This window comes from Zootermopsis nevadensis, unplaced genomic scaffold (assembly GCF_977971745.1).
Source record: "Zootermopsis nevadensis isolate Lab colony 2312 unplaced genomic scaffold, Znev_1.0 Znev_ptg000025l, whole genome shotgun sequence".
Lineage (NCBI taxonomy): Eukaryota > Metazoa > Arthropoda > Insecta > Blattodea > Termopsidae > Zootermopsis > Zootermopsis nevadensis.
In genome coordinates, this window is record NW_028259157.1 from 5,978,683 (window position 1) to 6,477,202 (window position 498,520).

General features: G+C 37.5%; 14 protein-coding genes and 4 long non-coding RNA genes across 46 annotated transcripts; 11 read left to right on the top strand and 7 right to left on the bottom strand.

Moving 5' to 3' along the window:
- Window positions 1-6,875: 6,875 nt before the first annotated feature.
- On the bottom strand, window positions 6,876-53,051 carry alphaCOP (coatomer subunit alpha). Of its 5 annotated transcripts, none has more exons than XM_022062021.2 (19): window positions 52,757-53,051; window positions 27,607-27,754; window positions 27,000-27,267; window positions 23,209-23,432; window positions 22,833-23,072; window positions 22,443-22,588; window positions 22,112-22,313; window positions 21,041-21,180; window positions 19,992-20,216; window positions 19,304-19,466; window positions 17,813-18,046; window positions 17,209-17,394; window positions 15,864-16,040; window positions 15,259-15,442; window positions 12,778-12,983; window positions 11,300-11,494; window positions 10,442-10,595; window positions 9,509-9,759; window positions 6,876-8,279 (listed from the first exon to the last, which is right to left on the bottom strand). In XM_022062021.2, the coding sequence occupies exons 1-19, from the start codon at window positions 52,834-52,836 to the stop codon at window positions 8,043-8,045; spliced, it is 3,660 nt and encodes a 1,219-aa protein (XP_021917713.1). In that variant the 5' UTR covers window positions 52,837-53,051; the 3' UTR covers window positions 6,876-8,042. The 5 variants fall into 5 exon arrangements, with proteins under 5 accessions (XP_021917713.1, XP_021917711.1, XP_087212005.1 ...); XM_022062019.2 differs by having other exon boundaries at window positions 26,979-27,267; XM_087355879.1 differs by lacking the exon at window positions 52,757-53,051 and adding an exon at window positions 52,030-52,154.
- On the top strand, window positions 37,006-46,171 carry LOC110828885 (uncharacterized). Its single transcript, XM_022062023.2, has 2 exons — window positions 37,006-37,130; window positions 43,110-46,171. The coding sequence occupies exons 1-2, from the start codon at window positions 37,113-37,115 to the stop codon at window positions 43,995-43,997; spliced, it is 906 nt and encodes a 301-aa protein (XP_021917715.1). The 5' UTR covers window positions 37,006-37,112; the 3' UTR covers window positions 43,998-46,171.
- LOC110828887 (uncharacterized) lies at window positions 52,218-53,819 on the top strand. The gene is made up of 2 exons (XR_002542794.2): window positions 52,218-52,546; window positions 53,049-53,819. It is a non-coding gene; the product is annotated as an uncharacterized LOC110828887 (long non-coding RNA).
- Window positions 53,820-54,076: 257 nt separating this feature from the next.
- On the bottom strand, window positions 54,077-58,591 carry LOC110828886 (N-alpha-acetyltransferase 10). Of its 2 annotated transcripts, none has more exons than XM_022062025.2 (5): window positions 58,414-58,591; window positions 56,677-56,812; window positions 55,906-55,989; window positions 55,489-55,629; window positions 54,077-55,382 (listed from the first exon to the last, which is right to left on the bottom strand). In XM_022062025.2, exons 1-5 carry the CDS (start codon window positions 58,421-58,423, stop codon window positions 55,214-55,216), a joined length of 540 nt encoding a protein of 179 aa, XP_021917717.1. In that variant the 5' UTR covers window positions 58,424-58,591; the 3' UTR covers window positions 54,077-55,213. The 2 variants fall into 2 exon arrangements, with proteins under 2 accessions (XP_021917717.1, XP_021917716.1); XM_022062024.2 differs by having other exon boundaries at window positions 56,677-56,816.
- A 931-nt stretch (window positions 58,592-59,522) lies between these two features.
- Window positions 59,523-78,400, bottom strand: caly (ubiquitin carboxyl-terminal hydrolase calypso). The gene is made up of 11 exons (XM_022062062.2): window positions 78,157-78,400; window positions 77,481-77,695; window positions 75,254-75,379; window positions 74,631-74,832; window positions 73,415-73,586; window positions 72,704-73,096; window positions 70,779-70,972; window positions 65,702-65,851; window positions 64,582-64,922; window positions 63,388-63,536; window positions 59,523-62,634 (listed from the first exon to the last, which is right to left on the bottom strand). The coding sequence occupies exons 1-11, from the start codon at window positions 78,212-78,214 to the stop codon at window positions 62,556-62,558; spliced, it is 2,079 nt and encodes a 692-aa protein (XP_021917754.1). The 5' UTR covers window positions 78,215-78,400; the 3' UTR covers window positions 59,523-62,555.
- Window positions 65,850-70,450, top strand: LOC147872631 (uncharacterized). The gene is made up of 4 exons (XM_087355880.1): window positions 65,850-66,928; window positions 67,994-68,118; window positions 68,699-69,001; window positions 69,288-70,450. Exons 1-4 carry the CDS (start codon window positions 66,847-66,849, stop codon window positions 69,843-69,845), a joined length of 1,068 nt encoding a protein of 355 aa, XP_087212006.1. The 5' UTR covers window positions 65,850-66,846; the 3' UTR covers window positions 69,846-70,450.
- A 437-nt stretch (window positions 78,401-78,837) lies between the features above and the next one.
- LOC110828905 (uncharacterized) lies at window positions 78,838-80,652 on the top strand. The gene is made up of 2 exons (XR_002542797.2): window positions 78,838-79,063; window positions 80,292-80,652. It is a non-coding gene; the product is annotated as an uncharacterized LOC110828905 (long non-coding RNA).
- On the bottom strand, window positions 80,646-115,668 carry LOC110828902 (secreted frizzled-related protein 2-like). The gene is made up of 4 exons (XM_022062064.2): window positions 115,025-115,668; window positions 88,683-88,757; window positions 83,763-84,007; window positions 80,646-82,991 (listed from the first exon to the last, which is right to left on the bottom strand). The coding sequence occupies exons 1-4, from the start codon at window positions 115,515-115,517 to the stop codon at window positions 82,764-82,766; spliced, it is 1,041 nt and encodes a 346-aa protein (XP_021917756.1). The 5' UTR covers window positions 115,518-115,668; the 3' UTR covers window positions 80,646-82,763.
- Window positions 115,669-128,927: 13,259 nt separating this feature from the next.
- LOC110828903 (E3 ubiquitin-protein ligase SIAH1A) lies at window positions 128,928-137,617 on the bottom strand. Of its 4 annotated transcripts, none has more exons than XM_022062068.2 (7): window positions 137,521-137,617; window positions 137,093-137,209; window positions 135,829-135,922; window positions 132,938-133,182; window positions 132,463-132,702; window positions 131,523-131,715; window positions 128,928-130,283 (listed from the first exon to the last, which is right to left on the bottom strand). In XM_022062068.2, exons 4-7 carry the CDS (start codon window positions 133,170-133,172, stop codon window positions 130,106-130,108), a joined length of 846 nt encoding a protein of 281 aa, XP_021917760.1. In that variant the 5' UTR covers window positions 133,173-133,182; window positions 135,829-135,922; window positions 137,093-137,209; window positions 137,521-137,617; the 3' UTR covers window positions 128,928-130,105. The 4 variants fall into 4 exon arrangements, with proteins under 4 accessions (XP_021917760.1, XP_021917759.1, XP_021917758.1 ...); XM_022062067.2 differs by having other exon boundaries at window positions 137,474-137,544; XM_022062066.1 differs by having other exon boundaries at window positions 137,396-137,525.
- A 922-nt stretch (window positions 137,618-138,539) lies between these two features.
- Window positions 138,540-221,629, top strand: LOC147872632 (uncharacterized). Its single transcript, XR_015537113.1, has 4 exons — window positions 138,540-138,624; window positions 145,259-145,347; window positions 210,203-210,301; window positions 221,533-221,629. It is a non-coding gene; the product is annotated as an uncharacterized LOC147872632 (long non-coding RNA).
- Window positions 140,207-208,892, bottom strand: mdu (mitotic spindle positioning protein meduse). 3 transcript variants are annotated; one of them, XM_087356062.1, is made up of 14 exons: window positions 208,800-208,892; window positions 204,366-204,631; window positions 199,544-201,645; window positions 159,766-160,504; window positions 157,603-157,803; window positions 151,923-151,982; window positions 150,148-150,231; window positions 148,890-149,016; window positions 147,713-147,883; window positions 146,129-146,539; window positions 145,838-145,965; window positions 144,477-144,675; window positions 143,677-143,798; window positions 140,207-143,421 (listed from the first exon to the last, which is right to left on the bottom strand). In XM_087356062.1, the coding sequence occupies exons 1-13, from the start codon at window positions 208,875-208,877 to the stop codon at window positions 143,718-143,720; spliced, it is 4,647 nt and encodes a 1,548-aa protein (XP_087212188.1). In that variant the 5' UTR covers window positions 208,878-208,892; the 3' UTR covers window positions 140,207-143,421; window positions 143,677-143,717. The 3 variants fall into 3 exon arrangements, with proteins under 3 accessions (XP_087212188.1, XP_087212189.1, XP_087212190.1); XM_087356063.1 differs by lacking the exon at window positions 150,148-150,231; XM_087356064.1 differs by lacking the exons at window positions 150,148-150,231; window positions 151,923-151,982.
- Window positions 221,630-224,104: 2,475 nt separating the features above from the next.
- Window positions 224,105-333,236, top strand: CaMKI (Calcium/calmodulin-dependent protein kinase I). Of its 4 annotated transcripts, XM_022062048.2 has the most exons (12): window positions 224,106-224,235; window positions 224,333-224,522; window positions 258,171-258,305; window positions 285,387-285,449; window positions 304,480-304,554; window positions 309,520-309,658; window positions 309,999-310,122; window positions 312,780-312,920; window positions 313,984-314,110; window positions 315,446-315,533; window positions 321,486-321,618; window positions 332,593-333,236. In XM_022062048.2, exons 2-12 carry the CDS (start codon window positions 224,419-224,421, stop codon window positions 332,655-332,657), a joined length of 1,194 nt encoding a protein of 397 aa, XP_021917740.1. In that variant the 5' UTR covers window positions 224,106-224,235; window positions 224,333-224,418; the 3' UTR covers window positions 332,658-333,236. The 4 variants fall into 4 exon arrangements, with proteins under 4 accessions (XP_021917742.1, XP_021917740.1, XP_087212015.1 ...); XM_087355889.1 differs by lacking the exon at window positions 224,333-224,522; XM_022062050.2 differs by lacking the exon at window positions 285,387-285,449 and having other exon boundaries at window positions 224,105-224,522.
- A 6,397-nt stretch (window positions 333,237-339,633) lies between these two features.
- LOC110828899 (nicolin-1) lies at window positions 339,634-348,155 on the top strand. Of its 8 annotated transcripts, none has more exons than XM_022062055.2 (6): window positions 339,634-341,769; window positions 342,109-342,328; window positions 342,728-343,015; window positions 345,045-345,215; window positions 345,374-345,472; window positions 345,556-348,155. In XM_022062055.2, coding segments are annotated over exons 1-6 (822 nt in total). In that variant the 5' UTR covers window positions 339,634-341,767; the 3' UTR covers window positions 345,598-348,155. The 8 variants fall into 8 exon arrangements, with proteins under 8 accessions (XP_021917747.1, XP_087212016.1, XP_021917748.1 ...); XM_087355890.1 differs by having other exon boundaries at window positions 345,374-345,430; XM_022062056.2 differs by having other exon boundaries at window positions 345,377-345,472.
- On the bottom strand, window positions 346,394-366,581 carry LOC110828898 (uncharacterized). The gene is made up of 3 exons (XM_022062053.2): window positions 366,389-366,581; window positions 357,773-358,502; window positions 346,394-352,012 (listed from the first exon to the last, which is right to left on the bottom strand). Exons 2-3 carry the CDS (start codon window positions 358,460-358,462, stop codon window positions 351,809-351,811), a joined length of 894 nt encoding a protein of 297 aa, XP_021917745.1. The 5' UTR covers window positions 358,463-358,502; window positions 366,389-366,581; the 3' UTR covers window positions 346,394-351,808.
- LOC110828900 (uncharacterized) lies at window positions 353,488-438,761 on the top strand. Its single transcript, XR_015537084.1, has 4 exons — window positions 353,488-353,716; window positions 374,155-374,292; window positions 404,468-404,610; window positions 436,963-438,761. It is a non-coding gene; the product is annotated as an uncharacterized LOC110828900 (long non-coding RNA).
- A 4,180-nt stretch (window positions 438,762-442,941) lies between these two features.
- Window positions 442,942-454,635, top strand: sud1 (Prolyl 3-hydroxylase sud1). 3 transcript variants are annotated; one of them, XM_022062080.2, is made up of 10 exons: window positions 442,942-443,235; window positions 443,909-444,205; window positions 445,267-445,383; window positions 446,631-446,722; window positions 447,877-448,005; window positions 448,346-448,542; window positions 449,530-449,660; window positions 451,133-451,320; window positions 451,740-451,949; window positions 452,995-454,635. In XM_022062080.2, exons 1-9 carry the CDS (start codon window positions 443,022-443,024, stop codon window positions 451,917-451,919), a joined length of 1,545 nt encoding a protein of 514 aa, XP_021917772.1. In that variant the 5' UTR covers window positions 442,942-443,021; the 3' UTR covers window positions 451,920-451,949; window positions 452,995-454,635. The 3 variants fall into 3 exon arrangements, with proteins under 3 accessions (XP_021917772.1, XP_087211756.1, XP_087211757.1); XM_087355630.1 differs by having other exon boundaries at window positions 451,740-454,635; XM_087355631.1 differs by lacking the exon at window positions 442,942-443,235 and adding an exon at window positions 443,411-443,582 and having other exon boundaries at window positions 451,740-454,635.
- A 1,231-nt stretch (window positions 454,636-455,866) lies between these two features.
- Window positions 455,867-470,481, top strand: Pdhb (Pyruvate dehydrogenase E1 beta subunit). The gene is made up of 8 exons (XM_022062084.2): window positions 455,867-456,020; window positions 456,110-456,172; window positions 461,496-461,702; window positions 463,200-463,307; window positions 464,820-464,927; window positions 466,094-466,274; window positions 467,108-467,341; window positions 468,599-470,481. Exons 1-8 carry the CDS (start codon window positions 455,883-455,885, stop codon window positions 468,748-468,750), a joined length of 1,191 nt encoding a protein of 396 aa, XP_021917776.1. The 5' UTR covers window positions 455,867-455,882; the 3' UTR covers window positions 468,751-470,481.
- Window positions 470,482-471,833: 1,352 nt separating this feature from the next.
- Taf3 (TBP-associated factor 3) lies at window positions 471,834-495,792 on the top strand. Of its 7 annotated transcripts, none has more exons than XM_022062076.2 (10): window positions 471,834-472,224; window positions 474,486-474,728; window positions 474,948-475,098; window positions 475,917-477,525; window positions 478,857-479,090; window positions 479,736-479,860; window positions 480,152-480,288; window positions 489,285-489,460; window positions 490,717-490,817; window positions 492,165-495,792. In XM_022062076.2, exons 1-10 carry the CDS (start codon window positions 472,059-472,061, stop codon window positions 492,292-492,294), a joined length of 3,072 nt encoding a protein of 1,023 aa, XP_021917768.1. In that variant the 5' UTR covers window positions 471,834-472,058; the 3' UTR covers window positions 492,295-495,792. The 7 variants fall into 7 exon arrangements, 6 of the variants coding, with proteins under 6 accessions (XP_021917768.1, XP_021917769.1, XP_021917770.1 ...); XM_022062077.2 differs by having other exon boundaries at window positions 489,336-489,460; XR_015537027.1 differs by lacking the exon at window positions 489,285-489,460 and having other exon boundaries at window positions 471,836-472,224; window positions 492,165-492,283.
- Window positions 495,793-498,520: the final 2,728 nt, after the last annotated feature.

Below are 498,520 nucleotides of genomic sequence, written 5' to 3' on the forward strand. Positions count from 1 at the left end.
ATGGGACCCGAATGGTTAAGCGTAACAGTAGGAGCAAGTTATGAATTCAAAACTCCCACAGGAAAAAGAACATATAATTTCTGGAGACAAGCAATGATTTCTTTATTTTCTTCCAAAAGATTTATATTGGTACTGTGATATTTCAGGTTCTCACTCGGCGGTGAGCATGAACATTATTTAGTAAACCGACGTTTCGGGAACAAACTCTGTCCCCTGGCAGGCGACTTCCGAGGATCCAGTCACATCAGAACCCTCAAGATGGGGACAGATTTTTTCCCGAAACGTCGGTTTACTACGGTAACCAGTTAACGCGGCTGATTGCCCGAGAAGATTTTATTGATGAACATTATTGTCTTTAGGGATCTAGCGTAGTACAGTCTCGTATAAATTAACCGACGGTAGTTATTAAACAGGTACGTTCCTTGGTGTCTTTTCAAACGGCACACAGGTAAAGGCCTTTACTCTCTACACTCAAAACGAAACTATCACTTCAAGTGAATATTGTAATATTGAAATGGACCACGCAATATACCTCATTCAATTTTAATAAACGTTTTCTTCAAATAATATATACAATCTGCCATCGGTAATTGAAAACACGTTGGAATTTAATATGTTGGATACAGATAAGGTGAAGCTCAAATTTAATTTTCGTCTATGTGTTAAAATGTCAGCATCAAACTTGACAGATTGTTAATAAAGTAATTAAGTTATGATTTTGTATGCAACTAGGAAGGGGTACGTTGTAAATTAATAAAAGATGTAAAAATGTTCATCTAAAATTTAAAAAATAAGGAAATCTTTGCAAATTTTGTGAGTTCGTCGTCAGTGTTAAAAATATCGGAATAATTAGACTGACTTTGGAAAAGGCAAAGCAGACTTATTACGATATTTATTGTTTTTATATCATCAACGCTGAAGACGGAGACAACACGCTCCTTCCAAACATCGGTTACGATCTACAAGTCTACAAGGTGTCACAAGCTAGAATACCACAATCCATACGAAAGCATAATTTAGACTTTGTTTGAGTATAGGTCAGATGAGACAAGGGTAGCAGTGAATCAACGAATGTATTTTATGGCAAAAATCAAAACAGAATAATCACTTAGCGATGGATTTTAAAAGAGAACTGAAGAGTCTCTACATGTATTTATGTGTGATACTGAAAATCGTGTAGCACGAATAAGTAAACTGATAAATTCAAACTTATGGTTTAGTTTGGTAAGCCTGAAGGCAAAAGATCCCTGGCGGAAAACTAAACCGTAGGTGGAAATATAATATTACAATTTACATCACAGAAATAGGGTGTGAGAATCTGGATAAACTTTTCTGCCTCAGAATAGCGACCAATGATATCCTAGTGTAGGCACGGTAATGTAAATTCCAAATTCCATAAAAGACAAAGTTTCTTGACCCCCCCGAGCAACTATCAGCTTCTCGAAATACACTGCACTACGGACCTAGTTTGCTTATATGTTCATCACATACTTATTGCATGTCACAAGTTCTTCTTCCTTTTTTCCTAACCTTGGGTTTACTGTGTCTTTCTTCCTCGGCTTCGTTTTACTTTGTTGCCTAATATGTTAAACAGCGTCGAATGGCAGAAACATTGTAGGTTATAAATTATAATGAATGTGGAAGGAAGTGGTCAGCATTCTAATCGAGAGGCTGAGAAAACTACTAATAATTTCTGTCATGGCAACCGGTGTCCGTGCAATGGATAGGATGCGAGACGACCTTCCGGACAAAATCGAGGACACTTACCACTGAACCCAAACTATAGGTAAAATAGACGAGAAAGCAACCAACTGATCAATAAGGTTGAAATTTCTACAGCAAAGACCTCTATCCCCTTTAACCTGCTCCTATCAGATCTGCTGGTCACGATTTAATACTCTCTGTGCGTAATCTCAGAGCCAGACACACGATGAGATGAGAATGCGATGATGGAATACGATAACAAACACCACATACAAACAGCCATGCACTGAATGGGGCTCAAACCCGCAGTTACAAAACGCCCTCATCAACATGCTGTACGTACGAACCGTTGTATCAACAAGTCTCTTTCGTTTCCTGCGTGTACTCTGGTTTTCATTCTGTAATGGCACGGATTTTAGCATTGAAACAACCCTCGTCGTTTATCTACGAGTGCAGATATGTACCCTTACAGAGCCCATTATTTGCTTTTAGACTCAAATTTTTATTAGATTTTTCAAAAGCGGTTCGTCTTATGAAATGATGTACAACGTTAAATATTTAGGTCTATCTATGAACCAGTTCTCTGGTGGTATAACCCAGAGGTTCAACACAGCTAAATTCAAAGCCCGCCACTGCACGCGATTCAGGACCTTATTCTATCCGTCTCCCATCTTCATGACGTATGTCCCTATTATTCGCCTTAATATTATCCTCAGATATCTTTCTTCGCGTTTCCATTAAAATAGCTCTAAGCATTTTTATCTCCCCACCCGAACAACATGCACAGATCACCGCAAATTTCCTTACGTCACTGTCAAAACAATGCTATTTGAAAACGGCCTATATAAATCACTAGACTCGTTACAGAATTCCTAAAGTCCACCATCCCTCTTAGACCCATATACATAGCTATTTTCCTGAGCACTTTGTTTCCAAACACTTGTAAGTTATGTTCTTTCCTAAAGCAAAAGATCACGTTTTACAACGCAATCCGAAATTTGAACAGCTGATACATTGTTTCGATTTTAAATTTATCTAAAATCTTAAATATAATTTCGATTCTAAAGTGTTCTGGCATTGGTATATTACAATGTGGATTACAGAGATTTTAGACTATGTTCATCGCCCTGAAGATGGTGGTAGCAAGGACCTCTGAAACGTCGGTAAACTTCTACCAGACTGTAGGGCGCAAAACCCACTAGACGGCCATCTTCAGGATTAGAATTTATGTTAAAGCCTACTCTTTTCTCTTGTTTATAAACCATATTTTGACTTGGAGAACGTGATCATATGCAAAGTTCATATCCACACATCAAAGAAAACGCATCTACACGAGATAGAAACAACACAATCAATTTACAGTGGCTGGAACTCCTGAATATCTGACAGAACTGGAAGACGGGTTGGTGAAGTGAAAAGGTACAATCCAGTGCCAAATTAAAATGTACCAAGAAGAAATTTATGACTTCGCTTTTCTTAATAGTTCCACCCTGTGCTCCATGAAAATGAAAGACGCGCAATTTATTCTTTGAAACGAGACTACGAGACTACTGTGAGGGAAATCTCGCATTTCCTGCAAACTTTATAACGCAGGACAATATAATGCGGCATAGGCTATTGTTCATTTTGCTATGGCGACTCAAAATAAATGATGGGACGAGTTGTTTTGACTACCAGTATAACCTCATATAAATCCCTTTTGATAGTTTTTAAAATATGTGTTGTTAAAAAATTATACGATGTATAAGAGCAGTATTTTAAACATAAATTTAACACATTTCGACAGACACACGGCTCAGAGTACAGAAAAATATTGTTATTCATTTAAGAAAAGTCAAAAAACTGTTAAGTCTTAACACAGAGCAGGTGGTAAATTCCCAACATGCTGTTCACATTTTCATATGTACGTGTCACAAAATAAACTCTGCAGTTCAGAAAGCTTACTTTAATAAACTAAGGAACAATTTAAGGAATAACATGATTTTCAGATAAGGCCACCATAAAAAACTCTTTGCCTGAAATGTTTCTTAGTGTCTTCCTAATTTGTTTAGCTGTGACTAAAAGATTTCACGTGAAGTGGTAGTCCATGTTTCTTCAAGATCCACTGTTGCTGATAAATTTGAATCAAATTTCATTAATGGCATGCCTAATGACGGACAGACACGGTGACGCTAGTAGTTGCTCAAGCATTCTTTCAAAGAATATGAAACCACAAAGGGTATGGATGCAACCCAAGAATTACATATTTAGTACATAAATCACATAAAACTTGACTCTGCTGCTAAAAAAAAAGCTTTAACAGGCCTGTATCAGAATCTGAAAGGTTTGTTCGAATATTTATGTCTGGGTGTTATCAGTTAATTCATAAAGAATTAATTTCATTGCTGAGTTTCTAAGAATCTGAATGCCCATGGATGTTAAAATCTTAGAAATTATGTCCCCGGTTGTAATACTAGAACGTTGCAGAAAACGGGCAGTTTACACTAATACGCAAAATACATGTGAAATTATTGACATCATCTTATTTCAGCGTTTCAGCTGGCTAACTCTGAGCCAACGAGAGAAAAAAAAAAAAAAAAAAAAAAAAAAAAAAAAAAAAAAAAAAACAATAGATGGCAATGTGAGGCGGGCACGATTTCTACAGGCACAAATACCACATAAATCGGGTAGGACTGCATTTATTTATCAGCTTCGTATATTATTAAATCTGATTAGTTTTATATTAGGTACTGTCCGCGTTCTCTGCATAAAGGAAACGAACGCGTAGCGGGCATTGTTCAGCAGGGAGACCCACAGAGACGTTTGGATATTGAATGTGTTGGGTGGAACCCACAAATAAATCGTTCTTTCGTTCCAGGCACGTGTGTCGTTTCTCTAAATAGAATTCAGAGCAGTAACCATGCATCATAACAATAACAGAGTAAGCTCGATGCAAAGGCTCAATTACCTCGAAAACTCCACAGGCCAGTTAATTTCAAACAGAAAATTAAGAATAGTGATTTACGTCTGGGAACTGAAGTTTAACTCAGTTCATGTGATTCTTACTATAAAATGCAATATCTGTATCATGAAAGTCAAAATGGAGAAACATTAAGCCTACACACACATCTATTTTTATATCTAATCAAATTAGCAACAAATACTAAGGGTTATAAATGACAATACTGTTCAAATATATTAAAAATATGAAGCAAAATTAAAATATGACGTGACGACTACAATCGCACTATGTGCACTGCAATACCAAATTTAATCAAAATCCGTCGAGTTTCGTTGCTTAAACATAAATACAAATAAACATGATCTTCAGTTTTGCAGTTGAAGACTGTCTTCTTTGTTGTTCAGTAAAAGTTTGCCGACGTTTCTGTCGTGCTTGCATCATCAGGATGGATTCAACTAACGTGTAAAAATATCAGTCTTATATTGTAAATAAACATTTCGGACACCGAACTACTGGCAATAAAATATACAAAATAAACGGAACAAGCAATTTTATTACGTGTTATATTACTATTCTCTTCTAGAAAACAAAAGTACAGAAACTTTAGTCACGTACGTCTACCATAACAAAGTCACACAGCTTTTGTTTTTGAATATAGTTCCAGTCGGCCCGCCCAGATATCGCCACCATACGGCTAGAGCTCTTCACGATTCTTGGTTTTCATTCTTCAACATTTCACTGTCCATCCTCTACAAAAACATGTTTTCGTTCAATGTGGCCATCATCATTTTCAATTCCCAGCTTTCTTGTCATTGTATTGGGTATCGTATTTTCTCTACCCGGTGTAAAAATAGTGCCGAACAAGAAAAACTAAGAATCAACATAACGCGCCGGACGCTACGCTACGCTACAGACTCTTCAAGATGCCAATACATAAACAATAACTTCCGCAAAACAATAAGGCGAAAATAAAAGTACAGAAATTCGAATCACATACTTCATACATAACCTAGCCACACAACTTTTGTTTTCGAATCTAGTTCCAGTCGATATCGCCACCATACAACAAAAGCTCCTCAGGATGCCATCCATAAACAATAATTTCCATAAATCTAACAAAGTGAAAATAAAAATACAGAAACTCGAATCACATAATTTAAACATAACAAAGCCATACATCCTTTGTTTCTTTAAACTAATTCCAGTCGCTTACTAAAATCTCGCTACCGTACCAGGTAGATTTTTTATGAGCTCCATAAATAATGATTTCCTAAAATTTAATAAAGTAAAAAAAAATAATTATTCTAGTCATATACTTACCACGCAACCAAACCACACGTAAGCTGTTTTATAATGTAGTTCCAGGCGATACACCCAGACGTCGCCACCATACGGCTAGCGCTCTTCAGGATGCCAACCCACAAACAATAATTTCCTCCAACTTTATAAAAAGAATAGATTAACTTAAAAAGACCATTAGTTTGTTCAGTTAAAAAGTATCAAAGAATATGCCGACTCATAACATCTTAAAGCATGACATATTGTGGCCAGCTACTCCCTCCAGAGTCTGCAGTGTGAAAGCTGACCTCAGCTTCAGTCTTTTCTTAATTGATCTGCACATCGTTTTCCTAAGTGCATTTTCTGATTTATTTATTTATTTGAGTTTCCAGATACGAAGAACTTTGTCAGTGTTGGCTTATGTCATTTAACATATCAAATAGCACAAGGCTCATTGGGTCCCCCTGTAAAGTAATTTATCTGTTTGATTTCAGTTGTTCATCTACCATTTTGTATTTATATTCTGATATATTCCTCAGTCTGTGCATAGAGGATACCATTATTTCAATACTTTATTTTTACCTTACTTCAAGTTGTGTCTTAAAAGCAAGAAAGTATGTCAGTCTTTTCTTTGAACCATTTAATATGATTATAATTTTCTTTGGTTTGAATCCAAATCCTCGTAAATCATAGTGGGTGTGCATCAAATTTTATTTTTAATACTCAAAAATTCTGCATTTGTCTTTTGGGGGACTGAATATTGGTGTAGTACTCAGTATCAAGACATTTTGACTTAAGATAAGATTTCTGTACATTTAATAACAAACTGTAATAATAGCACTGAAATACAGTTTATTCTGTTGTTTCACCTCATTGGTCCGTGTTGCTGCGTGTTTAATTGGTGCTACCTTGATATTTTAAGCAACTGGGGAGATTTTAATAACGCAGGAACTTCAGGACATTGTACTATTTATTATGATCCAAATACATTCTACAAATTAGAACTGCACACATACAGTTCACTTACTGATATACCGGGTCTACAATTTATGAGGCTGCGGTCAGCCTGCGCTCTGTTGATGTGGGCGGGTGTTGTGCGTTCTTCCGGTGGATGACTGGTGAATCAGTTTCAGTGCTGCTAGTAACAGCGAACTACCACTATTTCTCGTCACTAATACTTGTTATTACATTAATTGTTCTTAACTTAAACCACAAAAGATGTTCAAGCGACTTCCTTGTGCTTGCAGGCAACTTCACGTCTCGTTAACATGTTTCGAAATACTCGACGAAGCTCTTCTTGGGAAATTGCCGAAATCAATTGTCGAATATTTTCTTTAAGTGCTTCTGCAGTGTGCGGATAAATTGTAAACGTTATGTAAATTTTATACTTAGACCCTTTTTCCAAGAAATGACCGATGAAGAAAAGACTTATGATTTCTTCATGCAAGACAGTGCTGCAGCTCACACAGCTGATCAGTCAATGTTAGCATTAAAAGAAGTGCTTGGTGAACAAGTTATTGATCAGTGGCCTCCGCGTTCCCCAGACTTAAACCCGTGCGATTTTTACCTGTGGGGCATGCTGAAGAACCAAGTTTATGTAAACAATCCACACACTGCAGAAGTACTTAAAGAAAATATTCGGCAATTTCCCAAGAAGAGCTTCGTCGAGAATTTCGAAACATGTTAACGAGATTTGAAGTTGCCTGCAAGCACAAGTAAGTCACTTTGAACATCTTCTGTGATTTAAGGTAAGAACAATTAATGTAATAACATGTATTAGTGACAAGACATATTCGTAGTTCGCTGTTACTAGCGGCACTGAAACTGATTCGCCGGTCACCCACCAGAAGAACGCGCACAACTCCCCGCCCACATCAACAGAGTGCCGGCAGACCACGCAATGCAAGCACGACCGCAGCCTCATAAATTGTAGACCCAGTACTAATTCTCATACTTTCCACCTTCTTCATTCTTTTATATTTATTCACAGGAAGTTTATTAATTATAATCACAGAAATTAAATTTAATTATCTAAAATACACCAAATGCGTAAACTCATCAATTGTCAGACATCATTTATGTTGATGTAGCGTCAGCAAATACTAATGATTACATAGGACTAGCGAAACTGAAGCGGGCTAATACGCAGTCCGACCGTGTCCTTGCCGACTTCTGCTACCATACATATTGCACACACTGTTCCCTTGAACTGAGGCATATAACTTGCCCCACACAACGGGCATTTCTCCTCTGCCTTCCCACGATAGATGGGACGATACGTCCGGCCACAAAGTGAAAATGGGTTGTGCTCATCGTACTGCAGTTGGTGTTCATCTACAGGATTTTTATCACAGGCCTGGAATTAGAGTGAAAGAAAGTTAACTTTGCCAGCACATATCTCAATGTGAGAATGATAAATACAATCTGAATATTTATCTGCTTGAAGACGGCTACCTTTTGGGATGTTGAGCCAGGTAACCTGGTGGATATTAATTTATGTTTCAAATGTTGATAAACTTCTATCAGACTACATGGCGCAACAACCCAGAAGACAACAATCTTTGTCTTTTACAAATACAGGTAGCCCTCGTTTTACGCCGGGGATGCGTTCCTGGACAAACCGGCATAAATTTAAACTCTTTTATAATGTCAATCGATGGGAAGTCAATGACATGTGTTCTCAGCACCCAAACATTGATGAGTAATATAATGGCATTACATTTAAAGCTCTGAAATAACGTAAATAAAATATATTTTATACACTTGCAAACGACAATTCGTTGGTCCCCGCGATTGACTGCGATTCTTTCACGTGATTGATGTGTACAGTCATCTCTGCTGTTATGCGATAGTTGCATTCATGTAAGACGCTGACCTCTAGAAAAATAACCCTGGTACCTCCGCAGAGATTAAATTAGTCCTTTGAAAGTCTAAAGCGCCAGGAATTAAATTGCATAAGAGCAAACTCACATATGCAAAAATTCGCATTTCACAAACAGATTTTACCGATTCATCGATCTCATTAGAGCAAATTTGCGTTAACGAAACATACGTAATTGCAGAGATGACTGTATTTATAATTTTTATTCAAAATCAGCGATGTAAGAATTACGTTTTAGTATAAGAATCAGTACGAGATACATTGTAAATCGTTATAAATAATAGTAAAATATATTTTTGCACTTTTTGACTTGCTGGTTTCAAAATTGGCATTATTCTGAATCAGGGTAAATCGAGGCTACCTGTATATTTTAAAATTACTCACAAATGATACATGACTGTGACATAACATACGCAGTTAAACACCGGCTTTTAGCCAAATCCTAAATCAGTCCATGGTATATTTGTGGATAAATTAGCACTGTGACAGATATTTCAGTTGAATACTTCAGTGTTTCCTCAGCTAATCATCTTTCCATCAATGATGTATACTAATAAGCCAGCATGTTATCACAACCTCAGTCCTCACTTTGGGGCTTCACCTTGGACTGGCACATCTCTGGATTCAGAGTAATAAACTTAACTTTTAACTACGAATGGTATTTTTGGCAAAAATAGCCAAAACAATACGAACAACAGTCTTACCTGCAGCATTTTCTTAGCGTGCTGCACCACATCTTGGCGAGGACCTTGTTCTAATAAACGCCGCGCAAATGACGCTGCAGTCTTGTAGTTATTCAGTTTGTAGAAGAGGTTCATTGCTGTGCGGAGAGTAAGGATCTGATGGACTGGCTGAAGGTTGCAATGTGTAAAATATGCTGCCATCTCACACAAGCGTTTCTGATCCTCTAAAGTGGCTTTGGGCAATTCCTTTCTCGCTGTCTCCATTTTTAGTCCTAGAATCACATTCACAAACACACACACAAAACAAAATGTTAATTAATAAATCAGACTGCAAAACAATATTCCCACCTTCTTACATCTGCAAGCACTGATGCAAAGGACATATAATACATTAAGTCAGACAGTTAAGTCCCCACTTAATGGTACCTGCACCTTGTCGTGGTGGTGGGGCTTGAGTACCTCAGTGATCCCAAGAGCTATGCTGGCGGTAGCATAGCTACTGGTAGGGCCTCCCTAGCCAGATTGGTCGAGGGGGAGAGGTCAGACTAAGACAGGTGCCCTGGTCCTCCAAGTTGGGGATTGGTCACAAGGCCAACAACCTTGCACCGTAAAAAGGAAGATGCTTCAAAACCTCAATCAAAGCCTCCAACAGAATAGGACCGAATAGAAGAGGAGAACTGAGGAAGCCATGGACCGAATACGAAGCGGAGAGCCATAGAAGAAGAACTAAGAAACCTCAGTGGGTCTCTGAGGCAAGATTTAAACCAGGGACCTTCAGAACATGAAGCAGGAATGCTATATAACACAATACATACAATACACTGCACTACAACATTCAGCACAGATCATATGTTTGTACGTTTATATTTCCAACTTTTGAATTGCTAATGCATAGTTTGCAGTTAATGGCAACAAAAACTATACTAGTCTCCATGCAAACAGCATGTACCATACCTAGAATGTATTCTCTGCAGATATGAAGTAGATGCTGTGCCTCTGTGACCTCTTGGCGAGTCTCTACAACCAGAAGCGGAATGCTCAGGACCAGTACATGAAACTTCTCGATAGCCTCGCTGAATTTTCCACCCGTCGTCAACTGGTAACAAACCTGTGGCAACAAGAAACTATACAATACGTGTTAACTCAGTACTTACCGGAATGTGTCTAAAAATTAATCAGGTAGTTGGTGTTTTACAGTTGGAACAAAATTCTATTTGACTGATAAATATTAAAATGTGTTGTAATACCAAGCCAACAACAGTTACTGCTACTATAAAACACTACTATTAATGATAATGTAATGATCTGACAACACAGTACGTCAAATGTTAATGGTAAAGAAGAAGATGTCCCAGTGCCCAAGCACCATACAATAAAAGCAGATTCATGTAATTTGTTATAGAAGTTAGTCCTAGATAAATGTTACATGGTTAGCTTTACCTCCAGGGTACTCGTCTTCAGACATCAGGCACCCTAATGAAGTATGGGGAAAAAAAACTACAGGGAAAACAGGTGTTATGCTTAATAAAGACAGGCCAAAGAAAAGGACAGGAACACAGGGAGGAGAAAAAGACTGAAATGTAAGATTAGAGGTTTTCACATTGGTGAGTATGAAGATTTCTGTCCTCTGGGTTGATGCGCTGTGTAAACTGGTAGATGTTTACCCTGATGATGGAGGCAGTATGACCTCTGAAACGTTGGTTAACATTGACCAGACTACACAGCACAACAACCCAGAAGACAAAAATCTTAAGACTGAAATGAGTGATGCATATATTCTGAGATGGGTTAAAATGTCATTATGATATGTACCTGCAACTTTTGAATCAGGTCTGCCAGCTTGATACCAATGGCTGGTTTTCCACCTTTAGGACCTGCGTCCTTCCAGTTACGATGTGGGTAGCCATACAATGGTGACAGGGATGGGAGAGCTGTGTAAGAAGTATGTGAACTAGAAAATATACTGAGGAAAAGTGTATGGTATGGCCTGAAATCCACCACGCCAACCTAAAAAAAAGGGGGGTTACAATATTATTTATTTAATAATAAGTGCCCAACGTTATATCATCACTAATTTAACAGCAGCTTACATTATATGTTTCTTTTACATCATTAAAGCTATGTTCAAATGTCCACAGAATAGAGCACATGTCATGAAGCTCCCATGTCACTTGCCATTATCAAGAATTGTTATTATGAAGGTGAAAAGATGAGAGTTGCAGAGTTCTGACTACCCACCACATAAGTAACTAAGAAAATAAATAAGTAGTCCTATGTTCTAGAGAACTAGCCTAAGTCTATGGAGCAAAGTCTTCCTGACAAGCTCGTCGTCACTCAGTCCTGAAATGGAATGCAAAGTTTCTTTGCCATAATGACAAAGGCCTGCTTTTAGAGAATACATTCCTTATTCTTCATATATCTACCACTGAAACTTCAGCAAGTAAATGTTAATAAAACATTTTATATGTGGTGATAAGATCAACGGCTCACCATGCTCTAGAACAGTTTATGAGAATGGAAAGGTATACAGGCATGTTCTTGCAAATTCTGAATAAAAGTTTGTAAGTTATATTAGACAACTTCTGTTTCCACCTTTTTAAGTCACGTGGTCTTAATATCTTCTTTAAATACCGTAAATCAATATCAACATATCGCAACATGCATTAGCTCTGTGGTGCTCCCTGGGCTAGTAGGCAATGGGGTCACAGGATTCTGGTCAAGTTAACAGCTTCTATTCATGCAACTGTCATATTAATATTTCCAATTATACAAAGAATTACTACATCAAGGTTTTGTATTTTCTGAAAATTTATAACCATACATCACTAGATTGCCCTATTGCAAGTGACACTAGTGTCAGTCCCACCTCACAAATTTGTCTACCGTGTTGGTATTACTGACTGTAGGAAATTTAAAAGTATGGTTTTAGGGAAGTCCCCAATGGCATTACGGCCATACCAAATTTCATCCATATCTATCCAGTGGTTCTGAAGTTGATTCACGTGGACAGATAAACATGACTAATCCCTATACATGTTCATTTTATGCATATCTTTCGAAGAAAGCATAATCAGCTTCAGTTGTAGCATTCCAAGTGTAATCTGGAGTACCTATTTTAGATATGATTAAACAGACTCATGCTTTGCTTCTTATGTATCTCAGTTTAAAAACCAGAATGGGTTACACCTTTCCTATATGTAGCTTAAATGCACAGGATGAATAACGTTCAACTTTCAGATGTATTCACTGTGAAGCTGGTGTACAGAAAGGCACGCTACTAAAATTATTACCTGTTCATGTAGCAATCTGAATGCAGACTCAAATGACCCGGCTAGGATATGATCAACAGGAAGCTGTGAATTGTTCACCCACACCTGCAGTTGTGACAGTCCCTTTGTTGGTGGCACGAAGTAACCATCATCTGCTCCTGCTACAGCTGTGCTCTCCAGCTCAGGAGGCAACACCAGATCCTCATCACCCACATCCCAGCCACTGCCTGCAGCAAAATGTTTTAACTAACTAACTAACTAACTAACTAGATGGCTTACCAACCCAAAGGTTCATCACCGAATTAACCAAAGCTCTCCACCGGACCCTGTCCTGGGCCAACAAAATCCAGTCTCCTTCAACTCCTATCTCCCATAGATCCCGCCTGCCATTATCCTCCCATTTATGTGTAGGTCTCCCCAGCGATCTCTTCCCTTCAGGTTTCCCAACCAGTACCCAGTGCACACCTCTTGTCACATCCATGTGCGCTACATGCCCCGACCATCTCATTCTTCTTGACTTAATCACCCTGACAATACTGGGGGAGGAGTACAGATTTTTAAGCTCATCATTATGCAGTTTTCTCCACGCCCCATCGTCTTCCCTCTTAGGCCCAAATATCCTCCTCAACATCCTATTCTCAAACACCTGCAATCTGTGTTCCTCCCTCTGAGTGAGAGACCATGTTTCACACCCATACAAAACAACAGGCAAGATTATTGTTTTGTATACTTTAATTTTCAGGTTCTTAGAAATCAGATGGGAAGACAAAATATTTTGAACTGAGAAGTAGCAAGCATTTCCAGAATTTAATCTCCTCCTAACTTCCTCATGAGTGTCATTTTGATTTGTTATTGTTGTTCCCAGATATTTGAACTTTGTAACCCTTTCAAAGGACTTATTAGCTACCCTAAGATAATTTTGCCCGCCTGTCTTCTGATGACGAGATACTAACATGTACTTAGTTTTTTCTGAATTTACTTCTAGCCCCACCTGTCTACTAGCCTCTAGTAAAACTTCTGCGTTCCTCTTTATTGTATTCATATCGTCCCCCAATAAATTAACATCATCAGCATATGCCAATAGCTGATGTGTCCCATTCAATTGCAAACCCTCCTGCCTACCTTGGACCTTCCTGATGGCGTATTCTAGCGCAAAGTTAAAGTGCAAGGGAGACAAAGCATCTCCTTGTTTTAGACCGTTCTTGATGAAGAATGTCTCAGATACTTATTTACCTACTCGAATTTTGCTACAGGTTTCATTTAAGCACATTTTTATTAGACTCACTATCTTCTTTGGTATACCAAATTCAATAGGAATATTAGATAACACTTCTCTCTTCACAGAGTCATAGGCTTTTTTGAAATCTATAAATAATTGATGTACGGTCCCACCGAACTCCCATTTTTTCTCTAGTATCTGACGAATGCAAAAGATCTGATCAATCGTTGATCTGTTTCGTCTGAACCCACACTGATGATCCCCAATAATTTAATTTGCATATGGGGTTAATCTTGCCAAAAGAATGTTTGATAGAATTCTGTATGAGGTTGATAGCAGCGAAACTCCTAGGTAATTACCACAGTCAGTCTTGTCCCCCTTCTTATGAATAGGAATAATTATGGATTCCTTCCATTGTTGTGGCATCTCTTCCTTATCCCAAATTAACTGAATAAGCTTATGGATCCTCATATGTAACCCTTTGCCACCTGCTTTAATTAATTCTGCTGGAATCTGATCAATACCTGGAGATTTATAACTTTTCAACTTCCCAATGGCTAGTTCCACTTCATCTAAGCTAGGTTCTGGCACCAACAGTTCAGCTGTATGTATTTTAATCTGTCTAATATCACCAGTCTCATGAACATTTAAGAGCTCACTAAAGAAATTTTTCCACCTATTCACAATTTTTATTGGATCTGCAAGCAAATTGCCACTATCATCCTTTACCAAATTGGTCTGGGGTTGATATCCTTTCTTAAAGTTATTAATGCTTCTGTACAGGTCTCTGATATTTTTTTCCTTATTATTTATCTCAAGTTCAGCAATTTTGCCCTTCAGATATTCCCTTTTCTTATTCCTAAAGGTTCTACTAGCCTCACATCTCACATTGCATAGATTATCCGCATTTGTTTTGTTTGGGTCCTGCAACCATTGAAATTATGTTCGCTTCCTTTGATCTATTAATTTGGAACATTCTTCATCAAACTACGGTTTATTTGCAGCAAAATGTTTTACATATAATAAAATAACATAAACTCATAATGGTATAACTGCTCCATCTGGTGTAAAAGAAATTCAGTACCAATAGTCAGAATTAGCCAAATTATAGTTTCCAAGTTTTATAATAATTTGTTTAACACATTGACAGATTTGAATAAATACTGCAGCTCAGCAACACACTAACCAATCAAAATAATTGTTCCTTCTTTTACATTTTCTAGTCTCCTAACTTCAAAATGTGTGTAAGATATATGTAAATGTAGTATATTAGTAACTTTTACCTTCTGGATCACCAGATGCACCAAGTTCACGTTCCTCATCTGCACCAAGACCGTCTTCATCTAGCCCCAGTTCGGCGTCAACTCCCCAGCCTTCTGTAGTGGTGTCCTCAGCGGAATCTGGAGCCAGTACACTGCTCACCACACCGCTCTTTCCTCGTGTCATGGCTGCACCCTCAAAGAATCCCTGAGAGTTTCAAAATCACTGTTTAATATGACATGTGTTACAACACACCCGCCCGCTCGGCTAATTTATAGTTGACACATTCCAACAGGCACAAAGTCAATGTTGCAAAGTCCTTCTTAAGCGGCCCATCTATGTACGAGTCTGACTTGCAAGTCTGGCTCGGCGAGCTTGACTCGTGAGCCGGGCTCGGATATATTTCACCACACATGCATAGCAGACTCGGCTCATGACACCCCATCCACAAACGAGTTTGGCTCAATGGAACCCAAGCCAAGCCGGACTCGCAAGCCAGACTCGTACGTGGATGGGCCGCTTTACAAAGCTAACAGTACACTCAGCTAGTCAAGAATTTCCCTGCCTTTGTGGAAACCAAACGATCATTACTGTGTTCACAAGAGCCTGCTGTATGAAAACTATATACCTTAGATACTGTGAGAAGAGGCCAGTTTGTCTCTGCCTGCATTACTGGTACAGGGGGTTTTAGAAGCTTTGCATTTGGCCGTATTGGTGGAACATTATTTTCGTTTATGGGAGACTGTGATTCCACGAGTCCGTGCACCTCTGCGGTCAAGTAACTGAGCGAGTGCTGATCACAGTTCTGAAACAAAAATAAAAAGCAATTTCGGATTCATTAGTATTGTCATCTGATTTTTTTTTCGTATCCAGTACACACCATTCAGCATGGTGTGCATTGCTGGTTAGCAGGATTCACGACCCATCAGTACATGAGTTCGACTGGGACAGCGACATTTAACGCTCCTGCTGTGACCCCCTTTTTGCAAGATGATGATGAAAGTGGAGTAATTGTTGGGATGCCACAGAGAAACTCGGGAAACCCTGGAGGAAAACTCCGTGATGCCTGGACCACAGCCTTGCCCAACACAAGTTGTAAATCTGAGCACCGCCGGGAATCGAACCCGGGACCCCAGTATTACAAGCCCAGCATTCTAACCGCTAGACCACCGTGGCAGTTTTGTCATCTGATATAAATGTGGAACAACCACAAATATCATATGTGCACACACACACACACATACTCATTTTCATATATTTTAACACCTGCTGCCCGATGTTATTCGGAAAATATTCCAATATTATCAATATTCTATGTAATATTACTCTGTTCATAGTAGTCTTCTGGGCTGTAACATCATGTGGGTATTTGGAGGAACATACTGGCTCCATATTTAGCCCTGAACATGGAGTCAGTATACTTCTCCAAAACACTGGCATCTACTGATGAGTCTCCACAGCACTAAAACCCATAAGAATATCATGACAACACTGTTAAAATAAACCACAAAACTGTAAATAAATGAAACAAATATATAATGAAAATGAAAGGATCCAACTAGTACCCAAGTGTCAAGAGAACTTTCTTGACATTTCTACATTATACAGAAATCATAGCAGGCAATCAGAACTTATTTTTCACCCAATGGAAACATGAACCAATGATATGCTATTATCGAAATAAAAACAACAATTTATGTGTGACATATTGTCATCTAAAGATTCAATTTAATGTTATTTTCACTACGACCATTAATACTCAGGTCTTTTAGTGGTTTTCAAATTAAAATGTTATGTTTCCCATTTTCCCAGTGTTTGCTTATTTTTCTTTACTAACCCCAAGAAAAGTGTGAAGGCTCCAACTGATGAAGCTCCTCATGTAATGTCTTGCAAGTACTGCATAGCCATGGGCCACAAATTAATTTTCCAAGTTATATTCTGACTCGGTGCAATCATCAAACTGATCAACTCACCTTGAGAATTTTTACTCTCTCATGGACATTACCCAGGAACAAGGCTCCCTGATACTGGCCAGATATATCCTTTCTTATTTCTGCGATCTTCATCATCTTTCGCAGCTTATCAAGATTGCCCGTAATGAGGTACAAGAATGAGAGTTTGTCAAAGTTCTTAGTTCGCTGGTAGCACATTTCTACAACCTATGGAAAAGGAATGCAGAATTTACAAAATGTGGCAAAAAATATGTAAGACATTAAGAGTTAAACATGAACAAGGTGAAATTAAAAATTCTATATACATTAAACTAGTCCCAATGCTAAATCACTCTCAACATTACATACAAGTAGTTCCAGCTTGACAACAGAAAGGATTATACCCTGGCTCAATGAACATCCAGAATCCTGCAAGCCTGTCATTCCAGCCAAAATGTTAAAACTGATTTACCTCTCAATACTTCTGAATTAATGTGTTTATTATGGCTGGTGATACCTATTCTGAGCTTTAAGTAAATACTGTTGTCTCACATACAATCTCCCTCAACATCACAAAAGTTGTTAAAATAAATCACATTACAGTTTATTGAGTAAATGATTAATGAAGAGGGAAAATGAAACTTACTTGATGATTTCCTTGCATGAGGGCAGCCTGTCCTAGCCTTTCCCAACATGCTTTGTCATCAAGGGCTCTTGCAGCTTCCAGAGCAACTTCAATGTTTCCACACTCAAGAGCAAGACTGAATCGGGTCTTTTCTTCTTTCACGAAATGTAAAGCCACTTCTGGATATCCCTTCTGCTGCAGGTACGCAATGATGGACTGTCCCACCAGACGAGCATTGCGTACCATATGAAGCACCTGAAAATAATAAACATTAACAATTCTATAAAATCTTCTCAGGCAATCAGCCGCGTTACCTGTTTACCGCAGTAAACTGACATTTTGGGAACAAACTATGTCCCCATCTTCAGGGTTCTGATGATGTCGGTTTACTACGGTAACCAGCTAACGCGGTTGATTGCCCGAGAAGATTTTATTAATTGTACTCGCCGCGAAAGTCTCAAAGCCTATACAGTGAAACCTCTATCCATCGTTCCCGGAACTATCGTTTTCCCGGATGCATCGTCCGTTTTGTTCGGTCCCGAATACATCCCATATAAAATAATGTTACATTTGTGTCGCCCAACCAGCACAGATTCTTTTGGAATGAGGGGTCAGCGGTGCAGGGGTGATAGTTGGAGTGAATGGCGGTGCCCATTGTCAGAAATTTTACGATTTTAATTTGGGTGCACTCATATTTCGTTCCAGCGATGCCAGATGGCATGTGCAGTGTGAATTTCTTCACAAATGCTTTTATTATAAGTACAAAGGAAAGGCGAGCGAAACTTTTTCATTCTTGTGGTTCATATCGTGTCTTCTACAGCTACGTTTCGTTGAGTTCGGCAGTAATAGTACTTCCATTTTTCCTGTTATAGTCCGCGAAGGTTGAGGGAGCGGAGAGGAAGAGGGAGAAACGACGAATGCGAGCCCGAACTTTGCCGAGTTTTGCCGAAGCACACGCTGCATTGGCAAAAGTGAAGTCGTTCTTTTATGCGCATAATATTAGTGAACGTGACGAAGAAAACATTTTGAACGTGGAAAGGGCTCTGTTTGGCCTAAAACGTAAAGTTTCGACAAACCAGTTGTCCATTAAAGACTTTTTTGGTAAAAAGAAGTAACTTTGAAAGAGAAACATTGTTTTTTTTTTTTTTTAAATTTTTAATGCTTTCCTGCATCTATCGTTTTCCCGCATTCATCGTTTTTATTTCCCACCCCCGCCGAAAACGATGCATCGAGGTTTCACTGTATTAACAATTCTGTTTCAGCTATAATCACATATCACTAGGCAAGGAAAGCAAGTTAACTTACTTATATGCATTAGCATGTAAATAAAGATTACTAACACAGGGATCATTTGCTTGTCTGCTAACATCCTCTCTTTATACATAACTTTCATACTTTACATCTGAGTATTTTAATTTGCAATTTTACTATAAGAGAGGTGAAGAGAAAATATTACGACTAAAAATGGACCTTCCTAAATTCCCCTTCAAATAACCATATTCATAAACTTACTTGATCATATTTACGATTAATAAGCGCCAACTTGAACTTGAATTCTGTAGGATCAATATTAAGAATGCGTGGCTTGCACTCACGGTCCAGACAAAAAACCTGGTTGCCCTTCACACGAGTGATGTAAATTGGAAGGTCCAGTGTGCGAATTATTCCATGATCCCTGTAAACAAATATGAAGACATCATGAATCTATTCCTACATGGAATTTACAAACTTACAAACAAGTGGTGGGGTGTATGCTGCATTGTGAAACATTGTCTTCTACCTAACGAACACATGCAGAAGTCCAATGGTTTGCACATGAATCAATACCATTCAAATGAATAATGGCAGAAGACGGTGCATGCCGTATGAATTTCTATGTCTACGTTCTCTTTTTCTTTCTCATTTTAACAGTCATCACCAGCAGACATCATGGAACTACTCCACTCAAAATTGCACTTCATGAGACAGCAGGCAATATGCAACTGCACATTCAGTGTGATTGGCTGTCACAAAATTTCCAAGACCAATGTCTTTTGAACTTACATTTTTTAAAATCTGATTGGAACTTCAGAGAAAATTAATTAAAAAACTTTGATGCAACTTATAAATAAAAATTTATGTTTTTCTATTAAAAAACAGGTGCACCTTACATATACACTAGCTTATAATTTCACAAATACAATAAGAAACACATACTTACCCATTGGAGATAGCATATTTGATGTGATTGCTTGTAGTGTAAATAAACACTCCACTATCATCCCAAGCTCCGGACTTCACGCGTGTATTCTCATGAATTGAGCAGAGTGATTCAAGCCGACGATTGCAGATGTTAACAGTATGTTTAGCCAACAGAGCCACGTGAGTCATGTCAGATGACCACACAACATATCGACATTTGGAAATCTTCACCTGTGCCAGAGTTCTAAACAAAGACATGATTTAATAGAATGACTGACACTGCCAATAGCAGTACTTGGATCCACTAGCAGGTACAATATATGAAAACATGAGATGACTAGAATACTTTAATTTCAGTTCTAAACAACACTGACAAACTTTCATATACAATGAAACCTCAATATAATGTACCCAGAAAAAGCTGTGGATTCGGATATACCACGGCTTTCATTGTGTCCGCATTACAATTGCACATGTTTTACGTCATGCTTGTGATGTGGGTAGTGAAGCTGTCCCCTGACATCCAGATTAAATCAAGGTTCCACTGTATGTGTGAACTCTTGTCAGTTAAACCTTGTTATTGTGATTAGTAAATCCAGAAAATGTTAGTTTGTCATTGCCTTGCTTCAGTCGTATACATTGATTGTTAATAGCCTTATGAAGTTAATACATTCTGGCTAGGAAGTGCAGTAAAATAGATTCTTCACTACATGGTTTTTAATATTATATAACCATGACATTAATAACTGTCAGACTGATGCTGTTCTGTGAGCTGCAGGTGTTACTGAATGACGTTACACAAAATACTAAGAAAAGTTGTATTATAGAATGGTTACTAATCATATTCCCACTTTATAAAACCAGAACGATACCAATTTATCTCATTTTGATATCACAACTTAGGAAGGCTAGTCCTGGAATTGAACTTGGACTGCAATGTCACAGCACTCAACTCATAATAAGAATGCAGAATATGGAAACTGGAAGACACCTACAAAAATACAGATAATTTAAGATATGTTCCAGATGTAAAATGGGTACATAAAACAATGAAACAGTGTAACTCACCTCTTCTGCTGAACATCAAACAAGGTTACACCATCAGAATCTCTCAGCAGCAACATTCCAGTTCCAGCATAGAAAATTTCATCACAGTTTGGAGTCTGAACTTTCTTAGTCACCTCATTTTTCAGATTTTTTATCATCAACTGAAAATGTGAATAAATAATATATTATCAGTATTTAAACATGTATCTCAAATTCTCGTATTTGGCAACAGTATATTTTTGTGGTTATACTTTCAATAAATACAATATAATGTTTCATATTTTATGAACAATGAAGCTTTAATAACTCATAATGCTTAACTGAGAACAAGAATGACTTTATCTTTTATATATCAAATTTCTAATAAAAAAAGATGAAAAGTGTATGAAGTGTAAAGTACACACAATTTTCAAATTTGTTTCTTATGATTTTGCATATCTTTGTGGCATCAATTTTGTTTATTATATAGTAGATAAAATCTACTGTTGCAAAGGCAATAAGTCACATCACAGATAGAACAATGCCTGAAGACAGGAACAACTTTTCCTTGTATTTTGTCAAGCATCATCCTATCAAAAGCATGTTTAAAATAAAAGTTATATACCTTAATGATGTCTGTCATGTAGTAACTTACTAAATGATGATACATTTTTTCACAAAATTAATACATACATACATACATCTTTATTGCATTCCATGGATCCATAAGATAGTCAGATGACATTAGGATATGTAAAAAGTCATAATAATAATACATTACATATTATAAAGTACAATTCATTCTATTATACAAATTTCACATAATACAAAGGATTCACCTAAATTAATGATAAGTTACGAATAAATCTACCCATTACATAAAGAAGATAAATTATCGCTTATTTGTAAACAATAGAGATATTCATCCAAGTTTAATGCAAAGAAGGGATTGAATTAATCCAATATGGACCAAAATTAAATTCCACTGATAACTTTTGGTACAAACGGCCAACATCAAACCTCAGTAAAATCCAGTACGTAGTCTTAGAGAAGTAATATTCCAACCCATTATGCAATTCTGTGCAATAAAAATGCATAAACTATATATCATACCGAGTGTGTGCGGTCCAGAACTGCAAAGCGATTCCTTGCTACCCATATGGCAGTGACACCTGATGCACGCTTGCTTTCTGGGGATTCAGGATTCTGACTATCTGAATCCTTGGGAATGCTATACAAGTCATATGCACTGTTCTCCACATTGCTGGTTCTTATACACAGCAGAACAGAATTCTCTGCTGGATTGTATGACATGCTGCAACATACACAATTCATTATTGCTAAGATATTTCAAAACAGTCTTCATAATGTCAATTATTATTAATAATGCAGCCCTTAATCAATTTTTATTATGACATGACATAATTATGAAATATATTAATACCTGTGCACAGGAGTGCGTCCACCACCTCTAAGCTGCATCACAGCTGTATCTTTGGATGTGGTAAAATCTAGTTTGCGGAGGAATCGATCTTTCACATAGTACAGTATGTTTCCATGCACGGCATAAGCTGGACGTTCCCTCTCCAACTGTGTAAAAAATGCATCTCTTATAAATGTAACTTAATAATAATTAAATAATTCCATGTAAAAGACTCTTCAATACTAAAGTACTACTTCCACCTAAGAATTTCATATGGCTGTAACTGACAAGTAAATAATACAAAATATCAAAGGTAAATAAAGCTTCCTGCTGACAGAGATATATTTAAAAGTCAACTCTGTTCACACAAGTATTTGCTGATTTACTGATCATAATGTTTTAAATACTAACCTTGAAAATGATCATACCAGAATCATGGCCAGCAGCAAAGAGATTGAGAGATGGGTGGGCAGCCAAAACCCAGAAACGTTCATGTTCTCTTCTGAACGTATGTAGACAAGTACGTTTGGTCATGTCCCACACACGAATGCTCTTGTCCTCAGAGTTGGAGAGAATGAGCTCTTGACGGGGGTGAAATAGGACACATGAAACATTGTTATAATGACCACGACAAGTGTCCACTTCCCATGCCTGCAATGTTAAAATACATGTATGTTGAGTAAAATATGGCTTATCATTTCCACCAAAGAAATAATTATTATTCAATTTTGGTAAGAAATATGTAAAAATACCAAAAACATGGTATTGTACTAGCTTCAGTCCTTACTTTTGCTTCATTCATTCTCCACAGCTTTAACTGCCTGTCATCTGCGCCTGAGACGATCAGAGGAAGTGTGGGGTGGAAACAGGCCCAGTTCACTCCCCTGTCATGACCCTCCAAGACATGTTTCACAACAGCATCTGCTTGTCCAAACAAGTCTGTTGCTCCAGGATTCTTGAGGTGATCATCTAACCCTCCCGGTCCTGGTGCCACATTCTTCTTCCGAAGGCCTATAATATGGCCACAAGTCTGTCATAACACTCTGAACCACATTCCTACCATCTTCTTGGTACTGCATAGATTTTACATTAGTTCATAGTGTTTTCATCTACACAGTTTAGCTGAAACTATGCATCACTATGGCATTAAGTAAGAACTATGCAAAAAGGGATGTGAAAGTACCATGAATGGCATGTTTTAATGGTTTTTATGAACAGAACTTATTATTATTATTATTATTATTATTATAATAAGAGAATTAACTTACAGCCAGCACTGTACATGCAAAAATCTGACTACAATGGTCTTACTAATTGAAAATATATAAAAGCATTCTAAATTCTTCAGTTTGTTAAAAAGCATTCTTACCAAGAACACATTTTTTCCATAAACTAAATAAATAAAATAAATACAGGTCTTTATTTCTCAAAACAATTATGAAAAAATATTCTGTTATATTCCATAACCAAATTTAATGGTGCAATTCACACGTGTCAGAAGAAGTCCCTCACCCCTTATATCATGCATCATATTCCTATGTACAAACAACAGCTTCTTAAACAAAATAATCAACTTTATATACATGAGAAATCTAGTATGTACAGTACCAGAGCTATGCCCATGTTATTTCACTTAAGAAATATTTCTAGTACACAATACACAGATACACAATTTTATCTGTATTTAAATATTCACTTAACATACATGCCATATTAGAATACTAAATAGTTAAAACAAAATGCATACAGCTCGTGGTATGATTTAAAAGAGATGGAGATGCAGATACAATAAAATCACTTAAAAATAATGTCAATGCCCTTTGAACACCAGAGGTACATTTAAACTTTGCTACATTATATGAAAGCATGAGATACTTAATATTCTTAGGAACTTTATGTTGTACTAATCAAACTACATTACGTCAAAGCAAAGTTATTTTATCTCAAGTCTGGGGTTATCAAAGCAGCGAGTATGTCAACTGTGGTCTGGTTTTCATGCCATGTGATCTTTGTAGGTGGTTGTACCAATGGTTTTGAGGAATGTACCACCTCCATTTTCAGAGTGAAGTTCCAAAACACTGATAACCATTTATAACAGTACATGGCATTGCAACCCAGACAACAAGTAACCAAGCAATTTCAATTATATTTTGTCCAATATTTTCTTACAAGTACAGCAGAGTTTCAGTCTAAAAGAAAGTCCACAAATCTTATCAGTAACATTGTTAAATAACAAATTATTATTATTGTTGTTGTTGCTGTTATAGATGAGACAAGATGTAGAAGAGAATGGGGAAGTTGTAGGGGGAGGGAGGGAGGATGGAACAAAGAGAGAGAAGCAACAGCAGTAACAACAACAACAACATATTTATCTATAGACAGACTTCCCTATTAAAAATGTGTTAGTTTCATTTACAGCAAAAGTACCAAGTTCGACTAATATTCATTATGAATAAAGAAGTCAGGTATGCTTGAGCAAGCAGTTGTTTCAAAAGACACCAGCCACACTACATTCATCAGATCAATGAAGTATGTTGTATTCCAAAATTAAGTTTAATTTACCAAACTCATTACATTTGTAATTTTACTAATATTAACTTTCCCTCAAATCCATCTAATATTACCTTCATGTTTCCTTTGCCTTCCAAATGATTGTTTCTATGGGGTCTCCCCAGAAAAATTCTGTATCCATTCCAAAGAATGACTAACCTACTATACATAATCACTAGCAAAAGAACAATTAACAAGATCTTGAATTATTCATCATCCCAAATCAAGTACACCAGAATGAAGTAGGGAATATAATTTTCATTTGTCCAAAGTAAACACATTTTTGTTACCTTGCACACTAAGTTACAAACTTGATTTTCAACAGAATCTCTTCTTCCTTTTGTCCCTCAAAAACACATCTGCAGTCAAGATATATGTACAATCAGAAAATCACAGTGCTGATGCATTTTTAACCCCAAAGAACAAAGAGGTTAACTGCATTTCCATAATTATTTTAATTTCTGTAGATGAGAATGGTAAATTTTAATTTTTCAGTAGATACAAGTAGTTTATACCTAACATTCTGAGTTCAAATAAATTCATGGTCTTCTTAGGAACTATGTACCAATAATAATAAAGATAAAGATTAAGAAAACGTTAGTGCAAGCAGTACCAAAGTCCCAAAACATTTATAAACAGTCTCTGAAGTGAACATTGCTTAATAATTCACTTATATACAGGAGAACTTCTATATATTAAAAACTATAAATCTGATATTGTATTATGGTGAGCTGCAACAGTTCACAGAATTTTCTAAATACATTTTTTCCTGTGTTATGTACCTCTTCACCTTAACGTTTATTTACTGCAAATACAAATATGTTGTTCCAAAGCTTATCACACTACAGATGTCACTGCATGGACTCAAAAATAATTTTGTATTGTATTTCATTAAATATTCATCATATCAAAATCTATTTTGAACTACTAATTTTAATGAGCTGTAACTATATGATTTGTCACTGATGAACAGATCAATACATATTAGGATAAAGTGATTTTACCAATTTCTGCTCATCAACATTCACACTGAATAAGTTGCCAAACTGCATTGTGGTGATATCATCAGCATGACTGCTACGATATCAAATTCAGTTGAAAGCCTTATGTAAACATTAATTTTTGTATGCTGCATACCTGTAAATTACAATAAATCCCAAACAGCCAGGTAAATAAATAAATATACTAACCCAGAACAATATAAAGAAGCATATACCAACACTAAAGCAACATTAACAAACTGTGAGTTATTTACATTTGGTGATACAACCCAAGTGCAATAGAACCCTCTTGATAAACATTTTAAGGGACTAGATATGAAAATATTCATAAGAGAAACCTACTGAATGCCAAAATAAAGAATATTAAAGTCTTAAATTAATTTTTAAAATTTCAAATAGAATATTGGCATAAAAACTAATGAAACTAACCCTGTAATTTACTTTAAGAACTAAAACTAAACACACCATAAATGGCAGCAAAACTTAAAAGCAATAAAATATTCTGTTTCATTTGTACATACAACAGCAAGAACACAGTTTCAATAATGTCACTAGATACCAATTTGAAAAAGGTGATCTATCGAAACATACAAGTTAAAACATCGCATAATCTCATGATTAATGCATGAAGGTCAGAATTATAAATGCATCAAAACTGAGTTCCATAATTTTAGTTGTTTTAACAGAAAAGTATAATAAGTATATATAACATTTTAAGATGGAATTACAAGACGTCCATGGCTTGCTCGAAAATACTGTCCCAACCAGATAAAACCATGAAAAACTCAAGTCAGGACAGTCAGTAACTTTTGAGACACAAATCAGATACTTCCTGAATATAAGTCTACGGCAATGCCATTTCACCACTCTGCTAGGCTGGACTTCTTAAGAGAGTTCTATTGTAATTTATGTACAACCTTCTCCTCTGTTATTACAGCTCATCCTTTGAATCCCTATTTATGCCCATGCAAAATGTTTCAAAGCAACTGCTTGCTCATGCCCGTACCTTCCAGATTGTTGGCTATACCTGAAATGTCCCACACTCGCACAGTTTGATCGAGCGAGGCGGACACAACGATATCATCAGTGGGATGGAACTGGGCACACATTACATAGTGGTTATGTCCAGTAAGTACACAGATGCATGTACGGCTCTGCCAGTTCCAGATACGGATTGTCTGGTCATCTGACGCACTCAAGATCCATGGATATTCATGATGAAACATTGTAGTGCGAATGTAATCCAAATGACCGAGCAACGTAAAGATGCATCGTCTCTGTTTGTAATTCCACACCTGAGAAAGTATTTTTATACAAAAGTTTAAATTAGTCATGTGTGTGCAAAACCCTGTTAGTAAGCGAAATGGGGAAACATACAAATTGTAATTAGGACTCAATACTAATTCTGAAGGATGTAATGAAAAGATTCAAGCTTTCTCAGGTTCAAGGTACGGGTGGTAGTATGTAGAGGGAGCACTGTACTGGCGTTAATGCAGGACATAAGTTTATAGTTGAAACTGCATACATTTGAGCATGGTCCAAAAGAGTGTGTAAGCATATACTTCACAGACTTCTCTCATACTTCAGAGTATATCACACACACTACAGAAAAGTGTTTATCTTTTAATACAAACCTTGATCTTATAATCATCTCCTCCTGACACAAAAAGTGGCTGCTGACTGTGGAAGCAGATTCCACGAACTGGACCATCATGTTCATCAAACTTGTCCAGCAGTGTACACATTCTGTAGTCCCACAGCTGAATCACTCCATTGTGTAGGCTGTGGACAAAACCATAAAATTAAATGTAGGAAGGCAATGTAATAATCCTTATTCAACTTCTCTTCCCTTAAAATACTGGACTCCTTTTCACAATTGTCTTATTGTATACGCATATGGGCAATGCAGAAAGATTATTGTGAACGCAGAAGAGCGGTTAATTACATCTTTAAAATTAAAGCAACTCTATCTGACTTTCAACTAACATCCAAATTACCTAAAATAGAGATAGAGGCTTTGTGACAGGCCGATCCCTCGTCCAAGGAGTCCTACTGAATGTCTATAGATCAAGCCAATGAAAAGTTGGGACCCGCAGTGCCCAGGCACTTGAAGAACGGGTCGTTCCCAGTATCCCAGTACTTCATATCATGAAAAGATGGAATAAATCATTCATTCATTTTAAGGCCTTGCTTTCTTTGTAACAGCAGTGACTTCACTGTCTTAGGGCTTCTATTCTAGAAGACAGTTCCCACATTTACGGTTGTGTAACTTCAATCGGGAATTATAAATGGTAATTTGCTACACAGTCCCCAAGTGAATTTGATATGCCTGATAGAAGAGTAAAGAACATTCAAGCAAAGCAACTGAACCAGAGAGCAAGGACAGTGAGAATTTATGCAGCTATTGATGAATAACACAAGGGACAATACAGCTGAAAATGTTTATTTCTGTATATGCAGCATGGACCTTTCAGAACAAGCATTTCAAATCCTGGTTCACAAAATACATAAACACTGAGATGAACCATTTAAAGAAATAGTGATAAAGATCAAAGACATTACAAAACAGGCCTGAAAAGACTCAGTGATATTATCAACTTTCTGAACCATTGTTAAATGTGTATAAATACGCCTGAATTCAAAATGTCCCCAAATACTTGGACCCATGTCACCGCACACCAACTGAGAATCACTGCAATGGAGGTAAGCCAATGTTCCTATATATCACAATACACATGTGATGGATTTGTTTTTTAGTTTATTTCATAATTCTTTCACAACCACAGCGTCAAGCAGGAGAACAACTTCAAATGACAGGATGGAATAATGTGAAAGGAGATGCCTGTGGCCTGTTTTAAGGTATTAACCCACAATGCAAAGGGACTAAAGAAAAAACTCAAAATAGTTGGCCTCCAAGCTGAGACCCAAACCCAGGAACTTTCAGATGCAAAGAAGAATCACCTGGTCATGACATTCTTCCTCATTCAGACATGTAGTATCTTTTGAAAGTGAGCAGGAAAAAGAATGATTACACTTGCAACTTTACCTTCATACACAGGTTCATTACCGAAATGAGGAGAAAATCTTGTCCGAACAAGACCACTGAGCACAACTTGAAATTACAGCACAAAAAATTATTTATTGAGCAAATGTAATTACAATTATCATGGCCTAATGCTACAACAGAAAGTACTACAATGAGGCCTCATTAATGAAATCATGATCAGGAAGCCAACGCCCTCTTTCACTCCATTATCAACAGAAATTAAAATTAGAAATCTAAGGAAGGAAACAATAAAAACTATCACTTCCATTATATTACTGGGATACTGGGAACGACCCGTTCTTCAAGTACCCGAGCACTGCGGGTCCCAACTTGCTCGTTGGCTTGATCTATAGACATTCGGTAGGACTCCTTGGACGAGGGATCGGCCCATCACAAGGCCTCTACCTGTACACAGGACAGCACAACACACAAAACGCGGACAAACATCCATGGTTTGAGTTGGATTCGAACCCGCGGTCCCAGCGACCAAGCGCCACAAGGCCCACGCCTCAGACCGTGCAGCCACTGCGGACCCCCCATTATATTACACCATAAAATAACAAGTCTACCATACATTTAATTTCACAAATGGAAAGAAAATATTAGCTCTTGATTCGTTTTTATTTAATGATCACATTAGAGTCCCATTATATAGGTTAGGCAGTGTCACATGGTAAGACAATCTGCGAGAGTGATGGATTGTAGAGAATACAGAAAAGGTTATCATATCCAATTTTAAGATCCTATCCCAACACATTCCTGGGAAATAAAGAATCAAAAAAAAGGTCGTCTCAAGCGCAAGATACCAAATTAAAGAAAAATTGTTACAATTTGACCATAACTATTTATATTATTTGTAATGGCTTTCAGTCATACCTAGGATACAAATAAAGTCCTATGATATATATATATTTATATATATATATATATATATAAACATTTTTATTATATTAGGCCTACCTGTATTCAGAAATATTTACTAGTTTAAATCAACAGTCTGTTTCTAGTTTGTTCTAAATAACGTTAAAAGATACCCAATTCTACAGTAGTAGATCCTGAAGGTCTGATAATGCTAATAGCTGATACTGAGCCAGAAACAGCCACTTTTGACACCCAAAAGGTCTCTCTGTCTGTGACCAATTTCAATGTTATACTTTTACCTGTTTCTCAATCATCCAAAACGAAGCCCGTCTTACGGAACATCAAAGACAAAGCAAGACAGCAAAAACAGAAAAAAGATGTTAAGGCCATCTAAACCCATCACTAGCTAAAAAGTAGTCTGCGAAGGAATTTGATCCTGGTCCTATGTAAGGCACAACACATCCTGTACGTCTAGACGAAAACAGCTGTAGAATACAGGACATTAAGAGAATGGAATGTCGTCCGACTTGAATTGGGAAGTCCGTTCTTTAAAAGTCGTCATGTCACATTCTCACCAGTTCCCTTCATGCTGATTTTTTTTAAAATCATTTTACCAACATTTCACAAATAAGATAAAACGTCAAAGTAATCATGTGCTGTACTCAGCCTCAGTATCTTACTTTCTTTATTTCAGACGTGACAATTACCAACCAATTCACCAACCAACAAGAAAAGTTTAATTAAACTCGCCCTCTCTCCTTCCGCTGATCAGATTAAATAAAATAATAATGCAATTTGCTTGGTCACCAGTTCTAAACCAACATTTGTATCCCAATAACAATCAGAATACACTGACACTTGCAATTTCCCGTTTACGAAATCGCGGATTTTTTTTTTTTTTTTTTTTTTGGGGGGGGGGGGGGGTACAAGCGCTCGGACTTTCAACCTGTGTCGTTTCTTGTACGAACGAGCTCACGATGCAACTACCTCACAAGTCAACACTAACGGAAAACCAGTTCGCCTTGACCACAGGCGCTCCACATTTTTAACTGTTCTCAAGGATTACTTCTTTATTTCTTCGCCTTGCCCAACTCTTCGTCTTTCGTTGGGGTTGACTGCGAGGGCGAAATTACAGTGTTACTTATAATGGCGTCTGGACACACAGAGATAAACTATTATGTGAAAGATGGGAGATATAGTATTAGTTTTATATAAGTTACCCATTGAAAGACCAAGAACTTAACATGTTCAAGAACTACAGAACACAGAAAACATCTGCGTAAACCCGAGGAACGAAACTTTTGTCGTTGGGAGGTCAGTTGCGTTTTCACTCTTAGCACTATTTTACTTCTTAGCTATCTGTAAGCCTGGAGCGGTTCAACCTGGTCCTCCACAAAGTATGCAGCTCACATACGCGGACAGTTACATCAAGGTCTGTAAATTTGCTAAACCTGAACCATAATTTAATGGAATGTCTGTGGTGGGGGGAATGAGGAGACTCCAGACAGCATTTAAATCAGGAAAACACAATTCGTCTTTCCGACCAGTCGATTAATTCTTTAATAAACTTTAACTTAAAATACGAATGACTTCATTACATTATCGTTTCAGCATATTTTTTTTTAAAGATAAGTCCAACTATCACGCCATGAAGGTGTATACGGACGCGGAGATATCGTTCCACGCATTCTTGCAATCGACAGCAAATTTACGCTCCAGCAGCTTTCCCACAAGGAAAGAGCCTCGGGTGCCCACCGGACACGAGAATGAGTTGACCCAAACGTCAGTCTGGACAGGCACGAGAAGATAAAAATTCCATCCCTGCAGGGAATCGAAAGTCTGTCGCCCTGCCCGCAGCTAATCACATTACCGACTGCACTCATTAAAACTATATTTAAATAAAAAGTATACGCAATCTCAGTGCTGGCGGCCTGTGCATTTGCGTAAAGGTTAGTCCAAATGTCCACAGAAATCGTATATTGCTTAAGTACACACTGAGCACCTTGAAACAACTTTTTTCTATCGCCAGACTTAGAATTATACGTTTCTTAACCCATTCTTTCACAACAAATAAACGTAGCTGGCCATTAAATCGAGACAAAACAAACAGGAAATAAGGATGAAAGATTCTTTGGCAAAATACAGGACTAAGCCAGAGCACAAACATAACACAGAATTTTGTATGAAAGTGTATTACAGCACATCACAGATCTTACGCCTACACCCCACACTTTGAAGACAACATTTGTGTCAGGATCATATATAATAAATCGGTACCATTCGTATTTAATTTAAAAACGCTAATTCAACTACAAAGTTTATTAGCGTCTACTAACGATCTTTGTGAATCGGAGAATGTAGCAACAAGATTAACTCTTGACATATTTTCGGAACGGTCCTCCGGGATCACATTGGAGCTACGGAGAAAAATCACTTCATCTTGGTGAAATTCGAACCTAACACTTGGGAATTAAAATAAAAGAGACCCATAGAATCATTTCTCACTTACGGCGGCGTTAAATAATCACGCTTATACTATTTCATTTATTTAGTGACGCTTTCTCAACTGTATATGATACACAGACTGAAACTGTCTTCTTTGTATAATGAATTCCATTTTTCTATATAACAGAGGATGAGATGATGCCCCACCCATTTTCATTATGAAACTTCTGGTGGGCGAGATTTTTACAGTTCTTACAGCGACGAGTATGACGATAACTCTTCTGGGATCGCCCTACGATGACAGCGGCAATCGTCGGCAAACTTCTACCAGACTACACGGCGTAACATGGCATAATTCAGTTACATTTTTACCTCTATGTCGTTCCCAAACGCAGAAGCTTTACTTCCAATAACTGCGATGTTAACAGCAATCTATGAGTTTGGATAATTTATCACTAAAGGGCTAAGAAATATTTACAATGTTTTGGGATACAGGTGGCAAACACGAGATGAAGACCATGCTTAAACGTGAACAAAAGTAGTGCGTTCATCTAGAATTGTTTTCAAAGTACATCTGAAATTATTTTTCTGAAAAACGCCCCATATGTTGACAGTACAGTGAGTTTAGAAACAATTAGTTTTAGGTTGTATAACAGACCTTTCATTAACTTTCTGTAACTTGAAGAATCATCAATACGAGTTCCGACAAACAGCCTGCCCATAAAAATTCTGCAGTCCCCATTCCCCTCGTCACTTTATAGCAACAAGCAGGTCATAGGTACATTACTGTATCACTGTTCTAGTTACATGATTTATTTGAAGGTAATTAACAAGACTTGTAACACACGTTACACCAATTACGCTCAGGAGTTTGGTGTTAATTTGATAAACCTTTCATCACAAGTAATATCAAAAGGGTAAGCAGAACAAATTTCTCTCACCGAGGAAAAGTAATGTCGGACACAATGGGTTCAGGACACGATGTTAATCTAGATTATAAATTATGCAACAAGAGACATTTAGGTTAATTCTTCCAATTCCCTGCACCCAAATACGAGGAAATGCTAATACCTAAAGGGCTGGGCTCTAGTTAATGACAAGTTACGTAAATCCCAAAAAAGAAACCATACGAAACAAAAAGGTTAAACCACCAAATTGTATAGTATCCATTGTGTAAAACAAATGCCTTAGGATGGCATTTAGAACCCACTACCTAACTTCATTAATATGTTCTTGTGTATGCCCTATAGGACAACACGCTGGGCCCACACAGGGATTGCTACGAAAGAAAATTACATGCAAGAGCTATGAAATAAGTTGAATTGGTAAATGTGTAGGGAAAGTGTAAAATATTGGCCTGGAGACAAAATAAAGCAGGTTTTATGCATTTCCAGAAACAAATCTCCAACTGAAACCATACTTAATAAAACAGACCATTCCACTGACAGTAAAATAAGACTGAAATTGGTGTATGTAGGAGGATTGATTAATGTCGAAGAAAACAGGTCACGGTAAAGCGCGATCAGATACCTTGGGCGTTCGGACTTCGAAACTTTTTTCAGTTTAAACTTATGTTTTTAGCCTCTTTCCTTCTTTAAGGATAGAAATAGGGCTTACTAAATGTATACGGTCTCCCTTTAAACATCTGATCCAACTGACGAATTTTCACAAGACACGATACAAACGAAGCCACCGAGAAGTTAGAAACGAGAAAATTCTGGCTTATGTTTAGGTTATCAGAACAAAAACCCCTCGCTTCGCTACTCCGTTTTTACGATTCTGTATAAACTGCCGAGAACAGTGAATCATGAATCGGGAAGGACGTCAGAGGAGGAGCTCATGTCCATTTACGGCAAAAAATCAACATGTACCTCAAAGACAAAAACAAATGGGATGAAAGGAAGATTCGTGTGTGTGTGTGTGGGGGGGGGGGGGGTGCACAGCCAAATATATGACGTTCGTAACGTAAACTGCTTGACATTTTTGTACTAGAATGTACATTCCAGGTGGGGAAAGGGCGCTAAACGATCTTCAGGTCCATGGGAACGGCTACAATGGGGGGGGGGGGGAAACAACCCCGTGATACAGCTACCAGTTTTTCGATGCTAGGTGTGGCAACATACCTCGAGGAGACAGGACTCGCGGGCTGGTTGTACATCTGCACCACCAAATGGCGACACACTAATCACCGATACCACAGCCTGGGCGGAGGCCTACACTATTATGAAATCGATTCGGATAAGCTGCAGAATTAATTTGATTTTACATTGGTAGCACTGATCACATTCGGAAAACTTGTTTTCTTCCAACTTCCACTTCAATCCTATTGGTACGCAGAGCGGAAATTCACAATTCTTATTTTTCCCCATTTCCCAAAATACAGTAAACACTTTCCCTTCCAATACCTTTTAAAAAAGACTGCTTATTTTCGAAACCTGGTATCAATTCTCGGGGAGCTAACAGCTGACTAACCCAAAAATTCGATGTTTTATTAATTACAGTGTTCACAACTAAAATAAAAACAGTGAAATTACATACAGCCACATTTTTATTCCTTACTAGCCCCTAAATTAAGGGAATGACATACACTGAGGACATTCGATAACGAAGTGGAGAGGGAAATGTGTGGACGAAACAGTACGAAGTAACAGCTAGTCAGAAACATTTAAATAACGAGCTTCAAAATGTAAAGACTACTATCCACCAAACATCGTTACGGCGACAAAATACAAAAGGATGAAACGGGCAGGAAGTATAACACGGATGACAGAAATATGAGAGTCACACAAAGTTTTTGTCGAGAAATCTCAAGAAATACCTAGGAGCATGTGGAAGATGAATATCAAAATTGATGTTAGAGGAAGACGGTGGGAACGGCGGGAATGGACCAAGCTAGTCAGGGTAAGGTAATATGGCGGGTTTCTGTGAACAGTTTCTTGACCTGCAGAGTATACCAAACAGTCAGCTTTTCAAGCAAGATTCGGTATGAAGTTCCTACGCAAAACACGACTTCCGTCCGACATGACAACACTTTCCCGTTCCAGTTACGCTTGGCAGTGGCTGTAAGAGACCAGATATAAATCACTCTTCGTGAGTTGGACTTGCTTGCAGCTCCGCCCTTTAAACAACATTCAGGTGATCCAGGTGTTATTCAAAGAGAACCACACTAAGAAGGAAAAATGGCGCAACACAATGGGGTGGCTACTAACACAGAGTGTCTATATTGTCAAACTTTCTAAAATGTGATACCGAATGTCTTTCGACAGATGCTTCGCTTTTGAACACCTCGGACATAAAATACTTACTATTCGATTTGATCTCACACGTCTAACCCAGTGGAATGAACGATAACACGGTAATAACCGTCCATTTTATACACACAGTCCAATGGGTAGAGAATGAAGTAATCAGTTACAGACCAAACTACCGAGGTTCGATTCCCTCTTCGCTGCCGAGTCCATCCAGCCAATGGCTACTGTGACATCTTCACGTAGGGTTAAAACAGGCAAAGCATGACCTAACCATGTCAATCTAGTTCCCAGGTTAAGAATGAGTGGAGGTTTCCTTAACTTCCATGTTCCTTCGTGGCATGATGACTACACACACATAACAACTTTTACAGTCTACAGACAATATCTGACCTCCTCCGGTGGAGTACACTTAGTGATACGATCCTCATGAAACGCAGGAGATCTCAACATTTAAAATGGGGTGACATTCTCTTCCTACAGACTCGTCGGCTGCCAGGTTATATATGAAGGGAATTTACTTTTTTTTTTATTCACTAACCAAGCCAATAAATTTATCTCACAGATTTGTTGATTTGCCATTTTATTAACCACACCTTCGACACTGAATTTAAACGCAATTAATACAGGATTAGAAGCGTCACACAAAACACATCGAAAGACAGCTAAACTAACGGGCAGAGGCAATATTCGAAACGTCGCTTGTATTTTCTTTATGCAAAGGGCAACGTGAGAAATGAAATACTCCAGCGCTTGGTTACATTAATCAGATCACAGGCATTAACACAGATCTTTTTAAATTACTCACAAAACATTAATTATCAGGAGATTGCATTATGCTGTTTCACCTGCAGGGGTTACACAACGTCAAATGATACGGGAGCGCTGAGTAGGTAAGGTTTCGAAGGCGGGGGTCGAAACTTATTTCTATGAATTACACCGGTCGACATAAAACCGGCAAGACATTTTTACGTTATTTAAAGACGCTTGTTCATCTGTACAAATTATGATCTATTTCGTGTTCAATGGTAGGATAAATGCGAATGACAAATTAGAGTTCATGTGTATCTTTTCACCAGAATTTTCCGAAGCCAGTCAACATGTCAAACCGGGATTTCCTGAACACAAACCTGAAGTGCTAACCATTTGACCACGACGTTGGGTGGCCGAGATTCGAACAGGGAACTCACGCCACACCAACCTATTCAACCTGCGGAAAGATCAAAGCAAGTCCATAAAAACGTCTTGTATTTCGCAAAGTAACGCCCACAAATAGGAATAACCGCTCTGTAGGAAGATCGGAAGCCATGGGCTGTTCCAGATACAGGTCATCAATTACAGGGAAAAGACGGTTTAGGTGGGGGTATGTCATGACGCCCCTCCAAACATATAAGCCCCGGGAATATGATTTCTTCTTACAGTTGTTATGATTACACGGTGACGGCTCATTCTTACTATCGACTACCCCAGTGATCGAGTGAGGGTGTTGTATCGATATTTTTGTGTGGATTTTAACTGTCAACAAATACTCCGTATCAACATGGGAGTCTTTAGTTTTGTAAGTACCACAATTTAACTAAATGTTTCTTAAGCAGTGGGCAGAGGAATGTTGATTTTCAGTGGTGTACCTAACTACACGCCACGGTGGTTAGAACGCTGGCCTTGTAATCCCGGGGTCTCGGGTTCGATTCCCGGCGGTGTCCGAATTTATAACTTGTGTTGGGCAAGGCCGTGGTCTAGGCAACACGGAGTTTTCCTCCGGGGGCTTCCCCGGTTTCTCCGTGGCATCCCAACAATTACTCTATTCACACACAGAAGAAGGCAATGGCAAACCACTTCTGGATCATCTGCCAAGAACGTATATGAACAGGTCCCAGTCCGAGAAAAGGATGGAAGGATCCTGTTCATATGGAACTGTCGTCAGACAGAACACTAAATAATAAAATACCTAACTACACAATAAACAGCAAATAGGCATATAAAGAAAAGTGCAAGACGAATAGTTTCATAATTTATACCTGATCTTCGCCTGATATTGTTAATATGATTAAATGGAGGAGGATGAGATGGGCAGAACATGTTGCACGTATGGGGAATTGATAAATGATTTATTATGTCAGCCCGAAAATCTCAATAAGGAGATCGCTTTCGAGACCCAGACGTAGATGTGATAATATTCTAAAGAACCTTAGAGGAATGAGATGTGAGGCTTTCAACCGAATTAAAGTGGCTCAGGATATGGCTGATGGCGTTTCTGGGGACACGCCAATAAACCTTCGGAATACATAAAACCATGGAATTTATGGACCAGCTGAGTGACTATAAATGTTTTATCAAGAACTCTACACCATGTAATTGTGTGGTTTGTTGGTCAGTTTAAAATTATGGCTTTGGCAGGAAATTCTGAAAATCTCAGTTCCGACTAGACGTGTCGTATAACCATTCATAATAATATTATTTTAAATATGTCCAACATATTTGTCACTTTAGAATAGAATCATTGCATTTCCGAACGACGTCAAGCGGAGAAACATCGACTTAGTTTACATGAATTCCATTTCGCTGCAAAATCACGGCATAATAAAAAAAATTACCGCATCTTTTTATTGCATGTTATCTTTGTACCTACGGATGCAATAAAAATATTCAAAGCCTTTATTACTTTCAAATTCACTTTTTAATCAAGTCGAAAAAACAAAAGTCATAAACCAATCCGATAAGTGACAAAATCAGCTGAGATGAAGTTCCTAAGATCAGCAGATATAACCTACACGGGAAATGGTTAAGTCGGAACAAATAATTGGTACGAACAATATCAAGGCTGGGGGAAGAAACATTATCCATGCTACTGCTGTTACAAATAAAGAACTGCGGACATAAGAAAAAGGCAAACAAGATTCTTTTTAAGACGGAATAGACCAATAGTAGTACGACAATACGGCGTCACAACCCAAACGACTAAGATCGACAAAGTATTACAAAACCGATTACATTAAACTAATCGAAATCGAAGTGTATGCGTTTCGAAACTATGAATCTGCACTTCGTTTAAACTCCTTGTCTATAAAACACAAAACCCTTCCTTCAGACACACAATAGCTGAAATACAAGACTGGCATTCGTCTTCGATCTACGTGACATTTCACATGCAACCAATGTAAGCCTCACTAAACAATCAACAGGAAGTCTCTTCATTTGTTACCGAAACGACAGCGTTAACCCTTGTTACTCACTCAGTCGTTAAATTATAAAATTATACATCAACACAAAGGTAAAAGCCTCAATGCCCAGACACTTAAGAGCGAACAGAATATATATCTTACGTACACTGACTGTTATAGTATAAATTCTGGTAATTCCTAATATATGAACTTTCTTTTAACTGTCAATGTTATTGAACGATAAAAAATTACGAAATGGTCGGCAGTGACAGAAGAACGAGTGGCAACTGAATCTTACACATGGTTTAAACAAATGTCGGGCACGTTAAACAAGTTTCCTAACCTAAAACAATAAAAAGTGTCACCAGGTGTTCAGTTATTATCAAAATCCAAACCAGATCCCCAACTGGCATTTAATCCGCAAGCCCTTTACCAGCAAACTGTCAAACTGTGAAGTACAATAAAGTTCCAGACAATAACTGTGAATGATTACGAAACCAGATTGGACGCCGTACGTCTGTTCTGCTAATAATGGGTTTAGAGACGCTTCAACACGGTTATTTACGCCTCTTCTCTGTGTATTATGTGACAAGGCACATTGTTGCAAATTGAAAACACATTTGAAGACGGTCTTCCACGCAAAATATTCCAAAATAAGCCGTAGTACTGAAGCAAAAGTAGTTTTATCACAAACCGTTGATTCTAATATTACAGAGAATTGCTGAATAATATGTGAGTCTCTTTGCAGTAACAGGCCTAATTTACTAGAATTTTAATAAATTTCAATACAGTTACATCATTGCGGCCCACGATTATGAATGTGGCCCCAGGTCTGTAAAGGTTGAGACCCCGGGCGTTTGTCTAGGTGCCATATGGCCCCTTTCAAATCCCCGCTGAATAACTTCGAGTGTAACAGATTTTTATTAAAGTCGTTAAATTACAAATGACAGAGATATCGATAATCGATCTAACCGACACTCTCATGCATGTTTTGTCAGTGCTCTAATCGATTCTGCCACCATACGAGTTAAGGTACAATGTAGATCACCGCTCCAAGATCTCTAAATGACTCTCCTTCAACATTATACTAACACTATTCATTTCTAAGAATGTTACCGCACTTCAGGGCGGATTAGCGATGTAGCAGGTTTATCCACACGCTACGAATGAAGCAATGAAGTTGCTTAACTATCGTAAAAAAACAAGTTGCAGCATATTTGTAATATTACGTTTTTAACATTTAGTACTGCTCTAGTTTTATTTTAAAAATTTCCTACCTTGTCAAAGTGTTCACTTTCATACGTCCTCGTCCCATCAAATTCTGTGCCGTAACCTAGCTTATAAAGCAGGCTTGAAAATGAATCGAAATCTCAACAGAGTTCAAAAGCTACTTAAGATATTCTGTGTTCATTTTTCTGCTGATCAAACAACACATAACAGCGGCGTTTATGACAGCGCTTGATCACAAATTGGCATTTCGGTGCCTCAACACACGAACAATAAAAGCCACATTAGCCTAATATTTGTATAAAAATTACAGTTTCCTCAGATTATATCCAGAATGACGCAAGGCAGAACTAGGACGAAGCAATTGAGGCAAGAGACACATTCTCACTTTTAAAATGAAATATGTCTCCAAACCCAAGAGACATTCACACAGACCTATTCAGAAAATTGTTTAAGAATAAATTTAAAAACTAGTCATTGTGTTTAAACTACGCGTCATGTGGGCGTACATGAGAAATGGGGTTAAGCACTGTGCATTCTAAACTTTACACTGAACACACACGAGTTATCAGTGTACAATACATAAAGATGGCTATCGTCTGGGTTACTCAGCCGTGTAGTCTGGTAGTTTACCGACGTTTCAGAGATGCTTGCTGCCTTCATCACGGCGATCTGTGTCCACTCGTCGGTGGGTGATGGAAGCAGTACGTAAGTCTGAAACGTCGGCTGTCCAGCCAGTAGCCCAATCACTACACTGACTCAGCTATTCCGATCCCCTGTTAAAAGGTTACAAGTATGGAGTCCGTACAATGAAAGGCATCTTCGGTCACCAATGGCCTACGACGACAACGACGGCCCTGTTTATCTCGATGCTAGGTATCGACATAAAGAGGGGTAAAATCAGAATACAACACAGATCGTTTCTATATTTCGAACAATCGATATTATAATACGAATAAATATTATTTATTTTGTTCAGAAATGTATCCAGCGTCTGTCTTGAAATTTCTTAAAACCTTAAAAATAACTTGTAAAGGTTTTCAGATTTTTAAGACAAAAAGAACAGACGACGGATAAATTACGAAAGAAACCACTAAATACATTCAGAGAAGAACAACTATATTCCAACAGACACCCACGATCTGTTTCTGCATTTCAAATAAGCAGAAAATAAGAAGAAAAGAAGTCGCCTTCCGTAAATATTTGCATAGTTTCCGCGAATGGTCGGCCAAATGCTCAAAGGTACTGACATAAAGCTGCCTCGTTATCAGTAAATTTGACATATTTACATCAGCAAGTTGTGGCCCTGTATGGGGGTGGGTGAGGACCACATTGTTGGGCAACAATTCTGGGCGTGTCCAAAGGGTGTGGCATACGGACCAGATTCACAAACCGGACTCTGACAGTTCTCCTGGCCTTGACCAAACAGGCAATTTTGTCTGGTGGAACCCGTTAATGACTATGGAAGGTCGTTCTTGACGGTCTGGGGCTTTTTTGTAGTGACATTTACAGCACCAATTGACCCTTTTTATTTAAATCATCATGGATAATGGTGAGGTTGATCATGCTTCAACGACCTCTCTTCGTTGCTATGGGAATACAATTACTGCTTCACGCAAACCAGATCAAAAGAACTTTGCTTTCCCTGTGGCCACTCCACAAGCTTTTATGCCAGCGATTTTCAACCCGCGTATATTTTTCTATAATAGTGTCTCACCCTGCACGACGAAAAATAGATATAATGATACCAGAAAACATTTCTCAGTTAACATCGTCAGTATTTGGCAGAACAGTTTCCCATGAGCAACCCACACCTTGAAGAAGTCAACTTTTTAAACCCCAGTGATGACTATGTGTACCACCTGCTTTAACAATCAGTGTTTCCTATTATTCTCAGATTAAACAGCCATTATTTTCATAAACAACATTAAACAACATTAATGTAATAGAGATGTATTGTGTTTTCTTTGAGATACAGACTAATTATTTAAATGTTATTTTGATGAGCTCCTGCTTCATAAAGGTGCAATCATGAACTAGGATCAGCACTTGGAGAGACGCGAATTCCACGAACTGAAAATGAACCTGACACTGGAAGATTACTCAAGCAAAGGAGTGTTAAATATCTTACTAATAACTGGTTATGTTGAGGATAATTACTGACTAAAAGCCTGTGTTAATAGCATTTTAACACACTATTTATATTTACTTATTTATAACCTTGCGACCAGCGAGTCGGCAGGTAATGGTATATGTGGCCCCAGGCCTGGAAAAAGTAGAGAATTGAAGTCTCAGGCGGAACTCGTTTGGATGTTAGACTTTTATTTTTGAAATAAGTCATAATGCGCATAAATGGAAACTAATATAATTCCTAGCGATCAAAATAAATTGGTCAACGACAAAATTACCTGAATAAGCCTAACGCATTATACCGTTTCCATGCTACAAATACAAGATGTCTCACGAGAAGTCATACACAGTTCTAGATTTTGTTAACATTTATACGTACGTTCCGTCAAAATTCAACAAAATAAACTATAAGCCTACATTATCATAAAAGCATATTGGTACAAGTCTGTGAATTGTGGTCTAAAATATTGTGAAGCTGTGTAATCCTGTAGGTAAATATCGACGTTTCGGAGGTACTTATCGCACCCACATTCAGGATAAAATTCAGTCAAACTAGGTATGTGTGTGGATTATACAGACAGAAGGCAGCCAATGGATGTGACATTTCTCTGAAACTACGGTAAAAACTTCCGAGTGCCAATTTTGACGTGCTTCAATTGTCACCTGGATCACACAAAAACCCCACCAAACTCTAAGCTGCTTAAATTTTCATAGTAACGATGAATAGTAAAGGGTTGTGATGAATTCTTCTCAAGCTACCAGCCATGTCAGGCGGTTTAATGGAGAAAACACCGACGTTTCAAGAACCAACTTCGTCCTCGTCCTCAGGGTACACCCGACACGGCTGGTATCCTGAGAATTCATTATATTTAATCGCCATAAAAGCTTCAGATCATTGTATGGTAAAGAGTTGTTAGCCCTAGACTCAATCCCTAAGAGATTAAATGAAATTTAACCCAAGTCAGGCATTCTATTTATTCTAAGAATGAAATGTAACATGCGTACTTTTCTGTTGGCAGGAATTGCTGTGTGCAACACTTCTGGTACCAACGTGGGCTGTATTTCCTGGCTACTTTGGTTATCCTGCAGCTACTGGGCCATTTTATCCAAGTGTGATTCCTCAATCATACCAAGCACCACCCCTTTTTACATACACAGTATACACAGCACCAGAAACTGTTGCTGCTACTCCAGCACCTTTGGCAAGAAACATATACACCTCTCCAGATGATACCTACAGTGGCTACTCCTACCAGACTGAATATGAGGGAGGAGGAAAAAGTGAAGTGGTATTTGTGACAGGTCCACAGGCCAACCAACTTCTGCAAAAATCCATAAAACTTTTCCAAAGAATCCTACCACCTGAGGTAGAACAACCTACTGGTCGATCGTTAAATTCAAATGCTACAAACAATTCTACAACAGCACCATCTATTAATACCTCTACCTCAAATGAGCCCATCTCTTCCCACTATCATATTCAACTCTATCCTGCTCATACATCCCCTTTCATAGGACAAGACCTTCCACTTCAAAACCTTATTTCTTCCTTTGGATACAGTATAACCAATGAAATTGCCAATTCTGTCAAGGATGCCTCTGAGAATGCTGAGGAAGCACAAGAAAGCATGATTCATGGTGACACTGTAATATCACCACCTCCTGATTCATCAGCTGGAGAATCCCAGAATGCCACAAGTGCACCACAAACTACACCACAATCTACTTCTGAAGGAACTTCAACTACCACCACTACCACTACGACAACTACCACGCCTGCTCCTACTACTTCGAACCCAGAATCATCCACAAGCAATGAAATAACAGCTGAAGAAACAAATGAAATATCAGATTTAAATACAACCACCTTAGCATCTGATGAGATAATGGAAACAACCAGCGCTTGAACACACTCCCCAATAAAACTGAATATGGAACATGAAAAAAAAACCCATTAAATTGTATGTCATTAGGAAAGATGTAGGTTCTCCATGACACCACACATTTCTGCTCCGAATGGAATGTCATGAGAATTTAAATAAAATTCCTGTCTACATCATTTAAGATTAGTAGAAAACAGAACTACAATATTTCTTTCCTAAGGATTAATGATTAAAACTTTCAATACTTTAATTAACACACTAAAGGCTTTCAGAAATGTATTAATGTTATAAACTTAAAACATATGTAAGTTGTATAATTTTTTTACTAGTAGCACTGAGAGGCAGGCATGCTACTACTGCTTTAATATTTGTCATTAAAAATTAAGAAATATAACCAAGTACATCCTACATAAATACGTACTTGTTTATTAAAGAAACATTTCTCACAATAACTGAAATCTTAACAACAACATAGTTGAGCTTTCAGGTTCTCAGAGCAGTGAGTATGAAGATGGCTGTCTTTTGGGTTGATGCACTGTGTAGTCTGGTGCAATTTTACCGACGTTTCAAACGTGCTTACAGACTCCATCATCAGTGAGGCACATTTAAAACATCAGTCAACTTCTACATGAGTACACAGCACAACAAACCAGAAGACAGCCATCTTCAACAACACAGTTCCTTTCAGTCTTTTTTAAAGCACTGACTAATTACTATTTACTTGTAAGACAAGACGAGACGCGTTCTTGAATTTGTAACGCTTTTTTTAAAATCAAATTCAATATCTAGCCTTTTGACTGTCTTGCAGAGGTTAAGATAGAAATGAAGTCCTACATGTCTCCAAATATTGTGAGACTCAAGATGAATAAAAACTAAAAACAAATAGGGAACTAACATCTGTTTAAAACTTTGCACATGTGTATGCATATATGAATGTATTACTTGTTTCACTCAGTTTCATTTCTGTCTGATTCTTAAGTGTCTGAATTATAAATTGAACGTATTCCAAAATATTTACTTGTATTTCAATATTCATTTTAAAATCAGTTGAACTAGAATGCGCCTTGAGTCAGTTCAACAACAGGGGAATAAATTAACGGCATCAGACATGAGATAATCATTCAGACATCAGAAGTAGCCTGTCTATAAAATGTGTGTTCATATCCCTTTGAATGGTTTACAATATAAAACATGTACAACTCTAAAATGTCTCAAAATGCCATAAAATGTATGATGCACCCCAAATTCAGAAATTTTTAAATGCAAAGAGAAAAGTGTCTTATAATTTAAGAAATACACTATTTACTTCTTACTTTGTTTTCCTTTCTTGCTTTTTCTATCTTTTATTCATTCTTTCTTCCTGCCACATTTATTTTTCTGTAAATTTAAATACATCTGGAACGGTAACATTACAACACAACATGGACTTCATCTCTATAAATGACCATTTTTATTCTGAACATATTCTCAAAGACCTGGAATCTGGATGCTTCCAGGTCCTTGTAACAGCCCTGCAGTTCCAAGTAGTTTTTCATATCTTGCTATGTACATCCTTCCTGAATGACTATTCTAGCAATAAAGTTTCTTCTTTTACAAAGAAGCAAGTGAAACCAATATATTTTTTGGTGTCCAATGTGGGGCTATGCACTATGTAGATAATGCAATACAAATCTCTGCACACATACTGGGTACAAAAAACTGTGTATTTAAAACATAGTAAAAAATTTTAGGGTATGACAGTCTTGAATACAAGTGTGATTTAACACCTGTCAGACTTTATCCCTGTAAATAAAGGATACTACAGATATTGTAAGAACCTCTGTAAACTAGTGTCATCCTTTACAAATAATAATCTCTCATAAATTTGCAGATACAAGAATAACATTATTAATAAAATTATGTAAGTTATATCTTAATTGTCTCAAAAATACATTACAGAAATACAATTTGGACATATCAGGTGAAGGCATAATTATTTTCAGATTGCTGTAAGTTTCTTGTCAAGAGAAAAACACAGTTACAATGATGGAACTCCAGTTCTCTATAAAACTGCTGGCTTGAGTTCAATGAATGCTAAATGTTAAAAATATATAAAGAAAATAATGTAATTCAGAACCAGAACATAAATATGGTTCAGATATCAAACACACTTACATATTTAGTTTTGTGTTAAAGCAAAATAAAAATATTAAAATATGTCTAAGTCTACCTATACTGTTATGTCCCTTGAAACTGGTATTTCTGGCCAAAGAATTTGCCTTATATGTTGAAGATGACTGTCTTCTGGTAAGGTGCACCATGTAGCCTGTTAGAAACGGACCAACATTTCAGATATGCTCACTGCCTCTGAAACGTTGATCTGTTTCTAAGAAATGGTACAACATCCCAGAAGACAGTAATCTTCACACTCACTCCTATGACAACCTGAAATCTACCAATCACATCATATTTATGCAGTATTAAAGCTTTTAGCAATGTCAATTAATTTTCGATGATGTGGCTTTGTAATACTAGATTGTTGCAGAGCAAATATATCAGAACACTTTTCTGAAGCTCTCACAAAATAACATAACTGAAATGAATGAGGATTAATTTTATCCTTCAGGTTTCTTTACTATCTTCTCACACCACAACTAATTCACTTAATGTGTATCTCCTATGTTGAATAGTTTTGTGATATTACCTTTGTACAAAAGTTCCTATTGAGCACTTGATAGTTAACTCCTTTATTCTTCCCAGACACCCACACCAAATCTTAATGGTGGCACCAGCCATATTGGTTAATTGAATTTCTGCTTTCCTTCAGGCAACCTCAAAATAGACCATAATTTTCCTCTCCCTCCAGGAAAATGCTGGGATAGTAACTTAAATTAAGCCACACCTGCTTCTTTCCCTATCATATCTAACTTATCATTCATTAATCGTCCTATTATTCGATGCTATACACTCCAAGCTACTGAGTGCCATAAAATGAATCACACAATAAATATAAGTCATTCTGAAGTCACCATTCATGAACACCCTGCCATTTCTTCATCTGATGCTATGTAAACCATGCAACTGACACAATGTCATTAAATAAATAATGAGAAACTATAAATTCTTCATTTGCATAAATATCCAACACTGGAAGTTTACACACTCACACACACAAAAATACACATACATAGCCCTCAAAGAATGTAAGTAACAACAGAAGGGTACACAATAAATCATTAGGAATATGTGGTAAATCTTCTTTCTTCTGCAAGGAATTAAACACTGGTTATTTTCTCTGTAACTATTTACTTTACTGACAGAGCTAACATGTCTCATAAGAATGGTTGCAAAAAATAAATTTAATTTTCTTCAGCTGTTTAAATTATGTTAATCGCTCATTATAAAACACACACAAAATTATGTTTGAATCTGTATTATACAGTAGTAAATGCTTATAGTACACACACCTTTATGTAGATGGCAGTCAATGTTTGAAACACCAGGTATGCCATCTATAAGCAACTTTGTAAACTGCTGTAAATGTACAATCTGGTAAGATTTTTGCAATACTATCACCACACTACAGAAAAGTGCCAACTAACTAACTAACTAGATGGCTTACCAAACCCGAAGGTTCATCACCGAATTAACCAAAGCCCTCCATCGGACCCTGTCCTGGGCCAACAAAATCCAATCGCCTTCAACTCCTATCTCCCATAGATCAGGCCTGATATTATCCTCCCATCTACGTGTAGGTCTCCCCAGGGTCTTTTCTATTCAGGCTTCCCAACCAATACCCGGTGCACACCTCTTGTCCTATCCATACGCGCTACATGCCCCGCCCATCTCATTCTTCTCAACTTAATCACCCTGATAATATTGGGGGAGGAGTACAGATTTTTAAGCTCACCAGTTTTCTCCATGCCCCATCGTCTTCTCTCTTAGGCCCACATATCCTCCTCAACACCCTATTCTCAAACACCTGCAATCTGTGTTCCTCCCTCTGAGTGAGAGACCATGTTTCGCACCCATAGAAAAGTGCCAACTACTCGCAATACGTACATCTTCAGCAAAACATGCTAAAATCATTACCCTCAAAAAATTATCTGAAATGTTCTTTGCCTTCCCAATGCACAATATAATTTGACACATGGTTACCAACAGCATCCTTTAAAAATCTTGAATGAGGAACTACTTTGAAGGCTTTTCACTGTTTTCCTGTCCCTTAAGATGAATTCCAGGAAAATTCCTTCAAATGGGCCAAACCCACTTCCTTCTATATAGAATAGAATTTACTTATATTTCATAGATCCTTCATAGGTTCAATCAAAGGATGTTGAACATGTCATAGCACAAATACAAAACTTGTTTCTAATACAAATATAAATTACACAGTCATGACGGTAATTTACAGTAAACTATAGTATTATTATTATTATTATTATTATTCAGTGTTCTGTCTTACGACAGGTCCATTGCTCTGCCCAAAACGAGCTCTCCAGTTTTCCCTATTCTCAGCTTCTTGTTTTAATTCCTGGAACTTCATCTTCTTTCCTTGTTTAAGATCGTCGGTTAGCTGTGTCAGTCTTCTTCCCAGTCCTCGCTTTCCTTCAACCTGGCCTTCGGTGATATCACTCAGTAATCCATTCCTTCTCATAGTATGTCCCAGCCAGTTACGTAGCTTTCCTTCGTGTAATCGCCTGCAGAATATTTCTTTGCTCGTTGACTCTCCTCAATACTTCTTCGTTGGTCACTCGATCCGTCCACCTGATCTTCTCTATTCTTCTCCAACACCACATTTCAAAACTCTCCAGGTATTTCTGTTCCTTCTTCCTGAGTGTCCAAGTCTCTGCTCCATATAGCGCGACACTCCATACGTAACACTTCACTAGTTTCTTCTTCATCTCCAAGCCCAACTTGCTAGTGAGAAGTATCCTCTTCTTGACGAAAGGTGCCTTGGCCATGGCTATCCTTGCTTTTACTTCCTTGGTGCACAGAGCGTCCGTCGTGATTATGCTTCCCAAGTACTTGAAATGCTCCACATTCTCCAGCTGTTGGTTTCCAATTACAACGTTCAATGGTTCTGCTCTCAGTGCTATCCTCATTACCTTTGATTTTTCAATGTTGATTTCCATTCCATACTCTCTACCTGTTTCCACTAACTTGTCCATCATGTTCTGTAATTCCTCCTCTTCCTTCGCCAATACTACTAAGTCGTCTGCATACTTTACAGTCGTTATCACTCTTCCTCCAATTTTGAAGTCTCCTGTTCCCTCCAGAGCTTCCTTGGCAAGCCATTCCCCATATAGGTTAAAAAGAATTGGTGATAAGTGTCTTACACCTCTACCTATCTCAACGCTGTTGGTGTCTCCTGAGTCCAGTCTCACTTTGACTTTTTGCTGCATGTACAGGTTTTCGATTAGTCTTCTATCTCTCCAATCAATTCCAATTCTCTGTAGGATCCTCATTAATTTCTTCCATTTTACTCGATCGAAAGCCTTCTTCCAGTCGATGAAGCAGGCACATACTTCTTCCTTGACATCGAGAACTCTCTCTGAAATTATTCTCATAACTCTGATGGCATCTCTAGTTCCTCTTCCTCTCCTGAATCCAAATTGGTCGTCTCCCATCACTTCCTCTATCTTCTTTTCTAGTCTTTTAGTCAGTATTCTAGTCATTATCTTCGCCGCATGTGAGATTAGGCTTATGGTCCTGTAATCACCGCATTTCTTGGAATTATTTTTCTTCTGTAATGGAATCATTGTTACTTCCAGAAAGTCCTTGGGCCACTCACCGGAGGTGTATATCTTGTTAGCGAGTCTAGTAAGAACCTTCACTCCTTTCTCTCCAAGTTCTTTCAATAAGTCCGATGGGATTTCATCATCTCCCATAGCTTTTCTTCTTCTCATATCCTTTATGGCCCTCTCTACCTCGCTCTTCAGTATTACAGCAAAATAATTACATAAAACAGCAAAATCACTATTGCTTATGTACATTTATAAGAGCTGAGAATTTCTGGTTGAGATAAATTCTTCTATGGGGGACTGAGATTGGAGACACTCTTTTAGTGTTAGCTTAAATTTTTTTATATCACGATTCTGACTTTTTATAGTGGAGGGGGAAGATTACTGAATAGCTTAATTCCAGTACAGAAAACACCTTTCTGATATTTACTGAGTTTAGTGTTTGGCACACAAAAGTTGTATCTGTAATTTGTACTTATATTGTGAATATGTGAGTTTGTTTGAACTATTTTAAGTTGACCAATACAAATGATAATAATGAGAGCAAGAATTCACGGGATAGTGGAAGAATATTAAATTTCTTAAACATTCCTTTAGTGCCTGCCATCATTCTAATATTCTTTTTGAATATAAAATACTTTTTTGCTGTCAGTTGAGTTTCCCCAGAAAATAATTCCATATGACATGAATGAATGGAAGTAAGCTTTGGGACCTTTGTTGTTTCTTTTATACATAAATGATTTACCCAGTATAATAACTAAATTTGCTACACCTATAATTTTTGCTGATGATACTAGCATCCTATTTTCTCATTCTAATACAAACGACTTTAATAAACACATTCATGCAATATTTGAAAATATAAATAGATGGTTTAGAATGAACAGATTATCACTAAACTTTAATAAGACACATTATATTAATTTTAAAATTAAGAGAAAAATGTCAGATACTGTTACAATAAGTTATAATAATAAATTCATTAATAATATCTTCTGTACTAAATTCTTGGGAATTATGATTGATGGTGCATTAACTTGGAAGAATCATATTGATCTACTTATTAAAAAATTGAGCAAGGCTTGCTATGTAATTAGAAATATGAAACCATATATGTCTATTTCAGTACTAAAGACAATTTATTATGCTTTCTTTCATTCCTTAATGAGCTATGGCATCATTTTCTGGGGAAATTCATCTAGTAGTCACACTATTTTTCTCCTTCAGAAAAAGGCAATTAGAACAATGATGGGATGTAGCAATAGAGTATCGTGTAGAAATATATTCAAAGAATTAGATATCTTACCGTTGGCATCACAATATATATTTTCTTTATTATTGTTTGTATTACAAAACAAAACTCTTTTTCCATCAAACATTGACTCTCATACTATTGATACTAGACAGAGAGAAAATTTGTATCTACCCCAAGCCAATTTAACTATTTATCAGAAAGGAGTTCACTATGCGGGTATAAAGATATTTAATAAATTACCCACAGAGGTTAAGAATACCTCAAATAATTTTAAAAAGTTCAAGGTTGCATTAAGGCATTTCTTAATTACTCACTCGTTTTACACTGTGGATGAGTACTTAATTGGATAACTATTGTAATAAAAATACTAATTATATTGTCTTGAATTTAGTACGCTGCTTGTCTAGATGTAATTTTTTTAATGTATGTATTTTACGTTTTTATACTTGAGTTTGTGACGTGTTCTATATCCACTATTGGATTCTTGGAACTTGTAAATAAATAAAAAAAAAAGCAATATAGACTACTTTCTTCCTTCTTGATGTTCAAGATCATGTTAACCTCTTAATTTGAAACAACATACCCTTGCATTGAAACAGCATGAACAAACAGCATTCATTTAAGGAAAAGTTGTTTCTCTGCCATGTTAGAGTGACCACCTTTTCTCTCTTACCTTGTACTGCAAATATTAGATGATAAATAAGGATATGAGACAAGGCAGAGCAAGTGTTTAGTAAACATCCGACTTCTTACCATTATTATCTCCAACGCATTTAATAGTTTTAAAAAATGATCAATGATTTTTGTTATAGAAGATTATAGTTATGACCAACTGGCGGAATCATATTTTATTGAAAAAGCTCTACAGGTATCTTTCCTACTTAAGTATTAATTTAATACTGCATATCTTGGCTCGCTGAGCAGTTACCATTATATTCTACAAGACCAGGCTCCATGGAGTTAGTTCGAAATGGTATGAAATATGGTTTGCAATCCAATGCACCAAAATTGCATTTTCGTAAATTAGAAAGGTGCCAACAAATGACAGAACAGAATAAAATAGAACTTAGTACCATACCTTGCCAGAACCCATGGACGTTTAGGGTGAAATGACAGTCCTATCACACTAGCTAACTTCATTTCAAATTTGGTTAACATGGTCCCAAAATTAAATGCACACAATTAAAGCATGTGAATTTTGCACAATGTAATGTAATAATTATTATATAAGATAAGTACTTGTGATATTATAAAACGTTTTTTACCAGCACAAAATTATCTACTCTACGACGCACTTCTTCTACAAGCGATTCACAGCTCAGCTCTTTCCGTAATAACGAAAGCAGGTTGTTGACGGCAGTAATGAAACACAACAATGCCGAGTAAACAGATGACGTTTACGCAAGCTGACCATTGTTGTCGGTCCATATTTACACATTGTTGGCATGGATCTTACACTTTCTCCTTTCACTTTTTTGCCGAATGATCCTTCCGTATAGACGTATTTACATCAAAAATGATCAATGATTGTTGTTATAGAAGATTATAGTTATGACCAAGTGACGGAATCATATTTTATTGAAAAAGCTCTACAGGTATCTTTCCTACTTAAGTATTAATTTAATACTGCAAATCTGGGCTCGCTGAGCAGTTACCATTAGATTCTACAAGACCAGGCTCCATGGAGTTAGTTCGAAATAGTATGAAATATGGTATGCAATCCAATGCACCGAAATTGCATTTTCGTAAATTAGAATGGTGCCAACAAATGACAGAACAGAATAAAATAGAACTTAGTACCATACCTTGCCAGAACCCATGGACGTTTAGGGTGAAATGACAGTCCTTTCACACGGGCCGACTTCGTTTCAAATTTGGTTAACATGGTCCCAAAATTAAATGCACACAGTTAAAGCGCGTGAATTTTACACAAACTAATACACTCCACATCAAACCACTGTCCACGTCAACCGACTTTCACTTGTTTATAGACAAATACTACCAACACGATAAATATCTCTACCATAAAATTGAGCTTAAATGTTTGTCGCTGTGAAGTGTACAACACAAAAGTGTAAAATTCAATTTAATTTTCAGGAGACATTTTGATTAATGAAAACAATATTGTACACCTATAGTTATATGCTCAAGTCATCTAGAAAACTAAAGAAAGCATATTGTGAACACAGATAATACAACATATTGTGATGGTTCAACGAAGATAGCGGCAATAATTCCTCTGGAATTTCACGATAGCTGTACAGCGTTAGAACCTGTAAAATGTATGACACTCTATGGCGGAAGTCTGCGTCTATATAATCGTTGTGATCACGACCCAGGAAAATAAAGTCGACGTTACTTTAATGGGCCGCCTTTTCAATCTGTGACATCCAGTTACCATGGACTGGATGTGTTCGTTGCAAGCGAGGAATTGTTATCTGATGCAGTAATTGTTCATCTGTGGTTATCTCTTGTGGTATGGAACTGATATGCAGGGCATCTATTAACAATGGAGTAGTAACGTGAACAAATACACGTTAGCCACGAAGAATATCACAAATTACGTTGAACCTCCTTCGGAATCAGTCGGGGTGTAGTTCATGTGATGTCGGTAATTTTTGGCAATTTGGACTGATTATGTGAGTACGTAGAGTTCAAATCTCACGAGTACGCTTGTGCTATGACAGGCAGCATTGGTGTACAAAAGAAACAATTAGTCTTATTGTGTAACCTTGAACAAAAATGTAATTAAATTTGCTTACAGTAGGATGTGATCTCAGAAATGTTATTCTTTAACACAATTGTATTCTAATTTGACAAACTGTATATATCTCTAAATATAATAACAAAAACTGCACTCATCAGGAATATTGCTTTCTTGCAATGTACTATTGAAACATCATTGCTACTGCCTACAATTCATGTCAACATTACCTCACTACTGCCTTTTTTTTTAAAAAAAAACTGCAATCATTCCTGCAGTATATCAACATAATTCAAGTGTACATATTATCACCATAAGTTAGAGGAAGACACACTGTTCTAACTGCCTCCTTATATAAACAGTTCCAAGGTGGAGCAGCTTTATATTTGTTTAAATACCACAGATCAATAAATATGATGTATTATAAACATCACAAATTCAAACAATTTTATTTCATGTAACACATGTCCAATGAAGTATGCACGTGACAGCTTCACAAACTTCTGATTTGTTAACACATGAAAAGCTGCATAGGATACAGTCTTAAGTAACAAGAAAAAAACATTTCATTATATTACAATAGTTAGGAAAGAAAAATGTATAGACCATAAAATAATTTGCCACAGAAAGTAATTAAATCTGAGCAAATTATTGAAATGCACACACATTACAAAGCTTGCATAGATCTAAAAGTGACAAGGCAGCACACAACAGTGTTGAGTCTTTCATGGCCAGACTGTACATAGAGCTCCCCTTTGTCTTCTCTTGTACCAATGAAAAAATGTCCTCAACAAAATATGCACTCCTTACTCAGGTTGTAGTATTATATATCACAATTCCAAGGAAAGCTAAATTGTGTCTCCTAGTTAATGGAACATTAAGTTTAATCATCTACTTCATAACAATAATATGAACACGCATGAGTATTTGATGAAGCATGTGATTCTCAACTTTTAATAATGTTATACACACAATGTTATGTAGACAACCTATGCTCCTGATAGAGTGATGGACTTCATAAATAATAAAAATACAGATGGAATGGGTTATAACAGTGATGCACAACCAGTGTGCCATGGAGGTCATATAAGGGCGTCACGAAATTTTCACCTCATTATAATTATAACCATATGAGATAAATAATTGTTAACCTTGTTTTCTGCTCTGTCTCAGTCTTCATTTTCTTTATTATGATCAGGGTGACTGAAGACAGACAAGATCTACCAAATGGAATTGGAAAGCAACACAACCACTTTGCAGCAAAACATGTATACCTCCCCTTTACTTTTGTTGCCACTGTATGTATTTTTCTGCAATCTACACATATAAATAAGTATGTTTAAGTTTAAATGTTTACACATAGTTAATAAATTATTTCAAATAATGAACATTTTTTGGTTGGGGTCAAGTTATAATAAGTTGTCACACCCAATCAATGCCATAAACCATGTACCTCCCCCCATGATATGCAAAATGGGGTTGGTGTGCCGCCATGACTCTTCGACAGTATTTAGTGTGCCGTAAATGTAGAAAGGTTGCGTAACACCGGGTTATAAGACTAATCTTTCTTATCTTTTTTGTCAACTTCATGAGCTGAAGACTTTATTTCATGACAGCTGCTGGAATCTGGTCTTGCAATGTTCTGAGATGCAAAGGAAACCAAATCTCTCTTCATAGCATAGGCATCCTCTCCATCAGCATAGTACTTGGGTTCAATTTCTGAGATGCTGAAACAAAATTACTTATAAGATTTCACCATACTTCTTACCATATGTCAAGAAAGATCATATGCTCTGCAATTATTTTAATTATGGGAAATTCTTTAATACTTACGTGAATTTTAATGTGTTTGTATATAAATTCAGTGCTGCCCTGTTGCTCTTGCGTACATGAAGAGATACATACTTTGCATTGAAGCATTCTACCATTGATCTAGAAGCTTGATCCATCAGTTTTTGAGCTAAACCCAATCTCCTGCAGAAATTAAATGTATCATCAATGAATGAACCTATTTAATGATCTTTGGAGAGTAACACCAGACCTAAATTGAGCAAGCCACAGAAAATACTGCATGTTTAATTGTGGAGTCTCCACTGTAGTGAGGCAGATGATCACATACATAATGCTAGTATGCTGCTATGCAAATAAATGTGTGCAGGAATGCAGTATTTTGTAAATGGCACAAACTTAAGAATAACTTTCTTAAATGGAGTGAGTGACAAGATAACTAGGGACATATTTTTTATTTACCTATGGGAGCGTTTCACGGCAAGAGATGTAATGTGCCCATGAGGGTCATCTTCACTATCTTCTTCCATTTTAGCTAAAACATATCTGAAACAAAGTATGTGTCACCTCATAAAAGAACAATAAAATTAACATTTGTTGTACAGGAATAGGTAATTTAAACCCCTGTATTGTGGGCCTGCAGACCAGACTTTCAACTCTCAAGTTAATGTTTTAGTAGTACTCCAATGTATGGCTACATGACCTTGAGTATGCTGTGACCCACAGCTGATAAAAGTTAATATGTGCATCTGACAAGCGATTTCATCATACCAAAACTGACAAATGTAATTTGTGAATAGTTTTTATTACAGAAGATTCTCATCTCACTGACATTAAAGACTGTACACGCAGATGGAATAAAAAGACAAATACAAACCAACTTGTCATCATGGCATGTTACCGATGGAAGAAACAGCCTCTAATACAGAGGGTACTTGCGAATATACTGAATAAGCAGTCACATAAAGCCACAAAAGGATGGTCCTTCAACTTAGGTTTGGCAAGGGATTGTTAACCGCTCATAAAAAATTACAACACACATACCTTTATACTTGCCCCTGTAGCACACCTTCATGGCACAGAGACTTCTCTACCAATCTTTACATTCCCAAACTGACACACAGATTTTCTTACAGACAGACTGTAAACCATACTTCAAGATGGGCCAAACCAAGAGTATGAGTTTGAAGAAACATATATTGGTACTGAAAAATCAACAGCAATAATTCTTACCCAACTATATTTCCCCTCTCATCTTCAGCCACATAACTCAACTGTGGCCAAGAGAGACCATGATAGAAGTAATATTTCATCTGGTAGTTTTCTGGCAAGCAGAGCAAATTGCAATGCTGCATATTCATTAAATCTTCTGGCTACAAAAAAGGTATCACAAATGACAACAAACAGACATTAACTTTCATATGTACAGGAGAAACTCTTGGTTCACCAGTCCCCTAAATATTTTATTCCATGAAGTGCCTTAACATTTCACTACAAAATAAAAAATATATAGCACACTTAGTGTACAATCATTTTATATTTATCATCTACAAGTTTTCACTTGTTGCAGACTACTTCTTCTTCTTATAGCGTTATAACCCTGTGTGGGTCTTAGCTTGTTTGATGAATTTTTTCCATTCTGTCCTATCATTCACAATTCTTCTCCATCCCCTTACTCCCATCGTCCTCACATCCTCCTCCACGTCGTCTATCCATCGTTTCCGTGGTCTCCCTCTCATCCTTCTTCCCATCGGTCTCCATTCCATCACTCTTCTAGTTACCCTGTTTCCTTCCATTCTTGCAACATGGCCAAGCCAGGCTAACCTTTTGCTTTTGATTAGCCTCACGATATCTGCTCCCTGTATGATACAATCTAGTTCATGATTCATCCTAATTCTCCAGGAGCCATCACTATTCTGTATTGGACCATAGATTTTCCGCAATATTTTGCGTTCAAATATTCTAAGTTGTTGCTTATCAAAGCTAGTTAATGTCCAGGCTTCACATCCATATGTGACTACTGGTCTTATCAGAACTTTATAGATTCTCAGTTTAAGTCCCCTCCCCAGTATTTTAGACTTCATTAAATTCTGATAGGCATAGTAACACCTATTACCATTCACAATACGTGCTTTAATTTCATTAGTTACTGAATTTATAGTATTAATCTGTGAACCCAGGTAATTAAAATTCTGCACATGTTCAAAATTATAATGTCCTATTCTCAATTTATTTGTGACATTTCTTGCTGCTCTTGTAACTTTCATATATTTTGTTTTCGATTCATTTATTTTTAGCCCCCTTAATTCTGTTTCTTCTATCAATTTTAATACTGTTTGTTGCAGACTACTAGATGAGTGTTTTGTTGAGGAGTTATCCACATTATGTTAAGTTAATCAAGTTGTGATTACACAAAGCAGGGACATATATGATTAACTTGTTGGTTAGTTATAACCATCTAAGGTGTAGACTGATTACAAATGAATTTCTAAATGGACACAAAATTTTAAGCACACTGTTAAAGGAAATGGTTCATTATAGATGAGCAACTGTAAGTGAATTCTCAATTCTATCACACTTCATCCATAATGCTCCTACATATGAGTAACCTGATTATCTAACGATGCGTGTAAGATCAGACCGGCATAGTCATAATAATTAGAACGCGATATCCGATACATGCTATGTAAAGGTAAGTTTGAGTGGCTTGCATTAGACGTACAACAGTAGTTAAATATGTTATGCGCGTATCTTGTTCCGCAGTTACATTCGAAGTAACTCATTATCTCTAAGAGTACGCGCAAAATAATAGGAATCATCAAATTTGTCAGTCGAACAACTGCTCTATAAAGCACTCATACAATGTTGAGGTTAGGGAGACTTCTAACTTGCAATTAAGGTATGCCTTATTTTCTCCATATTAAATAAAGGTGACATATCATTTAGAACCCCTAGTCACATCACACATACCCTTGCACATCTGATATTCATTTCCTAGAAGTGTTACAAAATTATTTCGTTCAACAAATAATTTTACACAAGCATCACAGCCAAACCGGCATTAAAGCTAGTTAGCATGAAACTTAGGTTAGTATAATACTTGTATAGCATAATCTGTGCTTCACCACAACGTTGGTTACCGTGATCAACATAAATATTGTTGGCAGCTTGGAAGTAATATGGCGACATAAAATTTCTCTTTCCATACTATAGCGCCAATATTTACATATCTTGAAATTTACCACAGAAACTTTTTGTTACATATGACGAACGCATGACATTTCTATGCTAGCACCTAATTTTTCTGTATTTAGTTAAAACATAGCTCAACAAATGCAATTAACGACGTCCACGATAGCTATCTTCTTGGTTGTTCTGCCGTGTAGTCTGGTATAAGTTTACCAACGTTTCAGAGGACTATACTGCCTCCATCATCAGGGCGAAGAAGAATATACAGTTTTTCACATATTTCTAATAGTCATTGTCAAACTAATTTTGCAGTTGTCAAATTGTTCACTGAATATGCTGTCTTCACATAATTAACTAATGCTTACATGCCAGCAGAACTTGCTAAGGCTGTCTGATAAGTGATTTGTATACTTCACTGACTTTTTTTTTCTGTCATTCTTTCATAGCACTGCAGCAATGACGATTTAAAGAACTGAATGTTCTAAAGAGTTCTAAACTAAAAAGTTGGAGAAACAGTTCTGATTTTTCAGAAAACTATGCCTTCATCTTACAAGATAAAGATCAGGGTGTTCATTGTCACAATGCCTAGGAAATTAATCAAACAAAAAATATTCATAAATCACAATGCCTATAAATACATACAATATCATCATTCACCCACATTCAAGTTCTCTGCACTGCCACATTGTCAGTGAGTTCACCCACCCATTTCCATATTAGTTGAGTGCAAATACAACTGTCCCTTGACAGAAATGTATCCACCTAACTAAAAGGACAACTGACAATGATTCTCTTAAAATCAGCGTCTCATTTACTATATGAATATGATGCTAGACACAGTCCACTTGACTGGAACATGCAGTGAAAACAACCAGCACAAAACTCTGAAGTGTATTGAGAAATTAAATTTATTTTGCAATCAGTTATTATTTCACACATTTTATTTTATATTAATCTATGTAAATGTTCTGAAGAATACAATGAGGGAATATAATGAAAAACTGATAACTATGAATAAATTTAGTTATCTACATACACTCTAGATAAATACATTTGGAAATTTACTATTCATTTTAAAAATGTATCCATATACATTAACATTCCTATACACAAAAGAAGCACAATTTACTACACAGCATTGCCTGTTAACCCAGCATGATTCTGTAAGCTAAGAGATGGATCTATACAGTTTTCCACCTGACTAAGAATGCCTCAAAGATATAATTTTCCACAAGTAACTTTCAAACTACACCAAAAATTATCATCTCAAGAGGAGTTCTGTAACTGCCCATCTTCTGCTCAATAAGGAGCTCCTCATTCAATGATGGATAAAGAGTTTTAGACATCTGCTTATAAAGCACCACAGTAATATTAACATTTACTTCATTAAATTAAAATACAGTTTTTGTAAGTACACCAGCTTAGTTTAATTAAGATATGTACAGCACATAACAAAAATATGGAGATGTCATGTACATCTGAGAGCTACCACTGCATGGAGCATAGACATTGTGACCAAGAGGTGTTTTCTTTTTCTCCCTTTATATAATTTTAATAACTGTATGAACCAAGAACCAAATACTGAATGTGACGAGAATGTTCTTTCTCAGATAAATTCTAGCCATTACACTTCAGAAGAAAATTACATAATCAGGAAACAAATATTTAATGAGACTGTAGTCTGTGAAATGCTCTTCTTTTCTTCTCTCATTTCTGCAAAACACACTTTCCATTTATTAGAAATAATTTACTTTTCATTCTGTATTCTAGCTCCAGTTCAGGCAGGTTTCACTGTACAAAAATAATGACATTTCATTCAAGTATATTCAAAGGTAAAGCTAATGGCAGGGAATATGACGATGGTGATAGAATTAAAAATGAGATAAACTTTCTAGAAACTGGATTTAGTGTCTGATACTGTAATATCAATCAGAATAAACACCTACTGTGGCCTGGCAATTTAAGTGGTTATTTTTTTTAATTTTCAAATAAGTTATATAATAGAATACTATTTATAATTATTACTAGTGGCTCTACAGTTCACGAAGGACCTTCGTCTCCTCACACATGGGAGGTTTCTTAAATTTTTTAAACATACATAGGACACCATGGTTATGTACAAATACCAGTAAAAGAAATTAAACAACATTCACCACAAGAAGATTTCATACATAATTAAACAACCTAATAATCATGGCTGGTAACAAGCCCCATCATCAGGGCATCTGGGATACAGACAGTTAAGCACCTCTGAAACAATGGCTAATTTCTATGAGATTACAAGATGCAACAACCTAGACATTGTCACCTTCATATTTACTGCTATGGGAACCTGAAATCTCACATACCTGCAGACAATTCATTTATGTTTTCCCAAATTATGTGCCAAAATGGTGATATTTTAGGCATATATTTTTATACTTCAATGTGGGGATGACCAGACAGTGTGGTTAAGTTGAGTAGGCCCCCTCCACTCTCTTTAGGAAGAAGTAACACAAGGTCTGACAGACCTACTTCACTGTCTTATGGTTTTCTCCCCACATCGGCCCTGACGATGGAGACAGTGGGTCTTTGAAACATCTATTTTTAATTCAATATAGATTCAGATGAACACTTGAGAAAGTTTTAGTACATTTATTCATTGCAAAAGGTTTAGATCTTAAAAACAGTACATGCCACAGAACGAACAATAACAAAGTGAGATTTCAGTATTCTGAGATTTTTATTTTTGTTTGCTGGTTCTTTTCAGCATAACTATGTATAATTATTTTTAATTTTTATGAACATAAATAAAACCAATGAGGAGGCTAGGGCTCGACTTTGGGCTGTTACGCCATAGTAGTAGTAGTAGTAAATAAAACCAATATAAATAAGTGTTAGAAGTCAATAAACTCTTTAAAAAAGGTACTACTTTCCTCACAAATCATTGACATTGATCATATATAATTCACAGTCAGCAAGATCTAAAAGTAATTAATAAATCTAAAAGTAAATAAATGTGATGAAGAAAAGAACTCTGCAAGAACCTGGTATACTTTTTAAACTTGAAAATATCAATCACACTTCTGGAAAAAAAGACCATTTGCTCTTTTACTTAATATTTATTACTATAGCTAACATTTGGGTGCTCTGAAAATCAAGAACCTTATCTCTTGACACCACCTGATTTGTAATTTTAGTAGATCAATCAACAAGTATTAAATTATAAGTAGAAATGTATAACAACGTACTTGATATTCATGTACTCACATGTCCTCCTGTTATAAAATTACAGTAAGGCTAATTTATTCAGAACATTTTGGTTACTTTTCACATAGCAAGAGTGTTCAAAGACACATTTTGAAAACAGTATTAATCAAATTATACATAATACTTCATTAAATGTAACATATGTTTCATCTTCAGCTTATTTCTTTTCAGTGCAACCAATTCATATTGGCTGGAGGAAATACTAAAAATAAGGCATTATCTGTCATTACATAATTTCAAATTCTCAAATGATGTAACAAAACATGGAAAGAAGCTTCTCTTTGAAGTATCAATTTTTGGGTCAACTTCCATATCCAAATAATTACTTCTCTCAGTATGAAGTGAGGAACAGGAATGGGAAAAATATAAAACTGAACAAATGTGGTGGCTTGTTAACTAACTTCCGAGGTCAGAACAATGGAGACTGCACCTTGATGAATAGAAAAATAAAGAATGAATATAACATTTAAAGCCATCTGACACATTTTTCACAGAACTATGAAAATGTTACCTTCTCAATGGGAACTAAATACAGAGCTGTTTCTTAAGTCAAATGGAACAAACTGAGAAGTTACATACAAGAATCAATAAGAATAGATCAATCAGGTGAATTCATGAATGCTCCTCTTGGGTGATGCAAGACATGTGACGCAATCATAATGGATGTAGTAAAATTATTTTCGCTTCCTGTATTTGGTGCGACCACGACGGCGGCGTGAAGGATTAGGTCTTGGTTCAGGCTTTTTTGTTGGTCTAAATACAGAAAAAAATGAAATAAAAAATATACTTATTTTGTTCAAATTGTAAATTGTGCAAAAACCATCATAAACTTCAAGACTAACAGAATAAATGAGTCCAAGAAACTTACTGAATGGACAAGCAAGTTTATTTATAATCAATATTTAAACACCTGTACAACCAATTTTTCTGATATCAGGTAAGTTGGATAGTTGAGGTAAGCCACTTTTCATTCATTAATAGTAATTTAACCTGTAAAGCTAACAAAGTGTGATTCTGTATGGGCATTCCAGTTCACAACAATTCTGTTCGTCTTATGTACCATCATTTGTTATGAATGATGGAATGTAAGAAATACAAGCAGTTTCCCCTACTGGGCCAATATCAATAGCTGTTGCAACACATACACACTTTCTCTGTAATAAACATTATAATCACAATTACATTTCTGAAAAGAAATGAGATGCATTACTTTCATATCACCCTTAGTCACTTCTTTAAAAACTATACAAGCACTTGTTCCTTGTTCTACAGTCTGGATAGATGAAATGTACGGTATTTAATAATGCTGTAGTAACTGCAGAGCTTATACAGCATAAAATTGTGCACAACCATGTTTGATAAAAATGAGAGGAAGCCTTGGCCCAATTCCAGCATTAACCTAGAGTGACTGAAAAGGAAACAACAACCAGCCAAGACCCCAAAATAAATACCAGAAACACTGCTGGTTTTGCTTACTCGCTAAGTACCAATGTCTTAATTACAAACCTTTGTACTCTGGGGACAGGAAGTCCTGGTTTCTTGTGCTGTACAAGATGTTGCTGCACCAGGTCTGCCAACTTGCCCTGTTGCGCCAGCATAGACAGGAATGTGCAAATAAACTCATCATAATTGTGCGTTCTTCGGCAGTCATCAATCTGTTGGAATGAAATAAAGAATACATCCACCGCACTTACTGCTCATGGATTACTGTTCTGGGATTGTGTGTAGATGGTTACAGGACCAAATCCTATTATAGTAAGAACTATTCTGTTGCCTTCAATTGTAAATATGTTATAGATTATTGTTGTTGTTGTTATTACATTGAAGGACCCATTAATTCATACACAATCTTCCATTTGTCCAAGACTCTTTAAGATTTACTTTATATATTTGGTTCTCTTTGTGTGTTGTTGGCAGTTCTTATTGATTTTTACTGTATTATTTGCATTTACATTTTAATTACACTTTGTCCTTTTTTCATCACCTCTTGTAAATGGCATTTCTGAAGTCCTCAAGAACTTAAATAAATTAACTGCATTGAATTAAATTACTGGGAAGAACATGTCACTAAAGTAAAGATTCTGTCTACATTAAATTTGTCAGGTATAACTAAAAAGTTTAATACCATCACCATGTTTGTATAAACACTAATTCATGCAAACTTATGTTAAATGTGTACATGGCTCACCACGTCATTTAATAATTTACAAAAAATTACCTTAACAAACTTTATGGTTTACAGCCTGGTGTGTATTTAAGCTAATATAAAAGTATAGGAGAATAACCATTTACACAACTTTTATTCTACAGCAATTAATAAATGCTGAAGAATAAAAGTTATGTTGACAGTTATTCTCGCATACTTTTAATTATCTTAACAAAAGTTTCACATTTTTAAAACACTCATTATCATACATCATTTTAAGACCATATATTATGTGGCACTAGGGTTCATCCTCAAAATAGCAGGTACTTACCTGCTATTTTGTTATTATACATTATAATAAATTAAGAAGCCAAGAGGTTAGGGTGACCTCCAATGGCACAATATTCATACAAATAGTTGTGAAACTTGGTTAATTAATTCATAAAATGAAAGAGGGATGAAAAAACACAGGCACCAATGTGATTTCATAAGCATACCTTCTCTCATTAAGAAATTAAAGTACACCAACAAAATTAATATTCTAGCCATCTCACCTTATATTTTTTACGTTTGTCATTTTCATCCCGCAAATTAACTTCACAGACACTGATCTCATTTTCAAGATTCTTCAACAGGGCCAACAAATCTTTTGGAGCAAATGTGTGAGGCTCAAAGAGTTCTGGATATTTTGAACACAGTTTGGTGTCCACCTTTTTATGACTTGTGACAGCAGAGCCTGTGTCAACTGAAATTGGACTTGACGCCTGCTCCTGAGTTTTTTCTGCCTCCTTCTCCCATATGCGTTGTCCACCTTCCAGGCACACTTTCTTTGTTGCATTTATAACATCTGTACACACACGTTTGCAGTTGGCATTCAAACCAGTCATGCTGCGCCCTATAATAAGAGTTATTAAAGAACAGATACGTGAAGTTATTGCTACTTTTATAGAAATAATATGCTTCAAATATAATTGTATTATGACTATAAGAGCAATGTTTTTACAGTACAACTCAAATGTATTTTTTGAAAACTGGCTGGCACATTGATTCAGCTGTATTGATTTATGTGACTGTAAACACATTGCTGGGACTTGTGTTTCTATAGTGAGAGCAAAATGATTATTTCAATGAAGAGACAAGGATGAGTTGAGATGAGATTCCCTGCAGGAATGAGAAATGGTATATAAATTTTGGTCAGAAACCTGTTGGATGACATCAGCACATAACTAATTCCATGGAGCAGAGTCCTTCTTCAAAAGCTCAGCTAGTCAGGAATTCCCTGCCTTTTATGGGACCAAAAGGTTCATTACTGTGGTCACAACAGACTGCTACAAGTCCCTATCCTGAGAAAAATAAATCTAATCCACATTCCCCATCCCTATTTACTTAAAATCCATTTCAATATTACTCTCCCATTTACACCTATTTCTTCCAAGTGATCCCTTTCCCTCAGACTTTATAGGACATAAGCATAAATGGAAGGATAATATTAAGTTAGATAATTAAAAAATATGGTGTGAACAGAAATGGTTCATGACAGGGTCCAAAGAGTGAAATGTTCCACAAAGGCAGGTAATTTCTTGACCAGCTAAATAATTATTGGGTTTTCAACCCAGTACCTTCAAATTAGTGAAGAGATAATGAAGGGTTGCAAAACATGCTTTCTCTTCTCACCTGTCGGTGACTCAGCCTTATCCTCAACATGGCCTGTCCCTGTGTTTGTGCCTGCAGCAGCTGACCCTGCTCCTGCCATGCGGATGACAACTAACTTCTTGAAGTCCTTGCTCGATGTGGGGCTACTCTGTCCAGAATTCCAACCCCAACCTGAAATAATACAAATTCCTGCAATATGGAACTGATGTTATGCCCAAACAAACAAGGCATGAAGACACATGAGACGTGTATGTAAAACTGCAAGAACATTAAACCTCAGCACCAAATGGAGTAACCAGCTTTCAGGCCTGGAAAAGAGCTCTCAGCACCCACTGGATATTAGGCTGGACAACCCTAATGCCATTCTAGGTGGTGGTGGTGAAGATGAACATTCCAACACAAAGCCTGCTACTGGTCTCTATACTAAGCCAGATGAATCCAGTTCACATTCTCAGATCCTATACAGTAGCTTTAAAATCCATATTAATATTATCTTCCATCTATGCCTAGTTTTTGTATACTTTATTACTTTTAAACTGGTGCTATTTCCTTACTTAAAATTGCTGAAAGATGATTCTTCTAATGTTTAAAGACCCCCAAATTTAAATAATTTAATATCTAAAACAGAATAAGTACACTAAATGCAACCCCATCAAATCTGCCAGTCAACTACAGGAAATATACAATCAAAAGTGCTTCAACCTATATATAAAGCACAGATATTTACAGTTATTTTCTAACTAGTTTCTCATCTTTCTTAAAACTTCATTGTGGTGTTCTGTGTACATGAAACTCTCTTACAATAATATGTACAAAAATTGAATTCATTTCTTTAATATTAGTGTACTGCATTAACAGCCAGAAGGCCAATTACAGATGCAACACCTTTAACTTAAGGAATCATTATCATAACAGTTCCTGATATAAAATCACCTGTTCTATAGACTTGAATATTATGAAGTTCAAATTGAATTCTGTAAGTCTGTAACATGTCTATTCTAGCATATGATTTTTGGCACAGCTGTCTTAATTTTTAAAGTAAACATTAGTCAATTAGGTTTCCATAACAGTTACTTGAGTACAGTTAAGTGTTAAGTTGTGTTCACTACTTCAAATACAGGCCAGTTTCACACAGACTGTTGAGAGGAAACAGTGAGTCTACAGTTATGAAATTAGACTGGTACTATGTTTACCACATAATCATGGGAAGCATACTTTCCACTTCCACTTTTTGGAAATCAGCTCTAGGTAAGTTTTAATCTTAAACCAGTGTTGAATCTTGATAAAACCTTATTTCAAAGGCAATATGGCTGTATTTCATCATTCTAACAATCTCAAAGTAAGCAAAATAAACACCAACAGCATGTGTTTGGAAACATGAATTAAGCAGTAAAAAACCCTCTTTATAAACTAGACCAATGTCAAACACCACCTCATAGGTTGGTAAAAAAATTATAATTTCTTTGTAAGTACTTGAGGTTCTCATGGTGTTGTAGTATGAAGATGGCTGTCTTCTGGGTTGTAGCCTCCATTATCAGGGTGACCACCCTAATGATGGAGGCTGGAAGGACCTCTGTAACATTCATAAACTTCTACCAGACTACACAGTGCTACAACTCAGAAGACAGCCATATTAATTTCTACAGAAGTCCTACAGAAAATGAATATACATTGCACACAGTTAATCACAAAACAGGCCTGTTCCAATTTATTCAAAAATTTTAAAAACGAATTTTCTCTCAAATATCTGTTAGATAAAAGTGCAGCCTGCACCCAGATAAATTCAAAACATTCTATAGTACTGACAGTTACATACATAACACTCAAGTATTTATTCTTTTTCGGCACTGAAGTCTAATAGATGCTTTGCCACCTTCAACCACAAAGGTTATATAAACACTATTTGGTCAGTGTTAGCACTAAGTAGACTGTGAATCAGTCCCTTGCAAAGATTCTGTTATTGTGTGTTAACACTGAAATTATGGACAGACATCCATGCATTAGGTCATATTTGAACCTGCCAAATTGGCTTAGCCTGTGTGCCAACAGAATCAATTTAACAAGCTTCTCTCTTTGAGATTTAAGATTCTCACAGTGGTGAAGACTTCCAAGGTGGTCTTCTGAGTTATGACGTAATGTAGACTGCACTGCCACCAGCTTCAGCTCTGACGACATGCAGATGGAGGCAGTATGTTACTCCAAAACGTTGGTACCCACCTACAAGTCCACACAGAATAATACTCCAGAAGACCATTATGGACAGGGCTCTACTTATGTAAAATATAACAGCATCTTTTGTAAAATAATTTACAGGAAGTCCTTGTCCTGAACCACGAAGGGCAGACCTCACAGACAGCAGTCACTTTTACTACTGTATTAACCTACCATTCCCTTATATGGGTCATGTCTGGATTTCGGCTTCCTGCAACTATGGCTTGGTAAGACTGAGCTTCTAAGGGTCATAAAACCCCCAACTATGTCTTTCAATGGGATGAAAACATTTTTATAAGAGAATAATCTGATGTCTGACTCCTACAGCTTGTTTGTGGCTTACTTAATGATGCTATCAGTAGCTCAGACTATACAGCATCAGCATGACTTAGAAATAATGAATTGGAAAGGGTACAGAAGAAACAATCATGGGCTAATTTAAGGTGACAATCTCTGGGCTGAAATTTTAACCCAAGATCTCCCAAAACTAGAGTTCTAACCACTGGACCTCAACACTCAGACTCTGATTCCTCTATTTCGGTAAAAAACTTGATAATATAAAATATTCTTGTTCATCAAGGAATGCATCCTAAAACATGCACAAACTTAGAATAGATATGCAGAAACAGCTCAGTTTCTATTTTATCATTATCCCATTTATGTTTAATATTGTAGACTCTTTTGATGTTTTATACATGAGATTCTTAAGTTGAACAGCACAGTAACAATTACAAGTATTCAAAGTTCTAATTAAACTGTAACCAAAAACATCACATCTACCACAAATTCTATTCCTCTTATTTTCAGGTTTTTCAGCCTCTTCTGAAAATGTGTGTAATATCACAAGAAATGCCTTGCTGTAATGACAAAATAAACACAGGAAACTCTGGCAAAGGTATTTTTGAAGGGAAAAATATCGAAACTCCAAACACAGCTCCCGCTGCTGCTGCAGTCCTTACTTTCTTGCATAACTCCGCAAATGTATATTATCAAACTTTACGTACAACAACCAGTACAAACACTGATGCCACTCTTCAACCGTCAATCAAATCTCCGTACGACCACAGCATGAACAACCAGATTATTTTGCCAGAAGTGACTGCATATCAGGTAAAATTTATATATCTCTCTATGTAAGGTTTGTAAGCACATGCTGCTCACACTGTTGAAACCATCAACAACATAAAATCTATCTTCCAACATCCAGCATACAATCCTGACAGATGTTCACATTTGTGGGTTGCTAAAGGATCATGTTAAGGTTAGGAAAAAACCTGTTGCAACCTTCAGGGTTGTTGAGCTGTGTAGTCTGGTAGAAGTTTATTGGCATTTTGTGTTAACTTTTACCATAATACGTGGCACAACAACCCAGAACCTGTACTCTCATCTGTTGCAGGAAGTTCACAAGAAACCAGTTACCACTATCACTCCACTGATAAGAACAAGCCAAAAACAACACATCAGCACAAAGGAAAACTCCTCCCCAAGTACCAATAAATTTTCAACAGGTCTTCTACAACCCCAACGGAGCCCTGGACTGAATATACCATGTACAACTGGTTTAAGATTACCCAACCTTACAGACTGCACAAGATACTACACGTGCAACTCCACATCTGGCACACTGCTTTCTTACTCCTGTCCATCACAAATGGCCTTCAATGCGCACAAACATGTCTGTGAAGTAACTGTTTACAAAGGGTGTAAAGAACAAATGATAAGTAACAGTTACCTTATCACACAACCTCCTGAATTTATTAGCCCTGTTACTACGCCAAATCCTACCTTATGCTTTCAACCTGGAAAAATCCCTGACCCAGAATCCAGCCACCATTATTTTATCTGCAATCATCATAGTGACACACTTGTACAGTACAGAATGACCTGCCCAAACACTCTACACTTCTGTGCAAGAGAGAACGCATGCAAGAAGCAAAATGACTGTTCTTACTAACAGCACAATTCCTTCATCCCTGTAACACACTTCTACACAGATGCATGAATACCAACAGTTTTAAACTAAAATTTAAATTCTGCTGTAAATTTGGCTGCAATATTTCATTACATTTCATATTATTGCCATTACAGCAGTACTGTTGAAGCACAAGTAAGTCACAGTTACCTAAAACATTCTGAACCCAGATGTGTTTCCATACACTTAACAATAGTTTATGAAGTGCAGTAATACCAATGAGAGCTTATTCAGGCCTGTTTTGTCCTCTTACCAACCTGTGCTGCTGCTTCTTTGTTATGTGAGATTAGAAGTTTTCACAGCAGTGAATAACATTCAGAAGAATGCATCACCTCCATCTTTAGGGTATTAAAACTGTTGCCGCCTTGACATTACAATTTATGTTATCAAATACTTCATCTTCTTTCAATTATTCATTTCATAGTTTACAATTCAAGTGGCATTCTTATTTCTTTACATTTGTAACAAACCACATTTTTTAGAACAGCAATTTTTAAATAGTATTTTGTTCAGATCAAACATAGATATAATTACAAATTCTGTAGTTGAAACTAAACATGAAAATAAATCACTGACTTTTATAACTATTAATATAGCATTAGTAGCCTCACCCAATAGACGGAAGCATAAGAAATGAAAGTATAAAGTAAAAAGTTATTTTTAGAAGTTTTTGTTTTATAATGAGACTGAATATACACAAGACTCCTTCTTCTTCTATGGCTCTCCGGTCCATATTCGGTCCATGGCCTCCTCAATTATCCTCTTCCATTCGGTCCTCTGTTAGGTCCGTCTGTCCGAGGCTTTGATTGAGGTTTTGAAACATCTTCCTTTTTATGGTGCAAGGTTGTTAGCCTTGCGACCAACCCCCAACCTGGAGAAACACAAGACTTAGCAGTAAAAAGAAAGACTACAAACCTTGAGTTGGAGAATTAAATGCAGAGCCAACTTCTGATGACGTATCAGTGCTAGAACTGCTAGGAGCTGGTGATGTTTGGATAGTGAGTGGAGTGGAGTAGTCAGGAGGGCACAGCATTGTGCCACTTGCTGTTGTTGCTGCAGCAACTGCTGATGTTGATTTGTCTTGCAGACCCTCCACGTGTGTATTTAAACTGTAAGACATGCACATAAAATGAGTTCCCTCTAACAGCATACAGTAGATTAGAAAATTCGAAGAGAATTTCAGATATTAATTAATTGTATAATGCAGGGTCTTCCTTGAAAAGCTGACAGTTACTAAACTGAACAAGAAATCTGCTACTTTTATGGAACCTAAAGATTCATTACTACGTTCACAAAAGCATGCCACTCTGGATCTTATACTGAGCCAGTTCAATCCAGTTCACACCTTCACTTCCTGTTACTGTAAGGTCCATTTTTATATCAGCCTATCAAAGCTGAAATCTCCCAATTAGTCTCTTACCTTCAGGATTTCTGATCAAACAGTTACATGCATTTTTCACTTTCTTCAACTGCACTATCAGAACACTGTAGTCTCCAAAGGTAAAATGTTACTATAAAATACTGTAAAATTCTACTATATTCTGGCAATGATAAAAAAATATGATGCTGACAAAAAATGTGTGTGGTGCTTTCAAAATTATATGCATTACAACCTTCACTCGCCTATAACAAACTGCCACAAGACAGGTAACATTACAGCTGAAATGCAGACAACCAAATGAATGGAACACACTAAAGCAGTGGTCCCCAATCATTTCGTGCCTACGGGCACATTTGAGAGTTTATGAGATCGTGGCGGGCACCAACCAATTAACAAAGCCAAATTTTCTTTTCTCTGGACAAATAAGATATGGACACCAAATAATACACAAAACAACATGATGTTTAATGATACAAGAAACCGTGCAATCAAAAATACATAGTTTTATAAGTACAATTATTATTACTCAAGTGGGAAGTTAGTGTGATGTTTGGCACTGCATTTCATCGGCCAGTTTTTGAAATTTGGGAGTGTAGGATGATGTTGCTGCTCGCAAACAATTGTCAAGATGGGCGTCAGTAAGTCGAGATCTGTGCTTTGATTTTATAATGTTCATGGTTGAACGGCCTTCATTAATCAGTATAACCTCTTTCCGTAACAATATGGGCACCCAAAAAAAGCCTTGGCGGGCGCCGTGTTGGGGACCACTGCACTAAAGCATCATTTGCAAATGTCCCTGACCATAACTAAATCAAACTAAGAAGCATTTGCAAATCCAAACACAATTCTCATGCAAATAATATCCTATTAATCCACAAATTAAAAATGCAATATCAATTCATCCAAAAAATGAAATCATGACAGGTAATGGTCTAAAATGATCACAAATGTAGAAATCTGTTTTTTGCCAAGATGCAGGATTTTGTTCTACAGAGGTTTATCCTACACTCCCACCACACTCATGGTATGGTGAAAGACACTCTACTATCCAATGCAGCAAACACATTATTTATTTTGTTACCATGACAGTTAACTACAACAGGCAGTTGCTTTAACTGGATATCCCAATTTACAGGTCTATACTTCAGCAATCAGGTCTACATATACAGTATCAAATTACATACCAATATTGCAACCCAAGAAGCCTATATGGTATTTATGTAACATGAAGATATGGATCTTACAAAGATTATTTGTGTGAATATATAAAGCAATATACACCAATGCAGACAAATGTCAGTGTTTGGAGTGTTTTGCTTGCAAAGTTATTGTCTTATTTTTACCACAGCCATTACCGACAAAATTAACTATATTTCTCGTTACGTCCCTTATATTACATAAAGGTACTTACTACAACTAACAGTATTTAGAAATATAAAGTTTGCTAACTGCACATCACCTGTTCTCTGCTTTGGCTAATGAACTGTTGTTAGGGTCCGTCGATGCTATAAGTGGAATCTTAGCATAATTGTGAGTTTCCAGAATTGGATGTGGTGTTAGGTATGAATCTGAATCACTGAGAGAGCAATCTTTGTTCTTTCCTTCCAAGTTAATGGATGCAGAATTCTTTGGGCTGTTTCCTTCGGGAACTGACGGATGCGTTCCATTCAACTTAATTTTCTCACTTTCCCCATTCTTCTGAAGGTCTTTCTTTACATTTTCACAGACAGAACTAGCACTGACACCTTCCAATTCTTTTTTCTCATCACCAGTTTCCATCTCATCTTTGCCGTTCGTCAGTTCTGGATGAGTTAGCTTTACCAGCTGCTGCAGGGCTTCCAGCACTATTTGTCTGTAAACAATAAACACATTAATGTAAAATGGCTTCCTTATCAAGCAACTAAAACAGTTACAGAATAATGAACAACAAGTTTCATAAACAAGTAGCTCCTGAGGACAACCTGTAAATAGCCAAACCACATGCAGTAATAATCAGCAACACAAAGCATAATTAGTAACTGTAACAAATGACTGGTTTAATGATGAAAAAAGTAAATGATAAAACAGCTAAAACAATAATCTAAAGAAAGAGATAAAATTACTGAAAACAACTTTGGTACACAGAATTTGACTCGTAAGAATAGTCTATGTATTATGGAATCAAATTTACCTATTAGTTTTTAACATCTTCAGTTTGTGGGTCAATGCGAGTCTTTTATCTGGAACAACAGCCATCAGATTGAATCGAATATCATGATATGGTTCTCCAGTTGCAATCCCCAGCCTGTCTTTAATTACACGACGGAACTTCTCAGTCCAGTCTTCCTTATCACCCCAAGGTCCTGTAATTCAGAACAATAGCTGCAGAGAACAACAGTATACACACACTTAGAAATTCATAAACAAATTTATATTTGAAGACTTCTGTCTTCTGGGTTGTTGTTCAGAGGTCATACTGCCTCCGTCATCAGGACGATGATGGAGGCAGTATGACCTCTGAAACGTTGGTTAACATCGACCAGACTACATAGCGCAACAACCCAGAAATCTTCATACTCGCCACTGTGAAAACCTCAAATCTTACAAATTTATATTTAAGTTCAAACTAAGTCTGTAATAAAATAATGACGTAATAATACAAATTTCACAAATGAAAACATCACCACCCTATGAAGTTTTCTCCAGTGATGGCCATCATATAATTGCCTTCTCAATTCTCTGTCCTCAATAAACACTCATACTGAGCCTGTGCCCCGACTTCACAGCTTCTTTTCTGTATATCTTTATTATTATATCTCTTCACATTGCCTCTAGACTCTCCAGTGGTCAATCATTCAATATTAGTTCCAAAGAACTCAAATGATCTTATCATCATCCATGCATAATATATGTATACAACAATATATCCTTGATTTGACAAACAAAACGTTAATAATAAATACTCAACATTTTCATGACAAGTTTCTGCATTTGAAACACATTTTTGCATAAGTATGTTATTCTTTTAAAATTCTGTTGATCTGACATGTTGCTTGTGAGGTCACCTTGTGCTCCGTACTACCTGAAATCCCAAATTTCATACTACACTGCCAACTGTTAAACCCTGGCAGAAAAATCCAAAGGTTCAAAACCTCCATTACCAAAGCTAGCCATATGATACGATCCTGGGTCAGTTCCACCTGCCACTACTTCTCATCACCTATTTCACTAAATATTCAACTTAATGTTATTCTTTCATTTAGTGCTCGTATGTCCCAAGTGGCCATTTCCCCATCAAAATTCTGAATTAATTTCTTTCTCTTTAATCCTATCTACATGTCCAACCCACTACAGCCTCCTATCCTAATAATACTAAATAAAATACTTGGCAAACAAAGTGTGCTTACCATGGTCCATAGGAAAAGGTTTCAAGCCATCAAGTTCAAACAGTCTACCACGAATGGGTACATAGCTGACAAAGTGGAAGGCTTCACCTGTATAACGTCCTGTACTCACACCCGTTGACTTATCAAGACGACGCTTTGCTTGAGGCATTGCATGAGAATTGTGAGCTTTAGCTAGCTCTGGCGTGTTCCCTATGGCCCATCCCTGTAAAGACAAAGCAACAGCTAAAGAAATGACATCAATATTTAGAACTGGATTTATTTATTTCAGATTGGTGGGGTCTTGCAGTATAATTTCAAAACAAATGCTTAAATAAACATCTAATTTTACAACACAATAGGTCTCTGTATGGGAATTAAAGTTAGCAAAATTAAAACCTCTTGGCTTGACTTCACAAACTGCATGATAACTTTTCTGCACTGTAACAGTGTTTCTTTTGACTTCTATCTATGCAAACACTTAATGTAAAATTATTATCTTTCACCTGACCAGAGTGACAAATTTACAACGACCAGAATTTAATCTTTGAACATAAATTTAAGCCAGGCTTCCTACTTACTTCATGTTCTCATGGTTTTCTAAAGATATGAAATGTTTAACCTAAGTAATGCTGCCAAAAGTATACCTTGTTCTCAGGGCACATGCCAGATGTGTGAGCTTTGAGACGACTCAACGTGGCACCAAGATGAATATTAGAACAGTTCAGAAGCACAGAGAGCAAGGCATGTGTTGCACAGCTGTTGGGAACCATCTGTAAAATAAAACATATCATTACTGAGCCACATGCAACTATCACTGTCACACATGAACACTTTGGTTCCTGGAGAGTTCCATGTTTCACAAGACCAGATTTATTAAAGCTGTAATTTATGGAAAAATTGAATTTGAGAATTCAATCAGTAGTTAAATACTTAACTAAATGGACAACTGTATTAGTCATGTACTTCCCCCCATTAGGTTCTTCCAAATGAGGAGGGAAAAACCCATTATACATTATACGAGGGTCGCTCATTAAGTAATGCCCCACATTTTTTTCCTCAGAATATATTTATTCAAGATGGCTGAAATTTAGTGACAATATAAATCAATGTTTCCTTTACACATACTATTTTTCCACATAGTACCCATCAACTTGTACGGTTTTATGCCAGCATGGAACAAGTGCATGCATGCCTTGCCGGTACCAGCTCTTGTCCTGTGCACGTAGCCATGTCCTCACTGCTTGAATCACGCTCTCGTCATCTTCAAACCTTGTTCCGCGGATAGCATCTTTAAGTGGCCCAAAGAGATGGAAGTCGGAGGGTGGATGGGGCAGCACCGTCCAACTCAATTTGGTGATTTCTTCCCTGGTTCTCAGACTTGTGTGAGGGCGTGCATTGTCGTGCAGGAGCAAAATTTCTGCTGGATGCTTGTGAGGCCGAACTCGTCGGAAACGCTTCTTGAGGGTTTCAGGGTCCTGATGTACGCATCTGAATTGATGGTCGCACCTCTTGGCATCACATCCACAAGAATGACCCCATCACTGTCCCAAAAGACAGTCACCATGACTTTTCCGGTGGAGGGAGTTGTCTTGAATTTCTTCTTTCTCAGTGATTGAGGATGATGCCAATCCATTGACTGCCTTTTTGTCTCCGGCTCAAAGTGGTGTATCCAGGTTTCATCACCTGTAATGATCCCTCAGCATCAAAACGCTCCAACAATTCAGAAGAAATTGTTTTCCTTTGAATCCTGTGGTCTGCTGTGAGACTTCGTGGAACCCATCTTGTGCACACCTTTGAATATGCGAGAGCCCGGATAATTGCAATTACACTTCCATTGCTGACTGAAAGCTGTTGGGCCAATTGTCGAGTTGTGATGCGCCGATCCTCACGAATAATGGCATCCGCGCGGTTCAACATGTCTGGAGTGGTGGCTGTGGCAGGACGCCCAGAGAGCGGCAGATCACGGTGCTCCTATCAACTGCACAGCTTCCATACACAGCACACAAACGTTTATGAATGTTCACCACAGTTTCTTTTTCAGCAACAAAGAATTCAATTACAGCTCGTTGCTTGTAACGAGAGTCGTTCACAGACGCCATTTTAACAGTTCACTACAGCTCCGCCATCGGTTGGAATCATTTGAAACTCCATACACGAACGCGAGAAACATCAAATCTCAAGCGTGTAAAAGTACACTTTTCTATCTTCATTATTGGCTGAGAAAAAAATGTGGGGCATTATTTAATGAGCGACCCTCATACAACAGCCACATCTGTACCTTTCCTAGAATTCTTGATAAAAAACACAATAAATAATCAATCGACTTGGAATTCAGTACAGAGAGTGACTCAGAACTCTAATACAATACTTAAGAAGGTTGTTGGGAAGACCATTTAGAGCAGAAAATGTAAATAAAGCTTTTTCTGATTTGCCACCATTTTCAAGTTATAACATTTGTATGTTGATGTCACACATTACTTTGCATTACTTTAACAAATATGCAAACAAACTATGCAAGACTACCTGGGGAAGTACAATTTACTTTACACTCTGCTTTGGTACGCAACTTGTTAAAGATGTTCTATTTTTGACAAATATTTTGCATTCATATACCATATGTAACAATCTAAAAATGTTTTTGCTGCTTGTAAATTTCATTGAAGGCAATAAAATTGTTGACAATAAATTTGTGGTTGTTCAGAAATGTAATACAATTATGTTGCACTTACAGCAAATAGCAACTTACTTTATGAAATTTCACTTTACAAACTCTTTCTGTGGAAGTAAATATTAGTAAGGGTGGTGACTGCCTGAAGAGCATTTTCTTAAACTTTATATAACAACAGTATTAATATACAATTTCAAAGTTACCTGCTGAGCAAAAAATATATTATTGACAACATCTTCATCCTTGACAAAACTTTCACTTTGGTCTACAACCTTCCTTCGAGAACGTCTTTCTTCAATCCAACGAAACAAAAAAATAAATCCATACACTGGACCTTCAATAGACTTCTGGAGATCATAAATTTCTTCCACCTGCACACCTTTTACTCCAAAATCTTCTAAAAGCAATGTAAATAACCCTGAAAAAAATAAAAAAAACTCAGTTATTTTTTAAAACAAAACTTAACATCCTAACAAATTCTAACTCCCTGGTACTGTGGAACCCAAAATTCTAATACTGCAGAAACAAAAATTGGGAACTGGAGCCTATTTTGTGTGATGTGCATAAAATCTCTACCACACCAATTTCTTTAGAGGCACTTCACTACCATTCAACCATTGTAAATAATGCTATTGAAAGCAGCATTTTTCTAGAACTGGCATTTTATTTGGTGCTTTCTCATTAAATGTCAAATAAGAGTTAACGGTATCATGTCATTACGTAATAAAAACGACTTATCATAAATACACTGAGCAACATAGTCTTCTCATCGAAAAAATAACCGCTCTCATTAAGTAAAACTGAAAATGATTATGCTTGAATTATTAATTCGGGAATCTAATGTCAAAATCGTTAAAATACACAAATATTACGATGTACCTGGATCACTTTCCAGCTCGAGCCATCCTTCTGTCAATCTGTTGATATCAACTGGCATCCCGATTATCTTCACACCAATTACGTAGGACACTTGTATCCAAGTAAATATGTTGCCATAAATATCTCAATGTCACTGTCACATATATTCCTAGAAAAGAAAGTTTATTACAAACATCTTACTTTCCTTCTCTTGTTCCACGTTTATCCATCAGATGTCGTTTCAATGCCATGTTCATAATGTAGAATGCTCGATTAATCGATACAGCATAGATTTGCATGTGCAATGTGTATTAATTTATGCATCTCTCAATCAGATATAGCTAAGAAAGCGAACTGCATGCCACAAATTCATCTTCAATTTCCAGCAATTTATGGTACGCGAATTGTCATTATTACTAACTCATACTATCAAATAAATATTTGATTCGATAGTACTATACAATATTTCCGATTATTTATTCAACAAATGTTCTAATCGATAGCATTCGATCACACTATCGATTATTACCGAATATTGATTAATTGACCTTATCGATACTCGAAAATTTAATGTTACGAATATTTATTCGATAATATTATCGATACTCGATATTTGAATATATGTCGATTACTTCTCCGATACACATTTACTCGATTACACATTTTATCTATCGATTATTAATTCGATTAATATTATCGATACTTGGTATTTTGATATTACTTAATATTTATTCTATAGTATTATCGATACTCGATATTTGAAAACAATCAAATATTTATTCGATTTCTGTCTTCTGGGTTGTTGCGCTGTGTAGTCTGGTCGATGTCAACCAACGTGTCAGAGGTCATACTGCCTCCGTCATCAGGGTGATGAATATTCATACTCACCGCTGTGAAAACCTCAAATCTTACAAATGATTATTAGATGGTATTATCAATAACCTGATAACCGAATATGTATGTCTTTCGTTTTCAATGGGTCATTAATTCGAATTCGAGTGAATTTTGTTGGCAGAATTCAGTCCATTGAACTTGGAAATTGTTTCATTTTTGTGTACATTCCAAAAACTTTCTGTAGTCATCTAGTGCCTCTTCAACTTTCCTTTCTATTCTTCTGTATATTATTCTAGTTAATAATTTTTATGCATGAGATATCAAGCTAATTGTGCAGTAGTTCTCACATTTGTCTGCGCTTGCTTTCTTAGAAGGTGTGAAGATAATGCTCTTTTGGAAGTCTGATGGTATTTCTCCAGACTCATAGATTTTGGACACCAGATTGAATAACCTTCTAGTTTCTTCATCCCCCATAGGATGTGTTTATAACTCTGTAGTCCCCTGACCAGGAATCTTGTTCGTCTTTCCATTTTACCTCACTTATCCCCATTAAATCCAATTTCAACTTATTCATTTCTTTCTTTAAATTTTCCAGCTTCCCAACCCTATTCAAACTCCTAACATTCCATGCTCCGACTCGGATAATGTTAGTTTTATCCATTTTGCTATCCCTTTTGATGGCCTCCTTCTGAGTAGTCCCACCCTGGAGATCCGAACGGCGGACTATTTTACCTCCATAACATTTTACCCAGGAGGGAGCCATTAAAGGACCACATGTTATGAGGATACCCTTTGGGTCTTTAATGCAGTGATTTCGCATTGCCTTCTGCATCTTCATGCCGTTGATCATTCCTGATTTCTCCGCCTTTAGGGGCAGTTTCCTTCCCCAAGGTCAAGAGGGTGCCCTGGACCTCTACCCACTCCTCTGCCCTCTTAACAAGAGGCCGTTAGCAGGTAAAGGGGGACTCCTTATTCCAGGAGTCATTCGGTTGTTTATTTGTATAAACTTTGTACTATAAAAGAATATAAGTACGTGAGTAATATCAAATCCTTATTATTTTTCTAAATATAAGCACCCCTTCATTACCAGAATTCCACACGAGTTTAAATTGTGCACAACTTTAGCGTATGGCTTCTCAGATATTAAAAATAAAGTTGTTTGGGAAATAGCCTATAATTTTAGTTGTTATATTTTATAAATTGTAAATTATCTGTTGTTTGCTTGTCACATACCTACCTGGCCCACATTTTCCATTTGATGAGGTTGGTCAAAATTATTACTCAATGGTTCAAACAACTCACTCAATATTTTAACTTAACAGGTGCTGACAGTAGATTGGTGAAGAAAAAGTATGAATAATGGATTGGAAAGGATATGGGAGACAAAGCAGTTGTGGCCTAATGGAAGGTACTATCCTGACATCTGCCTGGAAGGACTGAGGGAAATATGGAAAACCTCAGTCAGGAAAGCTGGTCTCAGGGCCAAAATTTGGACCCAGGAAGCTCCAAGACATGAAGTAATGATCACATAGTTTTGACATTTGGTTCAGTGATCATGAGTTTTAACAATAACAATAGAAACTCAAATTAAATTGCATTAGAATTTTTCCAGAACTGCTGGTTATCATGTCCATAGTATGTGTAAGGATATGTCCACCAAATAAAAAAATAATGCATAAACTGTTTTTGCTTTATGTTATATATATGTATATGATTATGAATATTAAATTCATAAATATGTACAAAGTAAGTCAAAAAGAATACATTTATGTACATCACAAATTAAAATTACTTATTTACAAAACCACCATTGTGATTTTTATGATCAGAAATTTGGAGGTGAGTACCTCGTTTCAGACAGCAACCTATGGAATAGGAATTGCAATTAATTCCTGTTCCTGATGGTTGGAGCTATGTGTTAATGAATGTTATTTTCTGTACATAAACAGGGATTCCAAACCTGACATTTTGCCCTTCAAATATATCAAATTTATGTTAAAAACAATGACTCATTTAAAGTTTCAAATACAATATCACATTTAAATTCAAGGTACTGCAGTTCATTATTTAAATCTAACAGGTTACCAATATTTGAATTCAAACATCAAAAATAAAATTTTGACATGAATTCAAATCTTGATTAGATTACTGCAGTTAAAATCATTCTATTATTAAAATGTAAACACAATAAAGCTGTTCTAATTTAAGGCAATGAATACAACACACAATGACACATCTTGACACACTTTAACAACTTACACATGGCTACCTACCAGTTAAACTTTTACATTTATTATGTATGCATTATTCAGCACAATGCAGCAAATGTTACTGTGGATACTCCAACTGTGCCACATTTAAGTTAAGGGAAATGCTATAATATATTATAAAATATTTTATAACATTGGTTTTGTCTCCAGGTTGTGTGTATTGTTCCTAGGAAACAAGTGAAATAAGCAGTCAACAAAATAACACATACTGAAGCTACTTAGTATTTTAAAGCTTCAATAGTTCTTAAACTTGCAAAAATATACTTGTAATATACATCTATAGATGAATTTATATTGCTGAAAAGCCATCCTTTATCCATCCAGGCAGCAGAAAACAAAGCCTGGAAGTACCGTTCTAATGTTGGATGCTGGCAACACTGCAATATTCTGGACATTGAGAGCATCTTACAACCGGTCCAACATAAAATGATGCCATCACGACTATGTGACAAGTTGTTATGTGTGTACTAGTGCCCTTATAAAGAGAGTAAAATTCATCACATTGTGAAACAGAGCAGTTGTATTTTTCAAAATGATTACTTATTTATATAAATTATTTTTAAATGTACTCAATATCCAACAAACTGCTTCATATTATTTTTCATAGGTAAATATCACATTACTCTTCAGTCAAATTAACATGCAGTAGATACATGCACTCATGTATATCCCTTTGCCAAGCCTAACACTAGAACACAGCACACACGTCACCTACTGCACTTTATGAATGAAAACGCAGCATATGAAGAGCATTAATGTCAATATGCTGTTAACTTGAATAGTGCACAAAGGGCTAAACTACATGAAAATAAAAGTACAGTATATGTTCAGCACTGCAAGCATTTTAAATTAAATAATTAATCAGTTACAACCATCCTACATCATAAATACAACTGTATTTAATGATGTAGACTGTTGACCAGGAAAAGTCATCATACACTGTTATCTATGAGATATTTTCTGATGACTGCCCATCTAGGCAAGTGTGTAAAACTACTTCTGAGATGAAGTCACCCATTGGGTGGATTCAATTACTTCTCCAAATGATATTTTTATCATGAGTATGTTGGTTGGCAGAAATGACCTACGGTTTAACCTTTATCAAAAAGTAACACAGATCTATCCAAAAAAAATTTATCTTTGTCAGAGGTGAAGACTTCAGTCTGTGAGCATAAAAATTCACACACAGACCTGACTGGGGATGGAACCCAAAACCTTCTAAATGACAGACCAGTGTCTCACTCTTAAGAATGCCAGGTTCCCATTCATATTCAATTATGGCACCAATATTTAATAATTTCATCCAACTTTTAATAACAGAAATACTTATTATGCATATTACTGTGAAATGATTTCAGTGCCTTTCAAGTGTACAGCTAATACAGTAGTAACTGGTTTGTCTAGGATAAGGTATCCCAATCAAATTTCAACCCATTCATCCTTCATCATAATTAGGCTTTGTTTTGTACCAGTTGTAATGTAACCAGGATTCACCCAAACATATGCTACCAGTCTTGATGAAGGCTAGGGTGATGATGTGGGCGTGTGTTTCGTTGTCTTCTTGTGTCGTCCTTTGGTTCTACCACGCTTCCTTCTCCCAGTGGCATTTGCATTTCCACCACCATTTGTATTACCTGCTGCATTCCCATTGTTGCTGCCTCCGCCAAATGCATCTCCAATTACTGAATGTGATACCAATTTTGGATCTGAACAATTCAGCTTCTTAAACATCCTTACAGCTTTCCTGAAGGGCTAAAATTAATAAAACAGAACTATGTATTAGTAAACAAAAGGCACTTATTTAAGTAGATGGTATTTATCTTGCCGTGATTTTGTGATGCCAGGATCAGTGCCTTTCAAATCTCCAGTTTCATGACCAAATAGAAAATACGTATATACTGATGTATGTAACTGAAAATAAATACCAGTAACAAAATGTTGCTTAAAAAACTGTGAATACAAACTATAAATATATAAACAGATCAGACTGAATTTTACATGTTTCATAAGTTGACACTAAGAAAATTAGAACAGTGGTAGTGGTGACCTCAGAAAAATAAATTTTTTCTTTCTGGTATTGGCCAATTCCCAAACCTTGCGACAGGCCACATACTGTGAGGGCCAAAGGTTTCCAACAGCTGCTTTAGAGGTATGCTGGTGTGATAAGTGGTTCCCATTTTGTATTGTATTTAAAAAAAATTGAATAATTTTATTTGAGCTTTGATTTGTATCTTATGGTCTTTAAATAATGTATTGTTGATGGTTATGGAATGAATACTAAAATAAACTGAACATATCTAATGTAACAAAACCAGGAAGAAACTTTGCTGGAATGCAGATGTAGGATCTGTACCATAATCTGTTTTAGGCTTACATAATATATGCATTTGTTTTCCTTCAATCTGCAAGGAAGTGAATTAGGTGAAATACACAGTTTGGATCCAGCTACTGTACCTGATTGACATAATTTATGTTATGTGCTTATGAAGTTACTAACTAGCATTTACTAGCATATGTACATACTTTGGAACTTTTCCCCCATGGCATTATGAAGGTGGGAACAAGTTTTGCATCACCACGTATGCGCCCCATGATGAGGTAAACTTCTCGACTATTACGTGTCTTCTCTTCGCAGCAGGCATCAGATGATTCCAAGAGCAGAACTGGATGAGGCAACTGTTTTGACAGTTCACTGCTTCCCTTCAGAACTTTTGCCTTTTTACACTTCAGCATCATCTTCCTAGCTCGTCGTATTTTTGTCTTCACAGCTACACACAAAATGAGATCCTTCAGTTTACATTATTTCATGAAATTGTCATTTAATAAAAAAATGGCATATCCACTGGTTATAAGAATGTAGACACCAGTAAAGGGAGAAGATAAATTTTACAATGAAGATGTCCTTGTGTTTAATTAAACACTACATCATGAAGCTGTAAAAGGAATTACGAGAAAGCCACACATATTCTTTACCTTAGCACTGTACAGAGGTGAGTGGTGAGCTTCACAGTCCTTTGTACCTGTAAAAAGGTATGCAGTATCCATTGGATAAGAGAGTGGTTGGACCCCAGAGTTGGTCTAGATTTGGTGGCAAAAAAAAAATTCCTGCCTCTGCTTGTAATTGAATCCCAATTCTCTAGCCCATAGCCAGTCACTATACTGCCTGAGCTATCATAGGTTATAAACTTTTAAGTTGTCCCTGTGCTTAGCACCATAAATAAAATATACTCTTTGGGGATAACCTGAAGTAGGAATTTTCAATCAGATTTATATTATTCACATTATAATTACCCTAATTTGCGCTTATGAACCACTAATCTATCAGATACATATGGAAATAAGTAAATTTGTCCACGTTTCATTGCCGTGACATGAAGACATGAGGTACTGGAGGTATAGCTCCATGCATTCTTAATTGGCTGACATTAGTTATAAAATCCACAGTAAAGAGATAGTTTGGAAAGGATTGAGGGGGGAATGGAAAGATAATTAGGAACAGAGTGAACCTAATCTATTGTAGAAAAAAAATATAAAGTTTAAACATGAATTTTCTATATGAGAAGCCTTGCAATAGACAAAGGGTTCATACTTTAAGAATTTGTTCTGAAATTTAACCCAAAGGGTTGGTTACGTGAAGGTTGAAGAATACTCTTCTAGGGGAAATTAGTCTAGAATGACAGACCTGTACTATCTACAATTGTATTTATTGATTGGTTTTAAGTGTCACGCCGTTAGGTTGGTCACATTTGCTCCAGCTCCAGTGAAAGATGGCGTTTTGTAAGAGCGCGGTTTTCAAGCTTTGTGTGCAAAAGTGCTATTTTCTGGTGTTCCTCTTAAGATTTCACGGCCATAGTTTTGTCCAGCATCAAAGCCTAAGATTTGTGACAATTTCATTGAAGCAGATATTCTATGAAGACTGAAAATCTAGTCATGATACTAATTGCTTCGATCGGTGTTTAGAAGATGACGTGGAAAACAAGTGCAGCCAAGTTCGGATTAAAGAACAGCAGGTATTTATATTTACTTGTTAATGCTCGATTTTTTTAACTCGCATACTTCATTATGAAGTTAGCGTTCATTGTAGTTGTAACTCGATTATCTGAATGTGTTTTCCTTTATTACTAACAGGAAGGTGCTGTTTTTATTGTGTTAAATTTCTGGTTTATGTTTAGTTCCTTATATGTTGCTTATGATAAAATCACGTTCTGTAACGTTTAATATTAGTTCATCAGAAAAGTTTTGTATGTCGTGACGTTTCAAACCAGTGTCCCCTCCTGGTGCCTATAATTATCTAATTTTCCTTATGGACTGTGCTATTTCAACATGCCACGTATAGGTGGCAGCACATCACCTACGTTAAATACCAGTTGATTTGCTTGTAACAGATGGCGCGAGCGGCATGATTAAGTGCAGAAATGAGATTCCTTTGCTGCGATATGAAAGTGAAAGTTTTTCAGGATGTTGTATAGTCTGGTAGAATATTACCGATGTTTAAAAGGTTCTTACTGTCTGAAAAGTCGGTGAACTTCTACCAGACTATAGGGCGTAATATCCCCTACAAAAGTCATCTTCAGGTATAAAAAGTTTTCGTATCTTTTCGACTATCATACGTTTCACCGGCGCAAAAATTCGAATTTCGAATACATAATCAGCCTGGTTCTGCACACAAATTAATAATATAGTCTCTGCATAGTGTAACTTAAATGCCTGGTATGAACATACGGGTGAGTTCTATACACCATATTAAAATGGGTCTGGAAAACCTTTCCCAGTTACAACTCTTTGGCAGCGGTAACCAGGGAGTAAGACTGCATTTTGATGTCACAGTCACATGACAGGGTCACGTAAATATTTTGGCGATATACTTCAGTATCAGCAGCTATTCGTGATTCAGTTTATAACGTCAAATTCAACTTATCTGCCCTCTATCTATCTACATCTTTCTGCTACTTGCTATAAATTTGATTTATTTTATTATTTGTATCCAATGGGAACGTTTAAAACTCTACTGACAAACACCGGAAACAGTATAACAGTATCTGCGTTGAAAATCAAAACAATTCCTTCTGAGCATTTCAGGACAATAAATGTGTATCTGCTCCAAGAAATGACGGACATGCACCTACAAATGACAATAATACAATGATCAGAAGATCACGAAATACATTAACAACAACAAGTACCCCTAATATATTAGCCAATGTCCGTCACGCTCGACTGAACAATACGGAAGAATTGAAAATAAGTTCTCTGACGGCGACGACTCTGATAGCAAGAAATGTAACCTAGACTATGGTGGGGTATGAGTTTGGCGGTTGTCTGGAGCTGTAGCCAGGCGGTCGGTTTTGTACTGGATTTTTTGGCGGGTGATTTGTAGTAGCAATGAAGTTGTCTTCACGTTTGATTTACTTTAAAAAAATTGTAGTACTATCTGCAAATAAGTATTACAATAAATTGTATTACTGTTCAGTACAAGAATGAATCCTACCCGTAAATTTTAACGGTTCATATTCTATGCATTATAATAAAAGGCGTGAAGAATAATGCAGTATGAAAACATATTATCCGATACCTAGGGTTTGCCCACTACCAACACAATTTATAATAACGTTACATAGTTTTTTGTGTGGTCAGATATGCTATGAACCGAATTTAAAGTTGCGCCATTTGAAAATGATGAGACACATAATGTAATCACTGCGTCCAAAAGGCAGAAAGAATTAATGGAGACAGTTTCGCGCATTCTGTACCTCGGCACTAAATAGATAAGGGTGGTGAGCCTCACGCTGTGGCCGTCTTGGTTCAAAGAGAAGAGGGCCCACTACCGACTGAATACTCGCACTAAGTAAAATAAGTTAAAACTCATGTGCGATCAGTGGAGCTTCAAACACGATAGATAACATGGACGTAGCGGGATTAAATCCACGGAACCGGAGTGGTGCCAAATCGTTAAGAACCGGTTCGGTTGGACTGGTGAAAGGTGGGGGTGGGGGGTACATTATTTAAACGTCATTCTGTCATGTAACACAGACTCAAGTAAATACGTGTATATAAAATACAGAATGGTTTATCTCAATCAACAAAACTCTTGTTTAGTTATTCTCTGAAGCCTCTCCAAGAAAATTTTGTACCTTAAAATAGACTGACTGATTTCTTTCTCAGCTTTACTTATTAAACAAACACAGATCATCCTACCATTTGACATTGCATAACCTAGGAAAATGAAAACAAGTTAGGAAGTGTTACGCATTCTGCAACAATTCTGGCATGTTCGCTCTGTTATTGCCACTATATTTTCAATTCGTGGGTGCTTCCTTTCAAGTATCTTAAGCAGTCATAGGACGCTGTTTGTTCAGCAAAGGCATGATCTATGATCTTCGACCTTTTCTAATGATGCTAGTGACGTAAGAGTTGTGTGCGGTGAACTGCATTTGAGTGGCGTGTGACGGTCTGGCTGTTTTATGATGTTATTACGGGGGATTCCCCATATTTTTGGTTGGCCAGGCCGTCTGGCACCTGTCTGACTCTGAATTCCAAGTAACTTCCGCATGAAGTAACGACTGAGGGTCTTCCTTCAAATTGTGCGTTATTATTTTTGATACAAAGGCATGACGAAACTAACAGACGCATTTTTGCAACTACGTTGCCAACACTCATAAAAGTATCATTAAAGATACCAGAATGTTTTGAACGTACAGGTTACTGTGTTTGATAGTCATACAGGCCTTTTTAACTAGGTAAGATTAGTGATACTTTCTTCAGACGGAACTGATAATATTCATACGTTGACATTTTGTATTGATTCTAACTGAAGACTTTTAACGAATAAGTTATTGTGTGTTACCATTTATCATTAACAGTTAATCGACCATTTACTGGGTACAATAGCAGAATATCAAACTAACAGAAGCAATTTCTCACTAGAAATTGCGAATACTTTGTTAGTAAATTTAAAAGTATGTTATAATTTAAAATGTAAATACAGATAAACTTTCTTCGTGGCGACTCGTATATAGTTACCTGCGTCAAGATTATTTATAGATTTAAAATTAAAATTCATAAGACAGTCGTTTGGTGTACGTCGATTATGAACTGTACAAAAAAGCAACAGCTGATTTGACCTGGATTAATATAAACATCAGATGCAGATAGCCTGTTTTCCCTCTAGATGGAACCAAAATTAATTTCAGCAAATCCCCTACTCCTGCACTCAAAATTATACAGGAAGTCATGTTAATATTCATTATTTTCGCACCTTCCTCACATCCCAGAAGACCATCATGGACAAGTCTGGTGTTAGATAATTAATACTAGGTGTGTGGATAGCCTTATTCTTTTACGACTTTATTCTCACGATTCGCAACAACCAAATTTGTAGCTTGGAAATACAAACACATTTATAATAATACAGACTTACATCCTACAAATCTATGAAATACTCACCAAAATCTGCCCTGCAGAAGTTGTCTAGTATGTTTTCGTACGTCTCCACTGGGTTACAAGCGAGACACCGTTCGTCTGGAAAAAGAAATACATCTTTATATTTATGGTTCCACAGTGATTTCCGATATATGAACAGAATTAAGGTGGTGTGTGAATGTAGCTAACGTGTTTGCTGTCATGATTATTGGGATATTATTTTATGTTTTAATTTTCCGCCAATGCCATTCATAAAGATTGAAACTTAAGTTCAAACGTTTTCTTCGTTTGTGACAGTAAGTGGTTGCTCTACTTCCCACACTTAATTACCAATAAGATTTTAATTTGAAAAATATTTATTATTTTATACTATGCTGTATCCAGTTTTCTTTTTGTAAGAACGGTCTGTCCTCAAAAGGATTAAGATGCTATATCAGTTCAAGTACATCGAAATCTGAGCAGTTCAGGAGATAAGACCTGTTACGGACAGACCGACAGACATGACCTATCCAATCTGCTTTCCTATTATGCACTTTATTTCTAGATATGTAAATCTACACCGTCACGTAATGTACACAAAAGCAGGTAATTAAGTTATATGTTAATTTATAGAGGCCGAGTTAGCCAGTCAGAAAACGACTCGGATATGAATTGGAAGTTGGGGTTTGTTTTTCCAGGGTCTGTAGCTGAAATATCTTTGCAAAATGATCTGACGATCGAATAATTGTAATACAAGTCATAATTTATCACTTTCAGGTCTAAAAATAAACACAATCCACAAAATAATTCATTATATGCATGAAACGAAAAATATTGTGATTTTCAGGATATGCGTCATGTTTGGTGAAATTCGAAGAGTGTAACGGTTGTTGCTTTATGAAGACTGTCGAAATCCGTGCTGTCGTCAAAAGAGGCCCTTTAACGAATACTACAACGTTTTTGGTATTACGTACATTCTGAATTGAATCAAACTATGTGAGCTTTGCAGTAGAATACAGTGTCGTTAAATGAAAGCCTAAGCTGGATGTACTCCTGCTGACGGCTCGAAAAGGGACGACCGTGTAGACCTGACGGACGTTAGAGCATAGGACTGACCTGGGTCGTGACCTTCCAAACTGGATTCTGGTCTTCAAGAAAGGGGCACGAGACTTTTAATGATTGAGGTGGCGTGAACCGGAAATTGATGAACACCGCATTGGACGCTGAGTTTCCCCTTTTTTCATGCCAGTCCCTGCATAAGAGGCATATGGTTCAAATCAAATCGGCGAACCTAACATCTTCCTCACATAAATACGAGAATAATCCGCGCTACGGTGACAGAAGACATGGGAATTGCGAATTTGGGGTGGGATGTGTTGCTAATCGACGATAGCGCAAACAGCGAACAGCAGTACAGAGCTTCGTTTCGGTTTCGGAATACGGAGATGATAACTGGCTGCAGTAACTATGTACAGACCTGATACTTCCTTCAGCGTTTAGTATCTAGGCACTACGCACACAAAATATTTGTGTGATCATTGTTTGGTTCACAAATTATAAGTATTAGTATTTATAAAGAGACAATGGCATGAATTTACCACGTATTATTAGAGGGATAAGATCAAGGGAGCTATTAGGTTTACAGTCCGTCTACACAACAATAAACATTAAGAGTATAATCAAAAATTGTGTCGACTGAGTGTCAATCTAACGTTCAACACCCAACAGAGTGCATCCCTTAAAACACAAGGAAGCTACACCTTCACATCCCCATACGGTGATCAATAAATAGGTCTGCTAAGAACGACTTTGCAGTTGTAATAATCATCGTCATTGTAAACAGGGATGCAAAGTTTTGTCTTGAAGATGATAACTGAATTTTTAGATGAGTTTCGTGATTTAAGGTGTTAATTGGAATATCGAATTCAAATTTAGTTTGAACTGTTTTGAGTTTTTTCTTTCTTTTCAGTCTTATCGATTTATTTCGCGAAGGTTTATCAACTGTATAGTTCATGACAATCGTCAGAACCTAGTAGTGTATTTGGAAGGAGGTAGAAGAAATATGTCATGGCCTATTCTAAGGTTCGTGTTGGAGAATTTGTTTGAGGGGGGTAAGAAAACCAGTTTTCGAGATTTTAACGACGGACTTCCAAAATATATGTATAAGTGTCTATGCACGATGACTGACAGAACTCATATAAACAGCAAACACTACTAGTCCCTGTCCGGTGCCAGCTCAATCTAACGCACGTTCTTTGTTTCTTTCTCTGTCAATCCATTCTTTCTTTGTTCCCCCGTCTTGTTCTCTTTCCTTTCTAATGACAAGGCAAATGCATGTTTCCTTGAATCTCCGCTTGTTTGTATATACAAGATCCTTTGTTTATGGAGCCGTATCGCACTGTTATTCCAAAGTAAACTGTTCTTCCTCGTGTCACAATAATTAATTGATGATGTGCTGAAGTAAAAGAAGGCTACATACACAGAACATTCGTGTACTATTCTCTATTCCTCTCTTTCTCTGTGCTTCAAGCAGACACGACAAAAAATATCCAAAAGAAACTCAAATAATTCAGCAGCTTGTAATTTGTACAAAAAATATCCCTCGATTTTTTTTCTCAGCCGATTTCAAAATTATTAAATCCTTAATTTGTCAGTAACCACCAATGAATGAACTTACTTTTGAATAAACACTGTCTACTACGATACTTCGATGCGTATTACCCAGCTTGGTAACTCTGAACAGAGCACAGCAAAATAAAGTGATCTTGGTTTCACCCATTACATGTGCAATAATCTGACGTCGTTTCAGCACTCTGCTAAACAGTTTGTTAACGTCAAGTCCATGACGTTTTATAAGTGTCATGACCGTATCTGCTGAAATTGAAAGTCCACAGAAACTTTTCAAAATAAATCCTACTGTCATTAAGGCGTAAAAATAGTTCTATCGGGCCAGTTAACATGTCCAGTCCATTTTTTTTAAATCCACTGTTTCATTTTACATTCTAAAACAGCACAGAAGCTCTCATAAGTGACAGTTTTAAAGAAAAGGCATGAATTATTAAGCAATTTTCTAGTTATTAATTATTCCATTTCTCTTTGGCCCAAATTATCTTTAACACTTTCTTTTCTAACAGATACGCCTATATCGAAAAATGTATACGTTAAATTTGCCCCCGTTATTGACTGTCATAAGCGTTTACGATGCGTGAAGTTACACATAGTCGCTCGTCACCCTCGGCATTACAGGGCAGCGAGAGGTCGCTATACGCCCTGACCGCAGGTGGTTCAGGGAAAACACTCTTTAACACGCTAGATTTACTGATTGATCGTAGGTGTATTTTTAAAAATCTTAAAATGTTAGGATGGATTGTAAAGTTGAATGAATGTTTAAGACAACAATTGCAGCCTATTTTAATGTATTTTAGAGACTGAGGAGAACTACGAAAAGCCTCGGAGACAACAGCTTGTTTCCGGGTCGAAATTCAGATCCCTGACTTCCGAAATTCAAAATATCAGCCTTAATAAACTCAACCGCGACGTACAATTTCGACAAGAGAAGGATATCAATGCTCCACTTTGAATCTTATCCCGGATGTCCATCTAGCTTTACCAAGTCAACATATCTGTCAAATACGTATCACTATAAATCACTGTTATTCACTAATTTATAAAAAGTTGTAATACGATAGAGCTATTATTAAAATATAAAGCTGCAAGCACGTTTAGGGTGTTCCGATTACAAATGCATAAACTACGTTAATTTTAAGTAACTATCCTGAGACTGAAGTTCTTACTGCAGTGAAAATGCCGATGATATATTTCTCCGAAATTTTACTAACCACTCACAAGACCACACAGCGTCGCAAACCAGAAGATAACCATCCACAAGTGTACTACCTGTCCTTGGCAAAAGCGATCATTTATGGATGCGACAGTCTCGAAATTCGATCTGTGGACCTTCCGAACTCGAGACAAACATGCTGACCTTGAGCTATCAAGCCGAGTACTGGATTTGAAACTGACAGTCATACTATCTATACAATGTACAGCCGTTTCTAAGTCCAGATAAACCTGTTTAAAGCGACCAGTGACTGCTCTCAACAAAACGTGTGTTTACTTAAACATTTCTACAGGCCCGACACCTTATAAAAAAGACCGATTAGAATGAATGAGATTTCAGGTTATCACGGCGACGAATATGAAGATGGCTGTCTTTTGGGATGTTGCCCCGTGTCATTTGATACTGACTGATGTTTCAAAGGTGTTTACTGCCTCTATCGTCAAGGCGGTCAATATCTACCAATCAGAAGTTTCGGCGCAACATCCCAGAAGACAGCCATCTTCAGGTTGGAATGAATTTAAACACACAATAAGTTTCGGTGAATTTACAATTACACACAAATTAACTATCGTCAAGGGGGTTTCGCCGAAAATTGCCATTTGTGTACTTAACAAATGACATGAATTGCCATTTGTGTACTTAACAAATGACATGAAGCTTTCGGGGGTTGTATGTGTTTCCATTTACAGACACAAGGTGGTCCGGTAGATTAAAGAAGTATTTAACGAGGGTTGGCAGGCACCATAGAGTAGGAGCCAATTTCTTCTACCTTCCCTGTCCAGCTAATGGGCAGGACAGTGTTTAAAAAAAATACTATATGGCGATATCAGATCAAGATCACAACGCTTCAGAACAGGATATTTCTATATGATGTGAAGCTTTCACAGCGGCTTTCATTAATAAAGTCTTCTCGGGCTATCAGTCGTGCTACTAGCCACACAGTCAACAGCCTTGAAAATGAGGACAGAAATGGTCCTCGAAACGTCGGCGATTGGTCACCAACTGACACGGCTGATAGCCCGAGAAGACTTTATTAAGGATAGTGCTACTTTCTTCTTCCGTCGGGCCAATATATATTTTTTTAAAATCTAATAGTCAGTTTTCATCATTATTAACAATTCTTATTCATCAATAACAAACTTCATAGTGTATGTATGCTCAAATATATATTTTATTGAAATGTGCACAAATTACTTTCGAGTTGTAGCACCTTGTATGGGACACAGATTTATCTACGATATATGGAAAACTTACATTTTACTGTAGCATATGTGACAGTTCGCGTAAAGCAGAATACGAGATAAGTTTCTTTAAATCCTTTCGAGCTCGTAGTAACTAATAACACATAAACAAATTTCCGGTCCTGATTACAGGTGGTTTCGGGCTTGTTGTAGCCGTGGGCCGCCACTTTAGAACCACAAAACTGAAACAACTGTTGGGTATCCGTTCAGTCCTTTAAACACTGAGACGACGCTAAAAGAAAAGCGAAACGCATGAACGCTCTAGTTATCTGTACGCAATTATTTCCATTTTCCCGCAGTAGCTTTAATTTTTCAGTCGACGCCAGCTTCTAAAACTGGGGAAACCAAGGAAACAATTCACTCCCTTTGGGTGCAACAGGAAAATGGAAACACAAGTTCAATTAGGACTTACTATTTTGAATCAAAACTTGGCTGAATTCTCATTCATTTCTTCATTTCTCTCGCGTGTTCACCGTTTCGTTTCAAAATAATAGGCCTACAAGAACTAATTTTTTTAAGTGAATCTTCCAATTGTTTACAATGAAATTATTACTAATAAAAAGAAATTAAACGTAATCAATTGTTATTTTATCATTTTAAGATAGCAAAAATTTCACTATTACATCACGTCATCAGTTGTAGCCCTGTGTGGGCCTCTAAGTACTTGTGGATACAAATGTTTGGAAGGAACAATTACATCCAAGTCCTGAAGACGGAGGTAATATATTCCCCCGAAACGTCGGTATCTGCCTTCAAGTCCACATAGCGTTACTAACCAGAAGACTAACATCGACGTCTTCGTTGCCGTGAGAACCTCGAATCTCATATTTGCATTCCTTGTATGTTGTAGATTGTCATCATATTTCGTTCCTGTTCGTCTTGCCTACGTCACACTGCAGTTGTGACGACGTTTTTACACGCTGTTACTACTTCCCTTTTTGAAACACGATGCGTTAACAATTCATCATGTGAATTAATTATGTTCAGCCATAAAGGCACGCTGGAAGCTAGCTGTTGTACTTGAGCAGTGCTTACACACATACAGACCCAGACTGCATTTATACGTGCCTGTTTTAACATTTGGGTGGTTTATTATTGTTAAAAACAAATTCAAAATGATATACATTCATATACTTATCACGTTACATGCTAGAAAAGTGTCCGCCAAGAATGACGGGAACATTTGAAACAGTATCTGCCTAAAACACATTTTTTGAATAATGTAAGAAAACAGCATGTAAAAGTATAAAATAATTACTTAATCTTTGCTTAATTAAATAATTAATACGATTTAATCTCAAATACGATTTTATTTCTAGGCTATCGTAACTGCCCTGCCTTGTACAGAAATGCATGTGCTCTACATAGTAGGCCATGGATAAATAATCGCCAAACAAAACCCGCCTATTGTATAGAGACATGCAGTTGGAAAAACTCGACGTATTCAGGATTTATTTCGCGAGATTAGAGATTGTTTTAAGTTACATAAAGTGACTGGCTACGTATTGGATGACCGGCTTTCAATTTCCTCTAAGGACATAGTGTTTTGACACAATATATTTGCACATACAAGTATGTTATCATATGAAGGCAACCACAGTACTAATGTTTTCCCTACCTGCGCCAGCTCATTAGCTTGAGCTTCAATATTAATGTATTAATTAGGAAGATGTAGTGGAATGGGGGACGAAGTAGAGCAGGATGACGCGTAGCATCTTTACCAAGGTATTTCGTGGTTCTTCCCAGTCAATCCAAGCGAGAAAATAATAGCATGTCTTGAAATAGACGACGGCAGCTTAATTTAGAATTCTTGCCCAAAAAATATCTTATAATTTCACTCTACGACATATAGGCCAAACTTCCGCAGTTGAAACGGCGTCTTTACATAGTCTGAGATTCAATCTATCGGTTACAAAGCTAGAAATTTCCATGGAGCTTTCAGTGAGATATGTTTACAGCGTGGTTCATCTAGTTCTTTTGATTGGTCGACTTGCACAGCTCAATGATGTATTCCAGGACCGGAGAAAACAAGATTAATGTGTTTATCTGGCAGAGATAGAACAGCGGTACTGGATGTTTAGGAGAAAGTTAGAAGTTTATTTGAATGAATTTTATGAGTGTTATTAGCGACAGGCAATACATTACCAGCAGTAGGGGAATTTAAGATGTTGTTTCCCAGTCATTATTAGGACCAATGTAAAACCTGCATTTTATACTAAATGTATGGGCTATCACGATTTACGTGTGTACTTTTTTTAGAGTCAAAATAAATATCGTTGTTCGTTTCAAAGATTCAATACCAAACATAAAATAGAATGCCAGTCTGATTAGCCTACACCTAGTGTTGCTACCGCATTACAAATTAGCTCGTGTGTTGTGTTCGTATAATTGATCACAGAGAATTAAGATTTATGACATGGGGGGTGTGTCAAATACACGAGTTTCGCGAAAATTTGTCGATTAGTGTTTACAGTACTGATGTCAAAAGTTGAATCAGGGTAACGGAGAGATGAAGGTCTCCTATGGAGTTCCGATAAACAAGTGACCATTAAGAACACCGAAAAATAATCTATTCCCTTGATTAAACGAATAAAATTTCCTTATTACGATATGTGAAAGGATTTGTATTGATGCATTAAATTCTCCATCTCCATCTGCATTGAACCGCAAAATGATTTGTCAGACTCATTAAATAGGCACCGGTAGGTTTAATAAACGACGCTTACCAGTTTATAGAAGTAAAAAAAACTAATATTCTGATTGAATGTATTTCTGTAGATCTATTCTGTTTAATGTCCGTGAACGAAATCGCGTTTTACAGAATATAAATTGTATTCTCTGGCAGTGAACCGCACCCCATTTTATGCCCTCTATGAGGCTACGCCTCAGCAGCTGCCCCAACAACTCTTTCCTAGACACATAACCTATAACTAAGTTTAGTCGATTTTTATTTTATGATTCTTATTGTCTGCCTACGTTTTCCTATTCTTGAGGACATGTGTATACAACTGACATGAAGAAATTCAGCCAGACGAAGGACACTTAAGTAATCCACTTGCACCTCGTGAATATTAAAGCAGTGGTCCTGAAAGCCCCGGTTGCACGAAAGAATTGTTGCGAAACCTGTTTATAAATGCCAGAGACATGACTGAGAAGGAGACGTAGAAGTGGTTGTTGGATCAATCCGTTCATGCATGAATATTCGCAGAGGTCTGGATAATTTCAAGTGGCAACGTCGATTTTGGGCCCACATATTTAGGGATGTACAAGTGCTGATAACTTTCAGGATTCCAGGACGGTGTAGAGATAAATGTAATGATGGAACCCATATAAATAAGCACATCGCGTCCTAAGTTGCGAGGAAGATTATAAGGACGAAAGCCAGTTACGTCAGACTTGAACATTAATGGATGATTTTTTTTTGGGGGGGGGGGGGGGGTTGGACTTCATAGAAAATATTGTATGGCAAACTGTTCTTTGTGCGAAAGGTTATAGCACTGCTTACAGGTTTACTTTAATTCTGGTTTTATTGGCGGCTTGTAACGAAATCTGTTACATTCATCGTAAAAATGGGTACTATATTTTAGAATGAATAATTAATTTCAATAACATACTAAAAGTAGTCCATAATGATGACGTTATGTCGAAACCACTAGATTTTTAAAGGTTTCAGAGATACGAGATGCGAATATATATATATATATATATATATATATATATATATATATATTCAGAGATACGAGTGAGGCGCAGAATTCAAACTGCATTTCAGCCAATTAAAATGTCGAGATAAGTAGATAAAAGGATTAGACAGAAGGTACTGGCGGGGTTTGTGGATATGTCAAAAGAAGTGGTGTGATGATTTGAGTCGACAAATTAATAAGGACCACTGTACGAATATGATTCCAGCATATTTGACTGACGTTCAAACGCTGTGACGGAAGTGGATGTGTCTCCTTTAACGATTTCCAAACGCCCAAATACTCACTGACTCACCACTGGTGATGAAATGCAATCTTCCATGCACCCTAGACACCAAGCTTCAGAGTCGCCTATTTCAATTTCCTGATTCGCCTAAAACCCGAGGAAACTGGTTCCAATGAACTGTTTCAGTGTTTGTTCCTGAGGACCAAAATGAGTCATCTATTTGAAAGATATGACACATCTGAGGGGCGCAGTTTGCAAATAAAGGCCAAGCCCTAAGTCATGTCGCTGAATTCGTCACAAAGACAAGGCATCAGAATGTATTTTTTTTTCGTCAACACATCTGGTCTAGCTTTGGTGTCCACCTCCTAAACAGTTGATACCTGGGACACGTCAAAGCGGCCGGAGGGTGAAGCTATCCATTCAGGTCCATCTAGTGACAATGTTAGAAACGCACGGAGCCTTGCCTTACGTAGCACACATGCCACATGGAATTTTGCTTAGACACAACCTCAGTCTTGCCTTGATTGCTATATCTGTAAACAATTACCGGCCTTCGCACCTTCCTGTGGCAATGCCTACACATAACAAGCGTAAAATATCACGTGTCTCTACAAGAAATTGAATAATGTTTAAAGAGTGATTGTTTGAAACCGAGTTTCTGCAAAAAAGAAGCTTCTTGTTTGGAAGGTTAGGGGTTCGAATCTCAGTCCAGAAACCGGCATTTCGAATAAGGTATTCGTGGTTTCCCCAGTTCCTCGATTAAAATGTTGGGACAATACATCAAAACAGGTCACAGTCGCTTCATTGAACATCCCTGCCTCTCATTACTCAATCGTTCAAATATATATATATCAACTGGATACAACATACCGTACGCAAATGAAAACGACTATTTAATTAACAGATAATCTGTAAATAATTATTCAAAAAAAGTTAATTTAAACTGCAAATTCGAAAGAGCATGAACACTGACACACATTTTTTCTACATATTCAACGCTAGATAACAAGTGAGCATGAGTCAATTGTCCAGTTCCTTCTTTATCCGATGAAACATGTAAATGAACTTGAATACGTGTCGAGAATAAAGAAAGGGGCGGGGGAGGGTAAACAGCGAACACTAAGCCTAAACACGACGCCATGGAGGCGTGTAAATATGGCTGCCAGCCTTCAATACGGGCAATGGAAAAGAGAGCACGAATCAGCTGGTGTCAGTAAAGGGACAGTTAAGTAATGTACAAAATATTTTTACCCAGGGCTAATTTTAGAAAGTTTTCATTTGTGGGTTTGTAGACAATGCATAAATTTTCTTTCCTATATTTTTTAAAAAAAAATAATACTTGCATTTTCGAACTGAGAAAATTGTTTATTTTTAATTAAAATATGGATATTTCTCTAATAATGTTCAGCTAGAATGCTGTACTAAAAATAAGAGTATACAGATTTTCCAAACGGATTCGTTGTGATCTTTCATCTGTCACTGGTATTTATGTCAATTTATTGGCAATAAGAGTGTATCACAAAGCCAATAAGCAAAGATACTACTCTGCACAAATACTAATCACTTTCCTTGCATTTCGTTAACTGTGCATCACACCAAATTCTAAACACTTTCTCGAACATAACTTCATTCTCTCGAAGTCTCTACCACATCTAATATTAAGCAAAATGAGAAATAAAGAGTGTAAACTCTTGAGTTTGCTGTTTATGCTTTTAAGTAAATGCGTTGACGGGGGTCCTGCCTCGACCTCGGGCGGGACCCTGGAGCAACTGCGCCCTGGTTAATCCGGTTTTGTCCTTACTGCTTGTAAAGTACATAAAACAAAAGGAACAGAAGCCCTGGGATGGCTGAAATAAAGAGTACTAAGAGAATCTCGTATCTCTGTTAAGTTTCTTAGAAATGGTAGTTCGTGACACATGCATTCACGTGGCCCCTCATGTCAATACCACTCGGAAGAACGGGTTAAAGCTGGCATACACACTTTACAGTCCGTCCAGGACATTCCTATTCTACTGAGATGTAAAGTGGCTGATTATACAGGATGATCGAAAAGTCACGAAACACACGTTCTAGTTGTCAAAAAAAGATCACATTAAAATCAGGAAACAAAAAGCAATGTTGCATTGTGTGTTGGAAATGTCCGCCGAGTTCAGAGATGCAAGCATTCTCCACTCTTTTCCTCCTATCTGATGCAAAACCGGCGAAGAGTTTCTGCAAAGACGGAAACGGTTCACCAGACGAGATACTGTCGATTTGTTTGACACATAAACTGTATCTTGAAACTCATTCTGGCAAGTAAGAACGAGATGCCAGGTGGAGTTCGACAATGAACTCTGGTTTCACATGTGAAAAAAGACATCCTAGCACTTCGACTCTGAAGACAACTGTCGTCGGACTGGCGCGAGCAGGTTACAGCGTGACGTGACGTACGTGGGCATTGTGTGTTTCTTAATCAAATCGGATTTTATTGATTTAATGTGCGTTGAGTGACTTTTTCGACTACTTAAAAGGTTTTCTTATGAAAAGCAAAATTTGTTATATAACGATTGAAATAAATATAGCATTTTGTTTAAGAAAACTTTTGTATAGGAGCCACTTGCAAGACTGGAAATAGGTGGCCGATGGTAGGTTAGTCAACGAACACGGGTTATTTACCGTATAATAACGTAATGGACTTTTGGGTTCCATAAAGGTAAGGAATTTCTTGGCCAGTTGAATAACATTCACCATTTCTAACAGTGTCCTGTAAAATGGACGGGGTGGTTATATGACTGTCTCTTAGTGGTTTCATTGATGTATTTGTCTAAAAATTGTCAGAATTTCCTGTAGTTGTAAGTTGTAAAATAATTTACAGCCCAGGCCTGAAATGGGTTGTTCTATTGACGATGTAGCTACTGTAAGGTTTCTTACCGATTTAAGAAATTCTTTACATTTTTGTTATTATATTGCTTACTGGCATTCTCTACCTATGCATAATAACTCTTTACACCAAATACTTTACCCACGGAGTGTATTTATGGGTATTGTATGATTCGCAGAATAAACAGTATTATTTCCGTAACCAGCATTAACCAATTGATAACAAATGGATTTTTTATTGTTATGTAGGTGAACTTCTGCTTCGAAAGGTTAAGCAGTTTTTTTAAAAAATAGCAATAAGTGCTTTCTGTTTTGAAATGAGAAGTGGAGCACCTTGCTTCTTTTCCAGAATCAGCAAATGACATTTCCTCGTTCTATTTTTCAAGCACAAACAGCAGTCGAATGCCTTTACTGTACTGTATGTAGTTTGTACTCCGATTAGCGATTTTTGCTTGTGTCTTCCCAAGCACACCAGTCCTAGTATTAAAAAAAGACGATGCATGAAGCACTTTATTGAACTTTTGGATTTAAAAATAAAACTGTTAAATGTGCTAGTTTCTTAGCATTATTAGTATGAATTCAATATGTTAATAAACTGTGCAAAGGTTATGCACTATGAGTTTTAAACGGTTTAAAATTATATTCTCATAAAAGTAGACTAAAACCACCAAATCACATTACTTCGAAATGTTTCTCATTATCAATTCTGGTTCAATTGCTTTGTGAGCAATTAAAAAATAATAAAAAACACAACTGTTCTTCAATATGAAGATTAGTTGGTCAATATTTTTTGAAGAAATAATCGCTGTTTATTATAAGAGCCACAAGGTACCGATAAATACAAACTGCAGAGTTATTGATTGTTACAGCAGGTGGTACGCATAGTTACCACTCGGCTTTAAAAGGTTACTAGGAAATAGTCCCTAAGAAACACGATGTGACGTTTGAAAAGGAAAATACGAAACTTGGTTCATTAAATAATATGATCCAGCACATAAGATAAAATACCAGATCTCTCAAATCCAAGAATCTGCATGTGGCTGCACGTTCCTTTATGCAAATTAGTCAGTTATGGAGATACAGTGACTGGATATCCCAAGCCAAGACTTTGCAATTCACATTTCTCTGACCACTACATAATAGCGTGCTATTAAGCAAGTGATACCAGCATTCGCCAGCCTGATTTACATAAACTACATTTCATCTACCGTACTAACAACTTCTATACAGACGATATACAAATCCACATCAGCACACGAGCTGTCCAACTGGACCCCACCTTCATTAGAATCAATAACTGTCTCGAATTTATTAACGTTTTATATATTGCACATGGCTGAGTTGCTTCAGAAATAGAACTTGTTCGATTTGCCATCTCGACAAATAAAGGGCAAAGGTAACAGAACATTTTTATATTAAGTTCTTTTAAAATGAACCTGTACATGTCACCCGAAAGAAAGAAATATCAATACGTTAATCTCAACAGGGGGTATAAACCAAATCCCCGAATATCAGAGGCTCGCGACCTTTTCAGACCTGGGGCCAGATTCGTCATTTTCTAATCGAATCGCGGTCCGTTGTGTTATAAAAGATAGCAATGTATTGATATTCGTGAAAATGTATGTAAATCTCACAAACTCACTACTGAAAATAGGTTTACACACTACTCAGACACTGTCTTTATCGAAATCAGAAATTTTATAGATATTTACCATTGATTTTGCTTGATTAATTTTTCAATATCAGGTTTAATTTCAGTTTCTACGATTCGCATACGTCCCTTCAAGTGTTTAATAGTAAGACATATCGCCCTGATTATGGAGGTAGCAAGTACCTCTGAAATATTGGTAAACTTCTACCAAACTACACGGATCTTTAGTCATTAAGTTGGACAGTTTCTCACGGCAACAGACGGTCCTACTGTCAAATACTGACGTCATTAACAAAGTGTACTTTCTAATATCAGGCAACTATTTCTCTCCATACACTTGACGTGATAACAAATTTGCGTTGGCCGCACGAAAATTATCGGAGGGCCGCGGATAGAGAATACCTGGTGTACACGATCAAAATATGAGAAATTTATCTTTTTGATAACGTATTTACCAATTGCAGGTTCCGCATTGCAGAAATACAAGAAGCGCTGTCCTAACCAAACTTACCTAAAAATGAATCGTGTGCGAATGATTGTGAGCGAGGGAGAGAGGACGAAGTTGTCGTAGCCTGATTAAATGTTCTGTCCCGACATTTAGTGTCTTGGGGTTCGACGGTTCTTAGGACCTAAGAGGAATGAATTGACAGCGACAAGAGGCAGAAGAGAACTGAATAATGAAAATGAACATTAGTGAAATAGGAGGAAGGATGTGGGCTGAATGCATGCGATTCAGGATCTGTTGGATGGCTCTTGTGAAATGGCAATGAACCTCCTTGTTCCATAAAAAACAGGGAATTTCGTATTTATTTTAGCGCCCCTACGCATCTGAAGGAAGACTCTATCCCATGGAGTTAGTATCCTGGCATTTTCAAGGACGAACTGAGGAAATAACTAACAACTGAACTGTGTGGCATTAGTTAAAAGAGACCTCTCGTAATTATCCATACATTAGTCTGCAGGCTCTGAGTAAAACCACAAGTCAGTACAGCAAGTAGCTCGACCAAGATCCAAACCAGGTACTTCTTGAATGAAAGCCAGCATGTTGATTATTCTCTTCCCGATGTGTGAGATTTCAATTATTTGTATAAAATGTAATAATCGTCATGAACGGTGAAATGGGACGAAATTGGTTGCGTCCTTCTTCAATGAAGGATCCCGGTTCGTCCCTCAACCGTTTCAACTCAAGTAAGGTTATAAAGGCTTACCACATTACATACCAAATCACGAATTGTAAAGTGTAAAGTTGTGTGCCCATAAACCTGTGTACATACATAATCTATGCTTGTACTATTCTTCACAATTCACTGCGCATTTCAATTACGTTTTCTTACATTTATTATAGTTCATAAAACTTGGCAGATTAGCAACACTTCGGAAAGAAGAAATAACGAGCATAACAGACAGATAAATTATTAAAATTGAAACTGTCTATTCTCTAAAGACGCGGTATGTGACAACTGTAAAAAAACATTAAAAATATCGAGGCAGAGACCATTTAAGGAACAGCAGCTCATGTCTGTGATATGAGAAACAATGACATTAATGTTTATTGAGTCTATTGGCTCTTGCGATTTATAGAGTTGGACGTGACTCCTTGATCTTATCTGCCGGTTTCTGATAATATTTATGTTCACCTTTTGCTCTATCCATTTTGTATTCTTTTATTACTCGAGAGAAAGATTGGTAGAACAAATCTCACTTCAGTTATCATATTCCGATAATTATTGTTAAATGTGTATAAAACATTTGAAATCAAAAATCCGGTGTAGCGAACCACCGGACTGAACGACCGAGGTTAAATCCCTGACAGGGGCAAAGTATTTTTCTTCTAGCTTCCGCATCCAGACCGGTTCGGGGAGTACAGGGGGCCCTTTCACTGGCGATTGAGCGCAACAGGGGAGTGACGCTGACCACTCACCCCTATCTAATGCCGAGTTCAAGAATAAATAGGAGCTACTCTCCCCTCAAGCACCTCCATGGCGTGTAGCATTACATTTTTACTTTACTTTACCCTACCTCTCAAATACAAGTCACAAGCTCTGTTCCTAGAATAAACCTGCTCGGTAATTAGTATGCATGAAAGCAGTGCCACAGTAGGTTATAACAGCACTTGATAGCTAGCGTTAAAAAAGGGCTGGCAACGTTACAACCAGATGTAATGCAGCTAAACCGGAGGTCTATGTCTTAATTGCACTTCGGATAATTTAACGGCTCCATTTCAACTGCAGACGTTACAATGCGCCATACGATCGGGAATTGCGAACAAGTAAGTGCATGGAAGGAGATAATCGTAAATTGTTTGAAGACGTTGTTTGTTCTTTCCATCAACGTCATGCAAAGTTTTTACAAGATGCTGAATGAGATGGGATGACAATAGTGAAAATTAAGAAAAGTAACAGAGGCTGTTTATTTTTCACAGCAACGGATGTCAGTATGAAAATATGGCGTTTCTATATGTTCTACTTCCGTATTAGAATAGTCCAGATTATTCAAGGATTGCCAACGCGTGGAAAACGAAACACGCAAAGACCAGCAGCTCCAGTTAGTGTTGTAAAATTCGGGTTGATGAACTCATAAATAATAACGGAATAAGTAGCCTCATTGTCATAATAGACTGGGACTAAGTAAAATCCGTCCACGATAGGTGTCCACACAAAGGCGATGCTACTTCAAATTTCAGTGGGTATCCATCAGAGAAAAGGGTATAATAAATAACATCTTGAATCGTATCGTAACACGCAATGAGATGAGGATGACGGCTCCATCACTTTACTTCCGAAAGCAAACTTTCTAGTATCAAGCGGAGTCTCCTCCACTGAGAAAGTTCAAGAGCGTGCATCAGCAAACATGGTGATGGCTATCGTGTTCTGTGATGCTAAAGATGTTTGTTATTCGTGAGGATTTCCCGGAATAGTGTCTTTCAATTAATGCTGGTTACTGGAGCAGACAGTTAAAAAAACCTCGGTGAAACGAGCTCTAGGGACGACGACCAGATCTCCTACTTACAAATATTTTCTCCACAGCAACGTCCGTCCACACATTCAAATCTGACTGTACACATTTCGCTGAACTGCGGAGAGGATTTTTTTCCTAAGTCGTGATTTCTCACCGTGTGACTTCCAGCTGAGCTGCTTACAGAAGAATACTTATGTAACTTAAGAAATTCATGGCGAATAACTACAAATGCAGTAAAGGAACACCATGCTGGACACTGTTTGGGGTCGATGTGATACACGACGTTTCGGGAGTTGGCTGTACTTCATTGGCGTTTTTTATATTATTAGTGGCAACAGTGAGGATCAAATCCAGGACCTATCGAATTCTAAGTTAGTACGCTAATCACTGGACCAACGGTGTGGCCACCATTGATACAAAACTTTAGAGAATCACCAATTGCACTAGGAGAGTGGGGTTTATATCAACCAAAAGATTCATTTTTCAGAACTAGAATTTGAAAACATCCACAATATTGGAAGAAGAATTTTTTAAGGACGGAAAAGTAGCTGAAAAAGTGAACGCAGTATTATTGTGCTGTATTAATTGTTCTATTCATTTTAACAATGACTATCAAACACAGCTACGTACTGATGGGCAGCATACAGGTCTGTTTATTATTACGACAGAAAGGAGCTACTCATGTAGAACACTGAACTCAAAACTAATTGACCAATAAAGACATATTGAAAAAATAAAGTTCAGAAGTGTAACGAATTTAAAATGTTACAAATTGTTGTTGTTTTATTATATCGCGTGTTTCGTAAAGGTTAGAGATTTGGTACTTCGTTTAGAAGGAAGAACAAAGTAAATGTTCCTGAAATGAAGGCAGGAATATCATGACTTAAAACGATTTAAGTAACAGAAACAAATTAACTGTGAGAACTTCAAAAATGTAAAGATGACTATCTTCTGAGATGTTGCACCGAGTGGTCTGGTAGCTAAACATCGTTTCAGAGGTATTTGATACGACCATCATCAGGGCGACGAGTGATGACGGAGGCAGTAAGCACCCTTGAAACGTCGGTAGATTTCTACCAGACTACATGACACAACATCCCAGAAAACAATCATCTTCTAGCTTTACCTTACCGCCACATGTAAATCATAATGACGCGGTGCTTATTCAAAGGCACATTTAATTGACAAAGACGTAATGGAATAAAAATACAAGATTTGTAGCCAGTCTCTCTTTCTACTAATAGCATGTTAATACATTAGAAACCGTTTTACTGCATTTAAGAATGCTGTAAATTAATCGAGGCTCATACTAACATTCTTAAATTATAAAAACCTGGAACGCCAAGCAGTCAGGAAGTCTTATTGACAGAAAAACTCGGCACTCTTTCGTTCATTTTAAACAGCCTGTACGTTCTGCTAAGGCTGTTTCAGCATTTCGCTTTCAGTACCTGTGAACTTCACAACAATAATAAAAAAAGAAACCCGTCGCAATTTCCCATCCCTTCCTCCGCCGCCCCAACGACGCTATTGTATCTTCTATCCATCCTTTTATAATTTATAACGTTGCAGCTGTCCGATTTTGAAAATAAATCTCCGTTGACGTCAGGGACGTTGCAATGCGTCTCTTGAAGATTTCTGTCTCCTGGGTTGTTGCGCCGTATAGTATGGTATATATGTTTACCAACGTTTCAGAGGTCATACTGCCTCCGTCATCAGGGCGAGTCACTAACGTGTGTAAAATGTTCTGAAGTACTTAAATTCAGCGTTTTGGAAATCCGTTCCAGCCAATTCCGATTCCGTAACCAAGAAATGGAGGCAGGCAGCCGCGTCCAGCGACTGCTGAATCCAAGTGCACTTAAGTACGGTGCCTTAATTATTCAAATTCTGGTATAATAATTGAGTGCAACTCAGTAAACTGAAACCATGGACAGAGGTCGGCATTCCTTGCGTTTGTATTAACCCCAATAGAGCCAAGACTCAAACTCGCTCACAGAATGCTGCCTCATGTTGAACTGACTGAGGAAATAATGTATGTGTTGTGGCATTCATCATTCAACACTGCTCGAAAGTGCTTCTCTGGAATTGTTCCTGCCTGCGCCAGCTTTCTGTCTGCCTAGTAAAGGCGTTTCTACAGAATTTATAAATGTTCTAGAGGAGAGGATTTAGAGATCCACATATAATTCTGAAGCCATAACTATGATTGAAAGTATAGTCATTTCAGATAACGAAGTAAGTATCTAAGAGTAGATTGAGAAGTTTAAACACTGTTAATATCAACTCGCAACTCTACCGTTACTGAACCAGTTTCATCCACCTTTCACCCTCACAACCTGTTTCTGTAATATCCATATTAATGCTATGTTCCCATCTCCTTCTAGAGTCTTCCAGAAAGCTTTTCCCACCAGAATTGTGTTATCTGTAACAGATCACAGCATCCAAAAATTTACTATCCTTACAATACTAGGTGATCTGTATAAATAAGGAAGTTTCACGTTTGTACGCTAATTGCCCATTTGAATTATTTCTCTTAGGACTATGTCTAAATATTTGCCTAAGTTATTTTGGTTTCAAACACATGTAGTTGATGTTATCTCCTCAAAGTAAGATTTATGTTTAGCCCTCATGTCCAGATAGGATCTAGGACCCAGCCTCTAACCCAGTAGGCACCGAGGGTAAACTGGCTGAAGACTGAACCTGTCCTCTCACCTCTACAGTGTGTACGTTTATAATGCTCGCAACTTTACATGTCTTCCTGACGTGGTTCTTAGGTACATGAAAAACGCATTAGAATGTTATTTCTAAGCATATTCCTAAATGTACAGACACCACTGTGATAATATCTACCTTTAACTACGGATATATGAAATTTCATATCGATACCGGAGAGGATCATATCGATATAGAATAATTTTACCAGTTTAAAAAAATTGTATTTCCTCTAGCACCTAATTAACTTCAATATGGAACATTATATTTTGCCACTGTTGAAATTACAAATCGTTGTTCATAAATTCACATTCTGTAAAGTTCCAGTACTAATTAAAGCGCTGTGTTTAGGTATCAGTGATATGATCAGATGAAGTTTCGTGATTGGCTGTTGACATTTTACGAAGAAAATACCGTCTGCAAAGTTTCCTACAATATTCTGCAAAGGTTAGGTCAAGTTTAAACTTTTAGTCTATAATTTTCTTCTTAATAAATAGTAAAAGTATCAAGCTACGCTAAGTTTACAATACGATACAAAAATTCTGATAGTTATTTAGGTTGGTATAAAACTGTTTTACCACACATCTTAGCTGTTTATCTTGTACGAGCATTTCATGAACATTTTATCGGTTCCAGTGCTTACTTTATATATTTTAGCGCTTTCTGGGTAGAACCTAGACTTCATTCGTCGAACGTGGTCTTCCGGCTTATAGTCTTTCTTGCAGGTGGTTACCAAAGTTTCGGCGTCACGTATACGTCGCTACCCTTCCCAAACGTTAACCACCTACAAGACCAAACTTGATATCTCAGTTACTATAAATCTTTTTTTGTTTATGGTTGAACAAAATTATATCTTGCATTGCCTAGCATCTAATAGGCTAATTAATACTTTCAACACGACAACCGAGAATGCGCGCAATTCTCATCGACTTCGCGAGGAAGTGACGTCTTCAAATGCTTCCTTCACATTTTTAACTTGCTTTAACATATTACCCCAGGCTTCTCCCTATCTTACTCCGTTTGACGTTTCTTTCCGAACAGCAGACATATGATGTTGGTTCTATACATTTCACTATTTTCAAAGCTAATGCCACAAATATCGAGACTTTAGTTACAACAAACCTGGCTCTGACAAACTGATTATTTTCTTTGAACATGCTGTGTAATGCATTTTATCAGAGACCGACGTCTGTTTATCTGCCAGTTCTCCGTGAGTGAGCATCATCATCAAGTCTTTCTTCGAAGCATCCTCGATTCGACTGTGTGAATTAGACAAAACTTGACAGTAGTTAATTTGCCCTAGCTTCTCCTAGGTTGGGTAAATAAGTGGTAGACACACAGGTTCTATTCTGCGCTTACGGTTTTAGACTGCCCGAACAATGGGATCGCGGGTTCGAATCCTGCTCGGGGCATGGATGCATTTGTATGTTTTCTGTTTTATCGTATGTAGGTAGAGGACTTTCGATGGCCGATCCACATACTCCTACCAAGTATGTAAAAGGTTTACATTCAGAATTAATTTTGATTCGGAACAATCCAGTGGATCTTATCGTGAAAGATGAAAAACAAAACTGCTCAATGACTAAAAATCATACAGGCCCACCTAATAAGAAAGGTAGAAAGATTCAACAGCTTCTGAGAGCAGGGGTTAGTCACTGCAGACGAGCCAACCTAGAAGTCTCTAGTTTACCCATATGTTACGTTGGTTCTCCGACTCTGTGCTATTAGAAATCCACACCTCGAAGGTGTGTCACAGGTTCCAACATAGAACAAAGTTATACAATGCAGTTCCTGAGTATACTGATCAAGATAAGAAAGGAATGTGTCAAATGGTCAGTTAGAAAATAGCTTGGAGACAGACGTCATCCTTCTCCTAAACCTATGGAAAGAATACTGGTGTTTCCAAATCAGTGAAGCCACACACGATTTATGCTGTGATGCTTAGGTAAAAGGATGATTTGGCCTTTATCTTAACCCTCTAGAGCCGAAGCTTTTCTAAATAATACGTATTTAAGAATTCAGTCCGTACCGCAAAGAAATCACGACTTCTCGTCATTACAAAAATCAACTTCTCAAAGCTGGTTACAATGAGAATCATATCCACAAAAACAAAATGAAGAGTTACTGACTGTTGAAGCAGGCGGTGTCATTTGGTGTTAAACGGTATTCACTCGTTGATTCATAAAGCGTTACTGATAACGAACATAAACTACAACAGGCTCATTCTTATGTGTCTTATTGTTTTGTGTCTTATTGTAGGTCACTGCCACCGGGTAAAAACCTATTTGCAGTCAATAATAAATAATAATTCCTACATCAATCACCGCCATCCGTGAATCTCAAGTATTCGCGGTTTGAAATTTGTATCCAGTTTTTATAATCGCGGTATTTTGGCTTTATGTTTGTGTACACACGGAACAAATCGGTAGATTCTGCACTAAGACAACCATATTTTTTAGGCCTAAACGATGTTTCGGGAGTCGGCTCTACTCCCGTCTTTGGGAAATTTGTGTCATGTACTAGTAAAACTTAGAGTTTTCACATTTTTAATATTAGTAACTATTGCTTGAATCGAAACAGGGACCTCTTCAGTATTAGTAGCCTACGGTGGAAAAAAAGTACTTGTTTAAGAAATCTGTTATTGCAGTGATAGTAATTCACTTTAAGACGGGAGTAGAACCAATTCCCGAAACGTCGTGTGTGTCAAATATACCTCAAACAATGATCAATGCCCAACATAAATACAGTATAATGAATCTACAATTGTTATGGGCCATTAGAGAACTTTGTAGCCAACCTTAGTTTTAACTTATTTATGAAGAGGCTCTCTGTAGGCTCCATTCACTCCCTGCTAATCGCTCTTACCATATCAAGCCAACATCGACGCAGATACAATTCGCATTAACTGGAACACGTCCCTGTGACAGCAAGATGGCATCCGTCATCATGGCCTGTCTTTCTGAGATACGTGATACGCGGTGTCTTTGACATGACAATAAGTTTTGTCAGAAAATTGTATTAATATAACAAGGAACTTCGTAATCAAATCAAGGAGGGTAACATGGACGAGACGTGTGGTCCACATGAGGGAGATGAAAATTGCGTACAAAATTTTCTGCGGTAAACCTGAAGAGAAGAGTCCACCAGAAAGACTTAGGCGTAGATGGGAGGGTGGATGCGTAGGTGTGGATTAGATTCATCTGGCTTACGACAGATACCAATGGCGGAACTGCGAACACGACTATGAACCTTTGGGTTCCATAAACGTCGGGAGATTTCTTTGTTAGCTGAACAATTTTCAACGAGTAGTTTGTTAATTATTATCCATCTTGCCATTTGCATTGAGTTTGTAGGAACAAGTAAAATTTCTGGTAATGTCTACGTAACCCTTAATATTACACAAGAGACATGTTAATAGAATTCCTCTTAGTGATCAATAAAGGGAAAAACCTATTATAAACTTTCCCGAATACCAATGAAAGGTCCCACAATAAAGTCAATATTTGTTTTGAGCAAAATGCTAATATACTGTCGTGATCTTTTCTGCGTTCTGCTTACACCAAACGAACTCTCGTACGCAGCGAACCACTAGCAAAGTAATAATATATTAACGAACGTTTTTATTCCGTGGCCACAGTCATCATTTTGTGTTCAAAGCAAATATTTATGTAAGCCCAAAATTTATACACACATCCTAATAAACTACAATACTTTCAAGAATTTTAAAGTAAACGTTCTACCGTCGCGTGGGATACGTCACAAATTCCTTATGTATTCTGCTGATAGTTACAACACATGTGTTACACTCTGGGAAGAAAGGGTTAAGAAAATACTTATAACCACCACACACAGTTAAATACGAAACCACTATAAAATTTTCACTCTGCTCATAACTAACAAAATATTTCACACTTGCGTAGGTATTCCAGTTACCAAATCTTATACACTAACAGCTGTATTATGTTCGGATGGACCAGGTGTTGCTGTACATATTGCCCCTCCTTCTTGCTTTCTTTAATGACGTTCCCTCAATTGTACGTATTAAACAGTCTCACACTTCAAAGGGGAATTTTGAAGAATGTAAAAAAAATTGTCGGTGTCTGTGTTGAGGGACTATTTACTTGGAGGTATTGAAGTAAATCATGAAAACCCTCAATGAGTACACGATATATCCAAGCCGAGAATCGAAACCAGGACCTTCGGATACGAGTCAGGAATGCTGACCATATAATAGCGACTTTCGTGAATAAAATAACAGCTATGAAACGAACAAGAAATTTAGAGAAAACTTTACAGGTAAAATATTAGTGGCGTGGAGTGAAATAAGAGAATACATTTATATTACATAGGCTATACGGGGAGTAATATGAATGAGACAGGCGAGATTAAAAAGCAAGATCAACAGAAAACTCATAGCAAGCTAAAAATGTTATCAGGATGTGAATGTAGGATTTGAGGTTGAGTCTTCTGGGATGCAGCGCCGTGTAGTCTGGTAGAAGTTTATGTCCTACATAGGTGTATGTGTTGTGGACTTCGGCGTTTTAAAACATAGACTGAATCACATAAGCTTTCAAACTGAATAACATTTCCTGAATTTATTTTATTTGAAGTCAGTACTAATAATGTACAGTGCTGAAAGGTAAATAATCAGAAAGAGAGTGAAAATAAAACACGAACGATTGATATGAAACAGATGCAAAGCAGAAGAAACTAAATGAGAGAAGACTAGAAAGGAGACAATCAAATAGGGTTTAAGGTTCATGGATCCTTAACCCTCTAAAGCCTTGTGGTAACTATACGTAACACCTGCTTTAGCAGTCATTAATTCACTTCATTTGTGGGTTTCATATGATTCTCAGAATAAACAGGAATTATTTCCTTTTATAATATCAACAAATTGATCTTTGTAATGGATATGGGTTTTGTTTTCTTTGCGATATGGACGGAATGTATAGCTTAATTATTGTTGAGACAAGCTTTGACTTCAAAGAGTTAAAGCAGTTGTACTCAAGACGATTACAGTGGTTTTTACATGTTGAAACAATGAAAAGAAAACTTGCAAAGAGTCCTGGAATTACAACTGAGATAGTTTACTCAGGTGAAACGTAGAGGAATCGTGAGAAATGAGGTAGAAGGAAACAAAAGTGGGGCGACAGGGAGATTTGAAGGCGTGTTAACCTATCTATTGATTCCTTAGCGAAACGAAGCCAGAGGAAGGTTTGGGCCTCCAGCAGTCTTGAGGGTCTATGAAAGCTACGATCCTGAATTGGTAGATGGAGGCCATTAGGAATTTTCACCGGCGTTTTAGCCGGAGATACTGTAAAATGAAACAAGAAAAACCAGAACAGCCGAGCTAGGAATCCAACCAAGAAGTACTTTAATCTTGTAGCCCGAGTATCGAAAACCTGGAGGTCCGATACCTCCTGCGGATGTTCTGTGTTCTAAATTTACTTACGATTAAGTGTTGCTTATGTGCCTACGTGTTACGTCATAACGGCATAAATGCGTCATGAAGATAAAGTGAACAGATATATAAAACTTGAAAAAAGCCTGATATACTGGAATTTTCCTGGAGGTACTGAAGAAACCCAAGACAATTCTCAGCCAGTACAGCCGTTAGCACGGTCGACATTCGAAGCACGTATCTCCGGAATACAAGTCTGGATCATTAACGCTGCACTAACTTGATCGCTCGCGTTTTAAAAAAGCTCTCATGATCGCTCGTTTGTTTGTTTTTTCTTCGCTTTTAAGATATCTGAATCTGATACGTGACCATGAAAAGCAAAGCTCTGTAACCTGCTTAATGCAGGCGAGCTGAGGGGCAAACTTTATTTCATGCACCTAGTTAGACCTGTTCCCAGCCATGAATAATTTATTGCTTGTGTGGGAGTCTAAGAAAGAAGCTTCTTGTGACTGACACGATGCAAGGCATTCATCACAATTAGACACGCTGCTTCTGCCATTAGCAAAGTTAAATGTTCGTAGCACACTGGCGCAACTCGGGATGCGTGTGGGATCAGAGATATTTTTTCTTCGCTAGATAATTTTTCTTTGTTACAGTGTCATATTTACAGAACACTAGAAATCAAGATATGCAAAGGTATATATAGTCCATCTTTTCCTAAGATGTTTATGTTGGCTGTCTAACAACCAAGCTTGTCGGTCTATTATTTCGTTAATTATTATCCACATAGAAAAAGTGTAAAATAAATGTAGTTTCGTATTTTGTGTCATGTACCAACTGTTTGTATATTGATCCATAAAACCCACAAATAACTACGGTGCCTTCATCAGAATTCCTTCGTGTAAATAAATTGCCTATAACTGAAAAACTATTGAAGATCAAGTGTTGTTTTCACTTTTGGGAATTTGTAAACCACCGACTTAATTAAGCATCCGGCGTGAGACCTCAGTGAACCTGTCCTCCAGGTTGACTCCAGATTTTTTAGGCATGCCAAAATATTCAAAGACGTTTATAGGGCGCCATACGAAACAAGGACACGGGTTTCAAATGACATTATTTGACGACAGCTGCATTTGAATTTCGTTTGCTGAAGGTGTGTGAGCAGCGTGCTATCCAAACATCCCGTCTCACTGAGATAATTATGCTGAACAGACGTGTCTCAGAAAGGTTATTTGTTTATATGGAAGGAAGTGGATGATGCCTAATTTGAGATTCTAGCGAGATATTTGGCAGGAAAACCGGTCTCTGGCCCCAGACTGGAACCCGGGATCTCCCGAATACGAAGCAGAAGTAAAAAGCATTTGGCCTCTACATTCGATACGGTGAGATTAAAACGAAATGTCCACGGATGAATTTTGCCTGACGACAGTTCTTGACTAATAATTAATTGCATATAGTTACGGACACGAAGCATGCAAAATGCCCCTCTTCCTTGAAGTGCCAACAGGCGAGACGTGTCACTTCATTTCACTCTATCACCCCGTTGCTGGAGGAGACAGCTGCCTCTGCATTCAATACCGGTATGTCTAGGGGTGTCCAATCCCTAACCGCTGTCTAGTAGTGATAGAAACTAAAAAGTCTGCGAGCTACTCAGTTCAAAACACCACTGATTCCTACCACCAAACCTTCGATATTCTCTTCTAATTTCCAAATGAATTTGTTGTTACCGTTTTTGAAGCAAAATTCGCGTGTTCATGTTGCCTCAGCTCTTGGGCCCACACAAAACACAAATGTACTCACCGCTTTCAGGGTCGAACTTGGACTGTGGGGCGATGCACATGTCGTTGTCCGGCGGGAACTTGCTGCAATTGAACATTTCCGGCCAGGGGTAGCCATACATCGTCATGCGGCCCTCGCAGCCTTGCTTCACTTTCTCACAGAGGCTCCGACACGGATAAATCGGGCGATCGAGGCAGACGGGACTGAAGAGGGAGCACAGAAACAGCTGGATGTCGGGGTGGCAGCGGATGTTGTTGAGGGCCACCCACGAGCTCGCCTGATGGGAGACTTCTGCCATCGTGTCATGGTCCAGCAGGTTCGGAAGTCGCATCTTATTGTAGCCTATCCCGTGACACAGACTCATGTTGCGTGGAATGTCCACACAGGTAGGCTGCGTGGACCGGGTCCCAGGCATCCCCCACGTCTCGTAGTAGCCTCTGGCTCCCGACATCACCAGGGCGACAAGTAACACGCTGGCTGGAGCCATCGTCCTCCTACGAACGTCGTTTCGCATACGACTACTTGGGTGGATTGCCTGCTTGCCTGCTCGGAGTGGATTGCCTTGAGTTTGGGTCTAGTTACGTCCCCACCAGCGAGCCAGTGCTCTCGCCGCACGAGCATCATTCCACCCTCCACATCGCCGAAACCAACTCTGACTGAGGGGCAAGAGTGATTATCTGACTGTTACTCACTCAATTAGGAGCAGACAGCCTCCCGCACCCCCGCCTCGAACCCACGTGACTCGGAAATGACCAATCACGACCGTGGGTTGTCCACGTGGGGCTACACACCGCCCATGCGCCACCCATCAAAATATCCCAGCTACTTAATTTCCACGTGACATCACTCACTCGACAGGCCAAACGTCATTCGTTTTGTGGGGATAGTCTGCTGCAGAACTCTGCAAATAGAAATTGCTCAACATGTCATTGGTTCCTCCTTCTATCCGCCACGAGCATAAACAAGGTATGAGGGCGCGGAGGTAAAGCTCCACTCATTCCTAACCCCGACACTTGCTGTAGAAGTCTTCAGCTTCACGATCCGTCCGCCTTACATTCGAGGAAGAGCCTCTAGTCTAGTGAGTAGAAGGCTGGGTGGTTCCACGGTCAATGAAAATTAACCAGAACAGTACGTAGGCCTGCTAATGTACCACGATCCAACCGTGGCGACTGAGATTTCTGTGAGATCGGTGAACTTCAGTGTACGTTTAGGGTCTACGAAGTAACTTCTACTCGTAAAGAACATGTTTCAAAATGACCCACTCGTATCCTTCCACGCACACTTCTCCCAAAATACTTTATATTGTGTCCGCAACTGATGATCGAATCACGAACAACAGACCTCAGGTTAATCTGATTCGACTCAGGGGTAGAGAACTTGCCTTACATTAAGGATTGTTCTTGATTTTGAATATCGGCTGTAAACATTGCAGTTAAACTGCTAGGATTTCATGTTTTGGAGAATACATCTCATTTCCTGTGCCCGGAAATCGGACATCCTAGCTGACCGTTTTTCTCGTTTTCCACAGTTTGTCCAGAGAAATATTGTCATAACCATTGCCTTCCGCACCATTCCCAAATCAACATGTAAAATTATGTTCCTAACCGAAGCTGTATTTCTGTAAAGTTCTGTTCACGATAAATTTGTTCCCATACACACCGTAACGCTAAACCCCGTGCCTGATAAGCACCACGCTGTGATGAAGAATCGAACAGCTCTGTCAAAATAGTAACTAGGCAGACTACTTACTAGCTGGACGGCCAGGGTATCGGGGTATACGCCCCCCCTTCCCAGAGACACTGAAATCTGAAGCCCAATCAGCGTATTATTTAGTGAGTTTCAGGGTTAATGTGGCCAGGACATGCAGCTGACTACTCATTTCCATCTACTGCCAACGTTTAGAACTGGTGGAGTTATACCCTGATTATGAAGACAATAAGATACTCTTCACAGTGAGAACTTCAAATCTCATCTTAATCCACATTATTCCTCGTGCACGTTGCTCTTTTAATTTCATAAAATTTTAAAAGCCTAAACACTTCAGGTTATAGGTCTGTATTTTGAAAATACACAATGTGTGGGTCTAACGATTTTAGACAAATAGACTATATGAAAAATATCGAAGTTTTAACAACCAACAGTAGCACGGGTAAATGAGTTTAAAATTTGAATTTTTTGAATTTTTTTTCTTCAATTTGTGCAAATCGCACTGAAAACCAAATGTCGCAGGAAAAAGACCCCCAGATTGAGATAAAGTGTGTGCCTTTTCCCTGCCATTAGGCTTATATGAATCTAACAATATAAGCATTACCAGTCGCTCACCAAACTTCCTACTACCTGCAATAAAGCTCCGAGTAACTTCAATTAAAATGCTGTAACTATTTGTTTGAAGGTGCCGCAAAATATAGAGTGTCCCAAAAAAGTTGTAGACACATTATAATATGGAATATTAACTTGTGTGTGTAAATATCTTTTGGTAACACACTGTAATTCGACAAATGTTTACATTTTTGTATGTGGTCTACGAGTGGACTGTGCTCCCGGGGACTTACTCGTATAGCGCCCACGGTCAAAGCCAGTACCAGCTTCAACAACTTGCTGGGTCTAGTAATGGATGACTAGTGATGTTGCGAGTATTGTAACGGTCTGTTGTACCATCTAAGAAGTCCTGCAGCTCTCTGAGGACACTCATTATCTTAGAATTAATTCTTAGTTGAAAGGCTTAATCCGTGGGAGATGAAAAATCAATACGTTGCAGCTCGTCTATCATTACGGATCCCTCTCTTGGCAATTCACGCGTAAAACTTAATGAAGCCTTCCCCCCCTTCAGAAACCAATTTATGCGTTTGAACGCAAAGTGGAAAGAAGTCACTCACATGACAGTCCTGAAGTAGGCATGAGGTTTGGTATGAGATTCTTGCATAGGAGACACTGAGCAGAGATTAATAACCTATGAGCAGTAAATTATTTTTATTTTATTTAGTGTTCTGTATGACGACAGGTCCATATGAACAGGATCCTTCTATCCTTTTCTCGGACTGGGACCTGTTCATATACGTTCTTGGCAGATGATCCAGAAGTGGTTTGCCATTGCCTTCTTCTGTGTGTGAATGGAGTAATTGTTGGGATGCGACGGAGGAAAACTCCGTGTTGCCTAGACCACGGCCTTGCCCAACACAAGTTATAAATTCAGGCACCGCCGGGAATCGAACCCGAGACCCCAGGATTACAAGGCCAGCGTTCTAATCGCTAGACCACCGTGAGTAAATTATTAAGAACAAATAAACACGTCCATAAATGCTCTAACACTACCGGTGCAAGACTAATTTTGTCTTGAGAATTACTAATAGGTGTTAAATAGGTCCATGTTATTTAAATCAAGTTGTATCAAAACTTGTCGAAGTCACATTCTAAAAGGCCACTTGAAAGCATTCAATCTAAGAAATGGATTCAATAAATGTCATATTTCAGTAATTACAACTTGTTGTCATATTTGCCTGGTTATTGCTTTATTTAATCACACTTTCTCAACTGCATAGGTTGTATAGCGTCAAATGGTAAGATAATTTTCGATTATGAATTGGGAATGATGCAGAAGGAAATGGTTAAAATTCGAACCCAGGGCCTCCCGAATATAAAGCAGGAATGCTAATAACTCTACCACGGCCTTGAGTATTTCTTATTACAGAGGTCTCGTGTTACATATTCTTGACATTTTTCGTGGTTTTCTTCAGTTCTGCATGTAATTACACTGCGTTAAAATAATCCACTTCAGCAAAATATATTAGGCCTTTGTGTGTCTGGAAAGCCACTCTCCCCTTTAAGCTATTCTATTATCCGACAAATACGACATTTTGTATTTGTGAAATGTGCAGTTTGATCTTCCAGTGTTACATGTTTCAACACTTTTATGCCGTCATCAGCACGTATTACGTCGGGTACTACATGTCACATTTTAAATTTAAAAATATGAAGTATTGTTTTTGACGGGTAATAGAATATATATTGCGCAAAATGCAATAAATAATCACTCACCCCTTCGAAGTTCAAAGATGACATCTAAACTCACGGAACGAAGGTCAGTTGATTGTACTCTGGAGGTGCCGAATGTGATTATGTTCCGGCCTATTCATCCCCCGTGAAAGAGGCCACCGTTATCAGTTGGACAGAAGACGGCACCGACCCACAGGAATCGAACCTTGGCCGACCAGTCGCTTGACGACTACATTCTCGATGCACATGGTAGTGGCGTTACACACAGTGAAACTGCTGTGTTGCGTTTCTGTGTAGCTGTACTGTACCTGATGCATCCCCCTCGTGTCGCTTTGCAACACCCTCACTGGGGACGTAATAGGACGGAATCGGCGATAATGCATTTACATCGTTTCTTCAGGAAAAGGGGGGGGGGTGGCTTGGCTTCCAGGGGAGTCTCCCCTGTAATTCCGGGAGTTATTTATTTAGTGTTCTGTCTGACGACAGGTCCATATGAACAGGATCCTTCCATCCTTTTCTCGGACTGGGACCTGTTCATATACGTTCTTGGCAGATGATCCAGAAGTGGTTTGCCATTGCCTTCTTCTGTGTGTGAATGGAGTAATTGTTGGGATGCCACGGAGAAACCGGTGAAGCCCCCGGAGAAAAACTCCGTGTTGCCTAGACCACGGCCTTGCCCAACACAAGTTATAAATTCGGGCACCGCCGGGAATCTAACCCGAGACCCCAGGATTACAAGGCCAGCGTTCTAACCGCTAGACCACCGTGGCTCCATGGCTCCATAATTCCGGGAGTACGGACAACTATTTGTTTTTAGTCTTTTGTCCCGTTATTTTCTTCTTCTTTGTTTCAGTAGTTCTGTGTCGGAAATTTTACTTGGAACTAGCTCATCTTTTTCATCCATAGTTTTAAACTTTCCTTCTTCCGCCCTTCTCTTCCTGTTATTCCATTGCTTTCTTCTCTCATTCTTAGTCATTTTCCTTATAGCCCTACTCTGTCCTTTCTCCCGTACAGCATCCATTCGTCCGTATGAACGAAGTCCATTCTTTTTCATCATTTCTCAGTGATCTCAACGTTACATTGCTTATTATGTTTCTCTGCACCTCTTTGTCTTCCACTTATTCTTAATATATTTTTTTCTGGGTTGATAGGTCCACGAAGTGTACATTGAAGTGAGATGGGCCACTTGGTTGCGCACCGAACTGTCCCGTAAAATGCGTGTCATGCAGGCATCACAAAACGATGTACGACGATAAAAATGCACACGTGGGCCGGACGTCACGGCTGAGTAACAATACATGCCACTTACAGACGTGAACCGTGTTATCAAAGAGTGTCAAACATGCAAACATGCTGCGCTTAGTTAATCATAAAATAAGCGATACGAATCAAACCCACTTGCTGGCTCACAGTGTTGTCCAAACTTCAGGTTTACACTTTATCAGACCATGAAAAAGATCGTATTCAGAATGTCGTTTCGAGGAGTGGGCGAAATTTTTTTGGGCCAAATTAAAGTTGAATTTTTTCGTAACTCTAATTTTTGAAGGAAGCTTCTAAAAAATATATATTCACCCTTTCAAGCCTAGTGTTTACTATATATACCATTTGATTTCTGTTAAGTATTTCCGAATTTTACCCACAGACTGGATTTATGGATTTCATACGATTCTCAGTTTAAATATTGATAATTTCCTTACACAGCTACAACCAATAATGTAACGGCTCTGTTGTGTTTGGCAGAATTTGACCTTAGGTCTCTACGAATGATGTCAGTGACGTCAGAGCTGTCAGGAATAAAAAAAAAAATTGGGGGGGGGGAGGTCCAGCGCCTGTCTGACTGGGTGATGACGTCATCTTGGGAAATTCCCCCACGTAGTTTGAGATTCCTCACTCAATCATTTCCGCGAGATGAAAAGCATGCAGGCCTTCTTATCAAGATTCCGTTATTTCTGTGCGATTTTAATCAACTGGAATGTATCAACAAATTTTAGTAAAAGTCGTGAAAAATTAACAAAAATCGGTTCATCGGCTCTCAAGTTGTTAGTCAGACTGACGGACTGACAGGCATAGAAAAATTACTTTTAGTTATTAACGGCCTATATCTGAAATGCCCTCGTATTGAAGTTGCTGTGAAAATTTACGTTAAAACCTCTTATTTCTGGCACGTCTTTATCTTTATTTAACTCCATGACTTCTTAACATTTACAAATTTTACCAAGGCAAAAAGAATTTATTTATTTATTTAGAACGTGTATTTAATGTACCCACGAAGTTTCGCAGACTCCTTCTGTATCATTCTGTTTCGCCCTATATAAAACAGCTAAAAGAACTGATTGGAATTTGGGATAGGGGATCAACTACGCTCTCTGTATCCTTATTTTTGACATCCCTGTTCATGTGAGATGATGTTTCTGGTACAGTTGGTTCGGAGAAAAATACACCAGTCCTTCGTTGAGCTGAACCTTCACAAACAACGCTGATAAACGCAGACAAATCTCAATACATCTAGCGGGATTCGAAACCGTGATCACAATATTCAGGTATATCAAGTCGTGACTTCCTTACAGGACACCAAACCACTGAGATCACCAGTCTGTTAGCCCGGCTAACAGTTTGAAAAACATTTTAAAAAAAAGTCTTTTGTGTTACTTTCATGGTTCAGTGGCATTCCATACTCTGGAACACAGCAGAACCGATCACCTAAAACGAATCATTAGCCAGCTCCAGCCAGTCAGTAAGGTGCTGTTAGCCAATTAGTTGAGGCTTACACTAGCGCGCGTGTAACAACGCAGAGTAGCCCACCAAAACCCTTAGTCGGCACCCAGAATTAACAAGGTTTTTTATGCCTGTCTGTTTTTCTTTTTAGTTGTGGAACGACAAAATAAATTTCAGCAAAATTAATGCATAAAGTCGTTCCAGTGAGAATTATCTCGACATTGTAATTTTAAACTATAGGCATAATTATTCTCTGAGCATATGTTTATAGATAATTAATTCGGACACAAAACGTTTGATGGGCAATGTAAACACACGTATATCTCAACTGCTAATTCTAGTTCAAGTAAGAATCGAACGAATAAATTTAAAAAGCGATAACTAAATGAACCTTGTGTACACTGTGGCAAAGGCCGGAACTTAAACTATTGACATGAATTTTTTTCAGACATTTCTTAGAAGAAAGTAAAAAAGTCATTTCTGGAATCCTTCATGTTTACCGTACAATCTTTGTAGCAAACAATTAAATTAGTGTTACAAATTAATGTTAAGCGCAACTCTGCATTGTATGGGACAAAAATCCGTAAGAGTAACATTGTAGACATTTGAAAAAAGAAAATTTAAGGGCTCACTTTCTTTTATCAAAGTCACATAATATAAAATAAGAGCTATACAACCATGTTTAAACTTAACTACATGGAAGGGACGAATAATTAAAAACAAACCATGCAGACCAATTTTCATGCCATCACAGTTCACACCATTCACAGACCTAATCCGGTCTTAATCAGGTGGAAATTTAATCACAGGCAGGGCATCTTATTTCTTGTGGATGAAACAGTTTCCTCTTCATTTTGCTTTTACGTCTTTTGCTGTGAGTCGTTTTATTATCATTTCTCCTTGTGTTTTTTTCCTCTTACGGTTTCTTTGTTTTCAGAACACCAGATCTTTTCTGCACGGAGACGACTATAACATTTCAGACAACTTCCATCTTGTTTCGTTTCATTGGTCCAAGACCTTTTAGTAAATGACAAAGAAAATTTTCGTGATATTCGAGTTTTTTCGTCACCCGAGCCATTTGTATTGTACAAATCATTAATGGAATTAGAATTTCTCAGAAGAAAATACAGCTGTCGTTTAGTGGATTAAGGTGACTGCTGTTTTCAGCTTAAAATGAAACTTACTCCATGTTCTCGCTGGCCATATGATTCCCTTGCATTTCTGTTCGATGTGTGGCATGAGAAGGGATGAAATCATAGTCTGTGAAGATGACTGAGTTAATACGTCACATGCTCTAAAAGCGTTTGCTACTTTCTCTAGTATGGAATATCTTCGGTAAGCTTCGCCAGACAACATGGTAAACTGATGATGTTTCTTTCAGCATTTGTCACTATCCATTTGTTGCAATCGTCAGCATTTTAATTGCCTAAAACTGCCCAATTATTAAATTTTATTTTCAGTGCTAAAAAGTCTATTATTATCATCATTATCATGAATCTCTCCTTTCCGAAAAACTCGATTCTCTTCAGGTACCTTCAAATTTCGGTAATCTGTATAATGTGTTATTTATTATCAACATAAAAATATATTACGTGCTGAAAATTACATCAAATACCACAAACGTTCTCGCTACGTGTTCAGTGCTGCCAGTACTATTATCCCATCCTAGTATGTAAAATTACCTAAAAAGGGTCCTTGGCCCCTTCTGCTATACGTGTTAACGCCAATGGTTGGAAAATTATGAAAAATTCAAACTGCACGCTTCGTTATGTGTTGAAAAGTATCTCATTCTTCACTGGAAAGTCTTTTGTAGCTTGTTTAAATACCAAGCTTACCATTTAATGTAAAGTTTACATGACCTGCAGTGTGATACATTATCAGTGATGTTTCTCAAGAAGACGCTCACACTGCAGGTAATTTATCACTCTCCCCACGCTCTAACTGCATCTTTTATCGGGCTGCCAATATTTTGGCATGCATCAGCCAGTAGTGGGTTTATGCAACGCATGTCCGTACTTAACTCGTCGAGCGAACACTGACCGCATCTAATCGTCATTCCTTGAAATATTCTGACACTGTGAGGCTCGGATGTCACCTTCGTAGATATAATAGCTTCGCTGACCAGCATCCTCCTATCTCCAACTCGATATTAGCAGAGTCATCGATGCCAAATGGCCTTAGCAGTTGATAAAATTGTAAATAATTATGTCCATTGGCGTTCCCTATTTTCATATAAAATGTCACCAATTCTCCGGTAGTCAGACTGATGAAGTCATAAATTATTTAATTACTGATTTTGTTTTCACTGCAGAAGTTGTTGCATTGTGTTGATTGAAATAGGATTATGAACGCGAATGGCGAGTATGGATTTCAATGCACAAAACGCTGAAGAAACTCACTGAAAGCCAGACGTGACAGCTGGCAACACTGCCGAGATTCGAACGTGGTACCTCGGAACACAGGTCGTTACCGTTATGCTGCCGTGCTGGATCGCTCTCGCAAATAAAATATTTTATAAGAAAGCATGACTTACAATTAATGGTAGAACAACATCGCGTACGTCCTTATGTAAAAAAGGTTGTAAGGGGCAGCTTCAAAGAAACTGAAATCCGCGATAAAGTTTTCTCCGACGATCAGTTGTGTGGGCACAGAGACCGGAAACAAACTTCCAAACTAAGATGACTAATTTACCAAAAAGACTTCATTAGATTCAGTCGCCGTGAAAACTTAAAATCTTGAAATCTGAACACTGAAATTCGCCCCATGGGCATTAAAGTGAACCTCATATAACAAAATTTTATAAAAACCGTCGAAGAGTTTATTGATGAAGCAAGCTGATTTCCAGTTGAGTCGAAACGACCCTAAGAAACACGGACTGCATTTTCATAGTTTATTGGACCTTTTTCCATTTGCACAGTTTTGTGGTTCTTTAGAGTCCTTATAACCGTTAGACACGATAAGAATTTTTAATGTGAGATGTGAGTTATAAATATGGCTACTCATCCATTTAGCAGTAATCAAGGATGTTTTAACTTGGACCCTTAAAAGTTAATTGCTGGCATTTTATTTTATGATGAACATAACATTAGTCTGTCTGTCTGCATGAATAAATCAGTGTAGGTTGTCATACTTTTTTACCTGATGACGCAAGCATCAGTGAAATATAAGGATGTGATTAACACTGAAACAACAGATTTGCAACTCAACAATATATTTGTCTGCAACAAATGATCATAAAGGCCGATCAGGTATTTATAGGCCTGTAATACGAACGCTACTAAAGATTACAGTTAACCTTTTTACGCTTGTTTACTCACAAATAATAAAGCAAAAAAATTATCAACGTGAACGTTCTTAATGTTCTGTGTAAACCTATCATAGTTCGGGAGGCCGATTTCTCCCACCAGATGTCAGAATTCCGTTTCAGGCTTGTCCATGTCATGTCATATACATGCCTTATGCTCGTTATCGCCAACCGTGATGCGATGTGCACGGATAACCCTGACCAATCAGTACAACATCACACTTGCTTAGGGCTCGCAAAGTAAAGACAAATAATATTTTTCGCTAGGCGATCATATTATCCGTGCACACTTGTTTTGTCTTATTTGATTTAATCCGCTTTGTTCGGTATTGTATCTTGGGACTTGGTTGTTTGGGAGACGGAAATCTAAAATAAAATACTGGAACTGTTCATAGTCCCCAACGCCTTTTTTATATAATAGTGAACTAAATTGCGACGAAAGGTTAAAATTATACATCTCTACACTCCTGTTATATACAAAGAAAATTTCAAGACGTGATAATTCTCTCAAGGAACTGTTAGAGCTAACAGCATTCCCCCATGCAGTCACGATTCAAAACAGTTTACAGTTCCTCAGCGGGTGATTGGACAGAAGACAGACACTGCCCCTTTCAGAGTCGGGCATTCATTTCGAAGAAGGATGCGTATTATGGTCACTTCTACCCCCCCATTCCCCAATTAGCGTCATTTTTCTGTTATACGTAAACTCGTGAAAGATTCTGTTCATTCACACGAAATAATAGAATTTCTAGTTTATGACAATGTTGCACGAAGTGATCATTGCATAATACACATTTTTAATTAGCACCAACTTTGTTTAATTTGTTTAAATCTTGTCAGTCTAATCACAATAAAATTCCTATTAAATATTAAAATATTACTATAATTAACATTTAAATAATTAAAATATATTAAATGATGTTCTCTATCGAAATGTTCGATTTACATTACATCATCACTTTTTTACACGACATGTTTCAGTTCTAAAAGAACCATCTTCAGGTGTATAAAATTATATAAACTTAAATATAATTTCTTAAAAGCAACTTTTAGTCACATGTTTATCAGATTTCAAATGATGTTTTCTTCCAGATTTTATTGTATTTTTAATATCGTATTCGAAGTTGTTCTGTATATGTACGTCGTGCTTAACATGATTTTGTGTGGGTGAACGTTTTGTTGTTGTTTTTGTATCATCCAGAAATGAAGTTGTGGAGGAGTTACGTCCGTCTGGAAGTATTGCCGTGTTTGAACCAACTTATTAGTTCGTTCTTCAGTAGCCTTGTTACTACCTACAATCATGCGCTCCAACAAGATGGATCACTAGATCGAGCAATGAGGCACTGTTGCATACCGATAGGTGATACGTATCGCTCGGCGACGTAGCAGAAAATATGTTGATATCGCTGCCGTTCCAGCGTCAACGCTCCACAATGTAGTATGCGCTATTCCTATAAAAATTATCTGGCACGAATCCCGATTAAAAAGTAAGGTTGTCTCTGGACCTAAGCACCAGGTCGCTTCGAGAAGGTGAATTGAGGGATCAAAACTTACTTTTTGCCTTGTTTACTTGTATGTTAACCGCGTTACTAGAATTTAAAAGCGCCACACACATTCTTAACCTTGGCACTACATAGGGTGAGTGCTCATATTAATTAATGATCCTGTCAGTAGCTGAGATTATATAGCATTAAATGTTAGAGAGTATAGTAAATAATGAATTGGCAAAAATGTAGAAGAATGTGGCCATGGCATAATTTAATATCTTCTTCTTCTTTATTACACCGTTTCCTTTACAGGAGGTTGGCGACATATTATGAACAGGATCCTTCCATCCTTTTCTCGGACTGTGACCTGTTCATATACGTTCTTGGCAGATGATCCAGAAGTGGTTTCCCATTGCCTTCTTCTGTGTGTGAATGGAGTAATTGTTGGGATGCCACGGAGAAACCGGGGAAGCCCCGGAGGAAAAATCCGTGTTGCCTAGACCACGGCCTTGCCCAACACAAAAATTCGGGCATCGAACCCGGGACCCCAGGATTACAAAGCCAGCGTTCTAACCGCTAGACCACCGTGGCGGTCATAATTTAATGTAATATCGTGGTATTTGCCTGGAGAATGAGAATAACTACAAACCTGTCAGAATAGTCAGTCTGTGGTCTGAGAATCGAAACAAGGGCGTAACAAATACCAAGCAGGAGTGCTATTTACTTTACACAGCATTCAGTGAAATTTCAGTAGAATTTTAACCATCATCAATATTCATACTTGGGCTCTACACAAATTGTTAAAAACCCGGAACTTGGACAGAATTACAAGTTCAGTAATTTATTTTTGTTTGTCCCACTATACGCCATGTAGGCGTTTGGGGTGAGTGGAGGTATAGCTCCTCTCTTCCTTGACCTCGGCACTAGATGGGGGTGAGTGGTCAGCATCATGCCCCGACCGGAACAAGTTCAGTAATACATAATATGTAATTTCACATTACCTAAGGATCAATTACAAAATCTCATATTGATTTTAACTTTTCCCATCTGCACATTATCGCTTATTTACAATCAGGCTTGCCACGTCTCACACCGTTAACCCCGGAGTTGAAGTCTAGCTGGCACAGGCCCATAGTACGGAGGTTTAAATCCCCTGTTATGTTACAATAAAGGTTAACAGAGAAATAAGATAAAATATGATATTTGACATATAAATTGAACCTAGCGGTTTATGACCCTTGTATTGTTACATAACTAAATTTTAATTTTTCCATTTGATACTAACCAGTTGCAGTAATACAAAACCTCTATTCTGTTACTGTGTAACAGGCACTTGTGGACAATTTTAATTAACAAAATCGCATTATTTCTAAAATGTACAAAGTGATCACACCAACATGCAGTAAAACAAAATTAAGCTTGGGGTGGTCATTCATCTACTAAACCACCCCACCGAATGACCGTGATCTTCCCCAGTACGCACGCAACATCCTCACTTTGTAGTTTGTAATTACCTGTGGCAATACAAGGAGAATCCTGCTGAAGAATTGAAAAAGTTATAAATTACCAGATAAGTGATGACATCTCCAGTTCTAAACACCTTAGTCTTCCACTTACTTGGATATTTTAGACAAACACGAAGCTACATGACGGCACATTCAAACAGAATTTGTTTCGGAACCAAAAGATTGGTCACTAGAAAAAATGACAAAACCAGGAGAGGAAATGCATGCAATTAAGATTCTACTATTGAAAACGTTATGATGATTATAATTTTTTTGGGTTATCAATCCTAGGATTTGTTTGCAACCCCATTTCAGGGTTTTCTTGCGAAGATACCACGGTGGTTTCGCCTTGCCTTCCGTGGCCAGTCTTTATCCATCAGACTGGAAGAGGAGACGCGGACAAACATCCATGCCTTAGTGGGACTCGAACCCCCAGTCCCAGCAGCCAGGCGCACGAGGTCCACGCCTCAGACCGCATGGCCACTGCAGCCGGCACGATTATCATTCAATATCTTCAGTTTCAAAGCACCAATTCTTGTGAAAGACTGAATACAGATAGCAGCCACTTCAAGAGATTAAACTGATACAAAAATTTCAAGGTCACAGTGAACAGCAAAAGAAACTTCCATTCACAGACCCTTCAAAATTTTAATCCTTAATGACTTAGGACAGCGAGGCAGAGAGAGGATTTGAAGGACAGTGGAAGGATGAAGTGGAATGGCAATTGGGAATCGAAAGACATCAGCCGTGTTAAAGAAACTGACGCGTACGTACACGACTCATTGCGCGGTATCGGACAGTGAGCACAAGACTGTGTCAAGATGTTAAAGAAGAGGAGGTAATGGAAGAGAAGCTGGAGACAAAAGAAAGTGAAAGTGAATGAAAAGTATGGGAAAATGTTATAGAAAAAAGAAATCAAATAAAACTATGTCATCTCCATTCCTATATTGTTCAGAAAAGCATCACTATACAAAAACTGACCTCCTTAATTACTCAGATCTGAAAGGGTCAAGGCTTTAAAACAATTCAATGAACCAGCTGTTCTAATAATACACAAACTATATTAACAATCATTCATCATCACCATACTTTTAAATATAAATGCTGATTCATAAATATACAGCTTAATGAGACAAGGAGAATGATCACATACACGTCTAGAAATTAGAAATTGTTATATTCTCTTCTGTGCAATGCCGTGTTTCTTATGTGCTATCGTATTAATCGTGATCCTCAAATTTTGTGTTCGTAAATTAAAGAAATAATGCTAGAATGGTATGAAATAAATTTTCTGAACTCGCATCAATAAAACAGGCCACGCTAGATCTTTTAAACCATGGAAAGGCGACAAATTAAAAGTGTCCATTAGCACAGAAACTATGAATTCAGTTCATTATTCAATAAGCTTCAGGTTATATGTATGTACAATACACATATATACATTTCTAAACTTGCCAGTCACGTCAGTCAATTTCCACTGCATCCTGTCACCAAAATCCCTGAAAACGGTATAAACTTATCTTCTATCCTTTTTCTAGGAAGAGTTTTCCATTGTTGTCACACCAAAGGGTAAGTCAAATCCACATGAAGAACATATTTACAGACTTGCTAAATTAATTGCTACTTTTAATGAAACCCATGAAAATGCATGAGTTTAACAACAGTAAATACATTCAGAAAAACAAAATCAAACTTGCTACAAAAACTGTGAAGATCTGCAACATAAAACACCAACTGATCACATACTTTTCTGTGTGTCCTGTGTTACAACCATCTGCTTGATATGAGAACTTGTGAGTCATCTTCCATAATTATGCAAAAAGTCAGAAAAAATAAAATTGATGTTGGGTAATATATACCAATCAGCTGTGCCATTAATACTTTTGGCAGTGATCATCATCTCCATAGCACATGAAGATTTCTGTCTTCTGGGTTGTTGCGCTGTGTAGTCTGGTCGATGTTAACCAACGATGGCGATGATGACGGAGGCAGTATGACCTCTGAAACATTGGTTAACATCGACCAGACTACACAGCGCAACAACCCAGAAGACAGAACTCTGCTGAGAAAATCTCAAACCATACATAGCACGTCAGTCTCAGACCATTGAAATGGTCACATTGATACCTAGGTTGCCATTATCTGCAAATAGTTGGGCAATACTGGTGTCGAATACAAGGCAGTCGGAGTTCATGATGGCAGACGAGACTCCTTCGTGGATGGATCTTGGCGTTGCTTCCCACGTCAAACGTCTTCTCTGGCCATTCAGTTCTAATCTGATATGGAAGAAAGTAACGTGTAGTGTACGAAACTAACGCATATTTAAAAATAATATTAAAAAAACCCAAACGAGTTGTTATTTTGAAACCACTTATGCATCCAAAGCATATGCAACTCATTACTTTGGACACAAGTATATCGATGTGAAATTTATTCTCACATTAAAGACTTCTTTCCCATACACTGTATACAATCACCTTCTTCAGATGATGCAATATTATGAAACATACAAACAGAAAATTGGAATCAGGAAAATGTTTCACGCAGGTGAGATCCAACAAATCATAGAGTTCAAAATATTCAATAGGCTCAGTTTTCCAATCAATACTTGATGGTACAAGCGCTTTACAGTCAATATTTTGCACTTGAATTACTGTGCTTGGGCCAGGGTCTGAAGCCAGTCACTTACCTCTTTAGCTCCGGTTACAATGCCATTGTCACTGGCACCAGCATGCTTATTTCACAATCACTATCACTAGAATACCTGATATACTCCCACTGCTACCATCTGAGACAGTGGTCCCCAACCTTTTTGTGCCTACGGCAACATTTGAGAGTTTATGAGATCGTGGCAGGCACCAACCAATTAACAAAGCCAAATTTTCTTTTCTCTGGACAAATAAGATATGGACACCAAATAATACATAAAACAACACGACGTTTAATGATACAAGAAACCGGGCAATCAAAAATACGTAGTTTTATAAGTATAATTATTATTACTCAAGTGGGAAGTTAGTGTGATGTTTGGCACTGCATTTCATCGGCCAGTTTTTGAAATTTGGGAGTGTAGGATGATGTTGCTGCTCGCAAACAATTGTCAAGATGGGCATCAGTAAGTCGAGATCTGTGCTTTGATTTTATAATGTTCATGATTGAACGGCCTTCATTATTCAGTATAACCTCTCTCCGTACCAACGTGGGCACCCAAAAAAAGCCTTGGCGGGCGCCACGTTGATCTAAGACAAACACTATTTCATCATCTAGCACTCTCCTTCTAGCCATCTTCCATTAAAATCAAACAAAAATAAATAAAAAAAATCACAAGAGCTTCTTACAATCTCATAACACAAAAATCCCATCATCTGTTACACTCTGTAGTACTACAAATACTTCCTCTGATATATCCATTTTACACTCAGAAAATTGAGGGCACTAAGCCAAGTACGAGTACAAACGTGTCTGGATATGCCATTATAAATGTAGCAAGTGGCATAAATTCATAAAGTACTTACCTATATGCAAAGTTTTCTGCCTGTTTCCTTGACCCGATGAGCTGTACTATGGCAAAGAACTGTTGGTGTCCATCAAACTTCTCTTGTTTCTCCAGTACCAACATAAAATGGTGGCCAAAACATGACTGCATCATGACCCAGTCCACTGCTCCTGGTAGGTTGATGTCCGTTGCTAAGAATACAATATCCTCACCTGGAATGGCATGGAATTCTATAGGTGAATCCTGTCAAGTCCAATTTGTAGTTTAAAAGCTGTTTTTTAAACAAGCAATTCTGTGAAAAACTTATGCTGCCTTTACCACTATGTTATCGCCCTCGGTGGACTAGTGGTTAGCGTGCTCGCTACTGGACCCAAGGTTCGCAGGTTCAATCCTGGCCAAGGTCGATGGATTTTTAAGGGTGATAAAAATCGGTAGCATGACTTCTTTCGGAGGGGAAGTAAAGCCGGTGGCCCCATGTCATAGATTTACAGCGTGTAAGAGAACCTTACGAGCAAGATACGAGACGTTTCGTAAGCAAAATTCAGCAGCCATTTCTCACCCAAGTCTCCTGATTAACTGCTAGATGGTTCTGGCAGTCAAATCAGGATTGAGTAGAGTCAGTGGGCTGGTCACTCACTACTTCACGACCAAGACCAAGAAACCTCCGATAAGGAGGCGGCGAAAACCCACAACAGGGTTGTAGAGCCGAGAAACAACAACAACCACTATGTTATGTTTGCCACATGTAACCACAAATTTCCTATTATCTACAGGTTTGTAACTGGCAATATGAAAAGAATGCGTAGCTATTTATGATATATCCCCATGCAAAATATAACATGCCTAACTCTATTGCCACCAAACTGAAAAGTACATACAGCTATTGCATATTTGCCACGTGGTTTTACATTCTTCAAAAAAATTACTTCTATAAAATGCGTCATACTCAGCTTGATTACCTTGCAGTGTTGTGATAGACTTGTGGGACATCATGAGGTGAGGCATCACCTGCTCAAGCGAACCTTGCCATTTGCAAGAAGCCCCTGGGCACGGGCAGGAGTATGGCCGGAATTCACACGTTTCTTCATGTTCTCCCTTCTCAGTATGTAGAAGTGACACAGCACAGCCAGATGTTGAATATTTGCAAGGAAACATAACAGTGATCGCAACTTTCTCCATTGCTAAGTTGCGAATATTCCCTGCAAAGGAAACAAATTAGAAATTAAAAGTGCTAAAGACATTACAACTTCATATTCTTGTTATTATACTTAAATCTGCATAGTGAGAAGCTTCGTATTTCATAATCTACAGATCACAAAACCTGAGGAAGGCTAAACGGGGCATGCATGGAAAAGATTAGAAAAGCATAACAAAATTGAGTCAGAATATCTGACAGGGACAGAAGACTTGGTAAACAGCAAAATGTGCACTCACCCAAAGGTCCCCTGCATGTCGGACAACAAGTCAGCTTGGGCCGACAATTGGAGCAAACAAGATGTCCACTCTGACACTGCAATATCGGAGGCAGGACATAATCAAAGCAGACTGGGCATTCAAACAGACTTGCCAGGTCTGCTGAAACAGTTGTTGTGTTGGTCGCCGTGGCTGATGAGCTAGATGTACTAGGAAGTCCTCGACGTTTTGTAGAGAGCACTATCTGGTTACTCATTGTGAGGTCCCTGTAACAAATAAAAAATACCATCAATTCTTTAACTTTGCGCTAGAATACGCCATCAGGAAGGTCCAAGGTAGGCAGGAGGGTTTGCAATTGAACGGGACACATCAGCTATTGGCATATGCTGATGATGTTAATTTATTGGGGGACGATATAAATACAATAAAGAGGAACGCAGAAGTTTTACTAGAGGCTGGTAGACAAGTGGGGCTGGAAGTAAATTCAGAAAAAACTAAGTACATGTTAGTATCTCGTCATCAGAAGACAGGCGGGCAAAATTATCTTAGGGTAGCTAATAAATCCTTTGAAAGGGTTACAAAGTTCAAATATTTGGGAACAACAATAACAAATCAAAATGATACTTGTGAGGAAGTTAGGAGGAGACTAAATTCCGGAAATGCTTGCTACTTCTCAGTCCAAAATATTTTGTCTTCCCGTCTGATTTCTAAGAACCTGAAAATTAAAGTATACAAAACAATAAGCTTGCCTGTTGTTTTGTATGGGTGCGAAACATGGTCTCTCACTCAGAGGGAGGAACACAGATTGCAGGTGTTTGAGAATCGGGTGTTGAGGAGGATATTTGGGCCTAAGAGGGAAGACGATGGGGCGTGGAGAAAACTGCACAATGACGAGCTTAAAAATCTGTACTGCTCCCCCAGTATTGTGAGGGTGATTAAGTCGAGAAGAGTGAGATGGGCGGGACATGTAGCGCGCATGGATGGGACAAGAGGTGTGCACCGGGTACTGGTTGGGAAACCTGAAGGGAAGAGACCGCTGGGGAGACCTAGACGTAGATGGGAGGATAATCTCAGGCGGGATCTATCCGAGATAGGAGTTGAAGGAAACTGGATTTTGTTGGCCCAGGACAGGGTCCGGTGGAGGGCTTTGGTTAATTCGGTGATGAACCTTCGGGTTCGGTAAGCCATCTAGTTAGTTAGTTAGTATCAATTCATTAAACACAGTTTTTGAAGTTCTCACAATGAATGATGTTAATATTGTTCCCCACTTTGGAAGTTCACAGCTGCCATGGATCAAATGATGAAAATAAAGATGCACGTAGTCATGACATTAATACAATAATAAGCTATAAAGAGGCAACCTGAAGGGTGAGCCATTTACTGAGATACCTGACCACAAAATGGTAAAAAATACATTTTAAACTATTTAAAAATGTGACTACTCAGTAACTTGGTCTACATGACCCCACCCCAAGATCATTTTGCTGTTTTACGATACTTTCCTCTCATATAATGTTTTAAATATTTGGTGCCAGTAATTCTTACTGTAAACAGTATCAAAACAGATGCTAGTTTACAGAATGTTTGGATTTTATAAAAGTACTGTTAATACTAAATACAATTTTACTGAAGAATTTAAGAAGCGTGTTAACATTTCTGTTGCATCTGACACATACTGTAGAACAACTTGCAAAGTTTTTTGCTCAACTGATAAGGGTAAAACCAACAGCGTTTAACAATAACATCAAAGTACTACATCCAGAGATTTAGAGACCTATGGTTCAGGGCCACCATGACCAACCATCTCACAGAAGCTGTATGTAACACAATATAAGTGTCTTTTTAAACTCCTGTAAATCATTTGCCAACTTAGAAAGCAACATCTTTCAAGGTTATGCAACTTTCATTATACAATTACTTTGTCCAGATTACATTTTTAATGTGTATACTTAACTTGCAGAGTCAGTGGGCTGGTCATGCACTACTCACAAATGCACACTTCAAACGTGCAAGAATCCTCCTAAGTGGGGAGGTCATGGCCCAAAAACGGGCTGAAGCACCATAGATGATGATAATTAAATTGTAATAAGATGTTGAAAGAAAATATGACAAGTCTTGATATTTCAACAATTCAATATAACACTGTCCAAAGAAATTAAGCTATTAGTCACAATGGGTCTGAGAGATTGAAGCAGGTACACTCACTATGATCACACAGGCAAATGCAAACTAAATGGTGCCCAGTCACAGTTCAAAGACATGGATGATTGAAATGTACTAAAACAATCCTACAGCTACCTATTATTTATTGTAGTAATTAATAGACCATTTGTCTATGAGACCCAATGCGACTACTAACAGGTTAAAATAATCCATCTTCTTCCTCAGCCTTCTGAAACCACCTAACATTATTTTGATCATGCAGATATCAGAATGAAATCTACAATGCTACCACAAAAGGTAATGACTTAAACTGGAAGTTTTCACTAGGGTAAACTACAAAACCTTTTAATGATAAAAATTATTAAACTGGGTGCATCTCTATCTGAATGAAAAAAAAAGAAGTTGCATTCCAAAAAATAAAGAGACTTAAAAAATCAACCATATTAAACAGTTTCTGGCATAGCACATCATTACACCTCCTGCTGTGTACTAAAATATAGTGCATAGGATATTTAATTGATGAAGTCTGATGAAAGAATATGTGATACCGAAACAAATACTTTCCAGAATTTTCAAGCTGAGGCGCCAAAACTGCTACCCCACTTCCTTTGTGGTCTTCTCAGAGACTTTTACACATATACTGACTATATTTGTGATATACAAATAATACCAACTAAGGATGCAAAATCAAAAGCATGAATTCAGAAAATTTGTGAACTCTGCACAGAAGTACAGTTTTCTACACTTACCAGTAGCATGGCACATTTTTTGTGTTCAGAAGGATTAAAATGTGAAAAAGTCTTTCTTCGTCCTATATTCCTTCCTTACCAGTACACTAATCACCTGTAACATTTTAGAAAGACAAAAACAATTAATTTAACACATTTATATTATAGAAACATAACTCAAGTGCAAATAGTTACTGGACTCAACACCCTGCCTACACATACTTCAGGATAACTTACATATTCCAACCGCTTTATAATTAATACTGACTGACAATGCCACAGCATGAACATACTATCCTATAGGCTTCCAGTAATTTCTTTAGCCTGAGTGTTCTTATTAAATCCACTAACTAAAACTAATTAGGATGAAACTTAATGAGTCTGTACCAATATTACATCTGCTGGAAATGTTCTGTTCATGTGTATCACACAAGACAAATTCTGAATGAAATGTGTTATTGTATACTTATAGAAATGGTGATACTTTGAAACATATTTACATTCCCAGCATTATACAGTATATGGTGCTGAAGGAACAACATGAACATGGGAAAATGGATAAAAGTTAAAACAGTTCTAAATCAACACTACTAATATTGTAACTATAAAAATGATCCTATTATTATAAGTGTTCACAATGATGAGACTGTGCCATTACTAAGATCAGGGTAGACTCTGGCTTCTCACCACAGAACCCAGGTTACTTCAATTGAGATTCGTGATAGATGAAGTAGCACTGGGGCTGGTCACAAACATATATTATTGTCATAATGTAACATTATAAAGTGTGAGTTTCACCATATTTGATTGATGTTATGAAAGTCTGTAGATCTAAGGCCCATAAATGTGATGGTCTGAATAGTGCATGTAACCCTGGAACAAGTAAAATAAGCCTGAACCTTGTAAGGAACAAGATGTAAGACTTTTATAATGGGGGGGATTACTAAATAGCTTAATTCCAGCACAGTAAACTCCTTTTTGATATTGACAAAGTTTAGTGTTTGGCACATGAACGTTATGTCCGTATCTTGTACTTATTTTGTGGACAACTAAGTTTGTTTGAAATTCTCTATGTTGTCCACTACAAATTATAATAATGAGAGCAAGAATTCGCTGCCAAGTGGAAGAATATTAAACTTCTTAAATAATTCCCTACAAGAGGCTCTGTTCAACGCATACTAAACTGATCAAAGTGCTTTCATTTCAGTGTAATACTGTCAAACTAAGCCTTCGTTTCTATTCAAAACCACACCTTTAAACCTAAGCTACGAGTCCCATTACTCACCTAACGAACATTATTCTTGTCCTAATACGTCTTTCAACAGCTACAGGCTCGATAATTCATTATATCATTGTCCAATGACTCTTGCTAATCCAACTTCAGTAAACGAATTGTGTTGATCTGATTCACACATCAAAAAACATAAGTTCATATAGTTTTCAGAACACAATAGGCGGTTACTTCATCTAGGAAATTTAAAAACGACAGCATTTAGTTTTAACGACGTACTAATGAATTTTGACAAATGAGAAAGTTTTTCTTGTTACAGTAATTCAGGTTTTACTTCAAATGCAAAATGCAGCTTACATCACTTAACAAAGAATTGGCAATAATTTGCATCATCTCTGCGTTATATTGACAACAGATATTCATACTAAGTCCTACCAAAGGCGTAAACCGAAATGCAACATAACAACATAGCCAGTACATACACAACTACTAATAGTCCTCACAGATGTGAGACACAACCAAAGATGATAGAATAAATGTAGTACTGCAGCACACCATACATGAACACAGATCATCTCTAGTCGCATTCGACTGAGCGGAGACCACAGGTCACCTCCGCTTTTGTAGCCTAGAATCACTTTTGTAGTATACACGAGACAGCATAATTACCACAGATGAAAATAAATCTTGTTACTATTCTGTACCGTGCGTAAAATTCGTGTTGATCATGCTTAGACTCACAGATAATCAGAACGGCGTAATTGATCACAAAGAGTGGCATGCCAAAATAAATGTTTAAGGAGTGCAGGGAATGATAGTTGCATGTTTCCTATGACACAAGATTAAAACTTTATTTATTTGAACAGAAATCAATACATATGCAGAACTTGGTTACATTTCCAATAGATATTACAAAGTGCAACAACCTTCCACCCCCGCAACCCCCAAGTACATGCAAACCTTGTTATGTAGTAGTGACTAATCCAGTTCTGGCAAACGATGTATTGAAACTTTTGGTAGTTTCTTAAACTACCCAATTTAAAAAGAAGCACAGAGTAAATCATGCGGATATTATGTGAGTCGTAGAGTACTTCCACTAAAAGAATGATTACATTTATTGTACTAGGAATACATACAAGCCCCAAGAATTTAATATGGGGAAAACTCGCTGATATCGTGCAATATATGTTCGCGCCATTCACTGTGCTATGCGGATTGAATCGGTATCCCCTGCGTGCATGTTTAAATGTGATGACGTGTAAATATTATTAACTTTATTGCTTTAGATTGGACGTTCTTCAGTGATTTGAAAACCAAAATAATTTATTATATGAAAATCGATTTTATTTTTGTGGCTGAAATTATTGGAAGGCAAGTTTCTTAATTGCAATGGGTTGATAGTCGACGTACTTTGACAGTCGACTCAGTTTGATTGTGATTTTCTTAACTGTATAATAATACTGAAGTGTAGTTTCTGTTAATTACATTTATTAATGGTTGAAGAGTGACATTTCACTTGTGTAATTGTCAGAAGCGAATGTCATGAACTTACGTCACCTTAAGGATCTAGGTGTAACTTATGAAAGGTACGAGTGAACTACTTCATGTTATTATTAATTCATTTTGTACATAAGCATACAACTGAAGCAGCATGATACAATCATAACAATATTTAGTTCCCATTTGTTTATAGGCTACTGAGGATTGCGCAAAACGAATTTCGACATCATTTGGGGGGGGGGGGGTGCGCAGAACGTTGCGTCCGGAGAAACATAAACTCGTTTTTCACATCTCCCAATTTTTTACTGGCAGCTGGGAAGGGACATGTATATGAAAGAACCAGAACACTAATAAAGATTATAATCAATGGGAAAGAATGTGACAGCTAGAAAACCAATAGTTAATCGCCGTTCAAGAATGACGGGAAAATCAAAAGTAGTAAACACAAATAGTCATAAATATTATCTCATAAGGCTCAAAATCTCAGCAGCATTACCATGGCATCAGTTATGACAATACACATACTTATATATCCCATAAAGTCCTAAATCCCTGATGATCAAATAAACACCAGCCAACCAAAGCTGTTACTAACACTTGCCTATTACTACCTTATACTTTATGGTACTGTTTCATTATAGTGGGTAATTTAAATAAATGTTCAAAAAGACAGTAACTATTAACAAATTAATTATTTATATCAAACAGTAAATTAAATTGCTCATTTTAAAAATCAGTTTTTTACCTCACTTCTATTGAACAGCAGGCCTACCACTCAAGAAAAGGTTCTTTCAGTTTCCTTTTGAAGAGGCAGTTGTTTTTAATTTATTTCATTTAAGGAGTTTGTTATATAAGTTACAGACTTCAGTAGGTTCTAGGTTATGTTAATCTGTGGCTGATTATCTGAGTTCTTTGTCATCAGCACAGAAAATATCTAATGATACAGGTGAGTCACCAGTATCAAAATATTGATTCATCTTGCCCTTTCCAATTGTCAAGGGGACCCACGTATTTAGTTGCAACACTACACTGAAGAAGCTGTAGCTTGTCATATACCATATGTAGTAGTTATTATTGTGCTTGATGCACAGGTGGTATGGGTTACACATTTTGCTGGTTAACAAATTTGCAGCACATTCCTGATTATATTGGATAATTTATATACCTACCCTTTCATGAAACGAATGGGATAGTGAGTTTCCCTTTTCACATTTCCACAGTAAACATCTTGCATCTAGGATTACTTAACTATGTAATTTATATTATAAACAAGTATTGTATTTGTGATATGACATGTTCTATAACCTTGGCTTAGGCCTATGAAGGATCTATGGAATGTAAAAATGATAAATTCTATTCTACTTAAAAACTTTCCCTTTGCTTAATTCATATTTATAGTCAACATCTGAGGACAATCAAAATTGCAGACTAAATTTGAGCAATGCTTGCTACCATGCTACTTAGAATCTATCTTCCCTTCTACTATCAATAAATGTAAAGATTAAAATATATAACATTGTGATTTTATCTATTTGTACAATATAATGTTGCTCAGACAGATTCCCAAAACAATACCACTAATTTTCCTGAGTTCTAGTTTTATTATAATTATTGTTTCAAATTTAGAATTTTAAGTAAATAATCCCATTACAATAATGTACAAGTATCATCTGTTGATTTAAGTATCTTTATTAATAACAAAAACTACCTGTGTTATTATATAATAGTGTAACATTACAATTAGTGACACATGTGTATCATTGGCAGTGCACACAAAATACTATTCAGTGGTGCCCATGACTCATATGTGCATCACTGCTATCATTATGAGAATTAAAATATAAATTCTGATGTATTATATTTGATACATACCAAAAATCATTAAGCTGTTTTCCATGCCAAATTCTTGACTAAACGGCCAGGAAAGATGTTAAATATAAATAATTTACTATTTTGTATGGAATTTGACATGCTAACATATGAGGTGTGAAGACCACACCACAATGGGTTACAATTCTGTACCATTTCATTTGCAAAAAAGGCAGACATTCTGATGTGACTAACATAATAAAATGCATATTTAAATTCATAGATATTTTCCTCCCATTTTCTGTACTTTTGAATTGGAGAATAAGTATTACTGAAATTAAATTTCAAAGACATTTTCAGTGCATTATATCTGATAGTGAAAGAATTTGGTCTCTTATTGCTTAACATAGCTGAACACACTCATATACAATGAACAGTTTTACATCCAAATGTTATTATGTAATTTCATTGAACATCCTCTCACCTAACTTGGAATAGAAATTAATGTATGCTCTGGTACTTGTAACTAATTAATACATTTGAAATATCAGTGTAACTAGCCAGCAACTGGAACTGGCAGTGAACTAAAAAATACATAGTAAAGTAATACTACTAATTAATCTGATTACGTTATCAAAATAGGAGAAAAGCTAAAGGTGAACTTCAAATAAATGTTAATCATGTACCAGTTTTTATAACTAGCTGACCTACTGACAGGATAAAGACAGAAAATTTAGTTTTTTTTATATTACATATTGAATTTCAGCTTAATCATTTGCAACAGGACTGCAGTATGGCTTAAAAGTTACTTCTTGGAATATTTTAACAAATCATATGCCTCCAACTAACTTTAAAGTGTATTATGAAATGAATTTTAAAATTTTCTAAGTCTACAGTTTGCCTTTATAGTACACCGAATGGCTACTGTAAATTACCATTTTAGCAGTATATACATTTATCACTTGCGTACCTAAAAAAATTAATTCTATTTGCCAATATATCACAAAGTTATGAACTAACAAAAAACACCAATTACTTAGTAACTGCAGCATTAACTAAACACAATACACACAATTTCATTTTGTATTACTTTGATGAAGTAAAGCTTTTGTTTATTAGCCATTTCAGTCTATGTCTGAAAGGAACATATAATCTTATATATACTGGATAAGAAATTAGTACATCTGTTGCAAGAAAAAACTATTGTAAACACATTTTTAATACATAATGAATTAGGAAAAGAAATATTTTCATTTTATCAATATGAAGGAATGTCTATATTATAATCACAATATTCTATAGACTGCAACAAAATTGTAAGGTCCATAAGTTACCAGAACTCTGAGCACACTGATGGTTCTTACTGAGATATTTTCTCAATTTCTTTCTGGGGATCTGAGGGAAGAATAAACTACCTTGACAGAACAAGACTGGATGTACTACTGAGCACACCACAAGATGGTGTGGGCTGTATGTGATCCATACTGTGCGCATGTGCACAATGCTGTTTTATGATACTATTTCCATCTCATAGACATAGACCCACTTCAAGTCACCCGTGCGATGAATGTATAATAGCCAGCATGATAGAGTGTAGCATAAAGTTTCTCCCAACCTGCCTATCCATTTCTGGTGACTTCTTATGCCACACCTATAATAAGTTGACTGGAAAGAAATGGCATGGAATCTCTTCCTGCAAGAGTATACAGCCATGCTATTATTTTCAAATTATTTGAAACAAATTAATGGGCACAAAATATTATTTTTTTATAGCCATTAATAGGGGGGCTGGCATGGAAAAATGGACTTTCAAACTATAATGGATGCTGCCCCTTTCTTTTATATTTATTTATTATTTTTAAGGTAATGAAGCACCAATTCTCCCCATTCACAACCACAAATTTTTAACAAATTCTTATGCAATTATCCTCCAAATGCCATTTTATTATAATTTCAGCAGTGATACAGACTATAAAATTGTGTTTTGGAGGAAGATTGCAGAAGTATTACACTAAAGTTTAGTTTTACACTTGTAATATTATGTTTATGTCCAGGTGTTCTATCATAGAATAATAAAATAAACTTCACTCACTCTCTCACTTCATGTTGCATTGCAATGTTCTTGATCTTCAATTTTGTAAGTTTACATTAATTTTTTTGTTCTTGGAAACATGATGTTTATTTATATGAGATGTTTTAGAATGTGGATAAGACATTTGACAATATGCAAAGAAAGTGATGTGAATGTAAATAACTCTCTTTGCCAAAGTAATTAAGAAAGACATGGCAAGATAAGGAAAACATACTTAACAGGTTAATGCATAAAAATTCCAGTAATGGCAGAATGAAAGCATCTAGTGCAAGATGAATACACATGCAGTCTAAATACTTATGTTACTTGCATTTGTAAATAAGGCATAGAGAGTGACATAAACTGATAATTAACTTCATTGATAACAAGATGCACCAGATAAGAGTGTTGCATTTGATGCTTTTACATATAAAATTCCCTGCTTAGGAACATGACTTTAACAAAACTCTGAAAACTTTCGTTCTCATTAATATAAACTTAAGTTTTTAAATCATACATTTCTCATTTTCTAAATGAGTGACAAAGGTTTCTATCAAAGTAACAAGTGCATAGCATATCAAAAGTCCAGAAAATACCCAAGAAGTAATATAATTGTACTTTGGTCTTTGTGATAATTTTCACAAATCCAAAGAAAGGCTTCTATCTTGTGTTAATTATCTCATCATAACACAAAAATAAGTTGAACTTCGTAGCACCATACTAGAAGACTGAGGTAAGTTCAATAAGAAAACAGAATACATATGTTACAGCACACTAACATTGTTGCTCGACACACTTCCACTTATTTTTTCCATGTTGTACTTCTGTTTTGGCATAACACATACAGAAAATAATACAGCTTTATGATTCTAAAGCATTTCAGATTAGTAATAAGGCATCATTTTACATAGCTATAAGCCATGTCCATTTCCTTTTTCTAACATTTCACTTAAGACACAATCAGTTTTAACTCTGGTGGAATATTCATCTTTAAGTTGCTGTCCTGAAATAAAAGGAGAAACAATTTTAATCAGAAACAGATAAACAAAATAAATAATAACTTTCAATCCTCTCTGGCCATGAAAATAACAAATAACATATGTCAATAATTAACATTTCCCACTGTTTGTGAAGTTCATGCAAATTTATTTCAAATTTAAGGTTTAGTTGCTTACTACATTAGTTCTGAATGTATACTGTTTGCTAGGCTTTAATGTATATTAGGTGTGTAGTTAAAAGATAACAATATTAAACTGACATTTCAACTGCATTAATGTACTAATCAAACTGCTTGCTTGCTCAATGTTCGATGTTTTGCTGAATCATATTCTCCCACTGGGCAATCAGAGCACTTCGTTTCCGGATGTTCCTGAAGGATGACTGGAAGGGAAATTACAATTATTATTACATTTCATAAGCTTTGGTTATTTTACACTTAAATCTGAGCCTGTCCTGGTTACCAGTATTATGTATTATTTATGTAAGACTTGAGGTTCTCACAGCGCAATAACCCAGAAGATGGATATCTTCATGTATTATTTAGTTTAAGCCTGTGAAAACATTACTGATAATTCTCAGCTGTGTAAAATTATATTTTACAAAATTATTTCTTTTACGATACATTCCAAAGTTACTGCATATAAAACTGTTAATTCAGGCGCACAATGCCAAACCATGCAGACTATGGACATAGGCAATCAGTTGCTTGAATGTTAATCATCACATTGAGAACTAGGTGTCCTTTATTTTGCTCATTACTGTACGTTCTTGCATCTAATAAAGTGGAATGTAGTATGATTATGTCCCCTGGGTTGTAGTGATATGCAGTCTGGTTTACCATTGTTTAAGAGGGTCTTGCTGCCTCCATCATCAGGGTAATGAGTGACACCCTGATGATGGATGTAGCTAGTACCTCTGAAACTTTGGTAAACTTCTATAAGACTACCTGGTGCTACAACTTAGAAGACAGCCATCTTCATACTCTAAACTCAAATTATACTTATGTTGGTGTTGTTTAATATCAAAAGTTTATGCTATTTATATGAAAAGGAGATAAACCTTGTCCAATGATGATTCACTGTCACCATTAAGAGTTGTTTCTGAGTCCAACAAATTAGGATTTGACACAGCACTGCGAAGAGGGGTGTGGTTCTCTACATCTCTGTCTGTTGTGAGGTTCTGCTCCTCCTCATCATCACCATCCCCAAGGCACAGTAAATTGGGTTGAGATCGTGCAAACATTCGAGCACGCTGCAGTCTGTGGAAATCAGAAAATTGTTTTATATAATGTAATATTTGAGATTTTCACAGCGGTGAGTATGAAGATTTCTGTCTTCGGGGTTGATGCGCTGTGTAGTCTGGTCGATATTAACCAACGTTTCAGAGGTCATACTGCCTCCGTCATCAGGGCGATGAGTATGAAGATTTCTGTCTTCTGGGTTGTTGCGCTGTGTAGTCTGGTCGATGTTTACCAACGTTTCAGAGGTCATACTGCCTCCGTCATCTGGCAGTATGACCTCTGAAACGTTGGTGGACATCGACCAGACTACACAGCGCATCAACCCAGAAGACAGAAATCTTCATACTCACCACTGTGAAAATCTCAAATCTTACTTATCTTTGATTCGACGATGACTGAGAGTACAGAACAGTTTCAGAAAATTAATTGTCTTGAGATGATCAGAAGGGCAGTGACAAACATTAATAACTAATATAATCAGCATTTGGAGATACATTAGGAAGGCATGTATGAGTTTTAGAGAGGTTTCATAATCTTAAAAAGGGATGTGGAAACAATTTAACAAAATGCAACAAAACAGCTGTTCTGTTCTTGATTCTAGATACTGAGTACGAGATGTGGTTCCAGTGCTAGCAGGAACAGTGGAACAACTACGCACATGCTGAACAAGCCTACTTTGCAGACTATACTGTAAGTTTTTACAAACTCATTCTCAATATACTTTGATCAAGCCTCAAATGATAATAATTTCTTTGTTACAATATTCAAATTATGTTTAATTTTAAGGCTTCAAAACTAATGTAATCTAGCGTTTAGCATTGGTTCTCAGTAGGTGGCTCTTACAATATGGTGACAACAGAAAAGAGTTTAGGCACCATGTTAAAAAAAATTTCAATGGATCATCAACATGACTGCAAAATATTTCCCACTGGAATTTTCAGCTTGAACTGAATGTATTACAGTACTGTCTCAAGATATTCATGCAGTGACCACAGAAGACAATGAAAAATCTATTAGTGCAACTAATATTCTAACCAAGACAGAACAGGTATCTTCCAGTAATAAGCTGGATGCACCTGTATTGGACCAACCTGCTCAGTAAATATTATATATATTATATAGCATTACAAAATTATAATTTCCTTTTCATTCCTACAACATAAAATCAAATCATATATACCTCAGTTCTTCTTCACGTTTTTGCATCTCTTGTAGTTCCACTTGGATTTTTTCTCCCGCTGAAATATATCCTCGACGAGACATTGTTCGCTGAACATCTCCATTCTCTTTCTCATTGTCTTGTGAATTCTGTTTGATGAAAAAACGATAATACCGTGAGAAACCTGTCAGAATAGCTGCTGATTTCTAGGCTGAAATTTGAATCTCAGACCTCTTGAATGTGAAACAGGAAAGCGGACTAGTTAGCTGTGACATTCGGTTGTGGAACTTCAAACAGTTCATCAATACTCACCTGCTGTTCTTCAAGTGATGTATCTGCAAGTTTGTTGGTTGTAACAGGAGATACTGGTAGTGGCACTGGAGTGGGCGAATTTGATGCAGTAACGAATCCAGAGCTGAGTGTCCCCATCTTTCCTCTAGTTGCCAGAAATCTCTGCATCAATCCCTTTTGACCCAGAGAAGCAGGGAACTTCCGTGGGCTAAGAGTTAGGGTGCTGGGACTCTGAGATATAGTTCGACCAACTGTGCTGTGTCCTCCTGGTGGACTGTTATTCTGTATTTTCTGTACAGAAGTGATGGAGGGGCTGGCCTGACCATTTATCTCATCTACTGATTGCGGAATGTGCGATGTAGAGACGGATTTTAGAAGTTTACGATCTTGCTCCTCAATGGCAAATTCTGCCAAGTCTGTAAATCGTGTTACCTGAAAAGTATGTGTGTAAAATTATCTTAATATTTGCTATAGGCTGCACTGTAACGCCCCATAACTAAACTTCAAATGGAAATTTTCAAGTATGCGTACTTTAAATGTATAATATAATGTTTTAACTTCGTTAGCAGTGACTGATCCTTGTACATAGTGTTTAAGATGAAGATAGCTGTCATATATATATATATATATTAATATTTGTACTCGCATGAGAACTTCAAATCCCTTGGAATCCATATTTGTTATTTTTCTAATGGCTTTTAGAGACTAAAATTCTTCTAGTTGGAGTTTCTCTTTTTATTTTTTCTTGGTAATGGTACCTGCACCTTGTCGTGGTGGTGGGGCTTGAGTATTTCAGTGATCCCAAGAGCTACTGATAGGGCCTCCCAAGCCAGATTGGTCGAGGGGGAGAGGTCAGACTAAGACAGGTACCCTGTTCCTCCAGGTTGGGGGTTGGTCGCAAGGCTAACAACCTTGCACCGTAAAAAGGAAGATGTTTCGAAACCTCAATCAAAGCCTCGGATAGACGGACCTAACAGAGGACCGAATGGAAGAGGAGAATTGAGGAGGCCATGGACCGAATACAGACCGGAGAGCCATAGAAGAAGAAGAAGAAGAAGAAGAAGAAGAAGAAGAAGAAAGAAAGAAAGAAAGAAAGAAAGAAAGAAAGAAAAAGAAAAAAAGGAGAGAGAGAGAAAGAAGAATAAAGAAAAGAAGAAGGAAAGAAAGAAAGAGTTGGAGTTTCTCTTTTTATTTTTTCTTGGTACTTTATGTAATTATATGAAAATGGATCATTTAACAGGTAGAAGAATTATAATTGGTTCACTATTAATTTAATTAATTCAGCATTTTCTCGTAGGTGCATTAGTAAATATACTCTTGCCAATATAAATGGACAATTAGTACTTTACATTTTATTTGTGCAACTGAAAGTATGCCTAGTTTCTCCCATATTTCTTCTGTGCTATGAACACGATCTCTTGTTTACAAGCATCGGATCCTCTCACATGAATATATTTGGTGTTTGAGAAGACGATAAAAATGTCTACCCCATTCTCGTCAGTTAAAGCTATGTCTAGATTTTCAGCGACAGACATTATAAGTTACCATAGAAACAAACTAAAAATATAAGGTATTAGAGACGTAATCTTGTCGAAATAAACATACTTTTGAATCCACTGTGTCCTCAGACATAGTCTGTATTGTGCCTGCTTCACGCAGTTCCTTCTCACGCTCTGTAGCCTCATTTATCTCTTGCTGGATGCGACTTGTTGCTAGGCGATGCTGGACGCTTCGACAGTCATTAGAAAGAGTGTTTCTGCTGTTAATTCTTCGTACCTGAAATAACAGTTTACAGTTTTTAAGTAATCTTTAGTTAATGCACGAAACTACTGCTATAAATAAAGCAACCAGTGTAGCACATTTATGGTTTTTTATCAACTGCCATAAAATGTCAAGGTAATTATGAATGATTGTTAAATAATGACTGAAGTAATTTTTTAAATAATGATTCAATCAGCAGTTGCCTGGAGAGGCTAAGTAAACATATCAATTTTCAAGGGTCCATCCATCGTGTTCTACCTACGCCCATTTTTAGTGAAGCTAGAAGAATAGGAATGAAGATTTTCTTTCCAGAATAGATCATAGAAAATGAGTCGAATTTCTAAAAAAAAAAAAAAAAAAAAAAAAAAAAAAAAAAAAAAAAAAAAAAAAGAATATTTACAGGTATAGAATTACTTCTGAAAAACTGCAAAACGTCTTTTTAAAAATTTATAAAAAATACTGAGATTTATTTTGACGAAACTTTCCAAACCTGAGATTTCGGGTTCTCACGGTGATGATGGTCTCTGGGGATGTAACACTGTGTGGGCTTTTAGATAGGTACTTAAATTATTATTTATGCACCACATTGAAGTACAACCCACAAGACCAAACCTAGATTTATTTTATGAGATGATATTAAAATTCTGCAAATTATAAAAGCATGTTTCTTAGTGTGCATATTTAATTCTTTCTGCTGTTATGCTGATAATGTATAGATTGATAAGAACATTTGACTCACAATAAGATAATTATGAATCGGAAAGCGAGATAAGAATGGAATTTTCTTTTTTGTAAAACATTAAAGATAAAAGAGTCAAGTTGATTACATATGGAATTCATAGCAGCAGTAAGTTTGATATAGAAGATGGCTGTCTTCTGGGTTGTTGCTCCGTTTAGTCCGGTAGATGTTTACCGACGTTTCAGAGGTTCTTGTCTCCATCAGAAGGGCGATGGGCCATGCAGCATAAATGAATTTATGTAATGGAGACAAACACACTTATACCAACACAGATAATCTTACTTCCTGTTTCCCAGCAGCAGGTGAAGTAAGAGAGTTGACTGGAGGAAGGCGTTTCTCTCGACGCAGTTCTTCCTCTCTTTCACGTGTTAAACGAATTTCACGCTCAATAGGAGTTTCCTTTTGGTTCCTTGAAATTAAACATATCAGTAATCTCATTAATGAATTTCTTGACTTGATGAACATATAAACTATTTAGGAAGACATGTAGCGCGCATGGATGGGACAAGAGGTGTGCACCGGGTATTGGTTGGGAAGCCTGAGGGGAAGAGACCGCTGGGGAGACCTAGCGTAGATGGGAGGATAATCTCAGGCGGGATCTATGGGAGATAGGAGTTGAAGGAGACTGGATTTTGTTGGCCCAGGACAGGGTCAGGTGGAGGGTTTTGGTTAATTCGGTGATGAAACTCCGGGTTCGGTAAACCATCTTGTTAGTTATGTTCCTAGTCAAGGTAGAAAGAATTTATGAAGACCAGCACAAAAAGTCTACAGAAAATAATCATATAATGACAACAAATTTTAGTTGTGGTTATGTTCTGTGTGAACTCATGAATGTTACAGATATATAAATGAAGATTACTCATTGTTGGAAAGGCGTACTTTAAAGTTCAGAATAGAACCTTCCAGGATCTTACTAAGGTAGTGCAGCTTTTCGTACATTTCATTTACCCATGACAATTGCAAAATTATAAACTGTCTGAGCTGATAATACATCTTAATGGTGTGATACTTAATATCAGACGAAACTTTACATTTACAAAGCTGATAATGCTTGTGCAGATGTAGTCTTAATATCATTAACATTTGTTTTGGTTTCATTTGTACATTACAATAATGTTTTCACTTTTTGATATGTTGCACAGAGTTTAGAAATAAACTGTCCGCGTCATAATCATAATTAGCATTATCAGGCACTCTTTTTTAAATTTAGCGTCTGGGCCATGAGGATAAGTATATTGTAGTCGAGACATGTTGCTTACCTTGTATCAATTGTGTGCTGACACGTCATAAAATAATTCCAGGAGATGGCTGCCTTATGGGTTGTAGCGCCGCGTAGTCTGGTAGAAGTTTACCGACATTTTAGAGGTTCTTGATCATCGCCCTGATGATGGAAGTAGCAAGGATATGTGAAACGTTGGTAAACTTCTACCAGACTACACGGCGCTACAACCCAGAAGACAGCCATCTTCATATTCGCCGTCGTGAGAACCCGAAATCTTAAGTAATTGCAGGGCTATGAACATGCAAAATGACCACGTACTTTGAAATGTTGGTGTTGCAACTATATGGAGCGTCTGCGTAAAGCCTTTTCCGCACCCTTATCAACCCAGTCTTCGCCACGCAACTGATGGGCCCGTTCAAAGTGACGTCAACGATATATAAGGAAAATAGGCGTGCTTTATATGCAAAATTCCTAACTAGTTTATGTAGGCCTGCAGTTAACTTCAAGGCTATGGTATATTCATATCACGATACAGGGCATCACACTCGCCTTTCTTCATAAAGAATATCCAGACGGTATGCAGACGCATTTACAGTAGACTCCCGATTATCTGGGTTGGTTGTGAAGTATATTTTATTTCCTGGATAATCCACAAAAATGAAAGAAAAACACGCAAATATCACCAAATACGTCAGTCTATTTACAGACGTAAACTACTGTAGTTTTTAAAGATTTAGTAATAACAAAAAGGGTTTTATATAAGATGTAATACAGTTTATACCAACTATTTTTAAAGAAAATTCCAACAGACAGTAATAACATTCTATTGTCGTAAACTTTAAGTTTTAGCAACACCTGATGAATGTTAATACGTTAAATAATATTATTATATTTATTCCATCTTTTAAAACGTTCTAACTTTTACATTTTATACATTAATTTTGGTTCAATCGAGTTAAACCCCGGTTAATCCGCCACTGGATAATCGGGAGTCTACTGTATAAGTAAATGACAATTTACGAAGCAGGTTGGTACAGCACAAGGTACTCTGATCCTCTGCCGGGTTACAGGTTATCGTTCCTAAAGGCGTGGCTTTCCCCAGTTTCTCGAGGTGAATGCTGAGAAAATAATCTCAAAACATACCCGAAACCCCCCTCCGTATCATGAACTATGAGTCCTCACGCATTTAATAGGCATTCTCTGTTATTACACCTTCACATTTATCACAACAGCCAGATACTACACTCATTCATATGCTCGTAGGTTCCACATGCGGACTCTTTCGACAATAATTTACCAACCAAAATTGGGTATGTATTCCCTGTTTCACCCTTTTTATGTTCGTACACATCTCGCTCATGTCAACATCCTAAACTTTGTCACCATAATACTAGGGGAAGTTAACAAACTTAGCTGTTCCTTTCTCACTACAGACCCAAGACTTTCAACAACAAAGCCACTTTTTCTGCACCGATGGTTATCAGTGTTGTAGGTATACACCAGTACCTCAGTTCTTGTGAAACTGAATCCCGTCATATAAGGTGCTGAATGTGGTGGTGGTCGTCCTTGACGTCATTGTAAAGTGGACAACATGAAGTATGTGTATGGTTAAAATCTCAGTACAAGATGTTCCATTTAAAACGCAACGCTCTGAAAAACATGTTTTGATGACATAAATATAGCAAAACGAGTTGTTTCGTCGCGATCATTTGTTATAAAACAGTGTTTCAGCAGACGCTGAAAAATGTCCACCACCTTCTCAAAATTTTGTTATCAGTCGAAGTATTGTTGTCTTATTTTCAAGATACGTGTTCCTAAATGCTTAGCGAAGAGCAGAAAACGACTTCGAAGTGAATCAATGTTCGACTTGACTGTTTTAAATGGTACATTCTGTAGTACGGATGTTGAAATAGATCAGACTTCTTAAATTTCCTTGCGGATAGATGAGGAATTTCGAAATTACCGATTGATAGATTCTACGTCATAACTGTACATAATCGAATCGGTGAGAGATAATTATGACCCCAACCCTATATAGTTTTTGGAATTTCTTTTCAATGTTCTGCTTCTAATTTGTTTCATCAGAGGCTTACCTGACTTCCTCCCGCTGAACGATAGAAGTCTCTGTTGTACTGCTCACGTTTCTGCGACCCCTGAGGACAAGTCAGTAACGATGTACAAAGCCTACACCTCAGTATTCTGTCTCTTTGTTAATGTCCTCGTACCAGGGTTAGTTACAGTAACGTACACCAATCCACATTCTGACACCACAGATTAAATCACGATGGTTAGAAGTAAATAACTGGTTATTATTATTCGGTATTCACCTCCACCCCCCCAAAAAACTTGATTAACATAGAAAATCGTGTGACTGTCTCGCGAATAGTACAGTGGAATATGAAATTATTTTCGTCTTGTAAAGTGAACTTATTCTGTATCTGGCTGGTTCCGATGTTGGAAATTATGTCATCATTATGGAAAAATAGCTTGTAGGAAATCTCGATGGCTTTGCTAATCAAAGAGTAACTAAAAATTCATTATGCACGTTGAATTATTTTTAGAACTACTGCAACATTACGTAAGTACAAACTTCAACTGTCGCACGCATTGCGACTACAGGTATGAACCATCTCAGCAATATTAAACAATAAGATTGCGTGAATGTGTATAAAATACTGCAATAAATTCCAGAATTTTAATCATGCTACCACTTTTAAACTGACGGTCAAGAATGAGGCGGAAATCTGAATTAGTAAACATAGTCATAGATGTAGGATTTGAGGTTTTCACAGCGGTTAGTCTGAAGATTGCTGTCTTCTGGGCTGTTGCGCCGTGGATATCCACCATACTACACGGCGCAACAACCCAGAAGACAGCCATCTTCATAATCATAGATATATCCCAAAATGCCCCAAAAGCAAATTATCATCAAACCAATTAACCAAGCTACCAAAAAATTTTCATTATTACAGATAGCAAACGCGTTTTGGCTCTACTGAGCCACGTGCACCGATAATATTTATTGTAGGTATCATTATATATCATGGAAATGTTGCCACTTAATGTCGACGAAGACTAAAATCATCAGAAAGAAGACATCGAAATTTAAGTGCCTATTTATCGCTCTTCGCGAGTCCATGTTTCGTTTGAAAAGTGATTCTAGAAGGTGAAAAATGCAATCGTCAGAAGATGAGACGCATCTCATTATTTGCCATTTCGTATTTACAAACCAGGCTTAGAAATATTTTTCTGAACAACAAGCTTTATTCTTCAGTAAGATTTAGTATGTTCGGTCTTTGAGGTCATACAAGTATAGATTTGTAACATGTCTTGTAAACACGGCGAAGAAATAAAATACTATAGCAATAAGCCAAAGAATTGATTGCAATAAACAATCTGAGTGCTTGTAATTACTTCTTACATCATATATATATATGTCACGAAAACAGGAAATAAATTATATTTCAGGTTCTCAAGGCGGCAAAGTACGAAGTGGATGTCTTATGTGTCGTTGCACCGTGTAGTCTGGTAGAAGTTTACCGACGTTTCAGAGTTTTTTGCTCACTTTCCCCCCGTGATGATGGTGGCAGCAAGAACTTCTGAAAAGCTGATAAACTTCTACCTGACTACACGGTTCAATAATCCAGAAGACAACAATATAAGTAAAATATACGTTTTAATTAGTAAATGTAACATAAAATCACCTTTCTCGCCTGTATGAAAGCGGATATTTTTCGTGAATTTACAACAGGGAAGTGAGGCTCGTACCAGGCCAAGAAAAAATGTTAATGGTTTCATTTCCTGTGACGTTCTTTGTGTTACACAACAATTAAGTAACGCGATTTCATTATGCACCCTGTACTACATTTTTATCGAGCGGTAACTTTATCACACAATGATCAATCAACATGATAACGAGTTCAATAAAAGTCAATTATGATAAGAGTCTTGCTTTTAACTCCTCGTCTATCATCTGCTTAAAATCAAGAAGATACCGTACTTCTGGGATATGACTACGTGCGAAATGGAGATAAAAGTTTACTGTGCCCTCCTGGCAGGTCTAGTGATGTGCAAAGTCGTGGAAGTATGAGTACAAGTAACGAGAAGTTTAAACAGTAGCGACATGGTACTCTGGGTTAAACCTTTCCATGCCAGTGAATAGACACGGCAGATGGGGACGTTCTGGTCCGATCTGTTTGACGCTTAGACATTGGACTACTACTAAATGTTACTCAAAAAGAAACTACGTAAATATTTGAGATTTGAGGATCTCACGGCGGTGTCCTGACCAAAATGTAACCTGTCAGTTCCCCAATACGAAGCAGTCATAACCACATAAGTGCGACGTTTGATAGGAATTTTCATTTTCTACCGTAAACTCGCAACAAGTTTTCGGACTTCAGAAGCCTATGCAGTGTCTTATTAACCGATCAGTTACAAAAATAGTGTTACTTAAAATAAAATAAAATGTTAGATGTGGCCCAACGTTCAAGAATTTCAGTAAGCTACACCAAGAGCAGATTAGATATTTATTGACAACTTTATACATATTTTACGATACTGCCTGTCCACCGCGAACCGATTTAATAATCACGATTATCAGATAAGACGTATGTGCTTATTTACCTATCTCATGCCTCTTCAAGACAGGCAATTTAAAAGAAAACGAAGATAATTTTTGATCAGTCTGTGTTAAAAGATAAACTTCACAGTAGTTTTAAATCACTGGAACGGAATACAGGCTGTATTTAAACAATAGATATCTCTTGGATTAAATTTCCACGCTGTGTGCAAAAGGAATTTTAAAGGTCACCTGTTAAAAATAGAAAGTTCTGATTTCAGTAACTACAATGGGAAAATAATTGATTTGATTAGTGATATTTTTGTTTTGTTTTGTACAAGTATTCCGTATGGCAGTTCTTGGGAAGTCAGAACTCTTGTATGTGCCTGGCTGGACCTTGGGTTCTTCATGTTTCGGGGCGCTGAGAATGGTCGACTTCAAAACTGTACTGTACCGAAATTTCGCTGCAAAATGGTGCATTAATCACGCATTAGAAAGGAGCTGTAACTTACCATCAGTTTAAAATAGTCATCGAGCGAAACCTTACATTGGACATTTCAAATGATATACTTTCTACTATGTATAGCTTTCTAATTCGTGGGAATTAGAGGAGAAGGCTTATTTGTAGCACAGCATATCAAACGTCCATTTTCAGGCTTCTACTCAAAGTTAGGTAAAACTTTTATTGAGTGTATGAAGAAACTGCTTTTTAAACATATTCAGGTAGTCAATTAAACATAAGTTCTGACCATTCGTTCATATTTGAAATTTAAATTTTGAAAATTAAATTAAACTGTTAAGACCACATAAAGAGCACATAAATAAAATATTCTCCCACCGTTATGATGAATGATCTCACCTTCCTTATTTACTGAGAATGACTTTGTTTCGTATTTGTTTTAGCCATTGCTGACGTGTGTTACCATACGCAATACAATTAAAAAGTGGTCGAAGGTCTCCTACGAGACTGCGACAGGAGCCTTCCACCATTCCGAACATCCTACCTGCTACTATGATGACCTGACGGTACACTTTCCCTCCTATACCTCAAAACTCTTAGTATATACTCGCCGACTATACACGTGTCCTATTGAAAACATTATGTGAGGCCTGCTACCGGAACTGCATTTCGAAATTCTTGGTCGCAGTTCCGTAAAGTGGGCTAGGGGGACTGCCACCACCACCTCTGCTATTAAAGATTTTCCTGTTTAATGACGCACGGCTTGTGGATAGCTGTAACGTCGGTATTTCCCATTCACCTGACTTTAACACTGTTTCGTAAGAAATAACTTGCATATTGAATGGCCTTGCACACGCCGTGACAATGGCACCATTCCTAAACTGAATGTTGAAGGCTCAGTAGATAAAGAAGTGATAACTGAATCGTGTAGTGGTAAAGTACACAGACAGGTGCAGCTAAAATATTATTAGTTACTTAGGTTACCGCGCTTCGCGTTATATAGCTTACGATAGAACCTAAATACCACGGGCTTCTTCGGGCCCACGTCAACTAGCAACAAATTTGGTTTAACTGTACGAACTCGAAATATTACTAAGTTGACTCCAAAGTTATCGGAAAATTTGACGAGGTAAAACCTAAAACTTTTCTCCACAGCTGCTATGAGAAACGCTAATGTACTCTGCCGTTGGAAACTGTACTCGGAAAATACGCTTTGCTGTAAGAGCACAGTTGCTGGGCCATTTGATAGCGGAAGACATAGTACCACAATGAACAAAAATATTTAAAATTGGCTTATTTGTTTGCACAAATTACAATGATTACAGGCTGCAAACACAGCGAAACGTTAAAGCCATAAACATTAAAAATAATAAAATTCATAGGCATAACTAGTTTCTGAAGCAAGTTTAATTTTTTACCGTTATCATCTGAAGTGTTTCCCATCTAGTACCTGAAATTCGGATAATTAAAGATTACGATGCAGACCGAATTTTGTTGAAATGACGCACTAGAATTATGCATTACAAACTTCAGTGTGATGAGAAATTTGCAGGTGCTGAGCGTTCATGTTAGCCCTGCTAACACTTTGAAAAAATAAAAATAAAAAGTCCTCTGTTTCATTTTCGTGGTCCAGTCACTGGAACACAGCAGAACCGACCAGATAAAATGCGTCGTTAATCAGATCCCATCACAGGCGTTGTTATCCACCTCGGTCAGGTCTGCGTTCGGCGTCTGTTTGTGCATACGTAATATAAGAAACACGATACAGTGACTGTTTGAGGGAAGGAAGAGCCACAAGACCTTCCATGCTGAGTTGTTGGCCAAATCTCGACTGCTAACACGTACCTGCTGGTTGTCCGGCTTCTGACGTAGCGCTTCGGAATTTGGCTAGCCCTTTTGAAAAAGTACTGTTACAGCACTACAGTTATGCTAAATTCTATTATTTACTGTTCAGCAAATAATAATAGTAATAATAACAATAGCAGTAGTGGTAGTAATAGTAGCAGCAGCAGCAGCAGCAGCAGCAGCAGCAGTAGTAGTAGTAGTAGTAGCATTAGTAGTAGCATTAGTAGTAGCAGTAGTAGTAGCAGTAGTAGTAGCAGTAGTGGTAGTAACACTCAATTGTTTCATAACATTAATTTTACGGAATATGTGGCATGTAACATCTTCAGAGAGAAACTGCCAAAGCATTCCTAAACAATTCTGTCACATCACATCTGCTGATGCAGAAAACACGTGTGTCATCTGTGCACTAGACTTTTTGTTTTTTTTATAAATAATAAGAAGTATCACTGATGTCCTTTCCAATATGACGAAATCACATTATAATTAGTTCCGCACTGCATTAGAATAATAATGGCTTTGCTCCCGATTAATTTTAGCCGATAAGTTAATACCACCTTATGCAATGAAACTGCACATTCACAGAAAATTAGCTGTTGACGGTGTGTGTTCCAGTTATTATGTTTGGTTTGGTAATGTATATCGTTACATTTCTAAATCTGTCTTAATTTAGTCAGTTACGTGTAATCCCCGCGTGTTCTTTAATTACAGAGCTTCCAGAATCAAAATTTTACTTGTAGACTTAAAATCTTATTTATAGTCACCCGATTATTCACTTACATTTGTACATCGCCTGGCTACGAAAAATAAGAAAGCAACTTTGGATATGTCTCCGCTGAATCTGGCACAACTTGGTTCGACCACACAGTAAACAACATAGATACTGAAAGGTGACGTATGAATGGCTGACCTCATGTAAGTCGGGATTTCGTCGTCATCAGGTTCGTCTAGAGGCTTCACGGTGACTCGACGACGACCCATAATCACGTCGGCGTTGCCGGTGCCCGAGCCAGAACCGGAGCTGTGCCCGGAACTCATGGAATCCATGGACTGTGTCCTCTGGTGCAAGAAAGCTCCGGGGCTTGCCGGAACTTCAGGACTCATCATACGGCTGTGAAAACACATGGCACAATCACTATGTTGATTTTCGTCAATGTTCTGTCATCACTTTTGTTTGTTTCACTGAAATATTTAGCAATGAATGCTGTCCACATTGCTTATTAAGGACCACGCCAATAAGACGTATGGGGGAATAGAGGTATATCTCCGCTTATTTTTGACTAATGCAATGGATGGAAGTGAGGGGTAAGGTTAAATAGAGTGCTATTAAAACAGTTTGATTATTATAAATATAAAGTTCAGGATATCATTAAGCAAATTTCGGTTGTAATGTCTGGACTTCACAGTCTAACGATGGAAATTTATACGTATCGTCGTTAAACTGTGACGTTATATGGCTAACTCCCACTACTTGAATTATTAGTGTCATACTTAGTTATTCACTTGGATCAAAGATCGCTAATGCAGGATATGTTCAGAAAACAACATTGTGGGACACTAACATTCACTTACCTGTCGTAATGTCCGTTATTATGGTGTTCGTCGTCCATGATTTCCACCTTGCAGTGGGTTACCTAGTTTCACACAAACGCGGTCGACACCGACTGACCAACTACAGTCGCCAGCAGCGTTACATTCTCTTATCAGCATTCCGATATCTCAAGATAATGAATTGTATTCCTATACACGAATAAGGGCGTGGCTTATTATATTCAGAACTAATGGATCACAAATATACAGAAACAAACCTACACTGTAAATGCAACAGCATACTGAAACTGTGCTATAATTCCATTGGAATTTTATATCTCTTCTATGTGGATTAAAGTGTGATATCTGTTAGATATTGTATTTTTACATCTAATTTTAAATGTTGAAACGAATGAAAGTGTGGTAAGATCTGCAAACTTGAAAAGAAAATGTTTCGGAGCAGACATATGGCTTACAGTATGGAGTGTGTTAAGAGGCAACCATAAAACGTTGATGAGGAAAGTCGCATCATCATTGGTACAAATCTAATTACGAGTTTAACTATAAAAAATGTTTATTTCTATTATATATACGATTACTGAAGGCTAAGAAGTTTCTAACAACGAGAGCGTTTTGAATGTTATTTATGTTTTGCGTGAACATCTAAATGTTTAAATATGTAGTTTTAAAAAATGCATCCTGCTGCATTTATGATTATGATTATACAGTCTCAATGTTTATTAAAATACCAGTACATGTTTTGACCTTAATAGGTCAATATCAGGTGGTTCTATTTAAGTAATCGAAAATAATAACTAATAGATACGAATGAAAAATTGTTTACATATGAGTCATTGAGACTATAATCATGAAACTTTTTATGCAGACGGACTGTCAACGTAACGTTTTAATTTGTAACTTTTCCCTGTTGATTTTTGGAACACTCTGGTGTCCTACAATATTACTGCACCGCTCTTCGGCTCTTTTTGCCAGTGTTACTTAATTTCATGCTCTACTCAGAGATATTTATGGATGCAAATATTATTATTATTATTATTAAATGGTGGTAGTAGCAGCTGGACCAGTAGTAGTAGTAGTAGTAGCAGCAGTAGAACAGTAATGGTAGAAGAAATGAGTAATAACAGAATAACAGCAGATATACCAGCAGTAGTAACAATAGAAAAGAGAAGCAAAAAAAGTGTGGCTGAAATAAGAAGCTGTAATTAACAATAGAAATATTATCACTAATAATATTAGAGATAGTATTAATAGTGGTAAGAATAGCAGATAACAGTACAATTTTCAGCAGTAGTCCGATATTTGAAACACTATTCTTGAAAGATAATGCATATTTTTTATGTACTGCGGTCTCATAGCATTCAGACTTTCTCCAATGACAAAGTTTTGGAATTAGATTGCAATCTATCTTGAGTTATCTGCTGATAAATTAAAAAATGTGGTCCCGACAGCTCCATCAGAGCCATTGATCTCAAACAGCTCTAATGGTGAAGAACAGAGTAGACTATAAATGACAGCAACATACCTGTTGTTGCCATCCAAACTGAGTTCCTTTTCTTCGCTCCCGTACTCTGAGAAGTTGCCTTCGTCTGTGTTCGGGATGCTGTTAAATCCGTCGTCCGCCTCTTCTTTGTTGAGCCTCTGTCGGAGACGTCGAAGTTCCTCTTCTCGCTCTCGCATTTCTTGCAGTTCGAGGGCGATCTTAGTCTCTGTAGCATTTGGGCTTGCGACTGTGGGCGATGTGGTGCTGACTGAGGGGCTCGACGAACACGTCTCGACCACCTGAGCGGACGGTACAAAAGTAGTAGTGGCATCAGCAGGGGCAGGAGCAGCAGCCCGTAGGCGCGCTTCTTCTCTCTCACGGGCCAAAGCCTCCTCTCTCTCTCGCTGCAAACGTATCTCTACTTCGATAACACTCTCCTCACCAACGCTCTTGTTCAACTTCACAGTTTCAGCTTCCATCAACTTCTTTGCGACAGTTTCGACAATCTTGGGCCCCGAACTTACGAGGTCATACGTTTGGTCTAGGGAATCAAGGGGTTCAGCAGGGGAATGAAGCGAGATCTGAGAACGGGCGTCGTAATACTCTTGCTCAGACACGTCACTGCTTGGTTTCCCGTCATCACCATCACTGCCGAGACTAAGGAGGTCTCTCTTGAACGGTACTCTGGGCTGCTCCGAGGTCGCCGCTGCCATCATTAGTTGTTCCCAGTAACTCTTGGTTTTGTGCTTGTTCTGGATGATGGAGTCGTACACCACCTCTCCTGTGAAAACAGACCACGACCAAATTAGTCTCCAATGTGACAGACATCATCTAAGGTCCAGAAAAGAAGGCGTTACAATGTTGACTCATTTTTTCCTACACACTGCTAATTTCAGTAAGCAAAATATAATCTTCCCCTACACTAAGAAGAAATTAAATATGCCGATTGTAACGCCGTAACTAATTCTAAAATCATATTAAGGTGACATGATAATGAAGATTATAATAATAACAATAATCTAAAGCAGAGGTTCCCAAACTTTTATTCCTTGCGCCCCCCTTAAAAAATTTCATAAATTTCACGCCCCCCCTTCCAGAACATATGCAAACAAACAGATTTGACATAAAATTTAGCTATGAGTATACTTTTTTTATAATTTAGTATATATTATTCAATGCATTTAATTTAAAAAAACTGTAATAAAATACACGCTTAATACCTGGATTAGTGGGATGGTTGTGGTTGCTTCTGTGAACATATTTGCCGTTTATTTTCTAAAACCGCCGATGCTCTACGAGTCTGAATTCTACAGCACTGTAAGACAACTAAACTGCCTCAACCAAGCAAAGGATGTTAAAAATGTTTCTCCATATTTCGTTTAAAAACGTTTTTCATACAAACAACACGCCTCCCCCCCCAGGGGGCGCGCCCCACACTTTGGGAACCTCTGATCTAAAGCAACGTAAGAAGTTTCGCGAATATGCAGCGCCGATATTCGTGCTTAAGCCTCAGAATTCCTCTCAAAGCGCGTCTTCTCCACGGCCGCTGTTTGCGTAATATTACGACGTCACGATCGGAAGTCGGGTATCTTCCGCTGCTAAGACTATAAGATAAAAATACACCTTGCAGTACCGTGCCTTGTCATTATGTTCAAACAATGGTCGCTCCGTCATCAAAGCAGCACACAATATTTTAGAACGAAGTCCTAGGATCAGACAGAAGCCATTCAGTGTTCGCTTTCGTTTTCCATTCGATAAGCTATGGTCTGAAAGTTGAATGCCTACTCTGGCTAGACATTTTCGTGGAACTGTTTTAATAGCCCACGACCACTTCCTGCCACAACGTTAGAACATAATACATATTGCCGCTTCTCTCTTAAGCTCACAGCGATGGTGTCGTTTCTGTTTATTTTATGACAACACCAACAACAGAGTTAAATGACGTGGAACTAGAAATAATCTCATTATGGTGAGTCGCTGGTGGAGGAGATCGTGGTTGTTTTAAGGCGACATGGCGCCGTTTTCCTTGACAACAAGCGAAACGAAATATAGCAGTCAGGATAGCTGGTTTCGCAGTCGAGATTCAAAGTCGAATTAGACGTGCCGTCATTTTTAAGAAGTATCCAGAAACGAAATTTCTTATACCATTGATGCATAGTTTTCTTCCTGGAATGATATGGCATATGACTCTATGCTCGGCATACTTTATATTGCGGTAAGGCCAGCACCTTTGTAGGATTAACCTTTTTAGGTGCGTTCGTAACCTTGCAGTTTCTGTTAAAACCACTCTGTCCACAATTCGAGAACAGTTAAACAGATTCCTAATACATTTGATAATGGAGAATTTTTGGAAAAATGTTGAAATGTTTCAATTATCAATCATATTTGTTACATACATACGTAAATACGTGACATTTTACACGACAGAACAGACCTAAAATCTTTTTTGTCTGAAGACGACATTTAATTTTGTTCACATTGGTATCTTGAAGGGTGAGGGGTCCTCCGTGACGTCATCACCACCTAGACAAACAGCCCACCCATGAATAAGTCATTGATCCCAGGCTATTAGGACGCCATCAGGGCCATTCACGTAGGTCATGGGTCATTTCTTGTGAACGCGCCAGAATTGTTACACTATGCGTATAGTTTCTAACTTGGAATTAAGATTGCTGTAAATCTGTGGCTAGAAATTTGTCACTTGAAACGTATTTGTTAAAACGCCGCATTATGCAGAGTTAAATCCTCATATTTTTGATAAGGTCTATATGTTCTCCTCACAGCCAAGGTCAAAGCTTCTGACTAACAGACAACTATTAGCCATCGAAAGAGAATTTTATTGCACAATGTGAGCAAATTTTCATGAAAACGATAACACAGATCTTTAAAGTTTTTCACACACACCGTGCGAAGAAAGTCTATGAAATAAAAACTGTACATTCTGATCCCGCAAGCTCAACAGATAAATTAGTTGGTTTGATAACACCACGTGAATTAACGCTTGGTTTAGTTTTTCTGAGCAGCAGGCAGAGTATAATGAAACAGATAAAAGAGCATTATCACCCTGCCACATCAATAGTGAAACCACAGATAAAGAGATAGTTCTATCCCATGACACAATTCCTTGCCGTTTATTACTCATATGTCTGGGCGGTTGCCAGAGTGTGCAGGTCCGTGAGATGTAGGCAAGGAAACTGATTCCAGGACGTTTCCTTCTTCCACAGTTCTCAACTTCCTCCAATTTGAGGACCACGTTGTGTAGAAAATAATATACAAGTTCATATTATTAGCGCTTCTAGACCTTTATTTTTAAACGTAGGATTTAATTGAAGATTTCTATCTTCTGGGTTGTTGCGCTGTGTAGTCTGGTAGATGAATCGCCCTGATGACGCAGGTAGTATGACCTCTGAAACGTTGGTAAACATCGACCAGACTACACAGCGCAACAACCCAGAAGACAGAAATCTTCATACTCACCGCTGTGAAAACCTCAAATTATACATAGGATTTAATTGTTTTACATTGGATTAAAACGGATCAGGTTTTGACTGCGCAACAACCCAGAAGACAGCCATCTTCAGACGTCGAATATTATTACTGAAATATTCGCAATTAAAAATCGTGTACAAGGACATACGATAAAGTTATGTTCGAGTTCGCCTAAGGTGTAAAGCAAGCAAAAAAACTGTGATTTACCTAGTGATAATGTAAAATAAAAAAATTGTTTTCAACATAGACGTGGTCTCATCCTCGTCTGGATATACCACCCGCCGTAATGATTCTATTCATGGCAACGTTCGTTGTTCCTGTTATCTTGCAACTTTCAGTTGTCATTGAGCAACTGGTAGGAAGTTCTAAGCTGCATTTAAATTATAAACACCTGTTCCGGCCCAGTCTCTCTTAGAATAAAGTGGAAACGATGTTCCAGTTCACAATGCTTTCAATGAGAGTAGCAGCAGCAGAAACGTTACGTAATTCGGAGGTGCACTAAAGTATAATTACTGTCAGCGAAGCAAAGTTTATGTAGTGAAAGTCTGTAAGATCTGTAACTAGAGCAAATTGTGCTACATTTGCGCCTAAACGTCTGACAGACCGGAAAATATGTCAACTAAATGCTCAAACTGGTGTTCTTTTGGTGTTTTTCCATATTATTTTTATAGTATTTCTTCGAAAATATGTCAAAAGTTTAAGAATAGGGCACAAGACTGCCAGCTTTTTCTGTCCCAATCGTCGTTGTCTATTTAAGTTATAAAAATTGCTTTAACAGTTAACACGAATGAAAGAATATGCGTTCCGGTGTTTACACTTTAGAATTTAATATGTGTTAATATTTCTATATATTATTACAGAACGCTTTTTATAGCTGACATTTTAATTTGAATGTTTTATTTGCCTGTCACTCTTGAATTTTTCTAGTTTCTAAAATGCTGCTGTTCTGGGAGGGTTGAGGAATATAACGCACAACGAACATTAAAAATATTCCGCGTGTCTAACGAAATGTAAAAAGTTTGTGCATATCTAAGTGCATTCACACAACTTTACAAAGATACGTGATATTCTGAACTGAAACGCTAAGATAATTAACTCGGTCTCTTTACTGTATCCGTTTTTGACAAATGCAGTCGCGCCATGCTAGAAGGATTAAGAATACACAACAGCAGACAAGCTTTCGGGCGTGATGCATACCTCGTAGGTGATGTGTTTCTGATAAGTGTTCGTTTATGCCATCCTTAGCTGCTTCACATCTCGCGGATCTTGGAATGGTGAGAAGTAAGAGAGTAGGAAATGGAAGATTCAGGACTAACCGATACATGCCTCTGAGGTCATCTGAGCCAAAGTTCTGTAGTTTAGGAGGTCGCAGGTGTACATTCAGCTCAAGGCAAACACACATTTCTAAGAGCCATGAATCACACCGGTGACTTGACCCTGCAATGTACTCACACTTGTCCTTCAGCGATGCAATTCGAAACAAATCTGGTTCATACAAGAGTCGGCATGATGTAAGAAATTAGTATTCGCAAAGGATTTGCAACACAGATGTCAGGGTCCCTTCCCGCAACTTCTTTTTCTGAAATTTGCTAAGGTCAAGCCACTGATGGCCTCTGACCACTACACTTTTCAAGCAACATTACCGTACAGGTTCTTCCAGGAACAGCCGACGATAATTCAACTGTTTAATAAATTACCTGGCTTTATAAAATCCCCAAGGTCCATAACCTTGGCAAAAGTTCATAACTACACCCTATCCTGAGACATTTGAATCCAGGATTTAAGGTTTTCACGACGATGTGAAAAAAGCTGAGGTATTCTGGCTATGTGTCAAACTTTCGGATGAACACAGAGCCCCTATCTTCAGGACTGAAATCTTCGTACAGTCACTTAGTTACAGCACATGGATATTAGGTGAACAATAAAAACTATGAAGCAATTCAAAATGTAACTTACTCCATTATTCTGATATTTCCTGTTTCGTAGGTCCAAATCCTCTCAAAACTGTTCCGAATATACCCTTAATCTCTGAACTGCAGACTTTGGGGTCATCAGGCCTACTGACATTCTCAAGGTGCAACCTCAAGACTCGTTTTGTTGTACTTAACGATGGCATATCAACTGCAGATGTTTAATGACTAATGAGATATCACTAAGATAAAGTATGGTCCACTGCAAACGACTGGGAAAGGAATGGTTGCGATCCATTTTAAGTTCTTTCCACTTTAAGAAATGAGAATTTGAAGTCGGAATATCCAGCTGGTTCCACGGCCGAGACTTGAATTGGGGCCTTATGTGCAATACCCGAAATTCGATCGCTTGAATTTACCTGGTCTGCAGCTCTGTCCTTTGGCCTTCGATGTGCAACCTGATTGAAACACACCTTGTAAGTTTTTTTAAAAAGCTGAAGATGTTTGACTAGCGTGCCATCCGGTATCCTGCTGCTTCCGGTTGCAAGTTCTGGAAAAAGGGAGGTAGTAGCAGCTTCTAACCGTCAGCTGACACCCGTTTCCGACTAGGTGACTGTCGAGCACACGGTGTTTTACGAGAAAGTTTGGACAATTCAAGTAAAATACATTTATAATTAAAACAGCTATTTTGCGTATTAATAGTATAAACCTAATACAATAATTCCTCATGAGTCATTGTCGGCAGGTTCCACCTGGACCAAGGGAATCCATGTAACAATGTTCGCTTCGAAACATTTTCATACTCTTTTCGCTTCAAATATTATCACCTTAATGTTATTATGACCGTCCGATCCCTCGTCCAAGGAGTCCTACCAAAATGTCCATAGATTAAGCCAACGAAAAGTTGGGACCCGCAGTGCTCAGGCACTTGAAGAACGGGTCGTTCCCAGTAATGTTATTATTTATCAGTTTTCGAGAAAAACTTTTCAATTATTAAATTGTTTTAACTTTTTCAAGCGCCAGGTCACCAATCAAGTACGCAGAAAAGTTAAAACCGCTTGAATATGGTCTAAATGAGCGACAGATGCCAGACATTTACGTTGGGAACCTCTAGATTGAACTCGACTACTCCCTAATATGAGCGAGACACGCCACGCAGCAATGCGAAACACGACAATTCTCTTAACACAATTAGCTGCATTCCGCAAACTACGCTTAGCGTTAAATTCAGGTCAACCGTAACAAATAAGCAATGGTTCTACGGTATTATTGAGTCTTCCTTTCTTTCACGACTAAATCACAATTATATATCACACTTCGTTATAATATATTCAGACCAGAAATCTTTGCGTTCGAGAGATTTCAAAAGTATCAACGAACATCACAGTACAATATAAGTTATTTCTAAGTGAAAAATTACTAGGAATAGAGCCATCGAAAAATTTACTCCTCCACCCATCTGACACTGACGAAAACTTCCAGAATTCCTACCACAACTGAAAAGTGACGGTATGAAGCAGAATTTGCTAATATTTTCTTCATGCCTTCACGTAATAGGCAGCTTAATCCTTTTACCTGTCTCAAAACTACTTTCAACATCTCGTAGTTCTTTCTCTTATTTCTCTACGTTAATATTTATATTTTCATTCTATTTTCGGCCGGTCTTCACCCTTTCTGTTTAGCCTACATTACCTTTCCATCTCATATTTTGCTTTTACCTTACTTTAACGTCTGGTAGGAAATTTTCATTGTCAGGGGATTAGTTTAAGAAATCTAAAACCCTTTCCATGCCACAAAATAAATTATAGAAATGTAGTTTATTATCTGCGATGTCCCCAAAAGCTGTATACACATTCAATGAATTAAATAAATACATTTTAATAAACTAAACCATTACATACGCCAGCATGGGCACTTAGTGAATTAGCGAATCTAGTGTAAGATGTTCAAAATAACCACAGTGGAATAGTTGACAGCGGCGAGCAGCTATCTGACGAGCGGCCACCAAAGTTGCTGCTGTATATGCACTTTTTGGGCCACCTGTATTATTGACCTCAGGTTAAGGTTACACTGCAAGCGCTGTCGAGCGAAATCCAGTTAGCTCGAAACCTCCCGAATTTGAGCCAAGTTAGCAGCTCTGTATGAGAAAGTGCGTATCAGGTATTATAAATGAAATTAGTATACAACTTAACTCCACAAACTTTGACATTTGACAATGTTTTGCTGAAGCAGCTTATTTCTGAAAGCATGCAGTGAGGAAACAGTGTGAATGATGCATTTTTTTAAAAGAAATGTTAACAGTGAATACGGCAAACTTCTTGGACAGTTGACGACCTAGGCGCTAAGTTTCAGGAACAGTTCTGAATGTCTCTCTTAATGGACAGTTACAGACGAAATACAATAGAAAGTACAATAAGAAGCAGTGTAATTTTTGAGAATGTGTTTAAATAGAAATAAGTGTCGCATTAATTAGGATTAAGTGAACTGAAAAAGTCTTTAAATTATTTTATTTTATAATTTACGGAATATATATATCTCAGTAATATGTATATTTTGGAGTCCATGTTGGGGAGTGAAAATGTAAATTTGTCCCGTTCGAGTAAAGAAAAACCATAATTTGAATTACTGGCGACGCCGCGCGATTCGGAAAAAAAAGTCAGCTTCTGCTGTAGCTAATTTCCATCGTACGTAAGGCGTTTGTCACGAATTCGACATCTCTGGGCAACCTGATTTGACACGAAAACGCAGAACTATAATCGCATCCTTAAACTCACACGCCCCGTCTTGAACCAAGCGAAGAATATGGCCTGTAATGTTTGGGTGGCAGTTGAAATAACCTGTCATCGATTTTTTTTACGGAAGACCGCAATTTCGAATGTCGTTATTATTGGGCATAATACGGTTGGCACTGTGCATATCACTGCTGAAGATGGAGGTAGTATGTTCCTCTGAAACGTTAGGATGTACGCACCAGTCCATATCGCGTTACAACTACGAAGACAAACAACGTCAGTTTCTGTCTCTGTTTACTTCTTTTAATTCTGTACTTGGTCACTAATCCTGGGGTCTCGGGTTCGATTCCCGGCGGTGTCCGAATTTATAACTTGTGTTGGGCAAGGCCGTGGTCTAGGCAACACGGAGTTTTCCTCCGGGGGCTTCCCCGGTTTCTCCGTGGCATCCCAACAATTACTCCACTCACACACAGAAGAAGGCAATGGCAAACCACTTCTGGATCATCTGCCAAGAACGTATATGAACAGGTCCCAGTCCGAGAGAAGGATGGAAGGATCCTGTTCATATGGACCTGTCGTCAGACAGAACACTAAATAAATAAATAAATAAAACTTGGTCACTGCACTTCGTCATATCGATTGTTGTGTCTCGATGGAACTATCGCTACATACGTATCTGACTATCCACTTTACCGACATTCGTAACACATAATGCCGGTAACTCTGAGGCACAAATTAGAAAAAGTGTTGAAATTACGTTTTGTTTCCTTTTTCTTCTTCTCCACTGTATTTGTAACTACTCTGAAATCAATGCTCTTCCTTAGAAGGCCACACCTCTCGAAACAATCACATTTCCGGTCGTTGTGTGAAATAACGCGAACTTTATTTTTAAACCTGTAGGTGTATCAAAAGATTCCATGCTGTACTTGTATCGGCGAATGTCTCCAACCGAGTCTTCGTATTTGCTAAGTGCTTCTGGTTTATCCGTGTAATTATGTTATGTAAATACAGTTTCGGAGTGAAGGCAAATGAATACACAAGTCTTTAGAAGTAATTTACAGTATAAAGTCCCAATTGAGAATATAATAGCAGTTTCTTGCACTAATAATGCCTATGAAGGTAACCGCCAATTCTGCAATGGTAAAATTTATAATAGCAATTTTCGCACTTAAACAGTGTTTTATCATTTAAGAATAAGAAAGTAAATAAATTAATAAATGAATGTACAGAGTGTCTAATACGGTATACAGCAACGGTCATCAAAAATGATTATGTTGTGTGAACTCGTCTCAAATCTGGCAGAAATTCAACCTTAAAACATACGAAGAAAAGATAGGAACCGTGATAACTTGAAAACAATTTGGTAACTAATATTCTATCGCTTATGTATACCCATTAGACACTGTGGACATTTTATTTCAAACATTTTTTTGTATACGTTAAAATGGAGAATTATCTGAATTAGTAGATTTCGGTGGGACACGCTGTATATAATAAAACTACAATCTAACGCGAAAAAAGGGAAAAAACTAAAGTGTGCTTGATAAGGGACAAAGGGATATAGGCAGGAGGAGGTAAGAAAGAGACAATGGTAAACAGAAAGAAAGAAAGAAAGAAAGAGGAAAAACTGTTCCTTGCCTGCAGGTAGATACTGGCTTTTTATTACGCTGTCAGTGCAAACAGTGGTTTAGAAACGTTGACTAATTACTGGTGTGATTTATTGCCGTATGTGCTGAAACAAGGGACCAAATTGTAATATTTACGACACCAGCAGAGATGCAAATATTTGTGCAGTCGTTAAAATCGTAGTCAGCACAAATTAAACTTCAACTGTGAAGCAAACGATATATGCTCAATCACTGTTTCATACAGACAGGTTTCGAGCTATCCACGTGAACAATTGTTCATCTGATCTAAACTCAAACTGCTTAAAATCCGGCCTGTCTGTATGTAGGCCCTATACACAACCTGTATAATCCCGCAGACCGATGTGTGTTTGCAAATTTTAACTAATGGAGCACAGTCCTCGTTTAAAAGTTAGTAGTATCACAAGTGTCCATCAAAAGGTCCTATCCTGTGCAACATTAATCATCTTCATGGCCTCGCACACCATTCATTTAAGACCCGTCTTGATATTATCTTACACGCGAAACCTCGTTTCAGAAAACGTATTATGGATACGCGTATGCAATAGATAATGAAATCAATATATTGTACACCATACACATTCAAGATTATTTTAAACTCTTCATGGTGAATTTATTAATGACAAATTATATTTTTCCGGTAACTTCCCTGCATGATCGGGCCCTGTTTTTCGATAAATAAAATCAGGCTCGTATAATGGGTATTAAAGGGAGAAAAAATATTGGCTCACCTCCCTACTCATTTCCGATTTCTACATTTGTGGGTGGTTATTTAACTCTTCATTCTAGACATACTAGTATGAGATAAGTGGCATTCAGTCACTTAGTCACGTGGAAAATAAGACTTTGCTACAAAAAAGATCAACAATTCCTGTAATCCCATAAAATTAGCCTTATCTGCCGAGTTTCTTCGAAAGAATGCTATCACAATCGTATTATTTATCACCTATCTAGATTAGCCACTTGAAAATTAATAACACGTTTCGCAATAAAATTGCCAAGCAGCAGTCTAGTCTTTCATTGGTGATGATGGCGATCTAGGGTTTGGCGCCGTGTAGATTCGTTGACAGATGCAACACCGACGAGTCTACATGGCGCCAAAACCCAGAACATTATCTCTTCATCGGCGTGAAAACCTCAGATCTCACTACTTGTGGTTTAATAAGCATCATTAAATAAGCTGAGAATATTCCCATAGTTTATGTCGTTGAATGCAGGTGGGTGGCGGACTACACTAAGGTTAGACCTGTCAGGTGAATTATTACACAAGAATTAGAACAGGAAGACACTGAAAAACCATGTACATAGAATGGAAGAATACGTGTCTGACGATAGCACGGGATTATACGTTTAGTGGGGAAAATGAAGAGGAAATGGCACACGCAGAAAATAGGATTATCAGATACCATGAAGATAGGTACTTTGAAATCTTGGGCGTTAGAGGGCTTTGTTTTTGAAACAAGTTAAGTAAAATTTTATTTTATTACACATATTGAGACATGAAGCACGCGAATTTCTTTTCTTACTTTATTTAAAGCAGCTGCTCGTTCGTACTGTTCCATTATGACGCGCTCTAAACATGTGCGACAGTCACGCACCATTTTGTTTAATCCTCACAAGCATTTAACCTTTCTACACAGTAACATCTCAAATGATGAGTATCTTAACACTGTCTGACGTAGCGTCATCTCCTTAGAGGGTTGCAGAACACGAAAAGTGAAAAGACGTTCCAGGAAGATTTACGTCCTTTGGAGATGTCTGTGACGGCATTTCCTTTTGGAAAAACACGAAATTAGGTCACAAAAGAAATGAATGTGGAGATTAATCTACGTAAAGAATTTTTTTTCGAATCGACTTCCATTTCTCCCATACCAGAATCCAAAATACAATATCGGGTATAGTAAGTCAGTGTTGACCTTAGGGCCGGTTTACCTTTCGGAATGAACTTCGATAAAATAAGCATTATTTAATGACTTTCAATTGTTTGTCATTATATAGTACTCAAACTTTCTCTGAACACATGAAGTCCCTTGTTTCTGAACCTGTAATAATAGGCTACATCAACACTTCGAGGAAGGATACAAACGTATGAAATGTTTTGTGGAAGATGGCGTGTAATGAGGAAGGTTTTGTAGAGCGAAGCAAAAATATCTACCTGATCTAAGGTTAACAACCTCACGACGCAAAAGAATAAATATTATCCGTACTCATTACTGTCCTTTCTTAAATGGCCCGTGTTGACTACATATAAGTGCAATGAATTTGGCCCAGTTGTCAATTGAAAATGGGGGGGGGGGTTAGATAAAAACAGCTCTAACAGTAAGCGAGAGGTTATTTGCAATTTGTCACCCTTATTAGTGCAAACTTTAAAACAGTTCCCACTCTCTTGCCGCTAACTGTCCCGACACGCAACCCAGCGGCTTCGACTAAATGCCTAATCGAACATTAACACCAGCATTGTGTGGATAAACAGGCCTCAGGTGTTATTAAGTATTCAAATAGTAGCATCCGGTACACTGGGGGTCTTCCCACAATCACAGAAGTGTGCAGTGTGTTAATACGAACTGTCTGTTTCCGTTAGAATCGAATGGAACTGACTGCGCACACAGAACTGAATTATCCGACGACTCATCGGCACATCGAACGTTTTCGAGGATGGAACATTCCTAGAATCAACTTAACCTACATTCAGAACTATTTATTATAATCCGTTTTAACAATGTTACCTTTTTCACCCGACAGTACATGAGGTGATTTTTGTATCGCTTTGCGTTATTTCTGTTAGTTTCTACGCGCTGCGCTACTAGGACCTCAGTATGCTGGAGTCAGTAAATCATTTCTGGTCTAACGACGGAGGCCAGAGTTCACGCCCTGGTCAGTCCATGTGGGACTAGTGGTAGACAAAATAGCAATGGGACAGGCTTTTCTTCGACTCTTTTGGTTCCCCCGTCAATATCATTCCAATGCTTGTAGTACGAAAATAATTTATTGTTTCGATGATGTAAGACGGTTTCTGTGAAAAATTGGGCCTGCAAAGGGCTCATTTCCATCCTCCAGATGATATATGAGCGAATATGGAGAAAAGTGGAATGCACTAATAAGAGAAAACCGAAATATTAAAAAAGAAACCTCTCCCAATGCCTCTTTTTTCACCAGAAATCCCACATGGACGCGAACACGGGCCTCTACTGTGATAAGCCGGTGACTAACTGTCTGAATTATGGCTGGCGAGCGCAATTATACTTCAAGGCTACGTTATTATGCAACAATTTAAAGTGACTGCAAATTAATTTCAGGTCATTTCGAAATCAGGTGGATGAAATACTCTTGAAAGCCTGCTACTTGACATGATTTGAGTTTAAATTACGCTTGTATAACCCGTGCTGAATCTTCCATTTATATGCGTGGAAGAAAGAAATGTCATGATTAAACTAAATGTCAAGAAACAGCTGTTGAACACGTTTGATACGTTGCTGCAGAAACGAGAGTATGGCACGCACTCAACAGCAACCACTTTCAAAACTTGACTTAAAAGGTAACAGAAAAGTCAATGAACAGTACAGAATATTTGTGAACAACGAATTGGTAAGGATATGAAAGCGGCTGTGGTTTATTTTAATCCTTTGTTCTAGCATTTTCCCGCTAAACTGAGAAAATCAATCAGGCCAAATATATCAGCGCAGCCAGCCACCATATTAAGATGTTAGTGGGAAAGTTGATCGTGGTTATCGCGCAATGTATTATTTATTGTTAGAAAAATATTCAAATTTACACACTCTTATTCCGTACGCTAAGAATTTTAGGCATGTGTACAGTGAGCTACTCTGACCTCAACAGCATGAATAAAACGAACTGTGAAGTTCCCAAGTGCTGCTCGTCTACTCTCCTTGCACGATACAAAGAGGGGTCAGAATGAGAGGTCAACATCTGTCTTAACGGAATTAACTCATCCAGGGATAAGAACAATGCATCTTAATCAGTGGGCCATACAAATGTTGAACCTCGGTTAAGGAACGCACTGAAACGAATGTTCATAGAAATGTAACTTGCATGGGAAGGGAAATGAACGTTCAATTTCACATTTTTTCTAGATTGTGTTATGTTCAGGAAATCTGAAGCCTATATTCCCAACAGAGGATCGATAATGACGGCTGTCTTCTGGATGTTGCACGTTTCGTGAACTCTTAGGAATTTATATTCCTGGACCATGCCACCGGCTAGTTAAATAATTATTATCAACACTAATTTATCAAGGATATGGGGGACGCGATACATAAATCATCCGTCTGGGCTGAGATAAATCACAGAACTATGAACTATTAAATTGTCAGTTTCCTCGCCGATATTCCAGCAACCTGGGATCTCTGAACCGGCTCTATTCTTGCATGGCCACCGTTCATCCTGATGTGGGGTTTTCCCCGTTTCCAGACAAATGCCGGGAAAACGTCTCAGAACGGTCACGACCGCTTCATTTCAAATTCTCACCTATTCACCGTCTAAGACACCATAAAATCTTCAAAGATGAAAGAGCGTCCTTATGTAATACTAAGTAAATAGGAAGGAAACGAGTCATTAGCAATGAAGTAACATATCTCGTGTTGTCGCCTTGATTTCTAAATAAATGCTATGTAAAGACGCAATCGCGAAGTTAAAATGAGTGCCAAACACAAGATTACACAAACTGCATATGACGCAAAATGATGACATCCTGTTTGCATTCTGAACCTGCCAAACTAGGTATATGAATGGCATTTTCCTGTTCCAGAAAGTTATTCATGTCCTTTCTTTCTTCTTGTATATCGAACTACCAGCTCTGCGGAAATCTCTTTCTGTATCAGTCGATATTTCTATACTTCGCCTCAAAAGCAGAATTAGGGGTCAGAAGTAGAATATTACTACATTCTTTGATCCATCTTCAACTTCAGACATAGAACTCCCCCCAAATTATAAAAAAATAAATAAATTATTCCAATAGAGCACACAATGCGCTTTAACCATATTATAGTTCTATCGCGGGCTGTTGTAAACGCGGTAACGAACACTCGAGTTCCTTAATAATGCGGGAAATTTATTTACTAGCTGAGGGTATTATTAGCTTCTCAAAAAGTCTTTGCCCCATATAATTAATTAAAATTATATGTTATATTCGGATTAAGTCGTTTTAAATTTAATTTTTGTTTATATCAAGTATCAGAAGTTCATATCAATCTTTAAAATTTAAATATGATTGGGACGTGATGTTGGTCAAATGGAAACAAAACGCATCCCGCTGATAACGTTTAGTGGACTAATGATCTCCCTTGTCAAATAAGACAAAAGTCAAAACCAAGTTGAGAACCTGAGAAGTCTCACAAGCGGAGAGGCATTCAGACTGAAAATGTGCGTATGTGGAGTTCGTATTAACATACGCGCGGACAGAACGTTGGGATAGCACACTGACCTCCGAGTATACAGCAAATCACCTCGAACGTGTGCTGAGGGACCTTACGAACATAAATAGCGTCTTCGGAACGTATACGCGTTAATTACGATCTATTAAACAAATCCACTTTTTTGTTTACACTTGTCTAAATAGTCTCAGACGTAAGAGTAAAAACTTTTATTTTGAATATATATTTTTTTTTGGGGGGGGGCAATTATCCAGGTTATCCAGCCATTTAAATGCAGGGGCTTACCACTACAGATGACCAAGAAAAGTTTATATAAAACAAGAATTCCGTATTAGGATATAATTTAAAATTTACTACTCCTAACATACCTCACAGTATGACAACATATATTATGTATAAAATACAGAAGTTCCATTTCGGCGAATACATATTTCCCACTGCTTTCATTTCGATTTTACATAATTTATAACATATTGCCACAGATTCAAACGGAATTTTAGAAGGTCAGTCGAATTACATATGCATTGTCTGGTCATTTTTCTGGGTTTATTTCGATAAACATATAATGTTTCGAATAGTATTTTAAACAAAGGCGTAGACGACGTTTAAAGGTTTCTGACAATAGTGTAAGAACCACAACATTTCGTTCTGTTCCGTCTTCAGGAGGCCTGTGGAAGGACAAATCCTTGCTATCTAGAGACCCCGGTCGAGCTAGTCTCAGCTGTGGACCAGGGTTCTGAAATCCGCAGTAGAAGAAACTTTCGATACATTGTGATTTTATTCCTAGACAACTTGATTGAGTTCAGAAGAATAATTATACCCAAGAAAAGGTAGTGGTCCCCAGAAAATCCGTATTTATTTTACGAGATGTGCCTGAAACAAAGTGTTAAGGCTCCCTACTTTGAGGACAAACCACACAGTAATATTGATATTTATCTTATTTAATAAATTAGCCCAAAGTACAATTCATCAAATTTTTCAATACAGCATTTTTCTCTGATTTCTTATTAATTTCAGGAATCATAACAGCAGGAGTTCCACAAACCTTCGACAAACTATTAGAGATAATCTGTGAAAGAAACTGCTTTTGAGGAATAACTGAATACAAAATTAAATGTAAAAGAACACATCCAAATAAAAGGTTGTCCCATTTAACCTTCTCGTGGTTATAGACCACTTTACGCCTTAGTTTTCCAAAATTTAATTCCTATGGAGTAACCCCTTTGTTGAAAAATTGACTTTTGAAATTATTACTATAAAATGAACATTGAAAAATACATTGCACTTTATACTATTCGATAACCTTACAAATGATAAAGTAAATGAGTCGACAGGTTTAATTAAATGCACCGTAATGTAACCATCATACCTGTGTTATCAGAGGCCATGTCTAGGATGGACTGTAACTCAAAACACTCAGCAAAGCACTAACAGTAAACATATATCACAGTCACACACATCATCTTGTGTAATATCGGAAACCACTCAAATGCTTCCTTAGTTTAGATTTGATTGGTCTACACGATAATCGATCGACAGATTGAGGAGGAACACCTCCTCACGGTGAAGCACTGACTGCAACTGAGCTGCTTGTGAAAGTACGTCAGTCTGCCAGGCCACTGCCGCTGTGTAGGTAACGTAACTGTTCTTGCAGCATTAGCACGCAGAGGATGGATATCTTATTTGGCTTACCTCATGGCGGCATACTTGTTAACAGACTGGGTCTTCAGGCATGAGATGCCAAGAGGATGAACGAAATTGCCCTTCGCACAGGACACGAGAATCGAGGAAAATCATGTGTCAACTTCCCAGAAATCACCGTTTGCGTAATGTTAGTGAATCGTCTTATTTCACAGGTAATTAATTTGCTGTATTCAGCTCTACATTCTGATAGAGATATGTACAATTCTTAGCCCCACCGTCAGATTAATATTATATATTATTTATTTTAATATTATAAATTGAGACAATATCGTCGAAGGATGAGGAATGAATATTGGAGGTCCGGATGCCGTAAGGATGTAAAGTAAAATCACGTTCAGGAAGAAGATTGGTAATGAATGAATAAGCATGTAATCGGCCAATTTGGAACTCGCAAATAACCTGAAAATGGAGACAGTATGTTTCCCCAAAAGGGTGGTATCTACCTACAGGTTCACACGGCGTTACAGCCCCCAGACGACCGACATGGACATTTTCACCGCCGTGAGAACCTCAAATCTCACAAGAATCAAAGTGCAGATTGCGTTTTAAACTCTCAGGCTAGGGGTGAAGTATTAGAACATTTCTGTGATGTGAAAAAGGGAGAAATTTAGAAAACCTCTTGGCCCATGTGCTCATTCCCGAAATGACCTGCACCCATCGCTGACACCTTACCTCAGGAATTCCATCTCTCCGAACCATAGCAGACCGCCAACCGCCATCTAACTTCATTACTGAGAACGTGGACGGTCATGCATTCACCTTGCGCATCTTGCTTAATAATTAAGAAGACACAGTGCTTCATCCAACATCTGTGGTTATGTAATTTAGGGAGGACTGGAGTCCCGTTGCCTGGGGATCACACCGTCACTTCCGCATAAAGGAAAGGCAATTAACTATTCCTGACTCGCTCAACATGCGGACAATACACCATGCTACAAGATTTTCACACCACTTAAACCGTACCCTGACAACTTTACTGGACTAAACTTAGTCAAAATCTTAACACCAAAAATAGTGTCTCACCGTCAGCGTATAAAATCGAGGCGGCTGCACAACTACTTTCTATAGCTTCTTGTTTTGTTTCGCTGTTAAATGTCCCACTATTCTATTTTTTACTATATAGGTCATGCCTACGATATACCGAAAGCCACATGTCCTTGGATCATAGATTTAGCGAAGTTATATCTACAACGAGCAGGTTGGTGTGACGATAAAACTTTAAACTTGTATTTGGAAGGCACACATTTCGAAGTCTGACAATTACGGGCTGTCAAGACTGGAGCCTTGTCACTTCATTCTTCTCAGGTCCAAATTGTTCTCCAAGCACCCTGTTTTCAGGCACCTTAACACGAGAGACCGAGTTTTACACTCATACAAAACAACAGTCAAAATTTGTTTTGTATATTTTTACCTTTTCGTTTCTATACAGCAGACAGGGAAACAAAAGATTCTGTTCTGCACGGCAGCAAGCATTCTTCGCCTTTAGCCACCTCTTAATTTATTCGTAAAAATTATTAAACCGACAAAGCATCGTTAAATAACTACGGAGACCGTTAATTGAAGTCGTCTCGGAAAATTAACCACGGGCACATAAATCACGTAGTTTGTAAACTGTGGGCGCAGGCCCGAAGCTTTCCGACCCCCTAAGAACGCACATTCTGGTGCGCCACGAATCACCTTTATAGGGAAAGGTAGAGCAGAGTCAAGACCGCTGGAACCTCCTTGACCACTGTGTGCAAGGCGTGCCGGACTTTCCACTTCTCAGAACGTGATTATGAATCAGTCCTGCAGCCAGCCACAACTTGCTCCACAAAATATTCCACAACCCGAGACGTCACAGCTACAGTACAAAAACAACCAACAAAGAAACAACTGTAACTGAGTAAAATCTTACGTACAGAGTACACATAAATCTTTAGAAATGACAGGGGAATACAGTAAATAACGCTGTTTCTAAGACGATGGCTGTCTTCTGGGCTGTAGTGCTGTGTTGTCTGGTATACTTTTTCAGAGGTCCTTGCTGCCTCCATCATCTGAGCGACTGCGCAACAACCCAGAAGCCATCTCCATACTCAACGCCGTGAGAACGTCAAGTCCTAATAACGCTGCTTCCTTTCCAATAGTGACAATTCACTGTTCATCTACGGAAAGAAACAGCAAGGAAGGAGGAAAACGGATAAGGCAATCTAAGCGACAGACGAAAAACGAAAGCACAGATAACCTAAAGAGGAACAAGTGAAAGTGAACACAGACGGAAAGAGAAGAGAGCGCATGTTAAATCGAAAGTTCTGGGTGGGGCTGATTGCACTTATTTTCCTGCAAATATTTTCATTATAAGAAAACATTGGCTGTGAGGTTATGTCAGACAACTGTCAGGTACTACTGGAAGTTTTGCGCAGGTCTAGGTCAGTGACTTGTACGATTATTACTTTATGCGTTAGATTTCTGTGTATACTTTCCAATATAATAGCTTATACTACCTGAAAGTTGTCTAGACATGACGGAAAGTTACGCACAGCAAAAGTGTATTGGAACAGCATCTTGGACATTGTCTGAAGTATATTAGATACACATGACGTTTCGCGAGTTGATTCTACTCAAGCCTCTAGGTGATCGGTGTTTCAGGTGCACATGTTGTGTCTACAGAGAGAAATTTTACATAAAATGTGATAATGAATAGCGAGTAGGTGACGGTTTTAAAAAAATTGGCCGTTGCTTATTTGAAAATAATATCCTGTCATTCGCTTATGGAGACTTAAGAAAACCACAACAGGATGCCCGTCAGAATATTCGGTAAACCTGCCGAGATTCAAACCAGGTTTCGAGTGAGAATTTAGAACGGCGAACACGTTCTTGAAAACGGAGGTTATCGCTTCATTTACTTTTACATGTCAATCAATGAGCAGCCTCATGGTTAGCTCAACAGCCCCTGAGGACCAGTATGCCTGAGGATACTTTCGATTTGCACACTGGGTCAGTTTCTAGACAGATTAATGAAAGTACCTCTGACTCAATTATAGGTTAATCATAGGGAGTTCAAAAATTCTTATTTCAAATGCTTTCAAGCTTGCTGTGGACATACGCTAATGATTACTGAACGACTTTCAGTTGTGACGACAGTAAAACACATTGAAATGCCTATCAGACACCTGTACTGTACCGCGGTGTGTCTAATATTCCAGGCTATTCCATCATCAGCAAAACATAAGTCATGAATAGTTTTCTTAAATTAAGAAATCTGACAACTCCAGATGACAGAGCATATTAGAATATACAACTAAATGTTGTGCTCATCTTCGTGTCAAAATGATGGAAAATATACATGAATTACTGGAGTGTTGAGTTTCAACTAACTTCAAAATTTGTACAAGTCCTTCCACCCGCACGATATGAACACAATATCACAAGGCGTGTCACGAGCGAAGTTGAAAGGAAATAAATGGAACAAAGAAAACAAAAGGGAATATAAAAGAAGAAATAAAGAGAGAAAGTGAGACAAGAAAAAGAAAGACAGAGTAAAAGAAAGAATTTTCTTCTCTCGTGAATAATCGTAGATGCAAAGACTGTAGTTCTTACCTCAAAGAAGACAACGCGTTACCATTACAAAGATCAATTGGTTAGTGCTGTTTGAGGAAAAAAATATTTTTCCCCGATAATCATAAGAAACACACTTGGTGGGCGAAATGCGAAGGTATGATGATGACCTGAGTTTTGGCGCCATGTTGACTCGGTAACTGTTTACGTTTTGGAGAAATACACTGTCTCCATCTTCAGCCCTGCGAAACGTTGGCATTTACCGACGAGGCTACATAGGCCAAACCCCAGAACATAGTCGTCATCATCATCATCACAGCCGTAGAAACCTTAAATGTCACACAATACAGTGTTATTGAATTTTAAAGTAGGTGGTAAACTAGTATCACTAGTTTTTAAAGAGTTAAGTACGGGTTCTTGTGAACACGGTAACGAACCTTCGAGTTCCATAACTAACTAACTAACTGCCTGCCACTTTGGGGATCTCTTGTCAGTACGGGCAGCGAGTTACGTAACTCCAGTATGACCAACAACTTAACTGCCTGAAGATGACCATCTTCTGGGACGTTGCGCCATGTAGTCTGGTTGAAACTGACCGAAGTTTCAGAGGTGTTTACTGCCTCCATCATCAGGGCGATATTAAGCCCTATAGTTGGAGGCAATATGTTTTACCGAAACGTCGTTAACACAAGGCGTTACACCTCAAAAAACCAACACCGACATTTGTTGTATTACGATCAATAATTATGACTAAGCAATCAATTCCATATTGAATCTAGAGACTGCGACTAGCTTAAGATTGCTTTCAAACGGGTCATGTCTGTCACCGGAAAATTCACTGAACCATCGTGTTTAACAACATTAACTTACCTCATTCGGGGCACAAAGTCCTCCGTGGACGACGAACAAAGAACCTAACTGCACCTGCACGCCACACACCCTGCCATCACCCTTTTCAACGAAGAGTTCCTCCAATGAGCAAACACACGCGATACGTAAGCGGTCTCAACACAGAATGACTGCTGTAACGGTGAGAAGGCAGGATACCTGTGCGGCAGGCCTGCATGGCTTCTCCAGCAGAGGTCAATGCTCAACAGCAGTGCAATACAGATACTAGACGCTGTGCGGCAAAGTACACTGGAATACGTCTGACTGATTTCCCGATCAATGTATCTCACCATACCCATGGCAGTTCGTTAACTGAAAGTCTTTCTTTAAATGTTTTATTTTTCTCAGAGCGAGTTAAAACAGGGACCCAAAGGTTCATCACCGTGCTCATAAAATTCTGCCAACGGACGCCATCGCCAGCCAGATGAATCCGTTTACATCCTTACGATCTATTTTTCTTTAACGCGTTTTAATATTTTATGCTGACATCTACACTAAAAGTTTGTTGCTTGTTGAAACAAGAAATTGGGAAAAGCAGATATACAAAAAAGAAAGTGATGTAAATTCGAGAACAGAATATTTGCGTTCTATTTAGAGGTCCCATTACTGTCCGCGCTGCAAAAGAAGTCCATTGGAAGATTGGAATGGAATAACCGGGCGATCTTACTGCGCATGCGCACTCCGCCTATTCCTACTCCAAACACTATTCTCCAGTTGTCTCCAGGAGTGCAGTGCTTCATGTATAAGAATAGTGTAGCAAGATTAGAAGTATTCTCTGTAAAAGAGTACAACGTAGTCGTTCATGTCCACCCCCAGCGAACTTCTGTTGGCGCGCAGACAGTATTAGGTCCAGAATCTAAATCGTAGGGCCTACTTCCATATTAGAGTCAAATGTTAATGTGAAATATTGAGAAATCGCCCTCCGTCGACTCAGAACAAACTAAAATACAACGTAACTATTGTTACACATTCAGATTTTGAGGAAAATTCATAAATCGGAAATGTCTTTGTACACCTCCGCCCCTCCAATGCCTCACGTTCGGATATCTGACTGGTTTATTGTCACTCCAAGGCCTGAGTCAAACATCGTGCGATAGGCCTATACGGGTGAAAGTTGTTGTCTTCTTAAACAGTGGTTGAAGGTGGCCACGTTTACATTTACATGATCTGAAAACAACATTCACGCTCCGATATGTTCATGACGTGCTAAATATGTGAAACTACCTTCACCTTAAACTTCCTTTTAAAGCCACCATTTTGCAATTCGTTCGAACATTACATTCGTATCTGTTCTCGGCATACAAAGGCTGACTCCTGAACAGGGCGCCGTGTACTGTCGTGGTGAAGGACACATTTCACATGAATCAATTACCCTACCCAACTTTACCCTGCACGTGTCTTGTTAACCAAATAACTTTGGTGGATTGTCGGCGAGTCTCAGTCAAATAGTATTAGACCACTCAATCACTAGGATTGCGAATTCCAATCCGCTCTGTGCATGAATATAATTCCACGTCCAAGTTATATTATGTTACGTAGAAGTAGAGGTCCTGCTAAATAGGATTATTTTATAATTAATTCTAAATTGGAGGAGGCCAGAGGACCTAATCCATGAAAGTCTAAACTGAAAACATTATGCCTTGAGGTGTACGTCAGCATTATGTGCACATCGTTTTGGGACTTTCTGTATAACAGCACAGGGGTTAAGGTAACCGGAGCATGAAACCAGCCGCTCGCCACCACCTGGTGCCCAGGTGTGTGCGAAACCTAACGTCATGAAGGGGTGCTTAGATCACACGGTGATGAAACACCCCGCATGGCTTGGTTTGTGTAGCAACACGGATGCGCAAGTCATTTGAGTGTAATGATGACAAAATTAGAAAGCAGATGGCAGTTAAGAGATTACGCTGAAGCCGAATTTTATTAAAACAAAAACGAAACAACATAGGCTCGTGGCGTACATTTAACGTATTAATAGGCTCAATATCTGAAACATTTTTTTTTTCAGTTTAGTTTACTGTAACGAGATATGTCAAACGTAGAAATCGAATATTATTATCCCTCCGGGGTTCGAATCTCGAACTTGAGACAAACTGTCCTGATTGTGGTTCGATGTTATTTTTCTCAGTCCCGCCAAAAAATGCCGAGACAGGCCACAACCTCTTACTTCTATTCTAATTTATTATTTCCAGAATTATATTAGCATCCAACTACATTCAACCAACACATCTGAATAAAGCGTCGTTAAATAATAACTGACACAACATTCAGACCTACGATCTAGTTTTGCGTAGTCAAACGCTGTTTCCCAATAAAATCAGAGTTTAAAAGTCCTAGAGTAGTGCCGGAGAAGACCTGGATAGCTTATGCCTATGTTCTTGGCGCCTAGCACCAGACAGGGACGAGTAGTCAGCGTCACTCCTCCTCGGCCGCGCGTAACCCCAGAGAGAGGACCGCGGTACCGATTGGATAGGAGGTTCGGTGGACTCCAGAGCTGGTCTGGAAAACTGTGGAACGCTATCATAATTGTTTCTTGAACGTCCTTCAGGCGTATTAAAAACAGAGAAAGCTCTTTGTTAGGGAAACGCTGTACATCTCTGCGTTTCTACCAAATTCTTAGTCTTAACTGTTGGACTGTTTGTTTGGGGTACCAGAAAGGTTGAGGAACATCACTGTAGGAAACGATGGAATTTCAAACCGGAGTTGGTTTACTGTGAAGGCTGTGGGTTAGCCACAGTAGACCACCGAAGATGATACTGAGGCGAAGGTGCGCCACCGTGAACTACACAAACAAAAACGGCAGGCTTTTGTTCTGCTACGTTCTTTGACACGCCACTAGCCAGCTGTTGTGTTCTGAAAACCGTTGTGTTCTGACACACTCCATTCTACAAGCTGTTACACATCGGTTACACAGAATCAGCAAAAAGAAACATATTATTTTGTTTCTGTTCAATCACACACTGCTCTCTGCGTTAATGGATGTGTTTAACCACATAACACAATGTCTCTCGACTTTTCCGGCGTAGCTGCATACTAAAGATAGTTTTGTATTTCACGATATACCGAAATGTTCATTACTGCAAAATTGTCTACAGGATATATGCATAAACTCTGATATTGTTCTTCAAGCTTTATAATTTTAATATGCATTAAAGTACATACAAACATTCAACAGACCAGCAATATCTTAGGAACGAGAAATAAAATATGAGAGACGAGTAAAATATGTAGAATGAAAATTATTTTTCAAAAAACTTACCATATGGCAATAAATGTTAATGAAATATGAAAGAGTAACAATTTTAAAACAAAAGACTATAGCACAGTCGATTACAGGACATCAACAGACCAGAACAATACCTCATTGCAATTACCACAATTTTCGAGCAATTGTTAAACATTTCGGAAAGCATATTCGTCAGATTTTTCGCGACACGGCGGTGGTGAAAGTTTTCAGCACAATAACCTAAGAGCATGTTTGGTTCAACACTAACGCTGGCGAGTCCTGAATGAATCTGTCTGGTTCTGCAATCGTGACTCACAATTGTTCGTACTTAAACTCGTCTGCACAAAGAGGGGGGGGGGGGCACACACATACACAGAGAAAACAGTATCTGAACATAAGCAGTATGCCAAAAAATAAATCCCCCCGTCACAATACCAAACCACTGTAATGATACTTTATAATTATTCTTGCATTACTAAATTCCATCGAACCGGATATACCCACCTACAGTATTGTAGCCGTTAGCTGAAAGAGACTGGCATTTGTATGGGGTCATCTTTTCATTGGGCGACTGAGAGCTGTGGACCTCAAAAATAAACTGGCCACAAAGATGTCGTTCGACCCTAGGAACTTTGTCTCGCGATAACAAGAAAAAAACCTGCATTTATTCTTATTGGGATAAACAAATACAATATTGAAGGTTCCGGTCTTCTGGGTTGTTGCGCTGTGTAGTCTGGTCGATATTTACCAACGTTTCAGAGGTCATACTGCCTCCATCATCGCCCTGATGACGGAGACAGTATAACCTCTGAAACGTTGGTAAACATCCACCAGACTACACAGCGCAACAACCCAGAAGACAGAAATCTTCATACTCATCGCCCTGATGACGGAGGCAGTATGACCTCTGAAACGTTGGTAAACATCCACCAGACTACACAGCGCAACAACCCAGAAGACAGAAATCTTCATAATCATCGCCCTGATGACGGAGGCAGTATGACCTCTGAAACGTTGGTTAACATCGACCAGACTACACAGCGCAACAATCCATAAGACAGAAATCTTCATACGCACCGCTGTGAAAACCTCAAATCTTACAAATACAATATTCAATCGGATTTCACAATTAATTTAACATAATGATGTAGCATAATGATCCTTCAAGAAAGGCATTCACAAAAACATGCTAAATAGATTTGAGGTTCTCGTGGGTGTAAGGGTGACGATGTTCTTGTGGGTTTTGACGCTGTTTAGACTTGTTGGTAGACGCTATCTTTTCTGGGAAACACACTGTTTCCACCCAGAACAACAACATTGCCTTCAACACACTAAATGCGTCACCGTTTATCTTAAAACACCATCCTGTAACTTGCTTAAAGACCCAAAGGAAAACAATTAAATATCTTGAAAGCCACTCTCTGATCCGAGAAACGAAAGCGAGACCTCCCGAACATAGAGCAGAAATACTAACAATCCAACCGCGACGATAGGTCTCAGTTTGTAGGGGGGTGGGGGGTGGGTGGGTGGGGGACATAGAAAGCAATATAAAGGATTACGTGACTTAACTTTTCTCTAAAATTTTAGTGTAATCAATCCAAGGATGTTACGAGGTGCTGCGTATGTAGAACGGATGGGAAAACAAACACGCATCGACTGAGAGAGAGGTGTTGGGAGAGAGCGCTCACGAAGGCATCTAGACCGAACCGAGTCGATGTAACGAAGGAATATCGAAAACAGCACATAATGAGTGGGATAATTTTATATTTTTCGGCTATTGTTATTCACGAGAATGAGAAGGGCAGGGTATGTAGTAGGCATAGACGAAATGAGGAATGTATGCAAAAGTCTGTCGGAAAATCTTCAGAGAAACTTGAACTGGGGACCTAGTAATAGATGGAAGGGTAATATTACAACAAAATGAATTTTTAATAAATTGATCACGAATGTATTAAATGTTTTATGATGATGGTCATGAACCTTTCGGTTTCATAACGGAATTTCTTTGGTAAGGTAAATAAATGACAATACAGTTGAAGGGAAACGCCAACACAGGCAGGTGGCCACAGGTAGCATAGGGTTGTAAGGCAAGAGGACAAATAATAAAAGGAATCCCAAGAAGACTTTGGAAATACGTGACAGTCCTTATGTCGCCTAATCATTGAAGCCAACAAGAAGAGATTGAGACACAATCACTTCAATGATGACCCTACACCACATATTGAGTCATACTGCATTATGTAACGACGTTGTTCCAAATGCAGATGTTATAGTCTCAAATGATACAAGAATATGATGAATTATGACAAGATATGGATCTGGAAGTTCAATATCGTGGCCTATTTCAAATTATTCGAGAAACGACGACAATTTTCAGCCAAGACAGGTAGACGGCTGAGAGTCAAACCACTTACCTCCCTAACATAAACCTAGGACGTTACCACTCACCAACCTGCACAGTTGTACTGTGCTGTATTTAACATATATACTGAGTTGGTGTCACCTACCATCCTTATAACCTTTCAGTGTTGATTTACAAAACGCGAAGGACTGTATGAATGAAACATGACAGCACATGCGAGAATAATCATAATTATAACGAGATAAATTAAAGAAGGCTCTCTCCAGCAGCTGAAGGGAATCTTGCTCTACTTGAAACGGTGAACGACCGGACCACTTTCTCTAAATGAATCCTCTGTATCACCGTTTTTATTGCATGCGAAAAGCAATGAAGAGAAATGCGAAGACTGTTCTTAAGAAGTAAATCACCAAATAAACAACAATAAAATACATAAATACATTATATTTCCACATCAGAAGCACGTATGCATTTCTCGCCTCGCGCACCAAATATTAGTTGGCACTCCCTGCTCGTATTCGGGAGATCCTAGGTTGAACTCTCGGCCCGAAGACCGTCTATTCTGATTGATGTTTTTCGTGGATTTCCTCGGTCCCTCCAGGAAAATGATGAGACAGCACCTTTAATTAGGCCACGACCACTTCTTTACATGTCCTTTCAACTCACTATTCAGTATTCATCCTGTGACTCGGGGCTAAATAGTCTGAGCTTCTAAATGCGTCGTTGAATAAACTGCAGTTACTCGCGTTCCTCATCCTGACTACACCCCAGCCTGCTGTATTTTCCTCAGTTTCACCATCTTAACAATACTAGGTGACCTGTGTAATAATCTGAGGCGTTCGTACATGGAATTTAACTGATGCAGCTGAGAAAGTGCTGTTAAATAAAGTAAAATACAAAACAAATATGTCCTTTCCTGTCTTACCGCAGCATGGATAGAGACAAAGCTCGTTTCTCATGGGCCGGTTACCCTCTTGACCTAGCTCCCACGATGTACCGATATTGTTTACTGGAAATTCAAAGTTTCTGTCGCTACTTAAAAGGGGGAGGGGGAGAATGAGAGCAAGTTCCCCACGCCCACGCCAAAGGACGACGTGTTCTCGGCCTCTGTAGAAAGGAACTGCTGCTTATTACAGTTGAGAAATGAAGGCGTGTCCCCTCGTATACTGTCATAATTATTCAGTCTTGACACTACAGCAACGACACAATGTCATCTACCAGCAACATCTTTACCTTCACTAACATCCAATGATGGGGGCGGAATGTTTCCTGTAGGGAGGTCCGTGGCTCTAATCTCGTGAGTACTAGGACGGAGAATTTACGTGCTTATCCTCTGTCCTCCTAAGAAAACAGTGGAATCGTGCCTCAATGACTGCCCACTAACTTGAAGTTTCATAATTCACACAAACATTCTACCTCTCGCTGCTAAACAATGTAATGACCCAAAGATCAATTAACAAATTAATCACCGGAGAAGTGCCTCATGCTCTGAAAACCCCGGGTTTGCATCTCAACTCATAGGCCGAAGTGATTTTCTTCTGTCCCGTAAGGCATTCTGTTTGACTAGGCCTCCTTCGAAATCCTCATAGAATCTGGGTAAATGTTGAAGGAGTAAAGGATAAAACCATTTCATTTGGCGTATTAGATCCTCTGCATAAACACACAAATTGTCTAATGTAAGGAAGTTACGCTGATGGATGGTTTTACCTTCTGATACAAATAAATTACGAAAGCCACAGAATCAGTCATCAAATAAAGGAAAGAAAAACAATTTTAAGTGTATTTGTGAATCTCTTTATATGTTGATGGTGAATGTGTTTGCTAGTTAAACATTAGGAGCTGTGCCTCCAGAGGGCTTTGGCCGTGAGCAGCACCCCGTCGAAGTATCGTTTTTACACGGAATGAACGTAAAAGCTCTTGGTTTTGCGGTTTCCACAGAAGATACTTCGGTTAGACGTTCAACTTCCCTCTCAAGTGGTTGTTCCTTTCTGTAGTTTTGGATTACATATTTTTCTCCAAAGCACACAAAAACGATAACATTTGACCTATTATTAACGGTAAACACGTAACCGGATACAGGCCTATTCGAATGTATATTTTTTGAACACCGGAAAATAGCAGTGCAGAATGTTTTATTCGAAACGCAACCATAACTAGTACACGAGAATCCCTTCACACACAAACGACGAAACCAATGCCAATATTGAATTCTTGCAGCCGTATCCGCTGGTAGGACCGTAATTTAAGCTGTTTTGCCGCTCGATAAACACTTGTCACAGACAAAACTTCCTGTGTCCCGAAAGTTTGTTACCATTCGGTGTACTGATGTCTTATTCTGTACCTTCTTGTCCCTGCCAACTGCTAACTGCTTAACGAAAAGCAGCAAACGATTTCGATATAAAGCTATGTTCGAGAATAAACACAAGTTCTGCTCGTCAATGTACCAAATTCGCACTTACATAGCTTCTGCGCAACTGGCGTGAGCAGCGGCCTAGTAACCAGGGTGACTTTGACTCGAATGTAATGGGGAAAGGGGGGAGAGTTTTACACGGAAACTGAGCTGCTTCTGTTTATTGGGCCACGTGACTGTTGATGGGCTGCGTTAAAATGGCACATTGTGAACAGTCGTGGTAATGTGGTCAATTTTAAGACATTTCCCGTGGTAGTTAATTTTAAAGTAAGCCGGAGTTATATTATAAAATACAATTCGTAACAAATAATTCTGTTGTCATTGTCCTTTGTAGCTATAATCTACTACTCGATTGTTAATTTTGATTCGACAATATATTATATCCTGTGTAGTAGAAATAATTTAGTTAAATACCCTATTCTATCATAATTTAGTATTGGACAAACAGCCACAAAGCGTCGCCAAAGAACCTTAACATTCAAGCCTTAACACAAGAATTATAAACACACTTTTGTGATGACGAGAAGTTGCGAAACTTAAATCCTCCTTACAGGTACTTGAAAAAGGAAAAGCCTAAACTTGACATTCTCTACTTCGTGAGCGAAGACTTTCACAGCGCTTCATCGGTCTCCCAATGAAAAAGAAAAAAACAAAAACAAATTCTGTCCGGTGATCGACCTCAAATACCACTTTCGCAACCCAAATACGTTTAACCCTGACGTCGGAACTGCATATCCTTACTTCACAGCATAAATATACAATTTTACGAGGTCCGCCTGTGCATACTCGGACAAAATCATCCTCATCGCATACGCGACGTCAAGACATCTCAATTCATAACTTTGCTACCGCAAACCATCGCTTTGATCTTCTGTTAAGAAAATGGCTATCCTAATTTTACCGTTTTACTTTTCTCTCCCAGACAAATGCTGATATAATAATTTAAAATATGTCTAACCCGCTTTTTTATACGCCCTTACGAATTTTTAATTCGCATTCATTTTTCCATTAGACAACATACAACTTACGTAGTAGATATTCACTGTTAATGAGCGGTGATTTTTTAAAAAATTAACAGTGCTAATTTAAAGAAGCACAGACCTGCAGTATAAAGGGCCGAAAAAGGGTGCAAAGACCAAGAACTAAACGAAGCTACGCTCTTCGACTTTGAAGGATGCTGACATCCACTCACTGGTAGTAGTAGCTGATGGCTGAGGCTCTGAGGACGACGACTGGCCCAGGGTTGGGGGGGGGGGGGGGAGTGTCTGGTCACTTGGCCTTATTTCTTTGTGACAGACCTTCATTACACATAGCTACAGGTACCGAAGAAAAATTATTATTTCTCTGAATGCATTAACGCCAAAAGTAGTTAATTTAAAGCTTGCAGTTTAGAAAGAGGAGCCAATGCATTCCTTTTAATAAGTAGGCAGCAATATTCACCGTGCCTAGTGCTCGACATTCTACTTATGAACCAGTATTTGAATAAGGCACTCAACCTACTCCTATTGGCCTTAATAACTGACTACCAGTTGTGAAGTATCCATTCTAGTGTAGTTTCTATTAATGGAGACGAAGCAAACAGAAATGAATGTATGCTGAAGTGACCCATTACTTTTCCCTCATGTACAGGAGCAGAGAAAATTATTAAGTTCATAGATGTTAAACTTTTAAGCAAACAGCTACTTTTTCAGCATCAGCATGTCTTCGTATGAATACGGCTGTGTTCTGGGTTGTTGCGCCGTGTAATCTGGTAGAAGTTTACCTAGAGATCGCCCTGATGACGGAGGCAGTATGACCTCTGAAACGTCGGTAAACATCTACCAGACTACACAGCGCAACAACCCAGAAGACAGAAACCTTCATACTCACCGCTGTGAAAACCTCAAGTCTTACACAGGTGACATTTTGTCCACAGTGGTGGTAAAAGTATTAGTAGTAGTATGTGGTGGTGGTGAATTTATCGCTTTTAAATATATTACACTGAATTTCCTTCTAATTTATCCCCTTCATCTTAAAAGTAGGCGAAATATTTTAGTTTTATGCCATGGTTACTCTATTTGTGTCTGTAAAGACATGTGTAATCTAACTTATAATAATAAACACATTAGGCTTATATAACTGTAACAAACCTCTTTTTTAATGTCAGTTCCTACTGACAACTGGTAAAGCTTCATTAAGAGACGTGTATATAATTAACCTTAAGTTGTATTAGGTTCTAGAAAGAAAATTGTTCTAGAAGTACAGACATTAAAAATTAAGCATGTTCGTGCCTCGTCACCAGGCTACAGGCCGAAATCATTACCTATATACATGTAAATGTAGCTAAAAGGCTGCTCAAATGTGGCCAAGTTCAAATATTCGGGTATGCCGGTAACAAATAATAATTGCTTTCACGAGGAAATTAATAACAGATTAAATTCGGGTAATGTTTGCGCAGTTCGGAATGTCTCGGCTTCCCACCTGCCTTCTAAAAACGCAAAAACTATCCAATTTCAACAGTAGTATGATTAGAAATAAATAATATAATACGGTTTATAACATATTTCCACGAAATTCCGCTACAACTTGATAACAGGTACCAGGGAAATTACCCCGATTTCCAAGAAAATCTTCCCGCCGAAATGCTCCATTCCTTTCTTATTTAATCTACCTGATCTACGTGTCGGGAATAAAATAAATACTTAAAATTTTCCATTGTCAGGACTTTTTCCATCGTCTGTTCTTTAAAACTACTACGTTTCGGAGGCTGGTTCTGTCACTGACAGAGACTAGCTCTATCTAAGAGACCCAACAGAGTAGGTACCTCTCACCTGAAGACGAAGACAGAACCAGCCTCCGAAACGTCGTGGTTTTAAAGAAAAGACGATGGAAAAAGTTCTGACAATGAATAATTTTAAGTGTAAACCCTTTAGAATTGAATAAAATAAATAATTTAAGCAACGTTAATAAATTTTCTACTTACTGGATTTACGGTGGGAGCCAGCACCTGATATGTAAATTTCACACCGACTGACGTACGCCATAATAGATCACTAAGCCCGCAATACACAAAGACTTCCATGTACAGCTATGTTAACTCTGAAGACGCAACTACTTGTCTCCTTACTGTATACTGACTATGGAGGGGGTGGGGGGGGAGAGCCCGCAACTTTCATGCTGCTAATCGAACCGTAACCTGCCATGACACCGAAATAAAACACCCATATTTCAAGCTCAGATCTTTAAAACCATGCAAAATTGCAACCCCACTTCAAACATTCACTGCCTATAACGACAACTACAGGTCAGGTGATTTTAATTACGACGTTTACAAACTAATCAACAGGTATAGGCTTAATTTGCTCCCTTCCCCCCAATAGATACTTTTGTCACAAAATTTTAGAACAATTTTCTAGATTTAAAATAATTGTCGAGTTTCAAAATCTCTTTTTTTTAAAAAAACAAACGTACTTCCCGTCTTTCGTACATGATTATTCTAGTGTCATTCTCCACTAATCAAAAAAATGTTGCGATTGACCACAGTAAATTAATTGTCCCAGGTCGAGTAGTACTTGCGCGTCAGTCAAGCAGATCACTGTAATAATAGTGATGTTGAGTCTTGTAACAACACAAGAGGAAAAAACGCCTAAGTACTTCCTGGATTGCTGTATTTACAGTGTCAGCACGTTTCAGATTTTATTTTATTTTACTTAAAGTTATTTTCTCAACTACAGGCTTACATCGAAGAGAGAATTATTGTGAATGGCGAAGGGAAGGACTTGGAAATAGTGTCGTGGCCTATATTAATCCACTGTTCCAGAATTTTCCTTGTGGCACCGAGGAGAATCGTGGGAAATTTCAGTCAAAACAGCTGACATCTGGACTGTGGACTGAACCCAGAACTCCCAAATACCATGCATGATAGTTTACGGATTTCTTTCGTAATTTAACGATGTTTCAGATTGGGAAAATGGTCGTAGTTTATTTGTGGTTCAATTAACGACGTTGTCAGAAGTAACTCAAACTATTGTTATGAAGTCTGATGATGAGATAATTGGTGATTAATGCAATTGGAAGGATGGGGAAAGACGCGGTCGTGGCCTATAGAACAAATCTGTACCATATCCATCAACTTAATACATTTCATTAACATTACTAGCAGAATTTTTGGTTTTATCTTCTCTCAAGCTTAATTGACTATACAGTTTCGTAATTGTATTTGAGTTCGTTATCAGCTTGATACTTATACGTACCCACAGATGACGTCAACGTCTAATTCCACAGCTTCCGAAACAGTTTAATTTTCTCAAAATGGTTAGTAACAGATCTCAGCAGCTTCCTTTGTTTCAACTCGCGACTTTCGGGATTTTGCTGTTTTCTTTACCCTCGCCAAGCTGATTCTCTTTGCCCTAAAGAAATTTTCTGCTCGTATTGCAACAGAGTTGGTGAATGAATTGTGGGTAGCGAGTGCTTGCGACAACACATTTGTACAGTACCGTATAATTTATATTGCTGTGAAGCCACTTACCGATCTAATTACTGAGATATGGCGGGATATGTTCAACTTCATAAACATCAAGTGAATCTGGGCAGAAGAGCGACTATTTATATGCAAGATACATTCTGCTTAGCTTGTGGGAGAAAAATTGCTTGAGTAAATGGTAAATATTCGGTTTCTCACGGCGACGACTGGAGAACATTGTCTTCTGAGATGCTGTGCCGCGTTGTCTGTTAGAAATTGACTGATGTTTCGGAGGCGCTTACTGTCTCCATCATCAGGACGATAATTAATCATCTTCAGTATGCTTGCTGATTAAAATCGCAGCATGAGGATTTGATGTTTTAGATAGAGTTTCGTGTTATTTGCTGATTCTTCCATGTTCGCCATGTACTAATTAACGAATTAAAATAATGCACTGTTCAGCGCGTGTAAATCTGACGATAAGAGCTGCACCACTCAGGTGCACAGTACGCACCACCTCCCAGCAACCTCGTTTCAAACTTTCCTGAGCTGCCATTGTAACTCTCTCCTTCCTTACGATAATGTCGCCGTACTGACCACGATGTTGAGGAGTGGAGGGAATTGTCACGGGGAGTTATAACAGAAATTCTCAATCAGTATTCTTCCCTCAATGTGAGAAACCAAATTTCAGACTCATATAAAACAGCACGAAAAGGTATCGCTTCAAGCGTTTCAAATTATTTCTTTTAAAAACAGATTAGGCGACTTTATATATTAACTCTGCCCGTATCCTATACAAAAATCTAAACATTTAAATACACAAACTTATAATTTTACGTGTTATTTTATGTGGGTGTGATACTTGGTAGTTGCTAAAAACAATACTGAGACTAATATTGTTACGGCTATTGAATCAAGAAGGATACGGTTGGTGAGACATGTAGCACGAACTGGCATAACAAGACGCATACAAAATTTTGTTTGTAAAATCCCCGTGTTTTGAAATATAACTTATAATTGCAAAGAAGACTCTTAAATTTATTTTGTGACCAAAATGACGATTTTTTGAACGCAAATGAAGCTGACACATGTAAAGATGAATGTCTCCTGGGATGTTGCGCCGTGTAGTGTACTCAATTTTGACCGACGGTACAAAGGAGTTTGCTAGATCTAATAACAGACTGCACGGTGCAACATCGCAGGAAGACACCCATCTTCAGACTTGCTCTGTGAGAACGTCAGATCTCACCTGACTCATATACGGCCTGTTCCGCAGACATTTTTAGAGACTTAAATATCTAAGAGTCACTGAAGAGTGGACATTCAATTAATGTTACACAGAACGCCATCTTCACATCACTTTACAGTTTGTGGGAACAATATTGCGTCGGTAGGAATAAGACCATAACGGCGTTGCAACATTCCTCAAGTCACTACTTCTCTCGCTTGCAATATGACCCATTGCTTCCGAAGACCTCAGCATCCAATACGCGGCCTCACATCCCGTGGTTGTACCGTGAAGACGCATAGTGACATGGAACGGAACCACAAGTTTTCTGAGATCTCGGCGGAAGGCCTACAACACAGCAGGTCGGTGTAGCGGTAACGTTTCGGACCTTTTTTTTGTGAATGTACGCGGTTCGAATCTTGGTTGGGTTACGAGCTAACTGACTGTCATGAATGCAGGCTACGACCACTTCCTTACAATGCCTACGTATTTATTATTTATGACTAAATTCCCATCTCACACGATTTTCTGAACCTCTGCAGAGAAATACTTTCATTCGAAGACTCGTCTTACAACCCTTTATTTTGCAGGTAACCTGTGTGAAATGAAAAAGCTTTGGACTTGGTCGTGATTAGCAAGAGACAGAGTGTTGGCCTATTTATTTATTTGATGATGCCCAAGTCTCTCTAACTGTGGCTTTGTCTTTCGATCAAAACTTTGTAAGCTTTTCTCATCTTACGTATTGTGTTGTCCCGTTCATCTCATCATCTATGACATGCGACTCTGATTATAATTCAGTCAAGAGTACAACTATAACTAATATAATTAATCACTCCACTTATTTAAGCCAACACTACGACTCCCGGCGATGCTGACATATATAAGTTATTTACATCGTCACATGGTCAGAGATTTGCACCCAACAACCCGTCTACATTTATAAAATTAGTCATTCCTTATTTATAATGTACGCTGACCATGTAATTAATTGCACATGAAACAATGTACACATATAACTGTCACGAATAATTTACTGATGCTAATTTAGCATTACACTGTATGGACCGGATTTTGAAAACACAAACAGAAACATTCAAAATAGTCATCTACTCGAAACAAACATAAAAAATTAAGAAATATAACGAAGTCAAGGCAGTGAATTTATATATTATAATAGTGATAGTGCATGGGGAGGGGCCTATAAAACAGCGTAATTAAAAAAATATACGTTAAAACAGCTAAAAACGAGGTTCATTGAAAATCTGTGCATTTGCTGGGATTGACGTTCAACAGAACATGACGATTGGTGTACCGTTTGCACACAAGAACCTTGTCTGTCCCAGCACCCCTTCGCCCTTCTGTGATTTTAACATCTTCGGACTTCTTAGGAAGACCCTGAAGTGAAGCAGGCTTATTTTTGATCGGTTTAACCACCAGCAGGCTAAAGAAATTCACGATAAAGCATTCAAACTTGTTAAGTCAAAGCACAGAATGCTTCTCTGGGCCAAACAGACATCCTGTAACATCCTTTGGGCGGATTTCTATTTATTATCTGTCTGTCTGTTGACTATACTCGTTATTGTATCGATGGGATAATTTCTGCCCTCAAAGTGACAGTAAAAAAATATTTAGGGTTCCAAAAAACTCGTAATCGAGCTTCCTGCTATTTCCCCATCCCACGATCATCAGTACGGTAAGATACTGAAGCGCCCTATGGACAACCAGTTCGAAAGTAAAGTGTTGGCAAGTGATATTACAGGTTCTCACGGCGGCAGGTATGACGATGGCTGTCTTCTGGATAGCTGCCATGATCGCCCTGACGATGGAAGCAACAACCACATCTGAAACTTCGGCAAAGTTCAACCACAGTACACGGCGCAACAACCCAGAAGACAGCCATCATCAAAGAATTAGCTACGTCACTAGTTAAAATCTCGACACCGAAACTGGCTAGCCTTCATGGCATTTTCGTGATTTTATTCAATACCTTTAAAAATCGGAGAAAATGTGATTTACTGCATACAGAATAACATTTCACTCAACGTGTAACGAGAACCGCTTCTCAAAAAATCAGTTCTATTCGTCCCACATCTTCCAAAAAAAAAAAAAAAGCTTTATATTCAGTGCACGTTTCATTGAGACTGTAATTCAGCTGTCTTTCGCGTAGTATGAGCTGCCATCTATTTGTGAGAATTTCAAATTAGTGAACTGAAGTTCCCGCACTGGCTACACGTTGGCGCTTCGTAACGTGTGCACGCTGTACATAGCTATGGAGGTATGCATGAGCTCGAGGGCCGGATTCGGCCTAATTCGAACGATAGCAATCTGAATGTATCGGATGTCCTTAGAGCGCAGTCAAATTCATTCATGCATTAAAATAATTTTATATTGTAGACGCAATAGTCAGGGCTTCATTTGGGCTGGAATGAAAGGAAGTCGGTTTTCGGTCGGGTACGGGTGACATTTTTCTCATAAATTTCGGGATCGGGCCAAACGGTCCTCGGGCCGAGTAAAGGTTTAAAATTTTGACCCGTAGAGACTTCTAATTAGCTATTTAACAGGTGTAGAATAGCGGGAAAATTGATACTCTAAATGCATCTTGAAAAGAACGCATGAGGATAATATGTGTATTGCGGTACGAAATACACTTTCCCGGATTGTTTAATAGACGGACTGTAGAGGAAATCAAGAAAAAGAAAGGCACTTGGGAGACGTAATCAGCTGCAACAAGAGGCCTACTATTACAAAAATAAAGCGACATTGTGGCAGACAAATGTCAATGGACAATGAATAGCAGTTACGCAACATTACTTCCAGAGAAAGATCTCGTTTCGGATTTTAATGAAATGAGATCTTAACAACTGAAGCAGCAGAAATGTTTTATGAGGCTGTTGTGAAGTTCCACCGGCGTGGACAGCGAAAGAAACATTTTTTATATAAAATAAAATCAACAAATACAGCAGAAAAAATAAAATTTCAACAGAAAAACTAGTGAGATTCGTTTCGAGCGGATGGATACAACTTGCCCACCGGATGATGAGACAGAACAACCAAATCGACAACTGAGGGCTCAAGAGCATTTTTGAGGATCAAATGAACAGATCCTTGTTTGTTCCTGTTTATCACATTCACACATTGAATTCACGTCCATTCTCTTGAACTGTATGTTTCAGCCCAGTGTGGTCATCATCAGGTTCAAATATATGCTTGAAGTTATTAAACTGGCAGAATATTTTCCCTCCTCCAGATGTCACTTAACAAAAGATGAATTATTTTGATTTAAAAAGCCGAATAATTCTGTTTTGTTTTTAACTGTATTTTATAGAGATTTTTCATTTTAGCGGTTACCTGTAATTGCCTTTTCAGCTGTTGTCCAGCACTTTAATAGACTGAATCGAATAACAGTAATAATAAACACAAAGTAGTGCCAAACAATAAGTATTCTAGATATTTCAGCTAAACAGAAACAAACAATCCTATTATGATACATTCTTAATGCTCAATTGTATGTTAATTGGGGATTACAATCAGTAGGTCGGGCGTATATTAAAGCTAATTTCCCATCTCAGCATCCTACAACTTTCACAACAAGACGAATTTATGAGTGGTTCAAAGTCATTGCCCGGTGATGGGAACAGAATGGTAGTGCGTATCGGAACTAGACCTAGTGGAACCTGTTCGTGTGTCAGCCAGGTAGCACATGCTGAAAGTGGTCTCCAGTCTAAGCTCATGCATCAGTGGCGTAAAGTTCTGCGGATGTTGGGGCGTGAGAAAGACAGGAAGAAAAATAGAAAATATAAGAAAAATAAAACTAGCAAATGAATAAATAGAGAGAGAACAATTAAAGAGAAAAGCAAAGCAAGGGCAAGTAATAAAGTTGGTGAACGGATGTGAAATTTCTTTCACTGTGTACTCATTTCCAAATGGAATATTCTAAAATTATCTGATTTTAAACTCCTTCTTGAGAAGGGTATTAAAATATTTTTATGCAGCCCGCCAGCTTCGTCCCGTAAAAAATCTAAGGGTTCGTAAAAGCGTAAAAATTTATGTAGGGGTCGATATTTTGGAAGAATAAGATGATATTTTTAATATATCCTGCTAAATTCTGTTTCGTAGTGTGCCATCGCAGGGGAACACTAAATAAATATAGTAGCCCTAAGTGTCACTACGTTGTCTAACACTGACTAATCGGAATGGTGCAAGAGTTGTTCCCTTAGACAAGTACAAAAACACGTTTAGACATATCTCATTCAAGTGTCTAACAGGCGTGCTTTACCGTATAAACGATAATGCGACTTATCCTCACTAAACCTGTCTAAGACTTTTGTCTTGTGACTAATCGGTGTGCGTCCAGCCTTAGACTCTGCACTGGCTATCCTGATAGTATAGATCGTAGTTTTCCATAGTCCTTCCACGCTAATGAAGGAATAGCACCTGACAGTAAGCGTATTAATGATTAGGAACAGACGTATGCAAGTAGAGCGAACTCGTTTTATATTTGCCACTGTTTGTCACACTTGTAACAATAACACGGTTCCCTCCCCCACCACAAGTGTCTAAAATATTAGTTCCGGTACAATTGATTATTGGTCAGAAAGGCGGGAAAAGTCCAAGTATAGCGACCAAATATTTACCTACGTAAATGCCAACAAGGACCTTTTTGCCTGCCACCAAAATTCATCATTTCCTGCAATTCTAACAAATGTTTCCATTGCTGAAGATACGTTTCAGTTAACACCGCAACGAACAGCAGTGGGTCTACAGTATAACAACAGGTCCTTGCAGGTAGCACAGAAACTAATGCCAGAATACGTTACTCAATACTGAACAAATTTAATATTAAAATAAATTTGCAGAGCTTACCTTCTGCTGGCAGTTTAGTTGAGAAAATATTCGTGCTTATTTCCGAGTCGACAGGAAGGACGCTGAATTTATTTACGCTGTCGCCTGGATTGTCAGCAGACACGAAGTCCTCGATTGTGGACGAAGGTACTTCCAATGCCTTGTCCTCAACTGATGACATGTCTTCCAGTTCCAGCAAATCGTCAGGCAGTTCTGCAGGATGCTCTCCACTTCTTATCCAGGAGTCGATCCTCTTAGCGCGGACGGTCTGATTATCTATAATACGTCGACGTTCACGCTGAATGTCTTCCAATGAAGCCTCGACGTCGAGAAGGCTGACGTCCGGCAAGTTATCGCGAAGTTTCTGTCTCTCCTCCTCGTATCTCTTCATGATCTGAGCGCCAATGTTTCGAGAAGTCTCATCTTCCACACCAGATGCGCCATCATGTTTCATGGGCTTCACACTTGCTATGGGACAATTCACATAATACTGGGACCCATACGTCATTCTCACTGTCTCCGCAGACCGATCAACTGCACATAAGAATTCTGGCTCTTCAGTACTATTAATTTGGTCTTCCTGCTTTGCTTGGTCCAATTCAGCAGGAGGCACAGTTTTCGTCTCCCACGTGCCATCTTCAGAGATTTCAATGACCGACGCCTCTTCGCCTACAGCGCATTCTACATTCCTGCAATCACATTTAGAAATATCACTGATCTTAGTGTCAGAATCATTTCCTGTATTTTCGTTGTTTCTCACGGTTGAATTCGGCAATTTGTCATTCGAAGAATCAGAAAACTTATTCGATGAAGAAATTCTTATTTCTGAGATCCCATTATCTCCACAGATTATTGCAGAGGTATTATTTTCTGTGTGGTTCTCAGAGCCCTCACACGGCGATAATATTTTATCAATATTAGTACTGATCGCATTGCCTTCGCAGGAAGCTATGCAAATATTGTTTGAGTCGTCTTCGTGGGTAGCAGCTGTGTCTTGAGCATTAATACCATTTGAATGACTTTCACAGAAATTTGTGAAAATATCGACTCTGGAATCGATCACACTATCTTCAGAGCAATTCATGCAACTATTACCTTCCGTGCTTTTTACAGTGTCCCTGCAGGAAGTTGAGTATTTATCAACTTCATTGTCGATTAAATTGTCTCCACAAGAAGCTACGCACTTACCAAACTTAGCATTATCGCTATTATTTTCACAGGTAGCCAAGTTGCTATTGACCTTAGTACTGGTTGTCATATCTCCAGACGAGGCTAAGGAATTATCATCATACATATTTATTGATTCGTCTGCACAGGGATCAACATATTTATCAACATTAATGCCGATAGAACTGTCTTCACACGAGGTTATATAGCTGTCTATCTCGGTGCTGTGCGAATTGTCTCCACAAGATGCTACGTTCTCATTGTTATTAGAATTTTCTTCAGGGCAAACAGCATTACCATCGATTTTTAAATCGATTATATTGCCTTCAGAGGAAGTGTAATTGTTACATTCCTGTTTAGGGCTTGAAGTGAGTTCGCTGGAAGTCTTGCAGTTGACATCCTCATGGCATTTCTTTACATTTTCAGTCCCAGAAAAACCGACCACATTTCTGCTATCGATATCTGTGACACCACTCATTTCGATGCCTGTTCCTTTAGCAGTTTTGAAAGACTTATTCTTCTCCTCATGCAGCATGCTCGAGATGTGTGGTCTGCTCTTTTTGCGTTTAGGTTTCACAACTGTCGAGTAGATCACTTCAAACGGAAGAGAGAAGGGTTCTTCTTCTAGGGCTCCTGTCTCTGGGTCACAGCAGACGTTCTCGTAGTCCTGGAAGCCTTCCGGAGGTTTCACGTTTCGTGTGTCAGGTTCTTCCGTGTTGGCGAGACCTGTATTGAAGATTGCTCCTGGAGGGACCTCGTAAATATGGGGATCTGGACTGATCGTTTCGGTTTCACTTTGGAGCAAACCCAAGAAGATATTTACTGGACTTTGACAAGAAACTTGTTCGTAAATGTGTTCTTTGTCGTCTTCGTTTACAGACACCGTACAATTCTCATACAGTGGCTCCTCAGAATTGGTGTTCTCGTAGATGTGTTTGTCTTCAACATCTTCAGTTCTGAAAATTAAACGACATAAGATCTTATTTAAAATTTGCAGGGACTAACTTTTTACACCTTAGAGAAAATCTATTGTGAACACAGAAGGCGAAGGGGACATTAAACGAGTAATCTGAAGCCCACGTGGAAGCTTTACGATGTTTAATTCGTAAAGACAATAAGAAAAGAAGGCGATTATAAAGTTATTAATATTTAATAGTGACCTTTAACCAACATTAATGTTTCAGATTTTAAGTTCCTACGGTGATGATATTGATGCTCTTCTGGGTCATTAAGCCGTGTGGACTTAGAGATATACCAACGTTTCTGAGAGACATACTATGTCCGTTTTCAGGGCTGAAATTTACGCGGCGTCACAACCCAGATTAACATCTTCAATATTCATTATCTCGCAAAATTGTACAGGAAAAAAAGGTAATGTCATGTGTTCTGGTTAGAGCCCACATAGGGGGAGTCGAAATTCTGGTCCAAATTGGAGGTATTAGCTAAGGACTGTGAGTGCTTTTCCTCAGGCCTTCTAGGATACGACAGTAAGATGTAGGTTCGAGAATATTAATAGAATTACTAACATGATTTAGTATTCCTGTAGAGCTAATAAATGCCAAAACAGTTCAAAATAATTCAAACAGATATTGATAGAATATTTTATACTGATATCTTACAATTAGGACCAACTGTGAACCTTGTCTACAAATGAATTACAAGCTATTCCTACTCTCATTTCATCGTCTAGATATTAGCGTTTAATACTAAATTCATAATAATAATAATATATAAGCAAATCAGGTTGGTTAGCCTCAGGACCTTTCAGCTACAAAGAGGACATGCAATGCATCACACGCGTTGCAGTTTCACGGTGGCTGATCGCAATTACATCGTCCCTTGACGCGATTTTAAACCGGTCACTCAATCTCAGAGAAACGAAAGAACGAGCAAAACGAAAGTGCATGCACAGATTTCAAGTTATAAAATTCATCCATAAAATAATGCAGGTGTGTATTTTACGTGAAAGGCTATGTTTTTACAGTTCAAAAACTAGGTAATAATGTTCAGTAGGTAGCAATGCATATCATTATCTGCGGTCGAGAAATAAGAATCACGTTTCTGCTTACTTGTTTAAATTATTATCATCTGATCGTTGCTTTACGTACTTTCACCCCACGTATCTATTTCAAGAATCCAGGCTGAAACCCGTATTTCCGAGTTGTTGGAAAGTCAGTCAAATGAGCGGGTGTAACTGAAAAACATTATTTAGTACTAGCCTTCTGCATGAAAGCTGCACAGTTATAACTGCAAGGACACAACCATATTCGTTTGCCATGTACATCGGAATATTCAAGTTGATCTGTCTCCTCTTTCAATATTTTGCCTGCTTAATATTGTCCAAGGCTGCTTCCCCGATGTTCACATTTGAAAGTCCACGTCGAAAATACCGTATCTAGTCCTCCGATGTCCAGTGCTAGATACACCGAACTTGACCAATGCTTGGACGTGTGAACCCTTGTAAACCCCATTTTTTATGAGATAAACAACCCCTCCTTATATGGCTCCCTTTAATACTTTGACACCTAATATTTTGGACGTTGAAAAGGCAATTTATCGTTATTTATATACATATGTTTGCTGGTGTTGTATATTTTTATTAGCGTTTTCTTCTTATAGGCTCTTTGCTGTTGACAAACGCTCTAATAAAGAAATTGGAATGAATGGAAAATAGTCGAGTGTACTTAAATATGAGTATGAAATTTGCTGTCTTCCGGGTTGTAGCGCCGTGTAGTCAGACTGTACGGCGCTACAACACAGAAAACAGTTATCTAGGAGATTTAACATTATTAACATCAAAACCTGTCAGTCGAGATGATTCTGAAACAGTTTCGTCTAATTTTCAATTTTAATATCTATTTTACAACTAATAGTTTCAGTCGTATCCCTTCCACTCTCTCTTGGTCTTCAAGACAAACGCTTTCAAGCGGTTTCCTCAAATTAATTCAGTATAAATTCTGCACAGGCTTAATTTAATCTCGATTAATTTTAACTGTTTTTTGTATGGGTGTGAAACCTGGTCGCTCATACTAAGGCAAGAATAAAGGTTGAGGGTGTTTGAGAACAGGGTGCTGAGGAGATTATTTGGACCTATGAGGGATGCAGTGACAAGAGGTTGGATAGACTGGCGTAAGGAATGGATTCATACCTTTTACTCATCATTACCATTGTTATTATTATAATTATCAATATTATTAGCGCGATACAATCAAGGAAGATTAGACTCGCACGTCATATAACGCGCAGGGAGGAGATGAGAAAATGAATATCAGATTTTGGTTGGTTACTTAATACAATTTAAGAAATGTTCGCACAGCCGAACAACCGCAGCGCATTCGGTAGTATTTTGTCTTTGGTCTCTGTGAATGTCAGGGGAATTCGCCATTCGGGAAATATAATAGTAGGGCTTCATGTAATGTGTCTGTTAATGTTGATATCTGATATTAACAAAAAATCGATAATCATAACATAATAATAGTAAACATTTTAGTAAATCTTCCCGTAATAACATTTAATGGAAATCCTTTCAGCCTTCCTCGAATTCTTTTGTGCGTTCAAATAGGGATGCGAACGCTTCTAAAAAGGAAATACCCTCAGAAGTGGGCAAGGGAATATCTATTACTTTATATATTACTGTCTATACGAGTTGATACAGGTCTACTAAAACTACGTTTACCTCTGGTTCTCATACACGGTATCTTGACTTAGTTCCACTAGGTTGCAGTAGATTCTCTCGCTGTCTAGTTCCGATTCTCGAACTGGTTCTCGTGCTCCCACGTTTTGCGCCTCAGGAAACGTCCCCTTGTTGACGACAATGTCGGTGTTGCCACCGAAATCCCAGCACACGTTTTCGGATGCTGCAGTTACGACCAAACTGCTACATGAATCTGCCTCGTCCCACGCAAATTGTTCTCCGGGTTTCTCAAGCACTCCTTCTTCCTTCTAAAACAAAGCGATGTGTGATATTTTAGGTTCAGAAATGAATTCAAGTGTCATATGATAACCCAAGGTTTAGGATACACAGTCACTAAACAGAAATGTAGATAAAACATAGATTAATATACAATTAAATTAGAAAATTTGCTCTCATTTTTTGCCATTTCAGTAATGTATAAAATACAGCTAAAAGTAAAGTTTGTCCCACTATACGCCATGTAGGCGTTTGGGGTGAGTGGAGGTATAGCTCCTCTCTTCCTTGACCTCGGCACTAGATAGGGGTGAGTGGTCAGCATCACGCCCCGGCCGGCTTTACCCCCGGGAAAGGACCCCGGTACCCATTGTAGAGGAGGCTGGGTGGGCCCCAGAGCCGGTCTGGACGCAGACGCTAGAGGAAAAATCCTCTGCCCTCGTTGGGGATCGAACCCCGGTCGTCCAGCCCGTAGCTAGTCACTATACTGACTGAGCTATCCCGGCTCAGCTAAAGAAAATAAAAATAACAAAATTCGTATTATAATTTGGGGCCGTGCCATAGCTCAGTTGGCTTACCGCTGGATTTTCACAGCAGGGATTCGAGTTTATTACCGTGCGGCTTAAAATGACATTTGTGGTGGAGAAACTGGTAATGGAGCAGGAATTTTGGGGTGGTATATCTATTATTTTTTAAAACATAAATACAATTCTTGGACGTATATTCATCAAAATTATTTGCCAGCAATACGGTGTCATAGCCCAAATATTTAATATTAAATGATATTAGAAATCAGGATTAAACTAAATTACTGCTAGTACAAATATATAAAACGTTGATTCCTATAAATTATGTTATATTTTATTGTGTGCACTAATACGAAGTAGACTTTACATGGGGTAGGTATACTTTACAGAAAGTCATATAACCAGTTTCAAAATTCCCGTAAGCGAAATATAGCAGTACATCGTTTTATTCTTTTAACTGTATTCAGGGTATGTGCAGCCTCAACGAAAGAAGTTAAATAGTTTTTAACCAGATGGCATTAAGGATCAATTTTCCTTAACAACGTCAGTAACGAGGACTCATTTTAAACTCGTATAACCCTATATTAGGTGTAACAGTACTGAACTTGAGCTATAATAGGAGTATTTCACAAGGATGTATCTTACGTCCCATATTACAGGCATATATTTTAGGCATTCATTGTGATCTGCCTATACAACAGACCAGTGTTTGTTGGTTAGTGATCCTTTTTTAACATTGCAAGCAATGTAAAAACTCTATTGTACCTCTTCAACTTAATCTTAAAACTAATGTCTTTTTTATAGTGTTAATTGTTTGTTTGCTTATTTTACATTCTTCAACTTAAGGGGAGTAAAATCTTTACCTTCCACGTTCAGCTCAAAAGGATAGACTGACAAGACAAATGCATCTATCTCGTTAGACGCAACGTTGTAACACTTTCCACTACAGTAAGCATAAATCAGTTCCTCGTAATCTCCTTCATTGCGCGTGCCTCAGCGAATCCATTAACTACAAATGTATTTCTCTAGTTTCTAGGTCACTACATTGATGCATTACACCTATTATCTGAAACATCCATTGGATATACGCGAGGGATATCTATAATGACCGTCGCACATGATCTGATAAAACTGAATTTTCTTCTGTAGGAGCCTTTCTTGCCGAAGTAGGAACATGTGTTAACATCACCTACCCTTGCATTTGTATGAATTGGTGAAATTTCTTCTGTATTAACGGGATTTTTATTAAACTTGTAATTTCGAATATTTATTAAGATTTGTCTATCAAATATAATCTGGGTCCAAACCGGCAAGACGGAATACAAAACGAGGTGAAGGAAAAATATTTAAGATGTATCTGTATAAGAACTGTCTACATTACATTTATTCCACATCCATTTACTTTCCACAAAATTGTCGTCAAGATATTTACTTTTAGAAATGCTCTTTTGACTAACCTCTGACTGTCAATATACTGGTATTTATACAGCGACGACAGCAATGGTCGAATCCAGGGCCTTTTGAATACAAGGCTAGCATGCTAACAACTAGAACACCCGGCTGGTCTGTGATCTCTAACTTTCATTTCAAGAGTATTTTAATAAAGTGTATAGTCAACAAAACACACAACTGTGCTGTTATTTGTCTTTATTGTAACTTATGTGCAATAAATTAATATCTCGGTCAACCAGGTGTACAAATCCTCACAGAACGTATGTGGGAAGTGTGTGTACTTGATTAATGCAACACACGGTTTCAATTTAGTTTAAGGCAGTGTTGATCAGGACGAGTTTCTAATATATTTAATGCATATAAATTGGATCCAAGATTGGAAAAGTTCGTAACCTCAGACAACAACGTATGGTGTGTATCAAACGTAATTCAGTATCTGGTTGCTTACACTAAAGTCAACTAAACAATTCATTTAAAATGGTGGCTAAAGGTACGTATTAGAATCTTCAACATTATTTCATCTATTCGAAATTATCTAAAGATGTACACAGGTCTTCGTGTAAACTTTACACTGTAAAGCCTAATTCATTTCATCCTATTTTGAATGAAATTAAGTTTTTATAACTGGGCCTAACTGAAGTGAGGTAAATGTCTTGAGATTTTTCTCGTGTGCAACATGGAAGGGGTTACTTTGAATTTTAGATGTCTGATTGAGCGCTATTTAATGACGTCGTTCAATTTCAGAGATTATATAATGCCGAATTTTGTGGGAAGATGATCATGAATGGTGTATGCGTAAGGATTGGCAAGGAGGGGCCAACGTTTCAGAGGTAGTTACTGGCTCCACTGCTTTGATGTTGGAGTAAACAAGCACCTCTGAAAAGACGGTAAACATCTACCAGATTACACAACACTACAACCCAGAAGACTGGCATCAACATGAAAATAGTTTAAGATGACAAAGAATAGGTTACAATGCTGGGCTTTTGACCTGTATGTTGATGACGGTTGAGATTTCACAACGCTAATAAATAACACACATCGTGGCATTGTTTATGTGTGTGCGTTTCTCATTCATACAGCATTTCAGCGGGCAGTTCAATGTCCTTGTCATCCCCAGATGTGTGTCTAGAGTGCATGAAATTAGACGGGCCAGAGTCGGAGATGCAGTGGCGCTTCTAAAGGTACAATTTGGCTGCACGCGACAGAGACGGGAGACGGACACATCGCAGCTTGTCGCCACACACTTTTGAGGTGACGACAGAGACATGCGGCAAAGTGTTTGTTTTCTTTGTTTTGTTGAGACATACGTGCACATATTCTGTGAAAAATGAGTACAAAAATGCTTCTAAAAAGGTTACTCGAAGAATAAGAAGAAGATGATGTGTTGCTGTGTTATTTGTTGCGAAAGAAACAAAGAAAACCTATGAGTTCAATATTCAAAACCAGACGTAAAGAAGGATCTTTCTGTCGGTGGTCAGTGGTCGGTTTTCTGCTACTAATTCTATCAATTGCTCATCTTGGTCACCAGTAAATTTAATTTCTGCCATTATTTTACTCAACAACACACGTGCTGCCTGAGCCCGTCGCGAGACACTACTGGTCCGAGAGCGGTCTCCTGTGCTTTGTCTCTGTCGCCTGTCTTTGTCTCGCGCTCGTAATTGTACTTCATACGATTGTACAGAGAGCAGACAGGAAGCGACCAGTCTCGGTCTCGTAACTCTGTCGCCTGTCTCGGTCGCTTGTCTCTGTCGCGTGCAGCCAAATTGTACCTAAAGTTATTCCGGGCGTAATAAAATATAGTACAACTATTCCAGACTGTCTGTCATGTCCACTGAATTGTGTTATTCCGTATTACCATGGATATTGACTTTTTAACCTATCGTTATCTACACCCACACCTTAGAAGTCACCATGAAAGAAATTTTGTAGGGTTTATGGGGATATGGATGAAGTCTGACGGTTTCAGACCATGGTGCATTATAATCTGCAAAAATTGTATTTAGGACTTTAGAGTCTATATTTAATTAAAATTACAACGCTTCCGAAGTTGGATATTCTTCCGTCTTCAGATAAAGAGTAAATTTCCGAATCGTTATTTTATTTAAATATAGACGACGGAGTTTTACAGACTGTGGAGAAAGTGAACTGGTCTTCGTCTACAACACATCACATAAATCCTGACAATATTTGAGCGACCGATTTATTTTGTCGTGCATCTTACCTCGAAATTTAATTTCAACTTCTTCTGGAAACGTGGATATCCGAATTTCCAAATAAACTGTTTCTTGATGGCACTCATGATAAAACACAACCGAAACACATGAAGTCGCCACAGCGACTAGAGCTGACTCTCTACATTCACAACTCTCTCCTGTCTCTGTGCCACAAAACAGTGGCGGCTGGTAGGCTGCTAACAAGTTAGTCCTACCCTGTCTATTGCACTTACCAGTCATTAACGATTTATACGGGTCATTTACGTAATGCGCATAAAGGTATTTTGAAATGTTACGACCTCCTCTTTCCAAAGAAACCAAATGTTTAAAAATGATGAATTAGTAATGATGGTACTATGGCGCCTCTTTCCTGAAGTGACCGACAGAAACACGAGAAACCTAAATTTTTACCGGGGTCTCCCGGAGCCATGGAGTTTGGTTCAAGAACATTCTGCACATTTATACCAAAGATAGGTGATGGTGGCATTGCGCTGATGACGGAGGCGGTAATTACCTCTGAAACGTCGGTCAACGTACACGAGACTACACGGCGCAATAGGCAGTCATCGTCAGCCATGATCACATTTTTGCTAAGCATGAATTTTTGTCTCCTAACATCGTGACATTAAGTCCAAAGGAGAAGTGGGAAGAAATGGAAACCTGTCCCCCAAAACCTTATGACTATATTGTGTGATAGGTCTAGTGGTTAGCACATCCGGTTATATTTGTGACGTACCCGGTTAGAATCGTTAACCATAACCCGGGTATTCTGATTGAGCGTCTTCTAAAGCGAATACTGTGGTAGAAGCCTCGTCTCATATAATCGTTCACGATCCAAACTAACATTTCCTTTAAGTCACAGATACGCCGAGTAATGCCTCACCGAATCCTGATATAACGGAATATGAGACAATACTTCTCATCAACTACATTGCCACAATCTTAATTTCTTCAGTTTAAGCTATCCTGTCATATATTTATATTCCTAACAAGAATATAGCAAAACTGTTATACTATTTACAAGTTAAAACACACTTTGTCATAGTGCATGAAACCTAACAATCTTTTATGACAGGAATAATTTTCTCCGTTTAAATTAACACGTTTTACCAAAGTATACAGAAATATTTCTGTTTTTATATTACAATAACTGACTTAATTATCGCTTCTTTGAGTGCCTACATGATCCATATTGCCACATTAAGAAAATGTTCTTTGTTCATGTTTGCTGAACTTCCCTGCTTACTCGATGAGCCATAAAGTACTTCTTAACGTTGTTGTTGTTATTATTATTATTATTATTATTATTATTATTATTATTATCGTCATCATCATAATTAGTGCGATAAACTCGTTACAAACTATGGAGATGCAAAACAAGTGTAACATTAGCCCATGATTTGTTTTGCAGGGGTACCACACGAGCCGCCCCTGGTATCATCCCCACTGCCTCTTCAGCTGTCGAAGAGCGTTCCCTGTTGGACAGAATTCAAGGAAGCAGTGGGTCACGGTAAGGAGGTCATTACTTGGGGCTACAGGTGCGGTGCACATCAAGCCCGGAGCACAAAAACTAGTTTGTTTTCTCTGTCGCATAGTTGCGCTCCAAAAAAGGGCACACATGGTTTAAGCAGAACTTGAATTATCTCTGTTCAAAACGGCAAATAATAAATTACAGGAGATAGCCGAGGTCTTTGGCGCCAGTAATGCAGATCTTCAATGTCGCGAATTCGATTTGTAAGGTTATTTAACAGTGGTCAGTCAATTATAGACTTAGGTTTTCACGGTGGTGAGTCCGAAGTCTTCTGGGTTGCAGCACTGTGTAGTTGGTAGATTATTACTCATAGCCCTGATGACGGAGGCAGCAAAGACATGTGAAACGTCCGCATACTTCTACCAGACTACACGGCGCTACAACATAGAAGGCAGCCATCTTTCAGCTATAGAGTTTACGTAACGTTCAGTGACCGTGAACGGTTTCGAGTTCATATTTATTTGTTGAAACCGACTGTCTTCTGCTATGAGCCGCGTGGTCTACTTGACCGACGTGCTTACTGCCCTGCTTATCGCCCTGATGATGGAGGTAGTAAACACCTCCGAAAAGCAGGGACTTCACCGCGCGACATTCGATAAACACCTTCACACGCATAAAACTTCAGAGAATTTCAAAGTCGGAAGGAAGTATTGTTCCCGTTTTCTACGACAGGCAAACAGCTTTTACTTCAGTACGAGTCAAATTATGTGAGAACTAAGGTGAGAAATGTATGCCCCAATAAGCACGAAAGGATTTGTTTTATTCGAAATAATGAATCAGGTAGCAGAGAATGAAAGTATTATTTCTTCCATTGTCTGTCTTACGAATGTGCTTCAGTTGCAGAGATTACTGTCTAAAGAAAGATAAACGATGAATATGAGAGTTAAGAGGAACTCACAAAGAGGCGTTAGTGACGTGACGGGATGGTTATCTATAAGAGTTTAAATACGCTTTGTCAGCTTAGTTTGTAATATAGCTTTTACCACAGGTGGTTAGTGGGGAAAGTGAAAAGAAACTGTCATAGCAATTCATATGAGGATCAGACTACCACAACGGAGCTGGAAACCTGGTTCAGTAGTATTAAAACTACTATACAGGCGTGTAGGTAATTGGGAGTGGTATTAGTATTATTTTCTCGTCGTTTAACTACGATCCACCAAATGCAAAGTTTATTTGACGTAAAGTCGTGAGATTTAAGAGTAATTACGAACTGGCTTACCGTAGAGCCGGATGGAGGGCTTTTGCAAAGACGGCTTACATAAGAAAGTGCAGTTCTTGACCATCTGAGAAACCATTACTCCTAAACCAATGATTTAAAGTTGAGAAGGATGTGGGCGGAATATTAAAATTGTTCTCTTTAGGATTAATAGTGAAATCAGTGAAGCACGAACACACGAACAGGGAATCGAATCTGCGAGAAAACAACGAAAGCAAATTTCTCACTGCAGAATAAATCGAAAGACGGGTCATTGAGTCCTGCTGATACGGCCACAGACAATGAGGTCAAAAGACCATTGTAATTTAGTAGTGGTTTACGGTTCAACTGATTTTCGGAGTTAAGTGAATATTTCCGAAACGAGGGTAATGTTTAACACTTTCACACGGTTCGATACGCAGAATTCTGTACAACAGATATAAACAACATTGAACACCAGAATAATTACTTAACGGCATTGATTTGTCAGAAGTTTTCCAACGTTTCAGAGGGCCGTGGTGCCTTCATCATCAGAGCGGTGAGTGATCGCCCTGATGATGGAGGCAACAAGACGCAGCGCAACGCAGAAGATAGTCATTTTCGACTTCCCATGATCAACGCGCTACACGTTTCCAAAGTTACTTACTTGATCAGTTAGGTTCGCTACCTTACGAGTAAACGAGTAACGAAAGGTGAAACGGAAAAATATCTTACATATTTCCGGCTGCGATTTAATTTGGGATGTCATGTGTGTAACGACCAATAAATTGCTTTGCCACAAACAGGCCGGGCAACAGAAAACTGCTCTCAGATTGCTCTAGTCTCACTGCTATGACCTTTTCCATAAAGGACACTGGAACATCTTGGTTAATTTTCTAACCTGTAATTAGAGGCATGTGTTGTGGCGTCTTTCTCGCACTGTGGGTAGCTAATGCAACATTCCCACAATTAAGTAAATTTCCGTTAGTATAAGCAGCCTAATTTGTTTTAAATACAACGGTAAAGGAATTCCGCTAGCTATTAGTTTGTGAAAACGTAGAGAATGGACAAGTACCCCACAAGCCCAATGGTATATATATATATATATATATATATATATATATATATATATAAAACACGTGTTTAATAATCAATAATTTTCATTTTTCCTACAAGGCCCAGTGGTACAATCAATTTTCATTTTTCCCAAACTCTATGTGTGGGATTCGTATAAGTTTCAGCGTAAACAGGGATTATTTATTGAAAGAGCGTTAACTAATTTCATATTTGTAATGGTGAAGTTAGGTGTTTTCTTTGTGGTATGGACTGAATGTTTAAATATTCTTTTGCGTAGATTGAATTTCAAAAGCTAAATGGAATTATTATAAATGCATTTGGAAAGAAATTGTCACGTGCAACTATAACGCACAACCTGTAGCTGCAGGCGGAGAAGGTTAGCTCAAGCGGTATCCGATCTATCTCGCTTTCGGGAATTTCGCAGAATTAATATCGGTTCAGACTTCCCAGGGAAAGAACCTTGAAATCAACTACAATATCATGTTTTCCTTCATTTAAGAATTTGCAGCTTTATCATTATCAGATATCCTATACAGACGATACATCATCCCAAAATAACCAACATATCGCTGCTCGAGAATAAGTGTAGTGATATTCTTGTGCTAGTTTATTTAACCACTTTGTGTCAATTTGGATAAAAAAGCTGTCATACATTTATTAGTGAGAAACGACAGATGACGCCGCTTTAACGCCCTAGAACTCTATTCTTGAGGCATCTTGCTGCAGTCGAGTTTGTTAAGTTACTACTGTGATTTTTGTCGTGGTTTTCTGTATTGTCTGAAGACGAATACGGAGACTGTACTCGTCTACATGTGAATCCCTACTCACCATTCATGATAATCTTTTCATGCAAAACAGACTGTATACGGTGCCTGCCTGCAGTTAAAAGAATCTCGTTAATTATGTAAGAATAGTTTATTTTCTTTAGTTTTCTTCACGAACCTTAACTTTCCCACAGGAAATCTGTGAAGCGGCGATGATACTAACCGCAACACAGGGCTGTTAATTTATCATATGCGTTGCACTCAAGGATTTGGAAGAATAACGCTTTTAATAAACGACATGTACATATATTTCTTTCTTGGTCACGTGATTCAGTGTTGGACTTCAACACTGTAAACACTGTGCGATGATATTCGCGTAACTTCATTTGCACAGCACGTTATGATGACATCGGTGGTTTATTTATCTTGGTACTTCTCAACTTCTTATTATCAGTAACAACAGCATAACAACATGGCGGTCACATTAACTCTTGGGATGAGAACATACAATTTACGATAGGGTAATTACTTAGGGAAGTGTAAAATATGAACGTGACGACAATCAGAAATGCTTTAATTTGATGACACTATCCGAAAAATGTTCAAATGTGACTACATCTTCTGGGTCGTTGCGCTTTGTAGTGTGGTACTTTCTTCCTCCATGGTCGCCCTGATAATGGAAGCAGTAAGTACATCTGAAACGTCGGTATACTTCTATCAGACTACGCGGCGCAACGGCCCAGAAGACAGCCATCTTCTTACATATCACTGTGAGGACGTCAAAGTTTACCAAGCATCTTATTAGTGTATTATTTACTGTATTTAGTGAAGTCCCCTATCTGTAGTGTGAAGGAACTTCGCTTTGTTGGCTTTGTTGTTCTTAGAAGTACTTAAATTTAAGTAGTACATGGACATTGCCTTATAATGAACAAATTGCTTGAAACGGTGTTACAAGAACAAAACAACACGGACACTTGACAAGAGCGGATGTTTGCTCAGATCAGAAGTGCAAAAGGAAAAAAAGACCCTTTTCGAGCATCGTGTAATGTAAATTATCAGCAAGGGATCTAGATTTAAGTTCACTTCTCCAGAAAAGAAGTACGACAAGATTAATACACATAACTTAACCTACTCCATGGTGACCAGTCTTTCTCGCTCAGCTAGTCACAAAATGTCCTACTCATACTGAACCCGAGACTCATTACCGCGTTCACAAAAGCCTACCATCATCAGGACGATGATTGAGGCAGCAAGGACCTCTGAAAATTGGTAAAAGTCTACTAGATAACACGGCGTAACAACCCAGAAGACAGCTATCTTCGTACTCGCCACCGTGAGAACCTAATATACTACTTATTACCAAATTTGTCCTAATATTTGCCACATCAGCGTCTACAGATGTCACCAGGCGATGCGGTGTAGTGGTTAGAATTCCTCCTCCGTATTCAGGAGGGGCACCGGCTCGATTTTCGGCTCAGAAGATGTCTATACTGATACTAATGATAGGATAGGTCTTTCAAAAGACCAGTACCGTTACGTCACACATCCATACCAATTCATTATTTGCAGTCACTCTTCCTAAAACACCCTGTAAGCTATATATCTAAGAAAAATTGTACTTAAATAAGTTAAAAAGATTGCATGCCCGACATGTTTATGTAACAAATTAATTTCTCACGCCTAATATTAAGCTGAAAATTGCAATTACAACAAGTCTTCCAATATGGCATATATTTTCCAATTATTTTAGACAATAAACAAATACTTCGTCACCAAACACTGGCGAATAAACGACTACCTCAGTTCTTGATGTGGGTATTTTTGTTGATAAGAATGAAAATATGTACTTTTCTCAAAACTGTTCTTTACTGAAAAAGTAAAATGTGTCGGAAGCTGTGGAAACAATAGGGCAGTTAGTTGTAGGGGCGAAAGGATGTGAACGCCCCACTTTCTGCGCGTTTGCACACCGCACACGGCAGCTATTAAACAGTAAGATGGAAATAGAAAATTATACTGCCTTGCTATTGTTTCGTATTATACAGAGAAACTATCTAAAAAATTACTGGATATTTTTTTGAAAATACTATTCCATACATACTTTTGGGATCACCTGTTGAGAGGCACTAGTGTCCCCTACACACCACACGTTCCTTTGTCTGCCATGTTGTTACAGATTGTGAGGAATTAAAACTTACGAGGTTGTGGCGGTCTGTGAACGCATAACGTCAATTGTATTAAAAGTTGAAAGTGCATATATCATGGCGATCTCTTAAGCCTACAAGAAAATAAAATTAACCAAAAACACGTGGAACTACAAAAGTGAAAACCGTGCTAATAGTTATTTCAAGAAACGAACTGATAATAAAATTAAGTAGAATTTGCTGTTTTTATGGCGGTGAGTCTGAAGATGGTTGTAGCACCGTGTTTGGTAGAATTTCGACGATGTTTCAGAGGCCCTTGCTGCTTCTATCAGCCATCATTTGATGATAAAATATCTTCGTGAAACACGAAGTATTTCATATAGACCAATTTTAATACACTATATAGCAATTTCAACAAAATAATGCTGAAATTTTAAATAATCTTCTGTAGTATTTTTAAAGTGTACCTGTGTATGACCAACTCTTGGTGATCACTAGTACCCTGACAGATTGTGATTATACAATTAATTCTAGGAAATTGAAGTCGTGTACTTCATATGACGGAACAATTTGAATTTCCACGAGAATCAAACAATACATCGTTAAAGGTAAGACTTCGGTTAATCTGATCTACTGATAAGTTACTTCCGTAATGTATATTTTGTAAAGGGCTAAGAAACTTATTTACCAAAGCCGATAAAAATGTTATATAATGTCATCTAATTAATAGAGCATGCCTGTAAATTACAATCCAAATTCTGACCACAATAATCTAAATCTTGGAAGCCATACGGCAAAGACACGCGACATGCTAAATGTCCGCCTCTACGCTTCCACGAAAGTAGAATCAGAACAATTGTTTTCTGAAACAAACATAATTAACAGCAACAATCAAATGCTTGGGACTTTCTCATCACGTGAAAGCACATCGGGTAACAAACAATGCTCCGACCTGAGCAAACAACTGCTGTTTATTTTCGGTAACCTCAATATTTCCGGCGCACAGACGCTGGATTTTAACCGCGGAGATCCTGGTTCGGTCCCGGGTGTCTTCAAGTGAGATTCGTGATGGGCGAAGTGGTACTGAAGCAAGATTTTTCCGAGTTCTTCAGTTTTCTCCTGCTAATCATCATTCTACCGTTGCTCCATACCCATCTACCTCAGGCATACGAGGTCACTGTACCCACAGACTAACATGAAAGAGTCCTAACCTATGGCGGCATTTCGGAACTGAGACGAAGTAATTAGATATAAATACAAATTTGGAACTATGTTTGGATCGAATCTGAAATATACAGTTTTTATTATAACAACTATGTTGTTGTCGCTCGCGAATATAACGTGCCACGCACATTATCCTATGTAGGTCCTAATAGACACCAATCTCATCGCAGACTGAACTCAGCAACTGCATTTTAATCAGGTTTAAATTATTCACTTTCAATACAAAACAGGAGTCTTTAAACGGTTTATGTAATACAATAGATTCCGGTTAGTTGTACCATCGGTTAATCGGGGCAGCCGTTTATTTGGGACAATTCTTAAAGAACAAACCTTTTTAACTCTTTTCGTGGAAATTCGCATAATTGGGACAGCCGCTTAATTGGGCCAAAGTGTTCTAGTCCCGATGTGTCCCAATTAACCGGAATCCACTGTATTATGAAATGTAATATATACTGCAGTCAATTTAAATATAGTATTATTGTAAACCGGGACAGACAATCTCAGTATTAATAAATTAATACAACCACATTTTAGTCTAATCTAAACCTTACTTTTTTCATGTGAACACATAAATAACACCAGATAATCATAATACTTGCATAAATAAATTGTAATGTAACAAAAATTACACACATAGTAGCCCATATCATCACACTGAAATTCATAACAATTATTTTAAATATAAACCAGCCATTTAAATCCAGTTTAATTTAATGTGAATTACGTAATTTCAATATAACGCGTGCGTTGTCGTCACATGACAATGTTATACAACCTATGTTGTCCCTTGGCAAAGTGGTCCAGGCAATCACAGTCAATCTATATAGATCGCTTTCTAAACTTCTAATCGATAACAACTACACACTCACCTATCTCACCACATTGTAATCCATGCAATGTGTGTTAACATGAAGCTTCTTTCACACAACACGTCTCTCGCGTCCACTTCACCTCGACATAGCACAGCGACTGCAGAGTCTGAACTGCATCACGCCACCTGTTGCTGTGTGCTCTCTGTGACCTTGAACTGCTTTGTCGTAACCAAATGTGGTATGGCCCACTGTTTTTAAAAAGTGTTCAGTATCTTCAAAGTAAACTTATGTTTGCTGGTCCATCTGCCGTCAATACAACCCCGTTACAACAAATATTGCTTTCAGAAAGGGACGCGGTGAAACCAGTCCCCGGAAGTTCTAGCTCACGTTTGTCTAGCGGTTCTATGGCGATGGAAGAGGGATTCTTCTGAGATGGTTTCATGCAGCGTCAGGAGCTGAACATTTCTAGAATGATCTGACGTCTATACCAGGATTCACCATTGATCAAAACCCTCTGCATTTAGTACCTTCCTAGTGGTAGAAGTCAAGGATTCAAACCCTGTACTAAACCCGATCGTGAAGCAGTTCCATCATCAAAAGATATCTAAAACTTTATGTAATTTTCCGATTACGTACTCAATTTATCTTCCACGTGGAGAATTTTTCAAGAAGTTCCCCCACCTAAAAGCCACATGCATTTACATCTCCACCAACTGAGCCACAATAACTTCCTTAATCCCACTATCATGAACAACACTAGGTGACATGTACAAGTCACAAAGTTCCTCATTAAGAAATATTCTAAATTTCTTCTACTACATACCTCATAATTCTAAAAATTTTCGTCAGCACTTAGTTTTTAATGTTCTGCCTTCAAAGGAAGATGCAATTTACCACAACCATACAAAATAACTGAAAAATTAGTGTTTCGTGTTCTGGGAAGTAAGAGGACGATGTGTTGACTGCAGAATAACGAGCATTTCCCGAATTTATTCTAGTAATTTAGTAATAAGCTTCGTATTACAGATAGAGATAAAGCTGTCGATGTGCTTCATTGAGCACCACACCATGAAGACTTGGGGGGGGGGGGGTATTAAAAACTCCATGGAGTCTTAACCTCTGCATTTGATGGATGTGTCAGCTCCAGGTTCCAGCCTCGTTACCCCGGTGTCAACTGTGGCACTTTGGCTTATCTTATATTTTAAAAATTACGGAGAATAAACTTCCTATTAACAGTGCATTTTGTTAAATGTCGGTCATATGTCTCATCTGCGGTCCAGTATGACCGCTACACTCAGTAACATTATTTCTCAGGCAACAGATGCGTTATTGCAATATGTCATTCATCACGATGTTGCATATTATCTTTTTTTTAAGTTAACGGTACTTGGTTTCCAATAAAAAAAAGAGTAACCGCTGTTGTTAACCAGCGCAGTGTAATGTGCTTTTATCTACCTAGAAAAACGCTATTGCATACCAATTACATTATCTGAACTTGGTATTTGGAAGACCTTAACCGCGATACGAGAGGCCAAGACTTTTCACTTGGGATTCCGCCATCAGAATCGACGACAAAATGGGAGGTGTTACAGAGATGGATCGTTTATTTTAACCGTCTTAGCGCGGCTAACACGGTTATCATGAACATTCCGCCCCCAGTGTGTACATTCAGCGTAAATACTTGACTGTAATCATGCGTGGCAACTGAGAAAAAAAATCAGGTTTCAAACTGAATGACTGCTATTCGATTCCCGGCAGGGATATTGGGATGTTTCTTTTCACAGTTAAGAAAGATGTGGCAAGATATATAATTATCTGCGCGTGATCCATGCTACATTGGGGCCTGATTCTATTAAGTCTTGTGACACGCATTCCTAGTCCAGTTTTCAAACGTTTCAGTCCTGATATGGACTTGAATGGGCACAAGCAAAGAGTATATATAACACATCCTACGTTCTGCAAGATGTTGCTTATACCCGTTCGGCAAGATTGTGAACCCACGCTACCATCGTCCGCCGCTTCACACACGTCAAAGAAAAAAGAACGTAACAAAATAACGGATGAATAAAATACCGCAGTGTTTTTCAAACAGTGGTCCACTGAGAGTCTGGGTTTCAAACCTAAGGACAAGAGTGTCAAACATTTGTTTGCTACTGTAAGTGAGGTTAAAGTTGTCCTTGTACCTAAGCGTAGGATTATCATAGCGTGTAGAGAATTTTGAGGTAATATTGAATTGTTCTTACTGGCAGTAAATCCATTGCCACTTTACCTCCGAGGACTATACCTTCCACATCTGTTGAACAGACGGCTGTCGGGGCATTTGTCTGGAAGGACTGAGATAAAATACGAACAAATTTCATTCGTTGTGTCGGATTCCAAGACATCCCGAGAGTGAAGTAAAATATATATTATTTAAATCTTGTCCGTCTAATCACAATAAATTCTTATTAAATATTAAAATATTACAATAATTAACATTTAAAATATTTAAAATATTAAATGATGTTCTTTATCGAAATATTCGATTTACATTAGACCATATTTCGATAAAGAACATCATTTAATATTTTAAATATTTTAAATTTTAATTATTGTAATATTTTAATATTTAATAAGAATTTATTGTGATTAGACGGACAAGATTTAAATAATATATATTTATTATATCACAATATGACGCAACTTTACCATCTCGTGAAGTAAAATGTTAATCAATTGTAACATTCGGTAAATGTAGGTAACAGGCATATTGGAAGGGTTATTTTTTAAGTATTTACGTGTTCGACTTCCCGTTGGATAATCTAATATTAATATTTACGTTGTATACTGGCGTTATTGAATATCTCAGATCTTCCAAGCAAATGCTGGAATGTTAATTTAAAGTGTGCTGTAACAGTATTTCTTGAAGCCCATGAACAAGTTCACTGGATGAAAGAATCCAGTGCGTGCATAAAGATGGTTCTACGTAAAACTTTGAAAGTCAGGTGACAATTAGGCTGTATCTTTATTCTGTAAAAAATTTAGTTTTTGTTTTAGGTTTTTCAACGATGATTTTTAAATCAAACAGTTTATAAGGCGTAGATGAAAATCTATCGAATTTGCAGTAAATAAATTTAAATGAATATTCAAGTAGATGCGTAGTCTTACTTTTTCGTATGTTACGTTACATTTCGGAGATGAACACCATGTTAGAAGTGGCCTCAGACACATAACGGTAACCGGGAGCTGTGTCTGTGTCTACCAGCATCCCACGTCGCCATCAGGTTGCAGCGGGCAAAGCGTGTTGCCGACTTTCGAATGGGCACAGGAGGAAATTGTCCTAGAATCATTTTGAAATGCCAGAGAATCAAGTTGGTGTATGAATCAGGATCGCTCTAAGAGGGGTGTGAGATCGCACACCGTGCATGACTCCATTTATAGATTCCGTATTGTTTCTTTATTTAAAGAACATTCTTCTGTGACAATGTTTCAATGGCGAAGAAAAATTTCCGTTGTTTAATGCCACGCACAATAGGATTCGACTGCTCACAGACGTTTTAATTCATCTATATTTGTTTAACGACGCTTTTTAGTAGCTCAGACTATAAGGCATTGATATTCACAGATGGCGACACACATGTTATTCACCGATATCCTCAAACGCAAAACAAATCCAGTTTATAAAGCTAATTTTTAAGCAAGATATCTTAAGGGTTGAGGGTTAAATCTCTGGTGTTAGAACTCGAATGTGCAACACCTAATACAACTCCTCCTCCCCCCACTACTGGATGTAATCTTTATCCATTTCAATCAATACCTCATTATCAGGACCTGTACTTCTTAGGCCCTGCGTTTTATTAAAACAAAATTACGTTTTGAAATTAAATAAACAGTAAAACAAGTTAAATCAACTGCCTGTTATTATTTAGGCAAGTTTAAAACTATTATCATCCCATTTATTTTACATAATATTAGACCAAAAATTAAGTTTTATTAAACAGTCATTTACTAATCTTCTTTCATGGTTGTCTGATTTCAGTACTAGATGGAGGACAAAAGTCAGTTTCATAATCCGACTGCATCCTGCCACAGGACAACGCTGGAATATGCGAGACTAACAAAAGCCTTGCTCTGGACCTGTTGGGGAAAGGGAAAATTCCTTAACCCAACTGCGGATGGAACGCCAATCACTTCAATGACGTAGTCGTTCATTAGGTAAGGCTCCATTGCAGGGGCGAAACGTTAATATTAACCGTGTTAGCCATATTTATCCGGCTAATACTGCGAGCGTAAACCTAAATTAGCTGGCTAACAACACCCGGTTGGCTGGCTGGAGGTGGCTAACGATATATTTTATCTGGTCGGTTCTGCTGTGTTCCAGTGTGTGGATTACCATTGAATCTCGAAAATAAGATAAAATACTTTTTATTTTTCGTTTTTCAAAGTATTTGCCGGGCTGTCACAGCTGATACGGTTGTATTGAAATAAATATTCTGGCCGGTCATTGAACTGTTTTATTGTAGAACAGGTAAAGGGCAAGTTTTCGTTGACTAAACTAAGCAAAGTTGCTCTGTTGGACAGTTCTCTAGCATACTTTGAGCAACACGTGTTTGTCTTCCCTGAAACGAGTGAGATTTAGATACATTACCATTTCGTCATAGCATTAGTTTCTAAATTATGAATTTCCCCTCAATTTTCATAGAATAGATTGCGAATGGATGGACAAGTCGTATCCAGCCCTGACACACATGCAAGCAGGACTAAAACTGAGTTCGTTGTCTGCACTATGCCAGATCAATACGCCCAGCTAGGCGAGGGGTTTTATAGCCAAACAGCTCACAGACTTCTAGAAAACAGTCTGCAATTCACTTGTAAATATTCGATGTTCAATATTAGCTCACTCTCACACGATATAAGATAGTGAAGGGCCGAGGTAAAACATACAGGCATGTGAGTCCCCGTGAACCACCACGCTACAATTTCATGTCCACGAATTAGTCCGTAAAAGAGGAAGAAGGAAACAGAGAAGTGCGAGAAAACAAAACATTCTGGCTACTACCTTTCTGTGGTAAATAAAAGTTTCAACAGGCCTATAGCAGTGACAGGAGACGGATGTATAACGTCATAATATTTAGTTTTTTTTTTAGGACAATTCGGTTTTGTATGATCTTGATTCATAGAGGCGATCTGATGTGAAGTGTACTGAAGTAAACCTTCGTATTACAGACTGGCCTATTTTAATACCCGCAGGTAGGTAAACTAATTGCCGTTAAAATTACTATAAGTCTAAGAACAATGCTTCGGTAACCTTATTTTATTTTGTAACTGTGTGGCGAGTATCAGAGAACTCCAGACAAAGAAGCCCGGAGGTCCTGAATTTCTTTGAAAAGACCTACCTGGTTTACATGGTAGCCTAATTATATCCACACGTTGATGCCTACGGGAATTTTAAACTCACTTAGAATTAAATTCAACATTGGATCGTGAGAACGTCGTATCATGAATGTGAGAAAGAAGAGACTTGAGATATTTTTTGTTCTTGCATTTGGTCTCTCTCATTCTAAAGGTAGAACAGACTGAAGACAGAAAGCTGAATAATGGGAAAGAAACAGGATGGAGAAAATTACACAATGAGAATAATTCATAATTTATGTTAATGACATGTATTGTTATTACAGCGATTGAATCTGGGAAGATCAGATGTGTGGGACATATAGTAAACATGATGAATATGAAAATTGCATAAAACTATTCTGAAAGACTTCGGCGCTAAGGAAGGATACAGCTACGGTACGGTTCACAATCTCGACACGGTTCTATAGTCAAGATGACTGAAGCGAAATCAAACGCCGTGCACACCTAAATTTCAAAACTAACATGTGGCTCTTCTTTGGAATGCTTTTCCTTACATGCACAGTAAGTAAACGTAAACAAAATAAATCTTAAGATAAAATTCTGTAGATATAGTAAAAGAAAAATTCCATCGGTACCTAAGCGCCATGCCGTGAAGGCGTATAGGGACTTGGATGTAATATCCTATTTATTATACACCTTGACTTTGTATGAAAATAAGTGAAAAATTTGATTTGTTTATGACATTTATTCATCTGTTCTCAAAATACACATCCCACACGGCATTCTAGTAATTCTCAGACAATGAGATAGGAGGGTTGTTTGTATTTGAAATATATTTAAGTGCATATCCAAGGAAGCAAACTGATTACAAAAGTATTTTGGTCTAACAGGGATGAAGATAGTGGAATATTTATAACAATATGTAACGTTTTTCCCTACCCACTACTTTCCAATTCAAATCAAAATCTTAACATTTCTGTTATTTCAAATCACGCAGTACTGAAAAGATTTTTGAAGTTTCCCATTTTTATCTCACATTTATTTTGGGATTACTTTTATAACAATTAGCTCGAAATTATCAGCAATTAGTTAATTGATTAATTAATTAATAGAACGTTGAAGAGCGTACACTATTTCTATAGAAATCACTGCTTTCTACCATGAGATGGCAGAGATGTCGGAGTCGTAGTATAAATATTATACATCAGATGGCGTGCGAACACTGTTCAGCTGTTAGTCAGCGCCGTTTCCTTGAACTACCGCGGTAATCCATGAGCTAACTTGTGTCTCCTAGGTCCCTCCGTTTGTTAACGAGTTTGCTGATAGTACGCGTTTGAGGGTACTAGCAGTGAGCATATTTGTATTTGTATGTGCGGCCTAAAACAATGTAAGTCTTTTATTATTCCTTATTTCTTGTTCAGTAGATGCATAAAATCGTTTTCACAACTTGATTAACAGAGTTTTAAAATTCAATATTCTGACAGCCTCGAAACGGACTGGAACGCGTGTTAATCCATAACAAGTACTGTCACTTTCTTGACGTGAATGCAAAAAAGACATTTAGTTCAAGATGCCACTGTTTGGTAAAAAGGATTCCACGAAAAAATCGAAAAAGGATTCAGATAAACAGCCCTCCGTGGAAGACAAATACAACTTGAAGGAGCTGCTTGGAACGTAAGTAAAGTTTATAGTGATGTTTATTAAGTGTGCCCGCCCAGTCATTCTTTGCAGAGAAGTCATGTTCTCTCCCTTAGAAACTCCGTCGTCTTCCGAAGACAATGCATTGTGCAAATTTAGGAACAGTGTATTTTTATTACAAATAACAAGTGTATTGAGGTTGTGGTAGAACAGACTTCTAGAAACCCAATAAAACATTTGTTGCAAACGTTTCTAAAAGAGGATTTGCATCGTATAATTAATATTTTCAGTGTTTCTTAAATTGTGTTTTATACCTTGCCAAGTGAAGTTATTATGCGGTGTTAAAAAAAACTTGTTCTGCCGATTTCATTAGCAGGTGGCGTACTTTTGTATTCTTGTGCCTGCGATACACAAGTTACGCAATTTGTTTTTGTCGTTACAATGATTGGAATAAGACGCAGATATTTTGGCTGACCTGTTGTTTTTGTTAAGTTATTTAATATACAGCTGAAACAAAAATTAATGCGTAATAGACTGTTGCAAATAAACCAAATTGTGTGTTCGTCGCTTGTAATGAAGTGTATGTTTAAACGATTCAGTACCATGAACACAAGCCTGATTGACAAAGAAAATTAAAGAGGAACTCGTTTCCATGTTATTGCAGTATACTTAATTCTTAACCTCGTAGTGTAGTTATTTCATATTTTGTCAGTGATCAATAATGGTGACGTGTAAACATACAGAAATGTTACAAGTTTTAATGTCTTGTCCTGCAAACCCATAATTTTTGGTGCAGAAAACGATGACTGCCTTGCCATAGTTCATTGTGTTTACACGGTTGTAGTCTGTCCTATCGTGTTAAATTGTGCACTAGACATCGGCTGACTGTGGCGTCAAACAATATGAACGGTGTCGCTTGTGTGCCGTAATGGAATTCTGGTGCTAAATTAGAGCATTTTCAAAAAGTAGTAAATTTTAAGTGTGTGTGCATGAAGTTAAATTTATTTATGAAAGAATGAATTAAAACTGGAGAAATAAACTGAGTACAGCTTATGACGAAACAAAACTGTCGGTTTAGAATGATACGTCTTTAGGGTATTTTTCTTTGATTTCAGTAGATTTAAAATGTAAGTGGGATTGGTTTCATGACAAAACAGTAATATGAAATCGTTTACAATGATAGTCCATTCTAATATTTACGCAAAACGAACTTGACTTCGGTTTCTGTCCTTAACAAACTTATTGTAGTAAGTCAGTTTTTGTGGAAAAGTGTACTGAAACATTAAACATATTGATTTCCTACCCTAGCGCAGTTGAGCCAAATGTCGTTGTAATGATCAGATTTGAATTGGTTGGACAGAATGCAAGGCTTAATTAACCCTGCTGACTGCCAGAAATGACATATAATGTGAGAGGCCATTGTTGTGTTCGTGCTGCCACGAGTCCACTCATGTTAAGCCAACGTAACTGTACAACAAAATATCGTAATTAGTTTCTGATTTTACGAAACTCGCCATTTCTTGGGCGATGTTTGAATCTTTACATGAACTTTCGTGTTACTTTTTTCTGTTCACAGAAACCTTGGGGAAATTATATACATACTTTATAATTTGGACAGTAAATTTATCGCAGGAGTAAACTATTATTATATAATATTTGAGAATCTGACGGTTTTGCGGGCGTGGGTGCAGATACGTGGGCCCACTTTCAATAAAAATTTGTGTTGGTTTTCCTGACCTAGGTTCTGAGCTTCTCAGTTCATAATCCATTATTAATTTATTTGTAATTTGTGGCAGTGTTATGTGATGGGTTAATAATAAAGTGTTATTCATCACAGTTCGTGCACCAGTAGGAAAAAACCCCCAGTGATTTTAAGGTAGTCTGAAACAAAACGCAAGAACAGTCCGTCTAGTAGGGCCGAAATTAAGGGTTCTCAATCTTTAACATACCTGGGGTAACATTTGCCCCTTATTATCGACTCGCGGACCGCAAAGTTATAAATGAAGACAATTTACTGAAACGCCATGATAATTTGTGCAAAGAATGATACTTAATTATTACTACAGTTGCAAATAGTAAATTTTCATAGACAAAAATCAGTCATTTTGAAACATTAGACACCGCTTTTGCTTGAGAATGTCGGGTTTAATATCTCTCGTTGCGATTCGCGTACATCTCTCCAGGCGTTCCAAGTGAGACGCGTCCTTGCTCTTGATCTGACGTTCTTAATCGAGCTGAAGGAATTCAAGAGTTATAACGACAGGCTGCAGTAGCAAGGTGACAAAGCGCTTGTTGATAACCCCTGGTTAAAATAGTTGAATACGTTATCGTCTGTCATGAGTTAGGATTGCTTCGCTGGTGATGTGGCTGGCTGCGGGATGCAATAGCCAGGGTACGATGACTGTTGGGCGGGATGTTACCGTACACTCCATGTCCAAATCGGTTGTGGGCGCACCCAGCTGTCTGATGGGTCCCCTCGGGTGTTAGCTCTTTCCGCTTGGGGCAAAAATGAACCTTATTTCCATGTAATGACAATGTTTAGAATGAGATTTCGATATGCCTCCTCGCCCCCGCAGTGCAAAGTGCTGGATAGTTTTATTCGTATTTCGTCCCACGCCGTGCAGCAGCCTTCAGGCACTGTGTTATTTTCATGTGATCTGTTTGTATGTGAAGTAAAACTTCAGATTTGATATTGAAGAAAATGGGTTGAAAAATGCGTTAGAATGATTGACGCTTCAAGGAAAGTCTGTGAACCAGGAACAAGTGTTTTTGTTGTAATTCATTTCGTTTACAGGACGTGTGTTTTCACGTAAAATAAACATTTTTAGTCGCCATCACAACCTTAGATTAATGTCTCACGTGTCTGTGAATGGAATTGATTTTTTTCTGAAAACTTACATCCACAGGTGAGGAAACATCTGTGTAACCGACGAATTTAGCAATTTTATCTCGGTTTTGCGGTGTGGCGGTTATGTTGCATTCGAGGTGTACGTGTCTTGTTCGAATCTCGTCCGAGATGTCGGCTTTACATACAGCATTTTTTCGTTTGCAAATGCTGGAATAGTATGCCAACCGTAAAAGTGGACCAGGTCCGGTTTCTTCCTTCCCCCGTCATTGAAAATGACCTTGAAATAAGCAGCGAATCTAAAACTAAATAACGTCTTTGCAACGAGTCGTGTGCTACTTTGTCGTCTATCTCGCCACTTGGCACTGCACGACTGAATTTGACAGTTGGTAGTGGCAGTGGTAGGTGGTAAGGTGAATTACTGTTAAGGGAGGAACTCCACCGCGGCCTACTTTAAGGTGAGTCAAGGCACGTACGTTGCTGGAATTACAGAGGGAGCTTTGAAATCATGAAGGTCAGTCGTGACGCTAATAAGCAATTTCCGAAGGACCTTGACGTCGCGCCGAGTTCCCGCGGCAGTTTATTTCGCACACAGTTGGGAGAGATGGCCCCTTCGTTGAGACCTGCGTGTGTGTAGTCACAGGGATAAAATCAGTCATGTAGTATGTTTTTTTTAAAAGGAGAAGGCAAGATTGGCCCTGTTGCTTAATTAAGCGCGAGGCTATGTAGACGGATGTGAGATGAAACTCCGCACATCCGTAACGATTGCATTGTATGAAGATGAATGATTAACTCGCGAGGAAAGAATCCCGGTACACATGGGTCTGAAGGCTGGGTGTGCTCCAGAACCGGTCTGGGCGTTTGGCGAAGAGAAATGCACTACGTTGTTGGGAATTGAACCTCTTTCGTCATTCCCGTAGCGTAGTCGTTGTTCTGATGTCAGGGCTAGTAACACCTTGTTCATTCATCTTTACGCATAGTTTCTGATAACATGTATACAAGCGGGTTTTATGCTTTCCGGTCTTTTGATAAAAGTACATTAGTTGATGTTTTATGGAGCATATATTTATTATGAGTGTCCCAATTGATGGATAACTTTATAAAAAAATTAATCACGTAATAAACCTTTAATATCTTAACGCTGAGATCTAATGTCATAGTATGTCATGAGAATAACATTTTTATCGTAGAATATAGCTGTGATATAGTGGCTGTATTTGTTATAATTTATTGAATTTCACATGTTTAATATTAGTAGATTCCGACACGATCAAACGAACGTCTGTCTTTTCCGCCTGTTTCAAAATGTGGTTCCTGACGATAAAACTGAGTTAGTGAATGAGAGGACTTTCTTTGTTACTTGAACACGCGGGTTGAATACCAGAACTACTTTGTCTGTTGCCGAATTGCCGCAGACTGGCGCTGTGAAAGTGATTTAAGGTGATATTTAGCCCTATACGAGTTGCGTGCTGGGAAGTATTGAATTATACATTTTAATAAGAGTTGTTTTCTTTCAAGGATATTTGAAGTGGATTGAGTCCCGAGGTAGCCTTTCAATTTAAAACGTTTTAAAAGTCCGGATGTTTTATTTTAGTGACACCCAATCTGTATACCACGAGAATCGAAATTTATAGCATTTGTTAAATTTGAAATTATTTTGTATTGCACTCCCGATGACGGCTAGAATTCGGGGAGCTGATTTCCCCCCCCCCCCCCCCGCCCAAAAATATTCCTTCCTGGTATCGTGCTTGATCATTTGGCGTCTTTAATGTTTACTTTTTCTCGTTTGTGTGCCATCTGGCCTCTTGTATGTGAAGCTTCGAATTTTAGTTCATGTGTCATTCATTTCTTAAGACCCACCAAAACAATTCTTGCTTTTACCGATTCCGTATTAAAAGTTTAGAGCATTTGTTACTATTTTTTCTTTGATATTACTTTTATCGCGAGGATTATAAATACAGATTACGTCATATTAACTAATTGGATCATACGGTGTTCTTAAATTAAGTGATGCCATCAAGTGCCTTAATTTTTAATATTAAGTGACAAAGGAATTGAAATTGTGTTCAGGATTCAGTCTGATTAAAGTTTTTAAGTACCATGAATGCATGTGTAGGTCTACGTGTTTAGTTATGAGGAGGCTCAGTATGAGTTTTCATTCTGACAGACCACATTAGTGCAGGTTCTCCGTGAGCTGGCTGCAGCTGTCTAAAGATGCTTTTTATCTAATGGTTTCTTCTGTATTCCAGTGTATGGAGTTACCGTTGATCCAGTACAGTAAGGCAGAATAAATACTCCTTACTTTTCCTTTTTCTCGGTGTTAACCGGGCTAACACGGTTATCATGAAAGCCCCTCCCCCTCCCGTAACATTTATAATAACCTAAAGTTGTTAAAAATAACCTCACATATTCGGTCTGTCGCCATGTTTATAACTTTCAATGCGTACAGATCGCTAACACGAAATTTGCGAACATGATGATCTGACCAGAGTAATTAGTTATCCAAGCCAAATGACGTATATATGTGATTTGAAAAATATGTCACCCGCTTGCCTGAGGCGAGTTGATTTTGCAGATTGGCGAGCAGATATTCATAAGCCTGTTTAAACTACTAATAGGCCGAGTATTAACGTAATCTGTTTACGTTTGTCAAATATCTTTGAATCTGTATTATTAAATATGTCCAATAGCAGAAACATAAGGTTAAAATACATATTTAATTTGTTTATTATGCATTACGTTGATTGTATATGATGCTAAACAAATGTTTATAAATGTTGTTACGTGACGCAACGATACGGACTTCACAGGTTTTAAAATGGTATTAGTGTGTGTGCAGTAGGCTTTGACTTCAAGCAGATTGTTGATTCCAAACTTAGTGTGGCCTGATAAGGGAAATTAAAAAAAATATTGTGTTGGCAACAGTTTAGAACAGGGTATTTAGATTAATATTTGGCCCTAAGATCGCAGAAGTGACAGAAGGACGAAGAAAATTTGACAGTGAAGATCCATATATTGTTACGATGATCAAATGAAGAAAGATGAAATGGGCGAGGCACACGGGGATTATAAATGCGTGCTAAATTCTGGTTGGAAAGCGTGTGGGAAAGAGACCATTCGGAGGATCTACTTGTAGATGGGAAGATAATATTAACATTTATCTTAGGAAAACAGATTGATGATTGGACTGGATTTATCTGTCCCAAGATGGTATTGTTGGCGGGCGTTTGTGAACACGGTAATGAGGTAATGAACCTTTGAGTTCCGTAAAAGCTGGGAGATTTATTTACTGGCTCAAAATACTATTGTGTTAGGTTTATAAGGAGGACTCTTTCCCTAGAGTTAAGTAGGTAATTAATTAGGATACACAATTACAAATAAATAAATGGTAAGGCTTTATAGCGGTTGTTGAATTTATGGTTTTACGTAACGAACTTGGAGTAATTTTTAAAGCCCTGTACATATAGACTTGTAGGCATATTTCTGGTCGCTTAGTTTCTTTTTTCTTTCTATTTTTATTCTCCGTTTAGCACAAAACTGTACAGAAACAGAAGTCGCATCTGTGATTATATAAATTTATAAGATTTTGCAAGTGGTGTCTGAACTTCAGAAATTCCCATGACATTCTTAATGGTACTGATGAAAAGTCTGAAATGCTGAGTAGGATTACCAGTATCCTAAAAGAGGGAGTTGTTGCTAGTAAGCCGTCAGCTCTGAATGAAACGGGCAGATGTGAATGGGGAACATCGTTGGAATGATTAAAATCTATACACACTTTCATGAATGAAATAAGGACATATTTTTGGTATGCCCTGTAATTATGTCTTTGTGTTTAATGTCATGGCTAAAGTTCCAGTCTTAATTATCTGGTATAGGCCAAAAGATAATCGAGGCTAATAATGATACAGATCTGTCAACAGTGTCCTTGCCGTGTGTATGTGTTTGTAATTTTGATATTCTTTCAGAAGGAAATTCAAATAGGACTTTCAGTACTGGTATATACCTGAAAACTTAATTTGCTGATCGATAAAGAGATATCGCAAAGTACAACGAAAATATGTTACAAACGAAGAAAAGAAAAGGTACCTACAGAAAGAAACATAGACCAATACGTGAGCATGTCACAGAAGCTAAATCTTGCAACGATGTCTTAACTATAGGCAAAAAATCACTAAAGTGTTTGATTATTTTAATATCTGGAAACGAAAATATCATGAAGGTCCATAATGAGGTTTGTCCCTGATTGAAATAATAATTTATTCTGTAAGTAATACCTTAGGCTTTATTTTAGAAAGCAGTGATTACATTCCATTTCTTCCCCAGTGTCTGTATTCAGCTAAACAGACGTGACTTTGTTGAATATCGCCTTTTCTTTCAAATGAGGGCCACAATATTGCCCTGTAAAGGAAACAGAACTTTTATACTCACTCCAGATTCCTGGCCACTTTACTTAATTGTGTGGTACTGAGAAACAACCAGTCACTTCCAGAGGTGCGTGAGTCGCGCAAGGGGAAATATATCGATGTCGAAAAACAGCTTCTAATGGCGTCCATATATCCGGAAGAAATTTGCGCTCCGTGCACCAATCGATATTAATTATTGTAATTAATTCCACAATTTAGAACTTTATACTGAGAGAAACTGCAAGAACTTTTAGTCAGCTTCGCTTATCTCCGGGTCTAGAAACAAACCCCCGAGTCCTCCCGAATACGAAGCAGTCACACAATCAGTTTTATTCTGAAATAGATTATTATTTGAATTTCCATTTTCTACCTGTCTGAAAGGCATGGCGTTTATTTAAGGTTCTACTCGCCTTCACGAAAGCGATTTGTATTTTAAACCATTTATATTGCAGTACGAAGCTTGGGCGATTTATTTACAACTTATCTGATGACATCGGCTTTCACATCTACCAGTACGAAAATAGTGAAAGTACGTAATAAGATCACACCATAGTCTGCCAGAAGAAACAGAAAATGTCGATTAGCTATCTGTCATCTCGAAATGCAGACTATTTGCTTACGACAGTCAAAATTGTTCCAACTAGCACTGAAAATTGAATGTTAGTCCAGCAAGATAGCATGTCCGCAAACTATTTCACGAAGGAAGCCGTTTTTTTGATTTCCTGAGGGCATAGTTGAAGTATTCTAGTGTTGTTAGTTAAATAGTGAATTTTATGTGGCTATTGCATTTCTTATGCAGTCTCACAAGTTACTTTTGCTTCAAAAGTATGGGACGACAAATTAAGCAAACTATTATTTTCCCAACGTAACGGAGAGTACTTACCGCCGACTATGGTACGCATACGTAGCGCGTTTCAGTTTAACCTTTGAATAACCTTCTGTCGAAAAACCGAATAGGCCTGTTCATTTCTCATTTTTCTAGTGATCCAATACCTGAGAAAGTTCCTTCACCCCGCTATGCTTGCAGAAATGTTAGGTGTATTTAAATGCAAAGTGGTTTTTTGTAGAATTTAACGCGAGAATCCATTATCGTATTTTAATAACAAATACGTGGTTTATACAATAAATCTTGACAGGATGAAACTTGTTTGAAACTAGAGCGGAAGTCATCTGTAAGTTGATATGCAGAGTCACGAAACTGAGTATGGTTCAAATAATTTCGATAGCATTCCCACTTCAAGTCATATAATTTCCAACTTAAAAGTTTGTACACACTTTCAATATTGTTGGCATATTTCGCGCCTAGATATCCCGTTGATCAATCAGTTTGGAATATCATGTGTGGCTGGAATTTGTGCTCGAATGTTTATCTCTGTTAAATGGATGGCGCCGATCTGGACGGCGGTGGACAAAGAACTTTCTCATAGAAGGAACGCGTTATGGAGATAATATTTTGGCAGATATGAAAGAAAATGGAACTGGCGTCAGAAAATTTTCCGTATGGCACATCCGATTTTTAAGTGTTGCTACAAATGACTGGTTGCAAAATAACAAGCTCAGTTTTCCACAGGAAAGAAGACACTCCGAATATTTGTTTTCGGAATCTTTGCGAGCACGGACGGAACTTGTTTGCAAACTGTTTGCCAACCCAGAATACAGCCATCTTGAAGCCATGTTTTTTTTTGTTTTGTGGATTTATAGTAATTATAATGTATAATGTGCGATGCAGTGTTTTGGTTGTGAAGTGACTCGATGTTTCAGATCAGTCCTCACAATCCCACGCACAGTGTACTTAACTGTGTTCTCAAATTTACGATGCCACTTGATCATTTGTTTGTTCATCTTCTCTGTGCTTCCATATTGTTTAAACAATGTCCTCAGGTCTTGCTACTACACCATTGTCATCTCTAAGTTTCCAACCGGCGTAAGTCCGAACATTGTAATTTTAGCTCGCTGTGACCTCTTCAGGTCCTGTTTATTTTGTCTGGATTTCAAAACTGACATACCTAATGTCGAGCAAGGGTTCCCCTTTGATGTTTAGTCACATAACAGACGTCAAACCGCCGGGCACGACGAATCTATATTAATGTGAAGCTTGTCGGATGATGACAGTCGTACCTCAGCTCTGTTTACGTAAACATGGAGTCGAATATGATAGAGGGGCTGAAAGGATTTAACGTGCAACATATTTCCAAAAAATTGTACTTTCTAGAAACTCGTTGTGTACTTTACCCGAGATCAAATTTTGCATTTTGTCTACGTCACTAGCTTGCGGATAGAAGGAAAACAAAAGCATAATCTGTATTACTATGTAAACCAAAAACATTGCACAACATAAGGACTGAGACGGTGAGATACGAAGTACTGCCGTTGGGAAATAATATCAAATGTGTGGAAATTTGCGTTTCCTTATCTGCTACCCATCCCAACCCATTGTTTCTACAGCCTTTTGACGGACGTGGAACGCACAGATTTGCCTCGACTACTGTTCATAAGTCGAATGTTCCAGAGAAGCTGTGCGTTTTTAATGTATGAACTACAGAGTTCGGTGGAGGTTATTGGCTATGTAATCAATTCCTGATCGATCGATTTGACCGTAAGGCACTGTTTGTGCACTTGTATATTCATTTATTGCGCAGCAGTGAACCGGTTGTCTTATGGCCAAAAGTAGGACATAGCATTTGTGGTTGGAATGTTTTGTCCTCGGGTCCTAATTTGTAGCCAGCTTTTTTTTTTTCTTTGTACGAAATACCGTGATGCAACTAATAGAAAACGGATAACATTTGTTTGAGGGATAAAGGCGCTGATGTGACGCGTCACACTGGTTTTATAATTTACACTGCTAAACCGCTTTAAAGTTTATCGACTCTTAGTCTCAGACTTTAGTTACAAGATACGACTCCCACTAATTACGTATGTAGATTTTGCCCTCCTTGCTTTTAATTTATATATGTGTTGTACACTCAACATCCAAGAAACTACAAAATGCTCCTAGACGTTCTGTAGCTGGTCGTTCGTAGGGTTTGAGGTTTTCACGACGGCGAGTCTGAAGATGGCTGTCTTCTGGGTTGTTGCGCAGTGTAGTCTTGTGGATGTTTACTGACGTTTCAGAGGCCCTTGCTGCCTTCATCGTCAGGGCTGTTCCTCTGAAACGTCGGTAAACATCTACCAGACTACACGGCGCAACAACCCAGAAGACAGAAATTTTCAGCTGGTCGATCGATTCAGTGTGCATCGTCACGAACTTCGGTGTTCTTTGTCGATCAAGTAAGGCCGTTGCAATGGAAAATGATATCTATTTGAACAGATTGAAAATTTTAAACAGTAACAAACACCCCCCCCCCCCCCAAGCTGTTGGAGTAGCTGTTTTATCCATGTGTGTGTTCGATTTTTTTATTATTTATTATTGACTGCAAATGGGTTTATACCCGGTGGCAGTGTCCTACAATAACATACAAAACAATGAGACAGAACAGAACAATGAGATACATCAACACAATGAGACAGAACAAAACAATAAACAAAAGGACACAACAAAAACAATAAGACACAATAAACAATGAGATACATCAACACAGAGACAGAACAAAACAATAAACAAAAGGACACAACAAAAACAATATGACACCCAAACAATGGGATACATCAACACAATGAGACACAACAAAACAATAAACAAAGGACACAACAAAAACAATAAGACACAATAAACAATGAGATACATCAACACAGAGACAGAACAAAACAATAAACAAAAGGACACAACAAAAACAATATGACACACAAACAATGGGATACATCAACACAATGAGACACAACAAAACAATAAACAAAGGACACAACAAAAACCATAAGACACAACATACAATGAGATACATCAACACAGAGACAGAACAAAACAATAAAAAAGGACACAACAAAAACAACACATCCCACTCAAAATCAACCAACTCATAAATTACAAAACCATCCAACCTCAAGTACTTAACTTAAAAAAAAGAACTTAATACCACCTAGACATAAGACAATAACTGTAATGTATTACAAACGTCATGAACTGATGCACTCACACAACAATACAATGAGACACAACAATACAACATACCACACTCAAAATAAAACATCTGACACAATAAAAAAACACACATCCACTAATTAATCACAATACTTAAGAGTGGAATATAAAGTCCGCTCTCAGTACATGAAAATTTTATCCCAAAGAACTACAGCCCTTCATCACTTGGAGACTAAGACACTTCACTTCACTTATCACCATTTATTCCCAACTTAATAACCCTTAGCTTGTAACTACTTTTCTGACCCTCTTTCTAAAGGTGCCTAATTTACAGGGGAAAGACTCTAGCACGCCTGGAGGTAATTGGTTCCAGCTTCTTATGGTCCTATTTACAAAGGAATATTTGCCTACATCCGTTCTTTGTTTCCTAGTCCTAATTTTCCGAGTATGATCGTCCCTGCCCAGGTAGCATGGCTTTAATAATCTATCCTCTATCATTTTCCAAGCCCGGCCCCCCGTGTATGCTTTGAAAAGGGCGCACATTCGGGCTATCAATCTACGCTGTGCCAATGTTTCCCAACCAGATTCGTTCGTGAAATTAGCAAATTTAGCCGCTCTCTTCTGCACCCGATTTAGTGCTCTTACCTGTCCTTCCCTGTAAGGGTCCCAACACACAGTTCCATATTCAAGTATCGGTCTCACTAGCGACGTATAAGCTAAACGTTTCGTATTGTTATTTCCCTTTTTTAGTATACGCATTACGAAATGGAGAGCCTTCCATGCTTTAATTAGTGTATAATTCACATGATCTGCCCAGCTCAGATCACTGCGAATAAGTATTCCTAAGTACTTAAAGCTATTTGCCTCTGGAATTAATTGATCCCCAAAAAAGTAACTCAGCTTATCCTTCACCCTAGCTCTATTGAAGCTGACTGCTTTACTTTTACCTGGATTTATCTTCATTTCATTTTCTACCGCCCATTCCCATAATCTATTCATATCTGTCTGTAACTTATCAATGTCACTACTATCCATTATTTTCCTGTATACTATACAATCATCAGCGAAAAGCCGTATATTTGAATCAATGTTTTTCCAAATATCATTAACATAAGCTAGGAATAGCAAGGGACCTAATACGCTCCCTTGCGGCACCCCTGACGTTACCCTGACTTCATGAGATAGCTGTCCTTCCACTCTTACTCTTTGCGAACGTCCTAAGAGAAATTCCTTTACCCATAACACTACCCTCAAGTCCACACCGGTTGCAGCAATTTTTGTAATCAGCCTATCGTGTGGGACTAAATCGAATGCCTTTGAGAAATCTATTATAACCGCATCAGTCCTGATTCCCTCGTCCAATGAATCAGCAACATCTTGACAAACCGTGACTACTTGACTTTCGCATGAGTACCCTGGTCTAAACCCATGTTGACCCTCATATAACCACTCACTCCTTTCCCAGACTTGCCTTAGATACCCTGCTATAACGTGCTCCATTTGCTTGCAAACCACCGAGGTTAAACTGACCGGTCTATAGTTCCCAACTACCGATCGATCTCCCCCTTTATAAATAGGGACCACTATAGCTTTCTTCCAGTCCCCTGGGATAGAATTGTTGTTCATCGTTACCTCCAGCAGACGCGCAAGGTATGGAATCATTGCTTCCCCACCTAACTTTAAAATTTCCCCGGGGATGCCATCTGATCCGACGGATTTATTTTTCCCGATTGCTGCTATCCGTTTCCTTATGATATTGATACTAATGGTAAACGTTTTATCTGAATCTGTTGATTGGATTAGCTGGTTATTTAGCGAAATTATCCGTTCGCAACTGAATACCGACGCATAATAAGCGTTAAGGGAGTTGGCCTTTTCTGTTTGATCTGTGATGAGGTTTCCTTTAACGCCCTTGATTGCCGGAATAGTTTCTCTATTACCCTTACGTCTTTTAACATATTTGTAAAACTCTGTCCAGCTTCTCCCCTCTCTTTGCAAGACCGAAGTTAAGAATGTCTCCTGAGCCTTCTTTTTTACTATCAGCAACTCCTTGGATAACCGTTTCAGCTCCGCTTGGTACTGCCCTCCAGAATTTCTCTTATTATAAACCCTCCTCACCTTTACCTTCAGACGTTTCACTTCCTTGGTATAATATTCCGGATCCGGATTTTTACTCAGGATTCTTTGAGGTACAAAACGATCGATACCCTCGAAGACTATATCCTTATAGCTTTCCCATATCTCTTCCACGCTACTACCATTTCCAGCCCATAATTTAAACTTTTCCCGAAGAAAGCTTTGTAATCCTAAAACATTTGTTTTATGGAACATGGGGACTAATCTTTCTACCTGCGGTTCACGGATTTTTTCTTCCCATTCCACTTCTAATATTACCCCACTGTGGTCACTGATCCCCTGCACAATGCTGCAAGAGGTGAGCGAACTTTCAGGCCGGACCAGGTAAACATCCAGCAATGCATCCCCTCGGGTTGGCCTATCGACTACCTGCTTGTACCCATTTTCCCATACCAGTCTATTTATAAATGCCTGATTTCTGCTAGTACCTTCCACGTTTCCCTTCCAATCTGCGTAGGGCAAATTTAAATCACCCCCAATGATACTACGCTTCGTAGAATTTCCTAAATGACTAGTTCGTGCTGCCAATCGTTCAAAAACTTGCATGTCCTCGTTAGGAGCTCTGTATATTCCTATAATTTCCCACGAATATTTTGTATCTATTCCTTTCACTTCTACCGCAATCATCTCAAAATCCTCATCTACCCATAACTCCGTACAGGCAATGAAATGTTTAACACATATGAAAACCCCACCACCACGGGCAGACCTATCTCTCCTGAAAGTTGTAAAATCTGTCCTAAAAACTTCAGCATTGCTAATATCTTCTTTAAGCCAAGACTCCGTGCCTATAACAATATCGGGGTTATACGTGTCAACTAAATTCCAAAGCTCTAAGGCTTTATTATAGATACTCCTACAGTTAACCTGCAGCACCACTAACGACTTGCCTTCAACCCTATATGCTGCTACCGAAGTTAAAGTTTCTGCCCCTGCCCTAGCTTCTATTTCCCTACTCACCAATTTACTCGTCTCTGTTCCCCTTATTTCATGCAAAGCCTTCTGTTCTCCAGTTGATGAATGCCGCGTTTCCCTGGTTGTCCTCGTTCTGTGAGTGCCGTCCACCCAAACGTGTCACGTCTTCCTTCGTGCTGCTCCTCCACCATCAAGTCCACTAACTCTAGCGTACAGTTGTCCTAATCGTCTCCTTCCCCGTCCATTCAGATGCAGTCCATCCCCAGCAAAATCCCCTTCCTGTATCCAGCTGTTCGGATCAACAAATGTAATTCCAAGGACGTTTGCAACCCAGTCTAATCTCTCATTTAGAGCATGCATTGTATTGAAAAGATATATAGACAGCCATAAGTTGAAAGCTGTCTGGTTCCTTGCTTTCTATTATTTGAACAGTTAACAGGTATATGGCACATATAAATAAGACTGAATACGAAATGTCAGGACGAATATAAGACCTATACAAAAATGGCTGGAAGTACATAAAGGAAACGTATGTTCATGTCTTATAAGATTACAGGATAGAATCATTATGTGAAGGTAGCTAGCTAATAAATCCTTTGAAATTGCGGCAGAGTTTAATCATGTAGGACGATTGTAACAAAAATAAAAAATAAATTAAGAGCAGACTAAATTCGGAGGATTTAAGATTCTTTTGTCTTCCGTCTGAAAATGCAGAAATTAAAATATACAAAGCTATATTTTACCCATTTTGCATGGGTGTGAAACGTGGTCTTTCACTGAAGAACAATGATTGAAGGTGTTTGAGGACAGGGTACTGTAGGCGTAGATGATTGATAATATTAAAATGGATGCTAGGGAAATATTATTGGAGAGTGTGGATTTAATTAAACTGGCTTAGGATGGGGACCGGTGACAGGCTGTTTTGAACAAGACTTTGACCCTTCCGATTCCATGAAACGTGGATAATTTATGCGTAGTTGAGCGTACTGTTAGTTGCTCAAGGTGATCTTTTCTCCATATATTTATATATAGTTTTGTAGGATGGTTACATTTTATCACCGCGTTCAAGACCTATCGGCGTCACAATTCAGAAGAACCACAATCGATATGTACGAGTAGTGTATTTAGTTTTCACGTCTTGTGAAAATGATCATTTATTTACTGCTTCACGCTTGTCGATTTCAAACGAATATGTAAAGAAATGTCGCTTAAATGGTGGCTCAGTTGTCTGGTATTGAACATTAGTTTTGGACGCGACACAGAATTAAAGATGTTGCAACATCAGTGATACAGAAGTATGGAAGATCAACGCCTTCAACAGTTTGTGCTTTGTTCATGATTTATAACGAGATACGATGTCAGAGGTTGTGACTGTTCACAGTATAGAAGATAAACTCTTATAGAATTATATGATAATGTTTATTATCGCGAAGCTTGTAGCCAGTTCCTGAAGTTGCTAAATATTTTGTTCACAAACATTTTTGCTCTTATCTGCGTGCATAATATGGAAAATTTTCTCTTAAGCGACTCACTTTTTACAACCTTCTCGAATTATGCAAAGGAAATGCAGGCTGTAACAGGCCGAGTGCTACGCACAAAGCATCTAAATATAGCTATATCTTAATGTCTCGGCCTACAGTGGTCATCAGGGGTTATCAGTGTATTATATCACTACAGTACTTTTTTGCCAAAAAGGTTGTAGCACTTTGATTACTACATTGTAGTAGAGTGTTGTATATTTACCACAATTTTGTGTTTGCCACTTAACCTTGATAGGGGGAAAAATGCACGTTGTCTGATTTTAAATTTAACATCTATAAAGTACAGTTATATTTAAATGGTTTGTATTTAAATCTCATACTCTGTATTTGTTCACATTGTGCTTGCTTGTTTATTGTTTTTATATTTTGCTTTGTCATGAGAGCTACTTGTTTCGATTATGTGTGTCCTTGTGCCTCTGTGATGGGGGGGGGGGGGGGGGGGTTGGAAGAAGTAACGAAACGAATATTGCTCAAAAAAGTCGAAAAAAAACCCATTTATATCCTGTTAAAGGAGCTAAAATTTAAGTCGTTTTCATGACTTGTATGCCTTTAACTTATTTATGGTTTATTTAACTGCGGTCTCAGCAGCCCATACTATAATACTGTCGATGACTTATTTGTATGTTCGAAGTACTTACTCAGTGGGCACAACCTATTTTAACCCAAATACGAAGCAAATACAAGGACCTTGTTTTCTGATGGGTCCCACAGAGTCTGTATTTCTACTTTTCTTAATCTTGATGGCTGAGATTCGTACTTATCTTTATCCAGTTTCCCAGGTGTCTGACTGTGATTTATTGTCCTATATTTATTTTTCGATTTTACCACATAAATTCCTACTTCTCTTACAACTTAAATTCTTTGGTAGGAGCTGTGAGAACAGCAAATATCAAGGGCTAGAAGTCAGAATCCTCTGGGCCTTGAGGTACTCTGAATTCATTTTCGAAGGGCACAAAACAAAACAATTGTGTATTGCAGAATTTTTACTATATTTTACTGCTTCAGTGCAAAACTTCAAAATCTAGCTGAAATCAAGTTCTGTAGAAATATTTTATACGATTTTATAAATTGGTTTTTAAATTATCTTATGTGTAGAGCTCTTCAGGTACAAAATAAACTTAAAATGCATCCAAATTTTCTTATGAACATGTAATTTCACATGAATGTCTCCGATGTTTAACTTATTTTAAGACAGGGAAATTTAAGTTCACAACTCATGCCTCTCAGCTCCATGTGTTTGGGCGGGCGACACTTCAAGGATAAGCTTTCAGATTAATGCCCGTGCTTATCATACGTACACTTTCTGCATCATGCGCTTCGACGTGTTAATTGTAAGCATGGCGACGGTTCGAACATTTGGCGGTGTATCTGACAAATTTAACGTTTTCGGAATCTGCGTAAGTGAATCAGCAAATGTCATAATTATTAATACAGTCCGTGGTAGTTTCATCACAAAAATTTAAGCACTTGAAGGAATTTAGGTGTTATGAGTTCTTACCAGAACCTTCTTGTGGATGTGGAAACGCCGAGGTTCTTCATCGCAATTAGGACAGAAAATGAAAGCAACAGTTCCCAAACTGTGGCTGATCAGTGTGAGTTATGTGGTGAATGTGAGCTTTACTTTCGCCTTGCAGGCAGTTATAAAATGTAGGTCCTAGTAATGACTGATGAGCACAATTCAGTTTTCATAAAAATGAATTAATTTAAGTTTTGTTTAATCCAAGTGACAAAACGCTTTCACGGTCGTGTAACGTTAAAATGTCAATTTATCCGTATATGTAATTCCACACAAAGTCTGAGAGAATATTCTAAAATGATTTACAACCGACATAATGACCTGATTCAATTGCATCATAATAACACTTTAATAATTCCGTTTCGTAAGCCATCTAGTAAAAGTAGGCTACAGAAGTTAACGTATAATAACGGAAACTACAAGCACATAGGCATGGAAGAAAGTTCTGCTCAGGTAATTTGTGTGACATTTGAAGAATTGAAAACTCTTGTCTTTATGCAGATTTATACGATGATGTAAGGAATGTTAACCTCTTTTAGCGTCCGGTGATGGTGTATTTTTTGAATTTCTCAAGAAGGAATGGCACTTTATGACACTACATTATTTTCTTCCTAATGACATTCCTATGTACTGAACGATGGAGGCAGTTAACAGACCCACAATTACATTGAAGTTGAATGGAAAATAGCATTTCTCCTGCTTTCCTTATTTTGCAAGGAAAGACAGGCTTGTAGTACCATTGCTTCTGTCTGAACTTTAGGTATGAGTGGGACATACTGACACTTAATGTAAGGTCGTGAATTGTGTTATAATAAATATAACTTCGATAAATGTTTAACTTTAATAAGGTAATTGTTTAGAATGTGAAACACGAACACGGGAGAAGGTCGAAATGTTTAGCTTTCAGTTTTATGGCGATAAATAACGAAGATTTGGAGCTAGACATGTGAGGTTCTGAATGGAGTGATACGAGGAGAATGTCCTTAATTTGCTAATATGAAGGCAGCAAGGACCTCTGTAACGTTGGTAAACTTCTATCAGTCTACACAACGTTACAACCCAGAAGACAGCCATTTCAGCAAGTCTTTTGTTCCCGTTATGTTTCCATTGTACTGCTGTAGTTTCCTGATTTATCTGTAACTGCTGGTCAGATATTCTCAGACGTGTTTAAAGGAATGCTGTGTTTACTTGATATTCATGTGCCACAATAAAATCTGAATAAATAAACTCGTTTAATTTAGCTGCGCGATGTTTGAGTCAGAAGTAGTGTCTGCTGGCAAATGTTACTTCATGTACTGCAGTTTTTGAAAATATTACGTGATGCGTACTTCAAATGACGCTGCATGTTGTCAAGGTTACCAGTTCTCACATAAGGACCTAAAACTAAAACCAGACGAGACGACGGATTAGGGAGCAGTAGTTTGTCGCGTAGATAGAACTTACTTCATTGCTATTCCTTCCGTTCCAACATGTAATGCAACCAGCCACATGGCTATCAATACATTTTTGTTACTGTTATCACAAGATTCATTACCATAAAATTTTTCAGTTTGTCCTGTTCCCCCCCCCCCCCTTCACTGTCGTAATCAAATACCCCTTACCTCAGTATTGCGACTTCGCGATTTTGTGTAAGCAGCAGGAAGTAAAGCCCCACTTAATGGTACCTGCACCTTGTCATGGTGGTGGGGCTTGAGTACCTCAGTGACCCTAAGAGCTGTGCTGGCGGTAGCACAGCTACTGGTAGGGCCTCCCTAGCCAGATTGGTCGAGGGGGAGAGGTCAGACTAAGACAGGTACCCTGGTCCTCCAGGTTGGGGGTTGGTCGCAAGGCTAACAACCTTGCACCGTAAAAAGGAAGATGTTTCGAAACCTCAATGGACCGAATGGAAGAGGAGAATTGAGGAGGCCATGGACCGAATACGGACCGGAGAGCCATAGAAGAAGAAGAAGAAGCAGGAACTAAAGTCAGAATTGGCATTGATTGCTTCAAGTCCCACAATGGTATGTGCTAAGACGTGCCTGCCACCCGCCAACATTTCTTAATCTCGTAGTGGTGTTGGTGCACAAAAAGTGAGATGTAGATCCTGGTCTTTTGGGTTGAAACACCACATAGCCTTGTAGGTGGCTATCAACGCCGGAATGTCTGGAAGATGAAGACCGTACATTCGTCCCAGAACGTTGACAGTCGTATGTGACACTTCATGGGGTTACAGTTCAGGATACCATAGTTTATATTTTTACGTTCGGGAAAACCTAAAATTTCAACAAAACAGTCGTACAACATCTTTCATTCTTCGGGCCGTGAATACATTTCCTGTTCGAATCTAGAGCCAAGGAACACCTTTTGGGACTGCTTTCCTAAACTAATAGCTGGATTCCTTTTCCTTTAATTAAACTAATTCCTAAATAAATTATTATACTAATATATTCACATGTATACTTTTGATAAAAATTTGCCCAAATTATGTAGGTACATATTATTTACAAATTTGATACTTCACAACCTTCCAATGTTAGCTGTTGAGGGGGCAGTACTTCAGTTATGTTTCGATAGCTAATGGCTACAGAAGGCTAGGCTAGGTTAGGCTAGTTTAGGTTAGGTAAGAAATGAAGGAACAGCCACCAGTTATGGAGGTTAGCTGCGTATATATTGAATAAGCAGTCACAATAACATTCCAGAAGTTAATTCGGGTGAGGACCCTTTCGTTTGCGGTGGGATAGGTTAGGTTCATTTGGGTTAGATATAGAGCAGCTAAGGGTCAGATTTAGTAGAAATTTTTTTACGTCGGTTTATTGTGTGTCATGTTAGGTGAAAATAAGAGACGCGCAGTTTTTCGCATGCTCAGAACTTGGTGTTCTGGGACAGATATAGTCGAATGTGGTTAAATTGTGTTAAGTTGGATGAGATTGGTGACGAGGATGAGCAGATGAGGCGTTTGCATGCGCAGTTATCAGCTGTTTAGGGGCAGATTTACTTATATTAGGTCAACTTAGTTACATTTTGAATGCGTGGGCTGGGTTTTGTTATGTTAGGTTAGCCTGGTTTAGGCCTGGTTGGTCGGAACTTTAAACTGTTTTTATTGAGACATGAATATGTTAAAAATCACGAAACACTTTTGTTTGTAGAATAATACATTGGCAAATGGTTGTAAATAGGCTGAAATCTAAAGAGTTTTCACTTGAGGTATTTGGATTTCGGTTGTGAAATAGTTAGGAGATCGTTAGGAGCAGTGATGTTGCTGAAAATTGAATGGTCTTAAGATAAGAAGTGAATTAATCTAAAGAAAACTGGCTATTTGCCCAATATAAATACGGTATGTATCGAACAAGGATTCACTTTGAAAGATATTACATGAAGTTTGATCCTCTCCATATTCCCTGTTTGATTAATGTTGTTTTGCTACAGAAGAAGAATTATCGGTATTAACATGCTGTCGAAAAATTAGAAGTGTTGAAATTTAATTGTGTAGGGAAATTGGGGGAGATTTGAGTTATATTACGCAACGCCGTACAAATTAATAGTTTCTGTCTCGTTGGTAACTTACAAATGGTTATAATAATAACCGTTAACAAATTAGATGCTTCATTGCCACGGAAGGACTTGTCTCCTCTGTGCCGCTCTGTGGTAACAATTCAGCGTTGCTAACTTTTACTACTTCATGAGTTCCTCTGTTCGTTTCATAGCGTGACAGTGAAGCATGCATTTTTGTGGCGGTTACCACAGTTTGGATTGGCTAATGCACTAACTGTAGACGTTCTCGTCTTAACAAGTGACATATACACTCCCAAAGTCTACCACGATCGCTTATACAATGACCTCACGTGCTTATACGATCAATCAATCGTTGGAGCATATTAGAGATGTTGTAGTTACGACTATAGACTCCAGGCTTAACTTTCATTCGTTATTTTTTCCTTTCACTTATTTGTAAGGTTAACTTGGACATCATATATAAGAAAGAAGATACTTTATTTGCTTGCGAACAAGGAAGGTGGAAAAATGTTTTCCCTCTTGTCAGTAGTGCCACTATTCGCATTAATTATTCAGAAATTTAATGCTACGTTAGCCCGAAGAAACGAACAAGCATTTTTGGGGTGGGGTTGGCAGCTGGGTTTTCGTGCGGCGGAGCGCATAGCACGTGTACTGGAGTGGAACACTCAGTGCGCCTGCTCAAACATTTGCTTACAAATCACTGATAATCAATAAAACGCAATATGATGCAGACACAGACGGGCGCGTCACTCACAACAGCCTCGGTGTGGATCACTGTTGTTGAAATACCCTCTGCATCTGATTTGTGCACATTAACACCTGTTTGTCGAAACTGCATTAACACCTGTAGTTGATACAGCTGCGTAACATAACCTACGATCCACCCGACATCTGACTGTTGTTGCAGCAATCGAAATGACTTCCAAGTTACCATGAATATTGTATACAGAGAACAAATATTTTGCTAAATAAAACTTTGCATTAAGGACGTTATAGATATTAATAAAATGTTTATTTTATTTTATTTTCTGTGCATATGTATTTTAAAATGAGAAATCAGTGTGAAATTCTATTTGAACGCATGCAATGTTGACTGATAGCTTTCATTTCTGCATTCTTCAGAGACTCTGGAAATGCTGTTAAAATTTACCTAAAATGAGGTTACATCTGAGTTCATGTAGATTTATTTTCATAAAAGAGGTATCTTTATAATTGTATAAATTTTTACCATACTTATTAATTTTTACACAGAAATACTAACGAAGTTAAGCTACCTTTGAAATTAAATGGCCTGAGTTTAGAATTATCAGAAATTAATTAGCGGACTGGTATTTTTGCATTCGGCTGCAAGTGTTCAGAGTAAAAAAGCGGTTTGGCATTTCTTCGTGTAAGATACCAAGATGTACAGTAGCTTGATGTGTACGGGAAAGGAAATGAGACCCACGTTTAAAACCACTATAACAATTTAAAATATAACCTATGTAACAAAGTTGTTGGCTCCATCTTCAATGTAGAAGTGACTTACATTTTGAATATGAAGTGTTGTTCTGAAACCTTAGATACATCTTTCGGTAATAGGTTATACGATGTTGCATCCCAGAAGACTGTTATGAAATTCAATGTATCGACGAATGATACCGATTTAACTAATCGTCATAATCACTATTGGCTTGAGAATTACGCCAAATGACATGTTCCGCTCGCCTTAAATCCCGACTTTAGAATGAGGCGTTATACATAAACATTATTTTTCTTTGTATACTATACGTAATTCAAGGTTCTCTGGAATAAAAGGTTTCTTCCATCCATTAAACATGTTCCTGCTTTTGTTGTCCTAGTGAGGAATACTTTAATCTGGGCCTAATGTTAGGCTATTAATCTTTAATCCATTTCTAGTGTTTTCACTCCTCTTTTATCTCTGTTTGTAACTGACGCTAATGCTAAGAGAAAACGCATTTTACCAGCTGAAGTTCTTTATTTGTTGTTTTCGTAGCTTAATCATACCATTGTCTTATATAATTTTATTTGAGAGATTTATTTTTGATTCCTCCCTCTTAAGTCCAAATATTCTTCTCAGCACTCTGTTCTCAGACAGCCGTAAACTGTATTCTTTTCTTGAACAGCCGTAAACTGTATTCTTTTCTTGAACAGCCGTAAACTGTATTCTTTTCTTGAACAGCCTTAAACTGTATTCATCTGTTACGGAAGAGCCCAGTACTCACACTCACATAAAACAAGGAGTCACATGATTTTGTTTAGCATTTGCTATCATTTCTCGAATGTAATCTGCTCTTAATTGTGATTTCTTACTGACTTCCCCAAAAATTGGAACTTTGCTATATTCTCAGTGGATTTATTAGCTTCTTTCCTGCATTCTGGCACAAATGTGTATTTATTTATTTTTCTTTCCATTTATTGCACCGTCATATAATGCCGTACAAATAGAGCTATCTGTCCATGTTGATAGCAGTTTGTAAATATGTTTGTCGTATAAACTATGCCATAGCAAATCATGCTGTCACGTATTAAAACTATTAATTCATGAAGAATTATTGTGGCAGTAGTAATTTTATGTGTCTTTAAATACACGTGAAATTATACTCCTCAGTTGTGAGTAAATGGGGTATTATATGTTTTGTAGCCGCGGTTTGTAATAGGATATTCAGGCTAGTTGTCAGTATCACACAATAACCATTCGTACACCATTCCTCATTATCACCATTCATTAGAACGTTCACCTCCATGTTATATGCCTTTTTTGGTTCTTCGAATTGTGTGACAGTTAACAACAGTTCGTGCAAGTAGCGATAAATCGCTTGCCTACTATTGGCCTTCGTATGTGGTTCACGTGATGTGTCTTATGCAGTATAACAGGTGCTCAGAAAATCGTTGGTTGGCTATGACGTTAACAATTTCTAAAATTCTTTGTTGCAGCTGTCGTTTTATTTGGAATTAGGTTTGTAACGTGTCACCAAATGCTTCTGTTTGTATCCACTGCTTAGGTACCAAGTCATTACAAAATATTTTATATCGTTTGAATCACTCTTTATTTCAAAATGGAAATGGAAATATATTGAGTTATTTTCTCATCTCTCTATGAAACAGGCCATCACAGGTAATTAAAATCTGAGACTTGCTTATCATTTTTTGTTACCTAAATTTAGTATGATTTTACTTTTTTGTTATCTAAAGTTATTTATGATCTTATTGGATATTTTTTTCTCTAAAAGCCATGATGTTTGCGTGAATATACAGAATATTAAAGTTATAGATACTATATAATTTAATTGAAACATAAATCTCTGTTGCGAAAATGCTAACATACAATGAAATTAAATAGCCTGTACTTTTGTATCGGAGGAGAACTGTTTAAAAGGAGGAGGCACATAAGTTCTGATGAGGATCGGCAGAATGTAAATCGTAAAGCAGAGTGCTGAATTAAAAAAACAGAAAGCCCATGATTAGTTTAATTATTAGTAAAGGTCCTATTACCCCTTTAAATCTACTAGTAACCATATATACCTAATGCTTTAACAATCGTAACTTCTTATTTTGCCGACAGTGTGTATTTACATATTTCGTATGATTGTTAGAATAAGAAGCATTAATCAGTTAATCTTTGTAATGGAGACTCGTAGTGTCTTCCTGTGTGTGATGAAGAGAGAATGGTTGCTTGTGTACTGTCTGTCTGAGCAAAGAATTGACTCGACCTTGAAGTCGTGACGTCATGCTGAATGCTAAAAACATTACCCCTTACTAAAAATATTCCCCACTGTTGGAGTAATCTGGATTGTATATGATTCTATGGATGTTTTGCCAGTGACCCAGCTAAGATACTAAATTCTATATAAACTATGAAACATAAAAATAGAGGAATGAGGAGAACCACAAGAACGCTAGAATAAAAACGGAGAACTAAGAGTCAGCAGATGTTTCGACAACGCGCATTAAAATGGCTGTGCACCTGCGCACAATGGTATCTAGTGCCCAGCTTTGCCCACAAATTAACATCATTCAGAACGGCTTTGGATGCAGACAAATTGGTTGAAAGAGGCTACTAAAATTTTTTCGAAATGTTTGTCATTTCTAAAAATGTTATCATGGTTGCTGGCAAATCCGCGTTAGTAAATAACAAAATAAATAAATTTGCTGTTGAGCATTTGTCACTTTTGCTTTGTATTTGAAAGCTCAAGGTATCGATTTGACCCCGAAATCCGATTATCTTGGCTAAGGGTTTCCGTTGTTTTCTCAGTTCCTCCACATAAATGCTAGGTTAATACTTCAACATAGGCAACTATATTATACTTCCAAATCCTTCATAATTCTTCTCGCAGAAGTATGCTCCCATTAAAAGGTACGTATTCAGTTGAGAGAGAGTTGTTAAATAAATTAGAAACCAATTAAAAAAGGAAATATGTATCGCTTTATGAAAATTAAGCACCATAATAATTCGAATCATATTTAGTTTTCAAATTCTGGTACACATTTGCAGTTTTTGAGTAGAGATAAACGTCAAGTATTATTTTGCTAATCGGGTGTATGTTAGCTCAGTGCAAACCGAATTAAAAAAAGACTCAGAATGTGGTTCGCGGCCAGAATGAACTGGGTCAAACAAGTAAACCTGCCTTATAAATATGTAAACACGAATAAACTCATGCATAGTAATGTAGTTCCTGCATTACTCTTAGATTCTGTGCACGTTTGATAATTTTCATAATTATTGGATAATGGATTGCCTTTCATTTTTTGTGTGTTAGCCCTAACAGAAATCTTGTTTCCTTTTGCGGAACCATGCAACATCCCAGAACGCAGCCATCTTAAAATCCCCTTTGTTCATTAGGGCTGTTACGAAAATCGTTGGCCGTACGGAAAAGGATTATTTGTTATTAAACGTGTAAGTTTACATGTAAAATTGTCGTAGTTATTCGGTTCTAACCAACATTGTAAGTGCCAACTAATTTAAGCAAAATCATTCGATATTATAGAGGAGATAGTAATATTTAGGTGGTTTTAAGGAAATGCGGTGGGTGTGTACTGGTTTCGTCTGGCTCACGATTGAGATCTGTAGTGGGCTCATGTGAACACGGTAATGAATCTTTGGCTTCTAAAAATGGAGAATTTCTTGATTAACTAAGCGACTGTTAGCTTTTCAAGGACGAGTGTGCTCCGTGATGTTAGTAAATTAATTTATGGAAAAACAGCCACTCTTAAACGATCGGACTTGGAACGTCTCCAACTCTTACCACCCACAGAGGTTGTTAACACTTACTAACTAGATGGCTTACGGAACCCGAAGGTTCATCACCGAATTAACCAAAGCCCTCTACCGGTCCCTGTCCTGGGCCAACAAAATCCAATCGCCTTCAACTCCTATCTCCCATATATCAGGCCTGATATTATCCTCCCATCTACGTCTAGGTCTCCCCAGGGTCTTTTCTATTCAGGCTGCACACCTCTTGTCCCATCCATGCGTGCTACATGCCCCTCCCATTTCATTCTTCTTGACTTAATCACCCTGACAATATTGGGGGAGGAGTACAAATTTTTAAGCTCGTCATTACATAGTTTTCTCCATACCCTACTGTCTTCTCTCCTAGGCCCAAATATCCTCCTCAACATCCTATTCTCAAACACCTGCAATCTGTGTTCCTCCCTCTGAGTGAGAGACCATGTTTCGCACCCATACAAAACAACAGGTTGTTAACATTTTGAACACGAATTAATGGGCGAGGGATATTAGATAGGGCTTTCAATGATAGGTGACGGACGGACAGCGCCCTTAAAATGAACGCCAATTGTTTTTTCATTCGTTTTTCGAGAGTCAGATTGCAGTGATTATAATAATGGAATGTTTCAGAGAAACTGTGTCTCAACTCGTTAAAACACGTTTGTAACTATATGTACCACCTGCTTCGACACTCAGAATTTTATCCACAGAATGTATTTATGGGTTTCGCCTGTATTATCAGACTAAACAGCAGTTATCTGTTTAAACCTTATCAACGGATTGATTTTTGTAATTGAGACGCGTTACGTTTTCTTTGAGGTAGGAACTGAATTTCAGCCCTGAATATGGAGGAAATAAGTTTTCCCAGAGCGTTGAAAACTACCAACAAGACTGCACGACGTTACAAGCCAGACGACCAACATGATTTACACAGCCTTGAGAACCTCAGATTTATAGGAACTGAATTGTTGAACACTGTTTAGATTAACTACGTGCTTCAAAGGATTAATGCCCTCATTAGTATTTTACTGCAGAATTGTGGAAGAGCAGACTGGTTCTCGTGTTACGTAACTAAATGCTATTTATACTACAGAATTCACACGGTCTAATGTTTCGGAGGTCAGTGCCGAATATGTAAGAATATGAAACGCGGCGATCATGACGTGTTTAAAAGTACTGCACTTTCCTGGGTAAATCAAAATCAAAATTCAGACCGAATTTCACATGCAAAGGTAGTATAAATTATGTAGCATATGGATTGAGCACCGATTTACGAATTTTAATATCTGCTGTTATCGTTAGAAGTAATTGGACTAAGGATAATGAATTTTTACATAATTTATTTAATATCGCCGTTAGTGTGTGAATATACTTGAATACAGCACAATATTGAAAGTATCAAGACTCGTGTTTTTTTCCCAAGTTGTTAATCTGAAAAGAACCAGTTTACATAGAACCTACACTAATGGACCAGATACAATTATTCAAATGGATTTTTAAAGGGCGCGTTCTGAACGTTATTAGTCTCTGAATAAACAACATTGTATTCCTCCTGTACTTAAACCAGAACTTGGTAATTCGGGAGACACACGCAGGATTTTACAAACCACAGTTCAAGTATTAAGCCGGGTGTACATTAATTCGAGCTTGTATTTGATTTTCATCAGTACGAATTGAAGGAAACTAACTTATCGCGAATCTGAATATGTCTGAAATCGTGTTTAACAATTCTAATAACTGATCGGCTTGTTCGACGGTGGCTCCTATACAGTTGTCGAGTTCTGAGTTGGCTAATTGTTACGTATTATTGAAACGTGTAGAAGTTCGAGAAAACCAACATTTCTAGGTCCTCAGAAGCGGAAGACCTACAGTTTATGGAATAATATTGTTTACAAGAATGTTTGTGAAATACAACTTCTGTTGCGAACAAAATTAAAGTGATCGTAGAAGTGCATACGAAGACACTGTGTAAAGTGAGCCGGTGGAGTCGGAAGAGGTTGCCAATAAAATTGAAACATCGATTAGCGTATTAACAAGACTTAAGAAGAATGGAAGCTTCTGATAAATCGGAAATGTCAACAGATTAAAAGTATAAACAAAAGCAGCGTGGTTTTATATTATGCATAGTTCCTACGACTAACCTGACTCCGTTCTTCTCATCTTGAAACCGATCACGAATTCAAGTTTTCTGAATGCGAGCTGGAATGAATGCAAAGGCATCTCCAGGTTTGTCTGGAATGAAAATTGGAGCAGTGGGCAATTTGAAAGGATGTCCGAAGGTTTATGAAGGAATTCAAACGAAACAAATTAAAATGAACAGATTGTTTCAGCGCGAATACTCTTTGACTTGCATTTGGTAGATATCCAGTTCGAATCTTTGCCCGGGATATCCTATTTGAGCTTTTCCTGGGTAAACAAATGCCAAGATTCTGCTTGCATGTAGGACACAGACGTCTTGAAAATTCTTACCTAATCGTTATTCATATTTGTTTTTCCATCTAATTCGACGTTTCGCAATCGGGAGGCAGTAAATAAATACGTAGCCCGAGATTCAATGGACAGACTAATCTTGTTCGTTTTAAAACGAATTGTGATTAGTTTACTTGAAATTTTATATTTTCTAATAATCCACATTTTAAACTTCAATGCGAAATGACGACGAGGTTCTTGTATATCGTCTGCTTTAATATACTCGTAACTTATGAATTTTACCCACAGAGTATATTTATGAGTTTGTTATGATTCTCAGAGTGAATAGTGATTATCTTTCCTATACAATATTAACCAATTGATCATTACATTACGTCTTCATACTCGCCGCCGTAAGAACCTCAAATCTCACAAACTGGGATAGTGTCTAGTGTGCTCTCACATCGTATGTATCCGTCTTTTGGCACTTTTGACAGGAACGATTAAAACACAGGGTGTAGCTTCGGCTTTCGCAGTCATGCAGCGTTGATTGTTGAAGATAGAGAAGCAGAGAAGTTTTAATGGAAGGTGAATCATTTGACTGGACGAGTAGAACGGGAACCGACTACGTGGCTATTGTACCCTTCCACAGATTATCACCCTGAAGACGGAAACTGTACTGTTTGCCGAAACGTTGGAAAACCTCCAACACTCGACCTAGCGTGTCCTAAAAAGCCTACTTACACATCAAAGTTCAACCACGACAACCGAAGACAAAAGAGTGAAGTCACCTCAAGCGTCAGGGTTCTTCATCAGAAGCTGAAAATCACTCATCCAATCGAGAGATTGCCCACTTTTCATGTAATCTGAAGGCATGTTACCTTGTGCACAATAATCTGTCACTGAGCCAGTTTAGTTCAATTCGGTCCCCATTTCTTTAGGATCTAGCCTGCCAAGTTTCCCCAGGGTTTCCGAAAAATATCCCTATCTCTCATGCATGCTACATGGCTTTAAGAGATTTTAGGAGAATTTATCTTGATTGATATCATCAAACACTAAAGACCTCTTGAGTATAAGTGGCCGGTGTTTCTGAGCAAATTTTGTCGTTAGTAGGGTGGAAAGGGTTAAGCAGAGTCTCAAGCGGCCTCTGAGTGTCGACGGAGCGGGGTTGGCTCGAGGCGGAGGGGGAGAGCGAGTGATATTGCGAATGGAGAATGCGCACTGCCTGTAGCATCTTCAAAGAGAACACAGGCGTCACATCGATCACATCTGAGGATAACAAGCCGCAGAAACATACAGACCTGCACCTGATAGATGCGGTTCATCTGTAGAGACATTGGTAGAACATGCAGGAAACAATTTGTTTCACGAAATATATTTTTAAAGGAAATATTGCAGTACTTATCTTTTGTTACGGTATAATCATGTAATTGCATTTTTTGTAATTATCTTATGTTGTATGTGTAATAATGGACTCAGGCCTGTTTTATATGTCTGACATTTGCGTTCTATTTCTGTTTTCTTTGTTTTGTTGTTAGTACTGTAAAGCAGTAACTTTCGTGATATTTATTGTTAGCGTGTTGTTGGATTTTATTTATTAAGACCGTTAGATCGTTTATCGCTCAGGTCGTTAGGAAGCTTCCGGCCAATATGGAACCCGAAGGATGGTTAGCGTGTCCATAAGACCCCGCCATTGCACCTTATTCTTGAACCCAGTTGAATCCAGTCTGCACATCACATCTTGTCACTCTAAGAATGATTTATTTACTTATATTTTCCGTGCATTTAATATTATTTGTTATATATCTTTGTTCTATAATTATGCTCTTAGGCCTTGCGTCAGGACGCAACATTCTTTCATCTTTCTTAGTCGAGCCTCTTGTACCTTCATTTGTCGGGGTTTCGGTTTTTCACTTGATCTATTAGACATTCGGTAGGACTCCTTGGACGAGGGATCAGCCCGTCGCAATGCCTCTACCTGCACAACACAGAGAGACGCGGACAAACATCGATGCCTTGTGTGGGATTCGAACATCCAAGCACACAAAGCCGGCGCGGGCACTGTAACCTGCCAGGACGCAACAAATAACCAAATTATTATCGTTATCACCATCTTAAGCATCAGTGAAACCGTCCTCAGCATTGGACATGACTTGACAATGGCGAACGCGTTGCCAGCCAGTAGGCTGGACACAGTACAGTCCGTACGAAGTATACCCGTGTTACTGAGGCCGATCGATGCCTGCCTCTGACGCAGTGGTGGCACCCCCCCCCCCCCTTTCGACAGTTCATGCCGTGGGTACTGCATGGCAGTGTCGAAGCCGTGCTGACCTACACTTCCTGGTTTCTAGCCAGAAAATAAACTCCCTCCCAATGTAAACACAACATTCAGTTGTTTAATGAAATCGAGAGTGGGAGGAGGAATATGACAGGGGTGGAGCGTTCCTGTTAACCGTGTTTGCACGGTTAACACTTTGAAAAACGAAAAATAATAAGTCTTCTGTCTTACTGTCCTGGTTCAGTGGGACTCCATACACTTTAACACAGCGGAAATGATCAGACAATTCATCGTTAGGCTGTTCCAGCCAGGTTTTGTTAGCGTGTTAAATCCCACCGCGAGCGTTAGTGTCAAAGCTGGCTAACTGGCCAGAGATCCCACTTTGCTGGCTATCAAGGAGACAAAATGTGTGGACTAGTCGGTTAATGCCAGCGTTTCGGAGAAACTACTGCCCTCATCATCAGGGCTTCAGGGTTGTTGGCATTTATCGACAAGTGCATACGGCCCCAGAACCAAAAATATCATCACCACTGCCACGTAAACCTCAAATCTTACTAAATGTTTCTTGCTATCTATATAGGCCTGTTGTTATTTTTCTAAATTGTTTGCCTTAATAAAACCCTTGTCTGGTTAGAGGTTTTTCGACGAGCTGATTTCCATCCAAGGAGTCATAACACTTATCTAAAGTAGTAGTTATTTTAATGTATCGTCCCGGCGGGATAAAAATAATTTGTATGCATTTAAATTTTTTTGTATAACCGCAGTGCCACTGCAATTCTTGTACATCCATTCTGTGTCGGTGTTATTAGATTTTACTACATTCTACCTTAGTGAGTCGGATTTCATGTATGTTTAAACAGTTTGCAACTACAGATCTCTGAACAACCCGTCTGGTTTTTAACCTCGATACTATACTCCATCTTGCCAACCTGGTGGCTTTATGAAGAATGCCAGTGTGCTGAGACAATTTATTTTTAACATAAATTGTACACGGGCGCGTATAACCAAAGACGCTTACGCGCCAGTAACCAACCAACAAACAGAAATGTCTGATAGTAGGCCTAATCACATTGTCTGAACTAATTCTGAATTTGAACTAGCCACAAGCCCTGATCCATAAAATCCAGAGAAAGAAGAAGAAGATTATCTTGATAAATAAATTCTTTACGTACTAATAACTGGTTTTCTTAATTATGTTGTTGCAACACAAACCCCGTGGATTCTAAGCTTACAGATATGAAATACAGCTTCACATACTGTGTAGGCCTAATAAAGTGTTTCCTGTGTTTCATTTTCTGTTGTCCTTTTTTTCCCTTCCAATTTCACGTTTTTTACCTCAGGACTTGACTTACGTTCGGTAGTTTTGTCCATCAATCTTTGTCTGCTTTAACAAATCGAAAACTATCGTCGAACACAGCTTTCTCGTTTCATATTTCAAATGTCATGACTATTATTAACTTAATAATACATCATATATTAAATTTCATGATAAGCTGCCCTCTTTCATGAATAATTTACTGATCCATCGCTAGATGGTTAATCGCTTTTAAATATTAGGTGTTCATTCGATATCACAGGCCTGTTTTAGATGGTTCTATTTCAAGGACGATGGATTTATTTGTGCCTGTGTTTTGAAATTTAGTGCTATAGACAAACGAACACATACCTACACAATTTATTACTGTTACAAGTACATGGAGCTAAATATATAGATTAATGGTTTTGGATGTCATTGCAGGTAACACAGAAACTTATATAATTGTTAAGCTGAAAGTAAGGTTGCAAGAAATTATGGAAAAACAAACTCTGTTCGAGCCATAAGGAGACGCGTATCTATAAAGGGAAACAGTTGTAATGTCGTTTTTTCCTTTTTATAATAAACCTATTCGTGGGTCTTCACTTCTTGGATACTGCGATCTCTGCTTGTTCCTTAGCGTTGTGGTGTCCTGTGAAGGCAGAGGCCTTGCGACGAGCTCATCTATCGTCTGACTGAGATATCTTCAAAGTGTCCAAACCGATTCATAATTTCATAAGTAATTCTGAATTAAAACGAGCCACAAGTTCTAATCCGTAAGTGTTGATGATTATGATGATAACAGACAGTAACCTATTTATTAATTCTAATTCCCAGTTTACTACTTTTAGAGATATTTATACACGAATTCTTCATACGAACGACGTATAGGTTGACTTGCTTTGTCTTCTTGTTCGTTTGTTAGTCCGCCCGACTCGTCGTTCACCCGGTAATCCATTTTTCGCCCTTTATATCCGATTTATTTTGGAGTTCGTTTATTAAACTTCGGCGAATTCTGAGTTCACCTATGATTCCCGATTTCAAATGATATCTTGCTTTAAGTATGAACCTCGTAAAGTATAATTAAATTTGTGTTATAGGATTTTTCTTGAGTGGTTTACATTTATTTGTGTAGTCAGTAAATTCCTTGCTTATATGTAACCCGTTTAGTCCAAAACTGAGCCATTAAAGTGCAGTGTCACATTTTCACAGTCTGTAATTCAGTGACAGAGTTAATACTGCAGCTTGTGATCTACTAGCATGACGAACTGATCGGCGATTACACTGTTGAACCATTCAAAGGATGTAATGTTTGGTCGCCGGAAGCTGGTCGTTCATTATCTAGGAAAGTATTATCCTGGTATTTGTCTGTAGAGATTTAGTAAAGTAGAATAGCAAAGATTATTGATACGTACATGGAACGCAGGACAATGGAGTACCTTCACGATACCTAAATGTCACACCCACTGGAATGTTTTATGTGTGTGTCATAAATACAAGATATTTTAAAAAAATTCTGTGTGAATGATATTTATTTAAACGAATTTTTGATGCTAAATACCTTTACATCAAAGCCATGCTAACCACTGTTTTTTTTCCTTGTTTTATTTCAGCGGTGCTTTTTCTGAGGTGCGCTTGGCTGAAAGCAAGGAGAAGCCCGGCCTCATGTTTGCTGTGAAAATCATCGACAAGAAGGCGCTCAAAGGAAAAGAAGATTCCTTAGAAAATGAAATTAAGGTCCTGAGAAGGTGAGTCGACAGACATGATTATGCTGCAACAGCTCCAAATTGTGTTGCCAAATGCTTGTTCAGTGACATTTGCTAGCCAGTGTTCCACAGACAGCCCAGCAATGTTGGAACGCAGCAATTCAGAACTCATACGCCCCATTATTTAACGTTTCAACATTTGTTTGCGTTTCTTTTGTACAAAATTCTTAAATTAATGCATAATGGGAAGGTCCGTCCGTCTTCATGTTTCATATCGGAGATGGATTTTGATTATATTAAGGTCTGCACCATCCGTTGTCAAGATAATTTAATGTTGTTGTTTTGATTAATTTCAACCTCCTTCTCCCTGCTTTTCATGAAGGCCAAAGCGATCTTGTCGTACGAAATAAGACATAAAATGCAGCTGTTATTAAGGAAACGCACTAATAGAATGACAGTTTTTGACAATCAATAAATTTGTTGAAGAGAACTGAGTATTATGTTAATTTAAAGATGACTGTTTTTCTCGGTTGTAGCGCCGTGTAGAATTTTATGAATGTCTCAGATGCCCCTGCTGCCTCCATCATCAGGGCCTTGAGGACCTCTGAATCGTTGGTGCCTCCTTCGTTAGGTCGCTGATGACGTAGGCAGTATGACCTCTGAAACGTCGGTAAACATCGACCAGACTACACAGCGCAACAACCCATAAGACAGAAATCTTCATACTCACCGCTGTGAAAACCTCAAATCTTACAAGTGTTTCACTTCTTGACGGTAAATACGTTTTGACTGACCAGTAGAATCACTATCAGGTTTTTAGAATTGTGACGTCACCCACACTCCAAGTTATTTGCAAGTTCCTGTTTGTGATTACGTCAACCAGTAAACTTTATTCAAGAACGTTACATTTTTATGGGTGTAATAAAAGTATATTATTACGAAAGAGTATGGTTTCCGCTTAATGAGAGTGGCTTTATATCAAGGGGTTCGCGCACTTATTATTTCCCAACGTAGTGAACCTGGAAGTACGAACACCAGGGTAAGAAACGACGGAGGGGGTTTTCTTCGTAGAATGTTGTGGGCGCCATTAGCACAAATCGGCTTACACATACGGAACTATCGGCTTGACAGCGCTCTAACAAAGCTGTGCCATTGTGTGTGTTGGGGGGGGGGGGGGTGGAAGAAATGAGTTATCAGGCGAAATTTTATTTTTGTACAAATAATAAAATGTAACTGAAAAAAGTTTTGTAAGAGAATTTTTTTGGGTGTTCCCATTGTTTGAATAAAAATGTGCACAATCCTAAGGTGGCTGAATTTTGTGTACTACACGTAACAGTGGACTTCCGTAAACTCAAAAGGAAATACTACGATGACGAGACTTGGCTAGTCCCATAAAACTTTAAAATCACGTAAGATTTAATTTGAACATTTTATTTACTGGAATTTAACGAACAATGCAGACACGCTTCCATACAGTTATAAGATTTCATAATTCTTCAAAACGTTCTTTGGTTCCGATATGGGGTCGAAATACGGCAGCTGATTCATATCGTGCATTTTCTCGATTAAGGGAATAGTAGGTCATATTAAGTGGGACATATCACGAGTTTGCGTGGTTGGAATTTCGCATAGCCACTTGTTTTCAATGTTGAATTTAATTTCGAAAAAACAAATGATTTCCTTTCTTAATATATTTTAATGGTAGATAATTTATAGCCTAACTGCAGTCAACAGTTGCTAGCTTCATTTGACAATAAATGGCAGTGAAATGTATTTTTATTTATGGTATCAGTGCCGAATTTCAGAGGAGAGCGATATATCTCGTTAAAAACATGGAATCAGTTGTGATGCTAATATGGCTACCGTGCGAATTTGCTATATGATCGGTACAGGTCGATCTGTTCCACAGGTAATATATTTGACGTTCAGTGCTATACGCGAAGGCGATTCATGATAATGTGGAGTCAGAGCTAAATTTCTCTTTTCCTACTGTTCATAGAGTGTCCTTCACACACTACATCAATATAGTCGCACGCTACTTCGCGTCATGTCTGTATATTACAGTGACGTCATTGCCATGATCGTAAACATCTGAAAATCGCTGTGGAAATCGACGAAATAATAATAAACCGCTACAGCCATAAATTTGTGGTGACGGTTGTACATTTAGCCACGAAAGCGCTCTCAGTTTTCAGCGCATCTTTGTTCGATGTTCAAGGATGTGTGTGAAGATTCAGCTTCCGATACGGATAGACGAAATATACGAATTGGATTTGATCGCCACGTATTAAATGACTGGATATCATGATGGCCGTTAGGTGTGGATTCGGGAAAGGGCAGTTGTTACTTAAAAAGCGTTAACCAGTTGATCTTTGTAATTACTTTTTCTGCCCCTCAATGTCAGAAGAGGCTAATATTGTTTGTGGCTGTAATTTACCCTTAGTTTTATATATGTGGAGCTGTGTGGAAATAACAGATCGAGGGTGTTAGAGAACAAGTATCAAATGTTGTGACCGAGTGACTGGCACATTCTGCAGGTGTCGGTTTCAAATCTCGGCTCGGAGACCGGGTATCCTCTGTTTCTTCGGGTAAATGCTATGATATTACATTAAATTAGCCCACGGCCGATTTTTACTGTCATTTAAAATGTATTATTAATTGATTCAAGCGTTCGATAGTATTATTGTTATTTCTTATAATTGCCCATTGATCTGAACTTATAACTACGACTCACAGAGGCGGTGATCAAAAGAATCACCGTTTGAGTGACGCCGAAGACGGCTGACTTAACTGGAACGCGGCTGTAAGTGAACAATATATAAAGACAAATATGGATCGACATTTACAAGTAACAAAGTCTGTAACGCATATCCACAGATATTTATTCGATTAATATTCTTATGATAAATAAGGTAAATAAGGGAGACAGACGGTTGGGACGTGTACGTAAACGTAGGACCTCAATACTTCGGGCTGAGGCTTTCTGTGGGAACAGATTATTGTGAATCTAGGTCGTGAATAGGACGGTATTAAACGCTGTGTGAGATTTGAGGTTCTCAGGGCGGTGAGTATGAAGATGGCTGTCTTAATATTAATTATTATCTTTATATGAAATTAATTAAGTGTGAAGATGTTAAATGTATCGGATTAGACTATGATAGTGTCAGATAACGAGTTTTTGTCAAACGACAATGGATTTATGAGTCCTAGATAATCGGAGAATATCTTGGACGGTTGAATAAATACCAACCGCCTATCTAGGAGTCTCCTCTGTGGGATTTGTTACATTTTATCCATATTTCAATATACATGTAGTTAGTTGTCTTACTCTTAGGTTTATTAGAAAAGACAATATGTAAAAGATGTAAAAGAGTATACCTTAAGTATCAAGGTGCTACAACTGGTATGATTAACATAAATCTGTCGCTTATCCTGTTCTTATGCGGCTGCAACCAGTTTGCGCTGAGGTCATCTTTAATAAAATCCTTGCCTACTCAATTAACAGTGGTAGTCTAGGAAATTTCTCGTTGCGTTGTATAATTAGTGCATCGTATCGAATCAATCTTAAACACGTTCACTGTTTTACTGCTCCGAAAGTCGGTGAATTATATAGGACTAAATCCTACGCTACAGTATTCGACGTGTTTTATGGAGTAGTGAATTTTTCGACAACGCTTTATGTTTGAATCAGGAAGTAACTCATTTCGAATCTTGATTTTATTACTGGTTGACTTTATTAAAAATTTGTGGATTTAATCTGTGTGTCTACACGGTCGCTTCCTTCTACTCATCATTTGCTCGCCATTAATTACTATGTTCTCGTCTCATCATATACTATATAAACTCCTTGCAGTTCGATAGGCGTCTTTAATAAGAATGCCAACCTGTCAAGATCGCAAACGTAGGCATGTTCATGTATTCTCTGTTACATTTTTTTAAAGAAGAGTTTTTTTCTTCTTCTGAATTTGGAGACTAAGATCTGTGTCGATGCAAAGCAGCAGATGATGTGGGGTTGTTTCTAAGTTACACCGAACACGAGAATAAATGATAATATTCTCTGCTGCACTGTGAAGTGCATGTGATATAAATTTCCAAAATTTACTGAACATCTTTTATTGCCACGCTTTGGAACTTTATATGACCTGAAATCGAGGCCCAAACTCTGGTCCAGCTAGCATGCCTGAATCCAATCTGCTTCAGTTATTCGCTCTGTTGTCATCTAATTATCCAGTTCATTAGTAATGACCATATTTTCTGTTACGTTGTCTTAGGAATTAGTAAGGTGTTGAGTAACCCAGGAATTAATATTGTCTGCTTATTTAACGCGTCCGTCCAAGGAGTCCTACCGAATGTCCATAGATCGAGCCAACGAAAAGTTGGGACCCGCAGTGCTCGGGCACTTGAAGAACGGGTCGTTCCCAGTATCCCAGATTATTTAACGACGCTGTATTCTGGTAAACAACCGACGTTCTGGAGGTACTTGCTGCCTCCATCATTAGGGAACCCAGAAAAAGCCATCTTCATTTTTAAATTGGTTGAGACGATAGGAAGAAGCAGCTGTGATCTGTTTTGACGTAGTATTTTGTTGGAATTTGACTGGAGAAATCGATAGAAACCAGTGATAAACAATGCATGACTGACCTCTGGGTTGAGGTTTAAGCCAGAAGAAACTTCTTGATAGAGAAACAAGATTGTCTGTTACTAATTTTTATCGGTCATTTGTACTGATCACGTTGTCTAAGCAGTAACGACTGATCGCCATTCGTAAGATATTCCGTTACTTTCCCCATCAGATCCGGCCATCCTGATTTTCGTAGTTTTATCTCTCTCTTCCTTCTAATTGGCATCTCAATGCATTTACCTCTCACAGTGTTGACTGATATGCGATAACGTTTTAAATAATTTCTCTTTTCTGTTTGCCCTCCCAATTTCTTTCATACAACCCCCATTAGTGACTGCCCCTAGAACCCCCATTACTAGTTTGTGGTATATTTTATGCATGTTACCAAATTATTTCCCATCCTCTCACCCATATATTTCCACCCTGTCGTTATTTATTTTAATTAGTAGCATGTTTGTGTTTTGTCTATAAAATATATTCAGTTAGCTGTTAATTGCTAGATACGAAACATTTTTAATTAAAGAACGTGTCTGATGACGCTCTCCGGCCTACGACCGCTTTCAAACTCCCCCGTTTTGCCATTAGGCAAAAACAATTATCCAATCAAGGCATAAACAGTCATGAAACATCGTATAGTGATCGCGGACCACCTGTTGTGGAATAACGACTCAGATCATGAAGCGGATGAAGTTAGTTCGTGGCCATTAGCAGTGACGATCCTTGAGCATTTGGCGTGTAAACAGGTAGCAGCTGGCAGATGTGCACAAAGCCACCAGACACTAACTGGTTTCCCACATACATTTTTCTTTCATGTAACTTTTCCAGCCTTTGCCGGCTGATCGTTTGTACACAGACACACTGAAATTATCTTCGGCACACAAACACCGATGCATAATTCATAGGTGTTTATTTATAACTGACTCTGCAGGCCTTTCCTTGAAACGTTTATAATTACATAGACTGTCAAGAAATGTCCTACTTACATAGACCCAGACAGTTCATGACCTTGTTAAGATAAGCAATCCAATCTTTCCTTACATTCGCATTTCGATTGAAGATATAAGCCTTTTTCGATATTTCGACATGTAGTCTCCTACAAGTAGACCGGTGTTTCAGAGGTGCTTACTGCCTGCATCATAAGGAAATCTTCTGAAACGTCGGTCTTATTGTACGAGACTACTCGACAATATCGTAGAAGGCTGCCACCCTCATACTCTCCGCTGTGAGAACCAAACATCTCACAATTTTTTTTATCGGTCCCGAGTACATCTACTTTAGCACATTTTCAAAGGGTTTATTACCTCGCATAATTTTGGCATGTACTTCGGTGATGAAATATCTCATTTAGTTTCTTCTGCGGTTATTTTGAGACCAAACTGCTTACTGAGTTATCGTAATCGTTTCCCTTGTGTTAAAACCCGATGTCAAAACTACTTAAACTAGCACCTTGGAACAGGACGATAAGCTAGTCAATAAATTCCCGCCTGCTGTAGAACCGGAATGTCAGCTGCCGTGTTCACAAGAGTCTGCCACGGGTCACTGTCATGAGCTAGATGAATCCGGTCCACATCGTCCCCTCCTTTTCACTTAAGATTCATTTTAATATTATTATCTCATTTACACCTGCGTCTTCGGCGCGGTCATTTCCCTTCGGATATTTTAACTTTACTTTTGCACGTTTTTCTCATCCCCGTGCATGCTATATGCCCTGCCCATCGCCGTTATTGCGTGAAGGGGTTGTAGAGTTAAAGCTTGGACACTAAATGTAAGTGACGCTCTGGTTGCTTCGTCCCTGGGGAAGTAGTCTTCGGTACTCATTGGATGGTCGCTGGACTTCGATGGCTCTCAGTACTGTCAGTGTTCGGATAAAGAAGAAGTGTGCTGGTAGCGGACACCTGCCTGCTGTTGTGGCGACATGAAGCTTTTTGGAGTGGTTTTAGCTCTGGTTTGAAACACGCAAATTACAATGTATTTTTTAATTAGATATGTTTGATTAAATTTTGTTCCACGGATTATTGAATGAACGTTTCGGTAAATTATTGTTTTAAATTGCGATACATGTAATACTGGTTGAATATTTATGTAAATTAACTTAAGAGAGGGAAGGTAAAACGATTAATGTTTTCTGAAAAATTGCCGATAGGAACTTCTAGAAACTGAATTGTAAGAGCAAGGGAACAGAATTTTTTAATATCATAATCATGTCTTCATCGTGATCATCGCCCATCGTCAGCCTCTGTCATCCTAATGATTGTCATTTACAGTCTTAGTTTTTTCTGGTAAGTCTAGGCTTATTTATCCTGTGGAGGGTCTTATTTATACGGTTTATAAACCTGTGCCAAAATCTTCATAATAGTATGATAATTTCTGAAAGTAGATCTATCCACATTCCTTGGTGGAGGTGTTCAGTAGATAGCCGTATGTGATGCCTTTAAAGTGCGTATTTGACATATTTACTTGCCATAATCATCATCATCATCATCATAATGATCGCCTAATATGAGCCTTGACCTTTTGATCTTGCGAGCTTTCCAAACCTTTTTCGACTTTTTTTTTCGCTATCAGCCCGTCGAGAAGAATCTGTTAGGAAACCACAACGCATGAAAATGCGGATATACATGGTGTCCGAGAAAGAGTGCACACATTTTTATTGAGAGAATAAACGGAGCTAGAAGAGTTGACAAGTTTACGGCAGAATCATGACTGGATTATCTTAGTTTTCTACAGATTCCAGGTAAACGCAGACATTTAAATATGCCGCGACCGTATTCGTCTATATTAGTACCCTCTTTCACCCTTCGATCGTATTTGATGCTTTATAATTTCTACATTTGAACAGCGTCATTATATAACGCAAGAATAAATCACTGATTCTGCTGTATTTATTTATTATTCCGACCAGATAGCTCACGTCTTATTGATCGGTAAACTATAAACAACTGTGGGGATGTGCATTGTGGGTTTGCATGAAATTTACACGTGTAGGGTCAGTAACATATGAAGACCATCGGTTTGTATTGTTACAGCCACAATTCAATGATTCGCGAGACCCATGCAGAGTTAGATTTGTGCCCTGAATTGCTTCACCATCGCATTACTTTATTGCATTGCGGTTGTTCGACAACGCTTTTCAACTGCGTACGTTATTGAGCTTCGAATGGTAAAATGATTCTGAATAACGAATTGGGAAGGATGCTGAAGAAGGTTGCTACGTTTCTCTGGTATGTAGGAGCTCAGTTTCAAAACAGTTGAAGCATCTCGATCTTATTTTAGATCGCGATTTATTTGTATGAACACTAAACGTTACTCTGAGACGAATCGGTTCCTGTTAAGTTTTATCATTGGTTTGAGTCGGGAGGGCCGTGCTGGAGCTCACCTCTCGATTGATCGATAGTCCTCGCTCACGCTTTAAGCTATTCCCAATTTGTTACATTCATACAGGCTGTTGTAGATACGAGCTTAGAACAACGCGAGAATTACCTCTAACTTCCAGTAAATGTTTAGGCAAGTGAATTAGAACATGCAAAGGAAAGTTCAATCAGGATGGAAAGAACCAGGAACACGAAGTGTTGTTTGATATCCAAAATATCGTACGGAGAATGTAGACGTTTTAGGATAATTATTTTATCTGCGAAATTAAGAAGGTAAGTGTAATCAGTTGAGATGAGGTATCTGGTCTTACTATCTTAGAACAAAAGAGAAATATATGTAATACTGTCCTGCTGGACAGTGTAAATAATTGTAGGAAACAGAGTAATTGGGAATTTGCTGATGATAGTGGAACTTTTCGTTTCTTTGCATATAGTAGTTAGAAGGAATGGATTACTTATTACATTGTAAACAGAACAATAGATCAGTTGTGTGTATCTAAATGAAACGCAACTGTTAAAGTCATTGTTTATGTGCCTTAATTGTGTTACATTATTATATGAAGAAATATGCAGTGCGATTTGTATAGACTGGAGCGGTGAATTTAGCTGTTTCTTGTCAACTTTATGGTGTTGGTCCTCTGATATCAAAATTCAGTTCTCGTGTCAATGATAAGATACGAAATAAACTTTTCCAATCACCCAATTTCAGTATTGAATTCTTCTCCAAGTTAATTTGCAGAACCTAGAAATGTAGTTGTAAGACACTGTTATTCTGCTGTCTGATACCGTCCGAGTGTAATATGCGCCTTTTCCAACTTCTTGTCCCTCAGTTCAACCCTAAAATAGGCACGTATGTGAGTGCAGGGAATACCAGACGCTCGCCGTGTCTCGAAGTTTGCTTTAAGCTGCACGTTATCTTCTGACCCTTCTCACTCTCTACTCTTCATTCTATTAACAACAAAGAACGGAATCCTGTGACGTATGCTCGCACAACAAAAGATAGTTCATTCTTTCCAGGAATCCATGACGATCTGAAAATACCTTTGGTAGAAGCTTTAAAATGTTAATTAATTTTATTCAGCGTTTGTCTGAAAGGGTGGTCTACTTTTGTTATGCCAGAGACCAAACTGTCAACTGTAGCTTTTGTTGCTAGTTCCTACGCTATTCTTGCACTGAAATCATTAAGTAAGAGGCGATGAGAATACTGAACAGATAAGAATCAGATAATGCCACTCTTAATGCAATAAAGCCCTTTGTATGAATTTTCTCTCGGCGATTTGAGTGGGCTTATTTTGTATGTTTTGCTCTCCTGCTAATTTTACTTTTATTCGGGTGTAATTGTGGTTGACGTTACCTTCAATTTATTATATTAAGTTAATTGAACATGTTAGGCCTGTTCGCATTTTTATAGGATAGTTATGTTTTATTGTTCGTCACGCTGCCATCAAAACCGAATAACAAATAATAGTTTGTGGGTTTTTGTTTGAAAACCCAATCTTGCGAGATATTTCTGAAGGAAGATTTATTGAACCTCTAACCTTTTAATAGTGTGATATATTTTGTCGTAACAGTTGCTGCAGTCTGCATTGTTCATCCTCTGTTTAAAACATCCGTGTTTAGTTAAAATTGTAGTAAGCTCAAAACAAATTACACAAATATCGCTACAAATTCTAGACAAATTCTCAACGCCGAGGTTCGGGTTCAGTTCAAGGGCAGCTGATGTGCCGATGTACCGATGTGGGTAGGATTTGCAGCTAGCAAAATGCCACTTGGTCATATTTCCTGTCTACGCAATTCCTCTGCTGTCAGTCATAATTTCATAAATACGTTGTTTTCAGCGGCCCTCACCTGAAACTTAAATTCTGGTTAGGTACTTGACTGGACTCTGAATGAAGAATTTTAATTCTGTTCGTAGTTTAGAAATATTGAATTATTTAGTACGTGTATGCCTAAGTGCTTGAGAACACTTCTGTGTACAGTGTCGGTCCGTCCGTACACGTTACGTGTGGTTCACGTTACTGTTTTGTTTGCAATTTTAAGTGAAAGAGTGTTACTTTGAAAACTTTGAGCGAAGTTGCTTTCAGGTAGTGTAGACCCCCTCTTTGTTTGAAGACCTAATGACAATTTTATGTCCTCTCATTCAGCATTTCCATGATTGAATGAAGTTCTAAACTGAAAGTCATGGAATTGATCGAGGTCAACATTTAATTCGATTCGTTGATACGATTAGCCGCTTTTGAGTCGATTTCCATCAAAATGAATGCGTGATGTATTGTGGCTTATCTGTCGTCTTCTGATTACCGCGATTCAATTAGGACTAATTCTTCAAGCAATAATCTTCAGTACAAATGAACTAAACGGATTTGGGCATTGTCGTATACCCCAATGAGCCCACGTCTTACACGTGCTGCCGGCCCGTGTATATTTCCTTTATTTTTAGCTTCATTCTCACTTAAACTTGCGCCATGGCAGTTTCTTAACTTCTGCTTACTGAATATGGGGGAATGTGCACAAATCGTTGTTTTTTTAATCGCAGTTAAGTCATATGTATTGAAGACTCTTAAAATGTAAAATGAAACAACGAGAACGAAATGTTTAGTTTATTCCAGCTGAGTGTTGTTTCTCTTAGGACGAAGCTCAAGAATAGGGATTCTTTTGTGGGCGCTGCTGGTCCCCAGAGTTGGCCTTGCTCCGCTGCCTGGTGGGTGTATTGATTCCGCAGTCATCCAGCTGTTGGCGGCAGGCGGGTTAGCGCAGCAGTTCATTCTTACCACAGATACAAAGTTACCATGTCGTTTTCTGCAGGCCTGTCATTCTATCTGCATATCCAATAAAAACAAACGGGACAGCTGTGCAAAAAAATGTGGTTGAAACTGCCATTTTGAAAGTAAGAAGACTGCTAAGATGGCAGTCTTCTGAGTTGTAGCGCCATGTAGTTTGACAGAATTTTGCCAAAGTTTCAGGGGTCCTTGCTGGAAGGACGAAGGCGCTCTGGCACGTTGGTAAACTTCTACCGTTCTACACGGCGCTACAACCCAGAAGACAGTCATCGTCTTAGTTTCTATCTTACGTAATGTGCATGGTTTTATTGCGTACTTTATTTACTTACGCCTAACAAATGTCCGATTGTTAGACTAATAGGATTTAGCTGTATATTTTATTAGCTTAAAACTACAATCTGTGTTGACAGTGTAAGGACGGAGGTTATGGTTACAGGAGAGCTGAAATATGCTATTAAATTCCTCAACTGCAGCCATTCTGTAATACATTTTAGATGCTTTTCGAAATTTTTATTTCTAGTCTGTACGTATTATTCAGTTATTGATATGGTAGTATTGAAATTTTTATAAAAAAATCTTTCACATTGGAATCCAAAACAGTTATCTATTCATCTTTACTTGCATTACTCAGGATGCACTCATTTACGTCACATTAAGATCCGTATACTTTTTTCGAAATTATCTCCTTCGTGAAGACACCTGAAGTAGTAGCCTGTACTGTGAAATATCCAAATTAACACTGCTTGCCGTTTACATTCGCGTAACCTTTATCTTCTCTGCATATTTATTTTTATTGTTTACTTTATTGCATCGGACTTGTATTTTACAGTAAATATTCGATCGAATGTGAATCGGGCAATCGACTCATTCATTATCCATGTAGACGTCTTTTATGATACACTTTTTCTTCTTTTAGAATGTCAGGATAGTAGGCCAGCCACGTCTCTTAAATGATTTCCTATATTAATTATGTTTGTGCTAGTTTATATTAAATATAAAGTTAACGAGTTACTGATGTTATATCGGTTTCTCCTTCATCACATGGTTTTAAATTTCATGGTGACCAGTCTGAGTGTAATTCTACTTCCTCTTTGTGGCTCTTTTAGAAAAAAGTGTTGCCATAGTCGGGTATTCGACGTTCTCCGAACAATATTTACCTTATAATTCTTGATCAGGCAGTAGTAATAAATTCAAAAACCATTTAAACAAAAATGCATTTTGTTACGTTAATCGAATCAAGTAGGCTATAACCAGACGTGGCCTTCATCATTCTATGTTATTAATAGGCCTGTAGGCTGATATTACTTTTTGAAAGCAGCTTAAGTGATATACATCTAAATAGATAAATTTAGTACTGGTAAATGATTGAGTGACGAATCGAACATTATAGAAGCATGTAGTGAATAACTGCTGAAAGAACTGAATCGTTAGTTTTGTTGATATATATTAATCAGTGTTTGAAGTTAACCCTTTGAAGCCGAAGCTGGCTTAAGAGTTCAGTCCGTTCCGCAAAGAAAACACACTTCACTGTTACAAATATCAAATAATTAACGGGGTTTAAGGAAATAATCCCTGTTTATATTCAGAGTCATACGAAACCCATAAATACAAAATGAAGAGGATTAATTTCATGCATTGTTTAAAACTTCAGTGGCTGCAGGAAGTGCAAATGTTGTTATGATTTTCTTATGACCAGAAATATCAGTCAGGGACATTGCGAAATTATGGAAGTTGGTTTTCTGTGACGTTGTGTGGAAACGCTTTCTGAAGCCTAGGACTCGAGCACTGGCACATGTTCGTGTATTGAAGGACGTTAAATGTCCAGAAACGCTTTGTCAGACGCACTGGAGGTTGCAAACTGCTTGTAGAAAAACTGATAAGTTGATCTTATTATTGTTAGTTTCAGTAATAATATGGCAGTCTGACGCGTGGTTTTATGTTGCCTCAACTTGATAACATCTGTTTTAGACGCTTCACTGTAGTTTCAACTAGCGTTATCAGATCCTGTAGGACATGGCTGAAGTTATGGAAATTACGACACGATCCAATGCAGGGCGCAGTTCTAGAATCCCTGCCGTGCACCCACACTTCCCCACAAAAGAACTTTAAATTGTAGTTTATTAAATAAGCAGGTACTTTGCCAGAGTTCCATATTCATAAAATCACGTTCCAATGAAAAATCGGACGTAGTTCGACATAGTTGATAGTAAAACAAAATAAATTAAAACTAATGCGGTGTAATATGTCAAAATGCATGAGATTAATTTCCACCTAAAGAGCCAAAGTTCTAAATTTTTAAGCTGTAAAACTGACACATTACACCTATCTGTACAAACAATTTTGTAGTTTGGATGTGAATATTCTGTGGCTTAATTATTGTAATTTCTATGATGTAACACGTTTTAATGTAGAGCGGGAGGCTTTGTTGCGGATTTATGTTGGGAATATTTATCGGTTACTGGTTGTCTTGTCTGAAGTTCTTCACAGTCTCGTCATGCAAATGTCGAGAAGATTAATTTTTTATGAACTCATCATTCATTATTGTCCATCTCATTCGACGTCATACAACTTCTCCAGTCATACAGCGTCGTTGAATAACCAAAGAGTCAATCAACGTAGACATTTTAATGGGGAAACGTCACCGGAAAGTTGTGTGAACAACCTGTGAGGAAGATTAAAAGTTCCAAATAAAGGATAGAGTTGTCAACTGTTAAAGCTCAGCAGTAACTATGTGTTTCACCTGCGTTAACATTAAGGAACTCTGTAATTTGGCCACAGACTGTACTTATGAGGTTTGTGTAATTCTCATAACAAGCAGTGTCTATTTATTTGACAGTATTATCCAGTTGATCTTTGTAACAGAGACGCTTTTTATTTTATCTGAAGTAGAAATTAAATTTCGAAATGTTATTTAGATGAACTTCGATCTTCAGTGTTAACTTCGTGCCAAAGAATCTTAAATTTCTCTTTATTCAGATTAGAAGTCTTATTAATGTTGTAGGAAACAATTTTCTCTTTACTTCATTAACAGTGCCAAAGGAAGTGCTGTTTATGTATTGCGTGTCACCGTGGAATTCATCGGTCGCATTAGATCTGAATATGCATTCTGTAAGATCCTTGAGTGAAATTTTCTGTAATTTTCCTCTCGTAAAATGTTTGACATCCGAGACTGTTCTTTCTCATTGGAAATACAGGTAATTTATTTCTGGGCCGTTCTGGAAGTTCAATATCTCATTACTTTTTATTCTAGATTATTGAGTTACTCAGACAGTTTTGATAAAATGTGTCTTTCTTTGCTCGCCACTGATATTTTTGGGTATAGTTTTGACACTAATTTATTCATATTCAGACTTCTAATAAAATCATTCTCACAGTTACTGCAGGCTCCTCATTCAATCGACGATCGTTTCTCACAATTTCAAGGTTTTTTTAAAAAAATATTTTATCGGTTCTTGAAGTTTTCCGATTTCTGTACCTTCCACCGTCTTTAACGCTGTTATATTCTTCATTAACTTGAGGCAACATTTTGTAAATGCTAGTGGCATTTACTTGGATCAGGGAAAGAATATTAGTAGCTGTAGATTGTCTGTTGTAGCAGTTGATCAACCATTGGTTTTAACGGACAGACACTGCGACAAAGAGAAACTGAAACCGCAGAATAATCTATTAGGTATGACAATTGAGGTTCATACAGCCGTGAAGATGTCAGTTTTGGACTTACGGGGTTTTCAATCTGAAGATGGAGACGGTGTGTTTCTTCGAAACTTTGATGTCTACACGGCGTTTGGATTCAGAAGACTTACATCGACGCAAAGAAAACTCATTTCCAATTATTCTTTCACACAGAACTGGTGACTCGAATAGTCACGTGTTGCATCACGCGCCAGCTCAGCCAGTCTTGCAAGTTCAGAACAAAAATATCGGCCCTGTTATTTATTTGTCAGACCTCGTGTTTCTGTGTCGGCAATAAACCGACTTCAAGGTCAGCGAGGTACGCAGAATTGCTAAGATCGCGTTTGGAAAAATATTTGTAGCCTGATGTCTTTCTTCTCTTGTCCTATAGAACGTCGCTGCCGTGTACTTTTCGCTCTTTCTTCGTATTCGAATCCAGGCTTGAAGACCGAGTGGCATAAACAATTCGTGAATCGTTCATTTTACTCCTGTTTTATTTTAATGCTGCTGTTAGTTTACAAGAATTAGGCGTGCAAAAAATTTGATGCTGTTTATCACTTACACAAGCTTGATTCCCCTTCAGAAGTCAAAGTTTGCTTTGAGATAAGTTTCTTTCAGAATCGAAGTGTAGGCATTTTACAGTATACATAAGTTCAAATACAATATAGAGCCCGCTCCTCTTGGGATCTTAGTGGGTGTGGAGTAACGTGTAAATATTTGGTTCACACGTCCTTAAAAAATTCCAATGGAACTGACAGTTTACATTTCGTAGTACAACATATAACGAGTGCGCTACTCTGTCAAAGTAACGTGTGTTTGGCTGCCTGGCATAGATAACGATTAGGTAATTACGGGAGAAGCGACATCAAAGACATTGGTCGTCTGCCATTGTTATATCGAGTGTTCGACTCGTATTCGAGATATCGCCTCCGATCGAATCTCGATTGTGGTTATTGTTACTGTTTCGTGGTCTTCACAGCCCGAGAAAAATATTGACAAGCGGTCTTAAGAGAAGAGCATAAGGGTGTACTCCAGTGGAATGGAGAGCACGTGAATTACCCTGATGATGGAGGCAGCAAGGACCTCTGGAACGTCGGTAAACTTCTACCAGAATACACTGCGCTACAACCCAGAAGACAGTCATTTTCGTGCTCACCGCCATAACCTCAAATCCTACAATGTCTAGCTTAATATTTGTATAAGAGGTTAAATTGCCCTCTCATAGGAATAGGGTTGTAGCCAATGGTTTACGCGGAGCTGTGATGAGGTGGGAGGAATATAACGTTATCATTTGATGTTGAAGGTATTAGTGAACCAATTAGAGTTCATTGTTAGGAGCATATTGAATTCGCGGAATGCTTGCATTGATCTGTTAGTGCGTAGCCATAGTTTTTTGGGGGGCAGAATTGCGTCTCAGCATGTATCCTCTAAACATGCAAATTACCCATTCAGGTTGTTAATAGTTAATTTATCACAAGTATTTTCACACTGCATAATCTCCGGAGATCGTTTTCATGGAAGTAAAGCGTATTTGACGAATTTTCTCACGGAGTATTTCACCAGACGGTAACTATGATTGAATTAATGGTAGTATGTGTGAAATTGAATCAGTATGTGTATTCTGAACAGCATAAATCTATAACGATTTATGTCAGTGGTTCCCAAACTAGTTGGCGCGCACCAAAAGTGGTACATGAAAAATAGAAAGTATGCTCATAAAAAACATAGGAATGTTTCTTTTAATTTTTGCTCTCCAAAAATAAAATGTTCAACTTATTTTGAAGTTACACTGGCGATTATGTAGCATGAGACGCCTTAGGATTAGGCATTCTGAGCACCAACAGTTACAGGTGGTATTCTGCAATGAAACTGGTTCAAGAACGTCACATTGTGTTTGTTGCATGTGGTGAAGTTCTCGCAAATGACAATTTAAATGCAACAAATATGCGCAGGAATTTAACAAGAAGATTAAACCTACTAGGATTCCTTTGACGAGAATTGCTAGCAACGCGGAAACAGCTAACTTAAAGAAAGCAGCAGTCACTACTTTATAAAAACATTTATAGCTTAGTTTGAGATTAATATTAGGTTCTTTAATTTCTAAAAGAATCAAACCACTTGCCACTGGAGAGATATTGTTGCTACCAGTAGCCATCAAAATGTGTGAAATGATTCAGGGTGAAAAGTGTGACCAAGCAGTTAAAGCAATCGGTGAAAAGTCACCTTTCTATAACATTTTCGGAATCCCTAGTGGAACCTGTCTGCGTACGTCCTTTAAAATTAATTGTGAAAACCTGCCTCTTCTACCATTTAAAAAATACTTTTTAAGGAATGAGAAATCAAAGTGTCATAACCGTCTTGACCTTTAAAGTGGCTTACGAATTGCTGTATCAACGATCCACCCTAGAATTAGCCGTCTTTTCCCAATCATGCAAGTCCATCCATCCTACTAAATAAGTACGGTTGAGTTTAGTTTTATATGTAAAGTAGTGTACGGAGCGCTATATGTATTTTCTTTTTTTTTTATCGGTGGCGCCAGAAGAGCTTGGGAACTACTGCTCATAGCAACGCTATGTCGTCCCGAACCAAACAGTAGCTGGGGCCAAACTGTGAATTTCGCGCACGTCAGCAAGTTACTAGTAGAAGGGAGACAAATGCATATTACTGTGTAAACCAGAGACATTGCCGACGTAGGTAGTGAGACAGCAAACTACAAATTACTGCTGATTGGAAATAGTGTTTAAATATTATTGACAATCGCATTTCTTCCAAGACTAATGCTGCATTGTTAATCAACGTGTAAACCTTCCAGCTGTAAGAAATTATTGACAACTTGAACACAGTGTACAACAGATTGTGAAACACGGTCAATTGATCTACAGGCATGCTGAAGTGGTTCTTGAAGTACGTAGATAGACTAGTTGTGATGCATTTGTTGACACGGGTACCGAAAGGAGATAACGTGATAACACATTAATTCAATGTTACTCAACTGGTGTGCCGGACTTTTTGATAACAAATGCCTTTCTAAACATCTAACATGTTTCATACATTGCGGTAATATAACGAAGGAATGGGCGGAACATCTTCTGTGGCGTTACAAAGCAAAAGACGAAACATCAGTTTAGCGTGTATTGGTTTAGTGAGAATTACATGACTGGCAGAGTGACTAAGAAGTTGACAGCAGAAGTTAGTATGGACCACCCCTAGTTCATATCTGTGATATCCCAGGTCAGAGTCTCGACCCGGATACCAGTTACCCTGATTGAGATTAACTACGTGGCTTTCCTCAGTACTTCCTGACATCTGGTGGGATATTGCCTAAAATAGGCCACGACCGCTTCTCTGTTTTCCAGTTTCATAATTCAGAACACTGCTTCCAGTTTGCCCTGAATTTGCAATTCATGGGAAAGTGTTGCTAAAGAACAAAGATTTGCTGACCGTTACCAAATGTGTGACATGGTATTAACATTAATACTATAATATGAGCTAGTAATTATAGTGATGGAGCCGGGATAGCTCAGTATAGTGACTAGCTACGGTCTGGACGACTGGGGGTTCGATCCCCGACTGGAACAAAGATTTTTCCTATAGCCTCTGGGGCCCACCCAACCTCCTACCCAATGGGTACCGATACCGGCGTGATGCTGACCACTCACCCCCATCTGGTGCCAAGGTCAAGAAAAAGTAGGAGCTGTACCCCCGCTCCCCCCAAGTGCCTGCGTAGGCATGTAGCGGGACGCTTTACTTATGTATAGTGATAATGTCGGATAGGTACCCGGTTCGAATCCCTGCCACCGAACTCACTTCTTTAATCTGCCTGAGCTATGGTGTGTTTCGCTTCAGTCCTAGGCGTATGTATTGAAATTGGCCACGTTCATGTCTTTACTAATTACTGTACATAATACCATCGTCTCATACGGATACGTTGATGATACAGGCTTAGCTACGTGACTCTATAAATACAAAGTTTATTTCATCGTCTTCGTTCTCTTGAGTTTAAGCCGCTCACATCCGCCCTTCTAGAGTAATGCGACCTCTTCTTTAGGGCTGAGCTGTATGCAAATGTTCGGTCAGAGTTTATAGTGACGGATGTGTAAGACGTACTTTCCGGCGGAAGTGGATACGTCTCCTGCTTTTGTCAGTGACAGTCAGCGTCTCTGCTACACACTTAGGCCACTCCTTCATGGTTCGAGCCTCACGCAGGTCGTTGTCCGATTACTTACTTTTTCATTTCAATTTGTGTTTCTAATTTATTGCCGAAAACTTCCACGCCAGACTTAATACAGAATCGTCTGTTTAAATCATTCTTTTGACATACTCGTGGTAGTTTTTGAGTCCATTATTAAGTTATTTTAATACGCTACTTCATCAGTGTGAGTTTTGTACCGTCACCGTCACGTGAAAGCGCATGCATAGTAAAACATACAAGGACTGGGATGGCGGAAACTGTGGCCGAGGTTAAATATCTCTGAATTCACACGGATAGAACGAAGAATACCAAGTAAATATCGGGATAGCTTATAGCTCTGACGGTGTTTCAGAACCTGTACCTTTTTATGTTGTTTTGTATGGGTTTGAAATGTAGTCTCATTATCTTGAGGAGAAGAAACGTAAATTACTGATGTTTGAAATCAGAATTTTCAAGAAACAATTTAAACTTGAGACGATTCAAGCAATTTAAGGGAATTAGCTTACACAACATGTAACTGGGTGGTTTTTTAGTACTTTTTTATTCCTGCTTTGTATATGGGCTGTCCCGGCTTAAAATATCGATCCGGGCACCGAGGATTTGGCTGGGTTTTTTTTATAGTTTTCCTCAAGTCCCCCAGTTAAATGCTAGGATAGGTCCATAAAATTGGACCACGACTTCTCTTGTCTCTAATCTCTCATTCGATCCAATTTATTAATCGTGTCAGACGGCATATAGTTTGAGCTACTGACATTGTCGCTAAATAAACAGTAAATACAAACTGTGGCCTACGTACATCGCCTAAGAGTTCCTGGGGGGAATTACGAGTTACTTCTCCCTACTTCTCAAGGTGATGAAGGTAATGAAGATTCCCCATGAGGATACACGTGTTCTTGAACGACTGTTTTATGTCGCATAACTCGTGCATGGCCTTCATGTTCGTTTAGTAACTTCGTCTCAAACCAATTTGCACTGTGACCACAAATGCGACCACAGAGTAGGGACAAAAAGTGTGATAAGACGTTTCGTTTTATTTTATAATGCGATTGCACAAATTCTATATTGTATTGCGTTCTTTACTTAAAATGTTGCCATGTTTGGGGATGTGCCTCGTCGACTGTTGAGTATTATCCAGCGTTACGGCAGACATTGCTGTTGCTATCTTCAGGGTGAATATGTAGTGGTTAGGAAATTTTGGAAGCCTTATATAGGGCAAACGAGGCGATTAGGTGGCGAGCTGCATTTGGTGGGGCGGAAAAGTGGGCTGATATCCGATGTGTTCTTGAAAAGTTTTTCCGTCACTCCATTTCCTCGGCCACATGCTGTTTTCCCATTACCAGCAGCCCGATTATCCGCTCCACCCATCACCACCAAATCAAACTCGCAACCTACTGCCTGCCCTTTATAAGGCTTCCAAGATCACCCAGCCATCACACACTCATCCTGAAGATAGCAGCTGCAGTTTTTTCCGAAACGTTGGATAATACTAAACGTTCGATGCGTTTCATCTCGAAAGCAGATGTTATACATTGAACTTCAGCGGCCAAAACCCAAGGACAATAATTATATAAAATTGTTGTTTTGTTTATTTCTATCAAGGAGAATAAAAACCGGTTTATGGAAAAACGTGAGCTCAGCTGTACAGGAAAACCTTGCAGTGACTGACTCCATCACTTCACTTGTTAGTCATCGCACTTGTGCAAGTTTGTTTTCGCTTGTATAGTAGTTGTACTGTTCCTCGTTCGTTTCGCCTGAAATTCATTCTGTGTTTAATGTCGCGTGTGTGTTAGCTGTTTACACCCATCCTACTACAAACTTTCTGTCCCTGATGAAGCGTGTTTGTAAATATTAGGCGACTATTTCGGGAAAATGCGTGTTTGGTTTGATGGTTTGGCGTGTGGAGAGAAACGGTCCTCTAATTTTTTTCTAGCTCCCCTCGCCTCGCATTCTGTCACCACTGCCAGATCTTTATAAGGGCTTCCTTAACCCCTCACAGACATCCACCCAGAAGATGGCAGGTGCAATGTTTGCCGAATCGACGTTCCTTATCCCCAAAATTCGAAAAGTGTATTTTCATACAGACCACTGGGCGTTATAAAGTAAACGTGCCTTTAACTTCTTTGATTGTTTGGCGTTGAAGTTTGCTGATATCGTTTAGTCATGACCAAGGTCTCCTTGTCACCACATCACCACATTTCCTTAGTATCTTGCGTAATCGTGCGTTCTTATCTTCTATGGAAATGTTTTCGGCCATGTCACTGAAACACTTTGTTTTCAGTTTCTCATTAATTAATTTCATGTCTAATTAATTTTGTTTGAATTCTGTGTAATAAATTTTATGTGATGTTTGGCGAGTGCTTTAAGTAATTCAGTTCAGTTAGGGTATTAAAGTGTTTGACAGCAGTTGAAAAGCCAGTTACAGGCAAACACTAAAATAAAACAAAACAAAACAGAGATATATAGAAACATTGATGTGCGAACCAGGAGACTAGAAGGTGCGCGCTAGGGCCATCTTCCTTTGCGAATTTTGATATCTGAGTTTAGGGGGCGTGCAGTTCTTGAGAAATCATTTTCGTATGACCCTACCTGATGAAACACCGGTTTCTAATCGCGAAAATCGGGATTAAATTCCAGGGCTTTCAGTGTTGGATTCTGGTATCTCTTATCAATTTCCCACCAGTCTACGCGGCGCAACATCCCAGGAGACAGATAATCTTCGTCTTTAAACTTAATTTAACTATCAGATTTAATATTTTCCTCCAATATCACTCCCCGAAAGAGGCATCAGCACCAGAAACAATTAAGTTCTCAAGGTCATTCCTATGAAGAAAAACGCAGTTGATAGGTCTGTACGTTGCTAGTCTAAAAAGATAGGGCATTATCAGCACAGTGATACCCTAGAATCAAAACATCGACGACAAAACGCACACTTCTTTCTCAGTTAGACTGTTAAAACCCCGAAAACGTGAAAGAATAATGAGAGACCTATTTGACATATTGATATGATAGGACAGATACGGGTATCGCAATGACACTATATCGATAACAGAGCAACAAAACCATGTCTATTTGCAGAACACTGACACAAAGCCAATATTTGTAACGCGATATCCAAAGCGTTGAATCGGTTCAAGCTTTGCCGTGTGGACGTCCAACATCTATACCGTTGTATACACTCTCGTAAAATTCAATGCCAGTCTGTACATTCACTTATAAATTAAAGAGAGCCATGTTATCCCGACAAAACATTAAGAATTTACTGTGTGTAGACAGAAATATGTTTCAGCCACTGATTTTTGACATCAGTTATTTATCATTATACTTGAAACAAAAGGATCAAATGTAACTGCGTGGAGTTAAAATGCTAAACCAGGAAGGTATGAACCTCGATGAACATGTTCCAACCCGACGTTATGTAATCTAAACAGATCCCGCCTGCCATGTCAACATTATCGCGTAAACTTTTCATCATGGTGCGGCAGTTTTGTTGGGAGAAAAGAGTACATGGATATGTTCCACTTCGTGATCCGAACTCGGTACTTCATGTCGACAGTGCTTGAAAATATTTCAGATATCACATATTTGTGACATTGTGTGTTTAAATCCATGAAAGAGATTGGTGTTCATTTTTTTACACGTTCGTCGTACTTTCTCATTGCCTGGCGGAGGATTATGGACTTGAATATTAGCTGCACCTCAGTAAACTTCTCTTCAGGAATGTCATGTAGTCTAGTAGAAATTAATAAGTGATTATTGTACCATCATTGCGATTGTCCTGGTAATGGAGTACTGTTGAAACGTTGGTAAATTTCTACGAGACTTCACGGCTCAACATGAGAAAAAAATTGTCATCTTCACAGTCGCCGTCTTGTGATCTTTAAACCTTACTTAATTCTTTACTCCTTTTTAAATGTTTGTTTATAATCTACAATTCTTGTAAATTATTCAGTTATAATCAGAAACGTCTGATGTCAGGGTAAATGAAATTTGTTTCTCTGAAATAAAGCAACTGGATCGCGAAAGGATTTAGCGTGTTTAAAAGCCCATAAATAGTCAAGTAAGTTTTAATGAGCAAGAAATTTATAATTAAAAAATAATAGTGCCCTGAGACTTGACAGAGGACAGTCACATTGTGATTTCAATACTGGCAACTCGTACGCGGTGTACAAAATGAGGCCTAGATAATACAGGTTAATAGGCCTATAGGACTACTAAGTTAAAGATGAAAAGTAGTAGTTTAATTACTACAAAAGTCAGATAACAAAATACAAATCGTGTAAAAGATGAAAGAGGATGGTGATATTAAAATGGATTTTAGAGAAACAGGTTGGAGTTTGTTTATTTGGCTCAAGGTAGGAACAATTAGTGGGCTCTTATGGAAACGATAACGAATCTCGAGTTCCATAGAAGAAGGAATTTTTTTACTAGCTGAGCTACTGTTAGCTTCGCAGTAAGAACTCTGCACTGTGGGGTTAGTTGAATGTGTCGTGTTTTGTAACAAGGTACGTAGTAATTATGTTGTCACATTCGAAGCTGAATAACCTGGGCATTTTACACAGCGTAATTAAATAACTTACAAACTAGCGAAGTTAAAGTTAGGTAAAAATGCTTTTAAAATTATTAAAAATTTTGTGTTATGAATCATACAGTTTGTTGGATACTGCGACCTATCCTGTTACTTTATTTCTTTTGATGGAGGAACTGCTAAAATAAGTATCTACAGAAGAGTAATTCGGAACGTAATTGGCGAAATAAGTTTGTTTTCCCTTTTCTCCGGTCATCGGAAAAAAGTTTCAATCAAAATATTAAACTACACATAACAAATACAAAAGAAACTGAAGTGAAATAATAGGCTGTATCACATTTATGTTCATAATCTTTGTAAGGTTTAACTGCATATATTGAAGTAAGAAGGAATTAATATATAATAATTATCAAGTACCAACTTGAGAACACACATACTAGTTTCTTCGTACTCTGCTTGTTATTTTTAGACATTTTTTTCTGTGTTCACATGTTTGTCTTCATTCCGTATTGAGAAATGTTTGCTAGTGCGAAATTTATTTGGACTTTCACTGGAACATAGCTTGAAACTGTTTGAGAACAAATTTGTAGTAATTAGTCACTCAAACGTTTACACAGATGTTTTAGTTATGGACCTGTATTCTCATTGGCTCGATATTTACATTGCTTGACATTAATAATAGTGAAATAAATAAACTCGAAAAAAGAGAAAACAGAGGAATAGTTTGGGAATATTTGGACCTTATAAGGAAAGGCCAACAAGTTAATGAAAGAAGCCGTACGTGAGGAGGCTCCTCGGAGTTTGTAGACCCGATCTTTAACTGATACAATGAGATGGACGATGGATGTAACACACATGAACGAATTAATGAATATTTAAATAGCATACTACGTTTAAAACTTACGCAGTTAAGCATTGACTCCGACAGAAGTGTATCAGGACAGTGTTCCGCGACCTTCCTTTACCCTCGCCACTCCACAAAATATTGCCTCACGAAACAGGCGTACGAAACCATGCGTGGCCATGAAATATGCATCTATTTTCCCTATAAGGTGTACGCATAAGAGAACGTGAATTAGAAGAGAAAATACACGTGTTTTCTCTTGCAGCTTCACAATAGCTGTAATGGCTACAGCCGTCTTGTGACAGTTTTGTCATACCAGATAGAAACAACTTACGAATTGCATTGGGTTGCCTTCGTATATAGACAGACTTACTGCTTTTCCTTCCTGGGTCCTTTTGCTGATCTATCCCTGGACGAAACCATACGTTTCGCCTACGTGACCTGCTTGCCCGTAGAAGGAAAATTCTTATACTATGCGATCAAAAGAAGCCGATACAGGAACTGAAAGAGCGAGCTATAAAAGTACCGCCGATGGGAAATAATGTTGTACAGAGTCTTCATAAAAAGACGCTCCAGTTTCATTTACATGCAATTACCTAACTACATAGCATATATTACTTTATGTGGTGCCTCTAAGTTCGTTAGTGTTGGGAGATTGATAATTATGTAAAATATTTTCAGTATATGTACCATCGGCGAAGAAGATCATCTGCAGTCGATGTCGGGAATTTCTCTCACATGCAGCTAGGGTTTTTTCGCGGACGCTAATCAGTCCTGCCGAAATTTCTTGTTGCAGTTCTACGATTGTATGCTGATATATCTTTTATGGCATTTCCATCAGGAGCAGCACATTCTCGCAAGACTGCTAAACTCACATGCACCAAATACAACATTTGTTTGATTATTTAAGTTTAATTTTATTGAAGGTGTACACTCATCCTTTATACGCTTTGTATATTAAATGAACACATAATAGGGGCATTGTATCTGTCCGTGTATTACAACTCTGAAATTATTCGACCGAATTCGATGATGTTTCTGGTATCGGAAGTTCCACACTGAACGTTGTTAAGCCAATTTAATTTTGGCACGTTGCTGTCCGAATTGAATTTTTTCAGATGTATAAAACGGTCCTGTGCACTTTATAAAATATTTCGCTTAAAGATCTACAACTTTCATGTTAAACATTTATTGGTGTGGTGAATGCTGAACGAAATAGAAGGAAATTTGTTTTTGACTCTGTATCGTGTAATACGTGCTCTACAATTACGTATTCATATGTAACATCAATGCTAGTAATGTGAGCAGATTCTTCTCGGTTTACTGACACGTAATTTAGAAATTGTTTATTGTTGTATGAAGATGGACTCCCAGGGGAGGGGTTAAAACGTGATCTGTCATTTGTTTCTCGTCCAATAGTGTCACGTAGGCATATAATACAGCCGTTAATATTTGTGGGTCTGCAGTTGTTACGTTTGTGCCGTGTAAAAGCATCTAAACTCATACAAAAAGCACAGCGAAATAATTAGGTGAATGTTTCAAAATCCCTGTGTGGAAGTAAACGAATGCTTGATGCCGTGTAAATAAAAATTAAGACATCAGATCGAACACACGGAACTCCAGAGACTAAGGAGTCTTTCACCTGATCTTATTGACCGCCAGTGACCCACGGGTTTTTAAAATTCACCTCTTGCACCCAAGTCTTTAAAAATCTGTTTTATCGTTCACTGTCACTTCTCTGAATAAAAGATACACAAAATGTGTTCGAGTTTTCATCAGTAACTCAATCCATAGTTGTACCACGTGGCGTGTGTTGCCCACACAAACACCTTCGGGTGAGGTAATTACCAATCCGACTAGAGCCTATATGGCGCTCTGCTCTGCCCGACGTTTCGGTTTGATTGCATCTTCCGAGTCAAACTGAGATATCCTAACAGCTTGATGTGGTCTCCCCATGCGGCTCTTAGCATAGCACGCTGGACAGATCAACTTTTACGTATTGGACAATGCTAGAGTCAAAGCTTATCACAAGACGCTTAAAATAACACATAAAACAGAACCATTTATGGTTTACATTACATTAATGCTTGTCATGTTCAGATTATAGTAAACAAACCTTGTTTTTTAAAGTCTATGTCACTGGTAATGCTATAATTTATATTTTTGAAAAGCCACGAAAAACATTTATCTGTTGAGATATGACGATGCAGGTGATTCACTGGTCGTGCCAGACACCAATGGACACAGACCGGACGGAACAACATTTTTAGTGGCATATCTCTGGCATAGCTTGAGAAATATTAAGTCGCTGTTAGTAAGTAATGTGTAATTTGTCATAAGTTTTTCATAATATGCTGTATAGCACACCATATACTTTTTGTTGATATTATTTCTGGAAATACATTTGTGTATGTCGATTTTGGTCTTCCGGGCTGTGCCACCATGATCTTATGAGTGATTACCGCCATTTAGGAGGAAAATATCGCCTCGATCTTCAGAAGACACAGATACGTTTCTCCGAAATGTTCGTAACTTCTTACAAGAGATCACACGGCGTCACAACCCGGAAGACCATAGTTGACAGCTTCGCCGTGGTGAGAATCTCACATACGGTGAAATTTTCAGGTTACTATTTTGAGAGGTTTTCGTCTGCTTCCTCTTTCCCCTTCCCTTCAGCTAAATGCATTGAAATTAATGCAGAAGAATGAAATTCGTCTGGACTGTAGTGATTCTTCTTGTTACAGTTGCCAATAAAGGACCATCATTTGAAAACAAATGAATGCAAAATCCAGAATTTAGTTTTACGTTTTGTATGAAGTGAGAAATATTACTTATAACGTACGTAGTTAAACAGCTACTACACCCATCCATGAATAAAGTTTACACTTTTGAGTCCTCTTTTTTCGGATCGGGTTGACTCCACTATATCATCATGCTATAACTATCTTAATTGTAAAGTTGGCATCCCTTCCTCAGAAGATGGTTTCTGTATAGAATCCGAAGCATCGGAAGCTCAGCACAGCATCTAGAGCCCAAGACGCAGACTGCACAATGCACAATTAGTCTAGGCTGTTTGACGTGGAGGCTCTAATTTCTGATTTGTGGCGTTATTTCTTAGGTTCAGCGAAACGACGACGAGGAGTGATGTGACGTCTTCAGCAAATTCCGAGGAAACGCCATGGTGAGTTTCGGGAGATTTAATTGGCTCTGGGCTCTGGAATATTTATGTGATGAGCGCCCACATGTGTTTTGGTACTCAAATGCACGCCTGGGTTTCTGCTGTCGGTCTTCTCATTCATGAGGACATAACTGCATGGTAAATAGGATAGAGTCGGTAGAACCTTTAAAGACGTAGAGACAACTGTTGGTACTGCAGTTCACTGCCCTCACTGTATTCTCTTCATATGGCACCAGTCGCAAATACAACCCTGTTTGTCCCTCGTAGATCTCAGTAATGAAAACCATTAAATTACCATGTACTTTAAAACTCATGTCATTCCTTGTAGGGGAGAGACTGAATGTCTGAAACAGCGGGATTCTGTCTGCAAGACACAGCCCGGCGGTTGTGAAGGACTATATATCAGTAGAGGAATCAAATGCAGAATTTGTCACTGAAGAGAACCTGTACTCTGAGTAACCTCACGGACATTGGGTAGTTGCTTTGCTTTGAATGTAGAAACATCAAATATCTGCTCAACATCAGCAGTAAAGCTGATAATGTTCTGGATCTCAATCCAGACTCGTAGGTAGTCACCAAAGTTTTGGCTGAAATCCTTTAGATGGGAGATATGTTTCTCAGAAACGTTGGTGTCTGCCTACGAGTCTACACAACGTCACAGCCCAGAATATAAACATCGTCGTCTTCACCGGCTTGAGAACCTCAGATCTTAAATGTAGACTGTTCTAGCATCCAGAGACAGGATCAACATTTTTATTACTGAATTTCTGTGGACGCCTGAAATCTCCTATAGAATATTTATTCGTTTCCTAAATTATTGCAAATTAAATTTCTCAGTCCCTTTCTGAAACCCAGTTCGGTCTGCGCTGAGAGCCACTAGCTTGCCCCACATGACGTACGGGATTGTGTCAATGAGCCGGAACTTTTTAAATAAATTATCCACTGAAGAAGGAAGCTTATCCACCCTGAACACTGGCTGATCCACAAAATCGTAGTCCATGCACACTTAATCTTGTAGTACTGCCTGTAGAAGGTAAATTATTTGGAATTACATGTATCGTTTTTCATTTAATTTCTGTTATTATTTAACTTCAGTAAATTACTATCTTTTAGTTAAGAGTAACAGCTGATGTAGACGTAGACGTTGGCCTTCCGTTGCCTGACCCCTAGCAAAGAAAATAAATCATGTATGCAGTTACGTATCCTATCCTATCCTATCTGGGGAACGCTAGGCTGGTTGCCTTTTGTCGGATCCTGCATGCTTTAAGCTGTAGGTTAGGTTTGCTGGGATGTTGCCCCGTGTATTTCTATAGAAATTGACTAACGTTTCAGATGTGCTTAGTTCCTCCGAAACGTCGGCCAGTTTGTAAGACACTACATGGCGCAACATCCCAGAAGACAGACATATTAACGAAGTCCAGCATGCAGTTATTTGTACCTCACGATCCATGAACCACATAAAATACAATAAAATGAAATGTCTGTTTATACTTTGTTTAGGTTTGTATAAATTAATAGTAGTAGTTCGAGAAATTTTCTCAGGGCACAAAAACATCAAGTTTTGCCCCTGACCCCCCCCCCCCCCCCTTTATACCACGGTACTTCATAGTGCTACAGTACTGAAACAGTTTTCCTCACATGATCTTGGTTTCTGTGGGCGACTGCTATCTAGGGCATGTACATGTGACTGTGGTGGCCTAACATATGCTTAGCTCTAAGATAACTTTTTGGAATTAACACAAGTCTTTATTGTACCACTTCCAGAATGCAGTGGTGCATTTAAGTCTGGTGAAGAATGTTTGATCTCACAAACATTAGACAGGTAAATGGGTTTCATAAACACGCCTTGCACTGTTTAGACAAGGCTCCAGATTCCTAATACAAATTGTTGCAAGGGAAGAAACTGAATTCATTCTTGTGCTTTATCGGACGTAATCCTGCCTGTGCTTCAGTTCCTGTAGTTTTAGTATTGGCTGATTTTTTTGCTTTATTTTGCACAGAACTAGTTTCTCATAATCTATGGCATTATTAAGGTTTTCACGGTGTTGCGTTTTTTGAAGCACTGGCAAATTGAACCAAGTTCTAAGCAGGTTTTCACATGACATAATATGCTTTTTCTCTGACAATGAAGAAACATTTAATGTTATCGTTTAGTTTCTCGAAAACTGTGCGTGCTTGAGGTACGCTGACAGTAATTTATTCTTCGTAATAAAGCCTACATACTGTGATAGACCTACACTATGGGCATTACCATGGCTGAAGGATTAATTCCGATTAATTTACATCAGAAAGTCATAATGACAGAATTAGGTTTTTATCTGCATGTAAAATTTATTACGTCGGACCACGCACGGCATAGTTTGTTACAGTCTGGGAATATTGTGATGTGACCGCTTTCTCGTTGTAAAATTGACGTGAGTTGCTCAAAGCTGCACGTACTAGAGACACACCGTCAGGTTGTTATTCTTCGTTTACAACCCACGCACTCCGATATACCACGGGTTTGCCGTGGCCAAAGGATTAATTACGTCTATAAGTAACATTAGTAAGCCACAAAGGCAGATGGAGTTTCTAACTACATGTAGCTTTTATTTTGTCAGACTGTGTCCACACCACCATCCTGCCGCAGTCAGCTACCACAGCAATAGCATAACCCCCGCGTTCAACACTTCCGGATCCAAAGCCTGCCATTAAACCAGGGGCTGAGCATCAATGTTAACCTGTTAGAGCGGCCAACACCTTGAAAAGAATGCAAATAAAACGTCTTAACTTTCGTGGTTCTGTGGCTTACGCTCGTAGTTTGTTTTCGGAGGCGCAGTTAGAATAAACACGGGTTTAAGGGGAGGAAGGACACTGCAGGATATTCAAACGTCTCACGTTAGCCATTCTTACGATATTTCAGTTGCTTACATGCGTACATTTGACGTACAGTGCTGTATCATGTTTCTCGCCATGTTATTTGCGAAACCTTTGTTATAAGCGTGTGTCGTGTTGTGATGTATGCATCATGGTAGATGAAGTACGATATTAATACTCAGTTTCCAAAATTTTTACAATACTTTTGAAAAAAAAGGTCACGCTTATCCATTGCATTGGACACGCTCCTGTCATTTCCACCTCACATTCTTAGAATCTTATCTCCATATCTCACACCCGTCACTTCAAGATCCTTCTTAATGCTATCCTCACTTTCCGACCTCCATCTTCAAGGCAAAACGCCTATTCAATACGTCAATGGAAACACCAACCTCCTTCATTTTACGCGAAGAACTTCCAATACGAGGACTTGTAGCAAATGTTGCAATTGTCCGTCGCGTTCAGCGATCCATGCATTCTTCACTCTTTTCCTCCTATCTGATGCAACCTGGCGAAGAACTCACGTGCCACGGAAACGTTAAATAGGAACGAGACGCCAGGTAGAATTCGACATTGTAGAATTGTCTCTAATTGTACATATTTAAAATGCGTGTAAGTATTTACACACCATCCTGCACAGATATGAGTCACGATTTTTAATTATATGTTTTTTTATAATTACCATGTTGTAGTTAATTTCCTTCCATTTTATGTGAGGTAACTAATTATGTTTTCACATCAGCTTTTATGCATATTACATGTTATTATTAACACTCTTGTAGGCCTATAGTAAATTATTCTACCCTCGTTTGTATTTTAAGTGTTTCTTATTTTATATCTGAATTTGTTTGTTTCCTAACACAATTAACACTTTCTCTGTTGCGTAAGTTAGATAGCGTTAAATCGGAGGTTGATGGTTAATTATAAAGTAGAGTAAGTGTAGGAGAAAGCAATCATGTTCTGTTTCAGTGTAGTATTCCAACATTTTGCTGTAGGTACTAAGAAAAACCACGAAATGTGTAGGCTAGGATAGCTGATCTCTGGAATAAGAATCGAATCCAAGACTTCCGGAGTAAGAAACGGGCATGCTAACTAGTTAATCGCGAAGTTTGATCGCCTTCTACATTATAGCTCTAGTGGTAGAATGTTGGTTTCTCATCGCGAAGGCCTGGGTTCAAACCCTTCCAGAATTTTGGTGATTCATTTCTGGCCAGACGCTGAAACGTATTTTATTTGTTGTACCTTAAACAGGCTACATTACTTCTTTTACTTTTAAAGTCACCGTGTATAACATGTTTTAGTTTAATTCAACGCTGTAGAAATCTTCGTAGTTGACACAGCGATGTTAAATAAACAGAGAAAATGTATGTAGTGTGTATGTGTTGCTTTTAGGTAATAATTGTTACATTTGCCGAATTTATTTATTGTCAAAACGTTTCGGCAAAAATTAATTAACCTCTTTCTAACTAAACTTTTACATACCGTTATTCGCGCCATTTTTTTAAAAAAAATCTTATCAAGATCGGGTTAACATTTTTAACAGGACGAAGTTTAAATTTTGGGTTTTTACTTTTTGTAAGCAAGGTGCTGTGGATAATACATCGTAGACTCTGTCGTATGTGAGAAATATGTCGAAGGAGGTTGTAGGATGTAGGCATGTGGTCAGGATTAACCTGACGAAAGTTATGATTCAGTGTAAAGTTTTATTTCTGATGGCTCCACAACAAAAATTAATTTCTCGAACAGCTGAATAGATGCCTGAAACTGGAAATTTGTTTTTACATTGTTGGATGTTTCCCCCCATCCAAAGAGGGAGACATGGATACGTGTGTAAAAATCCCCACAGCGCATTACCGGAAATTCGTGGCGTTGAATGCGTAATAAGCCTGCTGTTTCGTGACTGAAAATTAGCTTTGTTTGGGGACTGCATGTAATGAATTCAGAAAAGATTTATCATTCTGCCGATCCTTCATACATTGAATCCTAACCATTGTCTGAAGGATTATTTCAGGCTTAACACTGAATCGGGATAGGTTGCATGTCCTTGGCCCATGATACATGTATAAGAATAAGAACACTAATTAGTAGTAGTAGTAGAAGGAGTAGTAGTAGCAGAAGTTGGTCTTACTACCCACTTCTCCGTATTGCGTTACAGTGTAGTTTGTTTCGTGTTTATTAACATTGCAATTTGAACCATTTCAAGATAAACGATTTATTGTCTATAAGAACGTATATTTTAATTACACTTGCTTTGTTTTCATGTCGAGGGCATTATGCCAGAAGGGCGTACTAATAAAATTATTTACAGGATGCTGAATTCTTGCGCTCATTTGGTTTGACAAATGTGCATTATTAGTGTTCATACGTAACTCTCTTTGTAAGCGCCATAACCATTATGCTCTTCTGGCACGATACCCTAGGCATGCAGAAAACCAGAAATGACTAATTGAATTAGCGGAATATTGGATAACAGGTCGGTGCTGCTAAGCGACGAATCCCGTTCAAAGCGTGACCATGGGAAATAATATCACGCATGATGAAGGTTTAAAATTATTTAACACTAATAGGTAGTAATATGTTTTATGTATAGAAGAATTATCTGTTATTCATGAATTCTATATGAGCTGTAGAATTTAATCAGCATCTAATAATTTTTTGTTTCGTATCCAAATACACACCATTCAACGTAGAAATCATTAAATAGAGTAATATTAATAACATAGAGATAAAAAGGAGGTGGGGGAAAATTTAGTACAGAATAAATATTAAAGTAAATTTACAACATATATACAAAACTATATTTGAATCCAGTATCGGGCATGAAGAATGGCATTGTCTGTACATGTAGCCAAATCTTCGCTTGTGCAGGGAGAATCTAAGATGGGGCAAGCCAGGAGGTGATCCATTGTCTGTGTTTGTCCACAGGAACATTGGTCAGACACAGAAGGATATCCCCACCTCATTAGGTTTGGCGCACACCTGCCAGTATAGGTACGGAGTCTGTTTAAAGTTTTCCAGGTAGGCCAATCTAATTCAGAACCTGGAGGAAGGATTTCCTTGGGTTCTAGGCCCAGAAGGTCCTGGACGTCTGTTTCATCACTTCATATTTTCCATAGCTTGGTTCTTTCATCTTTCTGGTTCCCCTGGAGTGGTGAGGTTCTGGCAAGGAAATTCCTTCTAGATTTGAGTCTTTGGTTTGGGAGAATTTGCCCATGTAAGGGGTGTCTTGGGTCTTTCATTTGCTTTCTCCTTTCTTCTTTGGCAAGCATCTAATAATATGAGACAGAGATCACTTTCGATGAACATGGAGGGGCTGGGAAGGAAGCAGTCATGTTCTACAGCGTGTTTCAAAATGTAACCCGCTAACAATCCCATAACGCCGAAAAATTCAATCAGAAGCAGGCCCACTCCCTTGGGAGATTGTTACCACCAGTGGCACAGAAATACTGCGTGAAGTCTCGCGAAACAATGAAGACCGTGGAGGGTCGAGAAGGCTGTGGGCTTTTGCAGTGTCTGCTGCAAGTTCTTCCTTACATGAAAACTGAAAGAAAAATAAATTAGTTTGTCTTCTTATATTGATGTCAACAAAACTTACATAATTACTGTTGTAGTTATGGTTGCGTTTTAAATGGAACGCTCTGTATGTTAAAGTTACTTTTATCAGATTTCGACTTGGGTGGCTGGGGTTTGCTGAAGAAAACGTTAGTCAAAGGAATTGGTGTTTCGGCTGCGATTTTTACGTGACACGACCTGATAGTAAGCTAGAACACTTGTCGCGTGAACTTGCTCGTCAAATTCTTTTAAGCAGTGATGAATTACAGAATGGATCACCGATGGATGTGTGAATATATTAAAATAGAGTACTTGCAATATTTTCTTATCCTTTGATTATAATTTAGATGCATTTTGAAAATGGACGCGACTCGATAAAAAATATGAAGGAAGTTTTATTAATTCAGGATGCAATCTGTAAAACAAGCCTTTCACTTGTTTAAATCCTTCTGAACTGTGGGGTGTTCTGTATGTGAAATCCCGTGTGTGAAGTGGGCTAATAACGTTGTAAATAATAATTATAATGACCTCCAGAATGTCGTTGTGTGTTGTAGTTGATATCAGGAGTGAAAATGTGTGAAACACGACAGAACAGAGGGAATAAGCCTGAATTCGTTCCAGGTGAAAGTGTACTTTGTGTTACGTCAAAGTACCACGTGAAGTGTCAGCAAACTTACGCGTGCTGAATTAAACATTAAATCAAGCAGTTTCCGGTGCAGCGCTCTGTAATTTTAATAATACCAAAGGCAAGGCTTGAGAGTTTGATTCACGAATAAATCAGCTAAAGAAGGCCACGATTCATATTTTCACCGCCACGAGAAACTCATATCTCACAAGTAGGATTTGAGTTTATCACGGCGGTGAACACGAAGATGCCTGTCTTCTGGGTTGTAGCCTCGTATAGTCTGGTAGAGGTGTACTTATGTTTCACAAGTCCGTGCTACCAATATCTTCAGGGCGATGCCCTGATACCAAGGATTTCTGAAACCTTGGTAAACTTCTACCAGACTATACGGCGCTACAACCCAGAAGACAGCCATCTTTCTTAGGTCTCATAAATTAGAAGTTGTGAGCGTTGGAAGTTTAGTTGATGCTTTCCGTAATGTAAACGAGGTACATCGATCTAAAGCAGGCGGTGGCGAATCCAGGTCTAGAAGTCAGGTCGTGCGGAAAGACAGTATTATTAAACGCCTCCAACAAATTACACCAGAGATCTAACGTATTTTAATAACTATAATAATAAGCCGCTGTTGTGCAGTGTAGGAATCTTTTTATATTCCTCAAATTTTAGTGCCCCGTTAACGCACTGCGAAACAGGTGACATTAGTAGTTAAAGTAGTCCTGTCCTGTCTCGACATGTCTTTATATTTTAACCTTGTCATTTGCAACTTCGATTTACGACTCAGCGTGGAAGGGGTTGACATTTTGATGCATTTATTCTTGAATTGATAGGAAAAGTTTAATTCAACGTATAAACTTTCGTTTGTAGAGTATTTTGGAGCCGTGGATATTTGCTCTCTTGTTAAAGCGGGATTTGAACCCGCATACCATAATTGCAGCGGTCTAAGAAAGTACGCGCAGTTGTCTTCATTCTTAAATTCTGCTTTACTTCCGGCATAGGAGACCAACTTTTACATAAAATGCAAGAGAGATAATATGCTTTTTTATTATGTGTCTTCCTAGACAGACAAGAGATCAATTTATGAAAACGGTGCCAAGAATCCCCTTATTTGCTTGTGTTGTTCTGTGGTTCTCCGTTCTTTGTATATGACGGTAAGTAAAAAATTATAGGCAATTTTATTCTACCTCAGTGTTATGCTACCAGCACAGAACCTTCCCTCATTTTCACTTAATTAGTTGTTATTGTCTTAGATCTCCCCACTCTACTGTATGTTTTCTTGCTGTTATTTCATCTTGTGTTAAATAACCAAGTTTTGCACAGCGTCGATAAATACCTTACGAACAAACATTTTTATTTCGTACTAACGATAACCAGTAACTTTTAAATTCTGAGTTTCCTTGGTAGAACATTCAGGAAGTATGAGCACTGTCTACTGTAATCAATTTAACTGGAACTATGAACAGAACTTCATATTAACTCGCTGCCCTATTTTCCTCTCATTAAATCCATTTATTACGCATCAATTCACTTTGAATGTGATGTTTGTGACACGTAGATCTTATTAGATTTCGGGAATTATGATGGCTTACGTGTTTCCTTCAATTCGCAGGTTTATAATCCTAGAAACTTGAACTTACATAATATTATGAGCCTGTAAATTGTGTGCATATGGATTTTCTTTGAAGTCAGTTGTTTGATTAACAAACTGAGGAAAATAACAAATAGTTTAATATTAACGTGTTTCTTTTTTACTGACTTTCCTTCTTGCTGTCTTTCTTATACCAACCCAACCTACTAATTCTCACGAATAAAACTGGAATTCGGTTAGCGGTACAAAATCGAATTGCCCGGACTAACAGATACATCGCAGTTTACAAGTGTTACGAAGTTAGCAAATGTAAGCATAACATAATTCTTGCGCGGTCTTCAGCATACGATATTGTCACAGACGTCATAACTTTCCTTGGGTGAAAGGTCTTTCCGAGCGCGGGGAATGTAGCGCATATTTGGCTCGGTAATTACGTCATCGTTGAGGATTCGTCACTTTAGCAAGCAGGAAGACATGTAGGAGATAACTCATTTGATGTGCCCGTTAAGTTCCATGCGTTGAGAACATAATAAATGGAAGTGTGTTATGAGCTTCACACTGTGGTCTTCATCCTCGAGGAAGAATTCTCGCTGTTCACTCTGTAAGAGGGTGGGTGACCCTGGTAGATTGTCTCGACGGTGACGAAGAGAAAAATCTTTGTCCCTGCCGGTAATCGAAACCCGGTTGTCCAGCCTGCTTTTCAGTAACTATACTGAAAGAGCTATCATGGTTCACCTTCGTGATTGTAAATTATTACAGAACTTAAAGACTTTGGAGAAGTGGAACATTTCGCCGTCATTAAGTTTTACTGCCTCTTGTATAATCTTACAAGTACAATTATGAGAAATGATAATTACCAGCTGGTTACGTGTTCAAGCGTGAGCGGAATACCGAAAACCAAGTCGATTATTAACATCATTGATATCACTGAGTAATTAGGAGATGGAGAATGTCTTCCAGTTAAAATGTTTGACACCTTTTATGGTCAGAGGTTTGGTTCGTGTTAAGAGTTTCTGAATATTCTATCTAGCAGCCTTCAGTAATAAGGTCATGTCCAAACTTAATTGTTTCATTGTTTATTGGTATTAAATCTGCGTGACTTGAATAGAGTCCATTTGTCTGTAGATACTAGGTGTGAAAACAAAGTCACGGGTGACCCGAAGTCCGGATCTTGAATTAACTGGCTTAAGTGAAGTATTTATCAAAGTGGGATTAAACGCCTTACAGAAAATAAATAAATGCCCTCGTCGTGAGATGTAGCCTTTTTTCAGTTCCGACACAAAACACATTTGATGACTGTCCGCATACAACGTTGAACTGTATTCCTCCGAGAAGGCGAAAACATGACAGGTCAGGGATGCTGGGTAAATTGTGTAAAATATTCGATGGAAGCAAGAAGCCTTGGGAATGGAAACTGGGTAAACAAAATGAAGGGAAGGTTAAAAATGAGACGATGTCATCTGTAAAAGAATTCTGTCGTCCGGTCTCGGGCCGTCACATCTCAAGCTGTAGCACAGTTAAAAGAGGTGCTGTTAATGTCACGGTTACATCTTGATTGCACCTGTTATAAGCTCGTGACTTCAGCATCCTGCTCGAAAGTAGAAAAAGGAGTGAGTGGGTGACTAAGATACTTGTTGAGACAATCATTATTACGTGTTTTCCGAAGGGCCATTCCCTTATTAGGACGTTAATTTGCCTTTTGTTTCTATGTGCATGTATCGTATTGAAGAAGTTCATGGTTCGATGACATATGGTTTATTGTCGAGTCACTGCCCTGTTGCTGTTGTGTTTCAATTGAGTTAAAGAACTCTCTGGTAACAGGACAGAATACCAGAATGCAAGAGTTCCAGTGAAGAAGAGCGACTGGGCGAATAGTAACATGAGTTAGAGATCAGGTTCTCGCGAAGGCCAGTAGAGAGTTGATTTGTCTTTTGGGCTGTACATGCGTTTCGGACGTGCTTGCTGCCTCCATCATCAAGGTGATAAGTACCAAACTGCACGGCGTTACAACCCAGAATACAGAAATCATCAGAGAACATGAATTGATAAATATAATGGACTCCTTCCATGCTAATATCTTTGTGGAAGCATTTGTATGGTAACGCAAAACTGCCCTCTGTAGTCTGTAGTAGGCTTTGGCTAAAAATCGGAGAAGAACGGTGAACTGTCACTGACACTGCACATATTCAGAATATACGGGGCTCGTTTCACGGAAGCGTTATTTCCTTTCACGTCAATGCGGTATTTGCACTGAAATACGTATATTGTAACTTCTGTTACAAATTTAATTATGATGCCTCGCAGACTAATTAAACAAGTTCATGCGTATGTTAAATTCCGAAGCTGAAGTCTAGTTTTCATTTCTACGTTTGACATAAAGGACGGTTGTACTTCGCTGTGCTTTAGGCAGCTTGAAATTACTGCATATAATCCAGCCCGAGGCCCTGCGCCGAAAATGAAATACCAATTATATTATAGAGATATTGACAGGCAGAAGGAAATAAAGACAACAATGATTAAGGAAAGAAGTAAAGAAAAGGAAGTGACAAAGGGGAAGCGGAACGTAATTTTCACTTTGAATATGAAGGTTGTCTAAATGACATTTAAAAATTCAGTGCGCGAATCACTGTTTATTTACAGTGAAAAATTACAGGAAACCCACAAATACTAAACAGAGTTATTGATTGTTGAAACAAGTGGGACATGTACTTACCATTGGGCTTTAAAGGATAAGTTACTACAGGGGTATTTTCTTACCCAATTAATTGTATTTCGCCCTGATGACGGAGGCAGTATGACCTCAGAAACGTTGGTAAACATCGACCAGACTACACAACCCAACAACCCAGAAGACAGAAATTTCATACTCATCGCCCTGATGACGGAGGCAGTATGACCTCTGAAACGTTGGTTAACATCGACCAGACTACACAGCGCAACAACCCAGAAGACAGAAATCTTCATACTCATCGCCCTGATGACGGAGGCAGTATGACCTCTGAAACGTTGGTTAACATCTACCAGACTACACAGCCCAACAACCCAGAAGACAGAAATTTCATACTCATCGCCCTGATGACGGAGGCAGTATGACCTCTGAAACGTTGGTTAACATCGACCAGACTACACAGCCCAACAACCCAGAAGACAGAAATTTCATACTCATCGCCCTGATGAAGGAGGCAGTATGACCTCTGAAACGTTGGTTAACATCTACCAGACTACACAGCGCAACAACCCAGAAGACAGAAATCTTCATACTCATCGCCCTGATAACGGAGGCAGTATGACCTCTGAAACATCGGCAGAGTTCTACCAGACTACACAGCGCAACAACCCAGAAGACAGAAATCTTCATACTCATCGCCCTGATGACGGAGGCAGTATGACCTCTGAAACGTTGGTAAACTTCTACCATACTACACAGCGCAACAACCCAGAAGACAGAAATCTTCATACTCACTGCTGTGAAAACCTCAAATCACACATAACTTTATGTTGTCAGCAAACACTTGATTTTCGTCTGTTTACTCTAAATAAGTTTACGACAACCCTTACTGAGGTAAGTGGACGATTTAAAAGCGAATTTAAATCTGTGTGTTCATGACTTCGAACCATCGCTCTGGAAATGGAGCCCAGAACACAATCTTCCCGGTGAGAATCTTCATGCGTCTCGTTGCAAACAGAGAGTATCGGCTGTAGATCTTCAGCACTGAAACTTATTTTTCTCGTTTCATTTTAGTTAAACTTGTCTTCCTTGTTTTAATTTTCTGTTCCTTCCTTTCTTTTTCTTTCCCTTCCAGTACTTACTTTATCGCACCAACAGCTGTTTTCCGTCGTTTTGTCACTTTTTGTGCAGTTCGCAAATATTCCTGACATGCATAAAGTGCTTTCTGCCTTGTCACCCCAGTGTTGTGTATGATTAATCACCATAAAATGTCTGTCTCAAGAGGGGTTTTCCGAGTATTACCTCGGGGCCCCTTCCGGTGTGCTTTACGTCACAACTGCAGAATGCATGACATTTCATTATTCTGCACTGTTTGCAGTGCAGCAGCCAGGTTTTCTCTTTCCAACTGCGCCGATTAGCCTCGGTCTTTTGATTATCACGTGGTATTTTCTCTGATCTTCAGAGAACAACTTTTAATCATGTCAGAAACAATATTTTATGTCTTGTACGGTTAAGGTGGCGAATTGTCATTTTATTCCGTCACTTGTTACTTAAATTAATGCGCAAAACCCACAAAAATTATTTAGTGGATAAGAGTAATAAAAATATAGGCTTTCCAAAATGCTTGTAGTATCAAAGTTCATGAAAGCTTTCCGTGGTATTTTAAGTAAAAGCGAGAGAACTGTACATCGACGTTCACAAATAATTACGTACATTGATTGTTATTTCTGAATACAAGAAATCTTATGCGGGCTGCCATCAAGTATTCGCACACGTTTGGTGCTGTAAATCAAAACTTTCAACTGGTATCTCATGTTGCCGTCGTTCCAAATAATGGTTCGTCTTACCCACGTTGTCATATTCCCATCTTTCCCCTACAATATATCTTTGCAGCTTCTACAGCTGTTTGTATGTATGAAATTGATACCAGGTTTTTTTTTTCTGATACAAAATGTTAAAGTGTATGCTCGTGTTCACATTCGGAAATTATCTAAGTTTCTGAAGGAGAGACTCCAGTAGCGTGTTCACTAAGATTCGTTGACTCATGAAATTCTTTGGCGGAACACGTAAATGTCTTTAAATCTTTGGGAAGAGAATATGAAAAGAAGGTAAAGGTTACTATTCCCCACCCGCGCTTTCCCAAAGAGTGTGTGGGTGTGATGATGATGGTGAAATACCATGAACTATGTTTTATTTAACCCCCGCCCCTCCACACACATACACACAATCCGTCGGCAGATGCAAGAGAAAATAATTCTAAGTTATTTTTGCCGGGATTGCACTTTTATCATCCGTATACCGGAACCTGGAAAGTTAAAGAATGCCAACGAATGTAGAAGTGTTTTAGGATTTCGTCAGCCGTGTTGAGCGAATCCCCTAGAAGTGACTTAAAAATGGACGTCCTGTCTGTTCATTCTCTGCACCATATCTCAGCCGACACAGGCTGTCATTATACTCCCATTGATCGATTCTTTGGGTATATAACGACACTTTTTCAGCTACAGAGGTTATGTCGCTTGAAATAAAGTAGGAAGATGAATACGAATGATAAGTAAAGATTTGGAAGGGGTCGGTCGTTTGAAATCACTTTACCGACAACAGCTGTATACAAAAAGCTGTTTGAAAATTAAAATTTTATCAAAACTGGGATATTTGGGGCGACACATGGTACATAATTAAAGCATCTAAGAGTCTCGCATGCGGCCTGCAGGACGCAAGTTGGACCCACCTGTGCTGCCCGAATACGCACGTCATGTCACGTAGCGTCGCGTCGCGTAATAACCGAACAGTTAACAAGAATTTCAGTTTTGCCATACCACTTGGCTTGCTTCCACGGAGACGTGGAATGTGTGAATTCCTGGAAGGTAACCGCTGCTCCATCGTTTTACAAAGACACGCAACCATTGGAACTAACACCGGTGAAACGTAGTGTAAAAAACAGAACACGAACTCCAGGCGCAAGTGTGGTGGTACTTGTACAAGAGAAACGCAGAATTTCCGTCTGGTTCATGACGATTCCGATGGACACACAGTTTCATGATCCGGCACTCTGTGGGACGACTGCTTCGAGCCCCGCTCGGAATATAAATACAGCATTAAATGTTCTGTTCCCAGAGTGTTTACCCATTGTCACCTACTTGCTTTGTAAATGGTTTCTATGTGTGAGATTCACTTTATCGCGGTGGCGAATATGAAGATTTCAGTTTTCTGAGCTGTCGCGCCGTGCAGTCCACAGTAGAAGTTTACCGACGTTTCAGAGGTGATTGCGGCCTTTACCATCAGGCTCTGAAACGTCGGTAAACTTCTACTAGACAACAGGGCGCAACAACTCAGAAAACGCTGAACAACAATACAAAATAAAATGTAATAATTATATTCATTTCGATAATAATAAATGTATAACATTACAAATACAAAATCAAAAAAAAAATGAAACTAAATATATAAATGTATCATATTAATGATAATAATTAAATTAAATTCCTTTATTGAGTGATAATTCTCAAGTAAATGGGCTAAATAATATGCCTAAGCAATATAATATGTCAGTTCATCAATAGTGATACAGAGTATTCTGGAACAACTGGATGTTGTTTCCTTACCTGACGTTATCAGGGTGATTAAATAAAGGAGAATAAAAAAGGTTAGACATGTAGCACGCATGGCGGAGCTGAGGAACCCATACAGAATTTTATTAGAAACCCTTGAAGGAAAGAAACTTCTTTGGAGACCTAGGCGTAGATGGGAGAATAAAAATCAAAATCGATAGTATTGGAGTGAATTGGATCAAACTGGCTCATGTTAAAGTGTAATGACAGACTTTTATGAAGACAGTGATGAACTATGTGCTTCCATAAAAGCATAAAACGTAATGACTGGCTGAGCTACTGTTAACATAATTCTGCATTGTTTAGTTAATATGGATGGTATATTAGCACATTGTTAATACAACTTCGATGAATATCGTGTTAGTTCATGTAAGCAATATTGTTGGTCGGATTTGACCTATCTCGGCATTCGGCTGGAAAACAGCTACCGAACGCAGTGGTAATCGATTCAGGGTCTAGTCGGATTTCAAACTGCCGTTGTTGGAAGGAGGGTCGACACTCACGTCACTCAGTTTACCATCAACAGGGCGTCGCTGGAGTAACTGTGTCCTCAGATGCATGTGGAAATTTGGCGCCGAATACGACAAGACAGACCGGACTTTTTGAATCTGCTTAACGATTCTTTCTAAAGAGCGTTGGTTGTGTGACATCGATTGGTGGGATGATTATGTGACTGATGAATTGGCAAATATGAGGAAGGAAGCAGTAGTGGTCTGTTTTAGACTACTGTACCAAAATCTTGTCTAGGCCTACTGAGGATAGTCTCATGTAATCTGGTGCCTTTGAAATACGAAGCAGGAGTGTTAATGCTGGATCTCCGATTTCTGTTTCTTGGAATCATGGACGCAGACCATAGCCGTCGAATGCTATTGAACGAGTTTCGACTTACGTGGGACACTCTGTATATAATTCAGTGCGTAATGTCAAAACATTGTGACTCGTAGCGTATTCATAAAAATGTCTTACCCCTTGTTCCTTTTTCTGTCGCCGATTGAAAGCAATTCTTACAAGAAAAGTGAATGCCGTTTCGTTGGAAATGAAATTCCATTCCTGAACTTTCTTATTAAATCGCCATTGTTCTTTGTCTGAAAATGTATTCATTTCGCTATAAATCGCATCTGCTGTAGTGTTGCTGTCTGATATGTAAAACTGGGAGAATTACTTCCGGTTCAAAGTATTAAATAATCGTTGAAATACTCGTATAATGTAGTTTGTACATTTGTACTCTTCATTCAGAATTGTTACGGTGATTAAATCAAGGAGCATGATGTGGGCGACATGGATGGGAAGATAATATTAAAATGATTCTTAAGTATGTAGTTTTATAGTGGGCTGTTTTGTCATGAATCAGAATACTGTCAAACGACAGGCTTTTTTGAACACGGTGATGAGCATTCGGGTTTTATGAAACAATGGATTTTATTCTTTGACCAGCTGGACAACCTTAAACGTGTCGAGAAAGGCCACCATGAAGTTTGTTATAATCTCCAAGGTGGGATTTTCTTATTGAAGCTGTCGCAAGTAGCCAGTTAACTAGTTTCTTCATCCATGAATGGGCACGTATGAAGACAGCAACTTAATGACAGTCTAATATTGATATTAAATCTAGCACTAATGTTATTGACACGTGAGATGTAATTATTATTATGTTGCTAAGTGGAAAATCTTTTATAAATTATAATGACATCTGAGTTCGCATTAAAGGTATAATTAAGAATTTAGATGATAAATATACCGCTCCAAGCTTTTGCTTGTTTAATAATTGTTTTGTTCAAGGTATAATATAAATATTGTGTTACTCGAACTTTTTAAGGGAGTTGTATACATATCCGTATTAGTTCGAACAATTTTTCTGTGAGCTTTGTTTGGAAATAATTTCTCAAGAAAATTTTTGGTGTAAGAGGGATGAAACAATTTGGAAATGTTAGAGTAATATGTACTGAAGGGCTTTGTGAGGGAAATTAAACCAAGTCTGTTATGATGCGCTGGTCATATACGAGGTGCGATCGGAAAGTTTCCAGACTGCGCGTATAAAAACCCGTACACTTATCTCAGGTATTAAATTCATCCATCACCCTCGAAGTAGTTCCCCTGGGAGTGAACACAACGATCCCAGCGCCGCTGCCAAGCCTGGAAGCATCCCTGGAAATTTTTCTTTGTCAGCCTGTCAAGCACCATCTGCGATTCTGCCTGAATCTCTTCTATCGTCTCAAATCTCCTTCCCTTTAGCTGAATTTTTATCTTTGGGAAGAGGAAGAAGTCACACGGAGCTAAATCCGGCGAATAAGGAGGGTGCGGGATGACGGCCATGGTGTTTGAGGCCAAAAACCGCCGAACTTTGAGGGCGGTGTGCGCTGGCGCGTTGTCATGATGCGTCGCATGTGGAGTTCTTCCTTTAGAATCAGCTGACGGGTCCCATAGCCTATCCCAACAATGTCGCACAAGTCGTTGATGGTACGACGTCGATCTTCGTGAATGGCCTGCCGAATCTTCGTAACATTTTCGGGCGTTGTGCTCGAAGATGGTCGTCCAGAACGCTCGTCATCATCGACAGAGGTTCGGCCATTTTTAAAACGTGAATTCCACACAAAAGTTTGTGCACGACCCATTGCGGACTCCCCAAATGCTTGCTTTAGCATTTCATAGGTTTCCGTAGCCGTTTTGGCGAGTCTTTGGCAAGAGATTCAGGCAGAATCGCAGATGGTGCTTGACAGGCTGACAAAGAAAGATTTCCAGGGATGCTTCCAGGCTTGGCAGCGGCGCTGGGATCGTTGTGTTCACTCCCAGGGGAACTACTTCGAGGGTGATGGATGAATTTAATACCTGAGATAAGTGTACGCGTTTTTATACGAGCAGTCTTGAAACCTTCCGATCGCACCTCGTAGCTCGAGAATATGGGATGTGCGATGTTTTCACTACTAAAGCTGCCAGTTGGAAGTACAAGGACACGATAACATTATCAGAGATCTTTGGAAAATGGGTTGTGAGGAGGTCAAATGGATGAAGGTGGCTAAGGATATTTAATGATGGATTTAATCTTGTATTTCCGCTCTCAGAGAGTTAGTATTATATAGGTTATGTTTTGTGTTACCGCTGTTTTTTTATTACAAATACTTGCTGTTATTGCTGAGTTATGTGTTGCTACTCCCACTTCAATCCCACAGAATTCCATCCATTATTTCAAAATGTCGGATTAATTAAACCTGTGTGTTTGTATATGTGTATACGATAGCTGCTGTCATCTGTCGAAGTTTCTGGAAGTGTGGCTTTGTGTTATTAAGCTCCGCATTCTCTAAGCTTCGCGGCTCATTAGTGGTTTATTACTAAGAGGAAAGTTTGATTTTCGTAACATTTTGTGTGTGCTGAATCAGGCTTTCTGTCATCATGTGGGAATCACATTATTCACATTTTAGTTCATTATTAGGAATAACTTTGATGCTTGTATTTAAAATTCCGAAGTATGGCTGTTTTATGTGCTATTTCCGCAATTTATGCACATTTTAAAGCGACACCCTCTTTTGTGAAGTGAGAGAATTTATTAACTAGAACATTGACCTCATCTCGTGTAACGCATTGCAGTGGACGTTGCAACATTGTGGCAAGTTTTAGTGACATGCTGGTGTAGTAAATATCGTGCCTGTGGAGTCAGACGTACATTGGATAAGTCTAAATTAAATTTATGGTGTGAATACTGGTTCTAACATAATACATAAGGAAATTAATATTACTTAAGGTCTCATGAATGTGTTTGGTGTTCGTGCTACAGACCTGCAGAAAGAACTGGGTAGATCAGCATTGAGCGTGGATCGTTGGCACTTCAGACAAACGTTTTGTAAAGATGTACATACTGTAGCTTATGATATAACCAGATTTGTTTAAATTATTCTTTTTTTAGTCCTGAAAATATTACATATAGTAGTAATTTATTCTACTCATAGCCATTCACTCTACTGACTGAACTACTTTTCTCAGTTTCTGCTGTTCTGTACTGTTCCAACACTGGATAGTTGGGATAACTATATCACTTAGTTTGTTTCGTATATTTTTCTCTGATGAAAAGATTGTGATCAGATTCTGTTTTAAGAGCAGGTCTAAACCCTGTCTTCCGCTACTCACAATTTCTTTTGTTTTACTTCCAGGTTGAAACATCCAAACATAGTCCAGCTCTTGGAAACTTTTGAAGACAAACATAAGGTGTATCTGATTATGGAACTGTAAGTAAGACGTTAGTGTACCGTGTTACTGGTAGAATAAGACAGAATGGCGGTGAGAAGTTTAAAAGTGAAAGTCTCTTACAAATTCGAGTGTATGTACATTCAAATGCGTGTTTCAAAGGAAAATAGTGTAAATTAACTCTCCTGATAGATTTTATTACGAGAAATATTCATGGTTATTATTTTAGCACGTATATTTCGGAAGACAACCATCTTGCTTCCTACCATTGTCAGGTTTGGTAGCTAAAACGTTTTCAAACATTGTGTTATTTCTGTGCAAATTCTGTAGTAGCCAAAATTGTAGTAGGTCTCGTTGTTCATTTTTGATCCTTATCTGTATAACTTTTTATGGGATGTTAAACTAGGTGACATTCACGTTGATACTGTTACTTGTTTTGTTTAACTGAAGAGAATTATTTCGAGAGTAGACAGCAGTGCGTGTGCTATAAAGGTAGTAGACGTATTTGAAGATTTTTCTTCATTCTTCTCGTTTTATTTCTTTGTACATCACACACTTTCAGCTCTGTATCTTGAAACGTCTAACTTGCATAACGCATAGAGCACAAAATATTTTGATCATGGACGTACTGACGGAAACCTGTACCAAAGTAAAAAAAAAATCAAGGTATAATCAGTCCGTTACTCCCCTAATTCTAAAACAAGTGTGAAAATTGTAGCCATTAGTTGGCCCAATTTTAGTGAAAATTTGTATTTAATTCATGCCACTGGATACCTCCCCACCTTGGTATCTTTGTTATCAATAGTGCCGACAGGTAACAACCACTGGCACAAAGATTGTATGGCAGTAGATCTCCGTAACTTATAATAAAGTATTTTGAAGAAAATTACTTCTGTGCGAACCGTTTTCATGCAATTTCATCTCTGACGAATGAGATCAGACGTTCTCACTGCGGTGAAGACTTGTAGATATCAATGTTTTGGAGGTTCATATTGCCGTCATCTTCAGGGATATTTATTTTATGGTGACATGTTAAAAGATATTACTAATAGTGAGAGTGTTTTTTAAACCTACACAGTACAATTCTTCGGAACCCAATAAAGCACTATCTCAGATCAGGAACTGTGGGTAAACCGTGTTTTTTTTTAAATCTGTCCTCCGGTAATGATTGCGCAGGAGCGATGGATAGAATATGTTAGGTTAATTATCGTTATGAAATCCGCGAAACCTTTCTGAATGCCTGATGGCTCCATGTTGTTTCGCAGAACACAGTTTGCGAATCGCTGATGTAGCTAATTCGCCTGGACGGATCCTGTGTGGTTCATAACGATAATGAATTCACTGCAGTGAATTTGTCGCCGTGTGGTGATACTTCTATTGATTGATTGATTGATTGATTGACTGGTTAATTGGCCCCAAGTGATCCCGCTGAAAGCTCATTTTGTTGAATGTGGAACGTCTTGGCAGGTTGCATGATAATGTTGAAAATGTTTTTTTCTTCTGAATTCTAACGCCGTGTACACTCATAGGTAATTACCAGCGTTTCGGAGAAACATACTGTTTCCATCGTCAGGGCTGAGATTTTCAGTATGGTAAAACAGCTTTTGGTGTTCGTAAATCGCTTTATATATATATATATATATATATATATATATATATATATAATATTATATATATAATATTATTTATTGACTTCGCATTTTATGTTGCTGAATCGTAACACATTTAAGGGCACTGTAATGTCGAATGACATGTGAGGGTGCATGTGGGTTAGACTATGCGTCATGTATTTGAGTGGTCTTAATACATTACTGTCCCCGTATTCCTCTGGAGGGGCGAACTAATTGCAGGGTAGTACAAACCAAAGGCCAACACTGTAAATTCTGAAGCACGCCATTTGACACCGCCCATCCAGGTCTCTCCTTGCTAATCCTTACAACGTGTTTATCTAAGATACGTCTTAATATTGTCGTACCATCACTTTCTTGGTCTTCCTAGTAACCACTTTTTTGCAGTTTTTGTATCAAAATGCGTATAAATTTATTGTAAACTCATTACTACTAGATCTTTAGTGCGATTAAGAATTTTGCTGACTGGTAATGAGAGCTTTGGCGATAGTCGTGGGCTGTTTAGACGTATTAAAACTAGAATCCGGCGGAGAAAATAAGAGAATTGATGAATACCTGCGCCATGAACAGAAGGAAGGAGAGAGAAATGTAGTCTGTTTCGAGATATTGACCTAGCATTCGCCTAGAGGAAACAAGAATGACGGAACGACGGAAAACTCATTCAGAATTCCTAGTTGTGTGCATTGCAGTTCCTTCCGAATTCGAGACAGACGCTTCAATGTGAAATGAACTCATTCAGTATAACAGCCCGCTGCCTGACCCAGACTCCTATCGATCCAAACTTCGTGGCCTATTCATCTTAGATAACTTTTATCTTATTATGTCGATGGCCACCCTCAGAAGTCTCGAACGAGAAGCTAGCTGCGGCCGTGCAAGGGAGGTTTTGCGGGCTTGTAAAACTTCAAACACAGTTCTTGCACATTGTTCGTAGACCCAGAAAACTTTTCAGAACTTGGAAACCAGCGTTCGAGTTTTCAATCCCTCCTTTCAAGAGTCACTACGTGCTATCATTACTACAGCGAAACGCGTTAATGACATCGTATTAAAGTCTAGGCATGCATGGGAGGATAATATTAAAATGGGTCTTAGGGAAATAGGGTTTAGATTGCATTCATCTGGCTCAGGATAGGTACCGGTGGCGGGCTCTTGTGATCAGGTAATGAACCTTAGGGTTTCATGAAAGGCGAAGAATGTCTTGACGAGCTAAGCTTCTGAAGATAAACTATGCTCCATGGAGTTATGGACCCATATTTTCATTACCGTGTTCACAAAAGCCCGCCATTTGTGACTGCCCTCAACCAGCTGAATGCAGTCTGCAGGCACCATATTTATTTGAGACCAGTTTCAGTATTAACCTTCCATCTAAATCAAGGTCTCTCAAGTTGTCGTCCGTTTATTCGTTGTTTATCAGTCGAGTTGTTAATATTTTTGTCGACGTTACAGTTAGACATTAACAGTACAGCTCCTGTTACGTTGTTGATAACACAGTGAAGTTAAAACCGATATTACATAGGATTCAATCAGTGTTTGATTCAACGGTTCTGCGTCTCCACGATCCACTAAGACTACTTAATGTAAACACTAACCACCTGTAAGTGTTGATGGACAGATATAATACCACACTTCTTCTTATTCGCCCCTGCCTTCCATTTTGCGCAGGACTACTCGAGCCACTTGATCATGTCTTCACAACGAATTATGTTGTCGTTTATTTCATACTTTGTGCTAACAAAAGCGACCTGAAAAGATAAATTGGGCGGGCTTTTTTCAGTGGCATGCGCGAACACCGCCAACTCTTTGTTAGTTCTTGTTTCAGTTGTTACAGAACAGCTGATGGGTGGTCGTATGGCCTTAGGTTACTTAACCATGCTGTCGATGTATCAGCGTCAGCAGCAATGGTAGTAGTAGTAGTAGTAGTAGCAGCAGTAGTAGTAATAAAAAATCTTAAGTTTGTTGTCTTTCTTTTCCCTAGTCTTTCCAGGTAAATGACAGTGTAATAGCTTAAAATAAACTGAGATCGCTACTTTTCAAATTCTTCCCAGTTTATCATTCGTGCCTAACTTGTGTGTATGAAAAAGCGTGGTTACATAAATCTATGCATAAACGATGCAGTATCATGTGCAGGGTCTAGGCACACACTCCCATATATGTCGATGTTGGTCTTGTGGATTGTAACGCCATGCAGATTTGTAGGTAGCTACAGATGTCAGTAATAGTTGTATTCAGAGTTGTAGCGTTGTGTTGTCTAGTAGGGGTTTATTGACATTTCAGAGGCCCTTGCTGTCTTCATCATCTACATCTTCCTAAAGCTTTTCGTGCAAGATCCTGTTGAAGATAATAGCTCGAAATTTTCCAGAAGCCCGATATGCATATTGTAATTGATATTGTAATTCGCCACGTAATACGTTTCACAGTTATTGAATCATTGACTCGAGGTGTCCGTAGATTAATTTGTGTTTTTTAACATCCGTCACCTTCATAATTTGATTTGCATTTAATCAAAGGATGGCTTGGCAGGATTCTGTGAAGTTGTATATAATATATACTGAGAAGTTTCTTTTTTGAAAAACAGAGAATATATAAATAATGTTAGTAGCATTTAGCAGTGCGGCGTTGTGTTGTAGCAGCGGATGTAGAATTTCACATTTCAAATTTTGTGTGCACTCCGTGATCCCTTCAAAACAGCAAAAATAGTAAAAAGGTGATATTGAAATCACCGTGAAGTACAATAGGTTTACTAAGAAGTGTGCACCGGGTATTGGTTGGTAAGCCTGAGGGGAAGAGACCTATGGGGAGACCTAGACGTAGATAGGAGGATAATGTCAGGCGGGATCTATGGGAGATAGGAGTTGAAGGAGACTGGATTTTGTTGGCCCAGGATGGTGGAGGGCTTTGGTTAATTCGGTGATTAACCTTCGGGTTCGGTAAGCCATCTAGTTAGTCAGTTAGTTAGTTAGTATAATCTTTCACTTTTCCTCCACCCCAATGGAGGCGATGTGGATGTTGAATCGGGAAACGGATTGAAGGAGTCAGGGTGTTCTGCATCAAACGAAAGGATCTGAAAATGGTTGAAGATGTCTGTCTTCTGGTATTTGCAACGTGTAGTCTGGTAGATATTGACGACGTTTCAGTGTTTACTGCCTCGAAACCAAAAATCAGTTTAGTTACCATGCTGCTCAGCCGTCCTGCCATCTGCTAAATTACAACTGAATTAAGTATATAAACCTTTACCACTATGGCGACAGCGTCTTCGGAGGCAGAAAAGTCTTAAGACGCTAGAACCACGTTATTATAGAGGGCTTTAACATTCTCATTGTGGCCCCATAACTCTAGAAATTCGGCAGAAGTGCTTTACTTAATTTCATGTACTTGACACAGGGTCACTGGCGGCGAGTTGTTTGACCGGATTGTCGAGAAGGGTTCATACACAGAAAAAGATGCATCCGATCTTATTCGGCAAGTGCTGGAAGCTGTGGACTACATGCATGAACAAGGCGTTGTTCACAGAGATCTCAAGGTATGGCTACTTACCATTAAGTATCAGACTTGATAATAAGTGAGAGAGTCGGGGGTGTGCTGCAGAGGCCCCGGGGGACTCACGCGAGCTCCTTGTTAATTTTTCAGTAATTATCTGAACCCTTTATCGGCATAGTATCAATTTTCCAGGTGACACGCCAGTATCAACATAACGATAACACACTTTCTTCTAATTTCATATGCAAATATGCTTTCATGCTCTTCTAAAGTTTCTTGGATTGTGTGACTGGAACCTGGACATTCTATACAGTTTCACTCCATCTCTGTCAACTGTCGCGTGTTATCAGTGTTGGACATTAATTCTTTTTTTCTTGTTTCAGCCGGAAAACCTCCTATACTACAGTCCAGATGAAGACAGTAAAATCATGATCAGTGATTTTGGACTCTCCAAAATGGAAGATTCTGGCATAATGGCCACAGCATGTGGGACCCCAGGCTATGTGGGTGAGGCTTTTTCTCGCCCTCCCCTGGTGCATCTGTACAAGTAGGGTCATAGTTTCAAGTGGGTCATTGCACAGAGATGCTCGTCGCACTCGTCACGTGGTTGAAATTCATAGTTTTATGTAGACTGTATTACTCCCTCTTAAGATATCCGTTAATCTTCTGTCTTTTCATTATACATTTATTTTTGAAACATACTGTAGTGTTATGTTTAACTTTACCTTTAGCACATACAAAAATGATGATACACATTTTTGTATATATTATACAATATGATCGATTTTGACAAACTCATCATTATCATGTGTTATTTTATTTTGCGTGTGTAGCAAGGAGGCTTTTCACGGTTGTTGGAACATGCAGTTTCTTGTATTCTTATCAACTTGGTTGGTTGTATAACATTCCTCGTTGCTTAAATAATTGAAATAATACATGATTGTAAGTTGTCATAAAACTGCACTGTATTATATAAAGTATACAAAAAAGTGTGTGCGCATGGCAGAATTGTATATAATGAAACAAAGTTCTATTTCTTGCCATCAATTTGCACCTTGGATGGACAGATTTTTTATGATTTTAATCCCCACAGTCACACCAAAATAATTTTAAAATTTAAGATCTTTTTGAACAATTTTAATGAATTATAATTTTAGACTAACTGAAAGTGCCAGTCCGGAGTTGAATGAAATTTACATGCTCACTCATAAAAAGACAGTATCAGTATTTTTGCACATCTACGTGGTAGCGAGTAAACATAATTTATGTTTTTGTTTCTTTCATGAATATAATTAAAGTGGTAGCTACCAAATGGAAAATTAAAACATTTTCTGCTTTTTTCTGGTGTTGCACAGGTGCATAAATAAGCACTTAGTGCCAAGGACGAGTTTCATAAACAGCGTCCCCATTCTAATACCAGAGAAATCTGCATGTTATTTGTCCTCCTGCACATTAGTGGCCTGGAAGAAACCGTGCAAGTTAAACAGCTTTTTTTCCATTTGCTTTGTATGGGTCATAAATGTGGCCAGTGGAAAATATTTTTGTATAAGAACAATGAAGTGTTCAGCTTTCAATATTACGTGATTAATTACGTCACGGGTTTTACGGATCACCTAGTTTTATTAGGATAGTGAAATCTAGGAGGCTACAATGGGCTGGGCTTGTATCTAGGTTAAGAAAGACAAAAAATGTGTAAGAATTTGGGTAGTTAGAGCTCTTGGAAAATGACCCCTCAGTAGACGAAGAAGTGTGAGAGTAATATTAAAATAGATATTAGGGAAACAAGTGAGAATAGGAAGTGGATCAAACTGGCTTTTAAGCTTCACGTAATTACTGACCTGTGTATTATATACCAAGGAAGTTTGCATTAAATAAGATATTTCTTCTTTAAATAAATTATCTTCATGGGATGACAAACATTTAACGTATTGTCACTTGTTTTTGTGGCTATTATCAAAATTATAGGCTTAGTTCCTAGGTTAAACCACTTTGTTTTCTTTGATTTACTCGTGAGTGAGCAATTTGTAGCTGAATATGTCTGGTTATGTGGATAGTCACATAGTAATGTGATCTGTGTTTGATCCAGTTAGTGAGAGGCCAGCTTCAGTGTTTAAGAATGCTTATTGGCTTGGATTGAAGAACTGGAACATGTACCACTTGCTCAGTCTGTATTCAATCTATGTTCATGTTTTATTTTGTTTTAAGAAGGGTATAAAAATATTAGTTTCCTTCTTTGACAGAAATTTATCATATGAGATTACATACTCAAATTTTTCTCTTCAGTTTCTTTTTTCTTGCTAAAATACGTTAAATTATGAAAATCCATTCCGTACATGATCATATACTGCTGTTTTAATGTTTTGTATCTTCAGTTTGCTGCATGAGTTAGAAATGTCTCCATTTATTCACTGTCTTATAATACTTCAGCATAATTTATTTATGTTCTTCTCTGATTACCTACAATAAATTACTTAAATAGTAAGATGTAAGTGCAAGAAGAGAGACTGAAAACTTCTCACATTTACTGTACCACACTCTATCAGCATCCTTGGTAAAAGCTCTTAAATATCTTCTTCTATGGCTATCTGGTCTGTATTCGGTCCATGGCCTCCTCAATTCTCCTCTTCTGTTAGGAGCTCTTAAATATGATGATGTTAATAATCTTGTACCTGAAAACAAACAGAGCAACGCGGATGCCAGGATTGATGCAAGATATTTAAAGATACAATTTAAAATTAGTTTAACCCACTGTCAGACCTAATGCATTCGATTGTATTAAATTCAAGTGGTTGCTTCCGTACTGACATTATCAACGTGTAATGACTTTCATATATAGCGTATAAATTTGCTTACTAGGGTCATGATACAATAAAATTAAATGGCCGGTGAAATATCCAAGATCCACTTCATTTGCTTGACACTTCAATGCTTTCGAAATTGTCTTACCCTTTTGTGTTTCTAAACATGGTTCCAAGGCTGTGTAGCGTAACTTTAAAACAAGAGGTTTAGTCTTCTGTAATTCAGTTAAGACTGATAATTGGATTTGTTTATTTTTTATTTATTTATCTCTTCATCCATTCATGCCAGTAGCCTAGTTTAAAGAAACATGATCCATTGTTTTCTTTTATAATGGTTGTCTGATTATAATGTTTGCTTTGTTCCAGCTCCTGAAGTACTTGCCCAGAAACCTTATGGCAAAGCGGTAGATGTTTGGAGCATAGGAGTTATATCTTACATTCTTCTTTGTGGATATCCACCATTTTATGATGAAAATGATGCAAATTTGTTTGCCCAGATATTAAAAGGTGTTGTGTTAATCTTTTAAGTATATCTTTGTCTATGGGTGTAATATCTGAGTTAACAATGTATAAGTTTCTTTAGTTTTTTGTGTCGAGGTTTTACTAAAACAAAGTGAAAACTAGAGTTATGACAACTTATATTTTACTCCATAAATTATATGTTCTGTGTGAAGAAATTTTGTATAATGAAGTTTGAGGATGTAAAGATTTCTCAAGTTTGTTGTAATGAACTCTTGCTGACAGGAACAAAGAACTGGATTATGTAAACATATATAATAATTACATGGGTTATATGTTATTTGATTTGTTGAAATTTGTTGTATTAAGTCGTGGTAAGTATAAGGAAATGTTTTGGATTATTTACATTGCATTTTATTTGCATACACATATTTTAATATGCATGTGCTCTTATATAATATTCATATTATTTGGTTTCAAGAAAACATACTGAATTTTTAAATTCATTTAAATTACTTCCTTTATGTAATTACTGGTCACGTTATTTTGAGAATGAACTTGTTAACTCTGAAGTGTTGGAAGTCAGTGATTTGAAAGCATATCATCTGTAAACATTCATGGATATGATAATGTGAAAATTATGAATACAAGGAAAGTAAATCTAATAAAAAGGCAAAAATCTCATTGATATGAATATCTTAGACAAAATAATTCTTTAAAGATTTAGAGTACAGAACTTCACCATATTCTCCTGAATAATGTGACTGGGCAATTCCAATAACAAGTACAGCATGGGAATCTCAAGATAAGTATCACAGAATGTGAATGGAATACTGCAAGTAATGCATCACAAGCATAACTTTTGATTTATGATTTTTAGAACATTGTGTGATTAAAATTCTGTCCTAGTCCCATCCTAGAGTAGCCTTCCAAATCTATACAGTTTTCACTATTCTGATACCATATGTGAACATTCTGTCAGATAATTATTTAATTAATTATTTATTTTTAATCTTTGAACTCCATTTTGTCTGTCTTATCTCTGAATTTGATAATACAACAAAATATCTTTGTAGCTTTGAAAGTATGATTAATTTATGGCCCATTTCAGGTGAATTTGAGTTTGATTCCCCATACTGGGATGACATCAGTGACTCTGCCAAAGACTTCATCCGTCAACTCATGTGTGTAGATGTAGAGAAGAGATATACCTGTCGCCAAGCATTAGCACATCCATGGTAAGCAACTTGAAACAAGTTTCACAGTCTGTATACAGATCCGGAAATCTAAATAATCAAAGGATACTTCTCAATATTGCTTTTTCAAAATTCAGATGGCCATAATCATAGTCTGTTTGAGTTGCTCTTTTATTTTTTTAACACAATGAAGAATTGTGTGTTCTGATAACAATATTACAAGGCAATAAATTAATTACCCAGGGTAGCACAGTTAGTGTAGTAGTAACTGGGCTGTGGGCTGGATGGCTGGGTTTCGTTTCCCAGAAGCGGCAGGGATTTTCCCTTTTCCACCACAACATTTATACTTGCTTTGAAGAGGTGAGCTGAGGTTAAGAATGTATAGAGCTATTCCTCAACTCCTCAGTTTGTTTTGATGACATAATGCTTAATTATCGTCAGAGACAACTGTATTTGTTTTATTTGATATGATAAATGAGCAGAGTTTCTTGATAGGGTCACATTTCAGAGAGGTATAGCTAAGAATGTCTTTTGATTATTGTTAAAAGGGGGTGAAAATTATTAGCAGATTCCACTACTAACTACACTACCCTCCTTTAAGAGGATCTGTAAATTCTAGGTTCATGTGTGTTTGATTGTCCTTTTCTCAGGTCATTTTAATTTGTATTCTCATTCCACCCAGACATGTGCTTTGTACAACCATTCATAGGCCACAACCACTCCTGTGCAAACTTACCAGTTCGGATTTTATCATGGTATTAATACCACACACCTTGAAACATATTGGGCCACTGTAACTATTTATATGCCCCCTACTTATACTGGTTTCATTTACTGTGCATAACAACTAACTAAATGCAGTAGGGTTCTACTTGAGAAGCCTATAGTAGCTCAGGTAGTCAAATTCCCCACCTTTTATGGAACCTACGTTGTTCACAGGAGCCTGTCGGTGGCCCCTATCCTGAGGAAACTGAATCCAGTCAACACCTTCCCACTCTGTTTTCATAAGATTCATTTTAATATTGTCTTCCAATCTATGCCTTGGCCATTCAAGTGGTCTCTTTCCTTCAGGCTTTCCAACTAACATTTTGTGTGTGTTCCTCATCTCCCCCTATGAAACCTTTCTTATCTTATCCTCTTTGGTTTGATCATTCTAGTAATATGTGGTGAAGGGTGAAAATTGTGCAGTTGTATGGTTCATAAAATTAACAAATATTGGAAATTGGCGCTGTGCGGCCAGGAGCCATAAGTGACCATTTCAGTGTGTAAAAGGTAATAATAATTAAAATTCTGTATAAGGCAGTCATTTGATAAGCTTGTAAGAAGAGGCGTAGTATTTTCTAAAACATAAGGTTTAACCATTTTGTTCTCTTACAGGATATCTGGTAATGCTGCCAGCAACAAGAACATTCATGGAACCGTGTCTGAACAGCTCAAGAAAAACTTTGCCAAATCAAGATGGAAGGTAGTACACATCTACACATTTATCACTTGAAAATAACTTATTTTATCTTTTCAATTTTTTTGTCTCCATTGCTGTGTGAACAATACCGCTTTCAATCCTGTGTGCCAGAGGTAGGAGTACCCCCTTTTCTGCCCCCTAATCAGTTATATTCAGTGAGTAAACCAAGGTGAATGAGGTTTCGGTTCTAAGAATTATTAATTCTTGTCCTTGTTATTATAAATGACATAATTTTTTAGTGTATAATTTACTTTCTCAAATGCAACTAGTATCCTTTTTTTGCAGGGTTTCTTGTAACAGATTACGCAAGTATTCTTGTTTGGAATTACATATATTGAGTTTGTCTGCCATCTGTAGATAGGTCCACAGAAGTATTTATTAGCATTGACTGATTACAGAAATAGTAAAAAGAAGTCTGACTGTTTTAAAGGATTAGAAGACATATAATGTTGCCAGCAGTAATAGGAAGAATGGAAACCACATTTCACCAGTACTTGTTTATTGATGTAGAAAAAACAGTACAGTTTTATAGCTGATTATTTATAAGTATTAAAGTATAAATAAAAATGCCCGAAATGTTAAAGTAACTTAGCCTGGCAGGATTTACTGCATATTAGTAATTGACAGTTAAATATGAAGATATGTAGCTGTCTTCTGGGTTGTAGCGCCATGTAGTCTGGTAGAAGTTTACCACCATTTCAGAGGTCCTTGCTGCCTCCATCATCAGGGCTATTATCACCCTGAAATGTTGGTAAACTTCTACCAGACTACATGGCGCTACAACCCAGAAAACAACTATCTTTGGACTCTGCCATGAAAACCTCAAATCTTAGACAGTTAAATATCCTCAATAGACAGCTGGCTTTCATGCATCATTATGTATAATTAATACATATATTATTTAAACTTGAAAGTTCTAAATTAAATTGATGTGGAATTGTAAATAGAAGAGTGCAACTTATTTACAAATTGGAGTACAAGTACTTAGAATCAGAATTAAATAGGCCTACGAACATATCCAGTGTGAGCACTTTCTGGTAACCGGTAATACTATCACTTCTTCACTTGAGAAGGTGATGGAAAGACTCCCTGGGTTGCAAAGATTGACACAGCACTTTTGATCCCTTGATTGCACGGTAGTAGGTTCTGTGCTCTGCCCCATAGTGCTGACTGACTGTTACAGTCTTATAATGTGGTCTCTGATTTTAGCCAGTTATATCAGCACTTAGTGTATTAGGTTTCTCAAGTCATATTTTAGATTTAGTTAAAATTTTGTACCTTTTAAATTCAGTGTTCCTTTAATAAACCTTCTGCTGCAGTAACTTACTCTGTTGTGACTGCATAGCCATAATACTTCTTCTTCTATGGCTCTCCGGTCCGTATTCGGTCCTCTGTTAGGTCCGTCTGTCCGAGGCTTTGATTGAGGTTTCGAAACATCTTCCATAAAACTAACAAATCTCAAATCATTAATTGAGGGATGAACTGGCAGTTTGAATAGTGTGACTTAATCCCATGTTCTGGAGGAATGTATTTACATTATTAATTTCCATACGTGGAGCTGTTATCAAAGATCATCAAAAAATTCTGTGACATTCTTAGGGCACTATATATCCCCCTCTCTCTGCAAAATAAGCACAGTATTTTAACATTACAGTGTGATAAACTGTACCATCCTTTATGTATCGTCATGAGCTACGTGTTGGATCGTGATGTAATTTATTGTGTCTGAGGCATAACTAACTAACTAGATGGCTTAGGGAACCCAAAGGTTCATCACTGAACTAACCAGAGCCCCCATCTGGTCCCTGTCCTGGGCCGAAGCATAAAGTTTGATGGCGTAATTCACATGACCACAGTCCAGACATTTTAAGTTTGCTTTGGTGTCTCAGCTTCAAAATATAGAAAGGTTAAATTTCTCTTCACTATTGCCACATAGTTTATTAATGAGATGTCAAATAAAGAATGCTTAATATTAAATTCTATGTGGTTTTCTGTTCAGCATAAATTGCTATAAACCTCATTTATTCAGATATTTATTCTTGAAAATCCTAGTTTGTGGTTCTTTGGTCTCTGTCTTGTTACAACTCACACCACTGGCTGCTGTTTTGCAATTTCTAATATGTTCCCAAGCTTTTTCATCTTATCACCACTCTTGGTACGATCTGAAACACATACACGTCTTTACATTGGTTATCTGATAAATAAGAATTATCTACATAGAATACTGAGAGTAATACATTAGTAGAATTTTTTGTTTCAACATTAAATGATTGATGATAATGGTGAAATAGGTGGGATCACCTGAGGACAGTGGTAGTAAACTGTACTTTGTAACTCTTTTCTGTATTATTTGAATTTACTTTATTATAACACTATCATATGAGGCCACCTATGTGACCTTATACATTATGCTGTAGTCAGTTATGCATGACACAGGATTTAATATTACCAGTCTTCTGTGTTACATGTAGCACAAGGTAAAGTTACATTTTTCTTCTTAGGTGTTACAAGGAATAAACATTTTGTTAAACTTTTACGTATGCCATAGGGTATATATTTTGTGTTTCCTCATTCTATATTTTTATTATTAGTATCATTTTCAAATTATGTGAACAACACGTTTCTTTTGTCCTCGTTGAACACCAGAATTAATTTTATACATAACATAGTAGCCAAACATTATTTTCATAATTTTATAGCAATTTTAGTATAGTTTAAGCATTTGAATTTAAAAAGGTAGTAAAACTAGATATTATCAGAACTTTACATGTAATGAGACTCTTTGTGAAACAACCAGTAGAATGTTCCTACCTAATACCTGTTACTGTTCATCAGACAATATTGAATGAAAAGAAAACAGATTTACATGGAGTCATACATGATGCAGAGAGACAATTTAGGAGGTACATACAGGCTGATAGGAAGGTGAACATTTGTACACAAAGAAAGATGCATCTAAGCAGGTCCTGAGGAAGACACACACAACTGTAGATATAGATGAGAGAAAAGATTTATGAAATAGGTGTACGAAAGCAGTTTGTCGGATACAGTTGGATAAACAAAATGTGTGTATTGATGAACACAGAACAGAGAAGACGGCAAACACAAATAATCAAGATTTTCAGTTCATGATAGGATTTTATCTTATTTTTAATCACATTTTCACCAGAGTTGGTATCCTGTTTATCATTATATTTATGTTTGAATTAAAGACAACAAAAAACTGGACATCGGTTTTCCTTTTGAACCGTTAACACAGTGGGCAATAAAAGTGTCCAAATTACCTGTGAAACCACTGTACAGAAATGCTTATCACACAGAACTGACAATTATTTTGACTTTTCTTTGTAGTCATTCAGGTGCTTGAGGAGGTAATTTTAACTACGTACATTTGTATATAAACGTGTTTTTTCTACATTCTGTAAAACTGTTTATAAATTGTAAATATTTTAGTCCAGCACATAGTTATAGTAACTGTAATACCTCTAAAGTTCATAATAAGGATTAAATACAGTAACACAGTAGAAGCTTTAATGTATTTATACCCTCATTCTTATTATGTACCCCCCCCCCCCCCCCCCCCAATTTGATGCCTGTAACAAAAGTTCTCAACATTGGCTTTAGTCATTCTGTTGAGGTTATGTGGTACTGTCATGTCGTCTAGGTTCCAGATCTATTTGTATGTTGTTTATTCAATTCTAAATCATACTTACAAGAACCCCTCACTTTATAAGTTAGCTGCAACTTACACCAGAAGAAATATTGACCAGTTCACTGGTGAATCATGCAAGTACATAACTAAATACCATGAATTATAAATTTATTTAAAATATTGCTTTTCTTCATTTATTGTGTATTACAGCTGAATTTGTTGTGAACTTCATGTTTAAGCTAGTTTTCAGATATAGCACTTGGACTTAGGTTTCAATACTATAGGCAGTTTTGTACTTTGTTGGAAGTGACTGGATTCATATTGTTTTAGTAATACCTCTCTCTATATTTTCATGTTTGTCTAACTGGATTGCGTTGACATTTTATATGTCCCATACTCTTCCACAGACATTTTATTTGCTATATATTGTTTTTATTTACTTTCTTCCTTTTCTAATTGTGCTAATTATCTGATTTCTTTGGTACTGTTCACAGTTATGTACATATGTTCTGGACTTTTTTGTAGGAATTTACCTTTGTTTCTTTGTTATTTTTTTCCTCTCTTTCCATCATAGTTTGAAGTGGTAAGACTATGATTCTAGAATTGTGGTTTGTAACAGTAAGATTTTCTAGGCACATTTTAAAATACTTATCATGTGATATGAATTCCATTGCAAATACTAATTATAAGATTGTTTTAGGAACAGTTATTCTGTGCAGAGAGTTTTAATCTTCACATTCACTCACTCATTCATTCAGAACTCACATTTATAAATATGCTGATTATAACTGAATCTAAAAAGTGGAATGGCATTGATCTGAATGGAATACATGCTTTGAAGACAAGCTATAAAGCAGTTCTTCCACCATTATAATATTTTATCGTGTGTGTATATATGTGTGTCAACCCTTGGTATCCATTTTTAATTGCTTTCAGAAAAATTTCACTATTAAGGGAACACCAAATACAGAGTAATGTATTCAGATATTAAAATTATAATTAATTCCAGGGAAGTCATTAACTTGAACGCTAAATTAATTTTTTGTGCACAGAAATGCTAACAAAGACTAGCCTTGGCACTGTCAAAAATCCTTTAAACTGTCTGCCTTATGAAAGTGGAATATATTCCCTTTCAAGAAATTAGAAGGGAATTGGTTTGAGAACCTCGTACTTGGAGTGTTTCTGGTACACACATGAGCAGCTGAGAAACTACCAGCTGCTGAGTGACAGGAAATGACACAGTGACACATGAGTCAGTGGATGTAAGAACCAATGACAGATTTGGAAAAAATGGTATTAAATAGAGGGTGATGGGTATAAGAAATGACAGACTGGGAGGTCAGTGGATATCAGGAGTAGTCCGCTGTGTGCGTGTGTTTGTAACATCTTTAGATGTGCTATTACAGTAAGTTTCTGTTGGAAATTGTCTCACAGTATAACAGATACCCCAAGGGATTGCTTGTTCATTTACTTGTTTTTGTTTAAAACATTATTTTATTATTATAATATTTTAAAGAAGCAGAGACATGCAGAATGGGTGTGTGAGTAATATGAAATAGTGACAAGGACTGCTGATTCTCCACTGTGAGATATTTGCTGCAGTTCTTTCATTAACAATATTGAGATATTTCTGTCATAAATAAATAGAGAAAGTATAATTTAGGGAATACATTTTTTCTTTACCCCCTGCTGGGCATACTAGTAGACATTTCTGGAATTTATTTTGAGTTTGCAGACTCATGTCCCATACATTATGTAGATGTTTGTGTTTGACATTCTTGTTGGGTTCATTATCATTGGTTCAGAGAATTTCTGTCAATTACCAACACTAAGAAGTAGTGAGACTAAAGAAGCACATTGTGAAGTTGTGAAATTAAAATACTTTCTGGAACATGTCAATTTCTTTTAACCTTAATTGGTCAGTTACTGTTTAGTTAGAAATATCTTTGCAGGAGGCTGACATAAGTGTTTGTGGTCTGTCAATTTATCCATGATATAATGGTATCTCAAAAACATTCAAACAATTTCTTTAGATTGAAGATCAATTGCTTGTTAATGCAGATTGACAATTTACTTTGGATTTTTGCTTGATTAGGACAAACCTTAAAAATAATTGTAATTTTAAAGAAAATTATTACAGTTATATGTTCTTTGAAAAAATAATTTTTATATCAACTAGTAATCTTAGATGAGTATCGGAAGTTTTCAAGAATTACCTGTGGATATTGAAGACAGTACAAGAGAGAGAACACAGCAGCACACTTCACAGAGTGAACATGAAAGTGTTATTTGTTTATTCACAGCAACTGATGCACGCCATTGCAATGGTCCACAAGATGCAGAGATTAGCTTTGAATAATTCTAGTAGCATGGATGTTGATGAAGCACACATGTGTACAACTATTGACGAGGAGGAGGAGGAAGAGGTAGAGGAAGGTATTTGGATTCTGACCGAAATGACATGGTTCAAGTTGTTTATTAGATGTTTTGGCTGACTTGCAGCTGGCTCGCTTGCTCGATCATCGGCTCGCTCACTCGATTGTACTGTGAAATTCAACCAGTCTTATATCTATGTTGCATAGGATTGATTGTATTTCAGTGTTTTAACAATATCTTAAATGTTGCTCCTGTAATCAATATATTTATGTGTAAATTAATTTGATCATGCTCTTTGTCCACACCATTGCTTCCTGATAGGAAATTCAGCAATCTGTGTCCCCATTACTTTTTTGTGATACTGTCAATGATATAAAGTACAGATTGGAAGCATTTGAGGGTTCTTCATACCAGCATATGTTTCCAATTACAGCATCAAATCAACACCAAGAAGGAGGAAAAGAATCTGAATGATTTTGAGGGAATAATATGAAGGCCTGATATAAGTTTCATCCCTTGCATTCATGTGAAATCAGTTAAATGGAAATTATAATATCTTAATTTTTTATGCAGTCTGTAGTATATTTGTGTTTATCCAGTAATAAATGCTGAAATAAGTTTTGTTTCCTCCTGTTTCTTAAAACTTGTAATTTCTTGTTTAATTTTTATTGATACTGAGTTTCTTTCCTGTTGTCATTCTTCAGTAGATCAGAAACCTGAAAAAAGAAAGTCTGTCCGTACTGAGGGTAGGAGTTGCATATCACTTCCATCTTCTTACATCAGAATTAATGTGTCACGTGTTGTGTGATTCTCAGTTTCATTCCAAAGACATTTCTTCTATACGAAACTTTCGATTTGAGAATATTTTGTGTTCTTCCTTTTTTGTATTAATTTTAGATTACTGATTTTCTTCTGAAAATTCACCAAATATTCAGAAATGTCAGTAATATAATTTTTGTATACTTGAGGAAATTGGCCAAAGTAATTATATGAATCCATATTTTGATAGCATGATCAAGTACTTCTGCCCCCAGTTTTTCTATTTACTAACTGCTTCTGAACTTATTTATAAATTATTTCTTATGTGGCTAACAGTCTTGCTGTTTGGCTTGTGGGAATTAGTTGAAATGTCTGAAAACAAACTTTAGTGGATTAAAATATTTGGATGTTAAAATTAATTTCCTTTACAATGTACACTGGTGAAAATGTGCAACAGATCTTGCAAATTACACTTTAGTATAAACACTATACTGTTAACTTTTAATGAAATTTGTTGCTTGTTAGTGTCTCAGAAAATAAGGAGCCATCATATAATTGAGATATGACACACAATACCTTTGATGATGTATAAGAAATTTTCTTCTGCAGTAAAGCTTGTAGTGCCTGAAATAACTGCAACCAGCTTTGTTTCTTGTGTCTTGAATATAATTTATTTTCTCCCTCCCTGACTGATTGCATGCATTACTTTTCTTCTGCCTTTTGTTCTGAGGCATCTACTTTACCACTTCAAATGTTATATTATTATTCTCAGTGTTGGCATATAAAATTTAACTCTTTTGTCTTCATTCTTATGTGTGATGAAGTAATGGTACAGACAGATGAATAATCCTGAAGAAATACGCAGGTCGTCTGTGTTCAGGGTAGTGTCAGGGGCTTGTAACTCAGTTTAAAAAATTGATTTATTTCAGACCGCAGTGAATTATATTTTGGTTCATGTATTATTTTAATTTATATATTTTTAACTTTCTATCTCCATACTAAAATTTGTAACTTGTTCCACTCTCTATGAAATGGGACTAAGTCTTTTCAGAATGGCTCAAGCTGAAAGGGTGTTTCTAAAACCTTCACTCTAGGATGCTTCACTTTGCCAGGAACTGTCAATTATTCACCAACACTTAAACAAACTCTGACAATCACTGGGGCTCAAGAGATACGAGATCCCTAAACGATCAATTCATGAGGACTCGTTATCCTCACATTTGTTGGTAGTTTCCAGTCACTTTTAAGGTTTTCAAAATTAGTTTGTAAGTTGTTTTAATTTTTAATTGTGTTCCCTTTGAAGTGGTTGAGATGGCCACTTTTTTAATTAAAATATCCACAATTAGAATCATTGTCTACTTAAGAAGTAACCCAGTTAATGTTGTACATAAGTTTTAAGCTACTGCAGATGCATTTCTCAGTAATTATTCATTGTTGTTATTAATTAGGTTATTTATTTAGTAATTGAGTATAAAAATTTGTCAGTACTGCCACCATCTAGTCACAATTGTATCCTATCATAACTCAAGAGTTCAAAATATGCCCATTAGCTGTAGAAAACCTAAGTGCATTCTCCCAAGTGTGGCGTGAAGTGATGCAGCTTTCTGGAGGATTACAGTGTGATGAAAAGTCTCACTGAGAATTAAGGGTGAAAGACATGAGAATTTTATTAGCAATTATAAACGTCTTTTCCAAATATGAAAGTTTAAAACTTGCAGCTCCCTCAAAATAAGAAGGCAGGAGAATCATTCAGTGCAGGATTAACACTGATTACATGATGGGAACTGTCAGATTTTCTGTTGTATTTCTGCTGCAGTCAGAAATTGAAACTAAGTCTCTCATTATGGACTAAATGTAACGTACAGACTAAAGCACAGGAATAAGAATACAGGTTTGAAACTGAGTATTACAATATTATTTGGTGATAGGTTTCTTAGTCAGGCTTGCAGGCAAGGGATGGACCTTCACAATGAATTTGTCTAGTTTACTTATACTTGGGTGAAGAATTGATGCTTTGTAAGATTAGATAAAGATTTACTATCATTTACATGTTTTCTTGCCCATATTTAATTGTCTCCATTTGTTTTATATTCTGTTAATTATAATTGCCACTATAGAACTGCCATACAGAATGTCTGAAAATGATTAAGATGATAACAGTTTTTATATTTAATGAACCAGAGCAGTTACAACAGTGAAATATCTTGAGATGTGCACAGACACTTCAACTTTATATATGTTCAATGTGTGCCGCAAGTCACATGACTTTGAATGAAAGCTGCTCTGTTGCGATCAACTGTCTGTTCACATGTTGGTGGCCAGCCAGAGCTCTTACTTTGTCAGATACAGCCGTTCATCACAAATTTTTATCATCTCTGATTTACTTCTTCAAAGGTGGTGTCTCACCAAATTTTGTTTGGAACTACACTGAGCTATAGTCTCACATTTTGATTTGTGAAACCAAAGAACACATTCAGTTTCGTGTTGTTGCAACACTGTTTTACATGTAAGGCTATAAAAGCACTGCTACAGCCAGAAAGTGAATGGCAGTAAACTTGAAGTGTTTCTATATATTTTTTAAGTTATTTCATTTCTGTAACTGTTTTGATTCATTTAAATATAGCAAATCATAATCATTTTTATCATTCAAAGACATGCTGTGTGATTTATGTGGAATGCTGTAGCTTGAATTTCTTTTTGTATCTTCATTACTTGTTAACTAATTCATTACTGTAATATTATGGCTGAAGTGGAGTATCTGTTCGACTAATGCATGTCTTCTTAAAATGTTCGAGAGATCTTTGATAATTGGAATAGGCACTTAGGGCCCAAGTAGGATGTCAGTTTGAACTACCATATTTTCATAATTATTTTATTATACAGACAGGTGGCTTTCACATGTGATTTAAAAATTTCACATTGTTCATATGCAGTTTATACTCACAAATGAACATATTGTAAATCTTGCAGCACGGAATAACAGTGATATCTGAAACGAAACATGGTTGTACACAAGCCTTGAATATGTTCTTAAAATGTTTAACAGTTCAGTTGTGAAAACTTCAGTGTTCTGTGTTACCAAGTAAGTAATATTAATTTTAAAACCCATGCAGGTCATTGGACATTTCGGTTTTGTTAAATTTCAGTTACATTTCAATATTATCTAATATTTCATACGAAGTTCAGTCATAAGTTTTATAACTATAAAATAACTATGATTATGTTTTAATTATCATGTTTCCATTTGTGTTTTGAAGTGATTCATGTTGACATCTAATGATATGTCAGCTTTATTAAAAGTGCTGCAGATTTAAATCATCATAGGTTAGTGGTTAGAATTTAGTCGTAGTTGCGAGTATGTGTGCTGCATGAGATACACAAGCTGTGTATACTCAATCACATATATGTGGGATTCATCATGCGTCTTTCATAAAAGTGAATCTTTACTTAGAAAAATTATAAACAAATGCAGGATGAGGGGTGTGTGTTCTCTTATTCATGATGAGATTATAAGTTCTCATGATGACGAATATGATGATGGCTGTCTTCTGGGAAGTTACGCCATGTAGTTTGCTAGATACTCACTGAAGTTTTGAGGATCTTATTGCTTACATCATCAGGGTGATTCATCACCCTTATGAATGATGGAGTTAGTAAACTCATCTGAAACGTGTGTCGGTATATACCAGACAACATGGTACAAAATCCAAGAAGACAGCCATTTTTCTGTACAGTTTATATTTTATTAAAAGGAACATGCTTGTAGTTGTTCCATGTCTGTCTACTGCTTCTCTATAACCAGTTTCCTTACTGCCCACAGTTTACTAAAGTTGGAAATATTGTGAATATTCTGAATAAACTCAGAAAGAAATCACATTCTTGGGTCTAACTTCATTGAGTAAAGTTCTTGGGAATGTGAGTTGCTCAGCTTGTCAGGAAATTTCACACCTTTTGGTTGCATATCATTGTTTCATAACAACATGTTGCCCCACTTCATCTCTAAAGACAGAAGCAACATGCTTATCTGAGATGTTGGTGTACAATAAGAAAACTTCTCGGCATAACACCCAGAAGATTGCTATCTGAAATACCTTAACACAAATTGCCATTCATCATTTCAGGAACCTATATTAAATGGCACTGGTATCACTGCCAACTCACACATTTGTGCATCTGAAATATTGGGATTACTTATTTTAGGTATTAAGAAGTTTAAAGTTAGGGGTCCCTCCAAAGTCATAATGTTAATACTATTTTTTTTGAATATGTAATCACTTGGTACAAAATATGAAGGGACACACATACACTCAGTATGGTGATCTGATAACCTGCATTATTCCTTAAGAGAGGAACACAGACTACAAATAGCCTGCAGAACTGTTCCCTGTAAAATAACATAGCTTTCTTGGTTCATGACTGATAACATAAATAGATTGTACACAACAAAAGACATCACCTCTGCACAAACTTTCTAAAATTGTGTACATTTTTTTTCTTTTTTGAGACTACACTGCAGGTTTTTTTAAAACTAATTTTGAGCCTAACTTGAGGAAACATTATCTAACTCTCATGAGTAAATTAATTAAAAATGTAGATAAATCCTTAACTAGTTTGCCTCACCCTGCTTGAGTAAATTTCTGATTTAATTGTTCTGTGTACAGGAAAAAATATTTTTGAAAGAATTGTAAGTTCATAATATTTCGTGTTTTATAAAACTGCTATGATAGGTCATTTAAAATCCTAATAAGATCAAATCAGACTGGAAATTTATGAATTAATTGTACATAGGTTTCTATAGCAATGTGAATTTGTATCTTGTAGCATCATTTTCAATGTGGATTAATAAAAGTAACACTATGTGAAAATTTAGCTATGAAGTATTTAGGTAATGACAGAATTTAAGTACTGAACAAACACACAGGCATTGACCCATGTTTGGATACAGAATGATCTTAAAGTATTGCATAAAAGTATTTAGCACATTGAGATCTCTCATTCCATATCCTGTGCTTAGCAAATTTTGAGGAACAGTGTGTGACAAATATATAGAAAACTGTTCCACATTTCTGAATGATTAAGGACTGGATTGTAAAGAACATCCAGGGAATGTTTACAATTTACACAGTCATGTCATCACTGTCACTAGAAGGTGATTTATCATATGGCATTTGGTCCTACAACTTGTGTATTACTTTAATTCATTCTACAAACTACATTTTCACAATCACAGTTATTTGTGCGTAGACTGGAACCACTGTCTGTGACTAATTCCTCAGTAATTCATCAAGTACTTTAAGCAGTTGTTACACTCTGTCATCTTCAGAGAGTGTGGCTTTATTTCAGCTGAATGTTGATATTTATATTCTTAAAAATTATGAAAACCTGACATGACTGGATGCAATATTATAACCATGGGTGTATGGCAGCAACTTACCTAGGATGTGGTAATGAAACATGGCCCTCAGTAAGTTAACATTACAGTGCAGATGTTAATACTGTATTGCATTTAGTTTGACAACCATTTGACTTACCCAACCTAAGTAACATTACTGGGTGTAACTGACATACATTGTTATTTACAATGTTATAATATAATACACACACACCTCTTGTTGCTAGAAATGAAACATTGAAATTAAATCTAGGATCTGAAAAAAGACTGTCTATCTTAACAATGAATTTTTCGTAGGTTGAGTGGGACTTTAATTACAGCTAGGCCATAAATTTTTGAGCTGACTGGTTGCCTTGCCACGTACTTCACAGATTCAAGTCTAGGAGCATCAGAAGTATTCTTGTATGAACTATAAAGTTAAATATGTTCACTGGACCTACTTCATTTTTGTCGGCACCATTTCGTTTGTTTTCCTCCAACTGTCTTAAGAAGGTTTACTCAGAATTCCGATCACTAGAGGTCACTTTACATACACTTTTCAAATGCATAACACACAAACTAGTTAACTGAACATTTGTAAAATGAGTGCATGACAGAACATTTAAGCTGTACATAATCTCTGAATGCTAAGAAGTACATAGTTCAAATCTCAGTATATCAGGATAGCTGTAAGCAAAGCTTTTAATGTTAATTATATTTGGGAATGCTTAAGTTAGCTTTGCACAAAGCTACAAGTGCTTATCTTAGTGGAATGGCAGCTGCTCACGTTTGCTAGCCAGTAGTCTGTCATTATGCATTATTAGATAATGCATACTTAGAACCATCATATCAAAGGAATGCTATACACTGAGTTTTACTAGAACTAAGTCTTATAAGTGAAATAATAATTTTAGTTAAATTATTAAATTTATTGCTATATTAGACATTTAAGAGCTACTCTGAACCATGTGTGTATGACAGAATGTACTAGTGGAGATATGAGCTCAGTTTAAATTTGTACTATAAATCATCATGCAGCATTTGGGTGTGAAGCATATGAAGTACAGACAAGTTAAGCATCAAAACAGCTGAATAAGCTGGTATTTCAGTGGAAGTCTCTACCAGTGGTGGATCTCGTAACCACATCATGAAACCGTCTCTTGGGTCACAATGATATTTATGGGAACTTTGACATGGTTAATATGTAGTCTAGTAATATATTTTATAATGATTCACAGTAGATGTGTGTATCTTGACATTGTCCTGAAATTGATCAGCTCGATTCACAGGAATTGAAGGCTTAGGTAATTTGGAAATGCACGTAGCACATTAGATACATTGAGCATGGCAGATGTCTGTGGCACTGCTGTTGATGTGTTTGTAGAACATGGTCTTGGTGTGAATGGCATGGTAGCAAATAACCATGTTGTGTTTAATGTGTGGATGCAGTCTCATTTCAATACAGAATGCTTCAAACTGTATTTAACTCCCTCTTATTCCTTTTTGTAGACAGGTCAAAATTCTTTCCTTTGAGATTTTTTATGTATTAGGATTTTGGAATGTCTCACGGGTCAAACATCTTTGTAATCCCATGATACATCACCACCTTTTTAAATTAACCCTAACCAATAAAGAGATAACCATTTGCTATTCCTGAAATGGAATATGAGGTTGCATATTAAGGATCAACATTCTCATAAAGAAATCTGCTGTCAGCCTAAAGTTGCCTGGTTTATCACTTACTATACAAATACGCATCACCAGCAAAGATTGAATTATAAAAAATTCACGTGACTGAGAAGTGCAGGCTGCCTAATTAAAGACCAAGGGTATGTTCAAGGCTATCACACACCTTGTGGGGAGATGATAGTTGAGTATGGAGCACTGGTTGAATGATGATTAGCAGGGAAAACCAAGGAGCTAGAAGAAAATCCTGCTCCATTGCCATTTTGTCCACCATGAATCTCACTTTAATTCACCAAGAATTGAACACTGGTCTCCACTGGCACCAAACATACTGTACTTTGCATTATTGTCTGTTTATTACAATCAGATGTTCACTGCTCAGAGTATCTTTTTTTGCTTATATAAAACTAATAATTAATAATTATTGTGGACTCTGATCATCTGTACCACTCATTTGTCTTAGCGCGGTTTCTTGAGTCCTTGTTTTAACATTGATTTCTATGTGACATACATGTCTGTGCACTCTTAGTTGCATAGGGCCTCTTTTTTAAGAGATTTCAATAATCAGACATTTGGTAGGACTCCTTGGACAAGCGATCAGTGCGTTGCAAGGCCTCTACCTGCACACAGGACAGCACAACAGAAAAACGCGGACAAACATCCATGGCTTGAGTGGGATTCAAACCCATGATCCAAGTGTCCAAGCACACAAGGCCCACACCTCAGAACATGCGGCCACTGTGACTGGCTGAAGTTCACATACTCCATCCAAAATGCTACCAGAAATATCTGGGCCAGAATATGAACAAATTCAGTTGAACCACAACTTCCAGTTTACTGATTATGATAAAAACTGAAACAGCTACACATATTTAACTTAAGAGGTTCCAATATAAATTTTATGAATATCTATCAGTCAGGAGCCGAGTTTTATATGCAGGCGCACAGACAGTGACAATGGTAATAGGTGCTTTTTGCAACTTTTTGTTGTGATCCACCTATAAAAGGTACCTGACACAATAAAATACCACACACTAAGAATAACATAGGCAAATGCAGTATGATAGATGGGAGATGTTGATCTATTATTCTGTGATGAGTTAAGAATTATTACATAAACCTAATATATTTTTAAATAATTAGAACAACATGTCAGTTTAATGTATATATACTGGAATGTGTGATTGTTGATAGTTACAATGTACACTGAAATAAATTGTTGAATGTAGCATGCTTTTGATATGTACTACATAGTTTTTGTACACTACAGAAGGAACACATTTTTATCATCTTTATGGAAGTTTTTGTTAATCTGGTCAAAATGTTCTCAAGCTATAACTCCTCCTGGCCTCAGCTTGCGTAGATTTAAATGTCACACACTTCTGGCCTCGACTGCTGTTTCCTTTCTTGACCTACTCTTTGGCTATTGTGTACCACCTAAACATAGATTTTCTTACAAAACTCAACATTATTGCATGCACAAATTATCATATGAAGGAGATGTAAGCCTTATACCAATCAACAGTCACAGCAGCTTTCATACAATTGAGAATGAGTTGTAATACTTCACCAGTGTAATCTCATAACTCCACATGCCTGGAGGAAAAGACAAAGGCTTTGTCATAAACATTTTTGTTAAAGTAGGCTACGGTATGTGTCACATGTCAGGAGTGTTCAGGGCAAAGAAGACCACAGAATTCACATTTTTCATGGGCACAGAGAAACAAAAAAAATGTGTTTGGCTGTCCATAGGCTGCTGGCAATGGAGAGTTTGTTTATTCTGTTGTCCAGTGTAATAAAAAATGCATTGAAACATCTTTTTTGTATATTTTTGTCTTTCTAGAACTAATATTAAGATTATATATTATGTATGACTGCAGTTCACCCTCTATATAACTTCCATTCATGTATGCCTCATAGTGATCTGTTACCTGCTTAGGTTTGTAGGTTTGTGAAACTTTCATATGTGCAATATTGTGGCGAGTGTGAGTCATGAAGGGTATGTCAATAAAACAAGACTGGCTGTGAGTTGGATGAATACTTCGATCCCTGGTATGGACATTAGAATTTTCTCTTCATCACTATGCCCACTATTGTATAATGAGTAACAAGGGTATTTATCCTGGGGTGAACATAGCCACAGAGTGAGGTTTAATACATCCATGTGCAAGTAGTATTGAGGTTAAGAGAGTATATAATTTTGTCTCCACTCTCCTTTTACGCCTTTATGGCTTGGTATCACACGTTTTCTTTACCTTCAGTAAATATTTTGGCCTACTACAGGCATAACTACACATACCTGATGTCAGAATTATTTGTACATACAAATTGTATTTATTAGTTAGCATTTGAGTTTCACTTTTCTTCCTCTAATTATATTAGAAGTGAAGTGCTAAGTGATGTGACTAAGAACATTTTTGAGGGACATGCCCACTCTTATTGTTCCTGTGTTTATGGGATTACTATCACATTATATTAAGATCTACTCATTAAAATCTTAGCTGCCTGGTCATGGTTTATCATTTTTCACTTCTTGACGTTCATAATGAAAGAAGAAATCGATCTTATGAATGCCATGCGATTGTAAAAAGAATAGTGTTTTTAATATCACATAATGGAACAAATCTGAAGAAAAACTGATCTACATTTATTTCAAAAGTATTGGAGTAGCCCATGGGCCTCTTAAGTATCATATGGTCCAATATGACATCATAATGTAATACCAATGTTCTGTAGCAAGTGGGTTTGTATGTAAATATGCATGCTTGAAGAGTTACCTAGAAGAATGTTATAACCAACTTTCTGACAAATTCTTATAGCAAAAGAGACAAGAACATTCCATGAGTTACATAGGGATGGATATAGATTTGGTTCAAACATTCACTAGGAAACCCTTAAATTTTAGAAGATGCTTTTATTAGTCATGCCCAGAGTTTAATAGCATGAGTTAACTGAGGAGAGTTCACTGGTAATTTATTTTTTTATATTAAGTGCAATGTACATTTACTTTGACTCTAAAGGTGACTGTTCACTGAACATGGAAACAATGCCTTATCCTTCTCCTTCTCCTCTTTAATAATGCCATGGCATGATACCTAATGTCAAGCAAATGTATTAGAGTGAGACTGCATGTAAGTTTAATATAACAAATGGAAAAATGAGAGTTTGTGAAATTGTGATCAGCTACACCTGATTGATTAAAATGTCACTGATTCCAGCAAGCATACCTTGCAACTACTGTGGTCCAAAAGATGAAACGGATGGCTCTAAGCAGCACCAGTAGCTCTGGTCGCAGTCCAACACCTGCTGACAATGGTCCAAGTCCACAGACACCTGGTTCTGACCTGAATGGGACACCACCTGCTCAGAATGACTAATGCCTGCCCTGCCACCGCCTACCCACTTGTGCGACTGCCCCATCGGATGCAACAATTATATGGTCCCTTATTACGTGTACTTTTGGCCACTTTGTTTAAAACACTACATCTCTTTTTCAAGGCCTTAAAATGTTGTACATTTTCCCCATTTGTTCACAAAATGATGCATGTTGGTGCTTTGTGAACCTGTCTTTGTAAAGCACATTCTAGTGGGACAAGATATAAGAGTTCCCACTCTTGATTGTTGGTTTCACATTCGGTTGGCTGCTCTTTGTTCACTGGGTTTGTGTGGCAACATTCTCGCGACATCTTCCATGCTCTTTCTGTTCAGTATATGTGGAGTCTACTCTCCATTTGTTGGATGGAAATATATGTAAAAAATATTATATATACATATAGAAAGAGAACACATAGATATGTACATGTTATCAGCATGTTGTACACTTGTAACAACACATCTGAATAGTAATATATTGCAAAAAATATACACTCTTTATTTCTGCTGCCATGAAACGTATCATATTTAGGGCTGTGCACAATACTATATCATTATGGATATAATTATTTTTTGTAATGTCAGATAAAAATTGAATGAAATCTTGGTTTCGTGCATCAAAATTAATTGTTTTCTAGACAAATTTTGGTAAAATATTGAATTATTAAAAGCACCTCACTTGTGGAAATATTGGAATAACAAAACATCTGAATTAGTTATTTTATTTCTTGGATCTTTACCATCATGAGGGTTTATTTTTTAAACCAAGCATTTTGGAAACCCGTTCCATCTCTGGCTTCAAACACTGAAGGGTCAGTACAATGCTGATATCCCTTGCTTGAAGACAAAGTCAGTTTCCAAAATGTTGCATTTTAAGAATGAAAGCAGGTGATTAATAAGGTTCAAGATATAGAAACTAACTCTGATGCAGGTTCATCAGAAACATTCAGAGCTGAGTTAGACTCATAATGTATGTACCATTCATAACTTAGCAGTTGAAACTGGCCATCTGCAGTCCATTGAAAGGAACCTAGAATTTTAGATTAAAATGTAACTTGTTATATTGTCATTGTTGTTGTATTGTGTGCTACCAGGCTCTTATACCATATCACCATTTCCATAACAATATTCCTATTAATGTTGGTAATACAAAGTACATTACTCTTGAAATGTCCATTCATCATATATTTCAGTGCTACAGAAAATGTAACAATGGGTTTACATGGATGCAAATAACCCTTGATACAGACCACTTACTATCCATACCATAATCCCCAGTTTTCATGCTGTACCAGTACCTTAATTAAGTTCATTCAAAATTCTGAAGTGCACTATTCTTGGTAATAAGTAATATGTTAGAAACAGTATTTACCTGGTCTTCATTTTGTGACATTATAGATTACACACATACATCTGATTCCCATGTTTCTGGTAAGAAGTTGTTTTGATAAGTCTTGATTGTAAATATTGCACATGTCACAAAATATTCCAGGTACTCTTTGTTATTTTAGAACGACTGATTTAAATTGACTTATTAAATATGAAAATAAACTTTATCCTCACTATTGTATTCCCCTTTCTTTTTGTTTTAAATTGAATTTGCTATTAGGAAACTGATGGGTCACTAAATGGACTGGAACAGGCTTGAACATATCAGCTTGTAGTGTATGTTGATGATTTTAATTTATTATGTGAAAATTTGTATATGTGCTATAAAGAGAAAGTAACTCTATTAGATGCTGTTAAGAAGGTTCTTGTAGAAACATGCACAGAAAAAAGTGAGAGTACAGGTTAAAAATGGTAATAAATATCTTGAAAGTGTAGCAGAGTTCAAGTTCTTGGGAATAGCAGTAACAGACCAGAATTGTATTCAAGATGTGAGATCAAATTTAACAAATTCATGCTACCGTTCAGTCTAGAATCTTCCCATCTCCTATTAAAAATTTATGAAACTATAATTTTATGAATTTTGCCCTCGTTTCCAAAATATGTTCTAATATCATAAGTGTAGCCAGTCATGTCATGCAATTTACAAATCTTTGTTTCAGAGCATTTATTTCTTAGGAACATATTGCTTGTATTGAAAATAACTCTCCCTTTGAACAGCACAATGACTTCATCTGCAGCTAAATATTTACATGATCTGTGAATTTTAGCATAGGTTTCATTGAGCTTATCAACGAGAGATATTGTTTTCCACAGTCCATCATAGTTTTGTCAGTCATGTTTGGTTGAGTCATATTGTCACAAAAATGTAGAAATCCAATATATGAAAAAACTTATCCAAGTTACTATAAAATGGCATATAGAATTGTTCAAGAGTGGACCAAAATCTTTCAATGTGTCCTACTTGTGATGTGTAATTTGTAAGATAGAGCCAAAAATACATGCATCTCTTCAATCTTTACTTTTTAGTCTCAGCTATTTTGGTAAGTTTTCAAATAGTGATATTTTCCTTACAGATGTATCATTTGAATTAATTATTACAACAACCAGAAGAAACATAGACCAGAAATTTTAACTTTAAACTTCACTAATATAACTTTTATTAATATAAACAAGTTTGTATATGTACTATAAAATACATTCTGTGTTCCTTGTGTATATACATATAGATATATTTGCTTAATTACATTTATATTTAATTTTTGTTCTTCAATTTGTTTTTAAACTGTGCACCAAAAAACCGAGATTTGTAACATGTATAGCTTCCAGTCTGTTTCTTTCTTGCAGTTAGTTTTGATGGTCTTATGTGTAGTACTATGATGTTTTGATATTTTCAATATTTCAGTGTCAATATTTGCTGTTTTGATATTTTCAGTATTTTTTTATATTTCGATACAACGATAATGTTGATGATGAGATGGATGTTAATTGATTCACTACAAAATTTGAGCACTACAGCCCTAATAATATCAGGTCCATATTATACTATACAGTAGTCTGTGATGACAGTCTATTTGTGTTGGCTCTCATAGGGCTGTTACGCCACGGATTATTATTATTATTATTCATAACTTTAAATAGATAAATCCCTGTGTAAGTCCCAATTTGGTGAAGATTGTCTTGAGATTCAGAAAGCATTACACTGTACAAACTGCCTTCATTTGAGTAACAGTGACATGGATGTTCTGAATCAGAGGCCTTTCTGTAGAATTTTTATGATACCTATCACTTTGGCACATACTCTAGCAATAGAGCTGACATTTCATGAAAACAGCTTAAAATAGACTGTCCCTGTTCAAGTAATCTGAAATGTTATTCTTGTCCTTTGCTTTTTGTGGTTGCAGTTTATTGTATAACTTCAGCTTTTGGGAGTGAGCCACACTGAATGTTGAGTATTAACCAACATTTTAGAAAACATTGCACTTGCCATCATCAGGGTCAAAGTATGGTGGTTGGGAGTTTTTGGAAGCCTTACATAGGACCTGTATAAGGTTTCCAAAAACTCCCAAGTACTTTTTTGGTGATTGCATCTCTTGCGGTAGTCTGGAACTTCTTCATGGTGGCAGCCGTTTCTTATACATAATTTATGCAAGTGGGCTTTCATATGTTATGTTTTCATGCCTTTGGGATATAAATGTAAATAATTAAGATGTTATGTAAAACACATTATGGTTCCTTAGCAAGTCTGCTACATGACTATGGAATCTTTAGGTTTTGCGATTTATCAATTCAATAAACGTCAGTTCTTAACGTGTAAGGAAAACTTGCATCCACCATGAAAAATATAGGAGTCTGAAATAATAAATATTAATTTTTACTTGTGACACCATGTAATCAAGTCAATACCAGTGTTCCTTGCAAATACTGGTAAATGTCTACAAGACTACATGGTATCACAGTCCAGAAGATTACAGCAGACATTCAATGCTGTGAGAACCTCAGAAAGGTTATTTCAGCTCAATTGGGACACTGCTCTCACAATGTCAAGAAACAGCTCGTGAATCATATTCTTTCAATAACAAATAATAGTGTTATAAGAGATATGATTTGAAAGATTTCGATAACTACATAATACCAGTTGCCTCAATGAGAAATAATGTATTTATGTGTTATATTTTTAAAACAAAAGGAGAAAATCAGTACCTTGTAAGCTGCTGAAAAAATGTACTTATTCATTGACATATGAGATTCAACATTTTGGTGGATGCCAGAGTTTTGCTTCTTGCTGGGACAATTGGTCTGATGTGTGTCATGATTAGACATCAGCATGTCACACATATAGAAATTCAAATTGTTTCAGTTACTTCATTTCTGCTGTGTACAATAATTTCATACATTTGTAGTTTAATCTTTTTACAGTTTTTTAGTCAATGCCTATATTTTATTCTTTTAATTTGATTTTTTTCATGGAATGGGCCTAGTTTGAGTGCATGAGCATCCTACCTTGATATTTGCAGAATGAATGGATAGGTTACCTTCCCAATGTTTAAAGGAGTGCACAATCAAAAGTAATCTGAAATCCTCAATAGTAAGGCTGTAATGAAGCTACAGTATAACTCATTTTCATGATATTAATTAACAAGAAAATATACTCATATTCTAATCTTATAATTGTTTTTGTTTTTTTATAATATGACTGTATTTTTGTATAGTAATGCCTACCAACAAAGACCTTAGTATGAAACACGAGTCTTCGCATTTTGTAATGATATTGAATGTTTTGGGGGTTAATCCTACTGTTGAGTCTTACAGCATCTCTTGAGTTGAAAATGAAGCTTTATCATTACCATATTTGTTGAGCACAGTTCCCTAAAAGCATGTGCCATTTAAATATTTTATTCCAAATTATAACTGCAGCAAAGGAAATGTTTCCGTTTAGTTACACAGAGTCTAGGTATGTCCACCCAAGTGTTCCAACACATCATTGGTTGCAATGAAGAAGGAATAAGAAATAAACTTTCTGGTTTTAATATATTCTCAGTAACAAGCTATAGTTAATATGATCCACTGTACTGGGAACAGGAATAAGAATCTAAGATACATAGTAGCCCTTGGTAGGTAAAACTCAGAGTGACTTGAAACCTGATGAATCATACTTGTTAATTAGAGCCATGAAACAAACAATGACTGTCCAACATATCACATGAAATGAAAATGAGGGTATTCGAGGTGGTTCCAGTAGTAAGAGCGAGGGATGTCTGCACATGGCATAACTGTAGTCTGTCATGTCCTCTTAACAGGTCTTCCTCAAAATTATCATTCTTTTCTCTGAAAGTGTTTGAACACTGTAAAGTATATTTACAAAGGAAATACAACATTCAGCTGCATATTAGAATGGTTAACAAAGAATAGCATGATTAAAGTACTGTCTCATTCCATGCTATATAACCACTGCTGCATCATTAAGTAACTCAACAGTCTTTCACAGAATTTCTAGTAAAGAATTATCATAATTCAAAGATAATTGCCTTCTAGGTTCCAGCACCATGTAGTCTGGTAGAAGTTCACCAACGTTTCAGAGGCCCCAGCTGGGTCCATCACCATGATGATGGAGGCAGCTAAGACCTCTACCAGACTACATGGTGCTAGAACCCAGAAGACAACTATCTTTGGACTTACTGCCATGAAAACCTCAAATCCTACTAAGTACCATAGTTGTCATTGAGAAATATATTTCCTTGTATCCTTGTAAACATAATATTTATCTTATACATTTTCCCTTCTCAATCTTTTACCCGAGAATTTCACACCATAGTTTTCCTCTTGCAACATGACTCTTTATCCTCCTATGGAAGAAGTCTGGTTGATGAAATTCATGATGTTTGAACATTCATACTTTCATACTTGCTGTAAGAATGTTATAACACATTTATTGTAGCATTTATCATATATTATCTTCTTCCATCACACACTGTACTTTTACTGATGTGCTATGAGAAAACAACTCTTAATGTGGAAAAGGAAAATGTTTTAACCTGAAGGTCAATAGTATACCCTTCTTTCTGCTTCCATAAGCTGCCATGTTCTGAACTTGTTTTTATGAACTGTTGTTTACCTCACACTGTATAAATGTAGGAATTGATCATGTTTGATAACCATTGAATGAAATTCCTTTTAAACTTCCCAATAATTTCTTAGCGTCCCATTGATCATAACTTATCTTAAATGTTTTGAATCAATATTAAGATGGCTATCTTCTAGGTTGTAGCACCATGTAGTCCAGTTCTACCAGACTATACAGCACTATAACCCAGAACACAACCATCTTTTGACTCATCGCCATGACAACCTCAAATCTTACTGAATCAATCTTACTTAATCACCTTTATCAGCCACATGCCACTGCTTACACATGATTGAGCTGGCTGTGCCTGAACATTCATTACAGTAGCATGCTGTTAAACAGTTAAAGTTTAGCTCACATGCCGTTAATTTGTGGGTCTATCTGTTATACCAATATGATAAAGTTAATAATGATGTGAGGTTGAAATGCTGTGTCATCTTCATCTTGTATATATTGTTGATAACATCAGTTACACTTTTCTGCAGTTGTCAGTTCATTTATGAATATTAGTTGGCAGTAATCAGATGATGAATTATTTTGTCAATATTTTGTTCTTAAAACAATTAAAGCTTAGTGATAACAGCAGTACTACTAAGGATATAATTCATTGTCAGTAATGTGACAGGATAAAATATTAATGAAATAATTGTGATATGAAATCTGTATATTGATGCCCTGTTTCTTGTTAATTTATTTATAATTTTATGATTAAATTGGAAAGTGATAAAAAATTGATTATTTCTGTACTATTTGGAATATGTGTATAACAGTTACATTATTTCATATAGCATGAAGCAAAATTTAGCTTCTATTTAGACAAATTAGTAAAACGTTTTGCCAACAGTATAGGACTGTGATTTTAAAATATAAATTCATATTGATTGGTGTCCTTAATTGCAGCCCTTTCTTCATTCTCTGCATTCCATAATCATTGTAATTTATTTAAATTGCACAAAAATATTTAACATTTAAACAGTTCAAGAAATCCATGATTAAATTTTGGCCAGGACCAACATTCCTCACATTTCTTTTTTGGGTCTTTATCATTTCCATATAATGTTATGCAGATTCTGTAGTTGACTAACTTATGAGCCCAGTTTTTAAAAAGAGATCAGAATATTTTGATTGTTCTCCAGACTTCTGCAACAATTTTAACTGGATGTGTAATGTCCATACTTGCAGTGATGTTACTGATTTTTAAAATATACACATACCAATCCAATTTTGACATAAGTATTATGTACACATATCAAAGAGCCAGACTTCATTAGTACCATAACCTATTAGACATGAAATGGAGATATTAAAAGTACTGTTTAGTAAGTAATATGGTAACTCTAAGTCCTTTTGGAGAAAATTTTCTTGCAAGTATAGTGAATGACAGGAATACTGATCCCACTGTCCTTCTCGGTAAAAACTGAATAATAGTATATCAAATGTAGACTTTTTTGTTACATGCACTAGATACAAAATTTCCCTTCACAATTTATGCATTTCCCCTGCCATTTTTAGTTTTGAATCTAAGGTACATAAATTATGCAATGTTATTTATAATGTTTGGAGTTACTTGTAGGTTTAAGATTAAGTTTAAGAAATTTGCATAATGTCATGACAGAAGCAATATGTTTAAAAATTCAGTTGACCCCAACAGTTCATATACAGGAAATTTATAAAAAAAAAGTGTGTGTATATATATATATATATATATATATATATATATATATATATATATATATATCTGCTGCACCAAAATAGCATTTTTAATACAAAGTGGTTATGATTCATACCACTGTATCTACTACAAAAATGAATTGATGCATTATGCCATATTTCATCAAATTATCTGCCAGAAAAATCGTTTTTGCCTGCAGCAAACAATTTCACCCATGACTGTAAACAGAACTGGCAATAACATTCAAAGGAGATGATTATTGTGATTTTTCTGGTTCTCATGGTGAGAATGAAGATGTCTTTTGGGATGGTGCGTCATGTAGTGTGGTATAAGTTTAACAGTATTTCGGAGGTGCTTTTTGCGTACATCATCAGGGCAGCATGTACTTCCTATACTAGATTGCACACCGCAATATCCCAGAAGACTCTTCTAAAGACAATTGTTTTCTAGCGCTGTGTAACTGCCTCTGTAGTCTGAGCCTCTGCACGAGAAAATAAAGGCAGGTGCCACACCCCCACTCACGGAACCACATGGTGAATCCTTGATGACGTAATCATTGCCAGGTACCAACACACGCAAAAGTTATTGACCCAACAAATCTCTGACGTCACTAGTGCCGTTCACAAAGGTCAAAGGCCGTGTTTCAACGCTATAACAGCCTCTCATAAACACTATAGGTACTTATAAAAGAACATTTGATATTTGAAAATGCAGAGGCAATGAAAGAGCGAATTAGACAAAATTGTCACGTTGTTTCGAAATTTTATTCACGGTTATCTTACGATGCTGACAATGTTTCCATTTCTTCGAAAACCGGAAGATGTGGGACGAATTCCTCAGGATAGGTTCTAGTGGCGGTATCTTGTGAACGCGGTGATATTCTTGGGGTTCCAAAAGAAAGGAGATTTTCTCTGATAGTTGAACGTATATATTGATTTATCGTGAAATCTCTGCTACATAGAATAAACAAAGTGTCGGTAGGGTAATATCAAACATTCTGTTTTAACAGTGAGACTGGATTAGGCTGAAGAGACGTATAGTCAACGACTCTGATATGTTGGGAGATGTGTGATTAGAAGTTCGTTGATAGGTTGATTTCTTTAAGAGACGCAACAATTTTTTGTGTTACGTATAAATTGTAAATAAAATTCAGATTACATTACCGATTTGATAATGATGGTGGGGAGGATTTTGAAGATATGGTGAAAGATACAGAAATCTGAAAATTGTATATGAGTACTGGATAACTGTATACCCTATTTATCATGTTATCTTTGAGATGGGTCTTGTGAAATGACTGCATTCATCCAGTCAAGTGGAGTTGAATTCTGTTGCTTTTATGTACGCTTTAAAGAACATTAAATTTTACAGTATTTATGGTATCAGTTTTTGTAGTAAATATGTCATTCTCAAAATATGAGTTCTCTGCTGTTTCCTTACAGATTGCATACAAAGCATATTCCATTTAATTTGCAAGTGGTTTTCCCATATTTCCAGTTGCTCCACTAATTTGTTGTGTAACTGTAATGGTTGTTAATATTGTTATTATTTTACACAGTTAAAATTTGCAGGCATTAGGAAATAACAGCACTGGTTTTGTGGCATCCATTGCAATAATATTAGTTTCAAAATTAAATAAAACTTAATAAATATTAGAGGGAATGAACGGTGAATGTACAGGTCCATAGCAACAATGACAGAGAGAAATTCAGACAAAGAACATATCCAAACCTTGGATTCTGCCTCCATGTCAACATCAGTAGGGGCTCATCCTTGCCGAAGTGGATGTGAAATTGTGGAATTCAGTGTGAAGGGACCTGTAGCCATAAGCTTAGATGAGGAAGAATTTACCAGTCCTGGATGTTCTGTGCTTGATCTTCAATTCTCATCACCATCCCAGGTAATTCATTATGTTGCATAATGTCAGGAAGAGTTTCATCCCTGAAGATGGAGATGAGACCAGCATTCCAAATTCAGTGACTTTAGAATTTTTATAATTGTTATAATCTAAATCATGTGCAGTGGATTATGCCTTAATAAAATATTAACACTGATACACCATGAGTCAGGATAGCTCACTCAGTACAGTGACTGGGTTATGGGCTGGCTATGACCTATGTATGTAATATTTTAGATTTATTTCTCAGAGAAGTAGTTGAGAAACCTGATTATTACATTTTTAAATTTAATTTTATGGATTCATATTATATGATGAAAGATGAGGCCAGCTAATAAACATAATCCATGTAAGTTCTGATTTTTAATTTGAAAATTCTTTTTGTACCATTATAATCTGCAGGTAGGAGAACTGGTGTTCCGCAATTACTACACTGCCTCTTTAACTGTGTTGGCTCGTTTTGATTCTGGTAATAGTCTTCAATTTACACAAGGACATACAGCCATGAGCAGTAATGCTGGAACATCACATGGTAAATTGTTTGTGCCAACTAATAAGGGAACTGGATCTGGCATGAAGTTAACAGAACATGTGGGAGGCTGGGTTGTTGTAATTCCTCATCGAGTTTTGATGCCTAATCCTCACCTTGAGAATGGCAGTCATGACTTCATCTCTGTTCCAGCTACAGAGGTAACATCCTTGTTTGTGCTTAAAGTAAGTAGAATGAGTGAAAGATTTTATCAGTGCAGTGACATTTCAGATCTTCCCTTTCAACTCATATTGCATGAAATCAAATGGAGACCATGATAAATAATGTACGCCTATGTGTGTCTCATCCACTGCACATCTGGATAATCACCCTTTTCATTGTCTCAGATTTACTTGCAATTTGGTCAAATTGAGGTACATCACCCTAATATTTACTAAATGTACTGGTTTGATGGTTCTTATAAACAACTGATCTGTGATACATGTAACTAATAATATATCCAATTGTGTGGTTGAACTGATGTTTTGAAGCCTACCTGTTATACCTATAAATTTGTCTGACGCAACATTGTAATAAACCCTATTTATACATTGGATATCTTGGTTTTTGCTTTTGAATGTCATTTGAAATTATGACAAGACATATTAACAAGCTCTTCATTTTAACATTTACAACTACCATATCTGTTACTGTTTGCTGTCATAATATTAATATTACAAAATTCATGAGAATAATTTCTTGACTAGCTGAGTGTACTATTAGCTTCTCAAGAAGGGCTCACCCCTTGGAATTGGTACATAAAAATATATCAATAAATAGAGCAACTGTATAAAACTTGTATGAGGAAAATAGGTATTAATAATTTGGGCATCATATTTTAAAAGTATACTTTTCTTTCATATGCTTTCTTCCATACAAATACACTTTAATATCACACTCACATCATACTTGCATCACACTTGCATAATGTTAGAAACATTTAAGTTGTATACCTCCTGTTACTAAACTTTTCATAATTATACCAAAGTGGACAGTGCTTTGGAAGGTGTGGAAGTACTGTACACTTTGTACCAGGACCCCTATATTTTAGAATAGATTAGGATTTATTTACATTTCATACATCACTCATAGCCCTAAGCAGGTCCATGCAATGGGGGTGTTGCCCCCGGGCTTTGCAAGTGAAGGGGCCCACAAATGAATGAGTTATCAAAAATATTGACGGGGTCCCTGAATGGAGCTTTGTCCTGAGGCCGCTAGATACCTTTACACAGCCTTGGGCCTAAGCCAAGGATGTATTAATAGATCATGTCATGGCATAAATACGATACTTGTTTTCATTAAAATTATAAATGTCATAGTTTTGACAGTGATATAGAGTCAACTATGTAACCATACACTGCTCTTGTCCTCCCTTGCTTTCTGCTGGTTGGAACCCCGTGGAGCTGTAGTCATCTCAGGGTGGGTGCTTAGCTGCCTCTGCTCTCAGGGGCGATGTGGGTAGCTCAGGGCATATGATTGCTGGGTCCTAGCTCGTCGGTGGGTGGACTCTAATCTTGGGTCGTGTTAACGACCTGCTTCGCATCAGCGAATGATAACATGGCCGTTAACACAACCCACACCCTGAGCTACCCACATCACCCTGGGAGCAGAGGCAGCTAAGCACCCACCCTGAGACGACTGCAGCTCCACAGGGCTCCAACCAGCGGAAAACAAGGGAGGACGAGAGCAGTGGATGGTTACAACTACAGTATTACGGCAAAAATAATTACACATGAAATCATCATCACTATTGTTTGCTTATATTTATAATAGCTGAGAATTTTTAGTTGAGGTAGATTCTTCAATGGAGTAAAAGTAGTGAGATAGGAGATACTCTTTTAGTGATGCCTTAAACTTCTTTATGTCATGATTCAGACTTTCTATAGTGGTGAGGGAAATTATTAAGTTGAATTTATCTGTGGTTTACAGACTGTAAGGTAGACTGTTCATCTGACTCGTGGTAACTCATTCTTTCAGTATTTGGTTTAAATTTGTTTCTACAAAGAAAATATTTAATATGTACTCTTATTTTTATTATCATGGAATTATTTGAATAATTGCCCTCAAGGTGCAACTAAAATATAAATGTTTCAAATTACAGTAAACTCTTTTTTTCAGAAATGCTGAAACAGTTGCTGTTGGTGTAAATGAAGGAAAAAGTAGTAAATTGGATTGCTGTTTATCTTACAGAGTCAGATAGAGTGGAAGGGTGTGTTGACTTTTCGTCTAGTATTAAGGCAGCCCTCTCCAGTTTGGCACACTTTCCATGTTGAGGAACTTAATGTGTATCGTGACTTGCCACGTCGTGTTCCTCGTCCAGTACAACATTCTAATTCTGTTGTTGACCCATTTCATTGTCAGGTAACAACTTCAAACACTGTGTTCATCTTTCTTTTTCAGTAGCAATCAGTTAGTTACAACTGTGAGATTAATGTATCCTTAGGACTCCAGTTTTTTCACTTCCATGTCTGATAGACTTTTAACTTTTATTATATGTGTGTGTTGTGTCTTTTTAACAGCAGTATGACACACTATTGACAATGGTTTGTCACCAGACAGTGGCAGCACTTCACTGGGTACGTGAACCAAAAGATTCCTCTACTGTAAAAGACAACACAGTAAGTTTAGCTATTGTTGCAAGTTGTCTGTTACACAGTATTGTAGTATTGGTAATGATATTGTAAATATCATTCTCTTTCAGGGGCCTTGTGGCTATGAGTTTTTCAGTTTACCACAAATTTAGTAGATGATGGTATTCGTGCAGAAGAATGTAACAGGGTTTTCAAGAAATCAGCTTAAATAATGCCAGTATGTCAACGTGCATCTGCTGGGTCATGATGGTATGTTTTGTAGCTTGTTACCAACATTGAAGAGGAGTGTTTTGCTGTCATCTTCATGGTGAAGGCAATACTTTCCTCCAAAATGGTAGCCAACTGTAAAACCACACAGAGTCATATCTCAGATAATTATGCTTTTTCCACCTTAGGCACAGCTAATTTGTCAAAGACATGATGACATGCCACAAAATTTTGCCTCATAAAAAGGTGTGAAACTATACATGGCCATAAATATGTATCTCCATATAAGTCCTTGCACTATAAGAATGCAGGCATGTGAAAACCAATACCTGTTGAATAAAACTATTAGTGATTAACTGATGTGTGCGTGCACACTCATGTTACAAATTTTAATCACAAAAGATAAGATATTGCCTTTCTATAACTTTTGCTTGCGAGTATACAATTCTTATAAAAAATTTTGGCATGCCTGTAAACTTGTGGCAGGACAGCAGTTGCAGAAAACTGGTCTAGAGCAATATTGTTACACTAAGTTGCTCAGTATCATCTTGTGATTTTAAATAAATTCTGCAACTGATTTATCATCATTAAGTAACCCACAAACTAAGAGGTTAAGTAATATTGCTGAAAATGTTGTGGAAGTAGTAAAATGTACAATGTTAAATGGGCTTCTGTCATAAAATTTGAAAGTTAATAACAATACTGAACAGACATCTTACATGTTGAAGAATAACCAAGAAATGTGAAAAGTGTGTATATTTAAACAAATATTACAGAATTACAAACATATACTTAATCTCACTGGGATACAAGCAGCACACTTCAGATACAAAATAAAATTAACTATACACTGAATTACAGTTTTAACCAGCAGACTTAATTTTACATTGGTTTGCACCGAATTTGTTAAAATACAATTTGGTTCAGATTTGGGTTTCGTGTTCAAGACAAAGGTAATTAATTTCAAATACAAACATAAGTTTCTGCTAAAAGCTACTTATTGATTATGTTAACTTTGTTTTCATTATATCTTATCAAATAAAATACATTAATATTACTCATTATTTTCTCAGAAATATAAGAAATACTTTGATCTACTCTGCAGTCAGTTTTGTATCCCCCACCGTTCTGATAGTTATTTTAGACAGCAAAAAAGGGATTTCGTGATCCAAATTTAAATGTCAACATTAAAATCTTTGCGATTTGCCTAACAGGAAATATCAGGAGACAATTTCAGTTGAAAAAATTCAAAAATGTAATTGCTTTCATAAAATATTTTACTCACAACATTTAAATAAAAACATGCACCATAGTTACACTCACATTTGTAGAGCCATTTAGAATGCTGCCATTCATTTTGATCACAACATTTTATAGACCCTAAATATACTGCTCAACACCTCTTTGGTTTAGTGAACCAAGAATGTACATCAACTTTATTTAACACCATTTCAACATAAAATGTGACCACGTGTTCGCAGTTAATAGGAGAAAAGAGCAGAAACAAACAAGGACAATTCTTACAAATGTCGTCTTCCTATTTATACATTTAAAAAATAATGTAAACAAATTTATACAGCAGAAAGACTGACTTGTTGAATTCTCTGTCTGTCACTGAAGAAGGTATGATGTTTCCTCAGTGATCGCTGAAACACTGAGATTTAACTTTATTCATATATTCAGCACATAAGTTGTCACAAACGCAGTGCAAATCAGTACTTCCCTTTACCTGAAGGAAAGAGACCATTTGGAAGAATAATATTAAAATGAATCTTAGATAAATTGGGTGTGAGGGTGTGAAATGTATTCATTTGGACTAGTGGTAGGCTGTTATGAACATGAACCTTTGGGTTCAACAAAAGGCAGGCAAATTTTTGACTAGTTGAGCAAGTATCATTTTCTCAAGAAGGACCTTTTTCCATAGACTTAGTTAAATAATTTCATAATAATACAGTTGCTTAAGGAACATACTTATCTCCCACCTTTCAGGGGATTTTTCACTAAGAATACATTCAGTGTTCTTGAAAACTACATTGTTTTAACTTGTGTTATCTTACAACCACTCAGAACCCAGCTTGATACAATGTTGCATTAGTTCAGATGTGGAAATAAAGTATTGACAATAACAATAATATTATTAGTACATATTTAGAGGGGTGTTATAGGTTCAGTCCCTATCCACCATCCTCAAAAATGTTTGGGATAAAGAAGTATTTCTCTGAAACAATTAGGTCAGAGAAGAGAATTTAGTGTTTAAGTGAAGTTAGTTAACGGCATAGTTGATTCATATCGTAAACTGGATACTATATATGCCTGCATGCAGAGTGAGAATGTTAGATATCTGGCTTGCATTTTACTTCTAGGTTTGTACATAAAAATATGTATATCTTGAAATAATGACTGCTTTAAAATAATTAAGAACCAGTTACAGTTATTGAACAAAAATTGAAACAAACATGTACATAATTTCACTAATATTCATTAAACAACTAAGTATACTGTTTTTATTATAGTATCCTTTCAGATAAATAGAGAATGTAGGATAACCTGAAGTTTGTAATAACAAAGAGTTTGCTGTACCATACATAGATTTTATTTTAACTTCTGTTAACAGCCAATAGGACAAATTTTTGCTAACCATCTGCCTGCCCTACCTTTCTTGTCCCAAATGATGTGGTGCCAAGATGGTACCTTAGATTAGGCAAGGACTGCTTCCTTCCACATCCTTTCCAATTCATTATTCCCTTTTATCCTTTCATTCAATGCTATATCTGAGATACTGAAAATGTCATTAAATAAACTATAAATAAATAAATAAATAAGACATGGCAGATAATATTGTGAAGACTAAGTATGTTCCTCTTGGAATGGCAACCCCAGGAAAATCAACAACTCTTCTGTTTTGAAAATGTACATAGGTCTCCAGTGGGGCATTCTTTCAAATGGTGCATCATAGAGAAGAAATATGAACAAAACATTTTCCTCTTGGAGAGAAAACCTCAGGAAAATTATTGAATATTCTGTGTTTTGAAAAGTAGGTGCATGAGTATCAAAAAATGTATACACTTGCCCATAATGGCACGTCGTACAGAAAAATATTCTTCTTGGGGGAAACTCAGGGAAAATGATCTACCTTTTTGTTTTGGAAATTAGACACAGATGTGTCCAAAATAACTTATACAATGGCACATTTATCCTAAATGGTGTATTATAGAAAAAATAGTAAATTTAGAAAATGTTTCTCTTGGAGAGAGAATCCTGGGGGAAAATATCAACTTTGTCAATTTTGAAATTAGGCACTGGTGTCCAAAACACTTATAAAATGGTACATCTTTCCCAAATTGTGCATCATAAAGAAATGATTAATAACGTTCTCTCTTAAGAGACAATACTGTAAATTTGTCGGCTTTTGTCTGTTTAAAAAATTAGGTTCACAGCTGTCCAAAAACACTTATAAAACAATGTGTAGTAAAAAAAAAATAATTACAAAAAAAATCTGGAGAGGCCACCCTAGAAAAATAGTTTCATCTGTTTTGAATATTAGGTACACAGACATCCAAGAAACTTCTACAAGTACATGTTGCAGAAAAAGTTATACACAGAAAACTATCCTTTGGGAAAATTATCAGTTTTTGCCTGTTTCAGAAATTAAGCCCAGGAGTGTCCAAACCCTTGTATAACCATGCGTTATAAATTATGGCAAATACATAAATGTTCCTCTTGGGGAAAAGAATTGATTTCTCTATTCTGACACTTAGGCACAGGGATGTTCAAAATATTTATACAGTGGTGTGTCATAAAAAAGATGGTAAATACAAGCATATTTCCCCTGGGAGATACAAACCCAGGAAAATTATTGTCTCTTACGCTTAATAATGTCTGAAAACTTGGTGCATCATACAAGATAACATTAAATACAATTTTGCATGTTCAGTTCCTTTTTTGTCTATACCACAGTATCAAGATGTCATACATTATACATTTCATTATACATCAGATAGAATTATAATTTTACATGTATACCATATGAGGTGGTATGTTGTAAAATTTATCTTAAATTATTATCCATAATGTTTTGGCATTACTTCCATTGGGGTAACACCAGGTACAATAATAAAGGTAGTAGCTGTTTAGTTTACATGTTCTTTGTAAATTAAAAATGTAAAGCTGTCCCACTATATGCCTGTGCAAGCACTTGGGGTGAGAGGAGGTATAACTCCTAGTAGTTCTTAACCTCGGCACCAGGTGGGGTTGAGTGGTTAATGTCATGCCCTGGCCATGCTTTACCCCAGGGAAAGGACCTGGTACCCATTTGATTGGAAGCTGGGTGGGCCCTATAGCCAGTCTGGACCTAGAAGCTAGAGGAAAAATCCTTTGCTCCCCGTCGGGATCGAACCCCGGGGTTGCCCAGTCTGTAGCCAGTCACTATACTAACTGAGCTACTACCCTGGCTCATTCAATCATATATGTACTGAAAACAGCATCATACATGAAGTTCTTTTGTTAAGTGAATATCCAGAAGATATGAAAATTTGTACTGCCAAAAGTGTTGCTGGTCTTTTCCTCAGTATTATTGTCTCTTATGAATTTAATGACTTCTTTGCCTGGAGGCAGTTTAAAAAGAATTGGTAAAAGACCTACACATTTCTTTATAAAGATAAATTTTACATTCTGGCAATTATACCCAGGACAGATTAGTGTACTGAATACTATTTCACTATCACATAATTTCTAAGATCCTCTCACTGAGTGGGTTTAGCATAGCAGCGATGCTCTGACTGATTGACTGATACTAGTTTGAATATTAATCTGGGAACTGATAGATGTTTGTGGTTTTTCCCACTAGTTGTTATACTATTGTCCATATCAGTTTCCTTGGCATCTTGACTTATTAGTTGTGATTTTGGCTTTGTTTATGAAGTAGGATGGCATTGAAATTATTTATCATAAAAAAAAAAGAATTCTGCACATTTGGCATTCACTGCATTGTTACACATGCTTGCTGCTGATACTGTATGCACAATAGAGAAATGTTATTTTGTATGGTAGTACTAAGCAGATCATGTGCTGAGGATGTCATAGTCACCTGTTTGATGTAAAGTTGACAGTATTATATTTAATGTATACTGGTAATCACCCTTGCATTTCATTCGATGCTTCATAACATCTGTAGTTGACAGCATCATTCAGTATTTTATGCATAAATACAGTTATGTGGGTCTGTTTTTATTTCACCATGTTTTATTTTTTAAAGGTTGGGTGAGTATTTAAAACTGAAAATAAAATTCAGAGTTTTGTACCTGCTTCTGTGTCAGTAACTGACAAGAATTTATAAAGAATCAAAGCAAAATTGATCAAGATGTAGAATTGTTTTTATTACCAGAGAATCTCAGGCATAAGATATAAGGATTTTCTCCTCTTTAATGTCTGCTGTATCTGTCATTTTCAGAATGTTATGTTCAAAGCAGTGTTTGAATAGTTCTGTGAGTTACATGTTTTGCCCAAGTCTTCTCTTGTTGAAGGTTCATCGCACCTTCCAGTTACAAAGTTCACGTTGGGCATAATTACTGCCACAGCTGTGCTAAGTGACATTGCATACAAACTTAAAACTATATTAAATTGAATAGTATAAAAATAATAAATATTTAAATTTGCATCCTATGTATTATATGTATGCAATTTGTAATTCCATTTATAAAATAAATTCACACTATTTGTACCAAAGATCACAGGCACCAATACTGAACATATGGTCATTAACCTGCTTGTTTGGAAGACTTGTTTACCTTACTCAAATAAATGGAATGTTTTCAATTAGGCATTGGCATCTTAAATTCTGCCACATGGAATATTAAATAATATATAATTTATTAAAATATACGTCTCATATAATTGAGCAGAAAGACGGGCACAGTCTTCAGGTGTGCAGCATCATGCAATAGAAATGGGATTTTATGTAATTTAACTTGATACCACATTCATTGCATGAAACACCTGTGAAAATAATAATTGTCTTTTATGATGTGAGAACTATGCCATCTGTATCAGTTTCTGAAACAATGTTAGAATTTAACACCCAGTACAGGAATGACTATATTTGTGATGGAAGTCTCAGTACACCATATTTCTTCATATGTATTGGAATCAGCACTGATGCTACTTGTGTAATTGCTGTGCATCATGCTGTTGTTGGCGTGCCTGTATCTTGCGCCGCAGAGAGAGCAGCGTGGCAGGACTGGCTCCAGTTCCTGGCCTTACATGCTTCCCAGTTAATGGCCGTGCCTGCCTTCGCTTCATGTCAGATGAATCTTCTGAAGGATTTGGTGCTGTGGATGTAGCACTTAATGCCATCCCCTCAATCTGCAACACATCAAACCTCAATCAAAGCCTCGGACAGACGGACCAAACAGAGGACCGAATGGAAGAGGAGAATTGAGGAGGCCATGGACCGAATACAGACCGGAGAGCCATAGAAGAATAAGAAGAAATGTTGGGCTGTGAAGACAAAATCTTGAAGTGCACAGTGTAGGATAAATAACAATCTTTACTCCTGCCTCAGATTTGTGATGATCATCCAACTAGGATAAGTTCTTACAGAACTTGACAGTCTTCCTTAGTCCAGTCAAAACAAATTTGTGACTATTAACTTTAATTTCAAATGAAAACTTTCTGAAATCAAGATAGGTGAATCATACAGTGTGTAAGAAGGAGATGAGGTGCATGTAGAATTTGGTTGTATAACCTGAAAGAAAGAGGCCATGTGGGAGACTTGGCACAGACGAAATGATGATATTAAAATGTTTCTTAAATGAATAGGATGTGAGGATGTGGACTGGACTCATCTGGTTCAGGAAAGGGTCCATTGGCTGACTGTTCTGACGATAATGAACCTATGAGTTTCATGAAATGTAAGACGTTTCTTGCTAGCTGCAGGCTAGCTTTGGAAGAAGGATTCTGTTACATGAAGTTAATTATGAAAACTTTCTCTAAATGTCCCATATTTTCTTCAGTTTTCATGAAAACAGTACTAAAATGAGAATTATTATGAATGGTCAATCATGTAGTAAACCTGCTGTGATGAGCTATCCAATGTGATGGGTGGACTGAGTAAAACTTATTATTTCATATTTACATTCAAAGACACACTAAAAATTAACTTGGGCAGCATGTAAGTAAATTTTTTGTAAAATTTATGTTCTCGAAACAGAACTGCAGATGCTTCACTTTTATGGCAGAGCTTTCTCTGACCCAGAAAAAGAGAAAATCTAAAAAAGATTCCATCAAATAATTTTTTTATCTTTAAAGCATAATAGAATTAAGTAATTTCTGATGCTTTTCAACTTTGAAAATGGGAGCAACTGAATTTACACTTCTGCCAACATTTTATCTTTAATTTACATCTAGCTCAGTAATACAAACAGAATAATATAATCACTATATTGTTTGATGAATTTTTTTTTAAAAACGTCAGCTAAATATTGAGGGCATCATGCCAGAAGGACAAAACATATTTGCATTATCAGAAATATTTGGTCCATCAGAATGAAATAGTGGGTTGTATGTAATGCTAGATGGGTGTAATGCTGATGCTGCTTGACACGGAGATACAAACAGCAACATATGCATGTGTGAACATGAACAATGCACATCTGCCATATCAAATAATTGTAATTATTTAGTGTCGTGTAAATCAGACATTTTGTTACCAAATCTTGTAAGGAAGAAGAAGAAGAAGAAGTTTCGGATCAAAATTCAGCCCCAGATTAAGCTTTTTGAAATTCAATCCGATTTAGGACATTTATCTTTATCGTATCCCATTATCCGAAATTATGTTTAAATTCCTGAAGATAGGTACCTATCAATAAAACATTGCTTTTCACATGTTTTGTTGTATGGGCACCTGACAGTTTAAAATTGGCCTACGTGTATACTTGAACTCAGAGGATGCCATGAAAACGGTAAGTCTAGAGAGGGCGCTGATTGACACCAGACCTCAGGTTAGTTGTGTTATAGTCACATTTCGTTAGACTGCATGAAAACTTCAACAAGAAGACGGCATTACAGGTACGTGCGTTGTAAAACAATATATAGTTATTTTAATGTTATTTATTCGTATTCATGGTGTGACGCGAACAACCCCACCAGTGAGGAAGTTTGCAGTCTTTTTGCGATTTCGTGATTTTTATCGAGCTCATTTGCATGTTTTCAGGTTATTTGGTCTACGTTATTTTGTTTATGTATTTATTTGTGTTATTATAACGACGCTGTCAGTAACTCGGACTGCATAGCCTCGAATGATTCGGTGATTACATGAATTATGAATTACCAAGGATGTGGTAGGAAGCGGTAGTGGTTTAATAAATTATTTTAAAACCTGTTTGAAACTACTCGGAACCAAAGTCAGAATGATTGATAACCAGATCGAGATTTCAACCCGAGACTTCCCGAATATCAAGTATGAGTACTAAATAGTCTGCTGTAACTTTCGGTGATATAGGAGAGGTGAAGTAAGAAATAGGCCTTACTGGGGGGGGGGGGGGGGGGGGGCGTGACGTGAGCTCTGCAACTTGTAGGCTTACTCTTAACCTAATATAGTCAGGGTGATTAAATAAAGAGGTATGAGACGGCAGCGACATGTACTACGCGCGGAGGAAATGAAAAGTGTATACCACATTCTGGTCAGAAAATCCTATGAAAAGAAGTCACAGGAGATGTAGGTGTATATGACAGATCAATAAAATATATTGGATAAATAGGGTGTAAATGTGTGGTGGCTGGATTCAGTTCCTTTTGTGGCATGGCTGCAACAGTTTACTGTTGCCTGAAACACCATAGGAAAATATTACCAAATGAGAAAGGAATGTCTTGTACCTAGTTGGTCGTTTACTCGAGCCGGTGACCTGTATAACTAGAAACAATGCTGCAGAAATTCCGTGTTTGTTGTACAGTGCGATTTTTGCAGTAAAGAAGGTCAGCTTGTAAGCATAATCTAGGTTATATCTACCTTTATTTTCTTGCTGCTGTTGATGTATTATTTATGCAAGTTGTACGCCAAATATCGACCACTGCATTGAGTGGGTAGAGCTCATACTTGGTATTCAGGAGGCCCCGTGTTGCAATCTCGGTTCGAAGACAGACTATCCTGACTGAGATATTTCGTGATTTTGCTCAGCCCGCCAAGGAAATTACGGGATAATATCTTACATTAGGCCATGACAGCTTCCTTACACACTCTTTTCAGTTCATTGTTCGCTAATCATTCGACGATATGTAACTATTAATTTTAACAATTTGAAACGCCGTTAAGCAAAGAAATGTAATTTATGCTAAGCATTTCACTGCAGTGTGTGTGGAGACAATTATATAATTTACTTATTTTTGCGATTCTTAAACTCTTTCACAATACTGTTTCAACCACTGAAATTATATAGCGTCGAATGAGGTAATTATTAACCATAAATAATGAGTATGGACAAATTGGGCTGTGTCGGCATTGCATTCAGTAACTGAGGAAAATTACCAACAAAAATTGTTAGGTTAGTCAGTACACCATCCTTGGTTCGAACCGCGTAAATTCTTAATACAAGTCAGTAGGGATACTGCTACCTATACTGTACAAATCTGTTATAAGTGGCTGTGGATTTTTTAAAAGTATTTTAGTAAACACCGTCCAGGACAGAAGCTGGGTCGAAGTGGAGAGCAGCACTGATCTTTTGCAAAGGATACGTATCGCATTTGCCACGTTCATTGATGAGAACTAATCGCTGGCTGTTATTTTTATTTCGTAATTGCCCAGATCCCAGATATATGCCCTGGGATTCTATACTTGGATGTAAATCCTACTTTCCTGAAATATTTATTTATTTTCCGGAATTATCCAGGAAACTGCCGGCTAGTTGTTTAAAAGTAGACCACGACGGCTTCCTGTCACATCATCTTTATCCTGGACTTTGGTAGGATTAGGACATTAAGGCCAGATTGATCAAATGATACCTAAATAGGCAGTTAGAAATTATGTGGATGGAAACGGTACTTGAAATTATTGTACCAGCATTAGCCTACATTTAGTGCATCCGAAATCCGAACCAGGAACCTCCTGAATATAAGTTTTACGTGTTACAAATCTCTGCTGTGAAGTTACATGAAACGACGATGGCTGTCTTCTGGGCCCTTGTGCCATGGAGTCTGGTAGAAGTTTACCGACGTTTCAGAGGTGCTCACTGTCTTCATCGTCAGAGCGATGATGGAGGCAGCATATCTGAAACGTCTGTAAATTTTATCAAACCACACTAGGCAACAACCCAGAAGACAATTGTCATACTCGCCGTGAGAACTTGAAATCTCACCAAATGAATAATTTCGGTTGTTAGAGTTCATTTGCTTTCAGCCAGTTAATCATCCGCGGTAATATCTGGGCGTGCATTTGTTTATTTCTACGATTCAGCGCTCTACACTTTTGTTAACGAGACCAAAATAGACTGTGACTTTAGTCGACTTAAGTATAAATTTGTAGTTTACGTAGTTTGTTTGTTTGTTTTCTTTTTCTCAAGAGAAAACTGCTTTGAAAAAATGTATAATTCATGTTAGGTGAAACAAATCGGGTCTCAGAAAAACAAAACAGATAAAACTGAGCTTGTATTATCTTATTCGACGCGGATATTTTGAAGGGAAATTATAAATTGCAAGTGTTTGTAAACAAAGCGCTGAGGAAGACATTTAAACCTAAGAAAGAATAAGTAAGTATGCAGTTTAACGTGTTACCTAAAGTGGAACTTGATTTTTATAGGTCACCTATGATGAGTGAGATAATGCGTACAGACATTTCTGTGGGGAAACCTCTTGGGAAACGGTCATGTGGTAGATCGAGAAGAGGATAGGAGGATAATTGTAAGATGGATCTTATAAAGTAAACTTTGATATTGGAAAGTGAATATGACTGGCTTCAGATTGTGCCCAAGAGCACAATTTATTTCTATCAGCGATGCCGAAGCTTATATTTTACTGGCAGAGACATTAGACATCGTGTCACAATTATTTTGAAATATTACTTTGTGGACTAAAGCAGTATGTCAGATTATAAAAGAGACTGTGATATTACAAAGCAAGTTATGAAGACTTTAAATTTCGCTGCTTTTACAAAGAACACCAGAAACGCGACCCATATACTCCAGCCGAAGCCCCTGTAGAGAACTGAAATGGCGATTGTTCTCGTTACAAATCTGTTGCGCCTGCGTGGAGATAACAGTATAATGTTGTAAAGCGCATGGAGAGAGGTCAATGCTCTTCAGCACGGATGAGTAGGAGTACATGTACAACATTTCTGCGACTGGTATGCAGTTTTGTGCTGCGATATCTCTACCTTTACGTCAAATCTCGAATGACTTAAGTTCTTACCACAGTCATTCCTTATTGTATCCATCTGCTGATCGACGATTAAGATACAACTTCTTTGGACCACATTTTCTGTCTTGTCTTTTTGGTTTAACACAAATAATTAGCAAAAAATAGTATCTCATAACACAAGTAGCTGGTCGTAAATTCGCCTGTAAATGGTTCTGCACGATTTTCTGCTTTCAGAAAAATATTTGCTCTAACATTACTGAACTAACTTCATGGAGTAGAGTCTTCCTTGAAAAGCTGAAAGGACGCTCAGCTAGTCAAGAAATTCCCCGACTTTTATGGAACCTCAGGGTTCATTAAACGTGTTTGCAAGAGCCGCCACAGGTCCGTATCCTGAGCCAGATGAATCCAGTCCACACCTTACTTCCTTAAGAACCATATTAATATCTCCCATCTGTGAGTATGTCTTGAAAGTGATGTTTCGCCTCGACATGTACGCAACGGCAGAAACTACTCGTGTGCTGAAAGTCTAGTTTGCAGTCCAGAAACAATAAAATACAATTTTACTTGGTGAGATTTTAGGTTCTCGCGGCGGCGAGTATGAACATAGCTGCCTTCTGGGTTGTAGCACCGCGTACTCTGGTGAAAGTTTACCTACATTTCAGAGGTCCTTGCTGCCTCCGCATCAGGGCGATGAGACTCATCGTCTTGATGATCGAGGCAGTAAAGACCCCATATTCCTACTGAAACATCTGTCAGTTATTGGAATGTCTTCCTTACCTTATCGTTCCGGGTGTCTCGCTGATGTTGCAAGGCGAAATGACGCAGAAGTTCTTGCGCCTGGAAACGATGCAGCAGTTGTGAGTAATAACCGATATAGATCCAAGAGGATTTAAGCAGCTCGTCGTTGCTGTCAGCGAAGCGAAGTCTTTGTCGCAGGTCTTCCTCGCCGAGGTGTTCACTAGGGCTGTCGATTCCCCAGGCAGGGAAGGCTTCCTCGTGGGCAGCCAAGTTAGCTTCAGCCTGTGCCGCGGCAACTGGGATACGAGATTCACTCAAGGACTTGTGTCTCTGAAGGGACGGGAGTGGAGTCAGCTGGGGTACACTCCTCGCGCGATCCAGCCGCGGGGTTTCCACCCAATCATTTTCACCGCATAACCTGCTGCGTTTCGGAGAGACCTGACTATCTCTCCAATCGATGTCTTTCGTACTTTCTTCCAGTCTTTCTGGCACCGTTTTCTCTGTCTCTTTTTCCACTACTGATATATTTTGAGGTATAGCAACGCGTTTTGTGCCCACGGTGTCTTTGTTTAGGATTCGCCGGTGGTGACAGCCGGAACGAAGAAGGCTAATCGGGATAAGGGGTGGCATAAGGCGTGCTGGTTTCCGAGATGCTTGGCTCAAGTCCATGGGTTGTTCATCTCCAGAACCCGGCACCATTCCAAATATTCCATCCGATTCTGCGGCCATGGGCTAGATGGGGTGTTAACTGATCATTTTGGACCAGATTCTGTAAATAAACAAATCCCACATCATTGGTATGCTAATGAACACCCTTGTTTGGTGCTGATCGTCGTGATTGTGTCGATATTAGGCTTATTCCTGATTCTAATTCGAAAGGACCTAGATTCGATTCCCCTTGTTGTTATTTGTGCGTCCACATAAATACCTGGCATGGTGTCTTAAAACAAGGCCACTGCCGCGTTCTTAAATGTGACTATCTTGTGGGATCTTATGTCGTGTACTATCATAGAAATTGACCGGCGTTTCAAAAGCGGTTATCGTCCTGTTAATGGAGGCAGTAAGCATCTCTGAAACGTCGGTGAATCTCTACGAGACTGCGTGGTGGAATATCAAAAATTTATACTCGCCGCTGTAAAACTGAAACCTCATTTCCACATTCTTCCTTATCTATCGTTTAAAAAAATAATCATTCTTTAACCTCATACAGTCAAAATAATAATTAAGAAACCAGTATTTGTTGGAGCCGTGTTGGCATGGGATAGAGTAAAGAGTTACGAAATGTGGCTGTCCAATGTCCAGAATGGGTAACATTTCAGGTTATGGCATTGAGTCAAAAATTTCACTTAAATTCTGTGTTGGGACATTCCTGTTGCACCACGTTAACTGATTATAAGTGTCGTCAACACAACAATATTTATACATTCACACACAAAATATGTAATCTTCACGAGGCTGCAGGTTTCGTCGTAGTTGTGTCATCCTCAGATCACGCTTTTGACAACTAACTGAATGGAGCGGTGTCCTTCTTTAGAAGCTAACATTTCGCTCAGCTATTCAAGAAATCCCCCGCATTTTATGAAAACCGAATATTCACCGCCGTGTTCACAAAATCCCGCTCAATTTAAAGATCTTACAAATAAATTCACCCAGTCCACGGTACTAAAATCACTTCCGAAATACTTAAATCTGAAAAGTAAAATTCTCTATGAAACAATGCATGTTTGCTCGATATTAACACCTACAGCATATTGGGATTGAAGCAGTTGAAAGACTTGTCCACATACAATTATAAACATAATTTCAGCAAATAAGTGTAACCTTTCAACGAGATTGTGTCCACGTCTCTGTGCCTGCATTTCTACATTCAAGTCTGCCTGTAAGAGCAATTGACCGTAAAGTAAATATGTAAATACTAATCCTTTCAATGTCTCCACTTATTGAAATCCTCTGCAACTTGCGCGGTCACCTTACATTCGAGTAAAGCCGAGTTCACACTTTCCCGAGGTTCATATATGGACAAGACGCCGCTCATTCTGGCGAAATCCTGAACTTGTTCGGATAGCGTAACGTTAATATCCTTTGACGTTCGCTGAAAAATCGACAGCGCGCCACGAACCAAAAGAAGCGAGTGTTGCAGCAACATCTTCCACATTCGCTGTTACGTTACGGCAGAACGCGCAGTGTGGACTCGGCTTCAGAATTTCACGTGGTCAAGTGACTGGAGCATTTGCTTGGCCATAATTTTTTGTTGATGGTTATGCTGCTTCTTGTGGCCTCATAATTTTACGGAATAACAAATAACAAAGTACTAGAAAATATTTTAACCCAAGAAACATGGAGTGGGATACTGGAAGAGAGAAGCTACAATTTGCTGGGCATAAGCTAGGACATGGGTAACAAGAAATGCATGCAGAATTTGAGCGGGAAGCCGCTTGGAAAGTTGCCGCGTGGACTGCTGGCAAGAGGATTGGAAGAGATGATTGTCTTCTTCGATGTTTGCGCCGTTTAGTGTGGTAAAAGTTAACCGACGTTTCAGAAGCAGTTTTAGATAACATATTCCAAATTTTAAGCTGGCATTTTCCTGATTTAATTAAATTAGTTTTCAGGCCACTTAATAGATCGTATAATCATATTTATAGAGCGTTGAAAAGCTACGTTTGCATGAAATTAGTACGATTTAACTGTCAGGTTCAAAGTTAAGAACTTTTGTTTCTCTCCGTAACTTTGGTAATTTACACCACATGATAAATTATAAAATTTATGTAACTAAAAGTATGAAATATAGGAGGAATGAAACTGTAATAATTCCTGGTGAGCTGTAAAACGACTCTTATTTCTCCAACCTATTTTGTCAATTCTGCAGACGAGTAATTATAATTATTGTAACACGCTCATGTGTGAAACATTTATGTCCATCCGAAACGTTGGTATCTGCAGTATCTACAAACCCACACGGCGTTGCAACCCAGAGACCAGTATCGATTAGTATCAAGGATGTAGACCTATACATACATTCTAGACACACAGGCCTATTATCTGTCCTATGAGACTGCTCTGCAGGTAATGACTTCGACACAGCATGTGCTCGGCCTTCCTCTTCGTGCTCTAACTAAAATCATGTATTTAGGGATAAATGAATATAGTTTAGTGGTACCACCTGTGAAGTTCATGTTTAACATTAATAGATGAATTAACATTAACAGAAAACTACGTAACTGAATATACTGTTCCCCATGGATTCCTTTCTTATTCTTCGTCTTAATTCGAAAACTGGCGGTCTCCGTTATTCTAACTGCTATTTCAAAGCAGAAACAGTCAAACAATTGTGGAAAGTTAGCACTTCATAAAGGAAAGCACAAGGAAAGCGAGTTACGATCTGCAAATTTGGTGCAATGCCCTTTAAATTTAATTTCAAAAATTGTTAGAATTTGTAAGATATTTGATTATTTCTTAGGCCATAATATTAACAAGTTCTGAAAATTTATTCCGAACCGGAACACACATAATATCCTCATGCGTTCTTTGCAAAGTGCCTTGTTTGATAGTTCTCACTTTGGCCCCCACATCACAGTACTTCAATGTCTACCTCACGAATTTCCTCATTCATTTTATCACCGCTCATAGGATATTCAAAAACATTTCTGAAGTCGTGAAGAATAGCACATCCTCCACATCAAATTTCATCCAAATCCGTTCAGTGGTTGTCAAGTTGAATCGACTGGTCAGACGGATGGACGGACAGACATGACCAGACCATAATGCGTTCTCGCTATGCAGTTCGTGGAAAGAACACATGAAAAGTAGAATGTTCACATGCATGTATGCAGCGCGCCCGTCTGTGAACCACACATTAGACTCGAGGCCGAGACACTTCAAGTCCTGTTCTAAGTTATTATTGCAGAGAGATGTAATCGAAACAAGGAATAATTCGTTAAACAAATAATTAATATACAAAAACATTTTGGGCACTATAAATCATCCTATTTTAGTTAAAAATACGACGTTTCGGTGACTGGAATCTGTCTGTGTCTTCAGCTTCAACCTCCTCTGTTAGGTACAATAGGTAAAGGTAGTCCTTACATCCGGAGACTGTACTATTCTGGAGCCCAGATTACACGCAGTAGGTATAGAAATTGGCTCTCTCCAACATCTCTGTATGCACTGACATCTAGGTAACGGTAAATCTTTAAAAAGTGTGACTTAAAAGTGTCACGTCCATATATAGCACACAACTTGCACATTCCAATCACAATAAACATCGTCTGTCCAGTCGTTGTTGCGTCGAATTAATGGCTGGTGTAAGCATTGATGACGGCGCAGGAAAGATGATAAATGTTAGTCGGAAGCTCTTGAGAGAGGAGACCACCTTGGAGACGTAGGTATAGATAGGATGATAATATCAAAATGGATCTTAAAGAAGTAGGGTGCAATGACGTGACCTGGGTTCGCCTGATTCGGGGCAGCGACCAGCGACAGGTAATTGGGAAAATGATTACGAATATTCTGGTTACAAGGCAGCGAATTTCTTGCACTTCGTAACTTAGCTCCTCAAAAATGACTCGAATGTACCAAATTTATTATAAATATTGTAAAGAAATTTGTGTATATTCAAAGTAGGCCTGTTGCCTTCAGTTATGTAGCCATAAAACATTCATTTAAAGGCGATTGTCATTGAAAGCAAATTCCCAATTTGAATCTAAAAAATAATAAAAAATCAATGGGCTCTTTAAAAAACAGGATAAATCCTTTTACGCTCTACGTGGATTTATTTTTTAAAAAGCCTTAGCTCATCTGCTCTGGATTTATTTGTATCTGAGATCATTAAAAAAAGCAGTTAACGCTGTTTATTAATGTGTAACGTTGCAAGTGATGTGTTTGTATAGAAGCGCATTAATTAAAGAAGGTTTATTTAAATGAAAATGTCTCGAATTATCATCCTTTCTACAAGGGCTGATCAGTTGCAAAATCCGCAGAATGCCAGCTGTTAAATGCAGACCTATTTTGTTTCTTAGCGAGATTCGATCGAGAGATAAGAGAACATAAATTCCGCTTTTTAACATCTCAACTGCTATCCATACATAACCTGTGAGATTCTCAGAAACATAAAGGAGAGAAAGTAGAATATATTCCAGAGAGGTCCACTGGGAATTTGTCTCTGTACCACCACGTTCCACAGTTCCGCTCTGTCGCCATCCATCTAGCCTATTTAATACATGTAACGGTTTATTTCCCGGAGATAAAAGGATTGGATTGTGAATCTAATCTACAGCGAGGCAAGAAACACCTGAAACCGAACAGGGTATTACTGCGTTAGCGCTATAGACTTGCATTAAGGAGGTATCTGGTTCGAATCTATGCCTGGGTATTTGCTACCCTGACTTAAGTTTCTCTTAGTTTTACTCAGTATCTCCGGGTCAACGTCAAGATACAGGTGACTCTCGTTTAAGCGCTTGTTCCATCCACGGTTAATCCTTCAAAAATTTCGGTGGGTTTACAGCCCTGATTCTTACGATGTGGATTGTAGGTTGTGACGCCATACGCTCTTGTAGGCGATTGCCAACATAACATTATTGACATTTTGGATTTGGCGGAGGCGTCAAAACTCTTAAAATCGCCATCGACATCTTCACACGGTGATAACTTCAAATCTTGAAATTTAATAGTGCTATTAAAACATTTCAATATACCAACAGCAACTGGAATTTATTGACGTACTAAGTACTGACCGCATTTTTTGCCTCGTATCTAATCGTAATACATCCTTTGAAAATGAGTAAAATTTCAAATAATTGGTAATGGAAGTAATAAATCAAAATTCTATTAATGAATACATTACCGACAGATCAAACCCTGGGAATGTTTGCTGACATTAAAGTCAGAAACTCTTTCTTTCCTATATTCCACCTAACAATTTTAAGTTTAAAACAATTTTGCTTTTTTTTAGTAAGGATGTGAAAATTTGTATCTCTCCAAAAGGGTAGGTCTGTAACATAAATTAAGAGTATTTGAACATGGAATGCTAAGGGTAATACTTGGGTCTTACGTAGAGAGGGGATGGGGCAAATTGCACAACGAGGAGTTTCATTATTTATAGGCCCACTCTTCAGCAAATACGAAATATTAAAATGTTAAGATCCAGGAGGATACGCTGGGTGAGTGATGATAAATAATTGCAAAATGTTTGCCGTAACACCGAAAGGTAGACTTGTGAAACCTAAACGTAGATGGGAGGATGATACTAGAATGCGTATTAGGGCTTCAGGGTGTGAATTGTATGCATTTAGCTCAGAATGGGGCCAAGTGATTGACACTATTTAACACTGGGGCTTTAAGTTCCGTAAATGGCCCCACAAACTGTGGGAAATTTTGCTTCTCAAGAAGACCTTTTCTTGGTCACTTGGCTCTGTATAGAAAAGCAAGTACTTTAGTTTATGAGGTAACCCGTCTGGCTTGTTTTCCGATGAACACTGATTGAATTTCGGCCAAAACATAGGCTCTCTCCTGAGTTAGGGTTTTCGTGGATTTCCTTTGCCCCAGATCACCACCAGGATTGTGCCTTACAGCTGTTTATTCCACGCTAAATAATCTCTGTTGTTAATAGAATATCGATGAATAATACTGTAAGAAATCAATAGGAGTACCTTGTATAAAATAAATCTTTCTTGAATATGGCCATATTCTATTAATGTTACTGAAATACTATAGATCAAAATTATAAGATCCAAGCTCATTTCTTGAGTGGATGAAGATAATTTTAATGTATATAATAAAGTATTTGTAAGAATTAAAATATAATTTAGTCATTAAAAATTTTAAGCAGACTAAATCTGTACAAAATTGGTTTATCAGTTTAAAAATATTGAAAAGTAAAATGTTCTTTCAAGATTCTTGGAAATTATTCTTTGTGCACATTACAACTTAGAAGTATCTAAAACTTCTAGCATATTTTACTATGCATACTGCACTATAGTAGACTAGAGCAATTTTTAATACTGAATATAAAGGCATATTAGAAAACAGTACAAGTTTGTTGCAATTAAACATTACGAAATAGGACATCGTCAAAATACACTATAATCTGACCAAACGATTGACTAACATTATAACTAATCGGGCAAATATAACCAGATGGTCCAACATCTCTCACACCATAAACCACTGGTGTGCCTCCGCAATTCTGAACATGTGTTTCGCTCTCTTTCCATGAATACCTCCTTGTGCAGTAAATGCCAATTAGAACTGTAATCCGCGAATCATAACGGTGGTTTTGTAATCGCTAAGTTTTAAACGAATGAAAGTTTTGGAAACATACCAACTTTTCTAGTATCGCCTACAAATATCTTTAGAGCTCTGTTACCACCGAAGGTTGGGTATAAAACGAAAGTGGATTGGAATTCAACGTCATTCGGACATCCACCATGTTAAATCCCTCATAAAGTATTTAATTTTCATTTCATGCTTTGAAAATCACTTCAGTTCAAACTGGATCTTATGCAAAGTTGTGGAGTTGTGATACATAGTTCTGATAACATCAGCTGTTCGTAGCCATCGCAACGTTGGAACGCGTGTGGCGAGGCTAAGGACATAGATCGTGTTTCAGACTAATGGTTCATATGCTACAGGTATAACTTACAGAAGGATTTAAAGAATAACATTTTTATGGCGTGGCCTTTGCACATATTCCCCTTTTAAACATTTATATAATTAGACTTATGGAATTATTAATTAATTTTACTCACGTCTAATGTAGATAAAACGTGCTTAGGATCAGTTAACTGGAAAATTGGTTAGTGGGAAAGCTTTCATTTAAAGAATACCACTGAAAAATGTGGATATAGACATATATGCTGCATATACATTTCTGTACCTGCGACATTGTTTATAAGTATGATTCATTTAGTGTCGAAGTTTAAGTTTAAAATGAGACATAATTAGTATATAATTTGTATTAAATCCGTATTAAATACAAAGTATGTCTGGTATGTATGAGAATACATGTTGGCTCTACAGTGACCATGCCCCTGGATGACTGAGTTTCATTGAGAGCAAGGTGTGAATGGAGAGAAAACCAGTCGCCTGACCTCAAACACAAATCAAGGAAGTAGGATATTTGTCGTCCATGTCTCTTACATTCATTCTAACTTATCGGTAAAATACGCAAATTTCGTCAGCCTACAGTCTCTCCTTTCCGGAACCAAACATAAAGCACTCGTGCGCATTTCTCTTTGTCAGTAACAAAGGTATTTAACAGAACAGGCAGAAGAGATCGCGTTGCGGAGGCAGTTGCTTGCTCTATTTAGAAATACATTGTGTGGAGCTATACTGAGTACTTACGTTACCGTCTTTGTCCTTTCCTCACTCTTTCTGTATTACTCACATCTATTTTAAAGTTGCGATTGTAAATTGTACATTTTCGTAAAAAAAATTTAAAATCGGTAAATTTATAGCTAATTCTGAGGAACATATTACATTTTCGTTTACTTATGTCACATTCCGTACATTCTCGGTTAGCTGCAATGCGTTGTCTTTGTATATTTTTTGGTTACGCGCTTATACTATCATTGGAGTCTCCATAGTCCCCCCCTCTTCCCCTACCCTGATCTTCCACGAACTTGAACTCGTCTGTTTTAACCCTGCATATGGTATCCTCACCTTGCGTTTTATTTGAATTACGACGGTGTTCTTAGCTTGCCATCACAACCACACAGAAGCTTCTTTTGCACTGACTGAATCACTTCACCGCAAGGAATATCACACGTCAGACTGTTGGCGTCCAGCTGCCTCCTGCTATCATTCGTACAGCGCACGGGTATGAGGCTAGCTGAGGTATATTGTGGGGGACGCAATTCACGTAATGTCAGCGCAACCTGCCCTCTGGTGGTGGTATGGAGAAGCACAGCCAGAATGGTTTTCCTGTTGTCTCGCATTTCTTTACATGTGCGCTCTTTCATCGTTGGGCTACATTTTATATACGTAAGCTTGCAGCTCCTTCTACCTGAGTTCCTAAATAGAAGAGCTTCAACCAAGATTTCGATACCTGAAAATTCCACTCCTCTTCTTACCAATATAACAGTCACCTAAAGTGGGTCACTGAAAAAAAAGAAATGCTGGAGTTAAAGCATCGTGTAGACGCGACGTGGGTAGGATAGCCAAGCGACACGCATAGTATTTTTTTTTTTTTTGTAATTAACAGCATTTGACGTAGGTGAGGTCAGACCCCGAGAACATTTTGCAAAGCATTAGACACAATCGCGTAAATACAGAATTAAGTAAATATGTAATGGCAGCCAACACCGTATGTTTCTCTGCCTTACAGATTCTCAATACAAGACCTAACAACATAAACTTAAAAGAAAGCTTTCAAGTTAAAAATGCATTATGCAGTGTCTTCGGGTTTTTTAATGGGTAGGAAGGTTATGTTGATGTATCCCATATCACTCTATACAGTTATCATCATCATCAACAACAACAACCTTCAACTTTCCAATGCCGTGTCACGGTTTGATTTTCGTCCATGTTGTTGGAAACTGAGAATTTGGAATTGGACTGAAGGTGAGTGTCTGGGGTGTTGCGCCGTGTAGTCTGGTATAAGTTCACCGACGAATCAGAGGTGCTTGTTCTATCCATCATTAGGGCGATAGGTAAGACTCTCGCGAGGAATTTCAATTCTATAATTTGAATTGGATTCCTTCCTTCCATTCTTCGAAACATAATGATTTTTGAGGTTTTAAGAGTTTTGAAACATTTTTTTGAAAAGTAGACGAAGTCCAGAAGGAAGAAAGTGCTAACACACGACCACCCTCAAAGACTTTTAGGGAGGACATAATGGGCTATTGCTATGAAATAGACTAGGATCTCTTCCTTTCATATGCTATCCAATTTACACTTTACAATCATCCTCCTCTTTAACACGTTCATGCTACCCAGTGGAAGTCTTATTTGTACAAAGTACATTTCGCCTAAACCCTTTTTACTGCGCACCAAATATATTATGTACGAAACTGAAAGAGGGGCGTTAATCAAACAATAAATCACTAACTACCTCCATGGATCAGAGTTCTTTTGGTGAAGCTGATAGTTGCTCAGATGGTCAAGAATTTCCCTAACCTGTTATGGGACTTATAGGTTCATTGCTGTGTTCACAAGAGCTCTGTCCGTGTGTTCGCGTCCAGTTCACACCCTTACACCCTGTTTCTTTACGACTGGTGTTACTGTTACTTTCCTGTTTAATCCAAGATCTCTCAAGTACACTCATAACTTCTGTTGTACTTGAATCGAGCAATCAGTTAACTACGCTATAGTCAGTGAACTGAAAAGTCCACGGTACAGGGTCTTTATTGAGCAGTTATTTCGTATTTAGTTGTTCAAGAAACTACGATTTTGTGAAATAAAAGTTAAGCAAATCAACGCAGAACTCCGATATTGTTATGTATCGTAAGAATGTGTAGTATATATTTATCTCCTACTCAGCTTTGGTGTTGACACTAGTCATAAGTTCATTATCCTCATTTTCTTTGCTGGATATCCGTTAATTTACAAAACAAATTCTTGAAATTTATGTTGACCTTCTGCGTTGTATCGCCGCGTTGACTTGTAGGCAGATACCAATGTTTTGGGAAAAATACTGTAGACATCTTCAGGGATTTTTGTACGTAATGTTGAGATCAACCTACGAGTCAACACGTGTTTGCAACGGATGAGGCCAACATCTTCGCCGCCCCGAAAATCCTAATTCTCACATAATTTTGAAATGCATTGATGGTAACAGTGATTTTTAATTTCTGATGCAACGATCACTTCAAATCGTAATGATAACAATTTTGTTGCAGGTTTTTATTTCGACAGCATAATCGAACACGTGCATACTATGTAGTATAGGTCTACTTCAGTCGCTTGCGCTATCTGGCGGTTACATAAGTCACTCTGGACAACAACGACTGCTTTGCCATCTTCTTGTCTCTACCCGTACTACTGCTTAACTCTGAATTAAAATTTTTATTCAAGTGTTTTCACTTGTTTTGTCCTTTCATTCTGAAGTTTATTACTGAACTAAAACTAAAAGAAACAGGCCTGTAATGCTGTTTTGTATTTCTCTCTCTCTTTCCTTCTGCCTTTCTTACTTAATTTATTTAATGATGTTTTTGTTCATTAACCTTTAGATGTCACAGTGTCACACAGTTTACACTCTCTTCATAGTAACCCAGATCCAGTCCCATAATATATCGTGCTCAAAATGACACCAAGATATGGTTTCCTTCAAATAATTCTGTTTTCCCCACCAGTCACTATTTCACCATTTTACCATACGTCACTAATCACCGCCCCTGAGACGTGCGACATGCCTCACATCCATCTCGGTATCACAGTTTTGATCATCAGTTAAGTTAAATTTTAGTCCAATCAGAAACTTTAGAGTGAAACACTAAATACATGACTAGGTTGCAGAAGGAAAATATACCACAAGATAACTGTAGGTATCTGATAATTTAAAAATGTTTGAAAATATTTTTATTTGATGACAAAAATTACAAGAATTCTTTGCAGAGTAAAAGGGATACTTGATAACAGCCCGATGTCCCGCTCCATCAAATCCAACTCGCCGCCTACTGCCTGCCCTATATACGGCTTCCGAAATTATTCCAACCACTATAAACTTGCCCTGAAGATGGCAATTGCAATGGTTGCCGGAACGATGGATAACTGTCAACATCCGACGCTGCTCACCCCCCCCCCCCCCCACAAAGCTAAAGCTGTGTTCCGACGTACGGCGTACCACTGAATCAAGAGATTAAGGCAGAAGACTATTTTTACGTTTTTCAGTGTGTCAGCCAGGCTAACACGGTTAACATGATTATATTATTTTACGTATGTTGAGAGACCGCTTTTGAGATCAGCGACTTGTAAGGCTGGATATTAAGAAAGAAGGTTGTCAGGATGCGAGGTGGATTCACTGATTAGAAGAGTTGATAATTTAATGTTTTGCGGTGTTCAGCTCAACGAATGTTGTTAACATGTTTTTCTTGTGTTCGGGTGGGTGGATGGGTTGGCGCGTGTCTTTTGCTGTCTGTCTGTCATAGATATCTGTCTGGAATTTGTTTGTTTGCCCCCACAACCTAGACTGCAATCAATACTCAGCGCAACACGCCATGTTTCATAACCGAATTCTAACCAAGGACGGGATGACTGAATTGAAGCCGTCACACTGAAACTACCCCTCCGTTGTATTTGAACTTTGAGTAACCGATGGTTGTTCTGTTATTGCATTAAAAGCAGTGTTCTTTTAATTGAGAAAACCCCATGATATTCGTAAAATAAGTAACTTAAACTTGAAGGCTTTTGATGTCCGAGACAGATTCCAGTATCTGAAACATCGCGTATAATTACAATTAAGAAATGAACAATGTTTAAGAAGTTCATAATTGTAATGAATAACTTAATGGATTTACTTCTGGTGAGAATAAATGACATGCGAAAGTTGATATGTTGGATTTTAATATCTCCATAACAATTACAAATATTCAAGCATGATAATAATATCTTGACGTCACCTACCACCGGCCTGAATGTTTTCCGGGCAGTATTTTATCCACCTGGGAAAATATAAAATAGCGATTGTGGCCATTCTGAAGTGCCATCCTGGTAGTCACTGGGAGAAACTAGGAATACTCTTTCTCAGGTTGGCCAGTCCAAGTCGGATTTGAAATCGCGATCTTTTAACAATTGTAAGTTCTGCACCAAAACGCTTTTATCAGTAGGAAGAGTTCAAGAAACATTCGGAAAAGCATGGAACGGCCGCTTCTGACGTCAACTAGTGTGAATGGTATTTTGACGACCTTTATCTGACGAAACGCTCCCTTGTTTGTAGTAAAATGGCATCGCTTTATAAGGATGTGCCGAAACGTATGTTTTCTCAACTGCACCCTTGTTTCCTCTTTGTGGTTCTCAAAAGAAAATATATTAAACTACCATTTTGTTGATTGAAATAGTATGACATACGAAGATGACTGTCTTCTGTAATGTTGATACCCGTAATCTTGTAGTATTTTGCCGACGTTTTAGAAATTCTTACTTTGACAATGGAGGCAGAAACGTCCGTCAACTCAGCGCAACTTTCCATGAAAGAGCCATATTCATAATATCCACCGTGAGAACCTGAAATCTCAGCAAAATATTTATTGCCCTGATGATGAAGACAATAAATACCTGTGAAACATCGGTCAACTTTTACAAGACTGTAGGGCAAGCGTAAACCTCAGCTAACTGGCTAACAACGCCTGGCTGGCTGGAGCTGGCTAACGATGCATTTTATCGGGTCGCTTCCGCTGTGTTCCAGTGCACAAACTACTACAGAATCTTAAAAGTAAGACAAGACTTTTTCGTTGTTTCAAGTGTTCACTGGGACAAAACGGTTAACATGACCCCCCCCCCCCCCCGGTAGGGCCCCATAATATATAATTAATTGTTTTGTTTATTTAAGTGCGTTTACTGAACTGCATTATTGAAGTAAAGAACGCCTTTAAAATAATTCATCAAAATAATAAACTGTTAATCGGTATGGTTCATAACAGCAACTTGTTGACGTATATCAATTATTTTAAAGGTTTAATGCAGTATTAAATTTAGCGTACAACGCTGTCAATGGTGGTCGAGATTTGAACCAGAGTTCTTATGATTACGAAGAAAGAATGGTAAACGCTCTACAAAGACGTTCGCTGTATTTATTTCATAAGATGTCTGATTGACTCTTCTGGCAGAAGTCCGCTCAACTGCGAAGATTACGAGTATATAAGACTGTCTACTATTTCATACAAAATTCATTGGGCATTCTGGTTTTATTAATCCCACTTGTTTTGCCAACACCTAAAGATTTATGTCGTTTCAAATTCCCAATGGAAACTGTTAACTCTTCGTTCTGGACTAATGGCTTTGAGATTTATATTTCTTTCTATATCCACCTATTCCATAAATATAAAGCATCTTACTGATTTATTCAGAATAAGCAGGATTTGAGGTTTTTACGGCGGTGAGTTTGAAGATGGCTGTCTTCTGGGTTGTTGTCTGGCAGAATGTTTCCGACGTTTCAGAGGTCCTTGCCGCCTCCATCATCAGGGCGAGGCAGCAAGGACCTATGAAACGTTGTTGTCTTAATGACTTCCTTGCACACATTTTCAGTTTATTTTTAGTTCATTCAGTTATTCGACCTGTATAGCCTATCCAGTTGAAAGACAACGTCGTCAGAAAAGCCAAAAATTAATCCTAGGATGTTACCCGTTTTGTAGGCTTATTTGTGCCACTGTACAAACTCTTATATTTTTACTTTAGTAACCTTTAATATAATGTATAATCTGTTTTAAATGAACCGCAGTTTTACTCTTCAAATACAGCGTGACCCAAAAAGATTTATACACATTATAATACAAAATATTAACATTATCGATCTCAGTGTGTTGTGTTTACGATGGGGAGCTAGTGTGGCGTACAGTTAACAGATGGCACCGCAATATGTTTTCCCATGATTCAGATACGCAAAATGGTGGCGGGTCGATTGAGTTTGGAGCATCTCAAATTCATTGAATGTGTGTATGACTGAGAAGATCCTGTCCGAGAACCACTTTGACCAACACAAATTCCACATGGACTGTTTTCATAGTGGTAGCGGGAGCTTGTTATTTTAGGGAAATAGAAATTGCCAACATATTGACTGTGCAACCTGGATGGTAGCTGACGAATCATTTCAATTTGTTTCCTGAAATTTGTTTGGCGGTTACAAATACGTCTATTAATAGAACGAGTGATTTTTATTCTTACATTTTTTAATCCATTGGAACCTTAAATGAACCATGCCAACAGCTTTTTAACGTACTTGGTTTAGGTGATTATTTTGCAACTTTTGCCAACCCATGAGTTTATGTCAAAGGAGAGATTTACTGGTGATTATGAATGCGTGTCAGAAGACGAAGGTCATGTCAATGAAGAATGGCTACCTAGACACTGGGTTCTGGGTAACGGTTCGTTTTAATATTTCATGATGTTTCCAGAGAGACAGAGAAGAAGAACACATGGTCAGAATCAAAATATTGATTTCTCGAATATTTAGCAGTTGCAGTATTTATATTCTGAGGTGTCAGTTGCCACGTTCATCGCAATGTTCATGCAATACGTTTAAATGTCCGAACAACTTTTATATCACACATGGGATAAAACACCACAGATGTACGTTCTCACGTCATATTTGATTATCGAAACAGTCCGATCATTTTAGATGTGGTTTTTTTTTCTGTTCGTGAAGGAAGGAACTTCTAAAACTAGATAAACGAATAAAATCATGTTTGCACTCGTAAAACATTAGACCCTTTGTTAATACCAGTACTACTTTTTAAACTTAAACTTAAAATACATTGTTTTTTAGGAAGTGTATTGAATTGATGAATAATGGAAATATCATCTGAGACAGTCATGGTAAATATAGCTACCCATAGCCTACAGTTAGTAAAATAACGTGGAACTGAAATATATAAAATCACACATTCATTCTCGGCAGTCAGTGCACTATACACAATTTCAGTCTTATATACAGAGCGTTCGAAAATTCACTGTAAAGTGTTTTGTCTTTCTTTTGTACTCGCTACGCGCTGAGTGAAGTTTCCCTGTTTGACAGTTCATCAGGATGAATTTCAAATGGGTTCTTATTTTTTGCACGTTTGACTGATAAAATATACATATGTATTCGTTGTTATTCTTAAAACGTTGCATACCGTGCAGTGTATTGATATATAAAATCATGCATACAAACAAAACTGTCTATACATTAGATAACACAACGTTATTTTTTTTATTGGGATTAAGAATTGAATGGGTAGGTATTCGCGCGTCCCTTCACCAGAGGGCGGAAAACGATTATTTCTGAAACTGTTCTTTTAAGATTAGCAGGCACTGGGCAAAGTCCATAAATTCAGTAATAGTAATATTGTTTTAAAATTTGAATAGTTTCATGTATGTAGTTTCTGTTACCTGCGCAGTAATGAAAGAATCCGGCATTCAATTTTAGTATTTCGAATTTCTTGATGTCATGAAGTGAATCTTGATTCAAATTTTGACCTTTTGGCATATCCTGTGACCCCAAGTCGTGTTTTTGATTCTCATCAAGTCTTATCAACCTTCAAGTGAATAAAGATATTTTCATGCTAGTGTACTTGGAAAATGGAATATATGTCCCTGCAAAATTACGTAAGACGCTGACCATTGATGACGTCATCGTCGCACAAATCGCCATGTGTTTGATCACTGGCGCTGCTGTCGGCTGACTGGATAACCGTCTGTCTGACTATAGCTGTCTTGTGTCGGTAGATTGAAGTCAGGTGGAGGAGGTAATTACAGAGAGGGAATGCGTTGTCATCAGGTTTTGTTCTCCACTGCAGGTGCTTTGCGCGGAGCCATTTCCCTCCCTGTATGCCTGACGTGGACAGGTGAAGAAGTCGGTTGGTGAATTTACAGGTAGCATTCAGCCATCGGTGGGCAGCCCAGTGACAGCGGTGGAATAGCGGCAATCTCAGCACGTATGTAACACCGTCAACACTATTTTAAACTACATTTTCTTAGAATATTGACCTTTCTAGGAGAGGGGCCGGGTTGCATGTCCCGCAACATCCCATGGGGAGCCCCTGCGAAGTGGTAGTGACTGGTGCAAACTATTCCGAATGTGGTCATCCGCCCGTTACGTGGTGGGGATGGTCGTTAAACGATTAACAGCGACAATAAAATGAAAGGTGTGTTGCTTTTATATCACGAGCGCTTCTAAGGAAATAGATCTGTCTTCAAGTTTTGTATTTTACGTCAAGTAAGTGCACACGAATTAAAATCTAAATCACCGTGTACGATTTCAGAAATATGGTCATTTGCTTTTAAATTTTGTGTCTGTTCTTCAGATATTTTAATGTGATATTAAACAGGCGATACGTATATCGAATGCGGGTTTATGTAACATCACGTCTTTGTTGGAACACGTGAGAAATTTGTAGTCAGTGTGGAACATTACATATAACTGCCCCTCCCCTTAGCCAGAATTGTCCATTGTTGAAATAACGTTGTTTTCGCAATGAAACGTCTCATGAACTCAACATACAAATAAAATACTTGAGTTGTGTGTAGGTTAACGATACCAGTAATCAGAATATCAGAGTCAGCTTCGTTGTCTTGTAAGGTGTTAAATGGATTTCTTAAATCGACTATGGCAAATTACAGTTTAAAAACTTTTGTTCCCCATCAATACAAAGCAGTTTTGAACTTTTATGACGAAACAAATGGCAGTGTGTTTTATACTTCTTAAACTAAGTTACGTATCTAAATAGAGTTCCATGGTGGGGGGAAGGGAGGTTGATTTTCAGTTAATCAACATTCTTTGTAAGAAAACATGCAATGAGTAATAGCATTATATTGGTGTTCATACAGAGGATATATGAAGAAGTATCAGTAATTACTATAAAATTTTATTTTTTGAAACACCATTGAACAAAATGGCTGTCTGCTTGGTGGATGATGTTATAGCACTTTTTTGAACACTTCTTAGGATTTAACATAAGTGTGATTCTAAATAACCGCCTGAAGTAATAAAATTGAATTAAAAGCCTTATTAAAATAATAATGGCCTCGAGATTGGAATACCCTTCACTGATTGGAACCAGAATTTATTTAAGACTGCCTGTACGCGTGATAAAGTTGCTGTATAGTTTTACTCCTTGAAATTTTATGTCGCAGTAATATGAACTTACTAAGACGGCGGTGAAATAAACGCGGTCCGCATGTTACATGTGACTCGCAGCAGACAGTCAGGATTGCACAAGTTGAAAAATATGTGTCTGCCCTTGATAACATGCATTCACGTGCGAAATAATACCGTATGTGTCAACATCAACAATGAAACGGTATCGATGTTATATAAACTGCATCTGTGATTCCGATATCGTAGTTAATGAAACGACCGAACACATTGTAATTTAATTCGGAGCTGTACACCAAATTGATCCGTGATACTCAAATTGTGTTGAACGAACAGCTTGAAGAGAACTGTGTGTGTGGAAAGCGTCAACTTCTTTGATTCAGCGCACTTGCGCGGAACAGATTAGTGTAGTGATAATAATTGTACACCGGAGGTATCTGGTTCGAATCTTTGTATAGATTACCAGTTCTTCTCCCATAGGCTTCAATTATTTTTTTTTTAGTGTTACCAGACGAATACAATTGGTGTTAAAACAGTGACATTTAAATAGACATAACAGTGTACATGGATGGATGGTTTTACGTCAGTTAAAATGAATCTACAGGTACAAATATAAAAATATTATTATTCCATTGGAACTTAAACGTTTTGCAAAAATAACTTTTTTATGTTGACTGCTTAATTAAATGTCGGCCCTCTTTCATTTTGTACTCTTAAAATGATTTTTTATGAAAAAATACGCTGTATTTTGTTCTTTAGTTCACAGAAAATTCAAGAGCGTAACTATTAAACTCGCATACTGAGATAAAAAATGATACTGACGTATAATCAGTGGTAGAAATTCTGTTAATACTGTTTTTCGGTTATTACAATTCTGATTTTCCTTTAACCACTGACACTGCATTCTCTGAACAGTTAAGTAAACTACGAAACATATAATTTATCAGCAAATTTACTTGAATGCCTTAGGGGTTTAAATTCACGCATTACGTACATTTACTAATACTTTAAAATTTCTGCTGATAGAGTTCTTATGGAGACAATGATGTTCGATTTTGAAACGAGCTCTGGGTGAAGAGGGGGTAGTATAGACAACGAATGTCTGTTTCATGGTATAACTCGTATTCAGGAATTCACATGGACTAACTTAAAATAAAATAGAGCCATAATAGGTGTACCATGTTCCTTTATGTAATGTAATGACCTTGCAAATGCAAGTAACTTCATGACCGAAATTAGAATATATGATTACCCAAATAAGCAAGAGTTAAATATAAAATATACGACAAACATCCTAGCTCAAAAGCAGACAGTCATCTTCATATTCGTCTCCGTAAGAATTAAAAATCTCATCTTAGAACAAAGTATCATTGTCATTTAAGTCGTATTTTGGTTCAGGAATTGTTGGTTAAAGATTGCTCGATTAGAATTAAATTTATAGAGAAAATACGAAATATATGCGGACATCGTTAAATGAACCTAACGGATGCCAGTGTTTTCAGTATTTTGTTCTGTTATTTTCACTAATTAACTCAAGAGGAGCCTGGAGTCATGTGCCCTCTGTGGATTATCTCTGAACAGTTATTGTGGAAATGGTTTGCGGAGGTGTGCACTGAATTTAACTGACTCAGTTAGGGTCCAGTGACAGGTTTTAGTGAACACCGCCTTAAACCTCCAGTTTCTAAAAAGCAGCTTAAGACTAAATTAAAATTAAAAACCTACTATAAATTTAGTTACCCTTAACTTTGTGGCATCATCCTTTGAATGCAATTGCAACCGTGTCTATAAGTAGAACGTTTTGACAAGCTGTATTATCGCGTAATTGTCATGTTTTCGGGGTTTGAGGATCAAGTTTCGCTTCCGTTTTACATGCATACTTCCGTTTCTGTGCGTAGTTACAGTGCGGCTAACCCTTCTGTTTGTCCATGACGTCAAAGAATCTAATTTCATGTGAACGTGAACGCTAGGATGTTCACTGTTATAAATGATCGTCAGTGTGTGTTTCAAGACTCGGCCATTATTACTCTCCATTAAAACTTAAGTACAATAACAACAATAAACAGGTTATTTGTATGACTGTCCTTAGAGTTGCGTAATGATTAGTTCATAGAAGGAAAATAAGACGAGTTTATGAGATTTGCATGTTGTCTGTGTGTTCTCCGTTTCAACTTTGGAACTAATTGAGTGATTCTTACAAAATTTGAACTGTGGTAGTGAGCTGGGTCATTATGTCTTACGTATGACTGAATCATGTGCTTGAAAGTTACAGACACTAAGTAACGATTTCTACAAATTCGATATGAAAACAGTGTCATTACATAATTCCCCGTATTGATACGACACTGTCACCAATGTCAAAATGGCTGCCTTGCGACTCGTGAGGCGGTAACTCTTGCAATGCGGGGTTCAGTTTTTTTATCGTGATACATCTTCGAAAAATATGCAAGTTTTGTTGTCGCATCTTTCTGGTAATTGAGAAATAGACTTAACAATATGGCAACGGCGCGTATATTTTGGAGCTGTGACGTTAAGCAATGAATCATTGTTAACTTGACACGTGAAATGCGTGCTGACATGTTATAAACACGTCTACTAGGCGAATGAATGGTATTAAACTTTGTGTTTAATACTTCGGAACCCATAAATGTACCACATCAGTGGTCAGAGTTTTTATTTAAGACTTCATCTGCACAGTCTGGCATCAATCTTAATTCAGAGCAAGTTCCAATTATAGGCTGTTTTACATATTTGTTCTCACGGTGGCTGGTCCGAAGATGGCTGTCTTCTGGTTTGTTACGTCGTGTAGTCTGGTAAAAATTTGCCGATATTTCAGAGGTACTCGCTGTTTGATGAGTAAATTTACCCTGTTAATGGAGGCAGCAAACGCCTCAGAAATGTCGGTTAACATCTACCGGACTGCACGGCGCAACCCAGACGTCAGCCATCTTCATATTTATATATTTTAGTACGTGTCTAGGAAGTAATTCACTGAATATTTTAAACGATTCATTTAGTCACGTGACGATGACAATCTCGCTACAATTATAACACTTGACGTCACGTATTTTACATGTATGTTACTTCATTATTTTAGACATTATCATTTAATAGCCTAATCATGATGTATATCAACTAACTCTGGCATAATCGAATCCCCAGTATGTCTTTGTAACATACGAACTGAAGATCTTCATTTGGGGATTGGAAATGTCGCTGTTGTTTCAGAACGCGGTGTGGAAAATTAAACCACAAGTGGATAATGGTCAGTTATGCCATCAGATGACACAAGATAGAAACGTTTTACTTTTCAGGCAGTTTTATTAGCATTTTATAAGTATTAAGATAAGGACTTGCTTCGGTCATGCAATCACACATCTGCAGATATGGGAAATATTGCGTTATTCAGCTGAGTCTAGTTCCATATACCGTATCTTCCAGCTGACATCTTTTACCTGCTCTAAATCACTGACTTACCGTATCCAAAGTGTAAGGCTACTCTGCGATTTGCGGTCTACACCGGACAACTACAGGCCCGAGAGAATTTTATTAAAAGTTACAAATGTTAATATGGTCTGTATTTTATGTCGTGTACTAATTGATTATACTGTCGGCCTTTATACAGGCGTTCAGTTTGATCTTAATGTGAGGAAGGGATTATAATTGACCAACACGCAAAAAAATTAATTAAATTTGTCCAGCGACTTGTAACGTGAGGCTATCCCAGTGTAAAATTTCGTCGAAATCAGTTAATTTATTTGGGAGATGAAACATTTTGACTGACAGAAACTACTTCCAAAATTCGCATTCATTTATGTACTTTGTGCAATTAACTCATAATAGAGGTAGCGGTGCAGCGTAATTACGCTATAGGAATTCAGAACTAGGAACCAAATTTTTCTTCACTTAAGCCTGTATTGTACCTAGTTGATGTCCCTTCTTCAGTATTTGTCTTTCGACAATGGTAAAAACCAATTGTTATTCCTATTGTCATTCCAGGCACTGAACTCGCATATCTTGGAAGTCGACTCAAGTGAAATCTCTGAATACAAATAGTTGGTACAGTCACACATTATTCACAACGAAACACTAATAGCCACCAGAGCATTGAAGCACTTCCGCTGTAATTATGAAGAATGTGAGCATGGTGATGTAGTTTTTACGCTATTTAAGACTTCTTCTGTTACAGAAGCAGTGACAAGTCGTGTTAGCTGAGTTGTGGCGACAATTTCTGACGTAGTTTCTCTCTTGTCATTTAATCTTTGTATATAAAAAGCCGGTACCATAAAAGAAATTCTTCATAATGAGGAAATAGAGAAATTTAGTGGATCCATAAGTACAGTTCCCTCGTACTATAGCTATTTAAGAATTTGTCAGTACGTAACATGAATGATATGTAGACTTATTGAACGTATCGGCCATATGCTAAGCTTGATTCTGTTTGGAAAATGCGGGCAATGTGCCCTTGTGTTTTCAGCTGTCTGGTGTGTGTATGTCTAGCATCACAGTGTTTCATAACTGCTTCCACTTGACGGTCTGATTAAACATTGTTCATGATTACACGACACAACAGATCCTCAATTATCGGGAAGATTGTGTATTGTGCGGACGTATAGTTTTGTGGTAATATGTCAAGGCGATTCATCGCCCTGATGACGGAGGCAGTATGACCTCAGAAACGTTGGTAAACATCTACCAGACTACACAGCGCAACAACCCAGAAGACAGAAATCTTCATACTCATCGCCCTGATGACGGAGGCAGTATGACCTCAGAAACGTTGGTAAACATCTATCAGACTACACAGCGCAACAACCCAGAAGACAGAAATCTTCATACTCATCGCCCTGATGACGGAGGCAGTACGACCTCTGAAACGGTAAACATCTACCAGACTACACAGCGCAACAACCCAGAAGACAGAAATCTTCATACTCATCGCCCTGATGACGGAGGCAGTATGACCTCAGAAACGTTGGTAAACATCTATCAGACTACACAGCGCAACAACCCAGAAGACAGAAATCTTCATACTCATCGCCCTGATGACGGAGGCAGTACGACCTCTGAAACGGTAAACATCTACCAGACTACACAGCGCAACAACCCAGAAGACAGAAATCTTCATACTCATTGCCCTGATGACGGAGGTAAGTATGACCTCTGAAACGTTGGTTAACATCGACCAGACTACACAGCGCAACAACCCAGAAGACAGAAATCTTCATACTCATCGCCCTGATGACGGAGGCAGTCTGTCCTCTGAAACGTTGGTTAACATCGACCAGACTACATAGCGCAACAACCCAGAAGACGGAAATCTTCATACTCACCGCTGCGAAAACCTCAAATCATACAAATTCTGAGATGTTAATTTCAAATACGCATTGACCACTTGTTTCTAGACTTTTGCCTCTTCGTCATTTCGACTGCAATTATCCTCACATTCGACATCATACTATATAAAGTACTGCATTTAATATAGCGTCGTTAAAAAGCCCATACATAACAAAACCACCATAGATTGTCTAGGAACTGAGAACCCGGTCCTTTGCGAAAAATTGCCCATCGCGTGTTCTACGTCCCAAGCAGCTTATATTAATTTCGAAGTTTAGTAGCTTCAGATCGTAAGACGAGCCTTGTCGTTTATGATTTTGCTTGCCAAGCGTATTGATTTGAGCTACCGGTAGGCTGTTAAGAAACCAAAATGAAGTCTCTGACGTCGATAACACAGGCGCCAATGCGGTGCACTGTGGAGCATGGCGACGTCCCTAGCCAGACGAGACAAAGATGGTGTCAGCGTTTATTGTAGGCCTGCAGTATTCTGAGTTGTGTCTGTCAGTGAGGTTTCTCTACATCTTCGAAGGATTAATCTTTTAATTTTAATTCTAATATAAAAGAAATTTGTTGCGCAGAATTAACATTTTTATTTCTGTACTTACCTACATGTATTTTGAACGTTAAAATGTTACAAATTCGTCAAAGAGTTTATTTGTTGAGATAACAGGCAGACGGACATTAAAGTTGTGTGAAACTATTTTTATATTCTCATATATCCGTGATTGAGTGAAGGAGACAACTCAAAATGGCGGGATTTAATATTGGCCCCGGTATCTCATGACTGACTGAACCCAAAGCTTCTACATATGAAGCTTGGAGTTTCTCGTTGCGGTCGGTTGATCTTCAGTATTTGTTCCACTTCTACCGGATGTTGGCTCTGTTGCCACGTTTTGAAAGTCATTGTGGACCTACAGACCATAGACAAGATTGGCAACGGTGCCCTAAATACTAGCATCTTTATTCACTCCATGCTACACCATGTCCGTTTCTGACAGTACTGCATAAGCTAGAAATTAATATTAAGTTGTTAATTGTAATTAGACTGTGATCAAAAATTTATTTTGGTTCTAAGCCTTATTTGGAAAGGAGAATAGCTGTATGTAACAATGCATTGGTTTGTACTCGTATTCCTATTTGTTGACTTATTGTGAAATTCGGCAAGAATGTCTTATCTCCCCGGTAGCCATATTTTTTGACGTAAATACGTCTATATTGAAGGGTCATTCGGAAAAAAAGGGGAACGAAAAAGGGAAACGAAAAAGTGTAACCTGTTTACCTAGGAAACGTCGTGTTTACTCGGCATTGTTGTTACCTAGGAAACGTCATCTGTTTACTCGGCATTGTTGTTACCTATAAAACATTACTTTACATTACATTCAGCTACCACAGACCCATCTTAAGCGTAACTAATTCAAGTTAAATAAACAATGTCTTAATCAAACTTATCTCAATTGTGAAGCTTGTATAAAGGAATTATTTAGAATAAAGCCAATATATAAACTTCCTTTCCGTATAGACGTATTTACGTCAAATTCTCCGGAACCGTGGTTCCACTGACAATTTTTTGATAGGTTGTATTTATTAACTTATTTATTGTGAGTCATGTATACTGAAGAATATATAAACATTTCTTTAAAGTAATTATTGAATCAAGCTGAAAATAACAGGGCGATAGCTTGAAATGAAACAAATCTTATCGAATTTATAACTGACTAATTTCTGTAGTCTGTTACGATTTGAGATTGTAAAGCATGACTCAGTTGCATTTAAACAAGTGCAGTTCATCAGACTTCAAACTCATTAATCAACGGGTAAGCATTTTCATAAATCTCGTACGAAGCATTTTTTGTGCATACACAAAGAGAAGGAGTCGAGCTTCTACTAAATTCAGCCTCGCCCGAAGCTGCTTTTAATGATTACGATAATTTCCTTGTTATGCTATAGAAATAATGAACGAAGGTCCTAATGCACGTGGACAGAAATGTCAAATAATGTGGAAGGAAGTTCAAAATTTTCTTTTATTTACCACTGTGTATTAACTGCTCATGTTAAATACTGTAGCATCGAAGGAGATAATATTTTGAAGATAGCTGTCTTCTGGGTTGTTGCGCCGTGTAGTCTGGTAAAATCATTAAAATCTTGTCGGGCAGTCAGCCGCGGCAACTGGTTACACATCAGAACCCTGTTGATGGGGACAGAGTTGGTTCACGAAACGTCGGTTTACTACGGTAACCAGTTGACGCGGCTGATTGCCCGAGAAGGTTTTATTGATTGTACTCGCAGCGAAAGTTTCAAATCCTATAGTCTGGTAGAAGTTTACTGACGTTTTATTATTGTCCTCATGATGGAGACGGCAAACACCTCTAACACGTCGGTAAACTTCTACCAGACTGCAAGGCGAAATACCCATCAGACAGCCAACGTGAGAACTTTAAACCTCACTGGGAATATTTTGGTTACGTAGGGAAACAAGCGATGGGGTGGCCTTTTGGAGGCAGTTGTGTTCTGCTGTAAGGTGCTATTACGTCATTAGCCTTGACCGACGATAAAAACTACGTAAATCTTCAGTCACTAAGTTTGCAACGGGATACAAGTTAGGGCATCGAACGGTGTATCCTATTATATCTCACTATCGTGGCTTTTAAATTAACCACCTTCAAAGGAATGAAAACTGACTTACACACAACGAAGATGATAATGATCGTATTAGAATTAATCTATTACTAGGCCATTCAATACCGTTCATATGTGGAGTGGCATGTTTTAGGTTGTTACAGTTCATACCCACAATATAAACGAAGTGTGTGGTATTTTTAATGCCTTTAAAGAGCTTTTTTTCACTAATCCAATTGACAGTGGAATACAACATTAAAACAGGAAGCAAGCATAAGAGAGACATTGTAATTCTATCCGATGAACTTCCCGTATATGGCCTATACACTTTTGTTGCGAAATTCCGCTCTGAATAAAACCCTGGTGGTATTCGTAATATCTGCGTATAGTGCATGTATAAAAGGCCACGACGGCAGTTCTGGTCCGTGAAGCATTGAAAGTTTGACATTTTCTGAAGCGTCGCCCCCTCTGTATGAGACAGAGTTAGCGTTACTGTCTTGCATACTAATTTTCTGGCTGACTTACATGAATACCAGAGAGTAGGGATACAAAGCCGGTGAAATTAGATGCCGCGTGCTGGATGGCTGGGGTTCAAATCCCGTTAGAAAGAGATTTTTCTATTTCTTAAATTTTTGGTGGCAGCCTTCTAGCCAACAACGATCAGGGGTTCGTTCTCTAGAAATAAGATGGCTGGTATGTGAGTGCTGAGATTGAGAATGCGTGGGGCTTTCTATGTGACGTCATGGCGCGGTGCTCATTGGGTCTGTTTGGACAACGTTGCAAGAGTATCATGCAGAGGTCGCCGCATGAACCCTTTGCCGATATTGATTATCTGTACTCGTTGATTGCGGGTGTTTGAGAACAAAATGGCGACAGGAAAATTTCTTGAGTCTAGATACCGTCTTGGACGCTTCGTTTTGAAGCGCTTGTAATGTGTGATCTTTCCTAAAAGTAACAAACGACATTTTATACTCACACAAAACAAATGGCAAATTTATTGTCCTGGTTTTCAGCGGACCATCATTACAATAATTTTATTTGACGTGATTAAATACATGGATGAGATAGAACGAACATGTAGAATGCATGGAGGAACCAAAGGCACTAGTACAGAATGTTGGCTGGAAAGCCTCGAATGAAAACCACTTTGGAGGCATAGGCGTAGATTGGAGGAAAATTATGAAATAAATTTTAGAGGAACCTCGCCCCATAACTGAGCATCATTCTGATACGAATATTCTAACGTATTGTATACATGTTTCAGATATGCACTTCCCAAACGAATTATTTTTAATGAAATTTACTTACGTATTTGTATATCTGTGTGGTCTTCCCAGTACCAAAATGTTTCAGTGCGTCTTCTGACTTCCTTTTATTTTACTTTCTGCTTATAGGTCTGTGTCTTATGATTATTGAGTTTTAAAATTCGGTTTCAAATGACCTTATAAATTTGATATTTGAAAGTCTTATTTATTAAGATACGTTGTCATATTTTGCCATAAAGTGTTAAGATATGTTAATAATTGCGTATATGGCATCGCTGAGAAAATTTGAGGTTATGTCAAAGAAATTTAGGCCTGCTGTATACCTATTTTTATTTTATTTAGTGTTCTGTCTGACGACAGGTCCATATGAACAGGATCCTTCCATCCTTTTCTCAGACTGGGACCTGTTCATATACGTTCTTGGCAGATGATCCAGAAGTGGTTTGCCATTGCCGTCTTCTGTGTGTGAATGGAGTAATTGTTGGGATGCCACGGAGAAACCGGGGAAGCCCCCGGAGAAAAACTCCGTGTTGCCTAGACCACGGTCTTGCCCAACACAAGTTATAAATTCGGGCACCGCCGGGAATCGAACCCGAGACCCCAGGATTACAAGGCCAGCCTTCTAAGCGCTAGACTTGTGTGCATGCTACATCACTGCATTATATAATTATTAACTAAAAGTTCTTGTTAGCTTGGGGATATGGACTCAAGCATTTCAAGAAGCAGCTGCTGAAAGAAAGTTCTTCAAAAAACGTCGCTTTTATTTAAATATTTTCTGCGGAGGAGCGTGTTTGCTACTCTAAAACACATTCAGGATTATCAGTAGTATTTACTTTGTTGTTTTCACACATGGACTACGTGCTGTCTGGCTCTGGTCATTTATGCATTGTGCTGTAGGCAGATCAGGTTCGTCTCTAACCTGTCTCTTTTAGTTTATATGCCGCTGTCTCCGTTTACTACTAACAGATTAAGAGGATTGCTAATTTCTAGACTGGTTTACAGAAGGAAATATTGTCTTATAGGTTATTTGTGCTGATCTTGCGCTCACTCTAGCTTTAGAACCATTCAGCAGGTGTTCATAAACTTCGCTGCAAAGAACGAACCGATGGAGGGGTGGCCCACGATTACCTTTTATTTTAATTTTAAACCCGTCACCTCAACGATTACAACATGCTGGCCTGAGAAATTTTTGGGTGGAACGGTAAAACGTACAACGCCGTTGCTTGGGATCTTCGGGATTTTTGTAGCAGCAGGGTTGAAAGCCTTAATATTAAATTAAAAATGTAAGTATTTTGTTTGGTTGTTTGCGTCTGAAACAAGAAATATCAAATTGTCACAGCGATAACTACAGATTACCGCTGCCTGTTCTATATAAGGCTTTCACCAAATGTCCAACCAACATATTTTCATTGAAGATGGCAACTGCAGTGTTTGCCGAAACTGTAGACAACTATAACCCTTTGAAGCCGAAGAGAAATAGAGAGAGGGGCAAGTGGGACATAAATTTTGATTTACAGCTACGAAGGTCCCCAGACAGTGCCACTCGACCCTCTAGTAGGGAAAGTTTCAGTAATGGAAAGACACTTGGAAGTGAAAAACGTGGGATGAAAAGTGGAGTAGGGTCTTAAAGCGTTCGTGTGCAATTTTGATGTTGGCCTTGGAAGGACTGCGTTTAGTAAATATGTTTATGTTGATGTGGGGGGTTGCTTTAAAGCGAAATTTTGATATTAGCACTCGGGAGCGGCGGGGGTCTCCATGAGAGGCATGTAGAGCAACGTGGAATTTGGGCACCAACTAAGCATTTGCTCTAGGACCGAGAAAAACCACAGAAATCCTTGATCGAGTTGGCCGGTTGCAGGACCTTTCTTTCAGTACGCATTTTTAGAGTTTAGTCCGTACCACAAAGAAAACAGCACTCACTATTACAAAGATTAACTGGTTAACACGTTTTACGGTGAGAATTATACGAAACCCACAAATGCAGAATGAAGAGTTACTGACTGTTGAAGCAAGTGGGCTTTGAAGGGTTAACTTTTCACGCGGCTCATCCTCGAAAGCCGAAGTTTTACTTCGTCAACCTTTTTATTGTTTTTTTCTGCTGGAACTTTCCGACCACCGGTCACTTCGAAATAGCACCATCCGACCGCCGAGTAAAAGTAAGGGGCTTGCTGCTTTGTGCGGTTCGGTGGTCTTCTTCCTCTGTGTTGATCTTGACATTATGGCGGAAAGAACATTTGTGTGTTGAAACACGAAGCGCATTACGCAGGCCTGCAGTTACTTCCCCATAGTGGGTTCCTGCCGACAAGAGTCATCCATACAATACCCTACCCTAGCCCGTGCTTACAGAATGATAATGGAGTTCATTACAGTGAATGGTTAAGTATGCGTGTGCCGTCTGTTCAGTGGATTGTTTGCTGGCATTGGTTAAGTCAATAACACTTAAACTGCAGTCCCAGTGGCAGTCATTTGGCCCCGTGCCTTCCTTCACATTGCAGCAATTCGACGCTTATATAAATACAGATTCTCGAATATTTAAATAAAAAAATATAACAAGAATCTTCACTTAGTGAAGAAGTCCAACCGTTACATTCTCTTATTTTCTTGTATTTGATGCTGGTCTGCCTTTCGAAATATTTGACTCAGATTTGAACGCAATGTGCATGTCTTTTTCGAATAACGGTTTGCAGCAAAACTTTGCTGTATTTTTTTAAACTGTTCTGGATGAACTACTGTGCAAGCTAATGGGACGTCAACACTCATAAATTTAGATTAGCATCCGGGAGGTTCCTGGTTCGAATCTTGGTCGGTCAGTTTACCACCTTCATTCATGAAGATGGAGACAGTATGTTGTCCGAAACGTCGTTATCTACCTTCGAATGAATGTACACGGCGCCACAGCCCAGAAGAACAACGTAACTGTGATATTTATCTCCAATATCGTCCATTGGCCTACCGCATAGCTACGTATCTCAAAGGAGCGGTCATATCCGATTTTACTGAGCTTTTAAAGATTTAGCTTCAAATATAGAAAAACTACGCACTCCACAAAGTAATCTGTATCGAGACAGCAGGAAACTCCGGTATCAAATGTGCGTGCTAAAGACTAGAAAATTGTTCAGCAACCGCCACAAAGTTTTATCATAAATTGTATATTCGAATGTCATGATTAGAGGAAGTCAATATCTTATCTTTCGTAATTAGAATTCATAACACACGCGCGCGCACGTTGGTTTGTCATCAATAGTTTTATTCAGCGCGTGTTTAATTTCCTTTTCGTATTGCTGCATTCTTATGGATTTATATACAGATAAATATATCCACTTTTTGTGAGGCAAGTTTTGTGGTGTACCGTCATGTGTCTGACAAATCAGGATGTTCCGCGGGGGACGGATCGGGACACTGGGCTTGAGAAGTCGTTCATTATGCCAAACGCTTTAGATAAAATTTGGGTGGAGTGAAACTGTCTAGTTCTACTTCTTGTTGTGATGTATATGAAAGCCGTGGTTGATAACAAGATGATGCATAGGGAAGTCTGCAATCTTTAAATATTTTAGAACTTAGTTTCGATATTGGACTGGAAAGAATGTGAACATCCTGATATTCAATCCGTTGACCTCAGGAGATTCAGACACACACCTCCTTGAAAATAATACTTATCGACAGGAAAGAGCAGTTTGCAATTTGCTGTAGATTGTATCTAAATTTTCAATATGTTTATTATTCAGTGATGTGCGTTTTCGTTCATCAACTAACACGGCTGATAGCCCAAGAAGACTTTATTAAAGTACTATATGTTTGTTTTAGAAACAGTCAGTTGACTCGTTGCCGAGGAGTTGCACACATTAGATGCATATCTTATGACGGCATTAGTTTCTGTGAAATATTCCATGTCGCAAATTTATTTATATATTTTTATGGCGAAAACTTGCTTCTTTAGCCTGCGGTTAATAACATAGTCTGAACTGGTATGTTACAAAAACGTCAGCCCTCATCACTCCCATGCTTAAAGCGATGAACGATTGAATATAAATTTTAAATTTTTGAAACCAGAAAAACATTTTTGTTAATCTTATCAGCAAATTTCCTCACTTCATGATTCATATATTACGACATTGGCTTATATTTAAAAAGCCCTTAGTGGCAGTTATCGGACGATGCGACCTCTTTTGTGGTTAAAAACAAAATGTCATCCAAATCTGTTGAGGGAAAATGTTTCTGAACTTGTGAGATTTCAAGTTCTCACGGCGGTGAGTATGAAGATAGCTGTTTTCTGGTTTGTTGCGTCGTATATTCTGGTAAACGTTTGCCAGCAATTCAGAGCTGCTTACTGCCTAAGTAAGACTCAGACTACACGGCACAACAATCCAGAAGACAGCCATATTCGTATCTGATCTCGTCACAAAACGCATCAAAAATCTAATTTATTCCCACACTAGTAAACTTTGTGATTTGTTAAATTAGCGTATAATTCTTTTGTTTTAGGCCATTGTATCTATAAATTACGTTGCATAAATACGAAATACGTACTAATTATACGTTTAATACTTACTACCTGTACAACTTTATGTTGCATACTGCAGAAACTGGGGTTATTAAGGACTTCCATTTTGTTACTGGTGTTTTGTAGGTAGATGTTTTTATACCTGTAACCCCAGTTTCTGATATTTTTTAAGGGACCAGCATGTTGCCAGGCAGGCGGATGTCTGCCCCAACTCTTCCTGTGGTTGCCTCAGCTAGCAGATGTTGTGACTCGCAGGTGTTTTGACCATCCACTTTCGCACACCGTCTGTATCGTATAGAAAACATTTTCTCTAATATTTATAAAACTTTACCACATCAAATTTAATATTGTCTTGTAGCGTGTAGGTATTTCTTGTTCATGAAGCAGGCCTATTAGTTAGGAAAGGTGAATGGCCTGCCCGCTTTTCCCTTTAAGAGTGCTTCAGACCAAGTAATTTAAAAATAATAGCAAGCTAATTGTACGCATTTAATTCCACGTTTTAAAAAGTGGCATTGAATTCTCAGAGACAGAGACAGAAAGTCTTTCTAAACTGCTGTTTGCAGCTTCGGTGACATCAATATAACAACACAAATGAGTTTATTCGTAGTTTTTGTCAGAAAGAACTTACTGTACAGCTGTAAGGCAGATGCTGAAAATGTCCACCACCTTCCCGAAGACAACAAGTATCCTCTCTTCTTACCGTGTATCGTGTTACTGCAAGGTGTTTCTGTACCAGTGTTGGAAGCGGTCTGTTTAATGTGTTTCAGTTCCTTTGATTTTCATGGGTTATTCGAATAAACTCTTCCTTAGAGAAATCCCCACAGAAAAGGGAGCTCGTGAACACGCCATGTCCGGACCCGCACAGATCTTGCGCAGTAGGCGTGAGCAGCGGTATAGTAACTAGAGTGACCTTTGACTTGAGTGTTACGGGGGAGGTTGGGGGTGTATATTACATGGGGTGAACCTTATTCTGATTTTATCTTTGTACCATAGTACATGATTCTTGTTGTCTATTGTCTTTTAAATGGTAGGCCTACATTCTGTATAACGTGTTCCTGGGAAGAAGATGAAAAATTGTTGTAGGCCTTTATGATGAAGAGACAGTCAAATTACAGCGAAATTTACGGAAGTTGCTACAAATTTAATTTTTTTAATTTATCACATATGGAATGTAGATAAAAGTTTCCGATGCAGGGAGATTACGAGTTCTAGAGTTAAATGGACAAGTTTTAGACGAAAATTGGCCAGCTGAGATGGCCAGCTTCATACGAAACGTCTGTAACCTGTTTCACCCTCGTGTTGGTTCTTTGCACCATGAGTACAGCGCTAGAAATAACAGATTTATTTCTTTGTTAATAGCTGTGATAATTAGTTTAGTTTGTGATTTTAGAAGATGACTGTCTTCTGTGATATCGCGTCGTGTATTCTGGTAGATATTGACCTACGTTTTAGAGGAGCTTCCTGCTTCCATCATAAGGGCGAAGAGAATGGTGATTAATCTCTACCAGACTTCTCGTGAAATACTCCAGAAGACAGCCATTTTTGTACCAGTCACTATGAGAACCCACGATAACCTAAAATCTTACTAATTTTTTTTAGTTTTTGTAAAGAAAGTAGACGTTTTTACTTTCACCTGTAAAATTAATCATTAAAAGAACTCACACGAAAGGCATTGCTGACTTCTAGAGTTCTTTCGCCTGATATTTATTATCAAATGGAAGTTCATTTTACTATGAAATATTTTATATCTTTACAATAACAGACGTTTCATCAGCGCAACCGGTACGGACTGAGAGTGTTGGGCTGTTATTATTGACTGACCTTCAGAAAGGAAAAAATGATGGTCAAGGCTGCTATTTTGTTCTCACATTTACTTGTGTTTTTCCCCATCACTTCCTGTGTTTCTTACTCATTATGACAGATAATATCGACACCGAAGATGACGGTAGATGAGATAAGAATACAGTATGTTTCAGTTTTTGCGATTCAGTGGATGGAATTGGTAGTCTATTTCACTTCAATAATTATCAACGAATTTTCGAAAAATAAACTAGAAAATTACAAGAGGTCATAATAATTTCCTCTCTTGTCATATGTTCCTATTTATCCGTAGACCTCTGGGGGATGAAGTACCTATACGCATGCTCCAGAACGCACTGTTGTTTTATTTAGTAATCCTGCAAGTGATAATCCAAAGAATGAATTGTTCCGTTCGGTCATGGGAGGCAGCAATAAATGACGATAATGCAGTTAGTTTTTCATTATTTACTTTTCATTTGCATCGCTTTTGTATCAATTATTTAACTTCTTTTACTGTGCAGTCTTGCTGTCTCCAGACCTGAAAGGAAGCAGATTTAGCCCTACGTAACATAGCTTGCCGATGAGTTATCACAAATGCCAATCTCATACCAACAGGTCTTTCAAAAGTCGCTGGTCACTGGTCACTGGATACTCGATACTTATTTTCTGGGTCATGTAACCTATGACGTTATTATTCGTGGCTTCATGTAGTATTGAAGTAACTCTGGCATAGGAACCTCCAAGTCATTAGCACGAATATTCGCCATTGGAGCTCATCCTGAATGTTTTCAGTCAGCTGCAGTTTTGCTGTAACATACGTTGCAAAGATCGGGGGTACACAGCTAAGCGGGTTGTAACATTTTTGCAAGTATTCTGTTAATATATATATATATATATATATATATATATATATATATATATATATATATACGTGAAATATTTGTCTGACAAAAACTAAACGGCATACAAAAATGAGACAGCATTGAAAGGACGTCAGAACATTTTAGGCATATGGAAGCAGTGACGTAACTCAGCGATAGCCACTAGGAGCGCAACTGTTGCCACGACGCAGTAGGATTTTATGTTAACGCGACAACACCACAGAAGTGTTCAAGATTACAACTGAAACCAAGAAAGCAAAATTTATTTTGAATAAACTGTCTTCGAAAGCAGCTCAGAATGTAGTCATGTAGTTCGTAAAATGTAACTCGAGCACACAAAACGGATGAAAAATACGCCACAGTTTAATTAGATCAGTTATTATGATTGATATATTTAAAAATGCTAGAAATTCTCTGCCCTAATTATTGTCGCTACAAGTCGAATAGACTAACATACTTGAAAGCTGCTTGGACTAGATTTTTCGCTCACCATGAGTGCCAACTACTGCAATACAAACATGTCCATCCGTTCCACCGGCCAGGAAGTTTCGGCGGATGCATCACGCAAGTGAAATACCTAGCGTTCATCAGACCCGAACTGGGCGCTGGAAGTGCGCGTTTTATGCATGCAGTGCTCGTGATTGTGAGTTATCTCCATGGTATCATATTTTTCTGTGTCTATTAAACTTATGTGGAACTTGCAGAAGAATTAAAAGAGGTGTGAAGACCGAGTCCACATTCCATGCGTCAGATTAATAATCACTTCAGTAACCGAGGCACTTACGACAAATGAGGCGACTTGAACTTTATTGTATGATAGCATCGATTCAGAGGGGTGTGGTGATTCATACATGTTGCACACTGAGAATTCTATAACAAACCCAACCACATTCTGTAAACTTCAAATTACATGGCTACTTGCCTGAAGTCCGCATACATGACTGTCAGTGCATCAGATATTTGGGGATTAAGGCATGATAGTCTATTATTTTATTAACTTTCATTCACCACGGACCTTCGTTTTAGGCCCCTTTGCGTCTCTGCGTGCGCCTTTTAAAACAGTTATGTCCTGTTCCTCAAGATTCATTTGATACGGGGGAGTTTTGCTGTAATTTGTTTTACAGATTTCGGTTTTAGTGTGGTATACAGAGCTATCAGTTGAGAGTTATTTACCTGGTCAAAAACGTAGCCTGCTTTTATGGAACCGTTACGTTTAGCAGTGTTGAGCGTTACAAAATTTAACCTGTGGATGCTTTCCTTAGACAGTTGGATCTAGTTCACAGTTTCTGTTTTAAGATCAATTTTTATGTTATAACCCACACTTGCGTCAAAATCTCATAAACTGCCTCGGCCTCAGAGATTTACAGACGAAAACTTTGTATGCATTTTCATTTTCTTGATTCGTGTTATATGAATATTATGTCCTGCCTACCCACCCTGTCATTTTTAATTTAATCGTTTTAGAAATATTAAGGGCGGTTACAGTGATCGTGCACTGTAAGGCTTGTACGATATTTGCACTAACATTGGAATCGTGGGTTTGATCCCGTTCGAGGCATGTTTGTATGTTCACGTTTTTCTTGTGTCGTGTTGTCCTGTGTAGGTAGACATCTTACGATGGACTTTTCCCTCGCCATATTGCTTCATTTATAAAAACTGAATAAGAAGTAGGCCTAACAGTATTAAGGGAAAAGTGAGAATTATAATATTTTTAAATATGTATTTTTTTAATTTCCTTACTTTATCTTCTCGCTTTGTGTCAATATATCTTTCTTTGTTCTCGCACACCTCTCTTATGTAAGAATGAGAGACCAAGTGAACAAATAACGTTTTCTTATTCTATGGAATCTTATTCTACTGAACCTGTAACTGTTATGTTTAGCATAATAAGCAAAGAGTTTACAGTTTCTTCTGTGAAGTCATTTTCAAAAGTTTATTCATGAAAAAATAATGTTTTATATTGTCAACTGTTCTCATGTCCAGTAACTTCTGCCCCTCCCTTTAAAGAGCAACGTACTTTTGTTAGGCAAGCTAACTTGGAGAGAAGCTTAAACATGATAACCAACTTAAGTAGCTTGTGATGTTTTTGAAGGCAGCTATTCACAGGGTTTCGCATTTAGAACGTTCGAAACTTCCGTCGCGAAATATTTTTGTAAGTTTGGTAGTTAAATCAGTGTTTTATACTGAACACCATTGTCTGAAACATGTTAATTTAGAAAGCGTTACACAGTTGGTGTAATGATTAATTTACAAGAAAATGACTGGATATGTTCGTCACGACGGTTCAGTGACCTGAAAAACTGAGAAACGCCCCAGCTTCGATTTCTGTAAGACTAAGTAAAGGTGATCTTAGTAACTTCACCAGCGAATGTTTTGAATTAATTTCAGTAAGGGTGCACGCGTTGAAAATTAAGTTGTTAATATGACAATTGAAACATCTTAAATCTTAAATAAAATTCGTGTGCGGACACACTTTGTCTCAATACTGAAAATTAATCCTTTAAACCATTAAGGTGAAAGTAGAATTTATATTTATTTAAGGGCTAGTCTCTCGTACCAGTTGGTGAAATACGAAGCAAAACCCGACGAAAATGCTCAAAATCTTCTCGTTAATGTTATTATATTATGTCACATATAATCGTTCTCGTGAATTAGATCGCTTTTACTGTTTGTAGTCTCAGATACGTGTGAGGCTAGGTCAACCAGGAGAAATATATAGCTTTTGAAAGGTTGCAATTTTGTATTTTAGACGATAGACAAAGTCAGAAAAACTATTATAGACTAGCAATGCTTTCGAAATCGGCGAGCTTTACACAAATATCGTATAAGGCATAATGAGTTAAGCCTAGATGTATTTACGTATGCAATTTATGTAGAATTTTTCTTTGGATTGACTGACGAGATAGGACTAAAAAAGGTATTCGTGCCCTTACACCCTTAGTGGACCTTAAGTTGAGTTAATCTTACATATGATAACACTCGTATAATGGAAGGATAATATATCAAATTTCATCGAAATCTGCCAATCAATTAAGTTAAACATAATAGTTTATCCTTGATTAAATTGATTTTTGAAATAAACGAAAGTAAACCAAATTAAAAACTACTTGACAAAATTTTACATAGTATCAGTCCAAGTTTTATGGTGGTCAGTCCCTTGTTTTGGGGCTTTGTTAAGTACGGACAGATGGACGAACGGATATTACAAAAATAATTTTTGTTATTTTATAATGTCTCCTTCTTCGAAACGCTTAAAGAGAGAAGGGTGTTTGCTGTATTCCGTTGTATGGAGTACCACTGAAGCATGATAGTAGGAAGACATTTTATTTGTCGTTTTTCAGAGTGTTAGCCGAGCTAACACGGTTAACATGATCTCTTCGCCCCTGATAATAACAAGACCACAATCGAAATTGGTACTCCAAGGTCTTCATAACATAAGACATAAGTATCATAGAAATATATGATTTTTATTTCAAACATCTTTTTGTAAGGCTATATCCTACCTACCAAAAGGAAACAAGAAAAGTGGAGGTGCCCACATCTCCAGAGTAGTGCGTATTCCCTAAGGACGCGTTTAGAAACTTGAGGAGCTTCGCCGCAGGACTGAGAAGTAACACTGTCTGAATTTTCCTGTCACAGAGAATGTTATGATTTACGGACGATGGACGAAATGATGCGTCGTTAAACAAAGTAAGAACGGTGTAGGTTTTACCACGCGATGGCAGATGGGTGGCAGGTGGTTGGAACAGCCAACCAGATGCTCTCCTTATCATCATTTTTGTCGAATCACCGACCTAAGTAACACGGACGGAAACTTTGGCTTTCTGAGTATTATCTATTTGTTCAAAATTTCTTTTACTCGTATTCATAATATGTAAGTTCTTACTTCACATAAGTTTATCGGCTTATCCTTGGGTGTGCATTAACTGTTTTGTTTTTGAGTGTGTATGTTACAAATCAAGGATTCTGAGATGGATCGTATATTTGTTGGTTTTGACCGAGGTTTGATTCTTGACAGAAACACGAAACTCCTACCCATGACTACTACCGTTTCCTTCCCTGGGGGTAAAGCGGGTGGGACTTGAAGCTGACCACTCACCTCCATCTAGTGCCGAAGTCAAGAATCAGTGGATCTAGGTCTCCATTTCTCACCATATCTTCATGCCGCGATGCTTTATAAGCACCGGTAGCTTCAAATGATTGGAATGTACTGTTGACGTGGGTCGTTCTCTGGACCGGAATTGAACCAGAGACTTCAGAAGTACTAAACATGAATTCTAAGGACTCGCCCCCCGCGTTCGTAAAATTTATTTTTAATAATAATAATTAATAACAATGCATAGTGAATTTATTTCAGGAATACTTTTATAGCTTTCGATGCGTTAAGAAAAAGTTGAGCGAATCTGTTACGTCTGAAAAACATCATGTATACACAGCAAGTGCCAGGCTGCGAAAAAGACAAGACACGATGCTGTCTTGAGGCGTTGACGGTTCTTGACAGTATTTTTCTTTCTTGTTTTAAATTAGACTTCGTGTTTTGTGTTTCCCAAGGAGCGGACACTGATGGTGATAATGTTGAGGTCTATAACCCTGTAACGAGCGACAAGAATGGTTTCGCTTGGCTTGGGGCTTGCTTGTCTATCTGTGTTTCCCGCATCCTCGACACGGGTAGGCGATAACCGCAACCACCTGACGTTCCACGGAGTTGTTGCAAGCAGCCCCGAACGGTGCTTGGCCTAGGTACACTCTCAGCGCCGAATCATAGGTTTATCTCTGAGAAATGAATTGGGAAGGATATGGAAGGAAACGGTCGTAGCCTAATGTAAGTTACCAATATTATCCCAGCCTAGATTGACCGAAAAGCCGCTAAAACCCTGGTCTATGGATCGAAATTTAAGTCTGAGACCTCCGGAATACGATGCAGGACTGGTAATCACCCTACGTTTTGATAAATACTTAGTAGAACAGAGATAAAACAACTCAAGTATGTGATTTTGAATTGTTCGAAAGTCAGAATGAGAGGCAGAGAAAAAGGCAGTACATATTTGTGTGTGTGTGTGTTCGTTTTGCGTGTCAGTGAAATTTCACAGGCACTTTATAAAAATTAGAAGAAATTTTCTGTGGCAGGGTCGATGTCCCGCATGGATAGATACATAACCCACACGCCTGAAAGCAGGAAGGAATCGATTACTGCTTTACGTACAGTTCCATTCTCGACATATTCTAGGAAACTTAAAGAAATATAGTTCAAGAGATCTTCCTAATATGTTACAGATTCAGTTTGGAAGAAATTGATATGAAATAGTGGTTCATTTAAATTCTTTAACATAGTCTTAATTTTATCCGACTAAATAGCACTACAACAGTGGTCTTTTTGGTGTTGTTGTTGTTGTTATTACGATATAACTTGACATTTATGTGCAGCGAGGAGGTTACGTTATTAACACGATATGACTGTGATGTAAACAAATAATACAAACTAAAATTATACAAATAATAATAGTTCATTTTTATGAAAGTGTTTGCTGGCAGAAAAGAGCGTATGATGGGGAAACACTAATAAATATACCCACAGAACAAGAAAAATAAAAACGAAATTATAACAAACAAATTATAAGGTAAAGTTGACTCTAGTTCTCGATACTGAAAATAACTATAATAATATCGACAATAATTACAGCGGCAACTATGAACGATAAGTTTAAAACAGTAAATGTTTTTTCACAATATCCGGCCATTTTGTTCGGTTTGAAACAGTAATTCAGTTCACCTAGTTGCATTCAAGCTGTGGAAATCTGTGCAGATAATTATTTATACATTACTGAGAATGAGGGTTGGTACATTCCAGGGTGAATTTACATTGGTTACGTAGAAACACAAGATGGACGCTTCGCATTGATCTGTGTGGTCGGCTTCCCCCACGCCCCGCCCTGCCCCATATAACCCGTACATGGCGCCGGCGCGTCGGCGTCGCCAGAAACGACGATCTCTGTTCACACATAAAATTCTGATTCAGTCATGGCCTCCAAAGCATAATAATACCAAGATTTTTTTTTCTGCATGTGGATCAATAAAGCTTACTGAACTGTCCGTGTAGAACGGGCCTGTTGGGGGAGAGGGCCCGAGGTATTTCTCTTGTAACGATGAACAGTGCTTGCAACGTATTAGGAGTGAGAATCCATTGCGAGTACAGAGACTGGTGTATGGCATCCACGCGTCATTTCCACCAGTTATGTATTAGGGGTTTAGAAAGAGTGGATCACAACATAGTGGCCTGCACGGGCCGATAACTAAGAATTTTTACCGACTCAGCTCTAGGACCATCTGGACCGACCCAACCCGAGACCGAAGTTTGTATTAAAATATTTTACCTGTAGCCCATCTAAGCCCGACTTCCTTGTATTAAAACCCGAATTAAGCCCGATTTATTTAAAATCAGCCGTGGCTGTTGTATCATTAATACATTTTTCTTTTAACGCATAAATACCAATAATCTTGGATGAATTATTTAACAACTCTCTTAGAAAACTTCGGTTTGTTTTGGCGTTTGAGGAACGTTACTGAGATACCAGATGCCAAGTTCGTGAGGTGTTATCTAAAACTATTTCTGGGAGGGGGCAACTATGAACGTTCCCAAGAAAATAAAGTCGATGGGATTTGGGGGGGGGGGGGACTTTGTCACGAGCATAAGATGAGCGCAGCTGCGAATAACTTTTCTTTCTGTAAAGGAGGAATACCCCGAGAAAACCCGAAATGTTCTATATAACATTCGATTGCTGTAATTTGAAGGCCTATCTGTCCTGTCAGGGCCAGGCCCATGTCGACCTCTGACGTAACACACTTTTATCATGTATCTGAATCTGAAGTTATCATGACATTGAAAATATCGATTCTGGTCTTATCAGTTGTGTGGTTCCCGAACGTTGGAAAAACTGATATCGTTGTCGAAAGATCACAATCAGTGCTTTATGTTTTAACTTCTAATTGTTATTGTTCTTATTTTCAAATCTGAACCACGGTAACAAATCGAAATTTAATTCGCGAGGAAGTTAAGATTAGACTAAAATCGGGTAATGTTTGCTACCGTAAAATTCATAATAAGTTTTCTTCTTGCCCACTATCTAAAAACGTAAAGATTAAACCGGTATCCACCTACAAGACTTCGTGGTATCATTACCTAAAAGACCACAAACAAAATTTTCATTAGCACGAAAAGGTTAAATCTGTTTTTACCCAATGTTTGTTTCGGGCTTCAGGAACGCCATATAACCCACATCTACCCTTGGGAATGATCCTCATAGAATTTCTTTTGTTGGTGTCGCAGAAACATCACATCAGCTTTCTCCTTTTCTCACGGAGCACAATGTTAATGCAAGTGTAAGGCTTAAGGAGAGAGTCCGCAGTGGCGTGAGTAACAATTGTGTGGTGCGGAGGTCAGGGAAAAATTCGCGCATGGATCCCAGGCCCACAGATTCAAGGCCTACTACATCAGGGATGTAAAATACTCTCAAGGATTTCATTCGTCTTGTTCATAGTCAAACTAGAGAATGGTTTATTTCTAAAGGGTTCTGACGATGGTGGATTACGATTAAAATTGTTCATTGTCTGGACTTTTTCCACCGCTCTTGTCTAAAAGAACAATCCACGAAGATTTCTGTCTTCTGGGTTGTTGCGCTGTGTTGCGATTCATCGCCCTGATGACGGAGGCAGTATGACCTCTGAAACGTTGGTTAACATCGACCAGACTACACAGCGCAACAACCCAGAAGACAGAAATCTTCTTACTCATCGCCCTGATGACGGAGGCAGTATAACCTCTGAAACGTTGGTAAACATCGACCAGACTACACAGCGCAACAACCCAGAAGACAGAAATCTTCATACTCATCGCCCTGATGACGGAGGCAGTATGACCTCTGAAACGTTGGTAAAAATCGACCAGACTACACAGCGCAACAACCCAGAAGACAGAAATCTTCATACTCATCGCCCTGATGACGGAGGCAGTATGACCTCTGAAACGTTGGTTAACATCGACCAGACTACACAGCGCAACAACCCAGAAGACAGAAATCTTCATACTCATCGCCCTGATGACGGAGGCAGTATGACCTCTGAAACGTTGGTTAACATCGACCAGACTACACAGCGCAACAACCCAGAAGACAGAAATCTTCATACTCATCGCCCTGATGACGGAGGCAGTATAACCTCTGAAACGTTGGTAAAAATCGACCAGACTACACAGCGCAACAACCCAGAAGACAGAAATCTTCATACTCATCGCCCTGATGACGGAGGCAGTATGACCTCTGAAACGTTGGTTAACATCGACCAGACTACACAGCGCAACAACCCAGAAGACAGAAATCTTCATACTCATCGCCCTGATGACGGAGGCAGTATGACCTCTGAAACGTTGGTAAACATCGACCAGACTACACAGCGCAACAACCCAGAAGACAGAAATCTTCATACTCACCGGTGTGAAAACCTCAAATCTTACAAAAATCCACGACGTTTCGGAAACTGGCTCTGTTTCCGTCTTTAGGCGAGAGGTACCTACTCAGTTGTTTCCGTTGTATAGAGCTAGTCTCCATCCATCCAGTGATGGAGACCAGCTCTAGGTGATTGACTGTTACATAATAAGTAATTTAGTATTTAAGACAGGCATTGTTCCGGTACTGAAATTTGTGATACTCTGATGGGCTGGGCGTGTAGCTAGGTTGGAGATAAAAGGAATGTGTGCGGATGTTTTCTGTAAGAACGTCTTGGAAAACGGTTTAGCAAATAACAAAGTCCCGTGGTATACTCTCTAACTTGACCAGTTGATGGCTATTCGTGAGGCCAAGAATTCCTCCAGATTTTATGGAAACTGAATTATAAATTAATTATTTCTAATCATAGTCGTCGTCAAGGAACAAAATATTACATAAAAATTTTATATTTAAAAAATTCTTAACAATAATAATTAAATGTATATTGATCGATATTAACGTACGTGTAAGACTTTAATCAGTATTTTTTTATAAATCGTTTTCTCTTTACAATGGTAGGTGTATTTAATTATAGGCCTACGTTTGCAAATTTAACCTTTGCGCTAACTTCGCGCTATATTCTGTAATAAACATTAATTTATCGATCTACGTTTCGGCGTCTTCTGCATTTAGATGGTAACGTTCAGAGTAAATCAGATACAACAATCATTAGCAAACTGCGAATTTCAAGAATCGACTGCTGTGGCCAGTTCTGCCAACAGTTATGTAATTGGTTTTGTGTAACCTCTGTTTTTCTTGTATATACTATAAAAAAAATCCTGTGACTTCCGCACCAGGAGGTCTAATTGGTGCTGGGAGCTAGGTTGCAGTGGCATGTGAAACCAGTTCACCATTCTTGTGACACTTCTTAATCTTTTATGTCTAATGTAGGAAACGTGTGCTTTTGTAGGGACATACTGTGTCGTTGCTTTTATGAACTCGTTTAGGTTTTGATCAGTGTCGCAAATCGCATAATACCCAGTATCCGGCAATCCCTGAGGCCTGACAACTGGGATGTGTTTTCATAAACATAATAGGTATTGGTATTGCTGTCTCTGCTATCCAGGGCACCGCGGAACATCGGTTGCGCATCGCTGCCATAGTACATGATCATATATAATTTTTTGGAACGTGCAGAAATTACTGTAAAATTATTATTTTCATTTTTCCAACGACTTGTATCCGACAGTTATTACCTGGTACACTTAAATTTTACGGTAAGATTTACAGTCAATAGAATATGTGGCACTTGTCAGTCAATCAGCAGACATAAATCGAGTTTTTTATTTAAATTCTTTGCAATGAAGAAAATAAATGAGCTGGTAGTAGCAGGTAACAAATTAACAAATAATTTCGAGCGCCCGAATGTGACCTGCGGGTTGCTAATAGGGCAACACTGTTTAAGCTATTGTATCTTAACAAGGTACCGGCTATTTTAGTTCAGATCCGCTGGTTAAACAGTGTGTCACAGCGTCGAAAATTGTACACTTGTATTTTGTACTCACTGATGATTCAACGTTCCATCTGTCTTATGAATAACTAACTGCTGCATGGTATGGTGTCTTCGTGAGCAGCTGATAGTTGCACAAACATTTTTCATCCTACTTGAAGTTACGTCACAGTGTTCGGGATATTTCCACACCATAACCTAATCTGAGTGAGTTCAGTCCAGTCCGGTTAACTTCATAACATATTTCTTTCATCTACAGTTGGGATCCAAGTCATCTGTGTCCCTTGCGTTAATATGAAGACTACATTTTATTCTGTATTTTGGAGCTTTATCTTCGTTATCATAACCAGGTCCCATTGTAGTCTGGTATTTACATACAGGTGTCGGATAATATTTCAGGCCTAAATAGCCATAGAATCTGATGCATAAGTAAGCCCTCCCTGTTCTCAAATGAATATTCTCAATCTGTCTTCTTCTCTCGGAATGAAATACCAACTTACATTCAAATAAAACAAGTTATATCGTTCAAAATGGCTGTATTCTATGTTTTTGCACTGTGTAGTCTGGTAGAAGATTACCGACGATTCAGAGATGCTTTATCAGAGCGATGATAATCGCCCAGATGATGAAGACGGCATTGGCACACTTCTATAGACAAGGGGCGGTTCTCCAATTTGGGGGTTGGGCGGAGTTGTATCAACCAACAACTCTAAAATATCGGAATGTTACGCAATGTGACAAAAGGCCTCGGACTTGATCCTTTGACAGGTTCTGGATAGCGTCCAGCAGAGAATTTATGGAAAAAATAATGAAATGTCTTGGTTCCATAAAGGGCGGAAAATTGTTGGACGAACTGAGAGACCATACGCGTCTCAAGGACTCCTCTCCTTAGAGTCAGTCGTTAATGAGACGAGGGGATGCAAATTCTGTGCTGCGTATCACATGCCTTCTTAGGCTGGTCATGCACAGACCAGGTGAATGATTCTGGTTTCATATAATAAGTTTTTATTTCTTACGATCAACACGCAGGAAATTTTTGAGGTTCTCAAAAGATGTTATTCTGTGTTGTGACGCCATGTAGACTCGCACATACCATCATTTCGGAGAAACATACTGTCTTTATCTTTATGGCTGAAGATGGCAGCCTTCCCAACGAAACTAAAAGTGCTTTAAAAAAGTCTGACTCACTTCTGTGTTAACAACGATTGCGCAACATCGTTTCACCTAGCTTACAATTTAAGAGAATGTCATTTTCGATTAAACCATAGTTCCCAGTTTTTGAAACCGATTATGCAGCGAGTTTCCTATTTGCATGACCCGCCCTAATTTTGTCAAAGAAAGTTGAATCTCTTGAAACTCAGCATAGGATTCGGTATCTTAACAATTTAGAAACACCAGGGGCTTCGGTAGATTGCACCATAAGGCGGAAAAGGAAATAACATTGCGTCATGTTACGATTAACATAACGTAACATAACTTTTGTAGTGGTACAAGAATACAAGACACAGAGGATTCAAGCAAAACATACGTCAAAGAGAAAGAACTCAGGAAGGGACGCAAGTAAGAATTGTTAGAAATTAAAAACGAACTTAATAACATAGATATAACTTTAAACATGCCAGATGTAACAGCGTAACAAAAATTGGAAACGAGAAACCATCTGATTAGACACGTGTACCTGTTTCGAATAGCAACTTACGTCAGTAGTACTATCCGAAGCAATTGAATACAGCTCGTCTCTAACCGGATTCGCCAATGTTTTGTAACAAACCGTTTGATGGTATTACTCAGAATTTGCCTGAAGACACTTCTGAGTTCAGGTAAACTTGTCTGGAATCGAACCAGAGTCCTTCCCGGTACTATGCGATCTGACCCAACGCTTTGTGATGGATCTGTACATCGAGGAATGTCTGCAACGAGAGCTTGTATTCTTTCTGCCTTCCATGATTGTAACACTAGTCGATCTTGGTCATTTCATAATTATAGTGCTTTTGCTACACCGTGATTTCTGACGGAAGTGGCATCAACTTCCTTAAGATTCTCTCTTTAAGTTCACTCATGTGGCAGCAGGACACTTAGGAGACAGATTAATAATTGACATTTTAATTTCTCACGGTGACGAGTATGAAGATGGCTTGTCTTCTGGGATGTTATGCCGTGTCGTCTGGTAGAAACTGACCGACATTTCAAAGGTGCTTACAGCACTTACCGTCACCCTGATTATGGTGGCAGCAGCGACCTCAGAAACGCTAGTAAACTTCCTCCAGACTACACGGCGCAACAACTCAGAAGACAGTCATCTTCGTACTCACCACCGTGAGAACCCCGAATCCTACTTCGTTTTCCTTTACTCGATATTAAATTGTTGTTAGATCTGCTTAAAGCAACAAATTTATAATGCACAAAACATGCCTTCTATTCTAAGAAGATGTACACAAAAATAAGTGTTAATCGTAGGACCTGACGTTAGAAAGAAAACACAAATACTATTTTAAAGTTTTGGGAACACAAGATTAGTGTCGTCGAATTAACATGAAGAATAATGGAGACAGAAGTTCAGGATTCTTCTGTGTTAAGTGTTTATTATTTTGCTGTGTTCGGGCTTTGCATTTGCCTTGTTCTTTGTTCCAGTGGAGCTGAAGGCATCGACTGCCGTGGCATCCAGTCGTACCTTCGATAGTAATTGCGATGGCCTGCCTCGTCAAGGAGACTTACTTGCCCGAGGCGGGAAAACAGTGATTCATCCACCTGTGTGTGTCGACTGCATCAATAAGGTATGTTCGCTTCTTACAATTCTGATATTGTTAAGAGTCCTTCAGAGTCCTTTAGGATCCTTACTACAGACCTACTACAAGGTCGTTCCAGCTATCCTATTGTAAGTGTGAACAAATTTTAATGGCACGAACAAATTTGTTCCACGTTGTCATACATGTGCACCGTTTAAAGATTATATCCAGTAAATGTGGTAAGATTTTAGGTTCTTATGGCGGCAAGTAAGTATTATAGAAAACGGGAAACGTATAACAATCGCCATTTTATATTAAACAGGCGCCAGAATTCCTTACCTGCACCATATCCCCTGGAAAGCCTATATAGTTCGAAGGAGGCTTTAAGATTTTGCCGCGGATAGGATATTGATGCTTCGCGTAATATTGAAATAAAACCGCGATATGCAAAAAAAAGAAGGAGAAAGCCGGTGTGACGAGTCATCTGTAATGTGTTAGTATATTTAATTATTGTAATTGTCATATTTAAGTGTGACAAATTTCAAATATTTTGGGAACAACAATAACAAATGAAAATTATATTCACGAGGAAGTTAGGAGGAGACTAAATTCCGCAAATGCTTGCTACTTTTCAGTTAAAAGTATTTTGTCTTCCCGTCTGATTTCTAAAAACCTGAAGATTAAAATATACAAAACAATAATTCTGCCTGTTGTTTTGTATGGGTGTGAAACATGGTCTCTCACTCTGAGGGAGGAACACAGATTGCAGGTGTTTGAGAATAGGGTGTTGAGGAGGATATTTGGGCCTAAGAGGGAAGACGATGGGGCGTGGAGAAAACTGCATAATGACGAGCTTAAAAATCTGTACTCCTCCCCCTGTATTGTCAGGGTGATTAAATCGAGAAGAATGAGATGGGCAGTTCATTAGCGCGCATGGATGGGACAAGAGGTGTGCACCGGGTATTTGTTGGGAAGGCTGAGGGGAAGAGACCGATGGGGAGACCTAGACGTAGATGGGAGGATAATCTCAGGCGGGATCTATGGGAGATATGAGTTGAAGGAGACTGGATTTTGTTGGCCCAGGACAGGGTCCGGTGGAGGGCTTTGGTTAATACGGTGATGAACCTTCGGGTTCCGTAAGCCATCCAGTTAGTTAGTTAATTGTCATATTTAAATGCTACGAATGTTTACATTCTTGTGTCAACATTTAATTAAAGGTATTTATAATCATAATTTAAACAGGATTTATTGGTCAAACATATACACACGCTTGCAGTTTTATTACTACTTTGATTTCACTGCATTTGTTTAAAGTAAATTTTATGTTCAGTTGTAACCTAATGATTTTATCCGCAAACGCGCTATGGCCCGACACATAAGTCGTAACTGCAGGCAACCCTAAATTCCTGTGGAAGAAACGTTTGGCTAATTTGAAGTGAATATAATTGTAATTTAAATGTACAGCCCATACTCTTAGTGAACAAATATTTTAATAGTCTTATGTCGATATTCTCGTATTCGAACCGTTACGTTAACCTTGTGTAGCTGCAATCCGCAGAAAGTGAAATGTTTTAGTGCCTTAAATTAATTTTAAGACGCCATTGCGTGCAAATATTTACCACACCCACGTGATCTACCGTTTCTGTTTTATAGCTGTAGGTCATAACGACTCTTACACAGTCAGATGGACTATCAACTTCATCCATTAGACGCAGCTGTGAGGTTGTGCACACCTTGTTTGAGCCACCGCCCCTTAATCTTCCGCAACTTTCTATCCTGATTTCAGACATTTGAACTGAACACAACCTCAGATTTTGTTCAGCGTTATGTGTTGAGGTAATTTTAAAATGATAGACACGAAATAAATTCCCTTATATTAATTTCCAGAAATCTTCGACCAGATTTACATTTATCCTTAAGTCGTTGGTAATATGACGTGTTTAAAATGTCACGCGGATTTTTTCATGTCACGAAGACACGCATAAAGAATTTTAAATATTATGGATTGAACACTCATTACTTTGATTTCGAGCTTAGACTTAACTGAACATTGAGATTCTGCTCACAAAAATTACCCTTGTTGAATAATTAAACAGTGGAATGAAGGTTAGGATTCAAGTTTGTTACTTTAAACTGGTTAGCTTATAAATATAGCACCTTGCAAATTTACAGTGCGAAGCTTTGAAGCGTATATAGAGGAAATTGATGTAAATAAAGTATTTTGTCTATGGAATGTATAATAATTTATAAGAATCTCTTTCGTTATTTAGAAGTCATACGGAATCTTCAGTTTTGCGTTAGTGATCTGTGTGTGAGATTTGAGGTTTTCACGGCGACAAGTATGAAGATGGCTATCTTTTTGGGATGATGTACTATATAGTCTGGTATATATTGGTTCTGAGGCGCTATCGTCCCGATAACGGAGACAATAGGCTTCTCTGAAACGTCGATCTAAATCTAACAGATTACACGACGCAGCGCCCGGGAAGACAGCCATCTTTATAATCTGTGCTTGTCCAAATTATAGGGATATGTAACTGTCACCGAACTAATGCCATTAATTTACTTAACTTATTAAATTGCTTGGTAGCAACAGAAATTACATTTAAACTCAAGGACTAAAACAAAATCATAGCGTAATATAGTAAAATGATGCAAAGAAATACAGAACGCGAGAATAGTGTACGTGATTTTAGGACTGTTTACAAGAAAATAAATGAAAATGAAAATAGTATTTATGTCTGAAACGCGCGGATGACGGTGATTGCGACGAGTTTAAAATGTAAGTTTCACAATAAGGTGTTTGAAATTTTGATACACATTTCTTTTTTTGTCGGCTAAGTAGTTCTACGTGAGAACTTTGTCATTTCAGTAACCTTCCATTCCGTTGTACACAAATAATGACAATAAAAGAAGGAAATCGACACAAAAGTTGGTGAAATTTTACTATGTATATTGAAAACGGAACATTTTTCACAGGTTTCAGATTTTTGAATTTTAAATCTGATCTAACTCGTTTATGGGATATTTAAAAGATACTGGATGCAAGAACAGTAACTGCCTCATAGAGAGGACAGCAAGTGGTGCATTCAGGTCACGACCTCTGTGTTGTAACAGGGGCTGGGGTTGACCTGACAGTTGAATGAAGCAGCCCGCAGGAGCTGGGAATGACCCAGTAAGGAGTCACGACTTCTGTAGGAACAGCAGCGAATAAGTAACGAACAGTTAGGCGACCTGGACAAGTAATGTTTTGCGATGTTGTTCTTGTGTGCCTTGTCTATGATGGTTTTCTCAGTCGTCTTCGTTTTTGTTTTCATTTTAAAGTGTTCTTGTTTCATTTCACGTCAGAGTTCGATTTAGAAACAAAAATTGCATCGGCGTATTTATGATTTCACAGAGAATCCATCTTATCTTCATGTACCTGTCACAAATTCTTTCTTCCAAAATAGTCAACGTAGAATTTTACCTTCAGTTATTTGAACAATTACGGCAACGTATTCATTGATAAGGACAAAAGACCCAGGATTTTTACACGTGATTTAGCCTTCAGGCTCGCAACCAAAGAAATACCAGTAGACTCTATCAATATTGTGTTACCGTGTGCCTTTAATTTTCCCGAAAATATTTCCCGTAACATTGTGCCATTTCTGATTATTTAAAAAATGTCGACGGTACTTAAAAAGGGCCGTCTGAAAATTATTTCAAGGGCTCTTCAGTTATGGCGGAGACGCTGGAATGGGAGTATGAAGTCGAAAGCGAGGGAGTACGTTAAAGACCGCCTGTCAGATTGTGTCATTTCAATGTTTCTTAATCACAGTCTCTCCTCATTGGCCCGCATTACCTTAATTCCGAATAGGAAACACGTGCTGTGTAAAGAAATTGACGCTTGCCGACTCATGTCACCAACATAAATGCGTAAGAAAATGTAGAAAAAATAGCAAAGTACATTAGGAACGACCATAGCTTCTGCCTTAGGGATTGAGTAGTGCTAGCATTAGTCAGGTGTGTCGTCGCAGTTCACCTGAATTTTTCACACGTATTCGTCCGTCGTTTGCCTACCTCAGGTGTCCCCATGGACCAGTAGGTAGGCGTCATCGGCGTCATCTCTCTCGGCTTTGTTATTTATTTCCGTTCTGCGTTTTATTAAACACGCAAATCTATTCCTACAGCTGAAAATGCAAAATTATTTGTAAATCAGTTTGAAAGAGTAAGTTGCTCAAGATATGAAAAGTTGGGACAAGAAACTGTTATATAAATCGCAGTTGGTTTGACTGACTCCAAATAAAATCCCACTTAAAATAATTTACAGTGGTATATGGCACTAAGGAACCATCCCAACGACTTGATAATTCTTCATAAGTAACGACCAGGAAAACAGAAGCGTAGTATTTTTGATTGTGACGATTTAGCTACTGAACTTTCCTGCAGCCCCCAAAACATGAGGGGCCAAGTGTCATTTTATTTCAGGTTGGTTATATGTTATATATTTTTGCCGGAACAGGCTAAAAACGTAGTAACGTACGTTTAAGGTTAACTAAAACCTGGTGCGTAAAGCAGAATTATAAAGTGAAGGATATGGAAAAGAATAATTTTACAATTACAGTTCTGCTTTTATAAAATTTCACACGACAGAAATCCCTTAACCGAACCAAGGCATAACAAATGCCCTGAACTAGTAATACCAAGATAATTAGGGACCACTCTGTATTTATGGTTAATCACAATTTCAAGGTCAGTGCCTCAGACTTGTTTCTGCTTCCAGTGCTGTTCGTAAGGACATTGACATTTCTTACAAAGATTATATTTCGCTTACGGTCGTTTTATAACATTGCTTATCAGAGTTTCTTTTACCTTTTCTTTGTCCATATTCTGTAGGTCTCATATTTCGCATTTTCACCATATTTAGTTTTTTAATGTTATTTCTTCAACTTTTTCGTAGATTTATAGATTGTATATGATATTGTTGTTTTTGGAGTTTGGCCGTATTTGACTTTTTTTGGCTGTAGTGAAGCATGTGAATAAATTATTTATTATTATAGGAATAGTCTTACAGAAATAGCTTCTATTAAATTCAATTTTCGTATATGTCTCATGTCATTAAAAATGATTAATATGTTGCCTCTTGATTACGTGTCTCATTCGCTAACTTGTTACTGTGGCCGGACAGTGTGTCCATGAAATAATTATATGATAGCAATATTTTACAACACACTCAGACACGCGGTTAAAAATTTCAGTTATGGTGCTGAGGGTAGCATCTGCTCTTTCAGTATTATTTGGTTGTTGGCAATGACAAAATTTATCGGTCGTGAGCAGTTTAAAATTATAGTTTCAATAACTTTTATTTAGGTAAGAGAACATTTGAGTTCCAAGGGTAGTTTCCAACGGAATTTGAATGAATTTCGCAGAGCAAGGCTTCTTTTTAGTGAGCGGTTTTCTGCTAGCTGATGCTATTCAGTGATTTTGTTGCTAAGTGTAAGAAGTACGCGGGAGCTCTTCTGAACATGGCAACGAAATTTGTAGTTTCATAAAAGTTGGGGAAATGCGTGACTAGTGGAATGTACCTTATGAGAAAAGGTTGCTCCGTGGAGTTACTTTAAGTAAAAGCATATCAAAGCTAATATTTAAAGGCTCCAGAATTTTAATTTCTGTTGGATGAAGCTGAAAAACTAAATTGAAGTAGGCAAACGGGAAAATTATGTCATAAATATTTATTGTTTGAGTATGGCTGGTCTTTAATGACCGGGGAAAATCGATAAAATTGCTATCTACGAGATAAATGCTGGGGTTTGATTCCCGAGTGGAGACGGCTTTCGGGCTAAATGTTTCGACTAAACTCTGGTTTCAGAGATAATGACGTCTTCACATTCTGGAGGTTCTGTGTCCAGTTTATGGCCCAATGGTCGACTACATCGTGTTTTAATCATTTCCTTGTGACCTACTCGGAGTGTCTTACAATAGGCAACATTATATTATTTCCACGCCCGTTCCAAAACCTTATTTGCAGTTTTCTCCCATTTGACGGCATATGACCTACGCATTTAAAAAAGCGTCGTTAAATAAACTAACAAGAATATTTACCCACTCCTGATCGGTACTGCATACTGCCATTTCCAGCTTAGGGTCGCCTCCCATTTTCCGAGTGGGTTGTATTGATTACTGTCAGGACTAATGCCTTTTTTTACTCAGTGGGAGTGACTTTCAGTATAAAGTGTGAATTTATTTACCCCAAATCGGAATCTAAATGCGTTTAGTCTGTACACCCCAGGCCTATATCGGGAAAATAAAGCACTTACGTGTATTTCTAGACATAATGAGGTAGACCAACGGAAAAGCGTAGTTGTTGCATGATTTGAGGTTTTCACAGCGGTGAGTATGAAGATTTCTGTCTTCTGGGTTGTTGCGCTGTGTAGTCTGGTCGATGTTAACCAACGTTTCAAAGGTCATACTGCCTCCGTCATCAGGGCGATGAGTATGAAGATTTCTGTCTTCTGGGTTGTTGCGCTGTGTAGTCTGGTCGATGTTAACCAACGTTTCAGAGGTCATACTGCCTCCGTCATCAGGGCGACCAAACTACGCAGCGCAACAACCCAGTGTAAACTTGCGGGGTGAGAAAGTGAATTTGTTAAGTAAATTTAATACAGAAATTTGTTTGCATGAAAGGAGGTGGATTGAGTTCGGGAGGGTTGGCTTGGGCACTGGAAAGCTATTCGCTGTGTGAATTAGATCCTCAGACGGTCCTCAGAGAACACCGCGGTCTAGTAGTTGCCTTCCTGCTACGTATTCGGGCTGCAGACCGACTAACCCGGCTGAGGGTTTTCGCTGTTTACGAACGCTTCCTTCCACATCCGTTTCAGTTTATTAATTATTAAATTAATACTTACGAATATTCATCAAACATCCTATCATCCGTCGCTATGTAGTCTGAGCGTCATTAAATTAAACGGGAAAAAATACGTATTTATGCCAGTAATTAAAGGCGAAGAAAACAATAAAGTGTAGGTTTATGTTTAATTCAATTTCGTAAAAATGTACATACGTTTCTGTAGTTATGTTCATGCGGAATTTTCTGTGGACATTGCTGGCCTTACTACATTTTCTTGGAATGGTGCCATTTCTTCTGACTTTCACTCATAGTCACGAATCGTAATAATTCAGTCAGAACAGAGACTGTGATTCACTTGCACGTACAGACCGGCTCTAGGACCCACCCAGGCCTCAGAACTGGATACTCGCATCTGTATAGTACTGCTTCGGCTTATCTCCACGCCTCCAATATTTCTTCACGGCGTTTTTCTTAGGCGCATTGTGACCTTCATTGTACTAGACAGCATTTTTAAAATGGGACAAGATATGTGATGCCTCATGTCGGTGTTGTAAGATTCAGAACAAGAGAAAGTAGCCTATAGGCGGGAAATTTGCGAACATCATGGTTGGTATTCACGTATGCCGGAATGATCCAAGGGTGGAAGAAGTACCTCGTATTTCTGAGACTTGCTTTTTGCAAAACCAATTTCAAAATAAGATGGCTGTCTTCTGGGTTGTTGCGCCGTGTATTCTGGTAGAAGTTTACCGACGTTTCAGAGGAACTTATATGATGAAGGTAATAAGCATCTATGAAACATCGGTAAACTTCGACTAGTGTACACGGCGCAACGACCCAGATGACAGCCAATTTCATACTGGCTGCCTTGAGAACAAGAAACAGATGTCTTATACTACCTTGAATTAATCTCGTAATTATTTAACAGTTATGTGTCAGTATTACGTTGGCTTGTTGGCACCGAGTGTACTGCTTACTCAGGCCGCGGTTCGAGAAGACAGCTTTAGTACATGGAGGATACCTGAGAATATTTTGAATAAACAGTTGCAGGCGGACGAGACGGTCAGCTGCCGCTCGTGGTTGATTGCTGCGTTATGAAACAGCACAGGACCTCCGAAGCGGCACGACCTAACGGAGAAATATAAAGTAACAGTGTGAGAGAAGAGGCTTGATCATTTCAATTCTGTTTACTTTGAGTGCGAAGATGGCTGTCTTCTGGGTTGTAGCGCTGTATAGTCCGGTAGAAGACTACACGGAGCAGCTATCCCAGCAGACAGCCATCTTCAAACTCGCAGCCGTGAGAACCTAAAATCTAAACTGATATTTATATTTTTCTGCATTGTCAGTATGCATAATTTTTGTTCTTGTACTGTGTTATGGCTTATGCCACACTGCACACTTCGTATATAGAAATTTTATGTAGGCAGAAATGAACATCTTAGATGGGATCACAGAAAGGTGGGATTTGAAATTGACCCCGATTATGGGATACTTGTAAAGAGGAAGATAATGGATTACAACCAGAGTGGATGCGCCTAGCATTGGTCAGGTTTTATTCTAAGCGAGGGAAAGGAAATGTGTACCCACAAATTCGCACTCTGAAGCCAATTAATTTTTGTACGGAATACCGGGTCTTAAGCCCAATAACTATGTCAATTCACGGATCTCCATAAATGGTCACGTGGGTTACAGAAAGTGGAAGTGTTACGGACGAAGCCACCCGGGATAGTTCAGTCAGTAAAGTTAATAGTTATCAACCTTTTGTGACTCACGAACCGGTAAAACAGGAATGGGTGTTTTAAACGCCAGCCCCCTATCTTTCTCACTTTATATATTAAAGTCTACAAATGTAATAATTACTAGCACGTCTAAACACATTTATTTGCAATACAAAATGTAACGCGTGAAATTTCAGGTTCTCACGGCAGTGAGTATGTAAGTTTTTTTTGGGATTTTGAGTTATGACTCACCACCCTGATGATGCGGGCAGTAAGCACTTTTGAAAAGTCGGTCAGCTTCTACGAGAATGCAAGATGCAACTTCGCAGAATCTTTAAAATATAACGTCGTTGTGTGATAATAGTGCATAGGGGAGGTGAGAAATGTATGCAAAAATTTGATTGAACCGCGTGAAGGGAGTATGCCACTCGGAAGACCTAAGCTACGTGGAATGATAATATTAAAACGGATCCTAGGGAAGTTGGTTTAGACGGTGTGGATTTTATCAATCTGTCTCAGGATAGGAAATACAGTCTGGCTCTTCTGTGAATACTTTCTTGACTAGCTGGACGTATTATCTGCTTCTCAAGAATAACACTTTTCCATAGTTACCCATTTTATTAACTGAAGAGACGTCGTAATTGCCATATTGATCATTTTAATTTTAAAAAATTCGCAGGTGTATGGTAAGAATTTAATTTTTCCCAAATGCACCGTCGATATGTAACAGAAAGAAATTAATCAAAATTTCCTTACCTAGTAAGTCTCTACAAAAAGTATTCGCTATTCGTTTTCAACACGAACTGTACAGTCACTGAAAGGAAATGAGAAACGATAAGAGTTTGAAGCTGTGAAGTAGAAGATCTCAGTTTGGAAATAATATAAACCTATATCCTTATCATATAGCTTAGGGATAATTTTAATCTGCGGGTCGACATAAACTAAGCCTCACGTCATAGATTTACGAGCTACCGATTGATAAACACTGATTAAAGTGACTGGCTATGTATGGGGCGAGAGGTTTGATTTTCGACGATGGCAGAAAATATTTATTTTGCTCAAAATATCTAGAGCGCCTCTGGGGTCCACTCAGCCTTCTATTCACTGGGTACCATAGGCTTTATCCCGGAGATTAAGGAGGCTGGAGCATAAAAGTGGTCGCCGACCTTAATACTCAACCGAGGCAGAGAGGAGACTCATAACAATCCACGCCTAGACGTCCGTGTTTTTGAATAATATTGCGTTTTTTAAATGTCGCAACACAACGCCTCTCTCACTTAGCCTATATGTTTTACACTTACGTGTGAATTTGAGGACCACGAGTCGTCACACGACATAAAGACTCTAAGTGTGCTGACATCCAGTTTCTTTAGTCCTAAATGTTGACGCTTCTTCGAAAATGTGGCCAAGTTAAACATTTTGATACCAGATCAAATTTCGTCCTTTCTTCGGACCCCTTAATTCAAAATAATTTATGTTCTGTCAGTATCTAAAGGTCTAAGTTATTTATGTACACAAAACTATATAATTTTACGCTTTTCATGCTGGTATGTAACTTGATATCGTTCCCTAAGAAACGTAGATTAATTGTGATAAAAATGAGGACTTATATAAATTGCAGTGTTACTAAATATTATCAGGGTTGCCATATCAGCGGGGGTCTATTTTCATACGCACTGCCCGACGATTCGGGAATATACTTTACTCCTGCCTAGATATAATTGGTTGAAATTATATTGACATTTTACTTTGTTTATTATAGGGTATTTTCGAACTTAATGGCGATAATTAACTAACCACGTCATAAAACATCCGATATTACAGGTTCATAAGGCGGTAAATAATCTTCATACTTGCTGCCGTGAGAAATTAAAATCTCACTTAGACCTACTCTACACAGTCTACTTTCAGCGCAGATTAAAAAAAAAATCTGAAGTGCAAACGTCGCTACTATTTTCCTGTAAACACTTTCTACTCGCTTATAAATCAGTATCCCTACCACCAACTTCTATATGTTTTTCTGCAAAAGTTGTGGTTTTTAAGCAGCCGGTAACCACTTTTTGCTTATAGTGCATAAGCAGACGTAAATCCAAAGCTCGTGTGTCAGTCCGCGTATTGTATCTTCAGAAGTACTTAGGTTTACGATTATCGATTATACTTGGTATTAAGGCGAATTTAATTTCTGTTTTTATCGGTTTAATGTCATTACCTAGACATGCGTTACAATTAATGACTTCAAATCGAAACTGTTTGAAAGCTAACAAACAAAGTATTTACAATAACCTCTTGTGTTTGGAGAAATGCGGCTAATATCGACTTCGAAGTAAATACCACGTGTATAGTTTATGTTAGCAAAATACAGTTTCAATCTGTCCATAAAATTAATTTTCTATGCAGCCCTAGCCAATGCTGTAATGAAAACTTTGCCGACTCCTGACAAAATTTACATTCATATTAACATTTATTTGCAACATTTTTCCTGAAGAGTGTTGTTCTAGAATTGAAACCCCAGCAAAGGACTAGCCTGTCGCAAATCTCAAGGGGTGGGGTTAATAGTATGATGCAATTATATAGTGATGAAATGATGGCAAGGGAAAATCCGAAGCACTACGAGGGAAACCTTCCCCAGTGCCACTTCTTCCACCACAAATTTACTGTCCTAGAAATGAACCTGGGTCCTTTTTTGTGAGAATCCAGCATCTGAAAGTATTTAAAGAATGACGGGAAAAATAAGGCTGTCTTCAGACTCGCCGCCGTGAAAATCTAAAATCTTAGACAGGAAGAAATATTTTGTCACAATATAGTATTATATTTATGCCGATTTTAATTTTTGTTATTATTATTATTATTAGTGTTCTGTCTGACGACAGGTCCATATGAACAGGATCCTTCCATCCTTTTCTCGGACTGGGACCTGTTCATATACGTTCTTGGCAGATGATCCAGAAGTGGTTTGCCATTGCCTTCTTCTGTGTGTGAATGGAGTAATTGTTGGGATGCCACGGAGAAACCGGGGAAGCCCCCGGAGGAAAACTCCGTGTTGCCTAGACCACGGCCTTGCCCAACACAAGTTATAAATTCGGGCACCGCCGGAAATCGAACCCGAGACCCCAGGATTACAAGGCCAGCGTGGCGGACAATAAATGCCCATGAAGCAAGAAAAATCACAATAATATGCGTATTCCTGTGAATTAATAATTTTATAAGCGTGTACTATAAATGGCGTGGAAACTAATCTTAGGCTCGATATTTCTTTCTTCTGTCGGGCACATAAAATTCAGATACGTTGTTAATTCGCACAAAGAAACATTTTTAAATCGATACTCGGGATTATTTCTGTTCACAGAAATGCGTTAACTTATGGTGTGCAACAAACACCCGTTGCCATCTCTCGACCATTTCTTGTACTATCTAAGTATTGGCTATCAAATTTGACCGTAAAATGGGCTTCTTATTAATTACATTTTTACCAATGAACATAGATTTTTAAGTCTCGCTCCAGTTTTATTGCAAGTTGTAATTGAAATGACTGTTTGTATTAGCTTCTGGGCACCGAGTATTCGGGCATGCGGCATACGATCGAATGGGGCCGACTGCACTGCAGCATTTCTGTAATGTATTGATCGGCACAGGTCAGGTGTGGGGGTCATGTGGGTGGGTGTAGCAGCTCATTGGCTGCACGCGACCTCACTACCTGAGGTCGACTTAGCAAGGGTCCACCAATCACACTTCACCTTACTTATTGATCTAAATAAAGTCAGTGCCAACATGTCGGACATTCGCATTCTGCAACATTTAAGTAGCGTGTGATTACAGCGCCCTGTTAACTCGGTAACCAGAGCATTTGATATTCGTTGTTGTCATTAGGGTTAATTTAAGTATGCTTATTCTTCCACAGAATAATGGACCTTAGCGTACTCTTAGCGTTTCAAGAAGGACTCATTTCCATAGAGTTAGTTTACTTTAGTAGTTTCCTTAGCTTCTCTCTTTTAATATCAGATTCCAGACCAAATTTTAGAACACGTCATCATCATCGTGTGTCTGTCCGCAGACAGGTACCCTTATAGCAGCAATAGTGTTGGAATGAAAAGTTATAGAAAGGTCTCTAAATCGAACAAGAAAAGAATAAATCCTCAAACTTAAAGCAAACTATACTGTTTTGGTATTTATATTAGGCCTGGCGTGTAACCCAGACATGGCGTCATAGCGGTGTGACTTCTACCTTAGGTTAGACCACCTTGGCTAGTCTATGCTAGACTGGTTTTGCACTTTTTAGAGAACCTAGGCCACAGCGGTTTCGAAACCGAGTTATTCGACATTTAGCAAGACTTCTTGCACGTGGGATCAGCTCGTCACAAGACCTGTGCTTACACAAAATGCCAGAGAACAAACATCCATGCCTTGAGCGGGATTTGAAGTCATGATTTCAGTATCCAAGAGGCCTAGACCTCATGGGCACAGCAATTGGCTTTGGTTATGCTAGTTATATTATCTTTGTTTTGTCTTTTAAATCCGAAGTTCGTCTAAATAACATTTAAACCTTCAGTCTGTACCGCAAAGAAAACACGACATTTCACCATTGCGTCGATAATCGGGTTAATGTTATTTATGTAAATAATCGAAGTTTACAACGAGAAACATACAAAACCCATAATACATATTATGGTCAATACAGATAATTACTGAACGTTAAGCATGTGGTACATATAATTGCCATTTTGCCTTAAAAGGTTAAAGATTTTCGGTTAATTACATAGGCGTTTTATCTTTAACTAGCGTGTCAAACGTGAGAGAGAATGATGTTCTTGATGTACATCACCGTTACGTTGATCCTTAAGAAGCGATTTTGTCACCACTTAATACATAAGTACGTAATTTTTTCTATTGAATTCCTACGTCAATCGAAATACGAGACTGGGATGTCATTGTTTCATGTAACATAATTAAAATCAGCGAGCCTCGACCTCACAAATTGTTGCGTGTATCGGTTGACAATGTCCGTATTGTTTCTACTGTTATTTGATGAACCAGCTAGTTGCAAAATGGAAGGAATTTTAGAGGAATCAATAACTTCTTATTTTAATATTCAGATTCATCATTCCTCTGAGATTCTGACAAAGCCAGGGCACTCGTTTGACTTCGAAAAGCGAATCACAACAGTAAATTTTAGAAGGTGAATGTTTTCACCTGATCACAATGATAATAAAAATATAAGGAAAACGTAATTTTTGGTACTTCATCGTTTCAAGTAGGCGGACCTGTAAATTAGGATCCACACTGAATGCACTTTGTTCTTGCATCTGTTAAATGAATATCACTCATTACACAATAATAATTTAAGATTGTGTTTTGGACTACTGCAAATATTTTCATGATATTGTGTTGGATTTGAAACTAAGCTGGCTGCCGATACCTCGTAAGGTCATTCTTGCACGACCCCATGAAGTAAACTGAACTATCCATACACGAGTGAGTGATTTTCGTCAGTAAATGCGCTTAAAATATGTTCTTTTATTAATAGTTTTCCTCTCTTACTATTTTCCTGCGTCCTATATGTTTTTGCTGTTCAGAATTCTTCATAGATATGGTTTATATTTTCTTGCTTTGCAAAACAATTGTATGTTGGTTTATTTAAAAATAAATTTATTCTGATTTTTTTACCAATCAATACTTCGTACTTTGCTCCCTGTTCATTTTATTGTTTGCTGCTTATTTAAGGGCACTATACCAACTGTTTTGCCCATTTTTATTCGAATGAGTTGAAAGGATTGTTATACAGAAATGGTGTACGCGTGGGGAAATAAAAGATGCAACATTTTGGTAGGGATATATCAAGAAAAAAGGCTAGGCATAGATAGGAAGTATTAAAATGGCCGTAATTCAGCTGGCTTAGGATAGTTTCAAATGCAGTAATTGGCTATTGTGAACATTTCAAGCAAACTTCGAGTTCTTTGACAGCGAGGAATTTAAAGACCGACTAAGAAACTTTCACAGACGCTTTCACCACGGAGTTAGCTTATCTTACCTTATTCCTGAAACATTTTAACGTTTTGGAAAACACTGCAGAGCCTAAAAATGAAGTACCGGACTTGTGGCGGATACCTGATGAATGTAATTTCAAGTGCGATTACAGAATGTCTGCTGTGAGTTCGTAAAGCCTGGTTGGTTGACCGGGCACCGAGTTGCAACAAAAACTGGTTCCAAGTCGCTGCACAACAGCGAGTGAGTCCAGTTCACACGACTAACGCCTGCTACAGCTTCTTTATTTACCGAAATATTGTTTGTACTGCATCCCCGGGGAACTGGAGCCAAGCAGAACATGATGTCTGTATCTTGGTCTGATTAACCACTCTATAACCTCGCTTTAGATTGTCCGTTTACGCTTTTTCAATTGAATAGCCTCGTATGATACGACGGTTGTGAATTGGGACCAAAAAGGATGTGAGAGAAATGAGTGATTGTGGCCTGTGTCTTTCTATTCTCCTAGTCAATGAGAATTACTCAGTCCCAGGGTTTTAAGAGACGTATTACGGCCCAAACCGTGAGTGGTTAGCTTCTTGCTCTGGCCGTTTCCTCACGAGGAATGAACCCCGTTGGCCATTGAAGAGGAATGTGAGCACTGTAGAGCCGGTCTGGATGTTACAATGAGAAAAATCCTGCCTTCCCGGGAATTGAACCCCAGTCGTGTAGCCTGTAGCCTGGTCACTATTCTGATAGAATATCCGGCAGCCGGCCCCACCCCCACAGATTATAAATTTAGGTTGTTACCGCTACATCATAAACAACGTGGTGTTGTCCATCATGAAAGATTTGGACGTTCTTTGGTTACGGAAATGTAAGAATTGCACCATTACGTTATGCTGACTTAAGAAGATGCATATCCCTTTGTGAAGACGTTCCAACCTCGATACTAAATTGAGCAGTGTTCAGCTTCATGCTCTTGCCTTCTTTAACCCAGAGAAATAATCCGCTAGTCACGTTATATATGAGACAAATGGGCCACAGAGACGTTCGGGACATCACAGAAAAGCCAAGAAAAATCTCCTTCCACCGGGAATCGATCTCTGATCTTCGACCACGCAGCCAACCACTTACTGGTGATGTATCCTGACACAACAATAATAAATCATGAATATTATTTTGGAACAAGTCAGATCTTAGCCGGACACGCAACGATGAAGTGTCGTCATGGTTACTTGAAGTTTGACCTTGAGAAATCTCAGCAATGGTGCAACTAGACGCTAGTGACATAATGTGACCCTGAAGCAGGGTACTTAGAACACAGTGACTACTTCTACTGCAGAATATGATACGGCTGCATGAGATGTGTAGCCATTGCAGAATATGAATATGAAGCTGCTAGAACCAGGTCTGGTTCTTAAAAATGACTTCGATTAGATGTGCAGTTCAAAGCTAAGATTTTTGGACCATTTAGAGCAGTGTTTTTCCACGTGTTGCCCGCAGTATGTCTGCACTGATGGCTTAATTTAACCGGTCTCTAAATTCTAATTAGCATGTGCATGTATATACATATATAATCAGAAATTACAATTACAATTTTTCTCTTTTAATTGTGTTGAGTATTAGAGTCCTCCTCCCACGAAACCTTGGTAAATTAAGATTATTTCTCTTTCCTTTCTGTACAGATATTTGAGATAAATCTTTTCAGTTGCCATCATGACAAATTTTTAATCGCGAATGCCCACTGTGGGTGATTATTGTGTAGCTCCGATTATAGTTCCACAGAAAGGCATTAATTTTTATATTTTTAATAAAATTGTTCATGGCAACAATTTTTATACAGACTCTAAGCATCGGTGCTTGCAAAACCCACTGACGTCTTCCTGTTTCGTAATCATAAAAGTTTGAGAATCACTTTTTCAGACAGACTATCTGTCTTTTAGCATGTTTTTGGTCTTACGGACCTTCTTGAGTCAATCCATTGTAGTGGCACTGTCTAGCTGTAAACTAGATATCTTGCAGTAGCAACAGAGAACTCAACATCGCTGTTGAAATGTCCGTTAAATGATCGTGATCTCGATTTAATGGAATATGTTTTTAGAATTACAGAACTAGCCTGTAATGGTGAAAATTATATGAAGAAGGATATTAATAAGATTAGTGTACGATTCCAAGAGACGTCAAATTTATAATGATTTGAATTCACCGAAAATTAAACGTCTACAATGAATTTCTAAGTCCGAACTCTGAAGTGAGAGATGCAAGATTATTAAAATGCTCTTTAACAAATCTCCCAATATTTCTCTTTGTCTCTGTTTCACTTCTGTAGATCTCGACTACTTTCACGTGTGACAAACATCGAATTTGAGGCTACAAATGTCGTTTGTAAATTCTAAATTTCAGAAGTAGTGCCACGTCAGTTTTTGTCACGATTTTCCGCAAGGAAGCTCCTGGAGTAGGCATTTTCTACTTCCTCGTATCGAACTGCTTCATCTCATTCTTATTTCGGATTCCGTATAAAGCTGTGGATCCCGTCTGATTAGCTGCAAGATAGCACAAAGGGACATGCGCACCTGCTTGCATGACTGTTGTGGTCTGGCGGTCCTTGGCCGGAAGTATCCCCACACATCACTGCCCCAAGTAATGAGCGACTCTCTCAGGCATCACATAGTTTCACCCTCGGGAAGTCGCCAGTTAGCCACGGCATGTCATGCCTCGCGATTCTGCCACACAACTGGAAACAACGCAGACTCTAACGAAGAGTCAGCGTTATGTGTAATTCCAGGATAATCCAACAATCCCCGTGGTTATTATACAAGCCATTACCAGAAACAAATTATCAGTACCGGATATGAAGTTTTTCTGTTACGTTATTTCTTAGTTTTGATGGCTTTGGGAGCTGCACAGATTACGTCAGTGATTGTTGCGAATAACATCTAGAACACTGATATAGTGGTAACGCTCTTGGCTTTCATTTACAGGTGCTTGGTTCGATTCTCAGTCGAGCTACTGTCTCTGATGACTGCTATTATCGTGATCTTCCTTAGACTGTCGATGTACTTTAAGGAAAGGCCACAATCGCCTCCTTCCAGATCCTCATTGTCGTTAATATAGCATCTGTCTTAGAATTCTGTCGTTAAACGCCTTATAGTAGCCGTTACCAAATTATTTAAATCCTCTTGCCGCGCTGCTGTAAGTTGCCAGCACTGCGTTGCTGGATTTGCTAAGCTGCGAGTTCCGAGCTACGTTCACTCGCCTGGGATGCGCTGGTTGTGTTGCAACATTGTACGATTTTGATGTGACCTTGAAGCATGCAAATAGGTGTCTGTTGTCGTTGTTGTTACTATAAAGGGCTACGTGAGTATGAAGTTGCGGTCTGTTTACGGTACCATCCCAGCATTTACGTAAAGAGACTGAGGAAAACTAGAAAAGACGTCGGAATAGGTGGTCTCTCAGCTGAAGTTTGAACCGGGGACCTGCGGAATATAAATCCGTATTGCTAATTACACAACTAAGTTATTCGGGAGGTGTCACATTCAAATTTCGGCCCGGGACTGGCTATGTTGCTCGAGGTTTTTCGTGTTTTATATTTCGTCTCTCCAGTTTGCCATTCATTACAGCAATTTGGCACTGGATAATATAAGCAATTTAAAGTGTTGTTAAATAAGCAAATAATAAATAATGTAGCGGCCTGTGGGGTTCCCTCTCAGAACGTAACGTAGAAAACGTTATCCTGAAGCACATGGATAGATTACACTCATTTCTCCGGTGCTGAAGAAGTTGCCGCTTTACGCCTTGTACTAATTTGAGTTTAAAACAATTTCAGACTGTGAAAAGTGATTTCGTTTTTGTGTAACGTGTCATTGACTGAACAATTAATGTAGTATCGCATGTGATGGTGAATAGGAAAGGGTGTGGAAGGAGATGTGGCGATTAAGTGAGGAAAACCGTAAAACACGGCCGAAATTTTGTCTGAATAATCACTGGTTATAAGTCTCGAATGTTTCAGCTACTCCTACTTACTCGGTAATATGTGAAACTGATTACTACACTGGATGCTAAAAATGTCAATAATTTTACAACCTAAAATAGGAGAAATAGTAATGGCAGCAGTTTTGATCTGTTTTTAAGCGTCATTTACCGAATTATTATACATTTTAGGATTTTAAGTTTTTATGGAGATATGTAGGATTTGAGGTTTTCACGGCGATGAGTCAGAGCTCGCCCTGATGATGGAGGCGGGAAGGACGCCTGAAACGTCGGTAAACTTCTACCAGACTGCACGGCGCAACAACCCAGAAGACAGCCATCTTTTATGGAGATGAGGGTGTTCTAAGTTGCGCCGTATTGTCTTTTGGCTGCAGCCCAGACGGACCATAATCTACTACAAGTTACGTGTGTCTTTACCGGGAGGAACACCCAGTTGTGGGCGGTTCCGTAGTCGGAATCGCCACACACAGGACAATGGCTCTTTCTGGCTGGAGAGAGAAAGTGAAAGGCAGAAGCACACTTTGTACTGCACATTTCGCATCACGGAAGGTCTCTGGCTCGAATCTTGGGACCGGCCATCAGAATGGAGGTGTGTTCAGTTGCTATTTACTATCAACAGCTAGGATATGTAATAATTTCCGATACACATTTCTCGGTCACCGAAGGACGGACGGGATTGATCATAAAGCTCACATTAAAATCGCTGATAACCAGTACGGTTTACCAACTGTAAACTCATTAATTAATGTTAACATAAAAATCATAGAACGTAAAGATTTTTAGACGAAGCTGATTTGCGGCAGAAGGTACCTGGGTCGAATTTCGGCTGGAGTATCTACTATCCAGACTAAAGATGTTAGTGATTTTCAACATGCCTTTTATCGGATGTCGGGACGTTATCTTGAAATAAGGTACAACTCTATCCATCTCTCATTTCACTTTAAGGTACATATTATCTCGTCGTTATGCAACATTTGATGTTTATCCATCATCATTAAATAGCCCAAAACAGTAAATTCATAAAAACAACCTGACACTTCTTCTAATATGGTTTGTGAGTTTTCATTGGTCCTTTAATCGTAAACTAGGATATTACCTTAAAGTGGGTCACAACCGCTTCCATATCTATTACATTCCTTCGTACATATTCGTGTTCTAATCCCATTTGTCTCAAAATGATCTTTGCCGTTAATGCTACGTCCAGAAAATTCACGAACTGCTACAAACTCATTCATTTCAACGGTGATAAATTGGCAGTCTTTGAATGTGGTTGGTAAGTTTTACTGTCTGACCGTCGTCACAAAAACTATTCGCGTAGAACCAAACTTGAAACTATTGTTATTGTAAGACATGACCTTCATTTTCTTATCTGGTAGATACGTGTTGAGGCAGTGGAGGTTCCTCACATTCTGAGCTCCAAAAGAAAGATATGTCCACTTTAAGTCCGAGTTGGTAACTGCTTACCGAAGTTGTCCGTCTGTGACGTTAATTACGAGGATTTTAAGACAGAAGCTTAGCATACGTTTTCACTGGCACGATTTAAGTTCTCGTTTTATTGTATTCACTCTAGTTGTGCATTACTTCGAATGAATCGCCCTGATGTTGGAGGCAGCAAGGACCTCTGAAACGTAGGTAAACATCGACCAGACTACACGGCGCAACAACCCAGAACACAGAAATCTTCAGATAATTAATTGCTTAGAAATCTTCAGATAATTAATTGCTTACTACTGCAGCTGCTGTTACTATTATCCAATTGCAGTTTTTCCCGGTATTAATTAGTTGTCCCAGTGATTCATAAACAATTTAACAGCTATAGGAACTAAATATACTACATCAAACACGACGGGAAGATTTTTTTTTTTAAATTTGAATGGAGGTGGTCGCTGCGTGCTTCAGGATACCATCATGGCATTCGCCTTAAGAGACTGAGGAAAACACTGGAACCTGAGAGAATAATGCGATCGAAGTTCAAACCGGTCTAGAACGTCACTGCATGAACATCCTTCGTGCTCACTGGAAACCGGTTCGGTTCTGTCTGGCCAAGTTTGATTTCTGACTTTTCCGTGAATCATTTGTTTTGTCGTTCCCTCTTGCATTCTCGTAATTGTTATCAAGCAGGTTAGCTCAGAGGCAAAGAGTCTGAGTGGTATTCGGCAGGTGCCATATGAAACTTGTACCAGGGTAACTGTGTAGTTTAACACAAGTTTAATGTCGAAGTATAAAGGTTTCTGACAATAGTGATTTATAATATATCAAATTACTCTTCTTGACTTTGTCCGTCATCTAATTTGTTGAGTCAGCTGGTTGAGCTAATTTCACACCTAAGCGTCTCCCCCCCCCCCCCCCCATTTCTACATGAAGATGTAATACTAATTCAGCTATCGAAACACTTGAGTTTGGTGTAAAGACGATGGACAATTTTACGTGTCACAGATTTTATGTGTTCTTTCAGTTCTCCCTGAAGAAGGCCTGTATTATTCTTTCAAATATACGAATGTCGCTTCCTTCTGAATCCTTCCCATATCACTCTTCAAGATTCAATTAGTGGATTTGTTTGTTTGTTTGTTTCGTGTCAACAAAACTGCCATATCTGTTTATCTTACTGGTGGCTATCACAGCTTCTTGAGTAAATAAATGTTAGCCTATTTTCTTATGTTTAGGGTAGTATAATAACTTCCATAATGAACTTAGTTTAAAGCCTTATTATTGTTTCCAACATATACATTAATATATTCCTTTCGACAGGAATTAATAATATCAGGTCATTTTGAATTAATTATGTTACGATAATTAGCTACTAACTCAGGATTCTGCCCTATTTAAAAGAGTTTGTGACCACATGTACCAAAATAAAGTTACTGATAACGTTTTTCCTTTACGTGATATATAGATTTTTGTTTGAAAAAAGGTCGTGTCTTCCTTAGAACCGATATGGTAAAAAGAAAGAATTTTGATTTACTTTGGTATTCATGATTCGTTATGGTATGTTCTGAAAATATTGAAAATTACTGAAGTGAGTTACTAACTACACTGGGTTTCTTGGCTGTAAGAGAATGAATTTAATTTAATATAAACATTTTGATTGTCTAAATAAAATTTAATATGTTCCATTATTACCTTTTAAGTAAAAATATAAATTATCGTCTTTTGCCAGTTCATGTAAACTAATTAGGCCTCATCCATAGAAATTTTCCTTCGAAGTACAAAATAAAATAGGTATCTTCTTAATATGCCCTATCCATGCTGTTCATTTTAATCAAGCCTTTGTTAATTCTTGTTTCTGAAAAGCTAAAAACAGTTTCCGTTACTTGAGTCATTGTTCCGATTTCAGCCAATCAGAGGTAGTGCTTTAAAAGTAGACATGACGTTTGAGCATGGAGAAGTTTAACTTCATTTCCTCGTCAATACTTTACGGTGAAAGTGAGAAGTAAGATTGGATTTTAAAATGCCCTACAAGGGAAGACAGCATGAAGACGGTGGCATAGAAAACCCACGGTGAATATCTGAAGATGGTATTGTTTGTTGGTAGGTACGTAGGAATAGTAGCGAATCATGCTCGCTGTTAGTTACGGTCAATGACACCTCCTTGTCGCGAACATCTACGTCAGATACAGCAATTTTGCCCCAAACATAGCTCACTCGCTACCACCGACCCGTGGTAATATTGCTCTACGGAACACCGCCCGTGTGTGACTGCTCCACGCCTCTTGCAATCTGAATTATTTTTTAATTCCCTCGAGTGTTTTATACACTTCCCCTCACCGGCTACATCAACGTCCTACTTCTCTCACTCGCCATTCTTTTGTCCACGGCTATCACCACAAATAAAATCATCTTCTTCGTCATGTCTTTTTGCCTTTAGTTTCTTTGAAGATGAGTGTCCCCCGGATAATGGAATCAGTACGCACATCTGAAACATCGGTCAGTTTATGCCAGAGTACACGACGCAACATCCCAGAGGGCAGTCTTCTTCTTACGCTACGCCATGAGAACCTGAAATATTACTTTACGTCATTTCTTTATGTCACTTTTAATTTCATTCCTTCATTCTATAAAATGTTTTCTTTTATTTCTTTCGTGTCATTCTACTTTTCCTTTGTTTTAACATTTATTTCCCATTGTTAATAAACAGAAGACAAGCTGCTTCATACTGTAATGCCATTTTAATTCATTGTTTTCGTATGTTTCTTCACAACTTGGTTTCTGGCGGGAAATACATTATAAAATTTGCACACCACACGCAATTTTCAACGAACGTGAAGAATTAAAATCACGGAATAACATTTAATTTCTTGCAATTCTTTTGTGCCATAGGCCAATTTATCTTTTTTCACTTGTTATAAACAATTACGTAATAGCGAATTAAGAATAAAAAGATAATTTAGAAATAACCGTACTTTTATGGATTGACAGTAAACGAAAATTAGCCATTGATCACCTTTATTGGGGGAGGAGAGTCCATTGAACCCCATAGGTCATGGTTTTCCTCATTTCTCTAATTCTTAAAACAGCAAACAATTTATTGATTATGATCTCTTGTTGTTACCATCAGCTTCGTAAGTAAAAATAAGGGCTCTCAAAAATTGTTTGCATTCCTTCTGTATTGCACCTAGTTAATCGATATACCATTTTATACATAAATACAGTAAGAGAGTTTCACTTTACGACAAATTCCTGCTTCTTTCCTAAAAGTACGGAATGATTCTGTAAATATTTTTGTACTCTTGTAATCATGTAAAATAGACCCATCGTAATAACAGCTTTAGTGTGAGACAAAAGGTCTGTGATTCAGTGGTTTTCGATTCTAAATTTTTAAATAAGATAAACTTTTAATTTTGAGAGCTTGTCCTAATGGCTACTATAGAATATGGCCTAAACGCCTTAAAATATGACAATAACCTCAAAATTCGTTCTGCGAAAGTCCTCACAGACTCTTGTCCTGTAACCGATAAAACCATTCGTGCTTCGTGATAGTTTTTGTATCAATACTGAATTTTTTCTAGAATTTTAATCTAGTCTTAAGAACTATATGTAATTTATACAGCTGTTAACGAATTTTTAACTCTTATTGCAATTAACTTCACATTTAGATCCAGTACATTAAATCGGTTCCTTGATCTGAATGAACTTTAGTGTTGAAATTTGAAAGGAGGTAGACGCAGGTTAATAATTGGAATAATAAATATTAAATCAGTGTTGAAATCGAAGTGAAAAGTATGCAGACTTTGAAATGTCATATAGATTTTAGCACCTTCAGAACTTTGTATTACTGGACATAAAGTGTGTATTGTCTATTCGCCCATAAAACAATTATTTATTTATGTTTGTTGCTGTGGATTTTGAGTGACGCCTGAAATGTCGAAGCAGTGTCAAGAACAACAATTTAAGGTACCTGCGAAAAGAGTATTCATCTGAATTGGGCCTATATCTATAACTCAAGTTGTTATTTTATCTTGTCCTCTTCAATTTCTTGTCTTTCCACCTTGCTCTTCGCGTTTATGCGCAGCCAAGCACATCCCCGGTTCACTGTTCATTTTGCTCCCCTCCCCCCACCCAACTCCTTCTTGCACTTTGGAGATCAACAGCCTCAACCGCGACTGCCTGCACTCCAGTTGCTTCTCAGCACCTCAGCTCATCGGACGAACTTGACGGAAGACTTTGAAATTCCGACCTCTGAGAATGGCACTGGAAGAATTCACGGGGTAAGGAACAAGCCCGTGGTTCCTCGGTGCCATCCACAGTGGCACGGCTGAGCGACGGTGACCTGGAGCCTCCAGTGGTTGCGACGAAAATGTTTCTTGCTCTAAATTTCTAGAGTGCTTAAAGCGACATGGGACAGATCTCTTCTTAAAAATCTAAGTTATGTTCAAGTGCAATCTGCGCAATGATTGATATATACCTTAAGACTCATTGTATGGTTTTTTACTTAAGTTTGAACTACTTTCATAGTACTGGATGAGATTTCGAACGTGTGTGTATGTATGAAGATGGCTGTCTCCTGGGATATTGCACCATTTACGATCGCATATATTGAAAGTTTCATAGGAGTTTACTTCTACCATTATCAGGGTGAATACCCTGATAACTGTGAAACGTCGTTCAGTCAGACTGCGCACTACACGGTAAATATCCCAGATGACAGCCAGTTTCATATTCGTCGTCATGAGAAGATAAAGTTTTGCCTAGTTGTGTAAATAACCTGTGAATTTCTTTCCTGCAACCGGTTTACAGCAATTAATGACACATGCAACAGGCAACAGTCTCCACATCTGAGTGTTTTAAATACTTAATTTTGTGTAAAATTCTGCTGTTCGTCTTCGGAAGGGCGTCACAGCTGTGGTCAAGCCACCGTGAACTTCGTTAAGTTTCGTGTCTGGGACATTTGGAAGAGGACAATCGTTAAAATTGTGTGGTGTGTTTTTGGATTCTTTGACTAAACTGGAACTACATTTTGACTGATATTTCTTATCGATGAAAATCTGTCTAGAAGAATGCACTATCTTAAGATGCAGCTAAACACCCGCTGTTCTGTGCAGAAGGTCGCTCTGTGCACATTGTTTACTCGGATCTCTGGTTTTTATCGGCCATCAAATTTTAACATTGCTGTCATTAAAGACACTTTGTTTCGTTCATCAGAATCAAAGACTTGGATATATGAGTCAAAATCTAGTGAAGTAATATGTACGAAATGTGTGAAAGAAAATTTATATTTCTTCAGCGCAAAGAATGTGGACTAGATGTTTTGCAGTAACTTCATTATGTGTATTTTATTGGAATTATGTACGTGTAAGTGTATATTACAGAATTGCAGACAACGTTACAACGTATAAGTTGACAATTAACAAGGTTCCGTCATGTTTCAAATGCCAGCTTGAGTATCATTTAACTGACCGAGGGATTCTATATTGTTAGTCAAGGTAAAGGATTTACCATATATTTTTAAGATGGCTGTCTTCTGGGTTGTCGCGCCGTACGGTCTGGTACAGTTTTACCGACGTTTCAGAGGCGCTTTCTTCCTCACGTCATCAGGGTGCACCATCGTTCTGAAAATAGAGGCAGCAAGAACTTATGAAACGTCTGTAAACTTCCACCACACTACACAGCGTAACAAACCCAGAAGACAGCCATCTTCACTCTCGTCGCCGCGAGGACCTGAAATCTCACTAAATACATTTTATTTTCTGATCCCGAGAAGTACGGTGATTTGGAGACGTGGCTAAATTTCTGCCCTCGAAATATTGTGCTTAAAATACAGTTGCTTGGTAAAGTTTGCCAAAATATGAGTTATCATTCTGTTATTTTATTGAAACGAAACTTCAACAATCACATAAAATTACAACTCCTTCAAAAACTGGTTGAATTATATTGCAAAAGTTCAATATACTTGTAATTCATAAACGAATAACCCCTTTAACCGAAAATATTTCATATTACATGATCAGTGATATCAGCTGTTAACTTTCAAAGTTCCGTTTCATTGTCCACAATTCCTGTAGACAGTGAAACAAACGAATTATCCCCACAGATATTAACTCCAGAAAAAGGGTGTTCGCTTCATCTCATCCGTTAGAATCTTAGCAAAGTAACATGCAGAGATTCTACCGGTACATTAAAACATTTCTAAGAATAACTGATCTCCAGACTTAAAAATATCAAAAACCTTCTGTTTTTTTTAAGAAACACGGCTTTATTGTAACGTAACATTGAAATGTTGAACACAGTTTTGTTGAATCCTGTATTCAGATATGAATGTCTATATTATAATTCATTATAATTAAAACATTTATAATACAATCGTTGGTTGTTTATGCTTTCAAGTGGAATGTAGGAATCGATTTATATGTTTGAATAAACGTCGTTTCTTAATTAAAATTTATATTTCTTCCCCTCCCCCCCACCCAAGGCGGCTTCTTGTGGCCTACCAGGATCTGGCTTATGTATAAAATTGCGCTTGGGGTAGATAAAGCTGCATGTGTTTCTCTAGAATTTAAAATAGACTGATTTATTTTTTCCCTTTTATTATTAATTATTATAATAAATATTCATATTCGACTCCATAATGATATACAAGTTTCATTGGTTGTAACAGCTTGATATAATTAGAACTACGTTAATTTTAATAAGAAAATACAATATTTTTTAGGATAAAACACGAGAAATTGAAGTAATTACATTCATGTTTGGATATCTAACTTCTTGCATTGTATTGTGTGTCGATAAATAATTAAATTTCTTTCTTGGGTCTAAAAGAATTATTCTGGAACCTTGAACTCATGTGCAGACATGATCTTTCTTAAATAAGCCGCATGTTTTATTTGTAAATTCCACGACGTATTTTGTGTTATTAACAGAAAATGTGTTTGAGTCCACGCTGCTTTATTTATTTCGTTTGAAAGATATATTCAGTCAGTATTATTTTGACACGATACCGGTCGCATGGCATTCAAGACTTATAATACAACACAAAATCAAAACCTCATTTTTATCCTACAGAATTATAACCAGTGTGGGATTCTTGGAGAAATTGCGTATTTCTGCTCACTAATTAGACGGTTGGTAAGGAAAACAATTGAAATTTACTGGTGTAAAATAATGATATAGGTGTCTTGAAGACCTATAAACGAATTTCTATAAAAAGTTTCATAAAATTTACCTTACCTATCACAAAGGCCACTAAGACGTGTGTGTAATCTTAAAGTATACGGTAGTGTACCATACACCTGATACAACATCTAAATGGTGAATGATGGCATTAATTTTTATTAGTGGTGCATACATTTATAAATTCCCATCCCCTATTTAGACCACTTGAAAAATTTCTCAAGGTCTTGACTTTTCTACCTGCTAGCAATGTTATAGATAACAATAAAGAAGTTGGTGCTGTAGACCTGCGAGTATGACTTATACCGGTCTTTGTTGTGACGTCATTTGGACTTGTGTGTGCACCAAAGTTTCGGAGGAACGTGCTGCCTGTATGTTTAGGGATTAAATGCACACGGTGTCAAAAGCCTGGAGGCTACTATGGTACTGAAGATTTCTGTCATCTGGGTTGTTGCGCCGTGTAGTATGGTAGATGTTTACCAATGTTTCGGAGGTCATACTGCCTCCGTCATCAGGGCGATTCATCTACCACGGCACAACAACCCAGAAGACAGAAATCTTCATACTCACCGCCCTGATGACGGAGGCAGTATGACCTCTGAAATGTTGGTAAACATTGACAAGACTACACGGCGCAACAACCCAGAAGACAGAAATCTTCATACTCATCGCTGTGAAAACCTCAAATCATACATAACTTTATGTTGTACTTTAATTTATTCGACAGCTATCATGGCACTTCTCCACAAGTTAAAGTATTTTTATGATGTGTCTTATAATTGTAGTCCCGGTTATTCCGTGTACCACATCAATGAAACCCACTGATCACTGATGTTTTACGAACCACACTCTGTGAACATCTGATCTGTTGCTAAAATATTATCAAAATCCCTTTGCGTGCTGTACAGTGTGAACATAAGTCACTTGCATTGCGGTGGGCTCTGTCTCCATGACGTGACGACTTCATGGAGGAATCTTAAATTGAATACGTAGTTGTAAATCTGAACCCATTTTCTCACAGACTCAGTATTATAATTGATGGCTAAGTTTCTGAACTCAGGCTGGAGACATATTTGGTCTGAAAAACAAAACTATCTGTTTTTGCCGCCATCATTTATTGCATGTTAGACCTCAGAAAAACTATTTCCAGGGACATGTTTAAAGACTAATTTATTAATATAAATGTGCTGTACATTAGGCCTATGTGAGGAATATAATTTTAATAAAATAACAAAGCAAATGATTTGCAATTTTGTGTTAATTCATTAACCCTTTGTTATTTTTAAACTCTTTTGTGCAAATTTTTACAGCAGATAAATCGCCTATCGAAGTTTTTTTTCCTTTTATCAGTCATGAAGATCTACAAAAGCACTTTATTACAAATGATACAAACCACATCACATCGAAAATTGTGATGGCTGATATTTGAATTCAAGTGCGTCGTAAAACAGTTTAATGGTGGCGTAATATAAACGTCATAGTTGTCGAACGTTGTAAATCGAGCAGTCGCAAGTCAGAGATCGTCTGTACATTCACTTAGTATAGGCTATTGATTTAGCCCCCACTCGGTTCGGTAACGCATGGCTACAACTCATTTGCCCTGTCCGGCTTATCATAGTGTGAAGCTCGTTGCCCTTCTGACAGTCGTTGTGAAGCACTTGCTATTGATAACGGCGCAATTACGTTTCGGTGATGTTTCATTGTCTGACGCTTCAGTAAATACGCATGCCCGTTGTAATCGACGACGTCGGAAGATTTTATCGCCTGGTAGATGGTTAAGCTACAATTAAAGCTGATAAAAATTTACTGTCCTCTTTCCAGTAACTTAGTGCACTTTGCCTGAACTGATTTTTATGAATTATAAAGATATACGCAGACAACCATTCACAGTTGTGTCATCGTATTCATTGAATTACTTAAAGCAACCGTTTCCTTTCAATTACCGATTGTACAGTATTAAGAAACATTATTATTTTGCAACATTAAAATGTGACACACCGTTTTCCACCATTGGCATTACGTCCACATGAAAATGGTTTAAAGCTCTTGGAGTTATATTTCGTATCAGCAAAAGTTTAGTGTACTGAAGTATAGATCACAGGTAAGCAAAATGATGCGTTCTGTTCATCGAAGTGCAAATGTAAACATCATGCAAAACAAATTTATGCAGTTAATTAAAATGCATGTATTTTACACAGTTGATTTGGATATAACACTGCCACATTTCGATCTTATGTTGTAGCAAGGTGGCGTTTGACAACTCCAGATTTTCCAATTTAGCAGTATTAATGTCTGTAGGTGAAGTACGTTGGTTTCAATAATTAATGTCCCATGTGCTTAGAAGCAATTTCCACATATCAACTAAACACAAGCTGTCGTGAGTTTCACTTCAAGTAAAGCACAGATTTATGTACGCAGAATACACAGAACTATCGCTGCCGATTGTCTTGAAGAACACTGTTATTTTAAGTCCATCCTTGTTACGTACATTCCTTTGTATTTACTAAAATTTACAAGCACTTACAAGAGAATTTAAGAAATAAACATCGCAATACGCCAGTCAGACAGAGTTGATAACGGCAGGTAGCCAAAAGAGAGAAGACAAATCAGCTATTCAGTGTAACAAACATAACAGATCACATCAATACGTTTTGAGAAATCTCATCCAGTCTAGTTATCAACGTGAAGTGTTGAATATAAACAGCCCCCTTGCAAGGTTTCCGCAGATTGGGTCCATTTCAGGAGGAAACATAAATCAGACACGTGACAATGTAACAGTGAGGGCAATGCGACTTTTGAAGAAAGAGTTAAAGCTTCTTAATTGTTTCAAAAACAGAGGTAACAATCATGTCAAATCTCTTATTTCTTCCTCGAAGAAGTAAAATTGATGCAAGGACTTAAAAGTAAACGAGATTTTATTGACATGGTGATTAAAAGGAATCACCTCGTCGGGAATCGAGTCCTCGTAGGCATCCACGGCCAGCTGAATTATCGCTGATAACGTAAACACGCATACTTTTATGGGTCTTACGAGCGAAGAGTAAAGAAAGTGGAAGGAAAGTAATGAAGAAACAGTGTAGGGTCAACACCTGATGTCTTATGGGCATGAAGTCAGAGAACGACCCGCTGCCGTACAGACAAGCTGGAGCCGAATCGGATGGTTTAAATCGACCGGATCCCCTTGCTGAAGTTGTCATACAGATGCCACAAAGGTCTGCAAAATTTTATTTGAAATATTATCTATATTCAAAGTATATTTAACAAAATTAAAGAAGAAATAATTTATTAATGTATGTAGCAGGTGCGGAGATTTCATGTTAACCATGTTGGCCCAGCTAACACTTTTAAAACCAAAAAAATATTATTCTGTTTTACGTTCGTCGTTCAGTGGTACTCCATACACTAGTACATAGCAGAACCGGTCAGATAAAATATATCGTTACTTCACCAACTCCAACCAGGCCATCCCAGGCGGTGTTAGCCACCTAATTCACGCTTACATTACGTCTGTTTGCGCAGGCGCAATTAGAAGAGACACGAGAGAGAGAGTAAGCTTGAAGGAAGAAGGGGTTCAATGACCGTCCAAGCAAAAAAGTTAGCCAAACCTCGGCTGCTAACACGCTATTTTCTTGCGTGCTGGCTTGTTAACCTAGCTCGCTGTATGGCATTTCTCGCGATTTGCGTAAGATCTGCTGTACGCGTTGTGACTTGCTTTATCATGGAAGATGAAGTACGACGTATATATTCAGTTTCCAGAATGTCTGTGGACATCGCCAACACTTGGGAAAGTCACGCTCCGCCACTTCCTGTGACCTCAGGGAACAGGCTAAAAACGTAATTGTTCCGCTGGCAGTGTGACCTCCAGGAAGGAAGCTGTCGAGTTGCAGTTTCGTTTTCGGCAAGTAGCATTCTCCAACAGACAGTTGTATTTTTATTTAGAACCTGGAAGTCTGAGCTGTTGAGAAACGCCAAAGTGAAACGGATCTTCCAACGAGAAGATACATTCTGCTCGTACAAAAGCTGTGCGCCTTGGCACTGGAAGAATTCACAGATAGACATGAAAATCGTGGATCTCCCTGTGCCAAAGCTTACGGAAAACTCAGAGGATGACTCTGACGTCTGTGGCAACCTGTCGTGAATAGTGGTATGTTTTATAACTGAGGTACAGGTCAATTTAAAAAGTGTTGTGTTAAGAGTGATTACTGTGTTGTAGTTTGAAGTGTTTCAGGTATTTGTGTCGAGAAAGAAGTGGATGTTCGGTGTACTGTTTTAATCCTAAATTCAGTTTCAAGAGAAAGTCGCATGTTGTCCATTCATAAAGTTGTCGTCGTAACATCGTAATATGTATTTCATTCACACAAGAGCTGCACGCCTCCGTCCTAGAATTCCGCAGCATGTCTGGGTAAATCAACCGTTACTATCTGTAAAATTGGCTTCCTGCACATTATCCATTGTCTAAATTTTAAATAAAAACAATTCTGAAACTGGATCTTCTGTCTTCAGTCGACTGATGCTAGCTAATCTAGGGGGAACAACAGCTCGGGGTTTCTGTCCTCTTCCTTTTTACCTGAAAACGGACGAAACGCTGTATTTTATTTTAAATTTAGGCGATGGACAAAGTCCAAGATACCCGTTTTCATATTATAATGCAGACTTCAACCGTCCGGAACCTGCTTCACTTCGCCGCCGACAATAACCAGCAATCGTCAAGTGGCTTTCGGAAAGGACAGAAGATAAGGCTGGAAATCGCATCATGATCAAAGAAGTCTGTGACCATTACACTCTTGGTGTCACCAGTGCATTTCATACAGGCTTCTAAGTAAATTTGTCATGATACAGTAACGCACTCCACCAAATCTCCTTACCAAACCCATGGGAACAATGTTTAAACAATGGAATATTTTCATTGTTTTTAATTGATACAATAATTAACTTTTTAGTCGAATGTTGTTTCAGTTTACATTCCGACAGATTTTGAGTCTGTTTTCGTAACTGTCGTCTCTCTTATTTTATTTACTGTTGTTCTGTCTTTACTTATTCTTTTACGATTTACTTTCTTAGATAAATTCTGTCTGTGGAATAAATATCCGTATCAGCTTTTCTGTAACTGGCTACATTCGATCCAACTTACTGAAACTACAGGATATAGGGAAGATATTTCAAATACTTAAATAAATTGCATTTCCCAGAACAGCAGCTTCTGATGAGTCACTGAATCCTGATTGTCCTCCATTACGTTTGCCTTTTCAAGTCGTTACTTGATGGATTAGCTTTCAGGTAATGAAATGGACGCCTGATTTACAGGTGAATACTCCGTAGCATAAACAAAGATGAGAGACAGTGAAATGCTGTGTTATTTCTCGACGACTTCCACACAACGACACACCACAGTAGAACTGGATCCACCGATTATGGCCGCTGAACTTGTGGGGAGTGCCCAGTATGCGGACCACTCAATGAAGGCAGGAAGGAGCTTCCGTAGGTAAGTACAGTCTGTGTCAGTACAGCAGTGTAGAAGCCTCATAACTGTTGTCTTGTGACTGTGCTGTGTTAACAATATGACACCTGTTCGTTGAAATCTCCTTTCTGGTCATTGATAACGCCTCACATCACAACACCCAGACAGACAAACCACCGACGACTTAATCAAAGAATTACGAAATAAAAGCCTGGCTAAAGGAATTGAAAATTCCATTTTGTGCCGTGTTGAAAGATCAACTGTACGATTTAATCAAATTAAATAAGTCAAAGCACAAATTGATGTGATTGATCAGATTTTAGCAGACAAAGAACGTACTGTGCTAAGACTTACGCCGTACCAGACCGATTTAAACCCCAGTCACTCTTGGTCACGCTTAGACAAACTTTTCAAATTTCCGTCGTCTTTTAACACTTATGGTGACCTCTCGTCACGCCTTTATGGTAGGTCACGCCTAGTCACGCTTTGTAAATTTTCATCAGTTTTCGGCGCGTATGGTGATCCCTAGTGATGAGGTCAAAGAAGGTCACGCTTGGGCACGCTTACGTTATGTTATGTATGGCTCGGTTAATTTTGGCTACTTTGCAATGTTACATGAAATTACGACAGGTTAGGTTAAGGTAGGTTGTATTATGTTAGGTTGGGTTAAGTTAGGTTAGGTTTGGTTGTGGTAGGGTAGGTTAGGTTAAGTTCGTTTAGTGGATTTTGTAAGGTTAGTTAACGTTTTGAAAATTTTTGTAACTTTTTGACATTTATGGCCACAATTCGTCAAGCGTTTATAGTACGTCACGCCTAGTAAAGCTTTGTCACATTTGGTCCTCTTTGTAAATATTCGTCACTTTTCGACACTTCTGGCCACATCTCTTAACGCCGTTATAGTATGTCACGCTTAGACACTTCAAATCTTCGTCGTATTTTAACACCTACGGTGATCTCTCGTCACGCCTTTACAGTAGGTCACGCCTAGTCACGCTTTGTCACTAATATATGAAATATATACATAATTTAAGATAATGGAGCGGACAGCAACGGCAGCAGTGATGAATCGAGTGATATGTCAGAAAGCGATGGTCTGTGAGGATTGGAAGAATTGGAAGAGGGCTGAAGAGTTGTGTAGAAGATAAAATTATCTAATACTCTCTGCAGTGTTAATTTTCTTGTGATGTGTAGTGTAGTGAAATCTACTTTTCTGTGTTACATACCATGGAGACATTTTATTTGGAGTGTGCTGTACGCGGCCTACTGCCATCCCTTCCAGCAAACTTCTCGTAAGTGACTCGCTCCGAGGTTCCAATTCACAAAGTTCAGCGGCCAAAAACACTGGAACACAGTGTGCTTACAGTTCAGTATCTCACGCCACTACATACCACATGTTTGCAATTCTCTATGTTTGTATGTATGGGTGGATGGATGTATAAATATTCTTTTACTCTTGTATTATGTTAATTATGCTTTTCATATATTGCATTAATTTATTATAATATATATTTGGTTCACAGAGAAATTGAGAATTAACAATATTTTAATGTAACAATTGTAAATGAGTATGAAAAATTATGCTTTAGCAAGCTATTGAAAGTATTGCATGCTATTAAATGAAAAAAACTGATCTTTTGTAACATTACAAAAAGTTTGTTTCACCTGATACTTATTATCACGCCATGCAGACGTATGAAGTGGTGGAGGTATAGCTCCACTCTTTCTTGAACTTCATGGAGGTGAGCATTCAGCTTCACGCCCCAGCCACTTTGCCCCCGGAGAAAGCCCTCTGGTACATGTTGGATAGACGAGAGGACCCACATTTGTTCTGGTAGAGGAAGCTATGAGAAAATCTTTCGCTCCTGTCAGGATGGAGGCAGCAAGGACCTCTGAAACGTCGGTAAACTTCTACCAGACTACACGGCGCAACAGCCCAGAAGACAGAAATCTTCACGAATTTTTATTATATAAAACCAATGGAAAGTTTCCTTTCTTTCATATCCTATCCTTGGCCAATATCGATGTTTCGAAGGCCTACCAAGTTCCGCCCTCAGTTTTCCTGACTAGCCCCACAATTTTAAATGCGGGGACTACAAATGAAGGCTTCTCATGGTTTATCACTCAGAACATCCACAGTCATGTTATACGTTCCCCGTTTACGCGTTTTCGATATGCGCGGCTATTGAAAGAAATGTAACCACCCTCATGTAACGAAAGCAGCTGTGCGACCAAAAGCAGGCTCTGATAGAACTGTATTACAATGCAGTGAAAACAAATTGCGTTTCGGGTGTTCCTAGTTCGTATTTGTGTCAGAATATAAGTTAATCTGACGAACCTTTTTCGTAATTTCCTTCAGTCACTGCAGGCGAATTCTTGGATAGTAACTTTAAACAATTAGTCACCCGAAACGCGAAACTAACTGATCCATTCTGTCTAGTGTCAATATCATGAAAACGTGGATTTTCTTTAATTCCATGCGGCTTACAGGAAGTTTTAGAATGGTGAGTGGTTCGTGTTTCAACATCATTGGTACAGTGAAACTATTTAATGGCACATCTGGCAACATAGCACGTGGACAATAGCTGCTAAAACCGCGTGACTTAATTCGAAACTCTGGCGTGAGTACAACACGTTCAACCCCCTCCCACTTCGCTGTTTTCATGCAACGCTCCACCAAAAGCTCTGCCAAATGTGTACTCTGATGAAGGCCATTGATCAATAAAGTACAGGAAACCCTGCATCTCATCTCAGAATTGTTTTCGTGATTTGCTCTGTCTTTGGAATGCAAGGTTATGTTCAATTTTCTCGTGTTAGGAACAAAATGCTTCTACAGGACCGTAACGAAACATTTTAACTTAAAAATCCGTTTAAAGTACTTTTCAATTTTGGTGTATTAATTTGGTTAATAACACGCACACCTTGTTTCAGATTTCGATTTCATATGCCTTTAAATTATGACAGTTACAGTTATAGTGAAATCCATTTTTCAAACCATGAACGTGATATCTCGCTCGAAACTCCGACTACTTCTGATCTGAACACCTATAGCATTTCTATCTTTTAAAAAGTTTGTGGCTTCTCAACAACACAAATTATAAACTAGCATGGAAATATACTTTTCATAACTGAACTTAGCGGAGGGATTGTTAATTTGCAAACAAATAAAACGACATTATAAAATAATACAACTTTCCAGATTACATTGTTTAACAGATATTGAATTTTACTGTCTTTATTTTATTTGAAACAGCTGGTTTTAAATTTTACGCTTCACACAACTGTATGTAGCTGAGACTCGATGTTCACTGGCCCATATTCCAATTGTTCGTACTTGGTGAACAAGTTTACAGTGGATCCTGATATTTGGCTACTTAAGTTGTCATGACTTTATCGTATCAGAGGCAATATTATCATTTAATTTAGACACGTGAAAGTTGGTTTCGAGTGAACTTCGCATAAGCTTAGTGGTATAAGTTTTCCCGATGTAATATATCCTGGATATATGAATTTCAATTGGTCATCTTTATTCTCCTTCGTCTGTCTCTGATTAGGCCGTCAGAGCTGCTCCAATTTGTAATTACTTTATCTAACGATAAACCCTTTTAGACACAGTATTATGTATCAGTTTCTGATCTTTCCAGTAAGAGTTGTATTGCCAGCCTTCCGTAACCTTCTTGATTCTTCTTCTTCTTCCTCGGTGCTACAGCCCGGGGTTGGCTTTGGCCTCCCTCGCAATAACCTTCTTGATTATACTGCACTAATAATATTAGGAGTTAATCGAAATTCAATTTTAACCGTGAGCATAAGACTCGAGTAGCTGACTAATGATGCATGATATTTGATCGGTTCTACTGTCCTCTAATATGTAAAGAGCCACTTAACCACGAAAGTAGGACAGAGGGCTATTATTTCTCGTTTTTAAAGTTCCCTGCATGAAAGTCATTTCTGCTGCGATGATAGCGACCTCAAAACACTGTCATTAGCGTATTGTTATAGATGTAAAACAAATTACACAGGTTTCATTTCGCTCAATTGGAAGTGTTCGGTTGTATTTGATTCAATATAATTTAGAATATAGTTATTTCCCAGCATTGTATTTGTAACTAAATGCCATCATGATGTCCACTAAACAACATATACCTGTCCATATTAAGTAGCTAGTGCTGTAACATGTCAGATATAAAAAGACTTGTAACACGATAAATGCCATAAGTAGTTGTTAAGTTAATGTATCTGCAGAAACGGTTCCAAATAAATATACGTTTCATCTCCTTGTGCAGTAGGATTCGAAGCTCTCACGAAGGTGAGTACGAAAATGGCTGTCTTCACGACATTTTTGCTGCGAGAGGCAAAGGCATTCTTTTGTTTTGAAACAAACTTCCGGGAAAAAGCGGCCAGCATGAAACTGAATACTCACCTTTATCTGTTGTCGAAGTTAAGAATGAGTGGAGATTACCTTCGCTTTCCCATGCGTCTTAACACATCGACGATTTTCCCTTTTGCACATTGTCACAAACCTGTGGATTTTCTTACGTGGCATGTTCATTACTTATCTCTTCGCCTTTCAGTCCCAAAAATTTCTGTTGGCCTTTGAGTATATTAATATAAATTTATACTTTTTAGTACTTCTTAGAGAGCTTGTTCTTGAGTTAACGTTGCAGTATAAACTGAAAAAATTCTTGGGCGTCAAACAAGACGTATGGATTTTCACGTGTCCTGAACCAGAAGCCATGAGGGAGGAAGCCCTAGTCTTGATACGTAATAGAATGTATGGATTTGTGAATCTCCCAGTATGGAATAGATTAGGGCATGGATTAGTTCTTCCGGAATTAATCCGGTTATAACTGCCCTTTTATTTAGAAATAGTATTAAATTGCGAACCAGTCGAACGGCTGTAGGTTTCCAAAATCAGGGAAAGATGCAAGCAAGTCTTATATTGTGTCTCACACGAAGCTAACAATAATATTTATTCAAAGTTCTTCCTAGATTTTCTGATATAATAGTTTAATAAAAATAAATAAAATTTGCACACTTAAATGTGTCTAACCGATGTACTTTCCATTATAAAAATATCAATACTTTCGGTTGTCTGCCTTGTCTGCGAGATATACACTAGCGCAGCCAAACGCTCTAACGAGTATTCCAGTAAACTAGTAGCCAAAACAGTGGTGCCAATATACTTCATTTCATACCATATACTACTTGACTAAATCTTTGTACCGTACTTGATTTTTGAGTTAGCTATATCTGATTACTTGGCATGAACAAAATTGTATTCTGTTTCAAAGGAGACTATTACACAAACAGTAATATCAAAAATTGGTTTAGTTCATGTCATGCCATAGATTTGAAAACGTTTATACCTGATAAATGTTAAGCATAAACGTTAAGCTTGACAAAAACTTTCTCTGGATTCATATCTGAAAATTGGCCCCTAACTTTATTTCTGGTTTTTCTAATTTTTCACAAATGTGACTACGTTGTTCCTCTGGTTTGACGCCGTTTGGACACGTGGGTAGATACCAAATAAAACATTGTCTTCCTCTTCATGGCCGAAGAACGAAATGTAATTTCTTTCCAAAATGTTGGTATTTGCCAAAGAGTCCGCACGGCGTCAAAACCTTCACTTTCACCACCGTGAGAGCTCAAATTTTATATTATTCTGATTTGTTTAATGTAATACAGCAAGCACGCAGGTCCGCGCCCACTCACCCACAGCACCATGAAATAAGAACACCTTACTATGCGTATCAAACTAATTTATGGTAGTTATGAGTATAATTAAATACCTTAAGTTGCTTCAGGTTCATTTTGCGTAGGTAAAATATAATGTTGGCAGCACATCAAGGTTACCCCATGTGGACCATTACTTCCGTTGTTGTTTCGTTGTTGTCGTGTGATTCTTATGTTCCTCTTGCGTTGTGAGGATTTACATGTTTTGTTAGTGCAAGTGGAACCATATATAGGGTTTGAAATGGAACTCAAACGAAAATATGAAGACGTAATCACAGACTCTGTCAAATTAAGATGTGAAAGAAAAGCGGCAATTAGGAGTTGCTTGAAGGAGAAAGTCGGCATCATTAATGACTGTTGGATCTCTGACAAATCACTGCACACAGGTTTGTGTTGGACTAAACTGCCAACTCTGAGTTTATAGAGAGTTGGTGTCAATCCGACATTGGCAAGCTTGCGCAGACAAATATAATAATTTATTTACATACAGTTTGCATAGAAGTGCTTTTTTCACGTTGGTGTGCATGTATCTGACAATCAAATGAGGAAGATCAATATTATCTAAGATCATTTAGCAACATTTAATACAAAGAAGTCATCACTGATTAATCACAAATGAATAGGAATGTTACACGTATAAGGAAATTGGAATATTTTGGTATTTTAAATTGACGCTCCAGTACTTCATTTGTTTAGCATTCCGGTTGCTTGTTTCCGGCACGTTGCCAGCTGTGTAAGTAGTCCCGTAGCGGGAAATTGATTTAAAGTTTGTAGTAATTTTTATTTCTTCCCAGTACATGCACACTGATTTAACATAAAAGCCTTGATGACGATTGTGTTGTTATCCAAATATACCTGTACTAGGTAACAAAAGCATGGTTATTTTGTGTAACTGATGGTAAAAAAGTACAGATCACAACTTCAGTCCCCATAATGTAAACTGGTAATACAGTTTGAAGGCTCGTTGTAGGTGTAATGCCTCAGAATGTGTGGTCTTTAAATGTTGTATTAGTTGATTAATATAGGGAAAAACGCAATATACAAAAATTTTCGTTACAGATTTTGGTGTTCATGTAGATGCTTTACCCTTTAAACATTGCATTGTGGAGAATTTCATACAAGATAGGGAATATCTAAAGGAATTGAAAGCAGAGCTCCTAGACCTTAAATTCATAATGAAGCGGAATGACTTGTACCAGTTCCACCAGTCACATGACTTAGCAGCAATAAATAAACCTCTGATTAACTCACTGAAGCAGTTTCTTGTTGAAGAATGTTGTACATGGCTGGAAATGGCAACAAGTATAAAACTTAACACTAAAGTCTCTGTGACATGTTCTTCATATAATTATTCAGGTAAGTATATTATTTTAGAACTGTGTTATTAAAGTTGTGTATAGTAAATTGTCCTATTACACAGTGTGAAATTATTTAATTGAGTTTTAAAAGCATGAAGTTGAACATTTTATTTCCTCCTGATGCCATGCACAAGAATATGTGGAATATTCCTTTTACACCTACTGTATGCAGTCTGTCATGGCTTGGTTTCATAGGCTATTTATTATGCTGTCTCAGTTTTACAGATAATTTATTGTTGAATGGGAGAATGATTGTGAGTTCTAAAAATTAAAAGGAAGTGCAATGAATGTTGTTGCCTATTTTTAAGAAACTACTCCACTTGCATGGCAAAAAACAACAAAATACCTTGTTCAGTTCTTGTCCTTAGGTTTTTGCAGCAGGGGATCAGTGTGTAACTTTGGCTTTCAGGGTTGAGCCACACTGAATGTTGAAAACTGTCCATTTTGGCAGACGTAGTTGCCAACCTCAGGGCAGATAGCAGTCCATTCTTCTGCTGTACCAATCAGCACCATTGAATCCTACTTAACACATACTAACTGCCCTATATAAAACTTTCAGACATGCCCTACCACCACATTTATTTATCCTGAGGATAGCGACTGCATTGTGTGTTTAAATGGACAATTTTTAACATTTGATTAAGTATAACCCTGAAAGCCAAAGTTACTCATACCTTATTCCAGAGAGCTAACCTTTAGGCTTAAAATCAAAAACAAGACCTCTGAAATACAAAGCAGGTGTACAAACCATTTTAGTATAGGCTTTATTTCATGGCTTAGGCAATATACGACTTTAGAAATTTGAAATCAGTATCAGGAATGATACTATTGATCTCTTATTTTTTTCTTATCTCAATTGAAAATGCAAGGCACGAAAGAGTGGGATCATGTGTGTATTAACCATTAAGAATAGCATTGCACTAGCTGAGATGATGCAACATTTCTGACTCCATATTATTCTTTTGGGGAAGCTATGTAGACTATGCATTTTATTTTCCTTTTAAACTAAGCAGAAGAATGTGCAGTATTAATTTATATACTATGTTTGTATCCTATCAGATCACCTGCTGTGTCATGATGATAAATGTGAAGATAGAAGAATTGCATTTATTCTCTACTTGAGTGAACACTGGCTGCCAGATTATGGTGGTTCCTTGGAACTTTTTAACACAGATGGTAAGTTTTTAAAACATTTAAATAGTTCAGTAAAGTGTGATTCACTCTTGTAGGATTTGAGGCATTCACAGCGATTAGTCTGAAAATGGCTATCTTCTGGGTTGTTCCGCGGTGTAGTCTGGTAGAAGCTTCCTCTGAAACATTGGTAAACTTCTACCAGACTACATGGTAAAACAACCCAGAAGACAGTCATCTTCTCCTCCTCCTATAATTCACCTGTTGACTTTTGATTGGTTTCCCAAAGGTTAATGCAAGTGCCGTGTAGACCTCCTGCTTCTCCATGTAGGCAACATTCTCTTCTGTCCGGACAAAATTTTCCAGATTCTAAATTTGTGATACTCTTTATTCATCACTGCCATCTACTAGCATGCGAATATACCTTGGTGCTTGTGTGCATGGTATCTTCTCTATTAAGTGTACTTGATAGCTTTCTAGATGTGGTGAGGGCTGCTGGGAAAATGTTAAGTGTGACGTGAAGGGAGGGGTCATCTTTGGTGTCTTAAGCTGTTCATAAAATTATCATACTTATCTCATACCTCAAGTTTGCTTTATTCCTGCTAGGTGATGTATGTATGGGATTATCATCATTTCATCTTGGGACCCATGAAATATTTTCTACAGGTTGGACTGATCCCAGATTCAGGTTTAGAGTTTGACAGACTGGCATAGCTTGTCAAACAATCCCTCCTTCATAGACATTATCAGTTATTTTTTCCATTCTGCGATTTTTTAGGCAAGAAAATGCTAATTGTGTTTACATTCTCCCATGGCGACTTCTCACTCATTAATAGAAAGGCTATGATGCATTCAACATTCAAGACGCTTCATGCTTTGTTTGGAGAAGAGTTTTCAGTTTTTATGGCATTATGCATAGAAAAGGATAATTCATTTCCTTTGGCAGATGTGGTAACATTGTAATGGTTAACCTGTACAGTAATTGCGTTGGTATCTGGAATGAATGTTTGTGACTGCGGGTAATAAACTGAAGAGATTCTGTCAGCCGTTTGTGGATTTATGAAGTTGGTATTTAGTAAATTATTTCCAAAGAAAAATGTTTATATAATATTTTATGTACTTATTGTGAATATGCTTGCATTCAAATACGAAAACAAAAATTAGACTGTAATTTCAGTGTCAGCGGTTAAAATTGTCAGCACATAAGCATGCTATCATGTACATTTTAGAAGCCTTGGTATAAATTTTATATTTGTATTGAACATTATTGTATGTATTATATTGTTTCACAGATAATGGTCAACCCCAAGAAGTGGTGAAAAGTGTCCAGCCTTTGTTCAACTCTCTTGTATTCTTTGAAGTGATGTGTAAATCATTTCACCAGGTAAGCATATTGATATGTGTATATGAATATATATTTCAATGCTGATGTGGTGGTATGCATCCAGTGATCTCAGAATTTTTTTGAAAGGATGAAAATAACCCTGGATTTTGAACTTGTGAGTGCTGTTTTGTGTACAAGTGTTCATTTTAAAAAATAAATTGAGTTTACTCTTCCATATGTTGTGTCATTTGTTATCCTTCTTGCGTGTCTGAAGTACCATAATTTTTTATGAAAACAATTGTTCTTTTTAAAACATTATGTAAATTTAAGTCTCTTATTTAACTATAAGTAATGTTTGTCATTTGCATAGGTTGTACAGCAATGGCTTGTACTCAGCTTTAATTACAGGTACTAACTAACTAACTAGATGGCTTATGGAACCCGAAGGTTCATCACCAAATTAACCAAAGCCCTCCACCAGACCCTGCCCTGGGCCAACAAAATCCAGTCTCCATCAACTCTTATCTCCCATAGATCCTGCCTGCCATTATCCTCCCATTTATGTGTAGGTCTCCCCAGTGGCCTCTTCCCCTCAGGCTTCCCAACCAATACCCGGTGCACACCTCTTGTCCCATCCATGCGTGCTACATGCCCCGCCCATCTCATTCTTCTCAACTTAATCACCCTGACAATACTGAGGGAGGAGTACAGATTTTTAAGCTCATCATTATGCAGTTTTCTCCATACCCCATCGTCTTCTCTCCTAGGCCCAAATATCCTCCTCAACACCCTGAATACAGGCACTGGATATGTGTATATGAGGGATGGTCTGGACAAACTGTTGCATCAGATCATGATGACAGTGAAGGAGCTGGTCCCTAAAATGTCGATTTTAAGCAACTGATACAGCTGATTACCTGCCAAGATTTTATTAATATACAGTATTGAATGGTATTTCAAATGGCGAGTTAGAAATTATCTCGGAAGAAGTGGTCCTAGCGTATTTTAAGACACTGTCTCAGAATATGGTTTGAGGTACTGAGAAAACCACAGACATCATTTGTCAGAATAGCCAGTTTTCACGCTGAGAAAATTTATATACTGACAACAAGTACCTAGTCTGTGAGATTTTTACCAGTTCATATATTTTTAAATCTGCTAATAATTGTGGTTTATACTAAATATTGATAATGAACACTTATTTCATGTTTCAGGTAGCTGAAGTGGGAGTCGTAGATCGAACAAGGCTTTCTGTTAATGGTTGGTTTCATGGGCCTCTTCCAGAATGCAGTAATATTGTTCCAAATGCCCATATAGATGTACACATGTTTTATCCCATCCAGGTGACATTTGTTAGCATTGTGGATTATGTATAGGGCATATAATTTTGTTTTAAACCTGTATTTATTCTCACCAAACGATTTTGTTATAATTAATATTTTATGAGGTGTGACCTAGAAATTTCCAGATTAATGCATAAAATCAGAAGTATATAAGGTGCACCTTGTATGGGTGAGTCTTCAAGCAATGAAGAAAGTTCATATGAACATTAATCTAGAAAATAATGTGTAATGTAAAGTATTATTGTTATGGCCTGCATAGAGTATATGGTATAACTAAAAATAATTACCCATCTCTTGCTTAGATCCACCCATTTTTTACCTGTTTTGTTCTTATTGGCAGGATGACAGTAGTCTTTTAAAATATGTGAATCCTATGTACTTGGACTCTGACATACAAGAACAGATTAGTTCCAGCTTTGAGCAGGATAGTGAGATTTTGTTGCCAGACTTCCTACATAAAGATTTCTATAAAGAAATATGTGATTGCTTATGTAGTGATGATATTTCTTGGGAACTGCAAGGACCACCCAATCGTAGGTAAGTGAAATATTAAATCTAGAATTTGGAAAATGATATAAGATTAAGTCCTGTGAATGAAAATCAGAATTTTACAAGGGTGGTTTTAATTTGACTGGAAGTTTTTATTTTTTCTCAAACTCTGATGTGAGTCATTTATGTGTAGTCATTTCATAGGATGAGACATGTGCTTAAGGGGAGAGAATTTCAAGACTACTGTCTAATATGAATCACGTGATTTATTGACACAGTATGATCAAAATCCTGAATCAAATTCTAACCATCCACATATATCTCCAGAAATTTTATACATGAAATAATAAACATTTTAGCACACTTTTGGTATTTACACTTGGTTTTCCATTGAGAAATTGGAAACAAAATTTGCAATTATGTATTATGAAACTAATACATGATCTAGTCTGTTATCAGGAGCAGTTTTTGTGGATTCAGAAATACTAGTATCTACCATGTGCCAATTATGTTATACTGTAGTGAGGAAACAGTTTAATTCAGCTTTTGGTTGGCCAGAATTTCAAAACTAAAGGCATTATCACTTTCTTTGTTTTGAACTTATAAACAATTACCAAGAGGTGGTAAGGCACAAAAATTACTCTGTGTTAACTTGGTATAGTGGTCTAGCGGTCAGAACGCTGACCTTGTAATCCTGGGTTCGATTCCTGGTGGTGCCCAAATTTATAACTTGTGCTGGGCAAGGCCGTGGTCCAGGTATCAGAGTTTTCCTCAGGGGCTTCCCCGGTTTCTCTGTGGCATCCCAACAATTACTCCATTCTCATCATTTACACACAGAAGAAGGCAATGGCAAACCACTTCTGGATCATTTGCCGAGAAAACATATGAACAGGTCCCTATCTGAGGGAACTTTTTCATAATGTCACCAGGGGTCAGCTCTGACCCGATGGTACCAAAAAAAAAACCTTGGTATAAAAGAAGGGTTTATCTTATGTACTGTAAAGTGAAAAAAATTGTCATAACTTTTCTTTGCAGAAAGTATGAGACTTCATGCGAGAAAGTACTGCCATTACCAATGAGTAAGCTTGTGCAATTGTTGAAATCAGAACAGTTCTTCAAATTGCTTGGTAACATTACAAATTTGGAGTTGATGCCATCTCAAAATAGTATGTGACATTTTATCATACATTACAATTGTACATTAATGTGGCTTTATACACGTAAATGTAATTTTAAGCTTGATTCTTAGTTTTCTTGTTTCTTCCATGATCTTCAGTTTCCTGCCCCACAGTAGACAAGTATTTATCAATGTTCAGATGTAGGTCCTGTCCCAACATTTTTGTATATTTTGGAATTATATTGTGCTTGTTCATAATGGATAAGCCTTTAGTCACTCCCCCCAGCATTTTATGTTGTTAATAATTTGAAAGTAAATGGATTAAATATTTTTTCAAGCAGTAATGAATTCTACTTTCCTTTGTACATATGATTTGAATGAGAAACAAACATAGGTTGACTAATTCTTATACTAGCATTTGCTTGGAAATACTGAGGAACTTTAATATATGAGAGGATGTGATTTTGCTTTATGTACACCCATAGCATTTATTGCATAGAGCCTCATCAATTTTGGACTTCTTCTCGCTATCTTCTGGGTTGTAGCGCCATGCACTCAGATAGAAGATTATTGGTGTCTCAGAGGTCCTTGCTGCCTCAATCATCAGGATCTGGTGATGGAGGCAGCAAGGACCTTTGAAACATCATTAAACTTCTACCAGACTATATTGTGCTACAACCCAAAAGACAGCCATTTTGATTCTCATCTGTGTTGGCCACTGAACTGTAGCCCAACACTCTCACGCCTGAATGTTACTGGCTTGACTAACCATAGGAATAATAATTTTTGAATAGTACTGAGTACAGATCATCCCAAAGATTCAATATTCTGCCAACAGTTGCATGGAGATACTGAAAATAACCACATAAAGCTTCAGTCAAGTTGGTCTGCCTCTGAGCCAAGAATTTACATTGAAATGTTTTGAATATACATCAGGAGTGCTAAGCAGTCACTGAAACATTCGTTGGTTGAGATTCTGGTTTAAGAAAGAGGAAAATACATATAAATGCTTTGTGGGTAACTTAATGCATCAAGAATAGAATGCAAGTACAATATATGAGTGTGACTCATTACTTCTGATCCTGCATCATAGAAAAGATTCACTGAATAGACTTTGAGCTACATATGAGGTAATCAGATTCAAGAGTTCATGTCAAACACAAATACTTTGCTACAATTCTACATTAAATTGCATATTCATACACGAGAAAGAAATTACACTAGGTGCTGTGCCACCTGGCATGAGACTGCGGTTAAACCTTACTTCCAGTATTTACCAAATCTGTGATAAAAAGATGCATTTCTCTCACTTCACTAACCACAAGAAAATTGAATAAGTGTGAGTTAAAATCAAGGAAATGTATTAATTTTTGTTCTAGCACTTTTTCGTGGTGCTGGTATCTTCACTATTCCTGATCTCAGAATTGTTCCACAAATAAAACTGCTTGTAAACTGATTTACCATGCTGTATAGTTAACTTCACTGCTTGAATTTTGTTGTCACTGTATGATGCTTTTATAGCTGAAGTAATGCTGCCCCAGTGCTCATATGAATTACAGCGGTGGAAAAATGGTTTCTATACTTTAATGCGTGATGACCATATGAGTAATGAGTATGCACTGGATGCCATCATCCACTTCAATGTCCACAGTTTGAAGCAGCTGCAAGGAGGTTTTGTGTCCTATGTAGCTCGTGATGCAGATGAAGAGGTAAGTTGTTTATCTGATCCAGATGTTTTGATGTGCATCCATAAAGCTAATGTATGTGCATGAATTTCTTATGTTGTGTTTGAAATATTCTTTAAATATGTCTTGACTAAACAAAGTGGTATGTGGTATGCAGTCATTTAAACACAGAAGTAGATAAAATTAAGTGTTGCTGGGAAGATGAGGATTTAACAGAGATTGCAATAAGTATAAGCTTTGATGCAAAGTTACCATTTTTTTTAAATATTTTAAAACTCATTTTTAGGAAAGCTTTAAAGTTATCATTACTTCCACCCTTTGATGTCGGAATGCCAAGACTTTCTTTCTAGGAGAATAAACAGTGGTTTACTACACCAGTTTTGTTATAATTCTTTTTGCTGTTGCTACTGAATCTCCAAGTTGCTTTTGTTTCCCTTTTTCAGTTGTTGACTCTTCTACCAAGCTATAATGCTCTTGCTTTAGCATTCAGAGACAAAGATACACTGCGTTTTGTGAAGTACATTAACAGTGTCTTGCAAGGGTGCTTTCACATGCTCCAGTTTACATATTATGAGACCTTCACATCCTCCAGTTCTGAAGAAAAGGCAGAAAACATATCATAATACATGATGGATTACTAGAATGTGGTGCTTGTAAGTGTTAATACTTCTGTTTTCAAAGGAAGGTAAAGAATTTCAACCAAATACATCATCACAAGTCTGCTGTTTGGAATTAAATATGTTTAATGTTAAATTTGCAACTGCAATGATTTTATCAGTTGTTATTAATGTTATATCATCACTAATGAAATTTGTGTATGCAATATGCCTTTCAGTATTTTAATTTAGCCTGTGATAATCTATACAAAATTCATCAATTGTGGGATGACTGTAGCTGAAAAGTGTCACATGCAATAATGTATATGTTTTAATTCTCTCTTTCCTTGTTTTCCCCACTATTTATAACAGGAATTTCATCTTAACTGCTTGCAGTTTACTTTCCTCTCTTTCTTAGTACATGTCCATGTCTGCACCATGTAATCTTTTTAGAACACAAACTGAAAATTGTAATTTTACATGTGAACTCTTTGCTAAATGATACATTTTTCAAGTCTTTACATTTCTTTATCTTAGTTTGGATCTTGCTGGTTTTGTACACACTTCACAAGTAGACAGATTTATCTGTTTTTTCCATTTATTTTCACTACTGTGTTTTGTCTCATGTTGTATTATCTATACTGGCTCCCGGGTTGAATGTGGTTGTCATTATGAACTATGCACGATAAGTGTTAATTGCGTGTTCATAAATTCTCCAGCTGCAGTTGTCGGAATCTCATTTATTTTTTTCATCAAGGATTTCTTCATGCTGATCATTTATATTTCAGTCCATATAAACTGCAGAATAAAGTGAAACCTAAAGTAAAAGATCATGAGGAATGTCCTGTGAATTGAGAGCTGTATTTACTATCAGCTCTCCTTTTATATGCCTGTCGCTTTTCTCCGTTATTATGAATGTTATACGTATCATTCCTGGTTCTTTTCCTATTAGTTTCTGAGCTGCAGTGTGAGGTTAGTTTCTGAGTTGAATATCCAGAATGGTATTTTGTTGGTTCAGATTTATTTATTTTATATTCTTCTTTCAGTTTATTTGCATTTATTGTTTGTTGAATCGTGTTAAATAAAAACCGCTTGTTTGTAGGTTGTAAGGGGCATTTCTGCCATGCCAGGGCACCACCAACAGCTGCTCTCGAGGCACCTCGTTGCGCTTCCCGTAGGAGTTCTTCCTCAGCAAGCCTGTAATAAATTCATTGTAACACAGTGATCCAGTGTTTAAATTTCTACAGAGTGACTGAAAAGTTATGCAGTTAATTATTAAAATAACTGGATTGGCCCAAAGAATCCAAAGCAGGTATGTGTTAAACAGTCATTATTACACATAACCCCATGTAGGTTGCAACTTGTCTGAAATGCCAATCACCTACCAGTGCTTTTGTGTGGAAAGCTAAGGCAAGATGATGCCCTTTTCACTAGCACAATGTGTGTTTATTGTTAAACATGGCCTAAGATCCAGTTCTTATGTAACCTGCCAAGCTGACTTTGAGGTGTGAAGTTTCACATTGTGTTTTAGTTAACCTTTAATAATTCTGTGGAAAATATACTTGAAATTTTATGATCTCAACAGGTCACTGAGAAAAGTTGCTTAGCAAAGTGGATTGTCATATGGAAATGTAATGGCCTAATTAAGGAAAGGACTTTGGTCTTAAAATCTTTCTAGATGGTGCAATCATTATGAATTACATTTATTATATAGATATCAGATCTTGCTTAACAGATGGAGAACAATAAAACATGGAGTTCCCCAAGGGTCAATTTTAGGGCCCTTGCTTTTTATAATATACATAAATGACCTTCCTCCAACAATAAAAACAGAACCCATAATATTTGCTAATGACACAAGTGTCATAATTTCTAATAAAAACTTTGATGATTTCTGTTCAACATCAAACATAGTTCTGTCTCATGAGTAAATGGTTAACTGCTACCAAAGTGGCCCTAAATCTAGATAAAACAAATCTAATAAAATTTATAACAAATAACTCACCACAATATGCTTTAATGGAAAGTATATACAAGAGTCAATAAATACAAAATTCCTGTGTTTGCAAATTGATAATCACCAAAATTTGACAAATCATATTGATAAACTGATACCTAAGTTATGCAGTTAGATCTCTGTTGCATGTCAGCAACATTGACACACTCAGATCAGTATATTTTGTCTGTTTTCACTCTATAATGAAGTATTGAATAATTTTTTGGAGTAATTCATCAAACATCAAAAAGATATTCACTTTACAAAAGAAAATTGTTAGATTAATGGCTGGTGTCAAACCTAGAAATTCATGTAAAAGTCTATTTAAGAGATTAGAGATCTTAGCTCTTCCATGTGAATACATATTCTCATTAATGAACTTTATTGTAAATAACCAAGAACATTTTCAAACTAATTCTGCTGTACACAGTGTCAACACAAGGAATAAAAATCAACTTCATAGACCAATTGCCAACCTCTCAGGTTTCAGAAGAGTGCATATTATGCAGGGATCAAAATTTTCAACAGTCTACCATCAAATCTCACAAGTCTTGTAAATAAAAAGGCACAATTTAAACTAGCATTGAAAAGATACTTAATTACACACTCCTTTTACTCTGTCGATTAATTTCTATTGTTTACAAGTAAGTGATAATTTAACTTCTGTATGTAATGAGTATATTTATTTGTAATTTATTTCTTTAGGTGAACCCTTTGTTTGTATTAAATGAAATTTATATAATAGTATGAATTGTACTTTATAATATGTATTGTATTATTATTATGACTTTTTCCACATCCTGTCACCATCTGACTATCTTATGGATCCATTAAATATAATAAAAATGTATGGAAATACCTGCATTAGCAATGGGTTGCAGGACTCATTCCTCTGTATTTGAATTTACATCAAACAAATTATCATCTACAAAAAGGGCTTGAATTTATGCCTGTCTTGTATGAAAATGCTTTTAGATTATTATGAGACTGGATGGCAGTGCAGCCAGGTAGGACAACACAGTAGTGAATATTTAGGAATTGGACAGAGTGTGAACAGTCATGGCTTTCTATCATATTGTGACTAACTTATGGGTCTGATGCATTTGATAAATAAGTGTTATGGTGTGGCAGTATTAATTTCCTTTGCAGGATGACAGCTTTTGTGTAAAAGCAATAAAATTCTTTTAGGCAGTTAACCATGTCATGGTGGAGTAAAGTGCCAAACATTGCTTCATTACAAAGCCCATTCATACTTTGGCATGGAAAGTGCTGTTGTTAGTACAGTAAAAATATGTTTTTCAGAAATGTCAACTACATGAAGTATCATCTCTAAACTAAGAATATAGTAGTACTATGTAGCTTGTGAAGGAAGTGTTTAAAAAACACTATGTGTCATAAATTTCACTTACTTATCCAAATCTCTTTCGTCTTTCATTTCTTGAAGTTGTTTAGGAAGGGGAAGAAACCTAACTTGTGAAGTCTGTCATTCACAACACAGTATTACTGCCCCAGACTATAAAACGACTGTCAACAAAATCACAAATGACCTCTTGCTATCGATATTGGCATCCTTCGACTTCGCGTACGACAGAAGAAGAAGAAGAAGAAGAAGATTGCAGCAAATACTCTATAATTCTGTAATGTTGAATCCAATAATAGAGTGCAGCACTTAAATTTGGTTCACCGCATAGTTTAGAAGTGTGAAAAGTGGCTTAATGAAAATTATTTTCATGCTGACAGGGTGAAAACTTTAGCCCTGACAGAATTGAAGGATTTTAATTAATGATAAAGCTCAAGTTGTTGGTAAATGTACAAGTCCACATTCCAAGGACAATATCGACAATTTAGTAAACGAACATCTTATGTTGTGCGAAGAGACCTAATATGCAGTGCAGAGCCAAAATATGGCCTCAGACACTTACTGGCCAGTTTGGGAAGGCAGAATACATGAATTTAGAACAAGGAGCTTTTAAGTCCCATACCTCTGTAAACAGATGGCACTACATCTAACAACATGCCATCTATATAAATGGAACTACCACTCACAGAAGAGAAAGTCGACGAGGTTTCTGCTAGCGGTCATTTATCGTGTGATCAAGATGGTGACGCACGGAGGCATCGTGTTTCTGCTGGTAATATTTTAATTTAATTTATACTACAAATAAAATTTTGTTATTCATTGGGTTGTAAGTTCTGATAATGACAAACTTATTCATTGCAGAATGCAGCAAAATTTTTATCCCGGCGAGCATTTTCAACTTCAAGAATTGTTAACGCACAGCAGGTACGAATTTAGTTTTTGCTATTACTTTCTTTTAGTCGTGCTGTTTGTTTCTACTGTTCATATGAGCTGCAAGAGGATATACTCACTTGAAAAAAGTGCCGTATTTAGCTAAGGTTGAATATAAGTGTAGATAGTCAGTGGGTTCATACATAATTTAGTTTTTATTCATATTTTATTTATGGTCCTCTAGATTTCTTAATTATGCTAATTACTAACACCTGCCCAACATTGTGAGAAATCCAATTTGTTAACAAAATATTATTAAACAATGTGAAGAATGTACATATTGTGAGTGAAAATATGATAGCAGTGTTGAGTTTTCTTAAAAATATTTAAGCCAACGTATAGATATTTAGTGGCTTCATACATAATTTAATTTTTATTCATATTTTATTTATGGTCTTCAGAATTTCTTCATTATGCTAATTACAAACACTTGTCCTACTTTGTGAGAAATCCAATCTGTTAACAAAATGTTATTAAACAATGTGAAGAATGAACATAATGTGAGTGAAAATATGATAGCAGTGTTGAGTTTTCTTAAAAATATTTAAGCCAAAGTATAGATATTTAGTGGGTTCATACATAATTTATTTTTTATTCATATTCTCTTTATGGTCCTCGAGATTTCTTAATTATGCTAATTACAAACAGCTGCCCTACTTTGTGAGAAATCCAATCTGTTAACAAAATGTTATTAAACAATGTGAAGAATGAACATAATGTGAGTGAAAATATGATAGCAGTGTTGAGTTTTCTTAAAAATATTTAAGCCAACGTATAGATATTTAGTGGGTTCATACATAATTTAATTTTTATTCATATTTTATTTATGGTCTTCAGAATTTCTTCATTATGCTAATTACAAACACTTGTCCTACTTTGTGAGAAATCCAATCTGTTAACAAAATGTTATTAAACAACGTGAAGAATGAACATAATGTGAGTGAAAATATGATAGCAGTGTTGAGTTTTCTTAACAATATTTAAGCCAAAGTATAGATATTTAGTGGGTTCATACATAATTTAATTTTTATTCATATTTTATTTATGGTCTTCAGAATTTCTTTATTATGCTAATTACAAACACCTGCCCTACTTTGTGAGAAATTCAATCTGTTAACAAAATGTTATTAAACAATGTGAAGAATGAACATGTTGTGAGTGAAAATATGACAGCAGTGTTGAGTTTTCTTAAAAATATTTTAGCCAAAGTATAGATACAATAATTTATTTACCGTCTTTACACAAACTTAAAAATGTTGTTAAAATTACTTAAAATTATAACATTTTTTCATTAGATACTAGATCTTGTTACATTTTACATTGACGACATGTTTCGATGTTATCTCATCATCATCAGGTCTATCAATTAAAATCTGTTGCACTTCTTGCTCTGCGTATATTGATTTGTTTTATTTTTTAAGTCTCTTCCATTAAATTTGAAGGCTGTGCCCGGATGCTTTAAATCGGGTTGTATGTGATGTGTTGTGTCCGATATTACGGGCCAGTAGATTGCAATCTACTGGCCCGTAATATCGGACACAACACATCACATACAACCCGATTTAAAGAAGAGTTGCAATCTACTGGCCCGTAATATCGGACACAACACATCACATACAACCCGATTTAAAGCATCCGGGCACAGCCTTCAAATTTAATGGAAGAGACTTAAAAAATCAAACAAATAAAACAAATCAATATACGCAGAGCAAGAAGTGCAACAGATTTTAATTGATAGACCTGATGATGAGATAACATCGAAACATGTCGTCAATGTAAAATGTAACAAGATCTAGTATCTAATGAAAAAAATGTTATAATTTTAAGTAATTTTAACAACATTTTTAAGTTTGTGTAAAGACGGTAAATAAATTATTGTATTAATAAACACAAACATGACGCAATTAAGATATAAAAAAAACAAAAAACAAAGTATAGATATTTAGTGGGTTCATACATAATTTACTTTTTATTCATATTTTATTTATGGTCCTCGAGATTTCTTAATTATGCTAATTACGAACACCTGCCCTACTTTGTGAGAAATCCAATCTGTTAACAAAATGTTATTAAACATTCTGAAGAATGAACATAATGTGAGTGAAAATATGATAGCAGTGTTGAGTTTTCTTAAAAATATTGAAGCCAAAGTATAGATATTTAGTGGGTTCATACATAATTTAATTTTTATTCATATTTTATTTATGGTCTTCAGAATTTCTTCATTACGCTAATTACAAACAGCTGCCCTACTTTGTGAGAAATCCAATCTGTTAACAAAATGTTATTAAACAATGTGAAGAATGTACATATTGTGAGTGAAAATATGACAGCAGTGTTGAGTTTTCTTAAAAATATTTTAGCCAAAGTATAGATATTTAGTGCTTTCATACATAATTTAATTTTTATTCATATTTTATTTATGGTCTTCAGAATTTCTTCATTATGCTAATTACAAACACTTGTCCTACTTTGTGAGAAATCCAATCTGTTAACAAAATGTTATTAAACAATGTGAAGAATGAACATAATGTGAGTGAAAATATGATAGCAGTGTTGAGTTTTCTTAAAAATATTGAAGCCAAAGTATAGATATTTAGTGGGTTCATACATAATTTATTTTTTATTCATATTCTCTTTATGGTCCTCGAGATTTCTTAATTATGCTAATTACAAACAGCTGCCCTACTTTGTGAGAAATCCAATCTGTTAACAAAATGTTATTAAACAATGTGAAGAATGAACATGTTGTGAGTGAAAATATGACAGCAGTGTTGAGTTTTCTTAAAAATATTTTAGCCAAAGTATAGATATTTAGTGGGTTCATACATAATTTAATTTTTATCAGATATTGTAGATGCGTCGTATTGTGATTTATAGTATTAAAAATATATATTAAAATTATCCGTCAATCACAATTTAAAATAATTAAAGGTTAAAATATCATTTTACGAACGTAAAATGATATTTTAATATATATTTTTAATTTTTATTCATATTTTATTTATGGTCTTCGGAATTTCTTCATTATGCTAATTACAAACACTTCTCCTACTTTGTGAGAAATTCAATCTGTTAACAAAATGTTATTAAACAGTGTGAAGAATGAACATGTTGTGAGAGAAAATATGACGGCAGTGTTGAGTTTTCTTAAAAATATTGAAGACATCGCAGAAATAATTTTGCCCCACTAAGAATAAATTAAGGTTTTATAAAACCTAGACGTAGATGGGAGGATAATGTCAGGCGGGATCTATGGGCGCTAGGAGTTGAAGGAGACTGCATTTTGTTGGCCCTGGACAGGGTCCGGTGGAGGACTTTGGTTAATTCGGTGATGAACCTTCGGGTTCGGTGAGCCATCTAGTTAGTTAGTTTATAAAATTGGTCCCAAGGGATGACAATTTATTTTATGAAATGTGGTGAATTTTCCCATAATATGTGGGCCTGTTCCACATTGTTCAACAATATAATTGTTTTTAATGTTGGAATGTTGCATAATGCTTCATTTGTTGCTGAATTTAATAATTTTATTGAAAATTTAAAAGAATTTGGTAAAATGGAAATTGGAAGAAATGAGTAATTTAATGAATTTGCACATGAACTTGATTTTCCAGAGATTTAAAGAAACTAGAAACTTCGTGGTAGTTTGTAACCTTATTTATGTATTAATAGTGAATTTAATGGCACTGTCAGTAACTCAGAGTATATACCAGTATCAAATGATGCAATGAGTGGTGGTTCATGAATTGGAAAGTAGTTCTGGCCATGTTTACTGACCCAGATTTTGGAGGAACTGGAAAAAACTACAACTCTAATAGCCAGTTTTAAATCCCTGATTTGACGCCAGAAAATCCTGAATACAAATTAAGCACTTGGGCATGTTTTTTCCAGGAAACATTATTAGTGAAATTTCACACTCTGTCATTGTAATTTCAGGCACTCAGATATTTTAATGGCTAGAAAATTACCTGTTAAGAATGGGAAAAAATCTATAGTACTTAACACATTTTCATTAAAAGTCTAACAAAAGTACCCAATCTACAGATCACAAATGGATAGGTCATGGACCCCTTAGTATAGTTATCTTGTTTCTTACACAACTTCTGAATATTTCAACAGACATTTGAGGTTACAATAACTGAAAATGCTGATGAAAAAAATTATAACCAACAGTGCAGCAGAGATTTTGACATATATAATAGGCTATACATTTCATTTATTGGACTGTTTGTAGTAAAGTCACATCCTTATGAATGTATGCTGTTCAATGAAGGCAGTTTTTAGTAGACATTTGAATCAGTAGAGAAGAAAGAAAACAATATTTATAATGTATGATCATATTTTTCGGTGAAACTTACGGAAAGTATATGCATTTGATTGTAGTTCTCACATTTGTTTTTCATGAGCAGACACTTATCTGTTTTATTGATGGATATGCTTATGAGCTACGTAACCTTCCATTGTTAAAGTTGTCATTATTATCTTCAAGGTATATCAAAAGGCCTGTTCTGATCATGTAGGAATTTTCATAAGTTGTCATCACATCTTCTCAAGTCATTGCTTGTCAGGCTGCTCTACATGGGTGCAAGGTGTTCATTCTGCTGTATGTTGATGTAGTTTGTTTCAAGTAGTGAGATTATTTATTTCATCTTGTAAGGTGTGACCGGCAACTTTTCTAAAACATTTAATTTCAGCTGTATCATTTCTTCTTTTGTCGGCAGTTTAAGCTGAATAATGCAGGGCATCACAGAACTACTAATACATCTGAACTTATTGGACATACAGTACTGAAATGTTGGGAAGTGGTGAACTTTTTCAGTACCTGCTCTCACAACAACATATGTATTAAACATAGAGCGTAGCTTTATGCCAAGCTCTTTCTGGGAGACAATGGCAATTGCTGAAGAAATTTTGCATTTCTCTCAGGGTTAAGAGTATTTGGGAATTGATCCAATATGTGAAAAAGACGCTGTCCACATATATTGTATGGTCTGATGATGTTAGAAGAATTTAGATAATTACCTGGCAGATGTCACTAGGATAAAGGTAGAGAAAACAAACACTTTTAAGCATTACAGCCAGTGAAAACAATTTGTATGGGAACATATTTTAGCATTTTGGACAAATAGGGTTAATTGCATTAAAGTCTTCATGTAGTGTATTTAAAGGGATGAACATTTTTGGGCTATTTGTAAGTTTTCTTTCATTTTATTATTATGATGTTTTATGCAGGATGTTATTTGCTGCATGGAGCTTAATTTTTCAGAATGTTTTTTATAAATCACACTATATTTGAATAATAGTTTGTGTTTTACAGATGACAGTACGAGATGCTCTCAATGCTGGTTTGGATGAAGAAATGGAGCGTGATGAACGAGTATTTGTTCTGGGTGAGGAGGTGGCAATGTATGATGGTGCATATAAAGTGTCTCGTGGATTGTGGAAGAAATATGGAGACAAAAGAGTTATTGATACACCAATAACAGAAATGGGATTTGCTGGAATAGCAGTTGGAGCTGCAATGGTATGTTAATGGTTGATTGAATGCTTGTATTAACTTGATAATGTAATTATTATTTCATTCATAATCACTGTAATTTGTTGAAAATTAATCATGCTCAGAACGCATGAACGTGACACAATACTAAATTTTAATTTGTATCTCAATTGCGTCATGTTTGTGTTGATTCGAATACACATATTTATTTTGGCTGTCTATACACAAACTTATTAAAATGAGTTGTTAAAATATTATAACATTCACCATATAAATATAAAATATATAAAATACGTTATGTTATGTTTTGGTGCTCTTTTTATCGTATTACGATATTACATTCCATTTTGGCACCTTCATTTAGAAACGACATGTTTCGATGTACTAGGACATCATCTTCAGGTTATCAATTCTATTAATTTTATAAACTATTATATACTAAGCTGCGTTGCATTTATTGATTTTATGCGTTTGTTGAATCCATCCATCTTCATGATTGATTTGGTGTTAATGTTTCATTGTTTATTGTCTGTGGAATTAATTTCCAGTTATTATTTTACAACAAAATGGAATGTAATATCATAATACGATAAAAAGAGTACCAAAACATAACATAACGTATTTTATATTTATATGGTGAATGTTATAATATTTTAACAACTCATTTTAATAAGTTTGTGTATAGACGGCCAAAATAAATATGTGTACTAAATTTTAAGTCTTTCTGTGAAGTTAAATTCTGTTTAATTATAAATATAAGGGAGATTTGGAAAAATCCACCCAAGAGTAACTACTGATAGTAGCTTTGAATGCTGGAACATTCCAGTATCAGTTTGTTGAATAAGTAAATATAAGGTGTGATTGATAATACTTGACTGAATACAATCTACAGAAATTGATTTTGTTTATAAAAACTAAACCTAGCCAAATTTTGCCTTGGTAACAGTAGTTTCTTACAAATAATGCCAGTGTGGTAGGTTATTGAAAAATATGACAGTTAAAGAGAAGGGCAGGTGAGTTGGAGTTTTTTACATGTACTTATCATGGTTTGGACTACTTTTTTCCATTAATAATGTTTCATATCATAATGACACTTTATCAGCTACATGTGTTAACAAAGTGCTGGATGACAGGATGACTAAATGATGACTCAGGAAGGACATGAAAGAAAGCAATAGTGGACTATTCTTAAGAATTTCAGACAGATTAAGGAAAAGTATGAAATACCTCAGAATTGCTTATCTCTTAGTGGAGGTTTGAAAGTTGATTCTGAACACAAAACAAGAATCCTCACCATTTACCATGATGTTCTGAACTACTATTATTGTTACCTTAATTCCAGCTGTCTGTGATTTTATACAAGTGATCACAGAACATTTTTTGCATTTTCACTGAATTTTCATCTCCTATTGCTCTTCCTTTCCCACACTAGGTGGTAAGATAGACCTTAATATTTTGGTACTATAGAACATAAGATGGCATTTATCTTAATTTTCTTTAGTGTTTAATTATATTATATTTCAGGCTGGCTTGCGTCCTGTCTGTGAATTCATGACATTCAACTTTTCAATGCAAGCAATAGACCATGTTATAAACTCTGCAGCCAAAACATTTTATATGTCAGCAGGCAAAGTAAGTTAAAAGATAACATTTTCTTTTGCTCTCCCATACTCTACAGTAAAATCCTTGTGAGTTTCTCCTAAGAGACAAACTTTTGTAGTACACTGTATGCAACAAAAATCAAGCACATCTTATTAACCCGTCGACGTGGTAGTTTAAATACCCAGCATATACCGCTGTCGTGCTGTTCCGGCGGTAGTATTTTTTAAATGCCCATTGAAATTTTGCTGTAAAATACTCTTTTCTTCATAACTTTTGAACTATATGAGATATAATTATGAATTTTTCACTGAAATCCTCTTAAAAGATGGTTTTGTAATCTTACCTTACAAGATGAGTACCATGTGTGTGATCAATGGAAGAAAGTGGATTAGAAGTTGAGTTTTGTATTTTTAGTTCTTGAAACAGACATAAAAACACTACACAACACCAATAAATAGATTCTATCCTTTTCCTGCGTTTCTGGCACTCCACACAATGTATCTGAGGCCTTCACTTGTTTACTTTTTCAGAAATACGAGCCACGAAATGTCCCCCCTCCACGTGACTATCAGTTGGCTCCGAACTGTAGCCCCTACTATATACATCATCATAAGAGTTATAACCGTCTCTTTCTAACAAGGCTTTTAATTATAGATTTCTGAGTATAGGGGTGTTAAAATTTTGTTATTTCTGAAATACACATACATGCCGATTCCACTTGTATTCCTAACTTGAGGAACATTTTGTCTGCTTCAGATATGACCTTTTTTCCTCTGTCTTTCCACTCTGTTCCCCTCTCTTTATTTCCAGGATTTATGGCTGTCATTTTAACCTTTTTGAGACCCTAAATTCCATTCACAACAAACACCACATGTATGAGAGGTAGCCTTGAAAACTTGTAGGTCAGGCATTTATACTTACCAATGGCCAGCACAGTTAAAAGAAATACACACACTGTTGCCACATCATCAGAAAGAGGATTCCTTTCACAGCAGACCAGTCCAAAGTTTATAAAGCAGTCGTTATTCATACCATACTTATGGGTTGTAGAAATTAGACTTAGAGTCTTGCGTATATGCACGTGGAACGGGAAAGCAGTTAAGTTTAAATGCCCGCGTGTATACACGTAGAAACACGTCTGAGGGTTAAAGATATCAGGCCCTGAAAATATTTTGTATACGTTCCTGGTATACTACAGAAAATAAAAATACTCCTAAAGTATGCAGTCAGATTCAAACATAGAACCTTTAAATCGTAATGCCAATGAACAACAAATGACAGAAAAATAAAAGAAATACCTATTTCCTTCGCACTCGTAGCCTCACCAGTGCAGCAATAATGACACCGTAATAATGTGTATGATGAAACTGGCAGTTACTGGAGTGCACATGCTTCACAGACAAACAATTGTTAGACATCCTCTTTTGAATATCAGAGTTTTTTTATGGTGACCGCATAGCATAAGTTGGTTGTATGTTAGTCTGTAACTGACTTGTTTTGATATCTTTTTATATTGAATTTATTTCCCTTTCTATTATTTAGGTGAATGTGCCCATCGTGTTCCGTGGACCTAATGGGGCTGCAGCAGGTGTTGCAGCACAGCATTCTCAGTGTTTTGGCGCTTGGTACAGCCATTGCCCAGGTCTAAAGGTGAAGTCACAGAGCAAATTCTTGATCTGTAGATTTCCCATTAAATGTGTAACATGGAAATACTATTCAAAAGAAACTGAAACACATCTTCAATAAATTCTCCTTTGTAATAACTTTTGTTTCCTGCCCAGTTGTATTGCCATTTGTTCGTTTTGAATAATGTGCTGCATGATGATGATTTTCTAGGTTTTGGCAACATGTAGAGTTGTCAGTAGATGCCAATGTATGTACTGATGAGTCTACACAACATCAAAATCAAGAACATCATCCTTACTGCCATGTAAACTTGAAATTTTAACAATGTGCCACTTGTTCATATTACTTATGAAGAAGGCTTTATTGCTGACCATTTTTCTTTCTATTCATTATTTGTTTTACAATAAACTATAATCCATCTGTTGAAAGTCACTCTTTAATATAATTTTTCTGATTCCAAGAGTGGGCAGGCATTGTTGTGCAACACTATGACATTTCTCATTAGCATGATTGGACTCTTTCTCTTGATGACAGTATGAAATTCTTGCAGGGTTCCACAGTAATGCTGTGTATTGATCATCATTCAGCTGGTTGACAACCCTCATTACCAAGGAACTGTAGGACAGCTTATTTGCATATTTGAATGTCAGTAAAGGGTATAAAAGAATATTAGAGCATGATCATTGTTGATAAAGCAGTACAAATTTTGCATCATGTCATTGAAAAAACATTGTTTGGATGTGTCTGATATTTAAAAATCCTCTACAGTTTTCAAGGTATTTTACAATTACTGAAGAGCTGATACTTACATCTTGGGATTTGGGGTGGGACTACCAATCATTCGCTCATATTTTCAGATTATGATACATCGAATTTAAGAAAGATTAATAACTTTTACTCATGAGATTCTTTTAAAATTAATATGGAATATAATGTATTAAAATTTTCAGTTGGATGAAATTTACTTTATTCTTATATTAGAGAACATATAATACAGTGTGTTCGAAAAGTCACTGTGCAGTTGCAGTTATGTAGTAGTGTATGACCTGGCAATACTGGCAGATCATAACCAAGACAAAACACTAGACAGTGACTTCAAAATATTTTTTATAATATAAAGCCAATTTTCTAAAACTGAAATCTTTTCATTTCTGTTGTCAGTTAACTTAGTTTTCAGATACCTCTTGCAGGTGGTCTCCCCATACACAGCTGAAGATCACAAAGGGTTGATAAAGGCAGCAATTCGTGACCCAGATCCAGTTGTGGTATTGGAAAATGAGATTTTATATGGCGTTGCATTTCCTGTATCAGACGAAGCTATGTCTAAAGACTTTCTTGTGCCAATAGGAAAGGCTAAAATAGAACGTACAGGTAAGATGAACTAAATTATATGTTCTCTGTGTTACAGTACATACAACTTGGTAATTTGTACCATTGTATTTTAAATACAAGTATCACAATCAGCTACACACTAACCTAACCACCTGCTGTTGACTTTACCATCACAATAATGTGGCCAGAAGCAAGATCTCCATTTATCTGTACAGACAGAATATAAACATGGAGCCTTCTGCTGTGCCATAGAAATGTTAATCAGTGAAGTACGTGCCATTATGTTATGTATATTGAGGTTCAGTTGAGTATTGATAAAATGTGTGTTAATTTGAAATTTTATATAAATTTAAAATGCTAATATTTTAAATATACATTGATGTGAAAAGACGGTGTAACCAAAACAGTTTTGCCTCAGAATGGGCTAGTATATTGTAACATTTCTTTATCCTTAATTACAAATATCGTCTTCTTTTTCTGGTTTAACAATGTTTTCTACATTTTCCGGTACCTTTTACGGGTCCCCAACTGTTTAGTTGGCTTGATCTATGGACATTTGGTAGGACCCCGTGGAAGAGGGATCGGCCTGTCGCAAGGCCTCTACCTATTTACAGGACAGCACAACACAGAAAAACATCCATGGCATGAGTGGGATTCGAACCCACAGTCCCCGCGATCAAGCGGCACAAGACCCACGCTTCAGACTGCGCGGCCACTGCGGACCCCCAAATTACAAATATCGTGTAACATTTTTAGGAGTTGCTGGCTTCTTTAAGTGCCTTTACCCATCCATATTGCACATAGGAAATGATTACAATCTGGTTCTTGTAATTATTTGTGTACAGTACAGTGCAGTATTGGTTTTGTTGTAGGAAGCCACATTACATTGGTTGCACATTCAAGGGCTGTAGAACTTTCACTTGATGCAGCAAAGGAACTTGCAGGGGAAGGAATTGAGTGTGAAGTCATAAATCTGAGATCCATTAGACCACTGGATGAAGAAACAATAATAAAAAGTGTGATAAAGACAAATCATCTTGTGACAGTTGAGCAAGGGTGGCCACAGTGTGGAATTGGTTCAGAAATATGTGCTAGAATAATGGAGAGTAAGTACAAACAATATATTGTTGATCATTTCCAATAAAGTTGTCAATTGTTAACAGTCTTGATCTGCTGTACCATTATCATATTTAGAGTAGAAAGTGATTTTCCAGAGTGGTTGGTTATTATTTGCACATAGAATTATATGTAAAGTTTTATTAAAGTAATTCGCTTTTGTTTGTATGGAAGCTGAAAAGAAAGCATGGAGCTTTGAAGCACTCCTTTACTAATAAAATGTAGCAAGAATGTAGAGTAGAATCCCGATAATCCAGGTTGTTTGGGAAATGTATTTTCCCAGATAATACACAAAAGTTAAACAAAAACATACAAATGTAAGAAATATGTAAGTTTATTTACTGACATACAGTACTTAGATATATAAATTTTTACTGATAACACAAAGGATTTTATATAAAATTCAGTACAGTACATACCAACTATTTTCTAAAAGAGGATTCTAACAGGTAGTAATAATGTTCTGTTTTTAAATGTTACAAATTTTAAAACAGATTTCTAAAATTAATTTGTACTTTTTTTTTCAAACCACATAGACCCTGGATAATCTGGAGCAGTGGTCCCCTACCTTTTTGTGCCTACGGGCACATTTGAGAGATTATGAGATCGTGGCGGGCACCATCCAATTAACAAAGCCAAATTTTCTTTTCTCTGGACAAATAAGATATGGACACCAAATAATACACAAAACAACACGACGTTTAATGATACAAGAAACCATGCAATCAAAAATACGTAGTTTTATAAGTACAATTATTATTATTACTCAAGTGGGAAGTTAGTGTGATGTTTGGCACTTCATTTCATCGGCCAGTTTTTCAAATTTGGGAGTGTAGGATGATGTTGCTGCTCGCAAACAATCGTCAAGATGGGCGTCAGTAAGTCAAGATCTGTGCTTTGATTTTATAATGTTCATGATTGAACGGCCTTCATTATTCAGTATAACCTCTTTCCATAACAACGCGGGCACCGCGTTGGGGACCACTGATCTGGAGTGTACTGTATAGTGATTATGTTTTGCATATATACTGTCTTGTATTTCTCTTCTTTTTGATTCAGCAGATTTCATAAGAAGTTGCAGTTTTGACTGGATGGTTACCGTATGTGTGTGTGTGTATATATGTGTAAATTTAACACAGGTCTTATTAAACTCTGCACTTGAACTTGTCTGAGTAGTTCCCTTAATGTGATCAAGCAGTCTCAATTCAAACAACAATTATCATGAACTAAGTTACTTTTCTTTGCAGGTGAAGCATTCTACCATTTGGACTCACCTGTAGTACGTGTAACAGGTGTAGATGCACCAATGCCATACACCAAGAGCCTAGAGGCAGCTGCACTACCTCAACCACATGACATTGTCCGAGCCGTCAAACAAGTTCTTACCGTAAAATCATAAATAGTTTATATTTTAATTTTAATTTAAAATCCAGCTTGTTTATCCTTTATCCATGAAAACCTCTGTTTCATATACTGTATCAGTATAACAAAGTTTTGGTTTCCACCCTTTAGAATGGAATCGTAGATATAGAGTGATCGTGTGCTGCATGAATTTATATATTAATGTAAAACTTGAAGATGACTGTCTTCTGGGATGTTGAACCATGTAGTGTGGTAGAAGTTACCAACATTTGCGAGGTCCTTACTGCCTCCATCATGCGGTTGATGACTCATCACTCTGTTGATGGAGGCAGTACACACCTATAAAACATTAGTTAGCTTCTACCAGATTACATGTTTCAACATCCCAGAACACAGTCATCTTCATACTCACTGCCGTGAGAACCTAAAATCTCACAATGTTGAACTTTTCATGCAACACATTATTAATCAGTCACACAAACATTTCAAATTGTGAGTTTGAATATATAAAATTAAATATTGTGTTACTATCAGACATTATGTTATGTGACTGTGACATCCATCACTTACTCTGCTCAAGTATAATTATGTTACAAGTCTAACTAAGACTATAAATAAAAGTAGTTCATTTGACTGAGGTAAGTTTTAATATGAGAATATCATCCTAAATATCAGTTTTAATGTTCCTGATACACAGTTTTGATCCAGGATAACAGAGATGACACTGGAATAATGGTACCAGCATACAGGAAATTTGGAGTTAGAAATACAATTTAAATTTAAGAATCAGTTTTAGAGTATGTTGGAGTGTAGTTGGACTGTGGGTATGTACTTGTATCACCAGTGCCTTTATTATGTAAAAATAAATTTGCTGGAGTGGTGGAGGAATGATGCTTCATGCTTCCTAATTCTCAGCATCTTCTGTTCACAAAAGTGGGCCACAAATACATATTTTTTATTTCTATTACATTCGTATTTGTGAAATATACCATATTATGTGCTATTGATTACTACCATGAACTAAAACACTTTGTATTACATTTATATTAGTAGTATTCTTTCCAGAAATTTATGAATTAGCCAATGTTTGTCTGAACACTGCTTTATTATTTGTGACTGCAGTCATAATTTCAAAAATTTTAACATAAAGTTTTGTCACTTTCTGGTATTTTATTTTCAGTGTTCCTCTCTAATTTAACTTATTGATTGAAAATGTGTCTTGATAAAAAATCTTAGTGAGATTCAACAGTGAGGCTGTATTGTGAGTAAAGGCAATTATAGGTTTAAACCCCCACTCATCCAAAATACGTAGCATAATTTGCATATGTTAGAAAGTTTTCTTAGATGTATAGTCAGTCTGCATATTTACACACTTTTCCATTCAACAGAATCACTTGTGCCCATATACAAGATTTGTTTGAGGAACATACACTGTATCATATATCCTAAGTTCAGACATTTGCCACAATCTATAAAAAGGCTCAGTTTGTGATTATATGAAGCAATGGTTGCAATCTTATGAATTTCCTGGTCATTGACAGCTATTATCTGATGTACCTATTAAAATGTTGCTATTGCTTGGAGCTGAATTTTGCCATGGGCTATTTGTATATAGTAGATGTTACACATTCATGGAACTAGAATCTCAGTTTCAAAATATGCAGGTTATTGGAAGTATGTAGACTTTTATAAATAAAGTGTATAGCAAGAAGTATGCAATAATATATATATGATTGGTGAATAAAAGGCCTTAACATGCTAAATATTACGATTTTGTTCTGCTACCTAGTTATTTATGGAGTTCCTATTAATATTCTTGAAATCTTTGTGACCCCAGACCACTGCTTTCTATGGTACATTTTATCCAGTGAATATACTACTAAATTCATGATACCTTAATACAGTGGTTCCTAACAGGGGTGCTACAGACACCTTCCAAGCCTGTTGCAGAAATTTACACTTGCAAGTTTTCCTACTTTTATTGCTATTAAAATGTGTCTTCTTTTACTCATCTCCCTCCATATTATCTTCATCAGTTTAGGGCTCTCCTGTGTTTTTTTTGAGAAAATTGCAATGATGGGAAATGTGAGAGGGGTGCCACAATATGGAATATGTGTTCAGGGTACTAGCTGTGAAACAAAGTTGAAAACCACTGCTTTAATACATAAAAGTAAGTATGAATTGACATAATATAAATATTTTGAATTTTTTGTATCTGTAATTGGCCATCTGGCTGTTGATGCAGCACTCTAATAAATTGAATTGAATTGAAAGTATGAATCATGTAACAACTTACATATAAAATAATATTTTAGCAATAAAATAGACACATGCTCTTCTTTGTGAAAAGGGCAATTTGTAAGCAATGTTTGGTGCTTTGGCTTTAAAAGGTTAAGAATATAAATGGAATCTGCACTTCCACAAAACATCTGAACATATGCAGTGATTGAATAAGGTACAAGGGTTACAATTATATTTGTTTATAATTTTTTTCTCAGTATCTTTAATAGTTTTGACTGGGGTATTTGGTGGTAGGAATTTTAATTTGGCTATTTAATTTACATATTAATACCATGCATTAGTATTCAAGTATTGTTCATATTGTATTACCATTACCACTAAAAAAATAACCTTTCCTACTCACAAATCAGTCAAGAACTAGGGCAACGATGAGCTCGAGGTAAGGACAAATGTTGCAGTTACCATGTCATGATATTAAGCCTATTGACACTATGAACAGTAACAGAACTTACGTCATGTGCTGACATATTCTACATACTTGGCTCGGGCTTATGAAGGATCTATGGAATTTAAATAAATTCTATTCGATTATAATCAACTTATGGTCAAAATTCTATCCAGCTATAATAATTGGCATAGGGCATATAGGAGCGGAGAGCAATTTGAAGTCATGTTGGCAATCTAATCTTACACGGTGTTTGTATGTATCCCTATTCAGTTGAATAGCTTCTTCATCTTAAATTTTATTTCATGTAGGTAGTAATGTGTATTAAAATTTATAAATTAATTTTGGTGCCAAAAATAAGTATGTGTATTCTATTCTTTAAGAGAAAGAGAGAAACGTACTCTTATGAAACCCTTAAATGAAGGAATATATGCCGTAGCGTTACTTTGGTAATCCTGGGCGTGAAAAAGTAAATATATGCCAGCAGAGCTGTACATCGTATGTGTGGAGTCGTCCGAAGGTGCTGTGTAGAAATTTGTAGTGTGAAGAAAAGCATAATGTTTGTTCAGTTGATTCCTACAACGTGATTACATTTTAATAAAAATGTTACTGAGAATACACCTGTTTTATAAAATGAAAATATTTTATGAGAAGTAAGAATGGCAGAAACTTTTTCGAGAAACGCATTAAAAATGGTTGTTGCCCAGATGTGCCAAACCATCGGTTGGCATGGAATTCACAATACGCCTTTGGATATTATGATCGATGTATTACAAAGGTATATGGCAGAAGTTGGAAAACTTATGCACCGGTATAGTGAACAGTGTAAGTAACATTGAATTTCAGTGAATAAAACACGAATGTTTCTGAGTTCAGCTGGTGGAAAGTTATGATGAGCTTGATGTTCAGTTTCGTTGTAAGGAAAACCTTTTTATTGTACTGCATTGTATTAAAGGTGTTTGTTTATATGTAGAATTAGCACAGTAATTAACTAAAGATTCTCAGTTTATACAATTGCTCTGTTATACTGTTTTTAGAACTATCTCTCTTCACTGTAAGTTTCCAGAATACTGATAAGCCTCTTTTGCTTGGATGTTGTCCTTCATTGTGGATATGGGGTCAGGTTTTAGAAGGGATCAAGTGGAAAGAACAGGTCAGGAAAGAGGGAAGAAAGGCCATAAGAAGAGAAGAATTAATTTTGGGAAAACAGAGGTAGATAGACTTGGTTGTCAGATAACCCACTTAAAATGGAAAGTCTTAGGAAGAAGTTTTCTAAATGTGCTGTTTCCTGTAGGAAATAATTTTGTAGAAGGAATACTAGACTGTCATTATACCTTTCATTTGGTTCAGTTTTACTGTGCACATAGGGATTTTGTATGGAAAAAAATTATGATAGGAGCTACCCCATGTGTACTACTATTCATTTTACTGGCATCATCCACTCACTGTTTCCATAGAAGGGCCCATATTTTCTGGGTTAATTGATTATAGTTTTTATGTATTTCAGTTTTCTTTATGCATTTATTGCAGAAACGAGCTAATTTCTGTCACTGAAGATACCACATAGCATGAAGTCAAATTATTTTTTCTTGTACATGTTAATATTCATCATACTGAAAAGTGTTTCAAATTAAAGTTACAAAGCTTAAGTAAATACATGGAGAAAAGTCCTTGGGGAAACTAATAATTGCTCAGCTAGTCAGCATGTGGCTATGTGTGAATAAACATGTCTGTTATATTCAACATTGAACTGTCGCTGATATTGTTGAACATTTGTTGTTTTATGTATGTACATAGTTTTCAAAACACACTGTCTAGAAATCGGATGATGAGTTTCAATGGAGACAAAGGAAATGGGGGTTTGTTTGGGTTTTTCATTGGAAATATATTTTGGGGATAACTGACCAGGTATCATGTTAACTGTGAATGATGGCTGTTATTTTTATGACATGATCCATTACAAGAATATGACTTTGATTTATGATAGCAGTACACAGCTTCAAACAAACATCATGAAACTTCTGTGTATCAGAATTCATTTAAGAGGTTGTACTGAATTTTAAGATCTAAACTTCAACCAGTAATCCTAATATATACCATATTTTAATTTCTGTAAGCTTAATGAAAAACAAATATGTAGGGTAAATATTCAAACTCATAAAGTTATGTTACTGAGAATACATGCTTATAAGCATGAGGTTGTTATTTAGTCAGTGGCATAGTCATCATTGTGCACTTTTTACTTATTTCTTTCACCTTTGCTTATATAGAACAAAGATCTAACATTTGTTGTTATGGGTTTTTTATTATACAGCATGTAGCCTCACATTCTGTCAATTCTGTATAAAGAGAATGTATGTGCAGGATTTGCAGGCCAGGAGGCATATCTTGGTAACTTTTCCTATAAATGGCTACCTATTTAGAGTCCTGTGTACCTTGGAATGCACCCACTAGCATGTGATGGCTATGTTGTGTGTTGTGACTAAACTCATTTACTTTTAGTTTTCTCACTGCTGCTGCAGCATGCTGTCATGTTCGGTTCCACATCAAGTGGGACATTCTGTAGTAAGTAGGAAGAATGTGGAGGAGTTGCTGGCCACAAAGTAGCCTGCAATTCTGACTTCCTAGAAAATGTTTTTTATCCACCTGTTACTTTAAAGTTTGAAAGTTACTTCTTAAGGAAAGGTGTTTATTATTACATTGATATGAAGTGGGATAGATGGGTACATGTCAACACACTTGTGATGAGATTAATCATCCTTTTCTCCTAACCAGCATTCCGTCTTTTTTTGTTGCCCTTGCTGTAAAACAATCTTGCAGTGAGAATGAATTATACTTACTGATATCACTTCTAAATATCAGTTAACAAAAGTGCTTACAGACAGTAATTTTCTACTACTATATATTTTTGTATATGTTTGGAAATAAGGCATCAATTTCTGTTCACTAATTAATAATAAATGTGTGAAAGTGCATGCATTTATTTAGATAAATATCTTAAGAATGGTATCCATTTCTTTTTTGGCAGTATATTTATTTAATTATGAGTTGACCTTTTATTCTTATTTTACATTTTTCGTTTTCAGTTGGACATACAGTGCCAAACCTTGATGATGTAGGTCTTACATTCCGGGACATGGGCATAAACTTACTGGAATTGGAGGAATATATAAGGAATGTTGATTCTGTACCATGTGTGTATGAGATTCCTAAGTATCCAATACCCCGGGACTCCCACCTAAACTTCTTGAAACCAGGCAGTAGAGAGGTGGTTACACGGCCAGTGCACGTTCATGAGCACTTGCCACCCATGCATCCGGAGATGGAAGGTGAGCTATCTCACCTCTTGCGTTGCATAGTCATCCGGTTTTGACTAGCTACAAATAATGACCATATAAATACATTTTTTACATGGTAGTAATGGTGGTTAAAAAGGAAGCCGTCATATCATTCTGAACCAAATTAAATAATTTGTGTTTTATATTGATCATAAGTTCTGAGACGTAACAATTTGATTCCGTCCTGTTCCTCGGTTTGTTTATTTTCAGAGGAGGAATATGGTAACAAACAAGTGCCACTTTCTGTAGACACTGCATCATCTTCAGGAGCAACATCTCCTCTGGCAAGCCCCAAGGGAAATGTTTTTAAACGGCCTGGTGACCCCATCTCTGTAGAGAGCCCAGCTGTTAAAAGAGCAAGGTACTTATTGTTTGATAATCATTCCTGTTGTCATAATGTCAAATAGGTGATGCATGTTTGTGAATTTCCTATCTTATTTTTCTGGTGCCTTGACTGTTATCAATCGTTGGCGATCATGTCTCTTTACCATGTTGGTGATTATGATTTTATTTACAGCTGCACGGAAAAGTTGTACTGTGGACTGTGCAAACCATTGCCATTAAATTCAAAGATGTATTTTATAATAAGAACCAGACTGTATAGCCTTTTTATAATTGTTTAATTGTGCATGGGATATACTCTGTAATTGAAGAGACCTCTACATTGATATACCTGATTTGTACTACTCACCAGAAACTACCAGGGTGAGATGGGTGTTTGCAGATGAATCTCTAAAGTCTTCTGCATATTTGATAAGGATGTACTAGAGAGACAACCAATGTAAAGTAGATATCAAAAATATGTTTTAAAAGTAGCCACTTGAGTGTATTTTACTTTGTATGTGTCATATCAGAAGCAGTCCTTGGTGCACCACTGTGGGAGGTAGGCAGGTTCCTAAACCTTTGAAGTTATGACATTTTTGTGCTGTGTTTATCAACAACACATGGAACTTAACAGTCCTCACATTTGAAACTCACTCCTTCAAGATGTTTGTACACAACCACTGTGATGACTGTATGCTACTTATAGTGAAATCTAGCACTGCACATGAGGGAGTTTGCTCTTAAAAATCACAATATTTTGGCGCTGCCACTCAGATATATTGTTTTTGTTGTGTAAAAATGAGGCTATTTTTTATAATTTTCATTGTGCTGTTGTGTTTTGTCTGTTTGATGAAGATTAATGTTAGAGGAGGAAGGGCGGCCTTTGCGTGAAATCAGCAGCGTCATGATGACCACATCTGGATTCTTGTCTCCGGCAAGAGAAGGAAAACTTCCTGAGTCACGAACGCCATTACAGCCATCAGACTCACGTTCAAATTCCCCTCAGCCAACATCATATCCTATGGTCCCTCCTGAAGTGAAGGGTGATAAGAAGACAAAGAAGTTGCCATTTAAGAAAACTATAGATGGTATAAAAAAGATAGGAGACAAAGAAAATAAAAAGAAAGATAATAAATTAAAGGACTTAATCAAAGTGGAAAAACACGTACCCACAGACGAGTCAAAGGTTAAAAAGTTGGTGAGTATGAAGGAATTATCAAAATTAAAAGCCCTGAAATCAGGAGCACTGAAAATGATGGCTCATGCAGGCAGTACTTCAGGTCCAAGTACAAATGTGAAACCTCCAAAGCTTAGTCCGCCCAAAATAACAGCAGTCAAATCGCCTAACCTAAGTACTCCTAAGACTGGTAAGCCTGTTGCTCAGGTCAAAACTCAGAAAACAGAAAAGATATTTCCTTTGCCAGTTTCAGTTCCTCAGCAGAGAGTAGTGACTCCTGAAAAATGCAAAGATATAAAAGTTGTGGAAGGAAAGTTATCATCAGAACCTGACAAACAGAAACTTAATATCTTCAAGAAGATTTCAAAAGTGAAAGAGGAGAAACCTGAAAAACTAGAGAAAGTGGAGAGAATAGAACATTTTGAACCTCCTCCCAGAGATTCTCGTGAAAGTTCACCTGGGCTTGTGATAGACGAATCAGAGGCTAACAGTCGTCAGCGGGAAGCACGTATGGCTCAGATAGATGACTGCATTGAATCTGTTATTCAGCGAAGTATGGAAATAGTAGAAGAGGAACCAAAACTTCCCAAGGAGAGGAAATCTCCCTTGTCTCATGTTGCAGAATCTTCTTCATCTAAGGTTGATGAGACCATCAATGATGTAGTGTCTGGTCATACATCTGGTCCAGGCTCTGATCATGATGTATATATGTTTGATGATGATCTTTCCCCTCCTGGAACACCTTCAACACCCAGAACACCAGAATTACCAACACCTCGAAAAGTTCAGGATCAGAAGGAGAGAAAAAGGAAAAAAGACAAGTCCAAGTCTAAGAAGGACTCTAAAGGAAAGTCACTGAAGGGCTCTGTCAGTCCAAAGAAAATCAAAATGGAACTTCCTGAACCAGTGACTCCAGACAGACCCAAGACACCTGAGGCACTAGAGCCTCGTGACCAACCTCTTGCTGCTCCTGTGTTTCCTTTCTTCCCTCACTTCCCACCAGCACCTGGTCTTATTCCTCCGCCTATCGGACATCCTCTCTTTCCAAGATTTCCGTTAACTCTTGGAAAGAACTTGCCACATCCTGCAATGCCAAACTTACCCCTGCCTCCACCTTTATTCATGCAACCCCGGGCAGAAGAAATTCCAGAACCTAAAGAGAAGCCAGTGGTGGAGAAACCTGCACCAGTGATTGTTCCAGCAATGCCATTGGTGCTGAAGACAGATAAATCAGAAAAACCACAACAGATTCCAGCTCCAACAGTGAAGGAAAAGCCCGGTGAAAAGGTGGGTTGCAATATGCTTCATTGCTTATTCTTAACTGATGCATTAAATAAGAACCTAACTTGGGCAGTTTTATCTTTGCTCTGCTAGACAGGAATGGAGCATGATGTTTGAAAGGCATGGAGAAAATAATACGAAAGACATGCAGTCTGAAAGTGCATAACATTGCTGTTTAAAACATGATAAATTTATAAGTCAAGTGCTTGAATATTTAGTATTTTTATAACTTATGCAATGAAATGTTGATAAAATCAATGTCATGTGAATATTTTCACTGGTACATTATTAAGTGCTGAAGTAGCTGCCCCATTGATGATTTATTTTTCTGTGATTGACTCATGTTTATTCCCTGATAACTTGCTATCATTCACTGCCTCTAAAAGTGATATCCAAATCTATTTCCTCGAAGTATTCTAAAAACATCTTCACCTAAATATATTAAGTGTTTTGAATGACTGTATGGACACTGACAGAAGTGTGTAGCTGCTGAAGGTAATTTACAATTTTAGATATGGTATTATCTGTCTTACAGAAGGTGGTCAGGTTGCATTCATTGAATGATGGTGTTGTTTCCATCAGTGAAACAAATTTAGTTTCTTGTATATGATAAAGAAGGTGATGTAGAATTACAAACACATGTTCTGTGCATATATTTGTTGTTTTACGTTCATTATTTTGCGGGCCCTTCACCATTCCAGGACTGTTGACACATTGTTTTTATTCTGTGCTGTTGAGTTTGACTTGCTTTATGTGTATATATTTCATTAAGTTTAACATTTTGGATGAGATGACACAATATTTTACTTACATGCCTATAATAAAGTATATTATGAAAGTTCATTATGTAAGACTTGAGGTTCTCACAGCAGTGAGTATGAAGATGTCCGTCTTCTGGGTTATTGCGCTGTGTAGTCTGGTCGATGTTAACCAACGTTTCAGAGGTCATACTGCCTCCGTCATCAGGGCCCCAGAAGACGGACATCTTCAAAGTTCATTATACTTGTAGGAAATTGGGTAATGCAATAATTCCCTGCACTGGGTAGTTCTATTTAATTTCCTACATGATTACTGTTTGTGGTGATAACTGTTAGGTCTTGCTAATGTAAGTTTTCTTCAGAATGAAAGCTGTACTGATTTCTTGTGCACTTCTTTGCACTATTTAGATTTGAAACCAGAGATGTAAAGTTTGCTGTTTAGGTCTGATCGGTGTTGCAGTGAATTCTGAGACCATATACTGTACCTGTAGTTCTAGAAATATGGTTGTATTTTCTGTTATAAAAATTAATATATCTTAAGAAAGAATATTAACTGTTATGTTTTTATTAACCTTCTAGAAATTAAAAGAACATAAAAAGAAGGAAAAGGATAAAACAAAGAAGAAAAAGGATAAGAAAGAAAAGGTTAAAGGAAAAGAAAAAGGTGAAAGAAAGAAAGTGAAAGTTGAGAATAAAGAGAAACATAAAGACAAATTAAAAGACAAGAAGGAGAAAAAAGATAAAAAAAAGGAGAAAGAAGTTGCTGCTGTGGTAGCAGCAGCAGGGGGGTTTGCAACTTCAGCATCAAATAAGGTATGTAGAATGATTAATGAACAGTACCTTCATATGTTTCCGTATTTCATACACTATAAAGTATATATTATTTACAACTTTTATCATATAGGGTGGAGCTGGTATAGTACTTGAAATTAGGCCATGGCCACTTCCTTCCATATCCTTTCCAATTCATTACTCATTGTCATCCTCTCATCTGATGCTGTACAGTGTAGATACTGAAAGCAACATTAAATAAACTATAAATAAATTATAAGCCTGTTAGGGGATTTAAACCCGCATGCTACATGCCTCCTGGCTGAACTTATTCTCTGGGGTTAACTGTTTAGAAGTATGCCAGTGCAGTGACTGGTTAGTTGGACTGCATGAAAGCTGCAACACACAGTCAATAAAGGTTAAAGCCAGTATCGTAAAATTTAATATATAGGTTTCATAATATCAAAATTAGAAAATATGTCAGAAAATCTTGAGTTGGTTGATGATTACTACTGTTTGTTTAATTTTCAGACAGCTGAACAGGTACTCCGCACATTGGATAATGGAGTACCTGATTTCATGTTTATGTTACTTGTGTAATGGTGTAGTATTAAATGCAAGTGTGTGTTGAGATTGAGTGGAGTTAAAATAATTTAGTGTTTAGTGGGCTCTTATGTTGCACTAAAGCAGGTACATGATGATTTGTTTGGACAGCATGAGGAAAAAGGTGAATCGGGTGTACCTAAAATAACATTCCGTTTAGCTCCGGCGTCCCCACGCCCTCCTACTCCTGATGCACAGCCACGGAAGATGTGAGTATATGAGATGTTTCATACATACAAGGTAGTGCAAAATTCAGCTAATCAGGTTCCTTTTCTGTATTCAGTAAAATAATAAATTAAGGCACATATTTTTATATGTAAAAAAAAGGATTTGCAAAATAGGTTGTGTCATCTTTTAACATCCCTGTAATTGTATTGGTGGCCTAAATTGTTTATAAATGCATGTTTTCCTTTCTTTTGTTTGCTTTTTGTGCACTTATAGGTGGTGTGTGTTTTTTCTCTCACTCACCAATTTCTTAAAGTATAATATTGACCTTGCAGTGTCATCAAACCAGTAGTGAAGAATCAAGATGAAGGAAATAAATGTCCTGCTTCAGAAATGGTGAAAAGAGAACCATCTCCAGAGTTGGCTCGGATTTCTGCTCTAATTACTCGTCCTCCCAAACAGAAACCAGCAAGTAAGACAACACAACCAAAACAAGAAAATGTTTCAGAACTAGTTGCCTCACCCACTATATCTTTTCCACCTCCTACACCTGGGGTTGGCTCAGCTGTGCCAACAACTGGCTCCAGCTCACTGTTAGCAAAAACAAAGAAAGGTGTTACAAAACCCATTCAAAAGGTCAGGGGCAAAGAACTGACCAAGAAAACAGGAATGACAACTGAAACGGAGCCCACAAAGGAACCTGTAGCATTTTATTATGTAAGTACTGAAGTCAAAATTAATGCTTGCTCTTTGCGAATCAGTTATTATCCCAACAGTGATGTTTCCTTTTATGAAAAATTGAAAGAACTCTGTGATACTATGATATACTTTGTGGACTTAACTTTTGAGGATTGTAAGACTAAAATATACTGAATTGTATGCATGCATGTGTGATGTTCGTATCTTTTCAGTTTGGATAATTAATTTGTTACATACTTTCTAGACTATAATTGAAATCTCTCCTCTTTTAAATATCATGTCTGGTAATAATGAAACACAGTCTTAACCCATCATAACAATAACAATCATGTCAGTAATCTAGGTCATCTATCTGGCATGAAGTGTTACCTGTAGTAGGAGAAAATTGTATAATGTTCTGATACAGGGATACAAAACATTACTATTTACCATGTGGCTGACTTAATTTTGTTTTTGTTGTGACATTGCTTACATGAGAAACTAAGGTCACTTGAAGTTAAATAATAGAAGAATGAAGAACAGTGAGAAGGGTATGTTCTTACAAAATGCAATTTTTTTGCTGATTTTCTTCTTGTATTCTCAGATTAATCAAGTTACAGCCTGTACAAGGCTCAAAATCACCATCCTAATGCTGATAGTAACAGCATTTAAGTTCATTGGTATTCTATTTTATTTAGTACTGGTTTTAAATTTTATTCTCCTTTGTTCAGAGGATACTGTTATCACTACATTGCAAACTAAATCAGTGTTTGTCATACACGTTTCAGTTGTTTTTTGTGTCCCTGCTGTCCATTCTATTTTTATTGTCTTAATATAGAATACTGTGCCATGTATGTCCATGTGCATGAGGAAGGGGTGAGAGTAAAAGTGATGCAGGAAGGAAATCAAATACAGGGGTGTTAAAAAATAAGGAAATAAAAACTCATATTTAAAGGACTTTATTCTTACAAACATCGCTTTTTCACAATGCTTTTGTCACAGTTTAAGCATTTGTCCCACTGTGACACCATGACATCTATCCTGGTGTGGAAGAAATCAGTGTAATGTATATTTAGCCATTAAATCTCACACTTTGGAGGTTCTGGACCACCTGGCACATGGTCCCAGTCTCACATCAAGTGATTTCCATCCCTTCAGACCCCTGAAGGAGTGCCTGGCTACAACCAGTGGTGATTTGCTGCTTGCTGTTATTTCCTGGCTAAAGACATTTGACACAAATTTCTTTCATGATGGGATAGATGTCTTGATATCATGATGGGACAGATGCTTAAACATGTGTGAAAAAGTGATGTATGTCAAAGTCTTCTTAAATATTATACATTTATTTATGTAAGAATAAAGCCCTTCATATAGCAGTCCCACTTACCCTATGTTTTTAAACAACCCTGTAAGATGACACAATGGGAGAAGCATTTTCCAGGTAATATGCCAAGATACAGACATGATAATTACATAAGAAGGGAAACATAACTTTTCAGTTTCATATTTTGGTAATTATTCTGCTGTCTTACATTTCTTGATTTTATACTGCAAAGTATTTTGTGGTTTCACAGTATTTATAATTTTTATTATGAATTACTTTATTAGAACAATTCTGGAAGTGACCATATTTAATATATTTATTTTTAAATCATTACAAAGTATGAGTTTCAGGCATCTCTTTTTCATGTTCAGTGATGCATATAACCTACTGTGCTGTATTGTATGATATGAAGTGTTCATTTATGAGCAACACATTTGTAGCTTCTGGGGCAGATTCAGAAAATACCAGTGCGCGAGTTAAATTGGTAAGGTAAGTAAATAAGAGAGGATGGATGAAGATGTGACTGATGATTGCGAGTGGCTGAAGTACCAAATACACTCACAGAAATTTCTTCTTTCCCTCCTGTGGTTAAAATTCAATATGAAGATAGCTGTCTTTTGGGTTGTGGCACCATGTAATATGGTGGAAGTTTACCGATGTTTTAGAAGTCCTTGCTGCCTCCATCATCAGGATGATGGCTACTCGTTGCCCTGATGTTGATGATGATAAATGCTGTTTTAGCTTCTAGTACACAGCTTGCATATGAAAAATTGCCCTGCAGATACATGTGTGGTACACATTTGATTTAGTCAGTATTCATTTCAAAAGCTCCGTATTGTGTTAGGGAAACACTATTCAAAATAAAGTGAATCTCTGAGCTTAATCTTTGATGGTAGTTTCTGAATCATATCCCAGCATTACAAAATATTCATAAATATAGGAAAGAACTGGATGTTTTTCTTGTCATAATTTTTTCTATATTTAAAACAGGGAAAAGAGTTTTTCTAGACATTATAAAAGTGAAAGTGTCATACATTTGAAAGCATAAAGCAATACGTGGGTAATTTAAAATGTGTGTAGACATTTTTACTTACAATTGTGTGCCTGCATCAAGTTTTGTGTCTCTGTTCATCAGCCCCATTGTTTAAGCACTGTCCTCTTATATTATTAGTGCCAAAAGCCATATATTGAAACATAATTTTATTTCATGGTGAATCAGCTGACAGGATCACTTATGTTCTGTTCAGTATCATTGGGTAAGTAGAATTATTGGCCATCTAAGACCATCCCAGATGTTTTCCAGTCACTTGCACATGGCAAAATTTTTGTCATGTTCCTTTCTCCATCCTGTTGATTTGAAAGATTGTTCAGCGGTTTGAATGTGAAGGTGGTTATGCAATTTCCTATCTTGTTCTGAAAGAGTGTGATGAGAAAAAGTTCTTGTTTTATGACTTTTAAACACTTAGGATGAGTATTTTGACTTATGGTAGACTACTCAGTAATGTAGTAAGAAGTTCATTCTTAGAGTAGTAAAAACAATGTAAGTTGCTCTCTTCTGCTCTCATCTGTTCTTACTTGAGCTTTGCCATCTGAGTGTGTGTGCGTGCGTGCTCACATGTGTGCATTGGATGAACTTTCCCAGGAATTCTCTGTTCTTATTATTCATTTGAGATGCATTTACAAACATCTGTTGACACAAGCATGTTCTTGAGTCATACAATATTTGAGTTGTAATGCTGGCATTATTTATGGGTGATGAAACAAATTATATAGATTGAAATATAGGAAGTGTGTAAAAAAGTCATAATATTCCATCCTCTTGTAACCTGTACACACAAAAATTAACTCTTAACTTCGCCTTCATGATGGTTTCCTTTCATGGTGGTCACACTTTATGGAGCATTTCACATCATGGTTGCACTTTTCTCTATAGTATTATTTATAAATGTCATTGGATTATGTGTGAATCCTTGCATATTTTGTAAATTTCGTGAGATATCAGGTTCTCAGTGACAGATATGCAGATGGCTGACTTCTGAGATGTTGCACCACATAGTCTGTGCCACATCCCAGAAGACAGCCATCTACATTTTGTAATTTTTTTACCACTAGCTTGATTGTTGATCTCAAGCAATGAGGATGCAGTGCTTTGTCAAAGATGGTCATACAGTCAAACTGATTTAGTTCGCTTCAAGCACTGAAATTATTTAACGTCATATTTTTTGTGACTTAAAAATTGAATGGGAGTACTAGAATTTTAAACTTTACAGAACTTTTCTGCCTTTTCTCACAAATATAAGTAATTTGCTCTAAACTTAATACAAGTTGGGAATGTTTCTTAATGATCAGTGAATGGGTGAAAGTTTTATACCCAGTGATGAGACTTCCTGGTTATATCTGTTTATGTTGTTCTGAATGATGTGTTTGTGCATGGAAAATGTTGGTACAGTTAAAAATTTATTATGGAATCTCTAATAAATGCATATACTGATAAGAATATTAGAATTATTTTGCATGATTTATATAAATGTATATGAAAATACTATATAATATCTGGAATCTCTTCCAAAACATGAAGTACATATAAATCTGGTTACTTTAGATCTAAAAGCTACTTATTTAGAGCATCTCTGATTCCTCTTCTCTGTAAGTTAAATTCTGGTTTCATTGAGAATATGAATATGGATTGTGTAATCATATATTCCATGTTTATTTTTGTGGTAATGCATGTAGCAGTGGGATTAAATTGAATGGTTCAAAGAGTGTTTGGTCATGCTTGGAAAGTGCAGTAGAAACTTGATTAATTTATTGTTGACTGAACTGTGTTTTGCACAGTATTGGTATGGGCTCTTGTGTTTCAGACATTCAGGTAGATGTGTCTGGTGACCAGTTTTTACTGTGCAAGCAAAAGCACTTGTTCAAGTATTTCTTAAAAGAAATATTGTTGAAGTAGTAAAATTGCTTATTTAATATGACAATCTTATGAATAATTGCATAAGTCCATTGAACAGTACAAAAAGGTACCAAAAGTGTGAAAGAATGTAACCACACATTTTCCTTTATTTAGCACCATAATTATTCTGCTCTTAATGCATTAAACAGTTGCAAAGCAATAAAATATCAGTATACATAGATCACTTTCATCATCATTGGCTCTGGCCTTCTTCTAAAGCTTCTTCCGTTCATCCTCGTTCAAGACAATCACATAGATCACTTTATGTACTATTAAACCTAATTAGAAATGTTGGTAGGCATAGATTGATTTGTGCAGTATAAAAACTGGTTTTGGTTGTGTAGCAACTAGGCCAGAGCCACAGGAGTAGAAGAAACCAAAGTGACTGGAGGATTTTATACATAAACAATGATTATGCATAATCAAATAATTAGTAGTACTTCAAAAACAAATTACACACACTATTCCTCAGTTGAGAATTTATATAGAAATAGAAATATTAGAAACCATACAATGAATGAAAGAGAAAGTTATACCCGAATATACACAAATTAGGTATAAGGTTACGTCATGATGTATTATTTAATTTCTGAGACATTTGTATTGATAACATTTTAGTATTTTGGTCTAATGACTCTAAATGCTTTTGAATTGGTAGTTGCAAATCTGATCACTGGTACTGATTGGAATTACAGCAATCAGCTGATGCAACAGAAATATGATATATTTGTCAGAAGTGCTAGAGAAATAATTATCTACCTATAGTGCCATCTTCATTATTTTCCATCAGATATGTTGAGTTTGTAATGAAATTAGCTTTATTTCTTGCCCAGTTTAGATCTGGCTCAGTGTATGTAATTCTGCACATGTTATAAATGTTTTTATGTAGATTGCTGTCTTCTAGGTTGTAGTGTAATGTAGTTTGGTAGAAGTTTACAGACATTTTAAAGGTGCTTACTGTCTCCATCATCAGAGTGATGAGCTCCCTGAAATATTAGTACACTTCTACAAGATTACATGGTGCTACAACCCAGAAGATTGCAGTATACATTCTTGCTGCTGTGAGAACCTGCAATCTCATCTTTCTTGTATTTGTGACCTCTAACATTGATGTAAAGTTTTATTTCCATGCTGAATATAAGACAACAACTAGATCAGTAGGCTTTGATTTGAATCTCATAAAGTTAAAAACTGAATTCTGGGGAAGTCTCATCAGGAATAACAAAGAAAAAGAAAGTTGGTATGGCAAAATTAATGTGCAGTGTACAGTTCTTTTAGGTACATTACATATGCTTTCCTTTCAGTATGTTTGTCTCATTACAGAAAATAGCCAGATTTGAAGACTAATGCTGACATAGTTTGTTAATCTGTCTTCATGCAAAATTCTAATTAACCCCATGAAGTGGAAAATAAATTTGTAATTTGTATGATCTTCTTGTTATTCTTCAGTTTAAGACAACTTTTATTAACAAATCTCAACATGTTTGTATCCTGTATCATATGGCACAAGTACTGTGAAATATTCACATATCCTCCAGATTGCATAATGATGAGCTTAAAAATCTATACGCCTTCCCCAATATTGTCAGGGTGATTAAGTCGAGAAGGATTAGATGGGCGGGGCATGTAGCGTGCATGGATGGGACAAGAGGTGTGCACCGGGTATTGGTTGGGAAGCCTGAGGGTAAGAGACTGCTGGGGAGACCTAGCGTAGATGGGAGGATAATGTCAGGCGGGATCTATGGGAGATAGGAGTTGGCCCAGGACAGGGTCTGGTGGAGGGCTTTGGTTAATTCAGTGATGAACCTTCAGGTTCGATAAGCCATCTAGTTAGTTAGTTAGTAGGTATTTAAAAATAATAATGCTGCCATGTTGGTCTCCAGTGCATTGCACCTTGCATTTGGAATATCTGTCATAGCAGAAAGACCTGTTCCACAGTTTTCATTTTCTGAAGCAGAACAGTGTCGTATGGAAGCTGCTATCAGTTTTTCTTACGACATATATGTAGGCCATTCTAAAGACTGCTTAATAACAGTTGACTTCAAAGCATACATGTATCAAAATCTTACTCATAATGAAATAAAATTCTGAACTTCAGACACTAGATACAGTGTTGGCCAGATGTAGAAATTCATTAACAAATTCTAATCTGATAATCAAGATTCTACTGTAAATAGGTAACATCTTTACTTGAATGCATGTGTACTCATAAAACAGCTCTTCCAGCACCAATGTGTAGTTTCTTCCTAATTTGATTTATAATGGTGAATTAAAACAAGGAAACTTTGTATTTGTAGTGAGTGTGTATCCTAGTGAACAGAACACTAAACTACAGTTCAGATGATTTTATTTTCACATGCTCTTATTTGTGTGGGTCCCATGATCCTAATTGTTACTCCAACCTTTCTAGTAGAAAATCATTCATGTTCCATATGCTTTAAATTCATACTGTAAGGAAAAGCAATGTTCACAGAAACTTTATTTTTTCCTGTATAGACTATGTAAGTCACAGTTCTTCACAACAAGAACTTGCCATCTTGATTTCAGTGTTGTATGAACAGTGCATTAAGTGTACATAGAAGTATGATGTTTTATATGTGCTGGTTGCACCTTTGCTCAAAACACTGAATTGAGGACGTATGTCTGTAACTCCTTTGGACTATAGTGCTATGTGTTTGGTTCAGGCAGAAAGATTTTAAAAAATGTTGTTTAAATTCCATGCAGTTCTTGGTGTCCTGTTTGATAATCTTGATTACTTAATACAAACTGAAAGAATGTACAGTATTGCTCAAATACTTTTGTGGATATTCAATTTCTGCCATTCATGGCTCCTTGAATGTGACCTCAGAACTTAAAATGTTTGTCAATAGCTTTGCTGTGCTTACCTGTCTGTATATGTGTAATTATGTCACACTAAATGGTCACAGTTGTCAGATTTGATATTTAGAGTGTTTATTAAAATTTATAGAACACATCAACTTTTGGTACAAATTGGGTAGGATAAACTGTCAGTTTACATGGAAGCTGGATGTTTTTCACGTGTTTGAAAATCATTTTAGGTGGAAGTTGATAACATAAATATTTTAAGGCCTTTAAATCATACCCTATGTATGACAAATTTTCCAGAATTTTCTTTAATTCAGTACATTTTTTAGGACATGTTTTAGACAAATTTGCTTGCCTGTTTATCACATTACAGCTACAGTACATGCATCAGTTTATTGGCCACTCTGCTCCTTATAGGTAACTATTGACGGCTGGCTATACTTTCGGTTTAAATCTTAATTTCAGGAAGTCTTTCATTCTGTTGCTGGACCTAAGTTAGCCTTCTAATATGGGAACTGTAAATTTTCAAACTAATGAATATGAAATGTCTATACCTAGTTACTAGCCATTCTGTTCTACTTATATCACCTTGTAATTCCTATTTGATTCTGTTACTTTCCACCTTCACAGCAATTGCAAGAAAATTCAGTTTCTTAAAAGACTTGGAAGAACTTGCATCATCATGATCATCTTTATTTTTGTTATAATAATAATAATTTGTATACTTATATTATACATATGCTTACCTGTGCCCCACCAGGGTGTTCTTTAGTGTTTCTCAGACCCTACCATGACCCCCTCACTTGAGGCTTGAAATGCATGTGTTAATTTGCACTGGATGAACTATTTTGTACATGTAAGATAACTGTTATAAATTGCTGCTTAAAATTTCAGTGGATCACAGCAAAATGTAAAATTTGAATTGAAAGTAGGGGCATAACATTTTCTGGAATTTAGAATGGCCATTCTGAAAAGTAGAATATGCTGCTTGAGTTATTCAGTGTTATTGGTATGTTATCCATTTTCAGTCATGCTTATATTTTGCGAACTTATAATACGAAGTTTGCACATATGGATTCAAACCAAACTGTGCTCTGGTTCAGTTTTGTATATATTAATTTGTTTACAGAAGTGTTTCTTAAGTTGTGGCCAAGTGTTAAAATATCAGTTGAAAACAAAATTTAAGTGCAAAGTAAACTTTTCTTTATGTCCTGTGTCACTACAAGGATTCAACAACAACAAAATTCTCTTTGTGGGTTTCCATGTTCAGTGATGGTTTGAAGATGATTGGCATTAATGTTATTTTTGTTTATCAGCTTTTTTTAAGGAACTTTCATTCTTCTCCTGAAACATTAAGGGCAAGGGTAATCATGACAAGATTTACCATTTATTCTGTTCTCTGTTTTTTGTTTTCAGCAGTCATAAATGTAACAGTCATATAGATTTCATTATTATCTGTAGTTATATGTGAATTTTCTAGTAAATTGATATTGATGTGTGGCTGAGTTTCACTTTTTAAACAATATTAGTGACACAGGTTTAAAGTATAAATTGTTCCAATATGAAAACTATTGGCCAAGAAATCTTGCACAACTTGTTTGTTGAACATGATGCATGCAGTTGCAATAGCATGAAGTGGTGCTAACAGACAAGATGGATAACAACCTGCCTACCGTATGTGATACAGAGTCAGAGAAGCGTGAGGGTTGCCTTATTGAATCCACGCCCTCCCCCTTAGCATATGGGCCCAAGCCTGCGCCTGTTGGTTCATCAGCCTGTGTTGACTCTAAGAACAGCATAGCTGCAAAGCCTGGACATCATCGCCCTGCCGGACACAAGAAAAAAATCGGTCAAACATCTGCGGTAAGTGCGCTGGCCACAGTGCTTCAACTCTCAGCACCGCACCGTAACTCTTAAGTCACCCACTTGAAGACATGGGGCATCACCAGTTTTATGAATTTCTTGTAATTCATGTTTTGTAGATTAATAGATTAAAATAATGATATGATTGGAGCTGCCTATTATGATTCACAGTTGTGAATTTAAGTAGATCCACCCAATATAGTAGGTAAGTGTTGCAGCCTTGAAGAATCGGTGTGTGGATGAGTGAATGAAGAGGGTTTGTATGTTTGAGAAGTGTGCTTGTAACTCAAGTGAGAACAGATGAGTTTTATATTAATGTTGTCAGGGAATCAACCTACCCTCTAAATGTACTTTTGAATGGTTTGAGATGTGTGTGGTTTGTTCTGCCTGTCCAAGGCGATAGATGTTGGTCCCTCAGAGGTAAGAAATTTGCAGTATTAGTCTACTTAGAAACCTGCTGTAAAAGTGTCAGGGTAAAATAGAAATTCATTCAAGGCACTAACATGATAGCAGTAGTTCTGTTTATATAAATTTTATTAAACTCAGTTCCCAGTTTTTATTTTCGTACTCTCAGAAGTCTTCAAAGTTGTAAGATAGAGTATATTTTTCAGTTATACATGTGCCCAATTTCTTTCGGTAGATGTCTTGTTACCAGGATGTATTTATTTTTTGTGACTTTATTTCTATGTACTAAGAAGGCCTGCTGTCATCTTGGCTGAGGTTTTTCTTATAGTTTTTCATGTTCACTCAGGACATATTTGGAATAGCAGTTTCCTTTAGATCACACCCCATCCTTGATAATCCATTATGACTGCCTTGTACTTTTCTGAACATTGGCATTGAATCAAAGTAGTGCAATATTAAACCAAACAAATCAAGTGGGAATTGAGGTTTTCATTGCAGTGAGTCTGAAGATGACTGTCTTTTGGGTTGAAGCGTCGTGTAATCTGGTAGAAGTTTACCAATGTTTCAGAAGTCCTCCATCATCAGGGTGATTACCCTTATGATGGAGACAGCAAGGACCTCTGAAACGTTAGTGAACTTCTACCAGACTTCATGGCACTACAACCCAGAAGACGGCCGTCTTCAAAAAAAATCAAGTGTTTGTCATCATGATGTGGAGGTAAGTGATAAGGAAATTCATAGTTTAATTATGGGATATTAGCATATGATTTGATTGGAATGAAAATTTGTCAGTCATATCACTTATTTTCCAGATATTTAAAACATCTTGTCTACATTAAAATATTTTACAGGATAATGATGGAAATAAGGTTTGGATATGCCCAGCATGTGGAGGACAAGATGATGGAAGTCCTATGATTGGGTGTGATGACTGTGATGCATGGTATCACTGGTAAGACATTCATCACATTAATTAGTGTTGCCTGTTAAATTTATTAATTATTAAAAATATGTACCCTGAGTTAGTAATTATTTTCAAGAATCACAATATTTTCTTATCCAGTTTGCTTAATAGTTATACTTTCATATTCACAAATTATGTGTAGTTTTTCTTATTTACATTTGAGCTCCTAACTGAACATTATGGCTAATTTTCTTTGAAAATTTTCCTATGGTGCATCATCATGCAACTGCTGGACATCGGACTCAACAGTCATCACAGACTGTGACTTGCTCTGTCCTCATGCACCCATCCCTCCCAAAACAAAGAAATGTGAGCACTGTAAGAAAGTGTTTCAAGAGATGTTCTTCAACCTACTATGCAAGATTTTATCAATAGATCAAATGTTCTCCCATTCTCAGGGTGTAATACATGTATTCACAGTTTATTAAGGCTTTGCCTCCAGTGTTTGGCAGATTTCATTGAAGTTAAGAATACATAGTAGTGCTCATAATATATTATTTATATACAGATGTGTCAAATCATTACTGGAACAGTGTTTGTCTAGTGCTTAAGTGAAATGGCCTCCTTTTTTCCTTGTCACCCTCGTCATTTTTCACTGCATTAGCTTTTCAAACAAGAGCATGTCATAATCCAGCAAGCTTTCAGTCCATTCATGTGAAACTCTATGACTGATGCACTTCTCAGGAATTAGAGTGATATCTTCATTTCTGGCGCATTCATCTCATTCCCTTGACTGCCGTGTTAGATGACAAATATTTCATACAAATTTTACCATTGTCTGATTTTATAACATCTTCATTCAGATTTGATTCATTGTCAAGCAGTACCACTGCTTTCTCTGGCAAACCTTCTGATTTTAAGTCCTCTCACACCTGTGGCACAAAGTTATTTTCAAACAAGGTTTTGAAAATTGAAGAATCCATTCAGGCTCTTTTTGATTGAAGGAAGTGATTGGTAGGGTGTTTTTCCCCTCCCTTTGGAGGTATGTGGTTCTTAGCTTTACTAGACACAAAGCTTAACTTGATGTGAACTAGTAGCACTGGAACAGCATAGCATGGTTATTATTCCTTTAAATACCTCTGACTAGGTAGGATCAAACTACAGATGATTCTAGTGACATAAATAAGTTAAACAAGCTTCACAGTTAATCCACAAAACAGATAATTCACATTTTGATAATTGAGTCTACTGTATGTAATTTAGTCTCTTCTGTAAGAATTATACATTGTCATTCTATGTGGCCATTTTGACAAAAACTTTACTGGTGTGCTGCTGAAGTTATGCTGTGTAGTGATCTCTGTTCAGAAGTTAACTAAACATGTCACTGAATTGCAGGGTGTGTGTGGGCATTCAAGTCCCTCCAGATGAGAATGAGGACTGGTACTGCCGAGTATGCATTGTTAAAAAGCAAGAAAATATTGCAGACAAAAAGAAGAAGTCCCGCAAGAAGAAAACAGTTACATAAGACATCTGATTTTAGTCATCCATATTATTCCTCTACATTACTGAGATCATGCAACCATGGTGTACATGAACTTCTGTATGCACAGATCTGTATTAAAATATAATATTCCTTAAGTGGGGTCACTGACATTGCAGTTAATGCAGTATTTAAGGGAAACTTGAGTGAGGTTTGCGTAATCTCATCTCACAGCACTTATTGTTATTTACTACTGAGTGATTTTATGTTGAAACATTATCTTCATATAAACATATTATTTAACTGCATTGTTCTTTCATGCATGGTGAATAATAAAAGTATGTTGGCAATTTTACAAGACTGTACATATTGATTATACCAGAGGAATGAAATTAAGTAAGGTTCTTTTTATAGATCTAGAATTTATACTTGGGCACAACTCCCCAATCAAGTGGTTAACCAATATATTGTTTTGAGGCAGTAACAGCTTGCTATTCTTGGTTGCACAAGTCCTCAGGAATAGCATTTACATAAGTCTCTTCCTGTTATATTTTGCCTCATATTACTAGATCACACTCAGCAAGTCTGAATTAAAACATTTGGAAGTGACATGTAATACTAAATACAATGGACCAAGATCTCATAGCATGTTGTATTAAATGAATACACCAATCTCAGAATATTATTATTTGGGTCCAGTCTGCTACCATTTAGGTATGGCTTGTCCTTCATTTGTCTGATAAATAGTTTGAAACCTCGTTTAGTCTGTAGTGGACAATACTACTTAAGAACACTGGCCTCTATTTGGTTCGATCCTGTGTTGCTTTTAAATATGTAGCCTGTTTAAGAAGTTTCATACTAATATATTCATGATGCATCTCCATAATAGAATGTCATTATTAATGAAGTGAAGGGTATGAAATGGTTTCATACCCCAGCCTTGTTAACTCCTGGGGAAAGACCCCCAGTACCCATTAGATAAGGGGCTCGGTGGGCACCACAGCTGGCATGGACACAGAGGCTAGAAGGAAAATCCCTTGTCCCTGCCAGGGATTGATCATCAGAAGTTAAACCTCTTCAGTAATGCTAGTAGTCAGGGTTGTTACATTGAAAAATTTATTGTGATTTGTTTGGAGACTTCAGTTGTACCCTTAACATATGTATTTTTACCACCACATGTGTTAATAACAAGAACAAATGTATGTTAATGTAGCAGATTATATGTAAGAAAGGAGAGTATAAGCCATTAGACATAGGGTATTAAATGCAACAAGCTACAAGAGTAACACTGCACAGACACATGTCCAGAAAAACTGCTGTAACTTTTGAAACTGTCTTTCTTTGCCCACGTATGTGTTCTTTAATATGTACAGAAATTTCACACAGTTTTATGTGTGTAACTGTGTCAGAGAGAGAGAGAGAGAGAGAATGTGTATGTATGCTCATTCAGAAGCACTGTGTACAAATTATAGATCCAAAATTTCCTACCTCAGAAGTTGTTAATTGCAATACTGGCCTCTATTCTAAATGTTTTTCAGAGACCACAAAGAAAGTTTTTTCCAACCATAAGCAAATTGTTACCTTCTCCTGAAATATTGAAAGTAAGTGTTACATATGATTGATGTGTGACTGTATTTATTTTGAATATTTCTTATAGATTTTCTATTGTATAAAAAAATATACACACATGTGTGTGTGTTTTATGTGTATGTAATTGTGTGCCTATAAATGTGTAGAAAACAGGAAAATATGTGTTTTATTGTATGTATATATAGCATGCAATATGTGATTTCTGTGCTGAGTCTACGTTTAAATGAATTTTACAATTTTGAGATGTGGAACTTATTACAGGAAATGTTTCTGTCAACAAATAAAAGTAGTACATATGTCGATGTTGGTCTTCTAGGTTCTAACACAGTGTACACTTACAGATATATAACAGTTTGTAGGAACATGACCGCAATCATCTTTAGGGCTGAAGGTACAGTATGTTCTACTGAAATCATGGTCAGTCCACATGGCAGTACAATCCAAAGATCCAACATCTTCACCATGTCACATGTTGTTCATATGATTTTAAGTTAGATATTTGTTGTGGGTGGGACAAAAAAATTGTAAATATGGTACAGCAACTTGCTTTAATCTATTATAGCAATGAAAATGGAGTCTTTACCTAATTTTTATAAAATTTTACTAATACATTTGACAGAATCTTATTTTATTCAAGAAGAAAAAAGTAATTTTCTCTTAACATCGCTCAAATATGCTTTTGTGAGCATAAGTTCTATTGAAGATGACCATCTTCTGAGATGTAGTCTGGTAGATATTTACCAACATTTCAGAGTAGCTCACTCCTTCCATCATCAGCGTCACCACAATGATGAAGGAAGCAAGCTCCTACGAAGCGGTGGTCAATATCTGCTAGACTATACCGTGCAACAATTTTGTTGTCAGTGTAGTTGAACATCTTTTACTTTGTAATGATGTGAATCATGTAATCTACATCTGACTATACCAAGACTCAGTGTAATAGAAATAATGGCATTTGTATGCAGAGGGTATGGGATGAGGGTCCACAGTGGCTGCGCGGTCTGAGGCGTGGGCCTTGTGCTGCTTGGTCGCTGGGACCGTGGGTTCGAATCCCACTCAAGCCATGGATGTTTCTCTGTGTACAGGTAGAGGCCTTGCGATGGGCCGATCCCTCGTCCAAGGAGTCCTACCAAAATGTCTATAGATCAAGCCAACAACAAAGTTTGGACCCACAGTGCTCAGGCATTTGAAGAACGTGTTGTTCCAAGTATCCCCCAGGGTATGGGATGAGTTACATAATAGCAGCACATTTAAACACATTGTCTTGTGTAAAGATGAATTTCATATGAATGAAGAATTACTGGACAGAAGATGAAATGCCTGTTTGGTCAAGTGTCTTCCATCAGTCTGTATAGTTGGATGTGTAGAATCATTATTAGAAATGCCATGATTAAACAGTTAATTGGTCTGATTTAGCCTATATCAGATGTGTGTCGTTTATGTACAGTCCAGTTGGCTGTGTGTTACAGTATCATACTGCTAAACTGTTGGACCAAAGTGTTAAAGTTTGGTCAGCAGCCTTGTAGTCCAGGGGTTTAAATTCCCTGTTCATAATATGATGAAAGTTAATTATTGTTCTTTTTAATTGCTGGATATTTTGTGTCATTAAGAAACTTATAAAGATGCATGACCTTACAAAATTTATTTTCAAACTTCAGGATACAGACTATGTAAATGTGTTTAATAATATTACTCTGCTAATGATAAGGTCAGTTACATTTGTCATTGCAGTTTAAAACATGAATACCATGACTTAGTTCAAGAAGCATATGTTTCAGTCTTTGTGTCTCATAATTGTAAAGTTCCCTGAAAATTATAGTCTTCATAATTGAAGTGACTAATGTTATGTATTTGTTAAAATTAGTTACCTGTGATGTGTTATATTTTTTGTTATAAAGAGTGTGTAAACCAATTAGTTTACTATATAATCAGGTAAAAGCTCATTCAATTAAATCAGGGAATGATTTTTTTTATCTTATCTTTCTTCCCTATTCTGTCTACATCTCATTTTCCTTGGCCCTCACCCTTCTCTACTACTGCATCCCATTATCTGGTTCACACATTACATCACATGTTCTAAAAATATTTATCCAGATACACAGAATAAGTTCACAAACTCGCATTACGCAAGATTATACCCACACTTTGCAATGTAGTAGTATCTGTCACACAGAATTTTTCATCTGAAACTTTTCTACTCCATGTTATATTGAAGTCTCATGAAACCACTGATGTTCCTGCGGATTGCTCTTTGAGCCCTCATATAGAACATTTTGCATCAGCTGACTGAATAATTTAAAATCAACACCTAGTAAGGTAATTTTAGCACAAGATCAGTTTTATCAATAGATATGGTACTTGCCAATGATATATACATGATTCTTTTATAAAGGTCTTTGTAAGTACAGGCAGGCCTGCACAAATTTTAGGAGTCGCATATATATATATTTTATATCTTTTTTTTTTATATATCTTAATTGCGTCATGTTTGTGTTTATTAATACAATAATTTATTTACCGTCTTTACACAAACTTAAAAATGTTGTTAAAATTACTTAAAATTTATAACATTTTTTCATTAGATACTAGATCTTGTTACATTTTACATTTGACGACATGTTTCGATGTTATCTCATCATCATCAGGTCTATCAATTAAAATCTGTTGCACTTCTTGCTCTGCGTATATTGATTTGTTTTATTTGTTTGATTTTTTAAGTTTCTTCCATTAAATTTGAAGGCTGTGCCCAGATGCTTTAAATCTGTAAAATTAATTTTAATTTTCAGATCGTGAATTTTTGGATAATGACATAGGAAATAGAATAATTTACTAATATATATATGTGTGTGAATAATATTTTTGGAATCTTATGAAATTAAGTACTTATTGTTTTCACAGGTAAGACCAAAATCTAACTTTAAAGACATTTTCTGTAACAAAGAAAGTGCTGATCATCTTTACAACACTGCTTTAAATAGGAATTTCAGGACTTACATACAAGACATGGATAAATGCAATATCACTCTATGTTCATTAAAGAGACCTGAATTAAGAAATGAAAATCAACCTGGAAATACCCTTGAATTTAAGCCATATTAAATGCTTTTGTCTATTTCATAAAAATATTGTGTATATAAATACTCTAAAATATGTACATTGAATGCAAAATCCTGAAAACTGATTTGCAAGAGAAAGGTTCAAATTGGTATGTAAATTCTTATACTGTGTGTGTGCAAAGGGAATGACGAACCCAATGTGGACGAATGCGACCTATGAACCGGCATACATTATTATTATTTATTTGACTGCAAATGGGTTTTTACCCGGTGGCAGTGGTCCTACAATAAGACACAACAAAACATAAGACAACAAAAACAATAAGAAACAACAGAACAATGAGACAGAACAAAACAATAAGACACAAAAATCATAAGACAACAAGAACAATGAAACAGAACAAAACAATAACACAAAAAACATAAGACAACACAAACAATAACAATAAGAAACAACAGAACAATGAGACACAACAAAACAGTAAGACAAAAAGACATAAGACACAACAAAAGAATAAGACAACGAAACAATGAGACACAAAAAACATAAGGCACAACAAGAACAATAAGACACAACAAAGCAATGAGACACAACAATACAGTAAGACAAAAAGACATGACACAACAAAAACAATGAGACACAAAAAGCATAAGGCACAACAAGAACAATAAGACACAACAAAACAACACACCACACTCAAAATAAAACAGCTCATAATATTACAAAACCGTATAACCTAAAGTACATAACTTAAAAATTAATACCAACTAGACATAAGTCAGTAACAGTAATGAATCACACGTTTCATCAGGACCTTCTCTTCACTTCACTACACTTATGAAGCCTTCCCATCCTCACCCCAATTTACCCCCCTTCACTGCACCCACCCATCTATTCCCTTTACTTCACCTCATTTATCACTTTCCTAACCTTCTTCCTAAACGTACTTGGTTTACAGGAGAGAGTCCCTAAAACCTCAGTAGGTAGCTGGTTCCAGAGTTGGATGGTCCTATTTACAAAGGAATATTTTCCGATATCTGTTCTTTGTTTTCTGCTCCTAACTTTCCGAATATGATCGACTCTGCTCAGGTAGTATGGCCTTTGCAATCTGTCACCTATAGCTTTCCATGCCCGATCTCCCGTGTACGCCTTGAAGAGAGCACATATTCGTGCTATCTTTCTACGCTGTGCCAGGGTTTCCCAGTTCGAATCGCTCCTGTGATATGCAAATTTACATGCTTTCCTTTGCACCCGTTCTAACGCATTTATCTGCCCCTCCCTGTAAGGATCCCAGCACGCCGCCCCATATTCCAGAATCGGACGCACTAGTGATGTGTAGGCTAGACTTTTAGTGTTACTATTCCCCTTTTTGAGAACACGCATTGTAAAATGAAGTGCCTTCCAGGCTTTTTTCACCGTATAATTTACTTGATCAGCCCAGCTTAAATCGCTGCTTAAGATAATTCCCAAGTATTTACAACTGCTCACTTCCGGAATTATTTGGTCCCGTAACGAATAGTTTAGTGGTTCCTTCACCCGACTTCTCGTGAAACTAACTGCCTTACTTTTACTTGGGTTAATTTTCATATCATTTTCAACCGCCCACTCCCCCAGACTGTTTAGA

Bases quoted from the DNA above. Each gene is read 5' to 3' on its own strand.
- alphaCOP (XM_022062019.2), bottom strand. From the start codon at position 52,836: ATGTTAACCAAATTTGAAACGAAGTCGGCCCGTGTGAAAGGACTGTCA. The intron at 17,395-17,812 runs GTAAGTTTCATT...CCTTTTCCATAG, and splicing joins TCATGCAAGGAAATCATCAA to GTTGTAGAAATGTGCTACCA. The intron at 9,760-10,441 runs GTATGGTACATG...ATGTGATTCTAG, and splicing joins CTGCAGAGAATACATTCTAG to GACTAAAAATGGAGACAGCG.
- LOC110828886 (XM_022062024.2), bottom strand. From the start codon at position 58,434: ATGAATATCAGATGTGCAAGG. The intron at 56,817-58,413 runs GTATGTGTGATG...CCTTTTTTGTAG, and splicing joins TGAATATCAGATGTGCAAGG to CCAGAAGATTTAATGAATAT. The intron at 55,990-56,676 runs GTAAGAATTATT...ACTTTGTTTCAG, and splicing joins GAGAGGGGAAATATAGTTGG to ATATGTTTTAGCTAAAATGG.
- sud1 (XM_087355630.1), top strand. From the start codon at position 443,022: ATGTTCCTCTTGCGTTGTGAGGATTTACATGTTTTGTTAGTGCAAGTG. The intron at 444,206-445,266 runs GTAAGTATATTA...GTATCCTATCAG, and splicing joins TTCTTCATATAATTATTCAG to ATCACCTGCTGTGTCATGAT. The intron at 449,661-451,132 runs GTATGTGACATT...ATGCTTTTATAG, and splicing joins GTTGATGCCATCTCAAAATA to CTGAAGTAATGCTGCCCCAG.
- LOC110828899 (XM_022062055.2), top strand. The intron at 343,016-345,044 runs GTAACATCCTTG...TTTATCTTACAG, and splicing joins TCTCTGTTCCAGCTACAGAG to AGTCAGATAGAGTGGAAGGG. The intron at 345,216-345,373 runs GTAACAACTTCA...TCTTTTTAACAG, and splicing joins TTGACCCATTTCATTGTCAG to CAGTATGACACACTATTGAC.
- LOC110828898 (XM_022062053.2), bottom strand. From the start codon at position 358,462: ATGGCCGCAGAATCGGATGGAATATTTGGAATGGTGCCGGGTTCTGGA. The intron at 352,013-357,772 runs GTAAGGAAGACA...GATGTGTTGCAG, and splicing joins GAGACACCCGGAACGATAAG to ATTGAGGGGATGGCATTAAG.
- LOC110828903 (XM_022062068.2), bottom strand. From the start codon at position 133,172: ATGAGTAACCAGATAGTGCTCTCTACAAAACGTCGAGGACTTCCTAGT. The intron at 132,703-132,937 runs GTGAGTGCACAT...TTTCCTTTGCAG, and splicing joins GACATGCAGGGGACCTTTGG to GGAATATTCGCAACTTAGCA. The intron at 131,716-132,462 runs GTAATCAAGCTG...ATGCCATTCCAG, and splicing joins GTCTATCACAACACTGCAAG to GTGAGGATATTGTATTCTTA.
- mdu (XM_087356062.1), bottom strand. From the start codon at position 208,877: ATGAGTGCCATCAAGAAACAGTTTATTTGGAAATTCGGATATCCACGT. The intron at 157,804-159,765 runs GTATGTTGCTGT...GTGTTTTCACAG, and splicing joins AGTTTGGATGGCAACAACAG to CCGTATGATGAGTCCTGAAG. The intron at 146,540-147,712 runs GTATGTTTATTT...CATACTTTTCAG, and splicing joins AGGACACAGTGGATTCAAAA to GTAACACGATTTACAGACTT.
- CaMKI (XM_022062048.2), top strand. From the start codon at position 224,419: ATGCCACTGTTTGGTAAAAAGGATTCCACGAAAAAATCGAAAAAGGAT. The intron at 224,523-258,170 runs GTAAGTAAAGTT...GTTTTATTTCAG, and splicing joins TTGAAGGAGCTGCTTGGAAC to CGGTGCTTTTTCTGAGGTGC. The intron at 310,123-312,779 runs GTGAGGCTTTTT...GCTTTGTTCCAG, and splicing joins TGGGACCCCAGGCTATGTGG to CTCCTGAAGTACTTGCCCAG.
- LOC147872631 (XM_087355880.1), top strand. From the start codon at position 66,847: ATGAAATTAGACTGGTACTATGTTTACCACATAATCATGGGAAGCATA. The intron at 66,929-67,993 runs GTAAGTTTTAAT...AATAATTTACAG, and splicing joins TTTTTGGAAATCAGCTCTAG to GAAGTCCTTGTCCTGAACCA. The intron at 68,119-68,698 runs GTAAGACTGAGC...TCTTATTTTCAG, and splicing joins CTTCCTGCAACTATGGCTTG to GTTTTTCAGCCTCTTCTGAA.
- Pdhb (XM_022062084.2), top strand. From the start codon at position 455,883: ATGGCACTACATCTAACAACATGCCATCTATATAAATGGAACTACCAC. The intron at 463,308-464,819 runs GTAAGTTAAAAG...TCTATTATTTAG, and splicing joins TTTATATGTCAGCAGGCAAA to GTGAATGTGCCCATCGTGTT. The intron at 464,928-466,093 runs GTGAAGTCACAG...TACCTCTTGCAG, and splicing joins GCCATTGCCCAGGTCTAAAG to GTGGTCTCCCCATACACAGC.
- caly (XM_022062062.2), bottom strand. From the start codon at position 78,214: ATGCCAGTTGATATCAACAGATTGACAGAAGGATGGCTCGAGCTGGAA. The intron at 70,973-72,703 runs GTGATGTGCAGT...CATGTCTTACAG, and splicing joins TTAGCCAAAGCAGAGAACAG to TTTAAATACACACGTGGAGG. The intron at 65,852-70,778 runs GTTTGTAGTCTT...GTATTATTTCAG, and splicing joins ATTTAATTCTCCAACTCAAG to GTTGGGGTTGGAATTCTGGA.
- LOC110828902 (XM_022062064.2), bottom strand. From the start codon at position 115,517: ATGCGAAACGACGTTCGTAGGAGGACGATGGCTCCAGCCAGCGTGTTA. The intron at 84,008-88,682 runs GTGAGTATTTCA...TTTTGTGTGTAG, and splicing joins CTTCTGCAGGGCAGATTTTG to CTGTGAAGACAAAAATACGA. The intron at 82,992-83,762 runs GTATGTACATAT...TATTAATTTTAG, and splicing joins CATGGGGGAAAAGTTCCAAA to CCCTTCAGGAAAGCTGTAAG.
- Taf3 (XM_022062074.2), top strand. From the start codon at position 472,059: ATGGCAGAAACTTTTTCGAGAAACGCATTAAAAATGGTTGTTGCCCAG. The intron at 479,091-479,735 runs GTATGTAGAATG...GTTGCACTAAAG, and splicing joins CAACTTCAGCATCAAATAAG to CAGGTACATGATGATTTGTT. The intron at 490,818-492,164 runs GTAAGACATTCA...ACTGAATTGCAG, and splicing joins TGTGATGCATGGTATCACTG to GGTGTGTGTGGGCATTCAAG.